Raw genomic sequence first — 573,277 nt, 5'->3', positions numbered from 1 at the left:
TACATAACACCAGTCAAGCTTGCAAAAATCTACCATCTGCCCGATAACAAATGTTGGAAATGTAATGAAACTGAAGGTACATTCTTTAACCTTTGGTGGACATGCCCAAAGATTAAGGCATTCTGGGAGATGATCTATAATGAAATGAAAAAGGTATTTAAATATACCTTCCTGAAGAAACCAGAGGCCTTTCTCCTGGGCATGGTCGGCCAATTGGTGCCAAAAAGGATAGAACTTTCTTTATGTACGCTACAACAGCAGCAAGAATACTTATTGCAAAGCATTGGAAGACACAAGATCTACCCACCAGGGAAGAATGGCAGATGAAGCTGATGGACTACATGGAACTGGCAGAAATGACTGGCAGAATCCGAGACCAGGGAGAAGAGTCGGTGGAAGAAGATTGAAAAAAATTTAAAGTATATTTACAGAAACACTGTAAAATTAATGAGTGTTAGAAGGATGCTGGAATGAAGCTATATGGTTTTAGTAGAAATGTAACAAAGAATTAAGTAAAAGCTGATTAATAACAGGTTAAAATGAAAAAATTTAAGGTTAGACCGTTAAGATAAATTATAGAACAAAAATTGAGAAAGATGGGAAGAATTTGCTGAAATAGTAAATTGAGCTAGAATACAAAAAAAGGGAGGTGCGAGGAGGTCGATGAAACAAGTAAAGGAAAGGTAAAGATATGGAATATTGGATGTGTGTTTTAGTTTTAGTTTTGTTTTGTTCGTTTCTTTTTGTTGTATTGCTTTTCTATGTTTTTTTCCTTTCTTTTTTATTGTTGTCTTTTCTCTTTTTTCTGTAATTTTCAAACTTTTAATAAATATCATTTTTTTTAAAAAAAATCACCCCAGAAATCTGTCTCCTGTTATCTGTTTAAGGTCATCGTGAGTTTAGACAAGAGCTGGGAGCTGAGCTGTAGGAGTAATGGCAAGGCAGTAAGAAGGCAGACTCCTGGAGACTATGGAGTGTTTGATGTATCTGTGTGTGTGTGTGTGTGGCAACGCAATGCCTCTGTCATCACGAGATCAAACATAGGACAAGCTTCTTTCTCACACTGCAGCACAAATCTTTTTGTCCTTCCTTCTCTCCCTCACATTGAACACTTTGAGTACTTGGGTCATGGGAAATGTAGTAATTTCCAATGTGGCTATTGTGGTAAAAGGGCTTTGGGTGGGTCAGTGCTGAAATTATTTATTATTTTTGGCAGAGTTGTTGAGCAGCCCAGACGCTATTTTCGGAGGCCTAATCCCAGATATGTCCAAGAAATTCTGGACGCATGGCAGCCCTATGATACTAACTCCTTGTCACAGCCAGCAATTTTGCACATTTTCCATTTGCTGATGCACTTCTGTTCAAGATTCTGTCACCAGCATTCAGAGGATCCCCAGCAGTTAGCACTCTCTCTCATGTGTACCATAGTTAGATGATGCACCTGATGCTGGAGCCTTGAACAGGGATCATACCAGCAAATGGGAAGCAACCAATGGGCTTTATTCTGGCAGCAGGGAACACCTGGGAAGGTGGCAGTTCAGCTGGAAACTTTGGCGGAGGGCCAGGTATTTGAGTACTTACAGCAGTGGCAAAAGCCACAGTAAAATGACCTTCTACAGTCACACAGCACCATACATCACCCTCAGCCCAAAGAAAGGTTGTCCGCTCCTAGCATACGGTAATAAATAAGGCACTTCAGAATATATGAAGCAAAATATGCCTGGGCACCTTTTACCAAAAGCAACAGAGGTTTCATTTCACGTTAATGTCAACAAACTAATATTATGCACTAAAATCAATAAATATGCCACAATGTCATATAGCTTTATGAGGAAATAAGTTTCGGTGTGAAATGTATGCAACTAAAGGTAAAGGTAAAGGTACCCCTGCCCATACGGGCCAGTCTTGACAGACTCTAGGGTTGTGCGCTCATCTCACTCTAGAGGCCGGGAGTCAGCGCTGTCCGCAGACACTTCCGGGTCACGTGGCCAGCGTGACAAGCTGCATCTGGCAAGCCAGCGCAGCACACGGAACGCCGTTTACCTTCCTGCTATAAAGCGGTACCTATTTATCTACTTGCACTTAAGGGTGCTTTCGAACTGCTAGGTGGGCAGGAGCTGGGACCGAACTGTTAGGATATTTCCGTTCCACCTTAAAAGGGAGCAGGCTTTGTGAGTCACAGAGTCTGCGTATTTCCTGTTCACAGGAAGTTTATTTTTTGTCTATTGCTTTCGTTCTCTCTCTGCGCCTGAGACATCGAAGCAGGCAGTCATGTTTTTTCTTTGTTCTGATCAACGCTGAATAAAAGTTGTAAATATGCTCTCCTGAGTGCATCTTTCGCTGTGCGAACTCTGCTGATAGAGCGTGCACAAGCTCTGGAATGTGGAAAGCTATTTCCGAGGCTTCGTGTCGCTAATTGCCTGATACTGCGTTTTTACCAGAGATCGATGGATCGTCCGGAGACAGCGTGGGGCATGGAGATGGCCTTTGTCTCCCTGGCAGTATCCCAACACGAACGACGGGAGCTCACCCCGCTGCGGGGATTCGAACCGCCGACCATGCGATCGGCAAGTCCTAGGTGCTGAGGTTTTACCCACAGCGCCACCCGCGTCCCCTCAACTAAGAAATGTGCAAATAAAAGTTTGCAACCGAATTTCTAGGTAAAAAAAACAACCGTTGGGACTGATCAAATGGAAATTTATATCTTCCCTTCTGACAGAAAATGTCTGGTGTGTAGAGCAGCTGGACCTGCTGAGACTCCAGAAAGGCAGATTATCCAAGGCTGTTTTTAAGATGAAGCAAGGCCACAAGTTGCTTTAACTTGCTGAGGGACATAAACAGTGAAATCTCAACAGAGCTTAATTTCAATGAAATACGTAGCGCTTCATAATTCATGCTAACATGTGCATTATTTATCATTGTGCTTTTCCCTGCAGTAAAACTCAGGAGAAGAAAAAGAATGTACAACTGAGTCAAACAGTTGAAGAAAATGTGAGATTAAAATGATTGTGAGAGGTGAAGCACAAATCAAGATGGCCTCTTTTTCTTCCCCTGCTTATCCCGCTGCAGTGGAGTAAGCCAACAACCCATGCCTGTAAAGGGCAATCCAGCACAGAAAAATGTAACTAACTGAAAATTAAATATGGATGGGCTGTAGCTATGGGCTGTAGCTAAACCTGTTATTTCTTGTAGCAGTAAGGACCTTTTCTGTCTTTAGTTTAGAATGTTATGAAATAGTTGCCATGGACCCCCAACAAGTGAGTGATCCCATCCACCTGTCAAAGTTGGCCTCTGGAGTGTGGGGGACTTAGTAATTGAGCCCAGTGGCCTAGTCCATAATACCCATAAGAGTAACATTACTTCTCCTTTCTTGGAAGAAAGTCGAGTTTGCTGTATCAGTACAGCATTCTTCCGCAGCCAGCCTACACTTACAGTGCTAGCTGTTCTAATAACAATGTAGTCAGGGGACAAGGACATGGAGAGGACTAGCTGAACATGGAAATCTCCGAAAAGTGCTGCAGCATATCTTGTGTTCAAAGCCTGCCGAGGGCTATGAAGCGACAGACTTGAATACAACTTGAAAATAGTGAAGTGGATGTTTATAACTGTGTTTTGAACTCCTCGTGAATGACAACTACCCACCACTAAGAAGCAACATTATCCTGACATCTTATAGAACCATGAAATATTTTTAGGTAATTCGCTAGGTTCTACATCTTTTCAGCTTTATTTTTCTTTCCAAGAGTTTCTTCCCCTTCCGGCTCTTTCAAGGGGGATGTTTCTTTTCAGACGCTCAGTTTCCGTAGAGGCCAAACAGCGATCCCTCCCAAATGAAAGCCAAACTGCGTCTGAACTTTGGCACAGCTGAACTGCATATGTGCAGTGAGCAGAGAGGGGGAGTGATGTCAGATGGCTCGTAGGCGTTGCCAGGTTTCCATCGCTGTGTCCCGTGGCCTTGCAGAGAATAAGCAAACAAAGAATATTGGTTGGCAATTCAACATAGCTTAAAGAGCACTACTCTGAAAGATTGCAGGTCATTAATGCTATCAGGATACGGAAGTCAATGCAAGCCGTTCTCATTAATCAAAGGCTAGAAATAGTTCCCCTGTTTTCGTGAAAGGTGAGCAAACAGGGCTGAATACCACAGTGGCCTTGACCTTGGATTCTGGTGCATACAAATCACTTCAGAATGGTCCTGTGCTAACATACAGCTCTAGAGCTTTTCCAAATGATTACTTTTGGAGTCACTCTGTTGCCCTAATGCTTCATGCAGCACCAGCCCCCGGGCAAGGAGGAATAGGAAAAGGGCAAAGTAGCCACAGAAGGGCACCTTCTGTCTCACATATCAAACCTCCTTAACAGAACTATCTCTATATAGCAGACAAAGCCCCGAGTGGTTTAGGCCCCAAGGATTTGAGGGAGTATCTTCCTGAGTATCAACCAACCCAGGTTTTCAGATCTGTGGAAGTGGCCCTACTTGCTTGCGGTACTGTCACTGATAGCCACTACACACAGCAGGACCTTCTCAATGGTGGCACCCCTTCTGTGGAACTCCCTTGCATTACAGATCCAGATATCCCCCACTGATGCAACCACTGAAGGGTTGGACTAGGTCAGGGGTCCGGAGCCGCATGTGGCTCTTTTACACCTTTGCTGCGGCTCCAGGGCGGATACTAGCGAGGGGAGGAGGCGCATTGTGCGCCCCGACACTCCCCACTGTGGCGGGCACTGTACTGGCTGTCGACGTCACATGGGGGCGGTGCGTGCGTTAGTCACGCACCGTCCCGACGTCACCTGCCCGCCCGCCCGCTACATTGTAAGGCGCATGTACACTGGTCACTGCATTGAAAGGGGGCATGCACGCTGGTCACTGTTTTGAAGGGGAGTGAAGAACACACACACACAAAAAGGTAACTTGTTAATTTAACGTTTATTTGTATGAGGAGGAGTAATTCTGAGGGGTCAAACAAAGAAATAAAAAAAAGTGACAAAAAAGTTATTTTTATAATGACGAGTTTTGCAGCTCCCAGTTTTTTTTTCTTCGGAAACGGGTCAAAGTGGCTCTTTTTGTCTTAAAGGTTGTAGACCCCTGGACTAGGTTATCCGTGGGATCCCTTCCAGTTCTACAATTCTATGATTCTACACTTGAGTAGCTGAATGCGCATAATTGCTCCACACTTCAGCTACTTGCACATGAGTACCTCTTTGCAGTGGCTCCATGCTTAGTCCATGAACTGTGTGAGAGGTGGGCACAACAGTCAAGCAGGACCCGTCGCACAGTCCCACTGCGACTTCCACATGTGACAGCTTTTTTCATGCATCAGACAGGAATGGGGCTAACATGTGCTAATGTATCATAGCAAATGGTCACGATGAGACTGCACTTAACAGTCCTGAGCCCGGCTTCGGCTGGGGAGGGCGGGATATAAATAAAATTTATTATTATTATTATTATTATTATTAACATAAGCAGGAAAGACCAGCCCCCTCTGCTTTGCAAAGGAAAAGGAAACCATAGTATCTACACCACAACATAACAACTCTTTATAGTGGGTTTTTTTGTGCACATTTCTATCCCATGGTTCAGTGTGATCACAGAGATTTTGGTTCCAGTTTATGATGTTGAGCTGAACAATTATGCCTAACTGGCTCCTTTGAAGCTATCACAATTTGCTGAAGCCCTAGCAAATAAGGGTTCTTATAAGTTAATATTTTGTTCAACAAAGACACAAACAAAACAGAAGTAGTCATTAAAATAGTTTTGAGGTTTGCTAGTTATTCAGATGGCTTATTTGTCAATTTAAAAGTTCAGCTTGCAGCAAATGCAATCTTCACCCCCCCAAAAAAAATAAGACTTTCTGAGGTACAGTCATCCCAAAGGCACCCACCCACTCACCAATGCAAATTACTTTTCCTATATTGCTGCTGTTTCTCCTCTGTAAACAAAGCAAAACTTCCTTTGCACCTGCACTTTTGGAACAGCTCTGGAACATCAGCAACTGCTTTTCCCCCAACAGATTAGACAAATGAAGTCCTTTTTTCAGAGCCAAGATCCAACTGGTTCTTTTGCTGGAAGAAACCCATCTCCTTGCATCCCATTAAAAGTCGCTACAAACAATTCTGGTAGCAGTGAATCGGGCCCCCCAGGCCCACACTACATAAGTAATGTGCTTACAAATATTCAGTCTGAATGTTCTGTAATGCCTCTATTAGAAAGCAGCATCTGTTTCAATCTCTTGTACATGCAAATCAGCAAATGTTCACTTCCTCTTCTTCTGTAGTTTTCCCACAGAGCACTTGCCCAAGGAGACTCCCATGACTGCCTATATTTATTATGGGATTCCCCCCCCCCCATTCCCTTAGGAACAGCACAACTGCTCATGTCACAGGCCAGGTTTACATTTGCACAGTAAGATGGTAGAATGATGAGGTGGTTGAATAGCATGTTGCAAACACTGGAGGGAAGGATCCTGCATAGGAAAAAGTCCCTCCCAGAATGCTCACAAGCAGGGTTGGGCCACAAGGCAATCCTGCTCAAAGTTGGCTGATGGCTTGTTGCACCTTCAGCACCTGACTTTCCATTGGGTCTAGACTGAGCATGGGTAGGTAAACTAAGACCCAGGGACCGGATCTGGCCCAATCGCCTTCTAAATCGAACCGGCAGATGGTCCGGGAATCAGCTTGTTTTTACATGACTAGAATGTGTCCTTTTATTTAAAATGCATCTCTGGGTTATTTGTGAGGCATAGGAATTCATTCATTTTCCCCCAAAAAATATAGTCCGGCCCCCCACAAGGTCTGAAGGACAGTGGACCAGCCCCCTGCTGAAAGAGTTTGCTGACCCCTGGTCTAGAGGGTGGCAGAACAGGCACTTCCAGAGCATCTTCAAGGCTTTGTGAGCATTTTCTTTGAACATGCACACGGTCACAGTCTCTGCTGTGCCTCATTCCCAAAAGGAAATACAGACCCCCCCGGCTAAAGCGCTTGCAACCCCTGGAATCTCGCACCGCTCAGAGTTTGGGGTGGCATGCAAAAATAGATAACATCTTCTCTAGGCAAGCTTCAGAACACTGAATGGTTTCAAGACCAATATTAGTTTTTCACTCTAAATTGTGGCCACAATCCTACCAAAGCTAAGTATATTTAAAGCCCATTTATTTAAATAAAGTAATGCTCCTAACGTCCTTATTCTGAAAACAATAGGGTTTTAAAGTGTTCAACACTGGATTGATTATGCCCTTCTTTTATAAATCCATTCACATTTGGGCTTAATTCATTTGAATTCTGGGTAATATTACTCCACCAATGGCTTGCTCTCTTTCTTTCTTTCTTTCTTTCTTTCTTTCTTTCTTTCTTTCTTTCTTTCTTTGGTAACAGAGCACTTCAAATCAATAGGAGTTGCAAATGTTCAGCAGTTTTGTCTGAGAGCATTTATTTGTTAATTTGGAAGCTCTATCCTTTGTAGGCACTTCTTTTAACACCCTTGCACTCGACAAAGCTTTCCATCATGGTAGATAGAATAGCTCCAGAGGTTAGATGTATATCAGTGTAGCACAGCAGGAAGTAACTGCTTCTCAGGAACTGTGTTCTACACCCACATGATTCGAAAGCTAGATGTGGATTTTAACAGAGCAACCCTATACCTACCAATTACACCAGTAATAGATAAGCTGGCGCTATGCTAGCTCAGTTTCTACCATGACCTACATTCACCCATCCCAGAATGGTGGGGGCAGGGATGCACTGCTCTAAAAAGCACACAGAGGAGCTAAGGTGGCACCCCCCCCCATCAGTGGCAACACCATGGGTGCCCACCAACCACAGGGTGGAGTAGTGATTTGGGGAAAATGTTATGATGTTGTAGAGAAGATGTCACAAAGATGTCGTGGTGGCACCTCTATGCCAACCAGACACACGAAGAGCCAGTCCACTCAGAGTATAAGATTTGACCTATGCCTGCTCATTTCCTGTCCCACCCGCATCCCACTCACATCTCCATCCTGACTTGGCTGCTCCTCCAGTGGAACTGCACTAGTGGAACAGATACTTCATTACAGTGTCATCCAACCAGTGGCGTAGCGTGGGTTGTCAGCACCCAGGGCAAGGCAAGTAATTTGTGCCCCCTAAGCCGTGGATTTGCACCCCCTAAGCCGTGGATTTGCGCCCCCTAACCCTAACCCCCAGATGTTGCGCCCGGTGTGGCCGGCCCCCCCTGCACCCCCCACGCTACGCCACTGCATCCAACAAAGCTAAATGATGGAAAATTCAGGGCAGATAAAAGAAAGTACTTCTTCATACAGTACATAGTTAAACTACAGAACTCATTCTCACAGGAGGGAGTGATGGCCCCCAACTTGGATGGCTTTAAAACAGGGGTCAGCAACCTTTTTCAGCCATGGGCCAGTCCACCGTCCCTCAGACCATGTGGTGGGCTGGACTATATTTTGAAGGGCAGGAAATGAACGAATTCCTATGCCCCACAAATAACCCAGAGATGCATTTTAAATACAAGCACACATTCTACTTGTGTAAAAACACCAGGCAGGCTCCACAAATAACCCAGAGATACATTTTAAATAGAAGGACACATTCTGCACATGTAAAAACATGCTGATTCCCGGATCGTCCGTGAGCCAGATTGAGAATTGGGCTGCATCTGGCCCCCGGGCCTTAGGTTGCCTACCCCTGCTTTAAAAGATAATTGGACCAATTCATGGAGGTTAAGGCTGTCAAGAGCTAATAGCTATGCCTCCGCAGTTGGAGATCGTAATGTGTCTGAATACCAGTTGCTTGAAGCCACAGAAAGGGGAGAGTGTTCTTCTGCATGTGTCATCATGCCAACATAGCTAAACAGTTGCGCTCGCATTTCGGATCTCAGTATATAGATTGACAAGTTGTCGTGTGTTGGTTTTCTCCACCAAATAAATGAAAACCCAAACCTTATGCCACCAGCTCTGCAGAACTGATATTAAGTGTATCACCTCAGATTTAATCTTATCCGGCTCCATTAGTGTGGCAAAGATAGATTTTCGTCGTCGTCGTCAAGCAATATAAATATATCCGTTTACAAGTGTGCTGCTTCATTCATCAGGGTTGCACGGGACAATCTGTTTTCGGTAGGTAAGCATAGCATGGCAGATAGAGATAAAAATGACAAATGCTTCCAACTCAAGATATGCTAATTCTGAGCTATGTACTGCAAGTGCTTATGCCTACTATTATGTTAATGCTTCACTCAAGAAAGTTCTGGCCACATTGTTAGCATTTAACAAAACAGCACAAAGAAAGCACAAAATAAAACCAGAGGAGTTTTGTGGCCTAAAAGACTTCCGTGAGACTCCAGAGCAGCCTTTCTCAACCTGTGGGTCCCCAGATGTTGTTGAACTACAACTCCCATCACCCCTAGCTAGCAAGGCCAAAGCTCTGGGATGATGGGAGTTGTAGTCCAACAACATCTGGGGACCCACAGGATGAGAACCGCTGCTCCAGAGCAATGAGGAAGGAGCAGGCATGTGGTTTGGGGTGCCCCTGTTTCCAGCTCTGTCAGTGGAGGTGAAGATGCCTTCTGTGGCTAGGAGTGCACACCCTCCAACATTTCTCCAATGAAAATAGGGATATCCTAAGGAAAAGTGGGACATTCCAAGATCAAATCAGAAACTAGAACAGCTGCTCTAAATCAGGGACACCCCTGGAAAATAGGGACACTTGGAGGGTCTAGGAGTGCCTTTCACCAACTTTGGTTGCTAAGATAGCTATAACCGTTCCTAGTTCAGAATGATTTGACCACAGTTGTAACCTCACACTTGGAATACTACAATGTGCTGCATATGGGACGACCCTTGGGGTTGGTCTGGAGGCTGCAGCTGTTGCAGCACATGGCGGTTGTGTTGTTTGTGTGCAGAAACTACCTCCAGCGTATAACACTGTTTTCAGGATCTGCGCTGGCTGCAACCTGCTACCAGGCCAAGTTCAAGATGTTGGTACTAACTTATAATACCCTAAACAGGTTACTTGAGAGACCACCAAACCCCTTATATGCCCTGTAGATTGCTGCAATCTGCAGGAGAGTTTCTCCAGCAAGTTCCAAAGATCTCAGAAGTCCACACCACAATAACTCAGAGCAGGGCTTTTTGTGTAGCTGCCCCTGTTTTGTGGAGCAGCTATCCTGTTGAGATATAGCAGGCACCTGCAATCTGCACTCTCCAGAAACAATTGAATAAATGTTAAAGCATGTACTAATAAGGCAGAAATGCACAATGCCCATTGTGCTTGCATATAACAGATATTGTGACTTTTAAGAGATAATTTATCAGACCACTTCTTCTTTTTTTTCGGTTTCTCCTCCTGCTTTGTGCCCAGCCTCTTTCCTTTTTTTTTTAATATTTTTTATTCAGTTTTCAAACATACAAGAAAAAGTCACCAACCATATACCAAACATATACAAACCCTTCACCAAACAAGTAACAAACAAAAAAGACATACACTTACACCAACATAAAATGTAAAAAAGAAAAAACATAACTATTTATAACACTTCTTTATATAACTAATTGGACTTCCTCACATCTCCCTTCCCTGCGTTCTCTGTGATAGAACTAGTAACAGCAATTTATTACCTTATTTCAATTTCTTGTTTTATACCTCTCACATATTATGTCTCTAGACTTCAAATAGTTTTTGTCAATTAATTATAACTTAAATTTAAACATAATATTACTTTAAGTTTCAACCTTTTCTTACACATCACTTAGTTTCCTGTATCTTTCAACTAAATTGCTGGAAACATATTTTTCCAATCATGCAGTTTCTTAACATTCATACAATTTATATTGTTTTTGTAGATAGTCCTTAAACTTTTTCCAGTCCTCTTCCATTGTTTCTTCTCCCAAATCACGGATTCTGCCAGTCATTTCAGCCAACTCCATATAGTCCATCAGTTGCGTCTGCCATTCTTCCAGTGTGGGCAAATCTTGTGTGTTCCAATATTTTGCAATGAGTATTCTTGCTGCTGTAGTTGCATACATAAAAAAAGGTCTGTCCTTCTTTAACACTTTCTGGCCAACAATGCCCAAGAGGAAGGCCTCTGGTTTCTTAGTGAAGGTATATTTAAATACCTTTTTTAACTCATTGTAGATCATTTCCCAGAAGGCCTTCACTCTTGGACAAGTCCACCAGAGGTGAAAGAATGTCCCTTCAGCCTCCTTACATTTCCAACATTTATTATCAGACAGGTGATATATTTTTGCAAGCTTGACTGGGGTCATGTACCACCTATATATCATTTTCATAATATTTTCCTTCAAGGCATTACATGCCGTGAACTTCATACCGGTGGTCCATAACCTTTCCCAGTCCTCAAACATGATGTTGTACCCAATATCCTGAGCCCATTTTATCATGGCTGATTTAACTGTCTCATCCTGAGTGTTCCATTTAAGCAGCAAATTATACATTCTTGAAAGTACCTTAGTCTTCGGTTCTAACAATTCTGTTTCTAATTTCGATTTTTCCACCTGGAATCCTATCTTTTTGTCTGAATTAAAAACCTCTTTAATTTGAGCGTAATGTAACCAATCTCGCACCTTATCCTTTAGTTTCTCCAAGCTCTGCAACCTCCAAGTGTCTCCGGTTTTTTCTATTATTTCCCAATATTTCGGCCAAACGGCCTCCATATTGAGTCTTTTCCAGGCCTTAGCCTCCATTGGTGATAACCATCTTGGGGTCTTGTATCAGACCACTTCTTACCCCTGCTTCCTTACCTGGTCAACCATATTGTATGGTTTTGAGGCACAAAATAATGTTAATTAGTCTTGTCTATCTGTCCAATTCCTAACCCCAAGAATAACCTTTTGAGGAAGTCAGATCATGAGGCTGTAAGCCTCCTAAATTCACAGGTAAGTAAGCTAAGAACCCTTCTAGAAAGTCTTTATTATTCCGTGTTTTGGAAATGCAATGATATTCAATCCCAGTCACACTTAGAATAGATCCACTGAAATCAAGGTACATAAGTCCCTCAAGTTAATGGGTCTACTCTCTGATTATGACTTATTTGGTTAGCACCCAGTGAAGGCCTGTTCAATGGATTTCTTCATCTCTTTTTAATAGTCAGTTGTTCAATGTGCTAACATGACAGCGTTCTGGTTCATAATGAAGGCCACATAATGAATTCCTACAACTTTTCAGTTGGATGACTACTATAAAAGTGTGAATCCCTCTCGACCAAGGAATAGAAATGAATACATAAAGAATATGTAGCTGAAACAAATATTTTTCTTCAGTAGTGCATTTTTTCTAATCAGCAGATTTAGTTTCTGTAAGATAAAAACAAAACTGAATGCGTGTGATGCGTCTTCGCAGTAAGACAGTAGCAGCTGCTATTTTGGCACCAAAAGACTGATGGAATTTACTGGCGTACTTCAAACATGCTGGTGGTTGCTATGGTATCCAAGCATGTCTGACACAGTTGTTCAAAAGCAACAAAGGTTTGTGCAATTTGTCTCACAGGACAGCAAATGATTTCTACGTGGTTGTGTGCCTTCGTGGTCCTTTTCCTCGGTGGGTGTTGTGAAAAGCCGAACCCTCAGAAGGATGAACTGCAGAAATCCAGTTTTGTTCTGTAAAAAAAAAAAAGGAGCTTCTTGTTTCAACAATGAGCTCGCTCCCTCTCGGATGTTTTCACAAATGTTTATTAGTTTCCTCACTTGTTCAGTGACATCCAGTTATTCAACCAGTGCTATTTTGCAGCTTCAGGAGATGCAGAAAGTGGCAGCCTCTCTCTTGACAGCAGAATCACAAGATGACATTACGCCAGTCCTTTAGAGTCTGCATTGGCTTCCTGTTTTCCCTCTGGGTGCATTTCCATGTGCTACTTTTGACCTACAAAGGCTTGGAAGCAGCACCCCTAAGGGACCCCTTCATTCCTTTTGACACATTGCATTATCTTAGGTTGACCCAGAGCTGCCTTTTAATAATACATTTGCCTGTGCTGAGATAGGATGTCAAGAATATGTAAAGTGGTGCCCTCGAGAGCTCTCTGATGGCTCCCCTACCCTTGGAGACCTTCCAAAGGCCAGGCATCAGCATCTTTCAGATGTGTTCAAAACCCTGCAGATTTGGACTAGTCTGCAATGGCAGGCGTATGAATTAATGGAATGGAGCTAACAATTGTTAACATGTCTCTATTCAGATTCAGCTGGCTTTTCCTGTATATCTGGCTATGTTTTAGGCACAGGAATTCATTAAAAAATGCACATTCCTCGTTTTATTCATTGTTTTATGGTCATGGCTTTTGCAATGTTACCCAGCCAATGTCTTTGAGACTGGTTGGACAAAAAAAATTAAGAAAGAAATGATCAAATCCTGCTATTCTGCATGTATTTGAATCATTGGAGAAGCATAGCGCTTGGACTGTTACATACTCAATACCTCTCTCCATTTTTTGCTTACTATTTTTTTCATACCACCCCGGTTTTCAAGCAATGCAAGATTCCAGGGGTTACAGGCACAGAAATCAAGCACGTCTTTCCCTCACAGGCTTCAGCCTGCAGCCTGCTTCTAACTTCTAACTTCACAAACACCTCCACTCTGGCTTTTGCCCTTCTAACTACCAGCTGATTGAGGGAAGGAGGCCCAACCAATTGATCTCTGGCACAAAGCCACCTCCCTTTGTTACCTTAACAACCCATACACAGGACATTACCAAGAAGCTGGCTGGCTATTCCAACAATTGGATCCTTGCTGAATCAAGGAAATAGAAGGGACTCGGGCATACAGCCTAACTGCAGCAACATCATGTTTTATTTATATTTCTGGTATTAACATGTTTCTTTGAGTAAAACAGTACAGCTATTCCCTTTTACATATAACTTCTGGCTCCACACCCAATTTCATTCCTTTTCAGTCTTGGGAGTAGCTGAAGAGATGTATTCCTCCTTCTCACTCTCATTTCCATCGCTTTTGGAAGCTCCATAGCACAGCTGAGCTGAAAGCTGAGCAGAACAGAGTTTGAAGTCAGTGCCTAGCAGCTGATCGGTGCTGATTTCAAACTCCCTGGGATCAACAAACTACTGAGTTTGTCATGAGGAGCTCCACACAGCTGCCGCTGCAGAAAGAGGAGCTTGAAGTCAGGGTTGCTGATTGGCATTAACTTAAAGTCAGTTGGCTGGATTACAAAGGGGAAAAATGGGTCGCCTGGAGTCATAGTGGTGTTAGGTGATTGACAGGTGGGCAAGACCCATCCACCTCTCAAAATGACCCACTGAAGGTGGGGGACACTAGGATTTTGCCCGCCAGCCAGATCTAGTTCATCACCCTGAAATAGATTGTTGTGTGCAAATAAATCCCAAAAAAATACTTCGCATTTGTATAGCACTTCTGAGTATTCAAAACACTATCTGCAACACCTCAATGTCACACTGATCCAAGAAGGGAGATGCATACGAAAAATCTGATGCAGAACTTAGTACTCATGGTACCCACAGAGCAATATGCTGGAAACCACCAGCTATGTGCAATAAAGGTAGAAACAGACAATATTCTGAAACAGCTGAAGAAAATTTGAAACAGGAGTAGCTGCCTGTGGTATACCATATACACTCTGGTAAACACATTTTGCACAACACAATGTGCAAAATCTCTCTGATCAGAATCGATAGTGGGAGGAAAAAAAGTACACTACAGAAAGTGAACCGTTTCTCAAACTACTTGCATCAAATTGTGACCTTCCACTCTCATAGGGACTTTTGACCCAGCAGACATGACCCCTAACAGAAGGGGGAGATGAAGAAATGTCTACTAGTTCCCCCTTCAACCTGCAACCCATGAAAATCTGCTCCAGGTGGTTGGGCAGGAGACTCCAGAACAATTTTGTTATAGAATTTGGGGGGGGGGGTAAAAAGGTAAAGGTAAAGGACCCACGACAGCTAAGTCCAGTCGCAGATGACTCTGGGGTTGCGGCACTCATATCACTTTACAGGCTGAGGGAGCCAGCGCTTGTCCACAGAAAGTTTTTCCAGGTCATGTGGCCAGCATGACTAAGCTGCTTCTAGTGCAACGGAACACTGAAACCAGAGCAGCGCACAGAAACGCCGTTTACCTTCCCGCCAGAGTGGTACCTATTTATCTACTTGCACTGGAATGCTTTCGAACTGCTAGATTGGCAGGAGCTGAGACTGAGCAACGGGAGCTCACTCCGTCGCGGGGATTCGAACCACCAACCTTCTGATCGGCAATCCCAAGAGGCTCAGTGGTTCAGACCACAGCACCACCCACGTCAGAATTGGGGGGGTCCCCTAAACACTGAGAACGAATTAATACTAGGATTTTGATGAATTGGGATATGGATTAAAGTACAGAACCGTGCCAGACAGGGAATTAAGGAAATTCCTGGGGTGGATTATGTAAACCAGCCTGGCTGGTTGGGGGAAGAGCAAACCTGTTAGCATTATAAAAATGTGTTGGTGGACCATAGAAGGATCCTTTGACCTGGGGAGTAAGATGTCACAAAAGTTGTCTGCTGTGTGTTTAAGGGGGCAGGAAAAGGGAGTTTCAAAGTATGGATTCCTGGGAAGAAGCAGGAGGAAGTAAGGCAGAAAAGGTCTCCCGCACTGCTGTAGACCATGCTGTAAGATCTGGACTCCCTCCGTGCAAACTGAAGGTGTTAATAGGCACATAAGCCCTATTTCATAAAGCACGGCAGTCTCCGCCATATCTTCTGTTGCATTAAAAATGTTTCCTTCATATAGAAATCTAGCAGTTCAGGAAGAAAGGACCATAGAGCAAAGTATTCTTCCCAGCATGCTATTTTTCTATGGTCAGAGGATGTCTTCCCACCCCCAGGGATGAACATTCAAATTCCACCAGCAGCATAAAGTGGTATGCAGTGGTACCTCCGGTTGCGGACGGGATCTGTTCCGGAGCTCCAGTCGGATCCTGAGGTTTCCGCAACTGGAGGGACCGCTTCTGTGCATGCGCGTGCGGCACAAACCCAGAACTATACTTCTGGGTTTGTCGCTTACAATATCCCGAAGTTTATGTAAGCGGAGGGATACGTAAGCGGAGGTACAGCTGTAGTCCAGAACAGTTTTATCATTTGATTCTGAGGATGGGCTTCATCATCCTTTGGGAACATAGCCAGCTTTTTTTCATTCATCTCATTGAAGTGAGTCCTTAATTTGTGCTTGGGAGTCAAGCTATTTAAACATACAAACAAGCCAAGCACTTGTGGAGATTGCAAGCGGCAGGGGGTTTGGAGAGGTATCTTTCTGCAGTGAAAACTGCTTGTCATAGAATCACTCTGAACAACTGGATGCGAGGCACAGAGGGAATGTTTTGCTCTAATGCTTTTGCAAAGTGATCGTCATCCAAGAAGGCAGAGAGAACGCCACTTTCTCCATCGACATGAATGAGAAAGCACTGGGACACTTTCGCTCTCGTCACTGTATCCTGTCAAGACCCTAAGTGAGGGGGATTGCTTCTGTATAGGTAAAATCTGGGTTATTAGACAGGAGCCTTCTGGAATCTGTGCTTTTTACACTTCAGATGTGCATAGGGATGTCTCGCCAGTAGCCTCTAGCAGCAACTACTAGCACAATCCAATGACATTATTATATTTGCAGACAACTCAATGTTTCCCTGTAGGCAGCATGCAGTTGCAGCTGCACATCACAGAGTGGGCCATTCCTGCACATTATCAGATAGTAAGGTCTGTGTGGGTGTGTGGAGGCGGTTGGAGGATGGTTGGCGGCTAACAGATTGAGGTTGAATCCTGACAAGACAGAAGTACTGATTTTGGGGGACAGGGGGTGGGTGGTGTGGGGGACTCCCTGGTCCTGAATGGGGTAACTGTGCCCCTGAAGGACCAGGTGCGCAGCCTGGGAGTCATTTTGGACTCACAGCTGTCCATGGAGGCGCAGGTTAACTCTGTGTCCAGGGCAGCTGTCTACCAGCTCCATCTGGTACACAGGCTGAGACCCTACCTGCCTGTCTTGCCAGAGTGGTGCATGCTCTAGTTATCTCCCGCTTCGACTACTGCAATGCGCTCTATGTGGGGCTACTTTTGAAGGTGACCCAGAAACTGCAATTAATCCAGAATGCGGTAGCTAGACTGGTGACTGGGAGTGGCTCCCGGGACCATATAACACCGGTCCTGAGTGGCTCCCAGCACGTTTCCGAGCACAATTCAAAGTGTTGGTGCTGACCTTTAAAGCCCAAAATGACCTCAGACCTGTATACCTGAAGGAGCATCTCCACCCCCATCGTTCAGCCCGGACACTGAGGTCCAGCGCCGAGGGCCATCTGGTGGATCCCTCATTGCAAGAAGTGAGGTTACAGGGAACCAGAGGGCCTTCTCGGTAATGGCACCCGCCCTATGGAACGCCCTCCCATCAGATGTCAAGGAAATAAGCAGCCATCCTAATTTTAAAAGACATCTGAAGGCAGCCCTGTTTAGAGAAGTTTTTAATATTTAATGCTGTATTGTTCTTAACACTTGATTGGGAGCTACCCAGAGTGGCTGGGGAAACTCAACCACATGGGCAGGGTATAAATAATAAATTATTATTATTGTTATTATGCACGTCTCCATTCTTCTTTACTGCTCTCTCAATATTGCATCTCGCTGAGACAATAGCTGACCATGGAGTGGAGGAGGGGGGTGGCTGTGATGATGTGCCGGCTTTTCTGGTTTGCCAGTGCCTTTGGGTGTCTTGCCTTCATATCAGCTGCTGGCTGCAGGTCTTGAGATCCTTGAGCGAGGAGGTTTCCGTAGGGTCCCTTCTCTGAGTCACCACTGCCCATGTGTTCAACCTCTCCCTGTGGGCCCAAGCCACAGAACTCTCCAGAAGGAAGCGGGGGAGGGGGTCTCCATTTCTACTCCCTCTTATCATTCCTGGATGCTCAGAGTGAACAGGCAGCAAGAGGAGGAGCTCCGAGATCAGGAGACCTCAGAGATGGGCAATGGGCCCCCTGCAGATGTGTGGCTTTCAACAGGTGCCCTGCAGTGGCTACTCCTGACCCTGACCCAGTTCATACCAGGTAGTGTGGAACACTCTGCTCCAGCTGTCCTTTGCATACATTACATAAGAATAGGAAAATTTATGTATTTTGACTCCAACAAGTATTTGAGTTTTAAATGTATACTTTTACAAGGGCAGCAAGATCAAAGAGAGATAATACTTCACTGTCTAGAAGAAGAATATCTCCATTTTTCTCTGACTAGAGAAGCAGAATGTGTGATAGTTCCAACTGGAGATTGCTTGTGGATTACCTGGGGAAAGTTAAAACCCACGCTATGTGCTTTCATATTTTGATAACCCAATGAGTACAAGCCGGAAGTTTCATTTAGGCCTGTAGACTGCATAAATAATTACCAAAGAAAGTTAGAATTAAAAATAAAATAAAAATCTCAGCATTTCTGAAGCTGTTTGAAGAGTAAAATGCCATATTATGTCAGTACACAGCATGCAGCAGCAACTCCCATCAATTAGAAAGCTGTTTTCTTTTTCACCAGTGATAGGAAATGTTTTATTTAAAATCACACAGGGAGCTAAAATCAAAAACATAAATCACCTGTGTTATGTAGTGTAGTTTCACCCTGGGCCAACAGGGGGATACTGTATATAGTTTTCACTCAGGTCTGTAGATAGTTTTCACTCAGGTCCGCGGCAGTTAGTTTAGGCGGGAACTCTGAGCTGTTGTGGTTACAATGTTGACAGCCGGCTGCCTATAAATACAGGCCGGCTGAGCTGTTCGCAGTCAGTTCTATTCCAGCTTATCTTAATAAAGAGCTACTTGAAGAAATCGCTGTGCCGGCTGCTATGTCAACCCACTATTTAACACTGGCGACGAGGATGGGATTGGATGGACATCAGAGCACAGCCAGATGCGGCCAGCCTCTGAACTGAGCTGAATCACAGAGCGAAATCACTGAGCGAAATCACTGAGCGAAATCACTGGGCAGAACCAATTCAGAGCTGACTGTTCTGGCTAGAGCACTGTGTTCCATCCATCGCCCTTCACGCCGGCATCGGAATCATGGCTTCACTTGTGCCTCTACCGCCGTTTGCGCCAGCCTCTGAGTCATGGGACTCCTACCTCGCTCGGTTCGACTGCTACCTCCAAGCCAACGAGCTGACAGCAGTATCAGTGGATCGGAAGCGGGGCCTATTCCTCAGCCTCTGTGGGCCTGAGGTGTTTGAGACGGCCCGAGCATTGGTTGCGCCTGAAGCAGTCCAGGCAACACCATGGGACACGATCCAAGAGAAGCTCCGCAACCACTACACACCAAAGCCGTCCAAGATTGCTGCCCGCCATGCGTTCTACCACCGGAACCAGGCAGAGGGGGAGTCAATCAACAACTACGCCACCGCCCTGCGACAGGCTGCAATGCACTGTGAGTTCCGAGACTTAGACGATGCCCTGATGGATCGAATCGTCTGCGGGGTCCGGGACATCCATCTGCAACGGCGTCTCCTAGCCAAGCCAGACCTCACGCTACAGAAAGCCATTGAGGAGGCTGTGGCCTCAGAAGCTGCTGAACGCTCCGCCCAGGAGATCCGCAAGTCCAGCAGCCCGCGTCTTGCTAGGGGGCCAGTTCCGGTGCATCATGAAGAGGCCAGCAGTGATGAGGCATCCTCCAGTGAAGACGATGACGTGCACCAGACAAAGCGGGAGCACAGGAAGCTCCAACAGAAGTCCAAGGGCCAACCGGAATGTGCTGGCTGCGGAGGCGACCATTCCCGTGCCAAGTGTCGATTCAGAGACGCCATCTGTAGGAGGTGTTCCAGAAGGGGCCACATCGCTAAGGTCTGCCGATCGGCTCCGTCTGACACCCCCCCTTCATCGACTCGCAAGTTCAAGTCTTCACTCCAGTCTGCCAAGGAAAGTTGTTTCGCTCTCACCAACTGCCGCTGCCCGTCTGGAACCACGATTGGCCAAACCGACTCGTCTACGCGACGCAAGCTGAACGTCACGGTGCTCATTGAAGGAGCTCCATGTGACATGGAGATCGACACCGGGTCTGCCCTGTCCGTCGTGTCATGGAGCACCATCAAAAGACTGGTACCCAGAGTATCCAAAAGGCAACTCGACTCTCACCGCGTACACCTGAGAGACTACCAGGGAAACGATATTCCCGTGGTAGGCGTTGGCTGGTTCCGGATCGCCTTCAAGGATTTTTCGGGCCTGCTCCGGTTGGTGGTGGTCGAAGGTCAGCGGCCAAGCCTCCTAGGGCTAGACTGGTTTGATGCCCTCGGCCTGGAAGTCACCGGCATCAACTGCATCTCTAACGCAGAGACTGAGGGTCTGGTCAAAGACTTTGCCGAGGTTTTTGACGGCACCTTGGGACAATATACTGGTACGCCCATCTCCTTTAGCCTTGATCCACAAGTCGCCCCCATCAAGCTCAAGCCACGCCGGGTTCCCTTTGCTCTCAAGGCTAAGGTGGACGAGCAACTGGACAAACTGATCGCCCAAGGAGTTTTGGAGCCCGTTGACCACGCAAAGTGGGAAACCCCCATCGTCACGCCTGTCAAGCCAGATGGGTCGGTGAGAATCTGTGCTGACTACAAGTGCACAATCAACAAGGCACTTCAGCAGCACGCTTATCCGGTTCCTGTTGTCCAACACCTGCTGCATTCCCTGGGTGAGGGTAAGGTCTTCGCTAAGCTGGACCTTGCCCAAGCCTATCAACAACTGCCAGTCGATGACGCCACTGCTGAAGCCCAGACGATCGTCACCCACCGGGGGGCATTCCGTTGCCGCCGGTTGCAGTTCGGGGTGAGTGTGGCTCCTGGCATCTTCCAAAGCCTTATGGAGCGTCTCCTGCAAGGGCTTCCGGGCGTGGTACCATATTTTGATGACGTCTTGGTGTCTGCAGAATCACACCAGCAGCTGTTCGAGCGCCTCCGTGCCGTGCTGACCAGGTTCCAGGAGGCCGGGCTCAAGGTAAAGAGGGAGAAGTGCCTGATTGCCGTTCCACAGGTAGAGTTCCTGGGCTATCTTATCGATGCCTCCGGCCTTCATCCAACCACATCCAAGATCCGCGCTATCCAGCAGGCCCCCACCCCAAAGGACAAAACGGAGTTGCAGGCATTCCTGGGGCTGCTGAACTTTTATAACATGTTCCTGCCCCACAAAGCCACTGTGGCTGAGCCTCTTCACCGACTCCTTAGCACTAAGACGCCTTGGGCCTGGGGTCATCGAGAGACGGCGGCCTTCAACGCGGTCAAGGCTCTCCTTTCTTCAGACAGTGTGCTGGTACAGTACAGTGAATCCAGGCCGCTGGTCCTTGCCTGCGACGCCTCACCTTTTGGCATCGGTGCTGTCCTTAGTCACCGTTTCCCAGATGGAAGAGAAGCACCGCTCGCCTACTTTTCCAGGACACTATCTCCGACGGAACGGAATTACAGCCAGCTCGACAAGGAGGCATTGGCACTTGTGGCTGGAGTGAAGAGGTTCCATGAATACCTCTATGGCAGGACTTTTGACCTCATCACTGACCACAAGCCACTCCTGGGCCTCCTCGCCGGTGATCGTCCAACTCCACCGGTCCTCTCACCACGCATGCTGCGATGGGCTGTTTTCCTGGCTGCCTACCACTACCGGCTCATCCATCGCCCGGGGAAATCGATGGGCCATGCCGACGCCCTCAGCCGTTGCCCTCTTCCAGCATTTGTGGAAGACCCGGCTCCAGCTTCATCGCTCCTTCTGATTGAGGATCTTCCGGCAGCGCCTGTATCGGCTGCCACTGTGGCCTCCGCGTCTGCCCAGGATCGCACCATCAGCCGGGTGCTCAACTGGGTGTGGAGGGGGTGGCCACAAGGGCCTTTTGCATCGGAGTTCCAGCCCTTCGCAACCAGACAACATGAACTCTCAGCTCATCGCGGCTGTCTGCTGTGGGGAGACCGCGTCGTGATTCCCCAGGGACTCCATCAGCGCATCCTGGAGGCTCTGCACGTTGGCCACCCGGGAATTGTCAAAATGAAGGCGTTGGCTCGGTGTTACGTCTGGTGGCCTAATATGGATGATGCCATCACTGCCTGGGTATCCGCCTGTCAAGCGTGCCAAGAGTCGAGGCCTGCACCACCGGCAGCTAAGGGACACACCTGGGAGACACCAAAGACACCCTGGTCGAGGGTGCACATCGATCTGGCTGGCCCCTTTCACGGCCGGACCTTTATGGTAGTGGTGGACGCCTATTCCAAATGGCTGGAGGTCGCCCTGATGCCCTCCACCACTACCGAAGCTGTCATCCGGGTGCTGCGAGGCCTGTTTGCAACGCATGGGTGTCCTGATGTCCTTGTCTCTGACAACGGACCGCAGTTCACGTCAGGCACGTTTGAGCGGTATCTTTTGGGACTGGGCATCCGCCATGCCCTAACGGCACCCTTTCATCCATCCAGCAACGGGCAAGCGGAAAGAATGGTGCGCTCGACAAAAGAGGCACTGGCACGCCTGGACCGGGGAGACTGGCATGAGCGGGTCGCCGAATACTTGTTCGTGCAGCACATCACTCCTCATGCGGCGACAGGGAGGAGTCCTGCTGAACTGCTTATGGGCCGCCGCCTCAGGTCACCGCTCGACCGGCTACACCCAGACTTTGCCGTGGCTGAACCCCCAGGCTGTGCCAACGCACCACGGTCATTTGTCCCAGGAAACCAGGTCTTTGCCCGGAACTATGTGGGGGACATTCCTTGGGTGCCAGCCACAGTAGTGGGAGTCACTGGACCTCGCTCGTACCAGGTGGCACTCGAAGACGGACGTTTGTGGCGACGGCACACAGACCAGCTTAGGCGCAGGGTTGGCGACTTAGACACTACCGAGGTGCCCCCAACTGCGCTTGCGGCTCCAGAAGAGACACGTACAGATGGCGAGGCCCCACCTACACCTCCCTCGCAAACTGCCAGCGTGGAGCCGAACCAAGCCGTCTCAGAACAGACTCAGACCACTCCACTTGCGGAGGCTCCACCCACAGCAGCGGATCCAGGGGAGTTGGTTCCAACGCCACCTAGGGTCGCACCACAGCCTCAGCGAGAACTGTGTGGCCCTCCAGACTTGGCTACCAGTCCCCGGCGGTCTGGCAGAGTTTCCAAGCGCCCAACTCATTTAAAGGACTACGTTGTTGGACAGGTATCACTGTTGGTCTAAGTATGGGAAATGTAACCGATATGCTTTTGTGCCTAATTGAACCATTACGCGTAGTGCTGTATATAAGGAAACCATTACGATTGTAACTAACACCTTATCTCGGTGGGGAGGGGTGTTATGTAGTGTAGTTTCACCCTGGGCCAACAGGGGGATACTGTATATAGTTTTCACTCAGGTCTGTAGATAGTTTTCACTCAGGTCCGCGGCAGTTAGTTTAGGCGGGAACTCTGAGCTGTTGTGGTTACAATGTTGACAGCCGGCTGCCTATAAATACAGGCCGGCTGAGCTGTTCGCAGTCAGTTCTATTCCAGCTTATCTTAATAAAGAGCTACTTGAAGAAATCGCTGTGCCGGCTGCTACTGCTATAGGCAAGTACTATCATTTTCAGCCTGCGAAAATTATGGAATAAGAATGGGCACCCCTCAGGCCTCTGGGCCAAATGCAGCCCCCCCCCCGACTTTCTGTCTGGGCCTCAGGCCTATAGGCCACCCCCCTTCTCCCAGGGCTGCATCCTTCACCAGCCCTGCTTTGCACCTGAGATTTTTTTTTTTGCCTGGTTGGAATATATCTTTCTTTTTTTTTTTCCCAAATATTTTTTATTAAAGGTTTTTCCTTATAATCTCCAAACATTCAATCTGCACATCACATAGTTCACTTATTGGACCTCCCACAATTCCCCTAGTAATCTTCCGTGATTATTTCTCTACCTACGCATTTCTTAATTATTATATCACCTTTAAATAAATTTGCTATCTACATTTTCTTTCTTGCAATATTTCTGATTTGTTTCACAAAGCTTCTTTAAAACACACTAGCGTTGTATGATCCTCACATAGAGTTTCCAAATACTCCCTAAATTTTCCCCAGTCCTCCAAAAACTTATGGTCTTTTTGATATCTGATCTTTCCCGTTAATTTGTCCAGTTCCGCATAATCCGTTAACTTTGCTCTCCATTCCTCCAAAGTTGGTGTCTCTTCTTGTTTCCATCTTTGAGCCAGCAGGGTTCTCGCTGCCGTTATTGCATATTGGAAAAGTTTTTTGTCCCTCTTATTTATTGCATTTCTAGTTATTCCCAGCAAAAAAGACTCTGGTCTCTTTACAAAGTTATACTTCAATATTTTCTTTAACTCACTATATATTATTTCCCAAAACCCCTTTACCTTTTTGCATTCCCACCACATGTGCATAAATGTGCCCTCCTTCTCTTTGCACTTCCAACATTTATTACAAGTTTTGTACATTTTTGCAAGCCTCACCGGTGTCATATACCATCTGTATACCATCTTCATAGTGTTTTCTTTCAACGTGATACATGCCGTGAAGTTCAAATTTTCAACCCATATTTTTTGCCATTCCTCTAACTCTATACTATACCCCAGATCCCTTGCCCAGTGAATCATCACCTCTTTCACCTCTTCATCCATCGTTTGCCATTCCAGTAAAATTTTGTACATTTTAGATATTATCTTGTAATCATTATTAATAATTTCTATTTGAAATTTTGAGTCTTTTTCATTATATCTTCGATCTTTTATCTCCTTTTTAAACATATCACTTATCTGAAGATGTTGCCACCAAACATTGACGTGTTCTTTTACTTGCTCATATGGTTTTATTCTCCATTTATCGCCTTCTTTCATGACCAAATCCCCATACGTTGCCCAATTACTCTCCATATTGATTTTCTTAATTGCCATGGCCTCTACTGGAGAGAGCCAATGTGGGACCCCCCTTTCTAATATATTTTTATATCTATCCCATACTTCAATTAGCGATTTCCGGAAAATATGATTTCCAAATGATTTGTGGCCCTTTTTTTTCTCTTCCCATAAATACACGTGCCACCCGAATCTATTATCAAATCCTTCTAAGTCCAATAGTTTTGTGTCTTTCAGTTTTATCCATTCTTTCACCCAGCAAAGACATGATGCCTCGTAATACAACCTCAAGTCTGGCAGGGCAAATCCTCCTCTTTCCTTTACATCCGTCAACAATTTATATTTAATTCTTGGTTTTTTGCCCTGCCAGATGTATCTTGATATCAATCTTTGCCATTCCTTAAAGATCTTCACTCCTCTTAATACTGGGATCATCTGAAATAAGAATATCATTTTTGGCAACACGTTCATTTTGATCATTGCTATTCTGCCCCAGAAGGATAGTTTTAACCTTCCCCAACTCTCCAAGTCTTTCTTGATTCCATGCCATACCGGTACATATATCTTTCTATGTTTTTTTGCTTGCCTCAATGGGAGGATAGAGAGAGGCATGTGTAGAAAAGTAGCCTACTGTAAGAAAGTAAAACAAATATGTGTTGCTCCACCTACTTTTGCTCCCACCCACTTCTGGCATGTGGCCCCTAGAAGGTTTCTCGGAAGGCAATGTGGCCCCCAGGCTGGAAAAGGTAGCACCCTAGATGTAGGATGTCAGGCAAAGCTAATGCTCGATGATTCTGAGCTTTGGAATCAGAGCCAAAATTTAGGAAAGATAAAGAAACAATTGAGGGGGAAAGCAGCTGAAGCACAGATAGGATAAAAGTCAGAAAAAAATCAGGGCTGGGTCATGAGTGGTGGTCTGAGGTGAGTCAGGACCAGAAACTAGCTGGCCTGCCCATGAGGCGAGATGATCTGGTCATCTCAGCTGATCTGGCCTCCTCTGTCACCGTTCACCGCCACCTCCTCTTGCACCCAGCTGCCTTCTTTGCAATTATTGTTCTCAATGACCACTTATAGAGCAGCAGATAACTGGGTTAAATTAATGGAGGAATTATGGTATATCTGTTAAGAACTAAGAAAAACCTTCTCATAGGTTCAACATACAGAGGTTTTTTAAAAAGGAAACAAATGGTCTAGAATTTGTATAACTGGGTTTAGAAGAAGCAGCAGCATAGCTGTCAACTTTTCCCTTTTCTTGCGAGGAACCCTATTCGGAATAAGGGAATTTCCCTTTAAAAAAGGGAAACGTTGACAGCTATAAGAAGAAGACAAACTCTATAACTGATTATCAGTTATTTCTCTTAAGTTTCATACAAAAGAACAGTCCAAATAATATTTATCGGAATTTCATACAAAAGAACAGTCCAAATAATATTTATCGGAATTTTTTTTTCTAACAGTGAATCTTAAACACTGCTTACTCATAGGAAGTCCCACTTTGTTCAATATGTCTCTTTAAGATTTCAGCCTGAAAAATCTTAGTAACATCACTGGGAAATAATTGAAATAGTTTAAAAATATTTATACTGTCGTCTTTTCCTAGCTGGAAAGTTAGCCATTATTCCAAATGCATTTGCTCTGTCTGATTAAAATAGACACAGAAGCCACAGAACCAATCTCCTTCATTTCCGTGCCTTTGTAGCAGGCCGAGAAATATTTCATAGCGCTGAAATAGCTTCAAATTAAGAATGAATTCTCTAGTCGGTGCAGAATACCCAAATCCGAAATGAGTACAATAGAATGAATATTAACCTCAGTCTTTCAAAGGAATAACAAGCCTATTCAGATCCAAGCTAACTATTTAAGCCTTTTATTGAAAGACTTTTTCAGGTGGTCCGCAATTTAGCGGAACCACCTGCTACATCGGGGCCCAGTACGGGCCACATGATCTCCTGCAATGATTTTGCAAAGTTTTTTGCAGATAAAGTCGCTCAGATTCGGGAAGAGGTGGACGCCACCGTGGGAGCAGGGCCGGGGCGGGAGAGTGCTAGAGTTTTGTCTAGTCAAGTTGAGTGGGATCAATTCCAATCTGTTACCTCCGAGGATGTGGACAGGCTGCTTGGACGAGTGAAACCAACCACCTGTCTCCTTGATCCTTGCCCATCCTGGCTTATAAAAGCTAGCCGGGAAGGGCTGGGCGATGGGCTTCGTGGGGTGGTGAATGCTTCCCTCCGTGAGGGAGCCTTCCCAGACCCGCTGAAAGAGGCGGTTATTAAACCGCTTCTTAAAAAACCATCTTTAGATGCGGCCACGATGGCCAACTATCGCCCAGTCTCAAATCTTCCATTCTTGGGCAAGGTGATTGAGCGAGTGGTTGCTGAACAACTCCAGGCACGCCTGGAAGAAGCGGACCATTTGGATCCCTTCCAATCGGGATTCAGGCCTCATCACGGGACTGAAACTGCCTTGGTCGCACTGGTTGATGATCTCCGGCGGGCTAGGGACAAAGGTGAGAGCTGTTTCCTAGTTCTGCTGGATCTCTCAGCGGCGTTTGATACCATCGACCATAACATCCTTCTGGACCGTCTTGAGGGGCTGGGAGCTGGGGGCACTGTCATACAGTGGTTCCGCTCCTTCCTCCTGGGCCGTGTTCAGAAAGTGGTGGTGGGGGATGAGTGTTCAGACCCCTGGGCTCTCACTTGTGGGGTGCCTCAGGGTTCTGTCCTCTCCCCCATGCTTTTCAACATCTACATGCAGCCGCTGGGAGAGATCATCAGGGGGTTTGGGCTGGGTGTTCATCAGTATGCAGATGATACCCAGCTCTACCTTTCTTTCAAATCAGAACCAGTGAAGGCGGTGACAGTCCTGTGTCAGTGTCTGGAGGCGGTTGGAGGATGGATGGCGGCAAACAGATTGAGATTGAATCCTGACAAGACAGAAGTACTGTTTCTGGGGGACAGGAGGCGGGCAGGTGTGGGGGATTCCCTGGTCCTGAATGGGGTAACCGTGCCCCTGAAGGACCAGGTGCGCAGCCTGGGAGTCATTTTGGACTCACAGCTGTCCATGGAGGCACAGGTTAAATCCGTGTCCAGGGCAGCTGTGTATCAGCTCCATCTGGTACGTAGGCTGAGACCCTATCTGCCCGCGGACTGCCTCGCCAGAGTGGTGCATGCTCTGGTTATCTCCCGCTTGGACTACTGCAATGCGCTCTATGTGGGGCTACCTTTGAAGGTGACCCGGAAACTACAACTAATCCAGAATGCAGCAGCCAGACTGGTGACTGGGAGCGGCCGCCGAGACCATATAACACCGGTCTTGAAAGACTTACATTGGCTCCCAGTACGTTTCCGAGCACAATTCAAAGTGTTGGTGCTGACCTTTAAAGCCCTAAACGGCCTCGGTCCAGTATACCTGAAGGAGCGTCTCCACCTCCATCGTTCTACCCGGACACTGAGGTCCAGCACCGAGGGCCTTCTGGCGGTTCCCTCATTGCGAGAAGCCAAGTTACAGGGAACCAGGCAGAGGGCCTTCTCGGTAGTGGCGCCCTCCCTGTGGAATGCCCTCCCACCAGATGTCAAAGAGAACAACAACTACCAGACTTTTAGAAGACATCTGAAGGCAGCCCTGTTTAGGGAAGCTTTTAATGTTTGATGTACCATAGTATTTTAATATTCTTTTGGAAGCCGCCCAGAGTGGCTGGGGAAACCCAGCCAGATGGGCGGGGTATAAATAATAAATTATTATTATTATTATTATATTGAAAGAAACAAAAACGGGATGTTTCATGCCCCACAGGAGTAGGGTATAATTACTACAAGGAAGTGTCAATTATTTCCCAGTAGTGCTACATATCATGACAAGAAAGTGAGCGTTATTAAAGGCTGTCCCTGCCTTCCAGTGCTTTTCGTTAGCTGTACTGTATCTGGTTCTCGGACTCCTCCCGGTAGCCATGAGACAAGGAGGAAATGCCCTTTTCGCACATCTAAAAGTCACTCATCCTTGCTTGGGCTTGTTCATTCAGCTGCCCTTGAGCAGCAAAAGAAGTGGGGGAAAGTAGAGAGCCAATCAATCAGAATCTGTCGCACTTGATAGAATGTCTAATCTCTGACACCTTAAGCTCAGGGGGAATAAAACTGCATTGTCTGTCTGGTGTTATTAATCCATTCTTGAGAGTATCATTGACTTCTAAGAAAAATATAAACAACCTGAATAGGTGAAAGGAAAGGTGCACATTCTATGATTCAGTTTTCAAAAATATTCATAAAAACACTGTCGCCCTTAAAATGCACAACAACCCTATTCATTTGTGCAGCCTGATCACATGGAGCTTAAATGTGTGTAAAGAACTGGACGCATCCGCACCCTGTCCCCTACACACCAGATATGCCGCCTACCACAAATGTCTGAAGGGAACTTCTAATCATGTTCAGCTGACATTGCAGGGTTGCCAACCACGAGGAAGCATCTAACAGCACATGATCATCATCATCATCATCATCATCCTAAATAATAATTTTTTATTTATACCCCGCCCTTCCCGGTTCAGAAAACCGGGCTCAGGGTGGCTAACAACAAATTTAAAACACTTAATTTATGCAACAAAAAACAGCATAAAATACAGAATAAAACTTGAATAGCAATAAATTCAGAATTCTAAAATCATTTTAGGGGGGAAATCCATCCAATAAACATTAGATGATCACTCTTCAGACTTTAGTGCTTGCATGTGGACAGTGAGGGGATGTGGGACTTACCTAGCATGCAGGGGAAATGGGGGAGGGGTATGCATTCCTAGCCCTCCATCCACATTTACCCCTTGCATGATCAATTGAATTCCTGAGAGCTAATGTCAGACTGATCCAAGATCCATGGTCTTACATTCTATCTATAGATGAAACCAATCCCTCTAAGAAGAGAAATCTGACAAATCTAACAAATAAAAACTGGAATCTGGTGCTGTACCGAAACAAACTAGTTTTATCAAATTATCCTAAACCCCCAGGACTCCTGTCACAAGAAGAGCGTAAAGCCCATTTGTTGAACCTTTTAAAGATCTATGCTTAATAACTCTACTGATTTGGCCCAAGTGGAATATCTATACTTCAACGGATTCCTTGCCAGAGCGGTGGTCTCATTCTATGAGGGGAGACTGGCAAAACTAGTGTACAAATGTAGAGAACATCTGGAGACGAGTGGTATAAGAATCTCAAGGTACTTTAGGAATGAAGCACCTCCAATTCCACTTATCCCCCATATTGTAAATTTGCCAAAAACTCAACATGAGATTGATAAACACGTTCTAATTGATATAAACTCTGCGGAGGACATCTCCAAACATCCTACTGGTCTGGTTGCCAAGGACTCCCAAAGGTTGGACTTCCTTGGGCGGAGAATCAGGGAATCGACCTCGATAACTTTGATAATAACTTACTCCACTCTTATAGCGTTCTCCCGCAAGAAGCTCAGAAAGAAATACTTCATAAAATTGATACCCTTTACTTCTGCCTAACAAAAGTGACGGAGGAACAGCTGAGACTACCTAAACAAAATATGCTTGATAGAGACTGTGGTACAGATTCTGTCCCACGCTTATACTACCAAGAATTGGACCTGTGGGTCGGGAAGGTACCCACCCCTACCAGCCAACTGGTTGTTGCGGAGATGAATCCACTCCTCCATATTCTAGAGGCGGAAACCCCATCACCAGACCCATCTATCATGCACCCCATCTCTGAGGCAAATATGACTACAACATCTGCCTGGGACAAAATGAGGAAAATTTTATTAATGTCAGACTGAGGACACTTCAGAGGCACCAGCTTCTCCAAAGGATTGAGGGAGCCTGACGCAACATCACACAACGCCACATGATACTGCAAGGAGCCCGGAGGTGGAGCCCTCTGAAAAGTGAAGGGTCCCAACACCCTCAAAAAATGCATGGGGGGGGGACTGCCTCAGCCCCTAGCCTATGGGATGCTTACAGACTATAGCTTTTTTGTGGTGATATTCAATCACATCCTGGCAAATCCAGGTTTCTCAATTTACCATAAGCTGCTTGGTAAGTCTTAAGCAACAAACCCACTTCCCCAAAAGATGGGACTTCTTTCTATAAGGAGAGTGACGGAGAAACGCACTGGAAAACGTGAGATGACGCTCACTTTGACACAAGCCCATCTCACCAACCTGCTGATAAATAGAAATGAATGTTCATTAAATGTCATCTAATCAGGTTTGAATGCTTAACAAGGAGCACTAAAAAAAGACTAGTGAAAGCCACTTGAACCATGATGTCTTTCACAACATATCTTCTCTTAAGGTCTGCATTTCGAAACAAATTTTATCTTGAGTTGTACAGTTTTAAAAATGCATTCTGATACAGCTATGTGCCAAAAACTGCACTGCAGCCTTTAGAAACTAAAATCATATATGTTTAAAAAGCGTGGTGATGGTTCATTCTCAGCAAAAGTTGCTTTTGTCACAAGTAAATTTTTGCTGGATCAGAGGCCTATAATTCTTCAGAGCTGTCTGTTTAAAATAGCAATATTGACCTTCCTCGCAGTTCTTTATCAGTCAGAAAGCACCGTAAATTTCAGTTTGGGCTTTTCATCACCCCAGGCAGTGCTTATTTGGCAGGTTTAGGTCACTATGGACTGTGAGAATTTCACTGAGAATGCTGCAGCCATGTAAAAGGACAAATATGCAATAAAGAGCAGGAATCAGAATTGAGAAAGAATGTTTTTGCAGGGCCAGGTAATCATGTAACTCTATTCTTAAAGTTTCCCTGGACTTTCCAAAATCTGGAATGAAAGAGTAAAACTGTACAACAGTCACAGTGCCAAACGTTTTAGCATTCCCATTAATTAATTGTTTCTTAGGTCCAGATTTCACATGATACAGGCATTCCACAATGGGTTCTCCTGGCTAAAAACGAAATAAATGCAGTTTGTTGCATGAATTCAATCAGAACAATGGCACTGGGGTGAGCCATTGTGTAACCCTCCTCCCCACACTCCCCTCCTGAATCACTCATCCTTACTCAGAGAATGCCACTTGAATAAATGGGCAGTTACTGGTGATGGCTGCTGTCTGCCAGCAGGTAGCTTATTTGTTTATTTATAATGTATTTAAACCATCCTTTATTCCAAGGGGGTGTGCAGAGGTGTGGATAAAATTAGCAGAGCAATGCAGTTTTAAACCAACATATAAACAAAGCAAAATACAGCTAGTCAAAACAATTAAAAAGCTAGAAACAATATAACACACAATTCCACCTCCCCCCAAAAATAATTCTACACTCTAAATTGAGTGGGCAAAGAAATGCTTCAGAAATGCATGTAATATAGACATGAGAGATGGGGCTCCCCAGGAAAGGCATTCTAAATTTGGGGTGCCACCACAGAAAAGAAGGGGGCTCAGAATAAACACCGTCTCTCCCCCTCCCCAAATCTGTTGCCATCTTATAATTGTTGACTTAATAGCCACACCCTTCCCTGTTCATATACTGTGGCATTTTGATGACACATCCAAGCAATTCAGATGTTATGTCTTGCCATTATTCACCTAAAAACCAGCTCAGCATCAAACACTTAATTAGTTTTCAACCGGGACAAAAATTATTCTAGCAATTTCCCTTTTCTTCAGAAATGAGCGCTAAGAATAAAACAGTTGCCTCGCTTTGCCCTTGCTTAACATACTGTGACATTTCAATTACAGAGACTTTTTTCACCACATTCTTGCTCCCTTCATTCTGTAATCAGTTCTTATCCTACAGCATTCAGGCGCCCTGTAAAGCAGAGTAGATTATTGGAGCAGAAGTATCTGCGGCAAGTATAACTATTCCAATAAATAGCTTCCCGCTGTGGGTGTGATAACTGTCCTCCAGAGTCTCACGAAAGGAAAATGACAGCTGGTAAGCAGTTCATTAATCCTGAACATTGAACATTTCAGATGTTCCACTGAGGCATGGGCAGAGCAGAAGTCTCAGACAGAATTCCGTTTTCATGTCAGCTTCCGTGCCTCAAGTAGCAAATTTCCACAGAAAATCCATTATGGATTTGCATGGCAGTTCATTCAATATTACGAATTGCTGAACGCAGCCAGAAGCGCTGGGGTGTTTATACACCTGTTCACAGGTGAACTGGGCCATAGTCCTTATGATCTTAAGGCCAGTGGCGTAGCGTGGGGGGTGCCAGGGGGGCCGGCCGCACCGGGTGCAACATGGGCGGGGGGCGCACTCGCACTAGCAGCTCTCTGCCCCTACTAAAATCCACGGGTTAGGGAGCCTGCGCTCGCTCGGCTTGGTGAGGAGGTCGCGGAAGGGGGAGAGCGAAGCCTTCTGCCGCGGGCAAAAAAAGGAGAGGAAGCCGGGCGGGCGGACGGGCGGGCTAGCTGGCTGGCTGGCGGGGGTCTGGCTGCGCCTGCTGCTGCCGTTGCCGCTGCTGCCGGGCTTTGACAGCTTGGCGAAGCGGAGGGAGAGGAGCTTTTATTGTAATTGCGGCTCTCTCTCCACTGGCCGCCTGGCTAGTGAGCGGAGCCGAGCAGGGAGTCTGGCGAGGGGGCGGGAAGAGACTTTTCCACCTCGCCTGGTCAAAAAGGAGAGCGGAGTCTCCTCAGGGCGCCCTCAGGCAGGGCAGGGCAAGGCAAGCAGAGTGAGGAGGAGAGAGAGGGGACGGGGGGGGGGAAGCAGCCAGGAAACGCTGCGGTGTGGAGGAGGAATCAATTAAGGAGAGAAAGCGAAAAGCCTTGGAGAAAGGGAAAAAAGGAAAGAAAAGAGGCAGCTCCAGGAGAGCGCGGGGGAAAGAGAAGCCTCGCTGCTGCTGCTTGGGAGAGTAAATTACTGTATTTGCCTTGCCCCGGGTTAGGGGGCGCAAATTAATTGCCTTGCCCCGGGTTAGGGGGCGCAAATTACTTGCCTTGCCCCGGGTGCTGATAACCCACGCTACGCCGCTGCTTAAGGCTGCATAAGCAGTTCTAGCCCAGGTGCTGTTTGACCACGAGCACAATGAAGATGGGCTTTTTGTGTTAAAGAGTTAAAATGCCACATGAATGCGGGTGATTTGGTACTCAAGCAGGCACATTCTGTTCACAAGAGGTTAAAAAAGTTTAAAATATACAGAAAACGCAGAAGAAGAAAAATTGAACTATCCTTATTACATAATATGGGTTAGTGCAAATGCGATTCATAAATTGGGTCTTGTTGAAAGTGTTGTGGATTTTGAATCTCTAGAAGAAATTTCAAATTAGGATTCAGAAGGGACAAAATTAGGGCAGACAGAAGTAAGCTTGATTCGGACGTAACAATAAGCTTGCGTTGTCTCAAGAGGCAAGTGTTTTAGCCTTGCGTGCACCCACTTTTATTGGCCAAATACCAGGTAGCAGATGGCTATTCGGGCACAACACATTTCCCATCCCTGCATTCTCCAATGTAGCCAATCAGTGAAAGATCTGATAGGTGCATGTGCACACTTGAGAGCTAGTGTGGTGTAGTGGTTAAGAGCGGTAGACTCGTAATCTGGGGAACCGGGTTCGCGTCTCCGCTCCTTGGCATGCAGCTGCTGGGTGACCTTGGGCTAGTCACACTTTTCTGACTCAATCACCTCACAGAGTGTTTGTTGTGGGGGAGGAAGGGAAAGGAGAATGTTAGCCACTTTGGGACTCCTTCAGGTAGTGATAAAGCGGGATATCAAATCCAAACTCCTCTTCTTCTTTTACAAGGTGTGATGCAATCTGGAGCACTGCTCTCCTTTCCTTCTGTACCATCCCACAAATCCTAGATCTGCACACACCCCTCCTCAAAGTTTGCTCTAGCCTCCCTTCCAGGATACCACTACACCACCTGAACCTTATCCTAACACTTGTGTAAAAATATGACTGGGGTACAAACTGCAGAGAAAAGAATTGGAGGTTGGGGGAGATTAATATCTAGAATTAGGTAGCTGATGTCAATCATACTCAATATTTACTTGAGTCATGTCATTTTAAAATGAAACATTCTGTATAAAATATTTCCCTATACAGACAGCAATACAGCATTAGTGGGAGTTTAGTCAGTTCAGAGCTTAAAAATATTTCAAAATCCTGTGACTATATATAGATGACTTTAAAAGCTCCCATGAAGTTAAAATATCTGTTCTAGTACTTGTGATTTGTAATGGAAACTGGAAAGATAGTGCCCTCTGGTGAAATACCGACTTGGAATCCTTCATTTAAAAAAACAAGTTTTTAGTTGATCTGCGTATTTTAAGAATAAGTTTGATTTAGCGTGGACCAGTGAAAGCCTCCTTATTAACCTTCCTCTGTCTCATACATGGTCCCTCCAGTTTCAGAGGGAGGAGGTGTCATGTGCACTGTATTCTGCAACATATCATTGAAACAATAACAGTGGATTAGTGGATTTATACTGGACTGTCCACAGAACATTCCATTTTATTAGTTCCTCTGCAATGCTTCCCCAGTGTTCTTGCATTATGCTATCTGAAAGAGAACACCTGCACTCTAGTGCAACAAAAGCAGGACAAAAAAAGAAGTGGAACATTCGTGATTTAGAAAGATGGAGGTTGCAGGACAAGCTCTAACTGGAAATAAACAGTTTGTCCATCTCAAAACTTCTGCAGGTTCTCAAAACTTCTGGAAGAGAGATTTCTGTATAACTGCCCCGATACTATCATGAGCATAAATCATGATGAACACATAGTAAAAAAAAAGGATTTCTGGTAAAACATATTTAAAAGGCCCAATTTCCTACCAAAACCCAACATAAAATTACAATAACTTCAAAATTGCTTAATCAAACACGGATCCGTTTCACCCATGCAATTGTAAAAATGCAAGAGCTGTGCAAGTAAAACCCTGTGGTTTAAGGCTCGTTAGGTACCTGCTCTCAAGTGGCATGCAAAAATTAATTAACAGGAAGAGCAATTAAGTAAGGATGGGGAAGGTAGAATATGACGTAGCACAACTGCCAAACCGTGAGCTCTGCTATACTTGTGTCAACCATAACAGAAGTAAGAAATGCAGGGGGTTGTTGGCTGTCTTGATTGGGAAAGAAGCTTCAGGGTTGGCATATTTCCCTCTCTCTCAGCCCCAGAGGGATGTGAGGAAATTTGTATTTTTATCTATTTAAAAGATTTCAAGCAAAAAAGCACACCTAGTATTCAGGGGATACGGCTAAGGAACCCAAACCTCACATGACCTGCCCCCAACATATGTCTTCTCCCCTCCTCTAAGTGTGGAGAAGGGATAACTTCCATGGATGCAACCAGGAGGTCTCCGTGGGCAGACCACCTGTTCTGCCTGCAAATCTCCTTCTCTGCATATGGCAGGTGAGGGGAACCTTTGGCTTTTGTGCTGGTCCCATGGGTTACCTGAGAGGCGAGGTCCAAGTCCGGTCCATGGTCAAAGGTGCAACGTGGAAGCAGTCCGTAGTAGCTGAAGCCGGGTGCAGGGCAGGAAGCCAGGTGAAGTCAGAAACGGGCTTGCAAGCAGGGAGCCAGGGCGGGTCAGGAGCTCAGGCAGGAAAGCAGGACAAGGTTCAGGCAGGAACTAGCAACCAACAATGTTGCTCCCGCAATCTGGAATTGGGGCTGGTCGGCTTTTATCTGCCCCGAGGCATGGGGCGGCCACGATCCTCTGGTGACTCACCTCTTCTGGCCTGGAGGCGAGCACTCCTCCTGCGGGAACTTAGTTCCCTCCACCTCTCTGCCCTGAGCCTCTGCAGTTCAGGAAAGGCTGGAGGGTTACCGGACCCAGAGGCAACCTCAGCTTCCTCTGATGGGGCTGAGAGTGGAGCACCTGCAGGCAATGGGTCCTCCATTGAGAGCAGACTCAGTTGGTGCCTGCACCTGAGGATCCAGCACAGGTGAGGATCCTTCAGGCTCAAAACCCAGCCCCGGCTCAGCTGGTTCTGGAGGCGGGGAATCCTGTGCAGGCTGGGATCCCTTAGGTTCAGCATCTGAGTCTGAATCCCAGGCCATCACAGCTTTCCTGTTGTTCTTTGACTACACCTCCCATCATCTCTTGCCATTGGCCAGGCTTGCTGGGGCTGATGGGAGTTGTAGTTCAGTCATAGAGGGGACGGTCCCATTGACCTATAGATCCTATGGTCCTTGGGATGCCCTCTGGATGATTCCATAGGATCAATAACTGGTCCCAAATTTTAAATTCTTAGTAAAAATTGCTACTTTCAAAGTTGCCCCCTCTCAGTACTGGAAGTTGTCATCATTAGAGGAAAGAACAATTAAATTAGCCAAAGTAAAAAATTATATCTAATAATACTTTTTTTCTTGTGCTATGTGGAGCATGATTTTATTATTTCAGTGGGCGAACAATTCCTTTCATGCAATGCTGAAACCAAAGCCTCATCATACGTTTACAAGCTTCTATGAGCTTTGCTTTTTGCCTCCAGCCATCTTTGTAGAAAGTGTGTTTTATGTAAGATGTAAAACAGGTTGTAAATTTTTAATAATGTAGCACATAGTTCAATCCATATCCATGAAATATGACGTTCAATTTATGGTTGGCTGTCTTTTTTTAATTTTGTAGCCAAGAATGCACACAAAATATTAAACTACAGAGGACACCAAAAACCTGCCTTGGCAGAGCACCATTAACTTTTGTGTTTATTACAAAGAAATTAGCACAGGCAACAGTCAAAATGTTTATTGTTGAAAAAATCAACTAGCACTTGGAAAGCTATTTTGAGAGAGAGAGAGAGATTAAAATAATTGCTAAACAGTACTCAATTTTTTAAAGTCTAGTCAGCCACTGCTGGAACTAGACTTGGAGGATTTGTGTATCACCTCCAGACTGTCAGTATTTTGAATATACTGGAAATTTAGACTTGCAGAGTTAACGTAAATTAAAGTGCAGTGTCAACCAGGTGAAACAAATTCACTTAAAAACAACAACAACAACTTCCTGGAGTTAGGAAAGTGACAAGGAAATGCACAGAAAAGTGTGGAATGAACAAATTATCATGGGATGACAAGCAACCACTACATAAGCAAATTAGGACACGACAAGGTTGCCCAATTTCCCCATTGCTTTTCATTTCGGTCCTGGAGGTTTTGCTAAACATGATTAGAAGGGACCATTTGATTCAAGGTATCCAGGTTGGAGTTAAACAATACAAACTTAAAGCTTTTGCAGATGATCTCGTTATGACATTACAGGAGCCGATATCCAGCACTAAGAGGGCCCTAGAAGTAATCCAGGATTTTGGTCAAGTGGCAGGCTTTAAATTGAACAAATTGAAAACTAAGGTTTTGGAGAAAAATTTGACGCCGATAGAGAAAGAGAGGTTTCAGAAAGAGACAGACTTAACATTAGTAAAGAAGGTAAAATACCTGGGGGTGAATATGACATCTAAGAATGTGAACCTATTCAAAGACAACTATGAGAAATGCTGGTCAGAGGTGAAAAAAGATCTAGAAATTTGGACGAATCTGAAGCTTTCCTTGCTGGGTCGAATTGCTGTAATTAAGATGAATGTATTGCCGAGAATGTTATTCTTATTTCAATCATTGCAAATTATTGACAAGATGGACTGTTTCAAGAAGTGGCAAAGAGATATATCTAGATTTGTCTGGCAGGGCAAAAAGCCCAGAATAAAATTTAAGATTCTTACTGATGTTAAAGACAGAGGGGGGTTTGCCCTGCCAGACTTAAAACTTTATTATGAGTCAGCAGCCTTTTGCTGGCTGAAGGAATGGCTACTTCTTGAGAATACAGATGTTTTGGATCTTGAAGGGTATGATAACATATTTGGGTGGCATGCATATTTATGGTATGGCAAGGTAAAAGCACATAAGGCATTTAAAAGCCATATTGTCAGGAAAGCATTGTTTAATGTCTGGATAAGGTACAAAGATTTTCTGGAGAATAAAACCCCAAGGTGGCTATCACCTATGGAAGCGAAAGCTTTGAAAAAACTCAACATGGAGGCTAAATGGCCAAAATATTGGGAGATTTTAGAACAGGAAGGTGATAAATTGAAATTGCAGAGTTATGACAAACTTAAAGAGAAGGTGCGAGACTGGTTACATTACTTTCAAATAAGAGAGGTTTATAACTTGGACCAAAAAAAATTGGTTTCCAGGTGGAAAAATCAAAGTTAGAAACAGAATTGTTAGAACCCAATGCTAAGATACTTTCAAGAATGTACAATCTGCTGTTGAAATGGAATACGGAGGAAGAAACGGTAAAATCGGCAATGATAAAATGGGCACAAGATATAGGATATAATATTATGTTTGCTGACTGGGAGAAGTTGTGGACCACCGGGATTAAATTCACGGCATGTAATGCCCTAAGATAGAATATTATGAAAATGATGTACAGGTGGTACATGACTCCAGTCAAGCTTGCAAAAATATATCACTTGCCCGATAACAAATGTTGGAAATGTAAAGAAATTGAAGGTACATTTTTTCACCTTTGGTGGACGTGCCCAAGGATCAAGGCTTTCTGGGAAATGATATATAATGAACTGAAAAAGGTATTTAAATATACTTTCCCGAAGAAACCAGAGGCCTTTCTCCTGGGCATAGTTGGCCAATCGGTGTTAAAGAAGGATAGAACTTTTTTTATGTATGCTACAGCAGCAGCAAGAATTCTCATCGCAAAGCATTGGAAGACACAAGACCTACCCACCTTGGAAGAATGGCAGATGCAACTAATAGACTATATGGAGATGGCGGAAATGACTGGCAGAATTCGAGACCAGGGAGAAGAGTTGGTGGAAGAAGATTGGAGGAAATTTAAAACTTATTTGCAGAAATATTGTAAAATTTTTGAATGCTGATGACATTGAAATGAATTGAAGGGGTTCTAGCAACAAGGTAAAATGTATGATGGGATTAATAATAGATAAACTAACAGGACATGAATTTGCTGAACTAATTTTTAAAAGGGTTACAAAAATGGGAGACGTGAGGAAGTCAGGAAAATAAGTTAACTAAAGATGAGAAATTAAGAAAGAGGGAATTTTTGTTTTCTTTTATATGTGTTTTTTCTTTTTTTTTCTTTGTGTTTAATGTCTGTATTTTTGTATTTTGTAATTTTGTATCTTTTTCATTTTTGTATTTTTTAAACTTTTCTATCGATAAAACCTAATAAAATATTATTTAAAAAAATACATAAGCAAATTAGGATGAGTTCAGGACGAATATTCATTGTTGTATAATTTCTCCCCAACAAATCAAAATTAAAGATCAATAAAGACTTCTTGCATATTATTAGATATATATTCATACATACAAGAAAAGCAGAAGATAAATAATCATTTCCAGGGACAAGGACAGGGACTGGAACTGCATTTTATTTCTTGATATAGGTCACACAGTCAACTTGTTATGTACTGAAGTTCTTACCCTGGGCCAGCAGGGGATAGTGTAGATAGTTATGCAAATAAGGGATCGAAAGTGACGTTCAGTGATTGGATAGTTTTAGAAAGTTGCACTGGAGCTCTATATAAGCAGGCTGACTGAACCCTTCAGTTCAGTTCTGTTCTGGCCTCTGAATAAACAAGAGCTGTTTGAAGAATCGCTGTGTCGTCTGATATGTTCACCTACAACTTAACACAACTCTTGCTATTGGTTGGCCTTTATATATTCTAAACAAATAAATTTGTTGAGCAGCTTCAAGAATGTGCACATGTTAATGATTGCCACATGAAGGCCACTTTATCTTTTTTTTTTTCTAGCGATGTCTTCTGTGTGGTGACATTTTTACTACACACAATAAATGTTGGAATCCTGGAAGCCAAGACCCAAGTTTGGGACATGTACTCTTTGGTGAGAGAACCCCAGCAGAGATTTAACATTACAAAACTTGCAGCAAAGAAACACATGGAAATATCGGCTGGAAAACCCTTAAAAGTGCCCTTCCAGTGAGTCCCAAAATGTCCTCTTTTAAAAGTTTTTTCCAAAGCTTTCCCACAATGCTAGCACAGATAGACCACACATTTGCTAAGCCATAAAGTGGTTTACTTACAAAACTCTTCCAAAGTCAAATTCATGTGCTTTTCCATACAGCAATCGGGGGGAAATGCACAGGTAGTCAAAATGTTGCTTTTACAAAAGGTAAAAGTTTATAAATTATTGTTATAGAAAAACACTAGTTTTAAACTCCATTCTGGTCAGAAACAAGAGGCTGGTTAAAGCCATGCACTTGAGCAACCAGCTCAGAGATCCTTACATACTGAATTCCGCATGTAGAGAGGAATAACAAAGGTTTAGGGACCCATTTCCTCTCAAGGTGAGGGGACATCACATAGGTTAGGCCTGGAAGGACAGCTTACTCTATGGTTTTAACACTTTCATACACCAATTAGTCTCAAGCCTGCTGGTTATATGAGGCTGGTTACCCTACAATAAGCAGTGATGCCCAGCCCTCTGCTATATGCAGCAATCTACAGCGGTTTCTACCTGACAGCTTGAATTTCAACACTTGGCAGCCTGGGTTCCTCTATGCCAATCTTTGCCTGTGCATAGGCAGCATCAAGGAATCTAGTGGCAAAGCTGCTGTTGATTTCTAGGCAAGCAAAAACAATTTTTTTAAAAGACTCTCCTGGCTTACAGCTCAGACATAAAGCAGAAGAGCAGGGCGCATTTATGGTAGAGAAATTTTCAAATGTTGATCATTTAAATGCATTGTTATAAAGGCCAGGGAGGAGGGACAAGTCTGCCAAAAAAAGTTCTGTTCTTTCATTGATGTGAGTGATTAAACATGCAGAATTGACCTTAAATAATTCATAATCATAATACTGAGCAGACTTGGCTCCAGGCAGTCTTCAACCTTTTCTGCAGGGTGTGGGGAGGAAAGATTTTGCTACTTCATGGTGAACTTTGTGCTTGGCAAATCATAACGGTGTAACAATGAATATTCATGGCAGCCTGGCTGCCCCCCCCCCCATTAAGAACACCACATTTGCCATCTAAAATTAAATTGTCCTTTTATGAGTTCACATCCCACTTAAAGAGATTTGCGATACACATACAGATATACTCTGCACATATCCGCCACAACAACTCTAATTAAACTGCTTAGCATAACAATGCAATCACCATTTTAAGGCCTGCTTAGACTCTCGGGTAAACAACTGCTGTAGAGATCAGGCAACAATCAGAGTATTTTACGTGACTGCTTCTTAAGTCAGGTGAGATAGGAGGGCCTCTCTTCTGCAGATTACACTCTTTGAACCCATAGTACCTGGATTGCCTATGGCTGGCAATTCCCACCCCGCACCCCATTTTTTCAAGCAGTCTTCATTAAAAAAACACAGACTCTCCCTTTGGCTGTGTCCATCCCTGCTAGGATGTCACCGAAAAGGTGCCATTTGCAGAAGGCTTTTGAAACAAAGGTTGCCAGGGTGATGGGGGGGGAGGATGCTAGAAGCAGAAGGGGAGTTGTTTTCTTCAAAGGCTGCTGGGAAGGAGGAGGAGGATGTAGGGAGAACTCCATCCAGCGCTGGTTGGAGGAGGCTGCACTGAGAGACCAGGGGTCATGACCGGCTGCTACTTTGGACCTGAGCTTGCTGAAGCCATGAGGGGAACAACGAGAGAACCTCTTGGGGTGTAATGTTCTGCACGCACTCCACTGAAGGCTTCCAGGTGTAAATACAGTGGTACCTCAGGTTAAGTACTTAATTCGTTCCAGAGGTCCGTTCTTAACCTGAAACTGTTCTTAACCTGAAGCACCACTTTAGCTAATGGGGCCTCCTGCTGATGCCGTGCCGCCAGAGCACGATTTCTGTTCTCATCCTGAAGCAAAGTTCTTAACCTTTTTTAAATATATATATATATTTTTATTGGTTTACAAATACAAAAAACAAAATTGTACATTTCAGCTTCTTAATTACATCTTAATTCCATTTTTTACTTCCCTCAATTTGTCTGAGCTTCCTTCATTTTATCACTTTTAACACATTCCTACCCCTTGTTATTAAAACTATTAAATTCAATTCATTATTTTTACTTATTGTTACATTTTCACATCACAGAGCTTCTTTAAAACTTACAAACGTAATCTGGTTATCACTTAGTTTTTGCAAATATTGAATAAACTTCTCCCAATCGTCTGTAAATCTTTGATCTCGTCGATTCCGGATCCTTCCTGTCATTCTGTCCAATTCCGCATAGTCCATCATTTTAGTTCTCCATTCTTCTATCATAGGCAGCTCCTCTTGCTTCCATTTCTGAGCCATCAATATTCTTGCTGCTGTCACTGCATATAAAAACAACTTCTTCTCTTTCTTATTTATCTCAAAGTTCTTAACCTGAGGTACTAATTCTGGGTTAGCAGAGTCTGTGACCTGAAGCGTGTGTAACCTGAAGCGTATATAACCCGAGGTACCACTGTATGTGTGAATAAGCCATATTTCTATGACACTGCAGACCGCTGGGCTTTGATTTTCTTACAGAAACAACCCTGGGACCCCCTAGAAAGCAGAGGTTTGGGGTGGAGTATAACAATATATTTAGAATTACTCAGGAAGTGCACGTCTCACATGGTGCAAAATTTAGAGTTGAGTGATGAGGAGGAAGAGGAGGATTTACCATCCTCCACCTTCTTAATTGAATATAACCCACTGAATAAAAATCATCCAAAGACCAGGATTTGAGTTGCACAGGAAGGGGTGAGACTATAGCTAAAGAAGGCAATCTGCAGCTAAAGACGGGGGGGGGCTACATTTTGTTGCGATTATTTGGCAGGTGATGTGGTTGAAGACCTGTAACCAGTGGCGTAGCGTGGGGGGTGCCAGGGGTGCCGGCCACACCGGGCGCAACATCTGGGGGGGGCGCGCTCGCTGCCTCCGGAGTCGCCGAAGAGCCTCGGGTGCAGGCTGTAGCGGAGCCGCATGTCTCGCGGAACCAACGAGCTGTGCGCGCGTCCGGGCTGAAGGCGCCCGGTAGGCAGCGGCTCTCAGCGCTCGCCGCGGAGGACGCGCCAGGCAGCCCCTCCTCACAGCCCTGCCTCCGCCGCTGCTGCTGCAGCTGCTGGGCCGTTGCATTTTCCTCGCCTCTCTGCCCCCCTCCTCCTCCAGGCAAGTGGCGTCGTTTGGGCGGCAGCGCCAGCGGCAACTCACAGGTTAGGGGTTGGGGGGGCGCAAATTACTTGCCTTGCCCCGGGTTAGGGGGCGCAAATTACTTGCGTTGCCCCGGGTGCTGACAACTCACGCTACGCCGCTGCCTGTAACTCCTACACATGTTAGAGCTCCAGATTTGGGAGAGCAGAAGGTGGCCTTCCATTTATTTTTTGCCACATTCTCATATATATAAGCCCTTTATGTCACGGGTGGAGAACCTGTGCCCCCATGTTGTGAGATCCCAGCTCCCATCAGCCACAGATGGACAGACTGCATGGCCAATGGTCAGGGATGATGGCATTGTAGTCCAGCAACCTCTGGCAGGCCAGACGTGCCCCATCCCTGATGGTATACACCCACACCTCATTATGCCTTTGTGCCAATATATTCAGTGGTGGGGGCTGTCTTCACACCAATTACTCAGTGGAAGGGGCTGAGTCCTATTAGCAAAGTATGGAAAAGGTCACAAAGCAAAAAACTAAGATAAGATTCATTATTCTCTAAAACGGGCTGTTTTCAAAGAAATGCCAAAGTAATGTTAATATTTGCTTTCACTTAAAAGCAATGTACATTCTAGTCATCTAAAAAATGAGATTCCTGATGAATGGGAGAATCACACAGATCTTCAAAGAAATTATTGATCTCAGAAGAGTGATATGGACATAACATTTTAAATCGAATGCTCCTGTCTATTTGCTTTCCTTTAAACAGGCTGTTGAGTGACACATCAACTTTCCACTTCACGGGAAGTTAATGGCACTTATTATATCTTTCACCCAGAGAAACCTATTATATTACAATAAGACTGGAGTTAAAAGGAAAGGTTACTGCAATTACTACAGTCAAATGCAAAGGTGTTATTAATAAATTAAGACATTCATTATTATAAGATGCCTACTGGGTCGAATAGTCCAAAGAGCATTGTAACCTGATGGCTTAATTAAAAACCTTACTTTCCTTTATAAACAGCCCTGGCTACACAAACGAATGGTTAGTGGGCTGGTAACAAATTGGTGGCATTAATTTTTGGAGGTACATTTGTCTCAGGGTTCACACATTCATTTTTTTTATTTGGAGATTTAATCTCTGTGTAAACTCTGAGACATTTGTTTAGGCCCTCACAATGTGGTGAAAAAGAGGTTCATTCTGGCTGTCATTGAATCTGTGACTGAAAAATGTACCGTATTTTTCGCTCTATAAGACGCACCAGACCACAAGACGCAGCCAGTTTTTGGAGGAGGAAAACAAGAAAAAAAAATATTCTGAATCTCAGAAGCTAGAACAGCAAGAGGGATCGCTGCACAGTGAAAGTAGCAATCCCTCTTGCTGTTCCGGCTTCTGGGATAGGTGCGCAGCCTGCATTCGCTCCATAAGATGCACACACATTTCCCCTTACTTTTTAGGAGGGAAAAAGTGAGTCTTATAGAGCAAAAAATACGGTAATTGCAATGGAAGTTTATACACTGGGTCACTTTTTATTTACTTTTGCACATTTTTAGTCCAGTGTAATAAATTCCCATTTGCACCTGCTTTGCTGAGCCTGCACTTCTAGGTCAGAATCTCTGTTCCAACACAGTTTTGCTGCAAATATCCCCAAGCTGCTTTGCTGGTTCTTCTTTCAATCGGAGTCTGGCTTGGCATCAGGTGTCAGCATAAAGAAGCACCTATCAAGGCCCACATCTGAGTGGAGCAGGGGGTACAGCTGGCCCTCAAAACTTTCTGCTGTCCCTGCCAATTAAGCTGCTTTCTCCATGTGTTCGGTTTAATTTGTATTACACAAAGCTCTCGTTTTCTTTTTAGGGGGAATAAACTCAATGTTGAGAGAGAAATACAGGTTGCCATAACCCAGCTGAATATTTGACAAATGAATCATCATACTCAGGGTCCAGAATAGACCATTCAATTCACAGATAAAAGCCTGTTTTTGAGAGTGAATAGGCAGGGAAGAAGTAAAACACATATAGGTAGATGACTCTTCAGCTTGTTCCCTCAAAGATGCGTGACCCAGCTGAGCTCAAGTGCGTGGGTTAAAATTGATAGGCTCTAGAATCTAGGCAAGAAAAAAGCATATGCCAGAAAAAGCACATTTTTCCTAAGCTGATGTCAGGAGCAGGAGATGGGGGAAGGTCAGCAATAAAACACCATGGTTTGGTTTCTTTGAATAAAGAGTGAACTTCTTGAACTCTTCATTCAAAGAAGCCAAAACAGCGCAGGCCTAGTGATCACAGCAACTCTTCCCATGAGGTGTTGCCTCAATGGGGCAGTTGCGAGGACTGAAGGTCCCCGTCTTCCCACTGCTCTCTAAGGCTTCTCCCCTGGTTCCTTTCCCAGTAAACTGAGACTCTTTTGTCTTGTCTCTCTTTGCTCTACCCTCTTCATTCATCTCTGTGTTCTGGGAGACCAGGGAGGAGGGGACCTGGTCACAGCAAGCGGGGAAGACTCCAGGGGCGCCGACTTATAAAAAATAGTGGGGGGGCCCATACCGGGGTCCTGCCGCTGGTTCGCTCGGGTAGCCGGGAGAACGCAGTTCGAGGTGGCGGTGTTGGGGAGAGACCCTCGCTCAGGGCGCCGCGAGACTTGGCGGCTGGCGGCCTATCTGGGGGGTTTTGGAGCGTATTTCGGCAGAGCGATTGGGGAGGAGGGGGCTTGTTGCCAGATTCTTCAGCTGGGCCGGAGATCCACTGCTGGGGGGTCCCTGGGCCGAGTTGTGAGCACTGCCTGCTGAAGGGAGATCCAGCCGATTGCGCGACGGGGATGGCCGGGGCTCTCCGGCTAGGGCGCGCGGCTGGCTGGCTGGCTGGCTGGCGAGGGAGCAGGTGGGGAGGAGGCGGGGAATGATTTCTTCACATTGCAGTCGAGACGGCTTGGCGATCCTTCAGCGTCCCCCTTCGGATCTGCACAAGGAGACAGTGTGGTTTGGGGAGCCCGGGCGAGGTAAGGTCTCCCGAGAAGAAGGCTGAACCTCAGGCGACCAGAGATCTCTCTCGGGCTCCTTGCTAGTTTAGCACCAAGTAAAAATCGTTTTATTTTTGTTTATTTTTAACAGAAAAAAGCGTGGCCAGCTTCCCTTGCTTTCCGTTTCGGCTAGTGGGATGCTGACGTCCTCCGGGCTCTGCGGGCAGAAGCTGACAACGCCCCGTGACGAAAACACGGCTGGGGAGGCCGGCTTCCAACGGAAAGCTAGACAAGCCCAGCTTGGCAAGCGCCTCCGCAGCTCCTGCTCTCCACACCCACCACCAAAGGAGCCAACTTCTAGGGGCCGAAGTCCTGTTGCGCCCCCATAACATATTTGAGGTGGCGAGGCTCTCCCAAAGTTGATGAGCATTGCCATTCAAATGGCGTACATGCGCTGCATCTTGTGATCAGTTATGTGGAGCGGGACTTTCCTGCTCTCCCCCCCTCCATGTTTAATTCAAGTTGGCACCCCTGCCCCCCACCCCAAGAGAAGATCTCACTCTTATCTGACCCGGGGAAGCGAAAGGGGGGCTGTTGCGCTGCGTCTGCCGCTCGCCTGACAGCAGCAACGTCTCCCAAGCGCCGCCCTCAACGCGGAAATGCGTGCAGCGGATACGCGCAAGCGAGCTCTCCAGTTCAGGCTGCCCGCTACTCGCAGCCTTGCCCCGATAGGGCCGCTCTCGGCCCACCTCCCTTCCCTCCCCTTCCGGAGACCGGTTTGGGCAGCGGCGTAGCGTGAGTTGTCAGCACCCAGGGCAAAGCAAGTAATTTGCGCCCCCTAACCCGGGGCAAGGCAAGTAATTTGCGCCCCCCCAACCCCTAACCTGCCGATCTGAGGCGAGTTGCCACTGGCGCTGCCGCCCAAACGATGCCGCTTGCCTGGAGGAGGAGGGGGGCAGAGAGGCGAGGAAAATGCAACAGCAGCTGCAGCAGCAGCGGCGGAGGCGGGGCTGTGGGGAGGGGCTGCCTGGCGCGTCCTCCGCGGCCCTGACGTGCAGGGACTGCGACGAGCGCTGAGAGCCGCTGACTGCCGGACGCCTTCAGCCCGGACGCGCGCACAGCTCGTCGGTTCCGCGAGACATGCGGCTCTGCTACAGCCTGCGCCCGAGGCTCTTCGGCGACTCCGGAGGCAGCGAGCGCGCCCCCCCAGATGTTGCGCCCGGTGCGGCTGGCCCCCCTTGCACCCCCCACGCTACGCCGCTGGGTTTGGGCCGAAAAGAAGCCGCCCACTCCCTCTGCGCCACGCGCGCCTGTTCCCCGGCAGCGCAGCGGGCCGAAAGCGAAGTGGCTTCAGCTGCAGCCCCATTTAAAACAAACAAAAACGCTGAGCGGCTTCCTGATTGGCTGCACAGTCGGGTCAGATGGTGGTGCGTGTTTTCCACCTAGCAATTTCTTCTTTGACGTTTCGAATGGAAACAGAAGGGGAGGAGAGACAGTGGCTGGAGGAGGAGAAAAGGGGATGGCCGTGGGGTGTGATGATGATGATGATGATGATGGGGGGGGAAGAGTGCAGAGCGATCTCCTTCTAAAGCTCTTTTTTCCCTCTTCCTCCTCCCCTTCACTGAAACATGGTGTGGTCCAAACCGGCGGCGGCGCTCTGCTGGAGGGGCGCCCGAGATTATTGGGGGGGCAGAGCCCCCCAAACGAATTTTTGAGGGGGCTCGGGCCCCCTCAGGCCCCATGGAGTCGGCGCCTATGGAAGACTCACTGGCTTCTTCAGCAGCCTGCTTCATCTCTGCCTCTTGGCACACACACCTTTTGCTTCTGCTGCTGAGCTTGGACTCCCATCTACCACAGCCTCTTCCTGCTCACTAAACCCTGTTACTTCTTTAGCTCCTGACACCTCCTCTTCCCAGTCTGCTCTTGCTTCTCCCTCTGACCGCTCGTCGTTGTCCCACCACCAGTCCTCTGGCTCTGAGCATTCTTCCCCTGGGGGTCCCCAGCTGGTGCCTCCCACCATTCCTTGGCACCCAGGCAGTCCATGGCAGCTGCCCTCCTTACAGGCCCATGCTAGGGTTGCCATCTGTCCTGTATAATACAGGATTGCCCTGTATTTCAATGTAAAATGCTACATCCTGTATTGTGACAGTTTGTCTTGTATTTCAGGTCTCTTCTCTCTCTTTCTCTCTCTGCCAAGTTAGGGATCTTCTCCAAGTTCAGTAAAGGTAAAGGGACCCCTGACCATTAGATCCAGTCATGGCCGACTCTGGGGTTGCAGTGCTCATCTCGCTTTATTGGCCGAGGGAGCCGGCGTACAGCTTCCGGGTCATGTGGCCAGCATGACTAAGCTGCTTCTGGTGAAGCAGAGCAGCACACGGAAATGCCATTTACCTTCCCGCCGGAGCGGTACCTATTTATCTACTTGCACTTTGACTTGCTTTCGAACTGCTAGGTTGGCAGGAGCAGGGACTGAGCAATGGGATCTCACCCCGTCGTGGGGATTCGAACCACTGACCTTCTGATCGGCAAGTCCTAGGCTCTGTGGTTTAACCCACAGCGCCACCCACGTCCCAGTTAATCCAAGTTAGGTTTGCCATATTTCAAAAAGTGTAAACCTCTGGTATTAAGGGTCATCTCAAGATGCAGGTCAATGAAGCTGGCCCTCCAGGCTGTCAATGGAAGTTCTATGGCCCATCTGCCTCCACATTTGGGCTTCAGGACAGAATCTTCCACCCAGTCCTCTTACTGGGGTAGCCTGAGATATCGCAGCTGCTCAAGTGGGGAGATGCACCATCTCACATACACACCCCGGTAACAGACTAAGGAGTCAACCCAATGCCTTTTCAGCTGAAAGTTGTGACAACTGCTGTGAGGAAGGCCCAGTTTGTTTGTAGGCAAATTCCTTCTTGGTCCCCAAATACAGCCACCAATTGTGTTGTTTTTTAATTATGTGTTGGCACAGGAAGCATTAGGGCTAGGCTTCTGTTCTTCAAAAAGCTGCCTGGAAAACAAAATGTTCCAAACAGCAATATATAGGGCATGCTTTGCTTTTGTCAAAGAAAGTGGTGATAAATAATACAACAGAGTTAGATTCACAGTCTGAGGATTCTAGTTAAATATGAAAGTGATAACTTGACGTACAGAAAGCACATAGAATGCAGCTTTCCTGTCTGCTGTCTATCAAACATTTAGCTCATTGGGAATCACTAAGAAAATGTATGAGGGAGTCAGAATGCTCAGAGCAATGGTGTCAATTATTGTGCACGGGTTATGAGAATGTGCCTCGGACTCACACACTTCCTCTCCCCTCTCTTCCACCCACAAGTGGAGACCAATAAAAGCTGTTTTGTGTGAACAGTAACGTCCTGTTTTTAGGAATATAGGAACATGGAAAGCTGCCATGATCAGGCTAGTCTCAGAGGTAGATTTAAGACAGTGCGAGTGATACGGTTGCACTGGGTGTGCAGTGCTGCCAAGAAGGACACCTACTCAAAGCCTGGTAAGCGTTTGCCTGTCTTCAGGAAGGGCTCTGACAGAGTACTAGACTCCTTCTTCCTCCTTTCCAAAGCTGGGCAAATGCCTACCGGGCTTTTGGAAGGAGGTGGGAGGGGTCTGGGACCCTGCCAGATCCTTGCACCTCCTTCCTGAAGCCTGGTTTAAGCTGGCACCACAAGGGCTAAGGGGAAAGGCGTCAAATATTGGCCTTGCACAGGATAGCATATTACCAAGGTCTGCCCATGCTGGTCTTTGCCAAATTTGGCAGGATGTTTCCATCCTACACCTATATAGATGCCTCTGAAGATATCACCAGACTTGGCACAGGGCTTCCTAAAGTGGAGGCAGCGGTTTTTGTCTATGTTTGGATACCCGGCACCATTTTAAATCAGGGTGATGGGCCAAGTTAAGTCTAATTAAGCATTAGTTACACACACACACACACACACACACACACACACACACATTTCCGTGCGCTGCTCTGGTTCGCCAGAAGCGGCTTAGTCATGCTGGCCACATGACCCAGAAGCTGTACGCCGGCTCCCTCGGCCAGTAAAGCGAGATGAGCGCCGTAGCCCCAGAGTCGGTCACGACTGGACCTAATGGTCAGGGGTCCCTTTACCTTTTACCTTTACACACACACACACACACACAGAGAGAGAGAGAGAGAGAGAGAGAGACTGATTTGGGGTTGGGTCTGGTGCTCCCCGGGGCTTCTCAAATTACACTATCTCAAATTTGTTGTTGTTTAGTTGTTTAGTCGTGTCCGACTCTTCGTGACCCCATGGACCAGAGCACGCCAGGCACTCCTGTCTTCCACTGCCTCCCGCAGTTTGGTCAAATTCATGCTGGTAGCTTCGAGACACTATCCAAATTACACTTCTCACATTATACTTCTCAAATTACACTATCTATTTAAAAATCACTGTTTGCTGTTGTTGCTGCTGTTGTTGTTTCTTCAAATTCCCAGGCAATGCCAGGTACTTCCTGCTCATTGATTATATTAGTAGAAGTTGTTTTGCAGAAATGTATATATTAGGCAAAATGGCACAGGAAAATGTGTATATTTGGAGAAAATCGCTCTGAAATGCTGGTGAATCACAAAGTGATGTGGGAATATGGAAAACTGAAGTCTGAAAAACTGACATAAATCTAAATTGACATCCCATCGTCAACACTTTCACCTGCCTTCTTTCATGAACAAAGGAGGAAGAAAGGGGGAAGGAGCAAGCCTAAGGCTCACAGTAGCTCATCTGAAACAGCCCACAATGTTAAAATATAAATTCCTTTGTGAATATAAAAAAACAGTAGATGGCAAGTCTTTCATTTGCTAGATAATTTCCCATATATTCAGGTTACTTTTGCAACCCACCAGTAATACTTTCCACAAGTACTTTACAATATTTGTACACTGATATTCGATGCAATTATGGATCTCACAGCAGCTCATAATAATAAATTCGGATTTATGGGTAAATGATATTGCTTTCACAATAACAGGCCTAGAGGACCAGACACTCTTGATTGTACCAAACCACAGTGCTATGTGGCTCCTGGCTCTGCTACTCTGGAAGATAGCAATGGCAAAGGAGCAGCAGACCGAGGGAAGGTGTCCTTCAGAGCCCTCTCCCCAATCCACCAGGTGTTCCAGCTTCCACCATTGCTCTCTGAGATCTTTGCTGTTCCCATAGCATTTCTCAGCCAATTCATTCTCGTCCAAGAAAAAGTATGTCAGTTATTAATTGGCTCAAAATCTCTCTTGACAAAATAAGTCTACATTTTAACCACCTTTCGAATATCAGCTGACAGAAGACATGTGAGGTGCTATGCTGTCAGAACACACAGACTGCTCTTCATTATATACTCGCTACATGAACTCTGCTCACATGACAGGTTTATTTGGGTGGAGGAAGTGTTGTTTCTGTATCATTTTTAAGTTTAGAGAAATACCATTTGAAGGAGCATATCTTCAAGCTTTATAATTAGGTACTTTCCTGACAGTGCCCTTTAAGAATGTGTGCCTTGATACAAGATTAATGAGGCATAATGCAGGAAAGGTTAATTAAAGATGTTACGTCAACTGTATCTCTCATTTTCTAGGACCAAGATGGTGATAACATTCTATATTAAGATGTAAGATTAATGGGAAGAGGTGCAGAAATCATATTTCCTTCCAATGACTTAGAACTTTTAACGTGGAGTCTTTTCAGGTGATGTGCAGGGAACGCATGGTGGTAAATAATTTCAAGTAACAACCGTTCCCATCATCACTAGCTATACTGGCTGGGGTTGATGGGAGTTGTTGGGAGTCCAAAAACACCTGGAGGGACACATGTTCCCCATGTGTCTGATTTAAGGTGCTGGTGGATGAGCTCCCGTTGCTTGGTCCCTGCTCCTGCCCACCTAGCAGTTTGAAAGCACGTCAAGTGCAAGTAGATAAATAGATAGATAAATAGGTACTGCTCCGGCGGGAAGGTAAGCGGCATTTCCGTGTGGTTTCATCAGAAGCAGCTTAGTCATGCTAGCCACATGACCCAGAAAAACTGTCTGTGGACAAACTTCGGCTCCCTCGGCCAGTAAAGCGAGATGAGCACTGCAACCCCAGAGTCATTCGTGACAGGATTTAACTGTCAGGGGTCCTTTACCTTTTTTAAGTGGTCATTGCAACATTTTGCAGACCTTAATTAGGTCATCAGGCCCTGGTGCAGGCTGCATTACTGTCAAACCCTTTCTTCTTTTGAAAAAGCTTTCAAACAAGTTCTAGCAGATAGTTAGCTGAACTGGAATCTCTAGCTCTGGTCCAGCAATAAGTTCCACATCCGTTTCTCATCATGAAAAGTTCCACTGAAGTTCTAGAAGGAAACATCAGTGGTGTGTGCAATTTTTTTCAGGTTCAGCATCATAAACATACAATTTAAAGAGCAACTGGAAAGGCACTTACAAAATTTGAGACAGGTACCTTGACCTTCTAAGCTATGTCCCAGACTGTTATTTTTAAAGTTAGGAAACAAAGTGTGAACCTCTCTTCAATTGCCAACAATATGAAAACATTTTAAGGGACGCGGGTGGCGCTGTGGGTAAAACCTCAGCGCCTAGGACTTGCCGATCGCATGGTCAGCGGTTCGAATCCCCACGGCGGGGTGAGCTCCCGTCGTTCGGTCCCAGCTCCTGCCCACCTAGCAGTTCGAAAGCACCCTTAAGTGCAAGTAGATAATTAGGTACCGCTTTATAGCGGGAAGGTAACGGCGTTTCCGTGCGCTGCGCTGGTGCTGGCTCGCCAGAGCAGCTTCATCACGCTGGCCACGTGACCCGGAAGTGTCTTCGGACAGCGCTGGCTCCCGGCCTCTTAAGCGAGATGAGCACGCAACCCCAGAGTTGGACACAACTGGCCCGTACGGGCTGGGGTACCTTTACCTTTATGAAAACATTTTATAGCAGCCAAGGAGCACCAGCATGTTAAATGCTAATGGATCGGGAAAGTTTAATCTAGATAGAAAGCAGCATGTTCAGGTCAAGCAGGAATGGTTCTGAATTGAGAAGCACTACTTCACTGTGCTGCAATCACGTAAGTGTTTACCCAGCCTTAATCAACTGGTATTTAAATATGGTTAGTTTTAGCTGGATAGTGCCCAATATTTTTGTGCCATGTTGCAGTTTATTGATGGTTTCATGATGTTTTCAACTTCTTTGGTACAGTTTGTTCAATACAGAACTGGTTTCCCATCTTAATTTACACTGGCAATCACAAATGCAAAGGATTTGTAGTGTAGGGTCCTTTTTTTAAAAAAAGGCTATAGCCGAGTGTAGAATTCTTGATTGGCTGGCTGATATCTGCTGTTAACAAAATAAGCCACCACAGAATCATCGACCTGTTGAAGATGTATGGCAAAACTCCTGCAGATAACAAGAGAATTAAATCTGGCCTTGAATACATTGTAAGAATCTTTCCCAAATCAGATTGGCTCTGACTGAGAAATCCCTTAGTTGTACAGCAACATTAGAGGTGATGCTATTAATAATTGCTGGCTTAAATGAGCAGAAAATTTCCCCCTCTGGATCTGAGTTTTAGTTTATATTTTAGCTCTTTGTATTTCTTATAGTTTCAGTGTAAATTTTGAAAGGCCTTTAAAAACTTCACAGTATGTAAACACACACACGGAACAGTTGCACGGAATTATGTACGGCCATTTTCTCACCAAGTTCTCAGTGGTTGTATACATTACTTCTTAGCATGAAGAGAAAGTCCAAGTGACAGTCCTGGATTTACAGAAGCTTCCCAGTTTCTGATTTGATCCCAGAATGTCCCACTTTTCCTTAGGATGTTCCTATTTTCATCAGAGAAATGTTGAAGGGTATGTTATTATTGCCCCAACTTCAAGCAGCTACCACCTCAGTCTGCATGATGCATACTTCAGTCATTAGTGACTGGCTGCATTGTTACAACTTAGAGTCAACTGCCTCAATTCTGTTTTGTCTGCTAGCAAAGTCACCGATAACGCAGATGGAGTCCAGAGAGAGAGAAAAGTATTGATAAAGCACCATGTATAATTTGAGGAGAAAGGAACAGAGGGGTTTTACCTTTCTTATGTCAGGCCTTATACATAGCAGGGAGACATACAACCAAACATACAGAGGAAAAAAACTTCCTCAGAACTACACAGCCAATCAGGACTTGTGATATCTCAGCAAGCAAGTATACTGCTCAGTTGCTAAGCAGCATTTCTACCAGTTGGCTAGTTGACATTAACAGAATTAACCCTTGAGTTACAAACAATGATGCCTGCTGTTGAACTTCCAACACTATCTTGACTGAAAGTAGGGGGATGTAGGGCAAGATAAGGATTCTGATTAACACACTCTGCTATAGAGGGTTAACAGATTGCTTGGCATCCATTGGCCAGGGGAGCAGGTGTTAGAATATTCCATTCCATCTTAAGAACAGATGTGTGGATTGTTGTATGTCGCATGTCTGTTTACACTCCAGCACAGCTTGCTGGGAACTTCCGTTTTGTGTATAGCTATTGCTTATGTTGCTTGCTTTTGGACACGAAAGGGAGAAGACATGTTTTTTCTTTGTCCTGCTGTATGCTGAATAAACTGCTTCTAAAAATGCTCACACAGCCGTCTCCTACCACTTCTGTTGCGTAGTGTTCACTCTGCTGATTAGAGCGTGCTCCAGCTTCTGAAGCTGGGGTCGCTGACGCTGATCCAAGGACTGGAGATCACCCGGCTTACCGGCCGGTGGGCTGGAGACAGCTGGGGCCTTGCAAATTGCCCCTGTTTCCTTGAATGCATCCCAGCAGCAGGTATAGCTGGACTAAAACCTCCAGCACGCCCCCTCTTCTGCCATACCACAGTGCAGGTGCCCATGTATCATTCCCTGCCAATCTGTATGAGAAGGCAAGGAGCTAACCCTGCAAAACCATTATTGAGCTCCCATACTATCACAGCCTTCAAGTTCGGCCCTCAGTTTTATTTTTTAATCACATGCCTGTATGCTCCTCCTTAAGGTATTTTCCAGAGCAGCAATTGAAGAACAAGGGGCAACTGGATAGATGCTCAGTGACTAATTTGAGATCAAAGACATGCATTCAGAAAATTGATTCAAAGTTGAAAAATAAGGGGAAATTCTTTCCATTTGCATTGTTGGGTGGTTCTTAGCCTGTCAGCTTGCAAAGGCAATGCTACACAGTCACATTTAAGCTACAGTGGTACCTCAGGTTACATATGCTTCAGGTTACATACGCTTCAAGTTACAGACTCCGCTAACCCAGAAATATTACCTCGGGTTAAGAACTTTGCTTCAGGATGAGAACAGAAATTGTGCTCCAGTGGCACCAGGAGGCACCATTAGCTAAAGTGGTGCTTCAGGTTAAGAACAGTTTCAGGTTAAGAACGGACCTCCGGAACGAATTAAGTACTTAACCCAAGGTAACACTGTACTTACATCTCAGCAGATAGTTGGCATGCATAGCAGATTCTCCCTCCAGCCCCCCAAGTTGCTAATGTAAATAAATCCATGCAACATTTTTCTTGGCATTACAATTGTAAGGGTAGAATTGTGCCCCACCCACCCAGTTCCCAACATTAATCTCCTGTCTTGAATAATAAGAAAATGTGCTTCTGTGCTGTTTTGATAACTTTGAAAGTCTTTGACTGAGCCACCGTGAAAAGAAAATACTGCAGATAAATAACACCATGTTTTGACTGTGACACAGGACTGGCTCCAGACATTTTGTTGCTGGTGAGGGAGGGCGAAAAGCTTGTTAACCTTTTCCCCTCTAGACTTCTCCGAAGGTTTCTCCTCTGGGAGTGAGAAAGATGTAGATACCCAGACAAAAGAAGACAAAAACACTCTCGGGAAGCAAAATTGATAAGCTCCTATTTAGACTGTTCTCATCAACCTCTTGTTATCTTCATGTGCAACCGATTATTGTGGAGACAGGACTAAAGTGAAGGAAGTAGGAGCACAACTGGGTGTAGAGAAGATCAGAATCAAAACCAGAGCACAGGGATAGTATAAAATGCCATGAAAACTCTTGCCAGACATTCAGACATAAATTCTCACAGGGTAAGCTCAGTGTTCTAGGGTACTGCTCATATTCTCACACAGGCAATGCCTTCCTGAGATTCTGAGAAAACTGGAAAAATAGCACCTGACAAACCCAGAAGGTGGAACTGCAGAATTCTCACCAGGTGGAGCTAGTGAAAAGCTTTCCTGACTCCCATTGCAGTGCAAACTGGCTTCAGAACCGAGTTACTTAACCCATCTCTCACTAACATATTACCCTTCAGATGGACTCCAACACCCATCAAGCCTGACCATTAGCCATGCAGGGTGGGCCTGGTGGGAAGTGGAGTCCCAACAATAGCAGAAAGGCTGTAGGCTCCCCATCCATTAGTTTGGTGGCTAAGAGTCTGAGAGTGGACATTATCGTGACATACACATTCTCAAATCCACATTTGCTGAGCTTTGAAACATGGGAGTCAATGAGCACTTAGAAGGGTGCCCTTGGTCTCTTTTTCCCTTGGAAGGTTCAATGTCTGGTTCAAATTAAAAATGGCAGGGTTGGACTCCCATCATTGAATGAATGAATGAATGAATGAATAGTTTATTACGGTCATAGACCAGAAGAAAAGAAAAACATAAAAGGCAGCAATAGTTTACAAGGGAGTGATGGTGTCAATTAAAAGTTGTAAAATTATACATAAAAACAATACACTCCCATCATTGGTGGTGATGATCCTGGGGAGATGTCCAGAGTGCTTTCTTGTCCAAAGTCAACAGATGAGTTTCAGTTATTGTATCCTTATGGGTATGGACAAAATACTTGGCCAGGTTTGCGCAACCACTTGTGTTTTAGATCCTTGCCCCTCAGGAGACGCTGAATAAGCCTGGGAGTTCTTGATGGTTCAGGACCCCAGTATCTTCTGGAACTCTCTTATTGGGTCCTTAGATCTTCATTTGAGGCCCTTCCCCAGGTCCCTTATCTGAGGGAGGCTCAGAGGGTGATGACAAGGGAGAGAGCCTTGTGGATCCCCATAAGTGGAATCTCCCCAGCGAGGTCTGCCTGGCACCTTGGCTGTCAGTATTTCAGCACCAGGTAAAGACTTACCTTTTTCTCTGTAGGCTTTTGATGGACTGAGCTGCTTTTGTTCTGCTATTAGTGTGCTTCCAAAGCTTCCTGTGGCTGTTACTGGGGACAGGCGTTGTATGGATAGATAAATCATAGACATAGAATCGTAGAGTTGGAAGAGACCACAAGGGCCATCTAGTCCAGCCCCCTACAATGCAGGAATATTTTGCCCAACCCACTATCCTGAGATTAAGAGCTCTACCAACAGAGCTATCCCAGTGTAGCAGATAGTTAGATGGACAGATGGGTGTTTTGTGTGAATTTTAAAGGTATAATGTATTCATTTTTATGTTTGTGAATATAAGCCTCCTGAAGACCTTTTAAATAACAAGTAACTAATACGCTGAAGAGGAAGGGCATATTCTGAAGACAATATCCGCCAAAACCTGCCACTACGAACAATTTTAATTTATCAAATGAAAAAGAAAACTTATGTATGAAAGGTTGTTTTTCCCTTATGACTCCCCACCACCACCACAGAGCCTGGAAACCAAAGACAAATCTGAAGCCCAACATCAGGGTCTTTTCCAGGGAGTCTTCTCTTCTCATGAGGTAAGTGTGTTATAAATAAATGAGCAAATAAAAAAGGTTTTTTTCTTTTTCCTCCCTTCTTTTGTAAACAAGAGATAAGGCGTAAGCGTTGTGTCTGACATAAGCATAATAAAAGTTAATTTGGGGGCTAAACTAAATTTGGGAGCGCTGGGCAGATCTTTGCACCCCGGTGGTGCATATGCTAAAGACAGCATTGCCAATATGCCATGATTAACACTCCTAAAGAAAAGAGAGAGAAAAGACAAAAGCCCGGCTCTTCATTTACTAACTAGTAAAAAAGAAGAAGAAAAAGCAGGTGGAGGTTGGGCAGCAATTTCCTCTAATGGGCCAGCAAGATGGCATTTGTGTAAAAAGCAAGCTGCCCGACGCTGATAAGCTGACATAAAGGCAGGCAGCTTCAACCCTGTAGATTTGTAGCTAGTCCAATTCTGTTATTAAGCGAGAATAAATTACTTGGTATTTATTCATACCTCAGGAAGCTGGAGGCGTTTTGTAAATATTCTGCAGTTTACTCCAAAAAGGAGGAACCAACAATGTAATCCCAGTGGCAAAAGGACTCTGTCTCTCCGTTCCATGACGAAAGAGGCAACTGCCTTCATGGACAAAGTCTAGAATAGAAAGGCATTTGATTTACAAAAACAAACCTGCTCACGTTACTAGTGCCTAATCAACATTTTGGCCTTATGGAGAGAAAGCCTTGCATTAGTGGATTTATAAATGTCTTGGTGACTGTGATCATCCAATGCATCGCTAAATATCTTACAGTCTCTTGAAGAATTGGGTCACCTAAGCAACAATGATTGGAATCCCAGCTTTTACATTTAAAAAGAACCACATCTAAAAATCACTGGCATTGGTGTGGTGGGGATGCAACACTTGCTTTGAAATAACCCAAAGTAATTTAGGGAGTATCATCACATAGACTAACTGTTTGGGGGAAAGAAATGTCCAAGCTGAAAGGCGGAAGACATGAGCAGCTGAAGACAACACAGCAGCCATCTTTTCCCCATACAATTTCCCTGGGAGAGGCTTCACATTATGATGTGCGGCCACTTTCTGAATGCATTTCAAAAGGGCTTTGTAAAAACTGCATAGCCATGAAGCTCTTCTAAGCAGCTTAGAGTGCTTAAAGAAAGAGGCAGCCCTCAGACCACCTTGTAAGTACTATACTCTTTTTGTAAAAGTGGGTGGTTTTTTAAGGTGGTTTTTTTTCTTTCACTTTAAAAACTCTGCAGGGCAAAACACAGATCACTTGGAGGGTAACAAAACTGATATGGGACTGAAAAAGATTGATTGATTGATTGATTGATTGATTGATTGATTGATTGATCCATCCATCCCTAGTAACCAAACTTGGGTTACTGCAGACCCTCCAAGTATCCCTGTTTTCCAGGGATGTCCCTGATTTAAAGAAGCCGTCCCAGTTTCTGATTTGATCCTAGAATGTCCCACTTTTCTTTAAAGGTGAAGGGACCCCTGACCATTAGGTCCAGTCGTGACTGACTCTGGAGTTGCGGCGCTCATCTCGCTTTATTGGCCAAGGGAGCCGGCGTACAGCTTCCGGGTCATGTGGCCAGCATGACTAAGCCACTTCTGGCAAACCAGAGCAGCGCACGGAAATGCCATGTCTATGAACATTTTGCACATGTTAACACTGTTGGAAAACTAGCCCCCCCCCCCTCGGGAGAGGTTGGCTCCTCTCCCAGCTCCAGGAGCTTGTTTACCGGTGATCCTCTCTGGCTGTCCACGCCCCGGCAGCCCAGGAAGATCTTGATAGGCGACATCTCCCAGCGTGGAAGATGCACACCCCCTCCTCCCTTGCATACCAGCAGGGGAAAGAAGATAGTCCGAAAGGCTTTTTACATCTTGTTTATTTCTGACTTTACAGCTCTACAGAAAACATGTCCGAACAGTTCAGTCTTCTCCGAGCAAGTGACTCAGACTTCCTTCACATACGCAACAGGAAGGTCTCAAATTACACACAGAACAAAGCCTTGTGTATTCCGTGAACTGCCTGAAAGATTCTTTCCCAGGACTAGCCACATCATGTGATGTAGACAAGCTGGCAGTTTGCAGCTGCGTTGTACTCATAATCGTAACAAACACGGCACATTAAAAATTGAATATTTTTTTTAAAATTAAGCAATGAGAAAAAAATACATGAAGATATTATTGAAGGAACAGGATGCTACGATAGTGTGACTAAGGAACCACTTCTCAGAGAAAGTAATGGGACTTTCTCCAATATGTGGTAAAATTAACAGGCTGAAAAGATCAAAGGATTTTATGGTGTTGCAAAAATACATTCAGTCACTTAACTAAAATTGTGTGTCATATTATTGCGCTGGAGGTGGTTTTACAGCATTACTAAACACAGAAGTCAAGTATTTTGTGACCCCTTGATTGTATTGGAACTCTATAAATAATTGCCACCCTGAGCCTCAACACCTTTGGCTGTAATCTTCTGCACACCAAACCCGTCTCCTCCAACCATTTCACTTATGCTTAAACAATATACCCGCTCTTGGTTTTTTTAAAACGGAGGTGGAAAAAAACACCTTCATTTCCACTGCATTGATTAGGCCAGCTCTAGTGCAATCCAACTTCAAGATCCACTAGGATCAAGATTTGGATTCAGCAGGTCTTGGGCATTCACCTAGAGCAACACCAGCTTAAAAAAATCCCTCACCCCAGCTGACCTGGAGATATGCCAGAGTTAATTCCCTATTCCCAGCCATGGTCTGCTTGGTCATGGGACCTAGGGCCCAATCCTCAAAACCTGGGCCCACTCTCACCTGCCATTTCAGTTGGCAGTAGACCCTCACAGTGGCTCCTGAAAAGTATTTGGAATAGGGATAACTTGCGCCAGCTTCAGTTACACCAGCGTCCTGTAGTTAGAGTTGCTCTGTAAAGCTTCAGTATGCAAGCACATAATTTTTCGCTCTGATTCTTTATATCAGATGTGCTACGTACTGAAAATTTTAAGAAACCTATATGCACCTTGACAATGATTTCCAAGAGCTCTGATGCTCACACGCTGCCCACCTGCAATTTCATTTCAACAGAGGAGGTTGTGCAGCACTTGCAAAAGATGAAGTTTTGCTGTCCCCTCTCTATAATAATAATAATAATAATAATAATAATAATAATAATAATAATAATATTTTATTTATACCCCACCCTCCCCAGCCAAGACTGGGCTCAGGGCGGCTAACAACCAATAATAAAAACAAGTTGATTGAAATACAACTTAAAAAACAAGATTAAAATACAACATTAGGACTTCCGGGTTGGCGCCATCGCCGAATGGCGGACTCCCTCCGAGCTCCGGAGGGAGTCTGCTCGGCAGGGGCTGGGTCCTACCGCGCCGGCGACGCGGGGACCCTCAAAAACCACGGGCACGGAGCCCGTGGACATGGGTGACTCGGCTGGCACCATCAGCGCCCTCCCGACTCGTGAAGGAGCCTTTTTAAAGGCTTTGGATCGGGTGCTGGGGAGCGGCGTGGTGCTTTGAGTCCTCTGCTTTCCCTGCCGAGCGCAGCCGCATGCCATTCGACGGAGAGCGCTGACTTCTTCCTTTGGAAATTCGGACTATTAACAACAACCCGTGAGTAATTGGGAAACCGGGTTCAAAAGGAGAAAAGAAAAAGGAATTTTTTTCGGATTTGGCATGAGCGGGGGTGATCTAAAAAGGAAGTCAATCCCCCCCCCCCCGATTGTAAACATTCTAAAACAAGGACTGGGTAACCAAGGTCGAAAGAGAAGTATACTCTTGATAAAAATCATTAATTCCACGATGGGAAATTATAAGAACTGTGCTGGAGGAGAAAAGTGGAGGGTGAGAAGGAAAATGCAACCCCCCCTGGGAACCGGGGTGATTCGCAGAGCCTGGTGAAGAGAGACGGAGACTTTGACAGCTGTCAAAGTAGCTGTCAAAGCTGGAGAATATAAACAGGACTTTGTTATGAGGACTTTGCTGGCTAATTTTGTTACAATTTGCTACAATATGGATATAAACTGTCAGAAAATAAGGAACAACAATTTGACTTTTGGATTAGAGGATACAAAGTTATTACAATCCCCCTAGAGGGGTTTCAGGACATTACAAGAACGGTCGTAAGTGGAAAAATACTCTTGGATTCGCATAGGACTTGTTATCTTCTGGGAAAGCTGCAAAACTGAAATAGTATTTTGTCTACAGAGGTGTTTACATTAAAGGAGACAATAGAATTTTCTATTGAAGAAAGGAAGGGACTGGACGTAAGTTTTTGTTCCTGAACAACAAACCTCTGTAGAGATACCAGATTTCTGAATTAGAACATTTTAGCAGCTGAACAGGACAAGAAACCTGAGAAACTGAGGAATAAGAAGAATAAAGGACTGACTACGACACGGAAAGAACAATGGGAGGAGTGGTAAAGATCAAGGAATTAAAGGCCTCTGTTAGATTGGACGTTTGAAGTTAAATATTATTAAAATTAATAAATTAGAAGAAAACCGGCAAGATAGAATTGGGGAGAAATTTGACCATGACTTGAGATCTCCAGGCTGACAACATATAGACTGATGGACATATAGACTGACAACATATAGACTGATGGACTGATGGACATGGGGAATTCAAACCGGGGAAGGGGGGGAGAGATTTGGAATCCAAAGGCTGTGTAACCATCTTTTGAATCTTTTTATATCTTTTATTCTCTATTTCTTTATATAACTTACGTATGTCATTTTATTTTGATTGGACGTGTTTAAAAAAGGGATTCGTGGAAGGAACTGGGGTGGATCTTGGGGAAAATCTATTTTCTTTTTTTTGTTGTTGTTAATGATGTGGGATGGTGGTAAGATTTGTACAATCCAATTTGGATAGTGGGTTAAACAAATTAAGTTTTAAACTGAGAGTGAGAGCTTGTAAAACCAAATTAATGAAAGGGGAATACAGGGGGGAGGGGGAGGGGGGAGTCCCAGAAAGTAGGCAATGAAAGTAAGGTTTTAAGTATCTCTTTCTTTTTTTTTCTTTTTCCTTTTTCTCTTTTCTTTGTATTTTTATATTTCTGAAACTCTAATAAATATGATTATAAAAAAATACAACATTAAAACAATTAAAACATTAAAATGCAGCCTCATCACAGGAGGAGAAAGGAAAAAAAGAAAGGTGGGGAGGGAATCAAATTGATTCTAAGCCAAAGGCTCTGTCTTACAGGCCCTGCAGAAAGAAATCAGATCCCGCAGGGCCCTGGTCTCATGAGACAGAGCGTTCCACCAGGCCGGAGCCAGTGTTGAAAAGGCCCTGGCTCTGGTTGAGGCTAGTCTAACTTCCTTAGGGCCCGGGACCTGTAGGGTGTTGCTATTTATGGACCTTAAGGTCCCCCATGGGGCATAATATATGCAAATTAACTTCATTCAGAAGTTCCATTTTCCACTCCATAGTTCATTTGTGGCTCTACCTCAGTGCATGTTTCCTATTAGGTGGTTGCCAATTTACAGCTACACCATGATGGTATATCTTCTTCCACTAAAAGGGCTGGAGGTGTATTAAGTAGATGTGTCCTACTTTTTAAATTAAACAAATCCCCATAAAATACAGTTTGCTCTGATGAACCTTGGGATCTGAACAATAATCCCAGCATTCCTTCCCATGACCTTGGTAGCACTAGTTTGCTTCGTATTTCTTCAATCACTTGAGAATTGAAAGAGGGTGACAAGTGGAACTCTGAAGAAACATCATGAATAACTTCACTGGTGTCATGTGTTCTGCATGCAGTATGGCTCTGTGGGTTTCAGAATGATCGCTCTCAGTTCAACTTTTCACCAATGTAAATAAGCTTCAAATCTGTTCCTAATTATCTTGCCTTGAGGCAGGCTCCTGCTGCAATACTTTCTCGGTGTTATTGTTTCAATGTTCCCATCTTCTCCACCCTGTGATTTCTTATTCTAATTTGTAGCCCTGTTATCTGTACATATGATTACTAGATTATGAAACCCCAATTGCTCTGGTGCCACTGCGAATGATCTTCCTGGGAAATGAGATGCAAATTAAGGCTTAATATAATTAAGGCTGGTTTTGCCTTGATCAGATTTAACTTTTCTTCCTCCATTGCCATAGGTTTGATTTGTTCCATGCCATTGTTTTATTTCAGCTTGCTGCTCTTCGTAAAGTACTATAATAGCTTGTTCCAATTTTAGTGCAATACAGAACTAGCAAAATGTTCATAACTTCTTCCACCATCTCAAGCGCATACTTGTTGGCCAAATAATAAGCACAGCATATCAAATAATATTTGTATCCCTCCCAAATAACCACTATGGAGACCCACACATTAAAAAAAAAACACTCCGGCTTCTAAAATGTTTTTCCATACAATTGATGTGCATTAATCTCTGCAATAAAGCCAGAAACATGCCAAACTCCTTATCTGCAATGAAGTTTCACTGCCTTCATAGTTGAGCCTCAAGGTTTCCAAGTTAACCTTGTTGTTGTTGTTTAGTCGTTTAGTCATGTCCGACTCTTCGTGACCCCATGGACCAGAGCACGTCAGGCACTCCTGTCTTCCACTGCCTCCCGCAGTTTCGTCAAACTCATGCTGGTAGCTTCGAGAACACTGTCCAACCATCTCATCCTCTGTCGTCCCCTTCTCCTTGTTCGAGAACACTGTCGTCCAACCATCTCCTGATCTTTCCCAACATCAGGGTATTTTCCAGGGAGTCTTCTCTTCTCATGAGGTGGCCAAAGTATTGGAGTCTCAGCTTCAGGATCTGTCCTTCCAGTGAGCATTCAGGGCTGATTTCCTTCAGAATGGATAGGTTTGATCTTCTTCCAGTCCATGGGACTCTCAAGAGTCTCCTCCAGCACCATAATTCAAAAGCATCAATTCTTCGGCAATCAGCCTTCTTTATGGTCCAGCTCTCACTTCCATTCATCACTACTGGGAAAACCATAGCTTTAACTATACGGACCTTTGTTGGCAAGTTAACCTTATAATCCCACAAATGAAGAGAAAGGGAAAAAAATGCCTCCCCTGCAAGAGTCTATGCAAATAAGGACCATACACTCAGTTCAGGACAGCAAAGTACAACTCCTTCACAGCTTTCATGAGCATGGCATTGTTGCTACACGCAGGCAAGGCAATCTACATCCTGGGTGTTGTGCCTAACACCTAGTTCCATACAGATAGGTAGCCGTGTTGGTCTGCCATAGTCAAAATAAAAAAATTCCTTCCTTCCAGTAGCACCTTAAAGACCAACTAAGTTAGTTCTAAGTTAGATAGGTATCTGAAGAAGTGTGCATGCACACGAAAGCTCATACCAAGAACTAACTTAGTTGGTCTTTAAGGTGCTACTGGAAGGAAGGAATTTTTTTATTTTGACTATGGCAGACCAACACGGCTACCTATCTGTAACTGGACATAGTTCCATGTAACCTTAAAATAGTGTGGCACCCTAGGCTCTGGAAATGTTGTTTACCTAGGAAACAAGAAGGGAACTAACGTAGACTGCAGAAAAGATAGGGTGGAATTCAGCGTTTATAAGGCTGTCATATGTCCGGATTTTCCCAGACATTACAGGGATTTCAAAGGTAGAATTGATGTCCGGGAGAGAATTTCCAAAAGGTGGTGCATCGTCTTGGATTCCTGGATCTTAACAACTTTGTTAAGCTCAACAACTAGAGCTCAACAGCTTTTAGGGTGTCCTGGTTTTTACTCTTTGAAATAAGGCAACCCTAGTGTTGCACTATGATGCATGTTGTTTCAGCTTGCTAAATGAAATAGTCCCCTCTCTCCTCTCTCCCCCTCTCTTGTGCACTGCTCTGTGGGTTCGTCCAAGCCCCCAAACCAAAGCCAGATTCACCTGAACATATTCCTCATGTAAAGTTCAGGACGTTATTAATTTTGTAAACTTTTTTTTCATTTCCTAATAAATTAGCATTTTCTGATACCACTGCTCTTGATTTGATTAACGTTTCTAGAAATACTGTGTCAAGTCAAATAAAGGTTATAATATATCAGCTTCCCATTCTAGAAAGTCACCTCCTGGTATTAAAGAATTTTGAATGCAATTCATATGCTATGTGACACCAAATAAATCCACAGATGTTCAGATGGATATGGGTTTATTTGGTATTTATTAAAATTTGATTTATTAAGATACTAAATATAGACAGTTTTCTAAACAGCAAGAGGTTGAACGAGGGTCCCCAAAAAACATTGACCATAACTTTAATTATGATAGGAGCTGCACCGTACACATGTATTTGTTTGTTTTTGATCACTTTCTGCAATAGATAGTATAAGGGGAACATATGAGGAAAACATTGGTTGAACTTTCCCACTCCCTATTTCTAGGCTTTATTTTAAAAGGGGGGGGGGGGTTATATCAAATAAATACTTAGAGCTGGTTCTTGGTTTCTTTCTTATACTCCCTTGAGTGCAAGAATGTTAGCCATTTCTCCTTAATGAAATGTCATGCCCCTGAAGAATGTGTGTGAATAATCCACAAATATGCATGTGATAGGTCTTTCATTCCCTAGTCCCAACTGGCATCCTGCGGGGAGGAAAGAGTGTTGGTGTGTCTAAGATTATGGGATTGGCTGCCTGGTAACTGTTCTTTAAGCACAGAAAACAAAAGCCCCATTTTGTTTTCGATTCTGTTAAACAATTGGGAATGAGAAGCCAATCACACAAATCACCCAAAGATCTATTAGTAGATTCCACTGCCCATCCCCTAGTATAGGGGTTCCCAATTTTGGGTCACGGAGCACCAGTGATTTGCAGGTTTTCTTCATGTGATCTGTAGCATGTTTGTAAAAATACAATTAAAAATCCTACAGTGCCTAGCACAGCACATTACAGCTGCTACAAGAGAAAGAATTTTTTTAAGCAGTCTGCCAAGACCCTGAACAATTTTCACGTGGGTAAAAGAGTTTAGGAACCATTTCAGTTTCCCAGGCAAGAATCCCCCATCAGGGAGACGAAAGCAGTTTGTATTCAGGACCAGAGGCTAGGCAGATCCAGAAAGCCTTTAATCTAAAGGGCATCTTACACAAGCAAAACACCTGTATGAAAGGCAGAAATAAAGCAGAAAATCCATATCTATGTTTGCTGATTCATTACAGCATTTGACACTCAGAACACATGCATTGATTATCTTTCGTGCAATGCAATCTTTTTAAAAATGATGCTTTATGATTCCCTTCAATACCAGTGGATTGTAGAATTATTTCTGGGAAGTCTACTCAAAGATGACAACTTACTTAAAAAAAAAAAACCAACGCCCTTTCATATGCAGCCGCTCGAAGTGTCATTTTGACTTGCCAAGTACAAAAAGCAGGAAAGGACAATTACATTTTAACATTAAGATGCCAGATACAGAGCCTAGAAATAATAGATTACAGTATAATCAGAGCTGACTTTACCAGCTCCAAGAGAATTACACCGGTCATGGATACCATTTGGATCTGAAGGGAAATTGTAGCATAAGCTGCTACTGCCCTCTTGAGGTTTCCAAAAACCTGCTCAGAAAGAGAGTCGCATGCTAAATGCAGTTCCACGATTCCTTTCAGAGACTGTTTCGTGTTGTTTTGATAGAATACCGTCACCGATACTGCCATTTGAAGGGGAAGTGCAACGCAGGAAGAGAGAGTTCCTAATCTGTTCCCCCAAGCCTGTCATACTGTTTTTACTTCCACTAGAAAGAGATTGGTGCCTGTATCTTTTTCCCCAGGGTTGTATGGGGTGTTAGGAGAGAGGTAAGCACCTCTAGTAGGGGACATGTCATGCTCCTTCAGGGGTAGTTTGCCCACCTTTTGTCCCCCCTACAAGCAGCTCCCCCTTGTGGCTCCTAGAAGCTGTCAGCATGTGACTGTGTCCACATCCCAAGAACAGCTTGGCTAGCCGGCTAAGCCAGATAAGGGTAGCCGATAGGTCTCCAACTCTCATTGACTTAGGGACTTCCCCTGGATGCTAAGACAGGTCCCAGTGGGTTGAGCAGATGAGCCAATAGTGGGTCCATTGGCCAAGAAGGCGGTTTCTGCATGTGTTGTAGAGAGGTGAGGGGCAGATGGGGCTTGTCAGCCTGTGGGAGCCAGGTAGTCATGGAAAAGGCTTGTAGCGCCACCTGGTGCCTTGCTGACCTCAGTGACCTGCATGTCCGTGCCTTGCAGTGTATGAAGTGCATAGCCTTATATGGAGCTAAGTCCCCCCCCCCCCCGGGCAGTATAACCTTATTTGGCGATGGGTGGGTTAAAGCCATGACCGGATGTAGGTAATGTGAGACATTGGCAAATGGTCACGCGGTTGGAGAGAGAACAAAGGATAATAAAGTTACCAGAGGGAGAGAGAAGTTCGAAAGGAGCTGCTCATACCATCCTGAAAATATTGCTGGCTCTCTGTGTCTTTATTTTATGCTAAACAGCACCATTTTGTAACGGCTGGCTCCGACATCAGCCTGGGAAGGTAGCCCAATCTAGGAGAAGGAAAACTCTGGTCCTAAACCTCCACTTCCTTGCGGGATTTCTTCAGGAGAAGAAAAAGCTAAGGAGTAAACCCTACACAAATCTGGAGTGGAGTCCCCAAGATGGTTGGATGGCATGTTGTACGTCTCCTCCTGGCAACTCCTGCAGCCAAGCAAGCGTCAAAAGTAATGCTCTGCTTTCCTTTGGACCGCACCAGTGAGGCCGAGAGGGGAGTATTGTTGTCTGGTTAGCCAAAGACCTCCATAAACAATGCCCAGGCTTGAGCCCTGGGAAGGTCACTTGGGTGCTGCTAATGCAGCAGTTTGACTTCACACCCCCACCCACCACCCCAGAGGTGCACTCCATTGTCTCTTGGGACAGACGGATGCCAACAAATTTTCCCCAGTTGGTTTTATCTTCCCCAGTAAAGAGAAAAGCAGCTGCCAGATGATGGGTGAGGGACAAAGGAACCTGATGGAGCTGCTGGACTTTCAGTAAAGCCAATGCAGTGTCTCTGCTTCCCATCTCTCTCTTTCTCCTGCAACGTCCCTTCAAATGAGTTTAGAATTCATCCAGCCCTAAACCTGTGTCACTATGCCTTCCAGTCACGCTGGACCAAAAGAGATAGTAAAATTATTTCCCATGTATTAGGTATTTCACTTTAGGATAGGACACTGGTGTCAGGCAATAAGACCAATCTGGGCGAATAGAATACACATAGGTATTGATCAGCCAAGGGGAAGCAAAGTTCACATTCCCTCCTGGCTGGTATCACAGCTACCTAGAATATCTTTAAGTGTTACATCCATAACAGTGATAGAGCTAAGATCACATGAGGGCGAGAGAGTTAAAATGGACAACATTTAGATATAGGAAGGGAATCTGTGGCTCAAAGGCAGTTCAAGTTAGGCAAATCCTTTGAGAAAAAGGCCAGTGTGTTGGTGACAAGAATAGACATACTGTTCTCAGAGTCAATGATGCTAGGTAACTTGTTTTTTCTTGCACTTTAGTGCTGAGACCCATCTCAAGGGCTAGATGAAAACATTTGGGAGTATGTAGTTTGAGCTCATTTCAGGTCCTTTTGCTCAAATGTACACTAGTCAGCAACAACCTGCCAAATGTGGTTGTGAGTTCTGCTAGGGGGAAACGGTATAAGATTGTTTGCATATAAGAATACATTTTTTATTTATTAAATGATTATGATCAAATTCAGCTATTGCATATAGACATAGGCTTACAAATGCAACCATCTGTTCTATACATAAAAACTTTATTATTAAAAAGCAAATATATTTGTTCTCAAGGAAACAAAGCTAAAACTGAGTATTACCAGATTTATTACAATTATGGTGTGTTCTGTGTAATACTGCTTCAACAAGAATCATAAACTGCATAATTTATTACAAAACAGAAGCAGAACAAAAAAACAAGCACCACACGATGTCATAACATTATATGGCTATAATAAAATAAGCACACTTTACTTATGGAAATAGGCAGCAATATGTTTTTGTTTATGGTACTATACTATGCGTTTTTCCCTGTGTAGACACTGTAGACAGGTGTAGGACATCAATTTTTCTCCTCTGTTTTGAAAACACCCAGATTTGATAGTGTTTTAATTAAGTGTAGTAATTACAGGCTTTGCCAGAGATTATCCAAATGATTGTCAAATTGTAAACTTTGGATAACAATTGACAAATTTGTTTCAATTTTTGCTTGTTAAACTTCACTTAGAAAATATAGAAAAGATTTCCTAACAAAAAACCAAACAAAAATGAACACTTACTAAACCATCAACATACAGCTGATTGCAGAAAATAAATATTTTTCGATTTCAAGAAATTGGATTTATAGCATTTTATAGTCCGTTTCTTTGTCTTTTTCTAGCCAAGAAGAATAAACATGAATATGCCAGAAGGCAAATCATGAAAGCCCATTGCTGACAATAGACTTTTTTTTTTTACAACATTTAGTGTTTCTGCAGTGCAAGCCAGAATAATAATTTCGACTGTTCAAATATAAAAAGATAGTACAAAGTTATAATCAATGGGCTAAGACAAATTACAGTATCATGGAAACCAAAAAAGCTCCCCCCCCCCCCGAATTATATCCCAGTTTGGTTTACTTTTCCAAACTGTAGTTTGTACTTAGGCCTTTGATATGCTCTTTTTCTGAAAACTACACTACTTTAAGATGTAGTTAGGCAGCTTGCAACCCATCAGAGCATTTGTTTTACAAGTACATCAAATGGAAAATAAAGCTGAAATGTTGATTCAGCTAATCAACATCTGTTGCACTCCACACTTAGGCAGCACTTGATACAGCAAGTTTCTTCAAATGATCCATGAAAACCTGCAAACTGACATCGTCTGTGAGAATGGGTGCTCCAGATTCCTATAAGAAAAGGGAAAGCGTTAGAAAATACGTCAAATTCATTAAGCAAAGCCAAAATATTCCATGAGAACATGTACTATGAAAATCAGTAAGTCTAATCACTGTAATTAAGTAACCAATATACCTCCACATTTCCCTTTCCTAGACAATTAACAGCTGTTCCAATAGGGGCAACGGCAGTTGCAAGGAGGAAAAATGGGCGATCAATGGCTTCTCCTAACTGGCAACTGTCCCCTCAGCAAATATAGAGAAGACAGGCAGGCAGCAGAAAGGAACAAAGAAATAAGAAAGAACGCAGAGAAGCTTCAAGGCACAAGAGAAGAGAAAAAGCAAGAAGAGAAAGAGAGGATTTTATTTATTTTTTACAAAGTAGGGAAAAGTTGACAAGAGAAGCAAAGCGTAGTAAACATGCACACAGAGGAACCGCAGGAAAGAAATGGAAAATATTGAAAGGGGAAAAAAAAGTTAACTGACAGGAACAGAGAGAGTCGGAGCTTCACCAAGGTAGGAGAGAAAAAACTGAAGGGATTCACTCCAATTTGCTCTCCTACCTTCCTTGTGATCATTACCCAACCCAGTTAACCCTTCCTTATCCCACTGAAAAAAAACTTCTGAACCTGGTGTTATTAGTTTAGCTGGAACGTAGGAATCTGCCACATAGCAACTCAGATACAGTTGTACCTTGGTTGCTGAATGCCCTGGAACTCCTATGTTTCGGCTCCCAATCAACTGAAAACCGGAAGTGAGTGCTCCATTTTTCGAACGATTTTCAGAAGCTGAACGTCCAGTGTGGCTTCCACGGCTTCTGATAGGCTGCAGGGCGCTCCTGCAGCCAATCAGAAGCCATGCCTTGGTTTTCGAATGGTTTGGGGAGTCAAATGGACTCCCAGAATGCATTTTGTTCAAAAACCAAGGTACGACTGTAATTGGCCCACCTTCCTCAATATTGTCTGCACTGTATAGTCTACATTGTCTATGATGAGTAATAGTGATCCTCCAGGGTTTCAGAAGTATTTTCCTGCGACCTTTTGCATATTAAGCATGTGAACTACAGTCATAGTCCTAGACCCTCCATGAATCTGCTAACCTTTCTTTAAGATCCAATGGTAATGAATTTCATACAATATAAGCTTTTAGGCTGTCTCCGCTATTCGGTTTCATCAACAAAACTGGCTTTAGTACATTTTCTACTGAGAACAATCTTCACCTCTACCTAATTTTTTTAAGGCCTTTGAATATTTTGTATCCTATCAAAACTCCCAGAAGTAGAGAAACACATTGTTTCTAGGCTGCAAGAAACGCTTATTTTTAAGGGCAACAAAAAAACAACATAGCATTTCCTTAATCGGAATGGCAACTTCTAAAAATACTGTATTGTTTTTGACATTCAAGTTTTAATATTGGTAATCACTCCCTATCTGATTAAGTATCAAATTGTTTTATGAGAGTTAAAGCAGGAAACATTATTTCTTTTATCTTAGCCTTTTGGTTAATCCACCTGAAACTTACCTGACCCCAGGCATACATATTATTGTGGGTCTGAGAGGGATTCACTTTAGAAAGCAGGAAACGAGCCTTTAAAAAAAAAGGAGAATAAAGTTATTCTAAATAAAGTTTACAGTCCAACAAGAATGGACTTTATTTACACTCCAACAAGAATAACCATCATGTGACCTGCCATTTGCAGGCTGCCCTGAGTTGCCTGTTATATAGTCTGCATTCAGAGAATCATATCTCTCTTTTTTAAAGCATTTAGCTTTTGTTAAGTATGAAATATTAAAAAGTGCTAAGGGAGCAGCAACAAGGAATAAATGTACACAGCCCTACCACATATAGTTTGGCTTGAGAAGACTGAATGAAGGTGAGCTATGTTCTGGGAGCCTATGCAAACGATAGTAAGGGGGTTGCTGCTTGTCTTGTCTAAATCCCACCAGAAAATGGGGGGTGGGTTTGAGTTATGAGCATCTAAGAGCAGCTTAAATCTTCAGCCCAGCACATGAGCCATATCATGGTCAGTATGCTAGAAGTTGAGTCATAATTCATACCTCTTTCAACTACATGAAACTCGAAAGTTTATTAATGCAAGTCCAATATTGATTTGGCCTGTCTTGCATTTAGCAAAATGATTCCGTAAACCAGTGGTTTTCAACCAGTGTGCCATGGCACCCTGGGTGCCCTGAATGATGGTCAGGGGTGCCGCAGGCAACACCGGCCTCTGTCCCTCTTCCCTTCCCTCTCTTCCTCTTGTGCCCTCTCATGTTTCTGTCTCCCAAAGGCTTCCACAGCTGTTTGTTGCTGCATCTGTGGCTAAAAACTCCCTAGGCCTCTGGGGCCTCCTAGGCCTCCCAGCCTCTGGGGCTGGCCAGGGGGTGCTTCCCAGGCCCCAGTGGGACAGTGGGAGGAGGCATCTCTCTTTGGGGTGGGGAGGCAGCTCAGAGACCAGGGGCAGCAGCTGCAGTTTTCCAAAGGAGAGGCGAGAGGAGAGGAGGCTGGGGGAACGCTCCACAAGGGTTTGAAAAAGGGTGAGAGGCTGCCAGCTCTACAGGCAAGAGGTGACATAACTGGGCTCCTGAGCCCCACAGGGGTGCTGCAGAAAGAATGTAGTTGGTCAAGGGAGCTGTGGACCCCAAAAGATTGAAAACCTCTGCCATAAACTGAAGCAACAGAGCTTTACCTGACTGCCTCCATGCTCTGTATCTATGTATCGTGGCATTGGAAATCTGGAATGAAGAATTTCCTGTGCATCATCTGATGGAGCCTGGAGCAAATGGCGGAAGTTTTCGTACTCTGGCATGTCCTGGTAGCCTGACTTGCGCCACTGAGCTATGGTCTATAGAGCATTAAACACACATTGTTTTATTCATCCAAACAAGTTTTATATAATCTAGTTTGAGCAGGAAGCAGTAAGAAATCTTGGGCAACAGGTCAGTTAATTAATGTTTTACCAGAATTACACTATTGTAATTATATTTTTACCAAGAGCAAATAATAACTGTGATATTCCATTATGTTCTGAATAACAAATGCTCAATAGTTTCTCATTTTTCAAGCAGCAGCTCTGTCACAGCAATCATACATGACACCTAGTGCCATCATCCTCAGTGGAAGTATGCCGTAGTAAGTAGTCACAGAATTGCCTACTTAGTGTTATTTGTTAACTGAAATGCGAGAATGTATGTTTACTGACAATAGCAACTTCCGTAAATACAGCAGGTAGCGAACGTATTAGCTTTCAAGGCCTCAACTTATAAGGATTTTGACACATAAGCACTTTCATAGAAAATTCAAGTACCATGACGGCCTTGAGAAGCTACCAATATGGACACGTGACAGAGCTCTACCCAAAAGGCTCTGTGATGGCCTCTGCAATGTAACAGTAAGGTTTCTGTGTCCTCCTCTTCCCAGAAGCAACTCCACATGACAAGCAGCTCCTAAAACTGGACAAAGCATAAGAAATGGCCTCCAGTACAGAGCTATTGCCATGTGTGGGTGACAGCCACTAGTTTTAATAAGTATGCCCAAATAGTAGGATATGGAAGTCAAAGTGACTTGATCTTACCTCTCCATGATAAATAAGGATCTGGAAAAAGGTGTCCATGAGAAGAATGCGATCAGGCAGAATACTGCTGCTATCTAAAAGAACAGGCTAATATAAAAGGAGAAAAGTGTCTTAACTACATATACAAAACAGAGAAATCCATTTCTTAAAATTCAGCTTTCTCTGTTACATTTAGCAAGCCACATAACATGAGGAAGCAATTGCTCCCAAAATTTTCCTGTGCAAAACTGCTTTACATTTAATTTAAAGCGTTAATTTAGTTTGAAATTATTTTCCCAACAATGCACTAATGAGTCTTCTTCATTTTCAAGTTTTCTTTTTTCAGCTATTCATACACACTAGGTCATACATGCCAACATACCTCTGGGGGCCCATTGAAAGAATAGGCATATAGAATTGGCTGAACCATTATAAGGGACTGAGTCAGATCTTGCCGCATGAAATGATGGCGATAGTAGGAACTTTCATCAGGACTGTTATTGAAGACTTGCAAAAAAGGAGATCTTCTTAAATGGAACATAAACTGCAAAATAAAACAAACCAGAAATTCCCCCAATGTTTCTTGTCCACAAACCCAGCTGCATCAACAGTAGCAATGAATGAATGAATGAATTTATTAATACGGTCACAGACCAGCATCAACACACACAATATCACAGATCATAAAAATATCAGAAATACAAAGGACAATATGAGTATAACAAGGATTTAAATATAAAAATTAAAATTAATTATTAGCATGCTCCCTGTAGTTAACATTTGGGGGTTTGGTCATTATGGGATACCACGTGCTTCCTGCGATTGATTGCAGACACACAGAATTTGGCTACATTTAATGTAGTCTTGGGATTCTTATCCTCTAGCAGTAGTTTTAAGCTATGGAGTTCCGATTCTTTCCTGGACTTTTGCAAAACAGGTGTAATAAAAGTCAAACGTATATCCTCATAAAGACGACAACATAATAGTACATGTAGAGCAGTTTCAACTTCCAACGAGCCACAAGGGCAGACCCGTGCTGTATATGGTTTACCCTCAAATCTGCCCTGAAGTAAGGCAGAAGGGAGAATGTTGAATTTGGCGAGAGTAAAAGACCATCTGTATTTGGGTACCTGAAGACCTGACAGATAGTTAGCTGGAGAGAAACCTCTCCCATGGTCCCTTATTGCTAGGTGTTTGATCATTTCACTAAGATCACTAGGTACAGTAGCAATGTTTCTTTCCAAAAAGATTTGATACTGGTTTATGTTGCTGAGTTTAGTGACATCATCTAGCTTTTCTGGGACATAAAGAAAGACAACCTCCAAATTGGTAGGGTAACAATGCTGATAGCAAGGAAAAGACCAGGTGTTACCTATGTGGCCAACAAAATGATAGAAAATCACAGAAAAAAATATACTTCAATTTGTCTGCTCATTGGACAGTAGTCTAATACAGTTGTGAAATGAGGTGTTTAGGGCTGCAAGTCCTGTGAAAATTGTTGACATTGCATGTAATTTACAACTTATGATTACTGCACTGTTATACTTGTATGTATGCTAGTGGTATAATATGCTGTTTTATGTTTAAAAACCGCACACACTGTTCTTGTAGGTGTTGTATACTTTTTCATTGTGGACCAAAATTGCCCTTGGTGATCTTTTTGCAGTTATGTCGTTTTACTGAAAAAGGAAAATTCTCAATGAAGGCATAATTTTTAAACATGAAAAATCATGTTATACTTAATATCACGCTTAGATGTTTATATTTATAGCATGGTTTATATTTATATAAATGCTCTCAAGTGTTTAGATTTATGGCAGTCTTGTGGCACATTTGATCCCAAAAATAGAATGATACAGTATTTTTTAAAAGTAGGGATTTAAAAGTCTAAGAAATTCAGAACAGTCAAAGTCAAAAGGCTTAGAATGAGAAATACTATTCAGTTTTATGTTGTACTGCTTCACAAATCCCAAAATGCTAGCATGAAGCATAACTTTTTTAAAAACTGCAATCTAATCAAGGACACTTGGACATCTTACAATAAAGTGAATATAAGCATCATACTGGATATAGAATGTTCTCTATTTCAATTCATTCATACTCACCTGTGGGTAAAGGGAAAAGGTTTCTGAAAATCTGAAGGAACTTGGATCATCCTTGTGATATTCTCCAAATTTCTGACACTGGATAAATTTTAAAAAGTCTTTGAAGTTTTCAGTTTGACACTTCAAATACTATCATGACATTTTCAGAAATATATACTTCTACTTTCACTACATTACAAAACAACCTAACTTCACCGAAGTAGCATGGGGAGGCTTCTAAAATTCTGTTCAAGAGTGTCAAGTACATAGTTACCATACATAGATCCCAGAATGAAATCTAACCAAAATGCTTCATTCAATACCAAATGTTTAAGACCCACAGATTTTGTGGAAACATTCACATCAACTTTAACAGTTAGCAAAAAGCTCAATGTTTGTATATTATTTTTCAGCTCTCAAAAGAGGGAGGAATACAACTGAGGCTTCCAGACAATTAAGTTTTACTTGAACAGTATACCTATTGAGAAAAAACATGACTTTAAAAATTGTGGAATGAAGCTTTGAAATGCAAGACAAGCAAAACCTTTGGCTTATTTATGTTAGCACTTTATAGTACAAAGTAGATCCACTGTGAAAAGCCTTCTTTATCATTTATACACTGTATATAAGCCAGCCAAATTTACATCTAGCACCAGAAGCACATAAAACTATTCAAAATATACATTTCTCAAAATGTAACTATGTATCAGATTGCCATCTTAGGAACAAACTAGATGCGGCATCATTCACACAATCATCAGTTGCACAAATGTTTGTTGGTTTTTTAAAGTAAATAATAGGAGCAGTAGCCCATTCTGGATCAGGACCTCTACACCTGCTATTTGCACTGGGGGCAGAGAAGGCAGATACAAGACGCAGGCCTGGTCCTATTCTCTCCCTAAATACAATCTCAGATGGGAGGAGGAATCAATATTTTCACACATTTGTAATGCCTTACCAGTCTAATGAGCTGTCTGTCCAACCACCTAAGAACATCGGGTCCTTCCTCTGTCTCAGCCCTGTACACTGCCAGCCTGGCCATAAGAATGGCAGCCGCCTCCTGGTCAAAAGAAGCAGCGATGTTTTGAATCTGTGTCTGAGCATCAGCCCAACTGCAAAAGAATAGCATTTGTTTACCACACAGGTCATCAGAGAGAAGCAAAAACGTATCAGTTTAATAACGAACAGCTCCAATCCATGTTGCTCCTCCAAATCAAAACAAAGCTCCCTTATGCAATTAAGAGAAACATAAAATATGCAGGAAGCTCACTATGTAGCAAATACAACAATTCCTTTAGAGCCAATTTAGACATTATGCCAGAAGCAGGCCTTGCAGAATCATCAGCAATTCATGATCCCCTGATGGAAAGGCATCATATAGCTATCTGCACACCATGCTCTGAATCTTAATCACACTCAACCCACCTCCATGGTTGCTAATGTGATCATGCATTTGTGGAGGTGTAGGAAACTGCAATGATTAGGTGTCCAGTTCAATTGGCACTGGCTGCCAATCTGCAATCAGGCTAAGTTCAAGGTGCTGGTTCTGCCATATAAACCCCTATATAACTTGGGATCCAGCTACCTAAAATAATATCTCACCCTTCATATACTCAATCAATCACTGTGCATTCTGCAGTGAGGGCTTCCTGCAGATACTATCTCATCAGGAGGTACTTCTCCATATAGAAATGGGGCCTTTAGTGTTGTGGCACCTACTCTTTGGAATTCCCTCCTATTAAATAATAGACAAGCACAGTCTCGTTTGCCTTTTCAGCACCTACTGAAAAGCTTCCCTTTCCAAAAAGGCTTTTAAGTGGAGAATTCTTTCCGAGACCTCATCTGTACTGGATTTAAGATGTTTTCATTGTTTCTTGTTTATGTGTCTGCTGCCCTGGGATTCTTCTGAATAAATAAATATTGGCAGATTAACAAAAATCAGGTGCTCTGCTATGCTTTCCACTGGTGTAAAGTCAGCATTACATACAATGTCAGACCTTACATACATAAGGTCTACCTTTTAAGCAAAATACTGTTTGTTAAACAGTGTGTATACCACACAAATTTCTAGAATAGCACATCAGAACTTAAGGCTTACTTTCTGGCAACAGTGGTCACTCTGATTCGTCTCTGTCCACTCGAATGCTGGTACTGAGTCACAAACTGGATTGCACCTCGCCCACCCTGAGGAATTGGAGCATTGTGCTGTTTCGAAAGGTAAATGGTGAAGAGATTAAATTGAACAGAATCACAGGAAAGTTGTGCAGCATGATCACCACATTAAGAATCCCATCACTGCCACTGTCAATTCTATAATTAGAGGTGATTTGACAGAAGCTACTTTAATAAGTACAATATGCTGTACAAATATGAAAAAATTAAGTCAGTAAGCTTACTGCCTATATTTAGCTACAATTTAATTCAACACTGGAGCAGCTTCCAAAACAGAGTACTTTAAGCAGAGAAAATACTATAGGACAGTGTTTCCCAACCGGTGTTCCGCGGCACACTACTGTGCCGTGAGACATCGGCTGGTGTGCCGTGGGAGGGAGGCGGGCGAGTTGGGCGGTGAGAGGCGGCGGCGGCGAGGATCCGCGTCGAGCCGGGGGCGGCTCCGCGGTGGTGGTGCCGAGCGGCGGGGCAGCGCGTGCAAAAGGGAGGAGCGCAAGACAGCGGAGGAGGAGGAGGCCGGCATGTCCGGGCAGCAGCAGCAACAACAGCAGCAGCAACTCCCGCCGCCGCCCCCTCCTCCGCCCGCTATCGCCGCCACCACCACAACAGCCGCCGCCGCCTCAGCTGCCGCCGTCCCTCAGTCCCTCGCTCTGCTGCCTCCTCCCACCCCGGCAAGGGGGAGGGAAAAAACTTTCACTTTTGTGCGTCCCTCCCGGCGTGACGCTGCGCGCTGACGTCACGGGGCGGGGCTTTAATGGTGGTGTGCCGCGAGATTTTTTTCCGGTAAACAGGTGTGCCGTTGCCCAAAAACGTTTGGGAAACACTGCTATAGGAGATGTACAAATCGGAAGGCAAGACAGGAGCACGGTAGATGAGACAAGATAATACAATGTAATATGTTTATAGCTACTTGAAGCAACCAAGTGCTTCACAACCTCAGCATTTCTTACTAACAGCCCTATAAGGTAGACAAGTATTACTACTCTCGTATTGTAGATGTGGGCTGAAGGCAGGCAAACTACTAAGGCTGCCCACCAAGTTCATTACACAGGTGAGAACTAAACCAGGGACTTCCTGGTTTGTTGCTTAGCGCCTTATGGTATTACAAGCTACAGCAAGTCTCAAAAAATGTTCCTAATTAAAATGGGGAAAACTATAATTTGCTTTCCCCCCTCCCCAAGTGATGAAACACACAAGGAGACCCCATCACATAATTCTTGAAAGAAACTACTTTTGTAGACCACATCAGCTACTTCCCCAAAGCTCCAATTAAAATGGGGAGGAGGAAGTGGGAATTGTGCTTTTTCAACCACCTACCTCCTACACAATCAGCAAAAATATTTAAATATGCACATGTACTCTAAAAAAATTATCTTACCTGATTAACCACCTCAAAATACAATCCTAGGGTTGTGGTAGGATTAAGTCCACAAATCTTCCACTGACATGTACCTCCTGTTCCTATCTCCTGCAAAAATATTACAAATAATTTTCAGCAAAAGTTACATTTGCTATATACAGCAAATTGTAGGATTTGGGAAAACGTACTGCTGTTTTCAATGGTTCCTATCCCAGTTACTTAGATACAGCAAAATTATATCTTTGTTATAAATGCTTCACTTCTCCCCTCTACTAAGATAACACTTAACATGTTGTTAACATTTTACTGTAACATGAATTTCCACAGACTCGAGTATACTTTGGCTGCATGAAGGAAATAATGCCACCTTATGCTAGTGGAGAAAGCCAAACGAAACAATGAGCCACTATACTGGCACTAAGCAAGACATTAATGGTACACATCCAAAGAACAACAGGATTAGTAGGATAAATAGTGAAGTTTATTTGTGTGTATATATATATATATTCACACAAACATAGCACTGTTGAACCCAGGAGGCACCACAAGAGGTACAATACATGAATAAATAAGCCTATATGTAAGGTGCTTATCGCTACCTAGAGCTTTCTACTCCTCAACAATATATTCACTACTTTGGAAACTGAGTGGCTAGTGAAATAAACACACACACACACACACACACACACACACACAGAAGGATTCTGCTAATGAGTCTTGTCAGTGGAAGCCCTGCACAAGGACTTCTCCTTGTACAATAGGGCTTTTCCTTCACATCACCCTGCGTAAACACGAAATTGTCTCTAGGGGAATTGGGAGAACCCCTAGAATGGCATGTAGGGGGTGAGGAGGGGGGTTGTTCCTACAGGCAAGCCAAAATGCTTTCCCTGTCAGAACAATCACCTTAGTGTGACATTGAATTACTCACATACAGAGTGGTATAGTGTAATTGCAATATGATTCCCACTAATGCTTAGTCACATCAGAAAAAGCTGGATCTACTGCATTTTTATGTAACAGGTGTAAGGGTTGGATTAAAACGCTATCAACTATTTTAAACCATCTGACAGTCAAACAACTCACTGCTCACCCAGCCTGAAGAACAAAAAGTCAAAACTTTTGTAAAATCATGCCTTTGAAAATGACAACATGCTAACAGGATTTTACACAAGATTTTACTACATAATGTCCATAGCGTTTTATGTGTGAAAAGTGAAAAAGGCACAGATAGTATAAGTGATTTATAGGTTAATCAACTTACATTTTCTGATACGCAGGGCCCTTTAGAATTGAGAGATACACAAGGTCCAATAGCTCCAGATATCTTTATTTCTCTTGAAGTCTACACAGATTAAAGAGCAAAATAAAATAAGAACAAATGATTGTTCCTGCAGAATGTAGGATAATCTTTCCTCTTGGCAGTCTGAGCTTATAAATCTCCTTTACTGGTAAACAGCAGTGCTAACAGAGGTCTGAAGAGTCATTTGATTCAGAATGGAGCAGAAACTAGACAGCTTTTCTTTTAGTAAAAATGGTTTCTATGAGACTGCACTGTGGGTAAGTATGTAGAGAACTGCAGCCTGGATCAACTAAAAGTACTCCTTGCACTAAAAAGACTTATGAGACTTCATTCCTCTAGTTTATAGAAGCCTATACACTTTAACTTTACATCTCCTTTACAGGTCCAATCTAGAACAAGCATTGGTGGCAGAGATGACGAATCATATCTCAGAACAGGCACCTGACCCAGAGTACCCTCAAAGTTCCTTAGAGTCCCATAGTTCCATACAGGTGAACATATGGAGTTGATTTATAAAAACGCCATCCAGCTCAGTATTGTCTAGTCTGACTTTTCACGGCAACATCCTTTGTGAAGATAGCAGATACTGGGTCAAGGACCTTCCATGTGCACACCATGTGCACTACCACTAAGCAACAGCCCCTTCCCAGATATATTTTTTTTCATCAGCAGCATATTCATATGACCAGCAGGATATGGACAAATCACCATACCATCCCCTGGATCTCATGCCCTGCTGCCCACGTTCCATACTGGCAAGAAGAAATGTTATAGGAATTGCACCTTTATGCAACAGAGAAATATTTCTGTTGACGATTCAGTATGTATTGTGAGTGGAATCTAAATATCATGTCAACAGATTACAAGATGTTAGAGTGAGCTGTGTCTGCAAAGGTACAGGAAAGATACCCAGTTGCATATCTTGTAAGTCAAGGGTAGGAATTCATAACAGTTTTGCCAATCAATGAAGGCTGGATCACAGCCACACTAAATTCCAGTGTTTATTTTCACAGTAAAATAAAATACTACGACCCCAACGCTAAAGGTTTAAAGTAAAATGCTGACTGAGTAATTGTTACTAGCAATAATAATACCTTAGTGCAATAGTTTAATTAGTTGTAAACAAATGCAATGGAATAACAACACAAGACCTTTAAAAATAATTATAGTAAAATTCCAAATCTTACTTTGATTTCTAAGGTACCTCCAAATCCCATCTTGAATTGCCCCTGTGCATCTTTGGTAAACACACGCTGAAAGGTTTGTTTGAACAGGGATGTATTGAAAGAGTCTCCCATTACCATGTAACCCCTACATGGGGGAAAAATGAATAATTAAGTCAAACAATATATGAAAAGTGCGAGAGAGCAGTTATAATGGAATCTGGAACTGATCTAAGTTATCACACACTAGGGTGCTACCACAAGTTCAGCTGTGAAGATTTCTGCTCCACTCCTGCCATCCCATATTTCATTGTGATATTGCAGATCTATATGCCATGTATAAAAGTGACCACCACAAGGCACTCATGGAAGCACTGCAGTATTAGTTTATATGCATCAGCTTCCCCACCCCACCCACAGCTCATCCCTGAAGAGGCATAATGTAGTAATAAAACATGGAAAGCAGCACTGAGGGCCCAGTGGCTATCCCTAAACAATTTATTTCACAAACAGACCATTTTAAACATATCGATGTAGCTCCCGAGAAGAGCTGGCAGAATTTGAATAGGTCTACTTCAAGTAAGACTTAATTGGATATCACCCATTGATTTTGCGGGGTGTGCCTTTCATGCTTGCAGCACACCATGGTGTAGATTATGGATGTTAGGGAAAGAGAAGAAAGAAAACATTGGTGCTTGACAAAGGACAGGAGGTTAGATTTGATTTGATGATACTTTCCAACACTATCATCCTACAATGGTGCTTCTGTGCAGCAGCATTTAACTTTCTCAGTAGAGAGAAAAATCTTCCTTTAAGATTACTCCCCAGAATAGTATTATGCTCAGTATTAATAGCTGTGTGATACAAAATATTTAAACAGGAGAAAGGAATATATTGCAATTAAGAGTACTAGTCAAAGAGTATTGCTTTCTAACGTGAAAACTCATTTTAATCTATATTTTCATGATTGAAAAAGATTAATTGTAGTGACAACTTTGCTCACACAGACACAATCATGCAAACATATGCAAGTCCACTTGACTTCCAATATATAGCTTGTCTCTTAATTACACAAAAACACTGTTTCTGCACATAGCCTCTTTTACATTACTGTAAAATGTAACACATACCCAGTGTAGTTAGGGCAGCACTTCATCTCCAGAAGACCAGTCTGATCTAGTGCACATGCATAAATGTCAATAACGTGACCGGTTGTAGCAGCGTGATTTGCCAAAGCTTCAAAATGCTAGAGACACAAATGTAAACATAACTTTTACTAAACAAGGCAGGTCAAACTTTCCACATTTTACATTAAAGCTTCAAATATTCTTCTGAATTTGAAGTGTACTTGCCAAATTATATTCTTCTCAGATGCTATACAAGACTAGATCAGTATTTAAAACAGAAATATGTTTTAATTCATAATTATTCTGATTTTATATAAGCCAAAATAGCTACCTTTATTTTAGGGCTGGGGGGGGGGGGGCATTCCGGACAACAGATGCAGTTTGAACAAGATGAAGCCAAACTGCATCAAGGAGCAGCCCCAAGCCCTATATCTGATATTTTAGGGGGAATGTTGTGACCTCATCTAGAATGTAACACTTTTTCCTAGTTCAGCTTCCCATCCATCACCAATCTTATCTGGATTAAACTTTATTCCATTGGCATGATGGCTGTCACTACACTGTGGTTTTGAAGGGAAGGAAGACATATAATCACACAGCAGTTTCAAGGGATGCTACATCAAGTATTGGACAGGTGGAGAAGAAGAAGAAGAGTTTGGATTTGATAGCCGCTTTGAGACTCCTTCGGGTAGTGATAAAGCAGGATAACATTCTCCTTTCCTCTCCTCCCCCACCAACAAACACTCTGTGAGGTGAGTGGGGCTGAGAGACTTCAGAGAAGTGTGACTAGCCCAAGGTCACCCAGCAGCTGCATGTGGAGGAGCGGGGAATCAAACCCGGTTCACCAGATTATGAGTCCACCGCTCTTAACCACTACAATTACATGCTATTTCTTCCACAGTCCTATATGTTCCATTATGCTTATGTCACCCTTTGTCAAGGCAAGCACACAAAATATACCTCCAAGGTTAATGGAAATATACCAGTTTGTTTTGGAGGGGTTTTAATTTTAGGAAAATATGCAGTCACTTGAATAAATTATGTACGGATCTCACATTACTTTACATATATTCCAAATAATAACAGAATTTAAAACTTTTGTGTTCTTACCTTAGTACCCTTTTTTACATATTTGGCATTGTCTTTTTCAATGTCATGCCAAGACCTTATAGGCACCTTAAGTTCATCTCCTACAACCATCCCAGGTCCCTGTGTAGCCGGTCCGCCAATAAACATCATTATACGGGCACCAGTGTTAGGAAAAGTACACTGTGGGACAATAAAAGTTTTTAAGACAGAAAGCAAAAAGATGTGTTTCAAAGACATATTGCAATGATATTCGGAACTGCTGATTGAGTTCTAAAATAGGTTGAACTGTGAATATGACACAAGGTTAATGCTGAGACCTATTTAACTAAGTATATTTAGTATTTGCACTATAGTACCTCACTTTTCTGTAACTGCAAAAAGAAACAGCTGAACCAGAAAAACTTCAGGAAAGTCCGTTTGCAATTGGAGGGAACAACCTTCAGCATTTTCCCAATTTCAAATCAAATTCACATTGCTTTAACTCATTCAGGTAACCCAGATAAGGGCAGCGAACTTTCAGATGCGCATAAATGAGAACTTGTTACCTCTAGCAGTCCTACAGCTATGGAAAGTGCCACTCCAGAAGACCGCAAAGGTCTTTTCCCTTGGGGAACAGGCCAAGGATCACGTTGCAGTTCATCCAAAAGATCAGTGAGATTCATGTCAATTTTCTGGACCGGCTGTAAGAACCTGGAGACAAGAAAAACATTAAGTTAAAAAGAAGTTTCCCTTGATTGCACAAGCTCTCAAACGATTCTAGACCATTTATATATTTGCAAAGTATTGACCTACAATTATAGTGTTTAAAATACAAATTAAATTTTGTTATAAATTTAATGTTACATGGGTGGTATCCAACTAAGTAATACTTGGAATAGACCTACCAAAATCAATAGACAAGTTAGTTCATGCTTGATGTCTCCCTGTGTTTTTATATTATGTTGGAAGCTTCCCATTATTATTATTAATTATTATTATTATTCATAACAAACTTAAGCCCACTGATTTCAGTGCTTCTACCCCAAGTATGACTTAAGTTGGCAACTGATTTACTTTCATTGTGAGTCACCCAGAAAGCCTGTTACTGGGTGGCATGCATATAAATGAGTAAATAAATGAATGAATAGGATTTGGCACAAGCTAAGGTTTGCATCTTGAGTACACTTGCTTGAAAGAAAGAGAGTCGGGAACAGGGATTGACTTCAATATCTGGCATTTTAACATTTTTTATTCATCTATTTATTATTATGCTTATAACCCATCTTTTCTCCAATGACTCATACTGCAAAATTACAAAGCGGGGCTTACTGTAAAACAATTTGGTACATTTTTCTTCTTAATAAAAACAAATACCTGTTTGATGGTGGTGGCTGCTGAGCCTGAGGGCCACGACCCACTTGTGCAACATTCATTTTTGTAAGTCCTAACATTTCCTGTGAGTATATTTAACATAATAAAGTTGAATATAGTTACATATTCAGCATATAAACAGCAACAACATTTTAAAGAAAACTAAGGAATATTTCTTATTCGTTTACACCGAGTCTTTTTAATTAAAAAATCTCTTACTTTTAAAAAAAAGTTTAGAAACATCTTTATAATGTTGATTTTTTCATTTTACACATTGAAAATGTTTGCTTAATTCCTTAACTGTTCAGTAAGGTACAGATTTTTTTACTTCCATCTTCAAAGACAGAGCAGCTCCAAAACTGGAAATACCATTTTTAATATTAATTTTATATTTACCTGAAGCTGTTTTGCAGTCAGATCCTTTGTGCCTCTGAAAACATAACTTTTGTAAATCCCCTCACAGCCAAGCTCATGAACTTGCACCATTCTCCCAAAAGTAATAAGTCCAACCAAAGCAGTTGGAGGTAGGAGACTTAACGACATTTGCATGGATTCCTTCAAAGCTTGCAAGTCGTCATCTTCCATACACGTGTCAACAACATAAAGAAATATCAAAGGCATCTGAGGTCCGCGCTTTAAGAAAAAGTGAACAGGATTGCAGCATTAACATTACTTCAAAAAGTCAGGAGAAGCCTTGTTGTAACTATCCCCAAACTATACCTGATCAAATGCTTTCTTGGGAATACTCATGCAAAACCGGCTTCAACATGGTTGTATCCGTTTTACAGTCTTAAATAAAAACACATGAATCTCTCTAACACTACGCAAAGTGGCATGCACTGACTTGGGCAGACATACGTGTATTAGATTCCAGTGTTATTTAAATCTGTTTTGCTATACAGTCGTACCTTGGTTCTCGAATGGAATCCGTTCCAGAAGTCCGTTCGACTTCCAAAAATGGTTGAAAACCAAGGAACGGTTTCAGATTGGCTATAAGAGCTACCTGCAGAAGCCGCGTTGGATGTTCGGCTTCGCAAACTGGAACACTCACTTCCGGGTTTGCGGCATTCAGGAGCCAAAACGTTTGAGTCGCAAGGCGTTCCAGAACCAAGGTACGACTGTATTGCTTAGCACTCAGTTCAGTTGAAACAAATGTATAAGCTGAAGAGCACTTGTGCTACTGGCTCCATGGTGGCTGAAACATATTTAGGATGTCACCCCTGAACTACCCATGCTCCTCCTACTTCTGAGTTACATAGGTTTTAGGCTACACTAATTGTTCAGGAAAGTATGACTACAGCTGACTCTGAGGTGGAATCTACACACGTATTAAAAATGCTGTGAAAACGCTTTTTTAAAAAATGTTTTTAAAAATACATCGAACTCACTATGCCATTTAGTGTCACATTTGTATATTGCACTTTACAACACATCTAAAACATTTTATTTGCCACTATATAGCGGAGTCCTTGTCCAAACTCCACATATTGGAGACCATCACAGTGGCAACTTTTCTGACCCAAGAATCCCAAAGATTTTAATCAAGGTATTTACCTGTACTACATATTCAATGCTAGAAAACTGAGGTAAGAGTTCTGCAGGCTGGTTCATCTCAGATATGCCTGCATACGTAGGAGGAAACTGCAGAAGAAAAGGGATCCAATCAAATGAAAAATTCAAATAAAAAAACACTTTGAAGCATAAATTTCTATACCAGTCAGCCTTTCCTAACCTGGTGCCCTCCAATTGCTTTAGAATATAACTCTCAACATCCCTGACATATGGCCACAATATGTGGGGGTGTTCAGAGTTGAAGTCCAAAATATCTGCAGAGCAACAAACTGGAAAGGGTTTACCTATACTAGTCTATTCCACCCCACCCCCACCCTTTACATGTTAATATTACTACCACTCATATCTCAATCTTAAAATGCATTCACCTGAAAGTTCTCTTACCTGATTTCTCTGGTAACAAAAATTGCAAGCCCATAGTTTTGCTCGGTAATCCACTTGGCTACAAAAATAAATTTTAAAGTGTTTTAATAGACAAATTATGAATGCAAGTCAGATACTTTGCAGTTTCATGCTTAACCATGGGCACAGGTAATACAGCATAGTATCTAACACTGTCGCTCAGCAAGAATGTGAAGGGAAGCAATTTTTGGCCATTCCCCTCCCCCAACACACACCTTAAATCTGTTCCTGATGTAGTGGGGGCTGGAGAGGCAGCGGAAGGATAGCTTAAAACTGCATCTTTCCCCATTCTTCCGACAGAAGCTTTATTGTCAGGTCACTGAGACCGTTGGTCAATGGTCAACCCACAAACTTTAGTCTCATCATTTATTCTGATCAAAGCTAGTTATCAAAACTTTTCTTCTCTAACCCATTAAAATATTTGTGCTTTATCTTAACTCCTTCCTGAAACCATAAGTTGTGTTTGGTACTGCTTTTTATTCGATTACTGTTAAATTTATCATTTTAGTGTGTTTCCTTACAATTACTGCAAATTACTTTACACTCGCTGGGGAAAGTATAAATATTCAGGGAAATAAATAAAATTAGAGTTGTGTCTTGCCATGCACCATAACAAAAGGCAGAACAATTATATTAAATAATCTGGTTAGTCATGTGACTGCAAGTTAGTTAAGCAGTGAGTGGCTGATAATATTGCAGAAGCAAAGTGGCACCAGTGTTACCTTTATTTTGGTATTTATTGTTTTTGGCATGTCACCAAATGTGGAAATTTCAGGGATACCTTTTCTGTTAATGGTATGCAGGACAGCACATTAAAAAAAAATTGCAATTTGTACATGGCAAGTGCACGCATGAAGCATCACATAGAAGCTCTGTGTGCACATGAGGCAGTATGATTTCAGTTAATTTATCCACAAGAAAACAGCTTCAGTAAAGAACCATACATTATAAGTATGTTTTTAAAGCCCTGTTACAATCAACAGGACTTGCTTTAAAAAAGATCTTGTGGGAATAAGGTATTAAGACCCTTGAAAAAAATACTACAAAATAAGAACTGTTTTTACTATTTACACTTTTTGGCCATTTTTTCCTAACTGCTGTCATGGATAACTTTATGGAGCAAGAAAAATTCTGTAGATAAGGCATGCTCACAGATACTGTCAACTTCAGAAATGCACTTTGGAAAGTATCCAAATCATACTCCAAACAAACTCATTGAAATCAATTAAGTTACTTAACTCAATTGATTTCAGAAGGTCTACTCCAAGCATGACTGAAGCTGGATATCCCCCATAATGAGCTGCACTTCAGATAATATCTTTTATGTGCTGTGCATAATTTTGTATTGATTTGTGAGGGTGTTTTTTTTTTTAAATGTCCAAGATACTATTTGTAACATTTTTTTATAGTGAAGGTAAGAAAATAAATTTGTCTTTCAAACTCCCGAACATAAATAACATATAAAATACCTTTTTTAACAATAATAAAGTACTAATATCCATGCAAAGTTTAAAACTCTTTATCTGAAATTACCATAATGGATTTAGAACAGCTCGGCAGGTAGTTCTGCTGCACAGGACCGGCTCATACTGAATGGGAGGCAAGTCAGGCCGCTCTTTCAATGGTGTAAACAGAGAGGCCACAGGAACCACCATCCTTGTAGCCTCAAGACGACTGGAAGGCCATACATTCCAGCTGAATCGAACGCCATCCCTGTCTTCATTCTGCTGAATGAACTCGAGGAAGGTTGCCATCACTGCGTTCTTATTTCTGAAACAGAAGCACACATTAATGGATACATGCAAGCTTTGGAGAATGAATTAGAAACCAAGCCTTGTTTCATCTGAATGGGCATTACGGAGCACCTCCAAGTTACCTGCATTACTAGCCATCTCGAAACACATACATTTTTCATAGAGCTACATGCGGGAAAACAAATAACAACTAGGAGCCTCCGTTGCATTTGGATAGTGGACATTCTACAGTATTGCCAGTGCACATATTAAAAAAGAGATATCATACATACATCTCTCAAGCGGCTGTAACATTGCAGCAATATAAAGTGTCAGCTCGAAAGTACACTGACCTGCAAAGTAACTTTGATTTGAGAAGTGTTATCCAAAAGAATATCACAAGGATTACCACACTCCCATTCATTTCAAAACAGTGTGCACGGGGGAAGGGTTCATTCACCTCTTAAGTTCTTTAACTAGCAAGTTCAGACTGGTACTATGCAATACACACCACCATATGTGGTTGCTACAGATTGCTGTATTATTCAAAGCTTGGTAAACACATCAGATATGGCAGCAGCTCAGCAGTACAGTCACCATGGCACACCACTCACATTGGACAAATTGAACTGCAATGAAAGTATCCAGTATAATACAACAGTTCTGTATTATCACACCAACAAACCTTTGGTCGTTTTAAATATGACCAACCAGACTTACACACTAGAAGAGCAATACAGAACCGGGGGGGGGGGGGGCGGCAAGACAAAATAGTGAACATATTCAAGAGCTACCAAACTCAGCAACAGCCATGTCTTCAGTAAAATTCCTCCAACCTTTCCGCTCATAATCTAGGAATTATTCAATTTCTCTGTACTCTCCATGCCAAACACTCTTCATGTATCCTGGGTCTGCAGCAGCCCCTAAATTGTGAAAACCCCTCCCCAGAGAGGTGTGCCTAGGTAGCATCTTCATTGTGCAGCTTGCACTGTATGCTGGAGATACAACTCCTTACCCTGGCCTTTGACAGTTAAGGTATGGTATTTTGTTTTGCGAGACTCACCTCTTTTGTTGAATTTATATTTTTCTATTCCACTTTTAATTGTTTTACTTTTTGAGGGGGGAAATATTATATCGTTGTAACCTGCCCTGAGACCTTATAGTGAAAAGTGAGTAAGAAATTTTATAAACAGCCTGATTTATATTTGTTATTTTAATACCAAACTCCTGTCAACAGTTCGATGTGGCTTTGTATATATAAAGCCAAAAGTTTTATTTGTTAGAATTCCAAAGCTGAATGCCAAAATACTTTCTATTGTACATGTATGGTTTTATTGTAGGTGTGTAATTTTATTGTAAGCTGCTGTGCAGGTTCTACAGATCAAGTAATAAATAAATAAAAGCACTATAGGCAAGTATCAATGTTGCAAGTGGACTGTTGAGGGAGTGACATAGATGGGAAGATAATACCACAAAAACCTACCCTGGGCACATCTATATTGCACAATGCATTTGTATCATACTGGCTGCACTGGCATGCAACAGTGCACCATGGGCTCCCTTCTCCTCTTCCAGTGCAGCCGCAAGAGTGGAAACCTTAGTCTCCACTTTCAACTAACCACAGTAGCTCATTATGTCTTGACCTGGACAAACCATAATTAGTATTAACTCTGGTTTTCTGAAAGAAGTTTGAACCATGGTCAATAATGATTGTTCTCAGGATCCTACTCCAGAATGAATTCCACAATCATAAAATGATATTACCCACAAAATACCTTCCACTTATTGCAGCAGCTCAAGCTTCAGTACACTGGGGGGGAATCTCAAGCTTCAATTTAGGTGTTTCTAATAGCTGTATTATCCAGCTGTACTGAACAAGTCTGCATCAATAAACTTTTGAAACTTGCAGGTTTCAACAGCAGCTTGCCAAGCAGCACAAAGTGATGCTGCAAGTTGGGGGGGGGGGGAGCAAGGAGAGAGCAGAATCTCTGCTGAAGTTGCAGAGCTCACCAATGCAGCCCTCTGACCTGCAATTATAAGCAGCCAGCTCCCTGAAACTCTGCTTTTAACGAATAGCTCTTATTTTATTGCTCTCATTGACAGAATTACCCCAGCCGTAGCCCATGCAAAAAGCACAACACTGTGTTATCAAAAGGTCCATGGAGGGAAGAAGCTGAATAACTTAGCAAAACGTGGAAAAATCAGAGAGCAATAAATCAAGCAAGAGGTGGGAAGAGGTGGTGCTTAGGTCTTCCCTGGTCTGCCTCATACCCACAGCAGACCCAAAGTAGCTTTTCCCATGACAGAAAGAAAAATCCCAAGGGGGAACACCTCTTTGAGGGGAGGGGAATTTTAATATGATAAACAGTGAGAAGGAAAACAGTTTGGCATTCTCTGTGCCCGTCCCTACCACTTGTCTACTCTTCACACTTTCCTCCAAACAAAAATTTATTTAATGAAAAAGAGTGTCAGGACTCTGATTTTGAGTATTTGCATACAATGTGTACTTGGCTCTTTGCTACCAAAATTTGCAATAAATATGATGAAGGAACAAAAGCAATACCTGCCCTACATACAGATTTACAGTTGAACTCTGCACTTCCAAAGACATGCATATAGCCAGCTATAAGAATATTCTCAATGGCAACTCAGAATTATAAGCATTTGGTTGGGTGCTTCACTGAGCTCCATGTAAACAAGCTTGTGTCAAGCACAAGCAAACTAAAGAACTCTGTGAGCAGAATAACTCTTCCCTTCTCTGCTCCATGCTGCCCCCAATAACAGATTTAGGGGGACTCTCGGGACAGATTTAGGAGGTGTGCGAGGGAGGAGAGGGGCGGGGGAGTCCCATTGCGTAAGCTGAAGTCATTCCCCTCACACAATTATTTAACTGAATACCATCCATTAACTATCCGTGAGATAAAGACCTTAGGATGAAATGCTTCCACGTTTTTTAAAGCCACTGTACATTGTTTTATTACATTCTTACACATTCTACAAAGACCAAGGTACACACAACGTGTTGATTAGAACAGACATCTTCAGACTTTTCAGATCTGAAACTCACCTTTAACCCCTGTCTACAAGACACAAACTTAATGTGTTTATTATACTGGTGTTAAGTATCTTCCCCTCTCCCTTCTCCATTTTCCTTTATTTTATTTTCTTAAAATATGGGGGGAGGGAATGATAGCAATGTCACCAGTACAACCCCTTTTACACGTTTGTGGGTTCTAATCCACCAGTTAAAGACCAATGGATGAAAATATGCTTACCTCTCAATACCACATCATAGCTGATGTTACGAAGCTTATGCATACAGTTTGGCTCATAAAACCTGATCTGGGCAAAGAAATTTATCCCATCTTCTTCCTTTATTTTTGCCTTCCAAACACAAATTACAGCCTAAAACACTAGACACAACACAACCTATTTTCTTGTAAGTTGTACCAATTTAAGTGGAATTTACTTCCAAGTAAGTTTGCCCAGAACTGTGATGCTCATCATAAAAGTACTACAAACCTATACAAACATCTGGTAAATACAGCATATCTAAAAACAAGTTATAGATCCAGCATAAGACCCCTAAACAATTGTAAACAGAAGTAGATCCCAGTGAGATCATTGGGACCCACTCCTCAGTAAATGAGCTTAATATTGTAGCCCTAAGTATGCTTATGCACCAACATGATTTTAAATACTCTTTGTTCAACTGAGATTATTAGCTCCCTAAAATATAACTTGTAAAATTAACGTCCTGAACTTCAAAATCTTCATACCTAACATTCAGGAAAACTTTTGGGTGTGTACAGAGACAGTTTGCTGGTTATGACTGACATAGCCCTATATGGTTTGGATCCAGGCCAGCTGAATAATTGCATCTCCCTTTATGGGCCTTGACATCTTCTGAGGAGGCCCTTATCTTGGCTCCACCACCTTCATAAGTACCTTGGTTGAGGACATAAGTACCTTGGTTGAGGACTTGTCAGTGGCTGCTCCCACCTTGTGGAAGTCTACACTGCCCTTCTTCTTGCTTTTCTTTCACCGGCAGGAAAGCACTTTTTTGTTCCAGCAGGCCTTTGGCCATCAACTAGCTGTTCTGAAAGGGTCTCCCAAGAATGGATGCGGTAATTCTTTGTGCTTTTAAATGGTTTTAAGCATTTTCAGTGCTGCTTATATAGGGCTACTTGCTTGGCTGACTTTAATATTTATTTTTAATTTGTGTTTCTAATTTGTGTTGTAAGCTGCCTTGGGATCTTCACTGGGAGAAAGGTGGAATATAGAATAAATACCCCACATTTATAAAACTTTTAAATTAAAGTTTCTAAACAAACCAATAGAAGCTGTCAGAAGGCTGAAATGGGCTGCACTGGATGTATGTTTAGTATCATGCTGCATGTCTGTTTATGGCATATGGCAGATGATACCATTACCTGTGAAGTGAATCACTTTCAAAAGTGAATGTACAGCACTACATATATTCAGCCCTCCCTTGGAAGATAATCTCAAATGCTATTGCAACATATATATTAAATCCAGGAAAACATATGATTACAAATAAAGCTCTTGGGAGAGAGAGCTTGTTTTTCTGAAAACCCTGGGGGATTATCAATGGAGGCTTCTTGTATTATAGAAAGAAACTGCGTGACTTTTTTCCTAAGATCTGTTCACTCTACTACTAATAGTTGATTTGCATTATTTGTGCCAAATACTGCCAGTTCTGCAGTGTGGAAACACAGGGTACACATTGCTCAGACAACAGAATCCTATGGCACCTTAAGCATTAACAAAAGTTTTGTGGCGTTAACATTTCTGGGCCAGAGGCAATTTGTCAGCTGCATGAAGAGGAACTCCATTCATTCCTGACATTCTAAAAGAAAAACCATTGAGCGGAGAACCAAAGCAACAATGTATTAGCAAATGTTTACCTATTTCATCAGTTTGATGTGGGGGTTATTTTTGTCTTTAAAACAGTTGGATTTAGGGACCGAAATACACTGTCATGTAGCACAATTCCTGCTCCCTCTTTATGATCCCTACTTTCCCCTTCATCTTTACATCTTTGTGTACATTTCTTACGCATCCCCTCTTTTATTTCCAGCTTTTCCAGATGATGCAGAGCAGCGCTATCTCTCAGTCTCCTAACCCCACAGGAAAGGGGCTACTTACAGCGTTTCTTGGGCATCAGGTACTAGTTCAGGCCGCTGACTCCTCTCCTCAGTAAAGTACAGTTGTGAAATCCCAGTATCCTTTATACCCAACGCTGCCCAAACCGGGGAGGGAGGCGGGGTCGTTGAAGGGGCAGGATAAGGTTTTGGATCCCAAATGCTCCAGCCACCGTGTGTGCCACAACCGCCTACCCACTCCCAGTCTCTCCACTTTGTCCACAGTACAGCCCCTCGCCTATAGAAGAGGGCGAGGGAGTACGAGGGACGCTCGTCCTGGGCTGGGGGCGAACGGAAGAGGGAAAGGGGGGGGCAGTTATATATAAAAATATGTATTTTATAATCACTTTATAAAATTTATAATCACAATTCTAGCTTTGGGGAGGGGAGAAAACAAGCACTCTGTCGCTGACCCCTCGCTACGACTTACCTCAGCCTACAAGTAAACGGGAGAGGCTTGGGGGGGGGGTCTTTTGGGGGGGTGTCCCCCGACAGGCACCAAAGCGCCCGGGGGTCAGAAGGAGCGTCTCTCCCGCAGCGCCGAGTCGGCGAGCGGCTCTCCGGCGGGACTTGACTCTTGTGCCACTTCGGCCTCCTCCCCTCCTCCTCCTCCTCGGAAAGTGGCGCAGCCCTTCCCTTCGCCCAGCCCTTCGCCTCAACCCACCTGCGTCGCTCAGCCAGTGGAGCAGCCGCCTCCGCCGCTCGCTTCAGCCTCTCCTCACGCGGGAACCCAGCAGCCTGAGCGGTGCCGACGCAACCAACATGGCTGAGGGGGGAAGCCGGTGGTGCCACGTCAAAAGGGGCAAGGAGCGCGCAGGGCGAGGCGCAGCCCGGAGAGAGGCGGGGTCTCAGGAAGCTTTTTTTGTTCCCGCCTCCACCGCAGGGCGGCGAATGAAAGCGCGGCGGAGAACATGGAGCCCCGCCTACGGCTCAGGCGGCGGCGGCTGTGGAAGCAGGCTTTGGCGAGGCGCCTTGCTCCGAGCCTTTACATCGACCCGGTTCCTCACCAGGCGTCTTCTGTATTTCAACGTTTGCTGGAAACTTTTCTGCGCCGTCAGGCTCACACAGACAATGAATAAAAACCTTCCTCCTCGCCCCCCCCCAGTAGTTTGCTGGCGATCTGAAAATGTGTGGTTTTTGTGTGTGTGTAGATACTGTAGATAGATAGATGATAGATAGATAGATAGATAGATAGATAGATAGATAGATAGATTATTTATAATTTATATGTATATAGTGTGTGGGGGGGTATGTGTGTGTGTGTATATATATATATATATATATATATATAGTAAATATATAGATAAAATTAGCAAAATCCTCCATAAACACAATATCAAAACAGCCTTTTGCACCAACCAAAAAATAGCCAATATCCTCAGAAACCCCAAAGATAAAATACAGTTAGAAAACCAAGGGGTCTATGAAATACCCTGCAAAGTCTGCCCAGCCACGTACATTGGACAAACAAACAGACGAATAAATGCACGTATCGCAGAACACAAGAATGCCGTCAAAAAAGAAGAAAAAACTTCCTCTCTTTACCAACACATGAAAGAAACAGGACACGAAATTAATTTTGCAGATTCCAAATTGCTCTTTAACATGGAACATCACCACAAGAGAATAATCATGGAAGCCATCGAGATAGAGAAACACCCTCACAACATGAACAAGCGTGACGACACGTCCCGCCTGCCAGACATCTGGAAATTAGCCCTCCCCACAAAAACCGACACCAGAACCAGAGGCACACAGAACGCCATCTCCAATCAACCACACCAGACCCAAACCCAGACCCTCTCCACAGATAAATTACAGACACCATCCAGTAGCCAAACCATAGTGGCACCTCCGGATGCTGCACCCCCCTGCAATCCCTACACAGATCTGGCTGGCACAGGACACAAAACCACAGCTCGCCCCTATACACGAAGCCAAGCCAGAGCACAACTAAGTGCAGTACAGCCATCTTCTCAGAAAAACTCTTCACAAGCTCAAGAGGTCAAGACACAAAAGCTTTAGCAACTAATCCACACCTAATGACCCTCCCAAGTGGTACTCAAAATATCACTCAAGAAATCACTCAAGATATCCCTCAAGTAATTAATGAACAAAAGAAGAAAAGGCACCTAACCTGGGAACTTCCTCTCTGCCCAGAACGTTGGAGGCTATACACCACACCCCCTCAACAGTATTTATAGGAACTCAAACACTGAGATCCTGCTCTGTTCCAGTAACAAGAAGCCGAAAGCACCAGCCTGAAGATGACGAGTGAGACCTCGTCGAAACGTCGCCTAGACACCCCAACTCTTACACGGGAAGACACCCGAAGACACCAAAACCTGCATATATATATAGTGTGTATACAGTGGTACCTCGGGTTACATACGCTTCAGGTTACAGACGCTTCAGGTTACAGACTCCGCTAACCCAGAAATATTACCTCGGGTTAAGAACTTTGCTTCAGGATGAGAACAGAAATTGTGCTCCCCATTAGCTAAAGTGGTGCTTCAGGTTAAGAACAGTTTCAGGTTAAGAACGGACCTTCGGAACGAATTAAGTACTTAACCCAAGGTACCACTGTGTGTATATATATATGTATATGTGTATATATATATATATATATATCGAACTGCATTTATTTTTCTGTCGATGAAACGGTGGCATACAAAGTGTTCTGTAAATAAAAAGCGAATACGGCCAAGATGACCGGCACTTAAAACCTTCCTGCTGCCGCTAGGTTAAAGGAGCACCTGTAGAGAGAGTGTTTCACAATAAGCACGTTTTACTATATTGGAAAGGTTCCTTCATTTCCCAATGCAGGAAAGAACTGGACAGGCCTGTTACTGGTCCTCAGAAAAAGAAGAAGAAAAAGTCAGCCCTGTGCCTGACTTGTACCGGGGTCTTGAACATAGCGCTGCCTCCCCCTTTCCTGACAGCTGTTCCATACACGGTACTGATATGTTCAACAGGCGCAGCATTTCCTGTCATGAAACTGCCATGACTGGGAAAGCAGCGCCTGGATCTGATTTCTCTCCCAGAACATATCCCATTTTAGGTGACCTGGGCCTCTGTCAGAAAAGGAGACAGCAACATTTTATGAAAGTAGCCACTTTCCCATGGAAAACACAAATTGCATGGTGGGGTAATTTGAGTTTCCTGCCTTTTCAGTGCAATGGATGAGCCTCACCCTGTGAAAACCACCTTCCTGGTTATCATGGTATCTCCCCTGCCAGGTAACTTCATATACAGAACCATTTTTATTGGAGTCAAATAAATAATTTGTTGAAAACAGTAGCTTGTCAGAGGCAGCCTAAATAAACCTCTGAGGAAGAAGCACCTTTTGAAACAGAAGACTTTGGTAATGTTTGTCCCTGAGGAAGGCGTTTTGCTGAAACATTATGGGCAGCGTATTTCTTTTTAGCTCCTGTCAAACACAGTATCACATAAATGGCAAAGCACTACGCTAGTCATAATAAACATTTTATAATCCTGGTCACTATAATTGATTGTTCCATGCAGAGGCACTGAGTTTTTAAAGGGGAGCATGCTGAATCCATGGCAAGTGGAGCCCACTGTTATTGCAACCTCTGGCAAAATAGCACATCTCACTGCAGCACATTGAACCGAGAGACTGCAATGTAACTGGTGTAACTTTTTCCATCACTACATCTCCATACCATGGGATGCTCAAAGATATTCAATGGCTGTGTACTGCAAGTGGGGCTGTTACTATAATCAAATGTGTGTGGGGGGGGGTAAATCCAGTCTCATATAACCAATATGCTTAACTCTAATCCATTAAGGTGTTAAGACCACAGAGTAAGCTGTCCTGCCAGGCTTAGCTAGGTCACATCCTCTCACCTTGGGAGGAAGGGTTACGAAACTCTTTGTTCTCTCTCATTCTTTTTCCATAATGTGAACTTGACCAGTAAGGATGTCTGTGCTTGTAACTCGAAGCCCAGATCGCTTAGCTTTAATAAGCCATCTTTTTGTTCCTATACAAATAATTTAGAAACTCTTACCATTGTTGCAACTAAGTTGTACTGCCTGTTTTTTATTGCTGCTGTATGGAAAAGCACATGAATCTGATATTTGAAACATGTGGTCTCTATCCTAATGGAAGAACAGAACTTTGGAAGAAACTTAGAACGGGATATTTTAGAAGTCTAGCAGCCTAAATTTATATGCTTTACTTAACTGCATGTTTCATGATTTTAAATCTCTACTGGGGTTCTCTCACCCAAGAATGCTTGCCCCAAACCTGGATCTAGGCATCCAGGATATTCTCCTTTTATTCTTTAACTAAATTACAAAACAACAACAATATGTTCACATGCAGTTGGAATTTAGACTCTCAATTTGAATGTATTATGGGGGGCACTTTATATGGTAATTGTATTACATTGTATATTTGGAAAGCCAGCTCTCCATAATTTTGAGGACCTCCGACTTATTCTGCTGGGTGGGGTCCTGACGTTGCAACCAAAAGTCATAATCTGAGGACACCACTGATACTATAGTGCCAGTATTAAGGGACCAGCACCATATACTGTACCAGAAGTAGGCAAACTAAGGCCCGGGGGCCGGATGCGGCCCAATTGCCTTCTCAATCCGGCCAGCGGATGGTCCTGGAATCAGCGTGTTTTTACATGAGTAGAATGTGTCCTTTTATTTAAAATGCATCTCTGGATTATTTGTGGGGTCTGCCTGGTGTTTTTACATGAGTAGAATGTGTGCTTTTATTTAAAATGCATCTCTGGGTTATTTGTGGGGCATAGGAATTTGTTCATTTCCCCAAAAAAATTATAGTCCGGCCCACCACATGGTCTGAGGGACGGAGGACCGGCCCATGGCTGAAAAAGGTTGCTGATCCCTGTACTGTACACAGCGGCGTAGCGTGAGTTGTCAGCACCCGGGGCAACGCAAGTAATTTGTGCCCCCTAACCCGGGGCAAGGCAAGTAATTTGCGCCCCCCCAACCCCTAACCTGCGAGTTGCCGCTGGCGCTGCCGCCCAAACGACGCCGCTTGCCTGGAGGAGGGGGGGGCAGAGAGGCGAGGAAAATGCAACGGCCCAGCAGCTGCGGAGGCGGGGCTGTGAGGAGGGGCTGCCTGGCACGTCCTCCGCGGCGAGCGCTGAGAGCCGCTGCCTACCGGGCGCCTTCAGCCCGGACGCGCGCACAGCTCGTCGGTTCCGCGAGACATGCGGCTCCGCTACAGCCTGCGCCCGAGGCTCTTCGGCGACTCCGGAGGCAGCGAGCGCGCCCCCCCCCCCCAGATGTTGCGCCCGGTGCGGCCGGCACCCCTGGCACCCCCCACGCTACGCCACTGACTGTACAAAGACAACCTAACTCCCTCTGATGCTTTACTTTTTCACTTGAGTTAGCAGGCCCCCAACCATGGGCATACCCAGGATTTTTGGGGGGAGCAGGACTTTATTAGGGAGGGCAGGACTTTTGTTAGGGGGCAGAGCTGATGTGATTGGTCAGTTAATTAAGTTTTCCATGATCTGCGGGGAGGGAGTTGCCCCCGCTGCTGCCCCTTGGCTACGCCCATGCCCACAACCATTGTCTAACATGTTTATTTTTCCAGAACCTTATAAATGACCCAAGAAGAAGTGTTATTAGAAGTATTCCAGTACCCAGAGGTAAGAGGCAAACATCCTCGGTACATTTAAAACTCTAAATTTACCACAACTCTAAAAATGGCCCACCATTAGTGACTGTTTAAAATGTGTTTCTGAATTCAAAATTTCTGCTGTTGAGGTGCAAAGAATGTTTTTTAAGGACAGACTTTTTCGGGTTGGATTCCACATATGTTTTGAAAGCACATTTGAGATAATGTATAGATTCGGACGGGGTTAGAATATAAAAGAGGAAAACTCCACTTGGGTTATGAAGCCAAACGTGTCTGGTCATCACCCTGGCAAGCAAGGGGCCGAGTGTTCAGCAGCACGAGGACGACGAAGGGAACTTATAACCGTCTGAAACAACTTCTCCGGCGGTGCACTAAACCAAAGCGGCCGCTGGCTGTACGCGGCTTGGCTGGGAAGAGCGGGAGGAGGCGGAGCCGGAGCCAGAGCCACTCCCGCATGCAGATGAGGCGCCGCCGCGGAGCATTATGGGGAGCACGAAACGGGCTTCGCGGGCCTTCGGAGAGGTCGGGGCTCCATCAGGATGGATCGGTAGATGATGCCCGACTACGAGCGAGGGAAGGAAAGCGAGGACGGGGCCCTCGGGCGGTGCTTGTTGTGTTCACTGTGCTTTGAAGGGGTGCGGGAGGACGGCGGCTCGGGTCCGGTCTGATGAGAAAGCATACTTACCTGGCAGGGGAGACACCTTGATCATGAAGGAGGTTTTCCCAGGGTGAGGCTCATCCATTGCACTGCGGGTGTGCTGACCCCTGCGATTTCCCCAAATGCGGGAAACTCGACTGCATAATTTGTGGTAGTGGGGGACTGCGTTCGCGCTTTCCCCTGATGACTTGTGTGCAAAAAACAGACTTAATGTGCCTTATTCGTATTCTTTTTCTACCGTGTATTCAACGTTCAAGTTCATCGCGATTCTGATTTTAAAAAATGAACATTTCAGGAAGCTGGTCGCACTTTGGTCGCTAAAGTTGCCTGATGATGAGTGCTACTTGCTAGGAATCACAAGTACCGAAAAGAGACACGTCTGTCTGGTTGGTCACCGGGAGAAGAGTGTTGCACCAAGTATGGGTTGGGTCTCATCCCCGTTCCGTTCTAACATGAACAGATTGCATGTCCACAAGAAACACTGCAAAGTTGTCCTGGCTTTATAAGCTTTTCCGCAGACAATTTCGTGGAAATCTTGTATATATATTGAGTATTCTTCAGGTAATAGCTGAAGGGCGTTTCTTTTCCATCTCCCTTTAATTTCCACACTAGTTCTCATGGCGTTCTCATTGCCAACCGCACCCCAGGTTTCTTTTTAATGCCAAGGCACTCGGTCAGGTTCCAGCTTATCCTTTTCGCGGCAACTCTTCTGCCTCCGTTTTGCTCACTAGCTTTTCCTTGGGAAAGTGCCTCCAATCGCCTTCTCTGTGGTATTTCCGTTAACTACAAATTAGGTTAACAAAGTTTGTCCCGAGCTGGACTCCGTAGCTGAGGGGTGGGGAATGAGAGGAGCCCAGCAATAGAGGCGGACCAATTGGACACACAAATGTGAGTAATAACGCCTGAAAGTTAAAGGGACCCCTGACCATTAGGTCCAGTCATGGCCGGCTCTGGGGTTGCAGCGCTCATCTCGCTTTATTGGCCGAGAGAGCTGGCGTACAGCTTCCGGGTCATGTGGCCAGCATGACTAAGCCGCTTCTGGCGAACCAGAGCAGCGCACGGAAACGCCGTTTACCTTCCCGCCGGAGCGGTACCTATTTATCTACTTGCACTTTGACGTGCTTTCGAACTGCTAGGTTGGCAGGAGCAGGGACTGAGCAACGGGAGCTCACCCTGTCGCGGGGATTCGAACCGCCAACCTTCTGATCGGCAAGCCCTAGGCTCTGTGGTTCAACCCACAGCGCCACCTACATCCCAATAACGCCTTAGGAATCACTGAAATCTATTTCTTCAACATCTGGGGGTGGATAACCAGCCCTGGCCTGTCTCTTAGGCTGTGGAGCCAAACCATGTCTGGTCCTTGCCCTTATAATAATTGTAGTAGTGCAGCTCATGCAACATGTTGGCAATTAATATACACAGAACAATAATTATACATACTTTATCAACCTTCTGAGAAAAATACTAAACATTAAATAAAGCCACAGAGACTTGTGAACTGACAAGCCTAAGATGCACTTATGTCTGGTTTCAATAGATTTTTCAAATGCTGAACTCAGTCTTTTAGAGAAGTTCATGAAGATACCAACAAAAGGTAAGTTCGTTGTTCTTCACAATACCGAGAGATGCTAGTGGAGTTGTAGAGACAGGGTGCCGGCGTTTTGCATGTGTTTCACCCTGGCAGTCCAAGTAATCAAGAGGCCGCTGTTCACCGTCAATGGGGCCCTTTTACTGGGGCTTGCAGGTAGCACACTCCCATGATAGTTTTCCGGTCTTCTTCAGTGGTCTAATCTCAAAGTCTTGATACAGTGGTACCTCGGGTTAAGTACTTAATTCGTTCCGGAGGTCCGTACTTAACCTGAAACTGTTCTTAACCTGAAGCACCACTTTAGCTAATGGGGCCTCCCGCTGCCGCCGAAGCACGATTTCTGTTCTCATCCTGAAGCAAAGTTCTTAACCTGAGGTACTATTTCTGGGTTAGTGGAGTCTGTAACCTGAAGCGTATGTAACCCAAGGTACCACTGTACATATATTGATATTCAATCTCAGAGAGAAGACTCTTTCTTGGCTTAAGCTTAAAAAACCGATTTGCTATTGAAACCAGACATTATAAGTTCGTCTTAGGCTTGTCAGTTCGCAAGTCTATGTGGCTTTATTTAATGTTTTATATTTTTCTCAGAAGGTTGATAAAGTATGTATAATTATTGTTCTGTGTATATTAATGGCCAACGTGTTGCATGAGTCACACTACTTCTATCAGCAGCACAGGTTGCCTTTTTCCAGCTTATAATAATTGCAGGCAAGGCTCCGAGGGCTTGACAGTACAAAGTACTGTACAAAGGAACAGAAGCCTTTGGCCAGAGGGGGGCTTGGCTGGGAAGAGCGGGAGGAGGAGGAGGAGGCGGAGCCACTCCCGCATGCAGATGAGGCGGCGCCGCGGAGCATTATGGGGAAGCACGAAACGGGCTTCGCGGGCCTTCGGAGAGGTCGCGGCTCCGTCAGCCTGCGCCGGTAGATGATGCCCGACTGCGAGCGAGCGAAGGAAAGCGAGGACGGGGCGGGCCCTCGTGCGGGGCTTGGTGTGCTCGCTGTGCCTTTAAGGGGTGCGGGAGGAGGGCGGGCCGGGTCCTGTCGAAGCAGAAAGCATACTTACCTGGCAGGGGAGACACCTTGATCATGAAGGAGGTTTTCCCAGGGTGAGGCTCATCCATTGCACTGCGGGTGTGCTGACCCCTGCGATTTCCCCAAATGCGGGAAACTCGACTGCATAATTTGTGGTAGTGGGGGACTGCGTTCGCGCTTTCCCCTGGCAATTCATGTGCAAAAAACAGAAACGATGTAGCTTATTTGCTATTTGCAGCATTTAACTGATGTCCTATATCACCCAAAAGTTTCTAGTGTAATATTGTTGTAATTTAGTCGACTCTTTGTGACCCCATGGACCAGAGCACGCCAGGCACTCCAGTCTTCCACTGCCTCCCGCAGTTTGGTCAGTCTCATGTTTGTAGCTTCGAGAACACTGTCCAACCATCTCGTCCTCTGTTGTCCCCTTCGCCTTGTGCCCTCCATCTTTCCCAACATCAGGGGCTTTTCCAGCAAGTCTTCTCATGAGGTGGCCAAAGTATTGGAGCCTCAGCTTCACGATCTGTCCTTCCAGTGAGCACTCAGGGCTGATTTCCTTAAGAATGGATGTGTTTGATCTTCTTCCAGTCCATGGGACTCTCAAGAGTCTCCTCTAGCACCATAATTCAAAAGCATCAATTCTTCGACCTTCTTTATGGTCCAGCTCTCACTTCCAGTGTAATATATGGGAGGTGTATTTAAAATCGTTACTGTGCAATCCAATGTAAAGGTAAAGATTAAGGAGCCCTGACAGTTAAGTCCAGTCGTGAACAACTCTGGGGTTGCGGTGTTTGTCCACAGACAGTTTTTCCAGATCATGTGGCCAGCATGACTAAGCCACTCCTGGCAAAACCAGAGCAGCACACGGAAACGCCATTTACCTTCCCACTGGGATGGTACCTATTTATCTACTTGCACTTTTTTCTGTTTCGTTTTAAGATCACGTTTTATTTTTCATTCAGAATTGCTGCGGGTTTTCATCATTCCTGCAGGTGGTAACACAAAAGCTGCTATTTAAGCTGTGCATGTTGACACATACATCATATTAGAGTGACCTATAGAGACTCTAATCAAATCTACATTGAAGGAATTAAACTTAAAATGGCACATAGGGACTCATAAATATATGGAGCCTTATTGCAACCTTATTGGTTTCTTTATAAGAATTCTATCCTGCCTTTCCACAGAAGACCCCTTAGGCAGCTTACAAAATTTAGCCATATGAAATCAGAATACAGTGGTACCTCAGGTTAAGAACTTAATTTGTTCTGGAGGTCCGTTCTTAACCTGAAACTGTTCTTAACCTGAGGTACCACTTTAGCTAACCATCGCCACGCGATTTCTGTTCTCATTCTGAAGCAAAGTTCTTAACCCGAGGTACTATTTCTGGGTTAGTGTAGTCTGTAACCTGAAGCGTCTGTAACCTGAAGCGTCTGTAACCCGAGGTACCACTGTAAAAACAATTAACAGTGCACTTTGACGTGCTTTCGAACTGCTAGGTTGGCAGGAGCTGGGACTGAACAATGGGAGCTCACCCAGTTGCGGGGATTCGAACCACCGACCTTCCAATCAGCAAGCCCAAGGCTCAGTGGTTTACACCACAGTATACAAAACAGGAGATATACAAGAAGTTAGAACTCAACTGCATAATTTGTGATACTGGGGATTGTGTTCATGCTTTCCACTAACTGGTGTTAAAAACAACAATTTAGACTGCAGATAGTACTTGAGTTGATAATTATTTATTAAAATACAGCAAGTTTGACATTCATTTTTTATGATGTCTGTTAAATACTTGCTTCGCTGCTTGTTTTTCATTCATTTCTTCATAGAGCAAAGGGGTCGCAGGCTGCTGGACAGGTTTCAGCAGGAGGCTTGAGGTGGCTCCTCCATTTGGGAAGGGGGGTGGGGGGGTAGCAACTGGGTAACTGCCTTCTAGGTGCTAGTAAAAGGTGGCCTTTTCTTTCTTTCTTTTCCAAATTTTTTTTATTGGTTTTCCAAATTTACAACAAACATAAAAGAAAAGCATTACAATATAAAAAACAAACAAATATACAAACAATTATCCTAACTATTATAATCCCAATTTTTGTACCATTATTGAGCGACTTCCTCGAATCCCCCTAGCTGAGTTTCCATGTAAATCATTGTAGCAGTTTTCCAATACTATTTTCAAATAAAATTAACTTCTTTCTTTCTTATCATATTAACTTCTATCCATAATATGCTATTTAACATATTTAACTCCTAAGCCAATGTGGTACTCACAAATAATTCTACTTATATAATCTTAGAATATTTGGCTAAATAATCCTTAAATTTCTTCCATTCTTCCTGATACTCCTCCTCTTTCTGTTCGAGGATTCTTCCAGTCAGGTCAGCCAGCTCCAAAAAGTCCATCATCTTTATCTGCCATTCCTCCACTGTTGGTATTTCTTGTAATTTCCAGTTTTTGGCTAACAGAATTCTTGCTGCAGTTGTGGCATACAAAAACAATCTAACGTCTTTCATGGGCAGTTCCAAACCTATTATTCAAAGTAGAAAGGCCTCTGGTTTTTTTATAAATGTATATTTCAATATCTTTTTCAACTCATTATAAATCTTTCCCCAGAAGTCTTTCACCTTGGGACACATCCACCACATATGATAAAAGGTGCCTTCCTTTTCTTTACATTTCCAACATAAATTATCACTCAAATGATAAATCTTTGTTAGTAAACTGGGGTTAAGTACCATCTATACATCATTTTCATTATATTTTCTTTTAGTACAGTACATGCAGTAAACTTAACCCCTTTCTTCAACAACCTTTCCCGATCTTCCAACATTATATTGTGCCCAACATCTCTTGCCCAATCTATCATCACAGATTTGACTTGTTCATCTTTTGTATGCCACTCCAACACTAAATTATACATTTTCGATAAGTTTTTGACATTAGAATCTAACAACTCCATTTCCAATTTGGTTTTTCCAGATGCAAAACCATTTTTCTTATCAAGCTTAAACAGTTCATTGATCTGGTAATAATGTAGCCAATCCAATTTATCTTTAATTTGCTCAAATGGTCTTAATTTAAATCCTTCATTATCTTCCAACAATAAATCCGAATATCTCAACCATTTATTCTCCATATTTAACTTTTTCTGGGCCTTCTGGGCTTCCATAGGTGAAGGGTGGGCTTTTCTACCCGCCCCTTCACAGGTGCCTCTCTGCTCCCCCCAGGATGCCCTCAGTTGATCTCCAGGTCACTGTCCTCGCTGAGGCAGGAGGAGGAGGAGGCATCGAGGACAGAGGTGAGGAGCACCAGGTCCTTCTCAGGGAGCAGGCCGCACTCCTGCAGGAAGCCCTCCAGGTCCCCGGCGAAGAAGTCCTCACCCAGTTGGTCAGTGACACGGACAAAGTTGCCCACCAGCTCCCCACCCTTGTAGACCAGGAGTGCCGGCAGGGCGCTGGTGGTGAAGCGGGAGCTGGCGCCGATCAGGGAGCTCCGCACCCGGCAGAACTTGACCACGGGGTACTCAGTGGCCAGGCAGACCATGCATCCGTGGAGGGAGTCGGCCCCTGGGACATCATCCTCGTAGACGTGGACCATCACCAGGGAATTCTTGGGCGCTTTGTCAACGGTGTCCAGGAAGGCCTCCCCACTGTGGATCTCAACAACCTGCTGGAAGTGCTGCCCGCCGCGCAGCTGCAGCCGCATCTCCTCCATGCGCCGCTTGCGGTACTGCTGCAGGAACTCCTCGTCATCTGGGCCCTCAAGCAGCATGCTGTACTCCTGCAGGGTTAGCTTGCCATCCAGCTTTTTCTGGAGCTCCTGCTGCTTCCGCTTGTCCTCCTCATCGTCCAGGTGGGACCTGCATGTCATTGAGAGCTTCTGGATGAGACGCTTCATCTCCCGGCACTGTTCCTCCCGCTGCTCTGTCTCCAGCTGCTTGAATCTCCTCCAGTCGTTGATTACCCCTTTGGGGCCTGTGTTTACCGAACTGCCATCGCTGCTCAGCCTCTTTGACGTGTCCATCTGTTGGTTAGTAGGGTCGCAGCATGCTGTTAAGTTCCCTTTCCACATTGCTAGTGCCATACAGTCTTCGAAAGATTTGAAATTAATTCTTTGTAGGCAAGGAGGGTAAGACAAATTCCGTGACAGGTCTCCTGCCACTCTTTCCCGTTGTTCCTATGTATCTCTTTCTGCAGAATGTGGCTTGGAAGAGACTTCTAGATCTATAGTATGTTTCGCACAAGGAGGAATGTAAGCTAGAAGAAAACAGAGAGGCAGTTTAGTGGAAGAAGAAGTCTCAAAGTATAAGTGTTGGAGTGACAGGAATACATAGGGCTCAGGATCTGTGAGGAAGGGAATGGTTAGAAAAGAGCATCCATGGAGAATACTGATTGCTGAAATCTTGGGTTGAAAAAACAAAACAAACCTCTCAACATTTCCTTAGGGAACAGAGGAGAACAGTACTTCAGATCTAGACAGGGATCAAAGCCACTACATATTCCAGGGCAAAGGGCTGTTGCTAGCCTAGTACCCCCCAGTTTGAAAATGATGCTTTCAAAAGTAGTTTGCCATGAGGCATTGTTAGGATCCAAGCAGTCTGGTTTGGAGGTGCAAGGAACTAACTGTCAGGCTAACTGAGGTAGGCTGTGCTGCTCACACGTCAAATTGGGTGCCAGAAGGCCGATCCCGATAAGGATCTGGTGTGTGGAGCCAAAAAGGTTCCTGATTTAGAGAGACAGAGCATTTTCTAGGGCTTGCTCCACTCTTTAACCTGCTAGATATTGCTGTGTGACCACCATTGTGCTCTTGTCTGCAGCACTTTGCAGTGGAATAAGAAAATCAGCAGGAACCTGCTGCTCTTCTGCAGTGTGCACACACACCCTGAGTTTTTCCTGTGTGTTATTACATGCCTGCAATTCCTCCTGCTGCACCCGTTTTTCTGGCACCGCCCCCCCCCCCAGACACTGATTCCTCCTTCATCCCCTTTTCCACAGCAGGCTCCCAAGGAGTGGAGAAATCAGGCAGAAGCTCCTCAGCTCCAGGCAGTGCATCCTTCTGGGTTTTTTAACACCAGTTAGTGGAAAGCATGAACACAATCTATTCTATTATCGGATTGCACAGTAACAATTTTAGATACACCTCCCATATACTACACTAGAGACTTTTGGATGAGATAGGACTCTCTCAGTCTGAAAAACAAACCAAAGGGCAAAAGAAAATGTACACAAAAAAGCCCCAGCTGCCGAAAGTAAAGAAACTACATTACTTCTAGAACTCTCATTTCTGTTTTTTGCACACAAGTCATCAGGGGAAAGCGCGAACGCAGTCCCCCACTACCACAAATTATGCAGTCGAGTTTCCCGCATTTGGGGAAATCGCAGGGGTCAGCACACCCGCAGTGCAATGGATGAGCCTCACCCTGGGAAAACCTCCTTCATGATCAAGGTGTCTCCCCTGCCAGGTAAGTATGCTTGCCCATCAGACCGGACCCGAGCCGCCGTCCTCCCGCACCCCTTCAAAGCACAGCGAACATACCAAGACCCGGCCGAGGGCCCTGTCCTCGCTTTCCTTCCCTCGCTCGCAGTCGGGCATCATCTACCGGCCCAGACTGATGGAGCCGCGACGCCTCCGAAGACCCGCGAAGCCCGTTTCGTGCTCCCCCATAATGCTCCACGGCGCCGCCTCATCTGCATGCGGGACTGGCTCCGCCTCCTCCTCCTCCCGCTCTTCCCAGCCAAGCCCCGCTCCAACCAAAGGCCTCTGTTCCAGCGGCCGCCTCGGTTGTAGTCCTTGTACTGTCCAGCCCTCCGCGCCTTGCCTGCAATTCTTATAAGGGCAAGGACCAGGCACGCTTTAGCTCCACAGCCTAAGGGTCAGGCCCAGGGCTGGTAATCCACCCCAGACGTTGAAGAAATATATTTCAGTGATTCCTAAGGCGTTATTACTCACATTTGTCCGCCCAAATGGTCCGCCTCTATTGCTGGGCTCCTCTCATTCCCCACCCCTCAGCTACGGAGTCCAGCTCGGGACAAACTTGTTAACCTAACTTGTAGTTAACAGAAATACCACAGAGAAGGCGATCGGAGGCACTTTCCCAAGGAAAAGCTACTGAGCAAAACGGGGGCAGAAGAGTTGCCGCAAAAAGGATCCGTAAGAACCTGACCGAATGCCTTAGCATTAAAAAGAAACGTGGGGTGCGGTGGGCATTGAGAACGCCATGAGAAGAACTAGTGTGGAAATTAAAGCAAGATGGGGGGAAAAAACCCTTCAGCTATTACCTGAAGAATACTCAATATGTATACAAAATTTCCACAAACGCCGTAGGGTGGTGCTACGGGCCACATGATCTCCTGCAATGATTTTGCAAAGTTTTTTGCAGATAAGGTCGCTCAAATTCGAGAAGAGGTAGACTCCACCATGGGAGCAGGGCCGGGCGGGGCGGGAGAGTGCTAGAGTTCTGTCTAGTCAAGTTGTGTGGGATCAATTCCAATCTGTTACCTCCGAGGATGTGGACAGGCTGCTTGGACGAGTGAAGCCAACCACCTGTCTCCTGGATCCTTGCCCATCCTGGCTTATAAAAGCAAGCCGGGACGGGCTGGGCGATGGGCTTCACGGGGTGGTGAATGCTTTTCTCTGTGAGCCTTCCCAGACCTGCTGAAAGAGGCAGTTATTAAACCGCTTCTTAAAAAACCATCTTTAGATGTTGCCAATATGGCCAACTATTGCCCAGTCTCAAATCTTCCATTCTTGGGCAAGGTGACTGAGCGAGTGGTTGCTGAACAACTCCAGGCACACCTGGAAGAAGCGGACCATTTGGATCCCTTCCAGTCAGGATTCAGGCCTCATCATGGGACTGAAACTGCCTTGGTCGCACTGGCCGATGATCTCCGGCGGGCTAGGGACAAAGGTGAGAGCTGTTTCCTAGTTCTGCTGGATCTCTCAGTGGCTTTTGACACCATCGACCATAATATCCTTCTGGACCGTCTAGAGGAGCTGGGGGCACTGTCATACAGTGGTTCCACTCCTTCCTCCTGAGCCGTGTTCAGAAAGTGGGGGGGGTGAGTGTTCAGACCCCTGGGCTCTCACTTGTGGGGTGCCTCAGGGTTCTGTCCTCTCCCCCATGCTTTTCAACATCTACATGCAGCCGCTGGGAGAGATCATCAGGGGGTTTGGGCTGGGTGTTCATCGGTATGTGGATGATACCCAGCTCTACCTCTCTTTCAAATCTGAACCTGTGAAGGCGATGAAGGTCCTGTGTGTCTGGAGGCGGTTGGAGGATGGATGGTGGCTAACAGATTGAGGTTGAATCCTGACAAGACAGAAGTACTGTTTTGGGGGGACAGGAGGCGGGTGGGTGTGGAGGACTCCCAGGTCCTGAATGGGGTAACTGTGCCCCTGAAGGACCAGGTGCGCAGCCTGGGAGTCATTCTGGACTCACAGCTGTCCATGGAGGCACAGGTCAATTCTGTGTCCAGGGCAGCTGTTTACCAGCTCCATCTGGTACGCAGGCTGAGACCCTACCTGCCCACAGACTGTTTCACCAGAGTAGTGCATGCTCTGGTTATTTCTCGCTTGGACTACTGCAATGCGCTCTATGTGGGGCTACCTTTGAAGGTGACCCGGAAACTACAACTAATCCAGAATGCGGTAGCTAGACTGGTGACTGGGAGTGGCTGCCGAGACCATATAACACCAGTCTTGAAAGACCTACACTGGCTCCCAGTACGTTTCCAAGCACAATTCAAAGTCTTGGTTCTGACTTTAAAAGCCCTAAACAGCCTCGGTCCTGTATACCTGAAGGAGCGTCTCCACTGCCATCATTCTGCCCAGACACTGAGGTCCAGCGCCGGGGGCCTTCTGGCGGGTTCACTCGCTACGAGAAGCCAAGTTACAGGGAACCAGGCAGAGGGCCTTCTTGGTAGTGGCACCCGCCCTGCGGAACGCCCTCCCACCAGATGTCAAAGAGAAAAATAACTACCAAACCTTTAGAAGGCATCTGAAGGCAGCCCTGTTTAGGGAAGCTTTTAATGTTTAATAGGTTATTGTATTTTAGTGTTTTGTTGGAAGCCGCCCAGAGTGGCTGGGGAAACCCAGTCAGATGGGCAGGGTATAAATAATAAAATATTATTATTATTATTATTATTATTATTATTATTATTATTAATACTGCAAAGCCACTGTCTGCGGAAAAGCTTATAAAGCCAGAGCAACTTTGTAGTGTTTCTTATGGATATCCAATCTGTTCATGTTAGAACGTAAGAAAATGGGGATGAGACTCAACACCTACTGTACTTGGTGGAATGTTCTTCTCCCAGGGACCAACCAGACAGACATGTCTCTTGCGAATCCCACAAGGAGGCCGTGAGCACAGGATCCCTTCGGCACTCCTGATTCCTAGCAAGTAGCACTCAACGTCAGGCAACTTTACAGACCAAAATGCGGCCAATTTCCTGAGAAGTTTGATTTTAATCAGAATTGCGACAAATTTGAAAGTGGAATACAATGTAGAAAAAGAGTATGAATAAGGCATATTAATTCTGTTTTTTGCACACTAGTCATTCCTCCTGCTGCACCTGTTTTTCTGGCACCACTGTTTTTCTGGCTCCACTCTTTAACATGCTAGGTATTGCTGTGTGATCACCATTGTGCTCTTGTCTGCAGCACTTTGCAGTAGAGTAAGAAAATCAGCAGGAACCTGCTGCTCTTCTGCAGTGTGCACACACACACTGAGTTTTTTCTGTGTGTTATTACATGCCTGAAATTCCTCCTGTTGCACCAATTTTTCTGGCAGCCCCCCCCCCCGACACTGATTCCTCCTTCACCCCATTTTCCACAGCAGGCTCCCAAGGAGTGGAGAAATCAGGCAGAAGCTCCTCAGCTCCAGGCAGTGCATCCTTCTGGGTTTTTTAACACCAGTTAGTGGAAACCCCTCACGTCGGAAGGCGTCCAACATGCTACTGGGGAAGAGTGGAGGGCAAGTACAAGTAGATCCAGAGCTGATGAAGCGGCTGGGCCAAAGCCGAAAGGACGCTCAGTTGCGGATATGCCTGAAAGCGAAAGGAAAGTCCAATGCTGTAAAGAAAAATATTGCATAGGAACCTGGAATGTAAGAACCATGAACCTGGGTAAGTTGGAGGTGGTCAAAAATGAGATGGCAAGAATAAATATTGACATCCTGGGCATCAGTGAACTAAAATAGACGGGAATGGGTGAATTCAGTTCGGATGACCATCATATCTACTACTGTGGGCAAGAAACCCGTAAAAGAAATGGAGTGGCCCTCATAGTCAACAAAAGAGTGGCGAAAGCTGTACTGGGATGCAATCTCAAAAATGATAGAATGATCTTGATACGAATCCAAGGCAGACCTTTTAACATCACAGTAATCCAAGTTTATGCACCAACTACTGGTCCTGAAGAAACTGAAATTGACCAGTTCTATTAAGACTTACAACACCTTATAGAAGTGACACCAAAGAAAGATGTTCTTCTCATTATAGGGGATTGGAATGCTAAAGTAGGGAGTCAAGAGATAAAAGGAACAACTGGCAAGTTTGGCCTTGGAGATCAAAACGAAGCAGGGCAAAGGCTAATAGAGTTCTGTCAAGAGAACAAGCTGGTCATCACAAACACGCTTTTCCAACAACACAAGAGACGACTCTACACGTGGACATCACCAGATGGGCAGCATCGAAATCAGATTGATTATATTCTCTGCAGCCAAAGATGGAGAATCTCTATACAGTCAGCAAAAACAAGACCTGGAGCTGACTGTGGCTCAGATCATCAGCTTCTTATAGCAAAATTCAAGCTTAAACTGAAGAAAGTAGGAAAAACCACTGGGCCGGTAAGATACAATCTAAATCAAATCCCTTATGAATACACAGGGGAAGTGAGGAACAGGTTTAAGGATTTAGATTTGGTGGACAGAGTGCCTGAAGAACTATGGATGGAGGCTTGCAACATTATACAGGAGGCAGCAACGAAAACCATCCCAATGAAAAAGAAATGCAAGAAAGCAAAGTGGCTGTCCAATGAGGCCTTACAAATAGCGGGGGAGAGAAGGCAAGCAAAATGCGGGGGGAGATAGTGAAAGATACAGGAAATTGAATGCAGATTTCCAAAGAATAGCAAGGAGAGACAAGAAGGCCTTCTTAAACGAGCAATGCAAAGAAATAGAGGAAAGCAATAGAATGGGAAGAACCAGAGATCTGTTCAAGAAAATTGGAGATATGAAAGGAACATTTTGTACAAAGATTACCATAATAAAGGACAAAAGTGGAAAGGACCTAACAGAAGCAGAAGACATCAAGAAGAGGTGGCAAGAATACACAAGAATACACAATTATACCCGAAAGATATAGATGTCTCGTATACCCCAGGTAGTGTGGTTGCTGACCTTGAGCCAGACATCCTGGAGAGTGAAGTCAAATGGGCCTTAGAAAGCACTGCAAATAACAAGGCCAGTGGAAGTGATGGTATTCCAGCTGAACTATTTAAAATTTTAAAAGATGATGCTGTTAAGGTGCTACACTCAATATGCCAGCAAGTTTGGAAAACTCAGCAGTGGCCAGAAGATTGGAGAAGATCAGTCTACACCCCAATCCCAAAGAAGGGCAGTGCCAAAGAATGCTCCAACTACCGCACAATTGCACTCATTTCACACGCTAGCAAGGTTATGCTTAAAATTCTACAAGGAAGGCTCAAGCAGTATGTGGACCGAGAACTCCCAGAAGTGCAAGCTGGATTTAGAAGAGGCAGAGGAACCAGAGACCAAATGGCAAACATGCGCTGGATTATGGAGAAAGCTAGAGAGTTCCAGAAAGACATCTACTTCTGCTTCATTGACTATGCAAAAGCCTTTGACTGTGTCGACCACGGCAAACTATGGCAAGTTCTTAAAGAAATGGGAGTGCCTGATCACCTCATCTGTCTCCTGAGAAATCTCTATGTGGGACAAGAAGCTACAGTTAGAACTGGATATGGAACAACTGATTGGTTCAAAATTGGGAAAGAAGTACGGCAAGGCTGTATATTGTCCCCCTGCTTATTTAACTTATATGCAGAATTCATCATGCGAAAGGCTGGGCTGGATGAATCCCAAGCAGGAATTAAGATCGCCGGAAGAAATATCGACCATAAAGAAGGTCGAAGAAATGATGCTTTTGAATTATGGTGCTAGAGGAGACTCTTGAGAGTCCCATGGACTGGAAGAAGATGAAACGTATCCATTCTTAAGGAAATCAGCCCTGAGTGCTCACTGGAAGGACAGATCGTGAAGCTGAGGCTCCAATACTTTGGCCACCTCATGAGAAGAGAAGACTCTCTGGAAAAGACCCTGATGTTGGGAAAGATGGAGGGCACAAGGAGAAGGGGACGACAGAGGACGAGATGGTTGGAATTAAGCCGGAATTAAGATCGCCGGAAGAAATATCAACAACCTCAGATATGCAGACGACACAACCTTGATGGCAGAAAGTGAGGAGGAATTAAAGAACCTTTTAATGAGGGTGAAAGAGGAGAGTGCAAAATATGGTCTGAAGCTCAACATCAAAAAAACGAAGATCATGGCCACTGGTCCCATCACCTCCTGGCAAATAGAAGGGGAAGAAATGGAGGCAGTGAGAGATTTTACTTTCTTGGGCTCCATGATCACTGCAGATGGTGACAGCAGCCACGAAATTAAAAGACGCCTGCTTCTTGGGAGAAGGGCAATGACAGGCCTAGACAGCATCTTGAGAAGTAGAGACATCACCTTGCCAACAAAGGTTCGTATAGTTAAAGCTATGGTTTTCCCAGTAGTGATGTATGGAAGTGAGAGCTGGACCATAAAGAAGGCTGACCGCCGAAGAATTGATGCTTTTGAATTATGGTGCTGGAGGAGACTCTTGAGAGTCCCATGGACTGGAAGAAGATGAAACGTATCCATTCTTAAGGAAATCAGCCCTGAGTGCTCACTGGAAGGACAGATCGTGAAGCTGAGGCTCCAGTACTTTGGCCACCTCATGAGAAGAGAAGACTCGCTGGAAAAGACCCTGATGTTGGGAAAGATGGAGGGCACAAGGAGAAGGGGGCGACAGAGGACGAGATGGCTGGATAGCGTTTTCGAGGTTACCAGCATGAGTTTGACCAAACTGCGGGCGGCAGTGGAAGATAGGAGTGCCTGGCGTGCTCTGGTCCATGGGGTCACAAAGAGTCGTACACGACTAAACGACAACAAAGTGGAAAGCATGAATACAATCCCAGTATCACAAATTATGCAGTCAAGTTCTAACTTCTTGTTATGTTTTGTATATTCTATATTGGATTGCGTGGCGAGTTCCCGCCCCCCACCAAGGTAAATAAACACACGAGTTGGATTGTACAATAACAATTTTAAATACACCTCCCATATACTACAGTAGAAACTTTTGGACGAGATAGGACTGTCTGAAAAACAAACCAAAGAGGAAAAGAAAACGTACACAAAAAAACCACGAGTCCGCAAAGAAACAGCCACCACTCACATGCCACAAAAAGGAAAGTAGCATTACTTCTAGAACTTTCATTTCTGTTTTTTGCACACAAGTCATCAGGGGAAAGCGCGAACGCAGTCCCCCACTACCACAAATTATGCAGTCGAGTTTCCCGCATTTGGGGAAATCGCAGGGGTCAGCACACCCGCAGTGCAATGGATGAGCCTCACCCTGGGAAAACCTCCTTCATGATCAAGGTGTCTCCCCTGCCAGGTAAGTATGCTTTGCTTCTCGCCCGGACCCGGGCCGCCCTCCTCCCGCACCCCTTCAAGGCACAGCGAACATACCAAGACCCGGCCGAGGGCCCTGTCCTCGCTTTCCTTCCCTCGCTCGCAGTCGGGCATCATCTACCGGGCCAGACTGATGAGCCGCGACGTCTCCGAAGGCCCGCGAAGCCCGTTTCTTGCTCCCCCATAATGCTCCACGGCGCCGCCTCATCTGCATGCGGGACTGGCTCCGCCTCCTCCCGCTCTTCCCAGCCAAGCCCTGCTCCGGCCAAAGGCCTCTGTTCCAGCGGCCGCCTCGGTTGTTGTCCTTGTACTGTCCAGCCCTCGGCGCCTTGCCTGCAATTACTCTAAGGACAAGGACCAGACACGCTTTGGCTCCACAGCCCTAGAAACAGGCCGGGGCTGGTTATCCACCCCAGACATTGAAGAAACAGGCTTCAGTGATTCCTAAGGCGTTATTACTCACATTTGTCCGCCCAAATGGTCCGCCTCTATTGCTGGGCTCCTCTCATTCCCCACCCCTCAGCTACGGAGTCCAGCTCTGGAGAAACTTGTTAACCCAACTTGTAGTTAACAGAAATACAGAAATTTACCGAACTGCCATCGCTGCTCAGCCTCTTTGACGTGTCCATCTGTTGGTTAGTAGGGTCGCAGCATGCTGTTAAGTTCCCTTTCCACATTGCTAGTGCCATACAGTCTTCGAAAGATTTGAAATTAATTCTTTGTAGGCAAGGAGGGTAAGACAAATTCCGTGACAGGTCTCCTGCCACTCTTTCCCGTTGTTCCTATGTATCTCTTTCTGCAGAATGTGGCTTGGAAGAGACTTCTAGATCTATAGTATGTTTCGCACAAGGAGGAATGTAAGCTAGAAGAAAACAGAGAGGCAGTTTAGTGGAAGAAGAAGTCTCAAAGTATAAGTGTTGGAGTGACAGGAATACATAGGGCTCAGGATCTGTGAGGAAGGAAATGGTTAGAAAAGAGCATCCATGGAGAATACTGATTGCTGAAATCTTGGGTTGAAAAAACAAAACAAACCTCTCAACATTTCCTTAGGGAACAGAGGAGAACAGTACTTCAGATCTAGACAGGGATCAAAGCCACTACATATTCCAGGGCAAAGGGCTGTTGCTAGCCTAGTACCCCCCAGTTTGAAAATGATGCTTTCAAAAGTAGTTTGCCATGAGGCATTGTTAGGATCCAAGCAGTCTGGTTTGGAGGTGCAAGGAACTAACTGTCAGGCTAACTGAGGTAGGCTGTGCTGCTCACACGTCAAATTGGGTGCCAGAAGGCCGATCCCGATAAGGATCTGGTGTGTGGAGCCAAAAAGGTTCCTGATTTAGAGAGACAGAGCATTTTCTAGGGCTTGCTCCACTCTTTAACCTGCTAGATATTGCTGTGTGACCACCATTGTGCTCTTGTCTGCAGCACTTTGCAGTGGAATAAGAAAATCAGCAGGAACCTGCTGCTCTTCTGCAGTGTGCACACACACCCTGAGTTTTTCCTGTGTGTTATTACATGCCTGCAATTCCTCCTGCTGCACCCGTTTTTCTGGCACCGCCCCCCCCCCCAGACACTGATTCCTCCTTCATCCCCTTTTCCACAGCAGGCTCCCAAGGAGTGGAGAAATCAGGCAGAAGCTCCTCAGCTCCAGGCAGTGCATCCTTCTGGGTTTTTTAACACCAGTTAGTGGAAAGCATGAACACAATCTATTCTATTATCGGATTGCACAGTAACAATTTTAGATACACCTCCCATATACTACACTAGAGACTTTTGGATGAGATAGGACTCTCTCAGTCTGAAAAACAAACCAAAGGGCAAAAGAAAATGTACACAAAAAAGCCCCAGCTGCCGAAAGTAAAGAAACTACATTACTTCTAGAACTCTCATTTCTGTTTTTTTGCACACAAGTCATCAGGGGAAAGCGCGAACGCAGTCCCCCACTACCACAAATTATGCAGTCGAGTTTCCCGCATTTGGGGAAATCGCAGGGGTCAGCACACCCGCAGTGCAATGGATGAGCCTCACCCTGGGAAAACCTCCTTCATGATCAAGGTGTCTCCCCTGCCAGGTAAGTATGCTTGCCCATCAGACCGGACCCGAGCCGCCGTCCTCCCGCACCCCTTCAAAGCACAGCGAACATACCAAGACCCGGCCGAGGGCCCTGTCCTCGCTTTCCTTCCCTCGCTCGCAGTCGGGCATCATCTACCGGCCCAGACTGATGGAGCCGCGACGCCTCCGAAGACCCGCGAAGCCCGTTTCGTGCTCCCCCATAATGCTCCACGGCGCCGCCTCATCTGCATGCGGGACTGGCTCCGCCTCCTCCTCCTCCCGCTCTTCCCAGCCAAGCCCCGCTCCAACCAAAGGCCTCTGTTCCAGCGGCCGCCTCGGTTGTAGTCCTTGTACTGTCCAGCCCTCCGCGCCTTGCCTGCAATTCTTATAAGGGCAAGGACCAGGCACGCTTTAGCTCCACAGCCTAAGGGTCAGGCCCAGGGCTGGTAATCCACCCCAGACGTTGAAGAAATATATTTCAGTGATTCCTAAGGCGTTATTACTCACATTTGTCCGCCCAAATGGTCCGCCTGTATTGCTGGGCTCCTCTCATTCCCCACCCCTCAGCTACGGAGTCCAGCTCTGGAGAAACTTGTTAACCCAACTTGTAGTTAACAGAAATACAGCGGTACCTCGGGTTAAGAACTTAATTCGTTCCGATGGTCCGTACTTAACCTGAAACTGTTCTTAACCTGAAGCACCACTTTAGCTAATGGGGCCTCCCGCTGCCGCTGAAGCACGATTTCTGTTCTCATCCTGAAGCAAAGTTCTTAACCTGAAGCACTATTTCTGGCTTAGTAGAGTGTGTAACCTGAAGTGTATGTAACCCGAAGTACCACTGTACTACAGAGAAGGCGATCGGAGCCACTTTCCCAAGGAAAAGCTAGTGAGCAAAACGGAGGCAGAAGAGTTGCCGTGAAAAGGATCCGTAGGAACCTGACCGAATGCCTTGGCATTAAAAAGAAACGTGGGGTGCGGTGGGCAATGAGAACGCCATGAGAAGAACTAGTGTGGAAATTAAAGCGAGATGGAAAAGAAACCTTCTTCATCTATTACCTGAACAATGCTCAATATATATACAAGATTTCCACGAATGCCGTAGGATGGCGCTACTGCAAAACCATTGTCTGCAGGAAAGCTTATAAAGCCAGGGCAACTTCGCAGTGTATCTTGTGGAAATGCAATCTCTTGATTGAACGTAAGAAAACGGAGAGGAGACCCAACACGCACTTGGTGCAACGCTCTTCTCCTGGGGACCAACCAGGCAGCCATGTCTCTTGCGAATCCCACAAGGAGACCAGAGCACAGGATCCCTTCGGCACTCGTGATTCCTAGCAAGTAGCACTCATCGGCGCGCAGCTTTACTGACCAAAGTGCGACCAGTTTCTTCAGACGTTCATTTTTTCCCCTCAGAATCGCGATAAATTTGAACGTGAAATACAACGTAGAAAAATAATATGAACAAAGCAAATCATTTCTGTTTTTTGCACAGGAATCGTCAGGGGAAAGCGCGAACGCAGTCCCCCACTACCACAAATTATGCAGTCGAGTTTCCCGCATTTGGGGAAATCGCAGGGGTCAGCACACCCGCAGTGCAATGGATGAGCCTCACCCTGGGAAAACCTCCTTCATGATCAAGGTGTCTCCCCTGCCAGGTAAGTATGCTTTCTGCTTCGACAGGACCCGGGCCGCCGTCCTCCCGCACCCCTTCAAGGCACAGCGAGCACACCAAGCCCCGCACGAGGGCCCCGCCCGTCCTCGCTTTCCTTCGCTCGCTCGCAGTCCGGCATCATCTACCGGCGCAGGCTGACGGAGCCGCGACCTCTCCGAAAGCCCGCGAAGCCCGTTTCGTGCTTCCCCATAATGCTCCGCGGCGGCGCCTCATCTGCATGCGGGAGTCGCTCTGGCTCCGCCTCCTCGCTCTTTCCCTGCCAAGCCGCGGTTTCAGTGAAGAGAGCGAGGGGGCGTGGCACTCTGCCTGTATCTCTGGGTTCGAGCGGCCGTCTTTGTTTTGGCTGCCGAGTCCGACGGTGTTCTGCTTCCCCACATCACCCTGCCTACGATGCCGGTCTCTCGAGCCTTTGCTTGATCTGAACGTGGATAAGCAAGCAGAGGTGATGACCAGACACTCATTGGCTCCATAGCCCAAGAGGCAGATATGGATTTGTTTTTAATATCTTAAGGGAAATCTTTATTAGTCACATCCAGTCACATTTCAGTCTAATTTTTTCCTGCCTATTTATCTCTACCTCTTCCACCTGCCCTCGCCCCCCAGCCAAGCTACTAGGTTCCGCTCAGGACGACGAACATATTTAACACAAGTTTACAGTTAACAGAGTACAATAGGGAGTGCATTTAGTACTATTTTCTCAAGGAGACCCTAAAGAACAGAATAGCGGAAGCAAAAACGATCCGTCAGAACCTAACCGATTACCTTAGTATTAAAAAGTTACCTCTAGCCGAAAATAGTGAGAACCCCATAAGAATCAATAATCTGAATTAATGCAAAACAAAAAACCAGCAACCAAAATACATAAGCTATTATATGAACAATACTCAACAGATATTTCTTGAACATTCCAAAATACACCATAAGATGGCGCTACGGTAAAGCTATTGTCTCCGAAAAAGCGCATATAAAGCAGGACAAAACGATCTTCTATCTACACAGAACCTTGTAGAAAACAGTTTGTCGTTAGAACATAAGAAAAGGCTTGCTGCATCAGGCTAAAGAGCCATCTGGTCCAACACTCTGTTATCTTGGGAGCCAACCAGACACCTCTTCGGGGAAGCCCACAAGAGAGACATGAGCACGACAGCACTTTCCCCACCCAATTCCCAAACATCTCATGTGTATACTGGAATAGTACACAGTGTTCTTTTAATGATTCATTGCATGTTTTTGTACACCTTGCTTCATTTTTCATCTATTTTCTAAACTTTGCAAAAGTACAATTTGGCTGAGGTTGTGTAAACACAGTAGAGGCTGCGATGGAGGTACCTTGAGAATATACACCCAGGAGGCTGAATAAATTAGGTCCAAACAAAGGGTGTTTGTTTGTTTTTTACTGTTTGTATATCTTCATATGTTTTGGTTTCATCAAAGGTGCTGAAGAAAATGAGACTAGTGCAATCCTTTAGAAACTGAAAATGTGATTTTCAAACAGCAGCTTATACACCACTATACAGTAATGCATAAGTAGGGTTGCCATCTGTCCTGTATACATAGGATCGACCCATATTTCAATGTAAAATGCTACGTCCTGCTATTGATACAGTTTGTCCTGTATTTCAGGTCTTCTCTCTCTCTATGCCAAGTTAGGGAAACTCTCCAAATGCATGTGTTTGAAAGGGTAGTGAAAGGTCAGGTATTTAAGCTCTGAGTAGCAAAGAACAGACAGATTTACAATTTCATGTGTATGTGTGTGTGTGTGTGTGAAAATTTCCAGAAGGGACATCCTGTTAGGCTGCAGTAGATTGTAATGGATTGCTTTGAAGTCACTTCATCACCAGATAAAAAGAAAAGACATCACCCGCCACCCCCCTGCCCCATATTTTGCCAGAACAAAGATGGCAACCCTATGTGAGTCAGCCTAGTGCAGTGGTTTTCAGCCAGTGTGCCATGGCACCCTGGGATGCCTTGCACGATGGCCAGGGGTGCCACAAGCAACATTGGCTTGTATCCCTCTTTCCTTCCCTCCCTCCTCTGATGCCATCTCACATCTCTGCCTCCCAAAGGCTTGCACAGCTGTTAGTTGCAGCAGCCCTGACTACAAGCTCCGCAGGTGAATAGTGCGCCTGGGGCTGGTCAGGGGGTGCTGGTTGCCAGAGCTGAGGCAGCCTCAAAGTAAGCAAGCAAGTGGGTCAGAGAGCCCAGCCAGCTAGTCCACCAGCCCTTGCTGTTGGGAATGGACAGACAAGTCCCAGGACCCAGTGGGGCAACGTGAGGAGGTACCTCTCTTTGGGGCAGCAGGGGCAGCCAAGAGACCAAGGGCGGTGGCAACGGCTGCCCAGAGGACTCCCATGGAGAGGAGGCTGAGGGAACACTCCACAAGGAAGGATGCTCAAAAAAAGGTGAGAGGCTGCCCTGCAGGCAAGGGGTAACAGCTCCTGAGCCCCACAGGGTGCCGCAGAAAGAATGTAGTTGGTCAAGGGAGCCGTGGACCCCAAAAGGTTGAAAACCTCTGGCCTAGTGTGGAACTGGGACACCAGGGTTCAAATCTCCACTTGGATTGTATGACATTGGGCCAGCCATTGGTTCTCAGGCTAACCTACCTCACAGGGTCGTTGTGGTGATTAAATGAGGAGGGGGCAGAACCATGTATACCACCTTGAGCTCCTTAGAGAAAAAGGTGGGATAGACTGTAAATGCAATAAAGGAATCCTCCCAGGTGAGGCTGCCTTTCACCACCTTTTTAACACCCCCAGGCAGTGTTCAAAACTCCCATTGTTCTAGGTGCATTTTGCAACAGGGAATTTCATTAGTGTGAGCAGTTTGAGCCCTGGGTGCAGTACTGCGCCTAAGATTTCAGATTCAAAATTGCAAAGTGGAAGGAAAGGAGTACCTTTTTCTGCCTCCCCACTTCAGCTACTCTCTGAAGACTGGAGAAGAGACCCTCTTATGAGGGGTTTGGGCAGGGGAAGGACTAGACCAGGGGTCAGCAAACTTTTTCAGCAGGGGGCCAGTCCACTGTCCCTCAGACCTTGGGGGGGGGCTGGACTATATTTTTTGGGGGGAGGGGAATGAACGAATTCCTATGCCCTACAAATAACCCAGAGATGCATTTTAAATAAAAGCACACATTCTACTCATGTAAAAACACGCTGATTCCCGGACCATCCGCGGGCCGGATTTAAAAGGCGATTGGTCCGGATCCGGCCCCCGGCGCCTTAGTTTGCCTACCCATGGACCATGTGAAAAATGAATATCATATTTTAGCTGCAGTACATTCATCTTCAGCTTTGTATTCTTGTTATAAAAAAGCGCGCCTAGCCATTCCATTGTGGCGCCCATAACTTAGGTTTAAAGAGCTCCTAGTTTTCCTATCTCAGTTTCTAACATTGCCCCCAGGGAGCCCATAAGCCTTGCTGAACGCAGAGCTCCGAGTCCTCACAAGACGCAGCCGGCCCTCTTAATAGCCTCCTGAGGGAGAGGGGTGGGCGGGGTTGACTCCAGGAGCAGGTGCGTCTCCTCCTTCCCGGCATCCACTCCGAACGGAGGGGCGGGAGGAAGGCCTCTTATGGCGGTGCCTGGCTGGTGATGACATCAGGAGGCGACGAGTCGCGAAGTTTGGCTCCGCGCGGTGGGGGCGGCTGGGGGTTGCGCGCGGGTTGCCTTGACGCCGGCCAGGGGCCGCTCCTCGCCTGCCTGCCGGGCCGCCGCGGAGGGTAAGCCGAGCACCGGCTGGAGGGGTGCGGGGAAGGCGGGGCTCGAAGCGGCCCCGAGCCGTCCATAATGGGCTTCGGGCCTGCCTGCGCCGCCTGCTTCGGGTGCTGCAGCCTTGAAGCGACGCGGGGCGCGGACTCCCGGAGCCGCTTCCCTTGGTCAGAGCGGCAGCCCTGAGGCACGTGTTTCCCGGGGGTAAACGCCGCTAAAGTCCAGTGGGACTAAGTGCCGAGTAAGCGTGACAAGGGTCGCCCTTCGAGTTCTCGGTTAATCCGGAATTCGTCGTGCGAGCCCCCTGGGGATGGAGTTAAACCCCGTTGAACTCAGTGGCATTCGAGTCACAGCAAACGCGAGACGTGTGTGAGCACGAGGTTTTGTTCAGGTTTATTCGAAAGCAAGTCCCCCTGGACTGAGGGGAGGTCCTGTGCCCTGAATGGCAACCTTTAGCATAACCGTCTGTTTAAAGCCCACAATGCAGAAGCTGTTGGTGCTGGGGTGGTGACGAGGGCAATTTTTCATTTAGGTCATCAGAGGGACTTCTATATCGAATATGGGGAACTTCTGGACCCCTGGAAGTACAGTGGTACCTCGGGTTACGTACGCTTCAGGTTACAGACTCTGCTAACCCAGAAATATTACCTCGGGTTAAGAACTTTGCTTCAGGATGAGAACAGAAATCGTGCCCCGGCGGCGCGGCAGAAGCAGGAGGTCCCATTAGCTAAAGTGGTGCTTCAGGTTAAGAACAGTTTCAGGTGAAGAACGGACCTCCAGAACGAATTAAGTACGTAACCAGAGGTACCACTGTAGTAGGAGTACGACTGGTCTTGTTCCTGGTTGCTGCCTTTGCTGGCTGCTGCTGATGGAACAAGAAGCTGGAGGATAACTGGTTTCCCATCCTTGCCCTATGAAAAGAAGCATTAGAGGATTCTGCCGGGCAGTATCAGTTGTTCATCACAGAGACGATCCCTTGAAGCAGGTGTGCCCAAGAAGCTTGGTGATTTGCCCACAGAGTGGCTCAGGTTATACTAGTGTGTGTTCACTCCTGGTTGTGTTTGGATTTGGTTCAACTTCAGTTATTTCAAAGGTGGAATTCTGAAATGGTTTTAGTGAGAATGGTTGAATCAAACTGGGCTGCGATGAGTATCATGCTGGAACAGATTGGATGTTGTGTTTATGATGATAGAAGAAAGTGTGAAGTAGTGAGGGAGGAGATTGAAGTAGCAGAATGGGTAGATTTTACTTACTCCCTGAATTTCTGAATATTGATAACCCACACTCTACATTAGCCTCAGGAGCTTTGAATATCATCATTGGCTTTGTAGAATTCCATTCAAATATGATAAAAACAATTTGTGCGTTCAGTACACAGAAGCAAAGAGAAAATTGCATGCTATTTTATATAAACACTGCTGCACAAGCATGGACTTCTGCAAGGATGTCCTCAACCCTGTTCAGCCTGCCACAAAACATCTCTGGAGTGTCAGGGGAACCCTCCCCCCACCAGTGTTGAGGGTGATCACCCAGATCTCTAATGAGACATTGCAGGGTGTGTGGAGAGCTGCACATGGTCCCTCTTCAGTTACTCAGCCCAGTTACAGAGATAAATGGGGCATTGTGGAAGGGCATCAAGCCTTGATGAATGGGAGGGATTGAAGGTGATAAGGTTTTCAGCCTTTACCAGCGATTACAAGATATACCAAAGCTCTGTTTGCCTGGAAGTAAGCCTCATTGAATTGGGACTTACTTTTGTGTAGACAGAATTGTGTTATGAGACTGGAGTTCTGTGATCACTTACTCAGGAATAAAATCCATGGGCTTCGATCGGAGCCATTTTTGGATTGGGCTGTAGGTAAAACTTTTAACAGAAGAAATGGTTTAGCTATGTGCCCTAGCTACATTATAATATAATGTCAAATGCCTTATCTTTACCACTGGTTGGATACAAAATTCTATAATTATGAGCACCTTAGATCTATGCTTTCCTTTTTAAAAAAAGAGACAAATGGAGGATTTTGGGGGGAAATGTTTCAGGTTAGATCCAAAGAAGTGTGAGGAGACCCTCACTTGCACAATGGAGCTTTCATAGCTATTGCTCCCTGCAACACCAAAAAGCTCCTAAGGGTTAAAGGTCCTTATGAAATGGCAAGAAGTGGGTGGGGCTCAGGATACTCACAGAATTTGGTGGCAACTTCCCTTGTATCAAGAGAAGTGTCATTCTGCACATGTAAGGCCCTTTTGGATCCAAGTTATAGTACTCTTTGAAGAATTCAGGAGTTCTTTTAAAATACTAGAAAATGTTTTATTCACATGTCCTAATTGCTTGCCTTTAAAGGTTCAGAATTTACTAGGAGAGAGGCTTCAATGTAGATCTGTTTTATGGAAAGTTGGATAGTATGTCACAGCATTTGACAATAGGAAATGTCACAAGAATGCTCAGCATATTAAATAAACTTCCTTTAGGAGGTGTTAGCTTCTACTGAGTTCTGTTTTTTCTGTCTTTTGGATTCTACCTAGAAATGGATGTCCTTGAGGGCTCCATGGAGCGACATTGGCAGTGCAGTAATGTTAAAATAAATAAAATATATCTGCTGGCCTTCTTGCTGCCAATCAGCATCATGCAGATTCTGTGTTGTGCATCTGAGTGAGTTCAAAGGAACTGCTGTTACATTTGAGAAGGCTTGGGTAAGTTCTTTTATGACGGAAGGCTGCTCATTTTGTAACTGTTTGAGGACATTGTGTATTACCTTGAGCTTGAGGACAGTAACATGCCATTTTTCCATGCTGGGGCTAGGAAATACAGCTTCAATGAGAGAATGAATAAAGAGTTTTGGAATTACCTTTGATGCAGATATTTCAGAAGTTGAGGCTCTCTCAGTGTTAACAATTCCCCATTCTAAACTTAGTGATGAACACTGTGAGGTGCACAGTGTGAGCAGGAATTCACATTTTATTTTATTTGTTTTTTCAACAGAAGGCAATTCTGCAATAAAGAGTGTCTGGAACTGACAAAGGGTTACAACTTGAAGAACGCAAGATGGATAAAAAAGCATTTGAGATGGTGCTTGATGAAATTAGAAAGGTAATTAGTGATTAAACCAATATAACAGAACAGCTCAACTGTAAAAAATGTAAAAACATTAGTCTAGGAAAGAAACTTTATATTGTGCAAATATGTCTTCTATATTCTGTTACAGGAGTTCTGTGTCTTTAACATATAACATATAACATAACATTTAAATGGCATATAATGCGCCTTCTTATAAAACCAGTAATAAAACCCAGGATGTTAACAAGAACCCATTGGTCATTGTGTGGCTTCACACATCCCACCACTGCTTTGGTTACCCTTACATTTTGTTACTCAACAAAGCCCTACTCTGAGTAGAACACTTGAAATTAATGAACCTAAGATAGTCATGTCCATTAACTTCAGTAGGCCTACTTTGAGCAGGGCCAGTGTTGTTTCTAAAGATACTTTGATAGGACTTATTTCATACTAAGTATGGTAGCAGTGCAGAATTTATAGCAGGAATGAATACCTTTTCCATTTTCTTATGGGCAAACCTCCAGGCACCACGTACTTCTGGTGACAGAGCCAGAGACAAAACTGGGTGGAAGTGGGGGGCAAAAGGGCACAGAGTAACTGACTGATTCTTACTTTGTGCACTGGGTTACATTAAAGCCATGCAAACATAAAAGGTTTACACACACACAATGTAATCTAGGGAAGCCAAAAGCATTATCAAAGTTTAAGTACATTCCAGCCAGGCGGAAGTATCCAAGGAAGGTACAGAGAAGGCCTGGGCCTAAAGTGCTATATGCTCTGATTTCAGATAGTTTTATGCCTTCATTACTATAGTTTTGCAAACTAACCTATGGTTTTTTTTGTGTTTCATAGGCTGTGTTGATGGAATACAAATTGAAAGCTATTGAATATGTACATGGATACTTTTCTAGCGAACAGGTAATGCTGAAGAACAAATAAGTTGTGCAAAGCTCTGGAAAGTATTGCAAGGCAACTGTCACTATAGCAGGGGCTCTTCAAGTGTTGTTAGATTGCAACTCCCTTCATCTTTGGTAGTTGGCCATGCTGGCTTGGAACTCTTGGGAGTTGGGAGTTGAACAGCTTCCTGATCTCTGTGCTGCAGCATGAATAATTCTGCTAAAGGTGCCTTGTTTTTCCTCTCAGCTTGGGAGAGTGAGATGAGTGTAAATGTCGAGTTTCCCCCTCTAATTTAGGGCCCTACCCTGTGAAGCAAGAAAATAGTATATTTATGAAGCCTGATTCTGTGCTCTGCTGGGTATGGGTGAATTTCATGCTCCAGGAGTGGGACCAGATCCTTACACCAGGGGTTCTCAGACTCTGTGCCCACAATGCCCACTTTAGACAGCTGGAAATTACTGAAGTCCACCAGTCACAAAATGGTGGTGCAGGGCAGAGCCAGTCACAAGATGGAGTCAGTTTCTGAGCAGCTGTTAGTTGCTGACATTGGTGGTTTCTACAGTTATCTAATCCACCTATGGAAATTGCTAAATTCTTTACCACAGTTTTCTTTTCATCAAGGAGCACAGATGATCAGCTTTCTTCAAGTCATAGTACTGTGAAGTTTTAGGTAGAATCTGCCGATTCAGAGACTCTAAACGGAGAAGTCTTTTTCTTTCATATTTCACCCCCCACAATGCCTCTTAAAATATCTTTACTCATTTTCTGTAATTTCTTCTCCTTCTATGTTTGTACCTTATTCCCTCCCAACTGACAATTTCTTTCCTAATTCCTAAATGTTCCTGTTAGATTCACTGCTTCCTGCTATTACAGCTTTCTTCTCTTCTCCCCTTTCTTTCTATTTTCAGTTTATTATTAATAAATATCTCACTTTCTGATTTCCTTCCACAACTCCTCTAGCCCTTTTCCCTCAGAGGAAGGAGACCTTCCTTTCCTCCTCCTCCTCCTGCCCCCCCCAACTGCCCAAAATATTTGTCTCCCAGCCACCTTGCAGTGTCAAGGAGTCAGTGATGCTGGCACTGGTCCAACCAAAGGGCTGTGGAATAGCTAGGGGACAGGATAGGCAGACAAGCGAAGAGGCATTGGGCAGGCTGTAGCATCTAAGGTCCACTGTTTGAGAAGTACTGCCTTACGACGAGGTAGATGCTGCCATGAATGTAGCTGCATCTGCATTCAGATTTCAAATACAAAAAAATAGCTTATTAAACTGAGGTTCAAGATTTGGATAACTTTGAAATTCCGTTTCTAAAAATGTTCAATTGTGTGGTACTATTTTAGATTTAAATTTCGTCAAACTGGTTCACAGCTATTAAAGAATCAACGAAAACCATTCTACAAAAGTTTCTGAGAAAACCTTTTTACTTCTAGCTGCAAGTGATGTACAGATGTGTGCATTTGTTCAGTGACAGTTTTTGCAGGAGTGATGAACTGTCGGATTTCTTTCGTTGCAGATTGTTGAATTACTGAGGTACTTTTCTTGGGCTGAACCACAGTTAAAAGCAATGAAGGCATTGCAACATGTAAGTTTTTTCATTGAAGCAGTAGATTTTGTTGAATTGCATTTCTCTGGTCTTATAGCCATAGTAGCATTTACTTGGTTTCCAGCAGCAGGTTTGGATTGGACTACTCATTCGTATTATCACCGCAGTCCTTAAAGATGACTTCAAATCCTGATTGTGCATGATTCTGACATGCTCACTTTTTGGGGGGCCGTTTAGCCTCCCTGTTCAGCTAATGCTGCGTATTCCATCCTATTCTCCCTTCTTTGTAAAGGCTAGCTGAGTCAGTATTGAATGTTTCAAATACTGTGGCTTGTATCCAGAGGGTTTTCCCTTCCACACCTCTCCCCTGTGCCAACTTCTTCTCTGGATTTGAGAGGAGTGAGGGAGTTGCAGGCAAGTGGAAAAAATTGGCAGAGAATGGGATACGCAGTGGGGAGGAAGGGAAAGCTCTGTTGCCAAAGCGATGCAACCTTTGTTGTGATCTCATGTACAGTCTGGTGGTAGCTTGTGTGTGCTGTGGGCCTATAGTTGGAAATAACATTATACTTGTAAATTGTCTGTTCTGCTGCAGTGTAGTGGTTAGACCTACAGTAGGTGATTTTCAGGTTCTCTACTGCCTTTTCATGCTGTCATTATGAACAAAAGCCTTGTTCAGCAAGCTGTTGAAGCGTTGGTCTGTACCCAGGTAGCCAGCATTTAGTCCCATCATCTGGAGGCTGCAGTTCCAGTCATCCCTGATCATTGCTTATGCAGGCTGGGAGTGATGGGAGTCACAGGGCAACAGCAGGATGGGCACCACATCAGTTACCTCTGATTAGTCTGTGCACTCTGATCCAATCATTGGTAGCCAAAAACTCAATGACCTTTTTTCTTCTTCATACAATTTTTATACCACTTGATTGTAAAAAACAACAACCACCCTTAATGCGGACATGTGATTCTTCAGCTAATGTACGTGAATAGGGATTGCTGAAACTTTCTTTTCTTTTCTTTCTAGAAAATGGTAGCTGTTTCTGCAGCAAAAGTGGTTAACATCCTGAACTGCTTCACTTTTAGCAAAGACAAGCTTATTGCACTAGAACTGTTGGCTTCGTAAGTATTGGCTGTTGATTAGCATCCCATGCAGACTGTTACCGTTAGTACTAGCATATGTCCTCTTGGTATTTTGGTTTGATGGAGGCTTGAATGGTTAAGATCCTTGACCTCATGGGCTGTGACTGGGGAGGGGAGGGTATCTTCTTGCACTGATAGCTTATTTGTGTGTGTATAATTGTATAGTACTGGTCCATCTCCTTTCTGTTCAAATTAGCTTTGTTGTTATGATGCTGCTGCTGAGGAATATTAAGTAGCACAACTGATAAATACTATTGACTTCTGCATGAGAGCCGCTAACAGTTTCTAAACAGAGTGCTTCGTTTTATAGCAATATTATTGATGCTCAGAATTACCGCCTTATTGAAGATCTCTTCAGAACTAGCATGTCTGAGAAGAAGAGATGCAGGAGAATTCTTGAACAGGTATTACTGCACGGCTGCATTCATGAAAACTTTGAAACGCATAGGGACAAAATGCATAGTTTTGGAGGTTTTCAGGACATTGCATGATATTGTACGTATCAAAGAGATTGAGTCTATGGAGAAATGGAGACTTTCTCTGCAAGTTTTGCATTCTCCCTTGAATGTATAATTTGCCCTTGTATTGTCAGTTTGCTCTGCCGCTACTATGGGGCTGTGGTTCTTTGTTTTAGATCTGTCTGTGGATTTTAAAAGAAGCACTACTTCAGTTGCACAAACAAGTATGAGGTAGCTCTATGAGGCATTTCATTGACTGGTCCCATGATGAGTAGGAATTGAACCTTTGGGCTAAGTTTATGACTTACCCAATCACAAACACAGCCTATTATAATCTGGAATGCATTACATTGCTGTAATAATAGGAAAGTCAAATAATAAATTCTCATGGTTGAGATACAGTGTTAAGAACCTGAAACTGTTCTTAACCCGAAGCACCACTTTAGCTAATGGGGCCTCCTGCTGCCGCCGCGCCACCAAAGCACGATTTCTGTTCTCATCCTGAAGCAAAGTTCTTAACCTGAGGTACTATTTCTGGGTTAGCGGAGTCTGTAACCTGAAGCATATGTAACCCGAGGTACCACTGTAATTCAAAGCAAACAGCTGCAAAAAGCTTAAGGTGTCTTCAGAGCTTCACAGAACATCTCTTCAAAATCCCTAATATGAAACTGCTGCACCACATGACCTTTCCCCCAGGGCGAAGGCGCATACTTAGTACAGGCTTTCCACCTAAGGATTATGCTAATCCCAGTCCCTGGTTCAAAAAGATGTTCCACTGGGGTATGTCCACTGGGCCCCCATCACCCAGCTCTGCTCTAAGGAAATTATCAGGCCTTAGAGAAGGGGAATGGAGAGGCAGTGGCTTGCGAGAACAAGCCGTCTGGGCTGTACTGAAATGTTCATGATGCCCTTGGAATCTGATAGCTTGACCTTTACACCCATTCTTGTGTATTCATAAAACATGTTATTTTGCCACCACTTAATATAGTTGTGTTGGAATCTAATGCTGCCCTTTGTTTTGTTTATATTGCAGGCTTCCAAAGCAGGGTGCAAAGCACCTCACGCTATGATATCTTCCTGTGGCATGATTCCAGGAAACCCTTACCCAAAAGGAAAGCCCAGCCGCATAAATGGAATTTTCCCAGTATGATCTTACTGAATATACTTGTCATTTTCATTTGGGGGATTGGTGGTGGAATATAAAAGTAGCATTGCTACAATAAATTGCTTATAAAAATGAAAGAATAACAGCAAGCCTGTCTTCATCAGTATTGGGCAAATAATAAAAAGAACGTTTTGTTAAAAAGATAATGTAATTCCTAATTTGTTTCTCTTTAGTTAAAAAACAACAAACAGGCCTCATTATAGAGAAGCATATACTACTTGGAATAACTAAAATCTGCTTGGAATAATTGGTTTTGAAGAAGAAAATAACCAGTTCCTGTTAAAAGCAGAAAACCCAAAAATCATTCCAATAGTAGTTCTCTTGAGAAGAATTGCACATGTATTCTCCCACCATGCAAAGGGGGAGCAGTTCCATGCCCTCCGCGTTGGGCATGACCAGTAGCACTTCCCACTTGTGTCTGCTTTCTTAAAGGGCAAGTGGCTATGGGAATGGGGATGTTGCACTTTTAGCTGTGTGCATCAAGGCATCCTTGCACCCTGGAACCCTGCATGATCAGAGTACTCCAGGTTGCATCAACACTTTTATTGTAAAGTTTTGTGGAACCCCTGAGGGGTTTTTGTGGAACCTAAGGGTTCCACAGGAGCCTGGTTGAAACCACTGCCTTCGAACGTGTGGCCTGAAACTTCACTCTGAGAGCATGTTTACTCAGAAACTATTCTACTGTATTCAGTGGGTTTACTTCTAAGTGAATGTATAGAATTCTAGCCTTAGTTGCTTAAATGTCACAGAAAATCTTAATTTATTCTGGTGAAGCTGTCTTTCATGGTTCCGTGGGGGTGTTTTCCTGATAATGGGTGCTAGGCAGACAGTTAGAGCTACTCTAAGTATATCCTATCTATCTATCCATCTATATCTGTCTCTTACAAATGTGCTTTCTGTAACCCACATTTGCTTTCCACACAGTAGAGAGCTTGGTCTTTAATAGTGGGTACTCCTTTTTTCCAGGGGTCACCTGTCAAAAAGGAGAATGAAGACAACACTAATGAAGGCAAGGGAATAGCAGCTCGTATCCTTGGACCATCCAAACCAGTAGGCCTACAAAATTACATTTTTATAAGCTTCATTATTAGGGTTGCTCCTGTTGTTGAAAACAGAAGAGAGTTACTTGGGAGAGAAGTAACAGCAGGGTGAAAATGGTGCAAGAACAAAAAGGGACTGTAATAAAAATAGTTTAAAAGAATGAATTCTGCATGCTTACAATGTAAAGTTTGGTGGTTTTTTTAAGAAAGGAGGAAGGAGAAAAGGAGGTGGTAAAGATAAGTTTCCAAATACTGTTTGAATGCAATGAAGGAGAAGAATCAGTGATAGTGCATTGTATTCACAGCTGAACGAATGTCACAGAGTTGGCATAAGCTGACTACTTCTTCCCTGGTCGCCTCCTGAAAATGCTCCATTGGAGGTTAGGGGACCATCCTGAATTGTGTGGTGGAAGAAGTGGACATTCCAGAAAAAAACGAGCAGAGACTTCTTGGATTACTGGCCCAGCTAGTTCAGTTCTGTCTGCAGTGACTGGTACTGGCCCTCAAGAGTTTCAGACAGGAATCTTTCCCAGTCCTACCTGAAGATTGCAAAAAGAGTTGAATATTAGACCTTTTGCATCCAAAGCATGTGAACTGTTGCTAAGGTGCAGCTCTTCCCTACAGTTGGCAAGATTAGAAATTCATGAGTTCAGTTGATTTGTTCATAGCAGAAGGGTAGTGACTCAAGAAGCCTCAAATATATCTGAGAGAAGGTTTTCCACCGTAGAGTTTAAAGGCAGATAGGTCATATCAGTTACTGGTTATTGGGGCATGTTAAAGGCAAACTGCACTGTAGGCAGTAGGCTTCCAATGCAGAAGTCGAAACCAAGTAAGAAAGCCTGTGAAAATGGTCAGCTGGAATTTTGAGAAATGAGCAAAATGCACTTCCCTTCAAAATATTTCAGTAATGAAAAAAACAGTATATAATTTCTGGTACAAAATGAGGGGGGATTTACCATTGCCTTTGCAATAGATTAATGTGTAAATGTTCAGTTTTGACAAACTCTTGTCCCTCTTGTTTAGGCCCCAGCAACATATAATCCACACAAGCCTGTTCCTTATCCTATCCCTCCTTGTCGACCACATGCAACCATTGCACCAAGTAAGCCCATCATTCCTGTTTGTTTTCTGTGATCATTTCCCCTTTACACTGTGGAAGAATGTTCACATTCTCGAAAGGCAATACCCTCAGTTATTTTCTTAAATATATGCTTCAGATCTCTTACTGTTTACACTATTTGCATGATGGAGTAAAATTTAGTGACTTTCATAGCTCTCCTCTAAATTTTGTCCAACTTGTTAATGTCCTTCAGTTGTGATGTTTGAAGCTCAAAACAATTCTCCATAGATAATTATATACCTGCTGAGTCTTGGAGCTGATTCTCCTACTCGTTTCTGCTTCCTACCCAGCCTAAAACAATCCCTTATGCATACTTTATTGACTCTTAATGAGTAATTAAACTGAAAGAATAGTTCCTGCTTTGTTTTTTGAAAAATCAGGAGCAGTGAAAGAAAAATGAGATTTCTGAAATATTGGGGCGCAGTTGCTTGCAGGGTTTGGACACATGGGTGGGACAGCAGAAATCCACTTTGCTGCTAGTGTTTGACACCTTATACCTGCCTTTTCATAGTTTCTAATCTTAAATGTGGGGAATTTCAGCTGAATACTTAATGGCACTTTAATCTGTTAAAGGAATACTGAAAGCTCAGGATATTTTTGCAGGGGGTGGGGAGTTGATGTAACCTTTTAAATTAACTAGTTTAGCATTGAAAGCTCAGGATTCTGTGACTGTTTGAGAATTCAGTGTAAGGTGATATTCCGCATGCAGTTTCAACCGTTCAAACAACTTGCTATATTTATTTCTTCGTTTAAAACAACTGCCTTCTTTCACAAGGCGAATTCAAGGTTTACGTAAGAGCACATCCTAATGAAAGTAAAAAAAAATAGAGTATCAACTTAAAATATTATCAGATATATCAGCCATGGAGGTAAACATTACTAAAATAACATAACGGGGTTCAGAAAGCAATGAACAAGCCTTTCAGAACAGCCGTGTCTCTGCCAGGCATTTACAACAACAAAGTGTTGGGATCTGATGAACCTCTCTTGAGAGGATGCTTCCTGAAGTATGTGCTTCTGCCTGCTCCAGGTAGCTGCCCACCATATCTCATTGGCAGTGATATCTGGAGCAAGGGTAGGAAAGGACTTATGGAAGAAGGCAGCCCGTAAAGTATTGAGTAACTGATATGCTGTTTGGAGTTGACCTGTGAAACTTCATTACACCATCATCGTTTGCCTTCTGTTTTCTTTTCCTTAGGTGCTTACAACAATGCTGGTCTTGTTCCACTGGCCAATGTCATAGCTCCAGGCTTGCCAGCTCCACCACCATATGCTTCTAGTCATGTAGGAACAGGTAAAGCAAGAACCCTACAAAAGTCCTGTGTGTCCTGGTTACACACCAGCGTCACCAATCGGTGGGAGAGTCTGTGCCAATGTCTTGGGCCGCAAGCCTGCTCTTGACAACTAGCAAGTCACTGTCAGGCTCCCTCCCTCCCAGTAATAGTTTCTGCAGGGTGGGAAGTGTGAAGAGATTTGCTTCAGAATGGGCTTGAGCAGGGGTAGCCACCATAATACTCTCCAAGTGTTGTTGGACCACAGCTCCCATCATCCATGACCATAGGTCACGCTGGCTGGGGCTGATGGGATTTATAGTCTTCTTGTCACAGGTAGGCAGGAGTGAGAGGAGTGGCCTGGGGTGGAGGGGAAGGCCTCCCATCTCTCAAGGCAATGACGATTGTTAAAATGAAAACAATGAAAGGGAGTTGTTTTTTTAACAGCTTGGTAGTCTCAACAGAATTCTCTTTTCACCTCATTAATTATGTTCTTTATGTAGAAAATGAAGAGCTTTCCAATCAGACAAAATCTTCCCAAAGCCAAGGTAAGCTGTCCACTTGCAGAGACAAGCTGTAGCTGTAGAAACTTAAATGCATGTGGTTGTGAGGATGATAAACATTATTAATTCTGCTGAATGCTGCTTTTTAAAAAAATTAATAAATCCATTTGTATTTGAATAGCAGCAAATGTTAAGGTAAGGTACTTACTATGTTCCTGAGTGTTGGGGTTTTTTAACCAGTTGCTTAGAATTTCTTTTTCTGATGCTATATCTAAACCAGCACTAAATTCATAAGTATATGTCATGATGAGGTACAGAAGTACCTTTCTTAGCCCAAATTGTTAGATACATAAAACTTTGGCATGTGAAAAAATTCACTGCTACTGTCTATACTTGCTCAATTTTGATGCAATAATATTTAATTAAAACCTACTATCATCTGGTTTTGAGCACTGTTGAATAATTACAACGGAAGCACTTCAGAACCTATGTTTCTATGTATAATTTGGTGGTCCCTGTGAGTGAACTTAGCTTCATTGATAATAGTGAATTCTAAATACATAATGGAATAGACAATAAACGTGGACCCTAAAGTGGTATTGTGTTAACATTTTGCAATACTTGAGGGTGGGGGAGGAGGAGGTGGTTTTTATAGTTCAACCCATAAGTTAAAAGTATTTGTTTATCACAAGGGGACAAAAAAACTAGTACCCAGTTGAATTTCTTGTATTTAATTTAGGTAGGAGCTTCAAGTTTCTTCCCTTCTCAGAAAATGCTAATAGCCTCATTTCAACTTAATCACTTTTGGTTTAACAGGAAATAAACATTGGGGTGGTGGTGGGGAAAACATCCATAAAACATGTACCTTCCTGACAGTAATATAAGCCACTTCCTCTTTCATTTGTTATTCCCAAAACCCTTTATTGTGGTAGAAACTCGTGTCTTTCATGAGCTTGGGGCACAGTGCTGCTTTGCATGCTATCTTAGAAGTCAGTGGTAACCGTTCAACATACAGTGTACAGTGGTGCCCCGCAAGACGAATGCCTCGCAAGACGAAAAACTCGCTAGACAAAAGGGTTTTTCGGTTTTGCGTTGCTTCGCTAGACGAATTTCCCTATGGGCTTGCTTCGCAAGACGAAAACGTCTTGCGCTTTTTTCTTAAAGCCGCTTGAAGAGGCGCAGTTGTGACGGACCATGCTTCGCAAGACGAAAAACATCCCAAGATGAAAAGACTTGCGGAATGAATTATTTTTGTCTTGCGAGGCACCACTGTAGTGCAAAAAAAGACTCTGGAACATCAGGTTAGTGAGGGCAGAACCTGCTCCCTATGACCTGAACAGCAGCCTGTACTATAGCATTTCACTTACTGCCAAAGAAGCGAATGACTGCTATTGTCATCTTTGGCAGAGAAATAACAAGGTACACAATCAAAATAAGGCCAGATCTACTGAAGTCTCCATTTTTACAGCCCCCGCCCCCCAAACAAGTGAGCACATTGAGTCTCCATGCCTGGAGTAGAGAGTGAGTGTCAGCAGTTTTGATGCTACCAAAGCAAACTTCAACTAATGTAAAACGTTTTTGACATAGCCTTGCAGGAAAATTGGAAAGCATTGGTGACAGCAATGGCTGCAATTGCTTAGTAAGATTGCTATAAAGAAAGAGAAGTTGCTTGCTTTATCTCCCTGTTTAGCAGAACTAGTCAAAGGTATATTTCATCACCTAGTTGCTTATCAACTACTGCAGCACTTTTACCCAGAACTAATGGCCAACTCCCTATCTTCACCCCCACTATGCTTTTTCCATGTAATACTGTTTTTCCTTTCCTGTTAAAACTCCCACATTTCTCAAGTGTTGCGAGTGCAGCATGACCACTTAGGACTTTTGAGTGCCTTCTGCAAGCGATTCTACTTTCAATAGTATTATGTAGAATTTAGTAACTGAAATTAGGTTTGCGCATCTATTTAAAATATTTATAATCTGCCCGTCATCTAAATTATCCCAGAGCACTTCGCAGCACACATTTTGTTCTTATTGAAACACAAAACTTGCTTGAAAAAGTGTGTTCAGATTAAATTTGCTGCCATTCATCCCCAAAAATTGCTATCCTGACAAATTCTGCTTAACCACAGAAAGTGGAGAGGACACCTGTTTCCATGGAAAGGAGGAGATTCAATGAAGCACAAGTGTCCCTAAGGCATAGCTGTCAAAGTTTCCCTTTTTTAAAGGGAAATTCCCTTATTCCGAATAGGATTCCTCGCAAGAAAAGGGGAAAGTTGACAGCTATGCCCTAAGGCTGCCTCCTAATTTCTTAACAGTAGTTAATCAGGAGTAGTATTATGTCTGCCCCAGCCTTGTCTTGAAAAACTAGGATTTTGAAGTAAGAGAATGCATATCGTATGCCTAAGGCAGGTTTTGTGAACCTTTGACCCTCCAGATGCTACTAGACTACAACTCGCATCATCCCTAACCATTGGCCATGCTGCCTGGGGCTGATGTACAACAACTGGAGGGCCAAAGGTTCACCAGCCCTGGCCCAAAGGAAATCAATAAGTTGTATATGAACGTACTCCTTTGCATTCCTCCTTTTAGTCCTGATATGTAAGGCTAGCTAGACACTGGAAGGTACAGCAACAGGAGATACAGACAAATGAGGGACCACTGACAATATATTGCTGGGTGACAGTACTTGGGATAGCAGGAGAAAGATGGGCCAATATATATTATGGCATGATGACTTCCTAAACATAAGAACTCCTTGCAGACTCTGCCTGTATTTCTGAAAATATTTTTTAGAAAAAAGATGGCTAAACATAATTTTAAAACTAAGAGAGGCTGAAATCCAGCTATTTCTGATACCAAGAATAAAATGTGTTGTGAATAATTTTGCTCTTCTAATGAAGCTAGTACAAAAGGGCAGGGCTTATTTCTCAGTACTAGTCCTGATTGCTAGTTGTCTGGCAACACATCTGGTAATCTATTCAATATTTATTATATGCATAGGAGAAAAATGGACATCATATTTGGTAAAAATGAATGGGGGGCCTTAATTTTTAAAACAACCATGTAGTTAAACTGACAGCAGCAATCATGGAATATGAAAGTGAAACTGGTATTTATATTTGCTTGTCCTACAGTTATTCTTTAACAATGCAAAGAGCAATAAATGAGCTAGTGTTTTGTGTCTCATTTTGCATACCATTTTACTTCTTGCAAGTTATGGTGGTAGCATCTTTTATTTTGCTGTTGTGTAAACTGTGTTACAATGCATTCATGTTGAATACAAGCATTTCTGCTAGTTTCCAAGAATTCTTACCGGTTTTGTTTCTTTCCAGCTTTTGCTACACAAACGAATCATCTCTTTACACCTCATGGTTCTAACCCTGCTGCTACTCCAGCCCCAACCCCATCATCTGTTAAGGCAATAAGCCACTCGTCGTCACTTGCATCGCCAACCATCCCAGGGATAAGCATGTCCACCCCTGTCCTTCCTGCCTTCTCTGGGCAGGTTATCTCTTCGGTCCACCCATCACAGCCATCGACTCCCACCCCTACTGTCATCAAATCCCATTCGCTGCCTGGTGTTCCTGCCACATCTGCTCATTGTGCTACCTCTGCTCCCCTCCCTTCAACTTTTTCTGGGCTGGCTTCCGTGCTGCCTGCCACAGCAGCTCCACAGGGGCTCTCCACGCCATGTGTCACTTCTGTACCGAGCGAAGCTTTTGCATCCGCTTCTACACCATTTGCCAGCCTGCCCTTTTCCGCCGCATCTGTCACTGCCTCAGCTAATAACCCTAATTCATTGTCATCTGCTTTTGCTGGCCTTCCTTTGTCCTTGACCCCCACTCCTCAAGGGATGGCTAGTCCCCTTCCGTCCGCCATTGCTGGTTCTCCTGCCACTAGCCTGCCGTGCCCACTTAACTTGCCCAACCCACTCCTGTCGGTCTTGAAGGGATTCCTGTCCGTAAACGATAGCTCAATAATGAGTTCGGCTGGGCTGCCTTCAGCTGTGACGGCTGAGCTTGCCTCTCTATCTGGTCTTGCCAGCCAGAATTCTGAAGCCCCCTCTTCGTCCAGTAACAAATGTTACACTCCAGCTGCTACCTCTGCCCTCCAGCACCCTTCCACTTCAGGGCTGTCCATTTTCCCAGGGCTTCCATCTCAGCCTGGGGTTAACAATAGCGCAACGCCCCCAACGCAGTCCCCTTTAACCGCAGGGCCGTCCTCCATTATGCCCATCAGTTGTGCTTCCTCAGCTGCTCACGCCCATTGCCCAAGTCCTGCTAATCCCGAACAGCAGGCCTCATCCGCACCAGCTGCCACAGCAATTCCTGCGCTGGTCAAAACGGAGCCCACCAGCCCTACAATTTCAGGTTTCAAAGGCCCTTCCCATTCTTCCGGACCTTCTCATAGCACTTCAGGCTTGTCAGCACTTGGCCATGTATATACCTCCACTAGTTCCTTGCCAGGCAGTTCCCTGAATCCAGCACTCTCTAGCCTCTCCTCCTTGAGCTCTTCTCTCAACAGCTCTCCTTCCATCGCCCCGCATGGCTCATCCGCTCCTATAGCCCCAGTATATAACGCACTTCCTCCATTCACTTCACTGGCCAGCAGTTTTGCTTTTGCCGGCAACCCAGCACTTACCCCAACGGGGTCTCTCTTGCCCATTCCACCTACGACTACATCAGGCATTCCTGCTCCCCATGTGAGCTCTGCGACCAGTGCCCTCCCGACGCTCATTGCTTCAGCGGCTGCTCCAGCTCCCCCATTCCCCCTTAACTTGTGCAGCGCCGTCCCTTCGCTGTTTTCTGTTCCTCAAGTACCTCTAGGCTCATGCAGCTCATCCTTCCCTCCTTTCCCTGTCTCTAACACTCCCTCTGTCACTCCTGCTCTCCCTTCTTTCCCTGGGCTCCAGGCATCTTCTACAGTAGCAGCAGTTGCACCACTGCCGGCAGCTGCCACAGCCCCATCTCCGGCTCCAGTGCTGCCAGGGTTTGCCTCGGCCTTTAGCTCAAACTTCAACTCTGCACTGGTTGCACAGGCCGGGTACGTTGTTGCTCCAAGAGGTCAGGGGGTCTCTTTGGCAAATTGTTGATTATCTTTAATGGTGGTTGTGAAGTTCTAAACATAAGGATAATGAAGTATTGATAACTTGCTTTGAATACCCTGTTTCTTAGCTCTCTGTGTTGCAGGCTAAATTTTTGAACTCGGGCAGAGACCTGTCTATAAGTTTGTAATTTCCTTTAAACCTACCCTACTAACTTGATAAGTACTGAATGTCTTCCTGCTAGAGGATATATGGCTCTTAAATTTGTACTAGGTTCTTTGAGTCCTAAAGTCCTACAGTAAGAACCAACAAATGTGGCACTGGGCTGTATTTTACACATATCTGTTGCCTGAGGTAATCAAATTCCAAATATCAGACATTGGCAAAACAATTTCCACATGGAAAATCCCTCTTGGCAAAATGATAACTGGTCTATTCAGTGCTTGGGCGCACAAATTTGTGTATACAGTATTTAAATTGTAAGAGTTATATGCCACATAGTGCTAAGGTGAACATTCAGTTCGAGCAAGGCTTTCTCCTTGCACAATCAGATTTTCTTCCCTACCTCTTCTCCCCCTAAATTGGTTCTGAGGGTTTGCCCAACCCCCCAGAGCAGATTTGGGGAAAGCATGGGATGTGCAGGGAAAGAGGAGGGAACATCCTGTTGTGCTAGTGCCAATCCTTGCACTAATGCAACTATTTAGTTGTATACGACCTTATGATCATAGCATAGAATCTAATCACTATAATACACTTTGGAATTTTGTATATTAAACTGTTGTTGCAGTGTCTGAAGTTGAACATGTTCCACCTTTGATTCTTTTAGCCTGACTTCCGGGCTTCAGGCCCCTGGAAATACAGTTTTCCCTGGACTCCTCTCTCTTCCTGGCATCCCTGGACTTGCCCAGAGTGCTACACAGTCTTCCCTGCAGGAACTTCAGCACAGTGCAGCTGCACAGTCTGCATTACTGCAGGTAAATACAGAACATAAAAGGAAGATGTAGGCACTGAATGCATTGGTAACAAAGGACAAGAAAACTGCAAGAACGCCATGCTAAAGGTTCCAATTCCTACAATGATAATCAGTTAAGGAGATGTCTGCAAACGTATATGCATGCTTTATTTTGTTTAGACCAGAACTTGGTACTAGATTATAGGAACTAGGAAGGAAAATCTGGGCTCATTTTATATTAGCAGAGTGGGGTCAGAAGGGCTCTTGCAAGAATCTTAGTCCCCAGCCTCAGATGTGCCATCCAGATGTCTTTTGAGCCTTTTGTGGTTAACTAGCCACTTCTAACAGGTTTCTTCCATAACCATGAGGATAAAGCATGCTATTAAAATGAAAGTGGCATTCTACACACATACCCCGATTTTGTAACAACTCTGATCATTACAAGCCCTGTAATGCTTGCAGTCATTTATGCCTCAATATGTTTTATCCACCACACGAAACATTCATTTACTTTCATAGCGTTTATATCCTGCTTCATCCCATGCGCAGGACAGCTAATAGTAAAACTATCAACCCAACTCAATTAAAATTCTATATAAGAGGCAATGAAATCTATGTTTTCAGGGTTGGGAGAGTCTGAAAATGCAAAATAAGTTTATTCAAAGATGTAGATCGTTTCGTTTGCCAATAAATTAGTTTAAAACAATCTTCTATAATCATCCTTATTTAGAAATTCTAAATTTTGCATAAACTAAATAGGTTAAGAACCAAGTATGCAAATATAAACAAACTAAGAGGAGCAAGGCCCCTGCTTGTGGTCTTCTTTTAAACATACTGTTTTGTTTTGTTTTTCTTTAAAGGCACACACTGCGTCTGCTCTGGAGAACTACGCATCCCAACCAGATGGTTTTACTACATATCCCCCTGCGCCAGGAACACCTGGAGCCCCCTTTTCCTTACAGGCAAGTCTTCCCCAGAGTGGATGGCAATAAAGAGCATCTGTTTCACCTGCAGAGAAACCGCTCCTTGAAGAAAGCAGTGATGGCTTGGCAAAGTCCCTGATGATGCTTCCATTGAAGGCTTTTGGGGGGCGGGTGGGGAGGAAGGGAGACATGGACTTCAGTGTGTAGCACTCAAGAGGAAGAGAAGAGGATTCAACGTAGCTGTTATTTCCAGGCTACAAGAAACTGGACTGTTTTTTAAAAAACTTTTTATCAGTAATACAAAGCACTGACAATTTTCTACTCCCTTGTAAGTAGAGGAGGTTGAGAGCCTTTGGACCCTCCTAGGAACTTTTAAAAATGCAGATATTATTGATCCTTCTTTTAAACTAATAATTTGCTGTGGTATCCGTGTCACACGTTCTCCTCAGGATTTATTCTCTGCAATGCATGTTGTATGTATCTTTGATAAAAAGGAAATGTAGATCAGGCTCCCTCTTCGCACATGCTCAGACAATACTTTCTTCAAGTATTAGATCTTGTGCGTCTGCGAAACACCATTCATTGTCATCCTCTGATCCCCTGCCTTTTGTATTATTTTTACTGCCTTTCCCATCCAGATCCGCTCAGATAATCGTCACTGGAAGTAGTAATATTTATCAACTTGAGCTTATTCTTTACACCTGCATGCATCCTACCATCTATCAGTATTTCTTCACTTTTCTAGGATGCCAGGAACACTGCTATATATAGATATATTGGTTTTTTAAAAAAAAAACTTTATGCAAGACCAGATTTGAGAGTACAATTCTTTTAGGTCATGTAAGAGATCATGGTTTGCATTTTGTAATTAACTTGTATTTTGTGTCCCATTCATGGTAATGGCTCTAATATATCAATTATGTATCAAATGTTGCCTAAAATGTCGAAGACCTGCTGATTTGTGAACCAGGTTTCCTTTTTCCTTTCCTTTTTTTGGCCGGGGGGTGGGGTGGGGGGAGTAAGAAGAGAACTAGCTTATAATGCTGTACTGTGGATAAGAATGAATTCTGTGGTTAAATTCTGAAAATGTAAATCTATGAAACATATACACAAAATAAGAATTGTACAAATGAATGAAACTGGGTTTTGCTTCCCCCAATTACACTCCAGGTTACAGATACCAATATAAGACGAAAAGTTTAAAGAATTTCCATCTCTAGCTAGGAATTTATGCAACACAAAATAGGCTCTTGTTATATTAATGAAGTGCTCTATACTGTTTAGCATCTATAGCGATGAGTAGAAAAGCCACAATATTATATCTTTTTAAGAAAGTATTGATCATGTTCTAGAACTACAGTAGAGATGATACTTGATTTTGTGTTTTTAATGTGAACTCTAGGTGAGAATATCTTGCTGTGCATAGCTTAACATCCCTTTTTTCTAAAGATGGGAGTCTACTGGAAGGTAGAGCCTTTCCACAAATGAACAGGCATGAAGAACACTAATGTGTGTGTGTGTATATATCTGTATTTTTATAAACTTTTTTAATAATAAAATGTGTAGCAATGGTACACAAGTTTCTAAAGTAGACCTGAATAAAAAGAAATCTTTACAAAACTTATGTCTTACATAAACACATCCATGTGAGGTGATTTACCTAACTTAAGTCAAATGGTGTGTACTGCATATAGCTTTTGAGGCAGTAGGGCCCCTGTAAAGCACAGAAATTCATTGGAGAGTATTAAAAAGAGAGGAGCTTGAAGAAGTGAGCTTCTGATTACATTGTGGAGGTAAGTGCCCAGACTGGATTGAATGAAGTGGAATTTTATGGCCTGTGTGGAGCAGCCACAGCTGAGATTTTAACAATCTCCAACAGCTGAAATATTTCAGGATACAAAATATTGCACATTTTGAAGGAGAGAGATACAAATCTCCCAAGCTTTTCTTTTAATTGTAGCATATGTAACAAGCCATTTTCTGGGTGGTGTAGAACTACCCTTACACTCATGACGTCCATTTTAAGAGATGTAAGAAGGTTCATTCTTATGATCATGGTTACTAGAAGAGTACATTGGACTACACTGTAGAGAGAAATAATGCTGCTTTTAAACAGCAGAGAAAGTTAGAATTAAGGACTACAAAACAACTCTAGATGGGTAATTCATTTCTAGAATACCCATGAATTGTGAATTTAGAATGCACAATTTCCTTGGTTCCTTAGCCTCCCAAGACAACATGGGCAACATTTTGTTGCCCATGTCGACAAATGAGCAGGTTAGAACCCACATAGCCATCCTCTGTAATTCTACCCCCAGTTCCTTTCTTTGCCTCTCCAAGAAAATGAGGGTTTCTTCCATTAATTCAAAGTCTATTTGTGGAATCGCTGTTATAACCTCAGCTGAGTCCTTATTGGGAAGGGTGGGTAATACATATAATAATCTTGTATTGGTTTTTTTTTATTGTGGGCTTATCTTGCTAGTTTTAATAGCAGTATTTATCTCCCAATTGGGACGCGGGTGGCGCTGTGGGTTAAATCACAGAACCTAGGACTTGTCGATCAGAACGGCGGTTCGAATCCCTGCAACGGGGTGAGCTCCCGTTGCTTGGTCCCTGCTCCTGCCAACCTAGCAGTTCAAAAGCACGTCAAAGTGCAAGTAGTTAAAAGGTACGGCTCTGGCAGAAAGGTAAACGGCATTTCCATTTCCGTGTGCTGCTCTGGTTCGCCAGAAGCGGCTTAGTCATGCTGGCTACATGACCCGGAAGCTGTACGCCGGCTCCTCGGCCAAGAAAGTGAGATGAGCGCCGCAACCCCAGTGTCTGTCACGACTGGACCCCTAATGGTCAGGGGTCCCTTTACCTTTACCTTTTTATCTCCCAATTAAACAAATAAAATCTCAGGTCCATGGTCAATGCTCCATAGCGTTTAAATCCCACATGTTGACATGAAAAATAGTGACTGCAAGCTATCATGGCTGTCTTCTGCTTGACATCTGTTGCCTTGAATGCAAGGTTTCTGTAGAGAATTTTAAGCAAAAATTGTGTGCTCTTGTTTCTATCAAGTGCATCCTATGCTTGAATAAAGGGAAAGCTCCGTCGTTTATTTTGTCTTTTATTTTGGAGGGGGGCTCAGGACAGGCCATAAGACCTGCACCAGCAAGTTAGTACTTCCAGGAGGCTGGAAGTTGCTCCCCAACATGTCTCTTCTCTTGCTACCAGCCTCCTCTGGAGTAAGGCTATGGGAGCCAGGCTGCATGTCATCTGGCTTCCCTCTGAACTGTATTTAAGCCAGGCTCCTTGGAGTGCAGGAAGACCAGAACCAGAAACTTTATTGTCAGTTAACTCTTGTTTTCCTTTGTATTTAAATACTTAAACCTAGGGCTATTTTGTTTCGATGTTGAATTTGTTCTGTTTGCTAACTTGTTTCTTTTAATTCACTGGTAATGTTTTTGAACGTTTGCTCTTTGTGGAACGCGGCCACTCAATCCCTGCGCATGCGCCTCTGCGCCTGCCCGCTGAACTCTCGAAGCCGCGGTTTGCGCGTGCGCGCTAGGCCCGCTTCTCGGTCGTCGCGAGCGTCGCTGTTTGCCGCGCCTGCGCTTTGCGGGCTCTGGCGAAAGACGGCTCCCGGAGGCTGAGAGATGGAGTCGGCGGCGGAGGAGTTGATGCCGCGGCTGCTGCCTGTGCAGGACTGCGACCTCTCGGAGGACTTCGACCCCACCGTGCCCCCCAGAACACCCCAGGAATATTTAAAGCGGGTCCAGTAAGTGGGCGGCGGCCTGGCCGGGTGTCTGTGGGCGCCCCCTTGGTAGGTCGGGGTGGGGAGCGGGGCTGCTCCGGGGGGCAGAGGGAGCGGGCTGGGATCGCCTGCCAGCCCCTTCGGGGGAACAGAGAGGCCAATAATGTTTCTCAAGTGGACCCTCATGCACACCTGGGCACGGCTGCTGCTGCTGCTGCTTCCAGCGTGCTTGCAGTTTGCATAGAGCTGATCGGGGCAAGTGCTTCTTTTGATGGCCAGATGTGTGTGCAGTTCTGTCGGGATCGGGTCATTTACTTCCCAGGGGCTGGCTGTAAGCCACTATTTTTATTTTTTAGCACATTTCTTTTTCCTTTTCTTTCTTCCCCATCCCATCTTATGAAACAAAACAGTTTTGTCGTCTTAAATTTTGAAGTACAGGAACACATCGTGACAGCCGCCATAGCCACGTGCACTAACACGAGCCCAAAAATTCAGGCAGATTTTTGATACACACACACACCAAAGAGTATCAGTACATACTGCTATACCCAGTTGGTTAGGATCAGCTGACAGGGGCAGACTATGGAGATGACAACAGGCGATGTTCACATGTTGGAATTTGGGGAGATCAGTGCTCACTTTCCTGATCAGCTGTGTGACATGACTGAAGTGTTGTTACCTGGGAGTAAGCTCTGTTGAAAACATTGGGCCTTACTTCTGACTGCAAAGATTTAACTTGTAAAACACATTGAGCGTTAACCAAAAAATGGTCAGCCAACAAGAAGAAATTGAAAGAATACATAGCCAAATATTGTAACATAAGACAAAAACACAACACTTATTTTTTTTAATAGAAATGCAGTTTTCAGCTGTAGTTTGTGAAGCACATGGATAACATTTCTGCTGCCCTTCTATGTTATGTTCTGGATTAATAGTTTTATATCACAGCCTGTTCTTTTGACTGATCAAAAAAGCCTAAAAATAAAACATTCTCATTAAAAATCAATATTCTCAATGAAGCCCAGTTAAGGGCAAAGGGTGGGTTAGATTGTGACAATTTCCTTAAGTATTTCAGTGTGTGGCATATAGAAAACCTCGTTTTACATGGTAAATTTACAGGGAAATCAGAAGGCACTCCAAATATTAGGCGCCATTTTTGTTTTGTAGGATTGAAGCTGCAAAATGCCCTGATGTTGTTGTGGCCCAGATAGACCCCAAGAAATTGAAAAAGAAGCAGACTGCGAATATTTCAGTAAGTTTTGAAGAACTGCATCCATAAACTTCTTGAGATAAAATAATAAAGTTGGAAGCACTTGAGTCTGATTGTTCTCTTGTTTTAAGAATGTGCCATGCCATTGCAGTTTCAAGGTTTGTTTTGCAAAAGTAGACACCATCCACGTAAACTGCCAAGGCTTTCGAGGGTTTTCCAGTCACAAAATTGAACACCTTGTACTAGCCATGTGGCTGGTGTTCTTTCAGAACAGGACTTGAAATTGCAACAACATGGTCCTACCTTAAAATGTAATTATGCTAAATTCTTAACAAAGCCATATTCATTCTTTCCTTTGTTAGCTTTCAGGATGCCAACCTGCCCCTGAAGGGTATTCTCCAACTCTGAAATGGCAACAGCAACAAGTGGCACACTTTTCAGCCATTCGCCAGGTAAGTAATGATTACACACACCAAGCCAGTGATCCAATATGTTGTTTTTCCTGGTATATTCTAACACACTGCCTGAATCTTCTTGCCAGCCTGAGAGAACTCCCAAAGATTTGCATTCTGAAGAATTGGCCTCCCAATATTAAACATGCTCTCAGATCAACTAACTTTCAAGAGGTTTTTTTAAATAGAAAGGATCACATTGTGTTGATTTGTATAATGTTATAATCCTTATCAAAAACAACAAAATTCAGCCTGCTACTCATCTCACTCTTTTTCCTTTTGAAATAAGATTTAATTCTGTTGAGGTCTTTTTAACTGATGAATGCTGTAGTCATTAGATTTTAATTATAACTCTTTCAGAGTGTGAACAAGCACAGGAATCATTGGAAGTCGCAACATTTGGACAGTAATGTAGCAATCGTAAGTTGAATATAACATATTAACTGTGTTGTCAAACTGTTTGTTCCATAATACTCCAATTCAGCCCCTTATGAATGCCTTTTAAAAAATTTTGTTCTTGGGTCACATTATGGCTCCAAGTGTTGTTGTTGTGGTAACTGTGTTACAAAGTGAAAATACAGGATTGACTTTTTTGAGGGTAGAATTTTCTCTAACCTAATGGGAAAAAAACACCCCACAACATTTAAATAAGAAAAGTAATTTGCCTTTTTGCATTCTTTAGCCCAGAGTGGAGGATGAAGAAGGCTGGAAAAGGTTTTGTCTAGGTGAAAAATCCTATTTAGACACAGCTGTTGAAGTATCCAGAGATGAAGATCAAGGAATTGATTATGTACAAGTGCGTATTAACTTTGGACAAAAGTGCTGAATATTTATTGTACATCCTTGTTCAGAGTTCCTAGGTATGTTTTTATGTGCATATGGCACTCCCATTAAATAAAGATGTTTTGGTTTTTTTTAAATTGGGTGATAACCCACTTTGACTGTCCACCACAGAGATACCTTCCACTGATACAATGTGACTTCTCCTTCCTCTCCTCCTTTGTACAGCCTTGTCCTGCACCTACAAAATCTGCTCTGGGGTTTTGGGGACCCTCTGGAACAGATTTGGAGAGGAGGCACAAATGAAGGGGGTGTCCTGCCCATTGGCAGCAAAGTGCTGCTGTTTGTGTACTAAATTCTGATTTCCATCAAATACATCTGTATCCTACAAAAATTCTATATATTCTAATGGAGTTTTTTTCTCTTCTAGATTGGCTTTCCTCCATTGCTGAGTATTGTTAGCAGAATGAATCAGGTAATTCTATTTCTTTTACTCTACAAATATGGCTGAAACCAGTGAATTCTTTAGATTTGTACTGTCCACTTACTCATAGACATCCTACCATCATACATATTGCTTGTGGAAGTTGCATCCAGCTCTGAACTAGAGTTTGCTAGTTATGATTTAACAAAAATTTGTAGGAAAGTTTGTAGGAATATTTGTCACAGACAGCAACCTGATTTTCAAATTGGATATGCCAGTGAAATATAAATGTTTATGATAAGACTGTTCAGCAGGGATGGGGAATTGGATCTACACTAGAGGGCTAGATCCAGAAGTGGCTAGCCTTCTGCAGGACACTTTGATAGATGATGGGGCCACTCACTCACCTGTCAAGTCACTTGATGTCATATGGTATCAGGTGGTTGAAAGTTTAAGCCGTGGCTGCAAACGAAGACACTTCCTTTGCAGGCCAAACTTGAGTTCTGCCCTTTTTAAATTTGGCACCTTTTTCAGTGCCTCTGCAGGGTGGTGGGAGAAAGCACCTTATTTCAAATTCAAGAAGCACCTATTTTGGCTGCAGAAGAAGAATGCCAACCTCTGAAGGCTGGTGGGCCTAATGAGGCCTGTGGGCTAGACACAGGGTTTTCCAAACTTTGGTTTCCAGCTCTTTTTTGGACTACAGTTTCCATCATCCTTGACCACTGGTCCTGCTAGCTAGGGATGATGGGAGTTGTAGTCCAAAAACAGCTGGAGACCCAAGTTTGGGAAAACCTGGGCTAGAGGTTATTTTATAGCAGCAGACGTTACGAACATGTGTTGTCACTGCAGGGTGGCTTTGCACGTGTATTCAAAACAGGTTTATTATGGTCCATTTAGCCATTTGCTTCCTTGATTATCCTTAGCATTTGTGTAAGGCAGTTAGGAACCTGCGGCTCTCCATGCTGGTTGGCGCTTATGGGAGCTGGAATCCACCCACAACTTGGGAGGGCCACAGATTCCCTGCACGTGGTATAAAATATCTAATATAGCTGTTACATCTTTTCTAATAACGCAAGGGCTATATGGAAACACTAGCTGCAGAAAACCCTTCTTCATAACTGCTTCTCTTGTTCTTAAAAGGCAACAGTAACCAGTGTCTTGGAGTACCTGACAAACTGGCTTGCAGAGAAGGAATTTACTCCAGAACTGGTAACTTGCGTTTTTGTTTTTGTTTTTGTGTTTTTGGTTTTTTTTTGAAGTCAAAGAAGGCAATCTGGGAAGTTAGGCTAAAGAAAAATAGTACAGTCGTACCTTGGAAGTCTAATGGAATCCGTTCCAGAAGTCCGTCCGACTTCCAAAACATTCGGAAACCAAAACGTGGCTTCTGATTGGCTGCAGGAAGCTCCTGAAAGCTAAATTTGGCTTGAGAAAACCTCATGTATCTATTTTATGGTGACTGGGTTGCTATGGATCTTTCACAGTGGTAATCCTTAGATCAAGGTGTATTTTGATAAAACAAGGCAATAACTATTTTACTTAAGTGTTAAATTCTTGTTGCAACTTTTGTTGAATTTCTCTAGGGCAGATGGCTTTATGCGCTATTGGCCTGTCTTGAAAAACCCTTGTTGCCAGAGGCTCACTCCCTCATTCGGCAGTTGGCCAGACGATGCTCTGAAGTGAGAGTCATAGAAGTAAGCTGAATCAACAAATTATTGTGGCAGAAAAGTAATAGTGGAATTTATAATCTATGCTGATTGCTCATAGTTTCCTTTTACTGTAATCATCTGGGTTGTATGAAATGTGTGTTTTTTACATTTTGTTTCTTTATATATTCTGAAAATGACAATTCAAAGTATGGCAGAAAAGAGAATTTGGGGTAGTAGGTGGTACAGTGAGTGTTCAAAATGCTGACAGTTCTGAATTAATTTAGTGAATGCCTGAATTTAGTGAATCACCTGTTTTCAGAAGCATAACAGCAAATGCTGATAACATAAGAAATTACGGTCACATTCAGTGCAGTGTGTTTTGAGTCACAAATCTGTTTGGAATTGTTGACATTTGCTGTAACATACTACATTAACTTCATTTTTCTTCTGTTGCAGGAAAACAAGAATGATGAAAAAGTGTCTGCTCTGAACTTGTTAATTTGTTTAGTTGGCAGGTATGGCATAGTTGCATAACTATTAAGAGCAGGTTCAAAGCTGCAAGCCACTGGGCCAGATTTGCAGCCCTAAAGGAGAAAGAGCTGAATTGTTATTCTGTATAAGGCTATTTAAGGATTGTAAGCTTGAGTCACTCAATGCTCTGACAGAAGCTTTGGATTTTTAAGTCCTGTAGTTTTGTGGCCTTCTAGGCCGTTTCAGTTTCTTTATGCAGATTTAGGGGGCAAAGTTCAGCCATCACTAGCCCTATAATCCAGCGTGATGAGGCTTCTGGGTGGCTTATAATATGCCCTGACCACAAGAACCACATACTGTTTTTCATAAAGGCTATAATTTGTCTGCTCCTCATTTCCCCCTCCCTCTCGTCACTTCTCCTCAGAATTGCTTGAGGGTGCCTCCTTATTCATCCGGGATCAATAGGTTCTGATTCCTTATCAAAAGTGTATTGCAAAGTAGGGGCAGAGGGAATGAATATCACAACAGAATTAAATAACTCTCACCTTTTATAGGATTCTTTCAAGTTGTTTTAGCTTGAAGCAGTTTATTCACTACCAAGGCAAAACCTGTTTGGAACCTCCTTGTTGTTATGAATCAGAGCTAAGGAACCTTGTTGAGACCCACATTCCCTTGGAGGTAATCGTTTGTGGGGCTGCATGCCAGCAGGGGCTACAAATGCACAGGATTATTAACCTTAAGAAAAGCTGAGCCACCTTCCACCCCGGCCTGTTCTTGAAGAAACAACTGAAATTGGTATAGTTTTTGCATTCATTTAGTACATCTGTGTTCAGTTGAAGGAGTCTGAGATACCCAAGTGTATGTGTTATGTTTCTTTGACATTTTAAGTTTTTGTCTAGGCTTTCCTTAGCGACTTGTATAACTTTTATGGATTCTTTTCCCCCAATAGGTATTTTGACCAGCATGATCTGGCTGATGAAGCCTCCTGACAAGTCTGGAAAGCATAAAAGCATGGGATGCCATTGTTTCTAAGGCACTATGCAAGCCAGTGTTATTAGCTAGCTCCTCTGTGACAAGTGTGGCGAACAGCAGAGATATCCCATCTTCCGGTGTGATCTCCCTGAGTAGGGGGGGAGTTCTGTAGAAAATGAATAGTTGGAATGTCTTTTTAGCAAGTGTGGCCGGAAAACTCAGCTCGGAAAAGGTCACCAACACAGTGCCTAAACACTTTCTGAAGGATCCATTTGCCTGCAGCTAGTGTGTGATTGCAGTTCATATACCAAACTCCTCATTCAAGCTACACAACGGAACAAGACTGATTCTGTCATTGAAAACCCTGCAGGACTGAATCTGGCTACTGTAAAGTTTTTATAATACTATGTTTTTATAAATAAAGTTATTCAAAAGAGTTTTCATTTGTGAGTGTATTGGTATTGGCTCTTTACAGTGCTTTAGGAGCCAGTGTGGTGTAGTGGTTAAGAGCGGTGGACTCGTAATCTGGTGAACCGGGTTCGCATCTCCGCTCCTCCACATGCAGCTGCTGGGTGACCTTGGGCTAGTCACACTTCTCTGAAGTCTCTCAGCCCCACTCACCTCACAGAGTGTTTGTTGTGGGGGAGGAAGGGAAAGGAGAATGTTAGCCGTTTTCAGACTCCTTAGGGTAGTGATAAAGCAGGATATCAAATCCAAACTCCTCTTCTTCATCATCTTAAAATAGTCAAATTTAGTTCATAAAATGGATGTAGCAGCTTTAGTAGATGCAAGTTAACTGACATTGATCATTCCCCAACACTGCTTCCCACAAGCAGAATCCCCCTTCTATACTAGGAATAGTATAAAAAAAAATTCTATGCAGAGATTTAGCTTAGATATATTCTACTTTTATTTTCTTTTTCCAAACTTGATGTGTGCCTGTCACTGCCTATGAAGCCAGAGGCTGAGCAAGATTTTATTTGGTGGAAAGTTCATTAGACATTTGCCTTCCTCTTCATACCTAGCTGTTGTTATTCATGCCTTTCTATCCTTGAAAGCAATTACTGCAACTCATTCAGAAGTGCTTCAAGACCTTTCCTCATACAGCTAACACACAGATCAGCAGTAACCAACATGGTGCCACATATTTCACTTAGCACAAGACTGAAGTACAGTAATGTGCTCTACCTGGGCATGCCTTTGAAAGCATCTGGAAATTCAGCCAGTGCAAAATGTTGCAGGGAGAGTGCTAAGCAGGGCTGGGCCTTGAGAACATACATTTCCAGGCTGAATTCCAAGTGCTGATCACCACCTTTAAAGCCATAAGAGGAGTACGGAACCCTTTCAATATAATCCATTCCCACCTGGACAACTTTTGTGGGTCACATGAGGTCATGGGGGGCGGCTCCCCTTGCATGTTTCAACACACCTTTAATCCAAGATACACTTGGGGCAACATGAGAGAGGCCAGGATCTGGACTTAAACCCTTTTTGTTTAGGTAGGCATTTAAATTCGCTTAGCTAATTATTCTTGGTTTTGGCCTGTTCACTTACGTATTTTGATCATGTTATTTGTTTGTTTGGTGAGCGAACTTGGAAAGGTAGGATCTAGAACTTTCAATACCTTAAATTTATTCCAACCAACAAGTATAGCATATATAATATATGTATGTGTTTGCAGGCACACAATGAAGTCAGAACCATAGAATTCTAGAGCTGGTAGGGAGCCTGAAGACCATCTTCTGGTTCAACCCCGTTCCATAAAACAATATTTCTTTAATATCTCAAAAGCTGTGAAGGGGGAAGCCGGTTAAATGAGGGATACAACCTGACTAAGGTATTTCAGTCATTTAATCATGAGTTCACCCATTAAGCTATTAATTTAAAATTGCAGATGGGGAAAAAATGTTTTGATCATGCAAAGGGTTGGATTCAGAGTTTCAGACTTCAGGTAGTCATGCTTAGTCTTGATGGGACTTGTTAGGCATGGCTAACTTGTCCTAATGAATCTGATGGGACTAAACCATGACTAATTTTGTCTGGTTGCAATTTTTGCTTTTAGTTTAGGCCTGTTTTAACACGTGTCTTTATCGTAAAGGCAGTCCCTCCTATAAAAATATAAAAGAACGCCTTTCAAAGACTGGCCTCGTCATCTGCAGTTTTTAGAAGTATTTGCATTAAAAACAAATTTAAAAGTGTCATCTAGAGAGCCAGTGTGGTGTAGTGGTTAAGAGCAGTAATCCCATAATCTGGGGAACCGGGTTCGCGTCTCCGCTCCTCCACATGCAGCTGCTGGGTGACCTTGGGCCAGTCACACTTCTTTGAAGTCTCTCAGCCCCACTCACCTCACAGAGTGTTTGTTGTGGGGGAGGAAGGGAAAGGAGATTGTTAGCCGCTTTGAGACTCCTGAAGGGGAGTGAAAGGCGGGATATCAAATCCAAACTCTTCTTCTTCTTCTTCTAATTAATCATTCTAATTAATCAATTAGACATTATAGCTCCAGTTCAGAGAATAGCTGAGTGCCTCATATATATGCACAGATCTTGTCAAACCCATCTCTAGATCAACGCTTGGAACAAATTTTGCATTGTTATATCCAAGTACGGCAAAACTAACCAGATATTAGAGCTTGAAATTTAATCAAGGTTTTCATTCCATCTTTACAAACTTGTAAGCTTCATCTTCCTTGAAACACACAGTAACTTAGCGACTACCAAAAAAGAAAAAAAAAGCAAGATATACAGCAGACACTGGCTATTGGTCATACTTGAAAATTTGTGTTTTAAACTATATGGCATTTTATACAATATAGGACAGCTTCAATAAACTACAGATATAAATAAAATATACATTTTATTTGTCATTTTACAAGGCAGGAAGCTGGTTCTGTACATGTGCTATATCTTCTGTATCATCACCTGAAATTTGCCTGTAAAGAAAGAAAATTATCATAACATCCATCTTACCAAGGAGAAACAACTCTTCCTGTAGTTAAAAGCGGTATGGGTACATGTACTTTATTACAGTGGTGCCTCGCAAGACGAAATTAATTCGTTCCGCGAGTTTTTTCGTCTAGCAAATTTTTCGTCTTGCGAGGCACGGTGTCGGAAAAGTTTTGGAAAAGCTTCAAAAATCACCAAAAACCTCAAAAAAGGCTACCACACCGCGTTCTATGAGTTGCTCCTCGAAGTCAAGTCACAACTGTATTAATGGTGTTAAGAAAAAGGAAACAAACTTGCAAAAAACGCAAGACGTTTTCGTCTTGCGAAGCAAGCCCATAGGGAAATTCGTCTTGCGAAGCAGCTCAAAAACCGCAAAACCCTTTCGTCTAGCGAGTTTTTCATCTTGCGAGGCATTCGTCTTGCGGGGCACCACTGTATAGCCTCCAATAGCAGTAAGTCAAGGGTGTGGAACCTCTGGTCCACAAGACAAATTAAGCATTGGGAGGGGGGGTCCCAATTGTGTGCTCCCAATTGTTCTTTGACAAGGAGGCTTCCTGTCAGCACCAATGCAGCCGATCCCAAAACAGAGCTAGCTGTAAGTGCAGAACAGCTGAGCAGTACTGTCAAGGAAATACTTCCTTCACCTGTATGGTTTGACTTCAAACCATGCAGGCAAAGCAAAATGCTCCATCTGATGCCATGGTGACATCAGGTGACTGACAGGTGGGTAACCATCTGCCAGCCTGTCGGAAGTTAACTGTAGGTTTGTGGCGAAAATCGAGATTCAGCCCCCTGGCTGGATCCAGTTCCCTACCCTGATTGTTAGCTAGATTTAACAAAAATCTCTCTAACTTTCTGTATTAGGAGGTAGTTTTGACATATTTTAAAAAACCAATTACCATTTACCAGTGCAATCAGGTTTCTAGTCAGATGTCCTATTCAGTTCTGTAAGCCTTACTCCCACTTAAGTAGGTACAGAACTGAAATCCAAGTTTCACCCTGGGTCTCCGTTTGAGTAGCTAGCTAAAAGTTACTACCACCATTTATTTCAGACATGTCTGAAGATACAACGCCAAAATCCTATGCAGGTTTCCTCAGAAGTAAATCCCACTGTGTTCAATGGGGTTCGCTCCCCTGTAAGTGGATTTAGAATTACAGTCTTACAGAGAAATCCTACAGTACTGCCACTTCCTAAAGTCTTGCTGGGCTCATGCTGACCAGGGTGGCTTTTTGCCTTTCCTCCATTTTGCTTCTTCAAAAATAAATAAATAAATAAATAAACATGAGGTAAAATAACTCCACCATAGATCCATGTAATTTATATAATATTGCTCCCTTGTTGGAAGAATGAGATGGCTTGGGATCCGATGGATTCAAGGCCTTTTCTGACTCTCTTCAGCCACTCTTGTATTTCCAGAACTGCAGCCACACTTGGCTTGGCTTGACACAGAGAGGGGAAAATCAAGCAATTTAGTGTGGCATCTGTGTGTTAGGGCTTGAAAAACCCCATGTATCTAGAGCAAAGTCTGTATCCAGTTAGGCATGCAGGTCTCTAACTAGAAATTCGTAAGACAGCTAACCCACCACCCAACACATTTCCCCCTACTTACCGTATATACTCAAGTATAAGCCGATTTTTTCAACACATTTTTTATGCTGGAAAAGCCGCCCTGGCTTATACTCAAGTGAGGCGGCAGCGGGACGAGTGGCCCGAAAGGAGCCCTTTTGAGCGTCTCGTTCCTCCTCCTCCACTTTTGCCACTGTCAGCGGCGGCGGTGGAGGAACCAGCAGCCCTAAACGTTCAGGCTGCTCCTTCCTCCTCCACTGCCTTTGCCACTGGAGGAGGAGGAACGAGCAGCCCAAAAGCAGCCCTTTCGGGCTGCTCGTTCTTCCGCCGCCACTGCCGCCACCACCAGGTTTGTGGTGTGGTGAACCAGCTTATACTCGAGTCAATAAGTTTCCCCCGTTTTTTGTTCTAAAATTAGGTGCCTCAGCTTATATTCGGGTCGGCTTATACTCGAGTATATACAGTAAGTCACCTATACGTTTTTGCAACCTATACCCAAGGCTGGCTTTATCAGATGCTGGTGGGCAGGGGGCAACAGTGAGGTGTAGAAGGCGGGGTTTGTGTTTGCCCTGTGTCCTACCCTCCCTATTCGATACTAGGCTGCTGCTCACAGATGCAGCAGGGGGGGAAACAGTACCAGCTGCGTTCCTGGAATGAATTGGGAGCGATGGGAAGTCCCATCGTGTCCTCCACCACAGACTGCAAAATAGCTTGGCTACAACAAGCTATTTTAAGAGCAACCATCTCAATTTTGCTAAAATCGGCATAGGCGCCGACTCCATGGGGCTTGAGGGGGCTCGAGCCCCCTCAAAAAATTTTTTTGGGGGGCTCAGCCCCCCCAATAATCTCAGGCGGGCGCCCTTCCAGCAGAGCGCCGCCGCCGTCCCCCGCCTCCTCCTTCGCCAGCCAGCCAGCCGCGCGCCCTAATCGGAGAGCCCCGGCTGGAAATCCCGCGAGAACAGGGGAATCCCGACTGGCCACACCTCCCAGCCAGCCAATCGGCTGGCTGGGGGGCGTGGCTTGCCCTATTTAGGGCCGGAGCCACTTTATTTGCATATTCATGAGCTTATTTATTATTCATGAGCTTTCCCGGCCCCCCCCCCAATATTTTTTCTAAGTCCGCGTCCCTGAAAATCGGTCATTTGTCTCACCAACTTTATATTAAGCGGCAGAGACAATTGGCACACATACTTCACCAAGAAGAAGAGTACTTACATGCAGGCATTGTTGAAACCTCGGCGGTCACGATGCTCTTTATTCCCAAGTTTGATAAAGCGCCTCTAATTAATCCACAAGTAAATGCCAAGTACTGTGGTGGGAAAGACCCATACATTAAGTCAAACAAAACGACATTCTGATAATTTATATACCGTATTTTTCACCCCATAGGACACTCCGTCCCATAGGACGCACCTAGTTTTTTGAGGGGGAAATAAAGGGGGGGAAATTCCCTTTATTTCCCCCCCAAAAGCAGGTCGGGGAAACAGAACCAGGTCGAGGAACAGCGGGATGGCGGCGCTGCGCCTCCCTGCTGTCCCCCGAGCTTGTGGGGCTGGCCGATGTCTGCCCCGCGCGAGGGGCGCTCTGCATCAGGGCGCCCCCCTGCAGGACCAGCAGGCTGCTATCCGCAGCGTGGGGAGCCTTGCCGGGAAGTCCGGCAAGGCTCCCCACGCTGCGGATGTCTGCCTGGCGAGGGGGGCGCTCTGCTTCAGGGCGCTCCGCCCGCCGGGCGGCAGGCTGCTATCCGCAGCCTAGACATCCCTGCCGGACCTCCCGTAGGGCTACCTAGGCTGCGGATGTGTTCCTGAAGCCTGGAGAGCGAGAGGGGTCGGTGCGCACCGACCCCTCTCGCTCTCCAAGCTTCAGCAAAAGCCTGCATTCGCCCCATAGGACGCACCCAGATTTCCCCTTCATTTTTGGAGGGGAAAAAGTGCGTCCTATAGAGCGAAAAATACGGTAGTTCTCACATTACACTGTTGAAAGTTCTTTAAACTTGTGCCGAGGAATTTAATGTTCAACGCTGTTTTCAAAGAGGAGGCCTCTTTATGCAATACAATCATCTATTCTGGAGGTTATAATAACTTAATAATAATTTATTATTTATTATTACCGTATTTTTCACCCTATAGGACGCACCGGCCCATAGGACGCACCTAGATTTTTTTTTGGGGGGGGGGAAATAAAGGAAAAAAATTTATTCCCCCCCCCCAGGCGCGGGGCTGGGGAAGCTCGGGCTTTGGCAGCTTTGGCATCGCTCTGGGAGCTTGCGGGGCTGGAGGAGGGGAAAGCCCTCCGCCAGCCTTCTAGCCAAGTCGGGGGACAGCGCGAAAGGCGCGCTGCGCCTCTCCCGCTGTCCCCCGAGTTTGCGGGGCTGGCGACGGGGAGGAGCAGGCTTCTCCCCCCCACCAGCCTTCTAACCAAGTCAGGGTACAGAGGGAAAGGCGCGCTGTGCCTCTCCCGCTGTCCCCCGAGTTTGCGGGGCTGGCGACGGGGAGGAGCAGGCTTCTCCCCCCCCGCCAGCCTTCTAGCCAAGTCGGGGGACAGCGGGAAAGGCGCGCTGCGCCTCTCCCGCTGTCCCCCGAGTTTGCGGGGCTGGCGACGGGCCTCTCCTGAAGCCTGGAGAGCAAGAGGGGTCGGTGCGCACCGACCCCTCTTGCTCTCCAGGCTTCAGCGAAAGCCTGCATTCGCCCCATAAGACGCACACACATTTCCCCTTCATTTTTGGAGGGGAAAAAGTGTGTCCTATAGGGCGAAAAATACGGTATTTATACCCCGCCCATCTGGCTGGGTTTCCCCAGAACATGGATAACTGTGGCCAGTCTCTTCGTCTAGGAAGGGGTGCAACTGGTGCGCTAGTTGTAGCTGGTAGAAAGGGCAAAATGTCATGGAAGCATCTGAAGGCAACCCTGTATCAGGAAATATCTAATGTTTTACAATATTTTTGTGTGTTGTCAGCCACCCAGAGTGGCCGGGGAAAGCCAACCAGATGACTGGGGTATAAATAACAAAAATTAATTAATTAATTATTGGCACTTGGCTCTCCCTTCAGTGAAAAAAAAAAAGATCAACCCTCCAAGGTATGAATTTCATTATTTAAGCAGTGTGTTAACCATGTCGAGAGCAGCTTAAAGACACTTCCATGCAGGAAGTGGGGAAAGAGGGCCCACAGTAATATGTGATCTATCTATCTATCTATCTATCTATCTATCTATCTATCTCGAGGATACTTCTTTAATACTAGCATGTGCACATGTGGATCTGACAGCTAGAATGCAATCAACTGATAGAATACTGCTATAAAAGAGTTTGCTTCCCCTCCAACGTTTATCTGTCAAACTTGCAAAAATTCATATTAACACAGAATAAATATATGACAATATAAAGTAACTGTGAACATCAAGTGCATGGAGAAGATAACACAATTGCAAGACCACTCCTGCTGCTCTCCCCTGCTCCATACATGTAAGGAATATACAGTCATACCTCGGGATAAATATGCTTCAAGATAAGTATTTTCGGGTTGTGCTCCGTGGCGACCCGGAAGTAACGGAGCACATTAATTCCAGGTTTCGCCGCTCGCGCATGCACAGACGGTCAAAATGACATCACATGCATGCGCTGAAGCAGCGAAACATGACCCGCGCATACGTGTCTTACATTCTATTCAGGATGCGAACGGGGCTCCGGAATGGATCCCGTTCGCATCCCAAGGTACCACTGTATTGCAACTCCATGAAGAAATTTGGTTTTGAAGGTGCTCTTATGAACTACGTAAGATATAGTTAATTATACAAGCCTTAGGAGCGTGCTCCAAATACTGTTTTCCAGCAGACATCTGAGTCAGGAGACGGAACTTGTTATCCTGTAGTACATAGATGCCCTGCAAAACATGAATAACAGTTATAGTTATATCCTGCCTTTTCCTTGGTTATTCATGCAAGAATCATTTATTAATGTTGTAACCCCGCTAGGTAATTTTCATCGAAAAAGCTAGTTACAGAGTACGTGCAAATGCATGCAGTATACTTTATTTTCCTACCAAATGCAGTCTGGTCAATTAAACTGCAATCATCCCAGCTAGTCACTTTGAAAGAAAGGCTAGGTTAATGGCAAACATCTTTCTCCCCAGGAAGTTAACTTCTGTGCAAATATGGTTACTAGCTAGATTGTTTTATTACGTATGCATGTTAATCATTCATTCATCCTTTCAAATCCTGCCTTTCAAGATAAAATCTTCCCAAGACAGTGTACAATATTAACAACAATAAAAACAGCAAAAACAAAATGGAAGAAACACCATAGAATAAATCTGTATTGTTTAGCTACACACGTTACCCTTATGGAATTCTCTTTACAGCACAAGGTGGCTGGCATATGATCCTAGCAAAATTATTCTGAAATAAGAACCTAATTAGAATCAGAACAAAATGTGATGCATCCCTTGCTTATTTTAAACTGCAAGTGGAAAAATACCATTTGAATATTCTCACATATGAAAATACCCTGCAGAAAGAAAACTAGAGTGTCAATAAGGTGTGTCAATTGTTCACCTTTTTACTGCTTTCTACATACGAAGACCTTATTTATAATCATACAGCCCCATCTGTAGTACAATCCAAGCAAATGCTTCGTTGTGCAATTGTGCTGACAGAGCTGAGGTATACTAGATCCCAATTGTTTTAATTCCAGACAGAATCCAAATTTATATTAACGTATTTGAATGTCAATAATGTACAATTATGTATAATTTCTTCCCCGCCCACTTGGCACTGATATGCAACATGACTGACAACTCTACAAGTTTAGTTTCTTACAGTACCTGATGGTTGGTCCTGAGGTTATCAATTTGCTTTTTGAATACAGTAGTCCAAAAATCTTTGCAGATAAACTTCATTATATCCAGTTCATCTTTGAATCTGGCAGTATCTTTTGTAAACCTAAGAGAAAACAATTAAAAGTAGTGGCATTTAATTAGCTGCATGCACGTGATGCACTGAGGGGGCATAAGTCATTAGCAGAATAAAAGGTGCCAGTTTCAGTCCATGGCATCTGCAGTTTAAAGAACAGATTAAGTAAAAAATGATGAGAATGGCCCTGAGGCCCCAAAAAGTCACTGCCAGTCTGAGTACGCAACACTGGACTAGAAGGACAAGTTATCTGACCTGACATAAGGCAGATTTCTAGTTTCTAATTTTGCCAATGATTTATTCAATTTATGAGCTAGCTTCCCACAAAAATTTCAAAGTGACTTCCAAAAATTAAAAACTGAAAACCCAATAAGTTAAAAACAGAAACAATATAGACAAAAAGGTTGTCAATCCATAAAACAAATTCCTCCACCCCACTATGACTTGAAACTACAACTACAAATAATTATTACAAATCTTGGCACAAGAAAGAAGAAGAAGAAGAAGAGTTTGGATTTGATATCCCGCCTTTCACTCCCCTTCAGGAGTCTCAAAGCGGCTAACATTGTGCAAGAAAGGTCTTACACAAGCAGAAAAAACACTTCCACTTAGTACAAGGCAGCGCCACTTAATTCCCTTGATTTTCCCATCACGTTGCAGCCACTAAAGTTTGTGTGGGGCATCTTTAAAAGCAACATATACTGAATTTACACATGATATAAGGACACCAGGAAACCTGCTGGAATATTTGCAACTCTGCAGGAAAATAATGGGTCAAGAGAGAAGCTAAACATGCCACTCACCTTTCTATTAATCCCTGTCCTACTCGAAAACCCATATTTTCCAGTTTTGAGATGCATCGTCCATTTTCCTGTAAGGTATAATAAAGGCAATCTTGTGTGTGTACAAAGAACACCCCACAAACCGCAATAACTTATGCAAATCTATTTCAAAGTTATACTTTAAGCTTTCTTCTTCCACACTTTTCACATGCCTGTAATCAAAAGGCAGTTGGTTGTGACACTCAACATACCTAGAATAGTGAATTTGCAGCAACAGACAGAAACACATTTGTTTTTCTCTTTTCAACTCCTGATAAACAGTTTGGCAGTCCTGAGATCTACCCACTCCTGTTTTAACATCATAGAAGAAAGGTCTTTCCAAAGCACTGGAATACCAAAGATCATATATTAAAGAGTCACATTAACGTCAACCCCTGGGGACAGAAATGGAATTACAGGCAACCCTGTATTTATGCGCATTCAATATGTGTGCAACCACGCACGTGCGCATCATGATGAACCTAGAAGTGACCCGAAAACATCACAAAAAGTCACATAAAGGGGTAGGGTGTTTGCAGGCTTTATGGCGTTTCAAATATACACAATTTCACTGATGCACGCTCGGAACATAACCCCTGCGTAAATGCGGGTGTGTGTGTGTGTGCCTGTGTTCAAAAACCCAACCCCCAAATTTTGATTATTATTGGTAGTCTGCCACTAGAAGGGAAGAGAGTCAATATATTTATTATAGCATGAAAACTTAGAAAACAATGAATTGTTTGGTAAAACAAATACACAAGGCTATGTGACTAAGAATGTACACCAAATGCAAACGGAGGATCCTAATTGAACAAAACCAAAAGCTAATTTGTTTAGTTAGGCTGCAATCAGAAGGCCACAGTGAAACCAGTAGGCGTGGTTCCTGGGTTTTTTAGATATCGTTTTATACACGATATATATATATATATATATATATATATATATATATGCGCATGTGTGTGTGTGTATTTGTATATATGTATATGTATAAAATATATTTTCAGCAAAAAATGTAACACAAAAGCTTCCCTGTTTCCCTCTCCTTTCCCTTCTGGAACAGATGATAATACCCTTGTTCGTGAACTCAGATGCCAGTCACTGGAATACATTAGAAACTCTTATAAAAGGGTAACAGAAAGCAATTCTCCATACATTCTTTCCAATTCTTTGCTATGAACTCAGGTATACAAGCTAAGCACAAAAATTGATTAGTTAATGTTTAGTTGCCATTTTGGGGTAAGATGGCTCTAATGTCTTTTCCCCCCCAATAATGGACTGACTGTGATGGATTATCTGGCTAGTTCAGATCACTAGCTTGAGCTAGATTAAGAACTTTGAGAACTTAAATAAGAAAAGTTGCTTGATCCAGGGACCTTCCAGATATATATTGGCCTATTCCAACCTCTTTTTCTTAATGGTGACACAGACCATTCGTGAAGACAAGCCATGACAAACTATAACATTATTCCCTGCTCCTGCTCAGGCGGCACAGTAAAAGCATTTTGGTTCCTGAAATTCATTCCAATTGTGAAGATAAAATATAACCGATAGAATTCTACAGGATGTGTTGTTATAGTTATGTGAAAACAGGCAAGATCCGAGGATCCCCAGGCATGCACCTCCAGGTGGTGGATCTTCACTTGGTCGCAAGTACTTGATAGCCAGGTGCAAAATGTGCCTGGCTAATTTCAAACTGGCTATGAGTAGCCGTGCAGCCCCCAACAGAAAAGTAGTAAGTTCCTTGCATTGCAGTAGGACCAATTTCTGACCGATGTCTGAAGCAACAGAGGCTGTCAGGAGCTCAGCCTACACTCGAGTAGGACTCTGGCAGAGACACATGCCCGACTGGCATCTTCCCTCCCTCCTGGTCCATCGTTCGGGAGCTTCATAAGCTTTTTTCAGCCCAAACATCACAGCGACCGATGCCAACCGACACCAGCACACTTAGGGATCTGCAGAGTTCGTGCACCTTGCGCGACAGACCACAGCAACTCAGCATTTTGGCTAATCTACTTTATTTACATATAAACACACATGGAGCACTGCAACATGGCATCCTCTCTCTCTAGCATCAGACAGCAAAGAGAAAAAGAACAAAGGACAATAGTCCAACTTCAAAAACACAGTAACACAAACATCCTGTTTCCTTCACTTCCCATTCTGAGTCAAAACATATACCGTCATGTGAAAGACAACAACACCATGACTGCAATCATAGAGCAGGAATTCTTACAGAAACCCCTAGTCAGTCATTCATCTATTTCCCACCCTTCACTCTAAGGTCTCGGGGCAGGTTACAGCATTAAAACACAATATGAAAAACAATTTAAAACAACTTGCAACCATAAAAATAAGCTGGGTCCTACAAACATACACTTTGAGACACTCTTTGTAATTTTATAATCTGAAGTACTTGAAGTGGAATAAAAAAAGCAGTAGTTAGGGTTTCATCCCACTACAAGTACTGCTGAATTCAGACTCCAGATGTGCTTAATAAACACACTAATTTAATTTCAAACAGTCTGTCCTAACTGAATTATGGATAATGTTGTGTCGTCCTAATCCTGCCCATTTTAAAACGCCTATGCTGTTTCTAAAGTTAAGGACACGTTACACTAAAGATGATAGGAATTTCTGAAGCATTTTAAAAAGTTATATGCAAACACAAAGCATGCTGTTGCAGGGGGGGAAACCCATTGTATTAGTGCATGGGTCTAAGGCCCAGGGGCCGGATCCGGCCCAATCGCCTTCTAAATCCAGCCTGCGGGTGATCCGGGAATCAGCGTGTTTTTACATGAATAGAATGCGTTCTTTTATTTAAAATGCATCTCTGGGTTATTTGTGGGGCATAGGAATTAGTTCATTATTATTATTTTTCAAAATATAGTCCAGCCCCCCACAAGGTCTGAGGGACAGTGGACCGGCCCCCTGCTGAAAAAGTTTGCTGACCCCTGTATTAGTGGGTCAAAGGGAATGTAATAAACATTTTTAATTTAGATCATCCCTAGTTTACTTGGTACATACTGTATGTGATGCTTATCACATTTCTCTCGAGCAGTCTGTTCATGTTCATCACTGGACTCGCCCATAACCAGCCCCAAACCTGGATACTGAACACGGACTAATCTGTTCAGACGCCAGAAACCCTTGGCCAGGCCTTCAAACAACCACAGCGCTTTAAGGGGAAGAGATTTCGAAACCAGAGACTCCATTAGGAGGCTCTGGGTAGGAGAAGGCATTCCGGATTTAGGGAAGCTTCGTTTAAATAAAAGGAATATAAAAAAGGGACCCTCCTCGGGCCACAGCGCCGGCTGCGCCGTCCCCCGAGCTCCGCCTCTCTCCCTTCCCTCCGAGGGGAAGCGCCGGGATCCCTCCCCGGAGCCGCCAGAGCAACCCCCGCTCACCCCATCGCCCTGCTCGGCGGCGCGGTACAGCCCGGACACCATCTCGTTGTGCAGCAGCAGGAAGAGCGCCTCGTCCGCCATCTCCGACTTGTTCATGCCGGGAAGATCCCGGGCAGAAGGGAACGAGGACCAGGCCCACCCGCTCTTCGCCGGGGCCGAGCCGAGCCGAGTCCCTCCTTCAATCCAGAGGCGGAGCTGCCCAGGCAACAACCGGCAGCTGCTTCTGGGGCGGAGCTCCGGGGAGTCCCCGCCTCGGCGCTCGGTGGTTTGCGGGCGCCTGTGGGAGCGATCTCGGGCACTGGGATGCTGCTCTCCCTTGTCCGTTTGGAAGCGAAGGTGCGGCGGGCTCACGGCTACGTTGAAGATGTCATGGAGTTCTACTCAGTATTGATCCAGATTCCAACGTACAGTTAGCAGAGTAAAAACTTACAACACGTTGCAGGATTCCCAGCTGTACATTAACTTAGCTCAAATTCAGCCTTTTCACCTTCAACCTACTTCAGCGAGTTGTTGTAAGAATTATAAATAAATTGCTATTGGCTTGCAATAGGGTGTTCCAAGGGTTTTGGATAAATGTGAAGTAAATAAATTGTATATATATCCTGTTTGTTTGATTTATATCTTACCTTTTCCTCAAAGCAGCTCATCCCATAAGATTGAGCTACTTTTCATTTCTCAATCTCACCATTACCCTAGAAGGTTGCTTGCACTGAAAACAACATCAATAGAAAATAATGGCAACATAGAATTGCTTGCAAGATCAAATTCTAAGCGTAATCGTAAATAGTAGCTTCTTTTATCATTCTGTTCCCAGGTGGTTGTTGTTTTTATAAAAAAAGTCTTTTTCCAAAACTGTAATTGCTTTTCTTATGATAGTTTAATTTGCTTTATTTTAAAATGATGCAATGCTGTAAGTGGTTGGGAAAGTGGAGTAAAAAAATGTTGAGGCTATTGTTCGTGCATGATGCCACGGTTGGTGGAAATCTGCACAATACATCCCAGGCATGCGCCCCAGGGAGGTTACTTAGGTGCTGCTAACACAGCGATTTGACTTCACCCCAGAGGCACACTTCATTGTCTCTCAAACTAGAAAGATGTCAGCAATAATATGTTATGGACTTCGTGGAAATAGATGTTACTGTTCCTGAATTATTGGTCTCTCCCCCCCCCCCATATTGTGTGTGTCTTGCTTTATTGCTGTAACAGAAGGATGTTAGGCTTTCCACAGTGGTGAACTTGAACTGTAGTGAAATGACTGCTGGTCAGTTTGTCTTGATGCCAGTCATAACCATGGGTAGGCAAACTAAGGGCCAGGGGCTGGATCCAGCCCAATTGCCTTCTAAATCTAGCCCGCGGACCGTCCAGAAATCACTGTGTTTTTACATGAGTAGAATGTGTCCTTTTATTTAAAATGCATATCTGGGTTATTTGTGGGGCCTGGCCTGCCTGGTGTTTTTGCATGAATGGAATGTGTGCTTTTTTAAAAAATGCATCTCTGTGTAATTTGTGGGGCATAGGAATTTGTTTCCCCAAAGATATAGTCCGGCCCCCCACAAGGTCTGAGGGACAGTGGACTAGCCCCCTGCTGAAAAAAATTGCTGACCCCTGGTCATAACTATAAAAACAAAGATGAAGAACACTATTCTGTGATATGATCTGGAATTGTTGTGATATGATACACTATGAGTCTGTGATGTTCAGAATTTTAGACAGATTTTCACAGTAAGAGACCTCCCTTTAAGAGGGCTTATCCATATGTTGTTTAACATGGATAGTAAGCATCCTGTACCTCCCTTAATTCTGTTGTGCATGACATTATCCTCCAAATCACTGCCTTCCCACATTTTCCCCTCAGTCCCAGGGATGCTCCAAAAAGGAAAGGGTATGAGAAAGTCTGAACTGTGGGAGTGGAAAGTGTGGGAAGGCACCAATTTAGATACTGTCATATGCACAATGGCAAATTAAGGAAGGTACAGGAATCTTCTATTCATATTAAACGACAGTATGGATGAGCACTGAATCACAGGACATAAGAGCTTATATAGCTAATTACAGTATATCCAGGTACAGTTGCTTGGAAGTTTACCCATGGACCAATGAATAATGTAATGTTTGGTCAAAGAGCTGCATAGGAATAATGGACTCTGTGCAGTTTCTTTATTTACTCAGATCTTGTCTGGTCATAGGTCTTGGAGGCCCACAACCTCAGTCTGTGAGCGTGAGGAACTCTTCAAAGTGGTCCCTGGAGATCTGGGCATCTTTGTGGACTCTAGGAGTTTTGCTAGTTTTGCCAGTAGCCTTGTTGATCACGAGATCAGCCAATTCAGGGCCCTTGGCAGTTTCACTCCCTAGAATCCTTCTGCCCTTGTTGAGCTGGGCCTTCCTGTCATTTAATGGAAAGCTTTGTGTGATGAAAAAGCAGGGAAGGCAGAAATTCAAAATTAATTTGACCAAACACCTTAGAGACCCATTGAAGGTCTAATATTTGGCTGTGATAGCAGCAAACATTAATGCTGCTACTACCTCACCTTGGTAACCATTTAGCCCTCTGTGCCCCCCAAAATAAATAAATAAGATGGCTTGCCTTAAAGTGCAGGGAAGGCAATTACAGCAATGATAGTGGGAGCGTTTGCTAATCTGACATATTTTAGTTATACTGTTACTTCAACTTGTCACTTGCGCATCTGAGTCTGTGGTTTTTTTACTCAAAAGTTAGTTCCATTAACTTCAATGGGGCTTGCTTCCAAGTACATAATAGTGAACAGGACTTATAAGCAAATTTCAGAATCAGAGAAGCCACGCGTCCGTGGAAATTGAGTTTAGTCCCGCCCCCTGCACTTCAAGGCACCTCATGACCCGAGGAGCGCGCGAAAATTAGTAGGGCTGGTCTTACGGCGGATAGGGAAGCATAAGCCGACCCGCCTCCCATCACTGATTGGTTACTCGATGCCACCCTGCTCTGGCATTCCGCGATTGGCAGGAGAAACAGAGCAACGCGGTCGTCGAGTGGTTCTCCCAACGTCGCTCTAAGCACTATGGATTCCCGATTGGCTAAGAAGGAAGCTGATGACTGGAGCACCCAAATGCCACTCAACCTGTCAGGGCGGCGATTCGCTAGGGACGAGGCGCGGCTGTTGGCGAGGAACGTTGTCGATCCAACCCTCGCGCGCCGATTGGCGGGTTTGCTCGGAGGAGCCGCGCTACGTGAGGGGCTGGGCCGTGGCGCCCCGCCCCTTTCCCGCCGAGCCGCGCTCTCGGCCGGCCCCTGACTGGCTAGGCCGCGCCTGTGAGTGGCTGGGATGGCGGTGGCGGTGCGGGCTCTGCAGGAGCAGCTCGAGAAGGCCAAGGAGAGCCTCAAGCACGTCGATGAGAACATCCGCAAGCTCACGGGGCGGGACCCCAACGATGTGCGGTGAGGCGGGAGGAAGAGCGGGGCGGCCGGCGGGGGGGTTTCGGCTCAGAGGGGACCGCCGCGCTCGCCCCCTGAGAGGCTTCTCTGCGGTTGCCCCTTTCGTGCCCGCGCCCTTTCCCTTCCCTCTCCGGGAACGCGCCCTGGGACTTCAGGGGCCCGAGAGCTGCAGCCGTTAGCCCCGTCCCTCTTCTAAACGGTTCTGGGAAGGGACGGAGCGAGAGCGCAGAGGGAGGCCTACGAGCAGAAGCCGTTAGTGGCGTCCACGTGAGTTGCCAGGCGCGGCTGCGCCCTGCGAACGCGGCTTCCCCGCTTGGCTTCAATGGGGCTCGCTAGTTCCCAGTAAGGGCGCTTAGGGACGCAGCCTGCACCGGCCTAAGTTAACCCGGGTTAAGGGTGCGCTCATGTCCCAGCCTAAGTCTGTAAAAGTTTCCGTGGCACAAAAGGTAGGCAAAACCCACTGCCGTCCCTCTGCATTTTCTGCTACTTCCTTCCACGTGGGAAGTCAAGGTATTTTAATAAAATAGACCATCAGGATCCTGCACACGGTAGAAGCAGTCTCTTCCCGTCCCCAATCACTAAAGCTGACTAATAAAGTGGGTGTGGGGGATACATTTGCAGCAGGTCTCCAGTGGTGTTCCTTTGAGGGGTGTTTTCTGTACCTTTTTGCTCCTTCCTGATGATTATTCCCTTGGCTTTCTCCCCCAGGCCCGCTCAAGGGAGATTATTGACCATCACAGGCCCTGGTGGAGGTAGGGGGCGTGGAAGTATATTACTTAGGTGAGTATCTGTGGATGATTAATGGAAACCAATTCTGTACCTTTCTGGGGGCAGCTTCTATGCTGCACAGAATGTTACGCTTGTATTTGAAGGCTAGAAATGAAAAGAAGGTTAAATGTTGTTTTAATATGTTGATTTAAGGTAGCTAGAGTCTGAACACAACTGCCATAATTGTGCAGTGAGGGGGAAGAGAGGGCTTCTGCTCATGGTCCAAAGCATATTCACAGGCAAACAAGCAAATAGTTGTTTGGGTACTTGACCATTGCTTGTGCTGTCACTGCTGCCCTAAGGTTGCATGCAACTTCTCTTCTAACCTTAAAAAAAAATTAAGTAATTTCAAGTTGGACTTATACAGTTGCTGTAATGCTAGTTTATGGCAGTGCTGAGGAGCCCACAAGATTGCTGTCTTCAAAGATTTCAGTAGAAGGCATGTATAACTTGCCACTTGGCTCATATACCATTGTTATTACCGAAGGGTGGGCAGCCAACCATGCTATTCTAAGGGTTACAGATCCTCTGCTGTTGTAGTCTAACACTGGCATGCTATGGTACAGTGGTACCTCGGGTTAAGAATGTAATTCATTTTGGAGGTCCATTCTTAACCTGAAACTGTTCTTAACCTGAGGTACCACTTTAGCTAATGGGGCCTCCTGCTGCCGCCGCTGCGCAATTTCTGTTCTCATCCTGAAGCAAAGTTCTTAACCCAAGGTACTATTTCTGGGTTAGCGGAGTCTGTAAACTGAAGCGTCTGTAACCTGAGGTACCACTGTACTTAAAGGCTATTGCAACAGAGCTCTGCTTGGTTTTTATTGGATGGTGTTTTAGTCTCTGCTTGCACAGCAGTCTTTGCAGTCCTACAGATATTTGGCCTACTTGGTATTTAGTTTTGGTACTGGAAAGTTTAAAATTGCTAGATATATTCACATTTTTAGAGTTTCTTTAAAATGCTCTTAAAAGAAAGGAATAAGCTTTTGAATTTGTAGCATTGTGTAACTCAGGGATTAGTTACTTTTGTGGGTGGTTTATTTTTTAAAACAGTCACATCCTCCACCCTTGGAGGGGCTTTTCTGAATTGGAAGGGATACTTAGTTTGTTCTGTGTATGAGAGTTGGATATATATACATGGGCAGAGAGACAGGGAGATATTTATGTGAGGTGGGGGAATAGAGGGTAGGTATGTGTTTGAGAGGGAGAGGTGTACTTGCAGCAGTGTATATGTGAAGTACAGTATATGGGTGTGTGAGAGAGCTGCGTGTGTGTGCTGAGAGGCTTTCTCTTGCATCTCACCCAAATACAGTCATACCTTGGAAGTCAAACAGAATCCATTCTGGAAGTCCATTTGACTTCCAAAACTTTTGGAAACCAAAGCGCGGCTTCTGATTGGCTGCAGGAGGCTCCTGCACCAATCAGAAGCCACACTGGATGTTCGGGTTCCGATAATCATTCGAAAACTGAAACACTCATTTCCGGGTTTTGATCGTTCGGGAGCTGACTTGTTCGGGAGCCAAGGTGTTTGAGATCCAAGGTACGAATGTAGTGAACGTCCCCTGACAATGGAAACAGACAAAAGCACTCTCTAGCAATCTTGAGGCATAAGCAAGCTAGTTTAGGGAGATGTTCTGCTTCAATTATTTGGGCCCCAAACCATTTAGCGGCTTAATAAAGGAGTCCTAGCATTTGGAATTGGGCTTGGCAGCAAATAGGCTGCCATGATAGTCCTTCAGAATTGATGTGATATGATTCCATCGGGATAAAGCAACAGCCTTGTTAGTGGGTAGCCAGGGGGCCCGTGTGTCAGGGTCTTTGATGCAGGATACTGGACACCTTTCCTCTTTAAACTTAACTTTTTTTACAGTGCAACTGGTAACGCTTCAAAGTACAGCACTGGTGAGACCCTAGACACCTCCCATTCAAATTTGCCAACGAGCACTTGTCTGTTTTTAAATATGTACATAAATATGTACATACAGCAGCTCTAGACTGTAGATGGGGTGGAGAGCCCAATCTGCATATAGTATACTGGCCCAGGAAATCGCTGTTGCCACCCCATAGCTCTGAGTTCTCCCTGACAGCCAGTTTGTTTCTCCCCTTCAAATGACAGCTGAAATTGGCACCTATACATAAAAATAAGCATATGCAAATATTTCTTGTGGGCCTCTGCCCTGAGTCTTTTCAGTACCCAACAATGCTCCTCTGCTGAACTGTATTCTGCACTAATGAAAGTTTTCAAGGGCAGCTCCTTGTACAACACATTATGGTATTCCATTTGAGAGATGAGCAGAATGTGCATCATGGTGGCAAGACTGTCTGTTCAGGAATGTTCCTACCTGGTGATAAGGTCAAACCTGGGAAGGGCAGTTTGTGACACTGGGGCTACCTTGGCCTCTAGTGACAACTGGATACAAGTGTGTCCCCAAGCTGCAAACCTTCTTCTTCATGGAAGGTGCACCCCCATCTGAAACAAGCCAAGTACCTAATTTATCAACATAAGAACCACTTTCTCACAACTCTTTGTTGTCAGCTTTCAATCTGTTAGCCCATTACTGAGCCCAAGCACTGGTTCAGCACTTGAACAGCCTCACCTAACTCAGATTAAAAAAAAGAAATAGAGCTGATTTTGTTATGCTGATGACATCTTACTTCCACCCTCTGATGTCACCTAGTGGCTTCATATAAATGATAGAGAGCATGGCGTGACTTCTGTAAAAGGTGCTGCACACAAAGCAAGACATTGAACTTTAGTTTTATGGGGTCTTGGCATTAGAAACTTGCTTGGAGCATACTGATCTGATACACTGATGTGCTCTTTTGTTTCAGGCGTGGATTCTCGGATAGCGGAGGAGGACCCCCAGCCAAACAGAGGGATCTAGAAGGGGCGACCAATAGGTGAGCAGAGATTGAAACTGGGCTGAATTCAAGAACAGGATTGAATGACGTTAGAGACAAGAACAGCATGCCTTTTTAGCTGACTCAGTATATTTCTGTAGTGCATTTCTGCATGGTTTTTATATAGCACTCAAGACTATAATTTTAAATGATTGCTTGCAATTTCAGACATACAAAAGGAACTGGGAGGGAAGAAAGGAAAAACCATTCATGTATCAGTTCTTCTTTAATTAAGTTGCATATAATTCCTCTTGAAATTCTACACTAGCAAATAATTTATACTGGTGTATCTTGATTCTGTGTGATATTTTAAATAGGATTTCAGTAGAACACCTTTTTTGTCTTGAGTACCTGTAAATTGTGTAGGAGTTGCTATCCTACAATATGTTCTGTAGAAAGAAAAGTAAGCGGACTTTAAAAGTGAGGTCTCCATCTTTAAAAAGATGCTGTAATAAAGCAACAGATTTAGCAAGCAGCTAATCTGCATTCACCGGAGAGTTCATTGGATCCCAGCAACAACATGGACAGAGAGTTTGGATCAAAGCAGTCTGAAGCACAGTATCTTGATTTTAGTGTAGTTATTTTGCTTTTATTAACATCATTTTCTAAGCCTATTGAAACATTTCCCTTGGTTCTAGTATAAAATGGATGCCTTTGATACTCTCTTAAATTTAGGCTAGCTGGGGAACGTCGGACAAGGAGAGAATCACGCCATGAAAGCGACGCAGAGGATGATGATGTTAAAAAAGTAAGGGATACCTAGAAGTAGGTATAGAGAGAGGGAAAGAAATGAGAGGGTAGAGAGGGGAAAGAAATGTAGAAAAGCTTCCGTTAACCTGGATTTGACCTATCCTTGCAGCCAGCGTTGCAGTCTTCTGTTGTTGCTACCTCCAAAGAACGAACACGCCGAGACCTTATTCAAGATCAAAACATGGATGAAAAGGGAAAACAAAGGTATCTTACAATATTGTTTACTGTAACCACAATGTTTTCAAACTCCAAGTGCATAATACAAATTATGAAAGAAATGTTATTTCTTGCACAGAAAACTTTGTCCAATATTTTATGCTGTCTTAGCCTGCTTCTTAAGAAGTGTGTGTACAGGTACTGATTGCACCAGATAACTCAACCTAGCTTCCATGTTTATTTAAGTTGACTTGCACAGTTTGCTTTGCCTGTTGATTTGTAAGTCAAAATAAGTTGCTGATGTACTTATCTCAGACTATTGTTTTGATTATTCCAGGAATGTAAAAGCTCTGGGTAGAGATTTAGCATGTTGTGTTTTTCGAAGATAGGCATCCTGCCAGATAATTTTTTCTAAAATGTTCCCTTTCCTTGTTTTTGTTTTTGTTTTTTTAGTTTGATATGAACCAGTCTAATTCAGAAGTAAGTCCCATTGATGTTGGTGGGATTTCAGCCTTAGTCTTTAAAGAATACTGAAAATTAGCAGCTATTGTACTTTTTCATGCATTTCTGTGCAAAATCTTGGGAAACTGGCGTATTTCATTAAAATTAGTATATGAAGTTTGGGTGATGAAACCAGATTTCACAGTCTGCTAGAGAAATCAAAAATTTTTTATTGTATAGATTTGTATCCCACTTTTCAGGGAAGAAATCATATAAAGCAGCTGACAAAATATCTAAAAACATGAATAAGTTCAGATTTGAGCTGTGGAAGCTCTGTTGCCCCTGCCCAACGACATTCTGTGCTGGCTTCTTTTATGAGGAAAGCTTCAAATCCTAATCTTAGCTATCTAAAGGTCTTACTTTTAGACAGTGCATTGTGTTGAGCTGCTTATATATCAACTTCAGATATGTAGTTTGTGGGAAAGTATCCAAATAATTTTTGGGGGAAATTATTTCTTAATTCAAGCACCATCTCATATGTATTAGTTGGGGTGGGGCTGGAATTTATTTTCAGGCTGGGACCATTGTGCTCTGGGTTCTGACAGTAAGAGAAGTTCTACAGTGGAGTGGACTCCCTCAAAGGTTGTAGACTCTCCATCCTTGGAAGTTCTGGCAATCTGTCAGGGTTGTTTTAGTTGAATTTCCTGCATTGCAAGGGATTGGACTAGATGACCCTTGGGGAGGAGTCCCTCCCAAGTTTACAATTCTGTGATTCTCCGTAAGGGCCAAAGTTCTTGGTCATACAGCTAGCCCTCAACAAAAAAGTAAGTCAAAAGAAGATGACTATATTTTCAGTGCAATGTTGCTTACAAAATGGCAAATCATTTCTTGAGGTTCCTTATGAAAAGTCATAACAATGGTGTTCCTTTTATTAATAATCAGTCTGTTTAATGTACTTTATTGTTGTCTTCAATCTTAGAAAAAACTTTTGGATGTCTTTGGGTCATAAATTAAGAACTTCATTTAATTAAATATGTTTGGAAATTATATGCTGTTGTTGATAAAGCTACCCACTGGAATTATCTTGTTATCTTATCATGCTGGTTGTTGAAATTTGCAACATCCAGTGGTTATGTTACTTTCTAAATAGCTTTTGCACCCTGTATTATTGTAGCCTTTTTATAATTCATGTGCCATTAACTAACAACCTTGGAAGATTTGGAAAACTGTTTCAATAGGTATGCATAATGAACATGTATGAAATAATGAACACGTATGAAAGTCGATCATATAATACCTTTTAACTCCTTTTCTGTTCTAGGAATCGGCGCATATTTGGCCTGTTGATGGGTACTCTTCAGAAGTTCAAACAAGAATCAACAGTCGCTACTGAGAGGGTATTAACTCAGTACCTTGTAATGTTCATTAGGGGAGAGAGTGTACTATTTCTATTGAATGACGGAATTGTATACTGTCTTGCGTTTCTACTTACTGCTAGTAGCCCTGTAGCTCAGATTTTTCATTGTTGAAAACATGAGGACTTTAAAGTCATTTTTCAAGTGTAAAGGGAAACAGCGAGCATTCCTAAAACTTTACTTAAGCCTATTAAGTTCAATAGAACATGGATCCTACTACAAATACAGTTCTGTATTGCCACCCTAAACTGGGTTCTGGCAACCAGCTGGGAAAATCACTAGTAACTGCCAGCAGCCTAGAGAGGTCCATGCTTAGGTTTCATATGCCCTGCCTTTACTTGGCTATATAGTTGAATTTTTATTATTATTTACTTGTCTCTGGTTCCATAACAATTTGAAAACAGATTAGGAAGGGGGGGCAGAGCTCCTATTGGTTGCCAGGCTTCAGGTCATAAGTTGGAGAGATGTAATTGCATTGCCTGGCACTGCTTCACTGTAAATGTGGATTGCTTGATACACAAGGAGTGCTCCATACCTTAGGGGAGCAGAAATGAAAAAATCAACCACTATAAGCAGTGACTTGACTACTAAGTCCAGCCAAAAGCTGTGGGCCATCTTGTAATAATTAGATAAAGACTTCAGTATTGATCGGATTCCAGAACAGGGGTCGACCAGCTATTAAGTGGTATATAAACTAATAATAAAATTTCTGAGCTCACCTTAAGCAAATCTGAAACTGTTTCTCCACTTCAGCAAAAAAGACGGCAAGAAATTGAACAGAAACTTGAAGTGCAGGCAGAAGAAGAGAGAAAGCAGGTTGAAAATGAGAGGCGAGAGCTCTTTGAGGAAAGACGTGCTAAACAAACAGAGCTGCGGCTATTGGAACAGAAAGTTGAACTTGCTCAGCTGGTGAGTCAAAATTCAAGCAGCTGCTATGTGGTGTTTGTGTTGTGGACGATACTAAAAAAATAAAAATCTTTCTTTTACCAGCAAGAAGAATGGAATGATCACAATGCCAAAATAATTAAATATATAAGAACAAAGACAAAGCCTCATCTGTTCTACATACCTGGCAGAATGTGTCCTGCTACCCAGAAGCTGTTTGATGATTCCCAAAAAAAATTAAATGGTATGTTACTGGTGGTAAGGTAGATACATTTTCTTTGATATAAGCTCTTCTGGCATTTCAGTAGAAAAATTTAAACTGATATTGATAAGGCAGTAAAGCGAACTTGCATCTTAGTCAGAGGGTCAGTTCTGGGAGCCTGCACGTTTACACAACAACACATAAAGCCAGAACTGGCCTACCCACAAGGTGGAGGATTGCCTACCCAGCTTTGGGAAGTTGGTGCAAAGGCACTGGCAGGGTCCTAGAGTCCTGGTTCTGGGGTTTAGGAAAATCCTTAGAACAGCACATAGTTGCAAGCGGGGTTTTTCCATCTTGCAAGATGATGTGCTTGCACAAACAGAACATTTGTAATGGTGTGACATTGGAATTCCAGCCCAAGTGATTGACAGATACAACTACCCCATAAAGTTTGTCTCTAGGGGGCTGGGGAGATAAGAATCTTGCCCATCTGTTGGATCCAGTTATAAATTATTTCTTAATGTGAAACTTTACTGCTCATAACTGCCAGTAGCCTGTAATTAAAAAATATGTGGCAAATGCCCCAATTCACAAGTGCACATTCTGACCTCTTAACATGGATGATCGCTTGTCTGTATGAAACTTTCCTTGTGTGAAGTGGTTCAAGTGATCTATCAGTAAGATGGAACCATGCTAAGTACCCACAATAAGCTTAGTGTGTCTTCTTTCGTTCTGCAGCACTGTTTGAAAATAGGCGCATTGAGTTTGCTGAGCAAATTAACAAAATGGAAGCCAGGCCCAGGCGACAATCTCTGAAGGAAAAAGAACACCAGGAGGTGCAGAAGGAAGAAAAGAAGGAAGACCAGAACAAGGAGCAAGAAGAGGGTAAGGCGGTTCAGCAGGTGGAAGAGATGGAGACAGGTAATCGGAGCAATGATGTAGAAATGGAAGAGGTAGGGGAAGAAAAGGAGGTAGGTGCTAGTCACAGTGATGGAGAGATAGAACAGGAGGAGGAGGAGCAGAAAGAGGAAATGGAGGTTAAGGTAGATGAGGGACCAGAGATTAAGGAGAATGATAGGCAGCAGGATAATCAGGAGGAGGATGTTGTGTTAGGGAAAGAGGAAGGTGAAAATACGCTGCCAGTAGATGGCGAGCAGGATGTGATGGAAACCAATGAGGCAGATCATGCAGAGCCACTAGAAAATGAGAATAGCAAAGAAGTGGAACCAGAAATGGAGAGTAACGCTCAACCAGAGCAGGAGGGGCCTGTTGCTCCCTTGGAGAAAGAGGAAGGCAACAAGCCAGAAGTGGAAGCTGAACCAGAGGAGGCAGAAGAGAAGGAGCCGGAATCCATTGCAGTGTCCGAGGCTGAGGCCCAGCCTCGACCAGAGGCTGTGCTTCAGCCACAGCCTTCACCACAGTTGGAATCCACTCAAGATCAAGAGCCTCGGGTAGACAAAGAAGAAACGGTAGCGCCTGAGAATCTGCCTGAAACTCAGGCAGACCAAATCCAGGCAGTAAGCGTAGAAGTCAAGAACAAGGTTAGGAGCAGGAGCAGGGGTAGAGCGAGGAACAAAGGCAGCAAGAGTCGAAGTCGCAGTACTAGCAGCAGCACCAGTAGTACTAGTTCTACAAGCAGTAGTAGCGGCAGCAGTTCTAGCAGCGGCACCAGCAGTAGTCGGAGTAGTTCCTCCAGCAGCAGCAGCAGTAGCGGAAGTAGCAGTCGAGAGAGTAGCAGTAGTTCCAGCAGCAGCGAGAGCAGAAGTCGAAGCAGAGGGCGTGGGCACAATAGGGATAGGAAGCGTAGGAGGAGCCTGGATCGAAAGCGAAGGGATAATGCAGGAGTAGACAGGAGTCACAAGTCTTCGAAAGGTAGCAGCAGAGATGCAAAAGGATCAAAGGATAAAAGTTCAAGGTCGGACAGAAAGAGGTCTATATCAGAAAGTAGTCGGTCAGGCAAAAGAACTTCGCGGAGTGAAAGAGACCGTAAATCAGACAGGAAAGACAAAAGGCGTTGACAGAAGAGACCAGGCTCCCTAGCCTAATCTTTGCAGCGGAAGATTACTTGATGAGTGAAAGGATTCCATGTGGGGAAGAAAAGGCTGCCTTAATTGCATGCTGTATAAAATCTTTTGGAGAAATGCAGACTCTTTACCAGGCAATTCTCGTGCTTTTTACATGATTTTGTAAAAGGTGACTTATCAAATTATGTGACGATGCAAAATTGTACAAATAAAAGGATTGACAACCCCTTCATCTTTTTAAATCTCCTCTACTTAAAAGAGTTTCTGTATATTTTAATAGGTACATAGTTACATTTGTGTGAATCATTTCTGTATCAGATCTTTTTTTTTGTAGAAATAAATGTGTATTTTACAGAGGTGTGAGAGCCTGTTGCCGCTTCATCTCACATAGATATCTTTCTCCCTTTGCCATACTTCATACAGAGTGTTTGAATATTCTGCCTATTAACACTTCCCCTCCAATTGCTAAAAAGTGAATTCTCAAGTTCTGTGAAGGAGCACACACCTGTGCATAATCCAGGTTTTCTTTTCTGTGCTTTCATTGTACAAATTGACGCCAGCTTCTACTAATGTTCCTTGGTGAACTAACTGCCCATATACAGAAGCCAAGTGAGTGTATCAAGCCAATTCTAATTACTTGGCCATCTAAAATCTGTTTAGAGACTTCATGTAGTTATTTCAACAAGCCTTGCCTCTCCCCTAGTTTTAGAGTAATGCTTAGATGATTTTTTTTTTAAAAAAAAAAACTTGCATCTCATTTATTTCTGTGCTTTGCAGTATGTTGCAGGAGGCCTATGGGTAACTTCAAAACTAGATTATTGTTGGCCACAGGCCAAACTTTCAAATGCCAATAAAAATGCAGTATACCATTAAATTAATCGGGGTTAAGATGTTGTATTTATGAATACCTGTTGATTGAGGAAAGTGGATTCAAAACTTGGAATTTCTGTAACATCTAAAGCAAGTCGATGGCAATATAGTTGGTGTAAAAAGGTGACATACTGTTTTTAAACTTCCTACAAGTGTATTCATTGGCTTGTTCTGTAAAAGTCTAAATAAAGGTAGCTTTATATACTATTTTCTGTATTCTGCATTTACTGTTTGTTTAATGAGAAGTTTTTTTATACTTGTCGTTCACCTACCAAAACCAAATGGTTTGACACAAATTAGAATTCCCATTCCCAGCCATAAACATACATCGGAAAGACCAGAAATCTCAACTTGTACTTAGGTACCCCTTAAAAACATTTAAAGTAGTCTCTCATACCTAACAATGTGGATTTGTGTATGGAATGTAATCCTGAACTGGGCTGGCGAAGGAGTTGTGTGAAGTGCCCTTTTGAGTTTGTTTTCACCAGCCACCCAGCAAAAATTCCTTTTTAAAAGTCCTGGCTACAGATGTCTCTGTGGATGGGCTGGTGGAATCCAAGAGCGCCTGAGTCATTTTGTTCTACGTCTTTAATTTGCAGTGGGGAAAGGGTAGATAGGAAAAGACACTATTGGCCTCAATAAGTATCCACCCAACTGTGGTCTAAACCATTGAGCTTCTTGGGCTTGCCGATCAGAAGGTTGGCGGTTCAAATGCCTGCGACGTGGTGAGCTCCCGTTGCTCTGTCGCAGCTCCTGACAACCTAGCAGTTCGAAAGCATGCCAGTGCAAGTAGATAAATACCGTATTTTTTGCACCATAACACTCACTTTTTTCCTTCTAGAAAGTAAGGGGAAATGTCTGTGCGTGTTATGGAGGGAATGCCTACGGGTGGCGGGGGGAATCTGCTGCAGTCGTGAGCAGAGGATCCATGGTTCCCCTTCCTTCCCTCCTCCGTGGCTCACTTTGAAACAGCATAGCGGGAGAAGAGCCGCTGAGTGGGGATGAGAGAGGGACAGAGAGCCTGCTTCTTTAAAGGAGCAAAGTGGGAGAGGAGAGGAGCCACTTACACGAGTCCTGTCCGGTTGGTTCCTCCCCTTATACCCCTCTTCTTCATTATTAGCAGCATCCTTCTCCACCCACCCCACGTGTGCTCCTTGTCCCTTGAGTGCTTTTCCTTCCCTCCCCACTTAAAATGTGGTTACAAAGCACGGATCCACATGGATCCTCAGGATTTTTGCACTGGGTCACCCCAAATTCATCATCAGATCACATAGCATGTCCATGGCTACATCTTGCACCAAAAAAATCACGCACCCACTGTTGCCTGGGGCCGCAGTGGTGCAAAAACGTGGTTACAAACATGGATCCACATGGCTCCTCAGGATTTTTGCATTGAGCTACTCCGAACTCACTGTCAGATCACATGTCTGTGGCCACAGCATGAACCACAAAAATCATACGTCCATTGTTTCGTTTAGAATATTTTTTTCCTTGTTTTCCTCCTCTAAAAACTATGTGTGTGTTATGGTCGGGTGCGTGTTATAGAGCGAAAAATACGGTAGGTACCACTCCAGCGGGAAGGTAAACAGCATTTCCATGCGCTCTGGTTTCTGTCACGGCGTTTGGTTGCACCAGAAGCGGTTTAGTCATGCTGGCCACATGACCTGGAAAGCTAGCTGTGGACAAACACCAGCTCCCTCGTCCTGAAAGCGAGATGAGCACTGCAACCCCATAGTCACCTTTGACTGGACTTAACCATCCAGGGGTCCTTTACCTTATCTTTACCTACCAGTATTAAGTTGACAAACTGCTTAGTGTTCTTAAAACAGGCCACCATGGTAGGTTAGTGTTAGCTTGGGATAAATAAAATTTAAATAATAAAGTTAGCAGTTAAATTACATATTAAAATGCATGTCATCTTTACATACCTGGATAGGGTTAGCCCACACAAAGCTTTTAGCAAGTTTCAAAAATGATAAAGAGTGAAAGCACCTGACTGATGTCAATAGGCAAGAAGTTCCAGAGTGTTAGTGCCGCAGTGCTGGAAGATGGATTCCTTACAAGTAGGGAAAAGACATTATGTGGCACTTGTAAAAGCAGTCCCACAGATCAAGGTGGATGCATGGCCATATATGGAGTAAGGTGATCCTTCAACTCTACTGGTCCTAAGCTGTTGAGCAGGGGGCAGCAAACTTATCGTGCCTTGGGCCGGTGTCTGCAGCGCCGATCGCAGGGCAGGGGAGCGTGTGCCCATACGCGTGCGCACACACTATTTCCGGCGCACTTCTGGGTCGGAGGAGCACCGGAAATAGCTTGCGCGCATGTGCACGGGCCTCCTCCAACCCGGATGTGCACCGGAAATAACGCTTGCGCATGCGCACAAGCTATTTCCGGTGCTCCTCTGACCCAGAAGTGTACAGCCGTGCAGCGCAGCACCGGTAAAAGTAGGTTTAGTGGGCGGCAGGGGTCGCCGCGGGCCAGATAAACGAGTCCCTTGGGCCTTATCCGGCCTGCGGGCCTTAGTTTGGGGACCCCTGCTGTTGAGTATTTATGTACTAATGGTAACACATTGAAGTTGGCCTAGTAACAAATTGGTAGCCAGTGACGATATCTGAGAAGATACCATATTGGCCCGAATGTAAGCCGCACTTTCCCCCCAAATTCCAACCAGTAAAAGTGCAGCTTATATTCACGACCTTACAGTATGCAGCCAGGAGTTCGGGGCAAACAGCGCCAGGTGTGTCCTGTCTCCCAAGGCCAGGAAGGGAGAGTGAGGAAGGGGAAAGGCCACTGGCAATGCCGCGTGTGTGGGCAATGCAGTCCAGTATGCAGCCAGGAGCAGCTAGGAGGGGAGCGGCTTATATTTGAGGAGAGTTGAAGGTAGAGAGGAGCAACAATTTGAGAAGAAACTAAAAGGGAACCACACTACTAAAGGAGATGTGATTTATTTATAAAATTCTATACCGCCATATAAAATATCAATATGGTTTACAGTGTTAGAAGATGCCATTTTAAAGAATATAAATAAAAATAGGGATAATCATTAATTTGACTGGTTAATGAAGATAAAAATTGAACAGCTGCAAATATCTGTTAGAATAAAAAGATCTTCAAGAGATACCTAAAAGTCAAAGGATGCTTGTGGAATCTACTGGAAGAGTGTTCTGCAGCATGGGACTGGTGACAAATTCAAATATGATTCAAAGAGAATGGGCGTAAAATGCAACAAGCAAGCATTAGAAGGCTAAGAAGAACATTTCACAAAAGGTAGTCTTGTTTCTGCTTTAAACATTGGTATTACACTTCATATTCCCAAGAGGATAAAGCAATTTAACATAACACCCTCCCAGTTAAATCACATTAAAGTTTAGTCCTGGTTCAGATATCTTTATGTCTAAGGAGACATTATCAGTTGATAGTTTTGGAAAGGCAGTTGTTTGGGTGGTGCAATGCTCTGCTCTTTTTTAGAGCTAAAAATCTTTTTAATGTCCCAGGGACTGGGTGCTCTTTTTGTTGAAAGTATCTAAACCTACTAAAATTTCCCTTTCTTTTGGAAGATGCTAGGATTATAATTAGTCCCCAGCAGAAGGAAAGAGCTCTGAAGATGCCCCTAAGAAGCATTTCTCAATGTTCCACTATGTACCATGTGTACCACAGTGCCTTTACAAATTTTAGGTTTTAAATAATCAAGGTAAACAAATAGGAACAAGATGCAAATCAACAAGGGCCAATGTGAAACTTTCCATTGACAATTAAATGGTCATTTTATAAGAGGGCAAACTAGGGGTTTTTTTGGGGGGGGTGTCGAGAACCAGCTCGACATCTGAAGAAATCAGTCTCACACCAAGATTGGTTGAAGAAATATGGCTGCTCTGGCTCCTCGGCTCCTCTGGCCCCTTTGGCCCCTTTTGGCTCCTCTGGCCGCCTTAGAGCTACTGCAGCACAGCCTTTATTGTGTGAAATCAGAAAGATACAAAATACAAGCAAAGCAATTTGTTCTCTCTCAGCAGATAAGGACCATCGCACTAGATCACGCGAGCATCAGGCCATGCTAGTTGACCAATCATTTGGGACAGCACGAGCTATTCACGCGCTGTTCATGCTCCAAGCAATGTCTCGTGCTGCAAAATCACTCTGCAATAATAAGAACTCTGCTCATGCTCTCATGTACAAGCAATCATTTTCCCACATGGGGGGGGGGGAGGTTAAGTGCAGAAGAAAAAGGAAAGAATAGCAGCAACAAAAATGCCCAAAAATAAAGAAAAAGGAGATATGAACCTCCAGGTTAATTTTTTTTTTTTTTTAAAGAAGATTATCAGTTTGGTTTCATGCATACCTACTCGAATGACCATTGGAACTTGCTCCAAGCTGAGTGTGTGGCAACCTAAATTGCCCAACATGTTTCATCAAAAAGAAGGGATGCAGTTCAGTGGCAGAGCATCTCTGCATGCAGAAGGCCCCAGCAACTTTAGGTGGGACTGGGAGAGATCCCTTGTCTGAAACCTTGGGTAGTCGATAGCAAATGATGTAGACAATGCTGAGCTAAATGGGTCCATGGACTGGTTAAATGTACAGCAGCTTCCTATGTTATTTGCTGAGGTGATTCAACAGTAACTGAGTAGACAGCATCAGCACTTTTGAGAGATAAGCAGCCTCATATAGTCAATATATTTAAGTCAAATTAATGCATGAAGGGGTTAAGACCATAGAGTAAGCTGACCTGCCAGGCTTAGCTATGTCCACTTCCCCTCACCTTGGGAGGAACTAGGTAATAAAGTTTTTGTTCTCCTGCAGTCTCCCTAAGAAGCTCTCTGTGTGAAGAGGTTTGAACTGGTTGTTCCAGCTCAACCACATGGCTCTCATCAGCCATTCTTGAGCATACAAATCATCTAGAAACTTTCACCACTTTGTAAGGAAGCCAAGTTTTACTGCCTCTGCAACTTTTCTGAAGCACATGAATCTGACCTTTGAAGAGTTTGTAAGTAAACCATTTTTTAACTTACCCAATACGAGGCCTTTTTCCTATGCTCGGAAAACTTTTTAAGAGGACATATTTTAAAGCCTTTATTTCCATGCTGCATATTTTGTGAATTTAAATCTGCTGGGGTTCTCTCACCAAAAAGTAATTGCTCTAAACTTGGATTTTGGAATCCAGGAATTCTCTTTTCTATACAGTGGTACCTCGGGTTAAGTACTTAATTCGTGCCGGAGGTCCGTTCTTAACCTGAAACTGTTCTTAACCTGAAGCACCACCTTAGCTAATGGGGCCTCCTGCTGCTGCCGTGCCGCCGGAGCACGATTTCTGTTCTCATCCTGAAGCAAAGTTCTTAATCCGAGGTACTATTTCTGGGTTAACGGAGTCTGTAACGTGAAGTGTATGTAATCCGAGGTACCACTGTACTATAGCATTTTTTCTTTTTCTTTTTTAATAAAATTTTTATTGATTTTACAGAATTTTAAAGAACAAACAAACACTTAAAAAGACATACAAACACGTATAATTTCATAACATTTTTTCATAAACCTCTTTTCTGAGACTCCCCCATACCCCCCCTTTCTGCATCCCAATGTCCATAATTTTACAGCAACTCCCAATTGTTGCTTTCCAGCCTCTGTCATCTTAGTCTTCTCTGTGATCTGACCTTATATCACTGTATCCCTTTATTCCTAAAAACCACAACACTCTAACATTCATCAAGTTTATAATAGTCCTTAAGATAACTTTTGAATTTTCTCCATTCTTCTTCCACCGTCTCTTTTCCTTGGTCACGGATTCTGCCTGTCATCTCGGCCAGTGTCATATAGTCCATCACTTTCATCTGCCATTCTTCCAGAGTTGGTAGATCTTGTGTCTTCCAATACTTTGCGATGAGTATTCTTGCTGCTGTCGTAGCATACATAAAAAAAGTTCTATCCCTCTTTGACACCAATTGGCCGACAATGCCCAAGAGAAAGGCCTCTGGTTTTTTAGGGAAAGTACATTTAAGTACCTTTTTCATTTCATTATAGATCATTTCCCAGAAAGCCTTAATCTTCGGGCATGTCCACCAAAGGTGATAGAAGGTACCTTCAGTCTCTTTACATTTCCAACATTTGTTATCGGGCAAATGATAAATTTTTGCCAGCTTGACTGGGGTCATGTACCACCTATAGACCATTTTCATAATGTTTTCCTTTAAGGCATTACATGCCGTAAATTTAATACCGGTGTTCCATAACCATTCCCAGTCAGCTGACATAATGTTATGGCCGACATCCTGTGCCCACTTAATCATAGCCGATTTAACTGTTTCATCCTGTGTATTCCATTTCAGCAGCAAGTTATACATTCTTGATAAATTCTTAGTATTGGGTTCTAACAGTTCAGTCTCTAGTTTTGATTTTTCCACCTGAAAGCCAATTTTCCTGTCCTGTTTGAAAAACTCCATTATTTGATGATATTGAAACCAATTTTGTACTTTATGTTTCATTTTCTCATGACTTTGTAATTTCAGTTTATCTCCATCCTGTTCCAAAATTTCCCAATACTTCGGCCATCCGACCTCCATATTGAGTTTCTTCACTGCCTTAGCCTCTACTGGTGACACCCATCTGGGGGTTTTGTTTTCCAACAGATCTTTATATCTTATCCAGACATTAAACAATGCTTTTCTAACAATGTGATTTTTAAAGGCACTATGCAGCTTGATTTTATCATACCATAGATATGCATGCCAACCAAAAGCATTATTGAAACCTTCCAGATCCAAAATGTCTGTGTTCTCGAGGAGCATCCACTCTTTCAGCCAGCAGAAAGCTGCTGCCTCATAGTACAATTTTAAGTCCGGCAGGGCAAAACCCCCTCTTTCTTTAGCGTCTGTCAATATTTTAAATTTGATTCTGGGCTTTTTGCCCTGCCAGACAAATTTCGAAATATCTTTCTGCCACCTCTTAAAACATTCCATCTTATCAAGAATCTGCAAGGTCTGAAACAAAAATAACATTCTAGGCAATACATTCATTTTAATCACTGCGATTAGGCCTAACATTGACAGTTTCAGATTTGACCATATTTCTAGATCTTTTTTGATTTCTGACCAACATTTTTTCATAATTATCCTTATACAAATTCACTATAGCATTTTTTCCCCTTGGCACCAACAATATCATTATTACATTATATGGGATAATAAAGGGAACCTGAAATTACAATGTGGTGCTCACAGCAAGCAACACTACTTTTTCTGGATCTACTAGTGTAATGCCTGTATGCTGGATGGGCAGTCTGTAATAGAACATTTGGGTTGACCAATGAGAGGGAAGATATAAATGGGAGGGAAAAAGAACCTTGGATGAAAAGGAGTTGGAAAAAGGCAGTTGAAGTGAGAAGACAAGACAGGCAACAGATGAGAGCGAAGATTAAGAAGCAGAGCTGGCTGGGAAATGGGAAAGTGAGCTGATATACACCACATTAAAGTGGCAATCCTTACTGATTGCCTATGTTCTGATTGAACATAGGCTACCTTCCAAATGAAGGCTGTAAGACACAAAAGAAAATATCAGTAGGATAAGCTGATGGACTTGGGTCAAGGATATTTGGTTTCAAATCACTATTCAGTTGTTGAGCTCACTGGGTAACTATAGCCAAGTTACCTAATTAACCTCACTGGATTATGGTGATGATAAAATTAGATAACCGTGCACACTATCATGAGCTCATTGAAACAAAAGTGTGATACAAATGGAAGAATTTTGTATCATATAAGGCACTTTTCCATGTCCAGTATCCCACAAGCCAGCTGCAACCCTTGTAGAATATATACAGTGTTACCTCGGGTTAAGTACTTAATTCGTTCCAGAGGTCCATACTTAACCTGAAACTGTTCTTAACCTGAAACACCACTTTAGCTAATGGGGCCTCCTGCTGCCGCTGCGTCACCGGAGCACAATTTCTGTTCTCATCCTGAAGCAAAGTTCTTAACCTGAAGCACTATTTCTGGGTTAGCGGAGTCTGTAACCTGAAGCGTATGTAACCTGAGGTACCACTGTAATGTATTAGTATAAGGAACCTGTGGCCCTCCTGATGTTTATAGGCCAAGCTGCCAATGACCAGCGATGCTGGGAGGTAAGGAGGGCCATAGGTGCTCCATCTCTGATTTATAAGGTGAAATAAAATGTAGACCTGCAATTGTTTATTTGTTTGTTAAATGTATTGGCTGATCTTCATCAGAGTGATCCCAGGGTAATGTACAATACCAAATGCTGTGGCCACATATAAATTACAATCAGCAAGAATAATAAAAACACAAAATCGTGTTATTAAAATCACTAAAAAATATACTCTGAGCAAAATTTAAAGCAGCAGTAACAGTACATCAGGGTTTTGGAATATTCTGTAGTATTTCCTGTTAATTCATATTACATCTTTCTCTACATCACATCTAAAGTTCCACAAAGCGCTCCAATAACTTGCTGATGCAAATGAGGCTATTGGTACGTCTATAGTCTGTAGTTTGACTGAAAGCACCTTTTTCATTTCAAATTCCAAGTCCATATTGTCACACACAGTTAATCATTAAGCCACTTAATCAGGACAGTTCACTGAGCAGCTTGTTGAAAGGGCATTTATGCAAGTGGACTTTGGAGGTAGAAGGAAAATGGAACCAAAAAGATTTAAAATATATATATATTAACTAAATGGAGGGGGGTGAATGATGTTTCAAGACTTCTATTGCCAAGACACAATCTGTTTTTTCTTTTTTATTCTGTCAGGGATCAGCTTTTTTTTAACCATTTAGGATGCTGCTGATTTGGGAAATCAGAATTTTGTTTTTGATCTTTTCATTGCTAACTATCACCAAGAGCACAAAGTTGTTGTCAGGCCACAAAAAGTGTGGCGATCCAGAATGCGAAAGTAAGTATAAGGGCTTTTGCTTTAAGTAAGCTTCTTTGAAACTAATTTAAGTGTCGTCAAAATCTGTAAAACAAAACAAAGCAAGAAAAAGTTTTGAAAATGCAATATATACTTCAAGAAACGTTTGCAAAATATTAGCTTTATGCATGATTAACCTGTATATTTTCAACAATAGACAAATGCTTTCTGGGAAGCCATTTGGTGGAACGGTTTTGTAGCATATGTAAAAGGGCAAAGTTCAGTAGAAAAGCTTGTTATCAAAACAGGGGCCTAGTTTTCGTCAGAATTGTCCCTGTGCTTATTCAAAATCTCTTACTTTCCAAAAGGGCCTGATTAATATTTACAGTATTTCTATTTTAGTTATGTATACAAATTACTAGAGTTTTGTCTAGCAAATCTATACCATATATTTGGGTCGATTCGGTTGTCTTTCTGTTTTTCTTAGCACCTTATGAAATCTTATTGCTTTTGTACCTTGCCTTAAAACGGCACTGTTTGTAGCACTATCGCCTGTATATTTCCTCAGAAGAAAGTGCCACTGGGTGAGTTCAATGAGTCTTACTCCCAACCCAAGTTAAGAATGCTTTGGATTGTAGCTAAGGCTGCAGTTGTATATACTAGAAGCAAGACTCATTGAATACAATGGCCTTGTTTCTGAGAGATCATGCATAGGACTGTGCTGCCTGTTAATGTTATATACTAGTGAAATGCTCGTCAGTAGGACTGTGGGGTGGAGTGTTTGTGCAGATGTGTAGGACTTGTCTATTACGGTGTTCCTGGGCACCGTCTTTAGCATATGGTCTGCCGGGTTGCAAAAATCTGCCCAGCGCCCCCAAATTCAGTTTAGCACTCTTGTTAAAATCTAATTTTGGAATGTATTTCTAATTACTCCAAAATGTGTTTCTCACTTAGCATTCTTCATAAAATGAAGAAAAAATGCAACTCGCAGAATTCATAGTGTGTGCTCTAGGTGCGTTTTTGTGGAAATGGAAAACTAAAACCGCATTCTGAAACGCATGTGTAATAGAAAAAAATACAAGAAGAATGTGTATTCATATACAAACATTAAACTTATTTAGGATACCATTAGAGGAAATTCTAACCAAACACTACTCAGCACAAACAATTAATTTAAGTTTGTTCATTTATTTTAAGAATTGCATAGTGAAACCACTTCTGAAAAAATGTGTCCAGGATTTTGTTGCTTCTGTAGTAAGTGGTAAAACATTTCATTTAAAGTGAGGTGAAATTCCCCCCATCTTCTTTTTTTTTTTTTTTATAAAATTTTTATTGGTTTTACAAGATTTTTTGAAAGACAAACAAACACTTAAAAAGACAAACATACACGTATAATATCATAACATATTTTCATAAACCTCTTTTCTAGGACTTCCCCATACCCCCCCTTTCTGCATCCCAATGTCCAAAATTTTTAGCAACTCCCAATTGTTACTTTCAACCTCTGTCATACTAATCCTCTCTATATTCTGATCTTATATCGCTGTATCCCTTTGTTTCTAGGAACCACAACACTTTAACATTCATTAAGTTTATGATAGTCCTTAAGGTAACTTTTGAATTTTTGCCATTCTTCTTCCACCGTCTCTTTGCGTTGGTCGCGGATTCTGCCTGTCATCTCGGCCAATGTCATATAGTCCATCACTTTCATCTGCCATTCTTCCAGAGTGGGTAGATCTTGTGTCTTCCAATACTTTGCGATGAGTATTCTTGCTGCTGTCGTAGCATACATAAAAAAAGTTCTATCTCTCTTTGTCACCAATTGGCCGACAATGCCCAAGAGAAAGGCCTCTGGTTTTTTAGGGAACGTACATTTAAGTACCTTTTTCATTTCATTATAGATCATTTCCCAAAAAGCCTTAATCTTCGGGCACGTCCACCAAAGGTGATAGAAGGTACCTTCAGTCTCTTTACATTTCCAACATTTGTTGTCGGGCAAATGATAAATTTTTGCCAGCTTGACTGGGGTCATGTACCACCTGTAGACCATTTTCATAATGTTTTCCTTTAAGGCATTACATGCCGTAAATTTGATACCGGTGTTCCATAACCATTCCCAGTCAGCAGACATAATGTTATGACCAATATCTTGTGCCCACTTAATCATAACCGATTTGACTGTTTCGTCCTGTGTATTCCATTTCAGCAACAAGTTGTACATTCTAGATAGATTCTTAGTATTGGGTTCTAGCAATTCAGTTTCTAGTTTTGATTTTTCCACCTGGAAGCCAATTTTCCTGTCCTGTTTGAAAAACTCCATTATTTGGTGATATTGAAACCAATTTTGTACTTTATGTTTCAATTTCTCATGACTTTGTAATTTGAACTTATCTCCATCCTGTTCCAGAATTTCCCAATACTTCGGCCATCCGACCTCCATATTGAGTTTCTTCACTGCCTTGGCCTCCACTGGTGACACCCATCTAGGGGTTTTGTTTTCCAACAGATCTTTATATCTTATCCAAACATTAAACAATGCTTTCCTAACAATGTGATTTTTGAAGGCACTATTCAGCTTGATTTTGTCATACCATAGATATGCATGCCAACCAAAAGCATTATTAAAACCTTCCAGATCTAAAATGTCTGTGTTCTCGAGGAGCATCCATTCTTTCAGCCAGCAAAATGCTGCTGCCTCATAATACAGTTTTAAGTCCGGCAGGGCAAACCCCCCTCTTTCTTTGGCATCTGTCAGTATTTTAAATTTGATTCTGGGCTTTTTGCCCTGCCAGACAAATTTCGAAATATCTTTCTGCCACCTCTTGAAGCATTCCATCTTATCAAGAATCTGCAAGGTTTGAAACAGAAATAGCATTCTAGGCAATACATTCATTTTAATCACTGCAATTCGGCCTAACATTGACAATTTCAAATTTGACCATATTTCTAGATCTTTTTTAATCTCTGACCAACATTTTTCGTAGTTATCCTTATACAAATTCACATTTTTGGATGTCAAGTAAACCCCTAGGTATTTAACCTTCTTGACCACCGTCAGCCCTGTCTCCTCTTGGAACTCCTCTTTTTCCATATCTGTTAAGTTTTTTCCTAAAACTTTGGTTTTTTGTTTATTCAACTTAAATCCAGCTACCTGGCCAAACAGTTGGATTATTTCTAAGACCCTTTTCGTACTAGTGTTTGGCTCTTGCAAAGTCAATACTAGGTCATCTGCAAATGCTCTTAACTTATACTGTTTAGCTCCGACCTGCACTCCTTTAACCTCCTGATCATTCCTAATCATGTTCAGCAACACCTCCAGAACTGAAATGAAGAGTAATGGGGAAATTGGGCACCCCTGTCGTGTTCCTTTTTCTATCTTGAGTTCCTCAGTTATTACATTATTTACAATCAATTTAGCTTTTTGTTCAGAATATATTGCAGCCATACCATTCTCAAAACCTTGACCTACCCCCATCCCATGAAGATTCTTTATCATAAAACTCCAAGAAATATTGTCAAAGGCTTTCTCCGCATCCACAAAAATCAGTACTGCTTTAGTATTTATATTCACCTCTAGCTTTTCCAAAATGTCTATTATATTCCTTACATTGTCTGATAGGTGTCTTTTTGGGAGAAAGCCTGCTTGGTTCTTATGAATCTTTTCCATCAACACTTTTTTAAATCTTTTTGCCAAAATGTCTGCAAAAATTTTGTAATCCACATTAAGTAATGATATTGGGCGGTAGTTCTTCAGTTGAGTCTTTTCAGTCTCTGTCTTTGGTATGAGTGAAATATACGCTTCTTTCCACGATTCAGGTGCCTTTTTTCCCTCTAGGATCTCATTACAGACTTCTTTTAATGGTTGAATCAACCACTCCTTCAAAGATTTGTAATATCTAGAAGTCAGTCCATCTGGTCCTGGAGATTTGCCCAGTTGCATATTCTGAATGGCAGCCTCTATCTCTTGTTCTGTTATTCTCTGGTTCAGATCCATCTTGCTTTGATGAGAGATTTTTTGTAATCCATATTTATCAAGGAATTTGTCTATATCTTCTTCATTTTGCAGGCCTTGAGTATAAAGTTTCTTAAAATAACTCAAAAAGCAATTTCTAATTTCATTGGGTTTAGATATGATCTTTCCATCCACTTATAGGCTAGTAACTGTATTTAATTTCTGCCTTTTCTTCAATTGCCATGCCAGAAGTTTGCCACATTTGTTTGCTGATTCAAATGTCTTTTGTTTCATTTGCTTTATCTTCCATTCAATCTCTTGGTTCATCAATTCCATATATTGTGTTTGATATAATTTAATCTCTCTTAAAATCTCCTGGGACTTTGGTTTTGCTCTTAATTTTTTCTCTCCTTCCTTTATCTTTTCTAAAATCTTTTCTTTTTTCTCGTTTTGTTTTTTCCTCTTTATTGAGTTTTGTTGAATCAAAAAACCTCGCATCACCGCTTTGCCTGCGTCCCAGACCACTCTCTTCTCCATGTCGGCCCTCAAATTTATTTCAAAATAGTCTTTTAAGGTTTTTTGGGCCTTCATGAGAATCTCCTTGTCTCGAAAGAGGGTGTCATTCATTCTCCATCTAAATTGACCAGTTGTTGTAAGTTTCATTTCCATCTTTACTGCGTTATGGTCGGAGCAAGTTTTTGGGCAGATTTCTACCTTCTTAATCTTTGGAGCTATGCCACTAGTAATCCAGATTTGATCAATTCTGGTCCAGGTCATCATTGCTTGGGAGAAAAAGGTTCCCTCTCTCTCCAGAGGGTTCCTTGTTCTCCATATATCTATCAAGTCCATATTTTCCATCATTTCAAAGAAGGTCCTAGGGAGTCTCCCTTCCTTGGTAACTGTTAGTCTTTGTGCCTTGTCCATGTTAGTAGAGACCACACCGTTCATGTCTCCCATGATTATCATATTGTAATCCAAATAGTCCGTCAAAGTTTCATGAAGTCTCTTAAAGAAGTCAGATTTGCCTTCATTTGGTGCATAAATTCCAACCACTAGTAGTTTTTCTCCTTGTACTTGTATCTCCACTGCCAGATATCTTCCTTGCTCATCTTTAAAGATCATTTTTGGGGCCCATTTCTCTTTCACATATATCACAACTCCTCTTTTTTTAACCTTGTCTGATGAAATAAATTCTTGTCCTAGTCTTTTATTTGTAAGTAATCTCCTATGGGCTCTGGTTATATGAGTTTCTTGTAGACATATCAAGTCCAATTGTTCTCTGTTCAAAATATGGAATACTTGTCTTCTCTTCAAAGGCCCATTGAGCCCATTACAATTCCAACTAAGGAATTGCAGAGTCATCTTGTTATTTTTCTGACACTCCTCCAACAGCTCCAAGTTGTTGCTCTTCTTCTGATGGTGGTGGTTTTTGTCCAAACGAGAAATTCAGGATATCTAGTGCTCTCCTCTGTTCTCCAATTGGATCCCCAATCCCCTTCTGCAGGTCCTCCTGATTTCTTCCCAAAAATTTGTCTTTGTCTTGGATTGTCTTTATTTTCACCTTCTTTCCGTTGTAGTCAAAAGACAGTCCTTGTAGGAATTCCCACCTGAAGCGGATGAAGTTTTTCTTTAACAGGAGAGTTAAATCCTTGTAGAGGTTTCTTAAGTCCAAAATATATTTTGGAATGTCTTTAAAGATCTGTACAGCTGAGTTTCCAATTTGCAAGGCCTTTTCAAAGTGTAGTCCTAATATTTTGTCTCTTTCCTCCTTAGTTCTGAATGTAATCAGGCAGTCTCTCGGGGTCTTCCTGTCTTGCTTTTTGCCCAGTCTAAAAGCTGTTGTAATTTTAAATTCGTCTTCCTCCAGGTCCCAGCAGTCAACAAACTCCCGTGTCAGGTATTCCGCAAGGTTGTCTCTTTCATTCTCTGGAATCAATCTCAATTTCAAATTTCTCTCTTTTCTCTGTAATTCCCACAGGGCCAAAGTTGCGTCATGTTCATGAACCTTCTTGGCAATCGGCTCCAAATTCTCCTGCGTCTCTCCAGCAATAGCTTTCGCTTCTTCGGCAATTTTACGTGTGGTAGAGTTTTCCTCCACCAATTTATTTATAGATTCTGTATTCTGGTTTAATCTTACTGATATTTCTGCTAATTTTTGTGTATTTTCTGAAGTCTGTTTTGTCAGAGACTCCAGAGATTGATTTATCTTGAGCAGGGCTTCTGTCACAGCTTCCATAGGAACAGCTGTCCCTTTTTCTTGTCCTGTTGTTCCTACAGGTCCGGCAGTTGCGCCTGAGATTGAGCCTCTTTTCTTTGTCTGTTGCTGCTGCAGCTGTTGTTGTTGTTGCTGCTGCTTGGTCTTTGCTCTTGTGATTATCTCTTCCTGTGAGCCACTCATGTCAAGGTCGTCTCCCACGGGAACTATTCCCCGCTGGAAATTTCCACTTTCTTAGACCGTGCCAACCTTTACTTTACCCTCTAGAGGGAGCAAATCAAAATGGCCAAAAATAAAATGTCCAAATACCAAGACAGAGGGAATATCCAAAGATGCAGAGAAATTAACACAGTTAAAGCAAGTATAGCTGGAGGCTTATGGCTACAGATTGCTACAGTTCTCCAGTAGATACTGTTTCGTCTTGCTCTGATGTACTGTAGCCAAACAAAACAGAAACTTTATATCGTAGTATATCTCTCACAGGAAGAAGTCGGTTCAGTGTCCTATTGTCTTAGAGGGCAGACCATTTCATACTCTTAAATAACTGAGGCAGCGGAAGGTTTTTCTTTTAAATAAATCATGCAGATATCAAAGTCTCTTTCGCCTCCCCTCTGCCCTGCTAGCTAGAGGGGAGATCTAAGTTCCAAATGTCAGGTTTAATCAATTAAAAAACAAAGTTTCAACGGATGCAGCTTTAAAGTTCCGTTGCTTTCGCTTTCATGCAGTCGGGGGGAGGCAGACTTCCTTGATTTTAACCTCCCCGCTTTCAGCCTAATTTTCAAATTTTAAGGGGTCCCGATTCTTTTTCTGCTCTTACTCACGGGAATTCAGTCCAGATTTTCTTTTCAGGAAGAAATCGGCGCTCTCCGCTTATGGCGACGCGGCTTCACTCCGCAGGCTGGGTAACGACTCTCAGCACCGCGCTCACTCCCGATGCCGCTCCGGAGCCTTTAAAAAGGCTCTTTCACAGTATCGGGGGGCGCAAAGGTGCCCACCGAATCTCCTTGCTCTCAGGCTTCCGCGCCTGAGATTTTAGGGGTCCCCCGCTCGCCGTAGCGGGTAAGACCCGAACTTGCGGAGCAGTCCTTCTCCGGAGCTCGGAGGTAGGACCGCCATTAAGCGCTGGCACCGACCGGAAGTCCCGAAATTCCCCCCATCTTCTAGGACAAGAGGATATCTAATGTACACAAATAATGTAAACACAATGCCAGTGTGTCTCGGACATGTACTGTGATTTTTGCATGTGGCAACATATTATTCAGGAGGAGAGTAGTTTTGTTTTTTTTAAAATAAAATTTATTAGTATTTTCCACACAACAACATGAAAAATATCGAAAAATAACAATACACAACACACAAAAACCAACATATGAAAACTAAGGAAAGCAACAACAACAAAACAAAACAAAAAAACCCCAACAAATCCATATATTACAAGTTAATACTATAAACACTAATACAACAACAAGACATTGATTTCCACCAATCCCACAGCACCTCCTTTATCTCTCATTGTGTCTTTCTGTTTTCCTGATCATCTGTATCCTAACATCTAGATATAAATCCCTCTTTCTTATCCTTTCACTTCACAAGGTTATTCCAGACTCTGCCAGATTTCTGTCCTCGAACCTTGACTTTTGAGGTATTCATTTAGGCACTCCCATTCTTTTTTTACTTCACTTTTTGGTTTTTGTCTTATTATGTCTGTCAATTTGGCTAATTCTAAGTATTCTGAAAGTTTACATAACCACTCTCCCATAGTGGGTAACTGATTCCCTTTCCAGTACTTAGCCACCAGGATTATTGCTGCAGACATTGCGTATAATAAAAAATTGTCTTTTGGAATATCGTCATTTAAAATTCCTAAAAGTAACGCCTCTGGCCTTTTACTATATGATATTCTTAATATTTTATTTATTTCTTTGTGGAGGAGAGTAGATTTTAAATTTTAGGACAGCTGGGATAGGTCAGCTGGTAGATCATGAGGCTCTTAATTTCAAGGTCATGTGTGTTCAAGGCCCACTTTGGGTGAAAGATTCCTGCATTGAAGGGATTTAACTACAGTGGTACCTTGGTTTGCAACCATTTTGGATTGCAACCACGTCAAACCCTGAAGTCTATGTCCCTTTTTTTTTGGATTACAACCCATTATTTTTTATTACAACCCCTTTTTTTTGGAGGCCCCATTGCCAAAAGCGCACCTGTTTCGGTTTACAACCGGACCACTGGAACGGATTATGGTTGTAAACCAAGGTATCACTGTACAGTACATGATCCTCGTGGTCCCAACTCTACAATTCTATGATTCTATGACTGTCTAAAGCAACATGTATAAGATCAAATCCAGACTTCATTTGATTAACTTTGCTTAAGTTTCCTCTGTTTTTTACATACATGCAGCTTTCATGAGCAGAGTGCTAGCCATTAAAGACTACATAGGACCTGACTGCCGCTATTTGAACTTCAAAACTGGGGAAGAGATCATCGTATACTCCAAACTCTCCAGGAAAAGGGAGGACTTGTGGGCAGGAAGCGTAAGTATTTCAAAAGGCAACTATTTCTCTTATAAGCAATCAGAATTCACTTATATCAACAGATTGGTTATTCAGAGTGTTTTTTCTTCGGGGGGTAATCAAGAGTACACAATAACAGCACCATTTTTGTCCAGAAGAAAAGCACTGGTTAAAAGTGTGGCATTCACTGTAACAACCTCATGGTGAGTACCGGCACCTTTTTATAGAAAATAAGCAGTGGTTATTCATAAGTGTTTTTTCAGTGTGCTAGACACTTTTCCATGAATATGTTGAGACACTTAAAAATGCTAGCCAGATAAGTTTCACAAACGTTTCAGAGGTAAGTTATGATACCACTTTCACAGGTAGAAAATTCAGCATGCATTTAACTGCAGGGAAAATTATACTTTTCTTCAATAATTTTATTCTGAAATGGTGTCGATCCAAAGGGGACACCCCCCGCTGCCCTGCAGTGCATGAAAAATATTGCTCTGTAGATTTGGCTGCTGCAACCCTGAGAGCAAACTTATCAAGATCTATGCGAGCCATAAGCCCCACCCCCCTTTTGCAGCAAAGGAAGTTTCTGAGTAAGAAAGGTTCCTAGAATTTAGACAAAATATTTGTTTCCATGAATAAAAACTGTACAGTGGTACCTCGGGTTACATACGCTTCAGGTTACATATGCTTCAGGTTACACACTCCACTAACCCAGAAATAGTGATTCAGGTTAAGAACTTTGCTTCAGGATAAGAACAGAAATCGGGCTCCGGCGGCATGGCAGCAGCAGGAAGCCCCATTAGCTAAAGTGGTGCTTCAGGTTAAGAACAGTTTCAGGTTAAGAACAGACCTCTGGAACAAATTAAGTACTTAACCCGAGGTACCACTGTATGTGGAATATGCCATACAGCATCGCCTGCTAATTTCATGGTATATATGTTTTATGAAATTAATACTAACAAAGTGATGCTGGTAAGAGTGCCAGGACTACATTAGGGTGTTTCCACACCTCACAGTTTACGGGTGGTCAGCACTCTGAATCAGGCCATGTTGTCTTTACAAATCAGTGGTAGTTCTCATGAACTAGCAGGAACAGCATGTGAGGAATACAAGTCGCTCAATTCTGTGGTCCACTTTGCCACTGCAGTGAGTGGTTCATCACATAGTGCCATTAACAAATGTTACAGGTATTCATAATCTTTTGGCATTAATATAATGCAATATATGACTGCGTGTGTGGTTTATAACTCTCCCTTGGTGGGGCGGGGGGGCAATATGGTACTTATTTTGGTTCCTACTGTTAATAAATTGTGCCCTAGGTAAGATTTCAAAGTGATGTTAATACAGTGGTACCTCGGGTTACATATGCTTCAGGTTACATACGCTTCAGGTTACAGACTCCACTAACCCAGAAATTGTGCTTCAGGTTAAGAACTTTGCTTCAAGATGAGAACAGAAATCGTGCTCTGGCGGTGTGGCGACAGCAGGAGGCCCCATTAGCTAAAGGTGTGCTTCAGGTTAAGAACAGTTTCAGGTTAAGTACAGACCTCCGGAACGAATTAAGTACTTAACCTGAGGTACCACTGTACTTAACCCGAGGTACCACTGTATTGTGGCATGCAGTGTCATCCTTTTAAATCCTCTTGGCATAAACCATAATAGTTTCTTTGAACATTCCCTTCTAGAGGCGTAATTTCACATTAAGTGTAGCACTCACTATTACATTACTTCGGTCTATGTAAACAAGAACATTTCTGTGCTTTTTTATTAGCCAAGCAACTAGGTCATATCCCTGTTTCCAAATAAATTAACTGGGAATATTTGCTAGAGACATTGTGGAACAATATAAGGCCATTATTGTACCCAGGAGGACCCAAGCAGCAATTAATGGCTGGTTATTGTAATGTACAAGAGTACTTTTAATAATGTGCAAAATAATAACATTAAAAGTACTTACATTTTGTGTATTTTTATGAAGCGGGAGAGAAAATTTTCTGAGGGTTAATAAGAGTTTGGTTTTTTTATCCAGACTTAATTGAAATAAGTGCAGAGATTCTTCTCACAATTGTATTTGTTGTATATCAATTTTAAGTACAAAACCCCATTTCTTTTATAATAAAAAGCTACATGTTTAATTTTATAGAAAGGTGCAGAATTTGGATATTTCCCAGTGGATGCAGTCCGGATTGAAGAAACTTTTATTACAAAAGAAGTAGAACTACCAACTAAGGTAAACTAAAGTAATATCAAAATGGACACATTTGGTTGTGGAAATGTATATATGAATGTATGTATTAAACTTGTTAGAGAATCATAGAATCTTAGAGTTGGAAGAGACCCTGAGGGTCATCTAGCCCAACCTCCTACAACGCATCTCAACTAAAGCTTCCATGACAGATGCCCATCTAACCTCTGCTTTAAAAACTCCAAGAACAGAAACTTGGGAGAAACCAAAATTGAGAGACTTGCCCATCTCTACGCAAAGGCCTGTGCCCCAGAGTCTTTTAAGTATCTATTGTTATTTACTCACCCTGGGCCAGCAGGGGGGTACTGTAGATAGTTTTCACTCAGGTCCACATATGCAAATAAGGAATTGAAAGTGACGTTCAGTGATTGGATAGAAAGTTGTTACTGTTGCTTTGTAGTTGAGCTCTATATAAGCAGGTTGGCTGAACTCTTCAGTCCAGTTATGTTCTGGGCCTGTGAACAAACAAGAGCTGTTTGAAGAATCGCTGTGTCGTCTGATTTGTTCACTCACAACTTAACATCTATCACTGCCGCTTCCAACAAATATGCATAAGAATATACATTTGCATGTGTGTAAAACATGTTCTAAAGACCTCTTTCAAATGCATGAACTACTCATCTTGGTCTCATAAAAATGATTAATAAAGTTGCTCTGTTTTAAATATTCCTTGTGTTAAATTTTAAAGAGAATGTACATTTCAAAATTATTTAACAACTTGATTATTTAATAACTTCCCACTTTGAGCATTTGCATGCTTTTAAAAAATATTCATAATGATATAATGTTAAGAAATAGTAGAGATGTATTAAATGGGTAGTAGCGTATTAACTTCAGACACTTGCTTATTTTTAGGAAACTGATTTCCTTTGTATTGATGGAGGGGAATACGTTTTTGAAAACGAAGACAGCATACTTAATCATTATGACAAAGAAAATGAATATATACCTCCGTACTCAGAAGAAAAAGACACCAAATTTGAAATGCCTGAAGACGAAGTCTTGAAACTTGGAGGTATTTCTTACCCAAATGAATATAAAGAACAATTTACTGACAGTCATGAATCTGACAGTAAATACAAAGACCTGCATACGCTGGAAACTACAAGCTATGGTGATACAGAACTCAGCGACAGGGAGACTAGACAAGATGAGACTACTCCGGAAGAAGCCCAAATTAGTCAGACTCCGCAAGCTGTCCCAACTCAGTCGGCCTGGACTGTGTCTGGTTTTGTTGGCTGGCTTGGCTTGGGAAGTAATGAAAATGAGGAGGCGGTCAGACAAATATCACAGAAAACAGAAGAAGTTACATTCAGGCGCAGGAAAATAGCAATCACTGATGATAGTGGCTTAAAAAAATTAAATGAAGAGGGTGAAACAGCACCACAAGGCTCCAGCTGGTTTAAAAGTACTTTCACAGATTTGATGCAACTTGGAAGTGACAAATCAGAACTTGATCTGCTGTACAAAGAAAATGATCCAGAAATCCACGACAGCTCCACCATTGCTGGCAATGCCGGCCACCATGGCAGTTCTACCGCATCAGAAGGAATAAAAGAACATAGCAATTCCGAACAATCTGAATCAAGCTGGTTTGATCTGGAATTCCGTGATATTTTGCCTTTTCGTTACGCTGAAGAAAATGCAGACAAAGAAAAGCTTGCAGGTGGAGCAGAAGCAGATCAAGATGAAGAACAGCATCCAAGTGAAGAATCAAGCTTAACGGACGATGGCTTGAGAAAGCACACAGGCAGACTGATGCCCTATGAAGAACGAGACGAAGAAAAAATTGTTAAAGAAACCCCAAAGCAAGCAGCTGAACCTACTCTTTACGAAGAACAAGTGAAAGAAAAATATGTCCAAGAAGCCCCAGGCATACATGTTAGAAAAACAGATTCTGATATGCAGTTAGCAGATGAGCATGCAGACGTAGAGGATGCAGCAAGTCCATCACCTTTGCTTGGTGATAAACAACTTAAGTCTCCCTATGCAGAACAGGATTCAATACCAGACAACCAAGTTATGGAAAACAGTAAAATTAAAGCTGTAACAAAGGAGTCAGAAAGAACAAATGACCAGTCAGGTTGGTATGAAAGTATGTATAACAGTTTGATTGATTATAATAGGGTCACATCAGATAATCAACCAGGGAATGAGTATGTAACTGTTGGGAGTCCACAGGAATCAGCTGTAGATCAGTTATCATATAGTATAGGTCAAGGTACTGCAAAGGAAGAAAATCATGAGGGTCCTAAAAACCAGAAATCTTTATTTTCTGTTAGTTATTTTACAAGTGTACTGAATTTTCAGAGTTTTATATCTGAAGGAACCAATAATGCTCAGCATACACACAATAATCTAAAGTCTAGTGAGGAAAGCACCCAGTTTAAAAAGAGTGAGGAAGTATTACAAATAGGCAAAGAAGAATTACTAGAAAATCAGAATATTACTGAAAAGGTGCCAGAAAACAGAGATGCTGATACTACCCAGGGAAACGTTTTGCTGTCTTCTTTAGCAGTAAAATGTAGTGAAGAAAGTAGAGAAAAAAGACAGGGTGAACAACTTGCGAAAGATAATACACCACATTCTCTGTCAGTAAAATCTATAGAGTTAGAACACCAGGTTTCCTATGGTCAATGTACAGGAAAAAAATTGTATGGAAGACCTTTGGACACACAGGGCCATTCCAATATAGAAGATAAAAACAATGTTCGTAACTTAGAGGCCAAACAACAGTCTTCTTTAGAGCTACAAAAGCTAGCTGATTTGGCAGAGCGAAAGGATTATATTATTAGTGAAACATATTCCTATGAAAAATCTATCCTAGGAGAAGATGAGCCACATGATGGGAAAGCAATCAGACCAGATAATGTTGAACAAGCACTATTTTCTGAGGAGCTGAATGAACATTCAGATAGTTTTTCCAAATCAAAGAACATTCCAGGCGAAGATAAGATACCTCTTGATGAAGATAAGCCAGTTATCCAAGGGAGCAGAGAATTTAATACAAAAGATCAGAATCCATTTTTAACAGAACAACATGAAGCACCAGAATTAACATACAGTGTAAGAAGACTACCACAACAACAGTATAAGGCTATTAACAAATATTCCAAATCTAGCAAATGCAATGTTAATAAAAATAATTGTTTAGTCTCAAAAGTTTTGAATGGGAGTAGTCGTACTCCTGTCATAGGTTATACAGATGTTATGAAAGGAATACAAGTTTCAGATCCAGTGCCACATTTACATTCAAAAAAACGTATAAACAACAATATAAGGGCAGATAATGTTGTAGATTCTCATGATGAAAAGAAACTTCCTGATGTTAAAAATATAGAAAGTGTCCCCTCTCATGCCATCCAAGATTATTTTCATATCAACCCCAGTGCTGAAGATGAGATGAACCAAAGTGTAGTTACTAAGGTAGGCAAGAATTTGTTTTCTCAAGAAAGTGCAAAAGAACAAATTCATTTTTCACAGCATATCTCAGAACTTAGTGAAGGCAAACAAGGACACAATGAGCAAAATACATCAAGTAATCAAGGACCATCTCCACTGTCTGAGGAAGTGTTTCAAAGTGAAAAGGAGATTTCCGGGGACAGCAGCCGCATACCAAATTATGATTCTGTCGCCTACGGTGTACAGAAGAAAGGCTTTCAGGGCCCACAATTGCAGATAGTAGAAAAAGGTGTTGAAGAGGAACAAAACTCAAAAGCAATAGAAGAACATTTAGATAGTGCTCAAGTTAGTGATGCTTCATTAATAGATCAGCAAGAGCAAAGTGTATTTCCTTATCCTAGCTCCTCAGGCACTTTTTCCAAGAAAAGTATTCACTTACCTCAAATGTGTGCAAGTCTGACACATCAGAAGGAAGATAAAGAAGAGTTAAAAGGTGAACAAGTATCTTCCTACCTTGACTGTCAGAGTACCAATATTATGAGCTTAGTACCTGACAAAAAGTGTATAAGTCAGAAGGGACATGATAGAAAACAACATTTAACTGCGGGTTTAGAAGTGAAGAAGCTTAGAATCTCAGCTCAGCATAAAAAAATAGATAGCATTCCAAATACTGAAGAAACTAAGCCTGAGTATCAGAAACAAATAGCATACACAACTTCAGAGATAACTGACATAAAACCTAAAGACGGTTTAGTGACAACTGACTTTAATAGTTTGCCTCAGAAACAATATACTGTAGTTGGAACAAGTCCTGCCTTTGAAAATCCGGTCCAGCACTTAGAAGTGCGACGTGATACATCTAATCTAGATAATAATATTAATCCTAGCAAACATTTATCACATTATCTTCAGCCTGTGGATGATTATATGGACCCTATCCCTCCACATGCTAAAGATGGCATGGACACACACCATTTAGCTAAAGATCATCATGATGAAACATTTGCACATGACTTAAATTCTCCTTTTCCTAAAAATCTAAATCATGCAGAGAAAGTAGCTTATTCTGGGCATGCAAGAGATAGTCAAGAAAAAGGCAAAACGGGTAAAGATAGTGAGAAAAAACTAAGATGCAAGAATATAGATTGCACAAGTGACAAGACAGAGAAAGGAGGTGTCGGGAGTAACATTTTTGGTAAACTATCACGGCTTCTTGGAGAGCCATTTAAAAAAAAGGACGATGAAGACGCTAAAAAATATGAAGATGGTAGAAATATTATTGGAACACAGATTAAGACAAAGAGGCAGGAGGCTGATATAGTGAGAAGTGACTTTGAACAAGACAAAGGTGAAGTTCAGAGCACAAAAGCTATTAGGTATTCAGATAATTTTAAAATTAAGGAAGAGGGATCTCAGGACCCAGGGGAAAGAGACAGCAACATCCAGGAAAAATCTGTCGCTGCAGACTCAAAAAATTACAACCAAAAGTATGACAGATCTGCAAATCAGGAGACAATAGTTCAAAATGGTCAATTAACACCTGATACAGAGTTGGACCTGAAAGAAGCCACTTCCTTCAGTGGATTACAGGAACTTTATTTCAAGTTTGTTGAGGAGTCTAAAAGGATACTTGAAGCAAATATGTGTGAAAGGCATGAACTGCAGCTACTAGAGCAAGAGTTTGAAAAACTTCGCCGTGATATCACCACTTTTCCATGTGAAGATATTCGCAGGGAAATGAAAGAAGTGACTACTTTGATGGAACATGAAAATAAATTAAACAGTGGACATGAAAAGTGTTTGAAGGATAAAGTGAATTTACTTCCAGAACTGCACAGTCTTGTGCTGGACATCAGAAACAAATGTGAAATCCAAAAGGCAGAATCAGGTACCAGACCACTGTTTTGATAATAAAAGCTAACAAAGCAAGAACAATATCGCACTTTGCTTTTTTATTTAAAAAAAGCAAAATGTCTGACCGATGGGATGATGTGATTTTTTTCCAGTATAAAATGAACTATAGAAGCTGATGCCCATTATAAGCTTACACAACAGCAGGATAATACCAAGTTGTATTGTGCTTTGTCAGGAAATATAATATAGAACCAAAAATACAAAAAGAGAATCATTCATTTTCTATCAGTAGAATAAATAGCTGGGTGCTGGAAGGATGCAACAGCCCCACAGCAACAATAGTATCTCAGAAGATACATGTTTGGTAGGGCTAGTAACAAAAGGCTTTTTGGTTGTTGCTTACATATCTGGATTTTAGTCCATTACAGTTTACTAAATAAGATTACTATATAAGGAAAAGTCATATTTAAATTTTCATCTTCAGTATAAGAATGGAAAATATAGCATATTCCTTGTCACATTAATAAATTGATATAAAAAGGCTTCCAGAAGTGATCAGGTTCAAATTCCATCAGTCATGCTTGTATGCATCGCCACCCTAGCCAGTTTCCTGCTTCTAACACATTTAAATGCAGTAATTTTAAATTGTCAGTCTTAATAATTTCAGGGATGTAATCCAATGCTTTTTTTCTTCCTTATTTTCTGCTTGCATTTCTTTTGCCAATACTTGTGTTTCCTTCCCCCCTCCTTATTCATACAATACTTAAGGTTTATGAAGGAACCTTTCTTGCCTCCAAGAGCTTCCTTGATTCATTTCATTAGCCATGCTTTGATGTGGTGGTGTATTCCCTGATTTTAATATTTCTAATTGTAAGTTGGGGGACTGTAGTACAAGAGAACTTTAATGATTGAATTGACAATGAGATATGAATAGGGATCCTGGGAATTGACATGCAGGAAAAAAATGGATAATCAGGTGGAAATAAACATGATACCACTTTTACAATTACTTGTAGGTATGACCAATAATGGAAAATTACCTGACGATCATCCTAAAGAAAAACATCACTTGAATTTGGATAAAGAACCTAACAGTGGCCAACATACAGAAGCAAATAATGTGCCTCCAATAAATACAGAGAAGAAAATACATACTTCAGCCAAAAATAGTCAACATCAGCCAAATTCAAAAAGAAAATTATCAGAGAACAATCTAGTGACTCATAACTATACTATCAGTAATGGTAAGGAATATGATTAATCTAAAAACTGTAATTACATATAGTATTCTGTAAAGAAGATATATTGTAATACTCATTCTCTCTTCCTCTACTTTTTCATGAAACAGAAAGAGAATGGCTATTTCAGATAATCCTGCATTTGAATGACTTCTGTGCCATTATAACATCTGTATTTTCAGTGATGGCATCTACCAGTAAAAAGGTACGTTTATTTACTTTGTATTTCTACAATAATCATAAAAATGCACTAGTTACAGCTTTGAAAACATTTTATTTGATATTTAAGCACAAAATTCCTCCTAAGTTTGCATTTGCTAGTTCACTCCCATCACTTCCCTGTAGTTTTCAAATAGCACTGAACCTGATCTAAAGTAGGAATGGACGGAAGTTATGAATGTTTGCAAGTTCAGATGGGGGAGAAATTTGATTCAGCTTGCATTTAAAGGAGGATCTATCAAATTCACACTTTCTGAAACAATATGAGAACTGAAATGCAGCCATCCTTTCAAATTCGCACTTATCTGGATTTTGCGATGCAGTTGTCTGAGCAAGTAATGTGTGCAAAAATGCATATATTGGGGTAAAGGTGTCCTTAAAACTGAATTCATTATAAACAAAATACATTATATTAGGAGAAAATGCTTGCAGAAATGAATATTATTAGTCAAAGCTACACACAATAATATGTGTATTAGGAGAGATTTGCACTGAAATGCTGGTGTGTTTTTATGAGGTTTGTTTTTAAAGAATTGCAAATCACTGCAGAAATGTGTAGGACTAAATTTAATACTGAAAAAATTAGAAACTGAGAGAACTGAAATGGACAGGTCTTTCCATCTCTACTGACTCCTGTGATATCACTAAGAACCGTTCCTTATCTCCCTGTTAAATGTGGCCTGCAGTGGGTAGAAGGGATAAAGATCTAATTGTAAAGAACTAGAGTGCCCTTAATTCTTTGAGTGGAAAATGTGCTTTTAAGGTCGGCAATAGTGTTGTATTGAGCCTCCTGAATTCTCATATCAATGCATACAAGAGTGCACAGTGCCTCCTAGGGAGGCATTTCATTTTTGCATACATATGTAGGAGTATGTGCTTTTTGCATCACATTTTAAATTTGTTCTGAGCCTTGTAACGCGAGCAGATTCTTTGTGTAGGTCTCCTGGCTAAAACACTAGGAACCCCTTGCAGTAGATGACATGAGGAAGCAGTAGATGACATGTCATCCTTGGCTCATCACTTTATTTTCTAGCTAGAATGGAATTAATTATCTTGTGTGAAGCCTAAAAGCTTCCTGAGAGCCCACAGAGTTATCACTCTTTTGTAAAAGGCAAGAGTGATGAGTTTTGATGGGAGAGGTCTGGCTGAAATCTGTGCTCAACTCTGAAGCTAATCAGTGTGACCTTGCACACAGGGCTGTCTTAAGCATATCCGGCACCATGGTGCAAAAATCCCTCTAGTGCCCCTCCCTTTTCCAGAATTTAGAACTTGGGGCCCAACTCGCGGACCACCTCATAGCTCTGGGAGCCACCACCTTCAGAAAACACTGCTGATGTGGTGGACGCGGTGTGGCTGGCCAGACCGCCAGAAGCCCGCGCTCGCTTCTGAGGCTCCAGGGCATCTCCTCCTCCTCCACTGCCTGACGACAGCCCGCTGCTGGCACTCTAGCTGCTGCCCAGTGGCCCAAGGAACAGGAGGCGGTTGCCACGCCGCTGCCTGTGCCCCGGGGAGTGGTGGTGGAGCGGTGGGCACCGGTGACACGGAGGAGGCCCCTTGGGAGCCACTCCCACCACCACCACCGCTCCCTCAGACGATGACAATGACAGCTGCTCAGTGGTGGTGGCTGAGGGGATTCCTGCGGCCAAGGGAGAGGAGGCAGAGGAGGCAGCGGCCTGTCCTCGGCCACTGCCTCAGAGTCGAAGAGTGGCTCCTCATCCACCACCGCCCGCACCGCCGCCGCGCGCTTGTGGGAGCAGCACAAGTAGCAGCAGCGCCAATGCGCCCGCCCACAGAGGGGGGCGGGCCGATGAGGGTAGGAAGGAAAGATGGATGGCGTGGCGCAGCTGGCAGCGTGCAGGGAAAGGGAGGCCACTGGCAAAGCCGCGCAGCTCCCCCACTCACTGGGTTGCCCCTGAGAGGCTGCACCCTGGCACAACGAGCCACTAAGCCCTATGGGAAAGATGGCTCTGCTTGCACAAGTTGGTATCCCTCAGCCTCACCTGTATCACAGAGCTATTAGTGTATAGGTCAAATGAAAGAAGAATATATTGTAGCTATCCTGAGTCATTTTGATATGATAGAAATTTATGCAAATAGAAATAAAAATGTGGTAATTGAGACGGAGTTGGTGAAAATGCACAAGCTTTAACTGCCTGACAGAAATAAGAGGACTCTAAAATTTCAGAATCTTTCTAGCTGCAGCAGCTTCATCATACATTAATGGAATAAATAGGGGCACAGGTGGCGCTGTGGTCTAAACCATGGAGCCTCTTGGGCTTGCTAATTGGAAGATCGGTGGTCTGAATCCCCACAATGGGGTGAGCTTCCGTTGCTCTATCCCAGCTCCTGCCAACCTAGCAGTTTGAAAGCACACCAGCGCAAGTAGATAAATAGGCACCGCTGTGGCGGGAAGTTAAACAGCATTTCTGTGCGCTCTGGCACTTATCACGGTCCTCCGTTGCCAGAATCGGTTTAGTCATGCTGGCCGCATGACCCGGAAAACTGCCTGTGGACAAATGCCGGCTCCCTCGGCCTGAAAGCGAGATGAGCGCTGCAACCCCATAGTCGCCTTTGACTGGACTTAACCGTCCAGGGGTCCTTTACCTTTACCTAATGGAATAAATAACTCTTATCCGGGGTTCCTTAAAATTTAACCGTAAGAGATTAAAAGTGTATGTTCTGAAGAATGACTTGACAGCCTGAACTGAAACATGCTTACTTGGACATAAGACCCACCAAGTTCAATTCAACTTGTGTTTTATGTATGCTGCATCTTGCAAATTTATCCATATTTAGTTAAGTGAAGTTGCCTTAGTATTAAATACAAGTATACGACAATTACATGAAAAACTAGAAATTAATAAGAAACCAGTGCTGCCATACAGGTGGCATATATGTATTCTATTTCCTTTCAAGTCCAGCTTTCAGGCCTTGTCGTTTGTGAGTCTGATAAGGTAATATTTTCAGCTGAGTCATATACCGTACTTGTAAAAAAAGAAAAGAAAAAGTGTTACCTAAGTATCTGTTTAGCAATACCTTTTAAATACTTGCTGCGACTAATCTGATATTTCACAAGGACCTGACTACTGTAATACTATACTGGAAGAAAGTTGCTTGTCATTAACCTCCCTTTTGCACCCCTTCCTTAAACGCATACATGTCAAAGCAGGATCTCTTTCCCATTTGGAAACATAAGCTACCGGGAGCTCTTGTTATCTGGATAAACAACTAGGAAACTAGAGATAATTTAATTATTCTTACAGATTTTTTAAACGTAACTTTTATGTGATTACTATACTTGGTTCGTAAATGGAAAGAGCAGAGGAAGAGGTAAGTTTTTAAAGGTAGTTAAACTTTTAACGATAGTGAAAGGTGGGGAATGTTGTATCTTTAGAGTGCCAGACTTTTTAGTGCCACATAGACACTCCAGTCTAGTAGATCCTTTACTGCTGCCTTTTTATTTCTTTTTTGCTTTGTAGTTTTGTCTTTTGACATTTTGAATACTATGACTTGTGAGAGTTGGCAGCTGAGCTTCTTAACTTATTCCTAATGTTTTCGGAATAGTTCCTAGGTCATGACATTCACGGTTGTCCCAGGTTATGACACCCAGGTATCAAGCTAATTTTCACGTTGAAGTAAAGGGCCAGCTGTTTATACACTGAGGTGCAAATAGCCTATACCAATTTAATGTAAGAATCTACGGAAGAAATTGTTATTAGAGTTAATCAAAATGTCTCCTGTTTCATACTCCTAGACATAAATATAATTTTCCAGAGTAGGATATTTTCCTTTTCTTCCTTGGCCCCCACCCACACGCTATTAGCTTAATTTATTTCCCCTGCAATCTTTGCAGTTTTCTCCCGCTTCGGTGTTTCTGCTAAGAACTGCAAGTACTACAAAACAAGGAATATTATCCCAAGTATTCTAGGATTCTTAACAACAAACTGTGCATTCTTATCTGTTTGAAGAGAAAAAGCACATGCTTGAACACAGTGTTACTTAAAATGCTCCCAGATTGAAACACAATGCTATAATTGTTATTGGAGTTAATTGTCATCTTTATGCTAATGCTGTTTAAAGTTCCCATAAATATAATTTCCCCTCAAGTTTACAAAAAAGGGTAATCTGTATTAAGGGTCTGTAGCTTCAGCCCTTGTGGGGTGACCTACTTTCAGAATGGCTTCAAGATCAAGGAGGAGGAACCTATGGCTCTCCAGATGTTGCTCCCATAACTTCCATAATTCCTGACTATTGGCCATGCTGCCTGGGGCACATGAGAGCTGGAGTCAGCCTCATCTGGAGGGCTGCAGGTTCCCCTTCCCTCCTTTAGACACTGCACATAAGGCGGGAAGATGTGAAAACTGGGCTATGGACACATAGAAACGCATGCAGAGAACAAGCAACACAAGTTGCTTGGGCGTTGTTTTCCTTCTGCATTACAGTGTTAGAAGCTCCTCTGAATATAGGTCCTTATCATCTTACTAGGAAAACAAGAAAATATTTTTCTCAAAAGTAGTAGTCAACCAAAATTTATTTTCATTTATGTAAGATTGAGCATCATAGTCACTTATATTCTTATGAAAGAAGGCCCCAAAGACTAAACCCTATTTTAAACACAATACTTGGAGATGGATTCCTTAATTATAATAAACCCAAAGGCAGTTCAATCCTGTTCTCCTCCCCACACCCATAGCTGTTGTGGTGCAAAAGCTTGTGCAATTCAAATACAGTGGCAATACCATTTTTGCTAAATGGACAAGGGAATCTGTTTGTTGGCCACACTCTCAGCTGATAGAATTCTGTGTTTTTGAAACATGAAACCACAAAGGAAAGAGCTTGCCTGATAGCAGCTGTCCCCCACTTTCTAGCTTTTCCTGGGTGGGGGTGGGGCCGGGGGTGGGGGTGGGGCCGGGGGTGGGGGTGGGGCCCACCCTCTTTGTACAATACTCCTGTGTAGCAAATAGTTTTTTCTTTAGCACCACACAGCAGCAGAGCCGAAGGCTGCCTCAGTAATGGAGAAAAAGAACAAGGGTCAACTTGCTCAATGCTGGATCCTATGCTTTGCGCTTCATCTGCTCAACACATGAGCATAGTGGCAAATTCTTACTGCCGAGTATAACAATTTACTCAAGACATATGTCATTATGCCACCGAATTCAGTGTGATGTTGGACTGTGGCCTCAATGTGTTTAGAATGGAGCAGTTGGTGAAGTAAAGAGATCTCGGATATAATTTCCTACTGGGACACAAGATTTAAAGCAGGGACTTGTTACACTGGTTGCATGCACTGTCATAAACCTGTATCATAACGTGGTTCTGCTCGGCTGCTGCTAATTCATGATTGCTCAATCTGCATTTAAATAAGGCAGTGATTTATAATTTGTCAGTAGTCTGAGAAGCAGAGATACAAGTCTGAAACTAGTTATATTGACTTTGTAAAAATAAAAGTGTACTATTGAAAGAAGATATGTTTCAGCATAAACTAGTTCCCTACATGACTCTATTTAAAAATATCAGTGTTCTTTACTCCAGGGCCAGAATGTTCTATTGGGGAGCTTATTATTCCACCCCATATCTTATCCCATAAGGAGCAGCTACATGTTTGGTCCCTGCTTGTGAAGATTTTTACCCTATGAGACCTAAGACATGTAGCACAATTCTGTATATGCTTAGAAGCACTGAGTTTGTTGGAAGATTTAAGACAGGTAATACTATGCAGAGCATAGTCAGACTATGGAACTTGCTCCCCAAGGAGGCAGTGATGGCCACCAACGTGATGGCTTTAAAAGAGGATTAGGCAAATTCATGGAGGAGAGGGCTATCAATAGCTACCATTATTTATTAAATTTCTATACTACCCTTCACTCTAGGATCCCAGGGCTGTTTACAATATAAAAACATAAACATACAGAACACCCTAACAAAAACAATACCCCCCCCCCAGTTTAAAAGGCCATAGATTGTTTAATTAGCCAAAGGTTGTGTTCTTCATTCGCAGATGGAGGCAGAAATCTCCTGATTTCCCACAGGCATTTAGCTGGCCCTTGTGAGAACAGGAAGCCGGACCTAGGTGGCCAATGATTTGATCCAGCAGGCTCTTCTTGTGTTTTTACTCCTTACCTGTTTAGGGCTGTAGATTAGTTTATACCAATAGTCCATATCCTTCAGTCTTCCACAGATTAAAATAGGGATATACTGGTAGCATGCCTCATCTCGTCCAAGGACCCTGTTGCAAGCCCTAACCCCCTCAACTATCGCACATTGTTGAAAGCTCTCCAGTCCCCTTTGCATATGTTGCAGTATACTCTGCAATAACTTGCACCGGTTTAAAAGCCAAATGACTGATTTGACTTTGGCCGGAGAGAAAATTGCAACTGTCTTCTTTGGCATTTTTTTGTCTCACCAAATTAACTAACTTGCACCACCGCCCTTTACAAGAGCAACATGAGCAGACACGGAAGATGACTGCATAGGGATTGCTTGCTCTGTGTCATTCAGGTCGCTGCTTGGAGTTGGTTTGTAGCCTCCTCGGGGCTGGATCATTTATTTTGCCCCATGCGAACACGCAGCAAAATACAGGGGAGTGGGTGCTTCCTGCTGCCGTGCAGTGGGGGCGACTGAAATGCCTATGCGGCCTCCTGCCCAAACACCGAAAGAGCCTCTCCTTCCCCGGCAGCGCTGCCGTCTCTCCTCCCCCGCCCCTCTTTTTTTTTCCTTTGAAAAGAAAACTCTTTCGCGGCGCCCGGCTCTCCCTCCCCTCCGGCCATGGTTTCTCCCGGCTCCCCCCTCCGAGGCTGCCGGTGGTGCGTCCCGTTGGCCGGGCGGGCGCCCAGGACAGGAAGAGGCGGTGTGGGCGGCGCCACCGGTTGCCGCTGGGCCCCCCTTAGCCGAGCCGCAGTTGCTGCAGTAAAGATGGCTGCTGCCAGCGACGCCGCCGTTGCGGGGGGCAGCCCGGAGGACGCCGTGGAGGCCGTGACTGGAGGCCTCGGACTGCATTGGCGGGACACCGCTCGGCGCTACTGCGGGCTGGCCTTGGAGAGCGTGAGTGCGGGGAAGGGCAGGGCGCCGGGGGGGCGTGGAGTCGTCGGCCTTTGCCGGGGCTCTGCGGCTCTGCGTTGCCCCCGGCTGGGATGCCGCCTTTGCTTGCCTTGTGACGAGAGAGGGGCCCAAAGCGTACTCCCCCCCCACGTTGCGCCCATCTCACTGGCACGCCCGTCTAGGCTGCGGTACTCAAGAGGCGGCGGGACTGCGCCCTGCACATGCTCAGAGGCACGGCCGTGTTGCTTCAAGCGTTCCTGGTTATTAAAAGCCCTTTCTAGGACAAAGTCCAGGTTCAGATGATGCCCTTTAATGACAAAATGCCTCCAGGCTGGCATAACGTTTCACAGGTGGCTGTGTACCGTGGGTAGATGGTGGTAGGGATGCAACCATTGACTTAAGCCAAGTAGGTTGCCACCTTTTTTCTGATAGGGTTCCTGTGCTGTTAAGAGCTGTGAGAGGCTGACATTCAGGTGGAGCTTTCTCATTGCTTCAGTTTAGTTCCAAACCTGCATTTTGTCTGTCACCTGTTAAAGAGATAGGCAGGTCTCTGTCTGAAAGAAGGAAAGAGGTGTCTGCTGTAAAACTCAAAAGTGGCTCTCTAATGTAGTCTGTGCCTCTCTCTTGTATCCTATTTGCTTCTGTAAGAATACTATAGGCTGAATTCACATGTGCATATTTGTCAGTCTTTGATTTGCCTCTGTGTAGCAACCATTATATGGGACGCGGGTGGCGCTGTGGGTTAAACCACAGAGCCTAGGGCTTGCCGATCGGAAGGTTGGCGGTTCGAATCCCCGCAACGGGGTGAGCTCCCGTTGCTCGGGCCCTGCTCCTGCCAACCTAGCAGTTCGAAAACATGCCAGTGCAAGGAGATAAATAGGTACTGCTCCGGCGGGAAGGTAAACGGCGTTTCCGTGCACTGCTCTGGGTCACTAGAAGCGGCTTAGTCATGTTGGCCACATGACCCGGAAACTGTACGCCGGCTCCCTCGGCCAATAAAGCGAGGTGAACGCCGCAACCCCAGAGTTGGCCACGACTGGACCTAATGGTCAGGGTTCCCCTTTACCCTTTACCTTTAGCAACCATTATAAATCAGGTACCTTGGATCAAACCAGCCTCAAATACTATGTTTTTTGGTAGAAGCAATTCACGCCAGCTATTGTGTGATGAGACTTGCATGTGTGGATCAATTCGTAGTGTTGTGTCCGAGATGATGAGGCCCAAGTTCAAGAGCTGGGTTCCACTTGACCATAGAACAGAGTGATGTTAGACAGTGCACTAATCTATCTTATACAGTAAGTTTGTCGTCAGAATGAAATAATTGAGGCAGGGATGTGGAAACTGGCCCTCCAGATGCTGTTGGAATCTACTACAGTGGTGCCCCGCAAGACGAAATTAATCCGTTCCGCGAGTCTCTTCGTCTAGCGGTTTTTTCGTCTTGCGAAGCAACCCTATTAGCGCTATTAGCGGTTTAGCGGCTATTAAAGGATTAGCGGATTAGCGGCTAAAAGGCTATTAGCGGCTTAGAAAAAGAGGGGGAGCAAAAAAAAATCGGAACACTTGCAAGACGTTTTCATCTTGCAAAGCAAGCCCATAGGGAAAATCGTCTTGCGAAGCAGCTCAAAAACGGAAAACCCTTTCGTCTAGCGGGTTTTCCGCCTTGCGAGGCATTCGTCTTGCAGGGCACCATTGTATCAGCCCAGCTGTTGTGTTCAGTGATTACCGAAGTTGTAGTCCAGCAACATCTGGAAGGCCACATCTTTGCCATACCTGAGATAAGGATTGTAGCGCACAAAAGAATGCTTAGTATTACTTGCAGTAATAACAAACTGATTTGATATATTGGTAAAACTGGGTTTGTATGTTGTGTACGTAACAGTCATTCAGACAACCATGGTTTTTCACTTTATAAATTCACCACGAGTTGTTTTCTCTCTCTGTATGTATTTTATCTTTTTATATTTTGATGTGTTGTTCAGTCTTGTGTGTGTTTCTTCAAAAGCCTTGATGCCAACTGGATGCACGACTGCCTGGGAGCTACATGATGGAAGAAAGGCGATGAAGATAAATAAACTCATTGCGTCTTAACTCAGTCTGTTTTTCAAAAGTTTTCCAGGACATGATGAGTTCAAGGAACTTTAGGGAATATTCACAAGACTGGATGCCACACCAAAATCATGGGGCAGGGTGGAGGAGGAGGTATATATTCATATGAAAAATGGTTGTGTAAATCATAGCTACGTTTTTTCAGAGTGTTAATATGGCAAGTCATAGTTTTGAACATCTTAGGCTTTTACTGGTTTAGGCTGTGAAATGAAAAGTTGAGAAGGGAAACTGCTAAATTGCTTCTCATGTGGGAGAAATGAATAGGCTACCATGTCAATACAAGAACAGCCAATTCTGAACCGAAGATTGCTCAAGAGCCCAGTTTGGTTTTAAAAACCTCATCTTGTGTTGAAGATGGAAGAATAGCATGGAAAGATCTGCTCTGCATTATGTATGTGGTGGTGAAGTTTCTGATACAGATTAGTCAAGCTGGTTTGAGGCCATAAAATGTTCATGAACAGTCCAGTGTTTGAGGGATCAAAACGAGAGTGGGGGAACTTGCCTGTTAGGTTGGGTTTAAAATGCAGGTGCACAGTTTTGCAGGGCAGCTGTAGATGTGGCGATAGTAAAGCTAAGATTCAAGGATCCAAGAAATAAGGTGGCTGAGTGATAGAGTTACAATAAAGAGTCTTGTGACACTTCTGCCCTTTTCCTTTACTGGGCATAACCTTTCATGGGCCATAGTGCACTTCATGAGATGTGAAAGTTTATGCCATACTTTGTTGTTTTTGCTATAACAGTCTAATTCTTCTGGAAATTTAAGGGTAGAGTGCAGTTAATAGACTGAGAAAAAAGTGTATACGTGGCAGGCGAGCTAAATAACAAAAAGCAGAAGGAGGCTGTGAAGAAATCACAATGTCAGAATGGCCTGTAAGTTGAGTACTAAGAGGATTGCCCAAAAGGTGGGGTATCTAAAGGGAAAGTGTGACACTGGGCAGTAGCCTGAAAAGCAGGAATCTGATGAAACCTGATTATTGAGACATGAAGAAATGGAGTCAAAGAAAAATTCACATGGGATGGAAAATAGGAAGGGATTAGAAAAATGATGGAGATTTGAAGGGATAGGTGCTGTGTTCCAAAAAGTCACTGGCTATATAAATACCTTAGAATCTAGATCAGGGATGAGGAACCTGGGGCCCTCCGGATGTTGATCAGGCTAGCATGGTCAATGGTCAAGGATGATAAAGTTGGGAGTCCATGAAAACTGGAGGGCCACAGGTTCTCTATTCCTAGTCTATAGAGTCTGACAGGGCTATTATTCCTTTTAAGAATTTTATGTAAAGGGAGCTCTGCAAGTTGTAGCTCCTGCTGTCACTGCAACATTGTGATTTGGCAATTCTAGAAGGACAGTGAGATGGAACCAAGAAGCAGTGTGCGGAAGCAAGGTCTTTGTTTCATATATTGATTTCATCTAGTCAACCAAATCTTTGACACTGCCTTATATTATAAGTCTGTTTTCTTTCATTTGCTGTTTAGCAGTTTTGTCCTATATGGAGAGAGGCACTGTAAGCTAGTTCTCTTGCTAACAAGTGTTCATAGTTCTATTAATAATTTTACCTTCCTTTATGAGCATCAACTTTTGGGGTTTCCTAAAAAAAGCAACCCAAAGTAAGCAAACATTGGATAGCACACTATCTGTCTTATTTAGAAGTGTGCATACAATACTATCAAGAACATCACTCTTGTCTTCTGTTGAACAATAGTGTTAAATAAATGAAATCTACAGATTAAATACAGGGCTTCTGATAAGTGTCTATATCAGTTCTAAAAAAGTAAACATAAAAGACTGAAGCACTAAACTGTGGAGTTTGCTTATGATGAGACATTCTTCTCTTTCCCCCTTTCAACTTTTCTATTGTATTGATTTCTGCCTTGCAAAAATGTTTTATCAATTGTGTTTTGAAATAACGCTGAATTAGCCTGATCAAATATACACAGTTTATGTTAACACCTTGCTCTTAATTGTTGGGGGGAAAGCTTGTTTTGTTCATTTTTGTTTTAAGGTTCTTGCAGCATTGCCTGAAAATATGAAACCTGGTCCAGATCTTTATGGCTTTCCATGGGAAATGGTGATTTGTGGTGCAGTTGTTGCCATTTTTACTATCTTACTTCTGATGTGTAGGAGTTATCAGTCAGTAAGTATTCAGTATGAGTTATACAGAGTTTTATCAAACTTGTTGGATTGCTTTTAAAATATTCATTTGTATTTTGAGAATCCTATGTAATATTCTTCGACTTCTCCTGTGATGTGGCTTTGGATTTTAGCTGTAGAATTAAATACTTGTCTGTATTTTGGCAACTTCATATTTCAACTTGGTGTCGGAAAAGCAAATTAAACAAAATCCATCTCCATGTTCAGTTGCATTTATTTTAATAGTCAGTTTATATTTATTTCAGTTTTAATAAACTGGCTTTCTTTGAAGTATTCAAGACTATATAGGTTACAGTTTCAGAATAAATTTTGAAGAATTACTAAATTATACTCAGTAGTGCAAACTGCTGTCCCTGATGATGTAACTATTTAATTTTCTCCTTGAACTAGTATTCTTTATTTTTGTCCACTCGGCCTCTCCCTGACTCCCACCACATCTTTTTTAAGATGTTAGTATATTGCTCTGATGTTTCCTTGTAGCTTGAAGAAACTATGGAAACTTTAATTTGCATGAGATTTTGTGTGTATTTATCATCAGCAAGATGATGAAACAACATTTGAATCTATTAAATTAGGAATACCTTTATTTTGTGACTACATTATTGTGTTCTGAAGTTCCACATCCATTCAATCTAGATTGATTTTTAAAAAGCTTTTAGATCTAAGACAATAGTCTTTCTGTACTATTTCACAGGCAGTGACTGATTACCACAGTACAGTGGTACCTCCGGTTACGAACTTAATTCACTCCGGAGGTCTGTTCTTAACTCAAAACTGTTCTTAACCTGAGGCATGCTTTTGCTAATGGGGCCTCCCACTGCCGGCGCACCACCAGCGCAATTTTCATCCTCATCCTGGGGCAAAGTTCTCAACCTGAGGTTCTACTTCTGGGTTAGCATAGTTTGTAACCCAAAGTGTTTGTAACCCGAAGAGTTTGTAACCCGAGGTACCACTTTTTTTGCATGAAGTGCAGAAAGAATGTAGTAGGAAGCACTTGAATGTCAAAGTTGTGCAAAGGGTCCACTCCATTCACAAGCTGTTACTTTGAGTCATTGGCAGACATAATGATGGGGAATGGATTGTGGCAGAGGTTTTCAACCTTTTTGAGTCCGCGGCTCCCTTGACCACTACATTCTTTCTGTGGTAGTGAAAGGTGGAGAATGTTGCATCTGTACAGTGCTAAACTGCTTAAGTGCCACATAAACACTCTAGTCTAGTAGGTCCTTTACTTCTGCAATTTTGTTATTTTTTGCTTTGTAGTTTTGCCTTTTGGCATTTTTAATGCTATCGCTTGTGAGAGTTGGCAGGTGAGCTAACTTTCATGTTGAGAAAAGGGCCAGCTGTGTATACACTGAGATACAAATAGCCTATGTGATTGCATGCTCCTTCCTGAGAGCAGTCTTGTTTATTCCCAGTTAAGATATACGACTGCAGTAACATTAGCAGTCTGTTAAGGCTAAGCTAATTAAGTTCCCCATGCAGAATTATGAACTAGCTCCATATTCTGAGAATCCTGTTTATGTGGCAAATGAAGTTAGCTTTAACCGTTGTTAATATCGTGATGTATCATTTAACTGTGATTAAAGGGGAAGTGTGGGGAGGAAGTGTGTGATTCTGCAAGTTGCTTGCCTATTTTTGATCTTTTAATTGATTTTAAGAGAGCCCTGATGTTACATTTGCTTTGGCACTGGGAATCTACTTTGTTGACTATGCTACTCTAAATTTCCCTTAATATTGAAAACTGAGCCTCAATCCCATCTATGCTGTAAACAAACTGCAATATTTGCTCTTCTTTTGCAGATTAGAAGTAGACTTTATGTAGGTAAGTTCAAATTTTTGTCTGTGAGTTGAGTTTAGCTGCAGTTGAAACAGTTTTCTCTCCGTTAAAGGTTACCACATATAGCTCTTCCTCTTTTTAGGAAGAGAGAAACAGCTTGCCAGTAAAGTTGCTGAACTAGTTGAAGACAAATGTAAAGTACTGGAAAAACTCAGTCTCTGCAAAAAAGAGGTAATGGTTACTGTTTCCCTTCAAAGCTTAAATGCTTAGAGTTATTGCTTCTGCCCAAATTTTTTAAATACTAGAATATAGGCTTCCATATTTTATTTTATTTTATTTTATTTTATTTTATATCGATTTGGCTTAATGAATGTGTGTGTACCTGGAAGTTTCCCCCCTTCATTTCCCTTCAATTACCATTTCTTATTCCAATGCACTTGCACAACCTCATTGCATAGGAGCTGCATTCAGATGTTGCACAAGTATTTTGGCTACAGATACACCTGCCTTGCTCCTTCCTTTGTAAGAGTGAGAAAACCAAGCAACCAACTAGAAAGCTTTCTTCTAACCAAGTTTCCTGTTTAGTCTGAACCAGGAAAATATGGCTAACGGTTATGGAACAAGCCAAGATAGTGAGCCATAGTGGAAACTGACTTAATATCCAGGCTTGTTCTGAAACCATTAACCATGCAATATGCCTTCAACAGAAATGCTATAATGTGCAAAGATGCCTAGATCACCCACAGCAAAAGGGTGATAACCGTGCTAGGAGAAAAGAGTTCATTGGTACCAAGTCATAGAGCAGTACTTCCCAAACTTCCCCCTGCCATGGACCACTTAAAAATTGCAGAGGGTCTTGGCAGGCTACTTACCGTAATCATTTTTCTGTCTGTGGTAGCAACGGTATTGCACTGTGCTAGGTGCTGTAGGATTTTAAATTGATTTTTTTATAGACATGTCACAGAAGACCTGAGTGAAGCTCATGGACCACTGAGGGTCCATGCCCTGCTGTTTGGGAACCCCTGGATTACAGAACCTTGTTTTCCTGAGAATTCTGCTAGGAATTGTCCCTCTCTGGGCTCCCATACTACTATTTGGATCACCTTGTTTAGCCTAGTTCTTGACAAGTATGATAATTATAAAGCTGAAATGTGTGGAGCTTTTGCTAGCAGAGGAGTTTGAGGAGCACAGCCATAGGTTGTCTGATTTCCTTTATTTTAATTCTAACATGGGATTTTCATTTTAGTATGAAGAGTTAGAAAACTGCCTAAAAGATGCCAGTCTTCTGCAAGGGTTAGCCAGTACATCAAGCATGAAGGTAAAAGTTGAACTGGGAAAATTACTTGTATAATATTCATTTTATTTATATACCACTTCATATTTTAATATAAACCTCTATTTGGCTTAAAAACAACAAAAATGAATCAATGTAAGAAAAAGAATAAAGATTACACATTCAAAAATAATACAGTTTCTAATCCTGCTAATCATCTTCATCATAATTCCACATTTTAAGGAACATAAATGAATGAACATCTGTAAAATATATTTTATAAACTAGAATATTCTTTACCACCTGATTCTGTGCATGTTTGTTCAGAATTCCAAATGTAAGTAAGTGGGGCTCACTTTCAAATAAGTAAGCATTGAACTGCAGCACTAGGTAGGTTTTTGTTGTTGTTTATGACGTGTATGTATACTAACTCACTGCTTTTTGTTGGCTATTGTGTCCAGTCACAAGGCATTAAGTTAGGAATTTACTGTACAAGTGCAGAATCTGGAATTTTGGTAATCTCACATTTCATTTTTAAAGGCTTTTAACCCTATCTGTGCAGAAAAGCTCAACAAAATGTAAAAAATGTGGGATGTCATACTCTGCATGGGCTCTTTTATCCATGCAAGGCTGGCAGAAGGAGAATCAAATATGTAAAATGAAGTAGATTGTGCTAACTTTAATTTGCATGATTTATGCAGGTTGAATAATTTGATTTTGTACATCCTTGACCCAGGCATTTAATTTTTAGTGCATTAAAGTTAAGTATAATGAGTACATCCAATGTAGCTTGGTATGTGGAGCTGCTCTTATTGTTTCTACAATACATAATTAAAGTTAAAAGTGCTCAGTAGCTACTACTTCATTCTCGATTAATCTTACTATAAATGTCTTCATGTTATCTTTCAAAACTTGATTATTTTAGGCAGCATATGAAGAACTGAGCAGCTCAAACTCTGCACTCAGGAGTGACATCGAATGTTTAGAAAAAGAACTTAAAGAAGAGAAGTCCAAACGATCAGAGCAGGATGACTTGGTATGTCTTTTGTTCAAAGCAGTCTTTCTCTGGCAGAAAGTTTGGCCTTCAAAGAGAAATCAGATAGTGTAATTTATCTGCATTAAAATTAGAATATCCTGTCCTCATCTCCTCCTCTCTATTTGCCTTTTTTTTTTTTTTAGAATAACATTAAGTCATTGAAGGTCAATTGCTCCTGTGGCTTTTGATCAAAAACACTGTGTACTTCATATTCCAAATATGTTAAATGTATTGTTTCTTTATCAGACTGATCCACAATTTTTCAGTGTGTCCTGGAGGCAGCACTGTTTGAATTTAATTATGTACAGCAAGGGTTGCCAACATTTTTGGTTCCAAGGACACATTTGTAAACCGGAGAACCTGCAGTGGGCATCACATTGCAAACAAATGCACACTGCAGCCTATTCTTTTGGCAGCAATAGAACACTTCTTTCAAGCCTAATTTCAGCAGCGGGGTGGGAGCCCTGTGGGTTCCAAGGAAGACCGTAGAGGGCACATGTACCACCATATTTGCAACCCCTGAACTCAATGTTTGTTCTTGAAATGCAGCTATCTCTATGTCTGCATCTCACTCTTTCTAAGCCATGTTTCACCTTCTCACCCCTTGCCTTTTCCTGTAAGACCTACTGCAGTCGTTAAGAGTCGTCAACAGGCTCATCTCAGCTATCTGCCAATCTCCCATTCCCACCCATTCCCACCACCCTTCTGAGTAATACCCCTCCCCACCTTCTCACTATATAGAAGGATCTGGCAACTTCTGTTTCAGTGTATCTGAAGAAGTGTGCATGCACACAAAAGCTCATACCAAGAACTAACTTAGTTGGTCTTTAAGGTGCTACTAGAAGGATTTTTTTTATTTTGACTATGGCAGACCAACACGGCTACCTATCTGTAACTCTCACTCTTTCTGTGTGTTTTGCTCATCCAAGGATGATTTCTTGCCATTTTAATTAACTGTAGCTAATTCCTGAACATCGGAAAAGTCCACTTGACTTCAGTGGGACTTTTCTCCCATGTATTTAATTCAGCATTCTGTTAGAATCATACATGGACTATAGTTAATTGGACTTCCTGTTTCCATGTCCCAGTGTTGTTTGTTTCAGTATGAAAACATTATCACAAAGCTAATAGAATTGAATGTTTTCTTGACAAATGTGCATAGAATACCTTCATAGAGAATGAGACATTTGCCTTTGGGGCACAGTAGATAGAGCCAGTTGACTTTTGGAAGTTATTTGATCAACTTTCTAAAGCATCTTTTATAACGGGTGGGGAAATGCCCCAATAGCCACATGGGCACTTTGACAAATGGGAGGGGCTGTGCACTTGTCAATTTCAAAGAAAGAATTGCGACAACACTTAGAATGCACTCCCAACTCTTTCTCTGCAGCCTGGCTGGATTAAGTCAAAGAGTGTCACTTCTTTTTTATTGCAATCTATATAGTATCCTATCAATGAGAGCTGAAAATAAATGAAAATTTAAAAAAATGGTCGCAGGTGATCCTGCGATCACCTGAGAAATACAGTATTTAAATCTAATTCAATACAGTGGTTGTTCACAGTTGTTTTGACAAGGCAGTATCAACCAGAGTGTTATATATAAATTTATTTTACTGTCTTTGTAGTTGATTGAAATACGGAGAAGAATGGAATCCTTAGAAAATGAAGCAAAGTCTATTCAAATGCAAGTAGCTGAAGTAAGCCAATCTTTAGATATTAATGTAAATGTTTCATCATGCACTACAGCAAAATCTTGGACCTCACTGTCGACATTTTTCATTAGTCTTGAACACAAGTTCTTTATGTCTGCTCTGTTTAGACATTTCTTTCTTGTAAACAAATTGAATTCCTCTTGGTTTGCCATTAAAGGTGGTTTGCCTATTTCTGCAGTAATTTGGCATTCTAGGAGGAGAATTGAGGACTTTTTATTTATTTCAACATTGCAAATAATTTAAGCCAAAGTTATCTTTTGCCTTGTACGTTCTCCAGAGCAGTTATGCAGCAGTGATGTCAATGTGGGGGTGGGGGTGGTGCGGTTGGGGGGACCTCCACAAGCTGCTGCTGTGCCATTGGCAACCAGGTTCCATTGTTGTCACTTAGAACACAGGGTGTACACACAGCGTCACTAGTGCTGTTTGACAGGTGGAACTGTGTATTGTCATATTAGTCAGTGGAGAAAGCCCTGCTTGCTTATTTTATCTTTCAAAAATCAGCATGCAGAGTTAAATGAATGACTCACAGCTTTAGAACCCCAGACCATTGAGAGGTTTTTGATGCACAGATCACATGCCTATGATATATATAATTTACTGCTGCTGAAGGTGGGATGCTGGGATTGCATGCATCTCTGCCCCAGATTCACAGGATTGCAAGATGAGCAGGACAGGATCACACTTCAAAACGACCTTGACAGATTAGAGAACTGGGCCAAAACAAACAAGATGAATTTTAACAGGGAGAAATGTAAAGTATTGCACTTGGGCAAAAAAAATGAGAGGCACAAATACAAGATGGGGGACACCTGGCTTGAGAGCAGTACATGTGAAAAGGATCTAGGAGTCTTGGTTGACCACAAACTTGACATGAGCCAACAGTGTGACGCGGCAGCTAAAAAAGCCAATGCAATTCTGGGCCTCATCAATAGGAGTATAGCATCTAGATCAAGGGAAGTAATAGTGCCACTGTATTCTGCTCTGGTCAGACCTCACCTAGAGTACTGTGTCCAGTTCTGGGCACCACAATTCAAGAAGGACACTGACAAACTGGAATGTGTCCAGAGGAGGGCAACCAAAATGGTCAAAGGCCTGGAAACGATGCCTTATGAGGAACGGCTAAGGGAGCTGGGCATGTATAGCCTGGAGAAGAGGAGGTTAAGGGGTGATATGATAGCCATGTTCAAATATATAAAAGGATGTCACATAGAGGAGGGAGAAAGGTTGTTTTCTGCTGCTCCAGAGAAGCGGACACGGAGCAATGGATCCAAACTACAAGAAAGAAGATTCCACCTAAACATTAGGAAGAACTTCCTGACAGTAAGAGCTGTTCGACAGTGGAATTTGCTGCCAAGGAGTGTGGTGGAGTCTCCTACTTTGGAGGTCTTTAAGCAGAGGCTTGACAACCATATGTCAGGAGTGCTCTGATGGTGTTTCCTGCTTGGCAGGGGGTTGGACTCGATGGCCCTTGTGGTCTCTTCCAACTCTATGATTCTATGAGCAGAAAGGTTCGTACCTGTTGTTTATTTTGGAGAGCATCGTGTGTTCGGCAGGGGAAAGGTGGGTTCTGTGAACATAGTTCTATATCTCTGTGCCCTCATCCACAATATATCTTAGTGAGTATCACTCAGTGGAACATAATTTTATGATATGGCATTAGGATTGGATTGTAACAAGACTAATGCCTAAAGGAATTGATAGAAATAACAAAAAATGTAAATGTGATTCTATGTATATACTTATATTATATTTAGATATGTTATGATATGATATGATAGATATATAGATATATATTCTATAAATATATTATCTATTATATTATACTTCTATGTATATATTTATATTAGCAGCTTCACTGTCCTTTATTTCACTTAGGCCAAGTCCACATTAAAAGTATATGAGATCAACAGAGAGAGATTGAAAACATCTGTCCAAGATGCAATAGCTGAAAACAACCAACTTCATGAAAGTGAAAAACAGGTATATTATTTACACTGTGTAGTTTTATAGAGTGCCTTTTAGGAACACTGTATCCTCACTTTAGAATAATTTATGACTTTAAATATTGTTAAGGCTCCGGTTTAAATTATTAGGTAGTTTAATGAAAGTTGGAGGAAAAGTGTGATAGTCCACAGACTGCTATAATTTATGTGACTTTGCCTTCCATGGAGTAAATCAGTTGCAACTTCTATGAATGGTTTGATGTTCCGAGCTGCTTGGCATTTCAGTGCATTTATTAAGACACAGGCCTTTTGGCGGGGTGTGTGTGTGTATGTGTGTGTGTGTGTGTGTGGTTCAATTGCTTCCTTGCCGTCAGAGTGGTTGGATGCTCTTTGGTCTTGGAGGGTGTGTTTCCTTCAGAACTCTCTTCTTTCTCTTTGTCTTCCCTATACAGTGGTGCCTCGCAAGACGAAATTAATTCGTTCCGCGAGTTTTTTCGTCTAGCGTATTTTTCGTCTTGCGAAGCACGGTGTCGGGAAAGTTTTGGAAAAGCTTCAAAAATCACCAAAAACCTCAAAAAAGGCTACCACACTACGTTCTATGAGTTGCTCCTTGAAGTCAAGTCGCAACTGTATTAACGGTGTTAAGAAAAAGGAAACAAACTTGCAAAAAACGCAAGACGTTTTCGTCTTGCGAAGCAAGCCCATAGGGAAATTCGTCTTGCGAAGCAGCTCAAAAACCGCAAAACCCTTTTGTCTAGCGAGTTTTTCGTCTTGTGAGGCATTCGTCTTGCGGGGCACCAATGTAGAGGCTTTTCTAGATTGATGTGCCTGGGACAATGTCAGGACAGTATTTCTGAGCTACTGTCTCAGTCAGCTTTTAATAACTTGTCTCACCACAGATTGGATCCACCTCATATTTCCAGCTTGGGGATGATTAATCATAGGCTTGGGTTGTGTTCTGGTAACATGAAGCTGGACTTGTTCCACTTAGTCAGGTTTTATGCTTTAAATCTCTAGCTCTATATTTGCTAGAACATTCTGGGTTATATCATGTTGTGTCTCTCAAGCTGATGGGAAGTTCTTTGCTCCAGTAGAGCCTTCCATCAGCGGAATGGGAAGGAAGGCAATTTTGTTGATTTCCCTTCCTCCCTGCAGACCCCTTCTGCCCTCTTACACTATTCTAAGGGCTTCCCGCCACCCAACCATTCTGAAGCAGATTTCGCAGGGCAGGTTTGAAAAATTGCCTCCCTTCCTGTTCCACTGATGGAAGGTCCTGTCGGAGCAAAAAGTCTTTTATTAGTGTGCAAGACACAATTGGATGCAACCTTATATATTCCCATGCTTTTTTAAAACAGAAAAAGTTCAATAAAAATGATTTTAAATTTCATGTATAGCAAAAGAACAGCTGTCAAAAATTAGAACATATGAAATGTCAGTTAAAATACAAAATATTCAGCTCAATGAATTTTGCTGTATGTAATGTTAAGAATTTAGGCCAGACCCTTTAGAATTAAATATTATGAAATTCTAATAACTGGTTGGTATAAATTAAGTACTGAACTTCCTAACTTTTGTTTCCAGCTCTTAAAAGAAGCTGAAGGACAGAGTGAACAATTAAGTGAGTTAAATGAACAAGCAAAAATGTTAGAAACCTCAAAAGCAGGTATGGAGGAGACTCTTAAAAACAAAGAAAGTCAAGTCAAGGTAAAATTAAAGATTTATTTATTATATTTATATCCCAACTTTTTTCTCAAAGGAAGGTTCTCCTACAACAACCCTGTGAAGTAGATTAGGCTGAAAGGCAGGGACCGGCCCAAGGTCACTCAGTGACTTTCATGACCAAATGGGGGTTTGAAACCTGGTTTCCCAGGTCTTAGTCTAACACTTTAACCACTACACGCTGGCTGCAGCTCTTGCTTTACTTTATTCATATAGATGTGTGAATTCTGTGCATGCCTAATGTCACCTGGCAACAGGAGGAAATTTGTTATTTATTTTGGGGCTCTATCATGGGAAAACTGCATCACATTTTAAAACAGTAGGAAGGGCTCTTGAATTCTAGGGGGGGGGGGGAGAGAGAGAAAGAAGGGGGAAATTCCAAGAGTTGCAAGAGAACCAATTTTATTATGTATATAATTCCCTCCCTCCATCCTACCCACAAAGTATTGCTTGGTGTACTTCAAAATCCTGCCACTCAACAACAGCTTGCACTCCTCCCTTTGGGAATATTTGGAGAGATACACATGCGTCCCTCAGGCATTGATAACACTGCTTGGAACTGTGGTTGCCTTGTAGCTTCATTGATTCCTATGGGAGTCACTGGTGAAAAGCTCTAGGAGGGAGCATGGTAGACTGGTATGTTTGGCAAGTTGCTAAGCCCTTTTGCTAAGGCTGAGATGTAGGGTTATCTGCTTAAACTTCTTGGAGTCTTCCCTCCTCTCATATCAAGCATTCCATTCGTGTAAGTGAATGGGAGAAAAGGCCTAGGCAGAAAACTAGGGCCATAATAGTTCACTGATTTCTTTAGGCATCTATCCACATCCCTCCAAATTCCTCAAAGGGCAGTTTCCAAATAGCTTTAGTGGAGGTTCAGGTGGCCTTTTCAGAGACCAAGGAAGCTAGTGGTCAGATACAGATTTGCAGTGCTGGATAGAGAGAAAAACCTGCCTGCAACTTTACTTGGGGTTCTGGAATTCTACTTGTATTGAGTTTACAAGAGGTCTAGCTACCACAGTAACGCATGCTGTTGTAAAAGTTTTTCTCTTAGAAGTAGTCCACATGGAACAGGAACTATTCCTGTAAAACACTCGATATGAAAATACTGTTAAACATTCAATAGGTTTATTGAATGTATATGAAATGAATAAAATCATGAATTTGCTTTGTGAAGAGCCAAGGACTCATTTGTGCATCTTGTTTTATAAATATGGTATAGTCACTGACAGAGTGCTTGTTGAAGATGAAAGACTGGAGCTGTACATTAGATGAACATGCTGCTGCTGAAGACAACCATTGGGATAATGATATAAAGACTGAAACAGAAAATGGGGAGCACTTAGGTAAATCATTAATCATTTCCTACAGAAAGGGAAGGAAAAGAGAAATGATTTCATTTTCAAATTCTAGAATTGTCACCTGTTCTCCTCCTTAATATGTGTGAATCAACTACATACAAGGAATTAATCAAAATCTATGGCATAGGTATTAATAGGCAATAGCCTGTTGCATTCAGTGCATAAAGTGGATTTTCACCAAAGCTTTATGTTGACATATGCTAGATTTCTCTGTGCTGCAGCCGACTGCTCAATGTAACCCCTGAAGTTAAAAAACAAAAAACTTAGAAAAAGACAATCCAAGTTGTTGAGACTCTAACCCAGGGGTCTGCAACCTTTAAGACAAAAAGAGCCACTTGGACCCGTTTCCGAAGAAAAAAACAACTGGAGCCGCAAAACTGGGAAGGTGACGTCGGGACGGTGTGTGACTAACGCACGCACCGCCCCCATGCGACGTCACAGCCAGTACAGCGCCCGCCACAGTGGGGAGTGTCGAGGCACACAATGCGCCTCCTCCCCTCGCTAGTATCCGCCCCGGAGCCGCGGCAAAGGTGTAAAAGAGCCACATGCGGCTCCGGAGCCGCGGGTTGCAGACCCCTGCTCTAACCCCAGGATAACTTGGCAAAGCACAAACTGGTCTGACAACCACTGCTCCTTCTTGTCCTTAGCCTGAGGATAAGTAGCCCACATGAAAAGGTCAAGGAACTTAATTAAGCCTGAGGAGTGTAATTCTCGCATTGGATTGATTACACATTTCAAACGCATTTCAGAAAAACCGTTTCTGTAAAGCATTGTTAGATGAATAATGTCCCTATCCCCTCCCTCTTGAACTCACTGCTTCTTACAAACAATACAACTGTTTTTAAAACTTGGGCAAAAGAAATCTTTCCCACTTAAAAAGCAATACTGTGTTTTATAAATAAATAACAAAAAAAAAGTTTTCTGTGATTTGTCGATTTTTTCACCTTCTCTTCATTTCCCTTAAACCAGATGATCAGGAAAAACGAACTGTAGAGAAGTTGATTTATGCTGCGAAGGTAATACTGTGATTATTTTCTTTACTGGTTTATAAAAACTTTTGGGGGGGGGGAATTAAAGCAATTTTAAAAAAAGTTCAGTAGAAAATATCTGCAAGCTTTTTTTGGAATGATAGGATCCAGAGTTGCCCTTTTGTGAATGAAAGAGTTTCTTCCATGCATGAAGTGGGCTGAGTTCCAACTAACTAGACAAAGGAAGAGAGACCACTTTAACTACTGTAATTTTTCAATTTCTGCTATCTACTGCACCACCTCACGTACTGTCCCAGAGGGGCTGCTGGGAGAAGGAGGAATTGCTGAAATTTGCCTCCGCCAGCAGAAGCAGCCTATGAGTGGAGTCCTGCTCATAAGAACTCTGGATTCAAGCCAAAGAATTATTTTAATGGTGTGCCTCTTTAGTATATGTGATGCACTGGGGTGCTGCTATTGCTTAACTATTGCCAGGGATTGGCAGGGCTCTGATGAGTGTGTGATGGAGGCAAGGGGGTTAGAGACTGAGACAGCAGCCCCCCCCCCAGTGATTTATGGTGTTTGGTGCCACCTGTGAGGCAGGGGGAAGAGGAGAGGAAGGGTTGGAGGAGTCAGAGACAGAAGTGGGGGTGCAGGACACGTTGGAAGCGTAGAAAGAGGCTGTTCAGGTGAGGGGCAGGCCGGTCCAATCCCTGCCATCCCCTGCTCTACTGTTTTTTAGAACCAGGAGATGCTTGAAGAGGGAAGAGCAGCAACAACATTTGTGCAGGAGAAGTCTCTGGTTGTGTGTGTGCACTCCCATCAGATGAGGGCACATAATTCTGGGAGGGTCTGTGTGGTCCCACTGTTGCTTTAACTCATTAAAGAAGTGAGCATCAACCAATTGCCTTCTTTGGCTAGGTGGGTGCAGGACAAGTATAGAATGCTTCCTGGCTTTGCCTTGGCACATGATTTTGATTTACAATGGGTGCGCAACCTCCCTTTAGGTACCTACTGTTTTTGCTGTGATATATTCTTGGTATAGTGTAGTGATGTTATTGTTCTGTTTATTTTAAATGTCTGTTTTAATGATATACTATGTGAAACCAGCTTCTGTTGTGGTTTGGAGGAATGGTGGGGTGGGGGGGGGGAAATCAAATACATAAATAAGCATTGCAGCCAGAAAGTGATCCAGAACTAGATAAAGATTCGATTTAGAAGTGCAAATGTACATCAGTAGCTTCTTTTGCAATTATGATTTGAAATAATTTATCTTTTTTCTTTGATATAGCTAAATGCTTGTCTAAAATCTATGGAATCAGAAGTAAATCAAATCTGTTCAAAGCTGACAGATGAAAACAAAGCAAAAGAGGAACTTGCAGGTAATGATGAATTCTTGATTTTTAATTATTATTATTTTAAAAGGAAGAAGAAAGCTGTTTTCTGTTACGGTTTTAGGAAAATCTTTACTTTTAACTGAACGAAGCTGTAAAGATAATTAGAAATCTCTTAAATGATCAAGGTTCACTGAAGTATAAGGTATCTTGAAAAAAACCATTAAAACGAAGAATTCAATTTTTACACAATACCTTGTTGAATTTATGATGCCATATCCTTCATGGAGCGCCTCAGGTAGGTGTTTTTTATGGCTTGGTGTGATCTCTGAATGGGTAAATCATGGTTGTAGGAATTGTTCCACTTTCAGAGACTGCCACACTGTAGAGATGAGAGATTTGTAAATATTGAAGAAGGTTGCATACTGTATAGAAACAAAAGCAGCCATTTTAATTTGCTGTCTGTTCTATTTTTTTCCACTCCGCCCCCCCCCCCTGCGCTCCACTTCAGAAAGGAGAAACCATCCCAGAGACAATGAAATGGGTTGAATCTTGTTGAGGGGAGTTTGTGACAGGGGCAGCCTTACCATTAGACAGAGTATGGTGCAGGCCCAGGGTCAGACATTGCTGCTGCCACTCACTTATTACACACACGCAAACACACACTCACACGCGGACACCAGAGGTGTGTTAGTAGTGTTCCTGGTGCTGCTGTAGCATGGGAACCAAACTTAGCTCTTAATTGCAGTTGCCATCTTCCATGTTTGATTACCCAAAATGGAATGCTCAACCCAACATTGTGTCAGACATTGCATTTTGGGTAATTTAACTTGGCTGGTGGCTACTGCAGATGGGAGCCAAATACTAACTTGCCTTCCATTAAAAAAGCACTGCTGCTTCCCATGACTTAAACATGCCAGGTGGCCTGGTGGGGAAAGCCATAGGAAGCTGTCTTATACAGTGGTACCTCGGGTTACACCCGCTTCAGGTTACATACGCTTCAGGTTACAGACTCCGCTAACCCAGAAATAGTGCTTCAGGTTAAGAACTTTGCTTCAGGATGAGAACAGAACTCGTGCTCTGGCGGCGCAGCAGCAGGAGGAGGTCCCATTAGCTAAAGTGGTGCTTCAGGTTAAGAACAGTTTCAGGTTAAGAACGGACCTCCGGAACAAATTAAGTACTTAACCTGAGGTAGCACTGTACTGATTCAGATCATTGGTCATACTGAGTCAGACCATTGGTCCATCTAGCTGAGCATTGTCTACATTGACTGGCAGCAGCTCTCCAGGATTTCAGACAGGGGGCTCTCCCAACCCTGTCTTGAAGATACTGGGGATTGAGGTGTGAGGTGAGTGACCGGTGGTGACTGAGGAAATGTGTGGCTGAGGAAACACTAAGCAGGGGCAACCCACGGAAATTTGAGGCAACTGCCTCAGACAACTAATTTTGGGTGTCATGAAATGGCAACAGGCTGTTAGTTATTTCACGTATCATTACAGTGGTACCTCGGGTTACATACGCTTCAGGTTACATATGCTTCAGGTTACAGACTCCGCTAACCTAAAAATATTACCTCGGGTTAAGAACTTTGATTCAGGATGAGAACAGAACTCGTGCTCTGGCGGCGCAGCAGCAGCAGGAGGCCCCATTAGCTAAAGTGGTCTTCAGGTTAAAAACAGTTTCAGGTTAAGAACAGACCTCTGGAACAAATTAAGTTCTTAACCTGAGGTACCACTGTATTGCATTTTTAATGTCAGGGAGCTGGGGGAGGTGTTTCCGGGGGTTTTCCAGAATAACTTGCCCAGCTGTGTACACTATACACTTTGACTGGGTAGTGGGTTGGGTTGGGGGACAACACAGCTGTTCTGTCTCAGGCAGCAAACTTGGGCCAAACCGGATCCTGATTAGGAAGTAGAAGACACCAAAACCAAAAACCAAAACCTGGATTTCTATGTATTACATGGCCATTATCTTAGTAGATTGAGATGTGGGGCTTGTTACCTGGGAAACTGTTGATGCTGACGTGTGGTATTAGTATTAAAAAGGATTTTATTTAGCTATGGTGAAGCTGTCCTGTGCCTTATTTCCCTCCTGTCTGTGCCTCAGCCCATTTGGTCCAAACATATTTGTCCTGTGAAGGAAATCAAAACAAAATTTGGTCCACAAATACATGTGAAAGGGGAGGGGGGAAATGTATCCTTTTAGTGAGATTTCAAAGCATTTTTCAAAGTGACTGGAGTTATTGTACAGGGACATAATGAGGTTTTACATCTCTTCCAAACTCCTTCAGAAATCATTTTTCTTTTCAGCATTAGAATACTGTATTCAGTCTTCAATATTTGTTTCCTTTATCGTATGGGTTTAACATATCAGTTAATTGTAATTAACTCTTGTGACAGAACGCATTGAAAATCTACAAAAGGAACATGTCACGTTGCATTCTGAAAATACACACTTTGAAAGCGAAGTTCAGAAGCTTCAGCAAAAGCTTAAAGTCATGACTGAGCTATATCAAGAAAATGAAATGAACCTTCACAGGTATTGGTTGTGGTTGATTTGTTGCTTGATACATGAATCTTTGTTTAGATAACAGAAAAATGATGTTATATGTAACTTGAGCCTGCCATTGTCTTCAACAATTATACCCTTGTCTTGGCACTGGGACCTTGCTGCCACTTCTTGGTCTATTTGCTTACTACTTCATATGGTTTCTAATACCATGTTTTTAAACAACTCCCAAGCATTTTGGATTGATGTGGCCCTCTTGACCTTTTCTTTCAACTTCCTTTTTACCAATCCCCTCATTTTGGGGGTGTTTCCTCTTTCATAGCCAAATGTGACTGTGCTGGATTTTCTTGGCAATTGGCCATTTTCATGTATGTGCATGAATAGCACTATGGCTACTTCACTTAACTGGCTTGCAACACTTACACCTTGTACCAAGTTCTGTGCACCACTCAAGATAAAAGTCCAGGCTTGCCGTCCCTCTGTTTGGTTCCATGACACAGTCATTTAGGATATCTAGGTAATTTACTGCTTTGTCATGGCTGGAACACATATGTAGCCAGTCTGTATGATGCTAGTTGAAGTCACCCATAACTGCAGCATTCCCTCTTTTGGATTCTTCCTTGATTTCATTCTTTTATCTTAAGATCCCCTGAGCATTTTGATCATGGGGGTGCTAGCACTTCATCAGTGCTAAATTTCTCTTGGGGACCAGTTACTATTGTTAGCAGATATTTACCGGCAAGTTCTTCACAAATCATTTTTCAGAGCTACTGCTGCAACCTTCAAGGAATAAATTTGGCAAGTTCTGCTATAGCCCAGTCCTATGCATGTTTGCTCTGAACCCTCAGTGAGGGTGGTGCTGTGTTGAACATTCTGTCTGCACATGTGTTGCAGCTTGCCAGATGGAATGATCTCTCCTCTCCTACCCACATGCAATGTTGTCTCCATCCCTAGCCAATTTGCATGGGGGGTGGGCAGAAGCCCCATTTGCACAGGGCTTCTACTGACAGGGATTCTTAGCTGATTCACACCTTGAGAAGCCCTCTAAGTATGCACAGGGTGGCACAACCTTTAATGTATTGAGTATTTTAACACCATTTTTATTGTTGCTTACGCTGCTTATAATTAAGGATCAGGCTACTAGGGCAAATGGAAGTTACTGTACGTGTCAGTGTTTGTTTTTTGAAATGAGCTTCAGCCCTTTGTGGATGTTTTCTTAAGATGACTAGAAAACAGTTGAGTTGTGGCTAATGAAAGGCTTTGTTTCTTTTATTTTTCAAAGGAAATTAACTGTAGAAGAAAAAGATCGTTTACAGAAAGAAGAAAAGCTTTCCAAAGTTGATGAGACAATCAGTCATGCTGCTGAAGAAGTGAACCGTTATCGGTAACTGTGGATTTCATTTGGTATTTTCCTCTGTTGAATGAACAAAATTCAGTGGAGAATTAGACCTAGCATCTTGAAACTTTTGAAAAATCAGAGGAGTCGTATGGAGTAGTACCTCTAATCAAGTCAGTGAAGCCCCATTACAGTAATCACAAGTGACTCAAGCCCCTTCTCATAGTGTTTTGGGTGGAGAGAGTGGTTATCAGAGGCTTGGATCTGAATGTATCTTCCTTGAGTAGAAAGGCAATTCACCAGATTATGCTGCTTTCCTCCATCCTGCTGGAGCCCACTGTGTCCCACCCCACCTGAATTCTAGATGATCCCTTCATCCTAAGGAGCCAGGAAAGCCCTGTTACGAAACTGGAGTTCTGCTCATGCTTTTCCCAAACCCACCCAGAACTTCCCCTAAGGGGCAGGCAGCTTTAAGGTAGCTTTGCAGAGCTTGTGGGTCTTGACAGTCACCAGATTGACTGGATAGGTTATCCCCTTTTTAAGGTGCTAGATATTCTAGTGTCCCTTCTGCATCAGTGTTCTAATCAAGGGCTTGTGGGAGTGGTTGGGTGCAGAGATGCCAAAGAAGGATGTCAAAACCGTCAGAATGGTCGGTTCTAGTGCTTTATTAAAAGAAAGGTGCAGACTTAACAGCAAATCAGCCTGCTAGGTCTCCCAGCCTTTATGAGATTGACATTGAAGTAAGGAGATGGCTGTCTGCACCCACACAAACATTCATACATGCTTTATAGACAAAGCAGCATACGTTTCTCAGCCAGGACTTCCCTTCACTCCACCTGACCAGATGAGGGCATAGGTGGCAAATGCCCAAGTCTTACAGATAGTTGCCCTTTCTGGGCCCGGAACCCATCACAGCAAGCAAATTAGCTTATAGCAAAACAAGTGAATCTAAACATATTTGAGCTCATTGCTACAGCTGCCAGTTAATTGTGGGGTTATCTTGACTACCAAGATGACATTTGCAGAGCTTCTGGAACAATTTGCCTTTGGTTCGACACAGCCAGGTTAATACCCTCCCCCAACCTTACAGGGCCTTGTAAATCAATGTAGGCTGCTAAGCTTCAATTGGAAGAGACCCCATTCAATTCCAGTTTTGTCTCTTTCACAACAACAGAATTTTGCAGGCAGCTTGACAAAAGGGAATAGTTCTGCAGGCAGGTTCCAATCTGCTTCAAAGGCTATCTGTTCTTGCCTAACTGGTGCTCTGCCTTCTGCTTCAGTAGGGCTCCCAGTTAGATTAGGTTTGGGGTTGTTGCTTTTTTTTTAATGACATACTTTTCAATGTTACTTAAGGGGTTGTGATAATATCTGGTGTGCAAAATTATCCTTGTATAATTCCATTACAGACAACGAGCAGAAGAACTAGAAGAAGAACTGAAAAAAACAGTTCACTCTTACGAGAATCTGGTATTTATATATATTTTGTTTTCTAAATTAGTACATGTGCTATGTCTACCATGACTGATTTCAGTTGGGTTTACTTCAAAGTATGCTTGCTTAGGATTTCAGCATTATAGCATGATCCTACGCATGTTTACTCAGAAGCAGTCCTTTTTTTCTTATAAAATGTTTAGGGGTACTCTCATTTTGACTCAAGAAAAACACCGTTTTGTAATTCAAATTGGGGGAAATAAATACAGTAAATGGACAGAAGTACAAAGATTCACAAAATGTTTAGGGGTATGCATACCCCTGCGTCCCCCCAGAAAAAAGCACTGCTCAGAAGTAAAATTCAGTTCAATTACTGTAAATTTGCTCCCAGACAAGTGTATAGCAGACTGAGGCTTTTATTGTTATTATTTTTATTATTAATAACATATATCTTAAATGCAGCATCTCTTACCTTTAAAGATTTATTGACTTTGACCACAGGTGAGGAATGTATCCAGTGGGCTAGACCCAAAACTTCCCCATCTCTGTGGGCCATTTTGATAGGTGGATGGGGTTGCCCATATGTCAGTCCATGATGGCCCATGACATCAGGTAATGCAACACAAAAGCACATCAAGTGAACTCCCATTCCTTCCTTCGCAGGTACGGCTTTTCAACTGAAGCAGTGGCTGTGAAGGAACATTCCACCTTTGCAGACATGGCTCATCTTTGAGTCACGGCAGCAAAGGAAAATTTCTGTTTGTGATTTGCTCCTTTTTGCATTTGGCATCATTTTCTTTCTACAGGAGGAGTACCTCTGCTGAGTTTAGTCGTAGCTTAGCGTTACATACGAACGACATTTCCTGGTTTAAAACAAGCTGTTTTAGTTTCTAAATAAGCCAACTTCAAACCATGTGTGAACCCAACCAGTGCTATGTATTTAAGTACTCAAGATGTTAGTTTATATTTGATCAAAAGCATGCCAGATCATTTGCCAGCCCTCTCTCAGCCCCTTGTGGAGACATCTAAGGCCCACCTAAGCTCAGCATGAATAGGAGTGGGATGGGGGAATTCTTGTGTCAATGCATGCACTTTCCTCTTCCTCCTCTTTGGTTTCTGAGGCATGCAGCTGAGAAACAGAGGCATGCTAGTATCTGTCCAGATGGCATTCCTCTCTTGTGCCCAAGACACTTTCATTGGGGTAAAACCCTGGGAACGTAAAAAACAACGATCTTGTTTGCTGTTGTGGATGAACTTGGCAAGAAAAGAAGTAGAGATAAGAGAAGAAACAGCAGGAAAAAATGTGGTGGGAAATGAGAGGAGGAGTGAACAAGCAAGAGCACTGCAGGGCAATGTGAGAGAAAAACAATATTGAGGAAGGCAGAGGGACCTGTGGAATGGAGGCACAATAGAGATAAACATTATGGAGTGGGGAAAGGAGAGAGATTAATAGAAGGTGGGTGTGGAGAGAAAGTGAATTGCCATATACAGTGGTACCTCTGGATGCGAACAGGATCCGTTCTGGAGCCCTGTTCACATCCTGAAGCGAACGCAACCTGCATCTGCACGGGTTGCGATTTGCTGCTTCCGCACATGCATGTGATGTCATTTTGAGCATCTACACATGCGCAAGCGGCGAAACCCGGAAGTAACGTGCGCCGTTACTTCCGGGTCGCCACAGAGCAGAACCTGAAAATATTCAACCCGAAGTTACTTCAACCCGAGGTATGACTGTACTTTCCCACAGGTCATGTGCTAGCGTGGCTCTTTGGAATTGAAAAAATGCATCTTGCCTTTCAGACTGATTTGAGTTCTGCACCTCTGAACTAATGTGGAATTCTCTTTTAACAGGTTAAGTCCCATGAGCAGAAAGCTCACGATAACTGGGTAAGTTGCAAATGCTAAAAACTTGCCAGTCTTTCTGAAAAGTGTGATGCTTTCAAAAGGGGCAAAGACATTTTTAGTATTTTATTTTAAAATATTTGTATGCTGCCTTTGAGAGATTCACCTGGATCTTTCTAATACACTCATTTGCCCCTTGCTCTGCAGTTGTCCCAAAACAACTGTTAGACTGCTCCTTTGAACTCCCCAGGTTTAGCCATTATGCTGGGTAAATTGACAAAAGTTGTTTTGAAGGTTTTCTGTGAGCTGCTATAAATCCAGATGTGCACCTGGAAGCTGCTACCCCACCCCGTTTGTTATCTTACTCATTTACTGACCACCAGCTCCCCAATAGGATTTTTAAATTATATTTTATAGGGCCTTTTAAACTTGCTCTCTTTAAATAAGTATATTCTATCTCCTGATAAAGTCTGGTGCTATTGCTCAGTTGTAGGATTAGCTGCAGGGCTTTGCGTGCTGTTCAGTGGCAGAATTTGTGGCAATTCAAGTTGTGTTTGGAGAAAAGCCACTTTGCAATGCACTTCAGAAAGAACTCTTTCAGGGCAGAGGAAGAATGGAGAAAGGGGGGGGGAAGCTTCCCATGCCCCTTGGTTCAGAATTGTAGGACCATAAAAATACTCCTTTTCATTAGTACCAGTAAAAAATAGGTGGGGTAAATCCAGTGCTTTTTTCCTTAAAAGAATGTTTAGGGGTACTCTCATTTTGACTCAAGAAAATCTCCATTTTATAGTTCAAATCAGGGAAAATAAATACAGTAAATGGACAAAATTACAAAGATTCACCAAATGTTTAAGGGTATGCGTACCCCTGCGTCCTCCCAGAAAAAAAATCACTGGATAAATCTAATTTACCTCAAAAAGTACAAGCTTATGGCAGGAAAAGACTATATCAATATGAGCCCATGGATACTGTGCCCAGTTTCCTCAGTGTCTTATGGAATCTTTTTTTATAGTAACAGTAAATCCGTTCTTGTAAAAACAAATCCTTCCAAACCCAATGCCAATTTTAAAATGTTTGATTTTGCAACACTCTTCTGGCCTTGTTTCAATGCCATTTTAATAAATATTTTGGCTGTTTTTGCGGCTCTTATCTAAGAATAAAACAGTCTGTCCTCTGATAACATTGCAGTAATGGAGAACAAAATGTGATTTCAAAACCCATCTTTCACACAAGACAAAAAATAAACCCTACCCCTCTCTTTCCCATTATAAGGCACTCCAGTTTTATCAAGAGATTCACAGAAATGGAATCCAAGGCTTGTCCATATGAAAGCTTCCTCCAGAGCTTGAATTGGCATGGACTGCTAAAACAGATGGGAAGGGAAAATGTCCCAGCTCAACAACCGTTGGGTGGGATTCAATTAGTGAAGCCCATCAGCAGCACCCCTGGACAGAGACTCCGCACCTCTTCAAACTGCCTTGGGTGGCAGGTGGGAGAACTGGAATGGTTCCTGGGGATCGTTCCATCTGGCAAGCCAACTGCTTGCCCTGATGGAATGATGGAACGATCAGAAGAGCGCAACATTGAATTCCTCCCATTAGTTTGATCTGTACTAATCCTGCTAGACTTGGAGTAGGCAACATCACACTTCTAGATGTTCTAGTTACAGGTAGGTAGCCATGTTGGTCTGCCGTAGTCGAAACAAAATAAGAAAATTCCTTCCAGTAGCACCTGAGAGACCAACTAAGTTTGTTATTGGTATGAGCTTTCGTGTGCATGCACAGCTGTTGGTATCTGAAGAAGTGTGCATGCACACGAAAGCTCATACCAATAACAAACTTAGTTCGTCTCTCAGGTGCTCCTTGAAGGAATTTTCTTATTTTACTTCTAGATGTTGTTAGACTACACAGAGCCAGTGTGGTGTAGTGGTTAAGAGCGGTAGACTCATAATCTGGTGAACCGGGTTCGTGTCCCCGCTCCTCCACATGCAGCTGCTGGGTGACCTTGGGCCAGTCACACTTCTCAGCCCCACTCACCTCACAGAGTGTTTGTTGTGGGGGAGGAAGGGAAAGGAGAATGTTAGCCACTTTGAGACTCCTTCGGGTAGTGATAAAGCGGGATATCAAATCCAAACTCCTCTTCTACACTGCCCATCATCCCAGCCCTGTTGGCCATACTGATGGGCTGATGGATATTGTAGACTTCCACATGGAGGGCAACATGTTGGCTACTCATAGTTTGCTTTCACCAGCTCAACAGCACCGTCTCTGTGTAAGTTGTGGGTGTCAGAGAGGGTGACATTTTAGTAGCTACTCCATATAAGGAGCATGCTAATTAATCTCCAACTTTTATGGGCAAGAGAACGCCATCAATATTCCATAGCTTCTTTGTCTGTTAGTACTCATTGGGTCAAATTGCTAGCGAATAAGAGAGATCAGGATATTTAAAAGCAGGCTTACACCCAGACCCTTGATGGAGTCACAGTGGTCCAGCAGCTGCAAATTGCATTGAAATCGGCAGTCTTGCATTGTGGTCATTGCTGAACACGGAGGAGGGGTACTTCACTTTTAGTGTCATTTAAGCTGTTTCATGGGACGTGGGTGGCGCTGTGGGTAAAACCTCAGCGCCTAGAACTTGCCGATCATATGGTCGGCGGTTCGAATCCCCGCGGCGGGGTGCGCTCCTGTCGTTCGGTCCCAGCGCCTGCCAACCTAGCAGTTCGAAAGCACCCCCGGGTGCAAGTAGATAAATAGGGAGCGCTTACCAGCGGGAAGGTAAACGGCGTTCCGTGTGCTGCGCTGGCTCGCCAGATGCAGCTTGTCACGCTGGCCACGTGACCCGGAAGTGTCTGCGGACAGCGCTGGCTCCCGGCCTCTAGAGTGAGATGAGCGCACAACCCTAGAGTCTGGCAAGACTGGCCCGTATGGGCAGGGGTACCTTTACCTTTACCTTAAGCTGTTTCATAGGCTTTCTAATAGACTGCTGTTCTACGATAGGAGATAACAGTGTTCGAACTTTCAACTGGAAATATTTCTTGTGCTTTAAGGAATAGCAGTATTTAACAAGAACTTTTATTTTTAAAGCTGGCAGCACGGGCAGCTGAAAGGCACCTCAGTGATATAAGAGAAGAAAATGCATACAGTAGACAAAAGTAAGCATTAAAATGTACATACTGAAGAACTTGATTTTGTTGACGTACTGTTGTCACTGAATAATGTGCCGTCGTTCAGTTACTATGTGACACCAGTGATCAGTTATGTGGGTTTTCTGGAAAAATAAAAAACGATACATATGCACAGGCTGATGTGTGTCATCAGCGTATTACAATGGACGCTCGGGTTGTGAATGTGATCCGTACGGGAGGCACTTTCGCAACCCGCAGCACCGCATCTGCGCATGCACAGGTCGCGATTTGGCGCTTATGCGCAATGTGTGATTTAGTGTTTCTGCGCATGCGCAAGCGCTGCAACCCAGAAGTAACCGGTACTTCCAGATTTGGTGCGGTGCGCAACCCGCAAACGCGCAACCAGAAGCATCTGTAACCCGAGGTATGACTGTACTGACAATGTACTCCAAAACTCTGGATTTAACTTTCTGATTTAACAATTAATGCCTGTAATCTATTTCATTAACTGATTTTTACCTTTTTCATCAGTTGAAAAGTTGAGTTCTAGAAAAAAATAGGGAAGAAGTTAGTTTATTAACATGTTCTTCTTTCCTTTAGATTAACAGAAGCAGAATTTAAATTTGATCGTTTGGAAAAGGATCCTTATGCTCTTGATATGCCAGTTAGGGCATTTGGCAGAGGTACAGTACTTTTTAAAATGTGCATCTTGTTGAAGTGTAAAGAGATCATGACTCCATTTATGTATGAAAGCATAGCTGGTCTTTATTCATGCAGGGATCATTTTTATTTCTTTGACCTTTAGTAGCAACAGCATATAGTATTTTGATTCCCATTGTAATTTTTGTTCCTATTAACAATCTGTAGAGCATTTGAAAATTATTTAAAATGACTTTTTTAAAAAAATTCCATGACTGATAATGAAGTCAGGAGGTTGACTTTTCTTTTGTCCCAAATTAGTTTTAAACCTAGGTGAGAAATGAACTATATGTCAGCCCATTAACTCTAACCTGTGAATTTTAGTATTTTGTTTTAACTGTTCCAGAGCACTCCCCATATGGACCCTCACCAATGGGCAGACCTTCATCTGAAACAAGAGCTTTTCTTTCCCCTCCAACCTTATTGGAGGGCCCCTTAAGATTTTCACCTGTGCTTCCAGGTGGTGGAGGAGGAAGAGGTACAATTCTTAAATTTGAAAACTTAACTTTCATGGATTCTCTCTCCTCTTAGTCTATCCCTCCTTTCTTGGTAATGGATCTATCTGTAAAAGTATACTAAAAAGAACCCGGTTAAGAGTAAGCTTAAATTATCCATATAAATGCATTCTAGCGTATAGGTCAGGAAGCAGAAGTATACAGTACCATTATGACTCTATGTTCCAAAAACCAGTGTGTTGGATCTAAAAATGCTCTTTTACATGTGAAAGATGTATTCTGCTCATGGAAGGATTCTTAACAGCACCTACTAGTGCTTTTTGTGAATATCATGAAACTATCTATGCTTCCACTAGTGCTGTCCATCCATTTGTGGAACAATCTATTTCCCCTAGTTTCTGCAGCTCATTACAGTAGATGGGTGCCCAACGCAAAACAAAAACAGAATAAAAGCTTTTTTAAAAAAACCTACTTTACTCTTCATTTTTTTTACCCTCACTCCTCATCCATCTAGCTACTAAAAGTGAAGCCAGTGCCATCTTTCAGATTCAAGAAAGGGAGTTTGAAAGGAAGAGTAGGCCTTTTATATCATTGTAGCAAGAATATTTGAGTCTATTTGTATTTTAGGCTGTTGATCTCAACAGAAAAAAACAAAAGAGTTTTGTTTTTAACTGATATGTATTGACAGCATGTGGTGAATAATCTCAGGAGCTGTTTCTTTTTGTTCTGGCTTTTGTTGGAGAGGATGGAGGAAATATGTCAATTTGCTGACTTGAAAGTGCAACTATACTCAGATAAATTCAGAGCCAGTACAAGTATAACAAAATAGGTGATAGACCAACATAAATCAGTACTTATGAGCCACAGAGTGAGTCAGACCTTAAAAGCTTCTCAACAGCTTGAATAATTAGAAATGAAAACGCTTTAATGTACAGTAGTTCAAAATATTGCCCTACTGGCTTAAAGCGTGTTTTCTCATTTATTCTTCTAAATAGGGGGCAAATTCTCGAATCTTTTTCAGCTGTCTTCTTACTTTAAATATTGGAGATTTAAGAGAGGGGAGAATGTTGCATTTGATGGGTTTGATCAAATTGCTTGGGGAAGAGGAAGCAGAATTGGGCTCTGAGGGAGGAGGAATCTCTGCCAAGATGTTGCCAACACTGATGAGGTTGATGAAAAGACTTCTAACGTTCTTTTTCCTCCCTTTGCCCAGTGAGAGGAATCAGAATATAATGTAGACTTTGTTTCAGGGTTCCTTCCACCCTCTTTCAAAGCAGCTGTCTCTTAGTATTTACTGTACTTTTGACTGACTGAACAGTTGCACCCCTCCTGGAAAAAGAGCACATGACTGAAATTCACCAAGGGAGCCATGTGTGTTATTCTACCACCTTCCAATGTGTTGGGATCTCGTGGTTTGGTACTCGGTGAAAACTGCAATGACGGATGTCTCAAGTGACTGAATCCATTGTAACTTGTTCAATTAGGATCAAGAGGACCGGGGAATGCTGGCATGTATGAAGTTAGTAATGAAAGAGGAGAGTTGCATTCTGACAGGTTATCTGATCCCCACAGACCACCTTCTGACACTGGATCTTTGTCACCTCCATGGGATAGAGATCACAGGATAATGCCCCCGCCTCCAGGTAACTAAACACAGCCCATCATTCTTGGACATTTTCTATTTTAATGGCAATTACAAAATGAAATACTGCTGAGCTCCCTTTTGTTTTGAACCGTGCTGTGACCTCTGGAGGGATCATTGCCAGGGCTTTTTAGGTTCAAGTGTTTGATGTTGTACCTAAGGGATAGCAGCATACGTATGATATATATGAGTCTGATAACTGCTTAAAGATTCCAAGACCATATTGTATAGTTGATCGACCTTGATAAATGGGATAGATGTGAGATTTCCATCAGCTACTAGGTTTAGCTAGCTATCGCCCCATGTCCTTTAGTTTGCATATTCCATAACACAAGGAATATAAGATATAAGTTGTTGATAAGCCACCATTGAGTAATTCTAATAAAATCTACTGAATAAATTGCACTTTTTATTGAATGGTAGGTCAGCTGTATAATGAGCAATCTCTTCCTCGAAGACCAGAAAGATTTTATCCCAGTCATCCAAACTCAGGAAGACTTTCAGGACCAGCAGAACTAAGAAGTTATAGCATGCCTTCATTTGATAAAGCAGGTAGGAACTACTTTCTTTTAGTGCCCAAATAAAGGAGTTCACTACCAAATTTGGCTGCAGCAGTAAATAATCCTTTTCTGCTCAGAACTAAAGCCCAAAGAGCTTGAAATCCAAACACTCAGAGCACTTTCTGTTCTCTTGTTCATAGCATATCAAAGAATGCCAGTAATGACTTTGGTATTTTGAAATTAATGTTCTTTGCTGTTTGTAATACCAAGCAGTAATCCATGTTTGTGATACAAAAAAAGAAAGAGGCAGCAATAAAGTTTAAGAAACTTCTGCACTTTCTCTGTGTTAACTGGACTGCTATGCTTTGCTTACCATAAGTCACATCATTCCTTTATCTCCATTCAGCATCTGTGGTCACATGTGGGAAGGAATAACCTGAATTCATGCTGAAAGCAAAAAGCCTTTCATCTAAGACATTTGACCCAAGATCAGTAAAACATTGATTTAGACTTTGAAACAGACCTTGTTCTCTACAACCAGCACAGTGTTTAAACAATGCATTTGGTGTTTACACACTGGTTGTTTTGAAAAGATAAATTTTCTTCCCTGAAATGATCATCTAGTAAATCTATACAGCAGCCTTGTCATTTATTTAACTTCAGTAGGAAAAACAATAGTTCAAACTAGTTGTGAGCGGGAATGGCACTATTTGTTTTGTTTTTTGAAGGGCACAAAAATATCAATACAGTCAACACCTCTGTTTAGTAAATGTGCAAAAACATACATTTCCACACCCATCTGTTCCTTGGAGGAAAGCTGTTTTGGGACTACTTAATGCTAAAGTGCTTTTTGGCTATTTCCCCCCACTTCCAGATGGACAAGCATCTGAGAATAACTCAGGAACAGACTTAAGTGGAAATGGAATAAGAGATCATCCCAATGACAGTGTAAGTAACAGACAAAAGACTGAGAAGATCAATTTCATTTGGTGCAAAAAAGGTTTGCCAAGTTTCTGCTGAATTTGACAGTTCTTTAAATTGATTTTACACAGTATGTATTTGCTACAGCATTATTTATTACCTTGTGGGCATTTTCAATTACTGAAGACATGTTAGCTAAAATAATAGTTTCACGACTGAATTTATTTAAAACCTGCAAGAGCAAGAAAGATGAAAGGTAGTTGGAAATGAGTGGACTAGCTTTTCAGCGCAGGGGTGATGTTGTGTCTTGCTTTAATGAACTTCCTACTTGTAGCCTTTGAGTTTGGCTCCATCTCAGTCCTGTTAGCCCACATTCCTGATTTGGATTGGGCTTCTGCTTTGATCTGCCCTCTTTGGAGCTTGTAAATCATAGCTTCTTTTCGGGCTTATGTGCTTTGACAAGTTTCTCAGTGGCTTGAAAAAGTGGCACGAGCTTCTTTCTAAATCTTAACTTGCCCACTTCCCTTTCCTCACAGAATATGCTCAATGCCTCGGATCAGTCTCATGCACCTGACAATGGAGGCTTTGGGCCTGGAATTGTGCCACCACCACTGCCCTTACTGCGAGCTCCTCTAATGCCAATGGACCCAAGAGGGCCTTTCATGAGAAGAGGCCCTCCCTTTCCACCAGTGCCTCCTAGCGGATATGGATCTCGAGAATATTACCCAAGGGATTTTGCTGGTCTGCCACGTCCTCTTATGCCAAGTATGTTCTTGCTGCTCTTACATTATTTCCCCCCTAAAATAAATAATGAAATGCATTTCACGGGGAAACGTTTGAAAACCACAGTAACTTGAGGCACAACCCAGGAAAAGTGAATTGCACCCAAGTTCCACTGAAATGAATGGGCTTAAGTTAGTCGAGAGAGGAAACCAGCTCCCGGTGTCTCTGTTTCCATCAGCTTCATGGAGTGGGAAGGTAGGAAGGAAGACTCTTCACATAGACTCCTCTCCTCCATGTGGATGGGAATCTCCTGCAATCAGCTGAGTACATAAAGATTCCCCCTCCAGATCTTCCCACTCAGTGTGTAAAGTTCTGCAGCTAGTAGAGAGGTGGGAGAAGAGGCTAGCATGTGCAACTCTGGTCCTCTCTATATACTGGGAAGGAAGGCATCAGGTTGGGGAAAGCTCTTCTTTATGTTGGAGGTGAATGCCTGAACGGGTCTTGCTAACTTGCTGATGGTGCTCAATAACTTTTAATGGACATTTTCCCAAGTTCAAAGCTGCATTAAGGGAATTAACAACTACTTTTAGTGGAAGATATGATTAAACTTTACCTCGTAAGCTATTGTTAGAAAACCTAACAAGCCTTTCTCAGCGGCTGCACCCAAGTTTTAAAATACCCTACCTGGTGAGGCCCGTTTGGACCCTCTTAACTGCTTTGTGATGATTGATTAAAACATTGGGTTGAAACAACAACCAGTTTTATTATGGTTGCTGTTGGACAAATTATTTCTATAAGGTAGACTTTCATTTTAGAATGCTCTTAGCATCCGAGCTGGTTTTCATTCCCGGTTAATTGTAAACCACTCTGAATGATGCAGATGTGTTAGAAGGGCAGGATATACATTTTGTAGAATTTGTCAGATGAAGAGACCAGTGCTAGCAAAATCTTCTACGGCAAAGGGGCCCGTGAGTTAGGCAGTCTAGATGCCATAGCTTCTCTTATGAAGTTGGCCATGGCAACAGATAGTCGTTGAACCGCACATCACATGAGCAGCATTTCCCTTACACAACAGGACTTCCCCCTCTTTTTCTCCTCCTGCAGCTCCCTTCCCTGAGTTCCCTCTATGCTCCAAAGCAGGTGTTGGGCACATGTGGGGCCTGCAGAGGTGAGGAGAATCCTGTTGTACAAGGAAAATTCTGCCCCACTTGCACATGGACGCTCCTGGGTACCTCAGTGGGCATTATTGAAGTATTAACTATTAACATTTGCCTTCACTATGGAAGGCAAACATCTTCCATGGTTTAATAATAATAATAATAATTTTTATTTATACCCCACCCTCCCCAGCCAAGGCCGGGCTCAGAGCGGCTTACAAGCAATAATAAAAACAAGTTGCATGATTACAACTTAAAAACAAAATTAAAATACAATATTAAAATGTAGCCTCATCGCAGGAGGAAAAGGAAAAGAAAAAAGAGAGGGAGAGAGGGAGGGAATCAAATTGGCCAGGGGGGAACAACTCTGTCTTACAGGCCCTGCGGAAAGAAAGATCCTGCAGGGCCCTGGTCTCATGAGGCAGAGCGTTCCACCAGGCTGGAGCCAGAGTTGAAAAGGCCCTGGCTCTGGTTGAAGCTAATCTAACTTCCTTAGGGCCCGGGACCACTAGGGTGTTGCTATTTATGGACCTTGAGGCTCTCCGTGGGGCATACCAGGAGAGGCGGTCCCGTAGGTGCGAGGGTCCTAGGCCGTGAAGGGCTTTAAGGGTCAAAAGCAGCACCTTAAATCTGACCCTGTACTTCACCGGGAGCCAGTGCAGCTGGAAAAGCACTAGGTGAATATGCTCCCATGGCAGGGACCCCGTGAGGAGCCTCGCTGCAGCATTCTGCACCTGCTGGAGTTTCTGGGACAGCTTCAACTAGGCATCTTGAACTTGTATTGTTGAGAAGCTTTCTAATGTCTTCCTTTATTTTTGCTTATGGGTTACGGCTACTGTTGATTTTAATGTGTGCGTGTTTGTGAGTATTGAGTGTCAAATCTGTAAGAAAGTAGCTGCATTCTGAATACTAACCCAAACGGGCTTTGATCATTCTCTTTGAACAGTGAGAGGTCCATTTCCCGTGAGGCCTTATTCTCAATACCCACCTCCAAGGGCTGGGTTTTTTCCACCACTGCCACCTGAAAGCAGAAATGAAATGCCTGCTGAGTTAACACATCCATCAACTGCATCTTCTGCAACTCCTCAAGAATCACAACAAGAAACTTGACTCTATTTTGAACTAGCTCTATCCTTTTCCTCTCAACTCAGTAATTTGCTGTTAAGTAGCTATTGTTACTTAACTGACTGTATTATTGCTCAAATTGAAGCTTAATAGGATAATTCTCAGGAGAGTGCCCTGTAAATAATGGTCTAACTGTGAATAAATGGATTTTCATTGTACAGCAGTAACTAAATTATTTTTAATTTGCATATCTAGGAGATGTAAAAATTTGTACCATGTAAGAACTCTCCCGTTGTTTTGGTCTCATAGAAAATAATTGCATGTGAAGAGAATACTTGTAACAAAAGACAATGTGAAAAAAATTAAATGGATTTAATAATTGTTGGTATTTTGACTCTTCAATGAAACAAGTATCTCTGCTTTTTTGTTTTCTAAGGGTAGAGCACATGGGTTTAGAACAGGGTTTCCCAAACTTGAGTCTCCAGCTGTTTTTGGACTAGGGTTCCCATCATCCCGGACTACTAGTCCTGCTAGCTAGGGATGATGGGAGTTGTAGGCCAAAAACAGCTGGAGACCAGCGTTTGGGAGACCCTGCTTTAGAAGTTACACCTCCTACATAGCCACTGCTATTGGTCTAAATTCACAGGTATTAGGTAGGGAGGTGGCCTGTTATAGATGGGGTTGCACTCACCTGGGAAAAGCAGGCCTGTCCTTTGAGCAGGGGTGGCAGTGCTTCTGGATCCAGCACTGTCACTGAAGACTCAGATGGCTTTTGTGGTTAGGAGGAGTGCCTTTTTCCAGCTTCAGATGGTTTGCCAGTTAAGACCCTTTGACAGAGATTACTTGGCCACTACTCCATCCTCTGGTCTCTTCCAGATCAGATTATTGCAACGTGATGCTACGTTCTGCAAAAGCTGCCCTGGTTGCTAGCTTCTAGGCCCGATTCAAGGTGCCCACATTAGTGTAGAGGGAAGTGAGGGGCAGATAGGGCTCATCAACCTGCGAGGGTAAACCCATGGAGAAAACATTGACCCTAAACTTCTACTGCCTTGTGTGACATCTGTGGGTGAAGAAAAGGCTAAGGAGTAAACCCTGCACAAATCCAGATGGTTGGATGGCCTCTTGTCTGCTTCCTTCCATCAACTTGTGCAGCCACGTTAGGGCCAAACCTATTTCTGTTTTTTTGGACCACATCAGCAAAGCCAAAGGGAGGGTCTTGTAGCTTGGGTAGCCCAAGAAGGACCTTCATACACACTGCCTAGGCTGGCGCCCTGGGGAGGTCATTTCAGTGCTGCTAATGCTGTGGTTTGACTTCACCCCTTGGAACTGCACTCATTGTTGAGAGACGGATGGATGCCAATATCATTAGTGTTGATTAGTCTTAAACTATTTGGGTTCCAAATACCTGAAAGACTGCCCTACAGACCTCTTGCATGAGGGGATCCTCCTGCTAGCATTGTTTGGCAGGTGGCAGCCCGTTTCCTGTGGAATTCCCTCCCCAGAGAGGTGCATGTAGTACCTTCATTTCCTATATGCCGACGATGCACCTGGGTATGCTGGTCTTTTGACACCAAAGATATGTATGTTATGATCCATCCTATTATTCCGATTATAAATTGTTTTAACCAATTTCAATACTGAATCTACCCTGGAACCTTTGGGTCGTTTCACACTTTTAGAGTTCTCTTCATTATGAGGGGCAAGTGGCTCTGTCTGTCTTGGCTTTTAAATGGACACTGAAGACATTGTGTTTTGTTGAAAGGATGGTGTATGCTGAAGTCTTAATTGCTGTTTTTCGTTTCTCGTCCACTATTTGAAAGATTAGATAGTACTCAACACTAGTTCTACTCCCACTGAAGTTAATGGACATGCTTAACTTAATTAATGAACTCAAGTAGGATTTAATTGAATACAACTCTTTGCAAGGTGCCTTGCATTCAATATGATCTCACAATTTGGCTTCCCTCCCCTCATCCATGTGTTACAAGTGCACCTGCCTCAGACACCACAGCTTGTCAACAGCTTTAGTGGGTTTTTTCCTGTGTTGCACCAAAAGCAGGCTATTAGAACATCTTTGTTCTAATTGTGCATTTCCATACTTTTCTGCAAGTTACATAGGCTTAGGGACCATTCATTAACCATTAAGAATGAAAAACTTCAAGGGAAGCTGGTTCTGCCAGTTGCCAATAGAGGTAAGTGCTAATTTACATGTAACATTATGATCTACCTATGCCATGTGGCCCACAAGTCAAACATTTTGAAGGGTTAGCTACACATTACACATGCATAGCTGAGGTCACAAAGCAAAGAAAAGCTGCTTTGGAAGGCAGGGAAATTTTAGTGTGCAGAAGCAGCTGGAAGTGGCTGATTGCCCATTCCTAGTCACTCTCCAAGTAGGTTTTTCTTCCATGTGTTTGCTTGTAACTCTCTGTTAGCCCCTTAGTTAAATTGATCTCACAAGAGCAGTTAAGTGTGTGGTTGACTTTTGTACTGATATCAAGGGTATGTACAAACACTTAGCTTTTGCTGGATTGTAATCCTAGGTGCAGGGATTGCAAACCTGTGGCTCATCAGTTACCGACCTACAGCTCCCATCAGTCCCACCCAGGATGCCTGCCCCATGTTCAGGGTTGATGGCAGTTGTTATGGAAAGATACCACATTAGTCACCCCGTGTGTGTGTTGTGTTGAACTGTATAACATGAAGGAACTAGTAACAAATTTCAAGGGAGGAAATGTAATTTTATCACACAGAACAAGCTGCTGTTTGTCCATCTACCGTATAGTCACCCAGAAAGTAGAGCAATAAGAATAAATAGATAACATGTAAAAGGCATGGTAAGTGTTCACAGTCTATTTAATAGTGGGACATGGATATAAGTACTACACAGTTGTTGCTGTTTTAGAACACATTCAATTTTGATATAAGCATTTGCTACGGGAGGGATTTGGGCTTTCCATATTCTACACTTTTAAAGATTTATTCTGCCAGTTTAAGCAAACAATATCAAATTATGATAGCTGGTCTGGTCTTCTACTTAGCTTGGTTTCCTAAAAAAAAATTGTTCATAAAGCATTAGCCAAATAAATGTCTGACTTACTTCAGAACTCAAGGCTTTCTGGATTTAAACAGTGGAAACAAGCAAGATAGTTTTCAACGAAAAGTGTGATTTGTTCAGTGCTAAAACTACCATGCTGATATAATAAAATATTTTTCCATGATCAATTTTAATGCTTTATTCATTGATTAAAAGAATATACATTTAACATAAACCATACAACATCAGTCATCAAGTCAAACACTCAGCTGGTTTCCTTACAATTTCTGTCAGGAGTTACTTTAGTCTGATCACATTTATAAGATAAAATCTCACCACATCTGGCATTCACACACACTGTGCCAGTGGATTCACTCTACTGATGTACATATAAAATCCGCATGGTATGTGCTCACTGGAGACAAAACAGCGCACACCTGTCAAAAGGTCATTTTAATATAAGATGGTAAAACCATTTGTAAAACACATATAAACTTTTCCATAAATAGAATCATATCTGGACATCTGTTGCATAAATTGTGTTTTCCAAAGCTTACAATATGGCAGCCAGGTCTCAGCACTGCTGGGCACCCACGTTGGCCACTTAACTTTATTATTGCAGACTGTCCTTTAACATTAAATGCACAACATTCGTACCACTTAAAACTTGGGTCAGGTGGAAGTCTCACAGAGACCACGTCTGTACCGCGGTTGCCCTGAAACAGTTTAAATCGGCTTTTAAAGCCTCTCAGATATAACAAGATTTTAAAACATACTTCATGGAATGTTCTTCATGCATCATAGCAGCTCATACCTGTGATAGAACAAGGTTTGTATTATCTGTTTTCCTTTCTTTCCTTTACATTCACTATTCACAGTGAAACAGGTGCATGTTTAAGAGTTCTGAGGTTGCTGACTGAGCCACAGCACAGCTGTGTACCACAGGTCGAAATTCGACCTTATATATTACAATCTAGCAGTATCTGGCTGGCCAAAAATTGGCCTGCCCCTGCCAGCATGTGGGCACTTCTTCGTTTTAAATCTATTCTTTGGCAGCTGACACAGGCGCTGACAGAGAAAATCCAGTGACTTAGTTGCTAGGGATTTCACGACTAATGTTTGTTTGCAAGCAAAGTAGACTTAAATTTATATCTTTAAATCATTATGGTTTTACCCCATCGGAGTGTAGAGACTTGACGTTTCTTTTTAAATCTGGGCCCAAAGCTAACTTGTATGGAGAAGCTGACAGACCACAAGAAAAAGAAGCTACAATTAATTTACAATGAAACTACGATTGATAGCTTTCAGAGTCAGGTAAGCATCTGAAGAAGCTATACTGTGCAAGAGACAACTGCTTCATATTTAAGGAGGAGATTGCAGAGTGGCAATATTTCATGCTCCAGATATTGTACATGAAATCAAAGCAAAGGTTTACAGTAAATGGTATTGGATAGTCCTGATTTTTCTCTCTTTAAAAAAAAAAAAAGCTTTAAGTAGCATGCTACTAGTTTACATGACAATGATTGCATTCAAAACCACTGGGCTATGGATAGTAAAAAGATTTTTGGCTCCTGAGCACAAAAACTCCGACAATAGTAAAATCAGTGAAGTTGCAGAGTTACTCAGTACAAAAAGAAAGTTAGCCGGCAACCTCAGACAACCTTCAGCCACATCTGAGTTTTGCTTTTTTTTTTTTTTGTAGACAAGTCCATTAACCGTGAAAGCCCTAAACGTTGCCACTTTCAGCTTCTAAACCAATACCCGACTACGTTCTTTGATCAAGAAGTAGAATATACATATATAATTCTATATAGCTAATACTGATTAAACACAGCACAAGAGGGGTTAATTCACACTACTGAAAAACATAATAGGACCCTACTTGCATATGTAACCACAGGAACTGTAAATAAAGGGAACTAAATGCCTTCACTGAAGCTTTGCATTTCTCTGTAAAAATGACGAGTTGGCTCAGTAAAGACACTGAGTAATTCTATGTCCATGACTGCGTGCCAAGGTCGGCCCAATCCAAGGGATACCTGCTCAATGAGATTGTGCACCGGATCCACATCTTGATCGGCCAATTCACCTTGGTCAAAATCAATGCTTTCTTCTGTGACTTCAAGCACTTTCAAATCAGAGCCACGGAGACGAGCAATGGCAATCAGGTTGTGAGCCCAAACAGTATAACCTGAAACACAAAAAAGTAATTACTAATTTTTAGGACTTTGTCTTTCTTCCCTCTCCCTCCCCACCCTACCCCCAAAGGTAATTTAATATTTTACAGCCTCACAGCTAACGTCTCCCTATTTAGCAATTTTCCTAATGAGGTTCTTTTCAAGAAATCACCCCAGTAATTGGTCAGTTTACTTACTAAGTTAATTAAAAAAGTGAATATTGCTGCTGCTTCTTTTTGTATTTAATTTTTGCGGAGCTGCCTGTTTTTCCTTGCCCAATAATTCCGGGAAGATGAGTAAGGAAATGTCTGCTGGTATTTCTTGGTAGTTTTGCAGCATGATACGTATGCAGCATAAAGGCTTGTCTTAAAGGAGCCAATAATCGTAAAATATGTCGGGTGTAATACAACTTTGACGGGGAAGCCAGTAATGCCTGACTAAAGTAAGGACAATCCAACAGTGCAGGAACTTATTTTCCTACCAATTAAGGGTTGTTGGGTTGTTGTTTTTTGGCAACTGTGAGTCTTGTGTTCTGAAGGTAGTAACAGTTTCCCACCATATAATCATGTTGATATGCACAGCGTATCCTAGCCTGAAGCCAAAGCACAATTTATTCCCTGCCCCAACACCCAACACTTTGGGAATTCTCCCAAAACTTGGAGAAAAATACTTGGGTGGGAAATCTCAAGGGCATACCCATACCCATATGAATGTGTAGGTTTCTAAACGAGCAGTGTTTTGCCCCTATGTAATTGCCTACCATGCACTGCCAGAAGAGAGAGCCTTGTGCACCTCCAGGCCAATAAAACCAATGGGTCTTCGGTTCGGTTGTCGCTGAGATCTGGGAAGCCAGACATATCTATCACATCATTCATTAGTATGAAATGAGTGAGGAACTTATCATACTGCCTAGATATGAGATCAACAACAGCTCCTGAAACGCAAGTGATGTAGCTGTCGAAGTGAATCCTCTCCAGTGGGATACTGGGTTTAAGAATCCTTAGCATGTCATCGCTCTTGATATCAAAAGCCATTATATAGACCCGAAGATTAGTGCTGTTGCGTGTCAGTGCCTTCCAGTCTTCGTCTTCTGGCATATTTTCCAGGGACTTGTGCATTACGGAAATATTGTGGACCAGAAGAGACAGTCGATGCAAAGGCACATGGTTACTATCAGCCAGGACTCTTGCCATTTCTGCTGTAAAATCACAGAAATCCAAGGCGAGTGAGCGAAGACTGACAAAACGCTCCAATTCAACCGCAGTGATAAGAGTGGTATTACCAGGGATGTGGTTGTCCAGTAAACTCAGGTGTTCCATAGTGTTGGCAATAGGATTTGAGAGAGATGACAATGATGTGGGTGTTACGATTTGTAGCATAAACCCGCATGACAGCCATTTCAGTTGCCTGCTGTTACCCAATATTTCTTCAAACAGCTGCTGTATTCTGCAAGAAGAAAACAGAAGCAACCGTCTTAATCTTTTATAGTTTATTTTTTTAATTCTGAGCCAAGTTCAATAGACAAGGAAGCAACAACGCTTTACACCTTTAATGCAAACGGTGTTGCATTAGAAACACACTGGCTGTAGCAGGGGTGGGTGGGGTGGAGAAAGAACACACCATTTAAAAATAAGTCTAAAGTTCCAGCAGCAGATTTGCACTTGCTTTTTAAAGTTCTGTTGACTTACTTTTTGTTTTAAACAAATATAAAAGAAAATTCATTTTGCCCTTTTGGAACTGTGCATGCTAACTTGTTTTGATTCTCTTCCCCACATTTTGTAACTAGCATATGTGTAGGGTAGCTACCAATGGCTAGAAGTCCAAGAGAGCACAGCGTGGTGGGTTCAATAGTGCTTGTATCTACTCACTGTATCAGCACTTTGTGTATCTCATTCAAATGATACTTCAAAGGGAAAATCAGGACTGGCTAATACTGTATATGCTTGTACATCATTGACACTTGATTTGAAGCCAAATGGTGGAAGTGATATTTGATTATATGAAAGCTCTATCCGTGATGCTTGTTCCACGATAACCATTTCTCACATGCGAGTCATGACTTGGTACCACATTCAGAGTGATGGACATCTGTATGTAACCTATTTATACTGGCTGATTAAAATAATGGGGGGTAGGAAGTAACTTGCATCTTACGCTTATTTTACTTATGCAATTGCAGCTTTGGTTGGCGGGGAAAATAAATATCTAACTGGAGAGTGGAGAAAACCCATTCTCCATTCATTTATTTTCCCCCACCCACCTGTGCAAAGCTGTGATTGCTGGTTTTGGAACAGCAGCTCTGGCAGCATCCCAGAGCCTTGCCACTGTCTTCCCCAAGCTGGGCAGACAGCCCTCCATCTTGCCGGGGGGGGGGTGTTCCGAAGTGTTGCTGGCTTTATGCATTTTTGCATAAATGTGTGGATCCCTCATGTAAGATGTGAGTTAACTGTACCACCAGAAACCTTTCTTCTAATTAGCAAGCACAACTCTGATAATGATGAGCATTCTAATCCCACCCTTCCACCAAGGAGCTGAGGCCAGTGTACACAGTCCCCACACATCTCATATTTTACTCCTGAAGTTAATTGTGAGAATAATCAGGTTAATTGTGTCTGAAGCAGTATGAAAGTTGCTCAGTTTTTTGCAGAATGCACCTGCTTTTAGCAATGTGACATGGATAGCATAAAGTTTATACTGAGAATTGCTGGATGAAGATACTCCTATAGCAGTCCCTGGCACCCCTTCCTGCATTGCTTAAAATGATTTATCCTAGAATGTGAATTTTGTAGGAGAAAATCTCCCAACTACTGCAAATGGCTTGTTTTTAGAGTAATCATGTTCTGAGAAAAGATGTCCAATTTGCAAAGGAAATTGCAACAACAAAGAACGATAGACACGGTGAAACCATGAGCCATTATTTTCAGTACTAAATCATCAGAGAAGACAATGGATTATATTCTAAAACAGCACATTTACAACACACACCTCCCATTTCATTAAACTGCAATACTGTAACAATATATTTTGGACAACTTACTGCTTAATCTTTTTTCCATCTGGATCCACTTTGCTGAGGTGTGTATTTGATATACTTCCATGTTGTTGGAGAATGCTTATATCACCAAAGAGACTCAATTTCTGAAGATTCCTATTTGGAAGGAGAAAGTGTCAAGTCAGAGGCTTTGCATTAGAGGAGCATTTGAAAATAGCTCAAGCTTTTGTGTTATATGAACCGCAATCCACACGGTAACACTATAGCCTTCCAGCACATGAAATCTAGAAACTAGTTGCCCCTTCTAACCAAGGTACATTTGAATGACCAAGCTAAATAGCTTTACAATACATTTAAATTTGTTCAAAACTAGAAAAGAACCCAACATAATTCCGTCGCAATATAGTGAATATTTTTTCTGAATCACAGTATACTAGAAATAATCCTCATGAATATAGACAGTGGTAAGGAAATGGTTATATGTCTGGTATTAATACAAGTGGACGTAACATTGTAGAGGGGCTTGCAAAATATATACCAGAATGAAATCTCCTGTACCTAGGGTCACTGGGTGCAGCTATTTGGGACTTGCCATGCTAGTGACAGAGACTGTATAGAAGCTATGATGTAGATGAGCTTTCTTTGCATGAACCTGCTTATTTTCTTGGCTTTTTTCCACCTAAGAATAAAATGCTTGAATATAAAGGATGGAATGGAAAAGCCATCTAACCAGATTTCCTTCTAGCCCGCCTTCACAGACTGCATCACTCTCCAGGTTATGTGGTTATGTTTTTAGCAGAGTTGCGACATTTTTGGTAAATTCTATATGCATGGCTCAGGCATAAACACGATGCCCTGCCTAATATTTACTTAGAAGCTCTTGGATTCTCCCAGGTACAGATTAGATAACTTGCCAGATCTTCACAGAGGACAAAGTAAAAGGCAGCAAACAGCAGCCATTCCCTAGATTATTTTCAGTGAAGATGACTAATAACAGCTGTTTCCAAGACCATTGTACTTAAAGGTACATACACAGCTTATTTGGAGACGAGTTTATAGTTCAATACATACAGCCTTTAATTTATTACCTATACTAATGCTTCACTGAAAATCATGTTTAAATATTTCAGCGTGTACACTTTTGCCTCCCATATTATTCTAAATTCTCAATTCTGCTCCAGCCTCCTCTGTTTTGGTGTTCTGTAGGCAGCCAAGTAAAACAATTTGCTCACTTTTGCTCCCATAGATGTACAGTATTAAAAAGAAAACTGTTGTATAAACAAGTCTGAAGAAGCATACACTAACCTGGCTTCCTCCAGATGTTTTGCACTATGACGTTTGGAGGACATCAGGTGGGTGAAGGCTGGTCTATTAAAAACCATCTACCGCAAGTAGCCCCTGCTACCCACTCAATAGTGGTCTAAAAAGCAGTAAAGGAGAGCCAGGTTTCTTCCAATTAACAAAAGCTTGCTTGTCTGGTTGTAGCAACTCATATTCCCATTAAGTGACTACTAGATGAGTGGTTAGCTACAGCTCTGAATTTAAATATTGACTTTTGATCATAAATTCAACCTGAAGCATAAGCACTCTCTGTAGAAAATTAACTATGTTTATGTCAGTTCAAACCTAAGTTTGGCAGGGTGCCACTCAATTGGTAGCTACTCAGAGTTGTCATAATGTATTGCGTAGAGATCCGAAGACTAGTCACATACAGCAAAGTTCATGCCCCAAATACGTCAATATTTTGAGTGCATCATTTATTGCCAATATGCAAAACACAGAGGTTGCTTTCCAAAGGATTTTCTAAAGGGTCAGCTTTCATACCTGATCTCTATGCTCCGCTTACAGAATCAGGCCACAATAATGTGAACATTTTAATTAGAAGCAGCAGTGAGCACCCAAGAACATCAAGCAGTATTGCTATTTTTAGCTCTGCAGCCAAAGACTTCTTGCCTCAGGTACCGTAAATTCTAAAAGAACAGCATTGTCACTTGAAAGTTGTGTGTAGTTGCGTAAGCTGTACATGCTGCACAGCTGAAAGCCAGGCTAGACCTTATAAGAGGGCTACAGCTGCCACTGCTGTCACTCTCTCTTGTAGCATCATCCAACACATAAAATGCATCACACAAAATATCACTATGCTAACCCATCTGCCAATGCCGTGCGGCAAAGACCGGAAGATGAGCAAGGCAATAGGATGCCATGTGTTGTGTTGGATGCTATAAGGAGGAGTGGTGGTTGCTGCAGGGACAAAGATAGTAAGGCTTCACATACCAATTCACATGAATAACTAATCAAAATATCTGGGGTCAGTTGCTCAAACTATCCAGTGACCCTGAAGGCCTTCTCTTCTGACTTCAAACATTCACTTACTTTAACAATCTGGCACTATCTATTCGACACACACCTTTAGCACGGTGGGCACGGCTTGCACATCATGACTTGAAGTGTGTGTGAACGCATCTGCCCGTGTATGTGAGAAAGAGGGAGACAGAGCGATTAGGTATCACAGCACACACTTCAATCCTATATACATTTACTTGGAAGCAAGTCTCACTTTTAGGGGGGCTTACTCCCAGAAATCTATGCACAGAGGGATCCAAACCACACTCTGCAGACATACTATTACATTTCCATTCATTTCATGCACAAGGCTTCCACCAGCCCATCAGAAGCCAGAGCCCAGTCGATCCCACAGCAGCAGCAGCAGCAGTGACAGCTCCTGGCGCCAGGCTAACTTGATGAACTCTGGATCTCCTTCAGTCATGTGTTATCATGAACTGTAATGTCCTAAAAATACATGAGCAATTTAGTAATACCCATTAAACCACTGTGTAAAACACAGCATTTTTCTAATGTATGACATTAGCTCTAGGGTTTATGCACAATTGTTTCCAACCTGCATTAAGACTGCGTTTGAGCTTTAGAGCAATTTATGGAATTGCTTGGAGAACCTTGTGTTCCATATTATGTCCTAGATCCTTCAGAAACTATTAATTCTTCCCAGCCTTATTTTATATGCTGCACTCAAGCAAAGCCATTAATTCTCTGTTCAGCAACTAATTTTCAGAAGCCATATTTTCAGTTGAGCAATGGCCGAAAGGCCTGCAGTGTGGGCTCTGCTTGGACCTACATGACCAAAATTAAAGTGAATGCGCTCTTCAGCATCCTCTTCTCCAACACAATCTGCGTCAGAAACTTTGCCACTCTATGCACCTTGTATGCACCTTCACTGCTCACTGCTATTTCTTTGTGCTTTGGCTTGTACGCAGGAGTAAACAGTTTAGGTGCACAATGAGATAAAGAGGTCTGCCCAAGTTTATTCTGTTTGTAGTGTAGAAGACATGTGCCTCACCCAGGAAGAAAATGGCTGACTACACCATAAGAGCACATGGTCCTGTCTGAGACATCCTGGTGATCAGGGGCTGTGCAAGGAGCCAGGCAGAAAACCTTTAGAAACTAGATTTATTCACCATTTGTCTATCCACATATTTAACTTTTAAAGTATAGTCCATGCTATACTTCTTAGTCAAACAGAATATAATTTGCTAGATTTATCTCATTGCCACCTAGTCCACAACAGAAACACATCTAATGTCATAGAGTGATCTAGTACAGTATGTTCAAACTCTGACATTCTGCATTGTGATTTATTTTACTTTTGTGGTTGGAAGAGCCAGGTGCAAGAACTTGCCTGTGTAGTGTTAGTGCATTGGCAGAGACTAAAAGTAGTCAATGCAACCATTTCAGCTACACATTCATGTGCACTGCGGTTTCTGTGAAATACAGTTTCGGCATACAATACCAAGCTATGAGCCAGAGAGAAAACTAACACCTACTAGCTATCAGAAAGCAAGTACATAGAAGAATATATAAAGTAAACAAGTCTTGCCACAACAGATACTGCTGTGGCAAGACTTTCCACAAATGCAGGATTGGAAAGATGCCCAAAACCTTTATTAGCGAAACTAACATTTTACTGACATCCAAAATATCTACCAATTAGAGGAATTTGTACATGTGTAATAAGTTGCCTAAAAATATTAGCAACCACATCACAGTTCCCTCATGTTCGTAGGTGGAAACCTGTCAAATTTCACTAGTATTATATCAGACAGTGAAGAGGTTTCTCAATAATTTCCCACATACTTAAAAAATTATAAAAGTAGAATGATTACTCTTTTTTAACCAGTGTTTTCTTGGGAAGAAAGTTTTGAAAAAGTTTAGGGATCTACTACAAATTATTTAATGGCTTAGGTCAGTGTTTCCCAACCTTTTTTGGGCAAAGGCACACTTGTTTGATGAAAAAAATCTCGAGGCACACCACCATTACAGCCCCGTGACGTCAGCGCACAGCGTCACGCTGGGAGGGACGCACGAAAGTGTAAGTTTCAATTTTTTTCCCTCCCCCTTGCCGGGGAACCTCCAAGCTTTGGGGGTGGGGGGGAGGAGGCAGCAAAGCGAGGCAGGAAGGAGAGCGCGGCTTGGCTGGGTGAGCTTTGGCAGGGGCAGGGAATGAGAGCCGCGAGGCGGGCGCTGCGGACGGAGGCGCTGCCCGCCGAGCTCGCAGGCAGCCAGGCAGGCAGACGGCGAGAGCCCCGCGCTGGGCGGCCTCTCCTCGCCGTCGCCGCCCCGCCTCTCGCCGCCCAACTCGCCCGCCTCCCTCCAGGCAACATCTCGCGGCACACCAGGCAACATCTCGCGGCACACTAGTGTGCCGCGGAACAGTGGTTGGGAAACACTGGCTTAGGTAATGCCTTAGATAGGAACATTGGGGCGTATTTTTCTATCTGCCATAATTGCTGCATTTTCCACCTCCTCAATTATGAACTGTCTTCCACTGAGCACCTAGAAGACAAGGAGGAAACTAAGATAGGCTGCTTCCTCTGGCCGGGTGCAGCATTTTCACATCACAGTCCTGACACAGTGGCTGCTCAGAGAGGGCGATGTCCAGGCTCCTAAGTATTGACCAGTTTCAAAATAGGCCTGTACTCTGGAGGCTGTACACTCACGTCAAAAGCATATTTTATAACTGCAATTTCTGAGAATCCCTGGGGATCTTGCTGCAGTTTAATAAAGGTGAAATTAAAAGATTGGCCTCTTTTGCTCTATCGTTATTCAAGCTGTCAAGCAAACATCAATGACAGGGTGCATTTTGCTCTTTTTTCTGAATTTAAGCTTTCATTTTAAAAAAACAAAGCACCTACCTCTCAAATGCATTAAGTCATTTATGGTAGGGGGAATAGAGTTACTCAGACGTAGCAAACAGGACAGCTCCACTTTATCTGCCCACACTATGCCATGGAGAATTGCACTGTATCATATGAATTTCCAGCTAAGTATACTGTGCTTTTTGATGTAGCTCTGTCCATTTTTAGCAGTGAGCCTTGCTCACGCTGTATGTCATGATGCCACTGCATTATGTGGGTGGCATTGTAGCCAAGAAAGTTATCATGGTGTGAACTGCAAATAGGGATGTTCTCTGAAGGGCTTTGAACAAGATAGTTATAAAAACATTATCAGAAGTCAGAACCATTAGTAAATGTAAATCATGAGTTTGTATTCCCAAACCTGAGAACCACTACATTGTTCTCTCCTACGGAGAATATAGGTTCTTCGCTTGAACAGAAGAATTTAGCTTCCTCCGCATGCCACTCCAAAATTCTAATCAGAACACAAACGTTTTGAAGCACGGGACTATATTTCCTTAGTTTCCAGGCTGTTATGTTCTTGATTAGTTACAATAGTCACTTAAAGTTGACTTTTTAGGCTCTGCACTTCAGGCCATTTGTGTGTGACAAAGACATACTGTAGGTTTTGAAGAGATTGTAAATTTTATCACTGTCTGTTATGTAACTGAAGAATAAATGAGGCAGTCAGAAGCAGCACCAGCCTCGGCCACTGGATCATCAACCTAAGCATATCTCCTTCATTTCTATTTTTTTCTCTCCAACTGCTTGGTGAAGAATATTTTGCTTGCAAACCATTTTGAATAACTAGCTGGTGCAATAAAATATGCCATTTTAAATCATGCTGTGTGAAAAACAAAGCCACCAACTCTCTGATCTCATACAGCGATGACATGGAAATTTCCCTCTATTCTGTAAAATACTGAAAATCTCTCCAGAACAAGCAATCTTGCTATGCTGATCAGTAAATGTGCCTCCGGTGTGCCCTTTTTCTTTCAAGAGTTCAATGACAGAAATAAACGCCTTATCTTTCAGAAGCCTATTTGCTGCATAATGCTGAACATGCTAATATGCCGCTTTCTTTCCTAGCTTATTCACCTCCTTTTCAAGCCTATTCATTTTTATTACACAGATGCTCTAACAAGTTAACATTACTACATAATTTATCTCGTACAGGTCAAGAGCAGGCGTATTTCCCCAGAAACCAAATGTGACAAAAGAAGATAACCAACCAGCAGGCATTGCAGATGGAGGAAGAGAAAGTAAAGCAACAGGAAGAACTAGTTTAGTATCTCTATTTCAGACCTTGAAAATATTTGAAACAATTCAAAACAGCACCTTTTCAAGGTGCTATGAAGAAACTAATTATGGAGAATAAAAAAAAAATCAGTTTAATACCACTGCACCTGCAACCAAGGAGAAGGAAGAGAAGGCCTCAAAGGATATTATTATTTCAGGGCCTCAAAAGATAAGGCTATTTCATCCTTTAATTTCCTACCCCCCACCCAGTCTTAAGTATGTTTACATGGAAGAAGTTAAGACATACAAGAGCGAGGTCTGATTGCCCACTCTCCAAATCACACACACAATCACTTAGTTATTTCAGTTTGTGGCAAAGGTTTCACAGGATATAGGGGTGTGCATCAGTTTCAGAAAAATGGTGAAGCCAAGCGGGATGTCTGGGAGGAGGTGTCCAGCACAAAAGCCCCTGGATGTGCTAGTCTACTATGGATGAGTTGCTATGACTGCAAAGTTCACCTACTTCTATCAAAAGGGGGACAAATTAGAGCCATTTGAATTCCCAATCTTGGAAGGGTGGGGGGCAAATGGAACTGATTCACTCTCCTGCGCCAAACTGAGTTGTTTTATAAAGTGCCAAGCTTTGGGATTTAAACCAAATATTACAGTTGGTGCACACTCCTAACAGGAAGTAACTAAAAAAGAAGATTCCATGGGGTCTCTAATTATCTGTGGCCTTTTAGAAGTGGGTGGAATATTTAAAATTTTAATCATCCGCTTGCTTTTTATGTATCTATTGGGAGAGTTGGGCTATAAATCGGTTTGAGTTGCCTTGGGCAAGATAAAGTGACTAACAAATTCAATAAATAATAACAACGTATGAGCTTGAGGCTCCATCTCCAACACCAAACAATGGTTGGTTTGTTTGTTATATGTGAACTGACCCCACTGTTGTAACAGAATTTACTTCAGTAAGACTATTTAAAATTGCAATCTACTAAGGAGATCCACACATAGAAGCAGGCTTTCCAGAGCAGATTTCTTTGCTGGATGAGGATTGTGCATGCAAGAAGGAACTGGATGTTCAGATATTCTTGCTGAATGCCCACATCCATTAATGAAGGCTATGCATTATGGAATGTGAATTGTGTACACAGTGCCCAACTCATATGCAGGACAGATGGAATGTGGATAGGCACCAAACACATGCAAGCTCTATCAGCACTGTAGAGTGGGAAAGATCCTGAGATTTTCCATTCATCCAGGGATGAAATCAAGGCAGCACATCCCCATCCATTACCTGAGACAACAGTACATGATCATTACTCAACATGATCGTTACTCAACACTAAACAGAGAATAGTCTTAAAACTCATGATGCAGCTGAAACTAAGCAGTAAACTGGGAGGCTGCCCAGGAACCACATGCAATTTGCTCTTTGAGGAGTAGAGCATAAGCGAAATAAAGACAACTTCTTGGGTGCGACACATTACTTACAGCACAATCCTCCGTATTAATTCCAAAGTGAATTCTACGGTTTTTCCACAGGGCTTATTCAGGGGAACATGTGGTTAGACCTGCAGCTTTAAAGGTTTATTCAGAAGGTGTTGTTGCAGAACAAAGCTGCTGCAACAATTAAGTATTTTCCTCAATAAATTCTGAAAGTTAACCGCGGGGGTAGGGAGAGTTCTGCTTCACTAGGAGAAGGAAAGAGTCAAACGTATTTGCTGGATTTAGTTAATGCACTCTCAGAATGGTTCTGCCAAATGAAACACATTTCCTTCTACTTCTCAAATAAGCGTGCATGTCAGAATTCTGGCAATATTTGAGTCGTGTGCGTTCAACAGCACATGACCAAAACATACAGTTCAGACACTACTTTTTGCTCACACCCTAGTCTAGCAATCCTTTCTAAAGGATCATGCTCTGGCTCATTACCATAGGAACGAAGTAATATGAAAATGCACATAATGAACCCTGATGCTCTTTTTTTGTAAGGAAAAGCAACTTCAGATGGAGAAAATCTTGTGCAGAGATGCAACAGGGTGGGTTTACTCTTTCATTATCAACTATTTTTTTTCTTTCCAACTCACCAATTGAGCTGCTTTCCCCCTCTGTGGGGTTCAAGGAATAAATTTGTGGTGGTAAATATGCTTCTAGAGCATTTATATGCAACACATAGTCTACTCTTAAGCTACCTGATCATTGACATACTAAGACAGCCTTGTAACTAAGTCCACTGGAGTTAATAGCCTGTAAAGTAAAACCAATAGCCTGCTAAAAAGCTAGTAGGCTGTGTTGTTATGCTGCTCAGAGGAATAAAAGCCTCTTCCCCAGTGGTGAGAACAGAAACGAAGTGGGTTGGTGGTGCCTGGACAGAGCAATCCATCCCTCCTTAGCCAGACAACTAATTAGCCGCATGGAATTCCTTGTTGCCTATGGTCACAATGCAAGTTGTTAAGATACAAGGCTGACATAGACGCTTTGAATGCTTGCTGGTCCTTTCAATGGGGTTGTTTACATAAACACTTTAAGGAAACAAGATTGCCTCTGCAATCTCAACCAGCTGCAGTTAGAATTACTGGGGTCAACTTCTACAGAATTATTATTTTGCCTAGCTGGTAAAGAAATAAGGCTATATAAATAGAACTGGAGAAATGTTTTATGCAAGCATGGCCTCAACTGGTAAGCAACAGGGATGTTCAAAGGAAAACCAGCAGACAGTATGCAGGATCAACCACAAGATACAAATAGCCCTTGCAATACCATCATCTTTACACTCTTCAGATTCTGCAGGATTGAGTAAGAAAGCCCGTGAAGTCATCTATGTACCATGATTAGCTAACAGAGTGAAAGGGAGGGTAAGTCCTATAAGAAACTGCTGAGGCCCAAATTCCCCACAGCTTTAATAGGCTGCTAGCTTGAGAGGGGCTCATCGAGCCTGCCACACCCTTGTTGCAGACCTAGCACTTCATCAGTCTAATAGTTTCCTATTAATTTGTCCAGGCTTGCTGATAGTGATGCTGGTTAGAGTTGGGCCTTAGTGTTGCTGTTTTTATAATAGGTGCATGATTTTATTTTGTTTTGTTTTTTTATATAACCATATATCCTGCAGTGTGTGCTGTATTGTAAGCCTCTCTTCTAGATGACGGACAGGGTATCAGCTCAAAGAAAGGACTTTGCTGCTCTCTCTTTCTGGTTTTTGGCTTGTTACTTTTCATGCAGATTACCTCCTTCCCTGAAGCAAGCAGCTGCCTTTTCCACAGGTGAGTGTAAGAGTGCCAATCATTATCTCCAAGTCTAACCTACATCACATGGGTGCTAGCAGTGAGGATATAATAGGGAGAGGAAGAACCATGTGTGTTACACTGAGCTCCTTGGGAGCAAGGCGGGATTTAAATAAATGTAATAAATATGCAAAAATAAAAAGTGACAGAAAGGCCCCACAGCGGGTCACCTAGTGAGTTCACAGATGAGGTGAAATATGAACTGCAATTTCCTGGCTGCCATGAAAGTGAACTGCAATTTCCTGGCTCACAGCACACATACTTGAGTGTTTCAGTATCCACATGACAAAAGCTGGTCACTGTAGCACCCAACAGAGTGAGACGGAATTTGGAAATCTCTGAAAAAAATGGCCACAAATCTGATCTTGGCTGCTTCAGGTCTTATCACATCTTTTCATTGACATATGGTTGCTGTACCAGTTGCAGCAGTTTAATTTTCTGAGATGTGTGATCTGAACAGGATTTTCTTACTGCAAATCACTTAAGATGTGCAAACTATCGTCCATTCTATTGTGCAGAACTGGCTGTAGGAAAGAGTGATGAGCACAGCATGGACAACTGCACAATCTTTTCTTGAAAAGGACATTTCATTCTGTAGTGGAGCAGAGAGAAACAAGAGTAACACAAAAGGAAACAAAAGGAAACAAACAGCTCTGGAACACAACTGATCAACTTAGATTTTTTTCATTATATGACCTTGACAGAATGGGAATTTTGGAAATCTTGAGGGAGAATGCAGTACTAAAGGCTTACAAATGCAAAATATGTTTATGCTATTTTTGTGATATACAAATGAAATGAAAAATTTGGTATACTTATTTGTAAAACATTCTTGTTTATAAAACCCAATTAAAAATGCAAAATATGTAACTAACTGTGACACCTTTGTTGTATGACAACAAACACTAGAGTCACTGGAAAGGAAAAGATATCACTTTGGATCAGCTGGTATTGCTGTATTGCTCCCTTTAAAAAAGAAGAAAATGTTCTTTAACTTGTTTCCCAATTATGTAACAGCCTATAGCAGAGCAAATTATTAATGTGCCCTGCTGCTGGCTTCAGAATAGTACACTAACAGTAGGTGTTCTAGAACGGACACCACAAAGCCACTGTCTCCCATTTTGAAGGATTTAGGCACTAAAGAAGTGACATGTTAGCTGACAAATGGTTAGTGTTTCTATCAGTCAAGAAACCAAAAGCAACTGTCAGGTTTTCCTAGCAGCTTATGACAAAAAGTATTATGAGCCCATCAAAACAGGGGGCACAGGGCAAATAACGACTTTCTCAACAGCTCCGTTTTTGGTGACATCCCAGGGAAGGTACTTGACGTGCGGAAGGTAGTGATGCTACCTATCCAGAAACACTCCTCTCCACAAGGATCCCCCCCCCCAACCGCAGCACTTTTGGGTGGCGACGTGCAGACGTGTGTTCCTTCATGTGATGTTCCCTTAGAGTTGCTCCGGAATGGCTCCTTCCTCGCCGCTCACACATCCCTCCCCCCCCCTCCCGGCGCGCACAGCAGGAGTAAGGCATCTTTAAGTGGATGCGTGACAACCGGGAATTCAACAGGTGCAGCTTCCCCCACCCAGTAATAAGTTCAGGCAGATGTTAGAAAGCACATGAACCTTTGAAACAGAGAGAGAGAGAGAGAGAGAGAGAGAGAGAGAGAGAGAGCTGCTGCTGCTGCTGCTGCTGCTGCTGCTGCTGCTGCTGCTTCACACTTGGGAAGCAGGAGGCTTTGCAACTCTCCCTCCCGCTCGGCGTGTTTTTGCATAGGTGTTAGTACGTGTGTGTGTGTTTGTGAATGTTAGTTAACGCTGGCTGGCCTCCCACCACGCCGTCCTACCTGTTGTTGCGGACGCTGCTCAGCACGCAGAGTACGAGCTCCAGGTAGGTCCTCAGCAGCTCCAGCCAGCGAGGGCAGAGCTGCGCTTCTCCCTCCGCCGCGGCCGCTGCGGCTGCCGCTTCCTCGCACACCCCGCTGGCGCCGCCTCCTCCTCCGGCTCCTGCTCCTCCGCCTCCGGCTCCTCCGCTGGGGTAGTTGTCGGCGGCGAACTGGACCCGGAGCTCGCGCACGAACCAGCCGCACTTGCGCATGAGGAAGTCGAGGCGCGGGCGCTCGGCCGGGCAGACGCGCAGGCTGAGGCGCAGCCGGGGCCACAGGGCCGGGTAGAAGAGGCACTCTCGCCAGTGCGAGCAGGCGGCCGAGGCCCGGAGCCGGTCCGGGGCGGCCAGGAACGAGAAGATGTGGACCACCAGCTCGCTGGGCAGGGAGCCGGCGCCCACCGGCCCCCCACACACCGACGACATGGCCGGCCCAGCCGCCGGCGGCCGCAGCCCCGAGCCCGGCCTCGGCCTCCCCTCCGGCTCCTGCGACAGAAACAACAACATCAATGACAAGGCGGAGGGAGGCGGGGCGGGACCGGACGAGACTCTGCTGCTGCTGCTGCTGCCGCCGCCGCCGCCGCCGGAGCCAACCACTGCTCGCAGCCGCAGGGGGAGGGCGAGATGTACCATTGGGCTCCCGGGTTGGGTTGTCGGGGCGGGATGGAACGCACCAACGCGCCGAGAGGGAGGGAGAAGCGGAGGCGGAGCGTACCAAAGTGCGCTCAGCCGGCGGGGGTGGCGGGGAACTGTTGCTCTCATGACTCAGCGCGCGGAGAAGGGCTGGCGTGGCTGATGGATGCCACCTAACGAAAGTTTCGCAGAGGATGGGGAGGGCGGCGCGATAGCCAACCTGGATTTTTCCTTTGCAAGGCCGCGGGGACGATTAGAAGAACAACGGGAGGCGCTGCCACCTAGGCGCGCCTGCACAAAGTCTTCCGCGCGGCGAGGAAGACGCCCGGTGTTTCTGCATCTTTCCAAAATTCGAACATCGCTGTACTGTTAAAATGAAGCAGTTTATTCCAGGATAATTTTAAGTGCTGGAATAGGCAAGCACCGGGGCCTGATGAACGAACCTGCCATTATTACCACCTAAGTGGAGTTTATTTTTTATGTTTTCCTTGACAGATAAGAGCAGAGGGAAAATATTCTCCCTGTCCTTTTTCATTTGTATCAGAGGCATGAGCATGACTAGTGTGCAAAATAACAGTTTTGTTCACAGTGCTGGTGCTGACCTTCAAAGCCCTAAATGGCCTCACCTTGTATACACAAAGGAGTGTCTCTATCTGGACACTGAGGTCCAGTTCCCAGGGCAGCCTGATGGTTCCCTCACTGTGAGAAGTTACAGGGAATCAGGCAGGGGGCGTTTTTGGTAGTGGTGCCCTCCCATCAGATGTTAAGGAAATAAAGAGCTATTTGACTTTTAGAGGACATCTGAAGGCAGCCCTGTTTAGGGAAGTTTTTAATGTTGATGTTTTGTTGTGTTTTTGGATCTGCCCACAGTGGCTGGGGCAACCCGGTCAGATGGGCGGCATATAATTCTACCGCTTTGCGGCTGGAAAGGTGAACAGAGTGCTCTTAGAGATGGAAGGAACCAAAGGCCACTTTGGCAGCCCTTAGCTGAAGAGCAGGACCATTTCCTGGCCATCTTCCCACAGAATATAAATCACGCATCCTCTCATACAATCTGTGACTCTCCAATGTTATTGAACTTTCAACTCCCATCATCCCCAGTCAGCATGACAAATGGCCAGGCATGATGAGAGTTGCAACCCAGGAACTTCTGTGTCTCGGGTTCTTCCACTCCTACTCTTACATGACACCATGATCTTGGGCAGAAAACCCTAGCACACCACGAGCAGTATCATTTGTCAGCTGCCAGTTCCCAAAATCCTGTCACTTTCTTTTTTGACCAAGAAATAAACAAGGCTGCCAACATGCAATTGAAAGAACAGGGCAATGCAGGGGGTCACACCAGGAGCATGAAAGAGAGGAAGGGATTTCAGCTCAGTGGTATTTCCAAGCGACTCCTTAACTTTCTCCCATATAAATGAATAGTTGCCATTCATTTACTGTGTAGAAAAAGGAACTGTTGAATATAGGAATGCACTGAAGGTAAAACCAGCCATCCACAAGTGACATGTGGTGAGTGGCTTTTAGTGACATGGGTTTTGCAGGAGTTTATAGTATGTTTCTTGGATATGGAAGCCTACCTTTGCAGCACATGCCATAATGATGGGCAATTTTGTGATAGTAGTAGTGATTACAGTATCGATGATGGTGGTGCTTTTTTATTTCCTCTTGCAATTATGAAGGCATACTACCTAAACACATTTTCATAAACAAGCGTTCACATAACATCCATATACCTTTCATGGCTGCAGTCCTAAACGTACCTGCTTAGGAGTAAACCCCATTTCACTAATAAGGACCTACTTCTAAGCTAGCATGTACAGGATCAGGCTTATGCATGGCCACTTTAGATATAGCATTGTTTCCAAATATAGGGTGTTATTTCTTCAGTGCTGATGTCACTGCTCAGGCACAACTGAACTGTGAGTTCATAATTCACAAGTACACACAGTCAAAATATGCTGAGTTGATGTCATGATGCAATATCTCCACAATATGCAAGAGCACAGGCACTTTTCTAAGGTCTCTGGCAACACAGCTTATAGATACAATGCTTTAATACAGGCTTTTGTGCTGTTACAAAGTATGTGTCTGAAACCACACATGTGCCCAGCACTTGTGTAGTCATACACTACCAAGAAGTTTAGGATCTTTTGCTAGAGTTACAACATGCGTCTGTCAAGAATATGTGTTTACTCTTAACCTTATGCCCACAAGAAGTTCTTACACAAACGGAATAAAGCTTGGTGTATTATATGAAATGAAAGTGGGAGAATATATTAATGCCAATTAAGAAAGCAAAATTTATGCAAGCAGCACAGTGGTTTTTTTCTAAAAAAAAATGTTCAGGGGTACTCTCATTTTCCTACTCATATTGTAATACTGCCCGTCAATGAGGCCAAACTTAGATTCACAAACATGTTTTGACATGTTTTGAGATCAGACTGGTACCAGAGTCAAGAAAGTTCATAATGGATGGTCTCCTGTCATATTACCATATGCCCACCTTTTTATTCATGCCAGGGTCTACAGTAATAAACCACAGAAAATGTTTAGATTAACACTCATCTCTCCACAGTTTAATCTGTGATTGTTCAACTGTCTTTTGTAGCACTCTCCCCTTTAAGACCCATTTTGAGTGTAGTAATATTAATACTATTTATGTTTATCTGAAACTTAGTTCAGCTGAATTCAGTGGAAGTACAGCCCTGTCTTTTAAACCTGTTAAACATGCCTGCCTGTGCATAGAACAAGACTGTGAAGCATTAACCAGCACTCGTAACCCACTTCTTAGGGCAGAGGTTTCCAATCTTTTTGGGTCCCTTGACCAACTACATTCTTTCTGTGGCACCCCTGTGGGGCTCATGAGCCCAGTTCTGTCACCCCTTGCCAGTAGACCTGGCAGCCTCTCACCCTTTTTTCAAACACTCTCCCTTGTGGAGTGTTCCCTCAGTCTCTTCTCCTCTCCCCTTTCATTGGGAGTTATCTGGGTAGCCAGAGCTGCCGCCCCTGGTCTCTGAGCTGTCCCTGCCCCCGCCCCAAAGAGAGGTGTCTCCTCCCACTGCCATACAGGGGCCTGGGAAGCACCCTCTGGCCAGTTCTAGAGGCACCATTCGCCCAGGAAGCTTGTAGCCAGGGCTGCTGCAACAAACAGCTATGCAAGCCTTTGGGAGGCAGAAACGCGAGAGGGCACCAGAGAAGGGAGGGAAGGAAAGAATGGCAGAGGCCAGTGTTGCCAGCAACACCCCTGACCATCATTCAAGGCACTCCAGGGTGCCATGGCACACTGGTTGAAAACCACTGTATTAGGGGGTTAAGAGTAAAGGATTACTCTGCATGAATTGTAAATCTAACAGAATGCCTAGTCTCTCATGGATTCAGTTTGTATGTCTGGTTCTTTTGCAGCTCTGCTCTGTAAGAGCCATATCCAATGTAGCTAGGTCTCACTAGTTTCAAGTGACATCATTTGCTTTCTCATCATTTTGCTGGCTACTGCCGTGTTCTAGAAAGGCAGCCATATTACTTTTCTGCAGCAAAAAACAACACACTTTAGCATAAAGTAGGCTCAGCCAGATGTATCATTAGATGCATAAAATGGTATTTTCAGCTTGCAGATATGTACATGGCATACACATGTGCAGTGGTGACAAAATAAGGGTGGGTGAGGAATGCGAGGTCAGAAAGCCCAAAAACAAACAGATGTGTGTGTTCCATTAGTAAGTGGAACACAAATGCAAACAAGCAAAGGGTAAAAGATCAGACTCCCAACCGATAACAGATCTGCAAAGCAAGCTAAATACCACGCATAAGCACATAAGGAGGTGAAATTCTTTTCTACTTTAAATAAATTCCCATTTCGCATTTAGCTCATGTCTTGTTAAGTGTGAAACTTGCATATCAATCCCATCTTAACAACGTCCCTTTTGTTGCTGAAGTGTGGCAAAGTCGGATGTTCAATATCCAGAGAGGCCGAAATACACCTGGACTCAACCCACGGATTCTAAGCATTACTATTTGTATTAGATTTGTGGCCATTAATTATCTAGATCAGTGATATTCTGGTTTAGAGAGCGAGCAGGTGGTTTCAGGCTAGGCACCCAAAAATATCCGTCAAATATACTGGGACTCGATCAAACCGCTGCATAGCAAATAGATTCCACAGAACATCCGTAAGTACACGCAGCAAGCACCCCACACTACTAGAACATGACGTCAGGAGAGGGGGCGGCGCTGGCTATGCGAGCCGGAAGCTACCCGTTGATTCTGGCGTCCTGGCCGGCGTCTTTCTTCATGCAGCATAGAGTCACAGGCTCAGTGGGATTTTACACTTCCGGTTCTAAATCGAGCATGGGGGGGTTAATCAATGCAACGAAATAGAATAGGGCACTGTCCAACCCACTCTCCCATTTTGCACTGTGAAATGGGGACCGGGGAGTTGCGTTAGTCCGCTGCAACAAAAACAACAACAAAAACTCACACATGGCACACACACACACACACACACCCACCCACACCCTGCTTTTTAAGGTGCAAGGGACGGACTCTGGTTCTCTATTCCGCACCAGCTCCGTATATGGCGGTATTCCAACTGAAACCGGAAGTGAGGAACGCATTCCGAGGCGAATCTTCTACCTCTACGCAGTCGTGGGTTGTGTTTTTTTTTGTTAAGGGCCGGCCGAGCGGCAAAGGTGCGACGGGCTCGTCTCTCTCTCTCTCTCCTCTCTCTCTTCCTCTCTCTATGGTCTGTTCTAGATGGGAGCAAGGCATTTTCGATGGCTGTGCGCGTCATATCCGGACGATTCTGAGATGCCGGTAAGAAACGCTCGTCTCGGGGAAGGAAGGAGCTGGAGGGGGGGAGAGGAGGGGGCGCGAGAATACGTCGTTTACGCGCCCTCCGCCCGCGCGCTCCCTTCCCTCACTCCGGGGGGTCTCGCCACTGTGTGGCCCCCGCCGCCTACCTGCTCCCCTTTCCCTCAGTACTTGGGTCCATCCCTTCCCTCTCCGCCTTCGGTGCCGGGGGAGCGGCCTGGGTCCGCCTCGGCCTTGTCGCCGATATGGCACGGGTCTTTGCTTCTTCCCCTCTCAGCGCCCGCCCGGACCCAGGGGCTGGCGGGAGACTCCGGGTGACTCCGTCCAGAAGGTGACCTGCTTGTTGCTTAGGCCCCGGAAAGTTCTTCGGTGTTTCACGAGGTGTCGTGTTGTTGGATGAACCTCTTTACCGTCCCCCGACCCTCCCGGGTCTTGACGAACCGCCGCCTCCTTGGGTGGTTGGAAGGCTCCGCGGTCCTTAATGTTCAAAGTAAGGAAAAGTTTAGGATTATTGGTATAGCGATGGTTCCCACTCCCCGCTTTCCATCAGCGCACGTGGGGTTTCATAGGGTTATGTCAACGACAAAAAGTCAGGCTCCTGCCCTGAAGAGCTTTGCATGATAATATAGCCGGGATCTTTTTTATTTTTGTTGTTTGTCGAATTTATGCCCCTCCAATAAGCAGCCCTGGGCGGCAATCGAGGATAGGCAGCAGAGGAAGATGAAGAGGGAGAGATGGAAGAGGCAGTGAAAACCAAGGAGACGTGTGAGCAAATTGGTTTTAAGACAGACACAGAGCCTAGGACTTGCTGATCAGAAGGTCGCGGTTCGAATCCCCGCAACGGTCCGTTGCTCGGTCCCTGCTCCTGTCAACCTAGCAGTTCGAAAGCTCGTCAAAGTGCAAGTAGATAAATAGGATGGGAAGGTAAATGGCGTTTCCATGCGCTGCTCTGGTTTGCCAGAAGTGGCTTAGTCATGCTGGCCACATGACCCGGAAGCTGTACGCCGGCTTCCTCAGCCAATAAAGCGAGATGAGCACCGCAACCCCAGAGTCTGTCACGACTGGACCTAATGGTCAGGGGTCCCTTTACCTTTAAAGACATACTGCTTGGGAATAAGGATTAAGAGGTCTTGAACACATCCAGCCCTGACATCAGCACCTGCCAGAAACAGGCGGCTGCCAGGGCCCATGCAGTCAATGGGGCGGACTGGCAAAACTCCTACTGTCTTTGAGTGTGTTTTCCCTCCCACACTGGACATTGTTCAGTAGCCCTTCTCTAGTAGTTGGATTCCCACCCCCATGTTGCTATTCAGCTTCAAACTTGTGGCCTTACCCAGGCATCCCTGTTGCTCTTTCTAATGGATGTAGTAGCTCCCATTTTTTAACATACTGCTGTGTGTGTAAATGCTGTGCAGTGTATAATGTAGTGATACCCTGTTGGGTGCTCTGTAGCATGAAGGATTATGGCCACTCACTTCCTATAGGAATTGCACTTCCTCTGAGTAAGCTCATGGGTGGTTATAATCATTGTAGTGCAGCCAGGTAAAATGGGAGGTACCAGTATATGGTGGTTGTAACACCAATGGCACTGTCATGAAGGCCAGGGGAGCCTTTTGGTTTCACTATGCTGCTGTGGTGAGGACGTGCAGAAGCTTGGAGCTGGCCTTAAAAGTATCTGGAATGGGTTTGAAGGAAGAGAGAAAGAAGCAAGTTTTAGGCATATGTGAAAGCAGGAGAGAATGGACAGCTGCTTAAGAGCTTGTATTTATGTATTAAAATGTTTATTTTTGCACCCAAATTTTGGTCCTGACCTCCAAATAAGCTTGCTGCAGTTATGTAGGAGGGAATTAATGATATTCTGTAATGGTCAAATAAAAGCTTTTCATTGTTGTTACTATATCCCTGTAATGAACCATAGAACTGTAAATGTTTCTTGAGGCTGATCTCTGGCAAAGTCTGGGCCCCTGGCAGTGGAATTTAACAGTTGCAGTTTAACAGGCATGGAGTGGAGGTAGAAAGCAAAGAGAATCAACGTTATGTTACTGCTGTTTTGTGTGTGAGAAAGAATTATGTTTTAAAATACGGCAGCATGACTGGCAATATGTTGGTCATATTTTTAATATTTGGTTCTTTTTCAGGTTAAACTGAATAGCTCTCTACTACGGCTTCTCCTAAGAAGATCCTCACAAAGCTGTGAGGCTGGAATATATTTATAAACACAGAACGTTGTTCACTTTGAACTCTTAAGCTTTGTGCCTTATCCAGATCGACTTTGGGAATCGGAAACTTGAATCAATGTTATCGGATGAGTTAGAGTCTAAACCAGAGGTCAGCAACCGCTAGATTTGTTTTGTGGCTCAATGGCTGTATTCTGGAATTATTATGGCAAATGATAATTTTCCTAGTGATTTGTGTAGTTGGTATATGGTTATCATGCATAGAAGCAGTGCAATCTTTTTTTCCTTGATTAACGGCTCCAAAATCACTCATCTGATTTGCACCCACAAGGTCTCACTTGAAAACCTATAATCACAAGTGACACTTAAGCAGGAATTCTGTGCTAACTTACATGGGAGTGAGCCTCACAATGTGACTTACTTCTGAGTAAGCCCATGTAGCATTGCAATGCACAGAGCTCACAATTAAAAAATGTTTAACAGTCCACATGGCTCTTAATGCAAAAACTCTGAGGTACCAATAAGACCCAATTGCTTGACATAAAGACTTCCAGCTCAGAGCAGTTATACTTATGGCCTTCATGGTAAAAAGCTGCCAGGGGGGCTAGTCAGAATGAAAGGAAGGGGTGTACTAATCCTTTACTGCTTCTCCACTGTCCTGACCCCCCTTCCCCAACTGCTATTTGGCATGGGAAAGAAGCTGCCATTGATGAAATTTAGTATAGAAGAAAGCTGCCATTATCAGCTTCGGAGAGTTGCTTCCATTGGAATCAGATTTGCAAGAGAAAAGAAGGCTGCTTATTATGGTTTTGATTCTCCACAAAATATACTACATATAGTGTATAAAAAATACATGTGGCGTTAAGTTGTATATTTAACAGCACGTGTAATATAGCCTGCACTCTGTGACTAGTGCAAAAGTGTTTTGGGGTGGTTCATGTAGATTACCAGTATGTTGCCTGTTGCTTCTTTTCAGCTCAAAATCAAGCTGGGGAAGGGCCATAGCTCAGTGGTAGATTTTCTGCTTTGCATGCAGAAAGTGCCAGGCTTAGCCCCAGCATGTCCAGGTAGGGTTGGGAGAGGCCCCAGTCTAAAACTCTGAAGAGCTGTGCTGCCATTATTGTGGAATATACAAACCAATGAACTAACTACTGTGCAAAAGCAGCAGTAGTTGTGAATTTAGTCAAAGAACAGGGCATGTAACGTTTATGCTTGTTACCATAAGAATTAACATTTGCACAGGGAAATAAGAGTTCAGAGTAAGTAGTGAGTAATTATTTCACATTGGTGATTTATTATTGTTTCTTGGTTGAGCTCCGAATGACAGACTATTTACTTTTAGTATATTCACTACAGTGTAGTTTATGAACCATCTCTCTGTGTTACTGCCTTTTGCAGCTGAAGTTGTAGAATGGGAACCGGGGAGAATTGACAGAAAGCATTCAGCTTCAGTTCTAAGCATTTGCTGCTGCTTTAATATCTTTGCTTTCCCCCCAGCTGCTGGTTCAATTTGTTCAGAACACGTCTATTCCACTAGGACAGGAGCTTGTGGAATCAGAACCTAAAGATATAACCTGTTTGTCTCTCCTTCCTGTTACTGAACCCCAAGAATGCAACAGACTGATGTTGCCAGGTAAAACCTGAAGCCTGATTATGGTAAAAATGCTGTTTGCATTTTTGAGATATTAACAACACAGTTCTATGCATGTCTACCTGGAAGTCAGTCCCACTGAGTTCAGTTTGGCTTGCTTCCAGGTAAGTGTGCATAGGAGTGCATGCTGTGTTTAGATGTGGGATACTCCTGTAATGTACAGTTATTAAAATTCAATTCTTTTTCAAGGAATGGTGAGATAAAATTGTAATAGAGTGGATTCTGGCAAAGCTGCTAACAATGCTCTAATTAATATTAAACGTTCAATAAGTTGTTTAATGTTAATTAGAGCATTGCTAGCAGCTTTGTCAGAATCCACTCTCTTACTTATGGAATATGCAGAAATGGCGAAATTTACCGGAAGAATAAGAAATCAAGATAACAAACTTTTTATAAAAGAATGGAAATGGTTTATTGAATATTTACAGATAATTTGCAAACAGATAAAAACATTAATAGGGTTATTGTAATAACTGCAGTTTCATAAGAGTATATATTTAAAGTAGATAATTAAATGAGCAAATTAAATGAATTTGGATATGCAGAAGGTATTAGAAAATACATTTAAGGAACTGCAGAAAGAGGGGGAAGCAAGTCAAACTTTGAAATGTTAAATTGATTGTACAACTAATGAAATGTATAAACTTGAAAAGTATAAATAAAAACTTTAAAAAAACATAACATTAAATGTACTGCTAAGGTTACTGGTTTTATAATGGTTTTCTATCACGTTTGTGCTGAAAGTGTGCTTGTCTTGAATGAAATTCATAATCTCACAAATGCTTTCTAAAATTTCTTCATTAGATGACTCTCCAGGTCATACTAGCTCCTCAAAGGATGTCTCCTCTTCTGCTGTTTTGCGAAGCCTCCAGGTGAATGTTGGCCCTGATGGTGAGGAGACAAGGGCACAAACAGTACAGAAACCACCTGAGCTTCTGCCAAGCCCTGATACTTCCAGCTTATTGCAAGACCTCCAACCCACTGATAGCACTTCTTTTATCCTTCTCAATTTAACACGAACAGGTAACTCCATCAAGCACTTCAAAGCACAGAAAGAGATTTGGGCAATGCTGCATTTAACAGGAGTCCTCACCTCCTTCCAATAAAGTGGCTGGAGAGCAGGGAAGCTAACCTGTGGCACCTCCAGGTGATGTTGAACTAAAACTCTCATCTGCCCTGGCCATTGGCCATGCTGACTGGGGCAGGACTTGCTGTGCAATGACATATTGAGGGCTACAGGTTAGCCATCCCTGCTGTAGAGGTTCATTGTGATATTGTGGGAAGCAAGAGAGTTTACTCCCCTTCTTATTGTCTCATGAAAATTGCCTCCCTTCTAGGCCTAGGTTCTCCCTCAGAGCACTTGGTGTTTGTCCAAGATGAAGCAGAAGATTCTGGGAATGATTTCTTCTCGAATGATAGCACCGACAGCAGTACCCCATGGTTTTTGCGAGTGCAGGAACTGGCTCATGACAGTTTGATTGCTGCCACTCGAGCACAGCTCGCAAAGAATGCCAAAGCAAGCAATAATGGTAAGAAGGCTTTTATTTCTGTTGGGGGTATTTTCCATTTTCAAGGTATAATGTTACTTTCACCCATAAAATGAGTTTAGGAAATCTTATAAAGCTCTCATATGTTGTTGAGAACTTCAAGTCATTTACTTCTTGCCTTTTAAGTACCTTTTATGTCCCTAATAGGACTGGGCAACATCTGGTTTTCAATATCATGGTATATCACCAGCTAAACATCGCAATAAACTATGTCACGATATCTGAAATAAGACGCAGCTACGTAAAAGCAAACATGGTAATGTCCTGGCAACTGCTACTTAGTTATGGGTCTAAAGCACCACACACTGATGAAATTATTACTTTCATCAGCAGTTTCATCAGCCAAAATGCATTCAAACAGGACTTTGGTTTGGGGCTTGGATACCAAACAGTGGTATTCAGGGCCAGGACAATCGAAAATACAGTGAGGAGTCATAGTGAATAATGAATAATCGGGAAAATATTGAACAACAACAAAAATATAAATGTGATGCTTATAATTATATTAAAATTAACTCAGATTCATCCCCCAGCATTTCCAGGGAGGGCTGGGAGAGACCACCTCTGAAATTCTGGAGAGGAGCTGCTGCTCAGCGTAGACAATAGTGTTGTAGATTGACCAATGGTGTGCCATACTTCCTATTTCTTATCATATAATTTCCATTTGTCTTTGGAGCAGGACCAGAGGCTGCTCTGATCTCCCACCAGCAGAGGTAATGGTCCCCATAAGTTATGAACTAGTTGATAAGGGTGCTGTTGTGCAGTCACAACAGCACCTGGCCATGCCTCTGTGCATGCTGTGAGGGTAAATGGAGTTCTGGGGTTTAGTAGCTCCTGGCTCTGAGCTGTTTTCACCAGTTGTTGCTGCATAACTGTTGGGCCATTCAATCTGCTGAATGCCAGGTATACCTGGGAGTTGCTGATGCTTGGCAAATGCAGCTCCATTGCTTAGGTAACCAGCTTGATGTTCCCTTCCTCAATCCAATTGTGTGTCGTCGATTTCTTGCCGATGAGATTGGGACGCACATTCCATTGGAAGTAACACATTCAAATAGAAATGATTTGCATTCCATCACAACTTCATCTGTTTGTACGGCACTGCTTATAATGGGATGCACATCTCCATGCCTGTTCTGTCCATTAGGCATGCCTAACTATGTGCAATGGGAGCTCGGTCAGGAGAAAAATATGCTGCATAATGATAGTAAGATAGTGAAACTGCCAGCATAACATGGTATGCGTCCTCTCAGTTGTCTCTTTCCCCCCCATAAGTGTGAGAACATTGAACGGCATTGTTTGCCCTCGCTGTTGTCACACAACTACAGCTGGCCATGTGGTGACAGTTTTACTATGAGATCTGTGAGTTGGCTGGGATCAGGTAGTGAAGAAGCCCTTTCAAGTTTTGTGTTTTGTTTTTAAGAAGGCGACCAAGCAGCAACAGCAAGTCAGGGAAACAGTGAATGTGAACAGGTATGCAAAAATGTGGAAGGTAGTACTTTATTATTTTAACGTGCCTTCTCTACCCTCCGCCTACCTTTGGGAAAGGATTATAGCTCAGTTGGCAGAGCACTTGCTTTGGATGAAGAAGGCTCAATCTCTCCAGGTAGGACTGGGAACGCTTCCAGTCTGAAACCCTGGGAAACTTGCTAGTCAGAGTGGTCAGTGCTAAGCCAGATGGACCAGTGGTGACTGGTTATAAAGCAGCTTTCTATGTTAGTGTTTCACTACCCCCACTGCTCCTGCCTTTAGAAATGGTAAATTTTGCAGAACCTCCTGAAAATTTGAGAGAGTACAGATTTGAAGTATGAAGAAGAGCATCCACTTCAGGGGGCTGACTAAACAAAATGAGCAGAAATGTTTCTCTTTTTAAATGTATTTAGGTGGGTTCCCCCCTCCTATGTATCACTGTCATTTTACCATTGTATTCTTTTTTTCTTTTCTTTTTTACCCCTTCCAGGTGAAAATGTTCATGTTTGCTCAGGAGACCCTCAACCGAAAGAATCCAGCCCTATCCCTCACTTGCCTCGGGTGGAGAAAAAGTTGAAATGTACAGTTGAGGGCTGTGACAGGACATTTGTGTGGCCGGCCCACTTCAAATACCACTTAAAGACTCACAGGTGCATAGAGTTGCTATAGCTATGACTTTGCTGAGCACTGCAAACTGTATGCAGCTATATGAGTGGTCCTGCTATGGAACGATCAAATTCAGAGAGTCAACCAAAGTACAGAAATCTGAAACAGAAAAAGCTCACCTCTATTTTGCAAATACACTCAATGTGGTTTTTAAAACACTGTTTGTGTGTTTTAACTGCCTGGGAGTGGCTTGTGATTTGCAACTGGCCCAAACAAAACTGCTCTTTGTGTGTATGTTATATGTAACCTAAACTTTTAAATGAGAATATCTGGTTTATTAAAATTATACAGTGTAAGGCAAGGAAAAAGCAGCCTCTTCATTTTACTTTAACTGTTACTTCAAGTGGGGCCAGTAACTGGCCATGCCACTTTTCAGCCTCTTCATTTTGAACTGAAACAAAAACAAAAATGCATACAGCACCACATTAAGGAAAGCCAGAGCACCAGCAGAGGACTACTTGATTACAGCAGCATGTATAATAGTGCCATGAAAGTGATGTTGTTTTCCAGGAATGACCGTTCCTTCATTTGTCCAGCAAAAGATTGCGGGAAAAGCTTCTATGTCCTGCAGAGGCTGAAGGTGCACATGAGAACGCACAATGGTGAGAAACCATTCATCTGCACCGAGCTAGGTTGTGGGAAGCAGTTCACGACAGCTGGGAACCTGAAGAATCACCTGCGGATTCATACTGGTGTGTACCATTCCCCTTTTTTCAAATTCTTCTTTTGTTCCAGTATTCAAGTGTTAAAGAAGTTTCTCTGCATTTCTATCAGTTGGATTATGAGCATGGCACTGACTAGGCAGCTGCTGCCTCTCTGCCTTTATGCCTGTTATGAAGTATTTATTTAGGGTTGCCAAAGTTGTTGAGCTTTGAGGTATTTTTAATGAAATTAGGCAAAATCTACACTTCCGACATGGGTTGCCATATGTCCAGATTTTCCTGAACACTTCAGCGATTTCCACCCGGACGCTGTTTACGAGGGCCAAATGCCGGCTGTGTTACAGCTAGGGAGGAGATAGGGAGGAGAAAGCTGATTCAGATGACGTGCTAAGCCAAACCTGGCTTGACACAGTAGCAAAGAGGACCAGGGAGGAGCAACGTGGATATGAGCTCCTCTGTGTATGGTGTCAGTAAGTCAAGGTTTGGCTTAGTGGGTCATGTGAACCAGGCCAAAGTTTTCCCGCACCTCCTTTAGGTGATCAAAAGGTTATATAATAGCAAACCATGTTGGTGGTTATTATATTAAATTTCTGAGACTTCCAGTCTTGGAGAAATTGTGTTTTCACTCTCCAAGTAGAAAGCTTCCACGCTAATATTTGATAGCCAATGAAGAACTCATGTAAACAATGAAAGGTGTGTGACTGAATTTGAGAAACTGCAACTTAATAGAAAGAAGTGGATCCTTGCATATGAGGGCATATGCAATTCAAGTGACTTTTTGAATTAACTGAAGCAAATGCTTCAATGCAGGGGAAAAGCCCTTCTTGTGTGAGGCTCAGGGCTGTGGTCGCTCCTTTGCTGAATACTCCAGCCTTCGGAAACACCTAGTTGTCCATTCAGGTAAGGGGACTTCATTCCTTGAGATACCCATACAACAGACAGCATCTATCTTGAAGACAGCAGAACATTATTCCCTAGGTCTTGCTGAACAATTACTAATGTGCTTCCCCCTTTGCTTTTTGTGCTGTCTTGCCCTTTTCTCTTCTTGAGCCTCATAACTTCCAAGGTGTAGGCTAAAAACTGCATCTTGCCTAGTATATACAATTGTGGGCGTGACAAAGTGAGATCTTACAATCTCTAGGCCAGAGGCTTCTTGTACATACAGGCCTGAGACTCTAAATTGCTCAAATTTCCTGACAAAATTTGACTGTGAACTTGATAGCCCCTTTCTAAAGCTAAGCCTTTGGTGTCTGAATTCAAGAGAAATGAAAACTACTTAAGCATAGAAAATGGATATTTCATTCTCTGCTCTAGCAATTATTGTATATTGTTTATAGGAGTAAAGCCCCACCAGTGTCAAATCTGTGGGAAGACATTTTCTCAGAGTGGTAGTAGGAATGTACACATGAAGAAACATCATTCCAGAGTTGGAACAGATAGCAACAGACAGCATGAACAAACAGGTAGGAACCGAGTAGAATGGGAATGTATGACTGGATCTTTCAAACAGTGATGAGAAGGGTCGAGTTGAGGAAAAGAACCTGTTCTGCCATAAAAGTGTTAGCATGAGATGGTGACAGAAATGCGGCTGTTTCTGAGGATGTGAAATATATCACATGAAGAGACTGTAGGAACAGAGAGGCTAAGAGTGTTTGACCACAAAGCCTTAACTATTTCCCAGCTTTGAAAAACAGTTATAAAATTTATCTGTGTGAGTAAAGTTGTGCTTTTCAGATGTGTATGCCCACATCTCGAAATATACTCTACAAAGTCAAACTCTCTTCCTGAAAATACAGGTCATGAAGAAGAAATCTTGGATAAGGAAGAGTGAGAAAACAATTCTCCACATTCTTCAGATTTGTGAAGCAGAAATCCTTCTCTGTGTGATAGTAGACACTGATGCTGTTGTTCCTCAACTTGGTGTTTTGTTTTTGCAACAGAATCGTTGATGGGCAGTAGTTTGTTGGAAGAATCTGAAGAGCACAGTAAGAATCTGGTGTCCATGAGCTCACCTCCCAGCCTTGGTGTAGAATCCTTGCAGTTGCCAGACACAGAATCAATTATTGGTGTAAAGGAAGGTGAGAAAAATATTTCTATTAGCAATTAAATGTTTACAGAAGCTGAGTTGGGAGGGGATCTCTTTCTATCAGGATAGTCTTAAATGGGATAATTTATTGGAGTTCCAACACATAGTTTCAGTAGGAAGGGTGGAATGCAATAATAATACTTTTATATTGGTTTCTGATACTCTATTTGTTTTCCTGAGTGCTGATTTAGCCACTGTTTCTAATATTTGCCCTAGTCTAATACATTCACACAATGCACACTTCATTTTTTGTCTGAAGATCAGGTTGCTTGAGAAAATAATCCCCAATGTACATTTTATAAAGCACAACGTAGTCTCCTGTTTGATTTGCAGAGGTTCTTGCTGAAGCAACAACAAACTCTCTCCATGCTGCATCTGATGTGGTTTTGCCATCTCATCATCTGATGCCAATGACAACATCAAGACACTCCTATGGGGTGTCATCTTTACTACAGTAAATCTACAGGTCAGCCTAGAAGACTGCTATTTCTTTTTGAACAACATAATTCTAGTCTTTTGAAAGTGCAGGAAAACATCACCTTTTCTACTATCTGAGAATTTGATAGCAGTGAGGCTTTTGGTTATTATTTAATCTTATAAATATTTGTTTGAAATTTTGATGGAAGATTATAGTAATAATAGGTTTAAAAGAAAATTCCCATTCAATCTTAAATTGAAGGTAATAATAATTAATAATAATAATAATTTACTTGATCTGGAAGCTATATAACTATAGTGGCATACAGTTTGGTCTGACACAAAAATCACAAGCTCTGCTGGTGCCTGTTGGTTTCAATTAAAGCTTACTACAGTCTCCTAACTGTGATGACTGTAGGCAAGGCTCTTTGTTACAACCTTACTATATCCATTTGTTCACTGAACATTGATTGGGTGTGGTACCACAAAGTTGCACGACAATTCTTGCAAAATAACACTGTCCTCTGTTGTCATGCTGTTCCCAACCCACAATGCCATCTTTCATAATATGACACAGGCAAAGTGTGTACTCCTGTGATGTTTTGCTGGGACAGAATCTTTAGTCCAAGTTGAATCCTAAGATGCCTTCTGCTCCAGAATACACTTGTATTAGAGTGGGAAAAGTGAAGCAGTCTAAAGATGTTCTGTTCAGCTTTGTGCGAACAAGGTCTTGCCCCTGCCCATCCTGCCCAACTTCTACCCTGATCGGAGTGAGCCAGTTCCTCCCACTGCCTTAGCACTGATCAGCCAGGCCCTTCATTTAAAACAAATACGTTAGAAGGTGTTACAAGTAAAGGTACTTCTCCCATACATCTGTGTTGGTAATTTGTCATATAGAGAGGGCTTGAAAGAAAGAAAAAAAGATGCTGTGAAATATAATAGAGCAGTGTGTTGCTTGAATCATTCTATTATTCGTTCCTTTCTTATAAACAAGTCTGAACTAGTATTGATAGAAATAAAATGTGTTGATTTGCAGTTACAAAAGGAAGAGCAAATGAATGAAGTATTCAACACAAGATACGAAGCTAACGAAGCAGCTTGTGTGATGATGGGCTCAAGAAACCATGTGGTACTTGAATCCCCAGAGTTTATGCTGTGCCTCTAGTGTACTTATTGTGACCTGTCAGAACAGAGGCCTGGAATATGGTTTGCTTCAATCACTGGAACCTCCGAAGAAGGGCTTCAGGAGCTTTTACTAATGTCTGAACAGGGTACTGTTCCTGTTGAACCTGGCACCCCAAAGGTGAGGAGGTAATGCTCTTGGAACTAGTTCCTAGCCACTTTTTTCTCTCCTGAAGCTGATCATAAGCTCAGCATTATACTGACTCGTTCTTCTTGGAGGAGTATCTTTAGATGGTAGTGAATTCTGCAACAAGGCACTGCAGTTCTGTTCTTGCTTCTGAATTATCAGGTGGTTTGTGGTTTCTCTTTGAGCTAGATCTTCCACATCTCCTTGCTTGGTGCGGATATACTCTCTACTATGGTTTCTGCTCCAAACCGAAGACATGATGTTGTTCAGAGGATTGCCTCAGACACCCTTGCTTCTTGCTGTGATTTTAATTTCTAATTATTAGGGCTTAATTTAAAAAAAAAATAATCAGAGGTAGAATCTATTCAGTATTCTTCAGTTGTAAATAAACTATCTACTTCCAACTCCTGATATTTGTGCATTTTGTGTTTTTCTTTGCCTATTCAAAGATGCTCATGGGTACCTTAAAGCCAAGTACCAAGCAATTATATGTAATACAAAATCCTATTACTATATACGTAAAACAATTAAACAGAAAAATAGAACAAAAATGAGCAGGAATGTTCTCATTGGCCACTCTGTACCAAAAGTACTGTTGCTGAAGCTTCCCCTATAGCTTCCACTTTATTTTATTTTATTTTTATTTTTTTGGCGGGGGGGGGGGAGATCACGTTTCTACATTATATTTTAAAGACCATATATTTTTGTGAACATATAAAAAGGTGAAAACAATTAATCTTGTAATGCCTTTAAGGTCAAGCACATTTATTATAGCATAAGCTTTCATTTACTTCAGACAGTTCTACTTGTAAAATAGGAAAATGCATAAATCTTTTAATCAGCCTCTGAGCTCAGAATTAACATGGTTTGATATGGACCAGACAGAGCATAATAAATACAGTATTTGTGCCACTCACAAAGTTTTCTGAGCAGCTTAAATATTTAAAAACAATTATAGACCATTAGAACAAGAATACAGCACAGCATAAAAAATATTAACTGAGCAGGGATTAAAAGTTCTGTGCAAAAGCACTTTTTGAAGCAGCTCACGTGTACTTGCAAGCTGTTTCAAAGTAGCTTTTGCAAAGGGTTTAAATGCAGCTCCTGTGCTCTCATTTGCTCAAAAGGGAGTGCAGAGGCTGTTTTAAATCTTTTTGCAAGTCTCCCCACCCACTTTACATCCCCAACCCTCTGGGAATTGGAAAAGGCTTTGCAAATCTCCTGCCACTTCTTTTTTGTGCCTCTGAGATCAGTGAGCAAGGGTTTTTGAGAAGTGGGTGGCCCCACTCACGTCAATTTTGGCCTGCAAGGCAGATCTTGGTAAGAATCTGGCCCATGGAGTCAGAAAGGTCCCCCCCCAACCTGTCCTCAATGAATAAAGTAACTTTAAATGTTACTTTAAATTCTATGAATCTTGGGTTTAATGATTTTTATTCATGTTTTTGAAAATAGAGTTAATTTTTACTAAACGTTCAGATGGAATAACAACTCATCATGCTTTTCAGTAGTTGCTACTAGACTAATATACCACTGCTTTTGGAGCATAGGCACTTCAGTTTACTCCCTAAGCACATTTATCTGTAAGCAAGCCCATTTATCCTCAATCAGACTTACTTCCAAGTAAGCCAGCATAGAATCATAATGGCATCTTGGACTGTAAATCTCAGTGAACTTGTAACAATAAGAAATCTAGGTTGCTAGGGAAAATATAATTTTATTAGCCTTGCATGGCCAAGGGATGGAGAAGAGGATTTAGCATATATCCTCTGGCCATCTTTTGTTTTTAAAAATAGTGCAAATGAGTTACTGAAGGGAAATCTAAAAACTCCTTGTTGCCAACCTGTCTGTAGAAACAAAACTGGCTAAAAACATCTACTGTAGCAATTCCATTGTACAGCTTTCTGAACCTGAGAGGCATAAACGTTTAAAACATTAGTATGGTACTTTTCAATTTAAGTTAGTGCAGAATCTGTATGGGTACCATTAGCATGAAACGTCCAAACAGGATGATACTTCCAGGATCTGTGTCAGCACAGCAGGCTGCATATGCACATACCTCCCCACTTCCACCCACCCAAGTACAGTGGTACCTCTGGTTACGTACTTAATTCGTTCCGGAGGTCCGTTCTTAACCTGAAACAACACTTTAGCTAATGGGGCCTCCCGCTGCTGCTGCACCGCCGCCGCTCGATTTCTGTTCTCATCCTTAAGTAAAGTTCTTAACCCGAGGTACTATTTCTGGGTTAGCAGAGTCTGTAACCTGAAGCGTATGTAACCTGAGAGGGATGGTGCCAAATCTTTTGAGGTTGCCTAAAGAAGTGCAATACATTTGTTATCTATAATCTAGTATATATTATGATTACAAATTTTTATATAAAAGCTTATTAGCTTCAGTTCTTCGTGCTGAAGAAATTGCCTAACCCTGATCTAATGACATTTGATTAAAGGGGAGAAATGAGCTTTAGGCACCTGAAGACTTCCACTGGGTTCCTACTTTGTTTGTAGTATCCTTTGCCCCTCTTCAGCTAGTTCTTGTATAATGCCAGCTTTGGTATTCCTCTGCGACTTATGAGTCCTGTTGATTAAAAATTGTGATTTCAAAATTTCACGCTATAAAATCACTGGAAGTGGTGGTCATAGTTGCAAAGTTCACATCTGAATCCTACTCCTAAGGAGTTCCATACATCCTATATACTGTTTTCCATATTTCATCCTCACAAGAATTGAAAGATACTTTAGACAGTGTGACAAGCCTAAATCCAATCTGTGAGCAGGGACTTTTATTATTATGTCAGTTTATTTCTGAGTCCAGGGTGGCTAAACACATCAATAATGAACCAGTTTTAAAATTCTAAAAACATTCTTTCAACAAGTGATCTTAGGGTTTCCAGGAACAGATTTTTTTCCCCAGCCATGAAATGTCTGAGTAAACAGGAGTGTTTTAAAAATCCTGAAAGTCAATTATGAGGGGAGACACACCGCACAACAGGGGCACCAACTCCAGGGCCCTGGGGCCTGGCCTCTGCCAGCTGGTGCCTTACCTCTGGTGGTGACTGGGCCGGGGCCTGCGCCTCTGCCGTGAGACCTCTGTTGGGGCACATTGCAGCCATGGACGTGCTTCTGGGATGCAGTGGGCCCCTCGCCACCATGACTTTATGACATTGTGGCGCCCAAGTCAGCGCTGCTGCCAAACCAGGAAGGACCTATGAATGGGGAACTCCTGCTGAAGAGGCCCTGTCACATGGAACTGCGAGCTGGGGAGCCCCCAGCGGCACCATCACCAACAAGGCATCACCTGCCAAACAGGTAAGTTTCCTATTTGGGAAGATTCTCTTTCATGTAATTTGGTACCAAGTCAGTTCATCTTGAATTGGGTCTGGTAACTCACTGACAACTTCATGGCTTGTTAAGTGCAAGTTTCTTTCCTTCTCAGCATAAATGCCCCTATATCTAATAGGTGAATGTAGAAGACTATTTTTTACGAAGCTACAGGTGATTTTCTGTTCTTTAAATACCTTTGTGATTCAGACTGCTCCTTCCCTACTAGGTCAGTGGTGTCTCCTCCTTTGCTTTTCACAAATTCTTCATTCAACCCAAACTGCTGCAAGGTGTCTCGAAAAAGCTTCTCTGCCCCCTGACGGGCACCTTGCTGTGGAATTCAGAAGACAGGCGGTTTAGTAGGCCCTCTTCCCTTCATGAATATTTACAGTTATTCCAAGCGATCGCTCTAAACTAGAAAAGTAATTGGATATTTTCTCTCAATATGGAAGAAGCAGTTATATTTTAAAATGTTTGCAAATTCTTTGAACACCATTATATTCAAACATATACCTCAGTTTATTTTGAAAACAATATTTTCCTATTTAGTGTACAGTATTTTCTCTATCATTACAGCTGGTCAACAACTAAATTTTGTTCCCTACCAAACTCTTTTTCCCATGAAGTTTTTTTTACCCTTCAGACTTCCAGAATGGCAAAGCGGTTACTTGAATATTGACTCCCTGCTACAGCCAGCTGGTATTTACTGTTTGATCCTCCAAACCTTGACAGTTTCCCCATACCAAAATAGTTACCTTTGTGACCTGTTCAAACATATATGGTCTGTTTTTCACTCGCAACTTCATCTCTTCTAGTTCCTTTTTATACTCTTGTGTTCTTTTTCGGTCATTTTGCCTGAAACAAAAGGTTTCCGTACTATGCATCATCTTCAGTTACTCTGTGCTGCACTTTTAATTATCGGGTAGGAAGGCACATTTAGATATAGGAATCTCTCCACAGAAATGGGCTGCATATAGATCTGCTATGTGGGTGCGGAAGAACATCTGGGCACCTATGCTCCCTGGCAATTCCTTTATAACATATTTATACCGCTTAACAAAACATTTATAAGCAATTTACATAAAAATAAAAAAGCAATAACATTTCTTAAAAACAAGGTAGGACAAGGTAGGTTGGTGCATCAACCAAAGTTGGTAATGGGTGCTCAGAGCCAACTGGGCCTCTAGCATCAGTGATTGATCTAGCAGCACCCTCAAATGATGCTCTACCTCCAGAATGGGTACAAATTCAATTTCCCAAAACTGAAAAACTCCCACCCATAGGATCTCTGCCTTGTCAGTATTCAGTTACAATTTATTAGTGCTCATCCAGTCCATGATAGCACCCAGGGAAAATAATAATAATAATAATAATAATAATAATAATAATAATAATAATAATAATAATATTTTTTAAAAAACCCAGTCAGACAGAGAAGAGGGGAACAGTAATGAGATGTTGCTTTTTGGGGAAAGCCTTTTAGATCCAAATCTGAATCCCTTTTCTATTACCGTATTTTTCGCACCATAGGGCGCACCGGACCATAGGGCGCACCCAGTTTTTAGGGGGGGAAATCAAGAAAAAAATCTTTCCCCCCCCCAGCCCCAAAGAGCAGCGTACAGGGTGCGCACAACCTCTCCCTGCCGGAGGGGTTGTGCGCAGCTATGGAGCAAGCCAAGTTTTGGCTTCCCCTTTAGCCCCATGCAGCCTCTCCTTGCTGGGAGACGCTGCGCAGGGCTAAAGAAGCCATAGCCCCGTGCAGCGTCTCCTTGCGGAGGGATTGCGCGCAGCTATGGAAGAAGGCAAGGCAGCGAGCGGGATGGATCCCGCTCGCAGTTTTGCCTTCCCCTTTAGCCCCGCGCAGCGTCTCCTTGCGGAGGGGTTGCGCGCAGCTATGGAAGAAGGCAAGGCAGCGAGCGGGATGGATCCCGCTCGCAGTTTTGCCTTCCCCTTTAGCCCCGCGCAGCGTCTCCTTGCGGAGGGATTGCGCGCAGCTATGGAAGAAGGCAAGGCAGCGAGCGGGATGGATCCCGCTCGCAGTTTTGCCTTCCCCTTTAGCCCCGCGCAGCGTCTCCTTGCGGAGGGGTTGCGCGCAGCTATGGAAGAAGGCAAGGCAGCGAGCGGGATGGATCCCGCTCGCAGTTTTGCCTTCCCCTTTAGCCCCGCGCAGCGTCTCCTTGCGGAGGGGTTGCGCGCAGCTATGGAAGAAGGCAAGGCAGCGAGCGGGATGGATCCCGCTCGCAGTTTTGCCTTCCCCTTTAGCCCCGCGCAGCGTCTCCTTGCGGAGGGGTTGCGCGCAGCTATGGAAGAGGGCAAGGCAGCGAGCGGGATGGATCCCACTTGCTGGTTTGCCTTCCCCTTTAGCCCCGTACAGCCTCTCCTTGCCGGGAGACGCTGCGCAGGGCTTTCCTGGCTTTTCTGGGAGGTGGGGGAATTCCCTCACCTCTCGCAAAAGCCTGCAGAAGCCTGAGCTCTTTAAAGGGGCTGCGCGGCTTCTCCTGGCTTTCCTGGGAGGTGGGGGAATTCCCCCACCTCCCGCAAAACCGGCAGAAGCCGCGCGCACTTTAAAAGAGCTGCACGGCTTCTCCTGGCTTTCCTGGGAGGTGGGGGAATTCCCCCACCTCCCGCAAAACCGGCAGAAGCCGCGCGCACTTTAAAAGGGCTGCGCAGGGCTTTCCTGGCTTTCCTGGGAGGTGGGGGAATTCCCCCACCTCCCGCAAAACCGGCAGAAGCCGCGCGCACTTTAAAAGGGCTGCACAGCTTCTCCTGGCTTTCCTGGGAGGTGGGGGGATTCCCTCACCTCTCGCAAAAGCCTGCAGAAGCCGTGAGCTCTTTAAAGGGGCTGCGCGGCTTCTCCTGGCTTTCCTGGGAGGTGGGGGAATTCCCCCACCTCCCGCAAAACCGGCAGAAGCCGCGCGCACTTTAAAAGGCTGCACGGCTTCTCCTGGCTTTCCTGGGAGGTGGGAGAAGGGACTGATGCGGCCAGTCAGTCCCTTCTCCCTCCTGTGGAAAAGCCCGCAAGAGCACACGGAGCTTGTGTGCGGCTTTTGGGGGCTTTTCCCACCTGCCTCCCCCTGCATTCGCTCCATAGGACGCACACACATTTTCCCTTGCTTTTTAGGAGGGAAAAAGTGCGTCCTATGGTGCGAAAAATACGGTACAATATATTATTTTTCAAATTCTGGGGCTGTGTTACCAATTATATCTAAGGATAGTGGTGAGATAAGCATGAAGTGTAAATAAATAATATGACTGCTGTCTGTTGGCTATGAACACTTGAAGCTCAAACCCATTTCTCATACCGAGCTATCAGTAATTCCAATTGAAATGATTTTGCTTCAATAGTACGCTACCAAAGCCAATTAGCATACTGACCAGTTTTGCTTCAGCTTTTCTCTGTGTGTTTCCTCCAAGCTTTTATGGGGATCCAAAGCTTTTGCTCGGCAATTCAGAGACTTATGCATAGCTTGACCTCTCTTTCTCTGCAACTCTGCCCAACGAGCTCCTTCATTTTCCTTGTATTTTTTATCCTCTTGAAGGCGTCTATAAATATACATGCAGATAATGGGATATGATCTTATTTCAAAATAAAATCACTAAGCTTTCCAAAACAAAACATATACAAAGCCAGTTCATATATCCAAGTTAAAACAATATTGTTCAAAGTATATGTGGTACTCTCTTAACTCTGAATTTTAGCAGGCTTTTGGGAATTTTGTTCAGGGGGGGTATCCAAAAGCATAGGTGGCCTCCACCTGCCATGTGGGACAGGCAGGGTTATATTACAAGGTTTTGAAGGCATTGTCTGGATCAGGATGTTCCACCTTTAATTAAATGAGTAAGTTACTCACTTAATAGCAGACTGTCTCTTTCTCACTGCATCTGTGATATATATTGGAAGTGTGTTGGAGGAGAGGGAAGAAAGGTAATTCAAAGACCGACTCCTTTGTATTGGTGCCCTGGAAGGTTGTTGAAAATCCTGAAAGTAAGAATATTTAATATTGATTTTTTTTTAAACACACCTTTTTGTACAATGCTTAGTTGCAGCTGTGCTCTCTTCATATGTATGTATGCATGCATGCATGCATGCACAAATATATATAGTGTTTGCTATTTGTTATTATCAACCTGCAAATGCTTGTCTCTTATGAGGTTCACATTTTTACATTTTTAAAACATTATGCTGACAGGTAAGTGGGGTGAAGAGCTGCCGATGTGGAAAGTGACACATCCTGTACACAACAGGATGTTATCCTGCTACATACATAACCATTTCCTGATTTACAAGAAAATATCTCTTTTTACTCCACGACGGCTAAGATTACACAAGGGTCTTGGGTGAGGCACTTTGCTGAAAGCTTTTTTAAAAAGTCTGAATACACTGTTTCAACCTCTATCTATATGGTTGCTGACACTCTCAAAGAATTCTAATTGGTTGGTGAGACAGGACTTGCCTTTGCAGAAGTAATGGTAGATCTGCTTAAGCAAGAATACAGAAGAACAAGCTTTGCTGATCTAATATTTAACAATACTTTCCACCAGTTTTCCTGGGAGAGATCAGCTGTTAAACTAAACAGCATTTAATTTCCAGGATTCCTTTAAAAACAATTAGGGTTACACTGGCCACTTTCCAGTCCTCGGGTGTGGAGGCTGATTTGAGAGACAATTTAGATATTTTTGTTCAGCAATTTTACATTTATGTGTTTTAAGAACTCTTGGGTGGATGTTGTCTGGGCTTGGTGATTTGTCATTTTTGATTTTGTCTACTGGGGCTAAAACTTCATCTCTCTCTCTGTTTTTCAGATTACCTTCCTTCAAAATTTAGTTCAGACACTCTGATTTGCTATTTAATATTAATAGTAATAAAGCTGTTATTTACTATTTGAAATACACTTCAATAGAAGTACTACTACTGTTAAGACTTCAAGCATAAGTTGGTGCCATTGAGACTCTTCTTGTTTTATTCCGTAACATTTGTTCCAAAGAAAGCCGACCTTGATCTAAAACTATCTCAACACTGAGTTAAATGGATGGTAAAGTATATTTGGTGTTTTGCACTCATGAGTGATTTGTATGTAAAGGAATACAAAGTGGTACAAAGATAAAAGCAATCCCTTTTACCATCATCCCCGAACTAGGCACTTGATGTTTGCAACAGAGATTAGATGTTCTAAGTCTGAATGGTTTATTATGAGTTGTTTCTTTGATTTCTTGTTTGCTTAAAGCTTCTCTCTGGAATGCCCAGTAAAGTCCTTCAAAGTCAGGCACAGATGTATTGATTCTTGGTTTAAAACTGAAGTTATCTTGCAGAAAGCTCAGTTTTTTCTCCCTGTTTATAGAGGTAATTTGGGATCCTTTTTTTCTCTTGCCAAGCTCAATAGGAGCCCAGGAACTTTCCAATAAATCCTTGGCTCTCATCTGAATACGGATTTTTCGTAAGAGTTCAGCTTCTGGGGAGTAAAAGCAACAGTGATGAACAGTAATGAACGGGCTGGGAGAAGGTATGTAAATCTGGCTAATGCAACAGAAGAAAAGTGTTAATGACACTAATAACAAAAGAGGCTAATGGTTGAGCCAAGCGTTAAAGCAAAAGCAATAAAATGAAAATCCAGAACATTTGAAACTGCCTAACACGTATCTTTTCCAAATAAAAAACTAGTTACAGGATATATCATGCAGCACAACTTAATAATGCTCATTCTTTTTAAATTTCTATTTTCTATTTTTTTTCAAGTTCTTTTTCAAAAACCTGTGTATTCTAGAAAGGAAAATGATCAACATGAAGTCTCCCAGACCTTTGGCTAATTAAACAATCAATTGCCTTTTAAACAGTGGGGGGGAGGCATAGTTTTTGTATGTTACTGTGTTTTGTGTTTTTGAGTTTTTATATTGTAAACTGCCCGGTGATCCTCAGATCAAGGAGTGTATAGAAATTTAATTTAAAAAAATAAAAAAATGAAATTTGCATAGCCCTGCTTCAGGAACAAGCCAAGAGGAGCAATTCATTTCTGGATACATTTTACTATTAAGAAGAATTCCCCAAAGGGATGGTACAGGTTGGCAACCTTAAAGAGAAGGATACAGTTCCTAGCCATCACCGTTTTTCAGGCTAATCAGCTCCAGAGGTTTATGAGGTGGGGCAGAGGCCAAGGCCCTGAGGATGCCCAATTCATCAACCATTGCAAATCTGTAGCATCAGAGAAGTTTCCTCCTAATTTTTATGTGATTGTTGATCACCTTCCCTGAGTCCTGTTTTTACTAATTCCACTGATTGGTCCTACTCACTCTGAGATAAGAAATGTGTTTTGTGATATGGCAGGATAAAAGGCCTATTTTCTTTTATTTCTTTTGTACTGGTATGACAGACAATGAATCTACTAACTGGAATGTCTCCTATAGCAGATGAAGACGATACCTTCATACCACCATTAGATATTGTTGACAGTGCATTAAAAGCTGTTTTACCTTTGAGTTTATCCCCAAACATTGGTTCATAGGTGGACTTGGGGATCTTCTTCCTGACTTTTGGCACTGATTTCTCAACTGGAGTCAATACTTCTAGCATCTTCTGTCTGATGACCTCCTTTCGTTTTTCTTCTTTTTCCTGAAAACTGAAAGGTTTTTGCATTGAAAGGAGTAGTTCTCTTCTCTTTTGTGTTTCCACCTGTCTACGAATTTCATTCTTTTCCATTATTTCTTGGTAGAGTGGCAGATAGATGTGAGCAGGCACAGGTTGTGCTCTGAACTGTTTCTGGCATTCAGCTTCTTCTAGGCTTTGTCTTTTGTACTCAGCTGATTCAATTTCAAACAATGCATGGGACTTCAACTTTCTGCGAGCTTCTCGAAGTGTCATATTGAAGGGTTGAGGGACAGTGATAGGGGAGATCCATGTAGCTGAAGCACTCTTTGATCTTGAAAAGGACTGAAGAAACGAATGATGATTTTGCTCATCTTTTGGGTTATCAGCAGTGATGTTAGTCAATGAACTGAACCTTCTTAGGTTGCCAGATCTGAGGATATGGTAAAAAATAATGTTATCAATGCCAAATAAATCAAAAGAAAGGTTATATTTGAGAACTTTGAATAAATGAGATAGTTTAGGAGTAATGATACACTAAGATCTATTTCATTATTTTATGAAATCTGTTGTCCAACAGGAGCATTCAAGACCACTGTAAAAACTTTATGCCTGCGTAGGAGAATCATGGTATGGATTTCATTAGACTCTTTTGCATCTCACCTCAAAGCTTCATGGAACTTTGATGGCAATGTCAACCTTCCATTTTCCTGGAAAAAATCTTCCAGCTCCTTGTTCTCCTCTGGTGGTTCCAGGTGGTTTTCCAACTGTACCTGGTACATCAGACCTAGTTCTAACAAACATTGTCTGTTTTTCCTTTTGAGGGCCTGAAGCGAGTCGTAAAAATCTTCTGCTGAATTCGAGGCACCTACTATTTGTTCCTCTGACTGGAGGAAATCTAGCAGCTCACCGCCATCGGGCAGAGAAACATTACTACCCAGTTGCAAGTCTGGAGACTGTGCTTTAATTGGAAACACCTAGGCAAATCAGAACAGCAAAACAAAGGTTTCAAACACAGAAGAAAAAACTATTTTGAAAATGCATTTCCATTTGAAATACTGTATACCACTTTGCACTTTGTATACCTGAAGGAGCGTCTCCACCCCCATCGTTCTGCCTGGACACTGAGATACAGCGCCAAGGGCCTTCTGGCGGTTCCCTCACTGCGAGAAGTGAGGTTACAGGGAACCAGGCAGAGGGCCTTCTTGGTAGTGGCGCCCGCCCTGTGGAACGCCCTCCCATCAAATGTCAAAGAGATAAACAATTACCTGACATTCAGAAGACATCTGAAGGCTTCAAGGAAGTTTTAAATGTGTGACATTTTAGTGTATTTTTGGTCTTGTTGGAAGCCACCCAGAGTGGCTGGGGAAACCCAGCCAGATGGGTGGGGTACAGATAATAAATTATTATTATTAAACCAGCATTTCCCCCCCCCCCAACAAGCCTGTGCCCAGTTAACTTGGGAGTAAAGAAAGACCCCTTGAACTTTGGGTTCACATGCAATGGGATCCCACCGATGCACGAGAGAGGTTATTCCTTGTAAAAAAAAATAATTTTGTTTAAATTAAATTGTTATTTGCTATTTGTGGTGACTGTTGCTGTTACAGGTCTGGCCCGCTCCCCTCTGCCGCCCATCGGTTTCCTCCAGGGATGCCCTCGCACTTCCATCCCCATCATACCCGACCCCCATTTCCCGCTCAGGTGAAGCCGCTGAGGAGCAGCCATGGCAACGAACAACCGCCGCCTGTTGCCATGGTAACAGACCGCTTACAACCGCCCCGCATACCCGTCGAATCTCTTCCTTCGGGAGCACCGCTTCGGCCCCGCCCGCGGCCCCCTGAGGTTCCGACACTGTCATCGCCCCCTCGCACCTGCTGCGCCGCCCGCAGCGCTCCGCCGCTACCAGCTCGCCGTGCCCGCTTGTAGCTCTAGCCAATAGGCACCCTCCTTTTTTGTGTCGCTCCTCGCACATTGGCCAATGACCGCGGTCCGTTTTCCGTAGCTCCCGCCCAACCCAGTAGAATTCTCGGCTCTCATTGGTCCGGTTCTGTTGGCCGCTCTCGGTTGCCAAGGTGCTGCTGAGGTGAATGCGAGGTACGCGAGAGTGACGTGAGCGTCACTTCCCCCCACAAAATGGCGGCCGTGGTGGGTCTGTCACCGTGCCGGGGCGTTGGGCCCCTTTTCGGGAAGGGCCTCTGTCTCCGGAGCGGCCTTGCCCGTTCCCTCGTGCGGCGGGGCTTGGTGAGACCCAGTGGCTCGACGGCGGTGTACGACGTGGTGGTATCGGGTGGCGGCATGGTCGGGACCGCCATGGCTGCTGCACTGGGTAGGAGGCAGATCACCAGGCTAGAGACCCTCCTTGCACAGGTCATATTCGTAATTTTAATCCCTGCAAGCTCCTGTCCTCGGGCTCGTTGGTGGTATATAGGGAACCATTGGCCCTCCCGACGTAATTTAGGCAATAAATGCGTTGTGGGCTACAGTGTTTACAGCTGTGCTGATGTATATACATTGTTACTGTTTTCTTCAAATACACCATTTTAGCGGTGAATCTTCGCGATATGGACTGAAATCTCGTGTCGGTCGTGTTGAGGAGTTTGATACCAATTATGTATTTCGCCAACATTCAGTGCATGCCAGTGGCAGCACCTGAATAGACTGGAGGAACAGCTCTCTAAAGGGCTTTAACTGTAACAATATTCCAAGGTTATTGGTGCATGGAATACTCTGGCTTCGTCCAAATATTGAAGAATGCATTAACTTGTATTCTTCTGATCAGGTGGAGTTTGTTGTTAACAGTGTTAGCTTATTCAGTAAAAACAACAAGGAGTTTTGTGGCACCCTGAAAACTAACACTTTGTGGCATAAGCTTGAAAGAACTAGTGTCCATTTCATCAGAGTCCGTTTCAAGTGCTGCCCTGAGTTGTTTTTGTGAATATTTACTCATATGTACACTGACATATTTCTGCATTTAATTTTACTTCACTGCTTACAACCCCCTCCCCCCTCCGCTGCAACCATGTGTTTAGATATCAGAAACTCAGGAAAACACATTATGTATTGGATGAAGTGGACTGTATTCTACAAAAATCTATACTATAATTTAATTTTTGTTTTTAAAGTGCCACAAGATTCAAGTCATCTCAAAAGCTTTTAGTCGCTATTTTTTAAATCAACAGTTTATTTAGGCTCTAAAAGAGAAAAGCTAGAACTGTTAGCTTTCACTTTTCGGAGTTAAAGAGTGCTAAACAATTCTGCACGTTCAGGGGAAGATGTAAAATAGATCTCTTGTAAACTCCTGTTGCAGAATGTTAAATTATTGATTAATCTTGGTTAAAATGTTATTAAACATCTGGCTTTTTCTTTTAATAAGGGCATGATGTTCATCTGTCTGATAAGAAAATTCTGCTACTTGAAGCCCGTCCAAAGAAAGTGTCTAACCAGTTGCCCAAGAGTTACAGTAATAGAGTCAGTGCTATCACCCCTGGTTCAGTCACACTTCTCAGTAGTAAGTATAGCATTCGCCCGTTATTTGGTTGCCAACTATGCGTGCATGGTGTTTTGATGTTGGAATATGAAATTACAGATGTGAGTCTATAAAACCTTGTGTGCCGCATAGGATACTGGCTTGGGATAGATGGGGAGATTAAACCCCATACATTGTAGAACTGGCTTGAGTCACCTAGAGTAGAATGCACTTGTAACAGTCACTTGTTGAAATTAATTTTCAGGTTCACACATGAGCTCTTTGTTTGGAGGTCAAAAATGGTTACCAGCCTGTCATATTTCTGGCCTCAGTAATCCTCTAGTGTTGTACCTAGCATCTAATAAAATTGACTGTTGATGTGAAATTCTGGAGTTTCTTACTACAATATGTAGTGATAGCTGCTTTAAAAGGGCAGCTTAAAAGCTGGGCAACTCTAAAAGGGAATTAGACAAATTCATGGAAGTTAAGGCTATCAAGATCTGTTTGACTGGACCTAACTGTCCAGGGATCCTTTACCTTTATCTTAGTCATGTATTCCCATCAATATCAGGCTATACGAGTCTGAATACCAGTTGCTGAAAAAACATAAACAAGAGGGTACTATTATGCACATGTCCTTGTGGCCACTTTGTGAACAAAATTCTGGACAAAATGAGCATTTGGTCTGATTCAGCAGGATTTTCTTTGTGTTATGATTTCCTAGTTAGTTGCTTATTGGGACATGTCCAGATTACATCACTGTTTCTGTTCATAATTGCTTGGCTCTGTGCATTGGGGGTATTTTCTTAGAAATTGTCGAGTATAATTAAATGGTGCACCATTCCTTTAGTCAGCTTCTGACAAACATCTTAGAACTTTCCTCTTCATAACTGCAAATCTGCTCATCTGTGAAACGACAGGTGCTTTTTCTTATTTATCTCCCTAAAATAGTTTATACAGACAACTAAGCGTTTGGAGGAATGCAGGTTACTCATTGCTACTCCAAGGTTTGCCCTGAAGCTTCCATAACAGTGTCCTTGCTTTCACCATCCTTGGGGACTTCACTGCTTTTGTTTCTTACAACCCTCCACATCCCAACTAGACAGTTGGGCCACAGTCAAACCACAAGCAAATAAGGGAGAGTAGAAAGAAACCAGATGGAAATAGTGAGGGAATTTGAATTGGTACTGAGGGTTCCCCATTAAAAGTTTGCAGAGTGTCAGAACAATTCCTTTAACGTTCTCTTTCTTTTCTAGGTTTTGGTGCTTGGGATCATATTTGCAGTATGAGAATCAAGCCATTTCGGCGGATGCAGGTGCCTGGTACTGCAACATATATACTGTGTCTGTGGGTGGTAATGTAATTATTAAGTCCATGCAAGCAAGGACATTCTATTTTGTTTCTGGGGTCTTGTTCAAAGGGTTCATATATATTCTTTGCAGGGAGATGTGTAAACTAAACTCTCAACAGGAACATTAGTATTTCCTGGTGGGTTCCCCCTTTGCACAGGCCTCAAAAGTGTGAAAAGAGGATAACTCAGTCATGCACCCTCGGTTGCTGCTTCCATGTGCATGTTAAGTTGATTAAGGTTAACTAGTTATGTGTTAATTACCTGAACGTAGCCTCCAGGAAGTGTACCATAGCCTTGCCACTTGCTCAGTGTCCTCAGAAACCATTAGGTGGGAGGTGTACATACAACTGAACTCATGTTTTGGGGCATCTACTTTTGGAACTCTCTGCTTATTGATATCAGGCAGGTGCCTTTACTGTTTTTGGTGCCTGCTTAAAACATTTTTGTTTACGTGAGCCTATCCAGACATGTAGATGTTGACATCTTTTAATCTCTTTTCCTGTTAATTTTTATTATTTTTGAATGTTCTGGTTTTTAACTGTATTTGTTGATAATTTTAATGTTTCTCATAAGCTTCTAAGAGATTTCACAAGCAGTATAAAAATACTGTTAAATAAAAATATAAGTGAAGTGCTTTGAGTTCTTAAGAATGGCATATAAATAATAAGTAGTGGACCACTTGGAGAAGAAGTGTATTTTTGTATTTGCTTTCTTTTTCACACTAATGTCATTGTCTTGATTCTCCATTTATCAGAGGTTACCTTGCATTTTGTACATCACGATAAAGGAGAAAATGTCTGTTCTTGGGTCTTGTATCCTCTTTGCTGTTGTTAATACTGTTCCTCTTCTCTACAGGTGTGGGATGCTTGTTCTGAGGCCATGATAATCTTTGATAAAGATAACTTGGAAGACATGGGTTATATAGTGGAGAATGATGTTATCATGTCTGCTCTAACCAAACAGCTGGATGCAGTTTCAGGTAGGAGCTACTTTCTCCAATATTGGTTTACGTGAAACTCTCTGTTATTTGGGTTGAGTGGAGGCATGTGATAATTGGATACATTTATGTCCATCATATAACTTGGGGTTATAGCAATCAACTTTAGAAGTATAGAAATTAAATAAATAATGATTATGCTTTCTTGAAATTGGGTCCTTTTCAATATGGTACAGTGTCTCTGCCAGTAGCTTAGAAACTCGGAGATACCTAACCAACAGCCAAAAAAGTACTTAAAGATAGGAATTCGGCAAATTAGTGAGCTGTTCTGCCTGAGTAGTTTAGGTTTCTTTGCTTCCCTCATTTGGTGACATCAATATATTGTGCCCCCATCAGACCGTGTTGAAGTTCTTTACAGGAGCCGAGCAGCTGGCTACTCCTTGCCCCTTCCTTATGAAACCTCTGACTCAAGCCCTTGGATCCAAATTGATTTAGCAAATGGACGCAGGCTACAGACCAAACTGTTGGTAAGTAAGCCTTCATCTTCTGTTTGGTCAGGCACTATCTCTTCCTAGGTTCTTCCGTTGGATTTGGTTGTAATCTCATGTGGTGCTACTCAATCAGCATGAAGGATTATAATGGTTAGTAGTAAAACATGTTCAGTGTGGTTATACTTGGATTAACATTGTGGTTATAAACATGCTTACTAGGAAGCAATTAAATATGATGACATACTGGGTATAGGAAAAAACCATTTTTATACATAAAGAAGCTATATATTGAAGTGCAGAGGAAATATTTGGGTTTCTATAACTAGTTAGTGGCTGATTATTCATAATGAGACTTGAAGGAATTCATTTTTGTTAAAACTGTTAATGGGTTCTTTTAATCTCTCTTGTCCACAGATTGGTGCAGATGGGCAGAACTCCATAGTCCGGAAGGCAGCTGGTATTCAAAATATTCAGTATCAATATGGACAGTCAGCTGTAGTTGCTACCCTTCACTTATCTGAGGTCAGATCCTAGAAAAATGGTCATTTGGGCTGTATCTTCTGAACAGTCAAAACAGGTGATGGAAACTTGATAATATGAATTTGTCTTCTGGTTTTCATGTGCTGCAGGCAACAGATAACAACGTAGCATGGCAGAGATTCCTCCCATCAGGACCAATTGCTCTCCTCCCGGTAAATAACTTAGTAACACTTGATTTGCCCATTTTTTATATTTGTCTTCCTTTTGCCTTTCTTTGTTTAAGTGCTAGTTTGATATTAAAAAAAATCAGTTACTGTATGTTGTTTTATGTTCATTAATCCTCCTCTTAAAGTTATGAACTCCTTGCACTTGTTTAGGGTGGGGGAAGTTATTTTTTAGAGACGTAATGGTTGGATATTTTGTGTTTTTAATTCCTGGTGCTGGGTCAGCTCTCTGACACTGTCAGCTCTTTGGTTTGGTCCACGTCACATGAGCATGCATCCCAACTTCAGAGAATGGATGAGGAAAGTTTTGTGGATTCTATCAATTCTGCTTTTGTGAGTACCTTCCTCTTTTTATTTATGTTCTCCTAGCAAGAGGCACGAGAATCAATAAGTTAGGGTGGTATTCAAAAAAACAAGTTTGGGTGGTATTCAATTACGTTTTGCTTAGAGTAGACCAGTGGAAATGGACTTAATTTAGTTATGTTCATTAATTTCAGTGGGTGTGTTCTGAGTATTTGAATGTCACCCTTTATTTCTAATAAGTTGTGTGTTTGTGGTAATTCCTGTGCAGAGGGAATATATTTCTAGCATCAGTTGGAGATGGAACAGATCTTTCTTTCTTTCTTTCTTTCTTTCTTTCTTTCTTTCTTTCTTTCTTTCTTTCGCTGTGAGCAAGTAGTTGGTTTTTCCCCCTTAGCAACCAGACCTTGTGAAAACAATTTTTATTTTGTGTAACAGTTCAGCTCACATCTTTTGGCACACTGCCAAATGTAGTCATTTATACATTGTGAGGAGACACTGAAAATAGTAACTAAATTAATTCATGCTTAGATATCCCATACAGAAGTTCATGTTTTTGGCTACTGAAATTGAAAGTGAAGTGCTGAACTGGTTTTTGAAGCTTTGTCATAGTCTTCAGTAATACAGATGTCAATCTTTCCACTTTATGTTGCACCATATGTGGTGATTGTTTACATATTTTATACTTTAGCTTTGAAATATTGTGCATGGTCATTGGTAATCTTGTACTGTATTACACTGGCAATATAGAAGCTACCATAGCAGAGTGGTAATATGAGAAGCTATGGCCTACATGAGGGTATCCTTTGCTAGAATACCTCCTCATGCCACCATCTCCCTCTTTGAAGGTTAGATAGATAGTGGAATGCTCCACCCATCTGAAATGCAAATTCTGTGTTGTCTTGCTTTTATTTCATGCATGAAACACATGGAGTCGATTTGCAAAAACCGAGGCCCTGGTGGTTGTGGACCCCACCATAGGTTTCTTGTGAGTCCTGTATGCAAGATATTTTGCGGGCAGATGATTAGGAGAGAAACTATTTTATTCTAAGATAAGGATTTCTTAAAACTTAGTAGAGTTTCAATTCTGACTCTCATACTCTTGTAATCTATTGGTAATATTAGGGTGTTGTATAAATAAATCTATCGTTATTCAGTGGAGCAACGCAAATCACTCTGACTTCATTGATACTGCTGGATCCATGTTCCGATCTGCTGTCTCTCTCTTGATGCCATCGGGGACTGCAGCCCGTCAGCTGCCCCCAAGCGTTGCAAAAGTGGATCCAAAGAGCCGAGCTGTGTTCCCTCTTGGACTGGGGCATGCAACAGAATATGTCCAACACCGTGTGGCCCTTATTGGGTAATTGCACATTGAGGAACTTTAATGCTGCGATAAGGGTAGATTTGGTCTGGGAAGAGGAGTTCTTAACTGATGGGAGTATGCTGTTTTTAGTTCCGGAGGTTGAGATTCTTGAGGGTATAACATTAATTTTGGAGGGATTGGTGGATTGTGTCTGGAGAAAACACATGTCTACCTAGTTTAACCCATGTCCCTAGACACTAGAATGTTAACAGGGATGAATACAAATTGTGGGAGAAGTCAGCAGGTATCAAGTGGGGTGTTCGTTTAAGGTTCTAGTGAGGGACAAAAAAGAGCTTTTGAGCCCCATATAGTGAAACTCAGGCAATAGTACTTGGCAGGGTTCTTGTGGAGTACCAGACTTTGTAACTGGCATAAGCTGACATTATCCTTTCCTTTTAGGGATGCAGCTCACAGAGTACATCCTCTTGCAGGTCAGGGTGTAAATATGGGCTTTGGTGACATAGCCTGCTTGAGGCAACTTCTCAGCGCTGCAGCATTTAATGGGAAAGACCTAGGTAAGAATTAAAAACTCTGAGGGAACTGATAGCACAGGCGACTGTCAGCTTAAGGGGGGGTTATGTTCCAAGTGATAGTCAGAACACACTGGATGCAGTGGTGGGTGGGATTGCCAGTTTATTTTCCTGGATGCCCGCTCCCCCTTTTAATTTTTTTGCCATGCATGTAAAGCCGAAGGCACACAGGTTAAATGTGCCTAAGTTGCGAGTTACCTGTAATATGAAATGTCACTTCTAGGGTCTCTGCCATTCAACTTCTTGATGTACGATGTGTTTAAAGTTCTGGCTACTAGCTTTAGGAATAACACTACCCATTTTGGGGTATTTGTGGCAGGAACATTTTGTGCCTCACATTTTGTTCTCCTATAGACTAGGAGAAGCATTTCTCTGAAAATAGGAAACTGATGCCACCAGATTGGAGTTAATAAGGAAAGGACAAAGCTGCAACATGCCACCTATTCTCATTTACAAAAAGCTGTTTTAGAAAATGCTAATTCAAGATGTGCTAGTAGGAATCCAGGGTGTTAACACACTCTTATGTATTATTTGGGTCATGAATATATTACTGTTTTCCTGCTGTGATTTACACGGAATTCCAGAATGCCTGACTATAGAGGCAACATAATTCACCATCTGGGATGCAATAGTACCACTGTTGTGCTGCTGCCCATCCAACATATGACAGAATATGACCAAAAAAAAATCCTTGCCCAGGATGAATTTCTTAACATACTATGAGTCAGCCCTGATTGAATAACTTTGTAGATGGAATCTAGCTCATAGGTACCTGTGGTGCAGCTGAATCACAAGTTAATTTACTCTGGAATAATCTTTCTGTTCTAGGCTCTTTAAAGCATCTACTACAGTATGAAAGAGAGCGGCAAAAGCACAACCTATCTCTCTTGGCTACAACAGACTTATTAAAGAGGCTGTACTCTACAAATATAGCTCCTTTTGTACTGCTAAGGACATGGGGATTGCAAGCAACTAATGCTGTTCCTCCAATTAAAGTAAGTTTTTTTTTAAGTTGCTTATTAAGAAATTAAGATTAAGAATTTTGCTTAATCCCAAATAAGAGTGTTGCAACCAGGGTGTAGCTTCCCTAAGTATGTGTCTCCTTCCTATAGAAAGGTTACTCAGTCACCAGCATTTAGACTAGGGCACTACATCTAGAGCCTATATAGTTGATTATTATTTATATCTCGCCTTTCTCCATTTGGTGGACTCAAGGTGGGTACCAATTCAGATGAATTTCTGGAATTAAACAATTTGCTGTTATGGTTCAAGAGGGAGGAATGGTTCCTTCTTTATAGGAACTATCCAATTTCCCAGCTCTCACCTTGAGCCTCACCAGGTGTTTGTAGAGACGAATGTATGAACACGCTGTAATTTCCAAGTGCAATGGGATGTGTCTAAAATGGCACTGACCTATGGGAAACATTTACGGTACAGTGATATTTGAACTAAAACCAAACCAATAGCCTGTAGTTTGCACTTCGGTAATTTGGTTTGGCCCAATTTTTTCTTTCCTATGCCAGGTGGCAAGGTAACACGCAAATGCAGGAAATGGGGTCATCTTATTTCCTACTAGGATAATCTAACATCTTAGAAAAGGTATCATAACTGCTGTCTTTGGTCCAACCATGCTAGTTCCCCCATTAAGTGTGCTTGGTGAACAGTACTAGCGTGTCTGGAGCAACACAAACTCCACAAGCTGGCACTATCCACGCAGACCCACAATACAGCATCTATGGCAGTCTTTCATATCCTGAAGGGAGGTGTGAACTGGTTAAGTAAGAAGTGTTGCCATTTGGTGCCTATGAGAGATTACCCTAAAGGCTTCTGGTGTAGCCTCTCATTTTCAGCTGGGAGAGCTACAGAGCTGAGTAGATTTTTATAGGATTGCACTGTTAGTTTATTATGTACTTAAGAAGTGTAAAGCAAACAAAAGCTAGCTTGTGCATGTCATAGCTGATGACATTGGAGTAGAGCTGTCTTAGTAATCTTGCTTTAGATCCCCTCTGTGCCCTGTCCAGCAGCAAAGGGTGACAGAGCTTCATCAGAAATAGAAATAATGTTCGTTCTTCTTTCTTTAGGAGCAGATCATGGCTTTTGCTAGCAAGTGACATCCTTGTGACTCTAGGATAATAGTTCCTGAGTGGTTGCTATATACTCACCAATTACAAAGACTGTGTTTGAAATGGTATTAAAACAAAACGGGGAGCACAGTATTTCCTTACGTTTGCCGATTGTGGCTGAAGTTCTTCTTTCCTCCAAGAGTACCAGCAGATTGTTTTCTTCTAGAATGTCAAGGTCTATCTCTAATCTGCCAGAGTACTGGATCTGGAGCTCTGAATATGGGCCTTGAAAACAGTATTGTTGGAATGGATTTACTTGTATCCAGTTTGAAGATCATATGCAGGGTTTTTTTTTTTACTGCTTCGGACAAAAGATTCTGAGCTGCAAGCTTAGTCAGCATCTCTTTCAGCCTTGGTGGCTGCGAAATAGAGGAACAGAATGTTGCTCCCTCTTCAAGACTGCAATGATTCTCTTCTACCTCCAAGGACTGCAAGATTGAGACTCAAGTTACAGGATGGAGTCTGAGAACATTTTGTTAAAAATATTGTTTAATTACTAAAATAGACATTCAAACAGCCCTGTCATAGTCATGTGCCAAACAACCAGGCCAGACATTATCAGTTTAATGGCATTACAGCACCAAGTAATGTGAACACAACTAATAAGCAAGGATATTTACGCTATCGTCTGACAATTAACTACTTTCAGAACTTGTCTGAAAAGATATTCTAAGGCTTATCAGCACTCAACCTGTACTTGCAATGCTACATCTGTGGAAATTTATTTAAGAGGGGCTCAGTCTGCTTAACAGTTTAGCTTAACTTTTTAAAATAGGTTTAAGCTAAACCAAAATAAGTGTCCTTTCAACCTACAAGATTATGTAAAACTTAATCTGCTTTCACTTCTGACTTCTTAAAAACTCTTAATTTAGTACACTGTTAAATATGTGCTTCTTTCCTCCTCCGCCAATTACATAGGTGCTTTTGAACAAGGCCACTGTACAGATCATTATACTGTGAATAATCTCATTGCACTAGGAAAGGTATGGGCATTTGTGGAAGCAAGATAGAATTCTGTACCACCACCACCACTGGGATCATAAGAGGAAGAAACTACTTGTCTGTCTTGTGCCCTACCTGACAAACTCAACTGGTGCCCAGTTTTGGTTGGTCTCTTAATTAGCAGCAGAAGTTACTCATCAATCAAAACACGTAGTACCTGAAGAAATAAAGACCCTGAATTTTTCAAACATAGGTTAACTTTGGTAGAGGAAGAGCAATGCCAAGAAAAAAGAATCTTGTGCCTGAGTTTACAAATGAGGTTTCAGAGGAAAAGTTTATTATGAGTTTTAACAAACTATGTTGCTCTGGTCCAGTACCAAACATTTTGCTTCCAGTTTGCCATCTTCTTTACCACTTGCCTCATGGGACAAGAAAGCAAGGTGCAGAGAAGATGGGCTTTGATTTGGGGTTATAGGGATAAGTTGAGAAGAATTAATGAGTTCAGACACTTAAAGAGAGGATAGTGCAGAATAGTTTCTGCCAAACTAAGGCTTCCATTATAATCTTCTAATGTATACCGAAATAGGTAGAAATAAAGGCTTATTTGGGGCAATAGGATACACAGTCAAAAGGCTAATCCTATGCACTTACTTGTAAGTCCCAATGAGCTAATAGGAATTACTTCAGAGCAAACATGCGTAAGATGCACTGTAAGTGTCCCAACTTTGTATTCTGCAGATAATGCCAGAATACCTTTTCACATCCAGTAAGAGGGCAGTAGGCCAAAAGTGTTGTCAAATGAGATATTGGGTTGGCATGTCTTGACCTAATTTGGTCAAGGTTTCTTTAGCAAGCGTTTACACTGTACTGGTATATCTGGACAATGCAGAGATGAAACACTTTGTGCAGTGGCTACCATGTTAAGTCTCATATTTATGCAGTCTGAAATGTCCTGCTCAAACACAGTGTTTAAGGTGTGACAGCATGTAGTGCATCAGCTTCAGTGGTAGTCCCATGCTGGGGTCCAGTTAACCATACTATTTTCCAAGGAAGTTTATTTGGGAGGCCTTCATTTGCAACTGGAAGGAGGCACCAGGATGCCTTGTATTAAAAGTTTCTTTAAGGCTAGACTGAGAAGCAAATTATTTATGTCAGTTCATCCCCAGCACTCCTCATGGTCCTCCAAAGTAGCCAGAAAATGCTTATATACAAGCCTTTGCTTGCTCTCAGCTTTAGAGATGTAAAAAGGAGATAAGTTTTTGGGATGTTCCTAAAGTCTTTACTGCCATGTTTAGCCAGCTACGTATATGTGAGGGTTGACAAACAAGTTTTTCCACTGACTGTCACAACTAAAGCTCCACCAGTTTCAGCAGCCCTCTTCAGGAGTCGACTAATCTTAAAAATCTCAACTTGTTAAATGTCAAAGGGTTGGTAAATGGCACACTCCGGCTTTGTTTAAAAACAACTCATTACGTAAGCATCTATTTGAGATTTGAATCTTAAGTTTCATGCACAAGAAGGCCTGCAAAATATTATTGTGGAGGAAGATCAATATTGGGATGCATTGGTACCAAATGTGTACAAATGCCTTGGCTAAAGATGTGCTTCACCTCTGCACAAGATCAGCTCCAAAGCTATAAACCCAGAATTCAGGCCCTTTGGCATCAGTTAAGCAATTGTACAACGTAGCATATCTTACTACCCTAGAAGGACCCAACTTATTACAGCTTGGAACCACTCAGTCTTAAAGGTAACCAGTTCTACTTTGGTCTGTGTTTGGCTGTATGCTCATCAGAATTGCCTTTTCTTCTTTCAAGAAAATATAATATTCTATAGATGATGTTTTCTCAATGGGAGAGTCCAAGAGATTGCAGGAGGTGAAAGGTAGCACCTAGAGCCCAGCTTGTCTCTATGTTGTTCACTTTCTTTGCCAGCTGTAAAAGAAGAAAAGTAAAAGATCAATTACCCTTGTTCCAATACAGACATTTTAGGCAGAGTACATTTTTAGTGTATAGGCTGAGTATATTTTCCAGTATAACTCCAGATGGATATGATAGAAAGTACAGTTGCAGTAAAAATAACTGCAAGTTAGATCTCAAACAAGGATATCTGACTACTGGACACTAAGCAGCACTAAAGTCAATTTAAACTGGGAGTTAACTACTGCAACTACTTACTAATGAACAGTGACTTCCTACTGTTATGAGTTTAAATAAGAAAAGTATTCGTTAAAATCCCATACTGTTAAGTTTGAGCTGCATTTGACTAGAAGAAAAAAACAGGAGCTGCAAAGACACTTAGCAGGCGCTGTGGGTTAAACTACAGAGCCTAGGACTTGCCGATCAGAAGGTCGGCAGTTCGAATCCCCATGACGGGGTGAGCTCCCGTTGCTCAGTCCCAGCTCCTGCCAACCTAGCAGTTCGGAAGCACATCAAAGTGCAAGTAAATAAATAGGTACCACTCCGGCGGGAAGGTAAACGGTGTTTTCGTGCGCTGCTCTGGTTTGCCAGAAGCAGCTAAGTCATGCTGGCCACATGACCCGGAAGCTGTACGCCGGCTCCCTCAGCCAATAAAGCGAGATGAGTGCCGCAACCCCAGAGTCGGTCACGACTGGACCTAATGGTCAGGGGTCCCTTTACCTTTTACCTTTATTCTTTACCATGCTAAAATAAGTAGATTCACACACCCCATTTCACCAAAGCATATGGAACAAAGTACCAGTACCAACAACTAGTCAATAAAATAAAATCTTCAACAAAGGCTTATTTCAATCATTTTTACTTGCCTGTAAAACTGTACTGTCTCCAAATCCAAATCCTTCTTTTAATAAAGCTGTAATGTAACTGAGATCCATACAAAGGAAAGGACTGGCAGAGCTGTAGCTGTCCAGATTGTCACACACTTCAAAGAAAAAATTGAGAAGAATATTCAGCAGTATTGGAGCAAGTGACTCCAAAATAAGCAATATTATCACAAAAACTATTAAATGTAATTCTAGCTGAATGCAAACCACAACTCAAGAGATGTATGATCCCATAGGCCATTTCACATTTGTTCATCCCCACCTGTGCTACACTTGTGCATGAATTAGTTTCAAATGCTGCTTGAGGAGCATTCGAGAACAAGAACCATGGAAAATGGTGCAAGTGCAATAATAAACCGAGTTGGGAGCCATCACTCTTCTACTTGTTCCCAATCCCTTAATTGTTTAGTATGTGTTTTTAGCTACTCCAAAGTGGAATATTTTCTACCTGGAAGAGAGAGGAACTTGCTGGCCATATTAAGACTGTGCACTTTAAATGGTTCCTAAATATATATACATGTCAATACACTTCATTGGAATACATAGTCTATGCAAGTAGTTGAAATGTTTGTAGACTGGCTGACTTGCCCTTATAAAATCATAGACTCATAGAATTATAGAGCGAGAAAGGATCCCGAGGGTCATGCAATGCAGGAATCCTGCCCACAGCCATCCTTTGGTGGGCTCAAACCACCAACCTTCTGGTTAATAGCCATGGTTGTTTCATGGCTATTCCATAGTTGTTCTCTGAATTCAAAAGTGCAGAGTGAATTCCTAATTTCTTAAGCAGTTACTCGAAAACCTGCTTTATTCTGATCAAACCATTAGCTTTACCTTGTCCCTAAACAACAATGGTCTGATATTTCAAATGTCAGTGAGTGACTAAAATACACCCTCACATGGCACTATTTTAAAGTGACATGACTACTGCTTCATTAACTGGAAGTACCCTAATTCAACTCTCAAGAGTACATTTTACCTTCTTTGGCTTTTCTTCTAAAGTCTTCCACTTTGAGAACACCGCCTTTCTCATAATCTGAAATGTCAAAAGATAAGGGTCATCCTCTGGCTACGAGATACTGTGAAAAACTGATAAAACACTTATCTCTGTGGCAAGTGTAGTAGTCTCCCCAACACAAGTTATAGAGGGATTTCCTGATCAATTTAGGATGGCATGGGATGCTGATAATAAAAAACCCCAAACATTTAAATGAGTTACAATGTGGTGTTTGGCAGATTCAGATATGGTCCTTAAAGCCATGGTTTTCACATTTTCTTCTCATAGATTTCCTTTCCATGCCAATTGGTCTATGAAGGAAGCTGTGTGTGTCTGCCACGGAACCCCAATACGTAAAACAGCTAATGCAAATAGTCTGTTTACCCAGAGTCCTGTCACTGGCCTATGGAACACACCCTTGGCAGATGGACTGACTAGGAAAGCAAGGTACAGCAAACATTAATGACAAACCTTTAAGTTGTCATTTAAACATCTAATGTTTGTTTAATTTAAAACAAGTTAAAGATTTAAGCACTAGCTTCAACTCAGATCATGGGCACCAGTATAGAAGTTATGGGCAAAGCAGCAAACTTATGGACTTCTGGTGCCCACAAAGACTGCCCCCTTGCTTACTGCCCCCTTTGTCATGAAGCGAGGAGCGGTAGTTCCTCCTTCATCCCTACCAAGGCCTGAAAAACAACAAGCTTGTACAAACACACATTTTGTTGGGAGAGATGCAACTAGAGGGGGTGATAGCTACACACACACACACACACACACACACACACACACAGCTCAAAACGTGCCCATCAACCCAAAAAGGCTGGTGACCCCCTGAGCCATGATAGCCTGGCAGTGGCACCTGCCCAACCAGCTGTGCTGATGCATTCATTCTCCATAGGAATGAATGAAATAACACCAATCATTTATTCAGAAGGAAGCATGCAAAAACACTCCTTTATTGTTAAGGCTCTTCCGGAGGTTAAAGGGATTCTGTTCTAATAATAATAATCATAAATTTTATTTATATCCCGCCCTCCCCAGCAGAAGCCGGGCTCAGGGTTTGCACTATCCTCAACCATCTGCAGCCACACTTTAATCCATCCTCAAACAACTGAAAAGAGGAAGGCACGTTTTAAAAGGTTCATAAAGTGGTGCTGGCTGCATCGCTCATGCTCGTGATATTCAATAGGTGCCAGTGACATCTGGTGCAACCACATTCTCCCCAGCATTCACAATGGATACACTATCTGGGCTGGGGGAATCATATTTCTTCAGGTACAATATATACCTCCAGTGCTTACCATGTCAGGATAATAAGATATTCCTGCAACAAATGAACGACCCATGTGCATTCATTGCATGAATAGAGGAGCATCTGGAACAGCTCATCAAGTCCCATTGTGTAGGTGACTGACTGAAAGAGGGGCATTCATTCCCCAAGGGTCATAGAGCTCAAGATTTTAAATGTTTGCTATTCACCTATCAGGGCGGTGTCCACAGCCCGATCGTAATAATAGGAAAAGGCATAGAAGGAGCTGTGCCGAATCTCATCTGGTTGATGCAATTTTCCCTTGACCACCTTCAACACTTCAGAATAGCAAGGTTCAAATCCCGTTTCTCCTGGCAGGGTAAACACACAAAGGTAAGTTCAACATGTCATGAATCCCACTGCAGATAAGTGCAGAATTGCTAACAATGAAATTAAGAAAAAGTGCAACAGTTGTAAATGGTCTTTCCTGACAGCTTTGCAGTATTGGCACAGCCTGGGCACATTCCCATCTCTATCCTTACGCTTTATGATTATACACGGGTTTTTAAAAACAAACAAGCAAACCCTAGGTGATGGGGAAAGGGGCCCTCTACACAAAAATGACTCTCTTACAACTGTGAACATACACCCAATATTAAATGCCATAGATGTCAGGGAATTATGCAAGGTAACCTTATTGTGAGCCTTGTGATCCAAATAATGGAGATTTTAATGGAGCAGAAGTGACTCATTTGCCTGGTTTGCACACCACACTGAGACAAACCATGGCTTAGCACAAACGTGTTGGCTTGGAGAGGAGATGGTGGCTGCTTTGCTCGTTCCCTGATTGTTTTGCATCTGTTCCACACCGAGCTAACCCGTGGCTTACCATGGCCAAAACTGGGATTGTGATTCTGCTCTCCTGGACAAAACTTTGTTAGAATTTGTGCTTAGCCTGGACAACCCAAGCCTGGGTTGAGATGACACCCTAAGCCAAACTGGTTTAACTCAAGCATGGAAGCAAAATGACTGGGGAAGGAGTGAAATGGCTGTGATCTCTGGGAGCCCACTCACTCGGGTCTTTGTGCTAAGCTTCCATTTGGCTTAGCATGATATGCAAACAGAGCCACAGTAGCCAGAGGAGAAAGGAAATGCTGTCTTCCTGGACCTAAAATTTATGTTCTGTCCCTGCTGCAATCTGAAATGGAAACTCAATAAATATTAGCAAAAAAGAAAGTCCCCTGCTATTGCCTGTGCAAAATAGCTCAGGTCTTATCTTGACACCTCTTCCTGACTAAAGCCTCTGTGTCTTCATGAATCTCTGACTCATCTCCCAGCTTTCTCTCTTCTCTGTCCTTAAATACTAGGTTTTAATAAAAATAAATCTTTAATCCATGATTTAAGAACTTCCTGTTTTCAATAAATCAAATCCAGAACTGGCCTATCTTCTACAGGTCAGTTTTGAAAGTTTATCACACTCCAAGCGAGCAAAAATGGAAAATGTTTCCATGCGGCTGCAAGCTGCGCCTGCAAAGAAGTATTATGCAGTGCTTTCTCTGCCACAAGCAAGCCCTGCTTGTGGCAGGGATGGCTTCATTCAGAACTTCTGTTCCGGAGTCTCTTGAGTGGAGCCAATCCCAGAAGATCTGGTATTCAGCACCAAGTTTAAAGATATTGAATGCAAGCCCCACTTGCAGGCAATTTAGTGCACTTTAACACTCCTTTGTAGCTACAGCTGTACTACACCTGATGTCCTAGGAAGTCACATGTGGGGTGAGTATGGCCTGGGGTAAAATGCCTCATAGGTTAAATTGGGACCGCTGGCCTCCAGGCTACAGGTTCCCCACCTGTGCCCTATGAATTTTATTTAAAATAGTTACTTAAAAAAGAAAACCCTCCAAGTGTAAGTAGCAAAACGTTTAGAAGTGGGGAGCACACAAAATAAAAATCACATCAAGCAAATAAATTATGGCAAGGGATAGCTTCACTGAGATTCAGATCAAGGATTCCCAGACGAAATAAGAATACCAGAGACCGGCCAAGTTACTTCAGTGGGACAATATACTCCAATGAGCACAATCAATGGCTTTTCAGGTGGATCTGTTTCTTGATCATTATTATTTCTGGCTGGGTCTAAACCATTTCAAGCCATTACCCCAGCAATAAGCTCCCTGGGACCAGAAGATAGATGATGATGATGATGATAGATAGATAGATAGATAGATAGATAGATAGATAGATAGATAGATAGATAGATAGAAGCCAGAGCAGCAGCAGTCTTGGGAAACTTTATCTCTCTAACTTACCTTCTTTGTTACCACCATACTGGTATTTCACTCCCCCAAAGTGCCATTCTGCCTCCAGCTGTTTTGGCAAACATGAACTTCGGAACGTCCGTCCATCTGACGCTAAAGAGAATATAGATCGGGTGAAATTAATAATGCTTATGTTTTTCAGTACCCTTGGTACTTGCAGGAAAAGGAAGTTGGGGAAAGTTCAAATGCCAAAGTCCATTTATAGAAGAAAATCAAGTTTTTTCTTGTTTCCCCAAATAGGAAGCTCAGTCCACTAGACCAGGAGTAGCTAATCTTTGGTCTTCCAGATGTTGGTGTACTATAGTTCCCATCAATCCTGACCACTGGTCATGCTGGGTTGTTGGAGCAGATGGGTGTTGGAATTCAAGAACAGCTGGAGGGCCACATATTCCCCACCCCTGCACTAAACTCTATGTAGGCAGGTGGGTCCTGTATAGACAGGTAGGTGAAAAATGGAAGAGACAGATACAGGTTGAGGAATGCTTCTGCTCCCAGCCAAACTGGACTAAAAATGTATAGATGGGGCAGCAATGTACAACACCAGGATGGAGGCCATGAAACCTAAGTGTATTCTGGGTGAGTTGGCATGATAATGGGATGTGAAAATGATAATAACTGTATGTGCTACTCAAAGGGTCTTGATATTAATATGTTAGTGGACTCCTAGGCCAGGCTTCCTCCAACTCAGCCCTCCAGATGTTTTTGGCCTACAACTCCCATGATCTTTAGCTAGCAGGACCAGTGGTCAGAGATGATGGGAACTGTAGTCTCAAAATATCTGGAGGGCCGAGTTTAAGGCTAATCAAAAGGAGGAGACGATACTTAGAAGGTTCTCAAGTACGAAGAGCACCCCCTGAACCCGAATTTCTTCACATTCGAGCAAAACAGGAAGCTGAGTTGCTGAACCGTTTAAAAGAGCTGAAGTAGTATATCTACTGTTTAGAATGTAGATCATAATCATGGTGCATTTTTATTTATTTATTTGTAATCACAACCCAAACTCGCCTCCACCTAGAGGCTTGGTTTTAATAAGCAGTTACCTACCACAAAGGGCAGCTACAATTGCTTTTCACAATTTGGCTCCTCTCTGAGTTTATCTTTCAGCGGGCTTGTATAACCCTACAGAGTGTCATGTTACCTGTCTCAGTGACAACAGAATCTCATTAAAAGGAAAATGCACACCAGGAAGGGGATAAAGAGACAGTCAGCCTGTCAGAAGCTGGTCTAGGACCATTTCCCATTATAATTCTGAACAGGACAAATTCGAGGAACTGGATGAATCCACTCAGCTGGATGACGCCCCCCCCCCCCAGTCCATCCACACAAACAAACACAAAGCTATTCTGTCTGACTGTACCTTCCATTTCCAGGGCTCCCAATGTAGCAAGCCGTGCAGCCTTCAGACCAAACCCCAAATAGCTGTAAAATGAAGAAGGCCAAACAGCACTTGGTTAAAGTCGGAGTTCACCCTATCCCACTTATAAGACTAGGCAATTTTATGAACAAGGATATAAGATCAATACTCTGCTAAAACAGCCTCCTCCTTGCTAAGCCCATGTATGAAATGTTAGCATGTGCTTCTTTACAGTAATCCACAAACTACCTGTTTATTATAATGAGACCAAAGACACACATGTGGGGTTGTGATAACTAGCAAGAGATGCTGACTTCAGAATAAGCAATACAAACTATTAAGGCAATATTACACCTGACAAATACCTAACAGTGTCCTTAAAAATAGTCATTTGCATAGAACTGCCTCACTCACCTGTGTGTGTAGAGCTTGTAAGTGCTGTTGAACATTTCGAATGAGGTAAGGAAATCTATTGGTGTTTGCTCTAGGGTTTCCTAAAATTAGGATAATGAAAAAGGATTCTTCAGTGACTTTTAAATTTCAAGATACATTTGTGTAACATTAGTACAGCATATAACATTCACATGAGTCTTGAAGAGACAAGAGAATTTTGATAATCTTAAGCTATTAATGTTCAGAAAATGTCTGCTCTATTGTAGTAAGGAAGAAAATCTTCTATGAAGGTTGATAATAAATGTAGTCACAGTCATAAACTGATGATGCTGGAAAGCTCACAATAAGGAAAAAAGGTAAAGGACCCCTGGATGGTTAAGTCCAGTCAAAGGCAACTATGGGGTTGTGGTGCTCATCTCGCTTTCAGGCCAAGGGAGTTGGCGTTTGTCCACAGACAGCTTTCTGGGTCATGTGGCCAGCATGACTAAACTGTTACTAGTGCATTGGGACACTGTGATGAGTGCCAGAGAGCATGGAAACACTGCTTACCTTTCTGCTGCAGCGGTATCTATTTATCTACTCGCACTAGTGTGCTTTCGAACTGCTAGGTTAGAAGCTGGGACAGAGCAACGGGAGCTCACCCCGTCGTGAGGATTCGAACTGCCAATTTTCTGATTGGCAAGCCCAAGAGGCTCAGTGGTTCAGACCACAGCGCCACCCGTGTTCCCTGGTCAGAATATACGTATGATAATAAGATACAGGCACTACTTTAAAGAATAAGCTGCAACATTTTGGAAGTCACAGCTTGAAAAGCAACATTATCAAATACATACCATTTTACATTATTTCTGGTATTTAAAACACTTTTACAAAGAAGCCTAATGAATATTATTATAATAATTTAATCATAACAATAATTTATTATTTGTACCCCGCCCATCTGACCCTGCCAGATTAAAGCAGCCTAGATCTAGATGAAATAAAACATGAAATAAATGGGACACCTGCACCAAATTATCCAACATTTTGGCAACCTCGAGATTCCTCACCTCCCGCTGTGGCAGGAACGTGATCTGGGTTGAGGCTCCTCCCAGATCCAGGGTTCCCACCGTCTGCTGATTCCGGCCATACAACTGCCCTGCAGGGAACATTGAAGAAGTTCAAAGGCTACCCACATGCCCAGAGAGCTTCCATGTTATCTATTACCTGAAGCCCTGGATGGATTTCAGAAGCAGAGTATTCTGAAAATGTGCACTATAAATATCCAACTGCCTACTCAGTTTTTATGGAACAGACTCTATCCAAGCCTCAAAACAGAAATCACATAGCAGTAATTACCTGTCAAAAAGTTCACAGTGATCCAGGCTAATATACCTGCAAAAAGGAAGGAAACGTAACTGAAATCTATCTTGAGACCCAAATGCAATCCAGAAAGATATCCACTGCTGCTAGATTTCCACCTCTATCACTGTTCAAGCAGAATCTCTTCCAATCCTTCCCTAGGTTTTGAATATGTTCTAGTCTGCACCCCCATCAGCCTTCACTGTTTTCCATTTGAGACCTTCCACAATTCCGCTCTTGAAATATATTTGACTTCATTTCTAACCCACAAAAAATGTATTATCTTTACTCTTAGTGGACATGCTTAACAGGCTTGTCAGCTTAGGGACAATTCACTTGACCACTTTGGCATGTTAAACATGTGAGGGGGATCCAGGCTGAGTTTGGCGGGCAATAAGTATGGTGGGATAGCTTTGCACTGCTCACTGTTTCCCATCTCAGAAAATATTTTGGCTTGCAAATGTGCAGGCAGGGACTGTGCTCTTTTGCCTGTACTTCCCAATAAGTAACAAACAATAATTCACTGTTCATCACAAAGGTATGGAAAGTGAGTTGAAGATCATTTGGTAAATGTAGGCTGACTGATAAACCATGCTTGTGAGGAAACAGAAAACCTCTACTCCAGCTGTCATTGTTAGTCAGATTAGGGGTAGGAAATCTCAGGCTCAGGGGCCAATGCAACCCTCCAGGCCTTTCCATCTGGTTCACAGAACCCTACCAGGTCATGCCCCATCCATAGGCCACACCTCTCTCCAGCCCTGTTCCACATCCTTTTCCACTGCTTTTCCTTCACCGAAAGACTATGTCCCTGACCTTTGACAATGCCAGTTGTTGAGACTGGGGCAGGGGTGCGCATAAAGACCTCTGACAATGTAGCTGACTGTACAAAGGTAAAAGTCTCACCTGTCGGGCAGCATACTTTTGTCTCCAACCCTGCACATCTCTGGCATACAGGGGCTCCCAACCCCCCTGGGCTAGATACACTTAAAACTATTTACTCACTATGCCAGTTTGGCTACCTGAATTTGTCCTTTGCTTGAGTTTCTTCTAATTGCAAACTATGTGACTGCTTTTCATCTAACAGTACTTGCATTATGAAATGTTGCCATTAAAACCAAGGAGACTCGTTGCTTTCCTGTGTATGGAACCTAATTCTCCTCTGGAAACTTAAAACGTCTCTTTGGGACTAAGAAAGATATTGTGGTTTGGCCACTGTGATACCAGCAATATTTTACCTTTCGGGGAGATGCTACTCCTTCCCTCTTGCTTCTGTGGTTATTCTCCCTCACTTGATCCCCTCCCTTTTCTTTCTCCCGGAACTCACCTCCATTCCTTCCCATTTTCTGCCTCCCAGGACCCACCTTCATAAGATCCATCCATGATGCTAACACTGTTATCAGGAACTAGAAATGGTGACTCCTCAAAGACCGCCCTGACCTGTGGAAATGAAAAAAACTAGGTTACGCATGGATGAGTGGATGTCATAACTTTCCTCCTGTACAAAAAACAGTGGGAGGTAAATCAAGGTGAGCACAAGTCAAACGCTTTCACCCAGCATTCAGGTATAAAACAGGAATTTATTGAAACATACGTGACAGCAGATGTAGGATCTACAAGTGCCTCTCACAAGACTGGTATAGTATTTTTTTTAAAATCAAGGCAAAACCGCACATAGGCAAGCACTGAAAAGAGCTTGTTACATATGCCCCCAACTTTTACACAATAAGCCAACCCCCTTGCAATACAACCTAAAGTTACCTCAGAGAGTAAAGCTTGGGCTTTATGCTCTGCTAACAGCCTCAGACCAGCCGTGGCTTTCAGGACTACTGGGGTCTTATTCCAGTGACTGGGCGGTACAGCTTCTTTAGCCATGTCCAACAATTGTCTGACTGTTTCTGCTCCCTAAAGTTGGAGAGAAATCCAAGACACAAATGTTGGTAAGTTTGTTCTCGCCTATAACTAAGTTGCAGGTACATGCAACTGCATTTACTCACATTTGTCCCTTCCACCCCCCAGGTTCCTCTTGCCCCACCCTCTCTTACCTCTTCTGCTATCCTAGATTGTAAGCTCCTGTCCAGCTCCCCCCCCCCCATTCTTAAACTGTGTCAAGCGCCATGTCTACTGATGGTGCTGTACAGCAAAACATCTACTTCTCACCCACCTCTTTGTCCTCCTCGCCTTCCCATTATGCTTTCTTTTTCTTCTTCATGTTATATAAACTGAATTTATAATGAGTGGGGAGGAAGAGAGCCAAATAGTCACAAAAAGCCATCAGAAAGTCGTACCTTTCCAGGCTGATCAGCATAGGCTGAGAGTCCTGGCTTGACTGATTCAAAGATTTCGCCTTCTAACTCTGCAGGTTTTTCTGCAAAAATCAAGCCAAACAACTTTTATAATAGTTGATCTTCTCAAATGTGTGCATATCTATCAAAAGGAATTTACTGGTTTCACAGGATATCAATCTAACACATTATTTCTTTCACACAGAAAATGTTCTAGTATGGGCCACTGTGGCTTTGGTTTTCAAAATGCAGCCAAACTGACAAATTCAGTATACTTTTGGGAAAGGAGATTCTGAGCCCTGCAAATCCAGGTGTAAAAAGAATTACTGGGGCAACAAGTGAGCACAAAATTAGTTGAAACGTGACAAAGCAAGCTGATCTGGATAAGGCCAAGCAATCAAAATAAGGAGCTGAAAAATTTATCAAGCATGTCCTAAGGCAGGGGTCAGCAAACTTTTTCAGCAGGGGGCTGGTCCACTGTCCCTCAGACCTTGTGGGGGGCCCGACTATATTTTGAAGAAAAGAGAGAATAAAGAACGAATTCCTATGGCCCACAAATAACCCAGAGATGCATTTTAAATAAAAGGACACATTCTACTCATGTAAAAACACGCTGATTCCCGGACCATCGGCGGGCTGGATTTAGAAGGCGATTGTGCTGGATCCGGCCCCCGGGCTTTAGTTTGCCTACCCAGGTCCTAAGGTGATCCTTCCCAATTCCCTCCCCCCACTCATCCATTTATTGAAACAAGGCCACCTTCTAAGTTACAAAACATCTTCCCCTCTGCCTAGAGTAACTTTTAGAAAACGTATTTGTTTTGTTTGACAGTTATCTGATAATCTCCTAACAATTCACTGTAGAAGTGAATATACCTCTCATACCACTATCAAGTTCCCACCTTTCCAACACTCACTCTGTTACAGACATTTCAGACCAAAATCCCCTGCTGTTTTCTGTGATAAAGCCACTTTAAATTGAACACCCTCTCAAAAGAAGCATGACTAAGCAGTACAACTGAACCACAATGAACTTTATCTAGGAAGAGAAGCAAACATGTACAAACTGATCAAAGGTTAAAGAAAACAAGACAGAAGCTCTGAGAATAAAGGCTTATGAAGCATTAAGAAACTCTAGAGCTCAGAATAAAGTTTCAATGGCTGGTCACAGTAGTACTCAAGCTAGTTCTCCAACTTTTAGAGGATGAGTAAGATCATTGGTATCAGAATTAGCAAAAGCATACAATATATTCACAATCTAAGGTCCCCACGGCATAGGCTTAGAACCTTCTCATGTGATCTTACCTGGGCTTCTCTGTACAAAGGTGTAAATGTGAATCCGTGTCCCTGTGCTTCCTGCATCAAACATAATGCCATATAGCGTATCCATGCTGGTGTTTGCAGGGCACACTTTGGAAGGGAAGAGGTCTTGAAACCACAGCTCTGGGCCGTGGTGAGAAACTAGGCAGTAAATGGAGGAAAGTGCAAACATAGCAATGACTGCAGCCCAGGAAAGTACCATTGTGCTTGGAAGCCTTGGACAGCCGCTGTACAAATCAGGATTTGCAGAGTTGGAGAAGTTCCTGCAGCAGAGTTATTAACCAATAGCATAATTAGTTACACCAAACCTCTTACACACAGGAGACTTTCAACATCCTAAAAAGCCACCCCAACCACAGCTCATGCTACAAACGCACTTCAAGAATCTGATTCTCACCATTAGGGGCTGCAACTTTTGAGTCTACGGAACAGTTCAAGATGCATTCTAATGTTCCAGACAATTTCATAAAAATGCAAGCTATGCTCCTCCTCCCTCACAGAGTATCTGGTTGAACAGCTTCAACATAATGTTGAAACTGTGCCAAATGCCAAATTAAGCCATTGACATGAATCTATTCAATTCAGGCTAAGCTGTGTTCAGGCCAAGACTTCTGTGTCCTCACTAAAACACTAGCAGGCTTGGGCAGACAAAGAACACAAATGTCATTCAAAACGACAATGGGAATCTCATCTTCTCCTGATGGCAGCGGCTTAAAAATCAGGGAGGGTAAAACACACCATTTCACTACAGTTATGTACAGTTATTAGAGAGGCAGAATGGGAGGGGTATTAGAATTAGATGCAGTTTTCTTTCCTTGTACTCAAATTTATCTTTCAGTATATTTTTTTTGTTTTGTGTATTAACTTTTACTTTCAAATCAGATGCAAATTGTTTTTAGACCAATGTTCCCGACCAATGCTGTGTCTGATTATAGCACAAAAGAACCTCACAAGAACCCAGAAAGTAGAGAACATATAAGGCTTTCACCAAAGATGAATTCTGATAGGTTGCTACCAGTCATACTAAATCTCCCAGATTATCCAGCAATGGAGGGTTGGGGAGACGAGGGGGTAAATCCTACAGAGAGTGATCCAGCCATATTCTAGGAAAAATGAGCTTTAGTTTTACTTTTCCAAAGCTTAGAGGACACCATAGAACTCTATGAGGTAATTTTGAAATACAAGAGCTAGCTTAATAACCGTGCAGTCTAACATATGGAAGTCTTTAAGGAGAAATTCCACAGGAATACTATTTTCAGCTCATGAAACAAAATGTCAAAGAACAGAAATAAAGTTTATTTGGGAAAGGGGGGAGGAAGAAGAAAAAGAGGAATGCAATGCATCACACAGAGACTTTCAAACTAAAAATTTAAAAAAGTCAATCTAATGTAGCCAATTGCATTTTACCTATTTGAGTAGAGTGCTGAGTTTTAGAGCCTATGCAGAACTTGTCAAAAAGAAGTTCAGGGAAAATGCAAGTCCTTACAGAGAATCTGATGACGTGGACTCTGGCCCACAGAAAATTATGTCAAAATAAATGTGTTAGTTGTTAAGGTGCCACAAGACTCTTGGTTGATTTTGTCCACACTTAGCTGTGACATGCTCTTATTTCTAAAAAGCCTCAAACTACTTTATGCATCAGCTTTTCAGCATAGTACATCACCTCACTATAGTATTTGCACACCCAGTCTACTAATTATATCTGTCCACCGACATGTGGTTAGAACTTGGCATCTGAATCCACTGGACTTGTTATCTGCTCCTGCTTCTACCCTTATGCCTGTTTCAATTTGCTGCCCCTCCCGCTCAGAAACCTCATTTGCCCTCTGCCTTTTTTTATTTCCTTATCATTCCATAGCTCCACTCTCATAGTTTGATCCCTCAACTTTATGACTAGTTACAAAACCCAAAATGAATCTTTAAACTTCTCTCCCTCAGCAGCTATGTCGTTTTCCATCTAGATTCAAATCAGTATGTTTTGTTCCAAGAGCAGTAGAAAGTATTCTTGGAGAGAAATCCCATAATAAAGTCCCCTCTTAACATAAAATTAGGGCTAAGGACAAGTTTGCTGAAAACTCTTCTCCATATGCAGCATTAGAATATCATTCTAGGCTATGCTTTGCCATAACAAAATGGCAAAAAATTGGTCTAACAATCTGAAACCTAAACTTTCATTTTACAATGAACATCCCAAGCCAAATGAACTCAGAATTTATATTAAAAAGACAGCTTCAGCAACTTAGGAGCAGATTGATTGTCTAAATCAAATTACAACGAAGTTTTAAATGCAGTAGCAAACAAGTGAAATCCTTTATTCAACTTTACCAATAACCAACACCATTTTGAGAGAATATCCATTAACATCCCTGTTGAGTGAATTGTTATTTTGCACCACCAGCAGTTTCCCTATTCAAATATAAAGCTTGGGATGTTGTCACATGGGATGTTGAAATAAAAACATAGATTGTTATCATAGAACTGGAGGCATAATAGTGAATAAACTTTTTTATTTCCAAAAAGGAAATAAAAATGCAAAATCGTGCTAGCCAGTATTTATTAAAAACTTGGGTATTTTCTAATAAATACCCACCTGCTCTACTTTGCATTTTCCTTCTTGTTAAAGGCATAATAACTAAAGTAGTCAGATGCATAATACAGCTTAATGTTAAGCAAGTCTTGATAGAAGCTTAGGTCTCATTCATGTTGCAACCAAGACTGGATTTAGAACTCACAGTTCAAGTTTTCTTACCAACCACTGAGCCTGCTAATAAGCATGGAATTTGGCATTTGGAAGAGGAATCCTAAGCACATTTACTGAGATGTTTACTTCCCTCGAGTGAATATCTAAGCCCGCAATTCTATATTCACTTACCTGGGAGTAAGTCACATTGAACTCAATGCAGCTTACTTCTCAGTAGACATGTACAGGACTGTCTGTAAAACGTTACACCATTGAGTTGAATTTGTGGTGCTGCAGAGGGGTTATTTTGTACTTGTTGGTGCAGCACTTTGGTTTTTCAGATGTTGGGTGATAGGCCAAGCTTTCTGTAAGCTTCTACAAAGCTATTTAGGATGGTTTGGCTATGAGTGATCGCCAAAGAAGAAGAAAGTCTGTAAAAATCTCTCACTGCAAAAATCTAAAGGAGAAGCTCCTGTACTATATGGTACCACAGAGCAAGTGTGGTGTAGTCAACAGAATGCTAATCTAGGAAGATCTAGATTAAAATATCTGCATAGCCATTATAATGATCAATAGTTGAACGTGGGCTCAACACTCTTTGTGCTGAACTGATTTCACAAGCCACTGTGACATACGTAATTGATTATGGTTCCACCAAACATCTAATTTATTCTTGCAACCACCCTGTGAAGTGCCACTCTGTGCACTTCAAAGGAAGGCAGGATAATTACCATACTTTTCTGTGTATAAGACTAGGTTTTTTTACTTTAAAATAAGGTTAAAAATCTGGGGGCGTCTTCAGGGACGCGGACTTATAAAAAATATTGGGGGGGGGCCGGGAAAGCTCATGAATAATAAATAAGCTCATGAATATGCAAATAAAGTGGCGCCGCCTCCTCGTGAGCGAATAGGGGAGAGCGTGCTGCGCCTATTAATCAGCTCCGAAGGAAATTGGGTGGAGCTTTTGCTCGGGAGGGAGGGCAGGAGGCATGCAGCCCGGCCCTGTGCATTTTGGGCTGGGGGAGGGGCGCCGGAGATTATTGGGGGGGCAGAGCCCCCCCAAACGAATTTTTGAGGGGGCTCGGGCCCCCTCAAGCCCCATGGAGTCGGCGCCTATGGGCGTCTTATACATGGATAGAGAATATGCCCATTTTCTAAATTTGGGGTCCCCAAAAGTAGGGGGCATCTTATACATGGGGCGTCTTATACACGGAAAAATATGTTATGTAATATATGAAGCAATATTGAATGGTATTTGGAAATTGTAGCTCATTCATTACTTGTCATCATACTAGGCTAGTGCCCCTTCACAGATAAACAATAGTCCAATTGATGAGCAAATCACATATAAGCTGCAGTGGATTTCATAATAGATTTAGAACATGTGATGCTGAAATCTTAGTATAATCTGTATAAATGGTTCAGGGCTGAGCAACAATGGTTAGAAAGCAATTAGGTTGAGTTGGAGTCCTTAGAAATCTGGGAACAATGAATCCAGCTGCACTTATACAGTGTACCTTTGTTATACCACCTTTCTTACTTCTTTCAAATCCCTCCACAAAACCCATCTTTTCCATAAAGCCTTTAGCACAATCTCCAATTACTACAAACCCAAAGAATGTGTAGCTGAAATAAATACAGAGTCTTCCCCTGCTTACTCCTGCCTGTATTTCCCTCCATTTTATCTGTGGCCACCTGTGGGCAATTGCTTAGAATGTAAGCCCCCTCAGGGATGGATAGGACCGGTTATCTTGTATTTGTAAAGTGCCGTGCACATTAATTACATTACAGTATATACAAAGAAACATAATATTGCATCTCTTAGTTTTTATTTGATGGCAATCATGACAACTATATATTCAATCCAAGACCCGAAATTTAGGCAGTTTCTTTCAATCCCAAAGTCCCCCTCCCCACAAAGCAATTTAACTAACCAAGCAACTCCAATACAATACTATATCTTCACTCACCTATTCCTCGGCTTTATTTGCAAGTGCAACTAAAAATGCTCACCTATTAAGCAAGCAGGAGTTACATGTTAAAGTTCAAGCCAACCACCTTCTGTGAACCTAGGTTTATCATTTATCTAAGGCAAACAAGAAAATATGCCTTGGTTGGGGTTTTTTTCCTGCCCCAGGAAAGTTCAAGGGGCATATTTCAGTAGGGCAAAAGCTCCAATAAAAATCATTGCTGAATTAGAAAATAATTTACCACGATGAATGTTCATTGCAAAAGAAGGATGGGGTGGGGGGGTGGGGAGGAGGCACAAAGTCAATTCATGAACAGGGGAAAACAAAGAGCTATTTTTGACTCATCTTCTTATGTCACACTGTGCTGATCGGAGCGGGCACTGCCACAGCGCAGCAATAGATGATGCGACTGCTTGAAATGCGCTTTATCACAGCACCCCTAGAATACCACACCGCGATTTCAGGAGTCATTGGCATAACTAAAATTGGAGAATAAAAGCAACACTCTTTCCAAGACTTAACCCATTGAGCAAACCAATTTTGTAAGTAGTGAAATGACACGTTCAGCTGATGCTTGGAAACAACTACGTATTTCCTCGTGGTGGTTCTAAACGGGCAAAGTGGCTTTTCTTTGTTTGCACGCAACAGATTGAAACGGGAGGCATGGTCTCTCCGAGTCGAGAAGCTCCGGATTCCTACGGAAAGACGCGTGTCGGGTGTGCACGCATCCGAGTGTATCGGAGTGATACGCCGCCGGAGTATCGACAGGGCAAATGCTGCCGAAGCAGGAGAGACCAGAGCCGGGAAGGCCGGGGCAGGGGGAGCTCTCCAGGGCTGGGCCCGCGCGCGACCCTGAGCCGGCGGGGAAAGAACTTCCACGCGCTGCCCCGTCCAGACCTCTCCACTCACCGCCTTGTCAGAGCCCTCAACCTTCCACATCTCGCCGGTGCCGCGTGTCACGTCAACACACCGCGCGTGACGTCTCTCCCTCTCGTGCGCGCGCCATCGTCCTCATCTTCCCGCGACGCCCGGTTGCCGTAGCAACGGGCCGCCGCGAGGGAAAACACCGGCGTGGCTTCTAGGGGGAAACATGAAGGGGAAAGGGAAGGCGAAAGCGGCGAAAGGAGGGAAGTAGGTAGCTAGGGAGACGGGGACGGGCGGGCGGGCTGGCGCTGGGACACACCTCTCCGGGCAAATCTGGCGGGTGGGGGCGAGAGTCGCCCGGACCCCCTTGACCCTCCCATGGCGCGGTGTCGCTCGCTTCCCTCAGGGGGAAGAAGGGCGGCCCCGGCGGCAGCGGCAAGAAGGTTGACGTGAAGGCCCTGAAGGAGGAGTCGGAGGCCGACAGGGCTAAAGCTGCGGCGTCGCTATGGGAGGCCAGGCTGGAGGTGACCGAGCTCTCCCGCAAGGAGTACCGCGCCGCCGCCCGCCGCCTCGCGCTGAACAACGAGGAGCTGGAGCGGCAGCAGCGGCGGCTGGAGAGGGACACGGTGGACGTGATGGGCTACCTCAAGAGGCAGGACATAGAGAAGGAAGATCTGGTAGGTGCGGAACAGCAGGCGAACTTCCTCCTCCTTTTGCAGAGTTGCTACCCCTTAACGCTGAAGGCTACGATCTTTCCAGCCTGTCGAGCTAATTCAGAATAATCTGTCTAGTTCCACGGTTTTTATACACAGATGCAGTGCTCTCTTTTTCTAAAAACATGTTTAGGGGTGCTCTCACTTTCCTACTCATATTGAAATACTACCCCTCAATGAGGCCAAACTTAGATGCACAAAATGTTTAGGGGTATGCACCCCCTGCGTCCTCCCAGAAAAAAGCACTGTATACGTGTGTGTATACACAAAAAACCTCACAACCAAAATAAAAATAAAAATGAAGCAACTGATTGCTGTTGTATTCATTAGGCAATCTTAAAACTGGTGTGGGAAACTTTTAACCCTCCAGATGTTGCCTTTGTAGCCCTAGCAAGAGTGGCCAAAGGCTGGGAGCTGTAGTTCAGGAACATCTGGAGCACCAGAGGTTCCCCACACCTGTCATATGGCATGTACTTTCAGAATGGAGACGTGACATAGAATTTCAGAGCAATCGCCACTGCTACGCTTTGTAAGTGGAAAAACAACCTAGATGAGGAGGAAAGTGTTTCTCCTCAACACTGTTTAGATTTTCCTTCTTTGCAACAGATAGTGTTTGCCAAAACTATTATCCTTTCATTTTCCATTGGTCTTCAAAATCAATAGTACAAAAGTACTAATATGGAGTGTCATTCAGTATGTATAGTTTGGCTTTCCTTTACAATTTAGCAGCCTACTTATTCAGCCCACTGACTGTAAGACTTTCACAGCAAATACCCTATCTACTGGAGCACTTTTGCAAAGAAAGATATAGAGAACAAAGTATGAAATAATCACCCTCATATAACTAACATGCTTAAATCTAATTAATGCGTGGAGGGACCAAAACTATAAAGCTGTCCTGTCAGGCTTAGCTAGGTCACACACCCTCACCTTGGGAAAGCTCTTTGTTCTTCCATTCCACCATGTGAGCCCTGAACTGGATTTTTCCAATCCATAAAATGATTGATTTTCCCCCCTCATTTTCTTTTTTTAATATGTAGATTGAGAAGCTAAAGCTGCAGTTGATTGAGGTGAAGCAAAAAGCCAAAGAAGAGAATGATGAACTGGTGAATGGACATGTCTTTTGATTCTGTTGGTACAATGGGATACTGAAAACCAGACTAAACACATTTTGGGTTGTACCTGACAATAGATAAGTTGCACAAGACTGTTTTACAGTAAATATATTTAATCTTCTAATCTCTAGTGGTTCTACTCTTTAAGTCATGACTAAGTCTTTAACTAGGGCTGCCATACGTTCGGGCTCTGAAAATGGCATCTGGGTGGATTTTTGCCGAAGCGTCAAAATGTCTGGGAAAACCTGGACGTATGGCAAGTAGAGGTTTCTTTTTAAAAAAGAAATGCTTTAAAAATCATTTTAAAAGTCTAAAAACATAATTGGGGTGTGGGTGTGTTCCTAACAATTTTGTCCCCCCTCTCCTCCCCTCCCCCCAGAAGAAAAAAACTCAACAACGTTGTCCGGATTTTCACTTTTGGGAGTATGGCAATCCTACCTTAACTGTTTTTGGGGGGCAGGATTTGCCAGAAAAAATTGGAAAACTAAGTCCAAAGTATGTTAATACTCAACCTCATGGCAATACACCCCTACCTAGGATTAAGTTCCATTCAACTCAATGACTAAATAAGCATGCCTAGAGTCAGAGATAGAGTTCTCATCAACATTTGGCTTATGCAACTGGAGGTAGAACTGACTTGGAATTGTTATACTATTATTGGTTCTAAAAAGTCATCATTTAAAGCTTCATTTTGTTAAGTTATTTTAGTTCTTTAGTGGTCGCTCTTCCCTAGTGATGCTCTTTAATGTGAATTGTTTTTAAACATGCTACACATCAAGCTGATCCTAATGCAATATGCTCATTTTTCAGAATTTAAAAAAAAAAAAGATTTTTGCCATACCTGTGTCTCTTACCAAAAAGCCTTTGTCCAGGAATTTGCAGAATTGGAGCAACATCTAACTATCACCAACTAGGGAGGGGAGGGGGAGAACTCGGGGAAAGCATGTTGCAGGTGGGGTGAGCAATGGTCATTTTTCTCTGTTTCCTCCCATGGTAATCAGTGGGACAATCAGAACTTAAGCCAGTTTGTGTCCTCACATAGATTTCCTCCATGTTCATGGATATGAGTGTGGAATTACAAACACTGATAGTATGCTTCTCCTCCATGCCCTACCCTTTTCTCTGCAACTCTACCTCTGGGATTTTGCTGGTGTAATTTTTCATCTGATGGGGTCTTTCATCAGTGTAACAACAGGGTTCTGGCAGTGGATAACTTGTTCTGCCTCTGTAGGTTCAATTCCACCAGTGGAAAAGGAGTTCTTCCACTTCCAAAGGCCATCCGGCCAGCAGATACCTAGGGTAGGATTGCACCATTAGTTTTCTTTTTCTTTTTATCTTGCTAAAAGTTTCTAATTTGCAGGTACAATATTACACCAAACAGTTGGAGGAGATGGAGGAAAAATTCAACAAGAAGGCCAAAGAAATTGGCCTAATTCAAGTTGAGCTGAAAATGATAATGGATTTTCGCAAAAAGAAAGCTCTTTTGGAAAAACAGCTTGAAGATGTAAGTTTATTAGCATCTATTCTGCTAAGCATTAGAAGTGCATTGGGTGATCTCTAGACTGCCATGCTAAAGTGCAGCTGTGCTGGACTGCCAAAGTGTAATTTGGAAAAATGAAATGAAGTTTTGAGAGACAGGCTCAGAAGTTACTAGAATGAGACAGAAAGTTTTTCCCTTGGATTTTTGTAAGAAAATCAAGTGTTTACATTTGCAGTTTGATGACCTTTTAGCAATTTATTAAGCTTATCATATATAATGTGATGTGCACTTCAACTGAGATATTTTCAAGATTTGTGTGTAGCAGATTTTGGATTATATACTCTGATAAAGATTAAAAGCTATGCCAAAATGTGAGAAGGTATGCAAGGCCTGTGCTATCAGCATTGCTCACAAAGTAAGTGTTACCTGCAGTGCTTTCTTCACGGTGTACTTTGAAGGGGAAGCGGTACTGGCACCTCTTTTGTTGTTGTTAAAAAGTGTGGTACTTATTGTAACAACTTCACGGTGAGTACTGGCAACTATTTTTCTAGAAAAAAGCATTGGTTACCTGATATGCAAACTTGCAAAAATGTGAAAAAGTGAGCTGGTAAATTTTCAGGTAACAGATAGTGAAAGCACTGTGAGTTTCAAGGCATGCAATATGGACATATAAGAAAAACGTGTGGCATATTGTGAGAACTCTAGAGAGTTTTGTTTAAATTGTCATTTAGATGGTTAAAATAATAATTAAATATTTCTTAAAATCCTAGCTCAATGAAATTATGGAAATCACAGAAAAAGAACATCAGGAAACAATCTGCATGTTGGAGAAAAAGTTCCTTGAAGAAAAGGTATAGTGTTTGGGCAGTAGTACGGTGCATATGTTGTTTCAGCATGCACAGTCCTTGCGATAATGCACAGGATGTCTGCTTCAATCCACCAGTTCAAACAGCTCCGAGGCAGCAATATGGGGCTTGCAGTCAATGCATGGACAACTTTTTGAACCACCTAGATATGTATGGAATGAAGAAATATGAAGTACTGTACTGATCCAGATTCCAGATTTGCATAATTTTGCCTTTCTGTTATCTTCCTCCAGCCTGAAATAATAAATAAGGAAATAGGTACAGATTTTAAGGAAAAGTTATGGATCTCTGCCATTCCGCCTCTGTCTGTATTGAACCTCAACTTTCACAGTGCAACCTTTTATTATTTTCTATAACACAGAAGGGGCAAACACTTCCTTCACATACTTTTGAAATGTGAATGCCGCTTTATGCCTGGTTTTCATTGCAAAATATCTGTTTATGCTTCTTTCAGCAACGACTTGAAAGAGAAGCAGAGAAGAAGATTTATATGCTAGCAGAAAGGGCTCACCATGAAGCCATTATGTAAGACTTACTTGATTTCTCTGTTCTTTAACCATTGTGAAGGTGCTAAAGTATGGTAATTTGTAGGATATCCACATGGGTGCTTTGTTTCTGATAAGTAAATATGATGCTGGACCCAAAGCAGCCTTAACACACCCATGAATGCTGTCTCCATCTGTTTGTTTTGTATCTACAGCTTGTGCACTGTGACGTATTGTGATTAATACAGGAAATTTGTGATTCCAACTGCTGAATAGTCTTTACATTTATTCAGGCAGTTGGATGCTGCTGGAAAAGCTGTTTTTTCAGAGAATGTTCGTCTTCATGAGGCTCTTGGATACCACATGAAGGAAACAGAAGAGTTACAAAAAGCCAAGCAAAAATTGGAGGAGAAAAATGCCTTTCTCTTGCAGGAGAAGGTTAAGTTTATGACTTCTTACCTTTTTCATTCTCCTATACATAAGATCCCTTGAAATTCTATTTGTGCAGGTTCATGAGAGCTAGCACCTCCCCATATCTATGCCAAAATCACTTAACATTTGGTGGTATTTTGGGAAGCTAAAGCTCCTGTTCTGTTCTGTAATGAAAAGGCTTCTAACACCAATTCACATGTTACTTGCATGTAGGGCACTCGTGTTGAAACAGGGGCAGGGCTGATGACTTGTTCCCAGGCTAGTCTTTATCTAGCCTTTATCTGCATTCAAAGGAATGCAAACATGGGAGCAGCTGCTGTTACACCTACATGTGGCACCTAGATGTCAATAGTACATCTGGTTGTGTAAGTGTCCTGATCACGTGGATCCTTGAATTTGAACAGCAGCTTGTGCATATGGAATCATTTTCAGATACCATTCAACATGTGGCCATTGGTTATGCAGCCTGGGGATGTAATTTCAGGGGTGGGGTCATGTTGTGGGCCTTGAGCATGCAAATGCCTTACACACCAGTAATGCATGAATAGGTGTCCACTGAAGACCATGTTCTATATTTTCTCCTTCGGTATTTTGAGATTTTGGGATATATTCAGTGGGTGGGATTTACCTAAGCAGCTCAACCCACTTGCGATTGGGCTCCCTCTTCCCAACCATCCCAAATTGGCTCTGAGCTGGCGGACAGGAGAACCCCAGAACAGTGCATGGGGGAGGCAGGATCGTTCCATCTGGCAGGCTGCTGCTTGTGCAGACTGAACGATAGAAGAAGCACAGCATTGAATTCCACCCATTATTTATTATTATAGTCATATATCAGAGCCAGAATAGTTTTAACATTAGTCCAAATCCCATCACTATTGTGAAAGTTCTAGATTTAAACATAAATTAGTCATTCCAATTGAACATTATCCGTTTCAACTACCTGTGGCTAACCTAAAACCTATAGTAGTTTCCCTCTAAAATGCACTAGTTTTGCATATTAACAGGAAGAGAAAGCTTATGTTAAGTTTGTTTTTATCAGATTGAGCATGAGTTAAAGGGAGACAAGGTGTGTGCAAGCTGCTCAGCAGTGGACTCTTTAATCTGCCTATCTGAGACTGGTGAATGTTGCAAGCAGGACAAATTTTAATCTAGCCTGTAATCCATTGAAGTTTTCAATTTTGTTTAAAACAGTTTCAAGAATTTTAATTGTTTGAAAGCTTTGATGATCAAAAGACAGCTTTCAAACAGTATTACCTTGCAAGTAATTTTATTTATTTATTTTTAAAGGAAACCAATGAATTGTTAGTTCAGGAAAAGATACGGCAAATTACTCAGCAGAAAGCCCTGATCCAGGACCTGCAAAACAAGGTGAAAAAACTGGAAGAAGCTGTTTATCATATGACCCGAGAATTTAAAACTGAAGTTGAAAGTACCCAACAGAAGGCTTTAATGCAGAACCAGGCAGGCCAGACAGAAATTGCAAAGCTGCAGCAGCTGCTGGAAATGAAGGAACGAGAGATGAGCAGAGTGAAGAAACTGGCCAGAAATATCCTGGACCAAAGGACTGAGGTGGAGAAGTTCTTCTTAGATGCTCTGGAGCAGGTGAAACAGGAGATCATAACCAGCAGAAAGTGCTACAAGCAGGTGGCTCAAGATGCATATCAAAGAAAAATGATGGCAGCATATGCAGGGAAAGATGAATACCCTAAAATCAGAACCTTTAACAACAATGAGCACAGCACAAATAGTGTACAAATGGACCTTCTGGAAGCAGAGAAATGGTACATGTGGTAGAATTGTAGAAGTTTTCTTTCTGGTGGCCCTGGCTGCCAGGAACAGAAAGTGTGTAAAAATCCCTGTGAAATAGTACACCTCAATTTAGACTGTCTTAGGATAGGGCCGGGGTAGGGATCCTTTTTTAGCTTGAAACACATTTCTTTCTTGGCAACCTTCTGGGACCACATGCCAGTAGTGAGTGGAGCCAAAGGTAAAGTGGGTGGAGTGACAAATGAAAATTTTACTTTTGTACAATAAGCTAGTTTCTTCACACACCCTCTCTATCCTGTATTCTGGCAAGCAAAATGCACTGTCAGAATTTAAGGGCACATTCCATCCTGGCCAAAATACCCAAGGAGAGGCATTGCCTGGAGAGAAACCTGGAAGCCAGATAGAGGAGCTTACTGCAGCACAAGAGTAAGGAGATAGAGCCATATAACTGTAGAGTTGAAAGGGATCTAAAGGGTCATGTAATCTAACCCTGTGTAATGCCGGAAACACAACTAAGGAATCCCTGATAGGCAGTCATCCAATCCCTGTTTACAAGTCTCCAATGAAGGAGAGTCCATCACCTTCTCAGGTAGTCAATTCCATTGTCAAAACAGCTCTTAATGTCATGATCCTAAATCTCTCTTGTGGTTAGGCACCACCGGTTCAGACCATATAAGCAGATATGTGAACTTAGGACTTCTTTCTCCAGTGTGTATCACTTTACGTGGTGCTTAAATTGCGCATGCCATTTTAATGTCTGTTCACCCAGTTTAGGAAGAACCTATTAGAGTTCCTCACAATCCCTTTGTCCTGTTTGTTTTTGCCAACCTGAACAACTGGATGTCACCCCAAATCCAAATCATGATGAATAAGTTTAAAAAGCACTGCTTCCAATGCAGATCCCTGAAGGACTCTGCTTCTTCCATCTCTCCATTTGAAGAACTGTCCGTTTATTCCTCTTCTCTGCTTCCTGTTTTATTTCCAGCAGTTACTGATCTGTAAGAGGACCTGTTCTCTTATCTCTGTTAAGCTTACCCAAGAGTCTCTGACGAGGTACTTTATCAAGAGCTTTTTGAAAGTCCAAGCACACTGTGTGTACTGGATCACCCCTATTCACATGCTTCCAGATGCTCTCAAAGAGCTCTGAATCTTCTTGAGCAAGGCTTGTTCTTCTGTATACTATAATGTTATTTTTAATACCTTTTCCACCAGTTTTCCTGGAACAGATGTTCAACTAACCTGCCTGTAATTTCCTGGATCCCTTCTTAAACATTGGTGTTACATTGACCACTTTCCAGTCCTCAAACACAGATACAGTACCAGTCTTAAGGACAAACTACATATTTTTGTTACAAGATCAGCAATTTGAGGTCTTTAAGAACTCTTAGTCGGATGCCATCTGGATCAGGTGATCATTTTTATTTTGTCCATAATACCTTTGTGTCTTGTCACCACTATTTGCCTTAGTCCCTCAGAGTCCTTTCCTGAGAAAGTTAGTTCAGTTACAAGTGCTTGCCTTACATCTTTGGAAGCAAAAGCTTTTCTTTGATTTCCCTTTCTTCCATCTGCACACTTTGACACCCTTGTAGTCTAAAGGTCCAGCTGTTCCCTAGCTAGCTTCTACTTCTAATTTACATACTTTTTATTGCTAGCTGTAAATGCATTTTTAAATTTATTTATTTGGAGACATTCCTTGCCATCTGCTTGCTTTTTATTGTTTTGGCTGAAGTTTGTTTTCCTTTTCCCCCTCATTTGGCCCATTTCCCCCCTGAAATATTCCTTCTTGAATCTAATAGCTTCCTTGAAGTTGCTCCTTAATTGCAGTGGCATCATCTTGGCCTAAGAATCATAGAATTGTGGAGTTGGAAGGCATCCCGGGGGTCATCTAGTCCCAGCCCCCTGCAATGCTGAAATCTCAACACATGGTCCCCCATCTAATTTGAAACCATACCGGACCTTCCTTCATTTTGCAAACGTGCTAGCAGTTTTATGGTTGCACCTCCAGGAGAACCTTGGTGGTGTCTTTCCTGATCTAAGCTGCTATTATTGAGGTTTTGGATGATCCTAAAACATTCTGGGAAGATTTTGACTTTCCTGACTTTCCCTTTCAAATTCCTTTTTAACAGTCCCCTAATTTTTTAGAAGCTTCTTTTTGAAGTCAAATGTGATGCGCTGAACTTTGGCAATGGTTCATTTTACACATATATTGGATTCATTAGTGGCACAATGACTGTTCCCAATCACACCAGTTCTTGGATGCCCCTTAAGATTAAGTCCAGGGTCACTTCCTCCTCCATCAGTTCAGTGACCAGCTGATCTAGGACACAGTCATTTAGGGTATATATTTGTAGGTTTATGGTCGTAAGGTACTGATTTATTGATTTTATCTTTTTTTCTGTAGGACAAATATTCAGAAAGGAAAACTGGACATTTCTGATTTGACCTGGGAACAGAAGGAGAGTGTGCTGAGGCTACTCTTTGCAAAAATGAATGGGCTTAAACAACGGTAAAGTCCTGTCTGTTACAGCGAGCAAGGGCTATAGAATCCTTAGGGTAGCTGCCTGTTTTTCAGTTCAGCACTTGTTCGCCAAACAGAAACCCTTGAGAAATGGTCCACAAAAAGAATCATGCTCAAAGTGACTTACAACAAAAGTCAACATCATAGGAACAATTTCATAACAACATAATAAAACAACATAATAGCAAAATATAACAAATAAAAAACACAACATTTCAGTACTAATATAATAAGATGGCATTAACAAAGAATTTGCAATAGCAAAAAATAACAAGAGAGCTTGATAGTTTCTGCTTGGTCCTAGAAACACCCCTCTCACGTGATCGCTCATAGTTCCTTTCCTGCAGCAACTTGCAGGGCTTCCAAAGGGTAGTTGGAAACACTCCTCTGGTGGTGTTGGGGGAGGAAATGTTGAAACTGGAACTTTCACTAGCTAAACCAGATTTTTTTGGAAGGAGGGGTTTGCAGAAAGTAAATACCATATTTTGCTTTTGATTGACTTAGAACCACTAGGCCTGAGACTGAGAAATTCTAGCTGCCCTGCTTTCCTAACATAAAGGTGAAGGGACCCCTGACCATTAGGTCCAGTTGTGGCCTACTCTGGGGTTGCGGCGCTCATCTTGCTTTATTGGCCGAGGGAGCCGGCGTACAGCTTCCGGGTCATGTGGCCAGCATGACTAAGCCGCTTCTGGCAAACCAGAGCAGCGCACGGAAACGCCGTTTACCTTCCAGCTAGAGTGGTACCTATTTATTTACTTGCACTTTGACGTGCTTTCGAACTGCTAGGTTGGCAGGAGCTGGGACCGAGCAACGGGAGCTCACCCCGTCGCAGGGATTTGAACCGCCGACCTTCTGATCGGCAAGTCCTAGGCTCTGGTTTAACCCACAGCACCACCCGCGTCCTTTCCTAGCATAGTCAGAACAAAAAAGAGACGTTAACTCCTGCAAGCGGAAGATGGAAGCTTCTGCAAGTCCTGCCTCCACTGCTGAAAAGGATGAATGCTACTGGATGTCGTCCTCTGTATTAGAGCAAGAATGCAAATAGGAAAGAGTAGCTTGGAAAAATATTTCTGTGTTCCTTTTTCTTGTACAGGTCCTAACTAGCTAATGGGGGAAATGGGTATCCAGACTTTATTAAGAAGTACTAAAATTTAAAATGACAGAATTATGAAATATTTTCTCTAGTTTTGAAAATTTAAGCAGTGATTCGAATCCCACTTATCTGGCAATAAGTAGCAGTGAGCTCCATTGAATTCAGTGGGACTGACTTCTGAGTAGACATGGTTAGGCTCACAGCCTTAGTTACTAGTGCATTCTGACACATAGTATTGAAATAAAGTGCAAACTAACTTACTATTCAGGAGGAGAAAATGGAACAGAAGTTCAGGTGTGTAGATTCATTGCAGAGTCAATGATTTCCCCAAAGTTTTGCAGGGTCACAGAATAGCATTGACTCTGGGAGTTCTGGGCAGAGGAGAGACAAAATGCTTGATAACAGATCAGCAGTGTCTGCTTTCTTTTCATCCAACTCTCATCACAAGGAAAATTACAGAAATGGGAACTGAACTGATGATTTTTGCTGTCATTTCTGTTTTATAGGAAATACGGTCAAGCTTTGGTTCCCATAACTCCAGACACAATAAATTTAGCAGAACCAAAGAACGCTGGGTAAGAGAATTTGCATTTATCTAGTGACTTAGTAGTTCTTTTTGTAGCACTGTCCCACTTTCCAGAAAGGGCAATGGTAGTTAGTACTAGCATGAGCAATTCCCATGTTACCCTGCCAGCATGGGAAGATCTATGCTGGCAGTGTCATGTAAGACAGACTAGGTCCAACCAAAAGCCACAGAAAATAAGGTAAGAATGCTTGTATTACTACATCTTCACTTTCTATCCTTCTGGATATATGTGATGGAATTAGCATTACCTTTTCCAGCATGTTGTAGCTAGTTGTTCTGCATGTCTGACTTCTTCATTGAGTTTGATCAACAGACACAAGGCAACACTCTCCCAGCAATTTACACAGTGAAAGAAAGGTAGATATGGAAGGTGGCCACAAAGGAAGAAAAAAGCAGGGGTGCTGAGAGATGGAGATGTAGACTCTAATTAGAGAAAAAAGAGACAAAGAAGTCCAATAGGATGCAGAGAGACCTGTGGAGGAGGGAGGGTAACAGATGGAGATGCAGAGGAAATAGGATGCAGAGGGCCTTCTGGCGATTCCCTTGCTGTGAGAAGCCAAGTTACAGGGAAGCAGGCAGAGGGCCTTCTCGGTGGTGGCAACCCGCCTTGTGGAGCGCCCTCCCACCAGATGTCAAAAACAACTACCAGACTTTTAGAAGACATCTGAAGGCAGCCCTGTTTAGGGAAGCTTTTAATGTTTGACGGACTATAGTATTTAAATATTTTGTTGGGCAGGGTATAAATAATAAATTATTATTAATATTATTATTAATTATTATTTATTATTGAGTCATGCAGCTCTATATTTAGAAAGAAAGAAAAACATCTCAGGGCTACTTTATCCCCCACAGCTATGCTTTGTTCCAGAACATGGCATTTTAAAGGCACTGTATGTACTCTTTCTTTCTCTTACACACTGAGAAATGCTTTTTTCCTTGCAGGGAGAACTGGGTTTATTATCTGTTTTCAATCTGGCCTACTTATCACCTCTTTGTTGACTTGCATGGGGTTTGGGGAAGTCCAGCAACTGATTTTCCTTCTCCGTGAGGTTTGGGCAGCTATTAGGCTACCATTACTAGATCAGGGCAAGTGCCACAACTTGGTCTTGATATTCTCATCCCTTCAGAGAAAGGAATGGGAACTCTTTGGAGTTCCAGCTAACAGCTGGCCTAAGGTAGACGGCTGCAAAATAGGTTGAAAATGGAGACAAGGGCACAGTGCCTCCAATGTGCATGGCTGAGGACATTACCCACAGGAGGACATCCTTAGTATGGGCCAGGACCTTTGTTGTCAACTATCTAGGACATGGGTAGGCAAACTATGGCCTGGGGGCTGGATCGAGCCCAATCACCTTCTAAATCCAGCCCGCGGATGGTTCGGGAATCAGCATGTTTTTACATGAGTAGGATGTGTCCTTTAATTTAAAATGCATCTCTGGGTGATTTCTGGGGCCTGCCTGGTGTTTTTACATGAGTAGAATGTGTGCTTTTATTTAAAATGCATCTCTGGGTTATTTCTGGGGCATAGGAATTCGTTCATTATTATTTTTTTCAAAATATAGTCCGGCCCCCCACAAGGTCTGAGGGACAGTGGACCAGCCCCCTGCTGAAAAAGTTTGCTGACCCCTGATCTAGGATCACCCCCACAAAGATCTAAGCACAGTAGAACAGTTTTCTGTGCAGGAGAGACAGTTCTATTAGGGGAAACGTCCCTAAAAGTGTGGGTGTGTTTGGGCCTATAGCCTAAATGTGAAAAGGGGTTAAATTTGCTGCTGAAATCTTGAGTACAATTGAGATGGAAAGTGTAATACACTGAGGACAATTGTTAGGCTTATCTGGATGAATGTATGTGCTAATGCTGATCTTTTCTTACTGTCTTTCCATTACAGCACTGATGATACAATTCCTGTCTATGCTTTCATCACTCAGCAGGCACCACTATCGGAGTCACCTCGTAAAGGATCATCCCTTCCAGATATTCAGGTTATACCACCACAATCCAACTAAGATGGCTGCTAATCAAGAAAAATATATAGTGAAAGCCACCTTTCTTCATGGGCTCCAGGTCTATCAGGCAAATAATGCTGCAGTGATGAAATTCAAATGTTTTCTATACATTTCAGTTTACTACTTCAGTTATTCTTTCAAGGCAACTTGACTTTCTTTTTTAAAAATTCACTAATGCTTTCTTGCAAGATGGAATCCTATATCTTGGTAACATTTGTTTCATTTTAAAGTCTTTGTATTGTATAACTGTATTCTGAAATAAAAAATGAGGGCATTTCGTTCAAAGCCCTTTTTGATAAGGTGAAACTTTCTGATTTTTGCCTTAATTCAATACAAAGTTTTAGCTTGCTGAAGTCAATGGGTTCAAGGGGATTTGTGCTATTAGATTGTTTTCCTGAAGAAAATCAGAAGGATTTTGAATTTAATAGCCATTTATTCATGATTAACACCAATGTAAGACACAACATACAGAGTATTAATCAATTCAATTATTCATTACCATTTTCAGTTTAAGCGCTTGCTGGTTACAAAAGGCAGAATATCAAATGAGTCCAATTTGTTTCAGTAGACAACTTAAAAAATCACTGCATGGTTTCAAAGTGGAAGAAAGGACTTTGAGCATGTTTTTTTATGCCACTAACATCCCTATGAAGCCAGATAGTTTATCCCTCCCTATCACATGACTGCATCACGCACAGCTAACCTATGCAGATCACATTGCTGTGCAATTCAAGGTGTCATCTCAAGTTGCATGTACTCCCACTATGCAGGACTGCCTTTAAATAGCCCTAGAATCGACAATTCTCCTTTGCACTAGTGTAATGGGAAGTAATATCCCAGTGAAAGCTAGACTGATAGAACCAATTGCATCTTTATGAAGGCTTATTATTTTTGACACCATGATGGTCTAGCAGCCCCAGAAGCAAAGATCACACATGTTTTGGTTCCAAAAATATTTAGTGCATAAATAAGGTATAGGCACATTGCTGTGTTAAGGTAGAAAATCTGTCTGCTTTAAAGCAGCTTGCATGCTGTTTCCATGCATCATGGGAACTAAAGTTCCCACTGGTAAGGTTTCACTGTCTCTTTGCAACAGCTATTTCCTATGTGTGAGATTCTTGGAGACTACTTTTTAAAGTCGAGTACCTGCACATTTACTGCTCAATCCTGTAATGAGTAAATCTGTTTCTCTGAAGTATCCAAAGTTTATTGCGGGGGAAAGCTGAATTGGATTCTGACAGCAGGACATACCAGCTGTGAACAGAGAAACAGCAGTAACAGCAGCAATTGATTCTTAAAAACTAACATCCCATGAAAAATAAAGTCTGGGTTCTCAGCACTGGGTTGCATGAGTGGGACAAAAGAAGCTGATTTTGTCTGTTTATACACAACAGATTATTTTCTCTACAATTAAAGAAAATACCTTGGGTTAGCCAGTATGTAGATGAAAAAAATAAAAATTTTGTGTTAAAGGGCCCTGGCCAATTTGATTTTAAATGCAGAGCCTGAAATGAAGCAATCTTTGTTATTTCTAGGGCAACAATGGCAACAGGGAATATCCAAGAGCAGCTTGCATCAGTGGGTGAAGAATACTTTCAGCAGCATCTTGAGCAAATTTAACAAGGTGCTTTAGTTCCCCATGGTTGGCATAACGACGGCAGGCTTGGCATCAGTAGCATCTTCCTCCTTCCACTGAGAAGTGATTGTCTTCAGCTGTGTGTAGAAATGTACCCCCTGAAAGAGACAAAGAGTCAGATGTTCATATCAGTTTGTGCTGCAGAGTCGCTGGTTTTAGTTTTAACCATAAGGCTGCAGGGGAACCTGCAGTCCTTTTGACTTTGTTGGACTCCAAATTTATCAACCCCAGGCAGCATGGCCCATGGTCAGGAATAATTAAGAGTTGTTGTCTAGCAACATCTGGAGTGCTATAGGTTCTTCACACGTGCCACAAGGCAAAATATATTTTCCTGCTCATTTTCTCTTGTCAGAAATACAGCATGCTGATAAGCCTTCCCTCTGTCTATCTCTTACAAGTTTTTCTTCCCTCCTTGGCTCCTCCTGGCTTGCTGCAGCATGCATCATTATATATATATATATATATATATATATATATATATATATATATATATATGTAGGTTTTGGTGTCTTCGGGTGTCTTCCCGTGTAAGAGTTGGGGTGTCTAGGCGACGTTTCGACGAGGTCTCACTCGTCATCTTCAGGCTGGTGCTTTCGGCTTCTTGTTACTAGAACAGAGCAGGATCTCAGTGTTTGAGTTCCTATAAATACTGTTGAGGGGGTGTGGTGTATAGCCTCCAACGTTCTGGGCAGATAGGAAGTTCCTAGGTTAATGTGCCTTTTCTTCTTTTGTTCATTAATTACTTGAGGGATATCTTGAGTGATTACTTGAGTGATATTCTGAGTACCACTTAGGAGGGTCATTAGGTGTGGATTAGTTGCTAAAGCTTTCGTGTCTTGACCTCTTGACCTTGTGAAGAGTTTTTCTGAGAAGATGGCTGTACTGCACTTAGTTGTGCTCTGGCTTGGCTTCGTGTATAGGGGCGAGCTGTGGTTTTGTGCCCTGTGCCAGCCAGATCTGTGTAGGGATTGCAGGGGGGTGCAGCATCCGGAGGTGCCACTATGGTTTGGCTACTGGATGGTGTCTGTAATTTATCTGTGGAGAGGGTCTGGGTTTGGGTCTGGTGTGGTTGATTGGAGATGGCGTTCTGTGTGCCTCTGGTTCTGGTGTCGGTTTTTGTGGGGAGGGCTAATTTCCAGATGTCTGGCAGGCGGGACGTGTCGTCACGCTTGTTCATGTTGTGAGGGTGTTTCTCTATCTCGATGGCTTCCATGATTATTCTCTTGTGGTGATGTTCCATGTTAAAGAGCAATTTGGAATCTGCAAAATTAATTTCGTGTCCTGTTTCTTTCATGTGTTGGTAAAGAGAGGAAGTTTTTTCTTCTTTTTTGACGGCATTCTTGTGTTCTGCGATACGTGCATTTATTCGTCTGTTTGTTTGTCCAATGTACGTGGCTGGGCAGACTTTGCAGGGTATTTCATAGACCCCTTGGTTTTCTAACTGGATTTTAGCCAGAGCACAACTAAGTGCAGTACAGCCATCTTCTCAGAAAAACTCTTCACAAGGTCAAGAGGTCAAGACACGAAAGCTTTAGCAACTAATCCACACCTAATGACCCTCCTAAGTGGTACTCAGAATATCACTCAAGTAATCACTCAAGATATCCCTCAAGTAATTAATGAACAAAAGAAGAAAAGGCACATTAACCTAGGAACTTCCTATCTGCCCAGAACGTTGGAGGCTATACACCACACCCCCTCAACAGTATTTATAGGAACTCAAACACTGAGATCCTGCTCTGTTCTAGTAACAAGAAGCCGAAAGCACCAGCCTGAAGATGACGAGTGAGACCTCGTCGAAACGTCGCCTAGACACCCCAACTCTTACACGGGAAGACACCCGAAGACACCAAAACCTACATTCCTGTACCCGTGAAAATCTACGAAAGCATATATATATATATATATATATATATATATATATATAAAAATAAAACCTTAATGGATTACCTGTTTGCCGTAGAAATTGGTGTCCCCCCTGAAAGACCCGCGAGAGCCAGTGAAGGAGAACATTGGCAAAGGCACTGGAATTGGAACATTCACACCAATCTAAAGCAAAGCCAAAATTGATAATTTTATTATAAATCAAAGAAAATGCACAAATAAATCCAAAAAGAGTCAGGCTAGGCTCAAGGTAACCTGGATTCAAATCAATGCTCTGCTATAGTCTCACTGGGTAAGCACTGAGCAGTTTCTTACTTTGTAACCTCAGGGCCAAAAAAGAAGAGAAGGAGAAAGCTTTTGCATTTTAAAAAACTTGCACGTTGAATGCAGTAATGCATTCAGCATCAGTTTGGTCCTCAGTTCGTTAATAAAATAGCCTTCAGTATCTCGTTGGTAGCATGGCAAATGGCTCCACAAAGGGAAAATGGGGCAAGTGTATTACATTCAGATGGCGATCTCTCAGTATGAAAGGCCACACAGGAAAGAGGACAAGGTTCTTGCACCTTTAGTGTTGGAGAGTGAATTTCCCAACCCTGCTATCCAACAATCTTTTCACTAAAAGATGCTAAAGATGGAATGTGGGACAGTCTGGATGTAGAGCATCTGCTCTGTCATGGAGCTATGATGGAGCTAAAACAGTATCCTGAGCTGTTCAGCACGAACCTCAACCTTGACATACCTGCCCAACATCTACTAAGTGAGAGTACTTCCGAGCAGTGGCACCATTGGTGGTAAAGATGGCTGTTCCATTCCCATAAGGATTTTTATTGATTATTTCAATGGCTTCATTCAGACTGTCTGCTTCCAGAACCACTAGAACTGGTCCAAAGATTTCCTCCTTATAGCAGGTCATATTGGGCTGTCAAGAAAGAAGCAACTTTTAATTGTACCGCACGTCAGATTCTGCAGAAATCTTGTTTCTGACACTTAACACAGAAACATCCTTTTCCTTCACAGGTCATCACCCCAAAGGACCCTTCTGTTCCTTTTGATGAAATGGCTACCACTCTAGGCTATCATCCCTCCCTCCAATATTGAACTCGGATAGTGACTGTTGCCAGGATTGTAACCAGACGGGGAGACTAAGAAACAAGAAGGAGGCTATCACCAAGCTTGGGAGGGGAGAACCCCAAGGTTTGCAGAAGTACATAAAAAAGACAACCACCACCTAATGCAGGGGGTTGGGGAGGAAACCAACAAAAAGCAAGAATGGTGAGGTCTGAATATACTCAGTAGGCAAGAAATGTAGATGAACAATGGAAAGGGGGGAAATGGGATTCTTCTCTCAACAACTTCACAGTGGACTGGCAGGACGGAATGAAGTGAGGTTGCAAAATGTGTTGTAGTCTTGTGACCCCTACAATGACCCCAGTGAAAAGTATTCATTTATTAAACAGATTTTATCCCATCTTAGAGCATATTGCCTCGCAAGATGCTTCACAAACATAAACATTTGAAAGGCACATTGAAACATCAGATACAACCAATAAATGCCATGTTGCACAATTGTTCAAATGCCAGTCACATCTAAGGCATTCAAAAATGTGCCAATTTACCATTTTTTTTATTCAGGGAAAGGCTCTCCAGTGCATTCCAGCCTTTATTATTCCTTATCCATCCATTCCCATATATCCACCAAACATCATTCTTGAACTTCACCACTTTTTGACTACCATTCCACATTCTAGCCACAGCTCACTTCAATATCGGGACATTTGCAACATTTCACTATGGCACAAAATATAGCTGTGGGCCAACACCAGTCTTTTGAAGACCAAAGGGAAGGCTACCTCTTGGAACATGCTGGATCAATGTTCATGTCTTCCTTAGTTTTAAGGTGTTTTAATTTGCACCTGCTGATCAGTACATCAGCTCACCTTGACCTTCGCAAGGATTGTCGGTCCAACAAAATTGCCATTTTCAAAACCTTTCACTCTGATATTTCGTCCATCAAGAAGGATGCTAGCTCCCTCCTTTGCTCCACTGTCAATCAGTTGACAGACACGCTCTTTGGCCTGGGGACTGATCAGCGGCCCCAGATCTGCTCCAGGCTGGTCTCCTATGACAAGACACAAAACCTGCTCAAATCCTAAACTCTTCTTTTTAAACACCTAACAAAAATCAAGCAATAAAGCAAGCAATGTCAACATAGGAAATTAAACATGGTCCTCATGATGCAGCCTTGTAACACTGCTACATGTCTAGCCCATCCAAGGCTAACTGTGCTCTTTAGCTTCAGTCACAGGTTTATTTTAATAGTGCCATATATTCTGATCCTTTTCAGCGTAGCTAAGTAATTAGCTAGCCAGCTATGCAACTCTTAATTTTGGTGACAAGGCAGTGAAGTTCCATAAAGTGAACATGGTTTTTATTATAAGGTTAAATGCAATGAGCGTTCCGAGATCTTATTACATTATGAAAAAGCAGCGACTGACCCCACAAAGAAAGCAAATTTATTAGACACTTGAGAGGAACAATTTAATGGACAGAAGTTGCACTGATCATCTTCACGGCTCCAAAAATGAGCCTTTAACAAGCACATTACAACACACATTCTAATGCTCTAGATTAGACAACCTGTGGCTCTCCATGTGTTGCCCGCATGTGTGGAGCCCAACAACATCTGGGAGGCGACAGGTTGCCCACTCTTTTTCTAGATCTGCAGAAATTGGATTGGATTAAAACAAATGCACCAGCACCTGCATTAACTCGCAGCTTCTTGGCTCTCTCCACCAGTTCGGGCAGCCAGTTCCGAGCCTCTCCCACCAAGACTGCTGTGGATAATGCCATGCAACGTTGCCCAGCTGCTCCAAAAGCTGCTCCAACCAACTGATTCAGGGTGTTCTCCTTATTGGCATCTGGCATCACTACTCCATGGTTCTTGGCTCCCTAGAATGAAATGTACTTTTTTTATTAAAAAAAAAGCTGAATATATATATATTAAGCAACAGTAATCTTCAAACATCAGCTTAAATGGTCCCAGACCTTCAAGGAAAATGTGGCTGTTACACCAATGTAAAATCAGAACGAAAAAAGGTGCAAGGTGTCACAAAAAGTTTTTTGAGATTTTCTGCTAGATAATTAAGTGCTCCTGAATATATGGAGTATTTAAAGGTTTCGTGTTAACCATACTTAAAATGACTTTGAAGTTTGTCCTTTTTGACTGTAACATCAGAACTTCAGAAATACAATTCAGGACATTAAAATTATAGATTTTTTCCAGGATCATCAACAACTATCCTATAAACAGAGATGTCAAGTGGTGTATTATGCGGAGTTTTACCATATTGGCCTGCACTCTCTTGCCGTTCTTGGAACCCCTTTCATAGATATATTCTCCAGCCTGATTAGATCCTACAAAGCTGATTGCTTTGATATCAGGGTGATCACAAATAAAATTCACGGCTGAAAAAAGAAAAGAAAAACAAAACACTGTTCATTATATCTCATCACCGAAGAGCTCTCCATCTTTGTGCTGTGGTAACAATAACCTAAACAAATAAACCAAATTTCTCCCTACATATATTAAGTAAAATAGAAACATCGTCACCCCTCCCCCCACCTCTTTCCCCCTTTTCTCCCTAATGTCTCAACAAATGAAACTGATTTGTAAAAATGTTACATTTGGGGGGGGGGGGAAACGAGAGAGAGAGAGAGAGAGAGAGAGAGAGAGAGAGAGAGAGAGAGAGAGACATTGCACATACTTTTGTAAATCAAGAAAAACTTTAATAAAAATACATTAAAAAAAAAATTAACCAGATTTCTCCCTCTCTCACACTCCAATGTTCTCACAGAACATCCTTAAAACAAAAACACTCTCCCATTTGGGCTCTCTACTTGGCTCACCAACCCTCACACCTTCCTTGTTCCCAGATCACTACACAAACACATGATCTGGACAAGCAAATAACCTGGTCACACTTGCAAATAGGGAAGACCAAGAGTGGTAAAAGGGGGAGATTTCTTTCTAGCCTTTCAAGGCATACCTCTTGAAGGAGTGGGGAATTTGCACCTGTGATTACCAGGATCAAAGTGGGAAAGATGGAGAAGGCGCTTACAGTGGTGCCCCGCAAGACAAATGCCTCGCAAGACGGAAAACTCGCTAGACGAAAGAGTTTTCCGTTTTGGAGGTGCTTCGCAAAACGAATTTCCTATGGGCTTGCTTCGCAAGACGAAAATGTCTTGCGAGTTCCTGCTGGTTTTTTCCCCTCCCCCCCTTTTTCTAAGCCGCTAAGCCGCTTATCAGCTGATCCAATCAGCAGATAAGCCGCTAAAAGCAGCTAAAAGCGCTAATCCGCTAATCCTTCAATGGGCTTGCTTCGCAAGACGAAAAAACCGCTAGACGAAGAGAATCACAGAACGGATTCTTTTCGTCTTGCGAGGCACCACTGTATTTTTAAACAGCTAAAAGAGAACACAAGCACCCAATCTTGGCTATATAGCACACCCCTGCCTGCATGATATCGACATGCTATCAACCCCACTCTGCCCCTACACTACAGCCTTGGAGGCCTGCCCTGCATTTGTTATTGTTATTATTAGCTTTTTATTAAATTTCTATACTGCCTTTCATCTGAGGATCACAGGGCCGTTTACAATACAAAAACACAAAAATGCAGAACACCGTAACAAACAAAAGCAATTCCCCCTCCCCAGTTTATGGGTTGTTTAATTAGCCAAAGGCCTGGAATAAGAGGAATGTTTTTGCCTTAAACATTTTGTAATGAATGGCGCCAGGCGAGCCTCCCCTGGAATTACCTGCGTGTTGTCCGTGGATGATGTTCAGTGTTCCATCAGGGGCTCCAGCATCCTGCAGCAGCTTTGCAAGAAACATGAGGGCTCCCGGCACCCGCTCGGAAGGCTTCATCAAGAAAGTGTTCCCGCACACCATGGCCATGGGAAACATCCAGAGAGGAATCATGGCTGGGAAATTGAAAGGTGCTATGCCTGCGCACACTCCCAGAGGCAAGCGGTAGGTGTAAGTGTCCATATCTTTAGTGATGGAGGGAAGGGTCTCGCCCAGCATAAGGGATGTCACACTACAAGCATGTTCAACGACCTCTGCAACAAAGAACAGGGACTTCTCAGTTTCCAAATGCCCCTGGAAATGCTCTTTTCTATAGGTAGGTAAACTAAGGCCCAGGGGCTGGATCCGGCCAATCGCCTTCTAAATCTGGCCCTTGGGCGGTCCAGGAATCAGCGTGTTTTTACATGAGTAGAATGTGTGCTTTTATTTAAAATGCCTCTCTGGGTTATTTGTGGGGCCTGCCTGGTCTTTTTACAGGAGCAGAATGTATGCTTTTACTTAAAATGCATCTCTGGGTTATTTGTGGGGCATAGGAATTGGTTCACCCCCCCAAAAAAATATAGTCTGGCCCCTCACAAGGTCTGAGAGACAGTGGACTGGCCCCTTGCTGCAAAGGTTTGCTGACCCCTGCAGTCTTTTCAATGTCCTCACAACCTGGTTAGCTTTTCCAGCTCCTTCACTATAACTCATACAATACAATCACCACCATCCAGAAATACTCCTTATTCCAACAGGGATAGGCAGCTGCTTGAGAATTACTTTGATTCAGATAATTAACGGGTGAGGTGGATTCATGTCCAAATGGAGACAGGAAGTATGGTAACGGGATTCTAGCATAAAGGAATACTGTCAGTATTATCAGAAAGATATCAGAAAGGAAAACAAAGCTCTTAGCATTTCAGAATATACTCGAAATATACAAAGCGAAAAAAGCAGAAGTGTTGTTTAAAATTCACAGAATACTTAGAATTCCTTCTTGGAAGGTTACAGAAGGGGCTATCCCTCCAAAGGCCCTAGAACGTCTAGTACTCAGAAGTATTCTGCTCTTCCCTCAGCCCGTGAAAAGCCATTTTCTATGTACAGCAAGAGGTGCCGGCAGCTTACGGAGGCCTCGAAACACATCTCCCTCAGCATCAGCCAGGGTCTTCCCTTGCTCTAAGGTGATCAGTTTTGAAATTTCTTTCTGGTGATTAAAAAAAAGAAAAGAAAAGGTAATGAGAATTCCTGAAACCGAGAAAAGGGAAACTCAACAAAGGTGGAAATAAAGCTCATCTACTGAACCAGAAGGCAAGAAGCAAGATTTACTGTGCTGCAGGAGGCCAAGTGCAATAGTAGGGAAAAGCCACTCTGCACATGAGTAATCACCACCTTGCTCCCATCTTATTCCTGGCTGTACGCAGCTCGTGGATGGGTCATTTGGATCACTCAGAATGAGAATAAAATGCAACTTTGCAAAAGAAGAAGAAGTAGTCTTAAAGACTAATAATGTTATTCTGGCATAGGTTTCAAGGACTACAGTTCACTTCATCCTGTTTCTAGGCAGGCTATGAACTCTATGTAGAGCAAGATAACATACCTCCTGAACAGGGTAAAATTATTTAATGTGAGAAGAGGCTTGTACACTTTATTTTGCTCATTTCTGTAACGATTTTGCAGGGAAGGCTATCTTAATTCCCATTTTATAGCCAAGGGCCAAGGGCTATAAAATTATTGTCTTTCAATCAGGCGTTATACTAATTTTATTAAATAAATAATAAAATTAGTATAACGCCTGATTGAAGAAAAAACCCCACCACAAAGCATTTTACAAGAATAAATCAATAACATTATCAGGACCCACAGTTTAAAAATAACTGTTCAAAACACACACAATCTGGTCAGTCCAGTTCCTCACCAGATTGTCTTTGATGAGCTGTTGGTATCGCAAGAAGACTTGCTGCCGACTCAGAATGGATGTCTCAGCCCAGTTCGGTAGAGATTTCTTGCACGAAGCCACTGCTGCTTCCATCTCACTTTGTGTAGCTTTGGGGACACGACCAACCACTTCGTTGGTGGCCTGTTAGAATAGTAACACCAAAAAATGGTCATTATAAATGTGCCACCGACTCAGGATTGCCTTAACATAGGAATCCACAGATTGTGGCTAAATTTCAGGGCCAACTAATTATCTTCTAGGAGCTAGTTGCAAAGTCCAGTCCAGCCCAACCTCAATTTCAGTGGGTCACTCTCCCAAGTAAGGATATTTAAGTTTACGGCCTTAAATTCATGATAAACTGAGCAATCCTAACCCCTGACGTGCAGGGAGTGGTAGAATGCTGTGGCCATTCCTGCAGTCCATGACAGCTGGGATGGAAGTTTATTATTTCTCTGCACAATACCCATTACAAGGGTTGGGACAACCAGAACCCGGAAACAATAAGTAAAATGGCTCCAAATCTGCTGCAACAGACTTCCATGTCCTGTGCAAACAGAAAATGCTTAGCTGATTATGAACCTTCTTCTTTGAAGGCACTAATCAAGGAAGGGTGTCATCTCTAATATATAGAAATAGGATTTCTTGAGAATCCAAGATGGGGATGAATAGCAAACGTTTGAGTCTCAGCTGCAAAGTTGCCACGTCTCTGAATAGATCTGCAGGGGAGGAAAAGGAATGCAGCATGCTTTGCTAACAGCACATGAACTCATGTCTGACAATCAGGGATTTAACTTAGGGATTGTGGTAGATGACCCTTGCTCTGAAAAACGTGGTGAAAATTAAAGGGTTCAGGAACTCAGACCAGACCAAATTTTATTAAATCATACACAGACTGTTGGGGTCTGCTAATTGGGCCCAATCTGCCTTGGTCGACTTTACTAAAACAAAACTTTACAAGAGAGAAAAACTCCCAATAATTACACAGATTAAAATAGCCCAGAAAGTAAGAAAACATTAAGCACAACCTTATCCAGCGAATTAACATAAGCGCTTACATTTAAATCTCAATAGTCTGAGCAAGATGCTGTCAAAAGCCCAAATAAATGCTGACCGCTGGCTGGCTGTGGAGAGATCCCACCAATCCAGGTTTTATGGGAACTTAGACCGTGGGTGTTTACCTCTTCCACCCCACTTACTGTACCTTGTGACACTGTCCTTGAAGCCTTAACAGGAGACATCTGTATGCAAGCTCATTATTTTTGAGGTTCTAACCCATTCCCACAAACCAGTCTTAAAAGGGGCGATATCACCACAGGGACACATGGCTTTAAAATTGCCAGACTAGCCTCCACATAAAATCTGTTGTAGTTTGCCCCACTAGGAGGACTCAGGAGTACATTAAGCAAAATAATGTCAGTGATTATGTACCTACACTTAGTGTCTGAAATCTTAAGCCAGGGATGGGGAACTCATAGCCTTCTGGATGTTACTGTCAACTCTCATCAGCCCCAGTCAGAATGGTCAATAGTCAGGGATGATGGGAGTTGTAGTCCAGCGACATCCAGAGGACCACATGTCCTTGCCACTGCTCTAAGGTAACTGCTTTAAGTTCCAGCCAAACAACTTTATTCCTCTGTCGGTGAAAAACTGGACCACATGACAGCTCATGCAGAAAGACGTTTTAAATTTCAAGCTAAAGACAGCTGTGGAATTCAGACTACTGAAGCGATTCCATTTTAAAGTGTTGCTCTTGAGTGCCTCTTCCTTCTTACACTGGTCAACTGCACAATCCAACCCTTTCCTGCCTCAAAGAAGAGTAGCACAAAAGAAAAAGGAAGTTTACTTACTGGGTTGTGAATATCAATCCATTCATTACTTTTGGAATCAACAAATTTGCCATCAATGAACAGCTTGGTTGTTGGCTGCAGAATACAAAGGGTTGGTCAGTGCCAGAGTTTATCTGAATGCTGAAATACCAATCAAGCTAAACTCTTCCACATACTTAACATAAGGATTAAGTATCAATTCTTTTTTCCTTTCTCTCCCTCTAATTCTCTTCACGGAGCTGCAGTCATTTATCCACATTTATCTGCAACCAAAGTTAATGAATACTGCCAGAAAAGTGGGTTGAGAATTTGCAATCCACAAGATTGTTTAAAGCCAATATGCTTGCAACTGAAACTTTATTTTGGAAGAAACCAACTCACCACTGAAGATGAATAGGAGGATGAAAAATGCCAATTTGCCTTCCTCTGGATCTACAAGATGGAAAAAACAGGAACACAGAACTTACTCAGCAGCACAGCTACAATTTTCTGTGAAGAAATTCAGCTATCCTAAATTCACCCAAGGCTGTGCCAGGAACAGTCGACGTATTCATTTTCAAACTGCCATAATTTACTATTGCTTTGTGTCATATGCAAATTTGTGTTCTCTTTTGCAGGTGAAGTACAGCGCCAAGGACTGAACTGGGGCCACAAATAAGTATTAATATGCCTGACAAACATGGAGAAATGAAGGCCCTGAAAAAAGACTGGGAAAATTGAGGGGCGGGGGAGAATGTTTTTCTGTTTTTCCCAAAGTCTCTTTTTTCTTTTGGCTTTCTCCCCAAATAAATAGAAAATATCTAGGTTGCGGGGAATGGATTATGAAGTCATTTCCTTTAGAACGATGAATGAAATGTTTAAGACAAAATGTTCCTATATCTAGTCCCCCAAAATTATATCTAGAAACGATGTAACAGGAAGACTTTTTTGTAAGACTATGTACAGCATCAGATCATTACAATTCCTGTACACAAAGGACAAGCAAATCCTGAGTTGCAGACAGAGAACAACCCACAAATGCAGGCGCAAGATGCATTTCTGTGGAAGAAATTCAACATCATGCTACGGTGATTGTTCACCACCAGTGTGGTGTAGTGGTTAAGAGCGGTAGTCTCGTAATCTGGGGAACCGGGTTCGCGTCTCCGCTGCTCCACATGCAGCTGCTGGGTGACCTTGGGCCAGTCACACTTCTCAGCCTCTCTCAGCCCCACTCACCTCACAGAGTGTTTGTTGTGGGGGAGGAAGGGAAAGGAGAATGTTGGCCACTTTGAGACTCCTTAAAGGGAGTGAAAGGCGGGATATCAAATCCAAACTCTTCTTCTTCTTCTTCTGTTAGGGCAAGCATTTTGGCTTGCCAGACAAAATTATCCCCCCTCTGCTCCCCTGTGCACTGTTGCAGGAGTTCTCTTGAACCCCTCCCCCCTCCACAAGCCAATTTCAGGTGGCATCGAGTGGTGTACGGGAAGGAAAGTCCTTGCCCAGAGCTTCTGCTGATGAAACTCATTAGTTGAATCCCACCCAAAAGGAAAGGGTAGAGAGGCTTGTTTCAATCCATGCAAGCCAAGCCTTCAGTTTTTAGACATTCATGATAAATATGAGATGTAATAAGAATAATTCTTATTTGAAACATACATTTATGCTTATGAGGTTTCGGGGGAAAGTACTAGACTGTATAAATATTACCCTTGGGGGGGAAGCTAGCATTGTCAGAGGATAATATTATTTTAAATTATCTATCTACGACTTGGAATTTGACAACTGGTCAACATAAATAGATTCTCTGCACCCTCACTACTGCTAAAATACTGATAGTGATAGAAGAGATGACAACTATTGCAAAATACAAATGGAGAGCTTATAGACATAGACTGCATATAGACAAATATTGCTATTTGGAAAGCATTCATAAAAATATAGTAGGTTATAAATAAATGTATATGTATTGGAATAATAATTTCATTTATAGACCTTTGTGTTATATATGTATAGAATTATAGGGGTTTTTGTATTTTTATGCACCTTTTCTTTTCCTTTTTCTCACTTTATTTTGTTCATCTGAAATCTTTTCAATTGTAAATTTAAAAGTCCATAATAAATATGATGGCTTGGCTTCTCAACCATGATTCATACTCACCTGAGATATGGATATACAGTGGTACCTTGGAAGTCAAACGGAATCCATTCGACTTCCAAAATGTTCGGAAACCAAGGCACGGATTTGGATTTGCTGCAGGAAGCTCCTTCAAAATTGTCAGGAGAAGGAACTTCCTATGTACTTTTAAGCCATTTGCAAATATTCCCTTGGGTTTGCACGACTAAGTTTCTCCACAGCACTCATTAATCACAGCTCTGACTTCCTACCTTTCAGAGTTTTAGCCAATGAGTGAGCAGGCTCCTATCTCACAAAGCAATTCCTTCAAACGTTCCTTGCACATTTTGCTTTTGTTCTACAAGGGCAAGAGATTATTTTATGTTTAAAGGAACTTGTGAGGGTTTGATTAGCTGCTTGTGCGTGAAAACGTGCTCCCTCAGAGTTTGTGTGCCCCCACAAACCTCTGTGTGTGACGGAGCTCCTCAGACATGTCTGCTCTAGTCACTAGTAGAGTCCGACAGTGGCTGCCTGCGGAAGCGTTTCCAGCAAAGAAGTTCCTTAACGGAAACGCGTCTCCTGGACTCACGGCGTGACAGTTTCCTGCGAGGTATGGGTCTCCCTATGTGAGACTCAGATACCTCCCCACTATTTTCGCTGGAAGCGTCCCTGAGCCCTCCCTCCTGCTCACATTCCCTCAGAGAATCACTCCTCCCCCTGCTGGTCCCTGCTTCAGCAGTTGAGTCTCTTTCATCCTGCCTGAGTCCCTCCACCACCTGATGCTCTGATGGCAGTTCCCTGACATCCACTTCCCCTCCAGGGCCCCCCTCACCCCCTCCCAATTCCTCCCCCCTGGGAGGTGAAGGGCTAAAACCCCGAAACGAATCTTCCTCATCTTCTGACGTCTCGAACAATTCTCTCCATCGATCGTCGTCCTGGCCAGCTGAATCCTCCTCCTCTTCAGAATCTGGGAACCCCTCCAACTCCTCTTCCTCGTCGGTGGTGGCAAAGTATTCCCTTCGGAACCTCGCTACAGGCTGAGGTTTACGTGGGAACCTCTGATGAAAAGTCTCTATTAAAACCTCGTCATTGACATCCTCTGCCCTAACCCAGGTGTTTTCCGACTCCGGTTCCCCTTCCCACATTACCAAATACTCTACTTGATCTCCCTTCCACCTGGAATCGAGGATCTCTGCTACATGGTAGCTGTGTTCCTTCTCCTCCATTGCTGGTCCCCTAGTGACCCTCCCCTCACTGTCTCCTCTATACGGTGACAGCAACGACCTGTGAAAAACTGGGTGCAGCTTCATGTGGTTCGGTAACCGGAGCCTGAAAGCCACTGGATTGACCTGCTGTATGACTTCAAATGGACCCAGCCTTTTGGGTCTTAATTTCTTACAACCTCCTTTGAATGGCAACCCTTGGGTAGACAGCCACACCTGGTCCCCCACCCTGATGCTTTCACCTTCCCTTCTGTTTTTGTCTGCTTGCCTCTTATATTCCTCCTTAGCCCTGTTTAAGTTGAGTTGGAGCTGGCGATGGATCGCTTCCATTTCTTCCACGAACTGTTCTGCAGCTGGAACGCTCCAGTTCTCCCCCTCCCCCCCTGGGAAGGCTCTGGGATGGCACCCGTGATTGGCCAAAAAGGGGCTCATCCCCGTGGACACGTTCTCTGCATTGTTGTAGGCAAATTCTGCCAACGCCAGCTTCTCCACCCAATCATTCTCCCTGTCATTAACATAACACCTCAAATATTGTTGGAGAACCCCATTTGCTCTTTCCGCCTGCCCGTTGGTTTCAGGATGACGGGCCGTCGAGAAATTAACCTCTACATGCAGTAAGCTCATGAGCTTCCTCCAGAACCTGGAAGTAAATTGTTTCCCTCGGTCTGAAACCACCCTCAAGGGGGCGCCATGCAACCTAAACACATTCTCTACAAACAATTTGGCGGTTTCTTCTGCTGTAACCGCATGTGAGCAGGCTATGAAGTGGGCCATTTTAGTTAACAGGTCTACTACAACCATGATGGCTGTTTTCCCTCTAGACCTTGGCAGATCAGTCATGAAATCTATTGCCACTGCTTCCCACGGTCTCTCAGGTGTGGGCAGTGGTTCTAATAAACCAGCCGGCGCCTGCCTCTCCCCCTTGGCTCTTTGGCATTGTTCACACCCTCTCACATACTCCCGCACATCTTCCCTGACCTTGGGCCACCAAAATTCCCTGGTAACCAGCCACATGGTTTTGTGTTGCCCAAAGTGCCCTGCTGTGGGGCTATCGTGCAGCTGCTTGAGTACTTTCTCCCTCAATTCCCCTTCAGGTATATATAACGCTCCCTTATAATACAATGCCCCATTTCTCTCCTCAAAACCACCGGGTTTGTCTTCCTCCCCTCTGAGATCCCTGAGTTTCCCCTGGGCGTATGCATCCTGCACCGTACCCTCTACCAATTCCCTTTGCCCCACCAAAGTCGCCCCACACACCCAGCGGTCCTCTGGAATGATATGGGTTTCTTCGGGTGCTCCCTCCCCCTCCAAATATTCAGGTTTGCGTGAGAGAGCGTCCGCCCTAACATTCTCTGGGCCTGGCACATAACAAATCTCAAAGTTAAATTTGGAGAACTCTTGGGCCCATCTCAACTGCCTTTGGTTGAGCACTCGCGCCGTTCTCCAGTACTCTAGATTTTTATGGTCCGTGCACACTTGCACTTTATGTTGTGCACCAACCAGCAGATGCCTCCATCTCCGGAACGCCTCATGAATAGCAAGCAGTTCTCGGTCGTACACCGTGTAGTTCCTCTCGGATTTGTTCAGCTTCCGCGAGAAGAAGGCACACGGACGCCACTCCGACTCCTCCTTCCCCGGCTGCAGAAGAAGCACCGCCCCTATGGCTCTGTCAGATGCGTCTGTTTCCACCCTTAGCTTCTTTCGTAAATCCACATGCAGAAGTTGTTCTTCAGAGGCGAAGGCCCTTTTCAGTTCCTCAAACGCTCGCTCCGCCTCCGCCGTCCATACAAACTTCTTCTTACTGCTGAGACAGTCAGTGATGGGCGCCGTCAGATGGGCGAAGTTGCGGATGAACTTACGATAAAAGTTTCCAAACCCTAGGAACCTCTGCACATCCTTCTTGGTTTTGGGTGTTTTCCATTCCAGCACTGCCTGTACCTTGCCGGGATCCATGGCCAATCCCTTGTCTGACAGGCGGTACCCCAGGAATTCCACCTCCTTGGTATGGAACCGACACTTCTCCAGTTTGACCCACAGCCTGTTGGCTTGCAGTCTGCTCAACACTTCTCTGACGTCTCTCACATGTTGCTCCTCATTCTCAGAATACACCAACACATCATCTAGAAAGGCAACGCAATTCTTGTAGAGCAAAGGGCCCAGCACGTGGTTCATAAAAGATTGAAAACACGCGGAGCCTGCTTGTAATCCAAATGGCATAACGAGGTATTCAAACGCCCCCAAAGGGGTAAACATGGTGGTTTTCCATTCATCCCCTTTCCTTATGCGTATCAGGTTGTACGCCCCCCTTAGATCCAGCTTTGTGAAAATCTTTCCCTTCCTCACCATGTTCAAAATATCATCAATTCTGGGCATAGGGAACGCCACCGGTTCAGTCACTGCATTCAGCCGCCTAAAATCACATACAAGTCTCGGCTTGTCCGCATTTTTTTTGTCCACAAAGAACACTGGGCTCCCCCCTGCTGCTTTGGACTCTCTGATGAAGCCTCTCTTCAGGTTCTTGTCAATGAACCCTCGCAACTCCTGCATTTCCCTGTCTGACATGGCATACACCTTGCCCACGGGAAGCTGTGCTCCAGGGAGTAAATTGATCTGACAATCAAAGGGTCTATGAGGTGGTAGTTGGTCAGCTTCCTTCTCACTGAACACGTCGCTGAGATCTGCATACTGTGGTGGTACCTTCACCTTCCCCATTACTTCAGTCCCTGCTAGGGTGGCTTGGACCCCTACGGAACCCTTCTCCCCTTTGCAGTGTTCTAGGCCATGTGCTGAACCAAAGGACACCACTCTTTGATGCCAGCCAACCAGCGGATCATGTAGAGCTAGCCAGCTCATTCCCAAAATAATGGGAGCGCCTCCCAGGGTGGCCACATTAAACGCTATCAGTTCTGTGTGCCTTGCCACCCTCATTATCATTGGGACAGTCTGCAAGCGGACTCCTCCTCCCAACAACTCCCTGCCATCAATCGTGGTCACCTGCAGGGGGTTGCTTAAAGGGATGGTCTGTATCTGGTGTTCAGCAGCAAACTCCTTGCTCATAAAATTGCAGGAGCTGCCTGAGTCCAATAGCGCCTTTATTTTTAGGGGGTGCCCATTCTGCAGCTCTAGCGACACTTCAATCACTAGAGCAGGTCGAGGAGCTTCTGGCACGGGCACTTTCACTGCTCTTTGGCCTGGCTGCAGTGCCCCAATTGTGGCAACCAGGCGTTGGCTTTTACCTGCTCCTCTCCCCCTTCTTCTCCCCCCTCAACAGCTCCCACCATCCCTTGCCATTCCTTCCTCTGGGGGCAGACTCTGGCAAAGTGGCCTGGCTGTTGGCAGAGATAGCATTTCCGGGGGCCCTTTCCCTCCTTCTTAGCTCCCTCGCTGGTTTTTGAAAATGCGCGCGCGCGCGCTGTTCCGATTTCCATCGGCTCTGCCGGCGGGAAAGCTGGCTCAGGAATGTCTGGAATGCGGAACTCCTTCCAACGTTCCCCTCTCCCTTCCCGCCTCTCCAAGGCTCTTGCCTCCTGCCGCGCTCCTATGGTCAGCGCAGATTTGGTCAGCTGATCCATAGACTCCGCCCTGGGGCTCCGTGCCAGCTCGTCTTTCACCCCCGAAGAAAGACCTTCTTCAAATAGCATTTGAACGGGTGCCGCCGATAAATCCCAACTCAGTCTGTGAATCAGCATGGTAAACTCAGTCCAATATTCACGGACAGATCGACTCCCCTGCTTACAAGCCATTAGCTGTCTGCGCACCACCCCTTCCTCAATATCGCTGGAAAACATGATATCCATTGCACGAAAGAACTTCATTGTGTCCTTTAGTATGTCATTGTGCGTTGCCATTAGGGGTCGAACCCAGTCTCTAGCCCCTTTCTCAAGATGCCCAATTACAAAAGCAACTCGCGATTCCTCATCAGGGAACTCATCGAACTGCACATTAAGGGCATATTGCATCTCTGTCCTAAAAGCATGGTAGTCCTTGGGGTCCCCCCCAAATTTCTGCACCAATCCTGGTACCTTTCTGGGGAATTGAGTGGCTCTCCCCTTCTTGTCTGCATCCTGAGCCCTTCTCTCCTCCAGCCTCGCCGTCTGCAGGGCCAGTTGAACCTCCAACGCTCGGTATCTATCTTCCAAGCTTGGACCAGCTCCAGCCCCTGCTCCTCCGGTTCCGGTTGGTTCGCTCATGATGCCTTCTCTTGCACAGGCAGCGTACAAAGACTGTCGGACTGCTGTGAGGGTTTGATTAGCTGCTTGTGCGTGAAAACGTGCTCCCTCAGAGTTTGTGTGCCCCCACAAACCTCTGTGTGTGACGGAGCTCCTCAGACATGTCTGCTCTAGTCACTAGTAGAGTCCGACAGTGGCTGCCTGCGGAAGCGTTTCCAGCAAAGAAGTTCCTTAACGGAAACGCGTCTCCTGGACTCACGGCGTGACAGTTTCCTGCGAGGTATGGGTCTCCCTATGTGAGACTCAGATACCTCCCCACTATTTTCGCTGGAAGCGTCCCTGAGCCCTCCCTCCTGCTCACATTCCCTCAGAGAATCACTCCTCCCCCTGCTGGTCCCTGCTTCAGCAGTTGAGTCTCTTTCATCCTGCCTGAGTCCCTCCACCACCTGATGCTCTGATGGCAGTTCCCTGACAGAACTCAAAGTCTGGGCCTGATACAGCTGTACCCCCCTGCCTGGACTCCCAGCGAGGGCCCTGTATCCATTTGTCATAGAAAGCCAAAAAGGTTTATGCCTTTTTTCCCCTTCTCCAAACTTCTGCACTGTCTCTTTCAAGCTCCATAGATGAGACCGTAGTAAAGAACCTGCAAGATTTTCCATTGTGCATTTCATTTGGAACTACAGCATGTCACACAGTTGTAGAGGGCAGTAACCAATTCAATAGTCATTTCAAATACAACTTGTGGTTAATTAAGATCTACAACACATATGTTAATTCTGTAGTGAGACAGGTTTACTCGGGTTGTAAGTCGCTTTGGGGTTGTCCCAGGGTTGCAATTGACAAATAAACAAGCAAATACTCTGCAAGGCAATTAGAGAGTTGAACTGTCATGTATGAACGGATCCCTGCATGTACTTGTCCCCATAATCACAGAGCGGTGTGTGTTCAAGGCGGCTATGCACACTTACTACGGAGGAATTTAGCAGAACTAGCCTCCAGGTAAATAGGCATAGACCAGCGTGCACTGCATACATTCAACAGTGTTTTAGACTTTGGAGAAGTACAATCAAAAGCAAGGGTGGGCAGAAGATAAGCCCACCAGCCAGTTTTCCGTGGGATTCTTCTTGCAATGGGCTCCTGCCTGCATGGATCCCGGTCTGATCCTACAACACGCTTTGCGATGTCCTGAGGCGGCTTATGTACACTCAGGGATAACTGAAAGCAAAGGGGAGCGATTGCACCTTCGCCTTTCAGAAATCCCGAGTGTACCCTCGCTTCGCACGTGAGAAAGCAAGCGGGTCCACCCACTCAAGGCTGAAGTTCGCTGGCTCCTGCGAAGCGATCCCCTTCGCAAGCCAGATTTCATCGCCTTTTGCAAGGGGGGCGGAGCGAGTGCGGTGGGACGAGAGTCGATCCCACTCCAGGGGCTATTCCGGGGGTGTGTGTAAATTATCCCCCTGCCCGCTCGCCCGTATGCGTGCTTGGGAGTATTCAGGAGGGCAGTTGAAATGGAGGAAGGGGCAAGATCTCCCGCCTCCCGCGGACCCGAAACCCCCAAAAGGAGCCCTCCCCATTCCCCCCACCCCAGTCTCTTTCGGGGCCGCTCCCACTCCAGCATGCAGTCTCACCCCGAGCCAGAGGCGCCGCCCTCCCTGAGACCCCCGAGCCGCAGTCACCGCCGCCATTCTGCCAGCGACCACCTGCCAAAAGGCGCCCCGCCCACCTCCAGCTCAACCATCGAACCCCGCCCGATCTTTGAGCTTGGCCAATGGAATCACGAGCCCCGACGTTTTCTCCTCCCCTTTCTCCCTTAGCATGCCAATGGGATAGTGCTAGAACCTGGCTCGGACCCACCCCTTCAGCTCCGGGTTTCGATTGGCTACGTTGCCGTCAACGCCCCCTCTAGGAGAAATCTGACTGGATGGGTCTCCCCTCCCATCCCTGCTCTCTCTCTCTCTCTCTCTCTCTCTCTCTCTCTCCCCCCTAAATCACGACGTAGTGGGAGGAGTGCAGGAGGGAGGGGGCGGAGCAAGGTTGGCTCGTTCGAAAAGGAAGCGTCATATGTTTAGGTTCCCGCGTGCAGGCGGCCGGGTGTCACGTGAGGGGCCAAAATGGCGGTCTCAACGGAAGGTAAGAGGTGGTGCTGAGGAGAGGGTGAAGGTTTTTCCAGTTTTGCGAGTATCTCTTCCACTGGCATATTAATACTATAATTTGTGTCCACTTGCTTGTCTCTCACTGGGTGGGCGGGGTATAATTAATTTATTATTATTAAATTATTATGAGTAGGTGTGCATAGGGTGGACCGAAGCTGTCGCACGGGAACAATCCTCACTGAATACAGCGGGTAACTTTATTCCTCAGTAAACCTGCTCCAGTTAGAGCTGAAATGCTACTTAAGCAAATTCCTCAGATTTTTCCTCAGATCTGGAAATAACTGTTTATGTTTATAGTCACATTTGATTCTCTGTTCATCCAGTCCGGCTCTAAAGTGCCATAGAACAGTGGCCGTGCGCCTCGTGTCTTGAATGCACACGGTCCCAGTAACGTCAAGCACAGTCAGTAGATCATGAAACTCTTAATCTCAGTCATGGTTTTGAGTCCCACAATGATTGGAAGTATTTTGGTTGTTCTTCTAGGCACAGACTTGGAAGCCTCCCTGCTGAGCTTTGAAAAGTTGGACCGGGCTTCACCAGACCTCTGGCCTGAACAATGTAAGTTGCACTCGAGTGGGAAATGTGAAAAGGCATGGAGAATCTTTGGCGACTATGATATTGCTCTGACTTACAACCTGCTGTTAGGATGTTACTGACAGTGTCTGCATGTTGAACGTAAACCTGTCTCAGAACAGTCTTCAAAAATGCACCATAGAGTGGTACTCGATAGCCTCCCAATAGTAGCATCATTCCTGGTTACATGGACATGGTGGCAGCAAGTTGGGGCTGTGTGGGCATGTTGGCAGATCCAGTCCAGAACTCCCGCTGCTTTGCTTGTGTAGCCCCTATCACTACTGTGTCTCACTCTCACACTGCCCCAGTTAGCAGCAACAGCATGGCTGTTGGGAGGGCAGTTGCCTGGTACTGTGCCAGTCGCTTCTGTGCACATGCACATTCATTTACATAGGCATGCTCATACACTTTTGTTTAGCAAACATAACAAATGTTTAGTTGAACTAACACGTTTTATCTATTGTGTTTTCTATCCTTTCAGTATTTGTGTTTTCAAAGTGGTTTTAAAAATACATATTGACTAATTGTGAGTAAGCACTTTATTATAGCCAATCCAGTTTAAGGCTGCAGTCCTATGCAGCATTAGCTGGGAGTAAGCCTTACTTACTGTGAACTTTACTTCTCAGTAGAGAGAAGTACAGAATATGTGTATAGGATTGCACTCAAGGGCTCCAGGTGTGTGTTTCGTTGATGGACCAAAGAGAAATCATGCAAATTACTACTGAGCTGCAAATGTTACAGAAGCAAATAATTAGTTTTGCATTTGCACAGTCACAGAATTCAACATGAATGTGAAGTAATACATGGTACAAATGAATAATCATTTTATGCTGAATATCTCTAGCAATTTAACTGGTGGAGTTAGCAACAGAAATCATAAATTGCCCTTGAAGTTGTAGAGAAAGTTGTACTCCAGTAAATGTTTCTGTTTTGTCTCCAGTACCAGGTGTTGCTGAATTTGCAGCTTCTTTTAAAAGTGTAAGTAATTTCTCACTTGGATTGACAATTCAATACTAAACATATCTGCTCAGAAGTAAGCCCCAATAAATTCAGTAGGACTTAGTCTAACCATTGTTCACCTAGGCCCACCAGTTTATCACCCAGTGTTATTGCCACTGTGTTGTTCAGAAATCTGATATATTGCCCAAGAAGGCAAAGACATCCCATTTCATGCAAAAAACTGACTAAGAACTAATTCTAGACTTGGATGTTGTAGCTAACTTGACAGAGCTGATCCATCCATTAGCCGGGGTAAACCAGCAGATTTTAGGTCTCCATTAAAGTAGAGGAAATTGGTATGTTTTTCACTTATTATAGTTTTTACACTGTTTTGTGGAGTTGTTGGCCTTTTCTGCCTGAGGCACTAAAGTGTCTTGGGCCATCTATCTCTGCAACTTGCAAATTCTGGTTGTGTGTTTCTTTATTGGAAGCTTAGCAACCTGCCATATTCAAGGACAACTGAAATGGCCTTTTTTGAAACTCCTTTAAAAAAATATAAAAATTGATCTCTTGAACGCATGACACTTTATGTCTTTTTTTCAGCCTGCTTTTATATTTTTAGAAAAGCAAGTTATGCATTATATATTTTTTTATATTTGCAACCATGAGAACTTTTAAAAAAAGGCTGGATTTTAAGGGTGTCGTAAAATAGGAATCTGACCAGTGGGTCATAAAGTGGATGGTGATAGTTATATTCTATGTAAGTGTCATGGAAATGTATAATGTAATAATTTTCATACTTCTGAGTTAAGAATCTATTGGTGTATGGACACTGCATGCTGAGTTTTGTTCTGTCTACTACATTAAAATTGTAGTTTTTTTTGTAGTTTATACAACATTGTGTAGCTATTTAGAACTTGACTGGTGATCTGCATTTTTTGTACTTGTATCAGAAACAGGATTCTGTGTAGTCTGCATGTGCCAGTGCTGATATAATCTTATTTGAATTGTACTTCTATGCTTACAATGGGAATATTTTGCAAAAACAATATTTGCTAATATTTCTTATTTACATTTTGATCCTGTTTTTTAAAGAAAAATTAGCTTCGTTCTGCTTCTAGTTCTGCTTCCAGCAGCTAAACTCCAATGTAATTAACAATTGCTATGTAATGCAAAATGCTATTGGGGAGTAGGTTTTGATCTGGTTTCGTATTCCGGCATGATAAAAGGGTTTCTGGCTCCTTCCTTCATTCTGACAGCCTCAGCAATGGTAAATGGTAAAATAAAAAGTGTGTGTGGTTATTCAAAAACTCTACAACTAATACTGCAACCTTAATTCCACTTACCTGAGAGTAAGCTCCATAGAAAACACATGCTCTGTATCAAAGTAGAGTGGAATTTTATGCAATTTGGCAGCTGAGCCTATTTTCTATCAGCTAGTTCCAGATATTAGAAATATTTCCCAGTTTCTGTTTATCAAAGATACAGGTAATCACAATTTTTCTATATATGTGTGTGTATTTTTTTTTTTAATAGCCCATCACCAGTTCTCCTCCCAAATGGATGGCTGAATTAGAAAATGATGATATTGACATGTTAAAAGGTGAGTTCCTGTCAATGTTTGAGCACTTCAAATGACTGGAATTAACAAGCCCAGTATAGTTTGTCTTTAAAACTACACAAATAGTTAAATATTTGTTTTTTATCTTTTTAAGCTCTACTCAAGCATTCATCTGAATGTATGTGGGCAAAAGATTGTGATGGGGGGACAGGGGTGCACACGTAAGCCCACCCCAGTGTCCCTGCACACACCTCATTCACACCAGACCTTTCCATGCTGGGAGGGAAAGCTTGAAGGGAAGATTAAAGACTTTGGCCAAGGGTGTGAGCAGCTAATGTTCATCATGTATCTGTGATTCTGGATCCATTCATTGAACCTCAGACTTGGAGAACATCATGCAAGATGTGTATTTCAAGACTTGGAGAACATCATGCAAGATATTCTCCAAGTCCTTGAAATACACAGGAGTATTAAACCACTAGTGAATTTCTGTATGTAATACTGGTTTCCAGAATAGTAGTAGTAGTTGTTGATGATGATGATACAACATTCTGGGAGTGATAAAACCCTTCTTTGAAGTATATGTTTCAATTTTTCTGTATAACCATTTTAAATTTCATGGTTAATTATTACTACAGTATTATTACATTTGTTACACATACTTCACTAGCAGGTTGCAGGGCATTTTTCTTCAATAAGCTTCTTACATAGATGCTTCAGATCAGGCTAGATGTAGGACTGGATGTTGGATTTGTATGTCTATAACAATTTTTTGTCTACATAGTCTTTAAACCAGCTCCAGTCATGGAAGCTAAGCTTAAGGTGAGAGCAGTTTATAGCCATTTAAATGGACTTGAGCAACACTATGTAAAAAAGAAAGAGAAGAGCTGTAACCGTAGACATATTTGGACAATGGTGTGCCAAACACATTTTGTATAATAGAATAGTGACGATACTAAAGAAACAACATGAAGAGTCTTTGCTAGGAATTTATTTCATGGCACATCTTAAGCCACACTTCTTCTTTTTTAAGAGTTGGGGAGTCTCACCACAGCTAATCTAATGGAGAAAGTGAGAGGTCTGCAGAATCTAGCATACCAACTGGGACTAGACGAATGTAAGTAGATAGTTGCTAAAGTGTATTCTGTTTAAAAACTGTAGGTCTGTTGCTTAATTTTCTTATAGAGCCATAGGAAAACTTTACATATTCAGTAAGAACATATTCAATATTTCACTTGTGAGAAATAATACGATAGCCAGGCATGTATGATATTGCACTGTTAGTCTCCTAAAAAAATAACAGTTTGGCATGGCTGCATCAGTAGTAGAATATCTCTACAAGCAGTTGCTGGGTTCCTACAACGATTGTGTGTCTCAACGATTTAGGTGGGATGTTTCTCCTGTTTCTGCTGTGAACCTCTCTGATGTTTTGTAATAGTAACCCCATAAGATAACTGAAGTATGAATTCAGAGTACTTTGGAACACTTCTTACTTGAAGATGAAATTACTCTATTAGGATTAAATACTGTTTTATGATATGCAAGATGAATAAATAATTATTTGAATCAGTTTATGAGAGTCACAACAAAAGCTATCTTTCAGTATCCTCTAGGTGGCAGCAAAATGCTACCTAGAGATAATTGGTTCTCCGTGATGTTTTTGTAGCTTTTTAAATTTGGATTGAGTTCTTTTGGGGGGTGGGAGTGTTAATCACTGAATTATTATATTGTACTAAAAAATGATATCAGAAAGATTGTCTCCATGTAGTAATGTTGATGGTCCCTTATTTTTGTGGAAAGTTTGGTAGAGAAATTTCTATTGACATCTTTTTTTCTTCGTTAGCAGTTTGCAGGTTTAGGCGTTATAATTCTCATGGTCAGTCTTTGCTCTCTCTTGAAATTAGATTTGATATTTTGCTGAGGGGACAATTTATTTAGGTAATTCTAGAGTTCAATTGGTTTTTAAGCTATAAATTTAGAGTTCCATACTAATATTTCTCATTATAAAACTGTTGCCTTTCTTTGCTGCTCTCTGACATTTAGAATGTTCCTGCGTATTGTATATGACCACCGAAAGCAAGCCATAAGAAAATTACCTTAGTAATTCAGTTTGTAACTTACTATGATACTATCCTGTTCATTAGGAACCTCTGTACAGTTAGGTAATGGCACAATCAAATCTTAGTTTAATAAGCAGAGATATGCACAAGCTTCAGACACCTGCCTCCAACTGCTTTGTTCCTCCCTTTGCCCAAGCCAGAGAGCAGATTAAACCATGATTTCTTGTTAACATCTGATTCAGGGAGCTGTAGAAACACAGGGCAGGACAGAACTTTTAAGTTATGGCTTCCATATCCTGGCTTGTTCAGCAGCCATTAACCATAGTTTCCTGGTTTATATGTAATATGAAATCACAGTTAAATGCATCTTCCTGGTTTGTTCATTCGTGCAAAGGATTAAGCAGAGTGATTGCATTCAGGTGCCTGAAGCTCATGAATAGTTTAATAATATGAGATGAGATTTGATTATTCAAATGTTACCATTAAATAACTTGTTTGGAGGATCATAACTCTTTACATAGCATTTATATACCACCTTTCAATAAAGTTCTCCCGCTGGCTTACAAAATAAAAACACTAAAAATCCTAAAACAAATAGCAATAGCAGAGAGAAGACAATTCATCTCCTACAACTTGGTAGCAAGAGAAGGGGATAAACAAGCCACATGAGAGAGGGCATTCTGTAGTACTGAAGCCATCACAAAAAGGCCCCTTGGGTATGTCAACCTGACACACATCAAGGATGCTGGCCAGCTAGCTGTCCACAGGCAAAATCCAGCCCCCCAAGCAGTTTTGCTGGGTCTCTGGTAGATCTATCAGATTATACTTGAGGTATGCTAAAAAGTAAAAATTTAGAGAAGCTCTGTTCTGCAAAGGCAGATATCTGTCGGTAACCGTCTATGCCAGGGGTAGGCAACCTAAGGCCCGTGGGCCAGATGCGGCCCAATCGCCTTCTAAATCCGGCCCATGGACAGTCCTGGAATCAGCATGTTTTTACATGAGTAGAATGTGTCCTTTTATTTAAAATGCATCTCTGGGTTATTTGTGGGGCATAGGAATTCGTTCATTTTTTTCTTCAAAATATAGTCCGGCCCACCACATGGTCTGAGGGATGGTGGACCGGCCCATGGCTGAAAAAGGTTGCTGACCCCTAGTCTATGCACTGAAAAATTGCTCGTAAAAAATGGTTACAACGGACGTGCAATGTTAGTGCTACCTCTATATAAGCATGGTTCAAATGCAGTGTTGGCCTTGTAAGGCCTGGGGCATACCTATACTAAGATGGTGCCAAAACTCTGAGGGCATCTGGCTGGCTAAAGCTGTTCTACATTGATAGCACCAATGTTGCAACAAGCTCAGCACTGCCAATTTTGTTGGTGGCTTTTCTGATGGTTTGGAACCAGGCCACCGAATATTAGTCTCTAGTCCATCAGCAGACTGTGATCAATATTCTTCCTCCCTTCTCTTTCCTCATTCCCCACTTTCCACTCTGGTCATGCTATTGTGGGGTTTCACCTGTCATAAGGTGGACACTTTGTGTAGAAAGGTATGGTTCTATCCCCCAGACAACTATCTGGACCAGAGTGAGTGCAAGAGTCTGAGCATTCCTGGTTTAGGTCCTAGACTACTCCAGTACATGAGATGGAGTAAATTCCATTGGTGGGTCTTATTGAGAGGTATGTAATGCTTGATTGAGATGGCTGTCAACCAACTGATAGCTTCCATACAGCCATACAGTTTTAGGTGAGCCATAATAACAGATCAGATACCTTTTTTTAGATCACGGATAGCCAGTTGCAATCTACAGGCAGCATCGGGAATGCAGCCAGTTATCTAGTCCCTGCTAGGCTCATTGTGTTGAGAAAATAATCTGAGGGTGAAGACAAAGCTGAGACTCTTCCATGCTCATATTTAGAGCAGGGCGGGGAGTGACTGGCTAAAATCAGTTGTTCCAGAAAGCAGCAGAGTGTGACTAGAAGAACCTTGTGTCTACATTGCATTAAAAAACAACCTGCTAGGATCATATGTAGAACTTTCTTATACCCTCCCATCAGATGTATGGATAAATGTAGCATGGTCATAGGTTCTGAAACTTTCTAGTGTTGCCCTCCATGTTCATCTTGCTGAACATGCCATAATGTAGCATTGGGGACTCTCCAGGGTTTCATGCAGGAGACATTCTCCCAATGTGGAGATGTCAAGGACTGAATCTGGGACTTACCATGGAGGCTTAGCCCTTCCCCTCTGCAACAATAGGTATAAAAGCCTCTGATTTGGGGTGCAAGCACTCTGTACAATCTCAGAGGCACCACCATTCCATCGTGTGGTCCAAGGATGAGCTCAGCACCAGTAGGGAACATAGCAAGGTGCCTTATACTGAGACAGCTCATTCGTCCATTAAAGACAGAATTGTCTAGCCTACATTGACTGAGAGCAACTCTCCATAGGTTTCTCCCAGTCCTACTTGAAGATGCTGGGGATTGACCCTGGGTTGCTTCTTCTGCTTGCCACAGCTTGCTATTGTGCTTGGCATATTTCATTTTCCAGCACTCAAAAGCTGCCCACCAGATCACGGGGCAGCCCTGCTAAAGCCCCTCTGATTTTCACCATCCCACCTTAGAGGAGGAGCAAAAACATTTCCATGCTGTGCAAATACCAATGGATGGAAGAGAAGCCAGGCACATAGGGCTCACAATCACTTCTGTCTGGAAGGAAAGGCCAGCCTTTCCATAAGCCATGGCTGCAGAGGCTCCGGCTGACTGGAAGATTCCTGCAGATCCTGAGATCCATGGAGGAATCTGTCCCGCATGATTTTAATGCATCCAGGCTGCTGTTTCTGTATAATACAGTTGGTTTATATTTTGTATTGATCTCTTGTTTTATGATGCTTTTTAAAAATGTTGCGCCTTGGGATAACTCTGCAGCCCCCTGGTTAACAACCACTGATCTGGACTAGTAGTTTATACAACCTTGTGTAGCTATTTAGAACTTGACTGGTGATCTGCATTTTTTGTACAGTGGTACCTCGGGTTAAGAACTTAAGTCATTCTGGAGGTCTTTCTGGGTTAGCAGAGTCTGTAACCTGAAGCGCCTGTAACCCGAGGTACCACTATTGCTATTTGAGTAGTACAGCATAAAATGCAACCAAACCTCAAGTTTAAATAATAGAACAGTTGTGATATGCAGAGCAATGGTTCAGAAAGAGCTGGTTTCACCTCGGAGAATTGGCTTTATTAAATACAAAGCTACCATCTGTTCTTGAATGTAGTCAGAATTACTTTAGCTAAAATAATTTGCAGCAATGATTAGACAACCATGTAAAATTTTACTTTAAAATATTTTATGATTGTCCTACACTTAATGAATTCATCTGATATTAATTTTGTATTCCCTGATAATGCACAAAGTATCATTAACCACATCAAAATTCAGAGTTGTTGGTTTTTGGTTTTGTTTTGCTACAATGTTTTGCTACCATGGTCATGTAACTGCATAAACTGTAGAACTTACTGTTTGATACCTAGTCTCAAAGGAAAATAACAAGCTGGCATTTCAACATTGGTTTGAAAGTGGGAGTGCTTTATGATGAACAGAGGGCTTGGAAGTTCTCCTGTAACCTGATAACTGTGTTTATGTAGGCTTTTGTGTATGGAAAGTGTGGCTTGCTAGTATGCCATGAAAGAGAATTCTAGAAGCCCACATGGGGTTGCATCCTGACTAAGTTAGTTGAACATGGGGCCCATTGAAATCCGTGAAACAAATTAGTCACAATTTGACTTGCATTCCATTTATTTAAACTAATTTAGTGTGGATCCAACCCATGTACAGTACTTATTTTGTGTTGTGTTGTTGCCAAGATGCTGGCTTCTTTTGGAATGAACATGGATGTTCTGCAGGTTCTATGGTTTGCTTCTTGTGTTTTAGCTGGTACTCAGATAAGATATCTTGACTCCAAAATGTGTAGGTAATGTGGCAAATATATAAACTTCAGGTTTCTTCTTTAAAGTCTCTGGGAGCAGGCCGCGGCTTCATTGGCTTGGGGGCATATGCATCGGTCTCTTGCCTACACATTTCAAGAGAAATTTCCATTTATGTATACATGGGATCAGAGCACAGAGAGATGCTAGAAGATTGTAGTCCTACTTTCCACACATAGTTGTGGGAATCTAGAAATAATTTAGTAGTAAGAAGAAATAAGAAGCTGCTGCTGCTGGATCAAGTTGTTGCTGGTAGGAAGCCTACAAAAGCAGGACCTGAGTACAGCAGTACTTTTCCGGCCTGTAGTTGCTAGCTGGGAACAGCTTTTGCAAGGAAATAGACTGCACTGTAGGCTAGGCATGTCCAGAGTCTGTTTCGGGGGCCCAAAGTCCATTTCAGGGGCCCAATGTGGCCCGCTGGTCGATTTAATTTGGCCCCCGTTGTAGTATATGTCCTGGGGTAGCTTAACAACTTTGGTCGGCCCTCACGTGTGTTCACTTCATCAAATCTGGCCCTCTTTGAAAATAGTTTGGACATCCTACTGTAGGCTTCTGAGAAACTAATCAGCTATGGAGAGTACCTAGGTTTCCAGCACTCCTAGATGTATGTTAGACCTCACAGGCACTCACCCCAGTTCTCAGCCTGGGATTTTTTTTTCCATACTTCATTCTTTTTGATCATTCTAGGTCTCTTTTGACACACACTAGTGTGCTGTTCACATGCAGAGGAACAAGACATTTACCTTTGTTTTTGCTGCTCATCCACAGCTTGGCTTGTTTGCTCACTGTTTTGTTTTTTGTTCTTTATGTGTGAGTATTTCAGTTTCTAAAAAGAGCTACCCAAATACCAATTTAAAATTAGGATGCACACAAGACCCTTGAATGGGCTAATTTTGACATGTAATATTCTTAACTATCTGCAGTCCACAGATCATGACCTCAACTTTTTATCATCGCTATTGGATTGTATGCCAGTTTTAGAAGTGAAGGAGCTATGGGAAGTTTTAATTGTACCTGTGTGATTTATCCCCAGTCAGCTCTTTAATTTCTTCTGGCTGTCTGAGGTTTCCGACATGCTGTAAATTTCACCAACTTTTTCATTATCTGCAATTTCTTTATGACTTGTGAATCGGAGTGGAGAGAGAGTGTGGATTTACAGCGGATATAAACATGTCCATAAAGTCTGTATCTGTGTCAGTAATTGTACTGCTGTCAGTGACTGTCCTGTTTTACAGGCCTCTCTTGGGGAAGGAACACACTTTGCTACTAGTGGCAGTGTAGTGTTCATCCTTCGCTTTGCATTAACTCACCAAGAGATTAGGTTGTAATAATTGGGATGGAAATTGAGCTTAGATATTGGTCACTCACCCTCTCTCTCTCTCTCTTTTTCTTCTTGCTCTTAGCTAATGAATAAGTGAGTGAATTATCCAGTATTTGTTTGGAAGGAAAGGGAACTGGACAGATAGCTGCTTCATGCTAAAATGTGGTGCAGTCGACTAACAATATTATAAATGATAGTGCTGTGCATATGTACAGCTTAGTTGCATGTACCATAATAAACACTGTCTTTACCTGCCTCACCAGCATTTCTAGATTAACTATTTCTTTTGAGGCAGTTAATTACATCCTAATAATCTCCAGCTGTTGATGACTTTTTGTTGCCCACAGGAAGAGGTGTGGGGGCAAAGAGAGAGTATTCTTTTAAATGTCAATAAATGTGCCAGGTATTTCTTGTTTACTCTCTTTACTTCAAGTAAAGTAGTTTGATAAGCTGTAGATTTTTTTGACAAGGGCATTTTTGTGTGGCTTGTCTTTTAGTATATGGACTATTAGGTGTTTGGTATAGCAAAATGCATTTCAGACACTGGAAGATTATTCATGATGTCTTTGTGGAATGTCTTGTTCACTTGTCAAATACGCAGAATGTGAGCCGGTTCCAGCACTTCTGATATATATGCCTGCCAAACAGATTCAGACTGTGGAGAATGAAAACTTAAAATAAAGCCTTTTCGGGAAGTGTTTGGGTACAAAGGACTGTTCGATAGCTCACTTCCTTTTGTTCATGTCAGTGGATGCTAACTTTAAAGCCTGTGGCACTTGCATGGCATCTTCTGGAATTACAAGGGCATGGTTCCCCATTTATAGTGAGTGTAATTATATTTAAATAGCTACCAAAATCTGATACGTGCATGCACTTGACCTTAAATATATAGATAAGCACACTTCATTTGAGTCTTGCAAACCCAACTTTATACAAATTCATGGGAAGTTTCCAGTTCTTGAGTGTCACTCTGTCTAGATTTGCACACATTGAAATGCTGTTTATCTTGTATTTTTATGTTGTCAACCACCTTGAGATCTACAGAGGAAGGGTGGCATATAAATATCATCATCATCATCATCATCATCATCGTCCATGGTCCAAACTACTTGGTTTGCCACTATGGGCAGGATAGAAAACAAACACCTGGCAAATTGTAACAGTGGGCTGTTGTGTGCATGTCTCTCTAGGCTTGTTCACACATTTCACTGAACAAGGGTACCAATTATCTCTACACATGTTCTATACAGCTAAACTATTGTGTACACAGACTGTGCTCTGCTGCATTATTAAAAAAAACTATTTGTGTACACAGATTGTACACTCATTGAATGCAACATGCGAACACGCTCAAATATTTTGTACTGTTTTATTTAATGAAGTTATTGGTACACATACACCAGACTGTTTCTAAAGAGTTAGAAATTGAGAATATGGAGTCTGTGTCTGAAAGCTTGGCCTTTTAAAAAAAATAAAATTGTTTTTTAGTTTTCAAAAGTTTACATACTTCACCATCAACAATATGTTTAATTCAGGCCTGGCTTCTTTTGACCATGATAGGACTACAGTCAAACCTCGGTTTTCGAACGTTTCGGAAGTTGAACGAACTTCCGGAACAGATTACGTTTGAAAACCAAGGTTCCACTCTACAACTTTTCCACACTGGAAAATCTTCTATCTTGAACTAGGAATCAGCTATCACGCTTTGTCACACTTGCTTCTTTATATCATACTGCAGGGTATATATACATAAATAAACTTGCAACTAAATTTTTTACATTATAATTTTCAAAAGTAGAAGACTTACATTTTACTAAGTTGTGATTATAAACTTAGAAAAGACAGCTTGTAATTATAAGGTGAGACAGCTGGTGTTGTCCAATTCCTTGCCCATTGGACTTGAGTCTGGGTTTAACACCTGCCTCTATCATGGACTTGCAATATGCCTTGTGTAAGTTGTGTTTCCCATCTGTAGAGCATGTGTAATACTTGACAAGGCAAACAGGAAATTTGCAAATAGGTAGCAATATAATATGTAACCTGCCTTTTTCAAATCCCTGCCTACATTTTTATTTCCTACTTTAGTTTTTTATGACAAAAAGCAAATAATCTTGAAGTATTGGGTGCCAACCAAGGCAGACAACCAGTTCAGCTCCAAATGCCAATGTAGTATTCTTTAGCATAATACTAATTTTCTTAGAAGATTTGAATGTGTCCAGAATTTCAAAATAATCATTCTGAACACAGAACTTGTTGGACCCTGATGCATTGCAGTGACAACTGTAGTTATTTAAACAATCATGTAGCAAGGGGGTTTTTTCAGCTGGAACTTACAGGAGCTCAGTTCCGGCACCTTTCAGATGGGCGCCATTGCCATTCTAAGAGAACAAGAAAGAGGTTCATGGGGAGCTCTGGCACCTACTTTCTAGAAAAAATAGCACTGCATGTAGCTCTGTTTTAATATATCTTCCCTTCTGCCCCTTCCTAGTTTCCTGGGAAAAACTTAGGACAACTTCATTTGATTAAGTAAGCTATGCAAAGTAGGTGGAAATGCTTGAATCCTAATGGCTTCCCATGTGATGTTCAGTTGTGGCATATAGCACCTAGCAGATGATTAACTGGGATGCACATGGATATATGTTTTGTAAATTAATCCTACAGCACAACCCTGTCCTTGTTTACTCAGAAGTAGGTCCGACCCTCATTTTCCCTTAGCAAATACAGCAATCTTATTAGCTGAGATTTCTATGGTTTGTTTAGAGAAGAACCTATTGTTGTTTTCTCAGCTTCCCAGAAACAGTTCCTCCTCTTCTGAATACGAGGCCTTTACAGAGTTCAATTGCATTCCTTTTTTGCATTCCTAGTCACCGCAGCCTTGCAGGGCCTTGTATATATCGAATGTAATATAGCTGGGCCAGAGCTCTGTGACAAGATCTAAGTGCCTCATTAACTCCTGTACGCTAGAACAAGATAAAAATGTCATCAAGCCCCTATCAGATGCCTGATATAACCTCTAGCAAGCTGGAGTGCCATTAGTTTAAATTCTCAATCAAATGCCTTCCTTGAGCTTAAGGAGCAATGATTAAACGTGGAGTGTCCCCTGAGGACTCTACAGCTGTCGCGGCTTGGGGTGGGTCCCTTCTCTTACCAACCGGAGAGTCTTGAGCCAGAGGTCCCAGTGGGGCGGGCCCTCTTCAGACCTGCACGTGCCTGCCCCAGCTGTTCTCCTTTGCCTAATGAATTGCTTTACAGGGAGAAGCTGGGTATTGTCATCACAAGCTGCCTTCCCTGGGGGCTTGAGCCAGCCTCGGTAATGACTAATGTTAGTGATAGTAATTGAAGTGTGATAGCTCTCTGGGGACTCTGCACCATGTTTGATTCTAGCAAGCACTTGTGGCTGGTGCAGGCCTGCGAATGGCTCAAAAGTGATTTTTAATTGCTCTGCTCCCGTAACTACACTTAAAAGTGGACTTAAAATGTTTCTCATTTTCATGGTAATCTGATGGATCTATATTTTTTAGAGTGAGTGGTACTGTGAAAGGTTTGCAGGACTCTACTGTCCTTGTAGTCCTATTATTTACCGTATTTTTCGCTCTATAGGACGCACTTTTTCCCCTTCAAAAATGAAGGGGAAATGTGTGTGCGCCCTATGGAGCGAAGACGCCATAGCCCCGCGACCCTCTCCCGGCTGGAGAGGTGACGCGCGGCTATGGCAGGAACCTCTACAGCCCCGTGTCACCTCTCCAGCCGGGAGAGCGCGCGCGCGCGGGGCTAAAGCAGCCCCCCGCGCCCCTCTCCCGGCTGGAGAGGTGACGCGCGGCTATGGCAGGAGCCTCTCCGCTGCGCCTTTCCGCTGCTCCCTGACCTGCTCTTTGGGGCTGGTGGTGGGCTTCCCCCGCCCCAAAGAGCAGGTCGAAAGGAACCTGAAGCCTGGAGAGCGAGAGGGGTCAGTGCACACCGACCCCTCTCGCTCTTCAGGCTTCCAAGGTAGCTGCCTGAACGCACCTTAAACGGCACCTTGTTTTAGAGCGGGAAAACAAGAGGAGGAAAGTTCTCCCCCTCTCTGTGCAGCGCCTCCTGCCGCTTCACTGAAGGGGCGCTGGGCAGAGAGGGGGAGAATTATTTTTTCTTGTTCTCCCCCTTCTAAAACAAAGTGCGTCCTATTGTCCGGTGCGTCCTATGGTGCGAAAAACACGGTATTTATTTATTTATTGTTAATTAATTAAAATTTGTATGCCGCCCTATACCTGTAGATCTCAGGGCAGTTCACAACTTAAAATCACAATATGAAAAACTGAAATATACATAATAAAAACATAAACAACTCAATAATCCCCTCCTTCCAAAAAAAGTTTTCAGTTAGTGATAATTGCAGTAGTCCTCGGCATCCCTGTTGCTTGTCCTCATCTGTCTGTCAAGTTGCAGTGTGTGGAGCATACAGTAACATATGGATCCTTCTCTTTTCTAAGTTCAGCTGAAGTCTAGAGGAAAGAAGGGTCACGTGCAGGGATGCAGTTAGTTTGTTCATTGGCATCAGCATATGGGGGTAGGCCGGATCCTTACCACCCACAATAGGCAAAGTTTGACCGGCAGCTGGTGTCAAAGATGTCAGGTGACATGTTTTTGCCCATGTGATGATCAGCTGATGGTTGCAGCTTGCAACCTTTCCTTCACCCAGCCACATCTTATCTGCCACACAACTGACATAATATATAACATTAAATATGAGGAAGGTGCATGTGGCTTAGCCAAAATGGCCTTGCGGGCCTTTTACTGGCTTTATCTGGTTCACTAGCTATAGCCATTGCTGGACAGAGGTAGCCTGACCACTGTAGTCTATGTGTTGGTAAGTTGAAGGCTGGATTACTGCACCGTGCTCGTTGTGGGGCTACCCTTGGTCCTGGTTCAGAAACTAAAGCTAGTGCACAATGTGGCTGTCGGGCTGCTGCTGGAGGCCTCTGGTGACAGCATGTGACGCTAATATCTGGCTACCCGTCTACTACTCAGCCAGGTTCCAAGTTCTTGTATTAATTTACAAAGCCCTGAACAGCTTAGGTGCAGGGTTCTTTAAGGACCGCCTAAACCCTTATATCTCTACTCAGTCACTGGGATCATCTGTAGGGTCCTCAATGGTTCTCTCCTGAGTTGGCAAGGTCTTTGACATCAATACAAAATAGAGCCTTGAGTGTCATCAGCCCAGTCCTGTGGTATGTTGAAGTCTGTTTAAAATTTCTGCCATTTTATACTATTTTTCAGAATTTTGTATTCTTTTCTAAGCAGTAGTGCAGTCTCCACAGGATCAGTTTTACTTGAAAGTTTGGCTTGTGATATCCTTTTCTAGAAAACCTCTGCTTCAGTGCAGACAGTTCAGAAACAGTTCTTTCCTCCTGTCCCATTCCTGCAGCCCTGCATTGCATTGCACAGCGTTGGACTAGAATTTAATGAATGTTTGTGGCTGTGGCAAAGCTTGCTTACAGATCTTGGTCCACTTCATATGTAGCTTCCTACGGATATTTCTGCCTGTAGGAAGAATGTTCATATGTTGATACATCTTTACAAAGAATATTGAATATAGTCAGCTTTAAAGATACAAATGTTTTGCACTTACATATTTCTCTGAAACAGCCTTGTTCAGCAGATTTGTGCCGTATCTATTTAATGAGAGAGAGCTCTTGGTTCCTTGGAACTTCTGTGCAAAGGCGAATGGCGAACATTATAGCTACAAAGTGTGAATTCTTAGCTGAAGTACTGACAGCATGAGCTCTAAAAAAAGAAGTAGGAATGTCTCATTTTTGACGTCACAGCAATCAAGTTCCAAATTAATTACTAAGAGACACTATGGAGAAGAAATTTTCAATCTTTTCTGCTAATTTTCTCATGCTGCTCCTAGTAATAATCTTTCATTGTATATGCATTATAGATATGCTTGGATTTGTTAATTGTAATATAAAATTAATGAGCACACTCAAATAGCAATTAGTTACACGCATTCTTCAGGAGGCTCATGGCATTTTGTTCTGCCTAGTGTACCTGATACCTGCATCAGCAATCTTGACCACATTTATCAAGGTTTACTTGTGGGGTGGCAGCGATAATGAAGGGAGTGCATTCTATTGCTCCAGCATGTCAACCAGAATAAACCCCTCCTTCTTTCCTTATATGACCTGTACACTGTTAACAGCTACTTTCCTATGGTTGCCAAGTTTCCTTAGCAAGGTCTCTAAAGCCCAGGTCTCATCTGGGCTTGTGCTGTTCCTCATTAATATACACGTGCAAATTATCTATCCTCCCCCCCCCCCACAGAGCGCTACACTTTCTATAGTTTTTGTTAAGTCAAAACCTTATGAAATTATATTTGTGGGTGTTCTTAAAGCTAATTTAGATGGGCATCATCATAGTTCATGTATTGTCAATATATATTCAGGTCAAATGCAACCCATATAATTAGGTTTATATAAGCATGCTTTCTCAGTATTTTGCTCTGGTTTAAGTAAATCAATTTTAAAATCAATTTCTGTTTGTACAAATAAGACCTTTAATGTGGTAGCCTCAGACTTGGTTGTTTTAAGCATCGTGCCTGTTCTGAATAACTTTCGCTGCTGTGTTCACTAAAAGTGCATCTGCTGGCAGAATAGGTCTTATTTATATGTTGGTTCTGCAAGATCAAATACTTCAGATTGGTTCCACTTAAAGTTCCCAAGATAACTGCCAGTTAGCACTGATGGTTACACATTCATCGTTTTCTGTGTAGCATGTAGATATCTGGGCACTGGTTGACTTCTATTAGACCAAGCTGTTTTGAATTCAGCAACAACCTTTCCTAAAATAAGGAAAGTTGCACAAAGTATGGCACATCTGGCAACACCAAGCAGACAGTTCTGAAAAGTTATTTAAAGTTCTATGATTTTTGACCTATGGAAGCATGGATAAACAAGTGTCTGATCATGATATAAGAGGAGGTGGTGATAGGAGTTTAACTCCATAGAAGATATTTCTTGAGCCAGTAACCTTTCTATAGAAAGCTGCATTCACTGCTGGAATTCAGTTGCTGTGCTCTGCTTTTCCCTGGGGGATTTAATACTTCTTCTACATACCTTAGTAGTATTCCCTCACCCCACGCCCAGCAAGATCAAACCTGAAACCCTGAAGAGCTGTTGCCAGTGAATTATAGACAGTACTAAGCAGGATGGACCCAGTGGTCTTGGTATGTGACAGTTTCCTATGTTCCACATGACACACAATATGATTGGTATATTTTTAAAACTAGGGTTTCCCAAATTTGGGTCTCCAACTTGGACTACAACTCCCATCATCCCTAGCTAGCAGGACCAGTGGTCAGGGATGATGAGAACTGTAGTCCAAAAGCAGCTAGAGACCCAAGTTTGGGAAGCCCTGTTCTAGAGGAGTCCTGTACAACATCTTTAAAACACTTGTACTAGCTTCACATTCTTAATCTGCAAGTGTGCAAACTTTTTAAAATACTTCTTTAAAAAGATCATCTTTAGGATGCAGTGAGTTTCTTAACTCAACATAAGGAGCAATTGCCAGCTAATATGTTTATTAGATATTTGGGCTTAAGCGTCTAATAAGTGTAATAATGCCTGGTTAGTGATGAGTAACCTAATGAATCTTATGCAAGCAGGTTCCTTAACCCTAATCCATTGACCATGCTGAGGGTCACTGTTGCGGTGCATTTCTCAGGATGAGCTGCATGCTGCCTGCTGCTTCCCTGTTAGAATTCAGCCTGCCATACCCTTAGCACCCTGTCTCCTGAATGGAATTCAAAAAGACACTTAGATTTCCATGAATAAATTAGGAATTCAGTGGCTTCTTCCGGCTAATCAGGACAGGCTGATAAACCTTGCTAGCTGTTTAATAAATGAATTGTGACTGATTACCTATTAATATGGACGCCTCAGGAATTCACCCAGGGGGAAGCAGAGCAGTGAAATAGAGAGGGGCATGGCCCCCTGGGAAATCAGGGCTTCATGTTTGCAGCTTAAATATCTCTGTGAAGTATCAATAAGGAGGTAATTGAATTTTGAACACAAACATGAGCGCCGGATGGATGAAGAGAAGGGGAGGGGGCTCTGATCGTCTCTTCTAGGCCCCTTCATTCTTCCCTCCCCTTTCCCTTGGAGACCACTCTAGTGAAGATAGATGCTAAATCCATTAAATAAAGATTAGACTCTGTCGTGGTAGAAAATGGTAGCTTAGCTAGATCCCTGGGCAAATTGGGACCTTTAGCAATACAGAAAATTAAAATATACATTTTTAACAAGTGTGCTATCGACACGCTAATAATGGTTGCCTGTCTTGGGGGTTCGCTCACCTTTAGATTTGCTTTTGTTAGTCTATAGTGCTCTCCTTGTTTCTGTACTAGATTTTTTTTTTGTTGTTGTTCCTTAAAGTGGTAAAACCGTAGCTTCTTCAGACTATGATCTGCTGTCTCCTAGAATGAGATCTAAAATGTAATATTAGACAAGAGATGTCTTACATTCCCTGAAATAGAAAGACTACCAAGAAGATGCAGTTAAGGCAACAACATGCAGACACAAGGATAGATGAAACACCCAAGAGAAATACTGTACTTTTATGTCTACACAAGCTCCATAAGGACCTTGAATCCAAGTTTTCTTTTCTTTTCTAAGTTTGCCTTAGATTGAATCTGACTATTAAGAGGGTGGCACTGATACCAGTTGTTCCTGGTTTCTAGATTGCTCTGTAGGTCAAAAATAATGAACTTACTAGTGAAGAGGTTTGCACAACAGTTAAATCAGAACTCTGTGCCTCAAGAAGCAGACAAAACTTTCCCTCTGTTAAAAAGCTCTCTACTCTTCATTATACTTGCCGTTGACTTTTTGCCAGAACTGTAGGAAGTCACCATATTCTAGCACCTTTTAGATAGGATAGTATTAAGTTAAAGGAAGCTTCTTTAATTTTAGGATCTCTTCGCCGAAGGATTACAGCAAAGTGGTCTGAGTTTAACACTCCATACATTGCATAAGTCTTGGTTTGTTTGAACTTATAAAATAACTTTACACTTGTGCTAGGTAGATGGAAAGCACCCTGAATGCATGAATATAAACAGCAATCCAACATATATATGAAGGCTGTAGGTGTCCCCTGGGAAATGAGAGGGGAATGGTAGTGAACCAACTACTTCTATAGAGATTCCCCTCTTTTCCATAGAGAGGATGGGATTTGACCTAAAGCCCTTTTACATTACTGGGATTTTTATCTCCATACAAGTCAGCATGCCAAGAAAGTCGTTCGGCACTTGAGCCTACAACAGATTCTAGAACTGGCGTCATTTTTCACAATGCAACTTATTGTACTTTTCCTTTATTCCATTGTAGCTCTTTAAAATTTTCATTTTTTGATTGCATCATGAAGAGCTGAAGTGAATTGTTTTGAGCAAGCGCTGCTGTGGTTTCCTACAGAATAAAGCTCAGACTCAGTAAAGATTCAAGGCAAACTTGCTTTTTCCAGAGTTGGAAAAGCAGAATCTCACTTGTGCCACTTTGGGGAGCAACATGCTGGATTCTAAGCACCAAGGGATAGAGAGAGTATTACTTAACCAAAGCAGTGTAATAGGAGACTTTCATTTACTAAGATATATAGAAGAGGTTGTATAGCACAGTAGTTGCTACGAAACTGACCCCTATACCAGGAAATTGCCATTCCAAATTTGGCCTTTTGCAAGTTACTGCCTCTCACCCTTAGCAAATAACGGGATAATAATATTGACATAGCTGTTAGGGCTGTTGGATATTATGTGAAGCGCCCTGTGGACACTCAAGTACAATATAAATTCATACTGGTATTGAGATGTGCAGAGTTTTCTGGAACACATGCTAATGGCTTCACTGAGACAATAAAAAGATTCTGCCAAGGATGCTAAGGATTTAAGTATTTCATCTGTGCTTGGATTTCAGTGCTCACACAAATCCTCCCCTCAAGCATTTAAGTAGAATTAATTTACATAAAGTTGTTTCCTACATATGATCATGATGGTAAAGAGGGTTAAAGAGTCTTCTCCAGTGCTATCCAATTGCTGTCCTTCTGTTGCAAGAATGTAAATGTTGACTAAGTGTGATTCATTTTTTAATTTTGGGGGAAGACAGATGCTCTCTGATGGATTGGTTGAAGAGTTTCTTCTGTTTAGAATTTCTGCCATTTTATATGCTATTTATCAGAATTTTGTACTCTTTTCTAAGCAGTACGGTGGTACCTCTGGTTACAAACTTAATTCGTTCTGGAGGTCCGTTCTTAAGCTGAAACTGTCCTTATCCTGAGGCGCGCTTTTGCTAATGGGGCCTCCCGCTATATGCGCTTCTCTGACGCGTGATTTCCATTCGCACCCTGAGGCAAAGTTCGCAGCCAGGAGCAGCTGCTTCCAGGTTAGCGGAGCTTGTAACCTGATATGTTCATAACCAGAGGTACCACTGTACTATGGTCTCCACAGCTTTAGTTTTACTTGAAAGTTTGCCTTGTGATATCCTTTTCCAGCAAATCTGTGCTTCAATGCAGACTGTTCAGAAACAATTCTCTCTTTCTGTCGCATTCCTGCAGCCCTGCATTGCATTGCAGGGGGTGGACTAGATAGCCCTTGGAAGCCCTTCCAACTCTACAGTTCTATGATTCTGAGACTTCTCAGAAGAGCCTTTCAATAGTTGGAGATGTTTGCTTCTTATTTCAATGAAATGCCTGCTTAATCAACCTGAATTACTCCCATTAATCAGTAGGTTGAGCCCACTGAATAGCTAGTGCTCTGAGGGAGAAGGCTATTCTGCCCACACTGTTTATGAGAGCTATAATCTAGCTGTTAGAGTAGCTGTGTTAGTAGCATTTAATTCAGCGAACGTGTGCTGTTTTTTTTTAATAATTACATAGGGATTTGGCTTTTACAGTTACTGCAGTTCTCAGGGATGGTTGATTAACAGAAGTAATCATCTAATCTTTGGCATTTATGCCGGTATATGTTGTGTAGCAAAGTGAGATGTATACTTTATCAGATGTTGCTTCAAAATTATGTTTGCACCTTTCTGCTTAAAGCCAACCATATCTCTTCAGATTTTGTAGTCCAAGTCCACCTCTCCTCTTTATTGGTTGCAAATCATGTATGAAAACATATATTGAAGCTATTTGGTAAGAATGGTAGAAAATAGCGCACACAAACTCTCTCTCTAAAATCTCATCTCAAGGATTTTGACACTGGTATACTTCCTAGTGATAGAGCATAACTTTTCCTAAGAAAAAGTAGAAGCTAGCCATGTTGGGCTAAAAGAAAACTTGCCCATCTAATTCACCATCCCTTCACTGTGGTAATTGCTCATTTGGGCATAACATATTTGCAGAATCAACTACTTGTACTCTACATGTGTTTGGATGATAAGGAAGCTCGTTTATGAGTTAAGGACTCATAACATTTTGAAATAACTTGGTCTTAGTCTTGATCTTTAATGCCCCAAACAGTTCAGGCCGTCATGGAGATGTTCAGGTCCCACCAACTCCCCACTCCCACCCCAGTCCCACCAACTTCTGATCTGAGACAGGATCTTGCTGGCTCTGGTTTTATATGTTTGTTTCTGTTCTGCTGTTTGAAATGCAATGGTTAGATGTGTTTATTTGTTTTAATCATTAGCCGCTTTTATGAACCCTTTGAGATTGAAGCGCAGAATATAAATATATGTCAATAAATGTTCCCCTAAAGAAGGTATTCTGGAGCACTTAAGTAAGAATGTGAAATATTTTTCCTGCAACTGTTTACATGGCCAAAGCAAATGCCTTTCCTACTGTGCATGGATTGAAAGCAGATTTGTGCTCTCTCAACTGAACTGTAGCTATGGCTGGTCATCCTTTTCGCTTTTCATTTTCTTGGATTGGGCTGTGCTTTCTTCAGCTCTGCCACTGGAGATCTAAGCGATGTCAGTAGCACATAGCAACATTCACCACCTGTGGCCCCTTCTGGGCAGAGGCTGCATGTGGTTATTCATACTCTGATAACCTCCCAGATTAGGTTACTGCAACATCTTCTACTTGGAGCTCCATCTTTAATTTTTATTATTTGTCTTTTATCCAAGCTGTATCTTCTTCTCTAGACAGTTCTAATACTCACTTTTTTCTCTGTCCTTCTACTTCTAAAGCCTTTGGCTTCAGGTGAACATGGGTGAAGCACACTGAAAAGCCAATGCTCTTTAAGAGTGCTTAACTCAGTTGAATTATGCCCTTTCATTCTATCACCTTGATTTACTGCAGTATGCTATTCCCCAATCTTCCCATTTTCCAGTCTTGTTTTGCATTCTGCTGCTCTGTTCACCTGGTTTACTCTGCATTTTGTTTTGGCAAAGTCTCATTGTCTTCTGGCTTCTCTCCACAGGCCCCAGAACATTCCATGTGAAGTTTTGATTACAAGTATTCATGCTCCTGCTCCTGTTTCCCCCCTCTTTGCACTCCGACTCAGTTTCTTGGCCTCAGTTTTATGTTCCTACTTTGTATGTTAAAGATTTCCACTTCTGCTACTCTCCATCTTTTCTCAATTGTAGCCCTCTTCTGTGGAATACATGCTATCTGAACACAATGCATTCCCAAGAAATTGTTTGTTAGGTGAGCGTTCACATAACAAGTCCACAATTACAATTGATTCCTATGGGGAAATTTCTAATGCATTCCTGACCAAATAAGTTTGACCCCAAAATGATGGAAAACCCCCAGGAAAACACTCAGCAAGATTACAGTACAGTACAGAAATAAAATTCCAAACACTGTAACCATTAAAATACGAACCTGTACTGTGCTTTCCCCCCTTCCCATATGGTTGTTATTCTGTGTATACATGTCTACATTTTGCCTGAGTTTTTCCATCTTATTTATTATTATTAAATTTGCATACTACCCTTCATCTGAAGATCTCAGGATGGTTAATTTGCTGCCCTTTGTTATGTTGCTTTACCTTCCCTCTTTTCAAATTCTAAATAGATGAAAATGATATTGGCCTTTTTTTGGTACAATGTGGGTGCTATAGAAATATAATTAAATATTCAAGTATTGTGAATGTAAAAAGGAATGAATACACAAAATGTTCCCTTCTGTGAAAATTGGTTGTTCAAGCACATTATGTAATTCTACCCTGGTTGCGTTTCTAAGAGTTCTGGAATGGTAACTTAGAACTGTAACAAAAAAGTATATATGAATGCTGAATGTATAGACAACACTGCATGAGTTCCAGAGTTTTGCACCAAACTCCACGCTATTAGTAATTTAAAACCAGAGGGAGCATTTGCTTAGCTAGGCTAGATTAGTAAACAATTTAATTGATTCCAGATTGCCAAAGATTCTAGATTCTTTTCTGAATGTGTCCATATCTGAAACTAATTCTAATGCCATGTGTGTTATCCAAAGAAATTTGGGTGTGGACCTAATTTGAAAAGAGGTACAGCCATAAGATCCATGATGAAAAGTGCTAGCATTAAAACAAACTGGATGGTTGTCACATGGAGTACAGTGTGTATGCTAATAAAGCTTTGGGCGAAAATATTGCATGCCTATGGGAGATTTAGTATGAAGTAAGGAAATGCATTCTGTTCTGTTGAGCAGATTAAAACAGAAGTATCTGTTGAAACCTTTTAAAAAACATGTTTGAAAAAACAAAAACTAGTCTTGGGTCATGGAATATGAATAAACAAGGAAACATGCTATATTCACTTGTGCTTGTGGGCCTAAGCATCAGTTAGATTTGAGAAAAATATTTAGTAGGCTGCATTTTTGTTATGAGAAGTTGTTGCTGGGGCAAGGAGGGAACACCCTGTTGTGCAAACAAGAAGTCCTTGCACAGGACTTCCACTGGTGGAGTTCATTAAGTGAATCCCATCCCAGATTTAATTGAACTTTGACTTGGTTGAACATACGGCTTTCAACCAGCTCTTTTTAGAACCCTCTATCCGCCTTATGATAGAACTTCTTTCAGGGAATCCACAGCTTTCACCACACTCACAGAGAGAAGCCCTTTGCAACTCTCCTCTGTTTTTGAGGGGATATTTACTGAGACCTTTTGCCGGCACTGCAGGAGGTACTGGTGCACGTTGGTGACCCCTAAATACAAATATGCAAACTTTATGCATCCAGTTTTGCTGATAATTTTTGCAGTGCAGTTAGCCACTAGAACACTCCCGTTATACTGTGTGTGTGTGTGTGTGTGTGTGTGTGTGTGTGTGTAAATTTGTTTATAGAGATTGGCTTTAGTGTGTATCTTTTGATGGGATTTTGTCTACATGATTTTACTTTGCAATATAGGATGTAAATTCAGCTCAGGCTTTGAGCACTATTATTAAACATTTTCAAGGAGGTCCCTCGTGGCAGCTTCATAGAGCAGGTGGCCTGTACTGCATATGGGGAGTCAGGAGCCTGTGTCTTATCAGAACATATAATCTAAAAATCGCTCAGCCTGTTTTCCTCTCCTGGGGAGAGAACGACCACACTGGACTCTTATGCTAAAAACTAATTATTAACCTACAGTAAACGTCATTCAGCACAAATCCCAGCTGAAAGTGCCTGGGTGACGGATGTTTCTGGGTAGCAGGCCAAGCTGTCATTTGGCTTTTTAATAGATAGTCTGTTCATTGTCCCACAGAATTTGAAGCTTATCTTTTTGGATTTAACAGAATAAGCCGAGCCTTCTTTTTTATTTTTCTAATAGCTGTTTAGAGGAGTGTGAATTTTTTATTTTTTTCAAATGTAGGTCTCAACGGAGCTAGTGGGACACTGGCTGCTTTACTCAGTTATAGCGTGAGTGGTCCAGTGATACCAGACATAGAATTAGGGTTCATGAGAATTTCCATTTTCACTTTTACATAGAAGCTAATTTCTCACGATTCCTAAGTTCTATTTTAAAACCTGTAGGCAATGTCTATGAAAGGCTGTATTGATGAGGATGCAATTTGTGTCCTACCTGATTACCTGTTTTCCCCTCATGATCTCCAGTAATTTTGACCAATATCTTTCCTTTTGCTGCCACATTTTCTTTGCAAATAAAATAAAAGTTTGCCTCTTGCCTTGCTGAGGGTAATGCTGGTAGAGCGTATCCTTGTGATGGCATCTGGGTATCAAGTAAACTTGCCTTCCTACACTTCCTGCAACCTCCTTCCTTTTTGTATCCCTCTCTGCCCAGGTCTGGCAGCTGCCACCACACTAGGCACACTGAGAAGGAAAAAAGGAAAGTGACGACTGTGCATATCACTTCCCCCCATGTGGATTGGCTTCCGGGTCTGTTTACAAACTGCACAAACAACTTTCCTCCCCTTGGCAAGGTCTGTCATTTATGTGGCTTGTAAACACTCCTCCAGGAGGCCAAATCACATTTGCTGAAGTAATTAGATATCTGGGACTGTGTGTATGCAACTGCAGAGGCAGCGACAACCACCCAAGGAATTATGTGTGTAAAGGGGGTCTTAGAATGTGCTACAGATGGAACTCAGCATTGCACTCAGTAATGTTTCTCCACCCAAGCAAACACAATGTGCTCTGATGACTGCCAGTCTCTGGGGTTTCTCTGTCTGAGTGAGTGAATGCACCCGGAGCAGTCAGTTGGGAAACTTTGTGGAGCTTCGGGACGCTACACACTCCTTTCTCTCTTTCTCCCTTCCTTTCCTGGCAGGGATGTGAGAGTGATCATGCCAGCAGCAGGAAAAGAGCCTGACTGGGTACCTAGTGACAGCTCTTTACCCCTCCAAACTGGTAGTGCATTTGAGCTTCAATGTTTGGTCCACAGCCGCACCTACCAACCATTCTCTGATTGTTCCTCTGTTGCTGTATTCAATACAAAGAATTTCACAGTCGGAATGCCAGTGTTGAAATTCATGGATAATGATTTTTAGAAACAACAACGCATAGAATCATAGAGTTGGAAGGAGCCCTTGGCGGTCATCTATTCTGCCTGATCATTGCAGCATCTGCAATACAGAATGTGCAGCTACGACATACCTGTCAGCTGCTGCTTAAATACCTCCAGTGAAGGAGAGTCCACCCTTTGAAGCAGCCTGTGCCACTGCTGAACACCTCTTACCATTAGGGAGTTTCTTCTAATGTACAGTTGAAATCTGCTTCCTTGCAGTTACTACCCATTGGTTCCAGTGGAAGTAACGCGGAAGTCTGTTCCATCTTCTGCATGACACCCCTTCAGATATGAGAGCTGCAACCATGCAGTCCCCTCTGCTTAATCTTCACTTCTCCAAACTAAACATATCCATCTCCTTCAACCATTAATCATAGGCTTTGACTTCCAGACCACTCACCATCCTGCTTACCTTCACATGCCACGTGTAAGAAAATGGCTCCCTGTATCACAAAGTCTTCTTCTACACATTGGGATTTGACAGGAAGCAGAGGCAGCACGCTCATCCCCACTGCCCCCCTATCAGGTGTTTATGCCAGATTTGTAACACTTGCGGAAGGTTAAAGTTGTCCCCTACTATCCCAGCATACTTCAACCAGCAGTGGGAGCTCTCTTACCTTTTTCTCTTTCTCTAACCAGTCATGGTGAGAGGTGGAGACTATGATTATCTACTTTGTCCTCTTTAACAGTTTGATAAGGGGTCGATAACTGTGGTTAGCATTTGGAGGGATTCCTGCAGGGTTAAGGATGCCACCAAGGAAAATGTCTATCATTGGACTCAGCTAATCCTGCAGAGTCAAGAAAACTGGACCCAAGAAGGGGTTTTTGTATTAGTAAATGTGTTGAGTGTAGGATTAGTAATTAAGTTTATGATTAAGATTATATGGAAAGAATGGATATTGGTAATATGAGACACCATGTGATATATTTATGTGATGACTGCTCAGTCTTTTGCTGTACCTGGAGGCTCTCTTTTTGTAGCTTTAAGTAACATTTTATAGTTTATTAGCCTCATAATTTAACTACTTGTCTTTGGATATTGGCTGGTTTTGCATGTGATGCAAAACTTCCCATCATATGTGTGCTCACACACACAGTTGGCCTTATGCCAGAATAAATATTTTAAGCTGCTTGGTTCCTACTTTTTCTCTTTTTCCTGAAACCGCGGGGCAGACATAACCAGCAGTGGGAGAACTGAACTGTATAAACTACAATTAGAATTGCAGAGCACAGGTGGTTGAAGCTTCTATACAATTGCCAAGCTATTTTGTTTTCTCAAATGAGAGGGTATTTAAGGAAAAAGCGGGCTGAAAATGTTGCTTTCTCATTCAAATTCTTCCAGGCAATGTATTCTATTGATGCCATTTGAAGTCCCAGCAATAAACCATTTAAAGCTATCCTACAGTGTTGCTGAGAAATGAATATATAACCTGATTCAGTTAGCAGTTCATTTATTGATTTAGATTAGTGTATTGGGAATAACTGCCCTTCAAAAGAAGCTTTCCTTTGATCACAGCTGGATTTGGCACTTGGAGCCTCAGAACAAGGCCACCAGTAACAAGCAAGTTTAAAATAAAAAGATGGTTTTAGCATCACAGTTAAGTACTGTTTCTGCAGTGGGTGTCTAAGACTTCACTAGGGAGACAGGCATCCCATCTCTGTGCTATTCAAATACAAAGAACTATTGCAATGAAAGACTGGAGTAGCCACCTCATAGCATGTAATGTATCTGAAGGTTTGGTGATCACTCCATTTTGCAATTTAATAGATAAGAAACCCCCTCCCTTCGCACCCTGTATATCTACATGCTCTACTATGTCAGATCTGCATTCTTGGGATGTAAGGTTCCATTAAAAAATAAATAATAATCACAGCCCCCGCTCTCCCCCTTCGCCACACTCATTTTCTATAATATGGTAATGATATCACCGTAGCAGTAATTACGGGTCATCTTCATTTCTTTCATCTCTGCTGGTTCTGATGGCTTCATTCCTTTGACGGAGAAGATTTGGCTCTGGGTACTGTGATTATTTTGTTAAGCATTATTCGAATAGACAGGAGTGAGAGAAATTAATCAATCCAAATGCAATTAGCATCATGTTTAACCCAGTGATGGACGTCTCAAGGTGAAACAGCCAAGGGAGTTTCAGTCATTATTATTCAATCCAGTGGCTCTTATCTAAATTATAATCAAGAGCGGTTTTATTGGCTTCAAGGCGAGGAGATGTAACTCTTTCCCTACACTTAGTGTCATGGAGATCATGGGTCAAGGAGGTCAAGCTGGCTGCTGTCAGTTTCTTGGAAGTGGGAGGTGCTCCCAATACATTCATCTTCATATTTAGGTTGGTTGAAACAAAATAGCACTTAGTGAATTTGATACTGGTAGTTTTATGTTCTTGGCTTTTACCTTGATTGTGTTTATTAGGTTCAGCCTATTCCTAAGCAGTCTACTGAAGCCCATGGTGGTCGAATCTGCTTTGAGTACCGTAAGAGTTTTTATTCCTTTCATGTAAAGGGGCCATAAAGAGATAATACCTGAAGGAGAACCTATTACAATAGAGAAATTCCTTTGAAATTCTGAACATCTTTTCAGGTAGTCCTAATCCATCCATGCAGCGGGAGAAGAGAAGGCGAAATCACATTATGCAAGTAGAATGTCCACTTGCGCATGGACAGTTTTGGATACAGCCCATTGTTAAGTCGCAGTATTTCAGGATCAAGATTTGAAATACGTAGAGCAAATATTACCAGCATAATCAGCTTCTCTTCATCACTTAGAAGTCCAGTGCTATAAATAACATGTTCCAGATATGACTCATAATTCAGCTTTTATTTATTTTATTTTATATTTTATTAGATTTATATACCCCTCTTCATTGAAAGATCTCAGGGCAGTTCACAAGATAAAAGCACAAATAAATAGTTAGAACAGAAACAACCAGGCCTTTTTTGTTTCAGCCAGAACTTTCTGGAACTCAGTTCCGGCACCTCTTATGAGGGTGCCATTGCCATTGTAAGAGAACAAGGGTGAGTTCCGGAACCTCTTTTTCTAGAAAAATAGCACTGGCAACAACAAAACAATATATTTGATACGTGAACACTGTATTCTGGAACTAGAAAGTAAAATTATAGATCTGCAGTGAAGAAGTGAAGCCAGTATATGTAAACAACATTCCATCCATGAATGGAAGGTTGTATAGAACCGCAAAACAGCACACACAATTATATTTTAATCTCCATGTCTGCATACAGTTTCTTTGGCATAAGTTGCATGTTTCAACTACTATTCATTCTGCCCCTAAACTTACAGGGCAAGGCTCTTATGAACACAGAACTCTTCACTTAAGGTCCCTTAACATGCAATTTCTATGCTAATGGTCTGTGATTTTACATATAAGTCTGCTTGCAGAGCCGTGTTTCTTATAACATGGTGAACATAGCACATCAGTGAAAAGCAGCTGAGAAGTAATAAGTATTTTATAGAGCTGCCCTTAGTTACAGCTGTGAACTGTGTATAAGAGTGCATAAAATGGCATTGGCAGTGTTGATTGTTGCTAATTGCATCAAGGAGGCTACCTTATACCAAGTTAGTCCATTGGTCTGTCTTGCTCGGTGCTGTCTACTCTTAACTGAGAGCAGCTCTGCTGGGTTTTCAGGATACCAGGGATTGAACCCAGAACCTTCCTTCTGCAAAACAGCTATGCTGCCACTGAGCTATGGTCCCTTAAATGAAATGTGAATTGTTCTATCTGAACACTTTGGGTATCTTTATGCAAAACAAGCCATCTCCCCTTTCCCGTTAAGGATCCTTCAGAGTGATAGCTGCTTACATAAATGTAAGTCACTAGTTTCATTGGTTTTATCATAGTAAATCCTCCATTATTTCCTGACTATCCAGAGCTTATGACACAGTGCGGAGCGGAGATACTATATGCATGAGAATGCCCTTTATGAGATGTTGGGGACCAATGAGCCCCAATCTCCAGCAGAGGGTTCTTTTCTAATTAAATTGCCATTGGAAGGAACATCCTAGCTGCAGTTTCCACTTTGGACCGAAGGCCAAACATTATGAGTCTTTGTCATTTGATTAAAAATGTTACTTAACCTTTAAATTGCTACAGATGTAAAGATAGCCCTGAGTTTCTAATGTAATCTCCTCAAAGTTAAAATCGGGAAAATCTTTGTGTAATGAAACCCATATGTCATAGTGAAAGGATGCAAAGCGCTGGCAGAGTGGGCTGCTCTCGCAGGAGATTCTGCACCCAATCTTGTTAACCAGGGCTGCTTTTGGTAATCCCTCATCTCCTCACTTGCAAGAAATCAATCTGTACTACTGAATCGCTTCAACCAACAGCCACAAAATTTACTGCAGGAGGCAGTTTGGGGACAGTTGTAGTGCGAAGGGAGACCAAGGCAACAAGGCTAAATACAGGATTGAGGGATTGAAGTTCCAAAGAGGAGATTATATTAAACTGTGCTCCACCCTCCTTAGCAACTGGGAAATTAAGCTTCCGTTTTTGGATTCGGCCTCTTCTGTCCACTACCTGGTTTGAGATCCATCTATTCTAAGGCAGAAAATTTAATTCCTGGTTCAAGAGCTTCTGTTATTTATAGCAACCCAATGGCTGTTTCCTAGGTAGTCCCAGGAAAGGGCGGATTTGTTGAAATACTCAGCTTTATTGTAACCTAGGCCGATTACATCCTAAATTGTTGTTTTCTGTGGTCTTTAGTGCCCCCACTTCCCCATCTAACTGAGGAGATTAATTTGTAATCGAGCTATTGCAGTTGTATCCATTGTTGGTTTTCTATTGTAGTGATAGAGAGAGTAAATTTTGCCTGGACAGGGCAATTCATGCTTCTCTTTCATACTGTGGTTTTTGCTGGAATGATAAAAAATTGTATGATGCCCCACCTCCAGTAGGCAAGTCCCTTGGATTAAGTATATTTTTAAAAATATTCCAATGTAATCTAGTACAATTTTGTTTATCTGTTTTACTTGAAAACGTACCTCTACTACGTAACTGGCTTCCCTTGTTCCCATGGGTAGTCAGTAGTGACAGCTAATACTGTAAGTTTCCCTGACAACAATTGCATTTAGGATATTGACTGCACTTTCTTCTCTTCCTTGTTTCTCAACCAAAATAAGCATATCTGGAATTAGATTTTTAATGAGGTGGGGGAAAATGTTGAACTGGACCAACGCTAAACAAAAAGAACCATTTAGCATAAGAGACATTTTTGGGTTTCCTTCCCAAAGTGGGGTAAACTACAGGGAGGGGGGAAACCCAGAGGGAAGAGTGCCCAAAATATTGGGAAAGAGCACTATCCTGTCTGAATTTGCCTATTACCAGCGATATACTGCGAGGGAAGGAGTGCGTGTCTAGGTAGATCAGCTGCTAGACAATCAGCACACCCAAAGAAAGTAGCAAAATGCAGAAACTTCTTTGCACAATTTGGATGGCCCTTGCTTATTTGATGGCTATAAGGACCTTACCTTAGTTTTGTATTATAGCTTTTAAAATTTAAAGCCTAGTTGACTCCTAAGTGTGTATTGAGAAGAGGAATACAGAATAGCAGAAGGCTGTCTCCTGCTCCTAATGGGATTTCGTAGCAGCATGTGCGAGTTTGTTTCAGAAGTCAGAAATGAACAGATGTTGGTATAAATTACCTCTGTGTCTGATGTCTTGCAAATTAAAAGCGCGGTTGGCATCACTAAACAATTTCACCAGGTGGGGGGGGGGAGGGCGAGCCGGGTGGTGATTATTGTAGCAGGTCGGTAAGAATCTTTAAGCTGCGGCAGAGCAGGATAGCAAGGATAAAGGAATGAAGAATAAAATGAGAGGTCTGTGAATTAATCAGAAATGTTAACATCTCCGATGACAAGCGAACAGGAGGGCACGTGCTCAGGAGCAGCCCCCAACTCACAGTAATTTCACTTGGAGCGCAGAACTAGTCAGTGCTCGCAGCCTGATTTATAGGGTGCAGCCCTCTTCAGGGGCGCCTAGTTGTCACACATTCGTATATCTCCTATATGGGACTGGGGCTGTGGAAAACTTCCACTCCATCAGTTGATAATGCTGCAGTTTGACATTACTCGAGCAAGAGCAGGGCATGAGATTTAATTCAAAGCCAACTTTCTTGAACCTCAAACTTCCAGTGATGATGTTTTTAAGTTATTAGGGTTTATCCCCTTTATACAAATTAGAAAAGGCCCCCCTCCCGGAGCGTCTCACTGCACTTTTTAAGTCTCTGAACTTCACATATATGGTGTAATTGTGGCAAAATTTGAAATAGGAAAGGATAGTCTTCAGGTTACACAGCAAGGTTCAATATAGTTGACTGTTTTTCTGCAACTAAATGTCAGTTGAGTGAATATGGTTTCATGTTTTCTATTTCTGTGTGCATTGTGGTTGTGTGCTTGCTTCAGGGCCCCTCAACACCACCAACATCACTTCGGCACATTTAATAAGTATTTGGATGGTGCAGTAAAGTTGGGAAAACAATCACATGGCCATTTTTTAATCAATATTCACTCAACCTGCACCTTCCTTAATTACAGTCCTGTGAACTGGACCTGACTTAAGGGTATTATTATATACATGTTCTAGATCAGTAGTGGAGAACCTCTGGCCCACAGAAGTTTCATCTGCCCTACACCTGATGTCAGTTGTAGGTAAAGATGCTTGTAAGTGAAAGGGAATTTACAAGCCCCATTGGTCAGTTGAGCCCCTTTTAAAGCCACCTAAGTTAGCGAGTAGCTTCGTTTAACCATCAAGTGTTTGAAGGAGTGCTTCCTTCTGTTTGTACAAAATTGTACACAATATCGAAGTGTAGTTACAGCTTAGATTTGTATAATGACACTACAGTATTAACGGTTTTATTTTCAGTCTTATGACATGGAGTTTTCACAGCTGCCATAGATTGAACCAGTGTTTTCACTAAGCTGTCCACCACAACCCCAAGATGCCACATTGAATTGATGCAATAATACAGGAAACTCCCCACTTGTGTGCGATCTACTTGCGCAAGATCCCAGCACCAGGAACCCGGAAGAGGCAGGTGGATCGCGAGAAGACCCTCAGAGCCCGAAGAAAACATCCTTTTTGTGCTCTGGGGCGGGCCTCCTTGCAAGCCATCAGCCACAAGGTGCTCCCCACTTAAACGCATTTCACTTATGTGCACAGGGGCCCAGAATGTAACCCCCACATAAGGGGGGAGTTGCCTGTTCTGCTCTTGCAGCCAAAATCTTCCCTCCGCTCTCAAGATTGGGTGGTCTGGCCTTCATAGTAAAGGATCCCACAGGGAATTTTGATGCCTAGGAGTCTTTGCAATATATTAGTCTTCTGTCTGCATATAACCTATCCACCACAATGAATGGACATTTTACTTATTACTTAAGAAAGGGGAGACAGCATGCAAGGGAAAGTGTTTGTGTATTTTCTCTTTGAAATTTTGGTCTTTGGGACACCTGCAGCTAAAACCTTGGAACTCCAAGTCAGAAATGTTTCTGTAGGAAAGTAGCTGTGTAAAAGCTCTGTGGTGCTTTTCACAGAGATTGATGACACACAGGGAAGCATATATATACTTTGCCTTGCTGTATTAAGCACTCAGGGAATGACAATACAGCGTGAGAGGGTAGAGCACAGCTCTGTAAACTCTACTTTAACACACCATCCATAGATGAACTACTTTGAGGGAATATAAGCTCCATTTACGTTATAGCATCCAGGGACTATCACTGCCAAGGGAGAGTGGAAGTGCTGTCTCATTTATGTTTAAGATCATAAGCAGCCAGGGACAAGTAATCTTGAAATGGAGGGAGACAGAGGTCCATAATCTCTGAAGGGTTATAGCATCCAGGAAGAGATGCCCTGAGGAGGAGCAATAGCGCTCTAGATTATACTATTCATAGATGGATATAGCAGGAAAACTGAAAGGGGGAACCTGAAGCTAGCCGCAGAGGAAATAAAGGAAGTGGGTGTAGTAAGAAATGAGACAGCTTGTGAGTATTACAGCTGAGCTTTGACGTTTTCAGTGCTTGGCCTGCAATTCCAGACTGCTAGGAACTCAGAACCGCAGCACAGATTTATTTATTCACTTTATATCTTTTTTGCTACCTCTTGGCACCAGAAAGCCATTTTAAATGAATTTCACGAGTGGGGTTAAATATTGTAAATTATCCAGCTCTACTTGTTTTATGTTAAGCCTTTTTTTTTCTTTCTTTCTTTCTTGTGATTTCAGCAAGAGAAATGACTCGAGGGAAATTTCTGAACATCCTGGAAAAACCCAAAAAGTAGCTGAATATGGAGTTTGGAAAGAAATACACCTGGCTGCTGGAAGACGACCAGAATTTCCCCAAATGCCTGATGCTTACAGAAATGCTCTCTTGCCTCACCTCTTTTCTGAAGAGACACATCCAGGTCATTTTGGCAAGGACAGACAACAGTTCCCCAGCAGAACAATTTGACCTGCCTGCCTCTTTACTACCCCTACACGTTTTGCTAGAATAATTTTATGCCAGTTGTGTCAAAATGGATACATTCATTCATTCATCCGTAATTGGCAGCAGCATATTTTTTAAAATAAAAGCAGAGTTGCTTTTTATTATCTGGTTCTGTGACACAGGCCTGTACATCACATGGCATATACAAGTATATGTCTGCATGCACGTGCATGTCCCTCTTTTCCTTTTGGGACAAGAACTCAACATGAATAATGCCACATGGAAGAAGCCACCACAAGTGTGGTCCTGAATGAAAACTAATTTTTATTTATTTATTTACTACATTTTGGCTAATCTCAAGACTGCAAAACATGTCTGATTTCCTTCCAAGTTAGCTCTATGTATTGGCCACAAACATTGCAGATAAGATGATGCAGTTTCTTTTCCCAAAGCTCACATAGCCTCAGGTGCTGAGTGGGATTGGGGCCACATGCCAACATGTAATATGAATTAATGGATGTATGTTTGTTTGAATATATATTTTTCTTTTAGGGTGGGAAACGTGGAAGGGGCCTTTCTAAATAATGAAAGAAAATATCCTCCAATCGTTAATACCCAGAAGATGGTTCTTCAAAATTGGTTTCTCTTACAAAGAAACATATTGGAAAGATGTCATTATTGTATCACTTGAATCACATCTCCCCCACCCACCCACAAGCAATAAATTGCTTGTCCACAAGATGCATGGTTAGTATATTGTATTATGAAGTTGCTAGTTAAACATTTGAGGATAATCCAGCCAGAAGCAAGCAGTTTTAAGTCCCATGCATCTCAGCGGGGAGATTGAACCTCTCTCATTCTGAAATAAGTGGGATTCAAGAGAGCTTAACTTTGGGTGTAGCCTGAATATTCCACTGAAAACTCTATATAGATTTCACTTTTCCCCAGGGCAGAACAAAGCATTTATGTTGTGGACACTGGATCTACATTGAAATATTTCAGCACAGAGACCTTAGAGTGTGCTTTTCAATTTGCAGGTGATATAGGGTAAGCTTGGAGCTGTACGAATAAACTATAATCAACTAACTATATATATGCAACTTCACATGATCCTGCAAGCAATTCTGCGTTAAAGCACTTTGTACAGTACACAAGTGAGAGGTCTCTGTTGCAGCGCACCTGCCAGTTTCAGCTGTAAATCCTTGGGTATCTGCCTGTCCAATAACAAGAGGGACTTTTCAAAGCATAAGAAGTTTAGCAAAGTCTTCACTTGTTTAAGTAATGGTCACATAAGGTCACAGTATGCACAATTGGGGCTCAAATATGAGGTTGCGTTGCTGTGGGAGCAAAACTGCATATAATGGTGAACACGGAGATTGGAAGCAAGAGAAACTGTGGTGTTGGCCAGAGAAATGTTGATGAAATGTTTTTCATGTTGACCTAAAGTTTATATTTGTTTAGGAATATTGAAATTCTTGCATCTATTTTATATATTTGTGGTTTTTCATATGTATATAGTAAACATCACAAAATGGGTTTTTGTGTACACGTTGAAGTTACATTGGGACAGAGAGTTCTGAACTCTCCCATTGAAAGCAATGGGATGTGAAAGTGTTTAGCTCCAGTTTCCTCATGCTCTGTATATATGTTTTTATTGTGAAGGTTCTTGAAACACATTTTTGAGGCTGTGAAACTGAAAAGTTTAGGCAACACCTAGGGTAACTTCACATTACCAGCCTAGTCATGAATCACAATTTTTAAAATTAGTTGTTAAAAAGTATTTCTTTTTTATTCTGGAAACTTTTATCCTTCATAGATAGGGCAGTAGTCTGTATATACCCTAGTGTTGGGATATTTATATATTTATATTTTTCAGTCTTGGATATGATGGGAATGTATTTTTATAAATAGTAGTAATACTTGATCGGGTTGTCCTGAACAAGTAACCTGTATGTTATAGCTCCATGTTCTTAAAATAAATAAAGATTAAACAATTCATTTTCAAAAGCATGTGAAATAAGGAATTTTGTTTCACCAGTGATTTTTAACCAAATACCAGTTTGATTCTATGTATGCCCCGGCTGGGAATTACTTATATATTTCATTAATGAATTGCTTCCCATAGAGTAGCCTGAGCCAATTTAACAATAAAAATGTATCTTACAAACAATTTGAAGTCTAATTATAATTACAGTCTGGGATAGAAATATCAACCTCAAATGCTTGTTGGGAGAAGAAAGGTCTTCAACAGATGCTAAAAAGAAAATAGAAACGGTGCCCATATGCAACATTGGAAATTCACCATGTGCCAGGCACATTTTGCACCTGGCTATCAGGCACTTGCATCCAGGTGAAGATGTCCCATCGCCAGAATGGCGCCTGACGTCTCCACCATCTGGAGGTGCATGCCTGGGGAGCCTTGGATCTTGACTGTTTTCACACACTAGCAACACTTTCTGTAGAATTCTATCTGCTATATTTTATCTGCACAAACAGAATTAATTTCAGGAACCTAAAAGTCGTATTGAAAAATACGACTTTTGAGCCGTCTGGCCGAAAGAACGGCAACTAGGCATTCCATTTTGGCAACTGTTTGGCCCTGGTTTAAGGAGCTTTTTGGCGTCTAGCTTATATATCTGAGTTTCTAACGCTGCCCGTATGGCATAGGGAGAGAGTTCTAAAGGACAGGTTCCTACCATCGTATCAGGAGGTCTGTTCTATGCAATGTATCTGCAGAAGGCCCTCACCTGCAGAGCAGTGATCAACTGATTGTATAAGGGGTGAGATAATTTTTCAGGTATCCTGATCCCAAGCTAAATAGGGCTTTAAATACCAAAACCAGCACATTAAACTTAGGCCAGTAGTGAATTGGCAGCTGGGGCAATTCTTTCAGCAGCAGCATAGTATGAAAGTGATACTCTGCCCCAGTATGTTGCACTAGCTACAGATTCTGGGCAGCCCTACATAAAGCTCAGTGTGGTAAGTCATCTGGAGGTACCATACATGATTAACACTGGTCAAGATATCCTGGTCTGGAAGCAGTCCTAACTATCTTACTAAATGAAGCTGCCAATAGACACTTCTAGCCATTGAGGTCACTTGGGCCTCTAGTGACAAAAGTTTCATATTTGGAATTGGTTATATAAAACCATAGGAAGAGAGTACAATTAAAATGTCACAGTTAAAGTTCACCTGAGTATGAGACTAGAAAATCATAATTTAGTTACTTTATAAAGAGTAAGACTTGCGCTCTCTCAATCTACATCCCTAAATATCCTCTATAACAACCGTATGAAATTTTGAGTAGAGTCTCAAGTTTCTTTTGTATTTTAACATCCAAATAATAAATAGAGCAAGATGGATTCTGGTCTTTCAGGATGCCCAAATCACTTGCTTTCATACATTTAGAGCAAAGTCATTTTGTATTAATTAAGTCTGGCAAATGTTGGAGTGTTTTGAGATAATTAAGGAAGGAGTCTTCCTTCGGGTTGACTTGAATCTCCTATGGTCCACAATGGAAAGTGTAGCTTTGTAATAACGGGGAGGTTATCTAATTAGCAATTCAATTTAATCTGGTTTTAAATATTATTCAGTAATCATAGCTGCATGGTGTTACTAAAGGATAGAGTTAATTGAAAGCCTTAGCTGTGCATTTCCATACCTTAATAAGCTTGGAGAATAGGAGACATTCAAAGAGAAAAATGTTACATTCAAGTGTACCCTGTTGATCCTATTAAATCTTTTAGCAGCCCTTAATATCCTGAAGCACTAGGTTCTGATATTGCAAGCGCAGAACGTGGCAGACTTTTGTGTGACAGCTTTCTAGGGGGTCTTCTCCTGCCAGTTGCTGTGGAACAACAGTGGAAGAGAGCTATTTCCTTCATGCCCTGGCTGGTGGGTTTCCCATAGGAGTATGATGAGTCAGGGTGTGAAGCAGAATGTTATACTAAATAGGTCAGGTGTGGAAAATCTTTGGCCCTTGAGATATTGCTCATCTCCCATCAGCCCCAGCAAGCATGGCAGATTGGTAAGAATGAAGGATGAAATGGCTTGTCCAGTGGCAGTGGAGCTGCAACACTAGTTTCCTAGCAGGTTTGACATTGCTACTCACAGAGAGAGGGGGTTGGAGAGGTCAGCAAAGTCAATCCGGTGTTTCCTCCCATGCGTCTGCACTGCCCTTCTCTCCCCCTTCCCACTCCTAGTAAGCAGCAGTGACACAACTGCCAGGCAGCTAATATCACAGATCTACCCCACAGTGGGAGGCCACGCCTGCTAGGTCTTAGGACATAGGTAGTAAAGCAGAGACATCACCTTGCCGACCAAGGTCCGTATAGTTAAAGCTATGGTTTTCCCAGCAGTGATGTATGGAAGTGACTAAATGACTAAACAACAACAGTACAGATAATTAAGATGTAGTTTTATACATCAGCTATCTAACACCTTAATTTAGGGTGGAGGGAGCCCTTTTTGTTTTCACAAACAACTGACCTACTTTAAAATTATCCAGCAATCTACTAATAGATCTGCATTTAGCTGCTACCAATCCCTGCTCTGCATAATTTTAGTGGCACCCTGAAGATAGCAGCAGGGTGAACATCTAGACTCTCTCCATTAAAATAGAAGATCATTTAGTAGAGCGTGAGACTCTTAATCTCAGGGTTATGGATTTGAGCCCTACAGTGGGCAAGATTCCTGCATTGCAGAGGCTTAGACTAGGTGGCACTTGTGGCTTCTTTCAACTCTACAAAGTCTTCTATTCTATTCTACCCACAGTTTAAACTTTGTGTGTGTGTGTGTGTGTGTGTGTGTGTGTGTGAGAGAGAGAGAGAGAGAGAGAGAGAGAGAGAGAGAGAGAGAGAGAGAGAAATCTCATCAAACTGTTTCCAGGATGTGACTCCAGACATTTCTATGCATCACCATTTTAGCACTTCAGTGGTTTTGTTCTAAGTGAAGTTCAGAAAATACGTCATCTGAAAATTGGTCATTATCCAGCTTGGGCACCAGAGCCAAGCTGGATAGTGTAGTGGCAGAGAAAGTGAAAAGTCATGTAAAATGTGCAATTAGTTCCCATGTTTCACAGCTGAAAGTATTTTGACCTTGCTGGGGACCCCAAGGCATTGCATCCCATACTTCCTTTGACTTTATCATTGGTAACCCAGCGTCACAACAAAGTGATCAGAGCAGCTAATGCAATAAACAGATTAAAAACAATAACCCGTTTTGCATTGTTCTTTGGCCCAGTGCTGTGATCAGAGCAGTTGACTCCAGTCAACTGACTTCCATGCAGAATGAGGCTTTTGTTGTTGTTGATGGGTTTGTGTTGCTGACCCCTGACCTCCATGCTGACTCTTCCAGCACTGCTCCCTGGTGAACAAGACACTGGAGCTTCCTGCTGTCTCTGTTACAGACACTGGCTGAGAGAAAGCAAAACAGAAAAGGTGATTCTGCTATATGTAACCATTCACTGTTGAATAAATTGTTCTTATTTCACCAGTCCCCCAAAAAGCTGTTTGTTGTCAGAGGAAGTGGGGAAAAAAAGGGAATACTTTTTGAGGGCAACAATAGCCACAGAACTTTTTCTCCTTTTTTGTAACAGCAAGTTGTACTGTTAATCTTGTCCTTTTATGAGAGCCAGGGTGGGTGGCTCAGGAATAACATATTTTTCAGCTCTGTACTACAGTTTTCTCAATGCATTGCTGCTTTTTTTTTTAAATTCAAAACACAACAATGTTCTATTTTTTGCAGCACCAAAATATCTCAGGCTATCCAGAATTATTGGCAAAGGCTGCCTCAGACAACATAGAAAGCATTAGATGTAATACTTTGAGATGGTTTATACATTGGATCACCAACACAGTGCCCACAAGCACACAGGTACCTGCAGAGACCTTCCCTGGCACTCAGAGGGTCCCACCTCCCACAAAAAAGGCTTGAAAAAAGCCTTCTAGTCAGATGTCTCCACGGGCCTAAACAGGTTGCTGGCCCCTACTGTATGCAAGGCAGTCAGTGACCAGATGAAACTTTTGATGTGTTTACATCCAATGCATTTGATCATAGAATCATAGAATTGTAGAGTTGGAAGGGATCACGAGGGTCATCAAGTCCAACCTCCTGTAATGCAGGAATTTTTTTGCCCAACATGGAGTTTGAACCCATGACCCTGAGACTAAGAGTCTCATGCTCTTCTCATATCTAATACAAATCCACTCTTATCAACAGTCCCTTCTTGACATTATTCATTCTCATTACACTATAAATGATCTAGAATACATTATTGTCTAGACACACACCAGAGCTATGCAGAATGCCATGAATCCCACTAGCTGTGCTATTTATTCCTAAACTTCTGAGTATTTGAGCATCTTAGATGTTTTTTGTGCCATTCAGATCCAGGGAATGTGAACATATAAAAATTCAGCATGTTTGCTGCTAGTGTTCATCTGTTTCTTGTAGCATAGTTCTTATTTCCAGTTGGTGTTCCAAACAGGTACCTAGTATTGAATCAAACAAATTCAGGTATGTGAATTAGATGTCATACTTTGTGGACAGTGTTATCAACACTGCTCTGAAATAGTGCCCCCAAAAGGCCAGTTTTAAAAAGCTGTTCCTATCACCTTTACTAAACAGGATGATTTTTTCAGTTTTCTAATTACCGTACTTCATTACTATTGTCATTGGTTTTTCAAAATGCGCACACGTGCACAAGGGGCATAGATGAAAGGGAGGAAACATTAGGTTAAAGAATATCAAATTAGTAGTCCTTATGGCACACAATTTTTCATTTTTCAAATATTTACTAGGTTATATATGCTTGCCTTCCTGGGGAGATTAAGCTAGTGCCTCTGTTTGCTGGACCATCATTTAAAATGCTGTGAATGAAAAAGATTGGAAGGTAAGTCCATTTCTGAGCCTATCCTGTTAAGTATATTACCTTCTATTTCCTTTCCCGTCACCTATGCCAAGGTCAAGTGAACATCACTCTCTGTTGTGAATCCATTAAAAGCAATTATATTCTTTCTGGAAAACTGCGCAATTGTGATTGCACTATGGAATGAAGAATACAGAGTAAGTAGAGATAAGGAACCCAGGCAAGCAAATAGTTCTCATGGCTACAGAGAGACACCTGAAAGCATGCTGGGACTTTATATATTTGCATTCAAGTTTAGGAACCCTGCTGTTTGTGTGAAGCTTCCAATGTAACTATCAGCCATTCCTTAGTTCCCAGTCCATATACCTCTCTAGGCTTTTTATTCTCCTATTTCCTTTTCCATGAGTCCCAAACCTAGAATAACTGGGAATGGCAAGCGGCGGCAACAGTGTAATGCGAGCGAATTCACATGGAAATTTGCCCCCCTGACAGCATGTGCTTCCTGAGTCAGCATTACTGTTTCAGCTGATCACTTTGCCTTTCCCCAAAACTGGTCTGAAGTCCAGTGACCCAGGTGAGCGTGGAATCACCGACGGTAAACTGATTGGCAGGAAGGAAAGAGAGGAGAAAGGCTGCGATAGAAGTAGAAGCGTGAGGGGAAGAGGAATGTGGGCAGTAGAGGAAGAATAGGACGGGTCAAGGACAGACTTTGCCCCTGGCAATTACTAGCTGACGTGAGACCTCCTGGCGTCCTTCCCTTTGGGTCCCTATGAGGTAGTAATCGGAGGCTGTTTTCGCATTGCCTGTCCATTTCCCTTGCTCCCCCCCCCCCTCCAGTCTGTGGCAGCTCTTGTTGCATTTGTCGTGCAGGCCGCACTGGCTGTTGCTTGTTAGGAGAATTTGCTGCCCCCCCCCCCCGCCAAAGTCAGGCCTATGGTAAGAGCCGTGTGAAGCGGAAGACAATTAGGGGCTTATTAGTGTCCCGGGGAGACGTGTAACTTGTGTTGCTGGGACTTACCAAAACAGCGAGAGTCTTATGGGCAAGCTCCAGCCGAGAAAAGACTGAGGGATTGTCTCACCTAATTACGGGGAATGGGCCTCTTTGTGTTTGTGATTCGGTACGGTTGTCCGATCGCTTTTCTCCGGCTGCTGGCTCAGGCCGAGCTGGAAGTGTGCTAATTAGAAGAGAAATGGACGTAGTGATCCTGTCAGCTCTTGTTACCGGCGGGGACAAAGCAGAATATTATTCTGAGGCACTGTTTTGTGAGTGTCCCTCTCCCAGCTCTCATTAGGGGAAAAGGCGGGCGGCTGGGTGGGGAGGGAGGGGATCCTACCACATGGACGGGCTAATGGAGCCCAGGCACCGTTACTGTGCTAATTAACGGGCTCAAGCAAGGCCTTCGTCGACCAGCAGCCGCGGCCATTACACCCGGAGACTCCACCGCCTCAACCAACTGGCTAAGGTGAGAGGAAGCGCCTCGACCGAGCTGAACACCAGGTACTCGGCCACGTTCCTGTTCTTAATAGGGTTGGATCCAGATGCTATTAGTTACTAGTTGTTGTTATTATTATTTATTAAATTTGTATACCGCCCTATACCCATAGATTTCAGGGTGGTTCACAACATAAAATTCCAATATAAAAAAACACAACACAAAATACATAAAAACAAAGACAACCCAATAATCCCCCTTTCCGCAACACATTCTAAAAGGGGATCAGATGTCAATCAGCCAAAGGCCTGGTTAAAAAGGCACCTTTTCACCTGGCGCCTAAAGGTGTATATTTGAACCTCCCTGGCCCCATTGAAATCAATGAGATAAGTTAGTGGTGGTGTACCTGAATTCCCATTGATTTCAGTGGAGGAAAAATGTCAACTTCCTTAGTCTTGATCCCGCTCTCAGTCCCAACAAGAGAACAGAAATGAGGTTTGTCCAAGTGAGCCTTGGGTGGGTTGTGTTAGACTCCAAAGTATTCAGCCTTAAAGTCTGAGCACAGCAAAACTACTTGATTCAGTTTCTTCGTGATGAATACAATCAGTCTACTTATACTTAACACATATTTCCAAGATGTGAAATGGGCATGAGGGTGACATAATGCCTTGCAGGTAGCAAGAGATTTTAGCCTCCAGCACATGAGCAGCTTTAATTGTTTTTTATTATGTAACATGGTCACTTACAGTTTGCTGAGAAAGAGGAAATGTATCATCACAGAGGAGGACCAAAAAAAGGGAAACAGGTTTGTATAAACACTGCATATGCTAATTTCTGTGAATAAGTACAGATTCAGGAATAATTGCTGTTATTTTAATAGAAGTACAGTACATCTCACCAAAGTGACCAATTGAACTGTTTTATCTGCTATCCAGGTGTTAACAGTTGATTGACAAACTTCAAGACCTTCCATTCTCCCATCTTACTTTCTTTTTAGTTCTAGGAACCATTTATCTGCTAGAAAGATAATACTGGTCAGCAACAAATTTGTTGTCTGCATTTTTTCAGCTGATTTAGGACAAATCTGATGTGCTGAATCCAAAAATCACATTGGTTTTGCTCAATCAGGTCAAGTTTTTGAGCTATGGCCACATGTCATTTTTTTACGTTTTTGTTCACATGTATGCTTGTGTGGAGCATTTTAGAAGAAGTTGGTGGGGGTAAAATGCCATGTCGAATAATTGTTTTGATTGGAAATGATTATTTTAATGACAAGAAGTATTCAGGTCTCATAGTTCTGGGTAATTATGTCGAAAAGGGATCAGTTTGAAGTTATAAAACCTCGAAATCTTCCATAAATTGGTGCGGCAAAGCATAAAGTTGGGGGATCAAAACCCCTGGCTCACTTGAGTACACTGAAGGAGAACTATGAAGGGGTGAAGTATGTGCTGGAGAAAATTGGTTATGATCAGCATAAGTGGTTTATTTGTGTTGACCTGAAGATGGTAAACTTTTTGTTGGGACAACAGTCTGGCTTCACCAAGTACCCATGTTTTCTGTGCATGTGGGATAGTAGGGACCGTGCTCAGCATTACACGAAGAAGGACTGGCCTGTGCGGGAGGAATTGGTGCCTTGCAGAAAAAGGAACGTCATCAACGACCCTCTGGTGGACAGAGACAGAATACTCTTCCCACCACTGCACATCAAGCTCGGCTTAATCAAGCAGTTCACCAAGGCTCTGGACAAGGATGGTGACTGCTTCACTTACTTGTGCCAGGCTTTTCCAGGATTGACCATGGAGAAGTTGAAAGCTGGCATCTTTGACGGATCTCAGATCCGTCAGCTCATCAGAGATCCAGAGTTCGGAAACTCAATGAACGAAGTGGAACTGGAAGCGTGGAACTCATTTGTTCTGGTAGTGAAGAACTTTCTTGGCAACAATAAGGCCAGAAACTACGCAGAACTTGTCAACAACATGCTGACTGCTTTCAGAAACCTGGGCTGCAACATGAGCATCAAGATGCACTACCTATTTTCACATATGGACTGGTTTCCTGAGAACCTGGGTTCAATGAGTGATGAGCAGGGGGAGAGATTCCATCAGGACATGAAAGAGATGGAGACCAGGTATTAGGGTCGCTGGGACGCTGTCATGATGGCTGACTACTGTTGGACTCTGAAGAGAGACCTCCCTGCCGCTGAGCATTCCAGGAGTTCCAAGAAATGGAAGTTCAAGCCCTGAAGTTTGAGAAATGGTGAAGCAACATGCAATTTACGTGTAATTACCTTTATCAATGCCCACCATTCAGTTTACAGTAATCGATGTTTCTATCAGGTAATCAATATATATTGTTGGAAAAACATTTTTTTCTCTTAAAAACATATTTAGGATGATATGTGTTGTCAAAAATCAGCTGATAATGCCACAAAAATGTAATCGATTTTGTCACAAGATCTGATTTTTTTCAAATCAACATAGCACAAAAACCTGGCCTGATGGAGAAAAACGGATGCCATTTCCTGATTCAGCAGTGCAAAAATACCCTAAATCAGTTGTAGAAATCTAGACAACATTCAAAAAGTAAAAAATTGTTGCCCGGTGTAATCATTAAACATCCTTTCATATAAAGGACTCCTCCTTTGTGAAGTAGGATAAATGAGCACCTTATGATAACATGGATTAGGATGTCTGTGATAAAGAACAAAATAGATCTACTGAACAGTGTCATAACCTTTTGGATTGCTCTCATGGTTAGAATAAGGGATCTCAGTAGTCCATGATGCTACACAGCTCAGAGTTTTAGCATCCTGATAATCTTGGCTATATTTATCTGAAATATTTTTACAGATAAAGTTTCTATCCATTATGTTTAAAATGTGTGAATGTTGCCAATACAATTCACTTAAGTGTATGGGTATTAAAATGGCAAATGTGATTCAGTATACACAGATAGAAAGGGATGCAGCTGTGAAAAAGGTGAAATGCATGTTAGGGACCATTAGGATAGGGACTGTAAAATAAAACTGCCTATGGTGAGACCATGCTTGGAATAATGTGTATTATTCTGGTCATCACTTTTCAAAAAGTTTATTAGTTTTTATATTATGATTATGTTAAATCAATAAAATCAACACAAGTATAAGTGTCCAGGTCAAGGGAAGTAATGTGCCCACTCTAGTCTGCTTTGGTCAGACCTCACCTGGGGTACAGTGTCCACTTCCAGTCACCATAGTTTAAGAAGAATATTGACAAGCTCCTTGGAAGAAAGGTGATATATAAATGTAATCAATCAATCAATCAATCAATCAATCAATCAAATATTGGAGGTGTTATCCTTCTGAATACCAGTTGCTGGGAATTGCAAATAGGGAGAGCACTGTTATACTTGGGTCCTGCTTGCAGGCATCTGGTTGACCTCTGTGTTGAATAGAATAGGCTTTTGGTCTGTTCCAGCATAGCTCTTCTTATGTTTTCAGTCACAGAAAGCAGGAGGAAAATGGGAGGAACTAAGATTGCCAGCACATTGCTCTGCATTTCTTAACACTAGCTGAAGTCAAATAAATTATGCAAATTATATTTAATATTATTTTTCAAAATATGTACTATTGTTGCTTATTAATCATATCCCGCATATGTCCCAGTGAGATATACAAAATAACAGAAAATGTTTAGGTTGCAAAATGGAGCCTGGCATAGATTTTGGGTTACATTAGTTCAAAATGTTGAGTCTTCTCATGTAAAGGACACAAAAGCCCATCCATGCTTTTCTTTTCTTTTTAGTTCTAGGAACCATTAATCATCAACCATTATGTAGCATGACTCACAGGTTTTTTAAGATCGGACACCAAAAATATTTGTGGGTAAAGATCAACATATGCCAGCATCCACAAAAATATAGCTGCCATATAATATCAATTTGTAAGTGATCTGCTTTTGGACACTTAATGCTCAGCTCCTGGATTATATCTGGAAATGCCATGAGTCAAGAACGTCTAGTTTCCAGGTTGTCAGCAGCTTGTCATCTCCATTGCCCAGGCATTCATATTTGCCTCCTGAACTGCCCTCACACCTTTACTTTAAAAATAAAATTAAAGTAAAACCTTTAGCCACATGCATCAGGTTGCATCAAAGGCAGGAGCTTGAGCATCTGTGTCTTCATTTTTATCATACCTTTATATCTATTGGGATGTGAATAGATGCTAGGCGAGGATATATTTATTATATATTATCCTTCCTTCCTCACGTTTGTGAGTTCAACAGAGTGCCATCCCTTTTTAGCTTAAAAGGGAAGCTTAAATAGGCTAGTTTTTGCCTTTTAATTTAAGTAATCCAGGATGCCTTAAGGCAGACTGCATTTTCTTGGTTCTTCCCCTTAAAACAATAATCATACAGATGGTCTTGTAAAAGGTAAAAATAACATTTACTCAGAATACTTGCTGAAGAGTAACAGATTAATCAGCTTTGTTCGGGCAGGTTTATAATGGTAATTCAGTTACAAAATTATACTTTAGTCTAGTTTAAAATGGAGTCTGAGCATTGGAGCTCGGACTCAGCAGATGTTCTCACATTTCTTACTTGGTGGAAAGCGATGAGGAAGAGACGAAAAAGAGAACGTGCCCAGGCAGGTAAGAGAATACCGGTATATATAGCTTCTGTCAGGGCACAGTGGGAGTGTCTCTCACAGAGTTCTCTCTTGCAAACTTACAGGAAAACTCTATGATCTTCAGCTCCTATCATGCGCCTGTCTGGCAAAACATGAACTGTCGGTTTTTGACTGCATTTTAAATATCCCACAATATGCTGTCTTTCCTCCATTCTGAAACAGGAAGCAGCATACATACTATTCCCAGGAGGTTCCAATTCTAGGCACAAAGCAGACATAGACCTGCTTAGCTTCAGCAATGTAGTTATTTTGCATTGCCTCAGACTGAATTATTTCATTGCAACAGTCAGTGCTATGGAGTATTGCATCCCCAAGGAAAACCAAGCAGGGGTGGGAAGCATGTGACTGCAAAAAGCTATCCTCCCCGCTCCCCAATCTGAGGAGTGGACAAACACAGGAGATTTGGGAGGCTGCTAAGGTAGCAGGGTTGTGTGATGTCATAGGAAAATATGTCCTTTTTGAAACCTAAAGGTGCTCTGGGAACAAGAAGGAGGAAATAGGCACTCATTGATTTATTAATTCTTCATGCTTCCCTGGTCCGTATCGTTAAAGCTATGGTTTTCCCAGTAGTGATGTATGGAAGTGAGAGCTGGACCATAAAGAAGGCTGATCGCTGAAGAATTGATGCTTTTGAGTTATGGTGTTGGAGGAGACTCTTGAGAGTCCCATGGACTGCAAAAAGATCAAACTTCTCCATTCTTAAGGAAATCAGCCCTGAGTGCTCACTGGAAGGACAGATCTTGAAGCTGAGGCTCCAATACTTTGTCTACCTCATGAGAAGAGAAAACTCCCTGGAAAAGACCCTGATGTTGTGAAAGATTGAGGGCACAAGGAGAAGGGGACGACAGAGGACGAGATGGTTGGACAGTGTTCTCAAAGTTACCAGCATGAGTCTGACCAAACTGTGGGAGGCAGTGGAAGACAGGAGTGCCTGGAGTGCTCTGGTCCATGGGGTCATGAAGAGTCAGGACACGACTAAACAACAACAACAAAAATGTTTAGGATGGTTTGGATTTACTGTTTTATTATATCCAGTAAATCTAAAGTTTTAGGGACGCAGGCGGCGCTGTGGGTTAAACCACAGAGCCTAGGACTTGCCAATCAGAAGGTCGGCAGTTCGAATCCCCGCAATGGGGTGAGCTCCTGTTGCTCGGTTCCTGCTCCTGCCAACCTAGCAGTTTGAAAGCATGTCAAAGTGCAAGTAGATAAATAGGTACCGCTCTGGCGGGAAGGTAAACGGCGTTTCCGTGCGCTACTCTGGTCCACCAGAAGCGACTTAGTCATGCTGGCCACATGACATGGAAGCTCCCTCGGCCAATAAAACGAGATGACCGCTGCAACCTCAGAGTCGGTCACAACTGGACCTAATGATCTAAAGTTTAGCAAATATGTAGCTCCTAGGACGTGTGTTATTTGCAGGGAGGAAGGGTACAAGGAACAAACTAGAAAGGTGAAACTTGCTGCTTTGACACTGGAAGAGTGCAGCCAGTGGAATTCCGGAAGACCGAGGATGACCTGGATCTCTTAGCTGAACAAGGGCAGCAGAAATAGAAATTATATCAATAACAACATAATCTGCTTAGAAGTTTGTTAATCATTTTTGCTGTTAGCTTTTCTTATAAGCATAAGAACATCTTGCTATAATTATAGAACACATTGATGACATCTCATTTGGAGCAACCAGAATGTATTTGATAGCATCTCTCCACCCCCCCTCAAAATGCGCACGCACACCCACCCACTCCACAACTGGTTTTGTAGATATGGAAAATTGTATTATTTGATAATTCAATTTAGTTTTGATCATGTATTTTAAACAATTCATCCAGACTACTGTACTTTACCTAATGGCTATTTTCATATGCTTCTTTCCTTTTCCTTCAGCTTGTGGCTTGGATCACTTGCTCAAATTATCTGAAGTTCTTAATTCTCCTTGTGGCATTCTTTGATCAAGATTCTGACAATTGTTCTATGGGAAGCTGGTGAGCTGATGGTCCTACTTTGCACCTTCACTAGGCAGCTGGATGAAAACCGTGATCACTGATTTGTTGTTGTTAATTGTGTCTGACTCTTCATGACCCCATGGAACAGAGCACACCAGGTACTTCTGTCTTCCACTGCCTCCCGCAGTTTGGTCAAACTCATGTTAATAATAATAATAATAATAATAATAATAATAATAATAATACATTTATTGTCATTGTACAACCTGTGTACAATGAAAATAAACGAGCTTCCCTTCCCCTCCCAAACACTCAGTCTTGTTGCACTCTGTGTGCTTATCAAACAACACGCCACCTCGCAAGTCAATTTTGCTATGTTATTTTCCATTCAACAGCCTAACAGCCCACGGATAGAAGCTATTTTTTAGCCTGTTGGTACAGCTGATTATACTTCTATATCTCCTACCCGAGGGTAGATTAAAGAGGTGATGGCCAGGGTGTGAGTCATCACTGAGAATTTTTCTCGCTCTCCTAAGGCAACAATCCCTTGCGATGTCATCTAGGGGACTCAAGGGACAGCCCATGATATCATGTGCTGTATTCACCACCCTCTGTAGAGACTTTCTGTCCGTGGCTGTTAGTAGCTTTGAGAACACTGTCCAACCATCTCATCCTCTGTCATCCCCTTCTCCTTGTTCCCTCAATCTTTCCCAACATCAGGGTCTTTTCCAGGGAGTCTTCTCTTCTCATGAGGTGGCCAAGGTATTGGAGCCTCAGCTTCAGGACCTGTCCTTCCAGTGAGCGCTCGGGGCTGATTTCCTTAAGAATGGAGAGGTTTGATCTTCTTGCAGTCCATGGGACTCTCAAGAGTCTCCTCCAGCACCATAATCCAAAAGCATCAATTCTTTGGCAATCAGCCTTCTTTATGGTCCAGCTCTCAATTCTGATGTAATGCTTCCCATGTTTTCCTTGCAAACCACTTCAACATCAGAACCACGGAAACAAACGTAGCAGCATTTTAAAATCAGTCCCTTTAAGGGTTCAAGAATAGGATTGGAGGGGGTTGTTATAAAGTATACCTTGAGCATAAGGCTGTTGCAGTCTAACCTGGAGAAGAAGAAGCATATGAAACCCTTCTGTGAGATTGTGCCACCACCAAATAAGGTCAGAATGGCAGGCTTAATGGTTTCTCTTGTATCAGTATATTTAGAAAAAACATCAAGGGTCTTGAGGCACCTTAAAGACGAACACTTTTTATGGCATAAGCTTTCATTGGCTACAGTCTATAGTCTAACTTTACAAATCTGGTGCCCTCCATAAATTTTGGCCTGCAACTCCCATCAATCCAGGCTAGCATCTTGAAGGCAGTAGTAGAATGCCTACCAGCCTCACAAGAAGAGCACCATCTCTGCAACTTGTATATCTTGATGCAGAAGAGAATACAAGGCTGCTCTTCATTGTACCTATATGAGATGTACTCCCCTATTAACATGATTTATGTTCTCACCGGTGTTCCTTTGCCCTAGTTTGGAGAGCATCTGTTTTGATCCAGCTGTGACTGTGCCTTGTAGACATTCCAGTCCTCCTTCATTCCAAGCTCAGGTGCATCCCCACGTAATTCTCTTGTAATCTCCAAAGCAAGCAAGAACCGAGTCAATGAGCTAAGGCCAATAATTTAAAATCTCTTTGGGGACTGCTTCCTGCTTCCCTTGATTTGTGTTCCTCCTGCCCCACAACACTTATTTTTCTCCTCTAGTAAGCTTTATGCCTCTCCCCCCTCCACGGAACTGTTCTCCAGCAATGCATGCAGGTGAATTCCCGCAGTTCCACCGTGCTTGAGAGGAACAAGTAGACACAAGCACGAGAAGGAAGGGGGGGAGGGGAGATCGCACATCACCTGACCCCCTTCAGCCAATTCACTGAGACAAGACGTCAAATTAATGAGCCCTCAGGACCGTAATTAGCTGTCAATTACCTCAAATTAATCAACTCCTCGCCTAATTAAGCATTATCGGCAGGTGGGCAAAAAACGGGCCATTGTGTGGGAGCCATGAGAAAAGCATGGCTGGCAAACTTGGTTAGTATCAGCAGCGCATTCCCTGCCTCACTGCACCACAGACACCAGGACAGCCAGGAACTTCTTAAAGGCACACAGACCCCTTCGATCGGCCACCACCACCCCACACTTCCTTCCTTCAACCCCCCAGAGTCTCTGGATGCAACCTAAGGCAGTTGAGAGAAGATGCATTGGCTGAGTCGTCCTTCTCTGAAGGTGATGCTGTGGTAGGACTTCTTGTGCCTTCACTGAGATGCCACCAAAAGGTGAACCTGTAAGGCATATCTGCCCTATAGTTGTAGTCCAGTATGCCCAGTCTGGGCAACTGGATGTGCAGGGTCTCATCTGGCTTGTGTGGTTGAACGCATGGTTTTGCTCAGTCCCTGGTGGGTGAGAAAGACTCCTGCCTGGAAGCTTGAAGAACTATTGCCAGTCAGTGTTGACAGAACTGAACTAAATGGATCAGTGGTGTGACCTGGTATAAGGTAGTGTCCTATGTTCATATGTTTGTGGTTATCATCACCCATCCAGCAATGTTTCCCTACACCGCCACATTGGGTTTTCAAAGTCTGAACTTAGGCAGTTCAGGCAGACATGAGGAACCTTCATTCATGAGTGCAGTAAATGCTTTGTTGTTGTTGCCTAGTCGTTTAGTCATGTCCGACTCTTTGTGACCCCATGGACCAGAGCACGCCAGGCACTCCTGTCTTTCACTGCCTCCCGCAGTTTGGTCAGGCTCATGTTTGTAGCTTCGAGAACACTGACCAACCATATCGTCCTCTGTCATCCCCTTCTCCTTGTGCCCTCCATCTTTCCCAACATCAGGGTCTTTTCCAGGGAGTCTTCTCTTCTTATGAGGTGGCCAAAGTACTGGAGCCTCAGCTTCAGGATCTGGCTACCTTGGGGGGGAAACCATAAGCATGAATGGTTTGCATTCGATCTATAGACTTGGGAGTTTTGTTTACTTATTTATTTAATCTGTATACTGCCCTTCATCTGAGGCTCACAGGGCAGTTTACAGTATCAAAATGCCACCTGGAATGAGTCAACAAGCTCCCTTTTAGCTTGTTCTTTTTGTATCGTTCCCTCTTTTTCACTTAGGTCAAAGACATTATTTGAAAGGAAATTAAAATTATGTTGCCTCAGTTTTTGTTTTTAAAAGGATACAGGATTTCAAAGAAAGAGAAAAACAATTCCTAGGCACTGGAAATGGTTTCTTGCCAGGCATACAAATTCCTCATTATATAATTGGTTTGCATCAAGTTTCACCCTGAGTAGAAAAACCAGGAGAACAAACCCAAATAAGGTGTTTCATAAATGATCTTGTAAACTTCTTAAGCAGCTAGTGAAGAACAGCTCAAGAGAAAATAGAATCACTTTAAATCACATATATTGCAAAAAACATTAAAATGAAAGGCTTTGATTATGTCTCAAAATCCATTTTTGTGTAGCCAGATTATCACCCGGTGCGTTGGATTTGCACTGCATTAGTGATGATCAAGATTAGATCAGAATCCCCAGATAACAGACTGGAGTACACAGGATGTCAATTTGTGACATCATAGCAATAGTAGTAAAAATCATCACATTTACTGAAGAAGCCCTAGGTCAAGAATGATCTCAGAAAGAAATGGTTGGAACGCAATGTCTTGTACAGTAATGTCCTACACCCAATCCTATCATTAGGCAGATTAAAGTGGCTGCCTTGGGCAATTGGTTTTGGGTGTCATGAATGTTCATTAAAATGTTAATTATTAAATTTATTATTGTTGTAATTTTACTGCCAAGGAAAGCAAATGCACAGTGGAATATTATTATTATTATTATTATTATTATTATTATTATTATTATTATTATTACTAATACTAATGCTATATTTATATTCTGCCTTTTCCCTTGACAGGACCCCTGACTAATAAAAACAAGAATCACAAAAAATAGAAAAACAACCATTCGATAACAATTAAACATTAATAGAATTAAAACTCTCCCTCCCTCCCCCGCATCTCTATAATTTCTTTAAGACATACAAATAATTGCAATAAAAACTGCATGACACCACCCTTTCATTTAACACAGTCAATTCCCATATTCTGTCTCAGGGGCCAAAATAACATGACCAGCCATTCCTCAGAGTTTTCATCTTACCAGGATTCAGCTTCAGTCTGGTGCTTGGTGTCATCAGCATACATATGGCACAGAATTCCAAAACCCCTATGACCTCTCCCTGCAGCTTCATATAGTTGTTAAACAGCCTGGAATATAAGATACAACCTTGTAGTAACTCATAGCTTAATTGCTGTGGGGCAGAGCAGAATTCTCCCATTGTACCATTATGGGTTTGTGGGTGCCAAGTACCTGTATGCCCTGGACCCAGCAAGTGTTAGAAGCAAATTAAGCCCACCTAGTTTCCTGTGTTTGGGTTGTGGGCCATTAAGAGAACAAAGGATAGATTAAGAGAATATGGGTCTAGGAAGGTCCAGCAAGAGAAATCATGCTTCCACTTCTTTCAAGGCAGCAGGCACCACCTACTGTCACAAGGAGCCTTCATAAGGAAACTCTTTCCAGACGAAAAACTGTGAGCAGTGTTAGAAACTGGGATAGAAAAGCTAGGAGCCAAATGGCTTCTGGGACTAGAATGTCTAGTCGCCACTTGGGGGGGTGTGGCGGCAACATTTTATTAATTATTTTGATAAATATGAATTAATACTCAATTCACATTAGTGACGCATTTTTAGCAGAAATTGTTAATACATGTTTAATGTGGTGTTTACATTAAAAATATAGGTACCCTACTTCAGTTTTCAAAACACTCTACCCTTTATCATTAAACTCCTTAACATATTGTCTACCCTTAAAATATACTTCAAGGTTTCAAAGCACATACATTTCAGCAATTCTTGAGTGTCAGCCAGGTGCAAAAAAGGGCACCCACCCTTTTGGAGATGCTCACAAATGGAGAATATTTAGGCGCAAAATGCGCCTGGCACCCTGCTAATTTCGAACCCTGACCGTGAGAGGGGAGAGACTTCCTTCTGTCCATCAAGCAATTGCTTTTTCCACCTGCCTTGCCCCACCCTTAAGCCTTCATAAGGGAGCTGTTTCCAAAGGAAGAACTGTAAGGGGTGACAGAATTTGTCACCATGAGGTAGTGATTATGGACACAAAATTTCAGTATTTATACCCAATTTGACAGTTTCAGCATTTAGAACCTCCTATGACGACTTGAATGAGAGACAGAAAGCTCACCCAGGCCCCTTTTGTCAACTTCAAAAAGAGCTGGTGAATTTTTGATCCCCACATGACTGATAAGTGTTAGAAGGAGGAGGTGGATCGGGTGGGTCCAGGGAATAATGGTTTGATTTATTATATTCCTAAGCCACCTTTCATTCAAGTGAATTGCAAAGCGGCTTACAAACAATAAATAACAACATAATAGAACATCACAAATACAGCATACATCAAATAGAATAATTAACAAGTCATCAGTAAAACTATTTCACACCATCAGTAAAGCAAATGCAATCTATAAATCACTATTAAGAAAACAACTAAGAAAAAGGCTAAGCATCACAAATACAACAAAAGTCATATAGGATTCACAATGTAGTACAGCATTCGTAATCTATAACAGTGTTTCCCAACCGGTGTTCCGCGGCACACTAGTGTGCCGCGGGTCATTGCCTGGTGTGCCGTGGGAGGGAGGCGGGCGAGGCGGGCGGCGAGAGGCGGGCCGGCGGCGGCGAGGATCCGCGGCGAGCCGGGGGCGGCTCCGCGGTGGTAGTGCCGAGGTTTCTCTCTCCATTCTCCCCTCACACACACACACACAGGAAATAACACAGGATCAGCTGACAGGACCCGGCCAATGGGGCGGCGGCGGGGCAGCGCGCGCAAAAGGGAGGAGCGCGAGACGGCGGCGGCGCAGGGCGGGAGGGCGGCGCATTGCGCGTGCTCAAACCCGCCCTCCGAGGCGCAGAGGGGAGCTGGGCAAGCGCCTTCTTCAACCACGCGCTCGTTTAAAAGTTTCTCTTTCAAAAAGGAAACGTGGGTTTCTTCCACCCCATTGGCTGCGACTCCGCCCACTCCGTCCTCCTCCCCCTCGCCCGCCCGCGGCGCCTCGCTCCTCAGCCTCCGCCATGTACCGCTCGCTCCGCTCCCTCCAGCGCCTGAGTTGCGCCAGGGGCGCCGCCGTCCACGCGCGCCAGAGGGGCCCGCCGACCTGCAGCCGCCACGCGCAGCCACGGAGGATGGTGAGCGGCGCCCCCCCGCTGTGCGCGCAATGGAGGGAGGGAGGCGCAAGGGCATCAGAGGTGACCTTTGCCGGCCTCTTGCGGGACAGGCGCCTCCTGCGCGGCTGAGGGGCCCCTTCCCGCTTTTGTGGGCCTGACTCGGCCTCAGGGTTCCCTCCCTCTCTCCACATATATAAATTGGCTTTTATTATTAGCGCTTTCGCATTCCTTTTTCTCCCTCCCAGGAGCTCCGGTGGGGGGGGGCGGGCTGTGAGGGAGGCCAGGCTGAGAGGATTCTAACCCGCGTCTGCCCCCGCTGCTTCCTTCAAGTGGCGTCCTGGGCGAGGACAACATTTGACGGCCCCTCCCTCAAATATCCCTCATTTTCGCAATAATTCATTTTGGTACAGCTGCTTTTTCCAACGGATCTGTTCAGTGTTGTTATTTGCGCCCCTCTGCCGCCAGCAGTGTCCCAAATCCAGCGCTGCTCCCCTCCTTAGGATGCCAAGCACTCTGAATTGGGAAGTGGCCCCCTTGGGAAGAGGGAGGCTTGCCTCCAAGTAAAGATGAATATGAAAGTACCTTGTTTTTAAGGGCCTGCGGTGGTGGTGGCTGTTTAACATCCAAGGCTAACAACACAAAAACACAAAACTACATTACATGGGACAGTGGTACCTCGGGTAACTGAGGCTTCAGGTTACAGACTCCACTAACCCAGAAATATTACCTTGGGTTAAGAACTTTGCTTCAGGATGAGAACAGAAATCGTGCTCCAGCATTCAATTTTTTTTATAATAATCTAAAAAAGTTAACTACAGCTTTGAAACTTCCCAGGAGAGGCCGCCCAGCGCGGGGCTCTCGCCGTCTGCCTGCCTGGCTGCCTGCGAGCTCGGCGGGCAGCGCCTCCGTCCGCAGTGCCCGCCTCGCGGCTCTCATTCCCTGCCCCTGCCAAAGCTCACCCAGCCAAGCCGCGCTCTCCTTCCTGCCTCGCTTTGCTGCCTCCTCCCCCCCCACCCCCAAAGCTTGGAGGTTCCCCGACGCCGACCCGCAGGTTTGACCCCCTTCTCACACCTGTTCGCACTCCTTGCACGGAATGGGGCGGATGGGGAGGAACGGGGCTCGCCGCTGCCTCCGCTCGCCCTCCCCCCCTCCGCCGGCGGTCCCGCGATTCTTGGCTTTTTGGCGGTTGGCACAGAAGGAAGGCAAGGGGGGGAATTGAAACTTACACTTTCGTGCGTCCCTCCCGGCGTGACGCTGCGCGCTGACGTCACGGGGCTGTGGTGTGCCTCGAGATTTTTTTCATGAAACAAGTGTGCCTTTGCCCAAAAAAGGTTGGGAAACACTGATCTATAAAACAATATTAACAACATTAACAAAATAGTAACCAAAAAACAAACTATTTTTTTTTAGTTTATTTGGAGGTGGGGCAGCACAGGTGAAGCCAAGGTTTGTTCTTGGTTGACAACTTATGGTTTGCCTTGAGGTGACAAGCCACAAGTCCAGGTTCAGATGACAAACTATAGCTAAGCTTGTACCAGCCCAGCAGCAGTGGGACTGGAGGAGGAAAAAAGTGGTCGTAATCTCCTCTCTAGGGTACCACATGCTTGTGGGGTCACCGTAAGCTGTGTTTTAGTTTAGCATTACATGCAAAGTGAGCCATTTTGGGATGAAGGGTGGGATATAAATTCAATAAATGATCATAAAACAATTTGGTTGGAGGTTAAACTACCAGCTCCACAGCAAATTAAAACTGTCACACTGTTAATTTTTTAAGGCGGCAGTGGGGGGATTCTGGCCCACAGCAGGGGTACTAATTTGGCCTGCTAAGTCATTTTCTCCAAGCCATGTCCCTCTAACATGATGCCAGGTGAGGGACAGGTAAGATCATGGCTGCAAAAGTAAGAATTAGGAACCTTTAAGTGCTCTCACAATTGCTGATTAGCAAGCAGGACTTGCAGTGCCTTTTAAATTTGGTGCCAAATACAGTACAAACCTCACTGGGACTGGATCAGATATACTGAATAGAGCTGATCCTGCTTTTGCAGGGACCTTCTTTTGAGACAATACTAAAACTGTCAGTATGAGAGCACTTGGGGAAAGTGTGGGAGTAGAAGGGAGGAAACTGGGAGACGGGGTGAAAACTTATGACTAGACAAAGCAAAAGATGGTTAAAATAATTATGCAGCTGTTTAATAGGTAATTAAAAGCTCACATAGAAGAGGATGGAAATTTTGCAGTAACTATTTATTTGCAAATGACACACACTGAGCATGAAGGAGCAGCAAGTACCCAGTCAAACAGTGCTAGTCTGTAAAGAAGAATCAGTTCTGCCAAAAGCAAATAGCATCCACATTGAGCCCCCAGCCCAAGCACATCATGTGTGTCCCAGCTCAGTGGCCCACCAGATCCCACTGTTCACCACAAGATTATCTATCAAAGGTAACTGAGTAAGGATCGTGTTAGCCCTAAAATATCAACTAGCCATTGGCAAGCAAAGGAGGAAAACAAGAGAGGCATCTCAGATCATGAACAAGTCTTCCTTTTCTGGACCTGAGCATTAGAAATATTCCAGCCTCTCTGAGCATCTAGCAAGCCACTCTTGGGTTATCATCAGCCAGCTTTAGTTTTCTCAGTAACAGAAAGCATGCTGAGTTCAATATCCTTGGGATCTGACACAAATACTATGATATTCTCCCTACTCCTCTCACCCCTGTCATGCGGATGTACAGTATGTAATGCTGCAGTTTCATACCACAGAAGTTCAGTGCTTAATCTGTAAAACAATAAGATCCAGGGCTCAAGTATGCTTGGAAGCCAGACCCTCTGACTTGACCCCAATTACAGGTGTGCAAGTTACAGCTACTCAGTACTAGTGACACTGGGAACATATACTGAGTCTGACCATTGGTTCATCTAGTTCAAAATTTACTACACTGACTGGCAGTGGCTCTCCAGGGCTTTGCATCCCCTTAAAGGTACTTTGCATGTGCCCAGAATCTCTCTTTAGCATCCGATCCCTGGCACTGAAAACATTTTCCAAAGAAACTAAGCCCTGCCGCTTTCCCAAAGGAACATCCAGGAATATGGTCTAATCCCACGCTTTGCATGTAAGTGCAGTTTAAAAGGGCAACCTGGACTGCGGAGGAAGCACAGATTTCAACAAGTGGGAACTGGACACGGAAGCCCTCCCTGTCAAAGGCCATATGGACCAAGTCTGCAAGAAGGCCACTGAAACCCACAAATATGGTAAATGATGTTGACAGGAAGCTATACATTTTGCTGGCAAGAGATGAGAAGGCTCTAGGCACGTGTAAGATAAATCTAAGGGGGCAGCGGATCTTGTTAGGTCCTCACCCCGCCCTCCGTTGCCTTGAGACCCCCAACCTTAAGACCTCCCCCTCCCCAAAGGTGTCCTGCCCCCTCTCTTTATGTTTTAATTACTGCCCATTTTAATCTTGATTTGCATGCCGATCTCTCAGAAGTGGGCCATGCCTGGTCTCTCCAAAGCTCTTGTCAGCAACTCCCCCAATAATACACAGGAGGTGGGTGGTGGGGGGAGGCTTAAGGAGCAAATCACTTGCATGTTAATGAGACTGTTTGCTGGAGTCAAGAGAGAAAACAGCAAACAAACAAATGGACTGAATTCCAGCGGCAGCTGTTTGCTCCTTAATCTCGGCTCGTCAGAGGCTGCCCTTTGATGGGACACAATCTACACAAACGATTGTGCTAAATCTTCTAATCTACGTCCTCATTATTACATCCCTTCTTACGCATGTAAATCAGGGACAAACTCATTTTAATATGTAGATAGATTATGGGAGGGGAGGGGAAAAGGGGAGCTACTAATGGTGTCTGTGAGTCAGAGCCTAAAAAAAGGGGGGGGGTTAGTAATAAGGAGATTGGTGGGGAGGAAAGGGGGGGGTCTGTCTGTGGAAAGCCACCAGGAGGAAAAGTGGAGGGCTTGTTGATGGCCCAAGAGGGAGAAGCTTAAGGGGGGGAGGCCTCTGTCACTCTACCGGAGGGGGCCAATAAAGCGAGCAGCACTTCAGAAAGAAGTGCAATTCAATTAAACAGAGCGTGACAAGCTTTGTTAGAAGGGGGGGGGGAGCACACTGCAAAATAAAATGAGAGTTAACTATCCGGATTAAGTTTAAAGCAGCCACAACAATGAAACTACAGAGCACACCAGGGAGCGACTCCTTCCGAAAGAAGTACAGACGAATACAGAACAGGCAGGTAGCAAGGAGCCCTATAGAGCATGCTGCTGGTGCAGTGCAATAACAGGAAGAATTTGCAATCTCAAAAATAAGATCTTGTGGCACAGTGAGTGGGGCCTGTTATCATTTAGTGGGCTGTGCAGAAATACTGCTGTTGAATGGTAAGGGACAGAGAGGCTGCAATAACCAAAAATAGAGCAATAATAACGCCGACCAAAAGAGAGTTTTACAATGTTATCTGTAACAGTTTATTCTCACTTCTCAGCACGGAGCAAGAACTACTTCTGTTGCCTTGGCAGTTCAGGGTGAGCATACAACGACCCAGAGGCCTCAAAGCGTGGGCAGGGCAGCCCTGCATTGTGACCTTAGTCGTAGAATCCTAGAATTGTAGAATTGGAAGGGACTATGAGGGTCATCTAGTCCCACCCCCTGCAATACAGGGATCATTTGCCCAACATGGGGCTTGAACTCTCAACCCTGAAATTAAGAGGTTCATGCTGTACCGACTGAACTACACCTAGTAACTAAACTAGGTTGCGTGAACAATCCTGAAGTGAAGTAGTTACCATGGGGGAAATCACTGACAGCGTGATATCTGAACAACAACAAAAATGTAGCCAATCAATTCTGAAATGTATGTGTATACATTACCATGCATAAAGTATGATATACACTTTACCATGCATCCCAGTTGGGTTTGGTGTATAGCAGATATTCACATTCAGTGCAAAGGAAAATAAAGGAGGAAGCAATAAGGAGATCTGTTTTTCATGTGAGTGTGATAACAAAACACCTAAGGACCCGAAAACAAACTGAATGCTAATTTAATAAAAGTTTGTACACTTAGTTGTTGAAGAGTTGCTAAGGGACTAACTGGGCAATGTAAACATACTAGCAGGCCCATTTGTCGCATATCCTTAGTGTACTAAAGAAATTGATGATTAAATTTACTGAGCTTCTGGCAGCTCAAACTGTGTTTGGAAGAAGGACAGGTACAGCCCAGATCTAGGGAGAACTTCAGAGGGACAATGTGTTCCTACCTTGACGGCAGTAACAAATACCTAGCAATATATTTTGCATTAACTCATGGAACCCTTTGAAAATTTGCTTTTCATGTGCAGAAATGTCATTGTTCTCATTCTTCATTTTCAGCTGCAAGAAGAAACCAACTGCGGCCAGCATCACCATAACACTTCCATGCTTCTTGAAATTGCTCGGGGTTTAGAGGGGCAGCAGGTGGCAGAGAGGTGAACAAAGAAGGAATGAAGTAAATCTTGAGGTGTATGCTCTCTTAAATCTATTAAACTATCCTAAATGGAAACATTTATGTTTCACATTAATGCTCCAGTACTAAGCATATTTGCTCAGAAAGGTTTCAGTTTTATTTGCCTCTGAGTAAGCTTGTTTAAGGATGCGGGTGGCGCTGTGGGTTAAACCACAGAGCCTAGGACTTGCCAATCAGAAGGTCGGCGGTTCGAATCCCCGCGATGGGGTGAGCTCCTGTTGCTCAGTCCCTGCTCCTGCTAACCTAGCAGTTTGAAAGCACGTTAAAGTGCAAGTAGATAAATAGGTACCACTCCGGCGGGAAGGCAAACGGCGTTTCCGTGCGCTGCTCTGGTTCGCCAGAAGCGGTTTAGTCATGCTGGCCACATGACCTGGAAGCTGTACGCCGGCTCCCTCGGCCAATAAAGTGAGATGAGCGCCGCAACCCCATAGTCGGCCACGACTGGACCTAATGGTCAGGGGTCCCTTTACCTTTACCTTTAAGCTTGTTTAAGTTTGCAGCCTGACCAACGACATGATTTGAAGCACACTGTGCTATGGTCTTCTGCCAGCACATTGGGGACGAAGAGTGTTAGCATGGCAATTGGGGCAGGGGCATTTCCTCCCCTTGCCACTTCCCCCGTGGTACAGCTTCCCCATTATACCACCCATAGAAGTGCCACAGTCTAAACTCTTGACAAGACTGAAATTACACTGACCTGTTTGAGGAAGTACTTTAGAGCATGTGATAAAATGGTTCCAGAAACCACCTCCGCTCATTTGTAATCTGAAGAGTGATTATTGAGACCGTAATGAAATTAATAAAAGAAAACAGTTGACAGTTTCCTGGAAATTCCCCTTCGTGATGAAGAGGCAAGCCAGTTTTCAGTGCAGATTTTTAAATATATATATATATAGGGTCTTTGGTACTGCAAGTGGATGCAGTGGAAACTTCGAAGAATGGTACAATGATTAATGTGGCATCAAGTAAGTCTCAGATAGAAGGGTCTTCAATGTAACAACTGTACAATTGGATCCTTCAAATGATATACAAGTTTCAAATATATCATTGTTGAACAAGGTGACCAAACAGATCATCGCTGTTCATCTTCAAGCATTCTTGGATGAAATACAGATATTCTATTTTCATTGCAACCAGTTTTCAGACCATAGTTTTGGACTCTTTGGTTGCCCAGCTTTTGAGAAACTGATTTTTCCTCAACGTGGAAGGCTAAAATTGCTCCCTGGTAAATATTCAACCAGTTTTAATGAACTGGCTCTAGGTATTGCTTAAACACCATGTTGATGAACACCATTGTTGTGTCTTGGGGTACAGAGGGTTCCAGGCTACGAGAATGTGTGACTGTCTTGGGTACTTTGGAAGGTCAAGTGGTTTTAGTCCTTTTTTAGTGCAGCAGTCATTATTTGTACATAAGCTCAATTGTTACAAAACTGTGATTCACACCAACTCCATTGATCCCAAAAATTAGCTGCCTTATACTGAATCAGGCAGAGCTGGTCCATTTGGCTCAGTATTCTCTACACCAGGCTTCTTCTACCTCGGCCCTCCAGATGTTTCTGGCCTACAACTCCCATGATCCCTAGCTAGCAGGACCAGTGGTCAGGGATGATGGGAATTGTAGTCTCAAAACATCTGGAGGGCTGAGGTTGAGGAAGCCTGCTCTACACTGACTGGCAGCAGCTCAGACAGGGTTTTCTCCCAACCCTATCTGAAGATGTTGGGGATTGAATCGGAGATCTTCTGCATGCAAATAAGTTGCTTTACCACTGTGATATAGCTCATAGGCATATTGATCCAAACCATAGGCTGCATACACACCACACATTTAAATATCCCCCCAAAGAATCACGGGAATTGTAGTTTACTCCCCACAGAGCCCTTAACAAACTACAGTTCCTGTGATTCCTGTTTTGGGGTAAGGATGTACTTTAAATGTTCTTCAAAGGTATGGTGTGTACACAACCATAGAAGCAAGGCTTTCTTCTACCCACAGGGAGGAAGAAAATGAAATCATTAAACAAATGAAATATAAATGAAGTTTGTGGCCTACACTGGAGTCCAAGAAGAGGGCTGAGGTAGTTTGTTCACAGTAAGTTGCCCCTGAAGCGTCTATCTTAAATTGAAAAATCACAAACTCAAAGATGGGCACTTTAAACCAAAAAGAAATGCCTCAATGTGACTTTCAATGAATATTTTCTTTCCAGTCTGGATTGTGCTGGTGTGAAATGCAACAAATATTTCTGCAGGTTTCAGATTATGCTGCACAGGGGGGCAGGTGATGCCTGATTTAATTTTGGCAGCAAAGATTCGCTCTCTGCCCGTCTTCAGTAAATTTCTAGCCTCCAGACTAGATTCTGTGAAACATACACTAGAAATATATTGGACTCTTAACTTCCTGTTGCTTTCCATTCACAGTAACAAATCCGCAATGATCCTGACAGCAAAGAGAGCCTCTTAAGTGCTATTTCTGTATTACATTTGGCAAGTGAAACTTGGCCTGCATGCTGTGATTATTGTCCAAACTCTTGCAAAATATGTCAGGCTGAAAAACGGAAAGTGATTTTGACTACTATGCAAGTCTGTGGCTTTATCCTAGGCCATAACCCTCAGTACTTAACGACTTCTGGACATGAGTGTAAGTATTTATGGTCTTCCTCCTCCCCTGAGAATGAAATTATATGTTTCTGTAACCCTCTTCCAATCCATAGATGTACATACATTCCAACCTTAACACCTATGTTACAACTGAGAAAATAGTTGAGGTGTTCCAGGTCCTTCTGTGGTCATGATTTATTGGATTATTGGTTTATTTTCTTACATTTGCACCCCGTCTTTCTCCCATTGTGGGGCTCAAGGCATCATACGGGCAGTTTCTAAGCAGCCACCCATCTATGAACTAACCAGACCACAAGCCTCAGTCCTGCTTAGCTTCATCAAGGTGGTGATCTCTCATATGTAGTCAGACCACACACTGGCATCATAACCAGTGTGGTGTAGTGGTTAAGAGCAGTAGACTCGTAATCTGGTGAACCGGGTTCGCGTCTCCACTCCTCCACATGCAGCTGCTGGGTGACCTTGGGCCAGTCACACTTCTCTGAAGTCTCTCAGCCTCACTCACTTCACAGAGTGTTTGTTGTGGGGGAGGAAGGGAAAGGAGAATGTTAGCCGCTTTGAGACTCCTTCAGGTAGTGATAAAGAGGGACATCAAATCCAAACTTTTCTTCTAACTCCGGCGCAGAGCATCTGCTTTGAAAGCAGAAGGCCACAGGTTCAATCCGCTGCATACTCAGGGAGTGCTGAGAATTGTCCCCATCTGATATCCCAGAGAGCTGCTGCCAGCCAGTGTAAACTATACTGGGCTAAATGGACCAGTGGTTTTACTCAGTGTAAGGCAGGTTGCTATGTTCCTGTGCACCAAAGGCATATTTAATCCAGCAACCTGTTTCTCTTAGTGGCCAACCAGATATCTATGAGAAGCCCACATTCAAGGCATGAGAGCAATAACCCTCTCCCAGTTACTGGCATTCAGAGGCATGCTAAATCTTCCCTTCTCTTTTCTTCTGTAAAGTTATCAAATGAAATTATTTTGCCTGATGAAATGAACTTTCCCTTTCCACTACAGTGGTACCTCGGGTTACATATGCTTCATGTTACAGACTCCGCTAACCCAGAAATATTACCTCGGGTTAAGAACTTTGCTTCAGGATAAGAACAGAAATTGCACGGCGGCAGCGGGAGGCCCCATTAGCTAAAGTGGTGCTTCAGGTTAAGAACAGTTTCAGGTTAAGAACAGACCTCCGGAACGAATTAAGTACTTAACCCGAGGTACCACTGTATTCAAAAATGCCTATCGCATCTTGCATCCTATTTGATGCAACAATATTGTTGCCTCGCAATGTTTGCAGCAGAACAGTTTCACAAACCTTGTATCCTCTTTGTTAACAGGAAACACTCTAGATGACCCCAAGGTCAAAGGCTAACCATTCAAAGTAATGACTGCAATTCTGCACTATCAAAATAATATATGATCAAAGAGGGAAACCACTGCAGAATTCCTAAGGCTTGAGTTCTGCAGGCAGAAGCAATTTGAACTTGAATTCTGAGGGTTACAGGATGGAATGAAGGTGAATGGAACTAGCTAGACCTACAAAAGCAATGGCAGTGTTTTTACTCTCCCTGCCCCATTCACCAGCAGTGAGATCCAAACAAAATGTGGCCTTTCCAGGATCCAGTCTTCATTGTGGTTCAGCCATCCATTAGGGATGGGGCAGAAACTTGAGTAAGTTCACCTTTAAAGGTGGAACTACCTAATTCACACTCCCTTTCTTATTCTGAAACATTACGCAAACCAAAACGCAGCCATCCTTTGAAATCCACATTTTCCCAAATTTTGCAATGCAGGTCTCCAGGCAAGTAATATATGCCCCTCAAAAATGCATATAACGTGGTAAAATGTGCATAAAAATGCATATAATAATGAAACTAACACACAAAATGTTTCAATATATTATGGATGTTTGGCAAAATGTTAGGCAAAATTGCATACATAAATGTGTCTATTAGGAGCAACTTACATCAAAACACTGATGAATTGTCACGATGAATTTTTTTTAAAAAGAAGAAAAATCACAAACTGACGTGGAAATGTGGAGAACTGAAGTTAAGGTTGGAAAAATGAGAAACCAAGAAACCAAAATGGACAGTCCCCAGCATCCACTTTGTTTCTGGCAAACTTTCTGAGCACATTGGACCTGAAACCTTTAGACTGCTGTAATCCTCTGTACACTTACCCTATAAAATATAGTGGGACTTGCTTCTGAGTCAACATGCATAGGGTTGCACTGTAAAGTTTTAACTATTGATCTCAGCACAAGGTGACTGAAGGGAAAATACTTTGCTGTGCACAGCCAGGTAGGATCAAGGGACCATATGCTCAATTTTCTAGATACGCAGGTGGGGTGTCCTGTATGCCCAGACTGACCTGTCTTCAATCATGCATTGTTACCTTGATGCCTGTGATTGCTCATGGGCCAACCACTTGGGTCCTATGCTGCCTGGGGAAGAGAGACCTGGCCACAACATATACCCACCATTCCCCCATTTGAGGTACTTGCTGCCACCAGATAAGGGATTGATTATTTACCAGCTGCCCCTTATCAAATAGCTTCCAAAGATTCCCTGGGGTTTTCTCTGAAACCTCCTTAGGTAGCTCAAGGTTACAGCTGTAGGCTGTTTACCTCAAGTTGAGACCACACAGGTTTAAGAAACAAAATGTTTACTAAACTGGAAAAAAAATGAAGGGGTTTTAAGGACAAGATATTACATAGAAGAATTAGAGAGATCCAAAATATTCCCTTTTGAGCAAAACCACAACAAAATTGGATACATACAGTTTTCTATCCCTGGTCTACACAGTCCCTAAAACTCAACAGGCTGTCAGTAGAAGCCCTACTCACGAGTAGCCTTTTGTTCCTTAAACCCTCCCTCCCTGGCTTCAAAGTGTCTGTTATTATGCTGAGATCCCCTTGATCTGCTGGGCTTCTTGGATGGCTGCCTGCCAAAATAAAGGTAAAAGGTAAAGGACCCCTGGACAGTTAAGTCCAGTCAAAGGCAACAATGGGGTGTGGCACTCATCTTGTTTTTCAGGCTGAGGGAGCTAGCGTTTGTCCACAGACAGCTTTCTGGGTCATGTGGCCAGCATGACTAAACTGCTTCTGGTGCAATGGGACACCATGAGGGAAGCCGGAGTGCGCGGAAACGCCATTTACCTTCCTGCCGCAGTGGTACCTATTTATCTACTTGCACTAGCATGCTTTCGAACTGCTAGATTGGCAGGAGCTGGGACAAAGCAACGGCAGCTCACCCCGTCCAGCGTATTCGAACCTCCAAACTTCCGATCGACAAGCCCAAGAGGCCCAGTGGTTTATACCACAGAGCCACCCGTATCCCCCACCTGCCAAAATAGACTCCCCTTGTCAATCATCTGCCCCTCCCCTCAGGTTACAGGATCAATATGGTTTAGAGCTTTTAAATTTCCTGCCCTCAGAGAGAGATGTGCCTTCCTGTAAACATGCAATAATGGATGTCTATGCCTTGGGGCACTCGCTAGGACTTCAAGTTAACTTTATGCTCCACACAGAAAATATGCATCCCCTTGCCAGACACATAAGTAAGATACAGAATCAAAGAACTGTAGAATTAGAAGGAACCACAAGGGTCATCTAGCACAACCCCCTGCAATGCAGGAATCTTTGGCCCTACTTGGGGCTTGAACCCACGACCCTCAGATTAAGATTCTCATGCTCTACCAACTTAGCTTTATGCAATATAAACAAGTAAAAATACACATATTTCAGTTCAGAATAGTAAAGCCCTATTTATTTGCAGTACCTCCATAAGGAGTTTCAAAAGGCAGGTTAAAAAGCCCCTTTTAATTATTCATTGTAAGTGTTGTATTTTTTATTTGTAGTGATAACTGCCAGATACTTTCCCCTGCTCAATATACAGGGAGAATATATAAAATTTTAGGGGTGATTTGCCGTTTACAGCAGGGTGGCATCCAAAACTTCTCAGCCTGTGTGGAACCAAGATGGAGTGACCTTTAGCAGCACACCCGCACTTCTTTTCCTGCCAGTAACTTAGTACAAAGACCATCTTGACCTTGAACCTGCTGTGTCCTAACCGAGAACAGGGACAGCTCCCAGAGATTTCTGATTAGGTCACTGGCCTTGTAAAAGCTGGACTCTCCCCTCCCCCACCTCTGTACACAACTGTTCCTCATTTACATAAATTATCTCTATTCAATTATCTGTCCAGATGTCCGAATTGTGCCACCAGTGATCTGTGAATGAATTAAAAATGGAATATAATTTAATAATAACTGATTAGAAGGAGATTAGTTGTTATATAAAAAGGAAAAACCAAGAGATAGCTAGTTGCCCTTAATCCGAGCCAATCCACAATAATTATAGAAAATACAGTCTCTGGCCCCCTTCAATCTCTCCCTCCCTCCATCTCCCCGCTCCATTTTCCTTCTCCCTTAGATGTTCTCTTGTTTGCTCTTCCCTTCTCCTTTTTTCCATTTTCTTTTTAGTTTCGTCTCCTGTAAACATACATTCTCTCCACTTTCTCTTGCTTATTAGTCAAGTCTGTATTAAGCGACCTAAACCCTTGATGGTCTTTTTGATGCACCTATGTTAATTACAGATCTCTGAAGAGCACCAACCAATAAGAGTTTTCAGCTGCCTTCTTTCCACTTCTCAACAATTATTCTCTCTTCCTTCTCTTCCTTACTAGGAATTGCACACACAGTGTGCTAGGGACACCCATCCGCCCAAATGATACAAATCACAGCCCAGAGGCCATACAAACTATATTGGACAGAACAAACTGGCTGGGGAAGTGAGTGCTGGGATTGAAAAATGGGTAGTGGAGCTTGGGGCATGAGCTAGGAGAGTCAGGTAGCACTAAATAACCAGGAATTTAGCCAAGTAGAGGTAGTGCAGTGTAGTGATTAGAGCACTGGTCTAGGACCCAAGTTTCAATTTCCGGCTCAGCCATAAAGCCCACTGGGTTGACCTTGGACTAGTCACTGTCTCTCAGACTAACCTACCTCACAGGGCTGTTGTGAGGAAAAAGTAAAGGGGGAGAACCATAATAGATGCTGGTTTGTGCTTATGAAATAAATGGTGATAAAGGGCAAAGAGAAGGCAGGGGAAAGGTACCGTAGGAAGAAAAATGGAGAGCTTTAAAAGTAAGAACTAGTAGGATCTTAAAATTGATGCAGAGAGTGACAGAGAGTGTGAAGAGGGTGATGAGATCATAGAAGTGACAAGAAAGAAAGATGATTTTAGCAGAGGCATTGTGAACTGAATGAAGAAGATGCGGCAGAAGGGAAGGCTGACAAGGAGGAGGTGACAATCGTCTAGACAAGAGATGTCAACAGCATGGATAAGCATTTTATCCATAGCATTGGGAGAGAAGGGCAGATCTTGGAGATGAAGAAAATGAAGAAGCTGCAGGATTTGGTGACTGCTTAAACGTAGGAGGAGACAGAAAGGAAGGAGTCAAATGCAATCCCAAAGTTGCGCGCCTGGGAGGCAAAGGAGATAGCAGTAGCTCAGGGAGAGGTTTAGAGGTTTAGAGGAAGATATTACAAGTTCTGCCTTTGTGTGAAAATCAGCAGAACAGGCAGGAGGCAATATCAACAAGATAACTAAGGATAGAGACTGGACAGAAATCTACTTTTCCTGTGACTAGTAAAATTCCTGCGATAGTAAAAACTGAGAAAATAAATAGCCAGAGTAAGGAGGAAGAGAGAGTGAGAGAAAGAAAGGAAGGAAGGAAAGAAGGAAGGAAGGAAGGAAGGAAGGAAGGAAGGAGGCCTCAGAGAGCTATGTGGGATCCGAAAAGAATCAAGAATTCCAGAGGACTATGGCAAAAGGGACAGGCAAATTCGTGGCTATAAGAGCCATGCTATCTAAATGGAACTTCGGAAGCACTATGCTGGGGGGGGGGTACAAACAGGGAAGGATGTCACCTTCATGCCCTGCCCTCGCATGGTGTGTGAGATGTGACTGAAAATAAAAGTAAAGGTTAGGAGACAAACCCAAACTCTGTTGTTGCTGATCAGTTTAGGGCAGGGGTCTGCAACCTTTAAGACAAAAAGAGCCACTTGGACCCGTTTCCGAAGGAAAAAAAAACTGGGAGCCGCAAAACCATTGCGACATTTAAAAAAATATATCTCCGGAGCCGCGATCTGACAGCGGGCGGGAAGGTGACGTCGGGACGGTGCGTGACTAATGCACGCACCGCCCCCATGCGACGTCACAGCCAGTACAGTGCCTGCCACAGTGGGGAGTGTCGGGGCGCACAATGCGCCTCCTCCCCTCGCTAGTATCCGCCCCGGAGCCGCGACAAAGGTGTAAAAGAGCCACATGCGGCTCCGGAGCCGCGGGTTGCAAACCCCTGGTTTAGGGCAAACACAACAGCTATAGAAGGGCAAAGAGAAGCCCGTTCATGCATGTTTGGGGAGTAAGGTTGAGGGGCTCAGTTGGACTCAGGATGCTGAAAATGCGTGTGCCGGAGTTTAGACAATAAAATGCAAATGCAGGGGGTATAGAGACCACTCATTTGAGGGGATTGGAGCTGAAATATCTATATCTATCATCTATCTGTATCTATCTATCTATCATCTATCTATATCTATCTATCTAATCTATCTAATCTATCTATCTATCTATCTATCTATCTATCTATCTATCTATCTATCTAATCTCTATCATCTATCTATCTATCTATCTATCTATCTATCTATCTATCTATCATCTATCTATCATCTATCTATCTATCCATGATAATCTACAGTGGTACCTCGGGTTACAGACGCTTCAGGTTACAGACACTTCAGGTTACAGACTTTGCTAACCCAGATATAGTACCCTGGGTTAAGAACTTTGCTTCAGGATGAGAACAGAAAGTGTGCTCCGGCGGCAGCGGGAGGCCCCATTAGCTAAAGTGGTGCCTCAGGTTAAGAACAGTTTCAGGTTAAGAACGGACCTCCGGAACGAATTAAGTTCTTAACCCGAGGTAGATAATCTATCTATCTATCATCTATCTATCTATCTATCTATCTATCTATCTATCTATCTATCTATCATCTATCTATCTATCTATCATCTATCTACCTATCATCTGTCTGTCTGTCTGTCTGTCTGTCTGTCTGTCTGTCTATCATCATGTACTGTATCTATCATTTATCTATAAAAACAAAAGGGTTGGATTGGCAGCAACTAATCTTTGCAGGAGTGACCAATTCAGATGGTTTGTCCCTTGAGGCTTATGGACTCCTAAGGGATTCCTGAATGCTTTTTTGGGAGGGAGGGCTTTCTGTTGGCATGAGTGTGTGGAACTCCTGCTGACACCTTGGTTTTGCTCTGGAAAGGGCCGTGAACAGTATTGCTTGTTCCCAAGGGCTTTCTCCAGTGGAGTGGAATCTGGAAAGCTCCCTGGTTTTCCAAGGAGCTCTGGGACATCTGAGACTGGTAGATGGCTAGAGTGCAAGTGACACAAGTGAATATGACCAAACACAGCTTAGAGCGTGTAATTGAACCTACCATATGGTGGTGGTAAAGAAAGCTTACTTCTCTACCACCATTGCATCCTCAGTGAACTGTCCAGCAGCGTTTTTTGGGGTTGTGTCCAGGCCCATTAAGCCTGGCCAGGATTTGGTACAGCTACCCGTTCAGAAGCCTGCTGTAACAATTTTCCAAAGGTAAAATCGCCGGTATTTGCTCTGAATTTGAAGCCACGGTTACTGCAGATCTTGTCAAGGTGTCCAGAATGCCATCTGGTCACATTTTATGGGAGCAGTTTTAGCATTTGTGTCCTGATGATGTGGACAGGAGGACAAGCACAGAGATTAGCCAACCATGTGTCCTCTGGATTCTTGCCCATCGTGGCCTTATAAGAGCTAGCTGGGCAGATCCATGACTGATTAATGCTGCAGTGCAGGAAGGAGTAATGTCTGTCACCTTCAAAGAGGTGAAGGTGTGGCCTGTCCTTAAGAGGCGGGCTCACTAAACCTTGCAGTGTTGGGCAACTACTGCCCAATTGCTAGTATCCCCTTTTAGGGCAAGGTAACCGAGTGGCTGGCTAACTGCAGATTTGTCAGTGAGAAAGAGTGCCTATATCCAGTTATGGCTGGCTTGCCAGTTATGGCTCTTCTTGAACTTTGGTAGGCTGGCCTCAGTAATCCAATCTGATGACCTCTTGGCTGCACTACTGCAATGAGCTCTACATGGGGCTTCCCTTGAAAACTGCTGTTCATGCTGAAAGTGACTGCCCAGGTGCTGAGTAGGGCAGCTAAGTGGGATCATATAACAGCATTCCTTAAAATGATACATATGGCACTCCAGATGCCTTTCCACTCCAATTTCCATCAGTCCCAGTCATCATGACCAATAGTCTCAAATGATGGCAGTTATGGAAAAGGCACAGATTCCCAATTCTTGGTCTAGAATAGTATGTAGTTCTTCTTTCAGTCTTGGTTTTGAACCTGGGGACTTAAGAGTTCAAATTCCAACAGAGTGGTTATACTCAATCTCTACTTTTTAAGTCCCCCCACCCAGCAATACAGAATGAATGAAAGCATAAGATAAAGACTGGGATGAGGATTTATCATAAATACCCAATTCCTTTAATATGGTGAATATGTTTGCCCAAATGTTCCTGTGTTGGACTTGCGGTTTCTCCACAATCTCTGGCAACCCAGTCATTATCTTGTTACACAGTTTTAATTCTTAGTTGCTGTTATTGCTCTCATGAAATATGGGTCAATAAGCAACAGGGGATAGAACGTCCAGATAATAGCTAGTTATGCCGTCCAGCCACATACAACAAGCAACCGTTCAGGGCTCTATCTCTGGGAGGAAGGCAATGGATTTTGCTGCTTGGCTCATTTTTCAGATGGCTGAAACAAGCGAAGTTAAAAGAATGGTGCACCTCCAGTTATGTTGTGCTGCTGAATAACAGAGAAGAAGCATGGGCAGCAGTGAGTAGAAGGCAAACCCTTGTAACAGGGATGGCAGTTCTGTGGCCCTCCAGGTGGTATGGGACTCCATTCCTTTCAGCCCCAGCCAGCACACCCCATAGCCTAACATCATCCTCATGCCGCCTTATAATAAATATGTGGGTGTGCTTTTATGGCAAGGTGAAGCTATTGGATTGTACCTGGACATATTCTGTGTATGCTTCACACTTACTGCCAGGCACCACAAAGTTCCAGGACATTTAGGTAAAGGTAAAGGGACCCCTGACCATTAGGTCCAGTTGTGGCCGACTCTGGGGTTGCGGCGCTCATCTCGCTTTATTGGCCGAGGGAGCCGGCGTACAGCTTCCGGGTCATGTGGCCAGCATGACTAAACCACTTCTAGCGAACCAGAGCAGTGCACGGAAACGGTGTTTACCTTCCCGCTGGAGTGGTACCTATTTATCTACTTGCACTTTGATGTGCTTTCGAACTGCTAGGTTGGCAGGAGCTGGGACCGAGCAACGGGAGCTCACCCCATCACGGGTATTCAAACCGCCAACCTTCTGATCGGCAAGTCCTAGGCTCTGTGGTTTAACCCACAGTGCCACCTGCGCCCCTCCAGGATGTTTAAAGGAAAGCAAATAGAGGAGTGATGCTTTGAGGAAAGTAGCTTTAATGAACAGCTACTTGGGACACACTGCCTGCAGTTGTGTGAAAAGGTCATGCTATTGGCACAGGCATGTTTGAACTGACTTGACTTGGTGCACCTTCTTCAGTCATTTCCAAATGGGACATTGGGGATACTTCAGTAGGTGGGCAGGGGTTTTGTGGAGGTTTCTTTATTTAATTTATATTCCCCCACTTTCCCCCCTAGGATCTCAAGGTTTCATATACGGCTCTCCTTCCCCTTTTATCTGCATAACCACCCTGTGAAGTAGGTTAGACTCAGAGATAGTGACTTGTTCAAAGCAAGTCTCATGGCACAAAGAGCATGGATTGGAAGCCCCTAGATCAGTGACTAGGAGGAAACCTCTCAAAACAATCCATCTTGTTCGTGCCCATCCCTTTCTATTAAAAAGCTCCTTTGGCGCTATGAGACTGTTCTGCTACAGGTGAGGTGACATGGCCTGTTGGGGTGGGGGTTTAAGATGTGGGAACTTTTCTGTTTGAGGCTATGCTTGCAGGCTATACAGTGGTACCTCGGATTACATACGCTTCAGGTTACATACGCTTCAGGTTCTTGTAAAGAAGCTGGTAAAATGCGGTCTTGACTATGCTACCACTCAGTGGATTTGTAACTGGCTGACTGACCGAACCCAAAGGGTGCTCATCAATGGTTCCTCTTCATCCTGGAGAAGAGTGACTAGTGGGGTGCCACAGGGTTCTGTCTTGGGCCCGGTCTTATTCAACATCTTTATCAACGACTTGGATGATGGACTCAAGGGCATCCTGATCAAATTTGCAGATGACACCAAACTGGGAGGGGTGGCTAACACCCCAGAGGACAGGATCACACTTCAAAACGACCTTGACAGATTAGAGAACTGGGCCAAAACAAACAAGATGAACTTTAACAGGGAGAAATGTAAAGTATTGCACTTGGGCAAAAAAAATGAGAGGCACAAATACAAGATGGGTGACACCTGGCTTGAGAGCAGTACATGTGAAAAGGATCTAGGAGTCTTGGTTGACCACAAACTTGACATGAGCCAACAGTGTGACGCAGCAGCTAAAAAAGCCAATGCAATTCTGGGCTGCATCAATAGGAGTATAGCATCTAGATCAAGGGAAGTAATAGTGCCACTGTATTCTGCTCTGGTCAGACCTCACCTGGAGTACTGTGTCCAGTTCTGGGCACCACAATTCAAGAAGGACACTGACAAACTGGAACGTGTCCAGAGGAGGGCAACCAAAATGGTCAAAGGCCTGGAAACGATGCCTTATGAGGAACGGCTAAGGGAGCTGGGCATGTTTAGCCTGGAGAAGAGAAGGTTAAGGGGTGATATGATAGCCATGTTCAAATATATAAAAGGATGTCATATAGAGGAGGGAGAAAGGTTGTTTTCTGCTGCTCCAGAGAAGCGGACACGGAGCAATGGATCCAAACTACAAGAAAGAAGATTCCACCTAAACATTAGGAAGAACTTCCTGACAGTAAGAGCTGTTCGACAGTGGAATTTGCTGCCAAGGAGTGTGGTGGAGTCTCCTACTTTGGAGGTCTTTAAGCAGAGGCTTGACAACCATATGTCAGGAGTGCTCTGATGGTGTTTCCTGCTTGGCAGGGGGTTGGACTCGATGGCCCTTGTGGTCTCTTCCAACTCTATGATTCTATTATTCTAAGAGTCTTGCAAGGAGAGTCTATTCACTGCACTTCACTTTCAACCTCTAAAAAGTTGCAGGCGAGCAATTTGAGTGAGCTTGGGATAACCAAGCATAGTTCTTTCCACTAACAGGGCATCTTGTTTGTGTGAAATGGTAAGTTTGAATACAGAGAAATATTCCCTACCCATCATCCTTATACGTTCCCTTCCCAAGATTTCAAACCACCCACCTTGAGTCTGGGCCGCTGTTTAAAAAAATAATATTCATGAACACTGGCCAGGGGATGTAAAGGTAAAGGGACCCCTGGCCTTTAGGTCCAGTTGTGACCGCCTCTAGGCTTGGGGTGCTCATCTCGCTTTATTGGCCGAGGGAGCCGGCGTACAGCTTCTGGGTCATGTGGCCAGCATGACTAAGCCGCTTCTGGCGAACCAGAGCAGCGCACGGAAACGCCGTTTACCTCTATGATTCTATGATTCTACAGACTCTGCTAACACAGAAATAGTACCTCGGGATAAGATGAGAACAGAAATCGTGCTTTGGCGGCGCGGCGGCAGCAGGAGGCCCCATTAGCTAAAGTTGTGCTTCAGGTTAAGAAGACTTTCAGGTTAAGAATGGACCTCTGGAACGAATTAAGTACTTAACCCGAGGTACCACTGTACCTGTTTGGGGTGCCCTATTGTAGTGGTGCTGTGGGGGGGTCCCATGACGAGTTGCCAAGTTGTGGGAACTTTTCAATTTGAGGCTATACAGTGGTACCTTGGTTCTCAAACTTAATCCATTCCAGAAGTCTGTTCCAAAACCAAAGCGTTCCAAAACCAACGCTCACTTTCCCATAGAAAGTAATGCAAAATGGATTAATCCGTTCCAGACTTTTAAAAACAACCCCTAAAGCAGCAATTTAACATGAATTTTACTATCTAACGAGACCACTGATCCATAAAATGAAAGCAATAAACAATGTAATGCAGTCACACAATCAACCAGTAGCTGAACTGGGCTCCACACAGTCACAAAAACAAAACAAAAAAGAGCTGCAGAAACAAAAACACAAAATAAATAGCAAAAACAGACAGACCTCAGCATAACACTCAAAACAGCAGTGTGGCACTCAAAACGGAGCACATTCAGCTTCCAAAAAGTGTTTGTAAACCAGAACACTTACTTCCGGGTTTGCAGTGTTTGGGTTCCAAGTTGTTTGAGTACCAAGCCGTTTGAGAACCAAGGTACCACTGTATGTACAGGCTATACTTATTCGGGGTGCCCTATTGTAGGGGTGCTGTGGGGGATCCCATGACGAGTTGCCAGGCAAAGCAGCAACGCGATGGCTGTAATTAGCTGCATTAGAAGAAAGTCCCCCTCTCTGATCTCTAGGCCTGAGGCCACAAGGTCCCCTTCTCTTCTCCTTCCCTTTCCTCGCGTCTCCATTATAAGCCCAGGAGCAAGACCAGCCTGCCTGCTTGCCTGCCTGCCCCTTCCCTCCAAGACTGAGGCGGGAGGGAGGCGTCCATTTTTTATTATTAATTGTTGCTTTGCATTTGCCATCCAAGCTGCTAATCCGAGGGCTCCGTGTTTGGCTGCTATCCTGGTGCCAGGCCCTGCCGTTGGGGTTGGGGATCTCCGAGCCCAGGGAGGGGACCCCGGGCCGGCGTAGCAGCTGTAATTACTCCCCAGACAAATCTCTGCAAACCGGGAGGACTAGAGAAATCGCGGCCCATATTGCGCGGCCTGCCGCCCCCACCCGCCAGGATAATTTGAGACTCAAATCCCAGCAAAGACCTGCTACAAATTGCTGCAAATTAAGCTGATTTTGCCCCGAATGAGGGATTTTCGGCTGCAGATCAACCCTTCCCGAGAGCTGATGAGGTGGGGATTAGAGAAGGGACTGAAATCAAAGGGGCAAGATGAGGCGGGTGGCTGGCGAGGGGATGGGGGGGAGAGGGAGGAAGGGAAGGGAAGAGGGAGGAGGGACGAGGGTTGGCCTAGCAGTGAAAGTCCCGGAGTATTAGCACTTTATTGATTTCTACTTTACTGACATTTTATTCTATTACCAAGTTTCCGATTAGCCTTAACAAAAAAAAAAACCAATCCGAGAAAGGCAGAGAAGGCATGTTGGGTTTTGACCTCAGGGCACTGGCTTTCATCTCGTACCGGTTTTAGAGAAGAGATCCCTTTCGATTTGCCAGATTGTGCAGTTTTTTAAGGGAATGTGAACTAGAACATATTAGACACTCTGGTGTGTCAGAACACCTCAGACCTGTTGGCACTTCACCAAAGAGACCCCCTGAACAGACACCGACCCCCCCCCCCACTTTTGCACAATTTTTGCCCTGATATGCAGCGTAGTGACATCAGGGCATATGAAATCTTTATAGGAATAAAACCTACAGAAGAGGAAACGTGTTCCTGGGAGTGTTTGTGTATGTGTTAAATAAGTTAGCTCCTGCCTGTTGGTTCTCCTCTAACCCCCCCTGTACCTCCTCCCCACATGTATGTTACCTTGGTAAACATGGGTTTGAGAACACAACTTGTGGACATGTCATGAAGTTTTGCATAGTCTTTATATGTTGATAGAACTAGTATTTTCCTCTAGGCTGCAGGCAGAATATGCTTTTCTTCTTCAGAGGTATGTACCTCTGTTATGTATATTTACCCCACAATCACCACAGGTTCTTTCAGTGCTTCAAAAACCTGGAAAAATTTTTTTGACCAGAGATGACACTTCAAAAAAGAAAAGAAAAAATAAAAGAAATGTGTGTGTTCAGAGCAGGCAACACAACTCTAGCTCTTTTAGAGGTTATTGTCTGTCTCCAGCAAGCTGGAGGCTAGTTGTTCTACTACCTTTGCTAGTTGTGGCTTCAGGACATAACTATCAGATGTAAGTAAGAAACATAACAGTGCCCCTGCTACACACATGGATATCAGAAAAAAAGTTTCGTAAGAATTCAGCCTAAAGCTTGGGTAGGCAGTTTGGGAAACTGTTCACTTCTGGCTCTTCTCCATCTACACTTTATCCCCGTGGTTCTAGAGTAGATCGTAGTTTTCATCTGTTTTAACAGGAATGCATGTTGTAGGTCTCTGCAATGGCATCATTAAAGATTTTGTGCTGTGCATGTTAAAATTAAAAAGATATATGTGCAGATAGTCACTACGAATGTAATCAACTTGATTTAATACTAATAGGAACCAGCAAATGGAATTTATGACTTAAAAATAAGTGTTGTTTTTTTTAAAAAAAAACATAAATACAAGTACTTTCTGGGGGGAAAACAGGGAGAAAATCTCAATCTGAATAGTTTATTAGAGTCTAATCCCTCACCAACAAACGAAACCGGGGCTGCCCACCCAATAATCCTGACTGCCATTAAAATATTAAAGATAAATCTAATCGTCTCTTTATCCAAAATAAGCGACTTTTATGTTGAGAGAAAACGTCTAACCCTTTGGGAAGAGAATTACTCCTAATGTATCAAATGGAATTCAGTCAGGAGGGTGAAACTGGGTTTAAAATCAAATGAGATGATAATAGAGATAAAGCGTAGTATGCCAAATTAAAAACACTCATTTACACAAATTAAAATCTCCCTGAAGAAAGTATACTGTTGAAATGGGACTTCACTGGACTCCTGTTCCCTCCTTGTGCGAAAGTGGTGTAACCCAACTAAGACTGAGACATCTAAAGGTGATGATTGGATATTATGCCAAAGAGAGAAACCCAAACCCAAAGATCATTCTTTTCTCGTGACATCTCTTCATATATATTCCTTCCAATTACTTCTCTCACCTGTGTCATGTTTGCCTTGTGAGTCCTTGTCATCCAGGAGCCTGGAAAATCCAAAGGAATGGGTACTTTTGAGTTTTTATGACCCTCTGTGGCTAGAGGTCTACAGCTGGTCTTCAGGTTCCATCCTCACTCAGCACTGAATTAGCTGGGTAACCATGGAAAAGAGGGAGCCTATCAGGTTTATTTGTCCATCTAGCCCCTGTTGCTCTGAGTGATAGTAGCTCTCCTGTATTTCAGGCAGAGGTGTTTCCCATTTCCCAAGAGGGAAGTGTCAGGAATTGAACCTAAGACCTCTTTCTTGCAAAACATCCACTCTGCTCCCTACCCCTGCATCTCAATTCCTTACCTATAAAGTAACAGGAATGTTAATGACAAATATGAACCATTTGCCATTTGCCATCTCTTTAGTGTCAGCATTTTGAAGTATGTAAAGAACTGAAGTCTTCAGTAAACTGAGAGTACCTGCAGCTTGGGTTCTTCCGTTAGCATCCTTTGCTATGGAAGACATAGTACTGCTTAGCTCTTGATTGCTGTTGTTGTTTGTTGTAGCACCCTTACTCAAGCCATCCTAAGCTCTTTTCAGTCTGGACTCTTACTTGCTAGGTAAACCCTTTTCTAACTCAATAGCCCTTTGGGATGTGCAACCATTTGTATTTTAAAGAATCACCTTTATACCTGTAGCTCCTTAGCAGCACTGTAGAGAAGAGTAGTATAATTTTGGATTATAATTCTTCTGTTTCTTTGCTGAATTGTGGATGCCTAATAAGAAGGCATTGTTGTCACTGGACATTTTGCTATACTATTTGATCTCACTGTTGAAGGATATGCTTCTGATTTCAATTGCCATTGTGTTTCTAGCCATTATTAAAGAGAACGGGCAAAAAATATAATCAGAATGTAGTTTGGAAATCAGAATTCAAGATAGGTGCACCTACCTTTTATAGTTTGAACCTGTCTTAAAAAAAACATTTTAGAAGCTACTTGAGATGTATAGTATTGGGAGGAGAAGGATAGTAATTAATATGACTCAGATGGACCTTTGGATAAAGCATCAGGAGAGCATAAGGGTTCAGCTAGATTGGCTCCTAAAATTCCATAACGAAGATAAGAGCTGAGAATGAACAAATAAGTAGTATTCTCTGTTACAGCTCAAGTTCCTGCAGGATGGGAAATGTTCTTGTTTCCTTGCACAGTCAATAACTATTAACTGTGCTGTGCACTTCAGCAGTTTCTCCACTTAAAAACCTTGCATTATACAGAACAACATATAGGAGGAAGTGTTTGCTTCTGCAGTACTAAAAAGGGAAATGCAGTGGTTCCAAGGGTGGGGAAAGCATTTGTTTTGAGTCATGCATGTAAGCCTTTACTAGAAGAACATTTTAGTCAGAGTCTAATAAGAGTCCAGAGTTTTAGAGTTTTCTAGTTAGGAATGGGATGGTAGTGGCCAGTGAAGGAAGAAGAAGAGCATGGAATTTGGATATAAACAGTTTCAGTGAGAAGAAATATAGTGGATATAGAGAGAGAATAGGTGAGTACGGCATGAATCCTGATTCTTTGTTCAATTGAAATTCTTCCCAGATCCCTTAACAGCCCCCAGTCTCATTTCCAACTTAAACATTATACACTATGAGGACTAGAAACTATTTTTATTTTTGTAATAATTTTTATTTCCAAAAGAGAGAGTAAGTATATATATCACAAATGTTCAAAGAAATGGATATATTGCAAATGGTTAAATAACAAAAATAGGATGTTTCAGTGGCTGTTGTCTAAAATACGTTTTCTGGTAATTAATGCATTTATCACAATAGCAATTAATACATTTCTGCTAAGGGTAGTGATACGTTTTCCTCCTTTTGTCTACGTATAATGTTTGTTAATTAACTAATTCCAAATATTTTCTTAATAATTTCTTAAGATTATTTTTTAAGGCACTATTGAGGTGAAATCTCAATGCCAAATTGTGTACCTTCAAGCAAATAACTTACACAAGCAAGTATCTCACTCATTGAAACAGGGTATGCACATAGCCACACTGACCATAGCAAAGTCTGCTCCATATGAAAGGTTGCTTCTCTTTTTAAAGGTTCAGATCTCTTCATCAAGAATAATAGGAGCCAATGATATAGTTAGTTTCATATCATCCAGAAGAAAATCTTGTGAAAACGAGACAGAACCCCCTTGAGTACCTCCAGTGTTCTTTAGAACTCCTTCCTTATCTATACTGGTTTGACATCCACATGGGGTGACATGCACCCCTAATTGCTGATCAAAAGACAACAGGCTGCCCGGGAAACAGGGTCAGGCCTTCTTGGTGGTGGCACCAAGATTTGTTGTTGCAGGCACCAGTGCAAAGGGTGATTAAAGGTACCATCTTCATGTCCAAACACTGAAGCTACCAATTTCTGAGGAATTTAAAGACCATGGTAGACATCCTCTAGCTCTGCATCATTAAGCCTGAGAACACATACAGAAACAAATGTGCAATTTAAAACAAAAATAATTATACTTTGATCTATAAACCAAATTCAGATAATTTCAGGTGCTGAAATATAATATGTAGCCTTAACATGCAGCTGAGAAACAAAGGAAACCAATAGATAGAATATGATCTTAGGTCCATAAAACTTGGAGGCTAAGAGAGAGGGTGTGCCAGAAGGAAAATGAATTGATCTCTATATATTAGTAACTTTGTATTAATGTAACATTTTTATATGTAGCTGCGTATTTTTGTAATATTTTGTTTAAGTTGCCTGTTGTTGCTTCTGGGTTTTTTTGTATACCGCTTAGACATATTTTTAAAATATTAAGCAGTATAGAAATTATATAATCTAATCAAATTAACAGATTTCCAAATTAACATTTATGTGACACTGGATATTACTGCTGCATAGTAATAGGTGGTAGTTTAATGGTGCAATCAGAAACACACTTACCTGGGAATAAATCCAATTGAGGAAAGTGGGTGGTTTTTGGGGGGAGTGGCAGGGAACATGTTTAGGATTTAACTAAGGATCTAAATTAGTTTTGTGGTCACAGAAGGTGAGAATTTTAAAACATTCGCAAACATCTGCTTATTGTCCTGCATAACAACATCCTATCACATGTACTGCACATACTTATTACAGTCAGTTGCTTGGACTGTCATGACGGTTTGCCTCTAGGATTATTTTAGCTTTCATAAAAGAGCTCACAAATTACAGGAGATGTTATTAAGAATTTGTAGGTGGATATGAATAGGGAGTTGGTAAAAAGACATGACAAGCTTTTCTTTGGTGTGCGTTAGTTTCAGAGGGACAAGTTAATGTTGATTCTCCTTTGGATGAATGCTCTGTACTTTTAGTTATGATTAATGTCCACTCAACGATGTCTTTAGCCTTATTAAGTGCAATATACGTTATTTCCCAGCAGAAGCACAAGTACCTACCATATGTTATGATGAACATTTGTCAGTTTTGCACCAACACGTATTGGAAAGCATCTGTGATATCATTAATAAGTAGACCTAGGGTGACTGGCAGTCCTGTGCATGGGTTTCTGCTTGCCCAGTGGGGCTTTTCTGCCTCTCTGGACCCTGTGTGCCTCCTGTGTCCCTGAAATTGGTTCAGGGGGTAGAGAAAACCCTTAGAACAGTGCATGGGGGAAGGGAAGGAGACAGTTCTTTCTGGCAAGCTGAAATGCTTTTGCAGGCAGAATGTTTGTGACAGCGCAACACTGAATTCCACCCATAGCCTTCCCTGACCCTTGCCCATGTAATGTTGAAATTCTTTAAAAATTGATTTTTTTAAAAAAAACATGCCACAAGGATATGTGATAAAACTATTATAAAGAACACAGAGCACAGGAAACTGCCTTATGCCAAATCAGAGCTTTTTAGATACAATTGTAATCCAGCTATTTTGTGCCATGACATCTCTATTATTATTATTGTTTTGGCTTTTTGTTTATTCTGGTGTTTTTTGTTCACATTTTACTTGTTTTCTTTCTTTTGTAAACTGCCCTTAGAATGTGACTGAAGGCTAGTATAAAAATACTTATACAGTGGTACCTTGGGTTAAGAACTTAATTTGTTCTGGAGGTCCGTTCTTAACCTGAAACTGTTCTTAACCTGAGGTACCACTTCAGCTAATAGGGCTCCTGCTGTGGCCACACGATTTCTGTTCTCATCCTGAAGCAAAGTACTTAACCCGAGGTACTACACCTCCTGGCAAATAGAAGGGGAAGAAATGGAGGCAGTGAGAGATTTTACCTTCTTGGGCTCCATGATCAGTGCAGATGGTGACAGCAGTCACGAAATTAAAAGACGCCTGCTCCTTGGGAGAAAGGCGATGACAAACCTAGACAACATCTTAAAAAGCAGAGACATCACCTTGCCAACAAAGGTCCGTATAGTAAAAGCCATGGTTTTCCCAGTAGTGATGTATGGAAGTGAGAGCTGGACCATAAAGAAGGCTGATCGCCGAAGAATTGATGCTTTTGAATTATGGTGCTGGAGGAGACTCTTGAGAGTCCCATGGACTGCAAGAAGATCAAACCTCTCCATTCTGAAGGAAATCAGCCCTGAGCGCTCACTGGAAGGACAGATCGTGAAGCTGAGGCTCCAATACCTTGGCCACCTCATGAGAAGAGAAGACTCCCTGGAAAAGACCCTGATGTTGGGAAAGATGGAGGGCACAAGGAGAAGGGGACGACAGAGAATGAGATGGTTGGATGGTGTTCTTGAAGCTACTAGCATGAGTTTGATCAAACTGCGGGAGGCAGTGGAGGACAGAAGTGCCTGGCGTGCTCTGGTCCATGGGGTCACGAAGAGTCGGACACGACTAAACGACTAAACAACAACAACAACTACTTCTGGGTTAGCGGAGTCTGTAACCTGAAGCGTCTGTAACCTTAGGTGCCACTGTACTAAATAATAATGAAGTATATAAGCTGCACTGTGCCTCTACAACTGCGTTTCTGCAGTGTTCATGCTATATTGTGAACAAAGGACTAGAGTCACTACAGCATTAGGGAGGAAGTTGCTCTTGTTATGGTGGGAAAAATTACTGGCTAAGATCCAAATAGCTGTTTAGGCTCACACCAGGAACTTCAACTGGCCCCATGGGATTTTTTGCTTTTCAGCAATATGATAAACTTCTAAAAGCATGCATGAAAACTTTGTTTTTAAAGCATTGCCATGCAGCATATTGGGAGGTCAGGTAGTGCTGTTTGATAAAAACAAATCTAAAACGTCTTTGGACTAACAGAACTTGTTTTACAGTTTTTGAAATCCTGGCCATGAATACAATCCATATAAACCTTAGAACAACAACCAGAGATCTTTAAAGTTGCAATTAATCAACAATATCTCGCTTTTTATTCTGAAGTGTTTGTGGCTATCTTTGCAGTGGCGAGGCACTGTTACTTCTATTTATAGGTAAGTCAAAGAGCAATTTGTGTTCAAGTGTTATTCATGATTATTTTTAGCCTCTCTTGCGCAATTTGAGTACACGTGCGGATTGCAGTGATTCATTTATGAATGCACAGAGTCCAGTTTTTGTTCTGCGAATTCGCATATCAACTTTTGTGTTCTTTTTGTGTCACCTGTGAAGACATTCAGTTCTACAACTGGTCTTCTATCAACTGCTATTGAGCCATATTTTGGGATAAGGATATTTTTTCATTTTGCCTCTACCATTATAATAAATGCTTCTGTATTCATTATACCTGAGCAGGAGAGTAACAATGGCTAGACAGGCATGGGAATGTGCAGCTTGAAGGAGACACACGGATCAGCTTTTGATATTGTGAAGTATTTGTGAGTAATAATTGAAGTGGGTTTAAAGACACTAGTGAAAATGCCCTAACAATTTGCTTTACACATCTATATTGGGGAGAAAATATATATATGCAGGCTTCTGTTCATTGGCATTAGGGCAATAGGTCAATCATGCCCCGCCTCCAGCCCTCCAGTCACGCGCTGTGGGTTAAACCACAGAGCCTAGGACTTGCCGATCAGAAGGTCAGCGGTTCGAATCCCCGTGACGGAGTGAGCTCCCGTTGCTCAGTCCCTGCTCCTGCCAACCTAGCAGTTTGAAAACACATCAAAGTGCAAGTAGATAAATAAGTACCGCTCCGGTGGGAAGGTAAATGGCATTTCTGTGCACTGCTCTGGTTCGCCAGAAGCAGCTTAGTCATGCTGGCCACATGACCCGGAAGCTGTATGCCGGCTCCCTCAGCCAATAAAGCGAGATGAGCGCCGCAATCCCAGAGTCAGTCACGACTGGAGCTACCAGTCAGGGGTCCCTTTACCTTTGCTTCCCAGAGAGTTTAGTGGAAGAGTTGCTCATGTACTTCTCCCTTTCCCATTGAAATCAAAGGAGTGCTTAATTTTCACTGGATCATGTACTTAGTGTTTACATCCAGGAAAACTGCATGGCTGTTTTAAAAATAATTTTACACATGGATATGATGATTGTATAAATTGTTCAATAATCTGTATTTTAGAATGTGTTCTTCCTTGACACTTTGATATTGGCCAAATACCATGAAAGCAGCTGGAACTCTATTCCTGTTGGTTGAGATGAAATACTTTTTAAAATATTCAGTTAATTTCTTATCATCGCCTGGGTTGCAGCTAATGAGATCCCAAAGAGATATTTCCTCTTGGCAGGTAATAGGTCCCCCCCCCCTTCTTTCACCTCCCAAGCATCTGAGACAGAATATTTGGCTTAGATGAATGTTGCTCTGGCAATGTTGCAGCACATTCTAATTAAGTAACAGTGTCAAGTCATTTTTATATCTGTTATAACGATAGCTGAAAACAGATTATATTAAAATATTCACAGATTTAAGGGACACAAATGGTGGTGATGCCCAGTTCTTCTAACAAAACGTGTGTGCAGGTACATATGCTTCTCAAATTCACCATCAGAGAAGAGACTTCAGTTATCTGTTCCACAAGGTGTCCTGTTATAAAACTAGTTTCTGTTTCCAGGCTGAGGTCCTCTGATACCCCAGGTACATAGAGCATTTTGCCTTAGTATTCAGGTGGGTCCCACACCACACAGAGACAGTGCCACCTAGTGCCACCCCTCCCCACCTTCTCACTATATAGAAGGATCTGGCAACTTCTGTTTCAGTGTATCTGAAGAAGTGTGCATGCACACGAAAGCTCATACCAAAAACTAACTTAGTTGGTCTTTAAGGTGCTACTGGAAGGAATTTTTTTATAGTGCCACCTAGTGAACATGAAGACCTTCTACTAGAGAGTTGTGTGAGGGTGTGTTTTTTGTATATGGAAACTAAGAAAAAGAAACAACAAGCATATCTGGGATGATTCTCCATAATGAATAAAATAAATTACTTTAAAAACCTAATTCAAGTGTTTATAGAAATACAAATAAATATGCACAAAATCAGGTGACAAAAGGACCAATCACCAGTGTACCAACAAATATCTCACACAGTTTATTATAAGATTTGCAATGTGGCTGATTTCACATGCCAGCTTACCGTACTAGAACTCCTGGACATCCAATGAAGCTGTATGCTGGAAAATTCAGGGAAGGTAAAAGAAAGTACTTCTTCTTCGCACAAGACTGTGGAACTCGCTTCCATAGGAGGCAGTGTTGGCCACCAGCCTAGATGGCTTTAAAAGAGGATTAGACAAATTCATGGAGGAAAGAGATATCGAAGGCTGCAGGCCATCATGGCTCTGCTCTGCCTCCACAGTGGGAGGCAGCAATGCTTCTGAATACCAGTTGCTGGAGACCACAGGAGGGGCGGGTCCTCTAGTGCTTGGGCCATGATCGTGGGTTTCCCACAGGCATCTGGTTGGCCACTGAGATAGCAGGATGCTGGACAGGAAGGGCCATCCAGTGGCGTAGCGTGGGTTGTCAGCACCCGGGGCAAGGCAAGTAATTTGCGCCCCCTAACCCGTGGATTTGTGCCCCCTAACCCGTGGATTTGCGCTGCCTAACCCTAATCCCCAGATGTTGCGCCCGGTGCGCCCGGCCCCCCCCCGCACCCCCCACACTACGCCACTGGGGCCATCTGCCTGATCCAGCATGCTCTTCTCATGCTGTTATGACAGGGGGGTTGTAATGAAGTATCCAGGTTCAATTTAAAGTGCTTGTTTCAACTTTAAGGTTCTGAAGGACTTGGGACCAAGATTTCTGAAAGACTTACTTTCCCCCACTCCCATATGTACTCACTGAATCATAAGATTCCCTTCAGTGGTCCTGCTAAGTTTCCCTGACAAATGAAGTGAAATAGATGGCTATCAGAGGAAGGGCCTTTTAGGCAGTGGCACCCTGGTTATGGAGCAGCCTTCTCAATGAGCTTTACCTGGTACCATTTTTGTGATAACTTTGATGGCAGCCTATAAAGAATAAAAATCCATAAAGACTTTTCTGTTTAGCAAGGCCTTATAAATAACTTGCATAGTTTGGTTTTCAAAACTCTTATTTAAGTTTGGGGATGTGGCGAGTTTTGTCTTTGCTGTATTTATGTTGCTTCTGATTTTATGGTGTTAGGTCTTACATTGTATTCAGTTGTATTCTTACTTATTTATTATAAGCTGCCCAGATAACTTTATGTCACGGGGCAGCATACAAATGCCACAAGTAAGCCAGTCTCCATAACCATTCAGGAATTAAAGGATCCATATACTTTTCCCACCTGGAGTCTGTCTACTAAAGCATTATGAAATATTTGTCTCCTTCAGTGAGAAACCAGAGTTCTGGTTTAAGCCCAAAGTTTACTACTGTTAAGAAGGTTGGTTGTATTGTGCCATATTACAGCCTTCTCTTTTTCCCTCTCCCCCCACAGTACTTCCATCAGAATGCCATTATACTGCCTAGTGGAAACAAATGCTTTTTTTTTTAATCTTTAGGTGTCAGCTGGCTCAGGATAATGCACAGGTTCTCATCTGAATCAGAGTGAATGAATTAACAAATTCATGTTGCTATCAAGTGCCAAAAGCAAGTGAGTGGCAAATGTGTTCATGTGTCTTTGCTGAGAAATGCAGGCATCCAGGGCATGGCTAGATATCATATATGGTTGTTTTTTAAATGCCTTTTGAAGCTTGGAAAGCAATGGCTTCCTAGATAGAAACTATACTTTTTGCTTTTTAGATTCCAAAGAAACACTAAGCTTCTTGTCACCAAAGAACAACAGTTCTCTTCCTAAATTAGATATCTAGTGGGTGATAAGAAGAACCAAAAATTTGTATTCTACTGTTCACAGCCCATTCCAACACAGAGTGAAATGTTCTTAAGCTCATGGAAAGCCCATTGTGTTAGATTCTGGCCATTGCATTTATTCTACCCCCACAAAATAATTCTTACAAAGTACTTTCATTAAGGCCCTTCTTAGCAGTGATATATAAACTAGCTATGGCATTAATACAACAACACCCAGCTGTCTTGGTGAATTCATTCAAAGTTAGCTGGGCAACAATAAAGTGCTTAGGGGTGCATGGTGTGATTATTTATTTAGCTGCCAGTAGATGGCACTGTTACTTAAATCTGTTATTATAAAGAACATTGTTTTTAACAGGTGGCCTTGCTGAACATACCTGGAATGGCACATGTGAGAGTGTAAAGCAGTTGCCAAGATACACTTTATTGTTATTCTGGATTGCTGTTTGACAGTAGGATTCCAGATTCAGCTCTTAGGCAGAGATTCCCCACCCCCACCCCCCAGATCTCTTATGAGGAAAGCCACACATCAAACTTTTGTGACTTACTATATGCAAAAACACTTTTGTTAGCAAAACAATAAGATTTTTTGTAACAGATCAAGCATATGAATCAAGGAAAATGCCAAGCTATTGAGAGGATTCTGGAAGCTATCTAGCTATTTAGTGTTCTAACAAAATGTGGCTCCCTATTTATAGTCCTGGGGATCTTAGTTTCCATTTAAAAATTTTTTTAAATGTATATCTAGATCTCATGGTTGTAGATCCAAACATGAAAACATGTGAGTGATGCCTGGTAAATGTTAGACTAGCAGGAATTATGTAGGAATTCCAGTAGGAATTCTTTTGTCTCATCTCACGCTCACATGCGTGGTTTCTTAAATTTATTTATTCAGAACATTTATTTCCCACATCATGGAATTCCTAGGCAATCTCCCACCCAGGTACTGAGCAGACACTCATTTCAGTCAGGTGGCTGTATCACATGCTCTCACATCAAGTCCTAGGATTGATTGATCTATCTATCTTATGACACACTTGTGTTAGTGTACTAGAAGAAGAAGAAGCAAAGATCACCAGTGTCGAAGCAATGATTCTTCAAAATCAACTTTGTTGGACTGGTCATGTTGTTCAGATGCCTGATTATCGTCTTCCAAAGCAACTATTCTAGTCCAAACTTAAAAATGGAAAGCATAATGCTAGCTGTCAACAAAAGAGGTTTAAAGACTCACTCAAGGCAAATCTAAAAAAAAAAATGTAGTATAAACACCAACAATTGGGAAACACTGGCCTGCGAGCACTCCAACTGGAGAACAGCCTTTACCACAGGTGTTACGGAGTTTGAAGACACTCTAACTCAGGATGAAAAGGAGAAACGTGCTAAGAGGAAGGCACATTTGGCAAACCTTCACCGTGTTCAGCTCCAGCCTAGAAACCTATGTCCCCACTGTGGAAGGACATGTGGATCCAGAATTGGCCTCCACAGTTACTTACAGACTCACTGTTAAGACAATGTTCATGGAATACAATCTTACTCGGCTACGAGTGATCGCCAAAGATTCTACACAAAGATTCTATCAACACAGGAATGTTGTGTTGCATGAAGTTGCAAAACAAAAACCAAAAAAGCCTCATTTCCTCAGCAGTTTATATAATTTAAGCATAAAACAAAAGGCAGCAGCTGGATATAGCAGAAAATCAGGAGCTTCGTCAGCGAAGCTAGAAAACAAAAAGATCCTTTATACTCTGCAATGCCCCCTGTGCCCTGAAGATTCTTTCCTTTACTTTATGTAGGGGTTTAATATAGCTGAAGAATGGGTGAGGTGTTTAACAGGACTATATAATTTCAATTCAAATCTGAATATCTCCTGTGCTCATGAATAACTTTAAACTAAACTTTATTTTTAGGGCAAAAGCAAACAAGATGTGTTTGTGTTTCCAAATCAAATCTCATTATTAATTTACTTGGCTGAATATTTGAACACACAACCAATTAGAAAATTGGATATTTTACTGTGACTCATTTCCACCTCCTCCACTAATATAAAATGAATGGCTATCAATATAAATGTATTTTTTAAAAGAAGCATATGTCAGTTATTTTAAAAACTGTATGCAATTCTAAATAAGATTTGATTCAGCACAGGAGATGAACTATAATTTTCACAATACAAAATATCACATCCTTGGAAACGGGTGCAAAACTTTAAAATGTCCGTTGAAAACCTTACTTTTTGGCTAAACAATGATTTAGTAAAATTTTCTGGGTGCAATAAATTTTGAATGTACAAAGCTTTTACTTAAAAAGTTTAATGAAGACCTTTGATCTATAGTCGATAAAAGTAAACTATAGTTTGCTTTTAGTTTGGTTCATATGATTTCTTTCAACTTAGGTTATTCGTTTTGCTTCCAAGAATCCACCTTTAACAATGTTAGTATTAAAAGGATAGCATTGAATTTGCATTATGGAAGGCTAATTACTGCAAGACAAGCAGCAGCCCTTATTTTTTAGATGGGCGCTAGTACTGAATTGCTTTCGCCCTCCGTTCCACATTGGCTTCTCATTCGCATTCATTCAAAATGGCACCTGTACATTTCATCTTGCATTATAGTTGTAGCAGCTATTGAAAACAGAACGCGAAGTATGCACATTTTCCATGCCACCACAAATCCAGTTTGCTGCAGTGATTCTTGTGAACGAATTTCCAAACTATTTTTATTATTATTATTATCTGCCACTCTTCAACGTGTAATTAAACACACCACAAGATTCTTTCCATATTTCGATATGGAAATCATTATTTCTACATTTCGATATCTTTCCCCAGTTATTTTCTCCAAACGATCCAAATTGCGAAACTGGTAACTGGGAAAAGGCACCCGTTGCTGCCAAAGTTTGTACAACGAACTGCAAAGTCTCCGATCAGCCCACCTGCCTGCCTACGCGGCGATTCGTTCTTTTTTTAAAAAAAGAGAACAACGACAAGAAGAAGAGGTGTGAATTCGGATTTGAATAACCCTCTAAGGAACTGGGATGATTTCATTGGTGAACTGGGCGAGGGAACCGTCGCCGTGACTTCTATAAGACGCGCCGCGCTCGCCTCGCCTCTGTTCGCGCGGTCAAACCAAGGCAACGAAACGCTTCGGCTCCTCTCGCTACGCCTTCCCTTCTGCTCCGCTCCCCGCGGCCTCCACCCCACTTCTCACGCGAGGGCTGCAGCCTTCAGAGCCTGCTGACCATGTTCCAGGAAAATGCCCCTTCAGGCTCGCCCGCCCGCCCGCCCTCCTGTCAGCACTGCGCGGGGCTCCCTCCTTCCCGCCCTTTCTCCTCTCACCCTGGGCGCGCGCGCAAGGGTCCTGCTCTTGGACAGGGCAGCCAAACCCCTTTCCGCTCTGCCTCAGAGTCGCCTCTTGGGTGCTGCGGGGTCTCCCACCCACCTGTCACATCCAGAGCTTCTTCAAGCGGCCGCTGCGGGTTCCCCTTTCTGACCCCTCCAAAGCGACACCCAACAAACTGCCCTCCGTTGCTGGCAGCCATGCGGGCGTCTTACCTGCCGCTCAGGCACTATCTCTGCGCGCAGCTGCCCGCGCGCCCCAGGCCGCCCTCCCTCTCGCCCCCCCCGCCGCGACGGGTCTCCCCCCCTCCTCTTCCTCCTCCTCCTCCTCTCTGTCTCCTCACCTCCCCGCCCCCCCCCATATTTGGCTTTTTGGAATTCCTAATCGCGGCTGGTCCCTGTGATTGGCTGCTGGGCTCTGACCCCGCTCGGGCTCCAGGCAGGGCGTATAAAAGGGGCCTGAGGCGGGGGCTCCCGAGCATTCCCCGGAGCGGGCACCAGGGACCAGCCGCAGCATGACGGGCAAAGCGGGCGACGCGCTCGCCCACAGCCTGCCCGCCAAACTCAAAGCCCCCGACGGCGCGCCGCCTGCTCCTCCTCCGCCGCCGCCGCCCACAGCCTCGGGCCCCCCAGGGGCGGCAGGGGCCCCGGTGGGCTCCGTAGCCGCGGGGGCCAAGCACGTCTCGGGCCCCGCGGCGCCTCGCTGCACCGGCTTCGGCATCCAGGAGATCCTGGGCTTGAACAAGGAGCCGCCTTCGCACCCTCGCGCGGCCCTGGACTCGTTGCCCGCCGGCCACCTGCTGGCGGCCCGCTCCGTGCTCAGCCCCGCCGGGGTGGGCGGCATGGGCATGGGCTTGCTCGGCGCCGGCAGCCTGCCCGGCTTCTACGCGCAGCCCACCTTCCTGGAGGTGCTGGCCGACCCGCCCGGCGTCCACCTGCAGCCGCTGGGCCGAGGCCCCGCGCAGCTCGACACCAGCCAGACGGCCAGCTCAGGTAGAGGCAGAGCCGTGGGGCGGGCGAGGAAGGGGGCAGCCGGGAGAGAGACAGAGAGAGATCCAGCCTCAGGAAAGCGGGAGGCCGCGGTTGCCTTGCCAGGCAACCCCGTGAGGCAGCCCTCCAGGCTGGGCAATCCCACACAGGCGACCCAGGAGGGAGACTCCCAGGGCCAACACAGGCTCTTCTTGCCTTCCCATCGCCAGCGATCTCCGCTTCTTCCAGATCGCGGCTTTTTGAGAAAGTGGCCCAGCAGCTCCTTGCCCAGACTGCGGTCATTATAAAACCATAACGAAAGATAATCGGCGGGGGCCAAGGAGAAGGGGGCGGGGGCCTCCGGAGGCAGGGAGAGGGGCGACTTTCGAACACAGGACCGGCTGCTGGTTTCCATCCTTTTGAAGGGATGAGATCGAAACGCGGGGACCGGCGCTGTTCAAGGTAGCGCGGTGGAGGCTCAAGGTCCCGATTTGTTACCATAAGCGCCAAGGGAATAAAAGGAAATAATATGAAAAGCAATGGCCGGTTTCCAAACGAATAATAATAATTAAGAATAATTTTAAACGGGTAAAAATTAGGAGAAACGGCAAAAATTGTTATTTTAGAGCGTCTAATATATAAATACCCTTCCTTGCGTTCCAGCTCCCCTGGTTCAAAGTCCATTTTTTCCTTGCCCTGTCCTTTAAATATAGGGGCGATAAGATTTACTAGGACCCCCAAAATTGCAAGCTTTGGGGCGATGCGCCATCGACTTTCTTTTAAATTCATAAATCCTTTTTTTCTTAAAAAAAATTGACATTTCGAAGGGGGAGAAATGTCGCGTAAGGCTTGGAAACGAAACTGGCATTCGAGTTTGGAAGGGAGAAAAGAGGAGCCAAGAGCGCGCAGAGAGCGAAGCGTCCTCGGGATGCAAAGCCCTGCCAGGGGGAACCCGGCCAGGGAACGAAACCTGAGTCGATCGCACGAGACCAGCGCCCCGATCCGGGGAAATCCGAAGCGAGGTCTGAGTGCGAGACTCCCTCGCCTCGCACCCCGGAGCGTCTTGGGGAGCCGGGAGGGGAGACTCACCCGAACACCCCCCCTCCAGGAGCTCTGGTCCCCATTGCTGCCGCCTTTCTGTGTCCCCAGATTCCGAGGATGTTTCGTCCAGCGACAGAAAGATGTCCAAATCCTCGTTAAGCCAGAGCAAGAAGCGGAAGAAGAGGCGGCACAGGTAAGGCGGACGCTGCTCGGGAGCCCCGCGAGGCGGAGAGGGAGGATCTCCCCACCCCCACCCCAATTGCCTGGCCTGCCCTCCCAGTCTCTACCTTTGGGCCTCAGGATCCAGGGAGTCAGGATCGAGCCCCCCATCACCTTGTGCACGCGGGTGGGTGTGGGGCTGGGGGGACGACGACGGAGAGGGGAGCTGCAGAGATGCGCCAAGGAGAGTTGCGCCCTTCTCTGGGTCCTCCATCCCAACGGAGTCCTCTGTCTCCTCCACCAGCATCTCCTCGGATGGACCCGAGGCGCAGCTCAGGGAGGAGGCCGCGCTTCTCGATGCATTTGTTCGGCCTTTGGGTGCTGCTTTGTCTTGAAACCTCCGACCCAAGAGAGGCCAGGGGGGGTCTCCTTCGCCCTGGCTGATCCCACCGGCTGCACGGTGGCACTTTCCCTTCTCCCCGTGAGCCGCCCTTCTCCTTCCCCCTATGTTGTAATCCGGCTTCCTTGCCTAGTGGTCCATTGTCATAAAAGACGCAGCACTGGGGTTGGGTGGGGGAGCCGTCCTCGGGGACCTCTCTTTGCATTCCTCATTCTCCAGGGATCTCTTGGGCTGTTTCTTTCTCTCTTTTAAAAAGCGAAATAAATTAGGGTTGTGGTTTTTTTTGCATGTGTTGGGACCCTTTAAAAAGCAGTGCTTTGACCCAACCGGAACCTCCGGGTGGTTGTTTGTGTGTGTGAGAGAGATGTTATTATGAAATGCATCCTATAAAATGATATGGCTGGCATCTGCTCAGGAAAACAACAACAACACGGGAGATCAAGGGTGGTTTGTGCGATGAATTTATATTCCTCCCCCCTCGGCAAAGAATGCTGCTGCAATTTCCGTGTCTAGCAATAAAGTATTCGAAATGTTCCGTAAGCTGACAGGACAGTTTGCAAACAGGAGATGTGGGAGAGAGGAAAGGAAAGTGAAGAGGTCTTCTGTGGAGGTCTAACCTCTCTTTCCAGATCTGTCACAGTCTCAGAGGGGCAACTTGGCCCTGTCATTTTGCCTCCAGGAAAGGGGGACGCGGTCCTCTTTCCAAAAGTAGCTGGTAGGACTGCAGGGGTGGCCAGGAAAATATTCCCAAGCGAGCCAGTGGCGATCCTGTTATTCCTGAAATTCAGGACAATGGGACAGCAATGCATCTGTTCGGACCCGGTTTGGGGAAATAATTAGATCAATTTTGCTAAGCGGCGGAGTGCCTGTGGATTACGAGAACTTTCCCGTGAAAGGTTGGCTAGAATGAGGAAAAGGGCAAATTAAGGGTTCAATATTTCCTTAAGCAGTGCAATTGCCGTGGCAAAGCGAATGCTTCCGTTTGACTGATGAGGTCAAAGCAGATGGGGGACAAGAACTTCCCAGATGAACTGGACTGATACAACGGTGTGGGTTGGTTCGCCGTTTAGATCCAGGTTAAAATCGAAGCACGTTTCCTTTCTGGATCCAGAAAAGAGCTGGAATCAAGTGCTGAATTTCTTAGTGATTTCAGGAGTGGTTTTTTCTTCTTCCAATAGGTGTACAGTATTTACATTGTCCAGTATATTTGGTTTTTAAAAAACAACAACAACAATTAATTCACCTATAATTAAATACTTCAACAAGTAGTTGCAAAATGGAGAGACACTAGAAATGTCTCTGTTACTGAGGTTTGTAAACAACAGTTTTTGAGGGGTTGTTGGTACAAAGTGGACTAAGGTGATTTTTTTAAAAAACGAAATTTAAGTATGCATTTCAGAAAGACGCATTCTGCCGTTTATTTTTGACAGGAAAACTATCCTGCAAGAAAAGTGGGAGAGTTGTGTTGTCTCTAAACCCCCCCCTGCCCCCAGCAATTTCCCCAAATGACGATACAGAAGAAATAGTCTTCAAATTGCCTCGAGAGAAGGATATCGAATGGTTAAACGAGTTTGCTGTATTCGCATTGGCTGTGATTCCGTTGGGGGGGGGAGAGACACCCCAAACTCTACCAGTTAAAGAACTAATACAAACGCTTGATCGTAGAATATATCCTTTGTATTAACAAGGTCTTTCTGTTAACACTGTTACTGATCTGATGCAGTGCGTTGGATTTAAAATGCTTGGAGGTGATTTGAGAGCATTTTGGGTGCTTTATTGGAAATTTGCAGACTACATTTTCTTTTATTTTTACTAAGTGACTTGGATTTCTTTCTCCTCTGGATGCTATATTTCTTCAGGGGTGCAGGTGTTTATTTCATATTTATTTGGGCTTGCTTGCAACACACACACACACACACACACACACACACACACACACAGAGAGAGAGAGAGATGAACTACAATATTGTAATGCAGACTGCTTCCTAGGTAGATTAATCACAGAACCAGAGGGCTGCCATGCATCAGAAATTGGTGCGGATACCCTAATGCTCATTCAGATTTGCGGCACAACAGGAGCATGAAAGGAACCTGTCTGCTCTGCAGGCATCTTTCTTCAACTCCAGTTGTGCTTCCGTTTGTTTCCAGTCCCAGACTATCGTTTTGGGAGTGTGCCTGTCTGTGAGGAGGACTTTGGAATAGATAAACGTGGGAGAAGTGTGTCCTTGGTATGAAATTCGTTGTTTTGAAGAGGTGGAAGTCCTACTTACTATGCTGTTCACAGCACAGCTGAACTGCTGACGGCACTGGTGGTACTTCCTTAGGTTGTAAAGTGTTAGGGAATCTATGTGGCGCTCAGGTCATTTATAAAAAAGGAAGACTGGCAGATGTGAGAAAGGCTGGGCACTTTCAACATTTTAAAAGAGGGGACGGTGTTGTTACCCATCAATTTAAATGCCAAACATAGCATGCTGTGCACTGGTGTTGAAATAATATTTGCACCTGAAAATGCTGATATGAATGCTGCATTGCAAGAAAGAAAGAAAGAAAATAAGAAAGAAAGAAAGAAAGAAAGAAAGAAAGAAAGAAAGAAAGAAAAGCAAATAATGGTTTTTATTCTTTAAAACTTGCATTTTGCCATAAAATCCAACCTTCCACATGAAGCCACTCCCTATAGGTATTGACAAGCAAAACAAAGTCTTTTCAACTTAAAGCATGTCTTCTGACACTGAAAACTACATCTTACAGAATTAAGAGTCACCAGCTGGATTCAAATGTAGTGAATTTGCCAGATTTTGTTAGGGTTCTGCTTTAGTGTTACATTTCACAGAAGTACTGCTAATAATAATATGGAAGTAATTTTTTAAAAGATCCATAACTCTTATCAGTTTAGTTGTTATTGTAATAGCAACTAACCAAATCAGCAAGCCAGCATCCTTATTGTTATTTTGCTAACATATAGCAAAAGATTACTTTTATTTTAATTTTATTTTTAAAGAAAGGCTAAATGATAGCCTGAAGAACATAACAACAAGTAGTTTAATTCTTAACATGTGTAATTACCAATAGAGATGTACATATATTTGGACACTCTATAGTTAAGATATATACGTGAGAAGCTGAATCCAGTCTAAAACACATTTATTTCATAGCAAGCACTATTGACTGCAAATGAGCTTACATCCTAGTGAGGGTGGTTAGGCTCACAATGCCAGAGAAGCAAAGACAGATTCTATCTGCAATAGCATTCTATTTACAGTAAAAAGCCATAGCATATATACAGTGAGATGGTATAGATGATAATCATGTATGCCACTCTGAATTATTGGTGGGGATACTGATATGAAAAATAAAATTATAGGGACTCCACGTTTTTTGGCTGTAGAAGCTGAGCAGGTGTTTGGGGGTGCTGCTTCTTGTCCCCCCCTCCTGTGGCTTTCTATGAGGTTGTGCTTTCCCCTAATTTAATTTTTTTGAGTAACTTCTGCTACAAATGGGTTTGTTTTGTGATGTCTTTCTTGACAACGAAGAGAAGCAGGAATCTAAGACTACCCATTTATTAAAGCTTTAAAAAACCAAGTGCCAAACTTATTTCTCTTTAACTACCCTCACCCTTTGCTTCCTTCTGAATAATAGCCCCATTCTCCATGTGTTGAGAGATTTGCTTTTGTCTCCCACTTTGATTTGTTAATATACTTTATGGATAGGCCTCCGCTTTCAATTCAGCTGGAGGGCTTTGGAGACATAGTTAATTCTTCCATTTCAATAAATTGGACTTGAAGCTAGCCATTTTATGCACACTTACTTGAGAGTACCCCACTGAATGAAGAGGGATGCAGCAGACAAAATGTGGGTAGGATTTGACAGCAAAGTGCTTACCTTTGCTTATCATAACCATGGTGAACTTTCTCTACGTACCTTTACTTCCTATGGCTTTTGTCTATCCATCTGTAGATACATATAGGAGGCAACATGGTGTAGTGGTTAGAGTGTTGGGACCCAACCTGGGGAACCAAGGTTTAAGTCCCGACTTGACCATGTAGCTCATTGGGTAACCTTGGGCCAGCCCACCTCTCACCTAACTTAGCTCCCAGAGTTGTTGTGGGAGAGGGAGAACCATGTTTGCCTCCTTGAGCTAGTTGGAGGAACAAGATGGGATGTAAATGCAATAAATCAATAATCAAATATATTTTACCCACTCTCTAAGCTTTCCCTTTGGTCCTTTGCTCGTTTAGGATAGTCCAACATTTAGTTTCATTTTTACTTTTTCATCAGTTAGTTTTGTTTCCTTCAGGACAATTTTCACATCCTATCAACTGGAGGAACTGGAAAAAGCATTCAATGAGGCCCATTATCCTGATGTCTATGCGAGGGAGATGCTGGCAATGAAAACAGAACTTCCTGAAGACAGAATACAGGTAATTGTACTGCTATGAGACCCCCATGATACTAATTTTCCTTTTCATGTTCTTTAGTTTCTTCAGAAAGGACAATGTATCCTTTTAGACAGAAATAGAGTATCAACCCTAAACAGTTTTCTTGCAACCCAGATCCTCAAGAGCTAATTGTCAACTGTGCATGAGAAAATAGCCCTCAGTTGGTATGGTCTTTTTGTGTCTCAGGTTGCATTGTTTGCTCCCGAGTTTATAGTAAGATGCATTATACAGGGAGACACGTAAGCTAGAAAAATCCTGAGAAGGGAAGTGTAGTGTGGGAAGAAGGCTAAAAGTATCCTTGTTGAAGTGGCATGAGTACAGAGGGCTCAGGATCTATACGTGAGGAAGGAAATGGTTAAAAAAGGGAACCCAAGCAGAATTGTGTCCCAAGCAAAGGATTGCTGGAAACCTGGTAAGTGGAAGCTCACGTGAGTGAATGCTTCTCCATACAATAAAATAAAATTCCTGTAGATATTTTTTTTTAATGCACTGTTGTGGAGAAGGCTAGGGTAGAACTCTTTTCCCGACATTCTTTTTTAAAGTAGAAGGTCTCTGTTTTGTATATTAAGAAACAATCTGAAGTAAAAAAGCCCAACATAAATTTACCATCTAACAGAAAACTGGACCTGAACTGAACATGCCACATATTTATTATTTGGAAAATAATTTTATGAGTTAAATTCATTCCTAGTAAAATCAAGAAGTGTTTTGTTATTCACTGTAATGGTGTGTGGATTGTGCCCTAAGGCCGAGGACTGCTCCCTGAAGTAGAACCAAAAAATGGTTTATTAGCAAAAGTCAATATCACTGACTGCCAACGGTTTAGTCTTAAGGAAGCTAAAATTTGTAACAATGTGAGAACTGCCCACCATGGGTTTTGGCGTGGGTTTTTTTGTTTTGTTTCTGCTAACAAATCTATTGCCTGATTGTACTGATTTCTTTAAGTTGTGCATTCTGCTAGTGCTTAACTGTGGACCTACCCTTCTAAAAATTGCAGCCTTAAAGCTTAATCCCATATGAGCCCCTCTGCTGGCAAATCATTGCAAAGTCATGACCTGTGCTGTGCTGCTGACTGCCTCAGCTGATCCTGGGTCTTATGCCAGTAGTGTGGTGTGTGGCAGAGTGGTCTTGCACTGAGATGTCATGTGACGCACAACTCTTACATGGCAAGAGTGGGGCAGCTAATGTTTGCTGCAAGCTAAAAAGCATTTCAGTTGCTCAGCCACCTTTCATGGGTACACTGCTCTACGCTTGAGATAATGGTGGAAGGGCTTTCGGTGAGGTTGCGACTGATGTAGGCAGCAAAACAGAATGCATCTGTGCTACTTCCCTTATACAGGATGCGGTTGTACCAATGACAGTATACAGCACTTCATGTCTTACCGCAGATCAGAGCTCTCAAGCATCAATAGCACTGAAACATAGGAAACTGCCTTATAGCAGGCCAGGCAGTTTGTCCATCTAGCCCAGTGTTGTCTGCCTGTCTCAGGTAGAAGCCTTTTCCTGTTACCTGCTACCTGATCTGCTTTTTAACTGGAAATGCAAGAGACTGAGCCCGTGACCTGTGTGCAATGCATGTGTGCCACTACTGAACTTTGGCCGCTTCTCACTTGTTCGCTTGCAAATGAGTGGTGACAGCATCAGGAAATTATGAACTAATATGGCATTCATAAAACATGGTGCGGGTTAATAATCTGAGCCAAAGCTGGCAGAATCCTGTTGAGAGTTCTTGCTGGAAACCACTCATTATTTCATGAGTCGCCCCCCCCCCCCCGGATACTAGCACAGCATCAGCCCTTACCTACCATCTTTTAATATTTTGTCACATTAATTGCGACTTCATTGGGTTTCCTTGCTTTGGATATTTGCATACTCTTCTCCTAACCCTCCCCCCCCCAACATCCCTTGGGCTTTCACCTTCCTATAGCACCCCCTCCCCCGTCAACGCTATAAAACTGTTTACTTAAATTATGCACCATAAATCACCTTCTCTCCAGCTACTTAATCATTTGGTTGCTCTCTGCTGAACTCTTTCCAATTTGTCAATCTTTGTGGTAACAAGACATAAAGTGTGTATGATTTCAGTGTGCCAGGTTGGTTCCTCTCGTTGCTTCAAATGGGACTGGAGACTCCTGTCCTTGAGGGTCATTGGCGGCATTCAACTAATATTGGCTTATATCGGAGATCACATTGTGCCTTGTGCACTTCCTTTACTCAGGGATATTGCTTAAATTTCTAAAACTTCTTGTCGTCCCCTCCCCCAATTGCTAACCTATGACTGTGACCCAGAAGACCACGTGAAAAATTCTGCACACACAGCCACATTTCCAAGAGACTTTCTACTGCATGTTTTACTTAGTGCTCAGAGTGCCTTGCAGTTATTCATTTGTTGTTCTTTCACCTAGCACAGTTACTGGGGAGAAACTGCTTGCTCCTAGCTTTAAAATGGGACAATTGTGTTGCTGGGGAAAGCACATTTTACCCCAGCTAGCACCTCCAGTGTTCTTTAGAACTCCTTCCTTATCTATACTGGTTTGACATCCACATGGGGTGACATGCACCCCTACTTGCTGATCAAAAGACAACAGGCTGCCCGGGAAACAGGGTCAGGCCTTCTTGGTGGTGGCACCCTCTCCTCCATTGGGAAACCTGTCTATGCCCAACTTTCATGAGGCTTGAGATGACAGGTGAAGATCCTTTTAATGAGACTGGGTCAGTTTGGAAGCTGAAAATGCTAAATACTATTTTAATTGACTTACTGAGTTTTACATAATACCATAATTTCTTTTAAATATTGCAGTACTATGGTTGATGTTAGCTGCTTTGGGTGTTGTATGGCTGGAATGTCTGTTGAGATAGTAAAATGAACAAACAAACAAATAAGCTAGCAATATAGACAGATATATAGGTACCTCTGAGACTGTGGTTATAGAAATATCATAGGGGCCCACTGACTAGTGCTTCCATGTAATTTCAGGTAGCCTGTATTGGCCATCACTCCCGTCCCTTACTACTGACCATACCATTTTGTAAGTTTTTAAAAAAGTATTAATTGAATTTTATTACTTTTGCAAAGACGTTTTTGCTGCCTGCATACAAGCATGACCACCACATGTGCTCATGCATAAAAAAGCATGGCAGCCCGAATTAGGCATCCATCTTATACTGAGTCCAACCACTGGTCCATTGAGCACAGTGCCAGAGATGGATCCTTTCTATCCCTCTTGACATAGTTGGACTCCAACTCCCATCAGCCCCAGCCAGCATGGCCAAGGGTCAGAGATGATGGGAATGGTAGCCCAACAAGGGACCACAAGTTCTCTTTCCTTGGTCTACAATGACTGGGAGCACCTCTTCAGAATTTCATGTGGGGACTTCACCATTTCTACCTGGAGATGCCTTGGTGTTGAACTTGGGTGTGCATCTATAGCAGATGCTATACCACTGAGTTAGCAAGGAATCTGAGAAGAAGGGTAGGTTCTAGGATAACAGCAGGTATCATATTGGGGGCAGGAGATTCCAGTTTAACTGGGCAACCAGACAAATGCACGCAAGCTTAAGCAAAAGTATGAGAATAGGCATAATTTTAATCGCAACGCATTATTGTGTTACATTTCCCTCTGATTCTGCTCCATAGAGCTCAGAGCAGTTCATGAGGCTCCTGCAGGGTGGACTGTTCATATGCTCCTGCCCAGCATTGTGGTCCTTTACGGCTGCACTGTGAGAACAATGCTCTCACACAGATAGTCATCAGAATACTCCAAGCAATGCAGCTGTGTTGGTGCCCATGTGCCAGAACTTAGTGTTGTGGCCAACAGGGAGCCCCCTTTCTGAACCCTGAGTACTGTACTTACCTCATGACCCTTGCATAGGAGACAATGGTACCCACCATGGAATAAGAGCCAACATGTGGTTTCCTAATATTGCAGAAGTGTGAAGGAGAGATACTTCGTGGCTATGGAACTTTTAAAAGTCAGAAGCTACGGTTGGAATGTGTTATCCGAGATTCACACACATGAAACTAATATACCCAGTGCCTTTTATAGCATGGTCAGGGTCCAGGGAATGAGCCAAAGAAAAGGAGACTAAGAAGACACAATCAATGCGGTAATGGCTTATCCAATGAGAAGGAATGCATTGTGAAATATATGATGCTGTATTCAATTTTAATTTTCTGTTTCAACTTCATGCATTCTGTCACACACACCCGCCCCACCAAAAAAAGGGCAAGTTTGAGAGTGGTTAGTTGTTTATGTCTGCAGTTTATGTCACTTCCAAATAAGTTTGTTTTACACTGAGAATCAGTTCAGGGAATTAACTGTAAATCAAGCCTCATTAATTCTCCTTTTAGTGGGGAAAAGAATAAATTAAGGATTCTGGAAGACCGGGGTGGGTGGACATTGGCAAAGGAGATGCAAGCATCTTCCCCATCATTTCACCTTCAGTTCAATTAATGTGAGTCTCTTTATTGGCAAGAGAGGATGCTGACCCTTTCCCCATCTCTTGCAACCCATTGCTTTGTGATACTCTATCACTGACTGATGAGGAGGAGAAAACAGAGCAATCTCCTATTTGTCAGAAGCATTTTGCTTCCCTAGATCTCACCTTAGACCACATCAGAGGATGGGATGAGAGTAGATTCTCAAGACATTAAGTCTTCATTAGCTATATCCTCTTTAATGATCCTGGTCAAAAATTTGAATGTAGAGCTATAAAGTGATGTTGGCCGGAGACACTTTGAAAACATTTCCAAGCAAAATTATAGTTATCTCCCCTGTTCTATTATTGTAACACGGATGTCTAACATCCGATCATGGTACTTTCTTGTGAATGTTAATTATTTCATTGCTTCTCAGGATATGAACAGGGAAAAAAATATAGGTAGAAGTGGGGAAAGAATTGCAGCAGGAAAAACAGAATGAAAGTGAGAGTTAGGAGAGGAAAGAAATGCAACTCTTAACAGCGAGTTCTTAAATGAACTGAATTCTCTCAGTGAATTACACTGGCTGTATTGTAAAGGCACTGAACAAATGGTTGATAACATAAGGTTTATAAAATAGGTGTAAAGGACGTAAGTAGGAAGATGCCCAATGTGGCAGAACGAAGGATGATTCCAGGAAATGCAAACATAGTGCCATGTTCCTTAGATGTTATCTAGCATATGGTTGTACAGCACAGAAAAGTCTCTCTTCTTATGATACTTCTCATGATACCTATTCCATGTGATCATAGTGTGCATTCTCCATATATTAAATAAAGCAGTTGATGGCCGCTCCATTTCCATGCAAATATGTTCTTGTGAATCCTTTTGTCAGGTATCCAATGGCTATTTGCAGTTCAATATATAATATATATAAACCCCACATTTTGCTTTCAGCATTTCCTTTTTATTAATATTTAATATTTGTTTTCCCACCAAAAAGCCTTCAAAGTGGTTTGCAATTTAAAAACCAATAAAATACAAAACAACAACAGTGAGAAGCAATTAAATAAAACTAACAGGCACAAGACCTGGCAAAATAAAACAGTCTTTGCAGCTCCCCTAAAACTTGTAGTTTTTGAGCCACATGAGTCTCCAGACATTCTATTCCATCTTGATAAAGGTACTGTTTCATACTTGATATTAAGTATTTGATATCCTGTGTATTTTAATAGTTGGTACACATGATTGGATAATGCATACTGAATGTGCAGAAGATGCAGTGGTTGTTTTTTTAAAAAAGATAATTTAATTATTGCACATGTTTTTGGATGGACTCAGGTCAGTGAAAATGATTTTTCTCTGTGAAAACGGCATGAGCATCTGGGCACCCCCGCATTGTGAGTGATGGCCATGCTTCCCAGACCGCTATCACTGATAGGATCATGCAGTCTTGTCCTGCTAGGTCTCATCTTAGCAAAAGTCACAGAATGGCCAGCTCAGCACTGTGTCATGGAACCGTTTCTTGCTTTCCCAGAATTCTGAATACAGTGGTACCTCAGGTTAAGTACTTAATTCATTCTGGAGGTCCGTTCTTAACCTGAAACTGTTCTTAACCTGAAGCACCACTTTAGCTAATGGGGCCTCCTGCTGCTGCCGTGCCGCCAGAGCACGATTTTTGTTCTCATCCTGAAACAAAGTTCTTAACCTGAAGCACTATTTCTGGGTTAGCGGAGTCTGTAACCTGAAGCGTATGTAACCCGAGGTACCACTGTAATCAGTTGGTCAAGGCTCCTTTTCATGCTGCCAAGCTAGCAGCCTCAATTATTTGGAGCGGAAAGTGGAGAAATCTATCTGCCACTATCCTCCAATGATATGAGAGAAGGGACTGAGGAAACAGCTTCTGTTTCCCCACGCTAATGGTGTTTGAGATCTCAGGATACTAGTGAGTGTCTCCATCATGCTCTACCCCGTGGTTCAAATTCACAGTACTGTCTGGATGGTTTGGTAGCAACATCACTGTAGTCCGCCTAACTGAGTAGGCTACTCCTCACTGTTGCCCAGAGTTTTCCCATTTGCATACCTAAAGTATTATACCTTTTCCTTCATACTCAAAGCTCTCATTCCCAAAACTGTTTGCTCTAGGAACTGAGCACAGATTGTACAGATAGCAGATTTTGTCATACCGGCTTATCACAACTTCCCCAGTTTTAAGTCTCCAATGAAGAGATTTGGGTTCTCTTGACCACAGTTTTTCAGCAAATGGAATTACCTTCAACTACTACAAGCAGAGACTACTAGCTTTGGGGGAAATGTCTGTACAGTACATGTGCAGGGAGGACTCTGAATTATCTCTTTTGCAGCCTTTCCATCATGCATCTGTTGCTTTTCACCTATTTGTTTGTATGTTATTACTCATTGAATACTATTACTATTTTGCTCAACAGTTAAGGATTAAAAGTCCACCTTCATGTTAGGAAGAAAGACATATTTTCCGGCATTATAGCTATAAATGGCTCCCCACCCCCCTCTTCTGGATAATCTTAATTGATCTGAGCAAGGTTGCTGAGAGTGAGTTTGGGCCGCAGTAAAAAATATCCACCCCCCCACAACAGCAAGGGCAGATGGATTAAAAATCTGTACACAGGATATAAAATAAATGTGTGATCTTGTTTTTATGTTAATAATAAATATGATAATTTTTGTACCTGTTGAGACTATTAAGATCGTAATGACTAATATCAATAATATAATAAGCACCCACACAGTCGTTGCTGAACTAACCATACACTTTAAACATTAAACTTGCATGTGTAACATAACACAATGCGTATCACAAAACAGCTTTGTTGCATTTGTACAATGTTCCCTTAAGAAAACATGTAAATGCAACTGCGCATAATAGGATGAGGCAGCATTGCCATACTGTCAAAGCGCAGAAGTGAATGTTTGTATAGAGTCAGACATGCTTGATTCATGGCACAAGTTCGCAAGCCATTATTCAGACTTGTGGATGCATTGAACATGAAATATATACATATATATATATATTGTTCAGAATTACAAAAAACATATGCAGATAGTCAGGCTCAGGGGCCCCCTTCCAAACTGCTGGGGCCCAGTAATTCGTACCAGCACCCCCTTGTTGGCCCTGGGTCTAAGGCTAATATGAATACCATTATTTCCCATCCAGGTTTTTAAATGATGGCAAAGGAAGGCAGCAATACATAGTACTGTGTTTTACAGAAAAACTTGGAATATTGTTGTTTTTAAACATTCTGGTGACCTCACATATGTGCCACATTGATATTATCAATTCTGTTTGTGCTATATGTCAGCTAGAAGTGGAACAGGGAAGATTTAGGTGTATCTAGCCTACAGCAGTGGTATCAATAAGTATTTTCAGAAAGCAGTTAACATATAGCTTAGCAATTAGTGAGGCCACTGGCAAGAAAAGTCCCCATACATTGCAGAACAATCCTCTTTCCTTGTAGTAGCATTCCTCTGCAAGTTTCTGGCAGGCAGCAGGGGCAATGCCAGCTTTCCATCTTGTGATCAGGTATGCAAGGTGTGTGCCACCTTTACTGTGCTCATTTAACTTCATATCCCTTTTAATAGAGTCATAGAAAGTGATGCCACCATAAACAGTGCCAATAATCTCGACATTGCATTTGAATAGGTTGCCATAAAATAGTTCCTGGTTTATAAGAGCATAGCAGCTTTCTGCAACAAAACTTAGAACTGGAAATTTCTAAACCAGTTCAGGTCTGTGCTCATAAGAAGGTTTAGGAACCACCTACCTATCTGAAGACAAAAGTCCAAGCTGAGCTCATATTTTTTCCGTAACTGACAGAAGAAAATAGTTCTTCATGTCTTGCATTGAGGGTGAGGAAGTGCTCAGAGTCATCTCAAGCAACTTACTTCCAGATAGGCTGAGCAACAGGCTGCTGCAGCCTCTTATGCTTCAAATTAACTTCAACACGTACAGTTTCCTGTAATGTGTAAAATCTATTTTTGACATTTATGTTCCACAATAAAAAGCCAGCACAGGATTCACAAAGAAACATATTTAGAGGCTTTGCAGGGTCTTATGCTGGGACTCAATCATAGCTGTCAACTTTTCCCTTTTCTTGTGAGGAATCCTATTCAGAATAAGGGAATTTTCCTTTTTAAAAAAAGGAAACGTTGACAGCTATGGACTCAATACAAGCAGTCTCTCTCAACTTGCTAGACCAGGGCAGATCATGGAGCACCCAAGTTTCAGATGCTGCAGCCTAGCTTACTCTGAACATGCTTCCAACCCCCTTTGAGGGGTTCCCACCTGGACAGAAGACATTCACTCATGTATTAACGCTCCCTCTGACTCTGGATTCAGCTATGGCTCAGGTTTGATTTAAAGTCTTCTCACCTTTACTATTCCTGCCTGCTGGTGGCATTACCAGGGATTCCTTCAATGGAGCAGGATCCAACCTGGATCAAGATTAAGCTACTCTTGCTACAGTCACCACCACCAAAACTAGCATGCCCAAGCAGAGGCCTGGAGCATCAACTTACCCTTCCTGGAACCTGCTAGGCTCCACAGAAGACCAGGCTTCATGAGCAGACAGCAAAGGTGAACGAAGGCATCCAGCACGAGGAGCGAGCAGCTCCCACCCTGATCCTACAAGAATCCAATGTACTCTTGTAAAGTGCTCTTTGGAGGGTCTGATCATCACCTTCTGTGCACTTGGCCGGTGAGAGTGGAGTGGCCTGGTAAGGATAACAAGCACCCCTGCTACTCTCCCAAAGGTAGTGTGCCGAAAGGCTATGCCTATCCAGTGTTTGACTTGGAGATGTCTGTGAATGCTCTTCTCCAGTATCCTGTGTTGTGCCGAGTCCTGTGGGCTGAGTGAGCACTGTATCAAGATGTCCAGCCACAGGATGTGCTGCAAAGAAGTGCAGGTGACAAAATGGTCCTCATACTAGCTGTTGTTAGGATTGTCCTACTCGCATGTGACAGATCGTGAAGCTGAGGCTCCAATACTTTGGGCACCTCATGGGAAGAGAAGGAGAAGACTCCCTGGAAAAGAACCTGATGTTGGGAAAGATCAAGGAGAAGGGGACGACAGAGGGCAAGATGGTTGGACAGTGTTCTCGAAGCTACAAACATGAGTCTGACCAAACTGTGGGAGGCAGTGGAAGACAGGAGTGCCTGGCGTGCTCTGGTCCATGGGGTCACGAAGAGTCGGACACGACTAAACGACTAAACAACAAACAACTCGCATGTAGGACCCTGGCAGAGACACATGCCCAACTGGCATGTTCTTTCCCTCCTGGTCGTTTGTTCGGGAGCTTCAAAAGTTTTCTCCAGCCTAAACATCACAGCGACTGATACCAAGAGGCATCAGCACACTTAGGAACCTGCAGAGTATTGGTGGTTCGCGTAACAGACTCAATAGCTCAGCATCCTGGCTAATCTACGTTTATTTACAGATAATACACTCGGAGCATTCTGACTTAGCTCCTTCCTCTTTCTCATCAGACAGCAAAGAGAAAGAATAAAGGACAATAGTCCCACTTCACGGAACACAGTAACCCAAACATCCTGTCTCTGTCACTTCCCACTTTGTGAAATGAAAACATATACCGTCATGTGATAGACAACAATCCCATGACTGCAGTCATGGAGCAGGAATCCTAACAGTTGAATGCCAAGGCTTGTCTTCAGTGGCCTGTTTAGTGGTGTGGTACATGCAGGTCAACAAGCACAAGTACCAAATTGGATCTGTCTGTCTCCATGTTTCCAGTACAAGTTCCAACTAATCCATACGTGGAAGATGCCAGGGTGTGTCAGGTCTGAAGTCTTAATCAAGTCCCTTCTTCCACAGAGGCCAGCTCTGCTTCAAGTACTTCTGTTGCTCCTACGGGCATTGGAAACAGTCCATGGAGATCTTTTATCACTACCGCCCACCGATGAACAACCAGAAGAATAGAGACACTATCTAAAGCAGTGGTGGGGGCACCAGGAACTGCTGCAGTTCTTGCAGAAGGAAGTTCTCCTGTTTACCTACCACTAGAAGATGCCTACTGGTGCCACACTCAGGCTGGGGGTGCCTATCTGAAGGACTTAATGGGGAATCTTGCCTTCATGTTTGCACTTAATGGTCTTTATTTGTTTCTGCACAGTGATTTGGGGGGGTGTTTGGGGGCTGTTCAGACTGGAGGGCCCCTCAAACAATTTTGCAGTTCCCAGATTTTGGTTTCTTCTTGCTGGTGAGAAAATGTGTTGAATGAAGATGCCTTCACCTTGGTTTATTTATCAAGGGCCCATTTTTACCTGCCTTGTAGTACTGATGGCAATAATGCAGGTATAATTGTGGAGTGTTGTTGTTTTGCAGTTGTCTTATAGTGTGTTTCTATTCATTTAACCCTCTATGGAATGAACTGATTGTTCAGCAAGTGTTCTTCATGTAAACAAAATCAGATTTCACAATTTGCGCTCCAGGATTTTTACTAGTTCCTTTTTACACTCTTGCAATAGTTTTTAAGTTGCTTGAGATGAGATAAGAATTTTTTCTTTCTTTCCAAGCAGCTTTTAACATAATTGTGAATGGTGCTGGGAGCTGTAAAAAAAACAAAAACCCCAAAGTTTCCCAGTTGCAAAAGGCAGAATTTGCAACCCAAGAATAGACTTTTTGGATTTTGAAAATAGATCTTGGAGCTGCTATAGCTTTTGCACTTTAAAGTTGCACTGAAGAGGGGCTTGATAAATGTTTTTAATCACCAAGTCACAATACTTCATTTTTGGAAAAATAACTGAGCTGGTTTAAAAGTCTGCCTTTTGTTGGGGCAGGTAAAGAATTCTCTAAAGTCCTGTTCTGTGGGGGGGGGGAGAGAGATTCTGAGAGCCTTTAAAGAATCTAGTAAGCCAGCAGCTTAGTCCAAAATAGATTGTACAGGGAGTTGAAGTTCTGATTCTGTTTTATTTTTCTTCTTCTTTTGGAAGCTGTGTGCCAAAGGATTATTGTTCTAAGTTATCCCCCTTCTTCCTACTGAGTTGATGTTGCATATTCCAGCTGTTGCTTATGAAGCAGCAACCTCTTTCCTGTATGACTATGTGCATATGTGGCCCTCTAGTGGACATTTTACAGCTGAAAGGCAAGCATACATCAGTTGTCCAATGAAGTTTGTTTGTTACAACTTTTCAGCAGATAATTCCTAACAGAATAATCTAACGGAAACTTGCTACTTGTAAGCCACTAAAGTAAGTCCCATGGAACTCACTGGTATTACCTCTGAGTAGATGTGAAAAGGATCGTGTTGTTGGTCACAATCAAGGAACGGATCAGGGGAAGTGATGTGTCTATATAGAGTCCATTTTGGATTGGGAAGGAGGCGCAGGGTAGTATTGAAATGGATTTTATTCAGACCAGACCTATTGAAACCAATGGACCTAACATAGCCATGGTCATTAATTTCAATGGGGCTACTCTGAGCATCTTATTTATTGAACACTCCACCCTGTTTTCCTTGCATAATGCTTATGCAGAGGTTAGATTATATCCAGACTTTTTGACCATTTGCTCTGATTTGTTTGTAGGGAGGTTCTACAACAAAGAGTGTCCATCCTGCATCCATCCCAATATCCTTGTACAATGCTTAAATGTCTTCTTGTTAGTCATTTGTTTGCTCCACACTTTTCAGTGCATTTCTCCATGACTTTCCAAGATGCACAAAACTCCTGCTTTTTAAAGTGTATTTGTTGTGGTAGGGTGACAGAGTCCTTTCACAGCAAAAAATATAAAGTTCAGGTATGTGCTGAAAGTCTGGAGGTGAGTTATTTCTTGCTTTCTGATTGCAGCACAACTGTAGATCATGTTGCTCTGTAGCGACCTATTATGTGTGGGTGGTATTTGAAACCAGATTATAATCCCCAGTTTATTTTCATACACTCTGAGAGTCTCAGGGATGGGGGGGAGGGAGAAAGATCATACATAAATAGGTTTATTTCCCTTCACACAGCGTAAGCCAGATGTGAGCGACCTTTGGCCCTCCAGCTGTTCCTGAACTACAACTCCCATCTTCCCTGATCATTGGACATACTTGCTGGGGCTGATGGGAGTTGGATGTCAGCAACATCTGGAGGGCCAGATGTTCACCATGCCTCTCAGATAAATGGTAACTTTCAAATAGGAAATGGCCTCAAAACAGCGAATCTGAAAATCTGTAGTCCTTATGTGCTATAGAGGCAGCAGGCACTACGATACAATACAATACATCTTTATTGTCATTGTTCCATACGGACAACGAAACTGAAAATCTACATCAGTCATTCAGAAACCAACAAGCCAACTATCCCAGCCTGGTTAGCCCCCTAAAAACTCTGATAGGTAAAGGTAAAGGGACCCCTGACCATTAGGTCCAGTTGTGGCTGACTCTGGGGTTGCGGCGCTCATCTCGCTTTATTGGCCAAGGGAGCCGGCGTACAGCTTCCAGGTCATGTGGCAGCATGACTAAGCCACTTCTGGTGAAACCAGAGAAGCGCACGGAAACACCGTTTACCTTCCCGCCGGAGCGGTACCTATTTATCTACTTGCACTTTGAGGCTTTCGAACTGCTAGGTTGGCAGGAGCAGGGACCGAGCAACAGGAGCTCACCCCGTTGTGGGAGGGGGGAAACCCTGATACCCCATAATTAAATATAATATACTCTCATAAGACTACCTTACACTGGGTTTAAAACCAAAATTGCATTTGAATAGAAACTGTTTCTCAGGCGGCTAGTCCTAGTCTTTATCTTTGTCTATCCAAAATTAAGTATCATGGCATATCTGGCCCATTCTGTCAACGTACCATTTGTTGTCTGCAAAGAGAGAGAGCTGCAGTGGTCTGGATTTGTACATCAAAGGACATGGGAAGGAAGTATAATAGACAGTGTGAAATCTCATTGCACAAGAGCCATCTGGTGGACAAGGAAATAAATTACATGGAAGGCAAGATAAAATGAGTAGAAGCAGCAAGACTGCTAAGGGAGGGCTGGATGAGGAGGCATTTTCACACGTTAAAGCATCTTTGCCCTGTTTTTCAGAAATGCATATCTATTCTACATTAACTTTGAACACACATTCCCATTGTACTGTAGAGATTTAATGGAGTTTCTTCTTCTTCTTTGGTGATCACTCGTAGCCGAGTAAGATTTTCTTCCATAAACACGGTTTTAACCATGAGTCCGTAAGTGACTGTGGAGGCCAATTCTGGATCCACATGTCCTTCCACAGTGGGGACATTGGTTGCCGGGCGGGAGCTGATCACAGTGTGGATTTGCCAAGTGTGCCTTCTCCTAGCACGTTTGTTTCTCCCTTGCATCCTGAGTTCGAGTGTCTTCAAAGCCCATGGAAAGCATAATGTTGGTGGTCAACAAAAGAGGTGGAGTTTAAGGCCTCATGACTACAATCGCTCTCTAGTCACATGCAACAACTTGTGGTGTTGGATAGGCATTCCCAACTGCACCCCCAAAGACACATCCAGCCAATTCAGTGGAAGGCATCAAAATTTGGGTGCAAATGCACCCCCCAGATGAACATCTGTACTGTGGCTGTGCTTATGGAAGCCACCTTACATACTCAGACTTCCCTCATACTGTGCATGTCCCTAAACTCTGTGTACAAGGCTGCAAATGACATTTGCTAAATGAAAATTTAGTTATGCATGTAACCCCTTGATAAGATGCTTAACTAACACAGCAACATCTTGCCAACCTGTAAAGTGGATGTTCCCTGATTTTCTAGATTTTTGGCTAAGTGCAGATATATGATTCTAAAAAAAATCTTCACCACTTGGCAGGCAACTGATTTACTACCATGGATTTATAAGCAGACACTGGTACATTACCTCCTGATAAACGATAATATTGCTGTGTTAGTACCTAGGAGTGAAAATATTCTCTGAGCGTGAAAGAGGAGAATGAAATGGGCAGACAAGACTAGGTAGGGCTGAAGACAGATCACTCCCCTTCTCTCCCCCCTCCCCAATGGCAGTTTGAAAGAGGGGCACTGCTCAAAGTGTGTATGCCTCCTTTGCAGCATTCCTCTGACTGCTATTATAATTAAACCAAAGTAAGTGTAATTGAAGTACTGTAATCACAGTATTCTACCCATGCCTCCATTTCCCACTTCCTCTGTTATTTTCCTGTGCCTACTTTAGATTGTAAACCCCTTGATGTAGGGATCTGTTATACCAGTTCTTTGTAAAGTGCAATGTAGAGAGATGCTACAACAACAACAACAACAACGTGCATGTCCACTTTTGCCTCTGCTAAACCCATTTTGGAGGGTTTTGTATTGTTCCCCAAACCTGCAAAACCTGTTTGACAAGAGGTGAGAACGGAGCAAAAGAAGTATGTCTCAAACCAGTTTCAACTCTCTGAAAAACGGTTGCCTGAGATCCTATATCCTCTCCAGCATTTCCTTTGATGGCTGCTTAAACCTTCCTAGAAAGCCTTACCAGTTTAAGGTTCGATTAGACTTTAATGGATATGCCGCCTTTCCAAAGATGAAACAAAAAAATAAAACAACTGCTGCAGCAGCAATCCCTAAAAGCAAGCACCAGCCCTCTGTCCAACGGCAGAGATCAGAGAAGCTTTGAATACGTGACACCTTCCTCCACACCAGAGAGGCTCCACTTTATAAAACAGATCCACCACGGCAAACCCCTGTCAGTTTCCCACCTCACACAAGAGGGCACCCCACCATTAGACTGAATGAGGCATTCACCTCTCTGCTGGCACATTTTTGGATGTTATTAACGAGTAGCAAATTGCCGGTTGATTAATAAAGTTTTTCCTCCACGGCCACCTCCAAGTTCAAGCTGCCTCTGCGCATGATCTAAGAGTTGCACCCAAGTATCCTGGGGTTCACCTCTCCATCGGCATCCTTTAAATAGCTGTACCCCAAGTGACTGCTTCCTCGACTACTTGTGAAGTCCACTGGTTTCTAAGGCTGGTTTCATAAGTATTAGGGAGAAAGTCCCATTGAATTCAGCGGGAGTTACTTATGGATCGCATCGTGCTTGTCCTATATTAACCTAAAGCAGGTCCAGACTCCAGAGCACAACGGCATTGCTACGGGCGAGAAAGCATTACATGGGAAAAAAAATACTGGGTGTGGGATGAAGAAGAAGAAGAGGAGGAGGAGTTTTGGATTTGATGGGGGTTTTAACTCCCAAGTACAAAACGTGCTTGGGACTGCAGCCTTATTAATTCCCAGTTTACGATGCAGTTAAAATTTGTATATGAAAAATGTCTTTTCTGCAACTAATCATAGGGGGTCCACCAATGGAGGAGGGGGGAGGTATTTGTTGGCAGCAACCGTCACGCAGCTCCCCACCTCTCCGCTTATAAAGCTCCTCTGGCACCATCCCCTTCCTGACAGGGGATCTTCTGGAGCCAACCCCCCCTCCCCACAAAAAATAATAATAAATAAAACTGGTCCCAATATGAATGGTAGTGTAGAGGAGACCACCACTGCTCTGTTCTGGCTGGTTTCTGCTGTCCGCCCAGCGGAGTCATCAGAGGGTTAAGCTGTCAGCTCTATAATGTTAAACAGGTGTCAAAAGGCGCCTCCATATATCTGCAGATTGAAATCAAATTCTTTGCCGTATAAAAAGATAAATTACCCAGGCGATTCCCGCCTCGTCCCACTCATCAGGCCAGCGCCAGACGGCGAGCAATTTTTTTTTTAATGTGCTAACGACCTAATCAAGCAATCAAGTCGGAGAAGATTGCGGAGTGACCCCCGAGCATCCATCTGCCAGCGAGCCCCCCCCCTCCATTCATTTCCATTCCGCCGGGGGCAGAGTCTGCTTTCCCTGGAAAGGGAAAGGGGAGGGAGGCAAGGGAAAGAGAGAAAAGAAGAGCTATTGGGGAGGGGGGAGAGAGAGTAAAAAAAAAAAAAGAGAGAGAGATTCCTAAACAAATTAACACCCAATTTTCCAGCCTAATTAGTTAAATGAGAAAAAGCTGGTGGCGTGAGGGCGCGCGGGGCTGTGTCACTGCAGGGAGGGGGCGCCTGCGCCGTGGAGAAGCGAGCGGGAACTTCACCGCCACGGCATTAATTAGCGCGGGTCAATGGCGCCGATCCCCGGGGAGCAGCCGCTTTAATTTCCCGTGATATTTCAGTGCCTGAGGCCCATCGATTCAAACTGAAATTAACTTATTTTTCAATCAGGCCCGGGCTGCCCCTGGGGCTGACTCTTCCTTTGCCTCCTCCTGAATAGACCGCGAGCAATTTTTCATTTCGAAGCTGATGCTTCTCTCTCTCTCTGTGGCGGGAAAGGAGGGGAAGAGAAGAGGAATGAGAAATGGGAGACGCGAGCAAGCAAGCAAGCGCTAATAGATTTCTGCCACCAGCCTCACGGGTCACGCCGCGGCGAGGAGACACTCTCGGCTGCCAATTTCGGGGCCTGCTTGTGCGCCTCGGACTGGGAATTCAAGGCGGGCTACGCCCATTAGTCTCTCTATAGCGCGCTCCGGCTTAGACAAGACGTACCAAAGGCCAAAGGAGGCTCTCTCTCTCTCTCTCTCTCTCTCTCTCTCTCTCTCTCTCTCTCTCTCTCTCTCTCTCTCTCTCTCTCTCTCCAATGGTGCCCCTTAAATAATGAAAACCCCAGGCACGACAGTGAAAAGCCAATATCACAGAAAGAGAATAATGGGGAATCAATTACAGCCCTGCTCCTGAGCCATCAGGCACTGGTTTCTGCCACTGCCGAGAAAAAGTGAAAGCGCAGGCCCAGTTAGTGGCAAAGGAGAAAAAGGGTTGAGATGTGCTGCCTCACCCAATCTCTGCCTGGGCCTGGGGTGATGTTTGGGAGTGGGTGTGTGTTTGGGGGAGGCCATTGGAATGAATGCTTACTGACCCCAGGACCGTAGCATCAAGTGATCACTATAATTTACGAGGCAGTAAAGGTAAAGGGACCATTAGGTCCAGTCGTGGCCGACTCTGGGGTTGCGGCGCTCATCTCGCTTTATTGGCCGAGGGAGCCGGCGTACAGCTTCCAGGTCATGTGGCCAGCATGACTAAGCCGCTTCTGACGAACCAGAACAGCACACGGAAACGCCGTTTACCTTCGGGCCGGAGCAGTACCTATTTATCTACTTGCACTTTGACGTGCTTTTGAACTGCTAGGTTGGCAGGAGCAGGGACCAAGCAACGGGAGCTCACCCTGTCGTGGGGATTCGAACCGCCAACCTTCTGATCAGCAAGTCCTAGGCTCTGTGGTTTAACCCACAGCGCCACCCGTGTCCCTTACTAGGCAGTAGTTAGTGGCAAAGACAGTGCCATCATGTCAGGCAATGTCACAGCATGGGCGCCTATGAGTTGAACTGAAGGGTATCGTGGGAAGCAGCGGGTAGAAGTATCTCTGGGCCCGTTCTCTCTAATTTGGGGAGCAGTTCTGAGACTTTGTATGAGGTTGAGGATGACCCATGGAGTACAGCAAACGGGTTCCTAGGGAGAACACATATCCCTGTGTGCAGGGTCACAGAGGTGCGTTGTGATCATCTGGCTGGGCAGTCCAGTGTTTGTTGTAGCAGGCACATTGACCTCCCCACTCAAATGATGTCCCCTTGTGCCACTTTTACTTTCTTCCATTCCCTTCTATCCCAGAAAATATGTGATTATGTTCAACGACACAGTGGAAGTAAGGAGCCTTGCCCCTACCTCTTAACATTGGGTTTGTGAAATGGCTCTGGGAAGACGTTGGTCTGGTGCCCAGAGATAAAACCACTCCTCTTCTGGCCCTGCTGTTTGGTTTATCATTATGCCCAAATCCAGGTCTGTGGTTTTGCTCCCTCCAAACAAACCACAAGCTGTAACTAAAGTTTGTTCTTAATTTACTGCTCATGGTTTGTCTGTGGAAGGCAACCACAAGACCTGGTTCATACGTAATGCTAAGTCAAACTATGATGTAGCATTCAGGTAGTGCACAGCAGCAGCATGGCCAGGCGGCGGGGAACAAAGTGGCCCCAATTTTCACTCCATGCAATTGCACATTCATGTGTTCATACTTTGCTTCCTGTGTGCAAACTGGGCTATTTTGTGTGTGCGCATGCATGCTCTGGGCTGGGGAAAAGGGAAAATGCCCCCTTCTTGTTCTGCTGGTTACATCCATTAATAGCCAAATGGGCACAAACCTACATGGTGTACAACCACACGAGGCTATCAGTGGCCAATAGTAAAGATGTCTATATACACTGCTACCTCGGGTTACATACGCTTCAGGTTACATATGCTTCAGCTTACAGACTCCACTAACCCAGAAATAGTGCTTCAAGTTAAGAACTTTGCTTCAGGATGAGAACAGAAATCGTGCTCCGGTGGCGTGGTGGCAGCAGGAGGCCCCATTAGCTAAAGTGGTGCTTCAGGTTAAGAACAGTTTCAGGTTAAGAACAGACCTCCAGAACGAATTAAGTACATAACCAGAGGTACCACTGTATTACCTCTAGGATCAGAGATGCCATGCCTCTGAATACTAGTAATGTATTTCACAGTGAGTAGGAAGAGAATACTATCCTCAGGTCCTGCTTATAGACTTCTCAAGAGGCATCAGGTTGGCCACTGTAGGAAGCAGGATACTACATGGGCCTTTGTTGGTTTGATCCAGCAGGGTTAATCTTATGGTGAGGACAGAGGTGGATTTAGGGGAGTGCGACCAGTTCGCCTGCACTGGCTGCTGAGCCAAGAGAGTGCCGCGACAATGACAAACAACAGGAGGAGAGAGGCAGGGGTATATGCCAAATTTTGGCATTGCTCAAGGGTGAAATCTACACACATACAAAAAAAAGTTGTGAAAATGCTTTTATTATATATATTTGTTGTTGTTGTTGTTTAGTTGTTTAGTCGTGTCCGACTCTTTGTGACCCCATGGACGAGAGCACACCAGGCTCTCTATTATATATATATTTGCCATTAGTGTCACATTTGTATAATAACACACTTAAAACGTCATATCTGCTGCTGTATAGCTGAATCCAAGGTGCTGCTTTAAAGCCCAAAGTCTGCCACTGATGAAGACTCCTCTTCCTGGCACATGTTCCTGATGTGAGAATAGTTAGTTAGCTGTACCAATAAGAAAGTTGTCCTCATCATGGCCCAGTTTAGGCCTGACATTTTATACTAGCCGGATTAGCTGATATTAAGGGACGGGGTGACAGGCATTGCAGGCAAAAGGTGCCTGTTACTGCCAGAGCAACAGCAGGTTAAAGGAGTTTTACCCACACGCACCACCTCTGTCCTTGCAATGCCAGCAGCAGCTCAGCTGATTTGTGTCTTGGCTTAACTTTAGCATGTATGTTGCAACTCCTTCACTCTTACTTTGTTTCCATTGGTTGCAATGGGGTCATCTGCAATACAAGACAGCAAGTAGTGAGTGCAGAGTCAGGAGAGAATACAGGAAGGGCAGGTTTGAGGAAGCAGACAGGCCTCTAGTTATTCATACAAGTCTGCCAATCTCTTGGTCATGCTTAAATGTGTAACTAAGACACAGGGCTTTTATATGTAATAACTCAGGTTTCCTAACATTGTATAAGGTTGCTCTTAGCTTGGTCTCTGATTTTTTGAGTGGCACAGATATACTGTGTTTATCCGTGTATAAGATGACCCCCGTGTATAAGACAATCCCCTATTTTGGACAAAAGAAGCAGCTGCAAAAAACATAGTCTTATACACAGAAAAATATGGTACTCGGGCTGCTTCCATACTAGGTGTTTTTTGTTTTTTTTTTGTAAGGGTAAAATTGCCTCACCTTGTTCACTCAAATTTTACAACTTGGATGTGTCTCTGTGATGTTGTCCACAATTTGTAAACTTCCTGCATTTCCCCCAGAGCATCTTCCATTTGTTTTATTATTGCAGACAATCTGTGTGCAGAAGAGCAATGCATTCTCCAAAGATATAGATACCATTAGTGTTCCTCTTCCATCTTTTCCTTTTTCTAAGATGGAAGAGTAGCGTTAATTGCCTGCTTGGTGTGGGAAGGTAAAACCCTATCATAGCTCAGCATACCTTTGTGGTGGACACAATTTTATAAAACAGTTAACATTTTAATTGGTCTTTTAATTACCCCTACATCACTTTTCTAGCTGGATTGTTCAAAACAATACTAAAATATTTGCAAAGTACTGCGTAAATGAAATAGCACTATTATGATAATGTACAAAAGAAAAAGGCTTTATGGCCACTGGCATTTTAGCAACGTGTTTTCCTCCCTAATTAATTTTTTCCATTGTATACTCCTGATTCGAAATAAACATTATGGTTTTGTGGTATTTAATGGGTAGTTCTAAAAAACAACAACCTCACACTTAAAAGAATGGTGTCCAAACTTTTTTCAAAGAGGGCCAGATTTGATGAAGTGAAGGGCCGTGAGGGACGACTGAAGGGACAACCAAAGTTGTTGACCTGAAAATGATAAAACTTTTTAACCTAAAAATTCTCCTCTTTGCAGGTTTGGTTTCAGAACCGAAGGGCCAAATGGCGGAAGAGGGAGAAATGCTGGGGCAGAAGCAGCGTAATGGCAGAATATGGGCTGTATGGTGCAATGGTACGTCACTCCATCCCACTGCCAGAATCCATCCTCAAATCGGCCAAGGATGGCATAATGGAATCCTGCGCTCCTTGGCTGTTGGGTAAGAGATTAACCTTGGGAATGGACCTATTTTGTCTAGCATTTCTGGTAGGGTCCTGTCAGTGATGAAGGCAATAAAGCAGTTGGACCAGGGAAGTGTATAGGTAAACACAGAGATTACTGTTACGAGTATCAAGTTTGTCTAATACAGAGATGGAGAACTTGTTGCCCACCAGATGTTGCTGGACTGCAGCTCTTATAATTCCTGACCATGGGTCATGCTGACTGGAGCTGATGAGAGTTAAGAGTTGAACAACATCTGGAAACCACAAGTTCCCCAACCTCTTGGCTAAAATTTGGTCATCTAGGGATTTGATCCCCAGGGTCTAAGGTATGATTACCAATAGTGCATTATTTCCAAGGGGAAATTACGCTATTATACTTTATGGACTTCAAACCCCTTATTCTTAGGCCTGGTGCTTATGCCGCACTCCAACAGCTATTTTGTGGTTTCTCCTTGTCCATGCTGTGGTGTATCAGGAGTTTTCATGCCTCTCCCAGATGTTCATGCTGGCTGCTGGCTGAGGATGTAGACTTTTGATAATGGTTGTGGTTCCTTAAACAAAGCCCCCACAACTTTATTGTGGCATGAGTCTTCATATGCAAGAGTCTGTTCTATCAGATGCATCAAGAGGAAGCATAGTGGGCAGTTGCCTATAGCAGATCATACAATAATAAATAGAGCAAAGGGGTTGTATATATGAAGATATTAAGAGCTCTGCTGGAACAGACAAAAAACACTTCTAGTCTAACATTCTGTCCTCTAGTTGTTGCTTCTAGGAAGTTTGCAAACAGGCCTTGAAGTCAATAGCCCTTCTCGCTGCCTAGCTTATGATATTCAGAGATAAAATGCATTTGAAGATGTCCTTGATATTTGTCTAATATGTTTTGGAAACTATCTAAACTAGTAGCCCTCACAGTGGGTTTAGCAAATTTCCTCTTGCACTCCTGTTCCTTGCTTGGCTCTTCTCTTCTGCTTTTTCAAACTAATGCTACAAATAAAGTTAACTTATGGTTTCTTACAAATATGCTGCTTCGTACTTCTGGCTACTATGTGAAACCCAGAGTGGAAAGAGAGGGGTGTGTGTGGAAAGGGCTGCATAGGATGTGTGAGAAGAAATCAGTAGCGTACTTCTCAGCCCTGTAGGCAATAGCATAACCAGAGTCCCCCCACCAGGCCTTCTTCACATACAGAGTTATTGCGAGAAGCACATTGCCACCATTTTATCTCTGTTAGCGGAGAATTACCCAGTCCAATAGAGTTAGGTGGCCCTGTATCTCTGGGTTCTTCCTCGCCCACTCGCTAGGCTGGAGTGGACAGCTCCTGCCACTTTGATATCCTAGAATGTGTCTTCTGTATTAACAGCATTTTGTGCATTTCTCAATAAGTGCAACTTCCCTTCCCAACTCTACTGCTGCCCTTGCTTGTGGACAACTTGTCCCAAACAGGATGCCCCATCCCATCGAAAATGCACAGACTTGGCATTATGGTTACGACTCAGGTGTAGTCATGCCTCATTGCAGCACTGGCCCCAGTTTCTTCCCTACTTTTGGCCTGTCTCTGTCAGAGAACTGGCCTGAGGTCCCCCTCATGCAGGGCCCAGAGCGTTGAGCTCTCTGTGTGACTGCTGTTTGAAGCAAGGCTTTCTGCTTTTCCTTAATTCTGGCCTCTCTTTATCTTTACTGTTTTCAGTTCAAGATGGCTTTCCCATGCCCAGGCGCTTTTCTAAACCCGAATACCAACAATTCTTTTTAGGGATGCACAAAAAATCTCTGGAAGCAGCGGCTGAGGCAGGAAGGAAGCCAGAGGTGGAACGCCAGGCTCTGCCCAAGCTTGACAAGAGTGACAAGGAAGAAAGGGGCCCTGACTCCAAAACCACCATTTCCCAGGAGGAACTGAGAGAGAACAGCATTGCTGCCCTCAGGGCCAAAGCTCAGGAGCACAGCACCAAAGTCCTGGGGACCATCCCTGGAGATCCTCCTACGTCAATCAGGAAGCCAGAGAAAGAGGAAGAGGCAGCCACAGCAGAGGATGAACGGCAAATGGAAAAGTCAGATTTATCACAAGAGGAAGATAAGCTGATTTAGAAGGAAGGGGATGATAGGAATCAGCCATCCCTTCTAAGATTGACTCCTCTAGGAGCTACAACCTCCTCTCAGACTAACAGGGCCCCTCCTGCAGCCCCTACACACATGGAGGTAGGCCCCACTTGGTCTCTGTACATTCCAGGAAGCCACGGCTAAGGCCACGTTCCGCCAGGTGTGTCTATAGAGACTGGTTTCCCTCGGGAGCATATTGCCCCTGCAGTCCCTGTCCTCAGGAGCACTCTCGCTCTACGTCCCCACATTTCAAGGAAAAGGGAGGTGGGAATCATGTACCGTCTTAGTCAGAGAGGTAAATCAAGCTAGGATTTTCCCCCTCAACACCAGCCATTAAACCAACGTTGGGTCTTTTCCCGCTTTCCCCCTTATTCAACCTCTGTTGTCCCATTCTCATACTCATCTTAAAAAGAAGTCTTTCTGTCATTTCACCGTATACCACAGGCAGTCTCTTTCTCCTTGTCTCAGTCAGGTTGTTAGCTTTTTCAGAAGAAGAATTACCTTTTCTTTTTATATGTTAATGTATACATGTATTGAACTGCCCATTGCTTAGCATTGAGGCCAAGTTTTGTTTTTTTTTTAAAAGGAAGCCAGCCACTCCTTTCTCCAAAAGTCAGGCCAAATTTAAAACTGGCCAGGTGGCAACCCTACCTCAGATCAAGTCTCTTTCTCACTGCGGTATCAACATTGTTGTTGATTAAAGAGGCCCAGGCACCCTTCCAGTGCAATGTGAATTTTCCGTGGAGAATATACACCCCTGTTGTGACTTGTTTATGGCACCCAGACTGCTACATTCCAGAATCCTGACCTGCTCTCCTCAGGTGGCTATGCCGTTTTCCGTTTTAGCCCAGATTGTTCAAGGAAAATTCTGTTAAAACTATTACCTATGGCATTGAGTTGATTCTTACAGTCGTTTGACTCTTCCATAAAAGTCTTTCCTAAAGGAGGCCTCATTTGTTCTGAAATGGAAAAGGAGCAATTAATTACTGAAAAGAGAAGTATACTACGGTTGCTCGGGTATTTTATATTGTCTGAGGTGGAAGCCTTGCCTCCTTGTTCCAATTTGGGATGAAAGATCTGATAGGGTTAGGTGATCGTGAGAAAAATGCACTCTGAATACACTCATGTCACATAACATATTCTAGGAGTTACATGTAGCATTTAATATCAGCCAGGGCTTTGCCCTTGTGAACCTTGGCTCAGTTTAAGTCAGGGCTGGAGTCTAAACAGTTGGTTCATGTTTCTCCAATAGAAGTCAATAATAAATGGAGAATCACAGCCATCCTACCAGTAGCCAAATTGATAGGGGAGGGACATTACCGGTAAGTTTTTCACCTGTGTTTTAGAATACTAAGAGTCCGAGAGATGTGCTTAGGTCAGCGCTTGGCTCTCAGATGGAAGTGAGAACTGACTTTATTGGTGATCGTTCATTCATACATGCACATCGTTGCTTGATGCTGCAGTCATCAAATGATGTGTGAAATAGCCTATCTGAGGCAGACTGCTTGGGTGCACTTCCCCAGTGCTACTCATGTGCAGCGAAAATATTAGCTGAACAATTTGTCCAATGTAAGTAGCATGAAATAAAGCACTAATGGACATCTTGGTGTCCCAAAAAAAGAAAATTCACATATCCCGTTACCTTCATAGGCAATTGATTCAGACACTGAGATGAAGTCATGTACACAATGCCATAAGAAATTGCCTCAATTCCATGACAACATTGCTCTCCTATCCTTTTTTCTGTGAAGGCCCCTGGGCAGCAAGTGTCACGTTCCCTTTACCTGTCCTTGTTTCCAGCAAGAGCTGTTTTTACCTGAAGTTGTTTTGGTTATGATTGATCTTTCCTCCCTACATAACCCCATTCTGCCTATGTCCCAGTTCTTTGGCGTCTTAGATTATAGCACTCAGTATGTAAATAATGTATATATGGTGAGAAAAGTTGGTATTTGAGGTGTTTAAGATACAAAGTTGTAACAACTAGTCATTTGAAACCTGTGATTTTTTTGTGCCATTTTCTGTAAAGATATAAATCAGAATAAAACTGAACTAAAGATGAGCAAAACTAATGTTGTTGTGCACATGTCCTGAGGGTCTGCGGGATGCGGGTGGCACTGTGGTCTACACCACTGAGCCTCTTGGGCTTGCCGATTGGAAGGTTGGCAGTTCAAATCCCCATGATGGAGTGAGCTCCCATTGCTCTGTCCCAGCTTCTGCCAACCTAGCAGTTTGAAAGCACGCCAGTGCAAGTAGATAAATAGGTACCACTATGGCAGGATAGTAAATGGCATTTCCATGTGCTGTGGCACTCATCACAGTGTCTTGTTGCACCAGAAGTGGTTTAGTCATGCTGGCCACATGACCCAAAACGCTGGCTCCCTCAGCCTGAAACCGGAGATGAACGCCGCAACTCCAGGGTCGCCTTTGACTGGACCTAACCATCCAGGGGTCCTTTACCTTAACCTTTTACCTTAAGGGGTCTGCATGTAAAATGGATGTCCAAACTCTATTGGCAAACATACACAATTGCAAACTGTTTAGAGACTAGATATTCTGATGTGGGGCTGCTTGCAAACATGGCAGGGAAAACTGGAAAGACAAGCAGAGAAATATAATAAATATAAAAACACAAAGGTATTTTGTGCCAGAACCCCATAGTTGTTGTTGTTTAGTCGTTTAGTCCTGTCCGACTCTTCGTGACCCCATGGACAAGAGCACGCCAGGCACTCCTGTCTTTCACTGCCTCCTGCAGTTTGGTCAAACTCATAGTTACCCTTCACATTTACTTCATGTACATATTTTGTGCTACTGAGTGACCTCCTTTCATTAGTATCAACAATGTGGAAGACACAAACAATATTCATATAGCTCTGTAGTAAACCAAACATAATAGGCTATGGACCATTGTTAGTTCTATTCCTTGTGGGCTGTGACAGTGGAGATACAGAGAATTAACAAAGACCAAACAACTGAACACAATTATTTGAAGTATCCTTTGCCTAGTGATGTATTGGGACAAGTACTCAGACTACGGAGAGCTATGAATCCTGCCTAACTTGGGTATACCTCCTCCTAAAAATATTGTTATGCCCTGTACTAGAACCACAATAAATCAAGAAGCAGCATTACATGACTCAGTTTCCTTGGAATGAAAGAGTTGGTAAGCACTGAAAATATATGAGATCTTACATGTTATTTACAAATATATGAAGCAGGGTATATTAGGAACAACTAGATCCCTAAACCAGGCAGCATAACTACTAATCCTGCATCCGATCTCCAAAGATCAACTGTACCCAAGGATTCTTTCTGTTCAGACAACTGCAACTAAAAATCACAGCAACTTATGTTTACACTTAAACTGCTGAACTGATAGCTTTTTCTGGTCTCAGACTGCACTCAACAGGTAGACTGCCCATTATGTTGCCCATGACCCCGTAGGGGAGGAAGTGGGGGCTATACATTCAATAAATAAATAAAATATTATAAATGCAACCCCGAGACAAAGGCTAAGGGGACAGATTGCTTCTTCACTTGACATCCCACCGGAGTATTCTCACTCCAATGCTTAGCACCTTGAACATTCGGAAGTGGTCAAATACATTATCTCAGTAATCCTTGTAACATCTCTCTAAGCTGGGTCTGAATGATTATTTTCCTATTGCAAAGGAAAAGGACCAAGGGCTGGGAAGAGAGTAGCTTAATAAAAGCATCTTTTTGAGTGATTCATTGAAGAAACAAAATCTGAGCAACAGACTTTCTGGTTCCTGAACTACTCCATTCTAACCCTCCATCTTTCGTCTCCTTATTTTAACTTATGTGCATATAACAGTCAAACATATATACAAACAGATTAACATTATAATTATAAATCAAAGATTGGTTAGAAGTGCAAATTCAGGTAAGTGAGAGCCAAATAAAGTACAAGAAAGAATGAAGACAGCACCAATTAACCTTCTGCTCTTCACTATTGATCTGAACTGCATGTCTGACCTGGCATCAAGTGTTCTTTTTAACGTCTCCTGCCTTGCATTTATTTAGAAGAATATTCACCTTCTTTTTATAAGATTTATATATCAAAAAGGACCAGGTTCGCCTTGCGCCTTCATGATACACCTTAAGTGCCAGGCAAAAATGTTCCTCTTTAACCAGGCCTCTGGCTGACTGACATCCGACGCCCTTTGAAAATGTGTTGGGGAGGGGGATTTATTGGGCAGTTTTTGTTTTTATTATGTATTTTGTGGTTTTATGTTGTAAACGCCCTCAGACCTGTGGTTATAAGGCGGTATACACATTTAATAAGTGATAAAAATATCAAAGCTGCTAGCCACAATGTCATTTTTTACCATATACTGCAGCATGAGGCTATGTTTTACCTCCACTGTCAGAGGCAGTGTGACAGGAGGCTGCCTCAGAGACTCATGGCAGCACCAGGCCAGCCTCTCCTCTTGGAATGTAAACCCCAAACCAAAAAAGCTTCCTTTCATGTGTCCACCAGAGGGCAACACTTTCTCTTGCATGAGTTCGCAAAGGGTTTCCAACCAAACGCTGCGATGGATGGCACGAAAAAAGGGTTGTTTATGTGGGAAAGTTGGAATTGCCTGCTTTGTTGTAGCCACTTGAGGTAACTTTTAGCAGAACAGAATTTGTTGTTGTTGTTGTTGTTGTTGTTATTATTATTATTATTATTATTATTATTATTATTATTATTATTACATTGCTCTTAATCTAAAGATCACAGGGAGGTTTACATAATAACACACACACACACACACACACCCTCCCAGTTTAAAAGGTAATAAATTGTTTAATTAGCCAAAGGTCTGGGAGAAGAGGAATGTTTTTGCCAGTTGAGCATCCCGGGGGGCCACTACAGAAAAGGCCCGTTCTCTTGTTGCTGCCCTCTGGACCTCTTGTGAACGAGGCACATGAAGAAGGACCTCTGGTGATAATTGCAGAGTGCAGGTTGGTTCATATGGAGAGAGGCAGTCCTTGAGGTATTGAGATATTGTGGTCCTGAGCTGTTTAAGGCTTTATAGGTCAAAGCCAGCACTTTAAATGGGGCCTGGTAACTAATTGGCAGCCAGTGCGATCAGGCCAAGATGGGAGTTATATACTTAAACTGTATTGTGCAGGTGAGTAACCCAGCTGCTGGATTTGCAGCAGTTGAAGTTTTTCTGAAATATTTCCAGAGGTAGCTCCAAGTATAACATGCTGGGCCGCCAGCTGAAGCTGATGGAAGGCATTCCATGCCACTGAGGCCTCAAGAAACACCACAGGACCCACAAATTTTCCCCAGCTGAATACCCACTCCTTCAGAGGGAATTTACAGTGGTACCCCGCAAGACGAATGCCTCGCAAGACGGAAAACCCGCAAGACGAAAGGGTTTTCTGTTTTGGAGGTGCTTCGCAAGACGAATTTCCCTATGGGCTTGCTTCGCAAGACGAAAGCCCATAGGGAAATCTCCGGGGACCTGTTTTAAATTGCTGGCGGTCGGGAGCAAATACTTTCGCCCACAGCCGGCCTTCAGAAGAGGTCCTGGACCTCTTCTGAAGGCCGGCGGGGGGCAAAAGTCTTTGCTCCCCCCCCCCGCTTGCCTTCCCGGGACAGCGGAGACTTCTCCGCTGCCCCGGGCGATCTTAAAATGCTGGGGGTCGGGAGCGAACGCTTCGCTGCCGACCCCCAGCATTTTAAAATCTCCCCGGGACAGCAGAGAAGCAGCCCCCTGCGACCCTCTCCCGGCTGGAGAGGTGACGTGCGCCTATGGCAGGAGCCTGCCAGCATTTTAAAATCTCCCCGGGACAGCAGAGACTTCTCTGCTGTCCCGGGGAGATTTTAAAATGCTGGGGGTCGGCAGCGAAGCGTTCGCTCCCGACCCCCAGCATTTTAAAATCTCCCCGGGACAGCAGAGACTTCGCTCCCGCCCGCCAGCATTTTAAAATCGCCCCGGGACAGCAGGGGCTTTTAAAATGCTGGCGGTCGGCAGCAAAGCCCTCCTGTCCCCGGAGCTTGCGGGGCGGGAGGTGGGAAGAAGGGCTTTTCTTCCCACCACCAGCCTTCAGAACAGCCTTCTGAAGGCTGGGGGTGGGAAGAAAAGCCCTTGTCCCCCCCCCCCAGCCTTCAGAAGAGGTCGGGGGACAGACTGTCCCCGGACCTGGTCTGAAGGCGGTTTCCCTAGGAACGCATTAATTGATTTTCACTGCATTCCTATGGGAAACCGTGCTTCGCAAGACGAAAAACTCGCAAGAAGAAAAAACTTGCAGAACGAATTAATTTCGTCTTGCGAGGCACCACTGTAACCCCATCAAAAACAGGTAACCTGTCCATCCAGTCTAGGGAACCACCCACTAAGAGTGCCTCAATCTTATCTGGGTTGAGCTTCAGTTTATTGACTCTCATCCAGTCCATTACCAAGGCATGACAACGGTCCAACATATCCACTGCCACGCCTGCAGATGTAAAGGAAAAGCAGAGCTGTGTGTCATCAGCAAATTGCTGACAATGAACTCCCAAAATCTGGATGACCCCATTCAGGGGTTTCATGTAGATGTTAAACCGCATGCGGGATAAAATTGAACCCCAAGGACAGTGGCACCCTGTGTGATGCCAAAATCTGGTGCCCCACAAAGAAATGTTTAACGGAAGTAATTTCTCTTGTCCCTCAAGTCCTGTGAAGAACCTGCTTTCCAAACCTCAGTTTCTTGCATCGAGATTAAAGGTATGAACACCCTTTTTACATCTGCTAAGGGCTGGCCCGCCTATGAGGCAAAGTGAGGCAACTGCCTCAGGTGGCAGGATCCATAGAGGCAGCAGATCCTGATGTAAATCTTTATTCCCACCCCCTTGTTCCTGATGTAGATCTTCAGTCGCTCCTTCTTCCCTTGTGGGGTGCTCTTTTGTGGTTCACAACAGGTGCCCAAATGCATCTGCTAGATGTAAAATGTTATCCAGTGTTTATTCATTTGTCCTTGATTTGTCCTGCTGCAAGAAGGGGCTGAAACTTTGCAGAGCATATAATAATAATAATAATAATAATAATAATAATAATAATAATAATAATAATATCTTTATTGTCATTGCCCCCAATATGTGACTGGTACAGTAGCAGAGAGAAACTGGTTTAGCTGGTTTGGCACTTGCAGAACAAATTAAAGCTGTGGAAAAAAAGAAACTGCCTAAGGCCATCTGGGAATTGGCAGCAGTTGCTGGAGTTGGGATGTGACTGCAAGGCACCTTGTCTTACGCTTGAAACTACTAAGTTTATATCCTTATAAGGCTGAGAATGTTGAAAACCATAATGTAAACTTATTACCTTGTTTTTGTTTTTAAAAATAGCATTAAATTAAGCACAGAGGGATTGGAATAGAAAGTGAAGAGTCAGGGCTTCCAGAGCAAAAACACAAAAATTCAATAAGATAAGAAAATTCATTATGGTTAAAGACCAGCTCACATAACATAACACAATAAAAACAGCGTTCATAAAGATAAAATATACAGTCGGAGCAGATTGTAGCAATAGCTCATGAGTTAAAATTGAGATACCGTATTTTTCGTCCCATAGGACGCTCCGTCCCATAGGACGCACCTAGTTTTTTTGGGGGGAAATAAAGGAAATTTCCCCCCCTTTATTTCCCCCCCAAAAGCAGGTCGGGGAAACCGAACCAGGTCGAGGAACAGCGGGATGGTGGCGCTGCGCCTCCCTGCTGTCCCCCAAGCTTGTGGGGCTGGCCCATGTCTGCCCGGCGCGGGGGGCGCTCTGCTTCAGGGTGCCCCTCGCGCTGGGCAGCAGGCTGCTATCCGCAGCGTGGGGAGCCCTGCGGGGAACTCCTGCAAGGGTCCCCACGCTGCAGATGTCGCCGGGCGCGGGGGGCGCTCTGCTTCAGGGCGCCCCTCGCGCTGGGCGGCAGGCTGCTATCCGCAGCCTACACATCCCTGCGGGACTGCGGATGTGTTCCTGAAGCCTGGAGAGCGAGAGGGGTTGGTGCGCACCGACCCCTCTCGCTCTCCAAGCTTCAGCAAAAGCCTGCATTCGCCCCATAGGACGCACCCAGATTTCCCCTTCATTTTTGGAGGGGAAAAAGTGCGTCCTATAGGGCGAAAAATACGGTATATACATACACCCATACAACTGAGGTTTGGGCTACCATAAAAAATTGATCCTGAGGCGCCCCAAAGGGCAACTTCAGCATTTCCCTAGTAAGCTATTTTATTCTAGAGGATGATCTGTGCCTACAAATCTGGGCACAGAATCTGGCTACCAGCCAGGTCATCTTGTGATCTTTGCCTAAGAGGAGAAAAGTTTAGACTTTTCTGAAAGATCGGCGAGCCTCTTCAGCAAAGGATCAATGGTGTCTCTGTGAATCTCAACATAAAAATGCCATCTAAAAATATATATGTTCAGGGCTTCCTATTTCCCCTAATGGGCAGGCGCGAAGTCTCTGGGTGTACAGGACTCTTCCATAGGAACCTTCCAGAACCAGTGAGGGCAAGGCCAAGCTTCTAGCATGAGTAAAAGGCCTTCTTTCATGTCTGGATGTGAGGAAATAGAGATATGTTGCTGGAGCGATTTTATAATCGGGGACCCTTGTACAGTGCTGTTGTCTCTCTATGTCCATGATTCTTTGCCTAACCACGGATCTAGGTTGGCCCAGGCCCATAGTTATGAGGGTTTGGCGAGCAAAAAAAATGCAATACATCAGCGTACAGCACAATCCTATATGTGACTATTCAAAAGAAAGCACAATTGAATTCAGTGGGACTTATTCATCCTGGATAAGTGAGCAGAGAAGACTGCAGCAGAAATAATTGAAAGAACCACATATTGGGGTAGCACATATGTGTCACTTTTTATTTATTTAACAGGGAGGTGTAAGGTAAAGGTAAAGGGACCCCTGACCATTTGGTCCAGTCATGGCCGACTCTGGGGTTGCGGCGCTAATCTCGCTTTATTGGCCGAGGGAGCCGGCATACAGCTTCCGGGTCATGTGGCCAGCATGACTAAGCCGCTTCTGGCAAACCAGAGTAGCGCACGGAAACGCATTGTTTACCTTCCCGCTGGAGTGGTACCTATTTATCTACTTGCACTTTGACGTGCTTTCGAACTGCTGGGTTGGCAGAAGCTGGGACTGAGCAACGGAGCTCACCCCATCGTGGGGATTTGAACCACTGACCTTCTGATCGGCAAGTCCTAGGCTCTGTGGTTTAACCCACAGTGCCACCCGAGGTGTAGGGCAACATAAAAAGCCTTTAGAAACAAAAACAAACAAACAAAAACAAAAAAATAGAGAACAATCAATAGAATTGTTTTTAAGAGGCTTTCAAATATTGCTCTTTCTTTCAAATATTGCTCTTTCTTTGTTGTTCTATACGAGTGCCATTCGAAACAACGCGCCACACAAAGTTGTATGCTCTCCTGAAAAATAACTCTAATATGCCTGCAGAATAACCCTAAAATTATATTATCAACAGTTCACTACAGGATATGGAGAAGGCAGAATGGGCAAAAGGACATGAGAAAAAAAGAGTATGCACATCTGATTTAAGCGCAACCACGCATGCGCGCATCACAGCAACCTGGAAGTGGCAGGGAAAGGGGGCATAATGGGGTGGAGGTGGAACGGGTGCAGGGTTCAGGAACATAACCTGAGTGTAAATCGGTTGTTGCCTGAACATGGAGGAAAAAGAAGCAGCCTGTAGCAAAGATACAAATATAACTGCTGGAATGGCAACAGTTAAGACCTGTGACTTTCATACTTTCTATGGCCAGGGAACCCTTTTCTGCATCTGGCAAGGAATCCCTGCCCATCTTCTGTGGATCTCCTGCGCAAGGGATTGTGGGAACTGTCCTAGGTCACATGATTGTTCATATCAGAGCAGTGGGCCTGTTCACTGTTGTGCCACTTGCCCCAGAAAGACCATCCAACACATTGCAGGGGATGTTCGGTGGTTGTAGGCAAACTATCATTCAGGGAAACATGCCTGCTGTTATTGGTCTTGTCATTGAGAAAACTGTGATAAATTTCCAAGAACCCCCTGGGTTTCCTGGAAAAACACAGCACCAAAGCTATTGCGACAGGGGAATTACATCTGCCGGTGTCTTTAATGTTTGTGCTGGAAAGGCGAGTGCAGGAATATAAGGAATAAACTGGACTAGGGGCCTCTTTTTCCTTTTATCATGAACTGGCACACTGCAATCTACATGTTACATACCCCAGTGCATGCTGTACTTCAAAAGCAGATTATTTTTTTCCCCGTAATCCTGTGACCCCGTATCTATTGCAGAGTAGTTACTAGAAGAGGAATGCAACACAGTGTGAGCCAACACAGTCGAGTCTGGATAAATTGTGGCTATGCATACAACTAACAGCCACAACTGGCTTCAGTACAGGAGGAGATTCAAATTAGCATGAAGGTTATTCCAGTTGGACATTCCTAAACCCCACCCCCTACTCCTCCCTTCAAAGAGATTGAATTTCCTTTGCATATTTTCTTTGGAAGAGGAGCAGTAGATGTGTGGTTGGTTATTTCTTTTTCAGGAAGAGAGTGGAACGCTCTGTTGAGCTCTCTTTCTCAACGTGGATTTACAGTTTGGTGACCGAGGAGCAAATGAGCCTACATCTCTCCGTGGGAGGGAAAAGACGCCACGTTTTCCAAACTAGGATTTATGCTTAGAGGAGAAGACGCTTGGCTTGGCTGAGGGACAAGGGTTTCTCTTGTACCCCAGGATCATGGCCTGGCTGTTTGCTAGAAATTGTTTTGCAGAAATTGCCCCTGGAGGCAAATGGTCCTCTTACATATTCAGAGCATGGAGCAAAGGGGCTCTAACTGCATACATGCCAGAGGCCACCTCTTTTCCTGGACCAAAAGACCACCATGGGTTGTACCAGGTATCTGTGGAACAAACAGATGCATTCTGGGGAGCACTAGGGAGAAGCCGGCTTCTGTGGATCAATCCTTTTCATTCTGTCAGTAACTGTAACCTGCAGCAGGGCCACCTGACGTGGTTCCTTGGAGGGCAGCTGAATGTAGCAGGTAAGGAGAAAACCTGCTGTTCTTTTTTTTCTTCTGCCTGTAGGGGGGAAATTCTAACTTCCATAGACTGGATCCTTTTTTTATTATCCAGTATAAACACGGTATAGATGTGGGTGGCGCTGTGAGTTAAACCACAGAGCCTAGGACTTGCCGATCAGAAGGTCGGCGGTTCGAATCCCCGCGACGGGGTGAGCTCCCGTTGCTCGGTCCCAGCTCCTGCCAACCTAGCAGTTCAAAAGCACGTCAGAGTGCAAGTAGATAAATAGGTACGGCTCCGGCGGGAAGGTAAACGGCGTTTCTGTGTGCTGCTCTGGTTCGCCAGAAGCGGCTTAGTCATGCTGGCCACATGACCCGGAAGCTGTACGCCAGCTCCCTCGGCCTATAGAGCAAGATGAGCGCTGCAACTCCAGAGTCGGTCACGACTGGACCTAATGGTCAGGGGTCCCTTTACCTTTACCTATAAACATTCCATTCAAGATGGCAAAATACTTGAAGGAAGCTGGTGTGGGGCATTGCGTGGAGCTGTGATGTGCATTCAAATACCTCCTCAACCTTGAAGCTCATGCTGGGTAGCCATGGACTAGATAACATTTCTCAGACTGGCTTACCGCACAGGGTTGTTGTGAGAAGAGAATGGGGGAAGCTATCCATGCTGTCCTGGCCTCTTTGGGGAAAGAACAGGATAAAAATAAATGTGACAATAATAATATAATGTACAGAAAAACAATAACCTTAAGGTGAGATTCATTGCCTTGTTGCTTTGTTCCAGATCTGGGATTTATTTTATTTCTTATAGATTAGACCATAATCTACTGACTTTGGGGTAAAAGTTCTGTCCAAATCTTCTTGCAGTGTTCCTGGTTTTTGCACCCTGCAAGTTTCACATGCTGGGGTTTGAACTTTCACATTCCAGTCACACCAAATTTGAGTCCAGGGGGCTCAGACTGACTAGAAGAGAACCACAATATAATCAAATAATGAGTGGAAGCATCAGGCAAGCATGTGGAACACACCGTGTAAAATGTGCGGTGGGAAATATCTGGCTTCCCAAAGCACAATAATGGATAAAATTGTTTATTTGTTCAAGTATGTGGCTGTTCTGTTGCCTATTGTACACCAAATATTTTCCATTTTAGTGTTCTAAGATTTAGGGTGCAACAATCAGCCACATCTTTGTTTAAGAATTCTTCTGGGACAAGATATTGCCCAATTCTTTTGAGTTAACACACTATCTATTATTTATTTATTTCATTAAATTTATATACCGCTTAATTGTTGTTGTTTTTTAAAGGAAAAAACCCCCTCAAAGTGACTTACAAAATAATCTAGCCTGGTGCCGTATCAAGTACCCAGGATTCTATATCCTGACTGACAATGGTCTCCCAGGTCCTAGTCCAGCACTCTAAACACTATACCACACTGGCTCTGTTGAAGGGTAGAATATATATATATTTAAAATAACTAAGAAAAAGGAGATTGTGAAGTGGCAGAAATGGAGACTTTGTGAGCAGTAACCCACACCACAATTGACATAAACTGTGGAACGCTATCTATGACTTGCTGAGTGCCAAATTGTCTCACATTGTACCAAATAGCTGATTATTCAGCTGTGTTCATTGCCTTAATAACTGCTGTAGAGAGACTGGGGATTAAGAAATGAATCTGAGTGTCTAGCAAACAGAAGCGTATTTGAAATGTAATGGCCTGGTGGCATTGAACCTTACTTTCCTCTACAATTTCAGATGGGCAAAATGAGCAACTGATGTAGTATGAGTTGTGAAACGAAAAAATACAAGCTGTACAGGATGTACAATCTACAAAGGTTGTGCAACTGATGTGTTTTGGGCTGTGCAAATAATTAACTTGGGATGTACAGCTTTGACTTCTGCATATTGATAATAGGTTGTGCAATTGACCTTAGGCAGTGTAGTTGACACAGGGCAAGTGCTACCTGCACAATCTACTGTACAATTTGTTACAAATCAGCTGCAAAATTGTCACTCAGCAATCTGATGATGGCCAGTCTGTTCTTGTACATTTATGGACTACTTAATATCGATAATTCCAGTACTTTTATGTATTAATAATATTTATTATGCTTTTGTATATGCAGGAAACCACTCAGAGTGCCTGGGGCAATAATGACACTTATTATTATTATTATTATTATTATTATTATTATTATTATTATTAACTATCCACTTTCTCCATAACATGGGATAAACTGCAGACACCTGAGCCTGTCATTAATGAGCATCTTCTCTTTTAGTCAACTGTTTGGATAGACATGTCCACAAAGCCCCCAATAAAGTTGCCCTGATCTGGGAGAAAGATGAGCCTGGACAAGAGGAACGGATTACATACAGGTAATTGCTTGCCTTTTTGCACACCAAGGCAAGGGAGGGGGAGCTGCATTTAAAAACTATACGGTTTTCTAATATGTGTGGACAGCATTCATCTGGAGAAAATGCCACAATGCTGTCAGTTTATAGTCCCCATTCCATAATGTTAAGCACAGCCTGCAAGTTGCAATGCTGTTCTGTGTCGAGAGCCAGTGTGGTGTAGTGGTTAAGAGCGGTAGTCACGTAATCTGGGGGAACCGGGTTCGCGTCTCCGCTCCTCCACATGCAGCTGCTGGGTGACCTTGGGCCAGTCACACTTCTCTGAAGTCTCTCAGCCCCACTCACCTCACAGAGTGTTTGTTGTGGGGGAGGAAGGGAAAGGAGAATGTTAGCCGCTTTGAGACTCCTGAAGGGGAGTGAAGGCGGGATATCAAATCCAAACTCTTCTTCTTCTTCTTCTTCTTCTTCTTCTTCTTCTTCTTCTTCTTCTTAATATCAGAGCTCAAATTTCAGTATATAAAGTGATACTTTTGAGGGATGGGCAACCTGTGGCCCTCAGGGCCGTCTTAAGCATATCCGGTGTTGTGGTGCAAAGATCCCTTCTGTGCCCCCCCCCCTTTCCCAGAGTGGTCGACCTTTTCCCAAGCCTCTGCGGGGATCATTCTCCTCCCGCGGAGGCTTGGGAGGCAAGCTGCATGCCCAGCAGCCATATGGTTGACGGGGCACAGTTGGCGGGCGTGCAGGGAAAGGGGAGGCCGCTGGCAAAGCTGCACAGCTCCTCCACTCACTGGGGCACCCCTGAGAGGCTGGCGCCCTGGCGCAACGCGCCACTAAGCCCAATAGGAAAGACGGCTTTGGTGGCCCTCCAGATGTTGCTAGACTCCAGCTGCCATCAGAGCAGGGCTACTCCAGTGTGGTGTAGTGGTTAAGAGCAGTAGACTTGTAATCTGGGGAACCGGGTTCCCGTCTCCGCTCCTCCACATGCAGCTGCAGTCACACTTCTCTGAAGTCTCTCAGCCCCACTCACCTCACAGAGTGTTTGTTGTGGGGGAGGAAGGGAAAGGAGAATGTTAGCCGCTTTGAGACTCCTTTGGGTAGTGATAAAGCGGGATATCAAATCCAAACTCTTCTTCTTCTTCTTCTGTTTTATACCAAGAAAAAAAAAGTTCCCTCTAGCCTAGTATGGCATTAGCCTTCCAGATCTTTCTTATTCCTCTTACTTTTGATGGAAGATGCAAGGGAGTCACTGCTAAAGCTCATAAATGTGGTGCTCTGTAGTTATTGTCCTTAACATGATTCAGAAGAGACTGGTGTTTTTTTTTGTTTTTGGTTTTTTAAAAAGAGAGCGTCTAAACAACCAGGTGTTTTCTTTGGACAGAGAATTGCTAGAGATGACATGCCGCCTTGGGAACACCTTGAAGCGACATGGAGTGAAGAAAGGTGACCGAGTCACCATTTACATGCCCCCGTGTCCGATGGCTGTGGCAAGTATGTTAGCCTGTGCCCGAATTGGAGCAATACACACAGTGGTATTTGCTGGATTCAGTTCCGTTGCATTGGCTGACAGGATCCATGACGGTAAGAGCCTCCTTCGCTGAGGACTGTACACGTCCTTTTCTTCATTTTTCTTTTACTAACTTTATATATAGCCTCAGGGACCAACTGAGCGTGCAGAAATAGTGATTTATATGCAAATATTTCTCCCGTAAATGTTCTCCTACCGAAAGTCCTTCTGTATTAGAGCACTCCGTCCTCCATTCTTCATGGAAAGAAAAGTATGGAAAGGGGTGTCTTAAAAAAAATATCATTTTAATCATGATACTCTTTCCCTCCCTTCTCCTGCGTTGTAATCTTCCAACCCAAGCCTGATCCCAACAGCACTGCAGAGCGCATGGCAGGCTGTGGAATTACTTTATAACAAAGCACAGTTGTGAAGGAATACCTACCAGCATCAGGAAGGGATTTTCTAGAGGAAGGAATTCACCCCCTATATATGAAGTACTTGAGCTGGGAAGAAAGTGTAAAAAAGAAGTAAAGGACCCCTGGACAGTTAAGTCCAGTCAAAGGCGACTATGGGGTTGTGGTGCTTATCTTACTTTCAGGCCGAGGGAGCCGGCATTTGTCCACTGACAGCTTTCTGGGTCATGTGACCAGCATGACTAAACCGCTTCTGGTGCAATGGAACACCATGATGGAAACTAGAGTCCGCAGAAATGCCGTTTACCTTCCCGCGACAGCAGTACCTATTTATCTACTTGCACTGGCGTGCTTTCAAACTGTTAGATTGGCAGGAGCTGGGACAGAGCAACGGGAGCTCACTCTGTTGCAGGGATTTGAGCCGCCTACCTTCTGATTGGCAAGCCCAAGAGGCCCCGTGGTTTAGGCCACAGCGCCACCCGCATCTCATGCAGGGGGAAAGGGTACAGTATGTTGCAACTGTACTGTTTTCTTTCATCTTCTCCAGCTCAGTCTGAAACAGTGATCACAGTGAACCAAGGCTTGCGAGGGGGCAAGTTGGTTGAGCTAAAGCAGACAGTGGACGAGGCTCTCGAATTGTGTCCAAAGGTGAAGCGGGTTTTTGTTTCAAGGAGGACTGATAAGAAGGTGCCCATGTCAGGCCTGGATCTACTGCTGGAGGAGGTGAGAACCAATACCCCTCTCATAGGCTGTATTTGAACATCATTGGTGTCTCCATAAGCCATAGTTTATGTATGCCATAAGCTATAGATAAGCACTGCGGCCGCCTGCTCCTCTCATGCCTCTCTTCTCCTCCTCCTTCCCGCCAGCACATAACAGCATGGCAGGAGTGTCATTCACATTAAAATAACATTTGAAATACATACCTATTAGGATTTCAGTAACAGTGAAAACTAGAACAGTAGAATATGTAATAGAAAACCAGCATAAATTGAAAGACTGAAACGTTTAAGGTCCATTTAAGAATAATAAGGAAGGGAGCCAGGTAAACCTGCTATGGAAGAGCATTCTGTGAGGATGGGACCAGCACACAAAAGGCCCTGCCTCTCATGAGCTCATATATCCTACTGGCAGACATATGACTGATGGTTCCTACATATAATACATTTCTGAAGCTGCTGCCAAACATCGGGGGGGGGGGACCCACTATTTAAGCCTTCTTATATCCATTACTGAGATGTTATTGAGGAAGATGCAGAGGAATCTTTAGGAATCTGCATTAGGATCATCAACTTTTTTTTAAAAAAAAGGTGCCGATAGCAGCTTCACCCTTTGGAGTGAGATTTTAGCAGTAGGGGAGGTGTATTTAATTCTGCTTGCACAGTTACCTGATTAAAATCCCCCCCCCCAAAGAAAAGCTCCATTTGTTTCTACAGAAATAGAATAATAAGGTAGAAATGGTGTGGTAGTGTCAAACTAGACAAGATGCTAAATATGTAAGTTGCAATAACATCTGCTTTTAAAAGCAGATAGAAGACATGGGGTCTCTTTTCATCATTTTTATGGGGATGGGCCATAGCTTAGCGGCAGAGCATCTGGCCAGTTAGTGTGTAGACAATGGCCCAATGGTCTGACTGCATAAGGTAGCTTTCTATGTTTCTACCCATATCAGTAGGAGCGATGGAGGCTATACTTGTGGAGCTAATATACTGCCAAGCTTCTTTCTTCAGCCATGAGAATTTGAGATATGCTTAAAAAAAACCCCAAAGCTTGGGGCAGTGGGGATGTGTGTGTGGAAAAGGTGGGCCCAGTCCCACTAAGTTTCCTTATTAATTTGGCCCTTGGTGCAGGGGGAAGTGAAGGAGGTCTGGGGACTGTGAAGAGAGCCTACTGAGAGAGCTTCTCTGCTTCCTGTGACAGGAGATGATGAAGGAGGACGTGACCTGTGAGCCTGCTGCCTTGGAGAGTGAAGATTTACTGTTCCTCCTCTACACTTCAGGAAGTACTGGGAAACCCAAAGGACTGGTCCACACCCAGGCAGGTTATTTGCTGTACGCTGCCATCACGCACAAGGTAAGTACCCACAAACGTACAGAGCAGAGATATCCCATAACTTCACAGAGGACAATTAAACCCTGCTAACCTGCCATGTCGTATTTCCTTCTATGCATCTGCTACTGGAGAGCCGCGCAGGAGCTGCCGGCTATAATTTACTCCTCTCTAAGAGAGAATCTGGCTGGTCACAGGCTCAACAGCAACTAAGGTGACAGCAGACCCAAAGCCAGGCACAGCAAGCAGCCTCAATCAAAACTGGTGTCTCACCACGATGAAAGCTGTGTAGACGCTTCGGGGAACATGTTTATTTGGCTTACGGAGTTCAAATCAATTTCAGTACAGATACAGACTGGGAAAGAGCTATGCTTAAAAGGCTTCTTGGATGATGAAAGTCTTCAGTAGGTGCCAAAAAGGCAACAGAGACATTACCTGTCTAATGTTTTAGGGGATGGATTTTCAAAGGGTAGGTGCCATAACACTAATGGAACACCACCTGGTGGAATGTTCTGTCCCATGAGACTAGGGCCCTACAGGATTTAACCTCCTTCTGTCGGGCCTGTAAGACAGAGCTATTCTGCTTGGCCTTTAATCTGAATTCAGCCTGATCTTTTATTTCCCTTCCTTCCCCTTCCCCTTTTATGAAGTTTACCCACAGCTAATTCTCCCCTGGTCTCCCCTGGTCTCCTTGCTGGTCTCCTTGCTGGCCCAAGTAGGACCAATTCAGCCAGCTAGCCCTGGGGATTATCTAATGCTTATTTCCCCTAAATTGATTTTTGAATTTTATTGTTATTCATGTTTTTATACTGTATTTTAAGCTGCTTTTATAATTAAGTCTAAATTTGTTGTTAGCTGCCCTGAGCCCTGTTTTTGAAATGGGAAGGGCAGGGTATAAATAAAAAATTATTATTATTATTATTATTATTATTATTATTATTATTATTATTATTGACTCCGTTCTTGTATGGTGTGACGTGGACCTCCTAATAAGTTGGCATATATAGGCAGCCCTCACAGTGATTGACTCAGGTATGTAAGAAATGAGTCAGCATTTCACGTATCTGTATAGGACTTTATACACTAAAACCAAGACTTTGAACTGACAGTAGCCCGGTCAGCCAATGCATTTATTTCGACAGCAGGGTAACATGTTGGTGATATCCTGCCCAAAGAGCAATTAAGCTCTTGCATTTCCCACCAGCTACAGCTTCTGGACCAACCTCAAGGGAGAGCCCCACAAGGAGCGCATTGCAGTAATCCTGCCTGCAAGTTACCAATCTCAGGATTTCACGGTCCAGAAGCAGCCATATCTGTTTTACCAGTCAAAGCTGGTAAAAGGCACTCCTAGCCACTGAGGTCACCTGGGCCTCCAGGGACAAAGATGGAGCCAGGAGCATCCTTAGAGTACAAATGTGCTCTTTCAGGGGCAGTACAACCCCACCTAAAGCAAACAGCTGAACAATTATCCAGACTGTAGAGTTACCTTTTCTAGGGAAAATCTATTTAGTTTTTTAAAAGGTTGCCAATAACTTGTTTGAAATTAGAATCATAGCATCATAGAATTGCAGAGTTGGAAGCTAACCTAAAGATCATCTGGTCCAACCCCCTGCATTGCAGGAATAGGCAGCTGTCCAATTTGAGGATCGAACCTGCAGCCTTGGCACTATCAGCACCACACTCTAACCAACGGCCTGTTTGCAGTATTAAGTCCTCATTACAGATGCACTCTAAATCCTACTGCATTCAGTGGAGCTGACTGCCAGGTCAGTGTGTAGAGAATTGCAAAAGTATAGACCAGATCTAGACACGTCTATCAAAAGTCATTCTCACTGTATTCAGCGGGGCCTATTCCCAAGTAAGTGTGCATAGGAGTGTAGCCTTTCTCTGGAAGCCTGATCCCAGGTTTACACATTAATATAACCAATAATGGGATTTAATTCTGATTAAATATAGTCAGTTCAGACTGAGAATCAAGTGAATTCATCATCAGAAGTTACAGTTTTACCACTTCTATCTGCAATTCTTTGGCACAGGACATAGGAGAAGGCATCTGTGCAATATGTTACTTTGAGGCTACTCTGTGATTTGGTTCATCCATCTCCTAATTTATTATTTTTAAAGGGAAATGCAGACATTAGTGGCTATAAATTTGATTTCAGGAGCTGTGCTGGGGAAGGAATACTCAACCCTTTTTTTTAATGGCTACTATTGCAAAGAAAATCCCCCCTGCTGCTTCTGCCCTGGCAGGTTCTCATAAAACGGAGGGGAATAGTTTTGCTCAGAAAAATGGCTCATAGGGAAAGGGTTAAGCATTTATCCAGTGTTCAAATGTGTGGTGCCCAAACTTACATTTTCCTGGAAATGAAAAACAAAAAAGTTGGAATATTGGTCACAGAGCTTCCAAATGCCTTTGAAAACCACAAGATCGGATTGCAGTGGATTTCTGCTTTTTTTCTCCCTGCTGGAAGCAGCGCTCTTGGTGGTGTCTTCACAATGAAGCAACCCAGAGAATGGCAAGTTTCCATTGCAAACATGCTGACCCACACTCCTCAAATCTGCTCCTCTGGAATCCTCATCTGTCACCAGGAGGATGGCATTGCTACAGCAACCCCAATAACAATAAGCTCAGAGAGTGGGGAGGGGAGAGGGCACAGGGTATTGTTTTACATAACAGCTGCAGAAGCAAAAGCCAAAAAACTTAGAGAGGATGAATTTGATAATGATCTGGTTTAAAAGAAGGCAGGAAGTGAAACAACAAGAAATGGACACAATAAAATTAAGTTTTGCCAAGTGGATCATCAGCATCCAGTCCAGTTGTTGCTGAATATGCTGTAACTCTATTTTGCTCCAGGGCAGTATTAAAAAGCCAGCCACATTTGTAGCCAGGAGACTGAGCAACAAAAATTGCAACAAGCTCTGAAATGATGATTGTTGGTTACAGCAAGGAACAATCAGGAGCATGATGTTAAGGTTGCAGTCACCTCTCTAGATGCCCCATACATATGATGGCAGGCGTGGGGCAGATGAGTGTGGTTTGGGGGAAATGGCCTCATGAGCCAGGCCTAATTAGGCTCAAAGACAGTGTTGTTCAACCCTGCTGTTGATAGAGCTGGTTTGCTGTGGCAAGCCATGCGTACCCATCGTTTGTTCAGCAGAGGAAGCAAGAATGTCTCCTCCAGGCCTGGAGAGCATTTCTTGAATTTCTAATTGCAATTACAAGCTATGTAAAGGATGGAAGGACTTGGTCGGATCATTTTAAAGCAATGAGGGTGTTACAACTCTGGATAAAACAAGCATGGCCAGCAGGCTAAGCCACTTTTGCCACTACTGAGACTGATAATTGCTATGAACACCACTGCACCCAAACATTTGGTTTTTCCATTTTGTTCTTCCATGACATTGCTTCCCATCGGGCTTGTTCACACAATGCTTTTTAAAAAGAAGTATCTGTCTCTTGGCACCATACAGTATTAGAAAAGTTTGTTTTACTCTAAACATGTCTGGCCAGAGATATTAAAGGGAAGAAAAACAGGAAGTATGAATGTTGGCAAGTTTTCCAGCACAGAAACAGTACCCCAACTATAGATAACTTTTACCCAACAGATGTTATGTAAACTCGTTGGGTGGGGAGGAAGTTGTTCTCATTTCTTACATCGCTTGCTTTCCTGCAGTATGTGTTTGACTACCATGATGGAGATGTCTTTGGCTGCATTGCAGACATTGGCTGGATCACTGGGCACAGCTATGTGGTATATGGCCCTTTGTGCAACGGAGGAACCACAGTCCTTTTTGAGAGCACTCCAGTGTACCCGAATCCAGGTAAAAAACAAAACAAAACAGTAGACACAATAAATGGCTGTGGACAAGGCTGTTAATGTATGGAAGGGATGGCCAGCTGTTGCCTTAAAGTGAAGTTGCCTTTGTAAAACCCCACTTCTTAGCTCTACCATTGCCAATAAATACATTAATCAAGGTGCTGTCAATTTTTTTGCTCCGTTTCATTTGTAAGAAAAAGGAGCAATGAGTCACTCTGCATACATATACTACCAGAGGTTGCATCCCATCTTCCTTCCCTCACCAACCTTGCTTGCCCTCCATGCCTTGCCAAACCTCACCCCATTGCCAACGCTTCCCCCTCCCTTTACATTTGGACAATCTGCTCCCTTTACAACAACACTCCCAAAAAGCCCCCTGTGGCTCACCTGGGCCGCTTGCCTGGGCAACCCACCTGCATCTCTGTCCTCCTGTTCCCTCTTCTTCACCAGATTCCTCCTTGCCTCACCTGAGTAGCCTGTCTGCTCACCTGCCCATGTGTCCACCCAACCATGGGAGTGGTCAATTTTTAAATTAAATGAAAAAAAGCTTCTGTGGTATTTTTTTTTAGAATTTATTTTTTTTAGGTGGGTCACAGTGAACAGTCGGAGCGGTCAGTAAAACAAAAATTGAATGATTTATTTATTTTAATTATTGGGGGGGGGGCATGGAAGACCAAAAAAGCCCTTTGGTATCACAGTGAGGGACCTAGATAAGGAGAACCAGATAGTGGGGGCCAGATGCAGCCCAAGGATCATGGATTAGATAAAGAAGAGGTTGTCAAGTTAAAGAGAGGCCAATTGGCCTGTTTAGAATTATGCTCGTTCATGTCAAGTTGAGCTTCACGTGCTTGAAAAATACAACAAAGCATGGCTAATTCAAACACAGGGGATAATGACTACTTCCTGAGGTAACTGGTTTCATCTTTTTATTTCAGGACGTTACTGGGAAACTGTGGAGAGGTTAAAGATAAATCAGTTCTATGGAGCCCCTACAGCTATTCGCCTACTGCTTAGATACGGGGATGATTGGGTAAAGAAATATGACAGATCTTCCCTCAAAATCCTTGGATCAGGTAGCTATTGCACTGGATCTTTGCATTCCTATTTGTGGCAAAGCCACATAAAAGAATAACCAAGTTTACATATTTGGTCCAATATTTTGCAGGAGGTGGATTGATGGAATCTGTGGTGCCATCAGGTCAGGACTTTGGGGCAGAAGTCCAAGGCAGACTTGAGTAGGAGGGCCCCAAACACATTGGAGCTGGCTTATCATACTTTGAAGTACCTGCAGTAATCCACATGGCCATCTAAAGAGCTCCTCACCCAAGACTCTTCAAGTCCAGAGCCTAAAATTACACAACAGCTCTGTTGGGTGGAATGTGGAAATGATCAGACAGATCCAAATATATTTATATGCTACAGTGGTATCTCGGGTTACAGACGCTTCAGGTTACAGACACTTCAGGTTACAGACTCTGCTAACCCAGAAATAGTACCTCGGGTTAAGAACTTTGCTTCAGGATGAGAACAGAAATTATGTGGCGGCGGCGGCGCGAGGCCCCGTTAGCTAAAGTGGTACCTCAGGTTAAGAACAGTTTCAGGTTAAGAACGGACCTCCGGAACGAATTAAGTTCTTAACCCGAGGTACCACTGTACTACTGCTTCATAGAGAATATATAAGGAAATGCAAAAAGGACTGGCTGACAAGAGATTTAATTTATTCCATTGGACAGGGTGTTGTGACGTCTAAAGCTTGCAGGTGCTTCTTTCTTACAAGCTGTTTGCTTCTTTTCTTCCTCTTGCAGTGGGAGAACCTATCAACACAGAAGCATGGGAGTGGTACTTCAAAGTGGTCGGAGATGGACGGTGCCCTGTAGTTGATACCTGGTGGCAGACAGGTAGGAAGACTATCATTTTACACAACTTGTTAAGTAGGATCTGAAGAGAACCCGTGCAGTTTCAGTTATTTGCACATAGGGATGTATTCAATCAATCAAGAAACTTGTCCCACAAAAGAAAAATGGATACAAAAACTTATGGAATATGCAGAAATGGCAAAACTTACTGGAAAAATAAGAAATCAAGATAGCAAACATTTTATAAAAGGATTGAAATGGTTTTTTGAATATTTACAAACAAATTGTAAACAGATATGAACAGTGGCAGGATTATTGTAATAGCCTGCAGAGTATATATTTAAAGTAGATGAATAAATGAACAAATTAAGTTAATTTGGAGATGCAGAAAATATTAAAAATAAATTTAAGGAACTGCAGAAAGAGGGGGAAGGAAGTCAAGTTTTGAAATGTTAAAATAACTGTAAAATTATTGAAATGTATAAAACTGAAATTCATTCATTCATAAATGAATGAATGAATGAATGAATAAAATGAAAGAAAGAAAGAAAGAAAGAAAGAAAGAAAGAAAGAAAGAAAGAAAGAAAGAAAGAAACTCGTCTTCTCCCATTGCTCCTTGTGAAGAGCAGTGGCTCAGGCCTTTTTTGACATTCTTAACACAGGAGAAGGATATTTGCCTTTTACATACAAAGAACTGGAGATCATGCAAAGTAGAAATGTTTTCTTGTTAGCAATTCTCTTACTGACCAGATTTCAAGGGTGTTGAAGTTTTGTTTTGTTTTGTTTAGAAACTGGAGGCATCTGTATTGCTCCCCGACCTTCAAACCCAGGTGATGAGATCCTTCCAGCCATGGCCATGAGACCATTCTTTGGCATCAAACCTTCCCTTTTGGATGACAAAGTAAATTTTAATCCTATCTATCTATCTATCTATCTGTCTGTCTGTCTGTCTGTCTGTCTGTCTGACTGTCTATCTAATCATTCACTTTTATGTAAATTCTCAGTCATGTAAACAGCAATCAATATTAAAAACTAACACACACATTAGCAAGAATCTCAATCTAATGTGGCTTGTAGGTCAAGATTTTTGGAAGGATCAAGCAGAATTTGAGATCAGGAATCTACCGTCAAGTTTTTATTCCCTACAGATTTTCCTACTTTGAGAGTTGTTCTGCACAATCTCTCCTCCTGATTTCTTGCATCCTTTGGGGGATTTTGGATGAATTTCTGATCATTTATGCCAAGGCAGTTTCTGTATTATTTGTCACAATCATGGCCACTGAACAGAAGCTAGGGTTGAACTGAAGAGGAAACAGATGTGGCTAATTTGAATCAATGAATCAATGAACTAGCAAAAGCTCAATAATTTTAAAATATTAGACAATTACCACGGACGTGGGTGGTGCTGTGGGTTAAACCACAGAGCCTAGGACTTGCCGATCAGAAGGTCGGTGGTTCGAATCCCCGCAACGGGGTGAGCTCCTGTTGCTCGGTCCCTGCTCCTGCCAACCTAGCAGTTTGAAAGCATGTCAAAGTGCAAGTAGATAAATAGGTACCACTCTGGCGGGAAGGTAAACAGTGTTTCTGTGCGCTGCTCTGGTTCGCCAGAAGCGGCTTAGTCATGCTGGCCACATGTACTGTACGCCGGCTTCTCGGCCAATAAAGCGAGAGGAGCGCCGCAACCCCAGAGTCGGTCACGACTGGACCTAATGGTTAGGGGTCCCTTTACCTTTACCTTACCATGGAATAAGAGAAATCGATAACTATGCTCCAGTGCCAAAGAAGATTCACACTCTGCAACGAGAAAACCCAAATCTTGTTATAAGAAGTACATTTTTGTGGAGGTGTTTCTAGATGTTTGTCCACAGACACAGAAGCTTGCTTTTAAAACAAAACCCCCGGAATGCTGAATTAGAAGTTACTTCCTTGGTTGCACAGCATGAGCTAGATGTGCAGAATACATTACATTGTAATTCATTCATTTATTTTTTAAGAGAACCCCATATTTCTTGTTTTCAAGGGAAAACTCTTAACACAGAATGATGTCTCTGGAGCACTTTGCATTTCTCAGGCATGGCCAGGCATGGCCAGGACCATTTTCAATGACCACCAGAGGTTCGTGGAGACCTACCTGACGCCTTACCCAGGTACAGAATTGTAGAGAGGGAAAGGGGAAAGGAGAGCAGTGAAGGGTTATTGCCATGGGTTCGAAGAAAGGGTTCTTTAGGGCATATGTATTCAAGAGGTTTGTGGAACCAGAGAAAACTGGGGTACAACTTCTTAGTCAAACTAAGGACACAACATCATTCATGTTATGTACTGAAGTTCTCACCCTGGGCCAGCAGGGGGATACTGTAGATAGTTATGCAAATAAGGGATCGAAAGTGACGTTCAGTGATTGGATAGTTTTAGAAAATTGTTACAGTTACGTTGTACTGGAGCTCTATATAAGCAGGCTGACTGAACCCTTCAGTTCAGTTCTGTTCTGGCCTCTGAATAAGCAAGAGCTGTTTGAAGAATCGCTGTGTCGTCTGATATGTTCACCCACAACTTAACAATTCACCCAATCAGCAATTGCCTAAACAAGTTTTTAGAAGTAAATAGCAGGTACTTGGGGCCTGATCTGGATCCTGGCAAGGGTAGAGGGCTTCTCCCTGTCCCCTTGTGAAAGCGGATGAGTGGAGAACATACTGAACATGTACCTGTAGCTGCACTTTGCAACAGAAGATCTGTTATGAAGAACAAGCTGTCTTTCAGTGAAGCTCCTCTCCCCATGGAAGAAACCCAGGATCCCCCAAGCTGGTTTAAAATCTATTGCCTTCAGCACGTTAGAAGTGAAAATGTTGTCTTGTTTTGATCCTCCCAGGATATTTTTTCACTGGGGATGGAGCGTATCGGACAAGCAAGGGATACTACCAGCTGACAGGCCGCCTGGATGATGTCATCAACATCAGTGGGCACAGGCTGGGCACGGCTGAGATAGAAGACGTTGTGGTAAGAAATTGTGTCATGTCTATAGAGAGTTTACTAGGTCTCACAGAAGCAGCAGTTGTCACAGTAGTCTCTGCCATGTCTTAGTAGCAGCCTACGAAAACGGGCATGTGCTACAAGTTGGCAGCTGCCACTAGCTGCTGCAGGACTGACGCCTGCAAGTTGTATGATGACTTGCCACTCCTTTTACTTTGCCAATGGTCCTCCAGCATTGATTCTGAGCAAGGCAGGGAGGGGATGACAGTAATTGAGAAGGCAAAACAAATTTGATAACCAGAAGGATGTAAATGAATGTCTCCATTTTTATTTATTTGGTAAACTAAACAGTGAACCCCAGTTGCAGAATCTGTGATTTCTACTCACAGAATTCAGCAGGTACTGGAATCTCAAATGCCTCAACTAATAATTTACTGAAGCCACCTCAGGGAGACTTTAGTGTTCTGCTAAAATGGGCTTAGAAGAAAAGGTCCTGAACTACAAGACTTCAGAAGAGATGCCACAGCAGTTACCAAAGCATGCGCATGATTGCTTCTCTTCTCAGTTGGACCACATTGATCTTCTGAAGATGTCATCTCACACAGTACATCATTCCCTGGTAGCATTCTTTGCTTGAGAGCATCTTCAGCTTAATATTCTGACTTGCCCTATATTTTTGTCCTATAGCATAAACATTCAGAGGTGGTACTTGCTCCCTTTTTACAACTGGTGTATCTTATCCGTATTAACAGTGATAAATAGTAAAGTGGGGACTGGGCCTATCACAGCCTTTTACCCTGTCAGGAGCAAGGCCAGAGCTCAGGGATGGTGGGAGTTGTAGTCCAACATCTAGGGACCCACAGGTTGAGAACTGCTGCTTTAAGTGAATCTTACCACAGACCTGCCTGTGTTTCAGAATAAGCACGGGGCAGTGGCAGAATCAGCTGTGATTGGATTTCCTCACAAGATCAAAGGAGAAGGTGAGAAATTCAAGTCTACCTGCTATTGCTTACACCCCCTTGAGTGGCTCTCCAGTGGGATTTTTCTTTTGCACGTTTACTGCATTATTGGGAAGGGTAAACGGGTGCAACCTAGCAGTTCGAAAGCACGTCAAAGTGCAAGTAGATAAATAGGTACCGCTCCGGCGGGAAGGTAAACGGTGTTTCCGTGCACTGCTCTGGTTCGCCAGAAGCAGCTTAGTCATGCTGGCCACATGACCCGGAAGCTGTACGCCGGCTCCCTCGGCCAATAAAGCGAGATGAGCACCGCAACCCCAGAGTCGGCCACAACTGGACCTAATGGTCAGGGGTCCCTTTACCTTTACCTAAACAGGAGCAAAGAGAAGGATTTACTCACAGCATTCACACAGGAACTTCTAATGGTAGCTGGAGTGAGTGCCTGCTTAAATCTATTCCTGGGGTTCCAAGCCTTTGGGGAAAGGGGTCCGACTGGTCTGTGAACATTCAAGCATTCCGTGGCATGGCTGTGGATTTGTGGTGTAAGATGGGTGACAGCAGACCATTGTATCAAAAATTCATACAGCTCTTCAGTCGCAGTTTATATTGCTGTTCTTATTTCTTATACTGTATTTTACTGTACTGCAGCTTGAATTCTATATGGAATTCAAGTTGCAAAACAACACAACTTATAATAAATAAAAGCAATTAAAAATCACACAGCTTCTAGCACCGCACGTTACAACTGCTGCAACAGGCAGGAAAAAAGGGGGGGGGAGTGGTCCTCCAAGGCCCTACTTAATTTTCAAGTGGTCCGTGGGAAAAAAAGTTTGGGAACCATTGATCCAGTTTATTCAAGCCTTGACAGGGAGAAGTGACAGAGACCAGCTGTTGAAAAGATGTGCTGTGGGCCAGGGAAGGATGGCGAGAACAGAGGAAAAGAATGTACAGTAGCCCAAAGCTCCCAGACTTCTACCTGCATGTCTGCAGAGGCCTATTTTATTATACAGAGCACATAAGATCTTGCAACACAAGCCTGAACTGTTTTTTAACAGCACAAAATAATATATATATATATATATATATGCAGGTTTTGGTGTCTTCGGGTGTCTTCCCGTGTAAGAGTTGGGGTGTCTAGGCGACGTTTCGACGAGGTCTCACTCGTCATCTTCAGGCTGGTGCTTTCGGCTTCTTGTTACTGGAACAGAGCAGGATCTCAGTGTTTGAGAAACACTGAGAAATTAATTTTTCAGATTCCAAATTGCTCTTTAACATGGAACACCACCACAAGAGAATAATCATGGAAGCCATCGAGATAGAGAAACACCCTCACAACATGAACAAGCGTGACGATACGTCCCGCCTGCCAGACATCTGGAAAATAGCCCTCCCCACAAAAACCGACACCAGAACCAGAGGCACACAGAACGCCATCTCCAATCAACCACACCAGACCCAAACCCAGACCCTCTCCACAGATAAATTACAGACACCATCCAGTAGCCAAACCATAGTGGCACCTCCGGATGCTGCACCCCCCTGCAATCCCTACACAGATCTGGCTGGCACAGGGCACAAAACCACAGCTCGCCCCTATACACGAAGCCAAGCCAGAGCACAACTAAGTGCAGTACAGCCATCTTCTCAGAAAAAACTCTTCACAAGGTCAAGAGGTCAAGACACGAAAGCTTTAGCAACTAATCCACACCTAATGACCCTCCTAAGTGGTACTCAGAATATCACTCAAGAAATCACTCAAGATATCCCTCAAGTAATTAATGAACAAAAGAAGAAAAGACACACTAACCTGGGAACTTCCTCTCTGCCCAGAACGTTGGAGGCTATACACCACACCCCCTCAACAGTATTTATAGGAACTCAAACACTGAGATCCTGCTCTGTTCCAGTAACAAGAAGCCGAAAGCACCAGCCTGAAGATGACGAGTGAGACCTCGTCGAAACGTCGCCTAGACACCCCAACTCTTACACGGGAAGACACCCGAAGACACCAAAACCTGCATTCCTGTACCCGTGAAAATCTACGAAAGCATATATATATATATATATATATATATATATATATATATGGAAGATAATTACACCCCTCTCTTCTTTTTATTATTTATCTATGTATTCATTCATTTTTTTATTTTTATTATTTACAAGCAACTGCCCTCTTGTGCACGATCAGCGCCACGTGCTCCTGCTAACACACATGACCAAAACGGCACTGAAAGGGGGTGGAATGGGGCAGGAATCTCTGCTTGTGCGCGTCTTGGTGATGCGCACAAGTGGCCTGGAACAGAAACCTTGCGTGAGTGGGAATTCCCCTGTATTAAATTTATAAACCGCCCTTCATCCAAAGATCTCAGCGTGGTTCACAAGACAAAATGCAAATGCATCACTCACAGTTGCGTGCATATATATATATTTTAAATCGCATGGGACAAATCAACAAAAGAGACTGGGTCAGCAATTAAAACAAAGTCACAAAACCAAATAAAAGGGATTGCATATTGAAGCCTCCTTGCAGCATGCGTCTTACTTTGGCATGGAAGTAATTGCTGAAGCTCCCGGCCACGTGAATCCACATTGAAACTTTCCCCCCTGGAAACTGGAGTGTGGCGCTTATGACATTACCTTCGCTACATGAGTAGCAGCTGCTTGGCAGGGGGTGCCGTTCTGCAAAAAGTAACACCCGAAGGGGCTTTTCGTTTCCATTTTACTGACACAGAGATGGCAGAGGGCTATGACAGGAGTAGAAGCAGCAGAGTCCGCTTTGGCAGGCACCTCTACGCTTGCTGATGGCGCATCCTTCTCCTGGCTTCCTCTTCCCACAGGTGCCTATGCCTTCATTGTGCTGAAGAAGGGCTCTAATCTCTCTCAAGAGAGCCTGGTCTCCGAGCTTCGAGGGCTCGTCTCAAAAGAAATTGCAAAGTATGCAGCACCGGAATATATTCAGGTAACAATCTGAGCGATTTTCCTCTTCCGCACATTTCCATCACTTTGCGGTATGTTCAGGGAGGGATTTAAGGTGATTGTTCCATCAGGAAATTTTTTAATGTGTGATATTTTAGTGTATTTTTGGTCTCTGTGGAAGCCGCCCAGAGTGGCTGGGGAAACCCAGCCAGATGGGTGGGATACAAATAATAAATTTATTATTATTATTATTATTATTATTATTATTATTATTATTATTAGCGCACACATTTCAGCTTCCCAGAAGGAACAACCCCCCCACTTCTCAGCACCCTGTGCAGAGTTTTTGGGGCTGCCCCAACCACCCAAGAGCCAATTTGGGTGTGCATGCGCAGCGGGGAGGTTGCACTAACGGAAGCCTTTGTGCAGGCTTCCACTAGTGGGACGAGTTAGTTGAATCCAGCTGATGGCAGGATCTTAGGTGAGAAGCATACAAACCAGCTGTATAACCGCTGCAGTAATATTTCTAAATATTTTTAAAAATGGGCTAAAGTATTCAGATCCTTCCATTCTCACTGTTGGTTTCCTCTAGTACAGCAGCAATAGCCACATTAAGGATCTTGTGGGTTCCAAGAGTGCCTTTAGGACGCATCCGTTCCCTTCCAACATGCCCTGCATGCATTTCATGTTATGAGAGCAAATACATGTGTGTGGACTGCCTTGAGCAAGTTTTACTACATATACTTGAATTTATATCCCACCTTTCCTCCTAGGACCTTAGGGTGGCATGGATATTTATTGACTTCTCTCTCCCCCTTTTTAATTCTCACAACAACCTTGTGCTATGCTTAGGCTTGGAGATAGTGGCTGGCCAAGGATGGTTCATGGCCAAGTGGGGATTTGAATTTGGATCTTTCCATTATTAAAGTCTGGCACTACACTAGCCTGGGCTCACTCCGACACATAGCATGATAGCTCCTAAAAGCCTAATTTGCCTCAGTTCCAAATACAGTCGTATCTTGGAAGTTGAACGCAATCAGTCAGTTCGACTTCCAAAATGGAAGTCAGTTCGACTTCCAAAATGTTTGAAAACTGAATTGTGGCTTCTGATTGGCTGCAGGAAGCTCCTGCAGCCAGTCAGAAGCCATGGAAGCCCCATCAGACATTCGGGTTCCAAAACAACGTTCATAAACCACAATACTTCCAGGTTTGCAGTGTTCAGGAACCAAAACGTCCAGGGTGTTCAGGATTCAAGTTACGACTGTACTGCCTTCTATGAGCTGGCCAAATTGCTGCTGCTCTAAAGCTAGGATTCCTTTCGAAGGGCAATGAGCAAGATGAGGGTTGAGGGATTGCCCTGAGGAACTAGTGGGAGGAGCATAGCTGCAGCAGAGTTCCAGACGTAAATGTACGTGTACGTGTGTGTGTGTGACTTCAAGTACATTTCACTTTCTCAGGTTAATGTCAGCAATGTACACTTCTCAGCCTTGCTCTAACCCTCGTTTTCTGGTTCAGGTCACTCAACGTCTGCCCAAGACTCGCTCAGGGAAGATTATGAGGCGAGTTTTGAAGAAGATTGTAGAAAACAAAGCAGATGAGCTGGGAGATCTGACAACCTTGGATGATCATGAGGCTTTGAAAGACATAATTGAGGGACACAAGCAGATTCAGAAGCAACAGCAGGGGCGGTAGCTCAAATGTTCTCTCAACAGCCTCAGAAAGAGAGTATATTGCAAGTAGCAGCGATTCCACATTCATTATCCCTTTCAGAAGAGGAAGGGGGTTTATTCACTGTGAATGAAATAATTCCAAAGCAACCATCAAAAAAACATCATTTTCCAAGACGGGGAAAGATTGTGCTTATTAAGGCTGGACACAAAGTCTCTTCCCTCCCTCCCTCCCTCCCTCTGAAGGTCTTCCAACTTTGTATGGATTCCAAGGCTTATGTATTGTAGCAGAAAGCTGGGGGTTTTACTTTTTTTGCAGCCAAAGTCTGCAGTGAAGAATCTCCAAACCAAATAAACTTCAAGTTAAAAAGAAAATTCACACTGGAACAGATCTGCAAGTCTGTCTACTTTACTCCAGGTTCTGGGAGGCGGGAAACACACGGTTTTCGCCACTTGAAGCATTCATTGGGCAGGTAGTTAAAAGGAGAGAGGAGGTGGCGGTACGGATGTATGAATAGAGAAAAGTATACAGAATAATTGGATGCTGTGCAGATCTGGGGCCTTACCATGACTTCTTCCAGATTCTGGACTTCAAAACAATATAGGACAAGCACACACATTTTCAAGCTTTGTCTTTCATGTCACTTTTCCCTTTTATTATTCTAATCCAATAAAAAAGTCCAAATCAGTCCAAAGAAAGTAGCCCTTGCAGTTGGCATTAGCCCACAGATTCTCTGCTAGACAGCATTTCCAGCTGTCTCAATGAGACACTTCAGTGAGGTCCGTCTGGACACCTGCCTCAGCTGCAGATATTAATTACTGCATGTAATATTACTGAATGTATTGCAGCCTTGTCAATCACATGCCTTCTAACTGCTCTGCTGGTTCAAATGCTGACCCTCCATGGAAATTAAAGATGTGGAGGAAGTACACCAGGCTTCCTCAACCTCAGGCCTCCAGATGTTTTTGGGACTACAATTCCCATCATCCCTGACCACTGGTCCTGCTAGCTAGGGATCATGGGAGTTGTAGGCCAGAAACATCTGGAGGGCCGAGGTTGAGGAAGCCTGAAGTTCACTGTTGTGGTATGAAGGCCTGAGATCCTCAGCACTTTCAGGCTCCTTAATAAACGCTTATTTAAACAAAAATAGGTTCATCGGGTGAAGGGGAAATCTGTGTATAATATATGCTTCTGGTAAACTTCCAAAACAGACATGTATTTTCACACTTGTGGGCAACCAAGAGCAAGGCAGCCCCCTGAGCACAGCAGAGACAGAGATCTTCCCACATGGAGGCTCCTGGCTGTGGCAACGAGGCAGAAGCTCTAATACTGAAACAAATACATCCTTCTCAGTCTCAGACGAGCAGGATCCTGCTCCATTCACTGCCAGCACTGCTTCAATGTTATTCAAAGTTGTATTCACTTAAAGAAGTTGCAAGGATGGAAGCAGCAAAGGCCTCTTCCTTCCTTCTGGGAGAGATCTTGAGCGAGAGACGCAGCAGTCAGAACAATGGACTGGTAGCCATTTATACAGAAAGGCAAAGTGGGGGGGGGAGGAGTTTAAATCCCCCTGCCCTTTCACAGTATAAGTTGGAGGCCTTTGGGTCAAAGAAGCCTTAACGCACCTGCTGGCTTTGAAGTCCTGAAATATTTCAGATCCATGCTTCCTGTAAAAGGTGTGTTTATTTCAAGGCACTTTGGTATGTGACCCAGCTGAGGCCTTAGTTGCATTCTTTTTTGCTGTTGTCCAAGACAAGTCAGGGAGTGGCTCAGTCTTTCTTTACTCTGCTGAGCTCCCATTTACCTTCTCCGTACAGGTTCAGACGCCAACTGTGAAACTGAAATGAAAGAGTAAGTACAGAAACTGAGAGCTATGGCTTTAAGAGGGATTTTGCCATCCACACCCACCCACCACTGGCCCCGTGAAAATAAAACCTTATCTGTCCCAGCAGTTCTGCTCAGACAGATTGGCTCCACACCACCCTACCTTTTCCAGGCTCTTGCGATGTCCCACGCTGAGCAGAGTCATTCCCAGGTGTGCACAGATCCTGTACAGCTCATCCTCTGCATCCTCTGTGAGTGCGCTGGTAGCTTCATCTAGCACTGCAAGCAAAAAACAACAATGACACCCATACGGGAATCCCCTCAATATGGCACCATCCAAGTCTCCTCCTCCTGAATAAAGCAGGACAAATTTGCAAACGGATAGCTGTTCACCAGTCGTTTTCCATTACAAAAGGCAACCTGAACACTCTCTACATACTGGACTGGTACAATGGAGAGTTCTGACCCTCTAAAGCAGCAAGAAAATATAAGCCAGTTACAAAGATGAGGAAAAGAGGTAGATTGGGATGGTTAGATTAGAAGTTGTGGTGCCTGCCACCAGTGAGATCACAGGCAGTAGTCAACAGGTAGCCAATGGCCCTTGTGCTACCTTCTTCTGCACAAGATTCCATCTCATAACACTGGCTATCCAGGGATTGTCTGTGGTCAAGGTAAAAAGCAAAGCAGGGAGTCCCATAATTAAGGAACTCAGAAAGAAATACCTTCCTCACCTGCATACTGAGGCTGGAGATAGAAAAGTCGGGCAAAGGAGAGCCTCTGCATCTCCCCTGGAGACAGAATATCATACCTGCAGCAAAGGCAAAACAATCTGTGATTAGAACAACCTTGCAGCTCAAGACCGACCCACAGCAAACAACAGGAGACCCACTGTCACACTAAGCAGCCTTACCAGTTCCAGTCCACTGGCTGGTCCAAGCCACCTGTCCTTGCTAGCAAATCAGACTGCATAAAAAAGAAGATGAAAAACAAATTATTCCAGCCTTGGTCAACAGGTGGACACAGCCATAAAGACATTTTCTGTCTTACTCCTGCCCACCCATTGCCAGCTGGTACAGTGGTGCCCCGCAAGATGAATGCCTCGCAAGACGAAAAACTCGCTAGACGAAAGGGTTTTGCGGTTTTTGAGCTGCTTCGCAAGACGAATTTCCCTATGGGCTTGCTTCGCAAGACGGAAACGTCTTGCAAGTTTGTTTCCTTTTTCTTAACACCGTTAATACAGTTGCGACTTGACTTCGAGGAGCAACTCATAGCACGCGGTGTGGTAGCCTTTTTTGAGGTTTTTGGTGATTTTTGAAGCTTTTCCAAAACTTTTCCGACACCGTGCTTCGCAAGACGAAAAATTCGCTAGACGAAAAAACACGCGGAACGAATTAATTTTGTCTTGCGAGGCACCACTGTAATTAGTGTCATCTTGTCATTTTTGTTTTGCTCCCATGCCTTCTATGTAATCATCATCGTCATCAGAACTTCTGTTGTTTTTGCTCATACAATGTACATAAACCAGGGCTTAATATGAGCCAGAGCTCACCTTTGGAAGCAGTTTTTAATATAGTTGCACAGGCTTCGGAATACAAGATAGCACATACTGAGAGCTACATTCATCTCAGAATTCATGGAGCCCACATTACTCTTTGGACTGATCCAAACCTCCATGGTCAAACAGTGGGGCTTCCTGGCAATCCCAGCATCCTCCTTTTTAGGAATGACCCATAGACATTTACAGTGCACCTTGCTGAGCTTTTATAGCCACTTTCTATCCCCAAATCGGGACAGAAATCAAAGTGCATCATTTATTCCCTCGGCAACTCACCAACCCAGTCAGCTCCAGGAATCTCAGAATCCTTTCATCATCCGAAGACCCTATTGTGCAAGGAATTACATTCATGATAACAGGACTGTGGGGGGAAGGGTCACTCTGAAGATGGGTCATCAGGGGACAGGGACCTCTTTGCACTTGGTTCGGCTGCTTTGATCATGCTTTAGAAGATCTGAAAAGCTAATAGCTCAAACCTAAACATATCATGTGGAAGCCCATGCCAAGTTATCAATAGGATGTATCACCACATAATGTACATAACAATGGGAGGAAGCCAATTAACAGATGGACTTTCAGCTCAGGTGGACATCTTCTGAGCTTACTCTAGAAGTCTATCTCCTATGGGAAGAACTTTTAGGAATAGTACTTTCATCCTCCTCTTTCTTCCTGACACCAAGGAAGGCTTTTTCTGTCAGGTGACAGAAGGAAGGAGGTGGAGAAGAAATATTGTAGCTCTTTTGGTGGGAAGCTGTAGGTGGGAGATATGGGGGAGGGGGGAAGAGACCATGACTCTTTTGCAGGTTTGGAAGCTCAGGAAGAACACACTGTGGTCGTGGAGATGTTGGGTTACAAAGAGGGAAATTACGAGGAAGGGAAACGGAGGCAGGGATGAATAGCAGTCTTAAGGGAAACTGAGACTGGGAGCAGGAAGATGTTGTCATCTTGGAGAGGGAAACTGAGATGGGTGTTGGTGTGTGGGGCAAGCAGCAGGGCACTCCATAATACTGAGTGTCAACACTGGCAACAACAAAGAATCAGAGAGGAGGAAGATCCAACCTAATCCAACCCCCTGCCAATGCAGGAAATTTTCTATTACAACATCGCTAACAGGTGACCATTCAGTATCTGCTTTAAAACCTTTAATGAACATAAACCAAACATGTTTAATCAGCATTCCTCTTGGAATCTAAAACTATCTTTGAAACATTGTTGAAACATTTGGTAGCTGGAATCTACCAAACTATCTTTGAAACATGGTTAAAACATTTGGTAGCATTGGATTTATATCACACCAACCCTTTAATTTAGGTATCCCAATATGAAGATGTAGGCAATTGGAGAAATCGAACATGCATCTATTGGAGGAACAACTTAATCCAAATAGGGGAGTTAGTAATCACTGAGACAGAAGCGAAGCAGAAGGCCTGACAACCTACAAAGTAATTGCGGGCTTCTATTTACCATATATTAATTTGGTTTATAGTCAGATGATCTTCCAGACTATCTGGAAGCAGAGAACAGATGCCTCTTTATATTGCTTTATTTAGAGAACATGTCTCCCTAGGGGCTCCAGTTGGTCTGAGAACTTCATTTTCACTAATAAAGATTAGTTTTACTTTCAGACGGCCCAAACAAAGTTAGCTTTCTCCACCACAGGGGCACCATTTGATCATCGCCAGGACTGCTTCACACATGCAAAGTACTCATTTGATCTCTGCTACATTAGAGGCTTGTCCTGCTTCCCCCTAGGAAAACCTGATTTTTACCGCCTTTTGCTCCGATTCAGTGGTAAAGGGGGGGGGGGGTTCTTGGGGAAAGCAAGCATGGCAGGGCAAAGAGAAAACCTCTGGGATCTGGGCCAAAAAGCATGGGACAAGCATAAAACTGCTCGGATCAAGCTGAAGTTTGGGCAAGACCTAATGGGTGCATATAACCAACTGAAAGGTTCCTTTCGCTTCACAGCCTCCATGCCAAGTAAGCACAAGAAAGGACATTTTGCACCACTCCACAGACCGAACACTCCTCTGCGATTAATATCCTGGTTCAGCTACGTTTTGCAGGAAAATAGATAAAGCTACTGAAAGACGACCCAGGCAAGCGCAATGCTGATTCATGCAGCGTGGACACACACACACACACACTGCAGAGAAGAGCAGAAGCACAGGAAAAGCCGAAGCAATCGGAGCCCATTTGGGCACAAGACTTCCAGTGCATTTTCACTCACCCGAAACTGGATAGATTTCCTTCAGAGGGTATATCACCTAAATCAAATAAACCAGACACATACTCCAAATGAGTCTCCACCACAGTTGTACAAAGATGGAAGCAGCCACAATACTCTCTCTGCTAAGAGCTTTCTAATAAACATTAATAGGCCTCCGGCCCCATGTATTGAATTAAGGCAGGCCATTTCCTGGCAACTCAGCTTGCAGCAATTGTAACAGGTATGTTTTGTTTTGTTTTTAGAATTGCCACTGTCACCAAACTAGTCTGTGGGTGAGCAGAGGACCACCCCCCCCACCAGGAATCTGGCACCGAGGTGACTTACCTGTTCCCGCAGGGTCCCATCTGTGAAGAATGGCCGCTGTGGCAGGATAACTACCCCATGGGGGCCAAAGCAAGTCAGCATGTGGACGTCCCCTGCAGAGACCCAGCAGAAGGAATCACAGAGACATAAGTCTAAGATCCAACACTTCGGTAACAAACTTGAACTTAACACTTGGAATTGATCTAGTCTGCGCAATCATACGCTGGCCTAATAAACCAGAATATAAACCAGCTCTGTGCCCCTTCGCTCTTGCTTTGCTCCTCCCTTCGTGCAAATGGTGAAGCAAGCCAAGAAACAACAGGAAACCAGAACCTCCCATTACCAGGAACTATGGTTAATAAGTTTTCAAACCAGGAAAGATTTGTAAGCTAACTTTAAACCTTGGCTTCATATCTTGGTTCGCTTGAAAGCCATTAATTGTAGCTTCCCAGTCTGCCTGTAATACGAACCCATGTCTGGCTCATATTGCCACTTGCATGAAGGAAGGAGCAAAGGGTGCATGGAGCTCATGCACAACCTGGCTTAATAAGCCACAATTTGAATGTGCCAAGGCCGCTATCTCAATACTTCCTACAACAACCTTGTACAGCAGGCTAGTATAATTCCCCATATTGGGGTGGCAGAGGGGAAGAGATAGGGGCTAAGGGGCAGTGGTTTGCCTAGTTCTGCAGTGCCATGCAATGTCCATGGCAGTGGCCATGAATAAATAATAAATAATAATAATAATTTTATTATTTATACCCCGCCCATCCGGCTGGGTTTCCCCAGCCACTCTGGGCGGCTTCCAACAAAAGATTAAAAATACATTAAAACATCAGTCATTAAAAACTTCCCTAAACAGGGCTGCCTTCAGATGTCTTCTAAACTTCAAATAGTTGTTTATTTCTTTGACATCTGATGGGAGGGCGTTCCACAGGGTGGGTGCCACTATTGAGAAGGCCCTCTGCCTAGTTCCCTGTAACTTGACTTCCCACAGTGAGGCAACTGCCAGAAGGCCCTTGGTGCTGGACCTCAGTGTCTGGGCTGGACGATGGGGGTGGAGACGCTCCTTCAGGTATACTGGGCCGAGGCCTCCATTAAGTCTGCACTGGGGAGGGCAATATCACTAAGAACTCAAGCACAAAAGAGACTACATCTGCGTTCCTGAACAGTCCTAATGCAGCATTTGCTCCACAAACCTATGGGTCAACAGTGTTCCACCCTCCAATCTGCTGCAAGGGCCCCCTTTCACCAAAGGGATGTTTCAGGGAGGCTGATGAACTCACCCTGCTTGCTCTCCCAGAGGCCACCGAGGACACGCAGCAAAGATGTCTTCCCAGTCCCTGTGTTCCCGGTGATCAGTAGATTGTTCCCTTGTGTGACTCTCAGGTTTAGATCCTTAATGAGCAGCTTCTCAGAGGGAGCAGAGAGAGAGATTTTCTCCAGGAGGAAAGCTGTGTCGCTTGAGACGACCTCCTCTTTGGAAACGCTGATGGCATCCGTGCCCCCACCACAAGAAAAGAGGAAAGTTAAGTAGAAGGAAACATCACAGCTCAGTGGCCAAGGTGTCTGGCTGCCTTTTAGGTTCACCACTCGGTGGTACAAGAAACACCATAGCAAAAACAGGAAAACTGTCGTTCCATGCTTGATGTTAGCTAGAGATACTCACCTGTTGAATTCCCATTTGCCTGGCGAGTCACAGTCATTTTGCTTCCTGGAAAGTTTCAACAGCATCTCCAGCAACTCCCCAATTCTACAAAAAAAAAACCACAAGAAAGTTGCTAATCAAGGAGTAGCAGTGATGCCCCAAAGCAGCAAACTAGCCTGAATGACAAGACTCAGAAGCCTAATCTCCACAAGGGAAAAGAAAAAGGTTTATGAACATATTACTAAAACCTGGTAAGCAGTGAATTATTGTTTGCAGGATAGTAATGGTCACCTAACGTACATAGTCTGTCACATGGGCTGAAAAACCAGCCTGCTAATTGATCTAAGAGGAAAAATTCAGATTCTCTCCGCTGCAGCAGCCACAAAGATTACAACAAAATATATTTGACATTCTATGCCTAATGGGGAAAGGAGATTCCTTGTTTGTTTCTTTTGAAGATGTCTCTGAAGAGAGACCGACTTAGTGACCCATACTGGGACACAGGAGTCTCCTGCATTGTTTATACCTTTGATGGATCCATAAGAAGCAGGTGCTCTTTTTTTTACACACACAGGCCCTCACTATTATGACATAGGTGCCCCTCAAACAGGCAAGAGGACTTACCTGTGTGTATAGCCAGCTACGTCAGACACAGTGGTGGAGAGGTCAATGAGCTGGCTGAAGCAGCCAATGAGGTAAAGAGAGACAAAGGCATTCTGCAAGACAAATCACACACAAGCCAAGCATTAGCAAGGGCTGGGAAGCAAAAACATACAAGAAGAAGCTCCCACATTTTCATGCCTCAAAATCAGCTAGAGGAGTGGTTTGTCGCCCTGGCTGGTAGCAGAATTAACCATTATCTGATCCCTGAGGTGGACTGATCATTTTGCAAAAGCAATTACGTGGGTCAAAACTTTTGCAAAACCTTAGCAGTCTGATTGCCATTTTTGGTAAAGAAAAATAACACTTGGGGTGGGTGGGTGGTGAGGGTAATGGCAGGAATCTGTTCAAGCCACCTGCAAAAGCCTCCTGTTGTCTTCTAAGCTTTCAGCAAACACTGACCACAGTTAGGAGGGTAAAGGCAAAAAGAGAAGCACTGAGATTCTCAGGTTTGTTGATTTATTGCAAACGAGTAACACGGAAACACAGCTGCCCCAGGGAGCAGGGATTCTGGTACCCGGCTCACTCACCAGCAAGTACAGTGGTGCCTCGCAAGACGAAATTAATTCGTTCCGCGAGTTTTGTCGTCTTGCGAAGCACGGTGTCGGAAAAGTTTTGGAAAAGCTTCAAAAATAACCAAAGTCTTCAAAAACCTCAAAAAAGGCTACCACACCGCGTTCTATGAGTTGCTCCTCGAAGTCAAGTTGCAACTGTATTAACGGTGTTAAGAAAAAGGAAAGAAACTTGCAAGACGTTTCCGTCTTGCGAAGCAAGCCCATAGGGAAATTCGTCTTGCGAAGCAGCTCAAAAAACAAAAAACCCTTTCGTCTTGCGAGTTTTCATTCTTGCGAGGCATTCATCTTGCGAGGTACCACTGTATGCATGCATGAGCTCAGCTACAAAGGGCTCTCGCTGAGTAAGCCAGCAAGGGAGAAGCAAATGTATATGTATATATATATATATATATATATATATATATATATATATATATATGTGTGTGTGTGTGTGTACACACACACATACATACACACACACACACACACACACACACACACACATAGGTAAAGGGACCCCTGACCATTAGGTCCAGTTGTGACCGACTCTGGGGTTGCGGCGCTCATCTCGCTTTATTGGCCAAGGGAGCTTCCGGGTCATGTGGCCAGGATGACTAAGCCGCTTCTGGCGAACCAGAGCAGCGCACGGAAATGCCGTTTACCTTCCCACCGGAGCGGTACCTATTTATCTACTTGCACTTTGATGTGCTTTCGAACTGCTAGGTTGGCAGGAGCAGGGACCGAGGAACGGGAGCTCACCGTGTTGCGGGGATTCGAACCGCCGATCTGATCGGCAAGCCCTAGGCTCTGTGATTTAACCCACAGCGCCACCTGCGTCCCTCATATATACACTTACACACACACACACACACACACATATATATATACACATATAAACAACAGCCTACAGCTTTTCCAATCTAGCTTCAGGCTGATCTTGCCAAGGTCCACCTTTGCTCCCACGAGGCTGCCAGACCTGTTCTAAAGAAGCCTCTTGCTGCACAGTGAGGAATGCCAGGCTCAACTATTTTTATCCCTCTGCGATTAGTTCCTGACTGTTTGGTTGGGCTAAATGGATTATGTTATGGCAGGCTCGCTCCCAGGCCTGAATTAGGCTGCATCTTCTTTACAGAGGGAAGGATCTCATGCCACAACAGATGAAGCAATAAATTTGCTGCCTTAACTCTCTGCACGATAAGCTTGCTGCCCTGTACCTGCAAACTCCCAGCAGGAAGGCTATTCACACATTACGCTATACACAGGTGCAGGCATCTATGTGAATGACTGCATTGCATGGTGAATTTAAAATTCAACATGTGGACTAAACTCCTTAAAAATGTGGAGTACAGATTGAGTGTGCTTCTGTGTATGCACCTATGTATGGTGGTGTGCAGTGTTTTAGGGTGCTGGAGCAACACACACAGCCTGTGGCAGAGTTGTGTGCTCTTGCTGGTCTCCTTCCCAGCTTCTACTTGGGATATCAAGGGACAGCATCCCTAAAAACAGTGCCATCTCCCCAAAAGACCAATAAAACCGCCACCAGTAGTGCTTGAGGTATCACATTTGTTCTCTCTTTATGGTGGTCTGGCCCTGTCTTTGGACTGACTTCCTCTTCATCACTTCCAATTACTATTTATTACAGTGGTGCCCCGAAAGACGAATGCCTCGCAAGATGGAAAACCCGCTAGACAAAAGGGTTTTCCGTTTTTGAGCTGCTTCGCAAGACGATTTTCCCTATGGGCTTGCTTTGCAAGACGAAAACGTCTTGAAAGTGTTCCGATTTTTTTCCGCTCCCCCCCTTTTTCTAAGCCACTAAGCCGCTAATAGCCTTTTAGCCGCTAATCCGCTAAGCCTTTAATAGCCGCTAATCCGCTAAGCCTTTAATAGCCGCTAAACCGCTAATAGTGCTAATCCGCTAAGGCACTAATAGGGTTGCTTCGCAAGACGAAAAAACCACTAGACAAAGAGGCTTGCGGAACGTATTAATTTCGTCTTGCGAGGCACCACTGTATTTACTATTTCTTAAATTTCTATGCCGCCATTCATCCGAGGGTCACAGGGCCGGTTACAATATAAAAAACACAACAATACATAACATAGCAACAAGCGAAAACAATCGTTTTGCCTGACGCCAAAAGATCTGTAACAAAGGCTCCAGGTGAGCTTCTCCGATCCCTGTATTGTATTGTATAAATATAAGTTTGTAGGGAAGTAAAAAGAAACTATATAAGAAATATGTAACTGTGCGGTGTAAGGTCATGGATAGATAAAGTATAGTGAGATTAATTGGAAGTCATTTTTAATTTTCTTCTCTATAAGTTTTATAGTACCAGGAGTACTATACCAGTACCAGGAGTATAAATGATGATAGTTATATTAATCTTGTTGTTTCTTATAGCATGGTTGTTTGTTTGATTCTTCTATTATTTGTGTTGGGATACTGCCAGGGAGATAAAGTCCATCATGGCCCCAAGCCGTGTGCCGGACGATCCATCAATCTCCCGTAGGCACGCAGTATCATCGATTAGCGACATGAGTTTCTAGAAAATATCTTGCCACATTCCAGAGCTCATGCACACTCTGTCAGCAGATAATTGACAGCAGAAGTCGCACTCAGGAGAGCATTATTTACAAGCATTATTCAGTGTTGATCAGAACAGAGAAAGACATGACTGTCTGCATCAGTGTCTCCGACAGAGAGAGAGAAATCGAAAGCAATAGCAAACATAAACATCTTGTGAACAGGACATGCGCAGACTCTGTGACTCACAAAGCCTGCTCCCTTTTAAGGTGGAACGGAAATATCCTAACAATTTGTTTATTTGATTGTATGTTTGTTTGTTTATTTATTTGTTCGTCTGTTTTTTTCATAAATGTATTTATTTTAAATTAATAAAGATTAAATAATAATAATAATAATAATAATAATAATAATAATAATAAAGGCTCCAGGTGAGCTTCCCTGAGGGGAGAGCATTCCACAAGCGGGGAGCCACCACTGCAAAGGCCTGTTCTTGTCTTGCCATCCTCCGGACCTCTCACAAAGGAGGCACACAAAGAAGGGACTCAGATGATGATTGCAGGGTCTGGGATGGTTCATACGAGGAGAGGCGGTTCTTGAGGTATTGCGGTCCTCAGCTGTTTAAGGCTATTATGTGGTCAAAAGCCCCATGCCAGGAAAGCATAACAGTTTGCAGTGTTAGACGGGGCAGCAACAACACAGAGGTGGCTAGAACACCTGAGCTCCCACATATTCCACCTGGACTGAGGGAACGTCACTGACTGCCGATCAGCTATCAGGCTACACTTAAGCTCTTGTTACTAATGTTTAAAGCGCTGAACAACTCAGGGCCAGGTTAAATGAAGGACCAATTGCTTCCCTGTAGACCAGTAAGATCACGGAGGAAATGTTACTCCTGGCACTACAGCCTACAGGACATCACAGGTCAGTGTGTAGGAATATTAGACCTGGGACCTTCTGCATGCAAAACATTATGCGCTCTTCCGCCGAGCTATGATGCTGCAAAAAGCTTACCTTGCTAACCAAAGAGCTCAGTCCTGCTGGATCCAGATCAGCGTAAACTCCATTGAAAATGGGAATAGCAATCACCACATAACTCAGGATACTGCCCAGATAGTCAAAAGTGTTGATTCCAACTAAGCAGAAAAAAGACAATACAGTGGTAATGCCGGCAGATCAGTTAATCTAGGACCTCCATCTACACAGTTTATATATAGATAGATAGGTAGATATAGATATCGATATGTATATGTATAACATTCTTATTAATTTTTTTGTTGTACAATTTAGAATACTCATTTAAACACCCTTAAAATATCAGTGACTTCCCTTCTCTTTCCATGGTTCATTTTGCATATCATAAATCTCTACATATTTTACATAAACGAAGCCATTCAGTATTCCATTATTACATCTACACAGTTTTTTGTGTTATGTTTTAAAAGTTTATCAGGAACATATTCTCTGGAAACAAAGCCAGTTAACAGTGCTACTCAAGATAATAACTGTCAGTTAGAAGGACAATCTATTTCAGTTCAGCACTCAGTACCCAATAACAAAATGTTTAGACAGCTCCTCTGGGAGACAGAGCCTGAGATAGCAAAATCCATGAGGCCCAAAGTGCTGCTTGGCCTACTTCCTTGCTGCTACTATTCTTTCCCAGAGTTCAGTCTCAAGGCCTTGTTGTTCGGCCATTTCAGGCACTCCTGTGAAGGCCCAGAATGACCCCATTTTGGTCTGGATTCCAGTAGAACCCATTTTCTCCCTCATTGGTTCATAAACTTGTTCTCTGTTCCCATTTGAACAGCCACTTCCCAAATGTCTTTTCTGCACGGCAGAAATCTAGAAGCTTCCTTCCCTGTGTAACGAGTGAAGGAGGGGATGAAGGAAACCAGTTCTGCTTACTGTACAACCACAGCTCCTTGCCTATCAGCTCCCTCTGGGTCTGCAGGAGGGTCTGCAGCCTGCGGTTGGTTCGCATGTGCTCAACTTCCCCAGCTCTGAAAAGCAGGACAGTAGCGCACAGTCAGTCTGGACAGTGATCATTCCCACGGACCTGGGGGTAAGATGCATGTGTGCGCATTTAGAGGATGACAAACGGGTGTGGCGATTGGTTGCTGCATGAATACAACTTCTCCCAGGAAAGTGCGTGAAGAGGAGACAACCAACTGATACACCTAATCCACACTTTCTGAACTCTTGTGAGACTTCCAACGACAACAGTGACCTCATGTGGCCATGGCGTGTGTTGTTTTCCTTCTGTTTTTCCCCGCTTGCCTTTCTCCCCCCACCCTGCTCTGCTGGTGTTATTCCTCCTCTTCTTGCTTTCATAACTGTGGGGTGTTCTGTGAGCCGAGTAACCGGCAAACAACAACAATGGGTGAACTGGTGTGAGGGTGGAGAATAGAGAACAGAATGGATAGACATCCTGCTATCTAGCCAAATTATCAAAGTGAACTATGTAGTGATGAATACTAATCTTACACTTAAAAAACAAACAAACCTGAACACCACCAAGGTGGAGCCCAACTGGGAACAGGAGATGGGAAGAAATGCTAATTATCCAAGATGTTTGTGGGATACACTTCAACACAAACTGTGCAACACTCGCAGGAACCAAAGGCGTCACAGTAAAGAAATACTAAAAAGTGAAATGTCCACTTACTTACCTGTAAAAAGCAGCAGATTCGGCGTTCACCCGTAGCTGCATATGCTTAAACCTGTTAAATCCAGAAAACACTTGCTTCAATGGTCATTTTTTTGGGATTGAGCAATCATCATCTCTGCAAAACCCATTCTCATTTCTGCCTTAGAATGACTCAGGCCACTGGTCCACTGAGCTCAATATTATCACCAGTGATTGGTAGCAGCTCTCTGGGGTTTCAGACACAGGATCTATCCTGGCTCTACCTGGAGATGCCAGGGATTGAACCTGGGACCTTCTGCATATAAATCAGATGCTCTACCACTGAGCCAAGGCCCCTTCCCCAAACCATATACATCACTTAGGCTGGAGAGCAGACACAGAACTCTACTATAGCAAGAGACAGCAAAGGACTTAACAGCCAGGTTTATGTGTATGAACATCCTCATCTTCAGCAGCAGCAGTGTATCTGGAAGTTCATATCCTAAGAAGACTTCTATAAAGGATTCTCTTAACACAAATCACAACCAGCAAACGAGAAAAGAACAGTGTCACACACATCATTTCAGAGTATAGCTATTTTCAGGGTCAAACTGATCATGAGACCTGCTGAATAAACTCACCTGAAATCACCTTCCAGCTTCTCCTGCTGCACCAGCTTTGAAACAATGGGGCTCATTAGGATCTTGTTAACAATTGTGCCCATGATAAAATATCCAAAAATACTCACTGGGCCCATCCAGCCAGTGCTAGGCAAGAGAAATGGAGAGAGATTAGCAAAACTGTCAACGGAAGGCTGCCTTCTAATATATTAGAGGCTCATCTATGCTGTACTCCAGCTGGGACAAAAGCTGCCCCTAAGCATGTGGTCATCCCTCTCGCTAGGTGAAGACTGCCCCTACCTGTAAAAGCACTGATAGGTGTAGTATGCAAGCGTGAAGGGAGAGATGATGAGCTTACTGGCCATGGAGCTCAGCTGCTTGCAGAACCTCTCCACATCCTGGCTGATTCTTTGATCTCTGCACAATAAAAAGGATATTTAAATTTGCATGGACTGCTATGACAGAAAGAGCAAAGCATAAGAAAAGTTAACATGTTAGGAACAGAACAGTTCGTCCACACAGAATCAGAGCTGGGTAGTTATGCAGTTTTAAGGCTTGCAAATCAATGCAATCAATTAGGTAGCTTGCAAATCAATGCTAAACAACAGCTGGCAAAAAAAAAACCAGTTTGGTTACTGGAACAGAATCACAGTGTCAGAAGGGATCTCAAAGTCAGTCAGAAGGAGCGTCTCCGCCCCCATCGTTCTGCCCGGACACTGTGGTCCAGCACCGAGGGCCTTCTGGCATTTCCCTCACTGCGAGAAGCCAAGTTACAGGGAACCAGGCAGAGGGCCTGCTCGGTAGTGGCGCCCTCCCTGTGGAATGCCCTCCCACAAGATGTCAAAGAGAACAACAACCACCAGACTTTTAGAAGACATCTGAAGGCAGCCCTGTTTAGGGAAGCTTTTAATGTTTGATGTATTACAGTATTTTAATATTTTTTTGGAAGCTGCCCAGAGTGGCTGGGGAAGCCCAGCCAGATGGGCGGGGTATAAATATATTATTATTATTATTATTATTATTATTATTATTATTATTATTATGCAACCTCCTGCTGCATGCAAGAAATCAGCTGTTACAACAGCCCCAATGGGGAGCCTTCCAGCCTTATCTTATAAACCTTCTTGTTGGGACACTCCATCTTCTCCTTCCTCAAATATTAGAGTCCTCCAGCAGAGAACTGATTCCACTGCTCTATACAAGTACTTGTTTTTGGTATCAGTTTGCTGTAATCACTGCTGAGTTGACATTACCCAAGAATTGGAGTTATTCAACTGCTGGTTATTTTCAGGAAACAAAAGCTGCATTTTAGAATTCCTGTTGCACAACGTCAAGTCAAATAAAGTCATTATTATGTTTGTAGCTTCCCCTTTGCAACTCCAACCTTAACCATCTCTTGCGAGTTATCTAAACAGCTACAGAATTGCACCTATAGTTGTTCCATACTATGGACAAAGCAAATCCTAATTGTGCTGCAACCCAAGGATCACACCACAATGTCAGATAGCCTGTACTTTAATCAGACGTACTTTAATCCAGTTATCAGTACTCTTCAATTTTCTTCTCACAAGCAGGTCCATTTTGTCTTATAAAACAACAGCCTTCCCTAACCTAGTGCTGTCCAGTCGTTGCAAGGTCACAAATCCCATCATCCATGTTGGCCTGGCCTGATGGGAGATGTAGTCCAAAACTTCTCGAGGGCACTAGAATCTCAAGCAATTAGTGTCCTAATGTGATTCTAGCGTTTCAAAAACCGCAAACTAAAGCAATACAGGGAAACTGTCCTCTAAAGCAGTTTAAATTTCAATAGTTTAAATAACTGGAGCCCTTTCACATCTTGCTATTGTTAGCCTCTTTACACATCTCCAATTAGATATGGACAAAAAACCCCACCCCACATTTGTTTGTTGCAGTTTGCATTTTAGTTTTAAATATAGTGGGTGGAATTCAGCATTGTGCTGGGGGGGGGTCAATCTGTCAGGCCAAGCATTTCCACTTGCCAGACTGATTCCACCCCAACTCCCACCCTATGTGCTGTTCTGGGGGGTTCTCCTGAACCCCCACTCAAGCCAATGGTTGGGACATTCAGTGGGAGGAGGCCTGTAGCACTAGTGGGACACACGGCACCGACTTCTGCTAACAACAACTATTGCTTTGAGTCCTGCCTGGTGGGTTGCAGCCAACTATGCCCTACTCAGAGTAGACCCTTTAAAATTAATGGGCCAATGTTAGTTGCATCCATGAATTTCAGTTGGTCTACTCTGAGCAGGACTAACACTGGCTAAAACCCAGTGGCTGGAGCACAGAGCATGTACTCAAAATGTAATCATCAGCATCATAATTTTATTATTTATGCCCCGCCCATCTGGCTGGATATTCAAACTACTTCCCTGTGCATCTAAAGAAAAGTCCATGGCTCCCTAGAGCAGAGTTTTCCAAACTTTTCATGTTGGTGACACACTTTTTAGACGTGCGTCATTTTGCGACTCAGTAATTCAATTTTCCTAGCAAACGGGAGGTTAACCCAGGCATCCCCAAACTTGGCCCTCCAGATGTTTTTGGGACTACAACTCCCATCACTCCTAGCTAACAGGACGAGTGGTCAGGGATGATGGGAATTGTAGTCCCAAAAACATCTGGAGGGCCGAGTTTGGGGATGCCTGGGTTAAACTAACCCCTTTCCAGCCCTGGGAGGAGCATGGGGAGCATTCGTGTGACACACCTACACATTGCAGCCGACACAGTTTGGAAAGCTCTGCCCTAGGGAGAGAAAAACAAAGCAGGTCAACATATATTGGGAGCAACAAAGCAAGCCCTCATCAAGGCTGAGGGGTGTACAAAACATGCCAGAAAGTGCCAGGAGAAGCTCGAATCATGTCCAGCCACCTACGGATTATCGATTTCCTCATGCCGAATATTCAAGGTATAATACACCTGGCCCTGAAAGTAGTAGCCATGGAGGTATTCTGTGAGAGTCTTCCTCCAGCTCACATACATCAGGTTGCGGATGAACTGGTCAAAGCTCTTCAGCTGAGAAGAGAGAGAAGTGAGACTCACAATGGGGAGAGGAGATGAGAATAAGGCAAGAAAAGCATTTATGACTACTCTTGTGGTCCAACAACTGCACTTACGATGTCATATGACATCAAGTGGGTATGTTCCCACCTTCCTGAGCGGAGCCAATCCCAACAGGCTTGCACCAAATTTAAACAGCGTGAGATTATATCCCCACCGATAACAAATGAAATGGGCATGCGAAATTGGTGGGGCTAATTTAGCCAGCAGCCCAGAGATTCCCCAACCATGGATTGCATGAACACATTGACCCGGATAAAGTCTTCTAGTCTGAAGGCATCCTCTGCTCAAAGCAACTGATTTAAAGCATTAGATGAATCCCCCCTTGTCCGACTGCTGACATAAAAAGCTCTTCACAACAGCTAACAGTCCAGACGGGTTTACAGTAAACAGCACCTTCCAGAAAAGAGTGGCCAGAAAGCAGTGCTGAGAGGCCCAAGCCAGATTAGCTTTTTCCATCGCAGCTTAGAAACTGTGAGGGAAGAGTTGTTATTGTTGTTTTATGTCACCCTTTATCACAAGATTTTAGAGCAGTTTGCAAGATGAAGATGTGCCTTAGAATCTTTTGAATTGCTATGGCTGGAATCGGTGACTTGACTGTCCTGGCTTAACTGCACCATCCCTGGGGATAGCCACTTTTGTGAGGTAATAAAGCAGCCCAAAGCTTTCATACGATGGAAACATTACCAAAAAAACCATGATTTGTAAAATGAAGACCTTTAACAGTTGAAATAAAATAAATGAACAAAATAAAAGTGACAGTGTTAAGCACGCCTTTAAAAAGTGTGATTAGTCGTTAGCTAACGTGTCGTTTGGCCCTCAGGATACACATGTGAGGAGCAAGGCAGTATCACGGGATCATAGAATTTTCGAGGTGGGGGGACCTCAAGGGTCATCTAGTCCAACCCCCTAGCAATGCAGGAATCTCCACTAAAGCATCCATGACAAATTGCATTGCATGTGCTCTCATCTCCTTGTAAGAAAAAGAGGTTTCACTTACCATAGAGTTCAGTAGAATAAGAATCAGTGCAACTGCTGTCACTTGCTGGAATCCATGGAAGTCTTTGTTCCCCAGAACTCCGTAATACTGGCTGGGAATCAATCCCACCTGGTAAATGACCAGCTGCTCTAGGGGAGGTAAAGGGTGGGGAAGAGAAAAGGGATGAATTCCAAGGGTGCTCCCATATACATTGACAAGAGTCCTGGCACATCACAAAAGGACTTGCTTGAGATAATCCTTCTTAGCCATCGACTCACTTACCCAACAGAGCAACCATGAGCAAGGTTAGGAACATCAGTACATTCTTGCAGCAGCATGCAGGAAATAAAATTTCTTGGATCTTCAGAAAACGCTGGAGAAACTGCCGGTCCAGCTGGGGCCGAGGCCTGGAAGGAACAGATTCAAAAACAGCCAGGTTATTGAGCTAGCACGCAAGCCACACACAAAGGTCTGCTCAGTTCAGACTGGCTGTAACCAAATGAAATTCTGGAATCATCCTCTGAAAACAGGAATGGGAGAGATTTTACCCCGATACTCCAATAGTAATCTACCCTACGGCAATAATGAAGAATCCTCTCTGTCAGCATGGATCTTTTCTTTGAAGGCCAGAGGTGTATCCTCAGTTGGAAATGTACTAAAGTGCTCTAGAAAAGAAATCCAAAGCTCATTGTGTGGGTTCTGATTCCATAACAGGAAGGAATCTAAGGGTAGATTCAGACAAGGAAGAGCCATGTGGAATTTTAACCATCTGATGTGTATGCTATCCTTCCTTCAGGAGCTTAGTGCATAGTATGTTGGGAAGAGACAGTGTGGTGTAGTGGTTAGAGTGTTGGACTAGGACTTGGGAGAGCAGGGTTTGAATCCCCACTCAGCCATGAAGCTCTCACTGGGTGACCTTGGGCCAGTCACTACCTCTCACAGTGTTGTTGTGGGGAACAAATGAGAAGGAAAGCCGTGTATGCCACCTGGAGCCCCATGAATAAAAAGGTGGGATAGAAATGCAATAAATAAATGAAAAATAAAATATGTGAAAAAACTAATTCTTCACAGTAACAAAGAGAGCCCCACACACCCGTCTTCCTAAGCAAATGCAGGGATCAATGGGGGAATTATTTGTTTCTCCTTGGGAAAATATAACCTGCTGTGTGACTTGATCTTTCAACTAATTTGCTGAAGCTTAAATTAAACTTCTTTGCCGCAACTCCCTCCCTGCATCACACACTTTTCCTGCTTCCGACTCCAAGAAACCAGCAGCACCAGCATCTAAGGAAATGTTCTAAACAGATTTGCCAGCCTTACTAGTTTTTACTCTACTTACACTATTGAAATGAGAAGAACTTCAGCTTTCTTTCAAGTAGCTGAAATAAATAGATAAGCCAAACTGTGCTCGAGCTGTAAGTTAAAATGTCATTGTTACTTTCTGATAGTTCACTGGGAGGGTTTTGCTGAGAGATGCAAAACTCTTCATGGGAGATATCAAAGGATGAATACCTAAGCTTGATTCCTTTGCTTTTTAAATATTATTTTCAGCTCCTCTTTCCTAAGCACATGGGAGTGACTGTCCTGTGAATACCACCATTGTGTCCCAAGTTCTTGTTTCTGTTTCGTTATTCTCAGTGGTTGCCCTATGGCCTTAATGAGGGATCTCATTCTCTCTTTGTGTTAGCCTGATGTTCCATTGGGCATCTCACCTACAAGTCTTCTAAACCTAAACATGATTAGGTTTCATAGCAGCCATACAATAGCCCCAGAACTCCCATAACCTCCCTCTCAACTCCAAAGCTTATCTCTTTCCTAATTTCCTTTCCATCTTTTCTTCCTAACTCTTGTCTCCTCTTCCTGCTTTTTCACTATACAGCTTTCAGCAAATGCTCTTTGCCTTGGTCTTTGACATCTGAGATGTGTATTTTCAGGTCCCACCCTATTTTAGCTGTTTAATTCTGAATTTTAAATTGCTATAACCCACGCTGGGACCTGTTGGTAAAGAGCAGGTACTGAATGAGGCCAATGATATCCTTGGAGTCTGTGGGTACAATTCAACATTGCACTATTGCAATCATTCTGTCTGGGAAAACATTTCAGCTTGTCAGGCAGAACCATGTTTCCTTTTCCTGCCTGCTGTTATTCTGGGGGTTCTTCTGGCCCTGCGGAGCCAATCTGGCCGGGACGGGAGGGAGAAGGGGGAAGTCCAATTGTACTAATGGGCCTTGTTGTGCTGGCTCCTGCTGGTGCGACTATTTAATTAAATCAGGCCCTATATTTTTATCTGGGATGATTACCACCATCAATCACAGTTAAGTGCTCACAAACAGAATATATATTTCACCTGTAAGAAAGACTCCAGTGAAAGCTACTGCTTACTACATTTATACATAATTATGAGCACACCTGAGTGGTTATAAAGCATGCTTAATGGGCAAATAAACCACATTAAGCTAAAACGGGTACCATGTGCATTCTTAGCATTGACCATTATACTACATTGGTGCCTCGCAAGACGAAATTAATCCGTTCCGCGAGTCTCTTCGTTTTGCGGTTTTTTCGTCTTGCGAAGCACGGCTATTAGCGGCTTAGCGGCTATTAACGGCTTAGCGGCTTTAAGAAAAAGGAAACAAAATCGCAAGAACTCGCAAGACGAAACGTCTTGCGAAGCAAGCCCATAGGGAAATTCGTCTTGCCGAACGACTCAAAAAACGGAAAACTCTTTTGTCTAGCGAGTTTTTCGTCTTGCGAGGCATTCGTCTTGTGGGGCACCACTGTATTTGAACCTCCTGGATGCCCTTCATCCCAGAGGTGCCCCATAATTCCTCACCTAGATTTGAAAACACTTAATGCACCCCTTAACACCCTCAAGCCACACTTTTGTAATCTCAAACATGTTGGTAGCGTATCACATTCTTCAATGCATACTGACAGGTGTAGTGCAATGTAGTGAGGCAGCTAACAGACTGAGCTATGAACCAGGAAGTCTCAGTCGACACCGGTCACAAATTTACTAGGCAATAGATTCTTAGCCTCTACAGCTCCATATGCAACACTGAGATAATAGCACTGACCTACCTTACAGGGCTGTTTTAAACATTACAAAGAAAGAACGTACCTGAAGCAAATTGAGCACCTTAAGTGTACTGCCTATTTACTGCCACGGGAGTGTGGTGATGACCACCCACTCAGATGGATTTAAGGGGGGAATTTGGCAAACTCAGGGGTAGTTCCTACAAGTACTTCCAGATGGGCATTTATTAAGCATTCATCCTGATTTGTTTGCAGGGAGATTAAGCAATGTTTAATGAGCATTCACTCTGATCTGTTTGCAGGGGGCCTGATATGACATTGCATTAGAGCAAGTTATCTCAAACTTCCTAGTCCATTTTCCTCATTTACTGTCCTTATCACAAAAGTCTGATCTTCTGAGGAAGCGGATTTGGTCCGCAAGACCTCCCAATCAGTTACAATTGTGCAACCTGAATTTACTGAAATGCGACTCAATCCCACCCCAAAAGGGGGACAGCCTGCAACTGCCCTTTGTATTCTTTCAGACACCAGATAGAAACCCACCTTTTTTGCTGGGCTTTTACTTAAAAATGGGTTGCATCACCTTTAGGGTGTTTCTAATTATCCTGTTTACATAACTTGGCGTGGACTATTTTAATGATTTTGTTTATTAAGCACTATATTTCTTTGCGTCAAAAAATGTATACACTGCTCAACTGCAAAAGAAAAAAAGAAGAACTCTCAAAGCAGTTTACGATAAAGAACTAAACAAGAAAGTTGCCGGTAAAAACAGTTAAAAACAATTTAAAACTTTCAAAACTAAATTAAAATGAACTAAAAACAGAATAAAACACACATCCAACGTCCTACATATATTGGGTAGGCCTGTCTATGCAAAAATGTTTCAAGCAGTCCCCCAAAACAGCAGTGAAAGCACCTGCCTAATATCAATAGGCAGGGAGTTCCGAAGTCTAGCTGCTGCCACGCCCAAAAAATGCAAACACGTGCACACAAATATATGCATATGCATATGCATATATATATATATATATATATATATATATATATATATATATATAATATTTTGGTGGTACTGTACAGAAATCTCTAAAAAAAACCCCAAAACAAAGCCAGAGTACCTGGGCATGAGGACCCTGCAGTTTAGGGGGAGTTTTTCGCCCCTCTGCAGCCTCCGCTCCTTTTCTGCAGCCTGATTCCTAATACTGTACTGCAAACGGGGGTCACGATCCCCTCACACCTCCGCCCAGCACCCCAAACCCTCCGCCCGGCGCCCCCACCGCGCCCCTGGCAACCCGAAGCCGCGCTCACCGGGCGCTTCCCGGCGCTGCTGCCCTGGGAGCCATGAGCGAGCTGCGCCCGGACCAGGAGTGTCTCCCCAGGGGCAAAGTCCCGGCCAGCCACGTGCGAGCACCCACCCACCCGCGCGCTCCGCTATGCCCGGGCCCGCCGGGGCTCGAGGAGCTGATGAATATTCATTACCCTTCTTGATTATTCATGAGTGCGCGCGCGCGACCCGCCGACAGCAGCGACAAAGGCCGTTCCAACGAAGACGGAGCATCGGTCACCCTCGATAAGATAGAGGTGGGGCCAGGGCGGCTAGAGCGGCTCGGAAAACGGGAAGGCGGAGCGTGGCTGGAGACAAGGGAGGAGCTCAAAGTATGGCTCCTCCTCAACCAAAGAGAGGGAGAGAGAGCAACAAGTCAAACAGGTCCGTGTGTGTAGGCGCGCGTGCTTTTTTCCCTATCTCTACGGCAAACCCTGTTCATCGTGGTCTCTGCTGCTGGTGCCATTAGAAACGAAACAGGTAGCGGAGGCTCGCTGCAGAATTTTAGTTATACGTCCGGTTCCCGGTTGCACCTTTTAGGATTCTCCATGTGCGGGGCAGAAGTGGTGGAAGTACATAGAACAGCCTTATGATGTGGATTAGGAAAAGACAGGATCGCCGAGTTTCCAAAACGAACTTTCGCTGCTTTAAAACTTTCACTGGATTCTTCCTTTAAATCTGTCTATCCTCTCCCTTTCTGCACTTACCGACTGCTAAAATAACTTTTAAAAACTGCGTGTTTATCTCAAAGCACTGCAACGGAAAGAAGTCTCTAACACTGTTTTTATCCAAGTATGCACGTATAAATATGTACACGGAGAGCTAGGGCTGTTTTATATGAACTTTTTTTACATTGATTGCAATATGCTCTCGCCGCTCTTGCCCCGCACATGGAAGATTCCATGGACGACACTGGGAACAGGAAAAGGGAGCCCCGTGCGGCTTTCTTGCTTGGCTGCCTGTTGGGAGAGAGAAAAAGTAGAGCGCCTTCCACCGTCCTAAATGTACATGGACAGCATAACATTCAAAATCTAGGATACAAGCCCGGAATAAAATTTGTGTTGTTTTCCTTTTTTATCGAAATGGAAGGGTTCTCTTTTCTTCAAACGCAAGGAGTTGTTATCAGTTGTTATCCTTTGGGCACAGAGAGCGTTCTTACTTGTAGTTAAATTGTTAGGGGATAAACCAGCATTTTATTGCAACTCTCCTACAGCAGAAGAGAGTGCCAATCGGTGTCAACAATACTGAACTAAACGGCTCGGTAGTATCTTGGTATGAGATTGGTTTTCTGTGTTCTACTTTTAATTAGTGTTACAGCATATTCTGTTTTAAGTTTCAGGGCAGATGAAATAAAGTGCTTCTTTGCATAGTGCATAATTAAACTATGGAACTCTACAGAAGGCAGTGATGGCCAAAAACTTAAGGTGGCCTAAAAGAGGAATGAACAAATTCATGTAAAAGGCTATTGTTATATTTTACTTATACAGTGGTACCTCGGGTTAAGTACTTAATTCGTTCCGGAGGTCCGTTCTTAACCTGAAACTGTTCTTAACCTGAAGCACCACTTTAGCTAATGGGGCCTCCTGCTGCCGCCGTGCCACCGGAGCACAATTTCTGTTCTCATCCTGAAGCAAAGTTCTTAACCCGAGAACTTTCTGGGTTAGTGGAGTCTGTAACCTGAAGCATATGTAACCTGAAGCATATGTAACCCGAGGTACCACTATATCACTATCAATGGCTACTGGCCATGATGGCTGTTCCTCAACAGTCAGAGGCAGTAGTGTCTGAATACCAGTTGCTGGAAACCACAGGAGGGCAGAGGGCACTTGTTCCTAGGTCCTGCTTGCAGGTTTCCCACAGGCATCTACAGTATTTGGCCATTGTAAGAACAAGATACTGCACTAGACTGATCTAGCAGGCTGTTCCTATGTTCTTAATATTCTAAGTTAGCTTTTTCTCGCAACCCCAATCTCTTTCATAACATTTCTTGATCCCATTAGTCTCTGATGCAAAGCAGTTTGCTGGTGTGAATCCCTATGAACTCTGTTTCTTTAAAACACTGATGGACATATAAAAGTGCTGCTTCGTTATACTTATTTCATTTTGTCATTACAGCTTCCAGTTATTGTCACCCACAAGGGGGAAGGCCTGCCCTGATGAACCCTAATCCATGGATTCCACCTCCCTTTTATTACAAATAAATGAATAAAAAGCAAATATCTAGCTCTTGTAGAACCCAGACAACGAGGCGAACATATGCAGGTACTATTCTGTTCATTTGTGTTTTTTTAAAAAAAATCTAGCCTGCTTCACTTCAGTTTTTTTTAGCCAATGAATGAAGTCATAGCAATGATTGACATTTAGGAAAGGAGATGAGAAGTTAGACAAAGAGGAGTTGGAGTGACACACCCATTGTCTGGATAAAGAACTTATTGGTTCATTTGTATTTCAGTTTGCTTTTCCCTAGCAGAGAAATAATTGCTGCCCCAGAGAAAACAATCAGATATCCCAGATTCTAGTTCAGCTGTGATTAGACATTAGTGTGCCTACCCAAAAACAAAAGGTGAAAACAAAGAGAGGAGTATGCTATTTCTAACTCTGATTAACACCCCCCCTTACTTATTTATTTGGAGTGCTTACTGCCTTCTGCCACCCTGTAAAAATTCCTGTGGACACCCTTGCTTGCAGTTCCTCAGAAATGCCAGTTATTTTATTGTTTTTGACATTTCTACCAAATTGACAAACATTTAGTCAATTGACAAATGCATATTCAATTTCTCAAGGCTGCTTGGAAAGTGTACCATCTGACCTGAAAGCCCTTTTTTTCTAATTCTAGATCTGTGATGACGATAATTCACTTTGAACATGCGCAGAGACCTCTGCCTATTTACAGCTGACCTCTAAAATCTAAAAGAGGTAATGGAGTTTTTCTGTAGGGGCTTTGGCTGAAATTAAGCCCTGAAGGCACTTTAGTAAAAGCTTTAATTAGATGGAGTACACTTCTAGCTGTGTACTGCAGTATCCAAAACCCACAGCAAAATCCAGTTGTGGGTTTTAGAAGCTGCACAGGGGAGACTTTGTTCCTATCACTTTGAAGCGGGAGTGAGATTTGTGCTTGATAACAGCAGCCTAAGGTATTTCACACTTGAACCCATTAGATAAGGCACATTTCACAAGGAGAAAAATGCTGCCTTTGAAGCAAAAATGTTTGCTGTTGTTCCCCAGCAGTTTACTCAGTATGTGGCAAGTGGAACATTTAAAGAGAGCAAAAATACTGCAGAGCAAGTCCCAACTCAGCATACTGTTCTACTCTCGCCACACATTTCTAGTATCTAGAAATAAATTATCCAAGCTGAGCCAGGCTGCCATCTAACAACACTATATATTTGTTTTAATTTTGTCATATGCATGTGACTCTGAAAAGAAGCTTTGTCGCATTACCTGGGAATGGTGTTTTTCTTTTGCAGTAATATTTTAGGCCCTTGTTACACTGGCAAGCACCAAAAGTTGATTTACAGACATGCCATAAAAGAGCTAAAAATAGTTTTAAGAACGGTACAAAAAACAATGGACGAAACCAATGGGGGTTTGGTTGATAATAAGATCCCAGCAACAAACAGTGAGTTGCCTTTCTTTCCCAGCTGAGTCATTGCTGCAACTACATAACCCTCCCACCCCCGCTTCTTTTTGCACAGATAAGTTAGTGGAAACTTCAGGAGAAAGGTGGGACCACCCTCACAGTCTTGTTCTGTTGTGATTTCATTTCCCAATCAATGGCTGTGTGCACATTGCCATATACTCTGGCTCCAGGGCGCTCCCACCCGATGGCCTTAGAATCCATGCACACAGAATGTTACACACTATGCAGAGCCAGTGTGGTGTAGTGGTTAAGAGCGGTAGTCACGTAATCTGGAGAACCGGGTTCGCGTCCCCGCTCCTCCACATGCAGCTGCTGGGTGACCTTGGGCCAGTCACACTTCTTTGAAGTCTCTCAGCCCCACTCACCTCACAGAGTGTTTGTTGTGGGGGAGGAAGGGAAAGGAGAATGTTAGCTGCTTTGAGACTCCTGAAGGGGAGTGAAAGGCGGGATATCAAATCCAAATCCAAACTATATTGTGGTTTTTTGAGACTCATCTACACTTGCGTTTGCCCCACGATTTCCAGGCACAGGTCTGAGAGGTTTTCCATTTGTCCCGCTGCTATCCCTGGGAAAACCCATTGAAAAATCTCTTGAACCCGTGCCTGGAAATCATGGGACAAGCAGAAGTGTAGGGGAGCCTTTAATCCACATTCCCTTTGCAGCTAAACTGAGACATGTACATTTGAGGCAGCCATAATGCAGATGACCGCTTCATGAAAATGAGTTGGAGAGTGGTGGTTTGGAGGGGCAAGGAAACTAAACTGATAATGTGCATCGGGTGAAAACATCCCCACCCTGTCTCTGGTGTGTGCAGCCATGTGCAACTGTGACTTGAAACACAGCAGAGGAAAACAACCTTGCTGCATTTTTGACATAGACATAGGACATACAAATTCAAATAAAACGTTTTAAAATGTGTTGTAAAGTGCAATATACAAATGTGACACTAGATGGCGACAGTGAGCGATGCCAAATTCAATATTTTTTTCAAAACATTTCTTAAAAAAACATTTTCACAGAGTTTTTTATCATAGAATCATAGAATCATAGAGTTGGAAGAGACCACAAGGGCCATCGAGTCCAACCCCCTGCCAAGCAGGAAACACCATCAGAGCACTCCTGACATATGGTTGTCAAGCCTCTGCTTAAAGACCTCCAAAGTAGGAGACTCCACCACACTCCTTGGCAGCAAATTCCACTGTCGAACAGCTCTTACTGTCAGGAAGTTCTTCCTAATGTTTAGGTGGAATCTTCTTTCTTGTAGTTTGGATCCATTGCTCCGTGTCCACTTCTCTGGAGCAGCAGAAAACAACCTTTCTCCCTCCTCTATGTGACATCCTTTTATATATTTGAACATGGCTATCATATCACCCCTTAACCTCCTCTTCTCCAGGCTAAACATGCCCAGCTCCCTTAGCCGTTCCTCATAAGGCATCGTTTCCAGGCCTTTGACCATTTTGGTTGCCCTCCTCTGGACACGTTCCAGTTTGTCAGTGTCCTTCTTGAACTGTGGTGCCCAGAACTGGACACAGTACTCCAGGTGAGGTCTGACCAGAGCAGAATACAGTGGCACTATTACTTCCCTTGATCTAGATGCTATACTCCTATTGATGCAGCCCAGAATTGCATTGGCTTTTTTAGCTGCCGCGTCACACTGTTGGCTCATGTCAAGTTTGTGGTCAACCAAGACTCCTAGATCCTTTTCACATGTACTGCTCTCAAGCCAGGTGTTACCCATCTTGTATTTGTGCCTCTCATTTTTTTTTGCCCAAGTGCAATACTTTACATTTCTCCCTGTTAAAGTTCATCTTGTTTGTTTTTGCCCAGTTCTCTAATCTGTCAAGGTCGTTTTTTATGTGTGTAGATTCCATCATAAAATCACAGAATCGTAGAGCTGATAGGGATCATGATGGTCATCTAGTCCAGGAGAACACTGAGATGAGTATCCACATTTTACTCTGGTGTAGACAAGCCCAAATAAGATACAGGAATAATGGCTACTAGACTACACAACTGGATTTAGGGACCTAGTTTCCTCTTTACAACTTGTCTTTGCTTTCCCCACTTTCAGCCTGTGCCAGAAGCCAGCCTTCTTATCTCACACATGAAAAAATTTTACTTCTGCAACAATTCTCTTTTCTGACCTTGCTCCTTTCAGTTTCTGATGCTGTTGCTCTATGTCTCATCATTAAAACAAAAAACAAAGAAACAGATTACCATAATGCCTACAGTCACTTGGCCTCTTTCCAATAGCTCAGATTTAAGTCTTATAAATAAATGCTGAGGCAAATACTTCTGATATCTAAAATAAGAATATGGGAGGGGTTTATAGCTGTGCCACTTCATGTGTGATTTGGCTTACACAGGTTTCTCTTGCTGGAGACTCAGATGTGTGTATACACACACACACACACACTTTATATCTTGCTATCATTACTATCTCCTGCATTGTTTTCGAATGTTCTCAATTCTTTCTCCTCACACATTTCTCTATTAAAGAGTTTTATTGCAATTATAATTCACTCTTGTTCAAAATCTCCCAAGGATCATCTGTGTGAACTTTGAAAGCGCTTTTGTAAACGATCAAATGGTATATAAATTTTATGAAATAAATAAAATATACAAATAGCCCTTTCAGTGATTAAGCAGATAAATAAATTATAGATTAGATAACAGATAAATAGGGTTGTATTATGGTTATGACATTGAGCTGTGAACCAGGGACACATTCTCCCAGCCTCAATCCCCCATCTGAAAGAGGTGATAATAACACATCCTTAAGCATTTAATATGTTCCAATTAGGGACGCGGGTGGCGCTGTGGGTTAAACCACAGAGCCTAGGACTTGCTGATCAGAAGGTTGGCGGTTTGAACCCCCGCGTTGCTCGGTTCCTGCTCCTACCAACCTAGCAGTTTGAAAGCACGTCAAAGTGCAAGTAGATAAATAGGTACCGCTCTGGCGGGAAGGTAAACGGTGTTTCCGTGCGCTGCTCTGCTTTGCCAGAAGCGGCTTAGTCATGCTGGCCACATGACCTGGAAGCTGTATGCAGGCTCCCTCGGCCAATAAAGCGAGATGAGCGCCGCAACCCCAGAGTCAGCCACAACTGGACCTAATGGTCAGGGGTCCCTTTACCTTTACCTTATGTTCCAATTATTGGGTGGAACAGAATTATGGATTCTATGTGAAACATGAGCCCAGGACTACCCCAAAATGGGAGACTGACAAAAATATAATTGGTCTTCAACCACCAACCTAATATGGGTCCGCTTCAGGAACCAACAGGGTTCGCTGAGGATTCAATAACCACATAACAAAGGTGTTAAAGTGGCAATCAGTTTGTGAGTAGGTGGAGTTAACTGGTCTGCATAAATTGGGAGGAAATGTCTTCACGCATGTCTCTACCTTGTATTACTAAATGTATATTGTACAATAACGGCTCTGGGATAACTCAGTGTGTGATTTTCTGTGATCATTTGAAAGCATATTTTGAGTTGCGGCCTGCTTTGTCCTTATTACCTCCTGCAAATGTAACACCTCCCATCCGAGCTGCCATTCTGACCCAGCTCTTTTGTACTCCCTCATCCCTTTCGGGAGATCAGGCCCCTTTGATATGCACAGCCTGGTTGTGAAAAAACTGGACCACTATGGATGAGGCACCAGCTCCATGGAAGCTGAGGGATTTGACACACTCAGGACATGCTGAGCTGCAATTGTCCACTCCAAACACTTCCCCACCCGCCCTTTTGTCCTCTTCATGCCAGATGAAGCACCTGCTGTGAGCTCCATTTAGTGTCTAAGTTCCAAAAATTTCCATGCCCCTCCTGACACATCCAAATCCAAGAACAAAGGACAGGCGCATTTTCTGAGCCTCTCTTTCAGCTTCCTCCTCCTCCCCCAAAAACTGGTGTCCTAGACCCTTGGAGCCGGGCACAGAACTGAAACGTTTACATATTTTACAACACAACACCCTTCCCCCTGCTTGCCCATCTCCGTCACCAAAGGACACACCATAAGGCAAGGCTAAAGCATCCAATCTTCTTCTCGCAATGAGAGCATCACTGGAACCTTTATCTCTTTCACTTTGTCTACTGGTCAGACCAGCAAAAACATATTGGAGCATTCAGAAGACTAGTTCAATATGCAATATATATATATATGACAAAAGGAACATTTTCATAACTACACAGTACCAGAACATGGCTGCATAAGCTCACGGTTTGGATGATATCGTATGTCTCTTTCACACAGCATAGTTGCTATTTTTCTTCTCTATGTGGCGCTGCCACCATGTAGAAAAGTACATTATAGCACTCTGAGGAAAACGCAAGCACTAAAATTGCTGAAAATATATATATTTTAAAATTGAGTGACAAATAGAATGGAGTGTGTAGGAGTACGGTGGGTAGGAGTTATGTGGCTGTCTATATGTAGACAATAACACAAAGGATGCCTCTTAGACAATAGCTAACAAAACTAGCAGTCATGCTGTACAGAGAAATTGCGGCAGCAATGGATACACTATCTGTGGAGAAAAACCTCATTTTTCCACCAACAAAACACTAGCTTGAGTACTTAAATAATGCAATATCGCTGCAGAGGAAGCACATTTCAGAAGGCATTTTAATTGCTTGCAAGTTAAATGGATAAGAACTGTGTGTTTATTGCACTGAAACGAATTGTCTAAATGCTGAAAAATGCATTTATTGAAGATATTGTTCTTCACCTATTCAGTGTCCTTGCTCATTTATACCCCACCTTTTTCTCAAAGGAGCTCAAAGCAATGTATATGCTCATTTTATCATCACAACAACCTGGGAGGTAGGTTAGGTTGAGAGAGTGTCAAGCGCAAAGTCAACCACCAACAAGCTTAATGGCTGAGTGGTGATTTCAACTTAAGTCTTCCCAGTCCTCATCAAGCATTCCCATCTCAATATCCCACTCTGGATCTCCAGTTAGTGCTGCCCATCTGGTTGAGCAAGGGGTCTGTGTGTCTGGCTGTTAACCAGAAGATTGGTGGGTTTCTGCATTGCAGGGGGTTGGACTCGATGCCCCTCAGAGTCCCTTGAATTCTACAGTTCTATGATTCTATGAAGAGATTTCAGAAGTGGGGTAGGGCCGATGCATTATGCTTTGGTTCTTTTGTCCCTAGAAAACACAAAAGTATCACTGTCTTTCAACTAGTGGACTTGTTTTCTCAAGATTTCTCTGTCTTCTGAGTAGATTGTTTTGTATGCAGTGATATACACAGGGATCACAAGGGTCCAACTTTCTGTAATGCAGGAAGGGGCTTGATGTGGGGCTTGAACCCACGACCATGAGATTAAGAGTCTCATGCTCTACCACCTAAACTATCCCTACGGCATAGGTTTCTCTGTTGTTGTTGTTGTCGTTGAGTCGTGTCCGACTCTTCGTGACCCCATGGACCAGAGCACGCCAGGCACTCCTGTCTTCCACTGCCTCCTGCAGTTTGGTCAAACTCATGCTGGTAGCTTCGAGAACACTATCCAACCATCTTGTCCTCTTTCATCCCCTTCTCCTAGTGCCCTCAATCTTTCCCAACATCAGGGTCTTTTCCAGGGAGTCTTCTCTTCTCATGAGGTGGCCAAAGTACTGGAGCCTCAGCTTCACGATCTGTCCTTCCAGTGAGCACTCAGGGCTGATTTCCTTAAGAATGGAGACGTTTGATCTTCTTGTAGTCCATGGGACTCTCAAGAGTCTCTTCCAGTACCATAATTCCAAAGCATCAATTCTTCGGCGATCAGCCTTCTTTATGGTCCAGCTCTCACTTCCATACATCACTACTGGGAAAACCATAGCTTTAACTATACGGACCTTTGTTGGCAAGGTGATGTCTCTGCTTTTTAAGATGCTGTCTAGGTTTGTCATCGCCTTTCTCCCAAGAAGCAGGCGTCTTTTCTTCTTCTTCTAGGGAAGCTCGTTTCATCAGCTTCGTCCAGTAAAATATTCTATTGGTCCATGCTATAAGAAAAAAACTGCTCTTTTCCCCTTATGGGGTACCCAAGAGCCCATACAGAGTAGTCTTTTTAGGTCCTCTATCAGTAGGAGAAAATAACAGAGGCCAACCAGAGAATATTGAGAAGCAAGGCAGCTAGGTCACAGGTCACAAGCTCACACCCTGTTCATATCTTGAATGTGCCCTTAAGACAGGATTTGTGAGGAAAGAGACAATGGGGAGGTTTCCCACTTTGACATTAAAATTCTTATAACAGTCCAGCAAACAGAACAATCTGTTATCATTTTGGAACCCATCTGAAAAATTCGTGCCCTGCCCTTTGAACAGTGGGAGATGTGAAAGGAGTGCGTTCCCAGGTTTCCACAGCAGTTTTTGGATGGAGCTGCTGATAGCACAGGAAAGGCAAAGTGGGTAAAGAAGTGCCCCACCCCATGCGGAGCTGTGATCCTGCTGAGTCCTCTCAGCTTTTATGGGCATATAGGAGGGCAAAACAGCTGGAGCAATTCGGAGGGGAAACACTTTGATCTTGACTTTGAACCTCTGACAATTCCCAGCAATAGTTCTTGCCTCTCCCATGCCACAAGGATTTTGCCAATGCTTAGTCATAGAAAAAAATTAAGATTCCACTTGAGCAAGGAAACGATCTCACTGCCGCACCGTTGTTGCTGTTGCCATCTTGTTTGGTTACTGATTCTGCGTCATTCATCTGCTCTCATTTATGCTTTCTGTTTACATTCTGTTAGTTTTTATTTTGCCTTGCATGGTAGGGCGGGTTAACATCTTTTAAATAAAACAAATAAATATTTTACTTACTTTTAAATTTATTTTCCACTTTTCTTGCAAAACAGGAACCCCAAACAATGTAATGCAAGAGTTCCGGTAATGTACATTATTCCTGCATTGGCATTAGTGGTGCAGCGGTGAAATTTGAAGTGCAGGAGCTCATTGTTCCTGCACTGCAGGGGGTTGAACTAGATGACCCTTGGAGTCCCATCCAACTCTCCAATATCATGAAAATCGCCATGACAGTCCAAAACTGAAGGCAGCTGTGTTGATCAATTATACAATATTGTGATGAACTGTTGCCACTTTTAAAATGTGGTAAGAATCTCATCACAGAAAAGGGAAAACGTTTCTTTCTTTGATTAGCTTTCTCATTCTCAGACTGCAGTGTGTCCAGACTATAGCTATTTTGGGGTGGGATTCAATCACATACCAACAATTTCAGGGGGCACAATTATAGCTGATTGGCAGCTCTTGTGCAACAAACCTGCTTCCCCAAAAGATTAGACGTATTGCGAAAAACGAGTGCTCAGTAAATAGCTAATGTCATCTTATCTCCCTGCAAACAAATCAGGATGAATGCTCAATAAACAGGTTGTCTGGAACAGTGGCGTAGCGTGGGGGGTGCAGGGGGGCCCGGCCGCACCGGGCTCACATCTGGGGGTTAGGGTTAGGGTGCGCAAATCCACAGGTTAGGGGGCGCAAATTACTTGCCTTGCCCCGGGTGCTGACAACCCACGCTGGAAGCACCTTTCCTCTCTGTCCAACCTTTTTGAGCCCAGGAGCACATTTGGAAAGTTGTTGTGGGCACTACAAGATACCCATTTCACAGTAGAAAAAACTGATGTCCAGAACTTTCACACCCTGAAACCAGGCAAGGCAGTTACACTCACAATAAAAAATTGCTTTCCCCATGGGAAGAGCACCTTATTTTTTAAAAACATAAAGAATGCTAAATATGTGCTTTTTATTATTTTTACATTGTTAATTGTGCAAGAGTGTGCAAAATCTGAAGGGAGGAAGGAAAAATGTTTTAAAAGATGACTTTGTTTAATATTATCAAAGTGATGCACAAATTGAACAAGGAATAGGCTCTAGAATCTGTTTGATGTTTATGTTGGTGTGTGCACAATCAAATTTAAAAAAAAAACAATTTCAGAAAATATAAGAACCCATTCTAAAAGTGGAGCAGGAGGAAGTGGTGGGGCTGGGGAGAGGAGGACTTGTGAAATGTTTACTAGTGTTTGGTACCTGTGCTGTGGGGAGCGAAACCTGGGAAGTAGAGCTAATATCAGTAAGATGTTATCAGATGCAAATGTAAATATACTAGAGGCTTTAATAGAATAAAATATTAGTGAAAATCAGCATATCACTTTCAGCCAGTTCTCTGCAGTGCGAGGACTAATACCATAATTTACCCCACTTTAAAAATAAGCAATTGGATCCTTAAAAAGTGCTTCGAAGGCTGCAAAATCAATCCTTTTTTTACTGTAAAAATGAGTTTTTGCTCCTTTGTTCTACCTTGCTGTTTTCCCTGGGATATCTGATTTCCAAACTCACACTGTCTTTATTCTAAAATTCAGTCACTGGTTGTTGTTGTTGTTTGTTTCTTTGTTATACTCCATGAACTGTATGTTGCTCACTCGTAATAAATTCTCCTAGCCGCTTTAAAGATTTACAGCTTCCAGAAATTCTCTTTTCCTTCCCTTTCACTCATCATTTAGACACAGATAGGCTGAATAAACTAATTCAATCTTTTGCTGTAAATCACTCACATCAGCATTTCAGCAGCTTTGTCCAGACTTTGAGCCCTCTGATTTGTCAATATCTCCTCAGGTAACAAAGGGCTGGAAGTAAACAAAATAGCTGTTCAAAGAGGCTCCTTCGCCTTTCTTGAATCTGGTGTCATAATGCCCTATTATAGTTTTATGTCATGACTTTGTGCAAATTAGTATGCTGCAAAAGTCACTGTTCAATCAATTCCTCCCCTCCCGTCTCTCTAACACCCACACCATACAATTAAAGCACATGGCTCCCTCAAAAGACTATCAGGAACTGTTTACCCCTCACTGAGCTACAGTTCCAAGCAACTTTAACAAATTGCCATTCCCAGGATTATTGGGGTGAAGTCATGATCTTTAAAAGTCTTTAAATGTATGTTGTGGACGTGAACTATCCTTTTTATTCCACTTAAATGCTCAGTTCTGCAAAATGCTGAGGATGTCCCACCTCTTACAGGATTAGGGGGCACATTTAAAGCACATTAAAGCATGCAGGATTCGCACTCCCCTCCTGAGAACTGTTGCTTACCCCTCAAAGAGCTACAATTCCCAGCACTCTTAAACTATACTTCCTATGATTCTTTGGGAGGGAAAATGCACTTTAAATGTATGGTGTGTACTTAGCCTAGATCGAGCTGAATATAAAAGCTTATATGACTCCTTATGAAACACACATTATTTTTGTCCTATAATCACAGTTGGGTCCCCCCCTTCTTTTAACATAATAATCTAGTGCCTCATTGGTTCCAGAGTTCTGCACATTATTACATGCGCATTACCAGCTCGTAATATGATGGCATAAAAACATCAAATCTCACATGCGCATTACCAGCTCGTAATATGATGGCATAAAAACATCAAATCTCACATGCGCATTACCAGCTCGTAATATGATGGCATAAAAACATCAAATCTCACTTTAAAAAAGTGTTGTTATTAAAAGATTTTCATGGATAACAAAGGTACAGTGTTACCTTGGGTTAAGTATTTAATTCATTCCGGAGGTCCGTTCTTAACCTGAAACTGTTCTTGACCTGAGGCACCACTTTAGCTAATTGGGCCTCCTGCTGCCGCCGCGCTGCCAGAGCACGATTTCTGTTCTCATCCTGAAGCAAAGTTCTTAACCTGAAGCACTATTTCTGGGTTAGCGGAGTCGGTAACCTGAAGTGTATGTAACCTGAAGCGTATGTAACCTGAGGTACCACTGTACATATAACGTCTCTGTTTTCAGTTCATAGAGTCCTTTCTATGTGTCAGTAACATTTGATGTGAGACATTGCTGTCCTGTGCATGGTGGTGAGGTTGGTGGGAGAGAGAAGTGGGGGGAGAGAGGAGAGAGAAAGAAAATGTGGGGTGGGGGATAGTAGCCCTAAATAGGCAACACTTTTGTTAATGGTGTTGTCTTAAAGGATTGCTCTGTACATCAGATCTACTATTGCCCTTCTAATCAAAATATTATTGGGAAATTTTGAAGAACGTACGTTGCTTTCTCATTTTGAATTTGCAATGGCTAAATGTTTATTGGGATACATTTTAACACATAAACAACAATGAAAACATACTGACCACACATCTGCAAGGTGGAAAAGGACATCACACTGTTACAATTTCATGGACTGCAAAACTGGAGGGACTTTGTTCATGCCCAGGGGTTCACTCATCAAATGAAGGAATTCCCTCAATGAATTCTGGGCACTCTAGTTTATCTTTTACAGAGTTAAAATTCCTAGCAAATCTTAACAGACCACAGTTCCCAGAATTATTTGAGGGAAAGCATGTGATTCAAATGTGCCTTCAAGATATAGCGTGAATACAGCCGAGATGAGATTCCTACATTGCAAGGCATTGGACTAGATGACCCTTGGGATCCCTTCCAACTCTACAATTCTACAATTCTATGACAAGTGACTTTGAGGGAAGGGTGAGTGCATTGGTCTAACTGCAGAAAATTGCTAAGCATGTTCTCTTGAGTCATCTTGAGGATATTTGCTTTGCAAACAGCTCTCTGCAGCATAAATGAGCCCCACATTGCAGGCTGGGTGTGTGTGTGTGGGGGGGGGAGTTGGATCTTTATGGGACTGACAGAAAAATAATCTGCCTCACGTCAGATGCAGTTTACTATTTCATGCCAGATAACTGATTCTGTGAACACTTAATTTTCACTCCATACTGTATTGTGTCACTTCCCACATCAGAAAAATCTTTACCGGCCAAGACAGAAATGGGTGGAATGTGCTTTAGCACTGAATATGTACAGTTTATCTTATCATCCCATCTGAATCTACTAGGTCTTTCTAATGCATGGGTAGGCAACCTAAGGCCTGGGGCTGGATCTGGCCCAATTGCCTTCTAAATCCAGCCAGTGGACGGTCCGGGAATCAGCGTGTTTTTACATGAGTAGAATGTGCCCTTTTATTTAAAATGCATCTCTGGGTTATTTGTGGGGCATAGGAATTTGTTCATTATTATTATTTTTCAAAATATAGTCCAGCCCTCCACAAGGTCTGAGGTACAGTGTACTGGCCCCTTGCTGAAAAAGTTTGCTGACCCCTGTTCTAATGCCTCCATTGAGTTATTGCCCCAATTCACACTAATACAGCAACTTACATACACATGACTGTATACAATAATTTCTGTCTGCTCTGTTGTGGACTAAATAGTTGGTGCTGAATGGGCAGGAGGTGGGAAGGCAGAACAGGTATAAAAAGTTTGAGAAAGAGGGCTTCACAATATCAAACTCCCTGCATATAGTTCTTCCAAGAAGCAGGCAGAAGCAGAAAGAGATTAAACCAAAGCCTTCTGAATTCATTTTCACACCCTTCTCTCCATACATGCAGAGTTGTGGGAATTGTCACACACGACAATCTATACAGAGGTTCAATGTTATTTCTTACATGGTTGTGCCTGAATCTTTGTAATGAGAAGCGGCAGTCTATCAGTGATTCACCAAGAACCCTTTGGCTTTCTATACTTTCTCTAGCTGCAGCCTTCCGCCTTTGCTAGAAAGACAGGGCAATTTTTCAGCACACAATCGATGAGTTTCCTTTCCAAACAGGTTTTTGATCTCTGTGCTGCACTGAACAATCATGCTGAAGTAAATAAATGACTGATTCAATTATCTAGTCGGGAGAAGGTATACTGATTAAACCAAAAGCATTAATTTGATCTACAACCTTGTGCTGTTTGAGAAACTCTGCAATCCTAAACAGACAAAAGTCCCATTTCGCTCAAAAGAGCTTACTCTTCCCAAGAACTGTATTTAGAATTGCAGGTTTATCCACATATAAGCATGTATAGATTGCAACCTTATGCTGCAGTGCTATTGCCCAATTACCGAGGAGTAAGTCCCATTGACCCTGCCAACCTAGCAGTTCGAAAGCACGAAGTGTAAGTACCGTATTTTTCGCTCTATAACACGCACCCGACCATAACACGCACATAGTTTTTAGAGGAGGAAAATCCGTAGGCATGCCACCCGTAGGCATTCCCTCCATAACACGCACAGACATTTCCCCTTACTTTTTAGGAGGAAAAAAGTGAGTGTTATGGTGCAAAAAATATGGTAGATAAATAGGTATCGCTCTGGCGGGAAGGTAAATGGCGTTTCCGTGTGCTGTTCTGGTTCGCCAGGAGCAGCTTAGTCATGCTGGCCACATGACCCGGAAGCTGTACGCCGGCTCCCTTGGCCAGTAAAGCGAGATGAGCGCTGTAGCCCCAGAGTCGGCCACGACTGGACCTAACGGTCAGGGGTCCCTTTACCTTTACCTTTAAGCCTCATTGAATTCTGTAGGATTTGCTTCTGAGTAGACATGTGTTATCAATGCCAAATCTACAACAGTGGAGATGTTTACAGCTACCCATAATAAGCTGAGGTAATAACAGTGTTAAACTTTATTGGGTTATAACTTAAGTTTCTATTATCACTACCAAATCTTTATCTGAAGTTTATATCATAGTAAACTGTGTCCATGTTAAAAAAGAACTGTTTTCACATAATGCAGGTACAACCATGTCATTGGTTTTGGAGAGTCATTGGGCTTATATATACTTTTTTAATACTCAGGATAGGCTCCAATGGGAAGAAATGATTATTAATTATTTTAAAACAAGTCCCTTTTTATTTCATTAAATAGCTCAACACAGAAGATGCTTCAAGTGGTTCCCCCAAATTCAGCTGAATTGCAACTTATACTGGCTTCTCCAGTCAGTGGCGGAGGAACCGTCTCTGGAATCCGGGGTGGGACACTGAGGGGTGGGGAGAACTGGCAGGCGGTGCACGCGCAGTAGCTGTACGGTCGTCTTGCGAGCAGCAGCCCGTATGGACACCTGTATGAATGGCACACGTGGGGGGTAGCCCGTACAGACACTGCCTGAGCAGCGTCCATGCTGACTGCGCGCACCCCCTAGGCCGCTCTACAGCTGGGGGGGGGGGCAGCGGGCCATCTTGTCACCCTCCCCGGGTGGTACTAGGGGCGACCCGCCCCCTTAATATGCCCCTGTCTCCAGTCTATTACAGTTATACCTCGGGTTACAGACGCTTCAGGTTGCGCGTTTTCGGGTTGTGCACCACGCCAAATCTGGAAGTACCGGAACAGGTTACTTTTGGGTTTTGGTGCTCGCACTTGTGCAGAAGCGCTAAATCGCGCTTTGCGCATGCGCAGAAGCGCTGAATCTCAACCCGTGTGTGCGAAGATGCGGTGCTGCGGGTTGTGATCGCTGTGGGTTGTGAACGTGCCTCCCACATGGATCACGTTCGCAACCCGAGCATCCACTGTATTCAACCCCCTGAACAGAATCCCTCACAATAGCACAAAAACAGGTGTTTTCTCAAGCACACCTGATGCAACTAATCAATATTTTTTGGGGCAAGGTGAAGGGACCTCGGCCCTTAGGAGTTGGCTCCCATACATGGAAAATCTGACCCGAGGAAATGCAGCTGTCAGGATGAAAAATGACCCCCCACGATTTATGGCATGCCTTTCTCTGGTGTCATTACAGATAAGGAGTGAGCTGTACATACTAACAAGCAAAGGGGAAATGGCTGCTGAGCTGCACCCACCATTGTGAGGCCTGAGGAGGTGATGATGATGGTGCCTCTCCGGCTGCTGTGATTGGCTATGGATGCCCTGTGATGTCACAAAAGCACATGGCAACTCGGTGTATATACAAAAGTGGCCCAAGGGGAAAGCCAAGGCAAAAGCTTGAAGAGGACACAGTGGACAACAGCTGTGTTATTCAGTACTTGGTGGTCTCCTTCCACATGGAGGCAAAGTGGCAAATGGAAGGAGGCCATCATCCGTTAATGAGATGCTGTGGAGCAACGAGAAGGCAAGTGTACCATCTGAGCAGGACCGTGGCTTGAAAGCGGCAGATATCCATGGTTGGAAGCTGGCGATGGACCTGGCGGAAGCTGGTAGGTGTTGGTGGGCAGAAGCTGTGATTAGCATGTGGATGCCCGGGATGCCACAGGGCTGAAGGAGGCTGAAGTTTGTGTATGTAAGCTGATTGAAATTCACCTTCAAAAGGCTGTTGACAAAAGCTGTGTGGATATTTGTGGACTGATGCTGGGGTAAGTGTGAATGGAGAGTGGACATAGGTCACCCACCAGATACGGTATGACTGGCAATTGCATGTTCAGATAGCGGTGTAGGCTGCCCTCCAGGCTCTGGGTGAATGAACCACTGGATATTCATGGGTGGAAGCCAGTGAGGTTGGCAGGCTGGCCAGTGGAGGTGGCTGGATGATACTGTCGAATGAGGGCCATTCCCCTCACCGTATCTGTGTTTGCCTTTCATGGATGTCAGAAGCCGATGAGGCTTTCCCCGAAAGCAGCAATGAAGGGGACAGCAGAGCTTAAGCAAGCCATCTTCTACTTCTAAATCAATGTATTTCTAAATACATCTAAGTAACGTTCATGACATTCCCCTTTCCAGCATCAGGATGGGAGGATGTGCAGATGCGTCCCCAGCAGTTGCCACTGGCTACAAACTTCCTGTGATGTCACAAATGGACAGGGTGGCTGAGGGGGGAAAAGGCAGTTACTAGTGGGAGGTGGTTAGAAGAAGGGAGAAAGCCCAGTAGGCAGGCAGGGCCAACTGGATATGCAGAAGTTGAATATGGGCTGACTCCCTTCCATTCTACTTGCATTGCCAACGTTTTGTTCTCTCAGGCTCCTGTACCCGTCTCGCCTAGACTGCTTGGCAGAGCCCCAGCCCTTTAACGGTTCCTGTATTTCTGCAGAGCGCCAAAAACTCTGGGAAATAATAATAAAAAACAACAACCCTGCCTGGCGTCCCCGCGCCCACTGGACCAAATAAGTCCCATTTGTTGAATATGATAAGGAAAGAGGAGGAAGTTAAAGGCATAGTAGTTGGAACTAAACAATATAAGTGAAAAGCCTTTGCTGATGATTTGGTATTGACTTTACAGGACCCTGAGACCAGTGCAATCAAAGCACTGAAGATAATTCAAGAGTTCGGACAAGTTGCAGGTGTCAAATTGAATAAGAATAAAACCAAAGTTTTAGGAAAAAAATTAACGATACCTGAAAAACTTAATTTAGAGGAAACCACAGGGCTGAAGTTTGTGAAAAAGGTGAAATATCTGGGTGTAAATATGACTGCAAAAATTTGAATTTGTACAAAGGTAACTATGAAAAGTTATGGAAAGATATCAAGAGAGATTTGGCTATCTGGACAAGGTTGAAACTATCTTTGTTGGGCCGAATTTCTGCGATAAAGATGAATGTATTGCCTAAGTTGTTATTTTTGTTCCAAGTACTTCCTATCATTGATAAGCTGAATTGTTTTAAGGAATGGCAAAAGGTATTATCTACATTTATCTGGCAGGAGAAAAAACCCAGAATTAAGTTTAAATTATTAACAGATGTGAAAGAGAGAGGGGGTTTCTCCCTGCCAGATTTAAGGATCTGTTTTGAAGCTGCAGCCTTTTGCTGGTTGAAAGAATGGTTTTTATTGGAAGATACAGATGTTCTAGATTTTGAAGGGTTTGATAATGTATTTGATTGGCATGCATATTTATGTTATGACAAGATAAAAGCTCACAAACAATTTAAAAATCATATAATTAGAAAATCTTTGTACAATGTTTGGATAAGATACAGGGATTTGTTAGAAAGGAAAACACCCAAGTGGATATCACCATTGGAAGCTAAGACCTATAAAAGGTTGAATATGAAAGATACGTGGTTGAAGTATAATGATATTTTGATGAAAGTAGGGGACCAATTTAGATTAAAACCTTATGATCAGTTGAAAGATAAATTAGATTATTGGTTCCAGTACATCCAGATAAACAAGGTGTTTAAAATGGATAAGAAAATCGGTTTTCAAACAGAGAAATCCAAACTGGAAACGGAATTACCAGATACAAAAACCAAAACCTATCTAAGATGTATAATTTATTGCTGGAATGGCATACGAAAGACGAACAAGTGAAATCTGTAATGATTGAATGGGCCAGGGATGTGGGGCACAATATCATGATGGTGGATTGGGAGAAATTGTGGAAAAAGGGAATCAAATTTACAGCTTGTAATGTATTAAGAGAAAATTTGATGAAAATTATGTACAGATGGTATTTAACACCAGTGAAGTTAGCAAAAATGTATCATACTCATGATAATAAATGCTGGAAATGTAGAGAAAAAGAAGGAACATTTTACCACATGTGGTGGACGTGCCCCAAGGTAAAGACTTCTGGGAAAGGATTTATAATGAATTGAAAAAAGTGTTGAAAAACACATTTATTAAAAAACCAGAAGCCTTTTTACTTGGTATAGTGGGGGTGAAATCCCCAAAAAGGATGTTACTTTTTTTCTGCATGCCACAACAGCTGTGAGAATATTGTTAGCGAAGAATTGGAAGAAACAAGATTTACCAACAATCGAAGAATGGCAGATGAAGATGATGGACTATATGGAACTTGCCGAACTGACCGGGAGACTCCGAAACCAGAGAGAAGAGACGGTGGAATAAGACTGGAAGAAGTGTAAGGAATATTTGAATAAATATGTTAATACTTAAACCTTAGAATAGCTTTGGAAGTGGCTATAGGCAGTAGGGTTAGAAGTAGAAGACAGGGTATTTTAAAATAGTATTATTTATAAGTGATAAAATGTGAAGTTATTTTAAGTGTGATTAAAAAAAAAGATGGTTAGAAATTATGATATATGTAAACTGCTAAAGATGAAGTAAAATGAAAATCAGATAGGTGGGACCTGGGGAAGCCCGCTTAACAATGTTTAGAAAAATAAGGATATGACGAGAATTTTTCATATTGTTTGTCTTTACTGTTTTGTGTTTTTTATTTGTGTTATAAAATGAATAAAAAATTTTTTTTGGGGGGGAAAAGTCCCATTTGACCTCCTCAGATATCGTGTCCCACTGATGGATTTGCTGCAAACTTGCTGCAGTATTTGTTTGTAATATAACGTTTGCAATGGAGATTTTATTTCTCTGGCCATCCGATTCCCTTAATTATTTCCCAAAATTTCCTGCACTATCCTCAGCATGTTCAAATTTAAAATGATTTAAATCAGGACTGATTAATTATATTTATTCTATTCTGTCAAACAAACAGCCAGGAGCAATGACTGACATCAACATTGAGCATGCTCTAGTCCAGGCTTCCTCAGCCTTGGCCCTCCAGATATTTTGAGACTACAATTCCCATCATCCCTGACCACTGGTCCTGCTAGCTAGGGAGTTGTAGGCCAAAAACATCTGGAGGGCCAAGGTTGAAGAAGCCTGCTCTGTTCTATGACTCTTGCAATTTTTCTCCAGGTTGCTGCTGGCAAATACTTAGCTATATATTTATATAATTGTTTATACAGTGGTACCTCAGGTTACATATGCTTCAGGTTACATACGCTTCAGGTTACAGACTCCGCTAACCCAGAAATAGTGCTTCAGGTTAAGAACTTTGCCTCAGGATGAGAACAGAAACTGTGCTCTGGCGGCGGGGCAGCAGCAGCAGGAGGCCCCATTAGCTAAAGTGGTGCTTCAGGTTAAGAACAGTTTCAGGCTAAGTATGGACTTCTGGAACGAATTAAGTACTTAGCCTGAGGTACCACTGTATAGAGGGTTGAGGCTCCAGTGCCCTGCTACGGATCCTTGCTACTACCAAAGCAGAACAAATTAGTCAATATGTGTAACTACATATCTTGTAGTATGTTTAGTATGTGTTCGTGACATGTAAGGAATTGGTAAGTATGTGTTTATGTTGTAGAAAGCAATATTCTGTTCTTCAGAGAAGGTCTGAGCTAGATCCAGAACAGGAAATCAAGTCAAGCTGGGGGATTGTGCACCAAAATTTGTTGAAGAGCGATGTGCTTTCTCAAGAAAAACATACTGTACCACAAATGCATACAAAACATCAAGTTGGTTGATAAGCAGACTATGTTGTGTCACCATGCAACCCCCAAACCTCAAAATCAAGAGACAGAATATGCTTATCTCAAATCTAATGAATGAAAGACCAGTGACAAAAAATGCTACTTGTTTATTCATTGAGTTCCTCATGTATCTAGCAATCCGCATAACAGAATGACTCAGAGAGTCTCTTTTGTGTCTTTTCCAGCACCTATGTTAATTACCAACCTAGCTGACTCAGCGCTATCCTTGCCTCTGAACACTTAGTAATCTCTCTGTGTGAACTGCATAGCACACTGAGTTCTTGTGTAGGCACTGCTGCAATAAACATTTTTATTATTAATAATTATCTTAATGAAAAGTGTTCTCTATATCAGTAATAATAAAAAAAATCCTTCCAGTAGCACCTTAAAGACCAACTAAGTTAGTTCTTGGTATGAGCTTTCGTGTGCATGCACACTTCTTCAGATACACTGAAACAGAAACAGAAACAGAAGTGTGCATGCACACGAAAGCTCATACCAAGAACTAACTTAGTTGGTCTTTAAGGTGCTACTGGAAGGAATTTTTTTATTTTGACTATGGCAGACCAACACGGCTACCTATCTGTAACTCTATCAGTAATGTTTCACTGACCAAACTGTTCAAATCCTACAAGGTTCTGTCTCTACTGATTTTACAGCACTGTACTTATGATTTCAAATGGATTTGCTTTATTTTCCATTTCAAAGTGTTTTACAATCCTTATTTTGTCCACCTGCACAGCAGAGTTGGGCATTAATATTTTACATTCCTAGATCTTATACAGATTTGTTCAAAGTGACCGTGTAAGACCAAGTCTGTGCAAGGATCTGAACACAAGCCAATACTATATTTTGTTTTCTATACTACATGGGATCTCAGTAATAATTTAGGTAAGACCCTCATCATCCAATCTGTTATGTGATAACCAAGTGATGTTCTTCCTCACAAATTTCTTCCAGCACTCTTAAGCCTTTCCATACCAATAACATTTTCAGAATAATGACTATATGCTATGATTGAAATGACACCCCCCCCCCAAGCAATCCAATTTTAGCATTTGTTCTGTGCCTCAAAATGCTTACGGGCAGCTCTGTGACAGGCAGATTCTTATGTCTCAGCAACCAAATCTCTAGTTATTCACAAGAAAAGTTAAGGAACTAGCTGCAGCATAAGGTTTCAGGGCCAGGAGTCCAGTAAGAGTGCATATTATTATTTTCATAACTAGAACCAGAAAGGCCTAACTTCAAAATCCCTCCATAGCTGTGAAAACTCTGATGGACTTAAGCTATTGATAGGATGGTGCAGGGAAGTCTTAAACTGGGTCAGACCTTTTCAAAACAGACCTTGCAAAAAGAAAAACCCAGTGTTAGGGTTAGAATAGACACTGGCTATATTGGTTCGGTTGTACTGCTGAATTACCACTTTAATTGAAGCTAGAACAACTCCAGCTATTTTGAAATGATTCCAGGTTTGCATTTTATAAAGTAATATGATGAATCAGAGCAAAAATACAATTTAGGTGGACTCCTTATGCCTTTCCTGGAAATGCAAGGCTGTTGCCAATTTGTTCTCACTTCTTCAACCAGAATGCAATCAGTTTTGTTATCCTGTGCATGTGTGTTTTGAGTCAGGTACACAATAAAGTTATGATTCTTTGCTTCTCCCTTTCCTACATATTTGCAGAAACAATACAGTATGAGCAAGTACCAATATTGTGTCCAACCAATTTCCCTGTACATTGTTTCTACCTATGAGCATAATTTCTCCCTTTTCTGCCTTTGCATTTTGGCTTCCCTCCCCGCCACCACTTCTTTTTTTTTTTTTTTTGCTCAGGTTCTGAAAACAATTGTGATATTTTAACAGTGGAAGTGCTGGTCTCTTTAAGTGTCTTCGATAATCGCAAGGATCACTTTAACTTTGGAAGTGACCCCTTGCATCTGCACTCCTTTCATCTTATAGACAAGAACACTTGGGGATGGACTATTTCCTGGTGGGGAGGGGGAGGGGTGGAGCCGAGATCCTTTCACACAAGTCAATCACTCCAATTGGTTCACTCCAGATTTGAAACCAGTTCTAGTCTGAATGTGGGACACAGGCTCACAGCTGAGAAAGGGGAGCTCGCTACGCTTCCTGCTCCAGGATTTAAATGTCCAGGAAACAGCTTTGCAGAGAGAGGAGGAAGGAGCAGGAGCTGCTTAGGACGGGTTGGGGTCAACACCAGGGCTTTGCCCAACAAGCAAAGGTGAGTTGGAGGGAACTTCCGAAGTCTGCAAACCGGTTTCTGGAGAGAACGCTAAACCCCTCCAAAAGACTCCGCTGAATTCCAGTAAAGTAGGCCAGTGCAAACTCAAACCCAAGGAAGGCTTGAGCACCAGCCTGGTTATATAATGAGGGCTGCAAACCTAGGGAAATATCCTGCAACCTTAGGAAGCAGGTCCCATTAACTCGGCAAGGCTGAGTAAACATGCACAGAGTTGCGCTGCGCGTTATTACCTCCCCTTTCTATATGCAGCTGCTTAATTCGGAGTCGCCTCCATTTGCTCCACGTTTGCTGATCCAAATATCTCTTCCCCCCACCCCGCGCACTCCCTCTTTCAACTTCTCTCTCCAAGGATAGTCTTTTGTTAACAGAGGATCTCCTGAGGCAACTTTTGGCTGTCCTCTGCTAGGTCCCGCCCCACAAACCTCCCATTATCTCTTCAGCAGAACAGGGAATCCGTCTTGGGGCTAACCCCTGGGCAATTTCCTTTAGGTTTTTGTTTTTTTAGAAAACCCTGTTCTTGTTTGAAGGATCATGTTTTTCCTTCCCTTCCCCCACCCCCTTTTTATTGGTGCCCTTATGTATCTTGAACTGGGTAACAACCGCTCATCAAGCTCATTCCCAAGTTTATTCCTGTGCGTCCACCATCTTTGGAAAGATGGCTTCTCCGCGGTACTTTAGGACGAGCGAGACTGGCCGGCAGAGGGGGCACAGGGTTTAGTTCTTTGGCTGGGCTTCACTCATGACCTCATTTAAGATTGTCCTTGGACTGGAAGGAAACATGGAGTTTTCCAAGGCCGTGGCTGGCTGCGATCTGACTTCTGTGCTGCTGATGAAGATCTGGCGGAATCCAGCAAGAATAACTCTTAACACCTGCGCTATACTTTCTTGGGTTCCAATTTAGAATGCTTGCGTGCGCTCAGAGAAACGTTGGGGCTCGAAATGTTCTCTCGCTCTCATTTAATTTAATTTAATTCATTATACTATTTTGTACTGGCTCTCCACCTCTCATGCCAAATCTGCAGCAGATGAGCTGCCATAACCCCCCCATTTTTTTAATGCTGCAAGTTTAACCATGTCTACTGAAAACTTAGTCTTATTAACTTAAGTAGGCCTTACTCCCAGGTAAATGGGGTTAGGATTGCTTAGTCCCACAGAATTGGATGGGACTCCTGAAGAAGCACATCCTGATGTGGCTGTGTGGGATAAAGTAATTTTGGGAAAATATAAAGGGGTTGTTGTGGCATAGGTTCCATTGGCACAGTTTTGTCGTTTATGTGAGTTAGCAAAAGTGAGTTATATAAACTGGTGGGTTGAAGAAAAGTAAGGGGTAAACTAAATCAACTTTCTCAGTTCACACTTCTAATGAATAAAACATAGTCCTCGAAGATGCTGCAGGCATTGCCTTTTTGCTGTGAAAGATTTAGCATGGCTATTCTACAATACTATGACCAGGTCAAAAAGTAATGTCAGCAATAGTGCTCAAGTATTCCGAAATGTACTTATTTTTAGCTTTGGATGCTACCCCATAACATGAAGTTTTCTTGGCAGCTGACAATAAAAAAGTAAAAAATAAAGTGAACACAGGATAAAGCATAAAGGTGAAACTAAAAATCTCAAAATTGTGATATCTCCTCTCCAAAAAATAAAATAAAAAATATACATTAAAAAACTAAAACGCCCAGACAATGGAAATTATTTTAAAGGCCTGAAATATAGACTAAAAGTAGGAAGGTGTTCACCTGTAGTAGCTGGAAATGGTACCATTTCCATAGAAGGGAGGAAGGAAAGAAAGTGAAATTGAGACTAATACTATAGTTTCAGGTTTCATTCTTGGATATGTTCAACATTAAACAAAAAAAAGCACTAAGTGTATTCATTGTGTTTTATATATCTTCTATATCTAAGAAAGTGTTGAGTATCTGACAACAAAGTAAAATATTTGGTTAGCTCACTGGTCAAGTAGCATGAAAACTGCTGTTAAGTAGTTATTTAAATAAATAAAACCTTAATGTTAGGTGAGGTGTTTATACATGTGGGATGATTGACAAAGCAGCTCTTCTCTTTCACTTTTATCCTAGAACATCAGTGTCTGCCTTCAATTACAAAACTATTTTTTAAAGGCCAGCTAGTGGCCACTATTCAAAACCAAATGTTTTTTTAAAAGGCATTTTTGCAAAGTAGGCTGCAGACCAATCCTCCAGGCATCATGAGCTGCAGTCAAATAATGATGTTCAGCTGATAATATTTGACCAGTCTGATTGGCAGGCCAGCCCTACCTCATGACAACTACAGCAATATTATCAGCATGGGTGAAATGGTAATGTGGGGTGTTTTTTAGGCAAAGGGATTTATACTTTTAGCACATATACCTACTGCAGAGGCTGTTATAAATGGTTAGATTGTTCCATGCATAAAATAACTAGTCAGCTGACTTGATATAGGCATGCTTTTGAGAAATAATGAAGGGTAGTTGGAAATACAAAAGGGTAGAGAAGGATATACAGCCATCCTAAATGGCACCCCTGGTTGGATCCCTGGGGTTAAAACATTGCAATATATTTGAGTGCCATCTTTTCCTAAGAGAGAGAGATGTTTGATTCACTGCTATTGACACTTGAAATGCCTTTTAGGGAGGAGGGGGGCCTGATAAATGAATAAGACATCCACCACAAACAGAATTGGATGTTGCAGTGTGATCAGCTCCCTATAGTAGTGTGTGTGCCTTGTGCTGCCAGTCGTGCTTGCTGCTTAATGTCTGAAGGGTCGATTGTATATTACACACTTGACAGGGGAATCGAGCATTGTTGCATCTTGCTTCTCGGGCTGCTGCATTCACCACTCTTACCAAGCTAATGTAATAATGAACTTTTAAAAGAACCTTAGGATTTGTATAGCCTTCTGTGGCTATGCTTCAATTCAGGCTTCATCCACCTCGGCCCTCCAGATGTTTTGAGACTACAATTCCCATCATCCCTGACCACTGGTCCTGCTAGCTAGGGATCATGGGAGTTGTAGGCCAAAAACATCTGGAGGGCTGAGGTGGAGGAAGCCTTCTTTAATTAATGCCCCCAAGAGATTGAGGAAGAATAGAGAAGCTTTAAATTAGGCCCAAAGTGGGCCTGCGTGGAAACAGAATAATGTCCCTCTGTACAGTGGTACCCCGCAAGACGAATGCCTCGCAAGACGGAAAACCCGCAAGACGAAAGGGTTTTCTGTTTTGGAGGCGCTTCGCAAGACGAATTTCCCTATGGGCTTGCATCACAAGACGAAAGCCCATAGGGAAATGCTGGCGGTCGGGAGCAAAGACTTTCGCCCACAGCCGGCCTTCAGAAGAGGACCTCTTCTGAAGGCCGGCGGGGGGCAAAAGTCTTTGCTCCCCCCCACCTGCCTTCCCCCCCCCCGCCTGCCCCGGGCGATCTTAAAATGCTGGCGGGCGGGAGCGAAGCGTTCGCTGCCGACCCCCAGCATTTTAAAATCTCCAAGGGACAGCAGAGAAGTCTCTGTCCCGGGGAGATTTTAAAATGCTGGGGGTCGGGAGCGAAGCGTTAGCTGCCGACCCCCAGCATTTTAAAATCTCTCCCTGTCCCGGGAAGGTTTTAAAATGCTGGGGGTCGGCAGCGCTTCGCTCCCGACCCCCAGCATTTTAAAACGCTGTTCCGAAGGGGGGGCGGGGACACCTGCCCCAGCCGCCCCACTTCGGAAAGCTGTTCCGAAGTGGGGAGGGGGGGCGGGGACACCTGCCCCAGCCGCCCCACTTCGGAAAGCTGTTCCGAAGTGGGGCGGGGGGGCGGGGACACCTGCCCCAGCTGCCCCACTTCGGAAAGCTGTTCCGAAGTGGGGAGGGGGGGCGGGGACACCTGCCCCAGCCCCCCACTTCGGAAAGCTGTTCCGAAGTGGGGAGGGGGGGCGGGGACACCTGCCCCAGCCGCCCCACTTCGGAAAGCTGTTCCGAAGTGGGGAGGGGGGGCGGGGACACCTGCCCCAGCCGCCCCACTTCGGAAAGCTGTTCCGAAGTGGGGCGGGGGGGGCGGGGACACCTGCCCCAGCCGCCCCACTTCGGAAAGCTGTTCCGAAGTGGGGAGGGGGGGCGGGGACACCTGCCCCAGCCGCCCCACTTCGGAAAGCTGTTCCGAAGTGGGGCGGGGGGGCGGGGACACCTGCCCCAGCCGCCCCACTTCGGAAAGCTGTTCCGAAGTGGGGCGGGGGGGCGGGGACACCTGCCCCAGCCGCCCCACTTCGGAAAGCTGTTCCGAAGTGGGGCGGGGGGGTGGGGACACCTGCCCCAGCCGCCCCACTTCGGAAAGCTGTTCCGAAGTGGGGCGGGGGGCGGGAACACCTGCTGAAGGCGGGCAGGGGGCGAAAGTCTTTGTCCCCCCTGCCTGCCTTCCCAGGGGCTTTTAAATCGCCCCGGACAGCGGAGAAGTCCTCCGCTGTCCGGGGCGATTTTAAAATGCCGCCTGCCAGCATTTTAAGATCGCCCCGGACAGCGGAGAAGTCCTCCGCTGTCCCAGGGTTTTTTAAAATGCTGGGGGTGGGAAGAAAAGCCCTTGTCCCCCCCCCCCCCCAGCCTTCAGAAGAGGTCCGGGGACAGACTGTCCCCGGACCTGGTCTGAAGGCGGTTTCCCTAGGAACGCATTAATTGATTTTCAATGCATTCCTATGGGAAACCGTGCATCGCAAGACGAAAAAACCGCAAGACGAAGAGACTTGCGGAACGAATTAATTTCGTCTTGCGAGGCACCACTGTACTGGGAAGAACTGGATAAAATTTACGGGTATCCAGGATTATTTTGGATAATATGGGAAGCAATGCTGACAACTATGAGTTTGAATTGATGTGACCCTAAAAACCATGGCAGTATTGTAACATGAAGCTGTAAGTAGGTTCTAAGGCAAACTAAGGCCCAGGGGCCAGATCCGACCCAATTGCCTTCTAAATCCGGCCCACGGACGGTCTGGGAATCAGCGTGTTTTTACATGAGTAGAATGTGTGCTTTTATTTAAAATGCATCTCTGGGTTATTTGTGGGGCATAGGAATTTGTTCATCCCCCCCTCGCAATATAGTCCGGCCCCCCACAATGTCTGAGGGACAGTGGACTGGCCCCCTGCTGAAAAAGTTTGCTGACCCCTGTTCTAGGATTCCCTGTGCCCTTTGTCCTGGAGCTATGATGATGAACCTGTCGCCCTCCGGAGGTTGCTGTTCCTTAACATTGGCCATACTGTCTGAGAACATCTGGGGGGCTACAGGTTCCCCATTACTGTCCTAGAAGCTTGCTGTATGTTGCATGTGACAAGACTTTTGTCCCCAAACCAGCCTCTGTGAATATATATTTTCCAGGACACCTTTGAGACCCTATTCTGTTGCTGTCTGAATGCAGATTTTAGTGCTTCTTCTGGTAAATATAAATAAAGGTTGCTACTGCCTAGCACTAGGTCCTGTTTCTCTTCATTATTTTCAGCAGAAGGAAATAGGATCTGCTATGCAAATATTTTGATCTTCTATGCTGGGTGCTAGGGCCTAAGAATATCTGAGACGGAGGAGACTGGGAGTGTGAAATATAGCACCATCTGAAAATAGGCTTCTGTAGCTTGAAAAAAGTCAGGAATATAGTAGTACAGTCTGAGGTTGTCTCTTGAAAGAAGGCTTGCTGTTCTAAACAGATTAGCAATTAAAAGGTGCAGTGAGTAATTAAGTAACCGTATTTTTTGCACCATAACACTCACTTTTTTCCTCCTAAAAAGTAAGGGGAAATGTCTGTGCGTGTTATGGAGGGAATGCCTACGGGTGGCATGCCTACGGATTTTCCTCCTCTAAAAACTACGTGCGTGTTATGGTCGGGTGCGTGTTATAGAGCGAAAAATACGGTAACTAAAACACAAACTCAGATTTGAAGGCAGCCCTGTAGGCAGGGTGGAACAAATGGGTGCACTGACTCCAGAGCTGTTCACCCTGCCCCCCCAAAAAACTGTTTTTGGGAAATTTTGTTTTTAATTTGTGACGTGACACATGATGAAAGCCTTAGTAACCACAATGCACCACCACAGGAGCAATTAAAGAATAGGACCCTCTGAAAAAATAAGGGAATAAGCCAGGTGAGTTCGCAACAAAAACTTCATATGAAGGCTCCTGAATAGCCTACTAACTAAAGACTTCCCCTTCCTGTGGGTGGATTTTTCATGATCACAGCCACCCTATAATCACTTAAGTGAAACTGAAAAAACAGCCTATATGGTAATTGTGGGCTACATATAGACTCCACCCACTGTATTTTACTTTGCCCTGCTTTCCAGTATCGGTTGTGTTCTTTACCCAGCCAGGCCTTTTTTGTTTGCCTGCAGCATGAATTAAGAGTGTGTTTATTATGCAGTTCAGGTGAAATAAAGAGAAAACTTAAAAGTGATCTGAAAAAAATATCCCATGAGTTACCCTTCACTCTTTTAAAGCATTCATTATACTCACAAGCATGGTAGCAACCTTTTTATTGAGTACTTGGTGGCAAAGGATGATGATTATTTAATAAATTTGTATAAAGGATGAAAACAGCCCTAGAGGAATAGAAACACTTCTGAGCACACTACAATAAGCTGGCTGGCTGGCTCAGGCATAATTTCTGATTTTCCCAGTGTGTGCAGCTTAGCAAGAGGCCTTTTCAGGGTTTCTAGGCAGGAAAAATCAAGCCAGTAAGCAGTTTAAAAAAATCATTTGCTTTCCATAATTCCTGGACCAGTTAAAAAGTTTCCCCTTGATTGCCCGACAGTAAGGGAAATCTAAAGGTCAGGAACAAAACTAGAAGGAGGGACTCTCAGGGAAACGTTGGCTTTAGATCACTGGGGGCCAGATTTTGGGGCTGCTGCAAAACCTGATTTCATAGAAGCATAGAGTACAGAATTGTGGAGTTGTAAGGGACCTTGAGGGTCATCTAGTCCAACCCCCTGCTATGCAGGAATCCTGCCACAGCCATACCTGGGTGGGCTTGAACCACCAACCTCCTGGTTAACAGCCAGGCTCACTGACCCATTTATTTTTAACTAGAATACAATAGTCTTGGTAACTGAGGCCAAATGCCAAAGAAAGTGCATGGGGAAATGCTGAATGTGTGGCAGCGTCATTGTCTGAACTCTTCTGTGGTTTTCAGGATGATCCAGCGACACCAGCTGGTGCAGTCCGTGCTTCAGGAACTGCAAGAGGCGGCCGAATGCTTTGGGCTGGAGGGACTCACCAGCGCAACCCTAGAAGCCGAGAGGACTTTGTCCTCGTTCTCCTTACCTGGCTACCGTGAGAGGCCGTTCCAGGAAGAGCTGGAAGTTGACCGGGTTGCCAAAAGCCTCTACCCAGAAGATGCTCCCTGCAATATGCTGCCTTTGGTTTGCAAAGGCGAAGGGAATCACCTGTTTGAGGCTGCCAGCGTGCTGCTGTGGGGGAACACCAGCCTAAGCCTGGAGCTGCAGGTGCGCACAGCGGTGGAGATGTTGCTGCACAAGCAGTATTACCTGCACGGCATGATTGATTCCAAAGTGATGTTGCAGGCAGCTCGCTACTCCCTTTGCACAGAGGAATCCCCTGAGATGACTAACTTGCCCTTGGCCATCCTAGAGGCCATTTTTGATGCGGACATCAAAGCCACCTGCTTCCCTGGCACTTTTGCCAACATGTGGCACATGTATGCCCTGGCGTCGGTGCTGCAGTGCAACATCTATTCCATATACCCAATGAGCAACCTAAAGATCCGGCCGTACTTCAACCGACTGATCCGACCCAGGGGGTGCGGCTTGCAAGTTTCCACGCTGCATATCATGTGGGCAGGGCAGCAGCTCTCGTCCCAGCTGTTCAGAGCTCAGTACTTTGTGCCTGTGGTCGGCCTCGAGGAGCTGGAAGCCACAATCCCAGCTCCAGAGCCTCCCGTGCAACCGGTGAATACCTTGGAGCTGCTGCCTAAGGATCCCCAGGTGACTCAATCAAACCTGTGCATCACCAAAAGTACTTTCTATCGATGGAAGCGCCAGTCTCAAGAGCATCGGAAGAAGGCGGCTGCCAGATTTGCGGCCAAACAGTTCCTGCAGTCCTGCTTCCGAGAGGGCAAGGTGGTCCCTCTTCAGCACTTCCGACAAATGTTCCCAGAAATCTCTCGCTCCACTTACTATGCCTGGAAGCACGAGATGCAAAACGCGACAAATGGCAGGGCCTCTTCCCCTGCGGAAGTTGTGCTGCCAAAGGATCCTCAGGAGCACAAACTGGAGAATCTCCCTGCAGGCAAATACGGTGCAATAAAGTCTGAAGGAGGCCTAGGGCCCCAAAGCCCGCTCTTGAATTCCAACCAAAATGGGACTTCCATGCAAGGAGCCAAGTCTTACCTGGAGAGGTGCATTTCCATGAATACTGTTCTGCCCTACAGGAGCTTCAAGTGCTGCTTTCCTGGCATCTCCAGGTCCACCTACTACAACTGGAGAAGAAAAGCCATCAACGAGAACCCCAGCTTCATGCCTTCTCAGCCTGTTTCCCTCAACCAGAACCCCCTTATGAACAAGAAGCCGTTCCTGCCATTCAAGCCAGGGAGCCTCCCTAGTGAGAAGATGCTGAATGGACACCATCCAGGGTCCCGTATTATCATGCGCATCAACCCATCTCTACACATCTGGCAAAAGCACCTTCGCCACTTGGCCAAGAAACGCGTCTGTCAGTGGAAAATTCCCTTCTGCAAGTTCCGCCTGCGCTACCCAAGCCTTTCTTCCACAGCCTATTGGTTTTGGAGGAGAAGCGGCAGCCAAGCAACCAAGAAGCGCAGCCTTACCCTAAATGGGCTTTCCGAAAACTTTGAAAAGAAAACCGCTGAGACTAGTGGGAAGGCAGAACTTGAACTGCGCCCACTGCAGCAAAAGGAGAGTGCTCTGGTATTTGTAGACAAGCAGCCTCCCAAGCCCTACAGTGCCGTGATACCAGGCTACCAAATGGCAGAGAACAACAGCATGTTTGTGATGGATGTGATTGCCACGGCTCAGTTCAAAGCCCAGGCCAAGCTGTTTCTCCAGCAGCGCTTTGAGTCAAAAACCTTCCCAACGTACAAAGAGTTCAGAGCTCATTTCCCCTTGACGGCACGTTCCACTTACTACATGTGGAAACGTGCCTTGCACGATGGACTGACGCTGGTGGATGCCTGAGGCTAGTCACGACCCTTGCCAGTCTGCTATTGGAAGTTGCTGTCATCTCATCAGTGGGAAATGCAACCTCTCTCAAGTAGTTACTTTTGTCTTTTTTATTTTCTTGGTTTCCAGAGTTGGAGACCAACTTTGCAAAGTCTCAGCCGCTGGAGGAGTGGAAAAAGGCAGGGAGGATGATGGGGATGAGGTGCTGCTTTTTTTGTTGGGCTCCTGAGTTGCCCATAATGAAATATATGCTTTTCTTCTTCTTGGTGAATAGGACAGATAAACTTGGTGGTGGTAGAGAAGGGGAGTCTCTGGGATCTCTAATGCTGCTGTAGGTGGACTGTGAAATGTGCCTTATTTCTTTAATGTGATTGTGAGCCACAATCTTAAGGGCAGTGAATTACGCCCAGGTCCAGATGTGCACCCTGTTTTGTTCTTTTTTAAAAAAAAATCTTTCAGGAAAGGAATACAAAGGAAACAAAAACCCTAGCATCACCCTCCAGAGTCTTCAAAAAAGGTGGCAGTGACTGGCTCAAGGATAGTAATATTGTACAGGCATCAGATGGCAAATAAAACAAATGCATATCATGTGCTGACAGTGACATATACCAGGAAAACTGAGAAGAAGTACAAGGAGGAGTCTTCAGCAAGGCAGTGAAAACAAATCAACAAACGATAGACGAATGTCTTGAAAGGTGTGCACTCTGTTAGTGAGCTGGATTCAGCCACTCCACTCCTAGGCATAATGCATGTTCTATGTTGCGCATCATAAAGCTGCAAAAACTCCTGTCTGATACAATGTGTGATACAAGTGGAAGAAATTCATTAAAACCTCAAAAATGGAAATAAAAACTGTTGCAGTGTATTATGATAGAGGAATTCTAAACTCCCAAAACCCGATTTAGAGATACGGTAATTTAGAGAGCAGGGTCTTCTGGGCGGCCGTGCTGGCATGATGTAGATTAACCAGACCCAGGTTACGGGAATCTTCCTCTTTGCCTGCTTTCTGAGCCACGTTGAAACTGGCAGAGGCAATAGGAGCAGCCAAGGCAAGCACAATTTGGGAGGGAGGGCGGGCACAGATGCTTCTCTTTCCTGGCACATCCCAGCCCACATAGAAGAAGGTGGGCAGCCATGATGTGGCACTGATGTGTGAAATTTGTAGCTCTCAAACTTGGACTATTTCCCACAGTAAAAATGTGTGCTTTTGTTTCAGTTACTCTGGGAAATAATAATGCACAATCCAGAAATTGGTGGTCCTTCTTTTTTAAACCC

At 43.2% G+C, this 573,277-nt stretch overlaps 19 protein-coding genes, 9 long non-coding RNA genes and 1 pseudogene across 60 annotated transcripts; 13 read left to right on the top strand and 16 right to left on the bottom strand.

Annotated features, from left to right (window-relative positions):
• Positions 1-12,467: 12,467 nt before the first annotated feature.
• On the bottom strand, positions 12,468-60,505 carry LOC308592717 (uncharacterized protein; the record flags this gene model as incomplete). The annotated part of the gene is made up of 3 exons (XM_081204390.1): positions 60,188-60,505; positions 58,934-59,071; positions 12,468-12,614 (listed from the first exon to the last, which is right to left on the bottom strand). Exons 1-3 carry the CDS (start codon positions 60,245-60,247, stop codon positions 12,468-12,470), a joined length of 345 nt encoding a protein of 114 aa, XP_081060516.1. The 5' UTR covers positions 60,248-60,505.
• A 9,661-nt stretch (positions 60,506-70,166) lies between these two features.
• Positions 70,167-96,192, bottom strand: SEC23A (SEC23 homolog A, COPII coat complex component). 2 transcript variants are annotated; one of them, XM_081170456.1, is made up of 20 exons: positions 96,030-96,192; positions 90,001-90,237; positions 88,450-88,507; positions 88,048-88,134; positions 86,890-87,126; positions 86,497-86,576; positions 85,689-85,833; positions 85,165-85,323; positions 84,058-84,173; positions 82,952-83,075; positions 81,726-81,806; positions 80,483-80,572; positions 79,031-79,137; positions 77,891-78,044; positions 76,954-77,031; positions 75,231-75,392; positions 74,870-74,956; positions 73,985-74,140; positions 72,820-72,885; positions 70,167-71,310 (listed from the first exon to the last, which is right to left on the bottom strand). In XM_081170456.1, exons 2-20 carry the CDS (start codon positions 90,219-90,221, stop codon positions 71,221-71,223), a joined length of 2,298 nt encoding a protein of 765 aa, XP_081026582.1. In that variant the 5' UTR covers positions 90,222-90,237; positions 96,030-96,192; the 3' UTR covers positions 70,167-71,220. The 2 variants fall into 2 exon arrangements, with proteins under 2 accessions (XP_081026582.1, XP_081026583.1); XM_081170457.1 differs by lacking the exon at positions 96,030-96,192 and adding an exon at positions 95,796-95,926.
• A 9,814-nt stretch (positions 96,193-106,006) lies between these two features.
• Positions 106,007-110,305, bottom strand: LOC308595626 (phosducin-like protein pseudogene; annotated as a pseudogene). Of its 2 annotated transcripts, none has more exons than XR_014013526.1 (2): positions 110,234-110,305; positions 106,007-108,540 (listed from the first exon to the last, which is right to left on the bottom strand). The product of XR_014013526.1 is annotated as a phosducin-like protein pseudogene (transcript). The 2 variants fall into 2 exon arrangements; XR_014013537.1 differs by lacking the exon at positions 110,234-110,305 and adding an exon at positions 109,820-110,208.
• A 14,043-nt stretch (positions 110,306-124,348) lies between these two features.
• On the top strand, positions 124,349-145,178 carry PROSER1 (proline and serine rich 1). 2 transcript variants are annotated; one of them, XM_081213378.1, is made up of 14 exons: positions 124,349-124,466; positions 127,436-127,543; positions 128,363-128,428; positions 129,919-129,987; positions 130,967-131,061; positions 131,393-131,486; positions 132,574-132,684; positions 133,672-133,755; positions 134,769-134,847; positions 136,064-136,159; positions 136,640-136,684; positions 139,972-141,682; positions 142,510-142,657; positions 143,496-145,178. In XM_081213378.1, exons 2-14 carry the CDS (start codon positions 127,499-127,501, stop codon positions 143,625-143,627), a joined length of 2,775 nt encoding a protein of 924 aa, XP_081069504.1. In that variant the 5' UTR covers positions 124,349-124,466; positions 127,436-127,498; the 3' UTR covers positions 143,628-145,178. The 2 variants fall into 2 exon arrangements, with proteins under 2 accessions (XP_081069504.1, XP_081069503.1); XM_081213377.1 differs by lacking the exon at positions 124,349-124,466 and adding an exon at positions 126,997-127,146.
• Positions 145,179-147,146: 1,968 nt separating this feature from the next.
• GEMIN2 (gem nuclear organelle associated protein 2) lies at positions 147,147-153,688 on the top strand. Its single transcript, XM_081210248.1, has 10 exons — positions 147,147-147,321; positions 148,465-148,549; positions 148,870-148,959; positions 149,320-149,379; positions 149,642-149,755; positions 150,170-150,214; positions 151,304-151,372; positions 151,744-151,854; positions 152,266-152,324; positions 153,230-153,688. Exons 1-10 carry the CDS (start codon positions 147,200-147,202, stop codon positions 153,267-153,269), a joined length of 795 nt encoding a protein of 264 aa, XP_081066374.1. The 5' UTR covers positions 147,147-147,199; the 3' UTR covers positions 153,270-153,688.
• Positions 153,689-155,874: 2,186 nt separating this feature from the next.
• Positions 155,875-167,244, bottom strand: TRAPPC6B (trafficking protein particle complex subunit 6B). The gene is made up of 6 exons (XM_081210604.1): positions 166,894-167,244; positions 163,472-163,539; positions 162,581-162,698; positions 161,558-161,641; positions 158,977-159,070; positions 155,875-156,181 (listed from the first exon to the last, which is right to left on the bottom strand). Exons 1-6 carry the CDS (start codon positions 166,987-166,989, stop codon positions 156,150-156,152), a joined length of 492 nt encoding a protein of 163 aa, XP_081066730.1. The 5' UTR covers positions 166,990-167,244; the 3' UTR covers positions 155,875-156,149.
• Positions 167,245-169,036: 1,792 nt separating this feature from the next.
• Positions 169,037-169,980, bottom strand: LOC308594158. The gene is made up of 2 exons (XR_014011361.1): positions 169,787-169,980; positions 169,037-169,276 (listed from the first exon to the last, which is right to left on the bottom strand). It is a non-coding gene; the product is annotated as an uncharacterized lncRNA (long non-coding RNA).
• Positions 169,981-170,120: 140 nt separating this feature from the next.
• Positions 170,121-180,918, top strand: PNN (pinin, desmosome associated protein). The gene is made up of 9 exons (XM_081206947.1): positions 170,121-170,305; positions 171,011-171,082; positions 173,900-173,968; positions 174,644-174,716; positions 174,828-174,922; positions 176,637-176,712; positions 177,484-177,639; positions 177,721-177,859; positions 178,556-180,918. Exons 1-9 carry the CDS (start codon positions 170,193-170,195, stop codon positions 179,833-179,835), a joined length of 2,073 nt encoding a protein of 690 aa, XP_081063073.1. The 5' UTR covers positions 170,121-170,192; the 3' UTR covers positions 179,836-180,918.
• An 8,048-nt stretch (positions 180,919-188,966) lies between these two features.
• MIA2 (MIA SH3 domain ER export factor 2) lies at positions 188,967-249,389 on the top strand. 5 transcript variants are annotated; one of them, XM_081207503.1, is made up of 30 exons: positions 189,086-189,604; positions 198,130-198,263; positions 200,383-200,469; positions 201,340-202,567; positions 203,312-205,774; positions 206,757-206,984; positions 207,089-207,183; positions 218,345-218,476; positions 220,294-220,315; positions 220,413-220,501; positions 221,517-221,588; positions 222,469-222,579; positions 224,205-224,276; positions 226,167-226,271; positions 227,816-227,938; positions 229,170-229,293; positions 230,278-230,324; positions 231,565-231,655; positions 234,007-234,145; positions 235,398-235,499; positions 236,858-236,918; positions 238,734-238,769; positions 241,808-241,875; positions 242,449-242,531; positions 242,894-243,025; positions 244,487-244,645; positions 245,068-245,196; positions 246,019-246,092; positions 246,602-246,830; positions 248,892-249,389. In XM_081207503.1, exons 1-30 carry the CDS (start codon positions 189,490-189,492, stop codon positions 249,053-249,055), a joined length of 6,714 nt encoding a protein of 2,237 aa, XP_081063629.1. In that variant the 5' UTR covers positions 189,086-189,489; the 3' UTR covers positions 249,056-249,389. The 5 variants fall into 5 exon arrangements, with proteins under 5 accessions (XP_081063631.1, XP_081063630.1, XP_081063629.1 ...); XM_081207504.1 differs by lacking the exon at positions 242,894-243,025 and having other exon boundaries at positions 189,080-189,604; XM_081207506.1 differs by lacking the exon at positions 203,312-205,774 and having other exon boundaries at positions 189,250-189,604; positions 201,340-202,579.
• LOC308596301 lies at positions 189,532-213,932 on the bottom strand. Of its 2 annotated transcripts, XR_014012450.1 has the most exons (4): positions 213,318-213,932; positions 208,513-210,181; positions 200,770-200,939; positions 189,532-189,667 (listed from the first exon to the last, which is right to left on the bottom strand). It is a non-coding gene; the product is annotated as an uncharacterized lncRNA (long non-coding RNA). The 2 variants fall into 2 exon arrangements; XR_014012451.1 differs by lacking the exon at positions 208,513-210,181.
• LOC308596193 lies at positions 241,078-241,801 on the bottom strand. Its single transcript, XR_014012398.1, has 2 exons — positions 241,662-241,801; positions 241,078-241,288 (listed from the first exon to the last, which is right to left on the bottom strand). It is a non-coding gene; the product is annotated as an uncharacterized lncRNA (long non-coding RNA).
• A 2,459-nt stretch (positions 249,390-251,848) lies between the features above and the next one.
• On the bottom strand, positions 251,849-269,463 carry FBXO33 (F-box protein 33). The gene is made up of 4 exons (XM_081208772.1): positions 268,778-269,463; positions 257,262-257,372; positions 254,985-255,670; positions 251,849-254,238 (listed from the first exon to the last, which is right to left on the bottom strand). The coding sequence occupies exons 1-4, from the start codon at positions 269,446-269,448 to the stop codon at positions 253,967-253,969; spliced, it is 1,740 nt and encodes a 579-aa protein (XP_081064898.1). The 5' UTR covers positions 269,449-269,463; the 3' UTR covers positions 251,849-253,966.
• A 4,527-nt stretch (positions 269,464-273,990) lies between these two features.
• On the top strand, positions 273,991-286,650 carry ZNF410 (zinc finger protein 410). Of its 6 annotated transcripts, none has more exons than XM_081209351.1 (13): positions 273,991-274,260; positions 274,942-275,022; positions 276,396-276,585; positions 277,932-278,067; positions 278,890-279,108; positions 279,423-279,614; positions 281,590-281,749; positions 282,276-282,457; positions 283,238-283,327; positions 283,765-283,890; positions 284,368-284,505; positions 284,847-284,979; positions 285,967-286,650. In XM_081209351.1, the coding sequence occupies exons 3-12, from the start codon at positions 276,553-276,555 to the stop codon at positions 284,969-284,971; spliced, it is 1,401 nt and encodes a 466-aa protein (XP_081065477.1). In that variant the 5' UTR covers positions 273,991-274,260; positions 274,942-275,022; positions 276,396-276,552; the 3' UTR covers positions 284,972-284,979; positions 285,967-286,650. The 6 variants fall into 6 exon arrangements, with proteins under 6 accessions (XP_081065477.1, XP_081065478.1, XP_081065475.1 ...); XM_081209352.1 differs by having other exon boundaries at positions 274,939-275,022; XM_081209349.1 differs by lacking the exon at positions 274,942-275,022.
• Positions 286,651-286,983: 333 nt separating this feature from the next.
• FAM161B (FAM161 centrosomal protein B) lies at positions 286,984-298,234 on the bottom strand. 3 transcript variants are annotated; one of them, XM_081208666.1, is made up of 10 exons: positions 297,921-298,234; positions 296,798-297,111; positions 296,023-296,567; positions 294,679-295,007; positions 293,409-293,536; positions 292,933-293,100; positions 290,313-290,412; positions 289,755-289,888; positions 288,709-288,814; positions 286,984-288,549 (listed from the first exon to the last, which is right to left on the bottom strand). In XM_081208666.1, the coding sequence occupies exons 1-9, from the start codon at positions 298,104-298,106 to the stop codon at positions 288,730-288,732; spliced, it is 1,989 nt and encodes a 662-aa protein (XP_081064792.1). In that variant the 5' UTR covers positions 298,107-298,234; the 3' UTR covers positions 286,984-288,549; positions 288,709-288,729. The 3 variants fall into 3 exon arrangements, with proteins under 3 accessions (XP_081064792.1, XP_081064791.1, XP_081064793.1); XM_081208665.1 differs by having other exon boundaries at positions 286,984-288,814; XM_081208667.1 differs by having other exon boundaries at positions 286,984-288,814; positions 298,006-298,088.
• Positions 298,235-298,237: 3 nt separating this feature from the next.
• COQ6 (coenzyme Q6, monooxygenase) lies at positions 298,238-308,270 on the top strand. 3 transcript variants are annotated; one of them, XM_081209691.1, is made up of 12 exons: positions 298,238-298,460; positions 299,508-299,642; positions 300,857-300,915; positions 301,807-301,930; positions 302,285-302,415; positions 302,794-302,901; positions 303,009-303,071; positions 303,309-303,416; positions 304,541-304,743; positions 305,146-305,261; positions 306,105-306,271; positions 307,358-308,270. In XM_081209691.1, the coding sequence occupies exons 1-12, from the start codon at positions 298,268-298,270 to the stop codon at positions 307,385-307,387; spliced, it is 1,437 nt and encodes a 478-aa protein (XP_081065817.1). In that variant the 5' UTR covers positions 298,238-298,267; the 3' UTR covers positions 307,388-308,270. The 3 variants fall into 3 exon arrangements, with proteins under 3 accessions (XP_081065817.1, XP_081065816.1, XP_081065815.1); XM_081209690.1 differs by lacking the exon at positions 298,238-298,460 and adding an exon at positions 298,479-298,501 and having other exon boundaries at positions 300,857-300,922; XM_081209689.1 differs by lacking the exon at positions 298,238-298,460 and adding an exon at positions 298,480-298,501.
• Positions 307,871-328,048, bottom strand: ENTPD5 (ectonucleoside triphosphate diphosphohydrolase 5 (inactive)). 3 transcript variants are annotated; one of them, XM_081209454.1, is made up of 14 exons: positions 327,955-328,048; positions 322,381-322,658; positions 321,082-321,161; positions 320,555-320,698; positions 320,158-320,233; positions 318,794-318,829; positions 318,505-318,593; positions 317,477-317,556; positions 317,066-317,127; positions 315,700-315,801; positions 313,624-313,764; positions 312,124-312,180; positions 311,127-311,242; positions 307,871-310,275 (listed from the first exon to the last, which is right to left on the bottom strand). In XM_081209454.1, exons 2-14 carry the CDS (start codon positions 322,595-322,597, stop codon positions 310,189-310,191), a joined length of 1,287 nt encoding a protein of 428 aa, XP_081065580.1. In that variant the 5' UTR covers positions 322,598-322,658; positions 327,955-328,048; the 3' UTR covers positions 307,871-310,188. The 3 variants fall into 3 exon arrangements, with proteins under 3 accessions (XP_081065580.1, XP_081065581.1, XP_081065582.1); XM_081209455.1 differs by lacking the exon at positions 327,955-328,048 and adding an exon at positions 327,046-327,182; XM_081209456.1 differs by lacking the exon at positions 327,955-328,048 and adding an exon at positions 322,793-322,813.
• A 12-nt stretch (positions 328,049-328,060) lies between these two features.
• BBOF1 (basal body orientation factor 1) lies at positions 328,061-341,277 on the top strand. 2 transcript variants are annotated; one of them, XM_081208991.1, is made up of 11 exons: positions 328,061-328,176; positions 328,316-328,586; positions 329,663-329,728; positions 331,098-331,241; positions 331,988-332,068; positions 332,538-332,608; positions 332,862-333,006; positions 334,288-334,781; positions 337,169-337,273; positions 338,885-338,953; positions 340,854-341,277. In XM_081208991.1, exons 1-11 carry the CDS (start codon positions 328,136-328,138, stop codon positions 340,969-340,971), a joined length of 1,605 nt encoding a protein of 534 aa, XP_081065117.1. In that variant the 5' UTR covers positions 328,061-328,135; the 3' UTR covers positions 340,972-341,277. The 2 variants fall into 2 exon arrangements, with proteins under 2 accessions (XP_081065117.1, XP_081065118.1); XM_081208992.1 differs by lacking the exons at positions 337,169-337,273; positions 338,885-338,953; positions 340,854-341,277 and adding an exon at positions 335,980-336,170.
• Positions 341,278-341,384: 107 nt separating this feature from the next.
• ALDH6A1 (aldehyde dehydrogenase 6 family member A1) lies at positions 341,385-362,345 on the bottom strand. Its single transcript, XM_081208978.1, has 12 exons — positions 362,209-362,345; positions 353,481-353,531; positions 353,121-353,195; positions 351,253-351,414; positions 350,463-350,541; positions 349,310-349,612; positions 347,835-347,956; positions 347,251-347,440; positions 346,429-346,610; positions 345,231-345,410; positions 344,558-344,656; positions 341,385-342,705 (listed from the first exon to the last, which is right to left on the bottom strand). Exons 1-12 carry the CDS (start codon positions 362,263-362,265, stop codon positions 342,601-342,603), a joined length of 1,605 nt encoding a protein of 534 aa, XP_081065104.1. The 5' UTR covers positions 362,266-362,345; the 3' UTR covers positions 341,385-342,600.
• Positions 362,346-362,552: 207 nt separating this feature from the next.
• LIN52 (lin-52 DREAM MuvB core complex component) lies at positions 362,553-399,506 on the top strand. Of its 2 annotated transcripts, XR_014012250.1 has the most exons (7): positions 362,553-362,710; positions 363,217-363,291; positions 364,247-364,284; positions 365,782-365,848; positions 366,840-366,923; positions 395,665-395,725; positions 397,298-399,506. XR_014012250.1 is itself a non-coding variant. In XM_081210739.1 (6 exons), exons 1-6 carry the CDS (start codon positions 362,692-362,694, stop codon positions 397,351-397,353), a joined length of 339 nt encoding a protein of 112 aa, XP_081066865.1. In that variant the 5' UTR covers positions 362,554-362,691; the 3' UTR covers positions 397,354-399,506. The 2 variants fall into 2 exon arrangements, 1 of the variants encoding a protein (XP_081066865.1); XM_081210739.1 differs by lacking the exon at positions 395,665-395,725 and having other exon boundaries at positions 362,554-362,710.
• Positions 391,877-395,656, bottom strand: LOC308596304. The gene is made up of 2 exons (XR_014012453.1): positions 394,725-395,656; positions 391,877-394,207 (listed from the first exon to the last, which is right to left on the bottom strand). It is a non-coding gene; the product is annotated as an uncharacterized lncRNA (long non-coding RNA).
• LOC308596222 lies at positions 399,148-402,259 on the bottom strand. The gene is made up of 2 exons (XR_014012414.1): positions 401,875-402,259; positions 399,148-401,771 (listed from the first exon to the last, which is right to left on the bottom strand). It is a non-coding gene; the product is annotated as an uncharacterized lncRNA (long non-coding RNA).
• Positions 402,260-404,609: 2,350 nt separating this feature from the next.
• Positions 404,610-427,847, top strand: LOC308596008. 4 transcript variants are annotated; one of them, XR_014012259.1, is made up of 4 exons: positions 404,610-404,941; positions 406,549-406,605; positions 424,063-424,157; positions 426,611-427,847. It is a non-coding gene; the product is annotated as an uncharacterized lncRNA (long non-coding RNA). The 4 variants fall into 4 exon arrangements; XR_014012260.1 differs by lacking the exons at positions 404,610-404,941; positions 406,549-406,605 and adding exons at positions 412,305-412,566; positions 421,811-421,939; XR_014012258.1 differs by lacking the exon at positions 406,549-406,605.
• LOC308583020 lies at positions 413,769-415,904 on the top strand. The gene is made up of 2 exons (XR_014005995.1): positions 413,769-415,079; positions 415,347-415,904. It is a non-coding gene; the product is annotated as an uncharacterized lncRNA (long non-coding RNA).
• A 27,012-nt stretch (positions 427,848-454,859) lies between the features above and the next one.
• On the top strand, positions 454,860-485,104 carry VSX2 (visual system homeobox 2; the record flags this gene model as incomplete). The annotated part of the gene is made up of 5 exons (XM_081209556.1): positions 454,860-455,337; positions 456,463-456,547; positions 461,208-461,331; positions 482,247-482,427; positions 484,120-485,104. 5 exons carry the CDS (start codon positions 454,860-454,862, stop codon positions 484,512-484,514), a joined length of 1,263 nt encoding a protein of 420 aa, XP_081065682.1. The 3' UTR covers positions 484,515-485,104.
• Positions 485,105-494,905: 9,801 nt separating this feature from the next.
• On the top strand, positions 494,906-516,436 carry LOC308594980 (acetyl-coenzyme A synthetase 2-like, mitochondrial). Its single transcript, XM_081208646.1, has 14 exons — positions 494,906-495,558; positions 497,828-497,924; positions 499,279-499,478; positions 500,365-500,540; positions 501,738-501,890; positions 505,541-505,688; positions 506,620-506,757; positions 507,490-507,582; positions 508,329-508,441; positions 509,561-509,687; positions 510,407-510,534; positions 511,424-511,487; positions 514,304-514,425; positions 515,898-516,436. The coding sequence occupies exons 1-14, from the start codon at positions 495,255-495,257 to the stop codon at positions 516,072-516,074; spliced, it is 2,040 nt and encodes a 679-aa protein (XP_081064772.1). The 5' UTR covers positions 494,906-495,254; the 3' UTR covers positions 516,075-516,436.
• Positions 516,437-516,677: 241 nt separating this feature from the next.
• Positions 516,678-539,189, bottom strand: ABCD4 (ATP binding cassette subfamily D member 4). 6 transcript variants are annotated; one of them, XM_081208844.1, is made up of 19 exons: positions 539,158-539,189; positions 534,925-535,049; positions 534,664-534,791; positions 533,479-533,618; positions 530,889-531,005; positions 530,610-530,735; positions 530,012-530,062; positions 529,248-529,342; positions 528,357-528,478; positions 524,232-524,323; positions 523,629-523,712; positions 523,246-523,448; positions 521,981-522,072; positions 521,657-521,693; positions 519,706-519,755; positions 518,785-518,837; positions 518,606-518,682; positions 518,038-518,153; positions 516,678-517,888 (listed from the first exon to the last, which is right to left on the bottom strand). In XM_081208844.1, exons 1-19 carry the CDS (start codon positions 539,172-539,174, stop codon positions 517,820-517,822), a joined length of 1,794 nt encoding a protein of 597 aa, XP_081064970.1. In that variant the 5' UTR covers positions 539,175-539,189; the 3' UTR covers positions 516,678-517,819. The 6 variants fall into 6 exon arrangements, with proteins under 6 accessions (XP_081064970.1, XP_081064969.1, XP_081064971.1 ...); XM_081208843.1 differs by lacking the exon at positions 539,158-539,189 and adding an exon at positions 538,987-539,036; XM_081208845.1 differs by lacking the exon at positions 539,158-539,189 and adding an exon at positions 538,797-538,819.
• Positions 516,678-568,553, bottom strand: LOC308596228. Its single transcript, XR_014012415.1, has 3 exons — positions 567,602-568,553; positions 565,817-566,003; positions 516,678-517,021 (listed from the first exon to the last, which is right to left on the bottom strand). It is a non-coding gene; the product is annotated as an uncharacterized lncRNA (long non-coding RNA).
• On the bottom strand, positions 550,735-556,363 carry LOC308596359. Its single transcript, XR_014012489.1, has 2 exons — positions 556,241-556,363; positions 550,735-551,247 (listed from the first exon to the last, which is right to left on the bottom strand). It is a non-coding gene; the product is annotated as an uncharacterized lncRNA (long non-coding RNA).
• On the top strand, positions 556,459-572,919 carry VRTN (vertebrae development associated; the record flags this gene model as incomplete). 3 transcript variants are annotated; one of them, XM_081208428.1, is made up of 2 exons in its annotated part: positions 556,459-556,594; positions 569,998-572,837. In XM_081208428.1, the coding sequence occupies one exon, from the start codon at positions 569,999-570,001 to the stop codon at positions 572,015-572,017; it is 2,019 nt and encodes a 672-aa protein (XP_081064554.1). In that variant the 3' UTR covers positions 572,018-572,837. The 3 variants fall into 3 exon arrangements, with proteins under 3 accessions (XP_081064554.1, XP_081064553.1, XP_081064552.1); XM_081208427.1 differs by lacking the exon at positions 556,459-556,594 and adding an exon at positions 559,094-559,191; XM_081208426.1 differs by lacking the exon at positions 556,459-556,594 and adding an exon at positions 562,654-562,839 and having other exon boundaries at positions 569,998-572,919.
• Between the last annotated feature and the right edge of the window lie 358 nt (positions 572,920-573,277).

Source organism: Podarcis bocagei, assembly GCF_964188305.1.
Source record: "Podarcis bocagei genome assembly, chromosome: 1".
In the NCBI taxonomy this organism is placed as follows: Eukaryota; Metazoa; Chordata; class Lepidosauria; order Squamata; family Lacertidae; genus Podarcis; species Podarcis bocagei.
Note: the sequence above shows the minus strand (reverse complement) of the source record. Positions and strands in the feature narration are given on the sequence as shown.

Coding starts and splice junctions, on each gene's coding strand:
- SEC23A (XM_081170456.1), bottom strand. CDS start 90,221: ATGGCAACCTTCCTCGAGTTCATTCAGCAGAATGAAGACAGGGATGGC. Junction 87,127..88,047: donor GCATTGAATATGTAGTACAG/GTAAATACCTTG, acceptor TTTTTCTTAAAG/CGCGGACCTCAGATGCCTTT. Junction 75,393..76,953: donor CCTTTTCCCTTTACCCACAG/GTGAGTATGAAT, acceptor TTTATTTTGCAG/TTTATGTTCCATTTAAGAAG.
- PROSER1 (XM_081213378.1), top strand. CDS start 127,499: ATGGATAAAAAAGCATTTGAGATGGTGCTTGATGAAATTAGAAAG. Junction 129,988..130,966: donor CAATGAAGGCATTGCAACAT/GTAAGTTTTTTC, acceptor TTTTCTTTCTAG/AAAATGGTAGCTGTTTCTGC. Junction 136,160..136,639: donor TTCTAGTCATGTAGGAACAG/GTAAAGCAAGAA, acceptor TTCTTTATGTAG/AAAATGAAGAGCTTTCCAAT.
- GEMIN2 (XM_081210248.1), top strand. CDS start 147,200: ATGGAGTCGGCGGCGGAGGAGTTGATGCCGCGGCTGCTGCCTGTGCAG. Junction 149,756..150,169: donor AAGGAATTGATTATGTACAA/GTGCGTATTAAC, acceptor TTTCTCTTCTAG/ATTGGCTTTCCTCCATTGCT. Junction 152,325..153,229: donor TTAATTTGTTTAGTTGGCAG/GTATGGCATAGT, acceptor TTCCCCCAATAG/GTATTTTGACCAGCATGATC.
- TRAPPC6B (XM_081210604.1), bottom strand. CDS start 166,989: ATGAACAAGTCGGAGATGGCGGACGAGGCGCTCTTCCTGCTGCTGCAC. Junction 162,699..163,471: donor GGACAGGGATTAATAGAAAG/GTGAGTGGCATG, acceptor GTTTTCTCTTAG/GTTTACAAAAGATACTGCCA. Junction 156,182..158,976: donor GGTTTCAACAATGCCTGCAT/GTAAGTACTCTT, acceptor CTTTCTTTACAG/GCAAATTTCAGGTGATGATA.
- PNN (XM_081206947.1), top strand. CDS start 170,193: ATGGCGGTGGCGGTGCGGGCTCTGCAGGAGCAGCTCGAGAAGGCCAAG. Junction 173,969..174,643: donor CTAGAAGGGGCGACCAATAG/GTGAGCAGAGAT, acceptor TCTTAAATTTAG/GCTAGCTGGGGAACGTCGGA. Junction 174,923..176,636: donor GATGAAAAGGGAAAACAAAG/GTATCTTACAAT, acceptor TTTCTGTTCTAG/GAATCGGCGCATATTTGGCC.
- MIA2 (XM_081207503.1), top strand. CDS start 189,490: ATGCTGCTGATTTGGGAAATCAGAATTTTGTTTTTGATCTTTTCATTG. Junction 238,770..241,807: donor AGAAAGCTCACGATAACTGG/GTAAGTTGCAAA, acceptor TTATTTTTAAAG/CTGGCAGCACGGGCAGCTGA. Junction 246,093..246,601: donor GAGATCATCCCAATGACAGT/GTAAGTAACAGA, acceptor CTTTCCTCACAG/AATATGCTCAATGCCTCGGA.
- FBXO33 (XM_081208772.1), bottom strand. CDS start 269,448: ATGGTACATCTCGCCCTCCCCCTGCGGCTGCGAGCAGTGGTTGGCTCC. Junction 257,373..268,777: donor AGCAGCGTCCGCAACAACAG/GTAGGACGGCGT, acceptor CCTTCCAAATAG/GAATCTTCAGAAATTGAGTC. Junction 255,671..257,261: donor GATGGAAAAAAGATTAAGCA/GTAAGTTGTCCA, acceptor TTCTTCTTGCAG/AATACAGCAGCTGTTTGAAG.
- ZNF410 (XM_081209349.1), top strand. CDS start 276,553: ATGTTATCGGATGAGTTAGAGTCTAAACCAGAG. Junction 281,750..282,275: donor TACCACTTAAAGACTCACAG/GTGCATAGAGTT, acceptor GTTGTTTTCCAG/GAATGACCGTTCCTTCATTT. Junction 283,891..284,367: donor CAGACAGCATGAACAAACAG/GTAGGAACCGAG, acceptor TTTTTGCAACAG/AATCGTTGATGGGCAGTAGT.
- FAM161B (XM_081208665.1), bottom strand. CDS start 298,106: ATGTGCGAGGAGCGACACAAAAAAGGAGGGTGCCTATTGGCTAGAGCT. Junction 297,112..297,920: donor CGAAGGAAGAGATTCGACGG/GTATGCGGGGCG, acceptor TGATTTGCCTAG/GTGTTTCCAATTAAAGCACA. Junction 288,815..289,754: donor GAGCAGTCTGAATCACAAAG/GTATTTAAAGAA, acceptor TTTAATCAACAG/GACTCATAAGTCGCAGAGGA.
- COQ6 (XM_081209691.1), top strand. CDS start 298,268: ATGGCGGCCGTGGTGGGTCTGTCACCGTGCCGGGGCGTTGGGCCCCTT. Junction 302,416..302,793: donor GGCTACAGACCAAACTGTTG/GTAAGTAAGCCT, acceptor TCTTGTCCACAG/ATTGGTGCAGATGGGCAGAA. Junction 303,072..303,308: donor GACCAATTGCTCTCCTCCCG/GTAAATAACTTA, acceptor GTGCTGGGTCAG/CTCTCTGACACTGTCAGCTC.
- ENTPD5 (XM_081209454.1), bottom strand. CDS start 322,597: ATGGTACTTTCCTGGGCTGCAGTCATTGCTATGTTTGCACTTTCCTCC. Junction 312,181..313,623: donor TGTGGACACCGCCCTGATAG/GTGAATAGCAAA, acceptor TTGACATTTCAG/ATTATGAGAAAGGCGGTGTT. Junction 311,243..312,123: donor TAGAAGAAAAGCCAAAGAAG/GTAAAATGTACT, acceptor TTTTCTTTGAAG/TGTGTGACAATCTGGACAGC.
- BBOF1 (XM_081208991.1), top strand. CDS start 328,136: ATGAAGGGGAAAGGGAAGGCGAAAGCGGCGAAAGGAGGGAA. Junction 331,242..331,987: donor TGGAAAAACAGCTTGAAGAT/GTAAGTTTATTA, acceptor TTAAAATCCTAG/CTCAATGAAATTATGGAAAT. Junction 334,782..337,168: donor CTTCTGGAAGCAGAGAAATG/GTACATGTGGTA, acceptor TTTTTTCTGTAG/GACAAATATTCAGAAAGGAA.
- ALDH6A1 (XM_081208978.1), bottom strand. CDS start 362,265: ATGGCGGCGGTGACTGCGGCTCGGGGGTCTCAGGGAGGGCGGCGCCTC. Junction 353,196..353,480: donor CCTCCTATTCATCTTCAGTG/GTGAGTTGGTTT, acceptor TGTATTCTGCAG/CCAACAACCAAGCTGTTCAT. Junction 344,657..345,230: donor ACTTAGTAGATGTTGGGCAG/GTATGTCAAGGT, acceptor GCTTTGCTTTAG/ATTGGTGTGAATGTTCCAAT.
- LIN52 (XM_081210739.1), top strand. Junction 364,285..365,781: donor TTGCAGCTTCTTTTAAAAGT/GTAAGTAATTTC, acceptor TTTTTTTAATAG/CCCATCACCAGTTCTCCTCC. Junction 365,849..366,839: donor TGATATTGACATGTTAAAAG/GTGAGTTCCTGT, acceptor TTCTTTTTTAAG/AGTTGGGGAGTCTCACCACA.
- LOC308594980 (XM_081208646.1), top strand. CDS start 495,255: ATGGCCTGGCTGTTTGCTAGAAATTGTTTTGCAGAAATTGCCCCTGGA. Junction 505,689..506,619: donor TCCAGTGTACCCGAATCCAG/GTAAAAAACAAA, acceptor TTTTTATTTCAG/GACGTTACTGGGAAACTGTG. Junction 510,535..511,423: donor CTGAGATAGAAGACGTTGTG/GTAAGAAATTGT, acceptor CCTGTGTTTCAG/AATAAGCACGGGGCAGTGGC.
- ABCD4 (XM_081208843.1), bottom strand. CDS start 539,021: ATGGCTCCCAGGGCAGCAGCGCCGGGAAGCGCCCG. Junction 530,736..530,888: donor ACCTATCAGTGCTTTTACAG/GTAGGGGCAGTC, acceptor TCTCTTGCCTAG/CACTGGCTGGATGGGCCCAG. Junction 530,063..530,609: donor AAGCTGGAAGGTGATTTCAG/GTGAGTTTATTC, acceptor TGGATTTAACAG/GTTTAAGCATATGCAGCTAC.